We start from the raw sequence: 576,716 nt of genomic DNA on the forward strand, positions 1-576,716 counted from the left end.
GTATATGGAGATGTAGTGTAGTGTTGTACAGTAGGTCAGCTCATAGGGGGGATGTAGTGTAGTGATACAGTGCAGCGTAAAGGTAATGTACTGTAGCACATTGGGGAATGTATTGTTATTATGTAATACAGCAATGTAATGCAGTGATGTAGTGCAGCATATGAGGGCACACTGGGGCATGCGACTGAGATGCTTAGGGTATTTGGGGAACACAATGTGGACTGTGTGGTAAAATGCTGCAGTGGAGGGGCAGAGGCGCTTATTGCCTCATTGTTTTTAAGTGTGGTGGGAACTAAAATCATATTTTTGTACCTGGTCACACCTCTCACTAGTTCCACCACTGGTCTAATGCATCTTCTCCTGCTCAATAATCCACCATAATTGTGCATATAATGCCATATACAGTTTTATGCTGTATTTAGTTAATCATAAAATTAAGTGCTGGTCCACCTTCTGGCAACAATATGGTACCATGTATATGTAACACAATTGCAGAACATATAGTTTGATATAAAGAGGGGTTATAACTTATAACGAATCTTAAACCTAATCTTATAATTAGAGATGAGCGGGTCTGGTTCTCCGAGAACCGAACCCACCTGAACTTCCCAATCCGAGTCCAGCTTGGGACTTCCCACCTTACTTGGATCCCAAATTGTCAGATTCTCACAGGTTTTGGATTCTATAAAGGTCCCTGTGATTGGCGCCATCTTCACTCTGTGGAGAGTGAACTGGATGGACATGTCCGTCTCAGTACTGTGTTGTCTGGTGTGGGGTGGGTGCTACGTCTGCTGTATCAGTCCAGGCGTGCTCTGTCTCCTGTATCAGTCAAAAGGGTGCTCTGTCTGCTGTATCAGTCCAGTGGTGCTCTGTCTGCTGTATCTGAAAGGGGTGGTCTGTCTCAGTGTAAAATCAAAATAATAAAAGCTAAAAACAAAAAGCCTAAAAATATAATTATAAAAAAATATATATATTTTTTGTTTGTGCTGTATCCCAGTGTACTATACAATTTGTATTTTATTTTCATTAGTACTGGGACACTGCCGGTCAAACCGCAGTATATTATTATTTCATACTAATACATGTTTTGTGCGACACTGTTGGTGAAGGTCAATCGCAGTGTTCGAATACTATTTCTTACTCATACACGTATTGTGTTACGCTGTGGGTGAAGGTGGTACCAAAGTAATATATTTTATTTCTTATTTATACATGTATTGTGTGACACTGTTGGTGAAGGTCAACCGCAGTGTAGTATATTTTATTTTGTTCTCATACACATATTATGTAACACTGTTGGTGAATTTAAACTGCAGTGTTTAATGACTATCTCTGACTCATACACACATTGTGCCACACCGAAGGTATTACATTTTTTTGTACAAATTGTGTGTGCTGTACCCCACTTCATTTGTGTTTGTGGATAGATATGGAGGACGAACAATTGAGAGAAGAGCAGGAAGCACATACCAGTGGTACAGGTGCTGCCAGCAGTCATGATGATACAAATCTGTCAACGTCATCTACTAAGTCCGATGCTTAGGGGCATAGAGCGCTTAAGTTAGGGCATGTAAAATCATTTAATTCTAGAGTGGTAAAGAAAAAAAAATCAAAAAGAAAGTTATCTGCAGAGGCAGTAAGACAAACTGTACATTCAAAATCAGAACCATCAGACATTCTTGAGGAACGTTTAGGGGTGTCCATGTCAGCTATGGGTGAATCTGACATTTCTCACACTGTCCTCATAGAATAGCCTCTTTCACCTCCTTCCACCATTTCTGCACCATCAGCACATGTGGGGAGCAGTACAAGTAAAGATGGTGATGATGAGGAGGACATAATAGAAATTGAGGATTTGTGTAAAGTGGAACAGGATAAGGGGGATGTGTGTGTACTACTACTATCTGACACTGAGGATACTGATGATGTTGTTTGTATATGTCAGCCACCAGTGGCTGCAGTTGTTGATCGTGATAAAAAGAAAGCCATTGCGATGCCTGTGCAGAAGACCAAAATTGCAACCTCTTGGGTGTGGCAATATTTTAACCCCAATCCTGACAATATATGTGAAAGCATCTGCCCTATTTGTGTGGCAAAAGTTAGCAGGGGTAGGAACGTTAGCCATCTAGGCACCTCCTCCATGTTAAATCATTTGCGGCGCAGACATAAAATTTATTTTACAAGATTATAATGTAATTAACACCCTCATCATCAACATCCTCACTACTGATCAGTAGTGATGAGCGGGTTCGGATCCTCGGGATCCGAACCCGCCCGAACTTCACCTTTTTTTTTGCACTGGTCCGAGCAACTCGGATCCTCCTGCCTTGCTCGGTTAACCCGAGCACGCCCGAACGTCATCATCCCGCGGTCGTATTCTATATAAGGAGCCGCGCGTCGCCGCCATTTTTCACTCGTGCATTGGAGATGATCGTGAGAGGAACGTGGCTGGCGTCCTCTCAGTTTCTATGTTCAGTGAGCTGCAAATATCTGTGCTCAGTGTGCTGCAAATATCTGTGCTCAGTGTGCTGCAAATATCTGTGCTCAGTGTGCTGCAAGTGCAAATATCTACGTTCTCTGCCTGAAAAACGCTCCATATCTGTGCTCAGTGTGCTGCAAATATCTGTGCTCAGTGTACTAATTGCTTTATTGTGGGGACTGGGGACCAGCAGTATTATATAGTAGGAGGACAGTGCAGAGTTTTGCTGACCAGTGACCACCAGTATTATACGTTCTCTGCCTGAAAAACGCTCCATATCTGTGCTCAGTGTGCTGCAAATATCTGTGCTCAGTGTGCTAATTACTTTATTGGGGACTGGGGACCAGCAGTATTATATAGTAGGAGGACAGTGCAGAGTTTTGCTGACCAGTGACCACCAGTATTATACGTTCTCTGCCTGAAAAACGCTCCATATCTGTGCTGCATTGTAGTATATAGTAGGAGGACAGTGCAGAATTTTGCTGACCACCAGTATAACTATATATATAGCAGTACGGTACAGTAGTCCACTGCTCTACCTCTGTGTGGTCAAGTATACTATCCATCCATACCTGTGGTGCATTTCAGTTTTGCACACTTTGCTGACCACCAGTATATAATATATAGCAGTACGGTACAGAAGGCCACTGCTCTACCTACCTCTATGTCGTCAAGTATACTATCCATCCATACCTGTGGTGCATTTCAGTTTTGCACAGTTTGCTGACCACCAGTATATAATATATAGCAGTACGGTACAGTAGGCCACTGCTCTACCTACCTTTGTGTCGTCAAGTATACTATCCATCCATACCTGTGGTGCATTTCAGTTTTGCACACTTTGCTGACCACCAGTATATAATATATAGCAGTACGGTACAGAAGGCCACTGCTCTACCTACTTCTGTGTCGTCAAGTATACTATCCATCCATACCTGTGGTGCATTTCAGTTTTGCACACTTTGCTGACCACCAGTATATAATATATAGCAGTACGGTACAGTAGGCCACTGCTCTACCTACCTCTGTGTCGTCAAGTATACTATCCATACATACCTGTGGTGCATTTCAGTTTTGCACAGTTTGCTGACCACCAGTATATATAATATATAGCAGTATGTTACAGTAGGCCACTGCTCTATCTACCTCTGTGTCGTCAAGTAAACTATCCATACATACCTGTGGTGCATTTCAGTTTTGCACAGTTTGCTGACCACCAGTATATAATATATAGCAGTACAGTACAGAAGGCCACTGCTCTACCTACCTCTGTGTCGTCAAGTATACTATCCATCCATACCTGTGGTGCATTTCAGTTTTGCACAGTTTGCTGACCACCAGTATATAATATATAGCAGTACGGTACAGTAGGCTTCTGCTCTACCTACCTCTGTGTCGTCAAGTATACTATCCATCCATACCTGTGGTGCATTTCAGTTTTTGTGCGCAGTATATATAGTAGTAGGCCATTGCTATTGATAAATATATTACTGGCATATAATTCCACACATTAAAAAATGGAGAACAAAAATGTGGAGGGTAAAATAGGGAAATATCAAGATCCACTTCCACCTCATGCTGAAGCTGCTGCCACTAGTCATGGCCGAGATGATGAAATGCCATCAACGTCGTCTGCCAAGGCCGATGCCCAATGTCATAGTAGAGAGCATGTAAAATCCAAAAAACAATAGTTCAGTAAAATGACCCAAAAATCAAAATTAAAATCGTCTGAGGAGAAGCGTAAACTTGCCAATATGCCATTTACGACACAGAGTTTCAAGGAACGGCTGAGGCCCTCTCCTATGTTCCTCATGACTAGTGGGTCAGCTTCACATGAGGATGGAAGCACTCAGGGCCGGTGCTAGGGTGTTTGGCGCCTCCCTGCAAACTATAAATTTGCGCCCTCTCTCCAATACTTAATAATGGGACACGCAAGAATTGAAGGCACGTGCTCCAAAAAGGGGTGTGGTCTCACAAGGAAGGGGTGTGCCCAATTTTACCCCCAATTTATATTACTCCACACAGTAGCACAATCTTATTCACATTACACCGCACGCAGTACTCCTGATTGATATTATACCACATAGCAGTGTCACTTAGTCACTTTACGTCATACAGTAGTGCCCCTTATTCAGGGCTTAAAGTGGACCTGGAGAGTTGGTGGAACTACATATTTGTGCCCTAACCCCCATATCATCTAAAGGAACAGTGTGCGCCGAATGCCGCTTATACACACAATAATGCCCAAGTATCAGTGCCGCCTATACACCTAATAATGTCGACGGTAGCAATGCCGCTTATGCACATGCCCGCCGTACCTGTGCTGCTTATACATATAATAAATGTCCCCCCCGTGTGTATATGTATCACACACATACATATATACATAGTCATACACACACATGCAATATATAGCTCTCGTAAACAATACAACTTGGAAGCATACACTTGCAGCAGGAGAATCCATCACAGTAGAAAAGTTTTCAAAGAGTTAAACTCACTTGGCAGAGTCAGGCTGCCCTGAACACAATTCAAGCTCCTGCATCAGCATCTAGAGGCCAGGGGGAGGGCTCAGAAACCGGAGTGCAGGAACGGAGAAGGCTTCAGTCATAAATCATTTCCCAGCAGGAATAGAAAGTGAAAGTGCCGTGGCCAGCCTGTGCGGACGCAGTGAAACCGTTACTGTGTTCTCTGCTACTACTAGGAGGGAGAGGGGGAGGGAGGAGAGATCAGCGCCACGGGTGGACTGGACTGTGGAGCCTCATGCTGCCGGCACCACTGCCTGTAGTCTGATAGACGCTGTGGCAGATGGCAGCAGCAGAAGCACACAGCAGCAGAGTCTCAGTGCAGGGAGAGCGCCTCTCTGAAGCCGGCGCCTCCCTGCTTTGCAGGCTCTGCTGAGTGGGTTGCGCCGGCTCTGGAAGCACTCATCCTCCTGCTAGAAAATTTAAAAGACTTTAGATGGCAAAAGCACAGCAAAGAACTGTGCGTTCTTCTAAATCACAAATCCCCAAGGAGAGTCCCATTGTGTCGGTTGCGATGCCTGACCTTCCCAATACTGGACAGGAAGAGGTGGCACCTTCCACCATTTGCACGCCCCCTGCATGTGCTGGAAGGAGCACCCGCAGTCCAGTTCCTGATAGTCAAATTGAAGATGTCACTGTTGAAGTACACCAGGATGAGGATATGGGTGTTGCTGGCGCTGAGGAGGAAATTGACAAGGAGGATTCTGATGGTGAGGTGGTTTGTTTAAGTAAGGCACCCGGGGAGACACCTGTTGTCCGTGGGACGAATATGGCCATTGACATGCCTGGTCAAAATACAAAAAAAAATCACCTCTTCGGTGTGGAATTATTTCAACAGAAATGCGGACAACTGGTGTCAAGCCGTGTGTTGCCTTTGTCAAGCTGTAATAAGTAGGGGTAAGGACGTTAACCACCTAGGAACATCCTCCCTTATACGTCACCTGGAGCGCATTCATCAGAAGTCATTGACAAGTTCAAAAACTTTGGGTGACAGCGGAAGCAGTCCACTGCCAACTAAATCCCTTCCTCTTGTAACCAAGCTCCTGCAAACCACACAACCAACTCCCTCAGTGTCAATTTCCTCCTTAGAGAGGAAAGCCAATAGTCCTGCAGGCCATGTCACTGGCAAGTCTGACGAGTCCTCTCCTGCCTGGGATTCCTCTGATGCATCCTTGAGTGTAACACCTACTACTGCTGGCGCTGCTGTTGTTGCTGCTGGGAGTCGATCGTCATCCCAAAGGGGATGTCGGAAGACCACTTGTACTACTTCCAGTAAGCAATTGACTGTCCAACAGTCCTTTGCGAGGAAGATGAAATTTCACAGCAGTCATCCTGCTGCAAAGCGGATAACTCAGGCCTTGGCAGCCTGGGTGGTGAGAAACGTGTTTCCGGTATCCACCGTTAATTCACAGGGAACTAGAGAATTGATTGAGGCACTGTGTCCCCGGTACCAAATACCATCTAGGTTCCATTTCTCTAGGCAGGCGATACCGAAAATGTACACAGACGTCAGAAAAAGAGTCACCAGTGTCCTAAAAAATGCAGTTGTACCCAATGTCCACTTAACCACGGAAATGTGGACAAGTGGAGCAGGGCAGACTCAGGACTATATGACTGTGACAGCCCACTGGGTAGATGTATTGCCTCCCGCAGCAAGAACAGCAGCGGCGGCACCAGTAGCAGCATCTCGCAAATGCCAACTCGTTCCTAGGCAGGCTACGCTTTGTATCACCGCTTTCCATAAGAGGCACACAGCTGACAACCTCTTACGGAAACTGAGGAACATCATCGCAGAATGGCTTACCCCAATTGGACTCTCCTGGGGATAGGACAACGCCACCAATATTGTGCGTGCATTACATGTGGGCAAATTCCAGCACGTCCCATGTTTTGCACATACATTGAATTTGGTGGTGCAGAATTATTTAAAAAACGACAGGGGCGTGCAAGAGATGCTGTCGGTGGCCTGAAGAATTGCGGGCCACTGTTGGCATTCAGCCACCGCGTGCCGAAGACTGGAGCACCAGCAAACACTCCTGAACCTGCCCTGCCATCATCTGAAGCAAGAGGTGGTAATGAGGTGGAATTCAACCCTCTATATGCTTCAGAGGATGGAGGAGCAGGAAAAGGCCATTCAAGCCTATACAGCTACCTATGATATAGGCAAAGGATGGGGAATTCACCTGACTCAAGCGCAGTGGAAAATGATTTCAACGTTGTGCAAGGTTCTGCAATCCTTTGAACTTGCCACACGTGAAGTCAGTTCAGACACTGCCAGCCTGAGTCAGGTCATTCCCCTCATCAGGCTTTTGCAGAAGAAGCTGGAGAGATTGAAGGAGGAGCTAAAACAGAGTGATTCCGTTAGGCATGTGGGACTTGTGGATGGAGCCCTTAATTCGCTTAACCAGGATTCACGGGTGGTCAATCTGTTGAAATCAGAGCACTACATTTTGGCCACCGTGCTCGATCCTAGATTTAAAACCTACGTTGTATCTCTCTTTCCGGCAGACACAAGTCTGCAGAGGTTCAAAGACCTGCTGGTGAGAAAATTGTCAAGTCCAGCGGAACGTAACCCGTCAACAGCTCCTCCTTCACATTCTCCCGCAACTGGGGCTGCGAGGAAAAGGCTAAGAATTCCGAGCCCACCCGCTGGCGGTGATGCAGGGCAGTCTGGAGTGAGTGCTGACATCTGGTCCGGACTGAAGGACCTGCCAACGATTACTGACATGTCGTCTACTGTCACTGCATATGATTCTGTCACCATTGAAAGAATGGTGGAGGATTATATGAGTGACCGCATCCAAGTAGGCACGTCAGACAGTCCGTACGTATACTTGCAGGAAAAAGAGGCAATTTGGAGGCCCTTGCACAAACTGGCTTTATTTTACCTAAGTTGCCCCCCCTCCAGTGTGTACTCCGAAAGAGTGTTTAGTGCAGCCGCTCACCTTGTCAGCAATCGGCGTACGAGGTTACTGTTATGATTCTAATACTCAGGTCTGGGGTGATCTTATTTGAAAGGACCTGAATACCAGAACGTAATGCTGGGAAAGGGGAAAGGAATGGGAATAGCCCCTGGCGCCCTATCTCCGTTGTCTCGCCCGTGCTGTCAGTACACTCTTGCGAGACTATGGTTGCTTGGGCCCATGGCAGCCGCGTTTGAAGGGCGGATTACATCTGCCCAACTCCGATGCCCCCTCAGGTCTTAATGAGAGACAAAGAGTGTACCGAGACAGGGTGATAACAAGGGGCCCTCTAACTAAACAACAAGGCCAGGGGCTACTAACAAACCTAAAACTAAAGTATGCGCGGATTACCGCCAGGGAAAAGAACAACCAAAATACTCCACTTGTCCACTCTCCTACACGGCACCGCCGAGTTCCGAAGAGGACTGTGGAAGCGGATACCTCCGCAAATGCTCCAAAACCAGAACACAATATAAAGCGGCCTAGGCCGCAGCACGCGGCAGAGCCGCCACTCACGAAACCAAACGAGATCCTCTAAAGACTGTCACAGGAAAATGAGGACCAGGAGAACTCCTTGGGATGAGATGACAAACACCAAGACTCAGGAACTCAGAGGACTGGAATGACCGGGCACAGCAGACCAGGAACAGACGTTCACCAACATGAGCAGCATGCAGGAAACTATCACCGGCGTCTGTGTGAGGCACTGAGAAGGTATTTAGCAGGGAATCCTCCAATCAGAGTCCAGAGCCTGATTACAATGATTGTCGTGCAGCTGCCCTGCTGCACGACCAGAAAACATGTGTGCACAGTTAACTAATCAACCCTGCAACGGGGAATGCGGTCCGTCCGTGGCGTCCCCGTTGCTAGGGTCCCGGCGGCTCGGCGCGCCTGGCGTCCTAGCGTTGCTAGGGAGCCGGCGGCTCAGCGCGCTCGGCGTCCCTAGTTGGTTGGCGCCGGGCAGGGAGGAAGTCCCGGACCGCGGCGCCTAACAGTACCCCCACCCCTTGAGGAGGGGTCAACGAACCCCTAAAGCCAGGTTTCTGAGGAAATTCCTGAAAGAATAATCTCTTGAGTTTAGGGGCATGTAGATCCTTATCCAGGACCCAATACCTTTCCTCCGGACCATAGCCTTTCCAGTGAACCAAAAAATAAAGCCGGCCCCGGGAAACTTTTGAATCTAACACCTTCTCTACCAAGAACTCCTGTTGTCCCTGCACATCCACTGGAGATCTACCCTGGGAGGTCCTCCGAGGAAATCTGCTGGAAGAAACATATTGTTTCAACAGGGAACAATGGAAAGTATTCCCAATTCTGAGAGATCTTGGCAAGCGTAGCCTAAAAGCAACTGGGTTGACCTTCTTAATGATAAGAAACGGTCCAATAAATTTGGGTCCCAGTCTAGCCGAGGGTTGTCGAAGCTTGATGTTGCGAGTTGACAACCATACCTTATCTCCCACCTTAAAAGTGCAAGGACGTCTGAGCCTATCAGAAAATTTATTTTCTCGGAAGGCCGCTTTTCTGAGGGTAAGGTGCACTTTTCCCCAAATTGCTCTGAGATGGGAGGTTAAGGTCAACGAGGAAACTGGAGAATTATGGAAAAAAGAGTTGGCTCTAGGATGAAAACCAAAGACTGAAAAGAATGGGGACTCCTTGGTGGAGGAATGACAAGAGTTATTATAAGCAAATTCGGCCAAAGGAAGAAACTCGGACCAATCATTCTGGAGTTTGGCCGAATACAAGCGTAAGTACTGTTTTAATGACTGGTTGACTCATTCGGTTTGCCCGTTAGACTGTGGATGGTAACCCGATGTTAAAGACAGTTTCATCTTCAATGAGGCACAAAAACGTTTCCAGAATCGTGCGATGAATTGTGGACCCCGATCAGAGACAACATCAGTGGGCAAACCATGGAGCCTGAACACATGGCGGAGGAACAAAACTGCCAACCCTTGAGCAGAGGGTAATCGGGGAAGAGCAATGAAATGAGCCATTTTACTAAAACGGTCCACTACCACCCAAATGACTCGCAATCCGGCTGAAAGGGGAAGGTCCACCACGAAATCCATGGAAATATGAGACCATGGCCTGAGAGGAACGGCTAAAGGCATAAGTTGCCCGATAGGCAACGAACGAGGAACCTTATGCTGTGCACAAACCTGACAGGAATAGACGAATTCCTTAACGTCTTTAGAAAGACTAGGCCACCACACTGAGCGAGAGACTAACTCCAAGGTCTTAGTGATACCCGGATGCCCCGAGACTTTGTTGTCATGAAACTCAGTTAAAACAGTGCCTCTCAAAAATTCAGGGACAAAAAGACGACCAGCAGGAGTAAGTCTAGGAGCTTGGTGTTGAAGCTGGTTTAACTGAGTAAATAAATCCTGTGTGAGGCCTGCCCGGATGACTGAAGATGGAACTATGGAGGTAGTAACAGGATTGCTATTGTGAACCGGAAGAAAGCAACGTGACAGGGCATCAGCTTTCGTATTCTTGGAACCAGGCCTGAAGGTGATTATAAACCTGAAACGAGTAAAAAACAATGCCCAACGTGCCTGCCGAGCATTAAGCCATTTAGCTGATTCAATATATTGCAGGTTCTTATGGTCAGTAAAAACAGTAATAGTATGTCTAGCTCCCTCCAGCCAATGCCTCCATTCCTCGAAAGCCCATTTTACTGCCAGTAATTCCCGATTACCAACGTCATAGTTGGATTCAGCGGAGGAGAATTTCCTGGACATGAAGGCACAAGGATGTAACTCCTGAGACTCCGGATCTTCCTGAGAAAGGATAGCCCCCACTCCAACCTCTGAGGCATCAACCTCCACAATAAAGGGAAGCTCCGGATTAGGATGTCTGAGGACAGGAGCTGAGACAAAGGCCTGCTTCAAGGCCCGGAAGGCTAACTCAGCTTCAAGCGACCAATTGGAGGGATCTGCTCCTTTTTTAGTCAAAGCTACTATGGGAGCGACCAGGTCAGAAAAAGTATGAATGAACCGCCTATAATAATTAGCAAACCCTAAAAAGCGCTGAATTGCTTTTAAATTAGTGGGTTGCGCCCAATTAAGGATGGCCTGGAGTTTTTTCGGCTCCATGAAAAAACCCTGGGGAGAAATAATGTACCCCAAGAAAGATACCTCTGTGATGTGAAAATCACACTTCTCAAGCTTGGCATATAAATGATTCTCTCGTAATTTTTGAAGAACCAGACGCACCTGGGAAACATGTTGTTCCATAGACTCCGAGTATATCAAAATGTCGTCAAGATAAACGACCACGAACTTCCCAAGGAAGTCACGGAGAACATCGTTAATGAGGTCTTGAAAAACCGCCGGAGCATTTGACAGGCCGAACGGCATCACCAGGTATTCATAGTGACCCGACTGAGTGCTGAAAGCCGTCTTCCACTCATCCCCAGATTTTATTCGGATGAGGTTGTAAGCTCCCCTAAGATCAATTTTCGAAAAGATCACGGCGGAGCGTAACTGATCAAAAAGCACTGAAATTAATGGCAAAGGATAGGTGTTTTTCAGAGATCTTATTCAGAGCCCTAAAATCAATACATGGTCTAAGTGACCTATCTTTTTTCTCAACAAAGAAAAATCCTGCACTCAACGGAGATTTTGAAGGCCTAATAAAACCTTTTTTAAGGCTTTCCTGAATGTAATTATTCATGGCCGTGGTTTCTGGCCCGGACAGGGCATATAATCTCCCCTTAGGCAAAGTGGCACCTGGTACTAACTCAATTGCACAATCGTAGGACCGATGGGGAGGCAGAATGTCCGCATTGCCTTTGGAGAACACATCGGCAAAATCCTGATATTATCCACAGGAATAAGCTCTGGGACGATTGCTGCAACCCGGACTGGATAAGAAATACATTCCTTAACACAAAAAGGACCCCATTGGGAAATCTCCCCGGACCGCCAATCAATGGTGGGATTATGAAAGGCAAGCCAAGGGTGACCCAAAACTACAGGAACTGTCGGACAATGTGTAAGGTAGAATTCTATATCTTCAGAATGTAAGGCTCCTACTGTAAGTAATACTGGAGGTGTGCGGTGGGTAATTATCCCATTGGAAAGCGGACCCCCATCTAACTCGTGCATGGTGATACGTTTATCCAACGGTATCTGTGGAATGCCTAAGGCCTTAGCCCAAGTTAAATCCATAAAATTTCCTGCAGCTCCACTGTCGACAAAGGCCGACACCAAAGAACTGAGACTGCCAAAGGAAATCTTAACAGGGACTAAGAGAGAGTCATTTGAGGAGATAAGCTGCAGACCTAAGTGAACCCCCTCACAATTCACTTGGTCAGAGCGTTTCCCTCGGGCAATTGTGAGCAATATGTCCCTTACCACCACAGTACAAACAAAGACCAGAACTTAATCTTCTGGTTCTTTCCTCTGGGGACAGCCGGGAGAGACCCATCTGCATGGGCTCCTCGACGTCCTCTGGAAAGGTATAAACACAAGGACTAGGCCTAACAGTTGTTCCTCTTTCAGCCCTCCGCTCTCGGAGACGACGATCTATTTTTATAGCAAGCTCCATGAGTTTATCGAGAGTCTCAGGAGCGGGGTCCTGGAGGAGACTGTCTTTAATAAGTTCAGATAAACCAAGGCGAAACTGACTGCGCAGGGCCGGGTCATTCCAGCTACAGCCACAGTCGTTCGACCAGCGGCGAAATTCGGTACAATACACCTCTGCTGGATTTTTACCTTGTTTGAGAGCACGCAGGTGACTCTCAGCTGACGCCTCTCTATCTGGGTCATCATACAACAGACCTAATGATTTAAAAAAGGCGTCTACAGATAACAAAGCAGAATCTTCAGCTTTTAACCCAAACGCCCAGGTCTGTGGATCCCCCTGGAGTAACGACATAATAATCCCAACCCGCTGAGATTCAGTACCAGAGGAACTAGGCCTTAAACGAAATATAGCTTACAAGCTTCTTTAAAATTAAAAAAATCTTTTCGGTTACTGGGCCGGTGATAATGTTATGATTCTAATACTCAGGTCTGGGGTGATCTTATTTGAAAGGACCTGAATACCAGAACGTAATGCTGGGAAAGGGGAAAGGAATGGAAATAGCCCCTGGCGCGCTATCTCCGTTGTCTCGCCCGTGCTGTCAGTACACTCTTGCGAGACTATGGTTGCTTGGGCCCATGGCAGCCGCGTTTGAAGGGCGGATTACGTCTGCCCAACTCCGATGCCCCCTCAGGTCTTAATGAGAGACAAAGAGTGTACCGAGACAGGGTGATAACAAGGGGCCCTCTAACTAAACAACAAGGCCAGGGGCTACTAACAAACCTAAAACTAAAGTATGCGCGGATTACCGCCAGGGAAAAGAACAACCAAAATACTCCACTGGTCCACTCTCCTACACGGCACCGCCGAGTTCCGAAGAGGACTGTGGAAGCGGATACCTCCGCAAATGCTCCAAAACCAGAACACAATATAAAGCGGCCTAGGCCGCAGCACGCGGCAGAGCCGCCACTCACGAAACCAAACGAGATCCTCTAAAGACTGTCACAGGAAAATGAGGACCAGGAGAACTCCTTGGGATGAGATGACAAACACCAAGACTCAGGAACTCAGAGGACTGGAATGACTGGGCACAGCAGACCAGGAACAGACGTTCACCAACATGAGCAGCATGCAGGAAACTATCACCGGCGTCTGTGTGAGGCACTGAGAAGGTATTTAGCAGGGAATCCTCCAACAGAGTCCAGAGCCTGATTACAATGAACGTCGTGCAGCTGCCCTGCTGCACGACCAGAAAACATGTGTGCACAGTTAACTAATCAACCCTGCAACGGGGAACGCGGTCCGTCCGTGGCGTCCCCATTGCTAGGGTCCCTGCGGCTCGGCACACCCGGCGTCCTAGCGTTGCTAGGGAGCCGGCGGCTCAGCGCGCTTGGCGTCCCTAGTTGCTAGGCGCCGGGCCGGGAGGAAGTCCCGGACCGCGGCGCCTAACAGTTACTTCCAGAAAATGTGGAGAAGATGATGTTCATCAAAATGAATTATAATTAATTCCTCCATGGAGACATTCACCAGCAATTGCCTCCAGAAAGTACACAGGGACATGAGATGGTGGATTCCAGTGGGGACGAATTAATAATCTGTGAGGAGGGGGATGTACACAATGAAAGGGGTGAGGAATCGGACGATGAGGAGGAGGTGGACATCTTGCCTCTGTAGAGCCAATTTGTGCAGGGAGAGATTGATTGCTTCTTTTTTGGTGGGGTCCCAAACCAACCAGTCATTTCAGTCACAGTTGTGTGGCAGACCCTGTCGCTGAAATGATGGGTTTGTTAAAGTGTGCATGTCCTGTTTATACAACATAAGGGTGGGTGGGAGGGCCCAAGGACAATTCCATCTTGCACCTCTTTTTGCTTTCATTTTTCTTTGCATCATGTGCTGTTTGGGGACTATTTTTTTGAAGTGCCATCCTGTCTGACACTGCAGTGCCACTCCTAGATGGGCCAGGTGTTTGTGTCGGCCACTTGGGTCGCTTAGCTTAGTCACACAGCTACCTCATTGCGCCTCTTTTTTTCTTTGCATCATGTGCTGTTTGGGGACTATTTTTTTAATCTGCCATCCTGTCTGACACTGCAGTGCCACTCCTAGATGGGCCAGGTGTTTGTGTCGGCCACTTGGGTCGCTTAGCTTAGTCACACAGCTACCTCATTGCGCCTCTTTTTTTCTTTGCATCATGTGCTGTTTGGGGACTATTTTTTTGAAGTGCCATCCTGTCTGACACTGCAGTGCCACTCCTAGATGGGCCAGGTGTTTGTGTCGGCCACTTGGGTCGCTTAGCTTAGTCACACAGCTACCTCATTGCGCCTCTTTTTTTCTTTGCATCATGTGCTGTTTGGGGACTATTTTTTTAATCTGCCATCCTGTCTGACACTGCAGTGCCACTCCTAGATGGGCCAGGTGTTTGTGTCGGCCACTTGGGTCGCTTAGCTTAGTCACGCAGCTACCTCATTGCGCCTCTTTTTTTCTTTGCATTATGTGCTGTTTGGGGACTATTTTTTTGAAGTGCCATCCTGTCTGACACTGCAGTGCCACTCCTAGATGGGCCAGGTGTTTGTGTTGGCCACTTGGGTCGCTTAGCTTAGTCACACAGCTACCTCATTGCGCCTCTTTTTTTCTTTGCATCATGTGCTGTTTGGGGACTATTTTTTTGAAGTGCCATCCTGTCTGACCCTGCAGTGCCACTCCTAGATGGGCCAGGTGTTTGTGTCGGCCACTTGGGTCGCTTAGCTTAGTCACACAGCTACCTCATTGCGCCTCTTTTTTTCTTTGCATCATGTGCTGTTTGGGGACTATTTTTTTAATCTGCCATCCTGTCTGGCACTGCAGTGCCACTCCTAGATGGGCCAGGTGTTTGTGTCGGCCACTTGGGTCGCTTAGCTTAGTCGCACAGCTACCTCATTGCGCCTCTTTTTTTCTTTGCATCATGTGCTGTTTGGGGACTAATTTTGTGAAGTGCCATCCTGTCTGACACTGCAGTGCCACTCCTAGATGGGCCAGGTGTTTGTGTCGGCCACTTGGGTCGCTTAGCTTAGTCATCCAGCGACCTCGGTGCAAATTTTAGGACTAAAAATAATATTGTGAGGCGTGAGGTGTTCAGAATAGATTGGAAATGAGTGTAAATTATGGTTATTGAGGTTAATAATACTATGGGATCAAAATGACCCCCAAATTCTATGATTTAAGCTGTTTTTGAGGTTTTTTTGTAAAAAAAACACCCGAATCCAAAACACACCCGAATCCGACAAAAAATTTTCAGGGAGGTTTTACCAAAATGCGTCCGAATCCAAAACACGGCTGCGGAACAGAATCCAAAACCAAAACACAAAACCCGAAAAATGTCCGGTGCACATCACTACTGATCATAGGTAGTCTGTATAAAAATGTTTTGTAGGGGCCCAAACAAACTAATCAATTCAGTCACAAGTGACAGTCCCTGTCGCTGAAATGATTGGTTTGTTAAACTGTGCATGTTCCGTGTAATATATACAGCATAAGGGAGGGTGGGAGGGCCCAAAGACAGTTCCATCTTGCACCGTATTTCTTTGCATTATCTGCTGTTTGCAGTATTGTTGACTGTGACGACAAACATCTGTATCATTTATTAAATTGCCACCCTGTCTGTCACTGCAGTGCCACTCTGTTTTCAAGATGTGCCATGTTGGAAGTTTAAGTGCCACCCACTGCTCTCGCTTACGGGCCCTCATTCTGAGTTGTTCGCTCGCTAGCTGCTTTTAGCAGCATTGCACACGCTAAGCCGCCGCCCTCTGGGAGTGTATCTTAGCTTAGCAGAATTGCGAACGAAAGATTGGCAGAATTGCGAATAGAAATTTCTTAGCAGTTTCTGAGTTGCTCCAGACTTACTCAGCCATTGCGATCAGTTCAGTCAGTTTCGTTCCTGGTTTGACGTCACAAACACACCCAGCGTTTGCCCAGACACTCCCCCGTTTCTTCAGACACTCCCACGTTTTTCCCAGAAACGCCAGCGTTTTTTCGCACACGCCCAGAAAACGGCCAGTTTCCGCCCAGAAACACCCTTTTCTTGTCAATCACACTCCGATCACCAGAACGATGAAAAATCCTTGTAATGCCGTGAGTAAAATACCTTACTTTTGTGTAAAATAACTAAGTGCATGCGCTCTGCGAACCTTGTGCATGCGCAGTAAGCGACTAATCGCAATATAGCGAAAATCGGCAACGAGCGAACAACTCGAAATGACCACCACTGTAGCTTAATCAACCAGCTACCTCCGTACAACCTTTAGGCCTAAACTGGATGAAAATAATATTGTGAGCTGTGATGTAGTCAAAATTGACTGGAAATTAGTGGAAATTAATGTTATTGAGGTTAATAATGCTGTAGGAACAAAAAACGTCCCAAATTCTGTTATTTTAGCTGTTTTTATGATTTAAAAAAAAAAAAAATACAGATACAAAACAAAAATAGATCCAAAACTCGCAAGGGAGTTAGAGGCAAAACAAATACAGATCCAAAATACAAGGAGATACGGGGCCTTATTCAGAACTGATCGCTGCTGCAAATTTGTTAGCAGTTGGGCCTAATTCAGACCTGATTGCTAGCAGGCGATTTTTGCACTGCTGCGATCAGATAGTCGCCGCCTACAGTGGGAGTGTATTTTAGCTGTGCAAGTATGCGAACGCATGTGTAGCAGAGCTGTACAAACAGATATTGTGCAGTGTCTGAGTAGCCCAGGACTTACTCAGCTGCTGCGATCACTTCAGCCTGTTCAGGACCGGGATTGACGTCAGACACCCGCCCTGCAAACGCTTCAACACTCCTGCGTTTTTCCAAACCCTCCCAGAAAACGGTCAGTTGACACCCACAAACTCCTTCTTCTTGTCAATCTCCTCGCGAATGCCCGTGCGAATGGATCCTTCGTACAAACCCATCGCTGAGCGACGATTCACTTTGTACCCATGTGATGCGCCTGCGCATTCCGGTGCATACTCATGCGCAGTTTAGACCTGATCGCCCGCTGTACGAAAACGCAGCCTAACGATCAGGTCTGAATTAGGCCCATGGTTTTGCCTGCTGTGATCGACTCTGAATTACCCCCACAGATTCAAAATAGTGGCCTAATTTAGGTTGGATCGCAGTGTGCGATCCAACTGGAATTATTGAGAAAAAGATGCGCCGCATGCTGGTGCTGCCATATTCGTGCCTGGAGCCAGCCTGCAGTGTCCCGGGCTCTTGTGTGCGTGCTATGCGGCGCCAACGTCTGACGTCAGACGCCGGCGCCGTGCAGCGCGCATAGCGCGCACACAAGTCTTTTAAACAGTCCTCCCGCGCCCTCAGCAGGACTACCCCTCCCGGCTCCCAGCACCGCTGCGCAGGTATTGTGACCTGTGAGGGCATTGAGGATCGGGCACTGTGGGTCATATCTGCACTGTGGGGGCACTTATGTATCTGGCACTGTGGCGGCATATCTGCACTGTGGGGGCATTTATGTATCTGGCACTGTGGGGGCATTTATGTATCTGGCACTGGGGACATTTATGTATCTGGCACTGGGGGCATTTATGTATCTGGCACTGTGGGGACATTTATGTATCTGGCACTGTGGGGGCATTTATGTATCTGGCACTGTGGGGGCATTTATGTATCTGGCACTGTAGGGGCATTTATGTATCTGGCACTGGGGGCATTTATGTATCTGGCACTGTGGGGGCATATTTGCACTGTGGGGGTATTTATGTATCTGGCACTGTGGGGACATATCTGCACTGTGTGTCCATTTATATATCTGGCACTGCTGGGGGGCATGTCATGTGTAGCTGGCACTGCTGGGGGGCATGTTACGTGTATCTGGCACTGCTGGGGGGCATGTCACGTGTAGCTGGCACTGCTGGGGGGCATGTCACGTGTAGCTGGCACTGCTGGGGGGCATGTCACGTGTAGCTGGCACTGGTGGAGGGCATGTCACGTGTAGCTGGCACTGGTGGGGGGCATGTCACGTGTAGCTGGCACTGGTGGGGAGCATATCATGTAGTGTTCCCGCTAGGCGTCTGTGGCTAGGCAATGCGTCTAACGTGCTGTGCCTGGCGCAAAGTGTCTAACGTGCTCTGCCTGGCGCAATGTGTCTAGGAGGTTCTACCTGGTGCAATGTCTATTAGCTGCACTACTGTGTGGTGTAATGCGAATTGCCACTATTATGTGGCCACGCACCTTCCCCACGAAGCAACGCCCCTAAATTTTTGCTGCGCACCTTAGGCGTGCACTGTCCATGCTTCGGCGTGTAGGTAGGGGAGCACCAAGCATTACAGTATGTACATCATTTTGCCCTCCTAACTTAAAAATGTGTCCTCCCTGTGAACAGCAACCTGCCCTAAAAAGTGAACACTATCATGTGTAGCTGGCACTGCTGGGTGCATATTGTGTGTAGCTGGCACTGGTGCGGGGCATGTCGTGTAGCTGGCACTGCTGCGGGGCATGTCATGTAGCTGGCACTGCTGCGGGGCATGTCGTGTAGCTGGCACTGCTGCGGGGCATGTCATGTGTAGCTGGCACTGCTGTGGGGCATGTAATGTGTAGCTGGCACTGCTGCGGGGCATGTCATGTCTATCTGGCACTGCACATTATGTGTATCTGGCACTATACTGGAGATATGTGTAAGGAACACTACTGTGGCTGTTATGTGTAAGGCTGCTAATTGTGTGCGTAGAGGGGGTGTGAAAATATATTTATTTATGGTTTGATGATATGAAGTTAAGAGGCCGCGCACACTTTTCCAGGAGGCCACGGCCACTTTTCCAGGAGCGCATAGCGCGCGGGGGGGGTGCTTTTGAAATTTCTTGCTCAGGGTGCTAGTAGGCCTGGAGCCGGTCCTGTATATCAGTGCAGTTCACCTAACGTATTCTTGAAATGCAGACCACAGGGGGTTATACAGGTTTAATAGCAAACCAACAAAGTACACTAATGGGCAAATCCATGTTGCATCACAGTGTGGGGCAGATGTAACATGTGAGAGATTTCGATATTGGCCCCCACAGCTACCGAAATCTTTTCACTGCAGTAGCACATTGTAGCCTATTTGGGGTATGTAGTACCGGCAGGATACCCCCAAAACCCCCCGCCAAAAATGGCCATTGTGTATGGCAGTCACACTGACTGCGCATGTGCAGCGGCCCTGGCACCACACTTGGCACATCTCAGGGATAGGCTCCTTTCCTGATACATACACCTGATATGATCACATTCTCCAATGCGATCCTTGGCATTAATATCATGCCCAGGTTGCATTGCAAATCTTTTAAAGTCAAAATGGAAGTACAGATAATGGGTTCTGAGGATGTTTCCACTCTTGAGAGAGGACAATCATGTGAGTCTGCAGATCAATGACTTTTAAAATGTCAAATGGCTGATCTGGTCATTTTCATTAGGTCAGAAGCTTTATGGACACTTCTGACACAGATGTTGTAAATTCTCTGTAGGCCCTGCTTGTTGAACAAAGAAACCCTGTAAAGGAGCCCTTTTCACATATTCAGGCCACAATCAATCAATTACTTTTGCTTTCTAAAAGCGTTAAACTTCACAATTGTGGTGTCAAGAAGCAGGACTAGAGGGATAAATATGTCTGTTTAGTTGAATCCAGTATGCATTTTTTAAGGGACAGCTATGAGCTGAAAACACCACATGCCTATCGCCTTTGCTAAACCATCTGCAACAGAAACCTAAGGCCTTTGTAGTAAATTCTGAATTTTCAGATTAAATCCACCTTTAATCTAATATATTCTGTGGGGTCTCACTGAACTTGTATGCCTGTGTGGCTCATGTTGCCTGTTGAAATATGAAATATTAATAACTGTATGTATGTAGAAGCTTGGAGCTACCTAGTGTCATATAACTGAGTCTTTCTCTTTGCTGATGGCAGTAACGTGTCTGATTAACTGCACATGTATAAGTAACCATAAATCACAGGGGACAATTTTCAGATTGATGTATGTCATTGAATCGACTGACCAGTCATGACAGTTACATTGTTTTGATCAATAATCTAGAATGCTATGGATGGTAATGTTGCTGATGCTACTGATGAAGAAGCTCTGTTGTTGATAACCAATTTATAGTAAGTGAATGATTTCCTATAGTAATAGTCACAACTGTCCTGAGACTATAGGATTTTTTATGTTGTGTTATTCTCTATACAACTCGTCATTTTTCGCTCTATTTCCATTCTCATACTCTCATATTAAATGTATTTGTATTGAATTTATGTTTTGGTATAGAAATGTAATAGGGTACAAGTTTATTAGGTGCAAATTTGTCTCACAACTCGGCAAATGTAAAGACCTGCAAATTTGGGAGTTTAAGGCTATTACATTATGTGAGTCCATGAGAGGACTCTCGTGGGTCCCGGTCATTCACATAGAGGAAGTGTATATGTTAACACATACACTTCCTTATGTCCGTCTTGGTTCGAGTCTTTCATTTGTTATTTTTTTAAACCCGGGTTACCTACTTGGAATGAAGAGTACATGATCTACACTAGGAATAGGTGAATATGGATATTTTTTTCAGGTTCTGGGCAAGAGGACAGAATTGCTACAGGGAGTGTAGGTAAGTACATTATGTGTGTAAGGGTATTTATTAAAGTTGTAATATCACGGTGTGCTTGTCTTGTGTTTTTATAAATATTTATTCTACAGGGTACAAGTGGGCCCTTAATGACATGCTAGTACTTGTGGATGCAGGGGAAGCTAGCTAGGACCTGTATTCCCTCCTGTAATAGACAATATTTTTTACAAACTCAAACTAACTGAATGGACTCAGCACCCACAGACCGGGGGTGCCGGGGATAGCCCCAGGCTTCAGCCCTGGATTTTGGTGCCCTGGAGTGGGGGACCCTTTTATTGGAGAGGGTGCTAACTCCCCCAGGAAACCCTGATCAGGACTGACTAGTTAGGGAGTTTTATGCTGCGGGCACTAGGCTGCGGGCACTGGGACCAATATGTGTGTCCCCTGGCTATGGCATTACCTCCCAGTCCTCTGTTTAAAAATATGGGGTACCCTATGACTTTTTTCCCTATATTTTTATAACCAGTACTGGTCCAAGAGCCCATTGCTGGTTCTTTAAATGCTGGGGAACCCTGCACAATATTCCCCCTGTTTTTTTTCAATCTGGACCCCACATTATTTTTTGTTTTATTTTTAACTATTTCTTAACTTTTACAGCCAGAAGCATGCATGGATCTCACTAATCTGTGCATGGTTCTGTGAAAATTACCTATAAAAAGCTGGTCTAATTATAGGTGAGTTTTTGGTAAAAGTTTTGGGCGCGAGTTTAAAACCCGCACCGTATTACATTGGCAAGTTTCTATGTTTTCCAAAGGAAAACAATTTGATGCGAGTTTGGCCATTGCAAATTGCGGAATTGCGGGAATCATGCGAGTTTGCCTGTTTCCGCATCCTATTACAGTGTTCGAGTTCTAAGAATGTGCGAGCTTAGCGATAACCTCACACATTTTACAAACTTGAACCCTATCATATCTTGCCTAAAACGCTATTGGTTATGCATATAAAATTATGTTAAAGCTTCACTATCCATTTTATCAGGAGGTTATGAAATGTGCCTGGGGATTAATAATTGCAACTAATATGCATAAGCCTTTATTCACACATTTTAACTAGAGATGTGCGGCGGACACTTTTTGTGTTTTGTGTTTTGGTTCTGGTTCCATGCTCGTGTTTTGGATCTGGATTGGTTTTGCCAAAACCACCCTTTCAGGTTTTGGTTTTGGTTTTGGATCAGGATGATTTTTGAAAAAACACACAAAAACAGCTAAAATCACAGAATTTTGGGGTAATTTTGATCCTACGGTATTATTAACCTCAATAACATTCATTTCCACTAATTTCCAGTCTATTCTGAATACCTCACACCTCACAATATTGTTTTTAGGCCAAAAGGTTGCACCGAGGTAGCTGGAAAACTAAGCTAAGCAACACATGTGTGCGGCACAAACATCTGGCCCATCTAGGAGTGGCACTGTAGTGGCAGACAGGATGGCACTTTTAAAAACTAGGCCCCAAACAGCACATGATGCAAAGAAAAAAAGAGGTGCACCGAGGTTGCTGGATGACTAAGCTAAGCAACACAAGTGTGCAGAACAAACACCTGGCCCATCTAGGAGTGGCACGCAGTGTCTGAATGTCGAAAGTGGCCCGCAATTTTTTGGGCCACCGACTGCATCTCCTGCATGCCCCTGTCATTTTTCAAAAAATTCTGCACCACCCAATTAATTGTATGTGCAAAACATGGGAAGTGCTGGAATTTGCCCAGATGTAATGCACGCACAATATTGATGGCATTGTCCAATATCACAAATCCCCAGAAGAGTCTAAGCGGGGTAAACCATTGTGCGATGATGTCCCTCAGTTTCCGTAAGAGATTGTCAGCGGTGTGCCTCTTACGGAAACCGGTGATACACAGCGTAGCCTGCCTAGGAACGAGCTGGCGTTTGTGAGATGCTTCTACTGGTGCCGCTGCTGCTGTTGTAGTCCTTCTCAAGGAACTGAACTCGCTCATCTCTAATTTTAACTGACACATATCTGAATACAACAAAAACAATGTACAGTATAGCAATGGGAAAGGAGAAAACAGGGCTTTCCACTATATTTACAATTTCAGTGCTGTTTTGCTGCCAGTGAGGAAATGAGAGAGAAGCTGAATTTATTTCTGGACTCCACAACCGCTGGTGTGCTCAGTGAATGGCTCTGCTGCTCATGCACTCAAACAAATTGCTTTTCCCAGCATCCATAAGTAGAAGTATTGAAAAGGAAACATATAGGTGAAGTAGTCACTGATTCCGTCGATCCCTTTCTTTGATTGCCCAATTATAAACAATCAATTACAGATCAATATGATTAAAGTTAAATGATGATCAACATTGATAGTAGAACTTAATAGTTTCACTACTTAGGGAGAACGGCACTTTGTCATCCAGGTACATTATATCTTTAAGAATAAGCCCATTTCTTCACTTATACTGTTTGCAGTATATCTACTGTTCAACTCTTTTAAAGGATTCCATTAAATAGGTAATATAATTTATACTGCAGAAAAACAGTATTATCATAGCATTATGAAGCATAAACAAGTTCCTTCATCTTAACCTGAAGATGTGCCAAATACCACCCTTAAAACTTTGAGCCAATTATACTAATTTAGTTATTTGTAGATAAAGGGGGAGATGTATCAAATTTTGGAGAGAGATGAATTGGAGAGCGATAAAGAGCGGGATGTACTAAATGGAAAATGCGGTAACCCCCCCGTTTTACATGCGCAGAATGACACAGATGGACGAAACCTGGAGGTCAAGGACACGCCGGGTGATCGCGGAGGACAGCTCTTATCGGAAAAGCTGTCCTCCGCAATGCTAAGCTCATATGTAAGTACATATGCGCTTAGCATCGTGACGATGGGCGGCGATGTCATTTAGTACATCCCGCCCAAAGTACCAACCAAATTTGTTTCTGTAATTTTTCAAGCACAATTTGCAAATGACAGACACATTCATCCCTGAAACTGAAGCACCTGAGCTTATTCAATGTGGTTACTGACCAAGTGCCTAGTCTGTCCATACCTGTGGTAGCCATAATTGTACAGACCCTGACTTTGACTAGGTCACAGGAGGCCCCATGACATGCACAGTAGCTCTGCCTTGTTAGAACCTGAAAGTAAACTGATTGCATATCCCTACATGAAAAGCATGATACATACACTCAATAAATCATTTCCTTTTGCCATGATATACTTATCAGTTGCTTAATAAATATGCACCTGCAGAGGTTACACACAATTCACCATGTTCTTTTTACATTTCATCCCTTTCTCCATTAGAAAAACATATCCAGTTCAGTGAGTCCTAATAGGTCTGAATATGAAAAGTGACAAAGTCCTAAACTGAGTTGTTTATGCAAAGAATGAGTCAATAACTAGACTATTATGACCAGCCTCATTGTGTAGGGTTTAATTTGTTTTTCACTGTTGCTTCTTCCATTGCCTATTCCTGCTAAATGCAAAAACTAAATGTGCCATATGGATTTTCTCCTTTTCCCTGATATGTGTCTGTGTGTGACTAATCAATAGTCATTACTGTGAGCAAGCTGGGATTTCCTGAGTGATCCTCTAGTACAGTGGTTCTCAAACTCGGTCCTCAGGACCCCACACAGTGCATGTTTGCAGGTCTCCTCACAGAATCGCAAGTGAAATTATTAGCTCCACCTGTTGACCTTTTAAAATGTGTCAGTGAGTAATTAATACACCTGTGCACTTGCTGGGTTACCTGCAAAACATGCACTGTGTGGGGTTCTGAGGACCGAGTTTGAGAACCACTGCTCTAGTAGACCTTGCCAAGAACTGCAACTCCAAAGGCAAAACACACCTTATGTGAGCACATTCTATTTGAGAAGAGCTGAGAAATTGACCACCACTTTCTCCTACAGCTACTCAGAATAATACAGCAGTGCAGAGGCTACATTGTATATACAGTCATTTATTTGTGAAAGTTAGTTTGTCCTTTTCAAACTCTAGCAAAACCCTAAAAAACATGGTAATATGGATTGCAGTTGGGGAAGGCCAAATAAGCAAAACTAGTGCTTCACCACAGAATAGGCAAGCATGCAGGTATTCACTGATGAAACAAAATGAAACACTTTGGCACTTGCTTATGTCCATCATAAATGGCACCCATTCACCTAGTCATTGTTCCCTCTAAAGTGGGCTTTCTGGAAACAGGGCCGGATCCAGAAAAAGTGAAAAGAGGAGCTCCGAAAAAGGGCATGACGTATGCTTGGATGATAGCCAAGAATCTGGCACAGTGCCTGTAGAATAAACCATTACGGACGAGAAGGTGGGTCAGGAATTTAATAAGTGTGCCTAAAGGGGTGATTTTATGGAACTGTTGTAAGTTTGGAAGGTAGGGGAAACTCTTGTTGTATTTGGAAAAGTCCTGTAAATTGAAATATGAGCAAGTAATGAGTGTGAATAAGATGTGCAGATTTTGCCAAAGCAAAGGAGTTAAGAAGGGAGTAGAGTAGCAGTAGAAAAATGCAGTGGTGCAAGCTGGGGGATTCATCCATACCTTGTTCTCCCCCCCCCCCCCCCCCATGGCCCCCAGGTGCTTTGCGACTGCATTTGACCAATGTATGACAATCTGCTTACATGCCAGGGCTGTACTTGGTAAGTATATGTTGAGAGCGCTACCTACTGCAAATAACTTTGCTTTGGCTGAATATATGTTTTGACTAGTGTCACCTCAGCAGATCCCCCCAAAACATGATGATAGCTATCAGCAGGACTGTTTAATATTTCTTATTTTACTACATTGTTAGGTTATGTACAAATAGCATAATACCACTTCTGCATTAATTATTAACACATACACCCATGGCCATCTTAACGTATAGGCACACTGGGCAGCTGCCCATGGCACCACAGTTGTTGGCAGCAGTAATGCTGGGGCATTACTACTGGGGGCATTACTACTGGGGGCATAACTACAGGGCTAAATTACTGGGGGCATTACTACTTGGGAGCATTACTACTTGGGGCAAACTACTGGGGGGCAAACTACATGGGGCTAAACTACTGGGGGGCTAAACTACTGGGGGCATAACTGCAGGGGATAAACTACAGGGGGCATTACCACTGGGGGCTAAACTACATGGGGCAAACTACATGAGGACTAAACTACAGGGGCTAAACTACTGGAAGCATTACCACTGGGAGGCTAAACCAAAGTGGGATTAAACTACTGGGGTCATAACTGCAGGGGCAATACCACTGGGTGCTAAACTACTGTGGGCATAACTACTGGGGCTAAACTACAGGGGACTAAATGACTGGGGGCATTACTACAGGCGACATTACTACTGGGTGCAAAACGACACAGGGGCATTACCAGTAAGGGCATTACTAATGGGGGCACTACTAATGAGGGCATTGTAATTGGGGCACTTCATAAGAGGCATCATTCCTGGGGACATAAGGGGCTCTACTACTGGAGACATTGCATAAGGGGCACCGCTACTATGGGCTCTATATAAGGGGCACTACCACTGTAGGCACTACCAGTACAGTGGACATTGCATAAGAAGCACTACTACTGTGGGTATTGTAAAAGGGGCGCTACTGCTGTGAGCATTGTGTATTTACGGGGAGGCTACTACTTTGGGCATTATGTGTATTAGGGGTGCTACTACTGTGGGCATTATTACTATTGTGTGACCATGCCCCTTTATTTTTGAGACCATGTCCTATTTGGGCGCCGGGAGGGAGGGGGCAAAGAGAGACATTTCAACCACTGCATGTAGAGTGACATGATCCAAAGTGGATACACTAACTTTGCATGAATCAATGTTTGTATTGTATTTTTAAATCACCTGTCCTGCAGTGAATTCAAATGTCGTAGTTCACTCTCTGACAGAGCTTGTTAAGATAGTCATAGAGCTTATAGGCATAGAAGATCACGGCTCTCCAGTGGCCTCTGTTGAGCTCCATAATGAGTTTATGAAGGAAGTAGACATGCTGACTTCTTCCATGTGCAGTGCTACTTATATACGCTTCTGGGCCTTTTCATTTCACAAGAACTTTACTCAGAGATTACAGTTCACAGCCAGTCAGTCCGATTGTATCTACTCTACCTATGCACTGCACATCTGGAAACTTATTGCACACCCATCGTATAGTATAACTGCTTTGACAGTGATCTAGTAGCAGATGACATTCTACTGAACACTCATTTGAAAAAAATAAATTTGGTTTCCTACTCAGGGGCAGATGTATTAAGCCTGGAGAAGTGATAAAGCAGTGATAATGCACCAGTCAATCAGCTCTTAACTGTCATTTTTCAAACAGTAATGATTGGCTGATGCATTATCACCTTGCACTTATCACTGCTTTATCACTTCTCTAGGCTTAATACATCTGTCCCAGAGAATTTGGTAAGGAGAAGGCTGCTGATATGTTTATTAGTGTAGATTTTTTTTCTTTCATAAATGTTGTTTTTGCATCCTGTTTGATTTACTTTAACAGACTCCATGTGACTTGGATACTAATTATCTACACTTTCTTCCCATTTACTGTAATTTGTATGACTTGTGTACTGTGTTTTTGACAATCTTTTATATTCAAAGTGAAGCCACATGGTTCCTGTTGAATACCTGCCACAATTGCTCCTATTATTTACAGCCGGAGGGAGGCACATTTGCTACCTACTGTATGCATTGCACATTTGTGGCCAAGTCTTCATAGGTAGCAAATGCAATTTCTTTTCCCCAGGTACATTTTATATTAGTGCTTAATGCTTAGACTCAAATTGCATTCAAAACTGAACTAGGGCTTATGTGTTTGCCTTTGTTCATTATGTCCCTGGAAAGTTTTCCAAATCTAGTCGTAAGTTCTTGATTGTTCTGCGCTGACAGAGGTTAAAAGGGTATTTTATCAGGTAAACAACTCAAGATGTATCATGTGCTATCTTGTTTTTTATGTTTTGAGAGATATGTTTAGTATTGGAGTTGATTTCAGTGATTGTTTTGGTGCTTTTGTTATTATTGTATGCATTTGTTGCAGCAGTAAAATTCATTGCTGATTTCTCCTAGACATGAGTTCACAGTTTTTGCTTCAATGTGCATGCCGCTGGATGTAATAGGTCGAGATGAGCAGTTTGGATTCCTTGGAATCTGAACCACTGCGAGCTTATGGAATCTACCAGGACCATGGCTCAGATGTTCCTGCCAGACATGGATTCCAGATCGAGGCAGAAACGTCATCCTCCCGGTGTCAGATTTTAGATTCCATATAAGGAGCCACGTCCGGGACTCAACGTCATATCACACCAGTCATGCTGCTATGTGCTGTGCTCTGCTCTGCGATGTCCATCCAAGTGGCTGTGCAGAATACAAGTGCTGTCACTCTGTCCAGAAGGGGCTCTGCTGCTGTCACTGCGTCCATTTAATGGGCTGTGCTGGTGTCACTGTTTCCATTTAAGAGGCTGTGCAGCTGTCACTATGTCCATCTAAGTGGCTGCACTGTGCACTGTGTTTGTACTGTGCATTGCACCCCATTACGCTGTTGTACCCTGGTTGTACCCTGGTGCATGCAGAAAAGCAGTCTGACTACAAAGTGTTAGCTGAGCTGTTATATATATATATATATATTTCTCATACGTCCTAGATGATGCTGGGGTCCACGTCAGTACCATGGGGTATAGGTATAGACGGTTCTGCAGGAGCTATGGGCACTTTAAGACTTTTCTAGAGTGTGAACTGGCTCCTCCCTCTATGCCCTTCCTCCAGACCTCAGTTTAGAAAATGTGCCCAGGCAGACTGGTCGCACTCCAGTGGAGCTCTACTGAGTTTCACTGAAAGACTTTATGTTAGGTTTTTTATTTTCAGGCAGACTGCTGGCAACAGTCTCCCTGCTTCGTGGGACTTAGGGGGAAGAAGTAGGAACCAACTTCCTAAAGAGTTTCATGGCTCTGCTTCTTCCTGACAGGACACCATTAGCTCCTGAAGGGAAATGAACACTAGCTGCGGCTACGCGTTCACTCCCACAGCACGCCGTCACCCCCCTAACAGAGTATTATTACCGGAGATCTGCAGAGAGGGATCTCCGGTCATCGTGACGGCTCAAGGTACCACACAGCGAGCGGGAACGCTGCACGAACATGCTATCCATAACACAGTGCACAGCAGGGTGCAGGGCATGGGGGGGGGGGTGCCCTGGGCAGCATGAAACCTACTCTCATTGGCAAAAGGTAGCATACTTTGTATTTACACTGTCCTACACCCCCGTCAGTATAAATATCTATTCTAAAGCTGAGGAAAAATGCGCCATTACAGGGGGCGGGGATTCTTCCTCATGTAGCACACTGCCCAGCGCCATTTTCTCCCAGCAACTGCAGGTCAAGAAACGCTAATCCTCCTCTCCACTTCTGAATCAAGTATCAGGGTGTAAAAAAGGGGGGGGGGAAGTGTATATCCGGTGCTAAAACCTATTATTTGTAATAGAAAGCGCTTGAAAATCTCTGTGTAGAAAGCACGTGACACAAGGATTTTGTCTCTGTGTACAATGTACATGTCTCAGGGATTTTTTCTTTTGGCGCTGAGTTGTGAACTGGCAATTCCTTTCTGTCCCCATTAAGCCCCGGAGTGTCTGTGGTGTGATTGTGCACGTGTGTGACATGTCTGAGGCAGGGAGCTCTTCCCCTGAGGGAGCCATTTTAGGGACACAGAGTTGTAATGTGGTGGCGCTGCCAGCTCACCACGAGCCTGAATGGGTAAAAGAATTACATGATAGTGTGAATCATATGAGTAAGAGATTGGATAAGTCTGAGTCTCATGCAGAAACCTGGAGAAAATCTGTCGAAGATGTGATTTTTAATAGTTCTGTTTTTTCATCCACAGGGGACCCCTCTGGGTCACATAAAAGGTCATTTACACAGGTTGTACAGACTGATACCGACACGGACTCTGATTCCTGTGTCGACACTAGTGATTCCAGGGGAATAGATCCAAAATTAGCGAAAAACATTCAGTAAAAATGATTGTTGCTTTAAAGGAGGTCTTAGAAGTTACGGAGCCCCCTCCTTTACCTCAGAAGAAGGCTTATTTTTATAAAGGAGAAGGCTTATTTTTATAAAGAAAATAAAATAAATGTAGCTTTTCCTCCATCTCATGACCTGAACACTCCCTTTGAGGGAGTCTGGGTAAACCCTGAAAAGAAATTTCAGATTCCCAAAAGAATTCAGGTAGCTTACCCTTTCCCTGCAGAGGACAGGAAAAGGTGGGAGTCACCCCCCGTTTTAGACAGTGCCCTATCACGATTAACAAAAAAGGTGATTCTCCCTGCGCCTGGGACGGCTTCCCTAAAGGAGCCGGCAGACCGCAAGTTAGAGACTACGTTAAAATCTATTTATGTGGCCAATGGGACACTACTCAGGCCTACTATTGCCTGTGCGTGGGTGAGTAGTGCTATTGAAAAGTGGTCAGAAAACTTGTCATCCGACATTGACACAATAGATAGAGACGAGATACTCCTAACCTTAGGTCATATCAAAGACGCTGCTGCATACATGCTAGAAGCCATGAAAGATATTGGTCTCTTGGGATAAGAGCCGCTACAATGGCAATCTCAGCACGGAGGGCTTTGTGGATTCGCCAATGGAATGCTGATGCAGATTCCAAAAGGAATATGGAGGCTCTCCCGTATAAAGGTGAGGCTTTGTTTGGAGATGGGCTGGATGCTTTAGTTTCTGCGGCTACCGCAGGTAAGTCGACATTCTTGCCTAATGCTCCTGCGCCGACGAAAAAGACACATCACTCTCAGATGCAGTCCTTTCGGCCCAATAAATACAAAAAGGCTAAAGGTTCCCCTTTCTTTGCGGGTAAAGGAAGGGGAAAAGGAAAAAAGTCCACAGCGTCTACAGGATCACAGGAGCAGAAATCAACTTCTGCTTCTGCCAAATCTTCAGCATGACGCTGGGGCTCCCTTGCGGGAGTCCGCTCAGGTGGGGGCACGTCTGAAACTCTTCAGTTAATTCTGGGTTCAATCTGGCCTGGACCCGTGGGTCTTACAAATAGTGTCCCACGGGTACAAACTGGAGTTTCAAGACATGCCCCCATGCCGATTTTTTAAATCGGCCTTACCAGCTTCTATCCCAGAAAGGGATAGAGGCAGCAATACAAAAATTGTGTCAGGATCAAGTAATTATCCTGGTTCCCTTGTCGCAACAAGGAGAAGGGTTTTATTCAAGCCTATTCGTAGTTCCGAAGCCGGACGGCTCGGTCAGACCGATTCTAAATCTGAAAACTCTGAATCTCTACCTGCAAAGGTTCAAGTTCAAGATGGAATCTCTGAGGGCAGTGATTTCCAGTCTGGAGGAAAGGGACTTCATGGTGTCAGTGGACATAAAAGATGCATACTTACATGTTCCCATTTATCCTCAACATCAAGCTTATCTGAGATTCGCGATACAGGATTGTCATTACCAATTTCAGACATTGCTGTTTGGACTCTCCACGGCACCAAGGGTGTTCACCAAGGTGATGGCGGAGATGATGGTCCTCCTTCGACAGAAAGGAGTCAATATAGTTCCTTACCTGGACGATATCCTGATAAAAGCGAGGTCCAGGGAAAGGTTGGTGCAGAACATTGCACTCTCCCTGATAGTACTTCAACAACACGGTTGGATCATACATTTTCCAAAATCACAGTTGGAACCAACGACAAGATTGTCTTTTCTGGGGATGATACTGGACACAGAAGTACAGAGGGTATTTCTTCCAGTAGAAAAGGCTCTGAAAATCCAGAGAATGGTCAAACAAATTCTGAAACCAACAATAGTGTCGATTCATCAATGCATTCGGTTGTTTGGAAAGATGGTAGCGGCCTACGAGGCCATACAGTTTGGCCGATTCCATGCCAGAGTATTCCAGTGGGACCTGTTGGACAAGTGGTCCGGATCCCACCTACACATGCACCAGAGGATAATCCTGTCATCCAAAGCCAGAATTTCACTCCTGTGGTGGCTACACAGTTCTCACCTACTAGAGGGACGCAGGTTCGGGATTCAGGACTGGGTCCTAGTAACCACGGATGCAAGTCTCCGAGGCTGGGGAGCAGTCACACAGGGGGAAAGATTCCAAGGAAGATGGTCAAGTCAAGAAACTTGTCTTCACATAAACGTTCTGGAGTTGAGAGCCATTTACAATGGCCTTCTACAAGCGGTGCATCTTCTTCAAGATCAACCCGTACAGATCCAGTCGGACAATGTAACAGCAGTTGTGTACATAAACCGTCAGGGCGGAACGAAAAGCAGAGCGGCGATGGCAGAGGTGACAAAGATCCTCCTCTGGGCATAAAGACATGCAAGAGCTCTGTCTGCAATTTTCATTCCAGGAGTGGACAACTGGGAAGCAGACTTCCTCAGCAGACACGATCTCCATCCAGGAGAATGGGGCCTCCACCAAGAAGTTTTCGCAGAGGTGACAGGTCTTTGGGGAGTTCCTCAAGTAGACATGATGGCATCTCGTCTCAACAAGAAGCTTCAGAGATATTGTTCCAGGTCGAGAGACCCTCAAGCAATAGCAGTGGATGCACTAGTGTCCCAGTGAGTGTTTCGGTCGGTGTATGTCTTCCCTCCACTTCCACTAATACCAAAAGTTCTCAAGATCATAAGAAAAACAAGGGTTCGAGCGATCCTCGTTGTCCCGTACTGGCCAAGGAGGTCTTGGCATCCAGATCTACAGGAGTTACTCAGAGAAGATCCTCGGCCTCTTCCTCTTCGCGAGGACCTGCTGCAGCAGGGGCCGTGCGTGTATCAAGACTTACCGTGGCTGCGTTTGATGGCATGGCTGTTGAGCTCCGGATCCTAGCCCAGAAGGGTATTCCCAAAGAAGTCATTCCCACTCTGATTCAGGCCAGGAAAGGGGTAGCGTCTAAACATTACCACCGTATTTGGAGAAAATATGTGTCTTGGTGTGAATCCAAGAAGGCTCCAACGGAAGAGTTTCAGTTAGGACGTTTTCTCCATTTTCTTCAGGCGGGTGTGGATGCGGGCCTATGATTGGGTTCAATCAAGGTCCAGATTTCAGCCTTGTCCATTTTCTTTCAAAAACAATTGGCCTCCCTTCCAGAAGTTCAGACATTCGTGAAAGGGGTTCTGCACATCCAACCTCCATTTGTGCCTCCTGTGGCACCACGGGATCTTAACGTGGTTTTGCAGTTCCTTCAATCAGATTGGTTTGAACCTCTCCAGGAGATAGAATTGAAGTTTATCACTTGGAAAGTGATCATGCTGTTAGCCTTGGCATCCGCAAGAAGGGTGTCTGAGTTAGGGGCCTTGTCTCACAAGAGCCCGTACTTGATTTTCCATGAAGATAGGGCTGAGTTAAAAACTCGTCAGCAATTTCTTCCTAAGGTGGTTTCTTCTTTCCATATAAACCAACCTATTGTGGTGCCAGTGGCTACTGACACCTTAGCTGGTTCAAAGTTTCTGGATGTGGTCAGAGCTTTGAAAATTTATGTTGCAAGAACAGCAAGAATAAGGAAAACAGAGGCTCTGCTTGTCCTGTATGCTCCCAACAAGATTGGGTGTCCTGCTTCTAAGCAGACTATTGCACGCTGGATCAGAAGTACGATTCAGCACGCTCATTCTACAGCAGGATTGCTTGTACCAAATTTGGTGACTGCCCATTCTACTAGGAAGGTGGGCTCATCCTGGGCGGCTGCCCGGGGAGTCTCGGCGTTACAGCTTTGCCGAGCAGCAGGGGCAAACCCGTTTGCTAAGTTGTATAAGTTTGACACCTTGGCCGATGAGGACCTACAGTTTGGTCAATCGGTGCTGCAGGGTCATCCGCACTCTCCCGCCCATACTGGAGCTTTGGTATAACCCCATGGTACTGAAGTGGACCCCAGCATCCTCTAGGATGTATGAGAAACAGGATTTTAATACCTACCGGTAAATCCTTTTCTCCTAGTCCGTAGACGATGCTAGGCACCCAGCCCAGTGCGTACTTTACCTGAAGTTTGTTATTTTGTTAAAAATGTTTTTAGCACAGTTGCTGAAAGGTTCATGCCCGTTGGCATGTGTTTTGTTGAATGCTGTGTGTGCGGCATGGTTGAAGTGTGAGCTGGTATGAATCTCACTGTTAAATTAAAAGTAAATCCTTTCCTCGAAATGTCCATCTCCCTGGGCACAGTTCCTATACCGAGGTCTGGAGGAGGAGCATAGAGGGAGGAGCCAGTTCACACTCTAGAAAAGTCTTAAAGTGCCCATGGCTCCTGCCGAACCGTCTATACCCCATGGTACTGAAGTGGACCCCAGCATCCTCTACGGACTAGGAGAAAAGGATTTACCTGTAGGTATTAAAATCCTGATATATATATATATATATATATATATATTTTGCAGTGAGGTACACTGTGTTCCACAGGGAATACATCAGGGTGTAGAGATGGATCTAGATCCAGAGGCACCAACAGTTTAAAATTGTAACCCGAAGGCAAATATACCACCGCATCTTCCGACCGGGATTGTTACCAATGTCAAGCCACGCCTCTACGCGTTTCATCACTTGGACTTTGTCAAAGGACCTACCTTGACACTACCAGATAGAGTCTTATATACATAACCGCAAGTTTATTATCCAATAAGAAAAACACAGCACACCATTGTACATAGAATAACACTTATACACATATACTGTAGTACAAAAACTATAACAAACATATATATCCCATAACAAGATATAATCCCTTCTTATAAAAGTACATATATGTACAAAAAAATATAATATTATTTTACGTCACAACTGATACCAATCTCATTCAAAAATATTATTGCTAAATTTATAGTGGCAGACAAACAATTGGAATTGTAAAGAAAAAATAAATAAATTAAGAAATCAAGACAAGAAGGGAGTGAGTTCAAATCCTTCATTTAACCCTTTTTGATACATTGTATTTAAATTTACAATCCAAAATGTTTCTCTTCTACTGAGATTATTGAGCCCATCTCTTCCCCGTTTATCTATAAGTATATGTTCAAGCCTTATGAATTTTAAAGATGTAGGACCACATGAGTGGCATTGTTTAAAATGCTGGAGGACACTATGATTTTCAACATAATTTTTTATATTTCTGATATTTTCTAAGATTCGCAGCTTAAGTACCCTTTTGGCTTTACATACATATCTTTTGCCACACCCACATTCTAATAGATACTGTAAATTACATGTGTAGTGTTGCAATGAATAAGCCCATTTATTTTATATTCTTTAGAATTTTTATAACCCACTGTGTAGCCATAACATACAAGTACTGTGGCCGTACCCCACTGTGAATCCCTAACATACAAGTACTGTGACTCCATAGCTACACCCCACTGTGTATTCATAACATACAAGTACTGTGACAGCACAGGCTGTACCCCACTTTGTATCCATAACAAACAAGTACTGTGAAAAAGCAGGCAGTACTCTACTGCATTCACAATAGCTGTGTGACTCTGCAGTGTCATTTGCTGGTTGGCAATGTTTAATAGATGTGCTATAAACTGATGTGATGTGACTTCGTAGTGTCTTTTGTGAGCAAAGTTTAAAGAAAAGTAAAAAAATAAATACAGGGTTTTTTTGTGCTGTACCCCACTGTGTATCCATAACATACAAGTACTGTGACTCTGCAGGCTGTACCCCACTGTGTATCCACAATGTACAAGTACTGTGACAAGGCAGGTCATACCCAACTACATTCACAAAAGCTGTGTGACTCCGCAGTGTCATTTGCTGGGTGGCAATGTTTAATAGATGTGCTATAAACTGGTGTGTGTTTGTGTTGCTGCTTTGTTGCTTAGTAACCAGCCAGCTCAGTGTAGCCTTTGGCCTAAAGTGGATGAAAACAATATTGTGAGCTGCGAGGTGGTCAAAATTGACTGGAAATGAGTGGAAATTAATGTTATTGAGGTTAATAGTACTCTAGGAACAAAAAATGCCCAAATTATGTGATTTTAGCTTCTTTTTAAGATTTGGAAAAAATACAAAACCAAGACCAAAACCAGTCACAGGTGAAATCCGAAACTGTTTCCAAAATTAAAACCGGATAACGAATAAAATTGGTCTTGCATACATCTCTACTTTGAACAAAAAATGAACAAAAAATAATTGCAACATAACTCCCACAACATTACATATTGGGCCCTGAGCTTTACACCAAGTGTGCGCAGGCTGTGCTGGGGTGGAGTGGTAGGTGATGCATTTTGGGATATTGTGGCTGCACTAACAGCGGGGATTGACGGAGCCTCCAATGTGGCTTGTACCCCTAATAACTCTCTTGGTAGGGAAAGAAGTGCCTCGGTTTGGGCTCTAATTGCCTGAGTGAGCTCACACGGGCGTACATCGATATTGTTGGCCATTCTAATTCTAGTGCCATCGGCCACTGTTAGCAATTTTCCTGAGCTGATGGGTCATGTTATTCATTTGCTCTGTTTCAGTTTGCATAAATAACACCTGCTTCTCTCTAAAGCTATCAAGGGAGAGAGCCAGCTCCTTAATAGAAGGGACACATTGAGATCTGAGTGTATTCTGTGGTGTTGTCTGGTGCTGTGTATCCAGAGTTACCACTGGTGTATTTTCTTCTGTAGGCTGTACTCGACAGGTATGAGAATAATCTCCTGCTGATTTGGATTTCCTGATGTTCAACTGGTCTTGGTGGCAGTGGACATGATGGACCTGCAATATATATAAAAAATATTTTGTCATCCTCACAATGCCTGTGTTATTCATAACCATGCTTGTGCATAGCTGGTTTCAGTAGGCGGGGAGTGTATTTTAGCTTAGCAGAAGTGCGAACACTTGTGCAGCCGAGCTCTGCAAAAACAGTTTGTGCAGTTTCAGAGTAGCTCTGAACCTACTCAGCGCTTGCGATCACTTCAGCCTATTCGTGCCGGATTTGACGTCATACACCCGCCCAGCGAACGTCCAGTCACGCCTGCGTTTTTTCAGACACGCCTGCATTTTTACAAACACTCCCTGAAAACGGTCAGTTGACACCCAGAAATGCCCACTTCCTATCAATCTTCTTGCGGCCGTCAGTGCGAAGAAAAACTTCGCTAGAACCTGTGCACAAACACAATGGGCTTTGTACCTGTATGACGCGCGTGCGCATTTCGGCCCATACGCATGTGCATAAATGCCGCTTTTTCACCTGAACGCTGCGCTGCGAAAATCGTCAGCGAGCGATAACTCGGAATGACCCCCTATATCTGGCTTAGTACTGTAAATAGACTCCTCTGTCTCTGCTGATAACTGTCCACTGCTTCCAAAACCTCCTCACTACCTACAGTATCAAAGGACAAAATGGAATAGCAATTAATACAGGGTGTATGATGCATAATTCTGGGGACTATGGGGTGCAAATGGGTGACTTTCTTTCAAACTGTGAAGCTCATAGAATGAAACTCACATTCCAGTTGGTCAATAAAACCGCTTCCAAGTGTGTATTCTTGCGAGTAATTGCATGCAAATTTTGTTTGTGACTGTAAACTTGCACCTTCCAAATGTGTGAGAAGTGTGAGTTTGAACTAGCACAGAAACTCACACTCTGTTACATTTGGCCCAAATCAAGTAAGTGGCCACTCACATGGGAGGGTGAGGGGGTCCATTGGGAGAGACCAAAACAATGATGTGAGGGTAAGGAGTTTTGAGGCAGAGGATTCTGTAGGTATATTGGGGGTCATTCCGAATTGATTGCTCGCTGCCGTTTTTCGCAGCATAGCAATCAGGTTAAAAATCGGCTATTCTGCGCAGGCGTATGGGCCACAGGGCGCATGCGCCAAGTAATTTCACACAAAACTAAGCAATTTTACACAGGGGCGAGCGACCTTTTCAGTCGCTCTGCTGATTGGTGTGTGATTGACAGGAAGTGGGTGTTTCTGGGCGAAAACTGACCGTTTTCCGGGAGTGTGCTAAAAAACGCAGGCGTGTTAGGCTAAAACGCAGGAGTGGCTGGGGAAACGGGGGAGTGGCTGGGCGAACGCAGGGCGTGTTTGTGACGTCAAAGCAGGAACTAAACGAACTGAGGTGATCGCAATCTAGGAGTAGGTCTGGAGCTACTCAGAAACTGCAGGAAAAGATTTTCGAGCAGTTCTGCTAATCTTTCGTTCGCTATTCTGCTAAGCTAAGATACACTACCAGAGGGCGGCGGCTTAGCGTTTGCAATGCTGCTAAAAGCAGCTATCGAGCGATCAACTCGGAATGAGGGCCCTTGATTGGATTGTTGAAGTCACTTAAGATACGAGGTGTGGCTATTAAAAAAAGAGACTGATGCTATAAATTATCTTTAATTATATTAGGTACATTTTAACTCCATTCCCCTTCTATTTACTCCCCTGCTGCATCCACACACTGCTGAATGCTTATTTTCCATAGGTAATAGCTGTGCTGTAGCTCATTACAGTGCATCCGGAAAGTGTTCACAGCGCTTCACTTTTTCCACATTTTGTTATGTTACAGCCTTATTCCAAACTGGAATAAATTCATTTTCACCCCCCTTAAAATTCTGACAATGTGAAAAAAGTGTTTTTGAGATTTTTGCTAATTTATTAAAAATAAAAAACAAATCACATGTACATAAATATTCACAGCCTTTGATCAATACTTTGTTGATGCACCTTTGGCAGCAATTACAGCCTCAAGTCTTTTTGAATATGATGCCACAAGCTTGGCACACCTATCTTTGGGTAGTTTTGCCCATTCCTCTTTGCAGCACTTTTCAAGCTCCATCAGGTTGGATGGGAAGCGTTGGTGCACAGTCATTTTCAGATCTCCCCAGAGATGTTCAATCGGATTCAAGTCTGGGCTCTGCCTGGGCCACTCAAGGACATTCACAGAGCTGTGCTGAAGCCACTCTTTTGATATCTTGGCTGTGTGCTTAGGGTCGTTGTCCTGCTGAAAGATGAACCGTCGCCCCAGTCTGAGGTCAAGAGCACTCTGGAGCAGGTTTTCATCCAGGATGTCTCTGTACATTGCTGCATTCATCTTTCCTTCTATCCTGACTAGTCTCCCAGTTCCTGCTGCTGAAAAACATTCCCACAGCATGATGTTGCCACCACCATGCTTCACTGTAGGGATGGTATTAGCCTGGTGATGAGCAGTGCCTGGTTTCCTCCAAACATGACGCCTGGCATTCACGCCAAAGAGTTCAATATTTGTCTCAACAGACCAGAAAATTTTGTTTCTCATGGTCTGAGAGTCCTTCAGGTGCATTTTGACAAACTCCAGGTGGGCTGCCATATGCTTTTTACTAAGAAGTGGCTTTTGTCTGGCCACTCTACCATACAGGCCTGATTAGTGGATTGCTGCAGAGATGGCTCTCCTTCTGGAAGGTTCTCCCCTCTCCACAGAGAAATGCTGTAGCTCTGAAAGAGTGACCATAGGGGTTCTCGGTCATTCCTTGACTAGGGCCCTTCTCCCCTGATCGCTCAGTTTAGACGGCCGGCCAGCTCTAAGAAGAGTCCTGGTGGTTCTGAACTTCTTCCATTTATGGATGATGGAGGCCACTGTGCTTATTGGGACCTTCAAAGCAACAGATATTTTTCTGTACCCTTCCCCAGATTTGTGCTTTGAGACAATCCTGTCTCGGAGGTCTACAGACACGTCCTTTGAGTTCATGCTTGGTTTGTGTTCAGACATGCCCTGTCAAGTGTGGGACCCTATATATACAGATGTGTGCCTTTCCAAATAATGTCCAATCAACTGAATTTGCCACAGGTGGACTCCAATTAAGCTGTAGGAACATCTCAAGGATGATCAGTGGAAACAGGATGCACCTGTGCTCAATTTTGAGCTTCATGGCAAAGGCTGTGTATACTTATGTAAATGTGATTTCTTAGTTTTTTTAAAAAATGTGAAAAAATCTCCCAAAAACTTTTTTCATGTTTTCATTATGGGGTATTGGGGGTCATTCCGAGTTGATCGCTAGCTGTCGTTGTTCGCTGCGTAGCGATCATTGAAAAAAGCAGCTAATCTGCGCATGCGTATGCACTGCAATGCGCACGCTTGTCGTCCGGGTACAAAGTCCTTTGTGGTTTTGCACAGGTTCTAGCGACGATTCCAATCGCACAGCCGAACGCAAGGAGATTGACAGGAAGAGGGCATTTATGGGTGTCAACTGACCGTTTTCTGGGAGTGGTTGGAAAAACGCAGGCGTGGCCGGGCATTTGCTGGGTGGGTATCTGACATCATTATCGTGTCACTTGTCGCAGCAATCATCGCACAGGATAAGTAACTACAGGGCTGGTCTTGTTTTGCACAAAATGTGTTTGCAGGCGCTCTGCTGCACAGGCGTTCGCACTCCTGCAAAGCGAAAATACATTCCCCCGTGGGCGGTGACTATGCGTTTGCACGGCTGCTAAAAACTGCTAGCGAGCGATCAACTCGGAATGACCCCCATTGTGTGTGGAATTTTAAAGAAAAAAAATAATTTATTCCATTATGGAATAAGGCTGTAACATAACAAAATGTGGAAAAAGTGAAGGGCTGTAAACACTTTTTGGATGCACTGCATCTATTAGCTGTCTAAACAGCTCTGTCGTTTTCTTTTTTTTACCTCAGTAACTGATGTAAAACGTGTACCCCTGGAGTACAGATTTGACTTTAAGAAAGAGAAATAAGTCACATGGTGCTCGGTCTGTCAAGTATGGAGGGTGTTCTAGTACTGCAATCTGTGTCTTGACCAAAACCTGCTTCACAGGGAGAACTGAGTGGGCTGGTGTTGTATTCTGTTGGAGGATGAAACCATTTTTTCCACATCTCTGGCCTCTTTCTTCTAAGTATTTCCAGCAAAGTTTCTAGAACATTTTTATAGTAATGTGTATTCACGGTTGCGCCTTCTGGTACCCAGGGCCAAATGTAATAGAGTGAGAGTTTCAGAAAGTGAGAGATTTGGTAAAGTTTTTCAGTTTTTTTAAAAGTGGCAATCGTCTACACTGCAAAACCAGGTTTATCTTGCTGTGTAAATGATTGCCACTTTAAAGAAAAATGGAAAACCTTACCAAATCTCTCACTTTTTGAAACTCTCACTCTATTACATTTGGCCCCCATTCTGCAAAAATAACACCCTTGATATCAAAGAAAACAATAGACATGGCTTTGAATTTGACGTGCTTTCTTCATTCTCGGTGATGAAGGTGTTCACAGTGCATGGACTGGCGTTTTTTCACAGGATTGTATTGGAAGAGCCATGTTTCATCACAGGTAATAACTTTTTCTAAAAAATGTGAAACCTCTTGAATTTGTTCTGCACAAATTCACTTTTGATTTTCTATAGCGTGACAGTGAGAAGCCTTGGAACCATCTTAGCACAAACTTTTGTCATGTTACGATGTTAATGCAAAATACATGGCCTAGTGGTTTCTTTGTCGATGTTGACTATTTCTGCTATCATTCGGATGCTGAGTCGATAGTCGATTTGAACAATTTTCTTAATTTTTTCCACATTTTACTTTGTTTTTAATGTCCAAGGCCTTCTGGAACGTTCACCATATTCTATATCCTTACGACCGTCACTAAATATTTTGTGCCATGCACACCTATGTGCATGTGACATACAATCTGCCCCGTAAGCCTATGTTAGCATTTGGAAACATTTGGTGGGTGCTTTGTTCAATTGATGTAATATTTTTAGTTAACATGTTGCTCTATTTTTGAACTAAGCATTTTTACGATGCACAGGAAAAACCCAACTTATTTGAATGCTGTGTAACAGCAAACTATCTGTGCGAAAGCAATGAAATTTGCAAAACTGTTTTGGGACAGTCCAAGATCAATATTCCCCCACTCCCTTTTATCTCACTCAGTCTGGTTTATCTTTTTACAAGTGAAGTATTGTTATTTAGTGAGTGTGCCCCCCACATTCTCAAACCCACCCAAACTATGATCTTATAAAAATAATTTTATCCCAATTTTCCTTCTGCCACTGGTTACCTGCTATTGTTTATCCCCCCCCCCACCTGTTAGTTGTTTGTTTGTTTTCTTCTCTTCCACCCTACTATGTGCTTTTCCTTTAATGTTTATCTCTACTGATTGCACACCCTGCCATTGCGCCCTACATACAGAGTACATCATACTACTACATAAGTGTCAGTTTTCGCATATATGTACTGGGCCCTTGTATGGCTCGCCTCCCACAGTGTAACCTTCAAAGTGTGCCCAACATGGCTGCCTCATCTGGTACACTTGTGGATGGGATGAAAAATATATGGACCTGGTGGTTTTGTTGGAACCCTACTCTGAACTGTAGGACTCTGAAATCACCCCCATTTTGTGTCATCTCTTCTAAGGGTAGACTATTCCACCTTGGGTAATCCTACGCTGTGCGCCTAAGATGGCTGCTGCATCTGGTACCTTGTGAGGGTGGAATACACAACCCTTGGAAGTTATTACCCAAAATGCCTACACCAATCCTGCATTATGCTTTCTGTGTACTTAAGGTTTTCTTTTATGTCTGTGTGGCTGATCTATTGCTGTATTACTCAAATCCTCTGTATCATGTGCATTGTTTTTGGTATCTGTAAAGCGCCTTGAGTCCTGTTGGAGAAAGAGCGCTATATAAATAAAATTATTATTGTTATTATTATTATTTAATAGCCACACCTCATAATGGGGAGAAGATCTGAGGAGAGGATGTGAGGCAGCCAGTAGGCAAATTTGGCTAGGCATTCGGAATTAGGACCAGGGAGATGGTAAATGTCATGGGCAAGTTCTTCACTGGTTCACTTCTCCACTCTCTTCACTGCTTGATACATGAACCCCTTAAGAATTAATAAAGACTCTTAAAAAAAAAAGACTATCTGGAAATATTATCTATCTATAAGGGATAGGTGTCTTTTTACTAAAAAACTGTTACAGTCATAAAAATATGTATTGTATCTTCCTTTATGAAATATATTTAGGGGTATATATACTTAAGCGTGGGTTTGCAAAAGTGAAGGTGTTGTCATAGAAACATAGAAACATAGAATTTGACGGCAGATAAGAACCACTTGGCCCATCTAGTCTGCCCCTTTTTTTTAATCCTTTAGGTAATCTCAACCCTTTTTGAACCTTAATTCTTTGTAAGGATATTCATATGCCTATCCCAAGCATGTTTAAATTGCTCTACAGTCTTAGCCTCTACCACCTCTGATGGGAGACTATTCCACTTATCCACTACCCTTTCTGTGAAGTAATTTTTCCTTAAATTTCCCCTGAACCTCCCCCCCTCCAGTTTCAGTGTATGTCCTTGAGTTCTAATATTTCTCTTCCTTTGAAGAATGTTTCCCTCCTGAACTTTGTTAAGACCCTTGATATATTTGAAAGTTTCTATCATGTCCCCCCTTTTCCTTCTCTCCTCCAAACTATACATGTTAAGATCTTTTAGCCTTTCCGGGTACATTTTGTGATGTAGGCCATGCACCATTTTAGTTGCCCTTCTTTGTACACTCTCTAATGTATTTATATCCTTCTGGAGATATGGTCTCCAGAACTGGACACAGTATTCCAGATGGGGCTGCACCAATGACCTATACAGTGGCATTATCACTTCTTTTTTCCTACTACTGATTCCTCTCCCTATGCAACCAAGCATCTGACTTGCCTTTCTCATTGCTTTGTTGCATTGCTTTCCTGCCTTCAAGACACTTGAAATAGTGACTCCTAAATCCCTTTCCTCCTCAGTAGTTTCCATTATAGTACCCTTGATACTATATTTAGCCTTTGGGTTTTTGAGACCCAAGTGCATGATTTTGCATTTTTTAGCATTAAACTGTAGTTGCCACGTTCTTGACCATTTCTCAAGCCTACCTAGGTCATCAATCCTTTGTTTTACCCCTCCCGGTGTGTCTACCCTGTTGCATATCTTTGTATCATCTGCAAAAAGGCATACCTTCCCTTCAATACCATCTGCAATGTCACCAACAAAGATATTAAAGAGAACTGGACCAAGTACAGATCCCTGGGGTACTCCACTGGTAACATTTCCCTCCATAGATTGCACTCCATTAACTACAACTGTCTGTTTCCTATCCTGCAACCAGGTTCTTATCCATTTAACTGTTTTATAATCCACCCCCACGCTTTCAAGTTTATTTAGCAGTCTGCGATCTTGGACAGTGTCAAATGCCTTACTAAAGTCTAGATATGCTACATCTACAGCTCCCCCTTGATCTATTATTTTTGTCACAGAGTCAAAAAAGTCAATAAGATTTGTTTGGCATGATCTACCACCAGTAAATCCATGCTGTTTAGGATCCTGTAAGTGGTTTGATTTAAGATATTCCACAACTCTTTCATTTAATAGTTTTTCCATTACTTTCCCCACTACTGATGTAAGGCTTACTGGTCTGTAGTTACTTGCTTCTTCCTTGCTTCCACTTTTGTGCAGTGGATCTACATTTGCTCTTTTCCAGTCCTCTGGAATAGCACCTGTATTTAGTGACTGGTTAAATAATTCTGTTAACGGTGTAACCAGCACATCTTTTAGCTCTTTGAGTATCCTTGGGTGTATCCCATCTGGTCCCATTCATTTATCCACTTTTAGTTGTGAAAGTTCTGTTAGGACCTTCTCCTCTGTAAATGTACTTTCAACTACCTTATTTTTATGAATGTCCTTGCAACTTAACTGTGGCCCCATCCCTTCTTCTGTAGTAATAAATACTGAGTAAAAATAATTATTTAGGTGATCTGCTATTGCCTTGTCACCCTCCACCAAATGCTCACTCTCTGTCTTAAGTCTTATTATTCCTCCATTTGATTTTCTCATTTCACTTATATACTTAAAAAAAGTTTTTCCCCCTTTATCTACTGACTGGGACATTTTTTCCTCAGCTTCTGCCTTTGCACGTCTGATCACTTTCTTAGCATCCTTCCGTCTATCTAGATACACCTCTTTGTCATTATTATTTTGAGTCTGTTTGTATTTCCTAAAAGCCATCTTTTTTGCTTTCACACTAGTCCATAGCAGCCAATCATATTCTATCTATTGTCTCCTAGAAGGTGCTAATTAAATGATAAATAGAATGTGAATGGTTGCTATGGACAACAGTTCTACATTTGAAAGTTCACACATTAGTAAATATACCCCTAAGAGAAAGCAGCAAAATTTAGGTCACTAATGGAGTATGGTAAACACATACAGTATATAATCTGGATTCTTATTAACGATGTAAAGCAACTCAAAGGCAGTGACTGTTCCATGAAGCAGTTTTTTTACTAAATGGATTTAAGAATCTATTTCCTAGTTCTAAAAACAGACATGTTTTGTACTTAAAATATATAATTATAATGATCAATTATCAAATATGAGCTGACTTGCCATGATTCGGTTTAAATATTGGTAGCACTGAAATGGCCCAAATCTCTGAATAATGTAATATTGTGTCAGTAATCTCATCATGGCCCTGTTTTTTTTTTTGTTTTTTTTTTTACCACTGTGTCACTTTTGGGTATCAGGTTACCACACACCTGAATAAGAATGAAACACAGCATAATGTAGCATTTCCTGCAACAAGGCTGCTTAAATTCTGCCCTCAAATCTATTCCACTTTATCTTCCTCTGTTTGGAGGCGATTATATATTTTTGTTATATGGCTTCTCTGTCATTCTTTTTATTATTATTTTGTTATGAATCATTGAAAAGTCATTTAATATGTACAACCTAAGACTTAATTTTACGTTCTGTAGGTGTATATGATTGATATTATAGTCATATGTATTCCTTCTTCTATATTTCTTGAATGTTCATTTCTGTGGTGTACAGTATACTGTGTCTGTTTTACAAAATAAATTATTCATCTTTCCACTATCTAAAATGGCCATATTCAAAAATACCTACAGAGCATAGTAATATATAAGATACCGTGTGCAGGAGCAATGTCATAATCTGTACAAGATTGGAAAATGTCACTTTCATATATGTTGGATGATAGTGGTTCTTTTAACATGCCTTTTGGTTGTACAGTTTTTAAAATGAAAATGTATGTTACAGGATGCAATTTTTCCTTTAATGTAGGGAGGAAAATCATTTGTCTTTAAAAGGGATTAACCACCAATTTCAGACCTCCAGAGTGTAGAAGAAGGGAAATCTGAGGGGTTTAATAATAGTATTTGGGAGCAATGTTTCTGATCATGATGGTATCATAAGATGAGGTCATTTATGGCAGGAGCCTTATGTAATCCACAATAGAGCTTAAAGACTAAGGAAAAAAAGATTTGCAATAAATGGTTTTAGGTCACCCGTACAGGTTTGCCCTGCAGAAAGCTCCAGTGGTAAAATGCTCACAGAATATGTGTTATTGTTATGTAACAACAATGGTGGTCATTCCGAGTTGTTCGCTCGCTAGCTGCTTTTAGCAGCGTTGCAAATGCTAGGCCGCCGCCCTCTGGGAGTGTATCTTATCTTAGCAGAATAGCGAACGAAAGATTAGCAGAATTGCTACTAAATAATTTGTGCAGTTTCTGAGTAGCTCTAGACCTACTCCTAGATTGCGATCATCTCGGTCTGTTTAGTTCCTGGTTTGACGTCACAAACACGCCCTGCGTTCGGCCAGCCACTCCCCCGTTTCCCCAGCCACTCCTGCGTTTTTTCCTGGCACGCCTGCGTTTTTTTAGCACACTCCCTGAAAACGCCAAGTTTCCGCCCAGAAACACCCACTTCCTGTCAATCACACTACGATCACTCGAGCGTTGAAAAAATGTCGCTCGAGCTTGTGCAAATCTCCAAAGTTTTGTGTTAAATTACTAAGCGCATGCACGCTGCGTACCATGCGCATGCGCATTTTCCACCTAATCGCTGCGTTGCGAAAAACGGCAATGAGCGAACAACTCGGAATGACCACCATTGCTATTTGTCTGGTGTTTGGGAGTCATCGTATATTTCCAGTAAGCAGTGGCATAGCAACAACTTTGTGGGGCCCCATAGCAACATAGTAAAGGGGCCCTCACCTCAGTGTTTCTAGGGAGATACCTATGTAGCGGTTGTTAATTTTATGCCCCATAGTAGTGCCCTGGTTAATTGCATGCACAATAGTAGTGCTTCAGTTCATATTATGCCTCATACTAAGGCCCAAGTTCATTTTAAGCCCGATTAAAATGTGCTAGATAATTTTATGCCTCATAGTAGCGCCCTAGTGCACATTGTGCCACAATACATATTATGCCATGTTGTAGTGCCCACAGTTCATATTATGCCACACTGTAGTGCTCTTCATACTGTGCACTTTACAGTGCCCTAGTTCAAATTATGTATTCAAATTACATATTATTTATTCAAATTACATATTCCCTTGTTCACATATGTTATCAGCTGTGGCGCGGCTTGTGGAGGAGGCAGGTCTCGGCTGTTGCCTAGTGACCGGGACGCTGCACTTCCTCCGTCAGCCGGCGCTTCCGGGTCCTGCCCTGTGCCTAGCAATGCTACCGCAGGGTGGAATGGGAGCCACCGAGCGCCTAGCAACCAGAACGCTAGACACAGCAGCGTTCCCGGTTGCTGGGCAACTAGTCTAGTTGTGTCTTGTGGACCTGCAGCAGCACAGCTGCACGTCCTTTCATTTATCTCTGATTACTGGATTCTGGTTGGTGCAGCACCATTTTTATTCCCTTCCTGGCCTCTCCCAAATCGCTGGTGATAGTTCCTGCTTCAGTGTGAACCTGTCAGCTCATATGAGATCCTGTCTGCTTGTGTTATACCCGTGACTCAGAGACCTTGCCAGACTGATTGCCTGATCAGATCCAGCTAGCCTTGTATTCAGGTTTTTTTGGAGTCTCCACAAAGACATTTCTTTGCCTGCATTTCTTTATTGTATACACCCTGTGCATTGTTGCATGTAATTCCAGTCTAATTGCTTCTAACATCTTTGGGCATTGTTGCTTTCATATTTATTAAGTTGCTTATTACATCTTATGCATTGTTGCACCCACAATCATTTGTATATTCAGTGTCATATCTTTCAACACCCTGAGCATTGTTATACATACATCTTGTTTGTGTTAAGAACACACTCCTCAGTCTGTGCCTTAGCATAGTAGTAAGGTTGTGTCAGGTGAACGTCTCACCGTACTGCATTTATCCCTGCCCAGCCTCTGATAGTTGCCTTGTATATACAGAAAACCTGGGGGCATCTGAGTACGGGAAAGACCTAATTCACCCTGGAAAGGCAGCTGCTATAGGTGAAGTCTTTGGCTGCAGGAGACTAAAAGATTGCTGGGCAGTGGGTAATTGCATGAGCGTCACAAGGCACCACCTATAACCCTACGGAACTGAGTGTAATCATAACAATATAATGCTGCAATATAGTGCACAGAGTTCATATTGTGCCTCATTATAGTGACCCAGGTCATATTTTGCCACACTACATTTATTCTTGTTCAGATTTTGCGACATTACAGTATCCAAGTTCATATTATGTAATGTTCCAGTGTTCCAGTTCATGTTATGTAACATTACAGTGTCCTCCAGTTTATATTATGCCACATTATACTGTCCTTAGTTCAGATTATTCTACAATACAGTGCCCGTAGCACATTATAACATCCACATCCCACCCTTACCAGTATAATATCCACTACATGCACCCTTACCATTATAACATCCACTAAAACACTGCTCATTGAAAATGCAATATATTCCAATTAGGCAGCCTAATCCTACATAGAAGTCTGAAAAAGTTTTATTCCATTGACCTCTTACTTGCTGATAGCGAGGCTTCAAGTGCTTCTTTGCACATCTGAATCTTAATGGTACAGTTATCCAACTACAAGGGGATAACTGATTGGCAGGGACAGGGCCGAAACTAGGATTCGTATCATCCGGGGCAAGGCAGTATTTTACCCCCCCCCCCCCCCCCAAACCCAAAGACCCCTCCCAAAGAAATAAAAATAATAAAAAAATAAAATAAACAATTAGGTTGGACGCAAATACAAGATCTACAAGTTAGTTTGAGTACTGTTCTAATATACAGTGTGCGTGCGTGTGTGTGTGTGTAGATAGAAATATAGGTATGCACACGGTTCTAAAATATATACTGCCCCCTCGACCCCAAATAGTCTCCAGGAAAACAAGAAACTTGAAAGAGATCCTTGCACCAAGCCTACTTAAACCTGCCATAACACACCAGACAAAAAAATGTCAGGGCTGCTACAAATGTGGAAGCTGCAATGTATGTTAACTGGTCCATCGGGACCGGAAAAAGTTCTCAAATAGTAAAAATTCTCGGGAGTATGCAATCAAGCATTTCATAAACTGTAATTCCACAATGGTCATCTATCTCCTGGAATGCCCATGTGGCCTAAAGTACATTGGGAAAACCAAAAGGGTACTTAAACTGCGTATCCAGGAGCATGCAAGAAACATTAAAAACAAGATAACCACACATGCAATTTACAGGCATTTCCATGAAGTACATAGGTCAAATCCTGAGGAAATGTCTTTTAAAGGTATTGAAATTGTTGAACTGGGAGAAAGAGGCAGTGATATCCTGAACAAGTTATCCAAGAGAGAAATGTTTTGGATATTTGAACTACAGACACTTGCACCTTCAGGCTTTAATGAAGGGTTTGAAATTGCCCCTTTTTTATGAACACCTTCTGGTACCACTAGGTATTATTTTGCCTCTTATACACTTAATCTTTTATTTATTATATTTTATATATTTTCACTTGCTATTGTTATTCATGCTTCTACTTTTATCTTGTTTCTGTACAAATCACCACTACACTATGCGATTCACACTACTACAAATATGAATATCTTACATATGTTTTAATAATATATTTCTGATGATCTCACTTCTCTTTATCAAAATGGCTGTGCGTTCCAGTGCATTTAAAAGTAATATATGGCCTGAGGAAAACCGTAGAACAATGGCCGTGCGTTTCACAGTATACAGAAAATGACTCTAACACTGTCCAAGCGTCTACATTAAAGCCGGACCGGAAGTGACGTTCCGTCACCGCAGGCTACAGCGGAAGTGATGTAATGCGGCTAACAGTGCGTTCCAGCACTGTTTTCCCGCGAGGACCGGCCCTGCTCCTGACATCAACATCCGGCGGAAGTGACGTGGCGCAACTCACGATGCGCCTCAAAGCCAGGAGAGAGGACTCCCGGCTTGCTGGTTCCCGCGGAAATGACGTTATCGCGGCTCAATACCGCATTTTTAAGACAAATTTAAAACTCGTTTCCACACCACGCTATCCCTATTAGACTACTGGGCTATATACCTTCTGGACTTTTATTTTAGATCATCCCTATTGGTCTCCTTTATCCCCATACTAATTTAGTTCTCAGTCACCTGACAGGAAGTGATGTCACACTTCCTGTCCCATGTGATTAATGTATGTTTGCTATTTAAACTCCTGCTTTGCTCTCAGTCTGCATCCCCTTGATGAAGTCCTTTACCATAGGACGAAACGCGTTGGGATTGGGACTTGCTGCTTAACCCTGAACTTCCCAGAGTGGACAGATAAGCTGTTTTTATTCTATTATCCTGTACGTTTGTTACCTGCATTTGCGTCAGGAATTTTTACTTATTCGCCATAATGTTATGAAACTGGGATTTACTGCTTAACCATGAATGGTCCCAGAGTGGACTGATAAGCTGATTTTATCCATTTATCCTGTACGTTTGTTACCTGCATTTGCTTCAGGACTGTATATTAAATCTATATATTTTTTTATGTTACCATACTCTTATTCGGTTATTGGGACCAGCTAGGTTCCTAATTAAGAGTTACTGGTTTTATACAGTACACACTATGTTTCTCTTTCTGTTTTTACATGCACCAAAGTGTCATCAGAACTGAAGACGTATAAAGAGATAAGTTATACTTTGTAATTCTACACTTTCTCACGTTCCACAGGGTGATTTATCACCTTTCGCTCTAAACACCATTAGGCGCTCCTTTGCACTTCATTTTTGTTTATCTTCAACCCACCTCTGGGCAGAAGCTGCCACCCACTAAGAGTTGGGGGTTGTTTTAATATTATTAGAGCCACATATTCACTATACACCGTTGTTTATATTAGGATCGTCCTAGGCGCTATTCTCTATTTTTTTTCCACATTTACGTAACCGCTGTATAGCTGCCGGCCTTCCTATAAACACATATAATGTTCAGACATAGAGGTCTGGACAAAAGGAATGACCTTTGTCAAAGGGTCTTTAATGAGGACACCCCATCCACATCACAGACCACTCCACAGACGGGTTCACTACGGGTGGCCGGCGGTCGGGCTCCCGGCGACCAGCATCCCGGCGCCGGGAGCCCGACCGCCGGCTTACCGACAGCTTGGCGAGCGCAAATGAGCCCCTTGCGGGCTCGCTGCGCTCGCCATGCTACGGGCACGGTGGCGCGCTACGCGCGCCACACTATTTTATTCTCCCTCTATGGGGGTCGTGGACCCCCACGAGGGAAAATAAGTGTCGGTAAGCCGGCGGTCGGGCTCCCGGCGCCGGTATACTGAGCGCCGGGAGCCCGACCGCCGGCAAACAGAAGACCACCCCCACAGACTGATGACCTAGATACACTTTTTTGGGAAACGGAAAGACTTTTCACAAAAGAGATAAAAGCCTGGTGGGAAATCAAAGGATTGGAACACTATCTGACTGCCAACAGAATTCCAAGAGGACTGCGCATCCTAAAAAACCCCACGTTTGGGATAGATGACCAGGAATTCATTGCTAGCTGGGATAAGATCTTACATGAATGTTCAGTAAATTTAATGAAACTGATAATTACAGAGAAAGCCAAAACGCTCCGGAAATTAGAAGAAGATCTCAAAACCAAGGAAACTTTACTGTTACCCCACCAGGACAAAGAGGCTTTTAAAGCAAATGATTTAACACTTACCAGGAAGATTGAACGGATCGAAGAGGAAGTTATCAGAGGGAAAGAAAAGAAGTTCCAAAGAGACAAGCAGGACTACCTCACCAATAAAATTAAAAACTGGAGTAGATTCCAAATATGCCAAACTACCAAACTACCTGGGATCAAAGCATGCAAAAAATTCCTGGACAAAGATATGGAACTGACGCCGACCCATAGAGAAGCCATCTGTGACTTCGGCCCTCATTCCGAGTTGATCGGTCGCAAGGCGAATTTAGCAGAGTTACACACGCTAAGCCGCCGCCTACTGGGAGTGAATCTTAGCTTCTTAAAATTGCGACCGATGTATTCGCAATATTGCGATTGCTAACTACTTAGCAGTTTCAGAGTAGCTCCAGACTTACTCTGCCTGTGCGATCAGTTCAGTGCTTGTCGTTCCTGGTTGACGTCACAAACACACCCAGCGTTCGCCCAGGCACTCCCACCGTTTCTCCGGCCACTCCTGCGTTTTTTCCGGAAACGGTAGCGTTTTCAGCCACACGCCCCTGAAACGCCGTGTTTCCGCCCAGTAACACCCATTTCCTGTCAATCACATTACGATCGCCGGAGCGAAGAAAAAGCCGTGAGTAAAAATACTATCTTCATAGTAAATTTACTTGGCGCAGTCGCAGTGCGAACATTGCGCATGCGTACTAAGCGGATTTTCACTGCGATGCGATGAAAAAGAACGAGCGAACAACTCGGAATGAGGGCCTTCATTCGGTTCATCTTAAGTCACAATTATTTTTATATTCTTTAGAATTTTTATAACCCACTGTGTAGCCATAACATACAAGTACTGTGGCCGTACCCCACTGTGAATCCCTAACATACAAGTACTGTGACTCCATAGCTACACCCAACTGTGTATTCATAACATACAAGTACTGTGACAGCACAGGCTGTACCCCACTTTGTATCCATAACAAACAAGTACTGTGAAAAAGCAGGCAGTACTCTACTGCATTCACAATAGCTGTGTGACTCTGCAGTGTCATTTGCTGGTTGGCAATGTTTAATAGATGTGCTATAAACTGATGTGATGTGACTCCGTAGTGTCTTTTGTGAGCAAAGTTTAAAGAAAAGTAAAAAAATAAATACAGGGGTTTTTTGTGCTGTACCCCACTGTGTATCCATAACATACAAGTACTGTGACTCTGCAGGCTGTACCCCACTGTGTATCCACAATGTACAAGTACTGTGACAAGGCAGGTCATACCCAACTACATTCACAAAAGCTGTGTGACTCCGCAGTGTCATTTGCTGGGTGGCAATGTTTAATAGATGTGCTATAAACTGGTGTGTGTTTGTGTTGCTGCTTTGTTGCTTAGTAACCAGCCAGCTCAGTGTAGCCTTTGGCCTAAAGTGGATGAAAACAATATTGTGAGCTGCGAGGTGGTCAAAATTGACTGGAAATGAGTGGAAATTAATGTTATTGAGGTTAATAGTACTCTAGGAACAAAAAATGCCCAAATTATGTGATTTTAGCTTCTTTTTAAGATTTGGAAAAAATACAAAACCAAGACCAAAACCAGTCACAGGTGAAATCCGAAACTGTTTCCAAAATTAAAACCGGATAACGAATAAAATTGGTCTTGCATACATCTCTACTTTGAACAAAAAATGAACAAAAAATAATTGCAACATAACTCCCACAACATTACATATTGGGCCCTGAGCTTTACACCAAGTGTGCGCAGGCTGTGCTGGGGTGGAGTGGTAGGTGATGCATTTTGGGATATTGTGGCTGCACTAACAGCGGGGATTGACGGAGCCTCCAATGTGGCTTGTACCCCTAATAACTCTCTTGGTAGGGAAAGAAGTGCCTCGGTTTGGGCTCTAATTGCCTGAGTGAGCTCACACGGGCGTACATCGATATTGTTGGCCATTCTAATTCTAGTGCCATCGGCCACTGTTAGCAATTTTCCTGAGCTGATGGGTCATGTTATTCATTTGCTCTGTTTCAGTTTGCATAAATAACACCTGCTTCTCTCTAAAGCTATCAAGGGAGAGAGCCAGCTCCTTAATAGAAGGGACACGTTGAGATCTGAGTGTATTCTGTGGTGTTGTCTGGTGCTGTGTATCCAGAGTTACCACTGGTGTATTTTCTTCTGTAGGCTGTACTCGACCGGTATGAGAATAATCTCCTGCTGATCTGGATTTCCTGATGTTCAACTGGTCTTGGTGGCAGTGGACATGATGGACCTGCAATATATATAAAAAAGATTTTGTCATCCTCACAATGCCTGTGTTATTCATAACCATGCTTGTGCATAGCTGGTTTCAGTAGGCGGGGAGTGTATTTTAGCTTAGCAGAAGTGCGAACACTTGTGCAGCCGAGCTCTGCAAAAACAGTTTGTGCAGTTTCAGAGTAGCTCTGAACCTACTCAGCGCTTGCGATCACTTCAGCCTATTCGTGCCGGATTTGACGTCATACACCCGCCCAGCGAACGTCCAGTCACGCCTGCGTTTTTTCAGACACGCCTGCATTTTTACAAACACTCCCTGAAAACGGTCAGTTGACACCCAGAAATGCCCACTTCCTATCAATCTTCTTGCGGCCGTCAGTGCGAAGAAAAACTTTGCTAGAACCTGTGCACGAACACAATGGGCTTTGTACCTGTATGACGCGCGTGCGCATTTTGGCCCATACGCATGTGCATAAATGCCGCTTTTTCACCTGAACGCTGCGCTGCAAAAATCGTCAGCGAGCGATAACTCGGAATGACCCCCTATATCTGGCTTAGTACTGTAAATAGACTCCTCTGTCTCTGCTGATAACTGTCCACTGCTTCCAAAACCTCCTCACTACCTACAGTATCAAAGGACAAAATGGAATAGCAATTAATACAGGGTGTATGATGCATAATTCTGGGGACTATGGGGTGCAAATGGGTGACTTTCTTTCAAACTGTGAAGCTCATAGAATGAAACTCACATTCCAGTTGGTCAATAAAACCGCTTCCAAGTGTGTATTCTCGCGAATAATTGCATGCAAATTTTGTTTGTGACTGTAAACTTGCACCTTCCAAATGTGTGAAAAGTGTGAGTTTGAACTAGCACAGAAACTCACACTCTGTTACATTTGGCCCAAATCAAGTAAGTGGCCACTCACATGGGAGGGTGAGGGGGTCCATTGGGAGAGACCAAAACAATGATGTGAGGGTAAGGAGTTTTGAGGCAGAGGATTCTGTAGGTATATTGGGGGTCATTCCGAATTGATTGCTCGCTGCCGTTTTTCGCAGCATAGCAATCAGGTTAAAAATCGGCTATTCTGCGCAGGCGTATGGGCCACAGGGCGCATGCGCCAAGTCATTTCACACAAAACTAAGCAATTTTACACAGGGGCGAGCGACCTTTTCAGTCGCTCTGCTGATTGGTGTGTGATTGACAGGAAGTGGGTGTTTCTGGACGAAAACTGACCATTTTCCGGGAGTGTGCTAAAAAACGCAGGCGTGTTAGGCTAAAACGCAGGAGTGGCTGGGGAAACGGGGGAGTGGCTGGGCGAACGCAGGGCGTGTTTGTGACGTCAAAGCAGGAACTAAACGAACTGAGGTGATCGCAATCTAGGAGTAGGTCTGGAGCTACTCAGAAACTGCAGGAAAAGATTTTCGAGCAGTTCTGCTAATCTTTCGTTCACTATTCTGCTAAGCTAAGATACACTACCAGAGGGCGGCGGCTTAGCGTTTGCAATGCTGCAAAAAGCAGCTATCGAGCGATCAAATCGGAATGAGGGCCCTTGATTGGATTGTTGAAGTCACTTAAGATACGAGGTGTGGCTATTAAAAAAAGAGACTGATGCTATAAATTATCTTTAATTATATTAGGTACATTTTAACTCCATTCCCCTTCTATTTACTCCCCTGCTGCATCCACACACTGCTGAATGCTTATTTTCCATAGGTAATAGCTGTGCTGTAGCTCATTACAGTGCATCCGGAAAGTGTTCACAGCGCTTCACTTTTTCCACATTTTGTTATGTTACAGCCTTATTCCAAACTGGAATAAATTCATTTTCACCCCCCTTAAAATTCTGACAATGTGAAAAAAGTGTTTTTGAGATTTTTGCTAATTTATTAAAAATAAAAAACAAATCACATGTACATAAATATTCACAGCCTTTGATCAATACTTTGTTGATGCACCTTTGGCAGCAATTACAGCCTCAAGTCTTTTTGAATATGATGCCACAAGCTTGGCATACCTATCTTTGGGCAATTTTGCCCATTCCTCTTTGCAGCACTTTTCAAGCTCCATCAGGTTGGATGGGAAGCGTTGGTGCACAGTCATTTTCAGATCTCCCCAGAGATGTTCAATCGGATTCAAGTCTGGGCTCTGCCTGGACCACTCAAGGACATTCACAGGGCTGTGCTGAAGCCACTCTTTTGATATCTTGGCTGTGTGCTTAGGGTCGTTGTCCTGCTGAAAGATGAACCGTCGCCCCAGTCTGAGGTCAAGAGCACTCTGGAGCAGGTTTTCATCCAGGATGTCTCTGTACATTGCTGCATTCATCTTTCCTTCTATCCTGACTAGTCTCCCAGTTCCTGCTGCTGAAAAACATTCCCACAGCATGATGTTGCCACCACCATGCTTCACTGTAGGGATGGTATTAGCCTGGTGATGAGCAGTGCCTGGTTTCCTCCAAACATGACGCCTGGCATTCACGCCAAAGAGTTCAATATTTGTCTCAACAGACCAGAAAATTTTGTTTCTCATGGTCTGAGAGTCCTTCAGGTGCATTTTGACAAACTCCAGGTGGGCTGCCATATGCTTTTTACTAAGAAGTGGCTTTTGTCTGGCCACTCTACCATACAGGCCTGATTAGTGGATTGCTGCAGAGATGGCTCTCCTTCTGGAAGGTTCTCCCCTCTCCACAGAGAAATGCTGTAGCTCTGAAAGAGTGACCATAGGGGTTCTCGGTCATTCCTTGACTAGGGCCCTTCTCCCCTGATCACTCAGTTTAGACGGCCGGCCAGCTCTAAGAAGAGTCCTGGTGGTTCTGAACTTCTTCCATTTATGGATGATGGAGGCCACTGTGCTTATTGGGACCTTCAAAGCAACAGATATTTTTCTGTACCCTTCCCCAGATTTGTGCTTTGAGACAATCCTGTCTCGGAGGTCTACAGACACGTCCTTTGAGTTCATGCTTGGTTTGTGTTCAGACATGCCCTGTCAAGTGTGGGACCCTATATATACAGATGTGTGCCTTTCCAAATAATGTCCATTCAACTGAATTTGCCACAGGTGGACTCCAATTAAGCTGTAGGAACATCTCAAGGATGATCAGTGGAAACAGGATGCACCTGAGCTCAATTTTGAGCTTCATGGCAAAGGCTGTGTATACTTATGTAAATGTGATTTCTTAGTTTTTTTAAAAAATGTGAAAAAATCTCCCAAAAACTTTTTTCATGTTTTCATTATGGGGTATTGGGGGTCATTCCGAGTTGATCGCTAGCTGTCGTTGTTCGCTGCGTAGCGATCATTGAAAAAAGCAGCTAATCTGCGCTTGCGTATGCACTGCAATGCGCACGCTTGTCGTCCGGGTACAAAGTCCTTTGTGGTTTTGCACAGGTTCTAGCGACGATTCCAATCACACAGCCGAACGCAAGGAGATTGACAGGAAGAGGGCATTTATGGGTGTCAACTGACCATTTTCTGGGAGTGGTTGGAAAAACGCAGGCGTGGCCGGGCATTTGCTGGGTGGGTATCTGACATCATTATCGTGTCACTTGTCACAGCAATCATTGCACAGGATAAGTAACTACAGGGCTGGTCTTGTTTTGCACAAAATGTGTTTGCAGGCGTTCTGCTGCACAGGCGTTCGCACTCCTGCAAAGCGAAAATACATTCCCCCGTGGGCGGTGACTATGCGTTTGCACGGCTGCTAAAAACTGCTAGCGAGCGATCAACTCGGAATGACCCCCATTGTGTGTGGAATTTTAAAGAAAAAAAATAATTTATTCCATTTTGGAATAAGGCTGTAACATAACAAAATGTGGAAAAAGTGAAGGGCTGTAAACACTTTTTGGATGCACTGCATCTATTAGCTGTCTAAACAGCTCTGTCGTTTTCTTTTTTTTACCTCAGTAACTGATGTAAAACGTGTACCCCTGGAGTACAGATTTGACTTTAAGAAAGAGAAATAAGTCACATGGTGCTCGGTCTGTCAAGTATGGAGGGTGTTCTAGTACTGCAATCTGTGTCTTGACCAAAACCTGCTTCACAGGGAGAACTGAGTGGGCTGGTGTTGTATTCTGTTGGAGGATGAAACCATTTTTTCCACATCTCTGGCCTCTTTCTTCTAAGTATTTCCAGCAAAGTTTCTAGAACATTTTTATAGTAATGTGTATTCACGGTTGCGCCTTCTGGTACCCAGGGCCAAATGTAATAGAGTGAGAGTTTCAGAAAGTGAGAGATTTGGTAAAGTTTTTCAGTTTTTTTTAAAGTGGCAATCGTCTACACTGCAAAACCAGGTTTATCTTGCTGTGTAAATGATTGCCACTTTAAAGAAAAATGGAAAACCTTACCAAATCTCTCACTTTTTGAAACTCTCACTCTATTACATTTGGCCCCCATTCTGCAAAAATAACACCCTTGATATCAAAGAAAACAATAGACATGGCTTTGAATTTGACATGCTTTCTTCATTCTTGGTGATGAAGGTGTTCACAGTGCATGGACTGGCGTTTTTTCACAGGATTGTATTGGAAGAGCCATGTTTCATCACAGGTAATAACTTTTTCTAAAAAATGTGAAACCTCTTGAATTTGTTCTGCACAAATTCACTTTTGATTTTCTATAGCGTGACAGTGAGAAGCCTTGGAACCATCTTAGCACAAACTTTTGTCATGTTACGATGTTAATGCAAAATACATGGCCTAGTGGTTTCTTTGTCGATGTTGACTATTTCTGCTATCATTCGGATGCTGAGTCGATAGTCGATTTGAACAATTTTCTTAATTTTTTCCACATTTTACTTTGTTTTTAATGTCCAAGGCCTTCTGGAACGTTCACCATATTCTATATCCTTACGACCGTCACTAAATATTTTGTGCCATGCACACCTATGTGCATGTGACATACAATCTGCCCCGTAAGCCTATGTTAGCATTTGGAAACATTTGGTGGTTGCTTTGTTCAATTGATGTAATATTTTTAGTTAACACGTTGCTCTATTTTTGAACTAAGCATTTTTACGATGCACAGGAAAAACACAACTTATTTGAATGCTGTGTAACAGCAAACTATCTGTGCGAAAGCAATTAAATTTGCAAAACTGTTTTGGGACAGTCCAAGATCAATATTCCCCCACTCCCTTTTATCTCACTCAGTCTGGTTTATCTTTTTACAAGTGAAGTATTGTTATTTAGTGAGTGTGCCCCCCACATTCTCAAACCCACCCAAACTATGATCTTATAAAAATAATTTTATCCCAATTTTCCTTCTGCCACTGGTTACCTGCTATTGTTTATCCCCCCCCCCCAACCTGTTGGTTGTTTGTTTGTTTTCTTCTCTTCCACCCCACTATGTGCTTTTCCTTTAATGTTTATCTCTACTGATTGCACACCCTGCCATTGCGCCCTACATACAGAGTACATCATACTACTACATAAGTGTCAGTTTTCGCATATATGTACTGGGCCCTTGTATGGCTCGCCTCCCACAGTGTAACCTTCAAAGTGTGCCCAACATGGCTGCCTCATCTGGTACACTTGTGGATGGGATGAAAAATATATGGACCTGGTGGTTTTGTTGGAACCCTACTCTGAACTGTAGGACTCTGAAATCACCCCCATTTTGTGTCATCTCTTCTAAGGGTAGACTATTCCACCTTGGGTAATCCTACGCTGTGCGCCTAAGATGGCTGCTGCATCTGGTACCTTGTGAGGGTGGAATACACAACCCTTGGAAGTTATTACCCAAAATGCCTACACCAATCCTGCATTATGCTTTCTGTGTACTTAAGGTTTTCTTTTATGTCTGTGTGGCTGATCTATTGCTGTATTACTCAAATCCTCTGTATCATGTGCATTGTTTTTGGTATCTGTAAAGCGCCTTGAGTCCTGTTGGAGAAAGAGCGCTATATAAATAAAATTATTATTGTTATTATTATTATTTAATAGCCACACCTCATAATGGGGAGAAGATCTGAGGAGAGGATGTGAGGCAGCCAGTAGGCAAATTTGGCTAGGCATTCGGAATTAGGACCAGGGAGATGGTAAATGTCATGGGCAAGTTCTTCACTGGTTCACTTCTCCACTCTCTTCACTGCTTGATACATGAACCCCTTAAGAATTAATAAAGACTCTTAAAAAAAAAAGACTATCTGGAAATATTATCTATCTATAAGGGATAGGTGTCTTTTTACTAAAAAACTGTTACAGTCATAAAAATATGTATTGTATCTTCCTTTCTGATATATATTTAGGGGTATATTTACTTAAGCGTGGGTTTGCAAAAGTGAAGGTGTTGTCATAGAAACATAGAAACATAGAATTTGACGGCAGATAAGAACCACTTGGCCCATCTAGTCTGCCCCTTTTTTTAAATCCTTTAGGTAATCTCAACCCTTTTTGAACCTTAATTCTTTGTAAGGATATTCATATGCCTATCCCAAGCATGTTTAAATTGCTCTACAGTCTTAGCCTCTACCACCTCTGATGGGAGACTATTCCACTTATCCACTACCCTTTCTGTGAAGTAATTTTTCCTTAAATTTCCCCTGAACCTCCCCCCCTCCAGTTTCAGTGTATGTCCTTGAGTTCTAATATTTCTCTTCCTTTGAAGAATGTTTCCCTCCTGAACTTTGTTAAGACCCTTGATATATTTGAAAGTTTCTATCATGTCCCCCCTTTCCCTTCTCTCCTCCAAACTATACATGTTAAGATCTTTTAGCCTTTCCGGGTACATTTTGTGATGTAGGCCATGCACCATTTTAGTTGCCCTTCTTTGTACACTCTCTAATGTATTTATATCCTTCTGGAGATATGGTCTCCAGAACTGGACACAGTATTCCAGATGGGGCCGCACCAATGACCTATACAGTGGCATTATCACTTCTTTTTTCCTACTACTGATTCCTCTCCCTATGCAACCAAGCATCTGACTTGCCTTTCTCATTGCTTTGTTGCATTGCTTTCCTGCCTTCAAGTCACTTGAAATAGTGACTCCTAAATCCCTTTCCTCCTCAGTAGTTTCCATTATAGTACCCTTGATACTATATTTAGCCTTTGGGTTTTTGAGACCCAAGTGCATGATTTTGCATTTTTTAGCATTAAACTGTAGTTGCCACGTTCTTGACCATTTCTCAAGCCTACCTAGGTCATCAATCCTTTGTTTTACCCCTCCCGGTGTGTCTAGCCTGTTGCATATCTTTGTATCATCTGCAAAAAGGCATACATTCCCTTCAATACCATCTGCAATGTCACCAACAAAGATATTAAAGAGAACTGGACCAAGTACAGATCCCTGGGGTACTCCACTGGTAACATTTCCCTCCATAGATTGCACTCCATTAACTACAACTGTCTGTTTCCTATCCTGCAACCAGGTTCTTATCCATTTAACTGTTTTATAATCCACCCCCACGCTTTCAAGTTTATTTAGCAGTCTGCGATCTTGGACAGTGTCAAATGCCTTACTAAAGTCTAGATATGCTACATCTACAGCTCCCCCTTGATCTATTATTTTTGTCACAGAGTCAAAAAAGTCAATACGATTTGTTTGGCATGATCTACCACCAGTAAATCCATGCTGTTTAGGATCCTGTAAGTGGTTTGATTTAAGATATTCCACAACTCTTTCATTTAATAGTTTTTCCATTACTTTCCCCACTACTGATGTAAGGCTTACTGGTCTGTAGTTACTTGCTTCTTCCTTGCTTCCACTTTTGTGCAGTGGATCTACATTTGCTCTTTTCCAGTCCTCTGGAATAGCACCTGTATTTAGTGACTGGTTAAATAATTCTGTTAACGGTGTAACCAGCACATCTTTTAGCTCTTTGAGTATCCTTGGGTGTATCCCATCTGGTCCCATTCATTTATCCACTTTTAGTTGTGAAAGTTCTGTTAGGACCTTCTCCTCTGTAAATGTACTTTCAACTACCTTATTTTTTTTTTTTTTAAATTGTTTATTTTAATTTTTAGGTTATGCGTATCACCACAGCTCCCCACCACACGTGGGGTGAGCTGTTGTCATGTAACAAATACAACCAAAAACAGAGATATAACCTTAGAACATAGATCATACGGTTCCCAGCTTGCGACAGGAAAGAAAGGAGGGAAATAAGAGGAATAGGATAACATATGAGTCCTTAATCATACATTTGTTAAAATGAGAAACAGTTATGGGTTATACCTCTGGGTGAGAATAAAGAGAAGACCATACTGTCGGATGGGGACCGGAGATTACGCACTTAGCTATGGCATTAGAAGGATGAAGACTAAGGAAGGAAAGAGAGAGCAAGAAGAGAGAGAAGAGGGAGCGGGACAAGACGGGATGGAAGTAGGATAGGGGGGGGGGAAGACCCAGGTTTGGGGGCGCCGCTAGTGCGCCTCCACTATCCGCTGATCACGTGTAGGGCGTTAGTATATAACGGGAAAATGCTGCCTGAGGGACACGAAGGGGTCACATTTGGGGGGCAAGCTTGTAACCACTTGTCAGGATAGGTGAACACCGTACTCAGAGCAGTAGAGCCATCGAGCTCCCGGGGGATCGTAATCCACTTGCGGGAGCCTGTGAATCGAACCATAGTTCCCAGCTCAGAAGAAACTGGAAAGATCTATTATGGAGATATGCAGTGATTTTTTCCATGCTTGCGAGATACCATACTTTGTTGATGACCTGCCTAATAGGGGGGGGCTCCCTCTGTTTCCATTGAAGGGCAATTGAGCATCTAGCTGCGTTTAGGATCTGTGTCAGCAGTTTACCGGAGTTTGGGGGTGCGTTAGTAATGGGGAGGCCTAGTAGGAAGGACCAAGGGGCTTTTTGTACTTGGGTCTGGAGTACTGCACTCAACAGACGTGCGACTGCATCCCAGAATATTGTGATTTTAGGGCACGTCCACCAAATATGGAGGAAAGAGCCATGTTCCCCGCATTCTCGCCAGCACATGGGTGATGAGGATGGAAACATTTTGTGGAGTCTTGAGGGGACAAGATACCACCTGTATAGGATTTTATATGCGTTTTCCTTTACCAGGGTTGAGATAGAGGACTTCGCGACCGCAGCGAAGATGTCCGACCAATCATAGTCCTCAGGTACCGGCCCTAGATCCCGTTCCCACTGGAGCACGAAGGCCGGGGTCGTCTTCTGATCCCGATTCTGGAGAAGGGAATACAGCAGAGAGATGATTCCTCGCTCGAGTGGTTTGTGGTAACAGTAGGACTCCATCGTGGTGAGAGGTTGGAACGGGGACGAGTTTGATAAAGAAGTGATAAAATGTCTCAGCTGGAAATAGGTGAAAGGGTTTGCCTCCGGGAAGTCAAATTTCGTCATGATGTCCGATAGAGGAGCGCAAGTTCCATCGGAGAGCATGTCCTGAGCAAAGCGAATGTTCCGTTCCACCCATGGACCCGAGCGGGACAATGACTGACCCGGTGCAAATGAAGGGTTGTCCCATAAGGGGGTAAGCGCCGAGGGAGATGACAGTAAGTGAAAGCGACGCGTGCAATAGTCCCAGATCTGACAGGTGAAATCTAGTACCGGGTGCAATTGTAGATGGGGAGATCTGGATCTAGGGGGGGATAGGAGTAGGGATGACAAAGATGGGGTGTGGCTAAGTGCCGACTCCAGCTGAAGCCAACGTAAAGTCTGTGTAGGGGCGAACCAGGTTACCGCCTGGCTAAGGTGGGAGACCAAATAATATAGGCGGATGTCTGGGAAACCTCTACCTCCTTCCTGCACTGGTTTGCGCAGGGTTGAGAAGCCTATTCTAGGCACCTTGTTTCTCCACACAAATCGGAGCAGCCATGAGTGGACTTGTGCTAAAACAGATTCCGGAACCTTCACTGGTAGTGTCTGAAACAAATAAAGTAGGCGGGGGACAATGTTCATTTTCAGAGCTACAATGCGCCCCAACCAGGAGATAATTAGTGATTGCCATTTATGGAGGTCGGCTTTAAGGTTTTTGAACAGTGGCGAAAAGTTTTCCTTATATAAATCTCCATAGCAGCGTGTAATAAAGATCCCCAGGTAACGGATTTTAGAGGCGCACCAGGTGAATTTAAAGTTGCTTTGCATGTGGGATAATCGGGGAGGGGGGATGTGGAAGGGGAGAGCCTCCGTTTTGGACCAGTTAACTTTGTACCCCGAAACTTGGCCATATTCAAGGAGGAGGTCAAGAAGGTTCGGCAAAGAAGTGTGTGGTGAGGAAAGCGATAGGAGGACATCGTCTGCAAATAGAGAGATTTTATAAGTAGAACCCCCCACCTTCAATCCCCCGATGTCGGGCGAGGCTCGGATGCGGGCTGCTAGAGGCTCTATAACTAAGGCAAAGATCAGAGGCGAGAGTGGGCAGCCCTGTCTGGTGCCGTTGGAGATAACTAGAGGGTCCGACTGCACTCCATTCACGGATACTCTGGCGGAGGGGCTCGAGTACAAGGCCTGGATTCCTGTGAGAAATTCCCCATGAAAGCCGAAATGGGCAAGTGTTTCGAATAGAAAGGGCCAACCTATCCTGTCAAACGCCTTCTCTGCGTCCAGAGAAAGCAAAAGGGCAGGAGTGTGCGTAAGGTTAATGTAGTGAGCAAGGCTAACAATACGTCTTGTGTTGTCACGGGCTTGGCGGCCGGGGATAAATCCCACCTGATCATTATGGACAAGGTGTGGTAATACACTATTCAATCGTAGGGCTAAAATTTTTGCGTAAATCTTGATATCCGAGTTAAGTAGCGAAATAGGTCTATAGTTAGCGCAATTAGAAGCGTCTTTGCCGTCCTTGTGGATAACTATAATTTTAGCCTCCAGAGCTGATTTGGAGAAAGAAGCTCCCTGTAAAACAGCGTTGAAGAGGGATGAAAGGTGGGGTGCAAGTTGGGGAAGAAAGGTCTTGTAATAGGCGGCCGTAAAGCCGTCTGGGCCCGGCGCCTTGGTAAGTTTTAGGGCTTTAACCACGGTGGCGATTTCTTCGTCGGAGATCTTTGAGTTTAATCCTGCGGCGTCCAGTGGGCTCAGACAAGGCAGCCGGCATTGGGACAGGAAGGCACGGATGGCCTCGTGTAAGTCCGGTTTCGATTGAGTGGGCCCATGGGCATTGTATAGCTTTTCGTAGAAGCGAGAGAAAGCTTCTGTAATACATTTAGGGTCAACTGTTTTCTTGCCTGAGGAGGACTGGATAGATAGGACATTGTTCCTAGCAAGTTTAGCCCGCAGTCTAGAAGCTAGTAGTCGGTCAGCCTTATCCCCTTTTTCGTAAAAGGACTGATTAAGCCATTTCAGGCTAGTCTCTGCCTTCGCCGTCAGGAGCATATTTAGTTCTCCCCTGGCCGCGGACAAGGACGAAAGATCTGCTTTGGAACCAGTTTTTTTGTGTTTTTGGGAGAGGGACAACACTAAGTCCGAGAGCTCCCGGATGCGTTTGGATCTGGTCCTCTTATTATAAGATGAGGCACTAATCAGGCTTCCACGTATTACTGCTTTGTGGGCGTCCCATAATAATATAGGGGAAATAGATGGGGATGTATTTGTTTCAAAGTAGTGAGAAATTTCGGCAGCTATGTGAGCTTTTGTTTGAGGGTTCAGGAGGAGTCTGTCATTCAGCCTCCAAACAGGGTGCCGAGCGGGGGGGTGCGGGCCAGGGACGTCTACAGAAACCGGGCCGTGGTCTGACCACGTGCTCGGGTGGATGGAGGCATCAAGAATGCATTGGGCTGGTTCCGCACTTAGAAATATCATGTCCAATCTTGTGTAGACATCGAAAATGGGGGAATAATATGTGTAGTCCCTAGCATTTGACTCCTTCACTCTCCAGGTGTCGAAGAGGAGGTGCTGTGACAGCAGGTGGTTTAGAGCGGCTGCGTTACGCGAGTGTAAGGAGCGCATGGATCTGGGCAAAGGTTTTGATCTGTCCAGGTCGCTATCCAGAGTTATATTAAAGTCTCCCCCCAACACCACGCTGCCGTTTCTGTGCAAGGCTAAGAGGCTATTTAGGGAGCGGAAGAAAGGGGCCTGAAGCTGGTTTGGAGCATATACGTTCAAGAACGTATAGGGGGAACCATTTAGCAACCCTACTAATAGCAAGTATCTGCCTTCTGGGTCTCTCAGTATTTCAGAGGGGGTAAAATCTAGGTGGCTGGCAAAGAGTATAGAGACCCCCTTTTTCTTGTGCATGGGGTCGCAAGCATGGAAAGATTGTGGGAAAGATTTTGATCTGAGTTCAGGGTGCGACTTACCCGAGAAGTGGGTCTCCTGTAGGAATACGATGTCACCACTGAGTTGTTTAAGGGACTGGAACAAAAAAGAGCGTTTACGTGGGCTGTTTAATCCCTTCGTGTTCAGGGTAATTATTCTAAGAACCATGATGTTGAGGTGGAGCACAATTTCTGCGGGAGCGCATCAGCGGGACCCCTGGGAAGAGAGGGGAAAGGAAAGGGGAGGAAATCGGAGAGAGAGGGGGAGAAAGAGTAAGAGAACAGAAAGAGCATAGGCAAAGATTAGTACCAGTAACTTGATGATAGAGAAATTCCATTCTCACTAGTCGGACCCAAGGAAGAAGGAGACCCGCAGGTCCAGTTCGTCCGACGTCGACCTCGGAGGTCGAGTGGGGGGGTGGATGAACCCGGCCGGTCAAAGAGGAGACCGGGTCCCGTGTGTGTAGAAACTCAATTTAAATGTATGTATTGCGGCTTATAAGCCAAAGGAGCTAACTGGGAGGGGAGGGGAGTGGGGAGAGGAAGGGGGTGAGCCGCATATTGCGGTTGGTAGGCAGAAGAAACCAACAGGGGGGGGGGAGAAAAGCAGGTTCAAGGGAACTAAAGGTACATATGATATGTCTATTGCGAAGCAGCAGTAGTAGCATTGGGATCAGTTTGGATTAAGAAGAGAAGGTTCGGCCCAGTCGGGCCGCCCGCGACAGGAGCCCGCGCGGCCAGGCGCGCGGGACCCTGTCCCAAGGGCCCGGGAAGGCCCACCCAAAACATATTCGCCAAGGCAACAAGCGGACAGCAGCAGTTATCTAGCGGGCTTCGCGCCATCGAATGGGGGGTGAGTGGAGGCGAGGGGGGGGGGAGGGAGGAAAGGGAGCATAAAGGAACCAGGGGTAAACACGGCATGGCATTCACAGAGCGGTAAAAGCAACACTTAGAGTAGTATAAGGTAATAAGAGAGAGGCGGCGGCCCAGTCGGGCCACCGGGGACAGTAGCCCCCGCGGCCAGCCGCGGGGAGCCCCTGCCCCAGGGGCCCGAGAAGGCCCGCCCACCAGACATGCAGCAGGGTAATAAACAGTAAATAATTGTTATATAGAGGGCCTTGCACTCCACACGAGCCTCAGCGAAGCACACCGGGATCCTCCGTGGTACGCTGAGAGCCCGTTCGGGCATCACGGCCCTGTAAGGCCCCTAACATATAGCGGCTCATGCATCCAAGGAGGTACGTGTTGTCGGTCCAACTGTGTTCCATTCTGGGGATGGGGCCGTGAGGGGAGGGGAGGTGTTGACTGGTAGAGGTCGTTGAGAGGCGGCCGGGGGGGCGGAAATGTTCAGTTGACGGAGCAGTTGTAGGGCTTCGTCCGGAGATCTGGCAGAGAGGAATTTACCATCCGCCTTGACCTGGAGGGCAAAGGGGAAGCCCCATCTATATCTGATGTTGCTGTCTCTCAGGGCTTTGGTTATGTCCTTTAATTCCCGCCTCCTATTCAGCGTAACCGGTGACAAGTCCTGGAAGATTGAAAGATCTGAACCTTCGAAAGAGGTAACCGGAGTCCTCCGGGCTTTGGCGAAGACTTGGTCTTTGACCGCAAAGTAGTGAAACCGTAGGATCACATCTCTCGGTGTTGTAGCATCCTGGGATCTAGGACGCAGGGCTCTGTGAGCTCTATCTAGGAGTAACATGTCGTCTGGAACGGAGGGGGCGAGAGTGCGGAAGAGGCGGAACAGGTAATCCATGAGGTGGGATTGCTCCACCGTTTCGGGAACGTTACGGATTCGAAGATTGTTCCGACGGCCTCTGTTGTCTAAATCTTTCAACTACCTTATTTTTATGAATGTCCTTGCAACTTAACTGTGGCCCCATCCCTTCTTCTGTAGTAATAAATACTGAGTAAAAATAATTATTTAGGTGATCTGCTATTGCCTTGTCACCCTCCACCAAATGCTCACTCTCTGTCTTAAGTCTTATTATTCCTCCATTTGATTTTCTCCTTTCACTTATATACCTAAAAAAAGTTTTGCCCCCTTTATCTACTGACTGGGCCATTTTTTCCTCAGCTTCTGCCTTTGCACGTCTGATCACTTTCTTAGCATCCTTCCGTCTGTCTAGATACACCTCTTTGTCATTATTATTTTGAGTCTGTTTGTATTTCCTAAAAGCCATCTTTTTTGCTTTCACACTAGTCCATAGCAGCCAATCATATTCTATCTATTGTCTCCTAGAAGGTGCTAATTAAATGATAAATAGAATGTGAATGGTTGCTATGGACAACAGTTCTACATTTGAAAGTTCACACATTAGTAAATATACCCCTAAGAGAATGCAGCAAAATTTAGGTCACTAATGGAGTATGGTAAACACATACAGTATATAATCTGGATTCTTATTAACGATGTAAAGCAACTCAAAGGCAGTGACTGTTCCATGAAGCAGTTTTTTTACTAAATGGATTTAAGAATCTATTTCCTAGTTCTAAAAACAGACATGTTTTGTACTTAAAATATATAATTATAATGATCAATTATCAAATATGAGCTGACTTGCCATGATTCGGTTTAAATATTGGTAGCACTGAAATGGCCCAAATCTCTGAATAATGTAATATTGTGTCAGTAATCTCATCATGGCCCTGTTTTTTTTTTTTTTTTTTTGTTTTTACCACTGTGTCACTTTTGGGTATCAGGTTACCACACACCTGAATAAGAATGAAACACAGCATAATGTAGCATTTCCTGCAACAAGGCTGCTTAAATTCTGCCCTCAAATCTATTCCACTTTATCTTCCTCTGTTTGGAGGCGATTATATATTTTTGTTATATGGCTTCTCTGTCATTCTTTTTATTATTATTTTGTTATGAATCATTGAAAAGTCATTTAATATGTACAACCTAAGACTTAATTTTACGTTCTGTAGGTGTATATGATTGATATTATAGTCATATGTATTCCTTCTTCTATATTTCTTGAATGTTCATTTCTGTGGTGTACAGTATACTGTGTCTGTTTTACAAAATAAATTATTCATCTTTCCACTATCTAAAATGGCCATATTCAAAAATACCTACAGAGCATAGTAATATATAAGATACCGTGTGCAGGAGCAATGTCATAATCTGTACAAGATTGGAAAATGTCACTTTCATATATGTTGGATGATAGTGGTTCTTTTAACATGCCTTTTGGTTGTACAGTTTTTAAAATGAAAATGTATGTTACAGGATGCAATTTTTCCTTTAATGTAGGGAGGAAAATCATTTGTCTTTAAAAGGGATTAACCACCAATTTCAGACCTCCAGAGTGTAGAAGAAGGGAAATCTGAGGGGTTTAATAATAGTATTTGGGAGCAATGTTTCTGATCATGATGGTATCATAAGATGAGGTCATTTATGGCAGGAGCCTTATGTAATCCACAATAGAGCTTAAAGACTAAAGAAAAAAAGATTTGCAATAAATGGTTTTAGGTCACCCGTACAGGTTTGCCCTGCAGAAAGCTCCAGTGGTAAAATGCTCACAGAATATGTGTTATTGTTATGTAACAACAATGGTGGTCATTCCGAGTTGTTCGCTCGCTAGCTGCTTTTAGCAGCATTGCAAATGCTAGGCCGCCGCCCTCTGGGAGTGTATCTTATCTTAGCAGAATAGCGAACGAAAGATTAGCAGAATTGCTACTAAATAATTTGTGCAGTTTCTGAGTAGCTCTAGACCTACTCCTAGATTGCGATCATCTCGGTCTGTTTAGTTCCTGGTTTGACGTCACAAACACGCCCTGCGTTCGGCCAGCCACTCCCCCGTTTCCCCAGCCACTCCTGCGTTTTTTCCTGGCACGCCTGCGTTTTTTTAGCACACTCCCTGAAAACGCCAAGTTTCCGCCCAGAAACACCCACTTCCTGTCAATCACACTACGATCACTCGAGCGTTGAAAAAACGTCGCTCGAGCTTGTGCAAATCTCCAAAGTTTTGTGTTAAATTACTAAGCGCATGCACGCTGCGTACCATGCGCATGCGCATTTTCCACCTAATCGCTGCGTTGCGAAAAACGGCAATGAGCGAACAACTCGGAATGACCACCATTGCTATTTGTCTGGTGTTTGGGAGTCATCGTATATTTCCAGTAAGCAGTGGCATAGCAACAACTTTGTGGGGCCCCATAGCAACATAGTAAAGGGGCCCTCACCTCAGTGTTTCTAGGGAGATACCTATGTAGCGGTTGGTAATTTTATGCCCCATAGTAGTGCCCTGGTTAATTGCATGCACAATAGTAGTGCTTCAGTTCATACTATGCCTCATACTAAGGCCCAAGTTCATTTTAAGCCCGATTAAAATGTGCTAGATAATTTTATGCCTCATAGTAGCGCCCTAGTGCACATTGTGCCACAATACATATTATGCCATGTTGTAGTGCCCACAGTTCATATTATGCCACACTGTAGTGCTCTTCATACTGTGCACTTTACAGTGCCCTAGTTCAAATTATGTATTCAAATTACATATTATGTATTCAAATTACATATTCCCTTGTTCATATATGTTATCAGCTGTGGCGCGGCTTGTGGAGGAGGCAGGTCTCGGCTGTTGCCTAGTGACCGGGACGCTGCACTTCCTCCGTCAGCTGGCGCTTCCGGGTCCTGCCCTGTGCCTAGCAATGCTACCACAGGGTGGAATGGGAGCCACCGAGCGCCTAGCAACCAGAACGCTGGACACAGCAGCGTTCCCGGTTGCTGGGCAACTAGTCTAGTTGTGTCTTGTGGACCTGCAGCAGCACAGCTGCACGTCCTTTCATTTATCTCTGATTACTGGATTCTGGTTGGTGCAGCACCATTTTTATTCCCTTCCTGGCCTCTCCCAAATCGCTGGTGATAGTTCCTGCTTCAGTGTGAACCTGTCAGCTCATATGAGATCCTGTCTGCTTGTGTTATACCCGTGACTCAGAGACCTTGCCAGACTGATTGCCTGATCAGATCCAGCTAGCCTTGTATTCAGGTTTTTTTGGAGTCTCCACAAAGACACTTCTTTGCCTGCATTTCTTTATTGTATACACCCTATGCATTGTTGCATGTAATTCCAGTCTAATTGCTTATAACATCTTTGGGCATTGTTGCTTTCATATTTATTAAGTTGCTTATTACTTCTTATGCATTGTTGCATCCACAATCATTCGTATATTCAGTGTCATATCTTTCAACACCCTGTGCATTGTTATACATACATCTTGTTTGTGTTAAGAACACACTCCTCAGTCTGTGCCTTAGCATAGTAGTAAGGTTGTGTCAAGTGAACGTCTCACCGTACTGCATTTATCCCTGCCCAGCCTCTGACAGTTGCCTTGTATATACAGAAAACCTGGGGGCATCTGAGTACGGGAAAGACCTGATTCACCCTGGAAAGGCAGCTGCTATAGGTGAAGTCTTTGGCTGCAGAAGACTAAAAGATTGCTGGGCAGTGGGTAATTGCATGAGCGTCACAAGGCACCACCTATAAACCTACGGAACTGAGTGTAATCATAACAATATAATGCTGCAATATAGTGCACAGAGTTCATATTGTGCCTCATTATAGTGCATCATTATAGTGACCCAGGTCATATTTTGCCACACTACATTTATTCTTGTTCAGATTTTGCGACATTACAGTATCCAAGTTCATATTATGTAATGTTACAGTGTTCCAGTTCATGTTATGTAACATTACAGTGTCCTCCAGTTTATATTATGCCACATTATACTGTCCTTAGTTCAGATTATTCTACAATACAGTGCCCGTAGCACATTATAACATCCACATCCCACCCTTACCAGTATAATATCCACAACATGCACCCTTACCATTATAACATCCACTAAAACACTGCTCATTGATAATGCAATATATTCCAATTAGGCAGCCTAATCCTACATAGAAGTCTGAAAAAGTTTTATTCCATTGACCTCTTACTTGCTGATAGCGAGGCTTCAAGTGCTTCTTTGCACATCTGAATCTTAATGGTACAGTTATCCAACTACAAGGGGATAACTGATTGGCAGGGACAGGGCCGAAACTAGGATTCGTATCACCCGGGGCAAGGCAGTATTTTAGCGCGACCCCCCCCAAACCCAAAGACCCCTCCCAAAGAAATAAAAATAATAAATAAATAAAATAAACAATTAGGTTGGACGCAAATACAAGATCTACAAGTTAGTTTGAGTACTGTTCTAATATACAGTGTGGGCGTGTGTGTGCGTGTGTGTGTAGATAGAAATATAGGTATGCATACAAATATATATATATATTCAAATGCAAAAAGCACAACAATATATTTAGTGGGAAAGTGGAATTATTAATTACCCTGCATCTGGCATTAATGTGCACACAATACAGTAGAGCAGTGGTTCTCAAACTCGGTCCTCAGGACCCCACACAGTGCATGTTTTGCAGGTAACCCAGCAAGTGCACAGGTGTATTAATTACTCACTGACACATTTTAAAAGGTCCACAGGTGGAGCTAATTATTTCACTTGCAATTCTGTGAGGAGACCTGCAAAACATGCACTGTGTGGGGTCCTAAGGACCGAGTTTGAGAACCTGTGCAGTAGAGGATCACATGTGTGGATAATATTCAAGGAAATATATATATATATATATGTATATATCTATATCTCTTTTTATATATATATATATATATATATATATATATATACTGTATATACACACATATATACATAAAGCACACTGACGCCAGATGCCGGGTAATTAATAATTTCACCTTCCCACCAGATACATGCCTGCATTTGGATTGTGAGTACGCAGTCTAATTTAACTTGTACCTGGATGGAGCATCTTTGGAGGCCAATGCTAAACAACTGTGCTGCTGGCTGGGACATGATGGGCACACCAGTGCCTCCACTCAAGCCTTCAGGAAAGTCCCAGGGGAAGCTCCTGATTGTGCTCAGACAGCGATGACCACTGGCTGTGCTCCCTGGTGACCTGAAGCAGCTCATCTGTTATGTGAGGGCTGCCTCCTGCCTCAGTGTTGCTGCCTTGTTGTTGTGTGCCTGTGGCCAGGGACTGGCGGAAGCTGACTGGCGGCCGCGGCCTGGCGGAAGCTGACTGGCGGCCGGGGACTGGCGGAAGCTGACTGGCGGCCGGGGACTGGCGGAAGATGACTGGTGGCTTGGGACTGGCGGAAGTTGACTGGCGGCCGGGACTGGTGCAAAATTAGGTCGGCGGCAGGTGACTGACTGCCGTGGACTGACTGAGATGGCAGCGGCTGCAGCAGCGCAGTCACACATACCAAGCGCAATGGTCAGGCTATCCCTGCTCTCTAGCGCCCCCCTCATTCCGGCGCCCAGGGCGCATGCCCCCTTAGCCCCCCCCCTAGTTACGGCCATGGGCAGGGATAAAGTGGACTTTACTATATTAAGTATTTGCAGGATTTCTATGAGTTCTATGTTAATAAACAGGTGGACACACTTTTTACTTTTGTTATTTTCAGAAATATATATAAAATATAATGCTGCACAAATATGTGATGTTTCTTCACAGGTTTTAAAAAGAGCTACTACAAGTCCATAGAGTGTATTCTGTATGAAAATCATGCATTCTGTTTTTACAGGGACGCAGGGTCAGATTGACCCACAGGGGTACAGGGGAAACTTCCACTAGGCCCCACTACCTGAGGGCCCACCTCCTTCTCTAGGGATCAGATTTCAGTCTGTGCACTTGAATTACACATTATACATATGTTATATTATACTGCAGTGCACAGGACTATACATTTTCTACAGTACATTAATATGTAAAATTATCATGCATGGATGGACTATATATATAAAGGGGCCCAGACCATACATTCTCTAATGGTTAGCCAAGCCTCTGTGTTGGCTTGCCACACCCCCTCTGGAGACTGGCCAGAGCCCTAAACATGGGCCCCTACCACTGCATTCCCCGGGTGGGCCCTTCATGCCCCAGTCCAACATTACAGGGATATAGCAGAGAATATAGGTTACAGGTCCACTAAAGGAAGGCTCCATGAGCCCCAAGGCATATAAGCACCCAGTTTGTGGGCGAGATACAGCAATAAATGGGGTATTTATGGGATTGATAAAGGAGTACCAGTTTTAGCTTAGTAGGAGTTATGGGGTGGGTTTTCTGTTTAAATTGAAATAGTCTAGCTGTGGAAAACTCTTACTCTTCACATTTTGATCTTCTTATCCTCCCTGTCCTATTTCATTATCTCCCGGGTCACGTCTGTCCTTTCTTTACATTTTACTCATCCCACTTTATTACGTTGGAAGTTTGTGTTATAAATTTCAATTCTCTTGTATAGGAAGTGCAGCTTTTGTGGGAAAAAAAATTCCTCTAAAGGGGCTACAGGTGGCGCATGAGGTGTCACTGCTCATGAGGGGAGGTCTGCTCACCTTCCTTGAGGTAGAGCCCATTAGTAGCACCATGTCCATTATAGGAGAGATGGGGCAAATGGAAAAGGAACTGTTGCCCTTATCAGCAAATCAGATCTTGGTTTTCATTCGATAAACTGCTCTACAAGCTTATATATTTCTAGGGGCAGTATTGCCTTTTAGTAATAGTTTCATATAATGTTTGCAATTGCTTTTTCCCACTTCAACCACTTTATTAAGGCTCACATAGGAAGACACAACTACTAAGAGAACATGCATTCATTTTCTGTAAAGGGATCTATTGCTGCTATGGAACTTTATTGCACATTTAGGGCTAAATGTGATCGCCTGCGAGAAGCAGGACGTGCAGGATTTTGTGAGAATCTGGCCAGATTTTTAAAGTGGCAATCATTTACATGACATAACTAGGTTAGTTTTGCCGTGTAAATGATTGCCAATATAAAAATCAGTCCAGACTAGCACGAAATCCCGAACTTCCTGCTTCTCGCATTTAGGCCCTCATTCCGAGTTGTTCGCTCGCTAGCTGCTTTTAGCAGCATTGCACACGCTAAGCCGCCGCCTACTGGGAGTAAATCTTAGCTTTGCAGAATTGCGAACGAAAGATTCGCATGATTGCGAATAGAAATTTCTTTGCAGTTTCTGAGTAGCTCAGGACTTACTCTGCCACTGCGATCAGTTCAGTCAGTTTCGTTCCTGGTTTGACGTCACAAACACACCCAGCGTTCGCCCAGACACTCCCCCGTTTCTCCAGCCACTCCCGCATTTTTCCCAGAAACGGCAGCGTTTTTCCGCACACACCCATAAAACGGCCAGTTTCCGCCCAGAAACACCCACTTCCTGTCAATCACACTCCGATCACCAGAACGATGAAAAATCCTCGTTATGCCGTGAGTAAAATACCTAACTTTTATGTAAAATAAATAAGCGCATGCGCTCTGCAAACCTTGCGCATGCGCAGTAAGCGACTAATCGCAATATAGCGAAACTCGGCAACGAGCGAACAACTCGGAATGCGGGCCTTGCCCTTTGTTTGGCAGTATAAGGGTTTTTAATTATCTATTTTGCATGTTTATTCATTTAATAACATGAACTAAATTTTACGCCTGTGAGTTTTATGAACCTTTTTTTTATACTCTGCTGTTATAGTATTAGGTTATAGCTTTCTTTTCACATAGAAGATCCTAAAATGAAAACATAAACATATTGTGACTTGCATTATTTGAAATATGGAATTCTGAATCTAACTGCTTTATTGCAGTGCCATTGTGCATTGAAAAGATACAGAGGCCAATTGTGTCTGCTATTACCTTTTACTAAGAGGCAGAGTCCAAATGTCAGTGAGACTGTACACTGTGAATATACTCGATAACAGAATCCTGTGGCGTAAACAATCGATTACATAGCTCTGGTGCTCATCTGAAACAACTATAACAAAAAAAAGTTCTTATTTAAAATTTTCAACCAGAGGATTGCTCTGTGTACAATGCGGGTCATTCCGACCCATTCGCACGCAGCTGCACTGCATGACGGCCGTTGCCAGGTAGCGGCCAGAACAAAGAAGAAAGTGATTGCTAGCGCGATCACAAGAAGATTGACAGGGAGGAGGCGTTCAGCGGCGTCTACTCACCGTTTTCCTGGCGTGGAGATCCGAAACACAGGCGTTTCCAGGCGTTTGGAAGGCGGATGTCTGACGTCAATCCCGGGACCTTTGTCGCTGGATCTGTCGCACAGGTTAAGTAGGTCTGACCCTGGTCTTGTTTTGCAGGAAACTTTTTTTAGCATAGTAGGGCTGCACAAGTGATCGCATCCCTGCTATGCTAAAATACACTCCCCCATAGGCGGCATCTAATTGATCGCACGAGCAGCAAAAAGTTGCTACGTGCGATCAACTGGGAATGACCACCAATATGTAATTACACATTACAATATCCACTGGTGTACAAGATGACTGGAGAATTTGCATTATTTAACAATGATAAACTTAGTAAGAATCAATTCTCATCGTAGACTTGCCATGGTAAACTGGCAGAATATATATGGCAGTGCAACAATCATATGTATGAGCCACGTTGCAGGACCAGTACACCACCAATCTTAAAATGATAATTAAAGCATTTTAACGATTGTTGCTAACATAATGTTAAACATGCTGTAAAAGCTATCTGGTCGAATGGTCAACAGTATCTAAATCAATGTGTTCATAATGTCTACATCACAATGCTGACATCCAGGGGCGGATTGGGAACAAAAAGCGGCCCTGGAAACTTTGTACTAGTGGCCCCACATGGGCAGCACTAGAGGTGTAAGGTCTAGCCATGGGCCATGGCAGCAGCACCCTCCCACCCAAGACTTTCCAGATAGTGGGCATGTCCAGCATCAAGGGGGAAGTTAAAAAGAAATAACATTACATATTATGAGCACATTATACGATGCACCTTCAGAATTTAGGAAACTATATCATTCTTTAGAAAGATATATTTTCTTGCTTATTACACCAACTGTATCCCAATCACTATTCACTCAATCTTATATGTCAGCCAAGCAGGCAGACAGAGCATACACTAGATCATCTGCAATCACAGGCTAAGTGGCAAAGTCATTTTCATATATGCAAATTATTTTGCATCTTATCCATTATGTCTATAAAAAGGGCCACATGTCCTCAAACAAAACAGGCCCCACGGGTGCGTCGGCCCACCGGGGATCTTCCCTGTGAGCCCTATGGCCAATCCGCCTCTGCTGACATCAGACCGGCGCATGGTTCAAACAATTGACAGGCACCAAGTCAACATCCTCAAACTGTTGACAGCGCCACAATGTTGATATCTGAAATGTTGCAATGTGAAATGTTGACTGTTTGAGGATACCGGCGGTTAGAGTTAGGGGCCATTGAGGCAGATGTATTAAACCTGCAGAAGGGATAAAGAAGTGATAAAACAGTGATAAGCGCAAGGTCATAACGCCCCAGCCAGTCAGCTCCTAACTGTCATTTTTCAAATCTCTAATGATTGGCTGGCGCGTTATCACTGTGCGCTTATCACTGCTTCATCTCTTCTCCAGGATAACACATCTGCCCCATTGGGAGGGTTAGGGTTAGGCTGCTGGGTGGGGGTAGGAAGTTAGGGGCAGACACTAGGGGAGGGTTAGCGACATGGGGAGAAATATTCCCCACAAGAGCATCACCGTCGGGACCCAGAAGAAGACGCTGGAGCTACTGCTGACACCTGGAGAAGATAAGAAACCACTAGATCATTGGGGACAGTTCATCATGTCAACATATCATTTGGGTAGCCATGATAAAAGTCAACATGGTCACTGTCAACATTCTGAACATACCGACATTCTGTATGTTGACATTTTAATGCTGTCAACATTCTTATGTTGACTTCATGTCTATCGACATGATTTCTGTTGACAAGTTATACCACACCCGTTTAAAGTTATGCTAGCAACACCATTAAAATAGATTCACTAGTATTTGAACATTGTCGTGGCTCTGTAGTATCGACATAATGGTTGTTAATATGACAACTGTATACCAGACGGGCAACCTTTGGCTTCCTTAATTGGCTGTGTTGATATTAGTAGGCTGGAAGATGCCAGCACTCCAGTGTTGATTTAGATTATACTTTTTTAAAGGGTTTCTTTATGTCCTTAAGTATAGTATCTGTGTTCATAATTCAGTTATTTCACATTTTTGGCGTAGTAACACGTAGACTTTGAAGCAAAATATTACTTTAATAAAAATCAAACATACGCTGTGGAGGTTTTTCCCCTTATGAAAATAATGGAAACAGTAGACAATTTCAGGTATCACAATTGCTTTTAGGCATCACTGTCTCCTTATTATAAACAATTTTAACATCAATTATAGTGAAGAGGTGAAATGCCAGAACAAGAACACATTTCTAATTATATTAAATTTTCTAGTTGTCATTTTTTAATAACTTCTGTAACTCCCCTACAGTTAATTTAAATATTTTCAACATGGAATAAATGTAGCTTAAATAGCAAACTGATTGAAAATAACACATTTCTATTATAGTAATATATACCTAGTCACCACTTAGATAGGTACACTGCTGGTTTATGCAAATATATGGTCAGTCAATCATGTAGCAGCAACTGAATGCATAAAATGATGCAGACTTGGGGGATTATTCAGCTTCAGTAGCGGTTTTGCTAAAAACGCAAAACTGCTACTGATAAAAAATTGCATGCTTGGAGCCTCCCAGCACAGGGCAAGGCCGCTCAGCATGTGTAGCGCCGCCCTGCGATGTGATCACAATATCAAATGCGATCGCATAACAGAATCCGGAAGTACAAGTAGCACCATGTTTCCCGACACAGGAATCACAGCTAACTTCATTCAGATGCCTTGAATACAGCCATGACACACCTGCATTTCCCACACCACTCCCCACCAATGCAATTTCGCCACCCCTAAACCCCTGTTGACTATCAATCACTATGCAATTGCATCCTGCCGGGATGTGATCACATTGTGATATGTCACGCATGTGCTATGCGATTGCAGTGCATGTAAAGTCAGACAATAATCAGCCAGTCTGCAAATGCTCAATTTTGCGATCCATGCTGAATAATCGCCATGGTCAAGAGGTTCAGCTGTTGTTCAAACACCAGAATGTAAAATAAATGTGAAAATAGTGGCTTATTGATTGATGTCAAAATATTATGAAAATTTAAATGAACAGATATCGTACTTGTTAATAACGCTATTGTAGAATAAAGAATTGTCGATAAAAGGAATTGTAATGATAAATTATTGCCATTTATCATGCTAAAAAAAGGCGATTATTTTTGAAGATCCTTTGCACTTGCTAATGCCATCTATTGCTTGCATTATCAGCTTGTTTTAATTGTCTTGTATGGAGGGGGATTTAGTTGGAACCCCGGCGGTCGGAATTCTGATGGTCAAAATACCGACACTGGAATCCCGACCACCAGTATGCCGGCAGCGCTGCCACAGTTATTCCCACTCCTGGGTGTCCATGACACCCATGGAGTGGGAATAGAACCTGTGGTGAGCGAAGCGAGCCACCGAGCCTGCAGCGTGGTGAGCGTAACAAGCCAGAAAGGGGCTTCATTCCACTCGCCTCTTTGCCAGCATTCTGACGGTCGGGATTCAGTACTTTGACCGTACCCAATCCTAATGAGGAGTAGGGGAATATGTCCATATCTCCCCATCCACAGTAGTTGTTGCTCATCATTGTGTGTGTGTGTGTGTGTGTGTGTGCGTGTGTGTGTGTGTGTGTGTGTGTGTGTGTGAAGGATAGAGACTTGCGGCAATGTAGAGCATTTTAAATTGTACCCTAATAAAATGTGAAAATCCTAAATTGCAAATACGTATATAAAAAAACGTGTTTATTAATATGTTAGAAATATGATTGTGTATATATGTGTACATACATATTATATTACATATATAATTAATTTGGTGCGCTTGCAATGTCCCAACTGCACCATTCCTTGCAGAATGATGACGTCACAGGGAAATTCTGCAAGGGATCAGAAAAACAGGAAAAAAACCTCTTTGTGGAGGCACTCTTTATTATTATTATCCTTTATTTATATGGCGCCACAAGGGTTCCGCAGTGCCCAGTTACAGAGTACATAAACAAATAATCAAACAGGAAAACAGCAACTTACAGTTGATGACAATATAGGACAAGTACAGGGTAAATAAACATAGCTACATCAGCAGATGACACTGGAATAAGTATCAGGTGGCAGAAGACTGATGGATTTGGTGCAGTTGAAGATTATTAAAGTAAGAAAGGATAAGCACATGAGGGAAGAGGGCCCTGCTCGTGAGAGCTTACATTCTATAGGGGAGGGGTAGACAGACAGGGGTGACACAGATGGGGTACATAGAGAGGGTAGAACAGAGGGTTAGGATGAGATTTGGCTGGGTTTGGTGAAGAAGTGGGTCTTGAGAGCCCGTTTGAAGTTTTGTAGAGAGTGGAGAGTTTGAGGGGGAGAGGTAGGGATTTCAAGAGAAGTGGTGCAGCACGTGAAAAATCTTGGAGGTAGGAGTGGGAGGAAGTAATCCGTAGGCAGGAGAGTCGGCGTGCATTAGCAGAGCGAAGAGGACGGGTGGGAGTGTAAAGAGAGATAAGGTCAGAGATGTAGATGGGAGAGGAGTGGGTGAGGGCTTTGCAAGCTAGTGTGAGAAGCTTGAAATGGATTCTGAAAGGGAAGGGGAGCCAGTGAAGGTCTAGTAAGAGAGGAGAGGTGGACGTAGTGCGTTTGGTGAGGAAGATGAGCCGCGCAGCAGCATTGAGGATAGATTGGAGTGGACAGAGGTACAGTATTTGTCAGGAATGTCAGTCAGGAGGAGATTGCAGTAGTCCAGTCTGGAGATGACCAGTGAGTGGATAAGAGTCTTAGTAGCATCCTGGGTGAGAAAGGGTCTGATCCTGGAAATATTTTTTAGATGAAAACAGCAGGTTTGTGAGAGGTGCTGAATGTGTGGTTTGAAGGAGAGGGAGGAGTCAAGGATTACTCCAAAACAGCGCACTTGGTGGCTAGAGGAGATAGTAGTGCCATCAATAGATAAAGAGATTGTAGGACAGCCGCATGCGGCTCTTTCGTCCTCCGCATGCGGCTCGATCCGCTCCCGGCCACCGCTGCCTGACACACAGCAACCTCTAAGGCTTAGAAGTTGCTGTGTGTTAATCTACACGGCGTGTGAGGAGAGGGCAGGAGAGCGCAGCGCGCGCCTCTCCTGTTCCTCTGACTCCTGCGGCGGATTCAATTCAGTGCTGGCCCATGAGCCAATCAGAGCTTGCGGTCCGGCAGCTAAGCTCCTGACTGGCTGCCGGACAGCGAGCTCTGATTGGCTCACATGCCGGCGCTGAATTTAAGATAGCCGCTACCGCCGGAGTCAGAGGAACAGGAGAGGCGCGCGCTGCGTTCTCCTCCCCTTCCCTCACAGCAGCAGCACGGTGGGTGAGCAGCACTTGGGGGGGGGGAGAGAGAGAGCCACTGTGGGGACATGTGGATCTGCACTGGGGGCATAGCTGGCACTGTGGGAGCATGTGGACCTGCACTGGGGGCATAGCTAGCACTGTGGGGGCATGTGGATCTGCACTGGGGGCATAGCTGGCACTGTGGGGGCATGTGGATCTGCACTGGGGGCATAGCTGTAACTGTGGGGGCATGTGGATCTGCATTGGGGGCATAGGGGGCACTGTGGGGGCATGTGGATCTGCACTGGGGGCATAGCTGGCACTGTGGGGGCATGTGAATCTGCACTGGGGGCATAGCTGGCACGGTGGGGGCATGTGTATCTGCACTGGGGGCATAGTTGGCACTGTGGGGGCATGTGTATCTGGTACTGGGGGCATAGCTGGCACAGGGGGCATGTGTATCTGCACTGGGGGCATAGCTGGCACTGTGAGGGCATGTGTACCTGCACTGGGGGCATGGCTGGCACTGGGGGGACCCCAGTGCAGATACACATGCCCCCACAGTGCCAGCTATGTCCCCACTGCAGTGCCACTCCTAGATGGGCCAGGTGTTTGTGTCGGCCACTTGGGTCGCTTAGCTTAGTCACACAGCTACCTCATTGCGCCTCTTTTTTTCTTTGCATCATGTGCTGTTTGGGGACAATTTTTTTGAAGGGCCATCCTTTCTGACACTGCAGTGCCACTCCTAGATGGGCCAGGTGTTTGTGTCGGCCACTTGGGTCGCTTAGCTTAGCCATCCAGCGACCTCGGTGCAAATTTTAGGACTAAAAATAATATTATGAGATGTGAGGTGTTCAGAATAGACTGAAAATGAGTGGAAATTATGGTTATTGAGGTTAATAATACTATGGGATCAAAATGACCCCCAAATTCTATGATTTAAGCTGTTTTTTAGGGTTTTTTGAAAAAAACACCCGAATCCAAAACACACCCGAATCCGACAAAAAAATTTCGGTGAGGTTTTGCCAAAACGCGTCCGAATCCAAAACACGGCCGCGGAACCGAACCCAAAACCAAAACACAAAACCCGAAAAATTTCCGGTGCACATCACTACTACACACATATATTTTCTATGTGCAAAAATATATATTAGCTCAATGGGTGTGGCATGAGTTGCCGGCACTTGGGATCCCGGCGCCCAGCATACCGGCGCCGGGATCCTGAACGCCGGAATGCCGGCAGTGGGGCGAGCGCAAAAGAGCACCGGGATCCCGATAGCCGGTATAAGAAGTGCCACCCAACTTAATGGCTGTTGAGGATGCAGGCACATAATAATTGCTAATTACCATTAGTATTTCTGTGATATGCTTAAGATATGTGATACATTACACAATGTAAAATTTAACTTGGGCTGCAGAATTTCGCATATGCTAATTTTCATAAGGACCAATGATAAATTCACATGATAATGGTAATTAATTACATGTGTTAACATATGTGAATTATTACAAATCTTATCACATCTTATATAAATAGGACCCTAAGTGTTATAAATAACAGCAGTGCACATGATAAATCTCTAGAACCCAGCTCTTCACATATGATAGAATAGCTGCCTTTTCCACTTACGGTTTTGTTAGAGAAAATAAACACTTACTGGGTCTATTTACACTATAGTCTTAAAAGGCAGTAAGCACCTAATGCAGGGATTTCCCAACCAGGGTCCGCAAGGCACACTAACAGATCATGTTTTAAGGCTATCCATACTTGAGTACGGGTTACTTAATTAGTACCACAGTTATTTTGATTTGACCATAAAAGCATGGATACTACTAAAACCCAGACTATCAGTATGCCTTGAGTACTGAGGTCGGGAAACACTGCCCTAAAGTATAAAAAGTATACAGAGCAATGTGACAATATATCTATGCATATATATATATATATATATATATATATATATGAGTGTGTATATATATATATATATATATATACAGTCCAGTTATCCGGCACTCCCTTGGTTAATAATTCTTTACTTGCTGCGGTGCCCTCTTAAGCCAGTTCGGCTATTTGTAGTTGCAAAGAGTAAGCGGCACTTACCAGGCTTGCAGGAATAAATGTAAAATGTCCTTTATTGGATTCCTACGTTTCGGGGACAATCCCCCGTCATCAGGGACAGCTTGAATAACAACAGTTCACAAGTGTACACATATAAATACCCGTACCAATTAACAATTTGTGACTGCAGGAGTACTCACCCAGCCGGCGCCATCCACACGATCCACGGAGCCCGCGTCTGAGTGTCGCGGAATCCGTGACGTCAGTGTGCCGCGTCCGCCGGGTGAGCGGCACACTGCAAGCCTGGTGAGTGCCGCTTACTCTTTGCAACTATATATATATATATATATATATATATACATACATGTGTGTGTGTGTGTGTATATATATATATATATATATATATATTGAATCCGTAAGGCAGCACTCCACACTATCAGGTATAATTTCTCCGGTGCCCTCCGTAGGTGCTCCCCAGCCAGGAGCCCAGATGTAGAACAGCAAGTCGGTGCACTTAGAATAATACAGGGTGAAACTTTCAGTTTGTCATCCACGTTTTGAAGGCGTTATTCCCTCGTCATCAGGATGCACACACTGTACAAAACACATCTATTTATACCCACCCCCATACCAAGTGAAACGGGCGGATTCCAAAACCAGAACCAGACACCAACAACTGGTGTCAGGTTCCCCCGTTTGGCTTGCAAAACCCAAATAAAAACAACACAGAGATGTTAAAAAAAGAAGTCATGATGAACAAACATAAAACTATCCATGCAATGATTGCCAATACAACATCACATTATAAGTTTGCATTATTCTCATATAATCACATCACATCAAAAGAAGCAGTGTAAGCCTAAGCTGTCATTTAACCCTCTCGGAGTAAGAGTCCCCAGCCTAAAAATCCAACATGATTCACATCTTAATAACTGTAAAGACCTATCACCTCCTCTAATATTAGAAGGAATGTAGTCTATAATACGATATCTGAGTGACGCTAAATTGTGACCAGCTTCCTAAAAGTCACGCTACCGGTTGATCACTTACTCCGGTTTCGAATGCAGCTCGAATTGACGACCGATGCCCGGCCATTCGCTCTCTGAAAGTACTCTCTGTCTTCCCTACATATCTTAGGGGGTCATTCCGAGTTGATCGCTCACTAGCAGTTTTTAGCAGCCGTGCAAACGCATAGTCGTCACCCACGGGGGAGTATATTTTTGCTTTGCAGGAGTGCGATGCGCCTGCAAAAGCATTTTGTGCAAAACAAGGCCAGTCCTGTAGTTACTTATCCTGTGCGATGAGTGACACGGTAATGACGTCAGATACCCGCCCAGCAAACACCCAGCCACGCCTGCGTTTTTCCAAACACTCACAGAAAATGGTCAGTTGACACCCAGAAACGCCCTTTTCCCGTCAATCTCCTTGCGATCGGCTGTGCGACTAAAAGCGTCACTAGAAACTGTGCAAAACCATGATGCTCTTTGTTCCTGTACGTCGTGCGTGCGCATTGCGGTGCATACGAGTGCGCAGATTAGCTGTTTTTTCCACTGATCGCTACACAGCGAACAACGGCAGCTAGCGATCAACTCGGAATGACCCCCTTAATCCGCAGGGATAAGTCAGCAGGTAGACAATGAACTTGGTTGTACACGTCACCCACTTAAGAGATAAAAAAAACTATCTTCAGCAATTAAAGACCGACAAGTGGTGCAGCCTAGACATTTGAAACACACTTTTCTTGCTGATAAAAAATGAGTTGTTATACCAGATTTCATCTCTGTCCCGTCTGTTTTTACCAACCAATCACGTATATTCCAACCTTGGGTGTAGCACGGCATGATGTCAGTGTCTACCAAATTTAAATCACCATCAGTCCGCACAATTGGCCACAGTTTTTTTTAGCAATTTGTCTAATACCTCCACTGGCATCATTAAAGTGATTCACCCAAGGTAGTTTTCTTCTGTTATTTTGGTTATCTTTAGTCTGCAGCAATTGCTTCCTAGACATAGACATAGCTTTTTTCTTAGTTTCCAACAGAAGATCTAAACAATATCCCCTACTGATGAAGTTTTTAATCATCTTGTCAATGTTCTCACTCGCCATACTCTCATCGCTACAAATTCGTCTCGCTCTCAAAAATTGAGAATATGGGAGCCTGAATTTCAGCAGTTTAGGATGAAAACTCCTTGCATGTAGCAGGGTATTGCGGTCTGTGGTTTTTTAAATAAATTAGTTTTAATAATACCATCTGATACAGTTAGTTGAACATCCAAAAAGTTCACCATAGAGGTATCAACCGTATATATGGGAACTTGATGGGACTTCCAGACCTATTGTGTACATCCATAAAGGATGCAAAGTGCACCTCACTCCCTGTCCAAATCACAAATAAATCATCTATGTATCTGGCATAAAACAAAATCATCATTCCAGATACATAGTGATCCTGAAAAAAGATGTCAGCAAAGATAAAGGAATTTGCGTACGATGGGGCCACACAGGACCCCATCGCACACCTGCACACCTGGAGATAAAAACCTCCATCATAGAAAAAATAATTACTGCACAGCAACATCTCTAAAAGCTCAATCACCAGATCTACAGATGGCCCAGAGTACAACGGATTATCCGTAATGAGTCTCCGTACTGCCAACAATCCTTCATCATTAGGGATAACCGTGTATAAATTGGAAACATCTAGGCTGCATAACAGACTATTAGTAGGGATCACACCCACCTTGTCGAGTTTATTTAAAAAAGTAGTGGTATCTAGAAGACAATACTGATGCCTCTTAATGCACGGCTGTAGAATCGTGTCTAAAAATACAGCAAACTGTTGAAAAAGAGATCCCCGGGCTGAGATAATTGGACTGCCCGGGGGTCTTACCGAATTCTTATGAATTTTAGGAAGTGTGTACAGCAGTGGAGTAATAGGACTCTTAGGGATAAGTGCCTCTCCTAATTCCACAGTAATTAATCCATTCTCCACTGCTTTACCCACACTCCTGGACAATTTACTAAGAAACATGTTCGTCGGATCACTGGGAAGTTTCTTATACACATTATCATCTGATAACTGCCTGGTAATCTCATCTTTGTAATCACTAAAATTCTGTATCACTATTGCCCCGCCTTTATCAGAGGGCGAATAATGATATCAGAACGAGCTGCAAGATTTTAAGAGCATTAAATTCACTCTCAGATAAATTATTATGCAAATCACATTTGCTCAAAGGAACAACATATTGATTCATGTCATGAGTAAGCATTCTAGAAAACGTTTTAATTGAAACATTATTAGATACAGGCTCAAATACTTTTTTCTTCTGCAATCTACATAACAACTGGAATCTCTGCTTGCATACTAGATTCATTAGTCACAGGTTTTTTATCCTTAAACAATTCCTGTATCTTCAGTTGTCTATTAAGTTTATATTTCTCCACTTCACATTTAAACACATCAAAACGGCATGTAGGCACAAAAGACAACCCATAATTAAGAACCTTAACTTCAACATCAGTTAACAAGTAAGAAGACGATAATAGATGATGGATTCCAGAGCAAACAGACGTGTAGGATTGCTGCTGGAAAAGACTAAAAAAAAAGACTAAAAAATCTGACAACAGCTAGAAGTTATTTGATTCTAATCTGAGCCTTTAGAGTCTCACAAATAGGGAATCCAGCAAAAACTGTCATTAGGCTGTGGAATCCAGCAAAAACTGTCATTAGGCTGTGGAATCCAGCAAAAACTGTCATTAGGCTGTGGAATCCAGCAAAAATTGTCATTAGGCTGTGGAAACTAATTGAGACTACACTAAATATGTTTCCAGTAAAACAATTTGCCTATACATAAGGTTTCATCTACTAAATCACCATTTGAGAAGTAAAATAATTCCAAACAGTTCTGGCATCATAACAAGATAACTATTTTTGCCTAAGAATTAAACACCCCTGAAGAAGTCGCCATAGATGAAATGCGTTGGGCAAAACAAAAATGTTTTATTGATATTTTTACTGTATGAACAAAAACTGTATAAACAAACATATGGTTTCCTAGTTATCAACACTTTTGTGTAAAAAAAAACGATTACAGAAACGTATTTTTGAATATGTAATTTATATTTTAATAAAAATATGTGTTTTTAACATTTTGGGTGTATAGGTATATAAGGTACTGATAAGGTCATTCTCGGTTCATATCCCCCCCAAAATATTGGATTCATCCATCAAATAAGAGCGCTCCACAAAGATACCTCTTTTGTATTTACCTCTACAGACCCATGGGAGGGTCATTTTCCGAGTTGATCGCAGCACAGCGATCAGGTGAAAAAATGGCATTTCTGCGTATGCGTATGCCCTGCAATGTGCACGCATGACATACGGGTACAAAGCTCTTTGTGGTTGTGCTCAGGTTCTAGCGAAGTTTTCCTTCGCACTGGAGGCCGCAAGAAGATTCACAGGAAGTGGGCGTTACTGGGTGTCGACTGACCATTTTCAGGGAGTGTTTATAAAAATGCAGGCATGGCTGGGCGTTTGCTGGGCGGGTGTATGATGTCAAATCTGGACACGAATAGGCTGAAGTGATCGCAAGTGCTAAGTAGGTTCAGAGCTACTCTGAAACTGCACAAACTGTTTTTGTAGAGCTCGGCTGCACATCCGTTTGCAATTCTGCTAAGCTAAAATACACTCCCCAGTGGGCGGCGGCATAGCGTTTGCACGGCTGCTAAAAGTAGCTAGCGATCGATCAACTCGGAATGATCCCCAATATCGGCAAAGGGTCCTTTCTTTTGTGGAAGCTGCCCAAAGAGAGCTGCATTTAACAAAAAAAAAACTATAAGTGTTGTGTCTGTACATAGCAATTGTTTTTGAGAAATATATATAAAAAATCTACTGGATGAATTTGCATTGCGTTTTCACTAAGAAAGAAACAGAGGTATGTATGATCTCAATGTGACATAAAGGAGAGGAGCAATAAAGGAAAAACCAGACCGTTGACACTCTACGCACTGAAAGCTGGAGTTCCGATCATGCTTCTGCCGATCTTGACTAAGCCCAAGATATGCAATGGAATCTGACTTAAAGTGACTGCTCTGCTGAGGAACCTAATTGAGGCAGGGATTATAATTGGAGGTGGGGCAGGTGAGACTGTGTTTATACCACGTATACCCCTTATCCACAACAATTTTCCTTTTCAATTCCAGCGGCTGCAGTTTTCATTAAGTGTCTACTTCACTACGATGATCGCAGTCGCATATGCTAATGGTTTCAAGCCTAGATGTCAGAACCATCTGCTTCTCCCATGGGCAAGTTTATGTGGCTTACACATGAGATAGCTCATGGCACAAAGATGTAGTGAGGATGTCTAAGATGATGAACATCCCGAATGGCCTTGCACATAAAAAAAACACGAAACTGTGGTAACAAATTAGAAAATTGTTCGAATTGACCATTGACTCAGAATCCAAATGATAGCATAAATGGTAAACATAGACAAAGAAACTGTTAAGCAAGTTTTGTACCAATATTTTAACATGACAACAGTTGGTTCCAAGGCAGAGCATAAAGAAAATCAAAATCAATTTTGTACAGACACTTTGGAACAAATTCAAGCGGATTCGCATTTTTTAGATATAGTTATTACCTGTGATGAAACATGGATCTTCCAGTACGATCCTGAGACAAAATGCCAGTCTATGCACTGGAAAACATCATCATCACCAGGAATGAAGAAAGCTTGTCAAGGCAAGTCCAATTGCAAAGCCATGTTAATTGTTTTCTTTGATATCAAGAGTGTTATTTTGGCGGACTGGGTACCAGAAGCTGCAACAGTGAATCAAGAATGTTCTAGAAACTTTGCTGGAAAGAATCAGAAGAAAGAGGCCTGAGTTGTCTTAAAATGGTTTCATCCTCCATCAGGACAATGCTCCAGCCCACACAGCTCTCTCTGTGGAGCAGTTTTTGGCTGAGAAATAGATTGCAGTGCTAGAACACCTTCCATACTCACCAGACCTTGTGGCTTATTTATTTTACTTAAAGTCAAAACTGTATTCAAGGAAACCCATTTTGCATCCTTTACCACGGTAAAGAAAAAACGACTGAGCTGTTGAGACATCTGACAGATAATGAGCTACAGAACAGCTTTGGCCAATGGAAAATAAGAATGCAGAGGTGTGTATATACAGAAGGGAAGTACATAGAAGGGGTATGAAGTTAAAATGTACTTAATATAATTAAAAGTAAATTATAGCATCAGTCTCTTTAGTTAATTGCCACACCTCTTATACTCTGGATATTCCTGAATAAAGCCTCCTGAAGCTTCTAAAATGTTAAAATGTGAATGCTTGCTCTATATTTTATCTGTCTGTGGTGAAGTGAGTGAACAATTTATTTTGGATCCTGCACTGCACTGCTGATTATGATTGAGTGCTGCATCATACCCCGCAAACACACACACACACACACACACACACACACACACACACACACACACACACACATATCCAAAAATAAGGGTTCAAGCGACCAATGGTGTCTATACTAAAACCAGTGTGTAGTATAAAAATTATACTTATAATCAGGGGTAAAAATTAACAATGAGGTTTATTTAAACAATATATATAAAAACAATGACAATATAAATACCCGTACTAAAATAACTTAAATTGTAAATGAATAAATAATCCTAAAAGTGAGATAAGCTAAGGAAAATCTTAACTCAGTATTCAGGAGGTCACAGAGGGAGAGCCCAACGCGTTTCATCTTTAGACGAAGAAGTCTAAAGATGAAACGCGTTGGGTTCTCCCTCTGTGGCCTCCTGAATACTGAAGATTTTCTTAGGTTATCTCACTTTTAGGATTATTTATTCATTTACAATTCTAAAAGTACATGTCCCTGATCTAAGTTATTTTAGAACGGCTATTTATATTGTCATTGTTTTTATATATATTATTTAAATAAGCCTCATTGTTAATTTTTACCGCTGTTTATAAGTATTTCTTAATAATTTTGATACTACACACTGGTTTTAGTATTGTAAGAGTCAGATTTATTTCTAATAAATATTTAAAATGCCAGTGCTAATATATATTGCCGATGCAAGGAGCATCTTATTACCATATACAATAAAAGTGCGCCATATGTCGCAAACACTACATCCCTTAAGAGAAAACAAGCACTCGCACACATTGTATGAGTTCTAAGGCTCAGTGATATATATATTTGATATTAAAAGGGTATGCATACAATATAACACATGTACAGTATATATATATATATATATATATATATGGTTACAGAGTACAATTACATAAAAAGCAAGAATCCATACAATTACGGACAGCATACTATTACCATCTCCCTCAATGCACTCTACGCTTTATCTCTGGATCAGCCTCAACAGCAGCTACACAGAACAGCAAAAACAGCATCTTGATCAGCACCCAGCAAAACAACAGGAAACCTTGTGTCTGGGATCAGCTATACACTGTGTATGTTGGGGGATAACATGTCTTCCGCTATTGGTCCAGGGGAGGGAACTTTCTCATTCATAATGAGTCATTGGTCAGTTCATATGCAAGCCTTGAAGATGACATCAAAGGGGATGGCCTCTGGTTTCCTGGCCACACTTGCTGTCTTTTGGAATGTTCTTTTGTTCACTAGAATTGTGGCTTTATATTTCTACATTTGATCATAACTACTCATTGCAATGTGCTACAATCTAAGCACCGGTATCAAATCAATCCACTCATTAATCTGATTACTTTGACACCAAGCATGACATGTCCATCTTGCTCCGCTCCAACAATACACATACATGACATTATACTCGATTATATGATTTAAAACCTTATAATGTCCAGTGCTTGACATGTTTAATTTATGTGTGGTATGAAATATGTGTTAAATATATCTTTGTGGCGTCTCTGTGTGAGTGCATATGTTACCATATATCGCTGTGTACACTGCGTATAGTCACACGCACAGCGACTCATCAGTGTGGAGTTTACATGTGCTGTGTATGTAATATTTTTGATTTCGACAGTATAGACACCATTGGTCGCTTGAACCCTTATTTTTGGATTTACATATTGTTTTCTGCAGTAACTTACCATTATTGCTTATTTAATGGACAGCTGACGCCCACGAAGATTGGCAGTGTCTTAGTAAATTGAGTCTGGAGTAACAATCTTCACAAGTGGTGCTGCACTTTCTTTTTGATATATATACAGATGGGTCCACTGTTATCTTGACTAGTTTTCTGTGCCTAGGCACAACATGATTTATTAGCATAAACCCTTCTTCTATTGTTCTCAACTGCAATACAATACAGAGAACAATACATCAGGGGATTAAGTCATTACAGCGGGGGTTTAAGTCCGATTGGCCAGTCTCAGTTAATCCTATTAAAGGTCAAGATAAATGTGGACCCATCTGTATATATATATATATATATATATATATATATACACTGCTCAAAAAAATAAAGGGAACACTTAAACAACACAATGTAACTCCAAGTCATTCACACTTCTGTGAAATCAAACTGTCCACTTAGGAAGCCACACTGATTGACAATCAATTTCACTTGCTGTTGTGCGAATGGAATAGACAACAGGTGGAAATTATAGGCAATTAGCAAGACACCCCCAATAAAGGAGTTGTTTTGCAGGTGGTGACCACAGACCACTTCTCAGCTCCTATGCTTTCTGGCTGATGTTTTGGTCACTTTTGAAAGCTGGCAATGCTTTCACTCTAGTGGTAGCATGAGACGGAGTCTACAACCCACACAAGTGGCTCAGGTAGTGCAGCTCATCCAGGATGGCACATCAATGCGAGCTGTGGCAAGAAGGTTTGCTGTGTCTGTCAGCGTAGTGTCCAGAGCATGGAGGCGCTACCAGGAGACAGGCCAGTACATAAGGAGATGTGGAGGAGGCCGTAGGTGGGCAACAACCCAGCAGCAGGACCGCTACCTCTGCCTTTGTGCAAGGAGGAACAGGAGGAGCACTGTCAGAGCCCTGCAAAATGACCTCCAGCAAGCCACAAATGTGCATGTGTCTACTCAAATGATCAGAAACAGACTCCATGAGGGTGGTATGAGGGCCCGACGTCCACAGGTGGGGGTTGTGCTTACAGCCCAACACCGTGCAGGATATTTGGCATTTGCCAGAGAACACCAAGATTGGCAAATTCGCCACTGGCGCCCTGTGCTCTTCACAGATGAAAGCAGGTTCTCACTGAGCACATGTGACAGACGTGACAGAGTCTGGAGATGCCAAGTAGAACGTTCTGCTGCCTGCACCATCCTCCAGCATGACCGGTTTAGCAGTGGGTCAGTAATGGTGTGGGGTAGCATTTCTTTGAGGGGCCGCACAGCCCTCCATGTGCTCGCCAGAGGTAGCCTGACTGCCATTAGGTACCAAGATGTGATCCTCAGACCCCTTGTGAGACCATATGCTGGTGCGGTTGGCCCTGGGTTCCTCCTAATGCAAGACAATGCTAGACCTCATGTGGCTGGGGTGTGTCAGCAGTTCCTGCAAGACGAAGGCATTGATGCTATGGACTGGCCCACCCATTCCCCAGACCTGAATCCAATTGAGCACATCTGGGACATCATGTCTCGCTCCATCCACCAACGCCACGTTGCACCACAGACTGTCCAGGAGTTGGCGGAGGAGATCCCTGTTGTTGTTGTCAGCACATTCAACTATGTAAAGAACAAAGTATTTAATAAGAATATTTCATTCATTCAGATCTAGGATGTGTTATTTTAGTGTTCCCTTTATTTTTTTGAGCAGTGCATATATACAGTATTTGATATATAGTGATTCAAAAGTCGCAGTGCACCCTTTTGTTTCAAAAACCGTGCAGGAAATGGGAAAACAGAATACTCCACTAAGGTATGTGTGAGGTGGGCTATCTTTTAGGGTATGTACCGAACATGGGTGCCATCTTGAAATCAGCCATCTTGAATCTAAGTCAGTTTTTTCAAATGGAAAGGGGGCCATGTAACATGTCAAACAAGATCAGAATTTGCTGAAAAGTTTATTGCTGCAAACTGATTTAAAATAGCAGTTATGGTTCAAAAGTTACAACAGTTTTTATTGTTGAAATTACAGGCTGAACTGTTCTCCATAGAGGACAGTCATTTAAACATAGAAACATAGAATTTGACAGCAGATAAGAACCACTTGGCCCATCTAGTCTGACCCTTTTATTTATCCTTTAGGTAATCTCAACCCTTTTTGAACCTTAATTCTTTGTAAGGATATTCATATGCCTATCCCATGCATGTTTAAATTGCTCTACAGTCTTAGTATCTACCATCTCTGATGGGAGGCTATTCCATTTATCCACTACCCTTTCTGTGAAGTCATTTTTCCTTAAATTTCCCCTGAACCTGCCTCCCTCCAGTCTCAGTGTATGTGTTTGTGTTCTAATACTTCTCTTCCTTTGAAGAATGTTTCCCTCCTGAACTTTGTTAAAACCCTTGGTATATTTGAAAGTTTCATGTGTGGGCGTTGTGCTGCGTTGTGGGCTCTTCACAAAGGATGCCAAAACCGTTGTTGAGGTTGTCTCGTTAGTAGTACTTTTTGGAAGACCACTCCGTGACTTGTCAGCCAGAGTCCCAGTTTCTCGGAATTTGGAAATTAGGCACCTGACAGTGTATTGTAAAATTGGAGGTCTTTCTGGGTGATGGTTGTAAAAATCTGCAGCTTTGACACAGAAACTTCATTCTCCAGACATCAAAATGACCTCAATTCTCTCCTCTTTTGTCAAAGATATCTTCAGTTACCTGCAACAAAAAAAGTGTAACTTTTGAAGTCTCCAGCACACTAAGGGCCCTTACAATACATATATATATATATATATATATATATATATGTTTCATAACATTAGTTATCGTGTCTTAAGTGAATTATATAGTTTTGCATTGGTTATTTGTATGCTTTGTATCACTCTCAATTACTGATGGCTGTGACATTACAGACCTTGGGTGTATGAACGTTTCGTGATTATTTAAATGAAATCATTCCCAAATACCCTGAAATAGATTCTCGGACCTTATCATGAGTGCTGGCTTAATAAGAAATGAAAGGGGTTTAAACTAAATCCTTATTGGAAATGGATATAAATGGAAGGAATAGATGGCTCACTCAATTTTTTACAAGTTTTGTTGCCTAAAGCTCTATGTAAATACAATCCTCAAGTAGTCTCAAGGTAAGTGAGACTGTCCATACTTTTGTACCCTGAAAAAGGTGTAGGCTCTCAAGGTGTGGTATGGTTTGGGCAGTTCAGGGGTGTATTCTGATTTTGGTTCTGAAAATAAACTTATGAAGGTAAAAGCAATCCTGGGGTTCAAAAGTATATTAAGAGAGGAGGGGTAGTTGTGCAGTCTTTGTCTTGGCCCCCTCCTCTCTAGCCATAGTGCATTAGTGATTAGACTCTGGGGCTGTGCCACAGTCTATTGCATATGTGGAGGTCTCCAGGGAAATGACGCAGTGGCCATTTTCCCAGCAACTTTTCTACTGTGCATGCTGGGGTTGTCCCGCCTTACTGTATATGTCTAGTTATATACAGTTGAGCAGCCATATATGTCTAGTCATATACAGTTGAGTAGCCATATATGTCTAGTCATATACAGTTGAGCAGCCATCTATGTCTAGTCATATACAGTTGAGTAGCCATATATGTCTAATCATATACAGTTGAGCAGCCATATATGTCTAGTCATATACAGTTGAGCCACGTTAATTGTGGCTTAGCAGCGGCAATAGGTGCACACTGGGTGCACCTTGTCGCACACAGCCCGACCGCGCCGAGATTTGGCAATTGCTGCTCAATATAGTCTTAATGGGCACACATGTATGCTGGTTGTGCATGCAGTTGTGGCAAACGAGGTGCATTCACACCTAGATGTAGCCATGATGAGTGTGGCTATATCTGTATTTATTTTACACGCTGCACAACTGCAGTGGAATTAGATCATAGGGATGGATGTATATAAACTAAATACATGTTATTCATAAAGTCATGATTTATAAAGCTGATCAGGTAACTTTAACAATTACCAACTTTACTTCTAGCAGGTTACTCACATACAATATTTTTAGAGGGTGTGGAATTTGTTTTACATTTATATTGTTGACATGAGAATCTTGCCATGCTTACAATGTCAACATTGACCAGGCTGATTTTCATAATGTCAACTTTGATGAAATGTCAACATGATTAAAATGTTGACAAAACATCTGTGGTTGTCTAGCGGTGCCTTATCTGGAATGGTGGCTCCAGCGATGTCTTCTGGGTCAAGCAGTCAGCTGATGATGACTTCCAGAGGATCCATTAGCACTTTGGATGGTTAGTATGCCTACACTTAACCCTTCCCCCAAGTGACTAAAACTAACCTCCCCTCCCGTAGCTCAACAATAACCCTCTGCGGCCAGTCCATGCAGAATGTTGGTATTTCACATGTCGACATTGTGAACATGTCAACATTCTGTAGATGTTGACATGGTCCATATTGAGATTTTAACAATGTCAGCATCATAACTGTTGACATTATGATGAACGTCGATGTTTTGTCCACATCCCCTTTTGGACTAAAATGTACTTACATAAGGTATTAAAATGATCCACATAATTATCTAAAGTGCTTGTCTCCTCGTTATGATCAATCTCTCTCTGCACTGTGAATAGATGCTGTGTTGTGCAGAGCAGTGGTGATAGTGCCCCCCCATCCTCAACGGGACACTACAAACTTACGCATTTTAGTTGGTTTTGCTCCTACTGTATATCTAAATGTGGCCCATAGTGAGAAATTACTTCTATTTATAGAATATTTCTTAATTAATCAGGTGGAAAAAAAATGACTTGTCCAAAACAAAGAATTCCCAAGTGGAAGTCACAGACACAATCAGACATGAATACATTCCATTGGGATGTGGTCAAGATGGTGGTTGTTGGGTTTTTGCCAGTCGAAAAACCGAAATCAGAGTGCCGACACTGGAATCCTGGCATCCGGCATCATGACTGTAAGTATAGTGGGGATGTGTGTGTGTGTGTTTTAAGGTTTAGGTGCTGCCCGGGGGTTAGGGTTAGGCAGCAGGCCAGGGGGCTAGGTTCAGGCACCGCCAGGGGTAAATTATACCTCTATAAGTTATATAAGAGTTCTGAGTGCATCTCTTAGGAAATAGTCTATTTCCTAAGAGATGGTGTGAATTCTGAACTGAACAACGTTAATGAGAGCTTAAAAAATATTGAATACCACAGACTGTCTATCCTGGCTGTTTTCTGATTTTCCTTTCTGTAGACATTAAATTTACATTGTAACAATCCTCACTCAGTTGTGTAGCAACCATTACCTTTGGTGAATTTAATGTCTTGCTGACTGGTTTCTGGAGAGACTCAAGCTTTGTACTTTATATCTACAGGCAATAGCCCGTTAACAGGTTTACTGGATGGTTTAAAACTCTGTTCCTTTACATAACACGGTCACTGACAACCATTTGCTTTTCTAGGTATAGCCTTTTATAATGGACCTTGTTAATCCAGTTGTGCATTTTTCACTAGTCCATGAGCTGCAGCTGTCAGTCAATAGTAATGAGCTGTTTTTCTGTGCACCAACTATTTATCTTGGGCAACAATCGGCTAATTCACACTGTAATTAACTATTACTCAAGTAGATCAGTATCTAGGCTGCTTCTGTCTTCAGCATTCAATCTGTTTTATGCTATGTCAAAACCAAACAGATTCCTTGATGGGTGGTGCTTCCTTAATGTTCCTTGAGAGAAGCAGAAATGTGTAGGATATTAAGTGGGACAACACTAGGCAAAGGGTGTAGTTTCACAGCCCAACGCCTTATATTAATTAGAGGTTATGAGGTTTGGTAATGAGTTTACCTTTTAAATATCCTCAGCAAGGAGGATAATATCGCTTATTCTAAATAGACTCTTAGAACAAGACACCACTGGAATCAATGCATTGATAGAAGGGGTTCACTATGGTATGCCGGCGGTCGGGCTCCCGGCGACCAGCATACCGGCGCCGGGAGCCCGACCACCGGCTTACCGACAGTGTGGCGAGCGCAAATGAGCCCCTTGCGGGCTCGCTGCGCTCGCCACGCTACGGGCACGGTGCACGCTACGCGCACCATGCTATTTTATTATCCCTCCAGGGGCGTCGAGGACCCCCATGAGGGAGAATAAGTGTTGTATGCCGGCTGTCGGGATCCCAGCACCGGTATACTGTGCGCCGGGATCCCGTCAGTCGGCATACTGAAGACCACCCGATAGAAGAGCCCAACCGGAATAAAATGACACACCTCTAAAAAAAACCCTTCTGGTATCAATACAGAAAGTTTTTTTTTAGACATGTGTCATTGCTGAGTATATTTGAGAGGTAACCTAATCACCAAAGTGGCATTAAAGGTGCTCTAATTAACATCAGGCTTTGGGCTGTGAAACTACACCCTTTTCCTAATATGGGGGGTAATTCCAAGTTGATCGCAGCAGGACATTTTTTAGCAGTTGGGCAAAACCATGTGCACTTCAGGTGTGGCAGATATAACATTTGCAGAGAGAGTTAGATTTGGGTGGGTTATTTTATTTCTGTGCAGGGTAAATACTGGCTGCTTTATTTTTACACTGCAAATTAGATTGCAGATTGAACACACCACACCCAAATCTAACTCTCTCTGCACATGTTATATCTGCCTCCCCTGCAGTGCACATGGTTTTGCCCAATTGCTAACAGAATTCCTGCTGCGATCAACTTGGAATTACCCCCCTGGTCTGTTCTCACTTATTCATGAAGCAGTGAAAAGTGTGGAGAAGTGAGCCAGTGGAAAAGTTGCCCATGGCAACTAATCAGCATTGAAGTAACGTTTATAATTTGCATACTATACAATTGTACGAAGCAGCTGATTGGTTGCCATGGGCTACTTCTCCACAGGCTCACTTCTCCACTCTTTTCACTGCATCATGATTAGACCCCTAAACGTAGTTACTGAAACTTAAAATTATCATCCTATGATATTTCAAACTTTCTGCTTCTCTTGCAGAACAAATGAACATTAAGGAAGCACTACCCAGAATTGCATAGAAGACAGTGATTCTCTCTTTTCCTTGAAGGCTGAAATATTTTTTATTTTAGGAGCGCTGTAAAATCAACTATTGTGTTATGCTATGTACAGTAGAAGTCTCTCTTTGTGTACATGTCAGCCAGTATCTATTTATTAACTACATGGCTTGCTGCCCCCTAGTGTACAGGGTTATTTATTGCGACATCTGGAGAGGATAACTAAAATGCAGGGGCTGTGCAGGGTGATTTTCAAATTTCAACAAACCTCTCCAGTGTTACCCATGCTGGTTTCTCTACTCCAACTGTTGCTGCGGCTATCTCTGGTCACTGAGATCGGCCATTCTCTACGATGAAAGCCCTGCTCCTGCTCACAGCCACCTTCTCTCCTCTAAGATGGCTGATCAGTGGCCAACAACTATCACAGTAGCCAGCATGAGCCGGCAGCCTCTCTCTGGAGCCAAATGTGACTTTCAATTGTCACCAATGATGATCTAGATCCACTAAATGTACATAGGCAGTATTTACAAATAAACAATAAATGCTCTCACTAGGGGGTCTATTCATGCAGCAGAGAAAAGCCCTGTTTTGCGGTAAACAGGGCTTTTCTCTGCTTACCGCAATTCACAGAGCGGGTTACCGTGGAGAAGTCCCTGACTTCCCCAGCGGCACCCCCGCTCTGTGGCTGAATCGCATCACCATACGTTTGTATGGTGACTGCAATTCATGTAGGAACGGAAAGCCCAGCTTTCCGTTACCCTTCGCAAAACCTCATCGCCATCTCAGACAGGCGATGGGGAGGCTTGTACAGGAGAAGAGCAGTGAAGACGTCCATCTCCTGCCTTCTCCCCGCTCCCTTTCGTGACAAGAGCCAATCAGAGGAGCCCAGGGCATATGCATTTGCATATGCCGGGTCACCTCCTCCTTGCTGCCCTTGCCCGCCGCTGGAGGTCTCGTTTCCCCGGCGCATGCGCAGATGACACCTGGAGGCAGGGGGGGACACTGCGCATGTGCAGAAGATCCCAGCCGCGGTATGAAGAGAGAAGACTGGGGAAGCCGGGATCGCGGAACAGCCGGATACCGCATCGCATCAGGGAACAGGTAAGTATTAATGAATTGCGTTAAACATCTGAAAAACCCCCTGAAATAAGAATGCGATGTTTAGTGATAAGTTAAACATAAACATCGCATTCTTACATGAATAGACCCCTAGGAGTGAGGCATCACACAGTGATACTAGCTGCAAACTGCCTCTAACTCACGGAGAGATCCATTCTTAAAATCTAAGCAATCTGACTAGATTGCTTAGATTTTAAGAACAGATCACTCGTGTGTAGCCCTCTCAGCGATAGCGATGCGCGGCCCCGCACATCGCTATCGCCGCTGCTAGATTGAGCCTGCATGCAGGCCAATCTAGCACATCGCTCATTTCACCCACTGGGTGAAATGAGCGCCCCCCCCCCCCCCCCGTCTCCCCCCGCACGCTCAGCACACATCACGCTGTGCTGAGCGGCGGGAGAGATGTGTGCTGAGCGGTTCGCTCAACACACATCTCTCCCGTGTATAGGGCCCTTTATTCAAAGCTGTCTCCGAGATGAGTCCCTGAGGGCAGCTTTGATTGTGTTGGGCAGCAGTGGAAATCCATTAAAAGCTAGGGTGAGGTGTGGGGGTGTTACAGGGGCCACAGCTGTGCCGGCTAGTTCGCAAAGCCCCATGGAAAATTGTGGAGGTGAGTGAGGAGGCTGTGTCTGTAGCTAGGTGTTGATGGAGGGGTGGCAGTGGCTTGGGTGTTACTGCCCATGGCTGCAAGCTATGGTCGGGCCTGGTATCAGTGCCTTCAGCTGCAAGCTAAGGGAGGTGGGGGGAAGGGTCGGGTGTCACCATCCGTGGCTGCAAGCTAGGGAGAGGTTACCAGAGGAAAAGACCTGGGCCCCTAGGGGCCCTTGGACAAATGCCAATTAAGCCCATACAAAGAGACGGTCCTGGCTGGGGGGTCAATAGGGGCTTGAGACTGGAAAGACACAGGTGGTGGGGAGGGGCTTTAGGCTGTAGAGAACATTAGAACATTGAGGGATGTGCTGGAGAGACACAGGAGGCGATGCTATATGGCAGCCACACTAGCTAGCAACCTGGTGAATAATGGGTCAAAAGTACCAGTAATTACATAAGGAATTACTTTTTAACAGCATTTAGCAAGATATTTTAGCTATAAACTTAGCACAGTACATCTCTATATCAAATAAGCACTAGTAATAATGTGAAATCACATACAAAATGACTCTCAATACCCTAATGACATTACTTCATACACATCTAATAGTTATGTTTGAAAAATGAACAGAAAAATAGAGTAGTAAGCCTGATTCAATTGTTAACTTTTTTTCTGACTGAGGATTGATAGAACATAGTAATGATGTGGATGACATTTACAGGCAGCATCCACTTTGGTTCCTAGCAGGAATAACAAAGGCAGAATCGTCATCAATGTGGAAAGTGAATAGAACATCTGCAGTATACTGGAGACTACCCTGCTATGCTTAGGCCAGCTGACATTTCATTCATCCCAATATCTGCCACTAGCTGCTATGAGCAGAATTTATTGCCAGAGCTATTAGTTCCTGTGCAAATCTTTTGTTTTTTTCCAAAGTGTTCTTTTAAGGTCACTTCAATAGAATTAACAGATGTAATTTGTCCTTTGCAGTTAGTGAATGTATTACATATAAGTATTTGCACATTTTATTAGCTAGACTTTCCAGTGCTGGAATGGGATATCAGTATCCGGTGCCTGATTCAGTTCCCAGCGGTTTTGTACTTTGCACATGCACAGGACCAGTACTGTACACAATCATGCAGTGCAGGTCTGCAACGGCGGATGCAGTAGGGACATCAGACTGTCGGTGATTGACAGCCTGCTACCGTTTGGGAGCAGAGAGAGGGCGACCTCGATTTCCCCCATTGCTGGGGAGGGACGGGGCCAGAATCTCCTGCTGCATTAACGGGGCCAGGGGCCTCCTGCTGCATTAACATTTAAGTGCTATCCCTACTGCTTCCATGTAAGCAGCCGTGATAGCATCTCCATCCATATCTGGATCAGACCCAAGGTCAGAGCTGTTACTAATGCTGGGTACACACTGGCCGATATATCGGCCGTTCTGTTGAACAACCGATAAATAGCTGGTCCGTCGGCCAGTGTGTACCAGTGATGTCTGTGAACACTGTCGTTCACAGACATATCGTGTCGACCCTGCAGCACACAAGGTGACCAATATATCTACAAATACATTGTTGTATGTGTACTGGTGGTCAGCCGACTGCCCGTATGCATGCTACAGCAGCCGGCGGTGATTGACCGCATGCGCACGTAAATCAGTCACAACGGATCTGGTAGTGTGAATGCACAGCACACTGCCCGATCCAGCTATAGATATATCTGCAGATCCATTGATCTGCAGATATATCTAAAAGTGTGTACCCAGCTTAAGGCATTCAGATGTGGACAGATCTGCTGATAGCACTGTATATAAATGCAGCAGGATGCAGCATTGGATCACTGCGACACCATCAGGCAGCTTACGCCACCCAAGGGGTCACGCAAGCCCCTCGTTGCAGGTCCTTGTTAGAGGTTAGGAAATCTCCATCCAACAATGAAAATCCTGGCCTCTTCCCTCCTATTAAATTGCAGCAACATGCCTCACAAATGGAGCAAAGCAAAAACACAGCTTTATTCCGAGACAACCAATTAGGATGATCAGGTATATAAAGCAATCTAAATACAAAGCATATTACTCTTTGAGGAAGCTTCCAGGTGCGAAACTAGTTAGAGGGAGAATTTGCTGATCATTCTACAAATTCCTACAACTGATGGTGATCTGGTTCATAAGCTGGGAACCAAGGACGGCCAAACGTGACTCCTTAAATCAGAAACCGCCGGCTGGGTCTTCTGCAACGAGGACGCGGCCAACCAGCTGATGGGGAGAGTCAGATCTGCATAGCCGTCCATAAACAAGCGGCTCCAACTTCCCGTGCTCTGTTGAGCGGATGTAGACGGGTGAGAGACAGCACCACACACCACTGAGGGCAGCGCAAGATCCCACAAAACAGCCAGTTGGGCTGCAGTGGTAAGCTGCCATGCACGGCACATAAGCAGCAATCACATTACGGGACAAGTGCTCTCTGGATCATTTGCACATAACGTGGGACACCATACTTAGTGCCACTGCTTGTATATACAAGAGACTGCACCTTAAAACTGAAAAGCATACGAGTGTGCAAAAGTTTTCATACCATTTTAAGAGACATATATATCATGGAACAATAAGCTGTGTGCATACAGCATATGAGTGGTAACCACAATTTGGGACAGCATCTTTAAACACTGTTGTTTCTACAATATCTATATGGATAACATTTTAAAGTTAAATTGCACTTTTTAATGAAAGATGTATACTTAAGATTGGATACTATCTAGAGGTGTGCATAAGTATTCATACTACATGTGGTAATATATATCAGGTGTTTTCCATTGTTATAGCAATTAGGAAAAGTATTTGATGACTTGTACACGTGAATTCTATATAGTAAAAGCAGAACGTTACCCAATCTTTTTATATATATTTTTTTTATTGAATAAATGAATCAGATGGTTATATATTATACAGGAGTTTTCATTCATATATGCACCATTTAGTATTTTAGCGCAAAACAGTAATTTTTTTGGTTCTTATTCCGAGACAAGCCATGTTACAACACAAGGGGTGCAGACTTATATATATAAACAATACTGGCTGCTTTTCATGTACCTGACAAATACTGGGCAGCACTGTTTTTACACTGAAAATTAGGATTTACCATTTAAAACTTTCCAACTCTATATCTGTCCGCTCATTTTTATCTTTTCTTTATATAATGTTTCCATCCCAGTAGTTTCTTCTACTGTATTAACAGCAAGAAGTTGATACATTTTTGTTTCTAGGCATAATGATATTGGGCCACCTCAGGTAGGCTATTTATGGCTTTCTCCTACAATTTACATGTGTGCAGTTTGTTGCTATATAGTGGCTTCCACACATGATACAGAGACGGACACAAGCATGACCATGTCTGCGTCTATTGGTGGTTGCATGTCTGTGACTTTATGCAAAGTCCTTCCCTGGTGTACATCCATGCTTATGAATGCACAAGGACTGAGACACTGTGTTACCATATATTGTGTCTTAAGATGCCCCCATTAGTCACTCCAAAGAAACTTGCACTAGCCCTATGGCAGGTACATATTTACTGTCTGCATACAGACATCACTGTGCATCTGTTTAGCCACCTCCCAATCATGATCCAGGAACGTCCAGCACTTTTCTGAGTCATCACTGTTACTGTACGTCTCAATTTCAACATTGCCTTTGTGTGTGCCCTCTGTGGAGCACATGCACTGTAGGAGTGTTTAGGGATTTTCGTGCATGCACAGTAGAAAACATAATAATTGAACTCAATCAACTTTGACATTGTGTACGAGTTGGAAAAAAATCCCATATTGCTTTAAAATATATAATGTGTACTACAATTTTACTTTAAATGTAAAATATTATAACATACTGAATATAACATTAATGGGATTTTGCACACTCCTTATACAGGTAGCTTTAATGTGTTAATTAAAATGTGACATCCTGTAATATTGTCTGCAACATAACCTTCTGTTTTGTTTTTTACTGATGTCTATATATCATTTAGATACTACAGAAGACCTTGAACCAGAGGCTTCACCCGGTGAGCACTCTGCATTATTCCCGATAAGTCGATAAGGGGTGTGACGTAATAAAAAGAGGAGTGGCCTCTGGGATCTCTGTTCTGTCACTCTGGGGATGTGTCAAGGCTGGGCTGTGTATAGTGCCGGCTCTTTATCTGTGGCAGGAGCCGGATGCTGCAGCACCCAACTCCTGACACTTCAGAAGAGCCGGAACTTTGGTGTCACCACTTCCAAGAGTAACACCTGGGTGTGGGCCGCACTCCCTGCACCCGGCTTGTGACACCACTGCATTGGACAACACAAAAGACAAAGCAACTGCACTATGTGTACAGGTATTTAAAAATGCAAAGCTGATCTGTGTCATATTCATAGACATTGCAAATAAGCCTCTGCAGTGATATGATATGTAAAGACTTTGGTGAAAATCAAAGAAGGTAGCCATAAGGTTGTAAATGCTGAAGGTGGGCATGTACAAAGCGATTATTTAGTAGAGATGTGTGCGGACCCCCGTATTTTGTTTTTGCTAAATCTGCCCTCTGTGTTTTATTTTTGTTTTCTGGTGTTGGCAAAATCAACCTCATGTTTTTGGATCTGGATTTTTTTTATTTACTAAAAATCACGTATTTTTAGTTTGTTTTTGTTCCTACAGTCTTATTAACCTCAATAACATAACTTTCCAGTCAATTTTGACCACCTCAGAGCTCACGATATTGGGGGTAATTCAGACTTGACCGCTAGGGTGCATTTTTTGGGGAGGAGGGTATGGTGTACATGCAGGTGTGCATTCGCTTTTGCTACAGAGCTGCACAAACATAAGTTTCTGCAGTCTCTGCACTGCTCAGGACTTACTCAGCCGCTGCGATGATCGGGGCCGTAGCTGACGTCAGAAACACTCCCTCCAAACGCTGGGTCCCTCCTTCATTTTCCAGGACAAGCCTTGAAAACGATCAGTTGCCACCCACAAACGGCCTCTTCCTGTCAATATCCTTGCGATCGCCGGAGCGTTCGGAATTTTCGTACCATCCCATCGCTGACCGGCGAACCCTATTGCTGCGGTCCATCACGCCTGTGTATTGCGGTGCATACGCATGTGGAGTACAGACTTGATCGCAGGCTGTGAGAAAACACAGCCTATCGATCAGGTCTGCATTACCCCTATTGTTCACCAATATTGGCCAAAGGAAAACTGACACATGAAGCGACAGAGCAGTGCCATAAACACACAGCAGTTATTTGTGCTTAAAAATGTGTTGAAAATAGTAATGTATTAGAGCAATAACCAATAAATATGCAGTCTATGGAAAAAAAGACTGCCACCAATGCCCCCCTAAAATACAGCCTTAAATGAAAAGTGTGCAAGATGGACTTTATGCTTTGGTCCTCTCACCCACCCTTATGTTGTACAGTTTATTAAAAATGACATATACAGTTTACCCACCAGTACAGCACCACATTAAGAGCCCAGCTGCCTGAAACATGTCGGTGGCACTTTGAAGTGGAAGCTGTTATTCTCTGATAAGATGGTCCTTGCCTGGTCCTATGCTTTGAAGTCCAACAAAGAGTTATATCTGGAGAACACTCTGTGTTTAAAATCAGTATCTCCCAAATCATTCAGTGGGTAGGACTTTGTATTCTGAACTAAAGTGAGTATCCCTTATCCAAAATGCTTGGGACCAGAGGTATTTTGGATATCGGATTTTTCTGTATTTTGGAATAATTGCATACCATAATGAGATATCATGGTGATGGGACCTAAATCTAAGCACAGAATACATTTATGTTTTATATACACCTTATACACACAGCCTGAAGATAATTTTAGCCAATATTTTTTATAACTTTGTACATTAAACAAAGTGTGTCTACATTCACACAATTCATGTATGTTTCATATACACCTTATACACACAGCCTGAAGGTCATTTAATACAATATTTTTAATAACTTTGTGTATTAAACATAGTTTGTGTACATTGAGTCATCAAAAAACAAAAGTTTCACTACCTCAGTCTCACTCAAAAAAGTCTGTATTTCGGAATATTCCGTATTTCGGAATATTTGGATATGGGATACTCAACCTGTATTCATGTTTAACATTGCTGTTCTATTGCTTAGTGCATTATTTGTGTGATTTTACAATCAATTACCTTTCATATGCATCTATTTTCATTCTATGTAATATGTGTTTGTTTTATATATATATATATATATATATATATATATAGGTCGACAATGTCTAGGTCGACCACTATTGGTCGACAGGGTTTCTAGGTTGACAGGGACCCTAGGTGGACATGTTCTAGGTCGACAGGTCAAAAGGTTGACATGAGTTTCACAATTGTTTTCTTTTTTTTTACTTTTTCTTACTTAATGATCCACGTGGACTATGATTGGGAATAGTAACCTGAAGCATGGTGAGCAAAGCGAGCCATGCGAGAGGACACAGTGCACTAATTGGGGTCAACCAAGAACATGTCGACCTAGAAACCCTGTCAACCTAGAATCCCTGCCAACTTAGTTACTGTCGACAAATAGTTGTCGACCTAGACACTGTCGACCTAACTGTGGTCGACCTTCCATGCCACACCCAGGTAGAGCTGGCCATGAATGTACCCTGTGAGTCACTGTATTACTGAATCTGAACCATAGCCATCTAAGCGGTCTATTTACTAAGCCTTGGATGTAGATAAAGCGCATGGAGATAAAGTACCAGCCAATCACCTCCTAACTTGCATGTCACAGACTGTGTTTGAAAAATGACAGTTAGGAGGTCTGCCTATCACAAAATTAAGGATGTCTCTGAAAGAAACATCCTTGTTGTACTTAATGCAAGTAGTGGCTGTGGAACTTATAAGTCACACTGGGAAGTGGGTACTGGTGGTGGTTGGGGGCAGTAGGCTGAAGTTTTGCCTAGTGTGCCAAGAAACCTTGCACCGACCTTGGGTACATTGAAGGGGGTGTAGTATGGTATGCCGGCGGTCGGGCTCCCGGTGGCCAGCATACCGGCTCCGGAATCCCGACTGCCGGCATACCGACAGGTGGGCGAGTGCAAATGAGCCCCTTGTGGGCTTGGTGCGCTCACCATGCTGTGGGCACGGTGGCGCGCGTATGGGTTGTGGACCCCCAAGAAGGAGAAAAGCTGTCGGTATGCCAGCGGTCGGGATTCAGCACCGGTATGCTGGTCGTCGGGAGCCCGGCCGCCGGCAAACTGAAGACCACCCCATTGGAGATTGCTTGTAATCATTGCATTCACATTTGGGGGGTAAATCAGACCGGATTGTAGCAGCAAATTTGTTAGCAGTTGAGCAAAACCATGTGCACTGCAGGTGGGGCAGATATAACATGTGCAGAGAGAGTTAGATTTGGGTGGGTTATTTTGTTTCTGTGCAGGGTAAATACTGGCTGCTTTATTTTTACACTGCAATTTCAGTTTGAACACACCACACCCAAATCTACTCTCTCTGCACATGTTATATCTGCTACGATCAGGTCTGAAGGAAAACAATCTACCCAGGGCCAGTGCAAGGTTTCTTGAAACCCTAGGCAAAACTTCTGCCTACTGCCCCTACCCGCCCTTCAGGCGAAAGGCATGATGCTGCTCTCCCCTACCCCCAGTCTGTTGCATAGCTGCTCTCTTCTACCCATGTTACCAGTCTCTGTGGGTGCCTGCTGCTCTCACCCCCCCACTCTGTTAAATGTCTGCTGTTCTATGCCCCCACCATCTGTGTGCATGCTGCTGCTCATCTCTCTCCCCCCCCCCCTCCCACAGACTGCTGTTCTTGCCCTCCTTCCTTTCAAATGCAGAGAGTGCCACCTTACCAGCAGGCGGTGTTGCAGAGTTGGGACTGAGTAGTCTATGAAAGAGCCTGGAATGAAGAGCAGCACCGCATGTCAACCCTGGCCAAGACTCCAGGAACTGTCAAAGTTACTGTCTGTGCGATTGGAGGCGGAGCTGGAGGCTGCAATACGGGAGCTTGGCAGTCGCTGATACTGTAAGATAAGAGTGCTGGGGGATTGCGGCGGCTGTGAGAGGTAGGACCGCACTAATTTTTTTCAGTTAGCTATAGCAGGCCGCCCCCTCAGATCCCCGCGCCCCTAGGCAGCTGCCTAAAGCTGCCTAGTGGAAGTTCCGGCCCTGAATCTACCCAAAATCTGGAACAATGAAGGACTGCTTTCAAACAACAAATGTGAGTTCACTTACCCTTCACAACAAACAACTCATCACTTGTATCTGTGTTTGGAATGCTGCATGACCTTCCACTTTGCAACTACTTATATTCATGCTTTCAGTTTACCATAAACATCTGAATTTACAGCTCTACCAATTGTAATTTTGCCTTTACTGTATATGTTTGAAAATCACGTTTGAATTACCATTGCTATTCTCACAATGGGGTATATTTACTAAGGTCCCGATTTTGACCGAGATGCCGTTTTTTCTTCAAAGTGTCATTTCGGTAATTTACTAAGCAATAATCTCGGCAGTGATGAGGGCATTCGTAATATTTTGGAAGTCCTAGGAAAAAATCACGAATCAATACACCATCGGTCAAATACGCCTGCAATTTGGTAGAAATCGGGAATTTACTAAAAAGTGCAAATCACAAACACTGCCGACAATAGCCAAACACTGTCGTGCAGAAATACAATTCGTGAAAAAGTGCTAAAAAAACCAGACCTGCTTTTTTCCCCCGTGTTTGGATAGGCATGCACGGATCCATGAGATCCGTGCATGTTTATCAGTGGAAAGGGGATGGGAAAGTGTTATTTTCTTTAAAAAAAAATGCGTGGGGTCCCCCCTCCTAAGCAAAACCAGCCTCGGGCTCTTTGAGCCGGCCCTGGTTGCAAAAATATGGGGTAAAAAATGATAGGGGTTCCCACATATTTAAACAACCAGCACCGGGCTCTGCGCCTGGTCCTGGTTCCAAAAATACGGGGGACAAAAAGCGTAGGGATCCCCCATATTTCTGAAACCAGCACCGGGCTCCACTAGCCAGATACATAATGCCACAGCTGGGGGACACTTTTATATAGGTCCCGGCGGCCCTGGCATTACATAACCAACTAGTCACCCCTGGCCGGGGTACCCTGGTGGAGTGGGGACCCCTTCAATCAAGGGCCCCCCCCCCTCTAGCCACCCAAGGACCAGGGGTGAAGCCCGAGGCTGTCCCCCCCATCCAAGGGCTGCGGATGGGAGGCTGAAAGCCGTTTTGTAAAAAAATGAATATTGTTTTTAGTAGCAGTACTACAAGTCCCAGCAAGCCTCCCCCGCAAGCTGGTACTTGGAGAACCACAAGTACCAGCATGCGGAGGAAAACCGGGCCCGCTGGTACCTGTAGTACTACTAAAAAAAAAATACCCCAATAAAAACATAAGACACACACCTTGAAAGTATAACTTTAATGCATACATCCACACTTCCATATACACATACTTACCTATGTTCACACGAGCGTTGGTCCTCTTCTCCATGTAGAATCCATGGTGTACCTGTGGAAAAAATTATACTCACAAAATCCAGTGTAGAAGGCTCTTCTTCTTGTAATCCATTTGTAATCCAGGTACTTGTCAAAATAAAAAAAACGGACACCCGACCTCGCACTGAAAGGGGCCCCATGTTTTCACATGGGACCCCTTTCCCCGAATGCCAGAAACCCCCTCTGACTTAAGTCTAAGAGGGTTCCATCAGCCAATCAGGGAGCGCCACATTGTGGCACCCTCCTGATTGGCTGTGTGCTCCTGTACTGTATGAAAGGCGGCACACGGCAGTGTTACAATGTAGCGCCTATGCGCTCCATTATAACCAATGGTGGGAACTTTGTGGTCAGCGGTGAGGTTACTTTCGGTCAACCGCTGACCACAAAGTTCCCACCATTGGTTACAATGGAGCGCATAGGCGCTACATTGATACACTGCCGTGTGCTGCCTGTCATACAGTACAGGAGCACACAGCCAATCAGGAGGGTGCCACAATGTGGCGCTCCCTGATTGGCTGATGGAACATGGAACCCTCTTAGACATAAGTCAGAGGGGGTTTCTGGCATTCGGGGAAAGGGGTCCCATGTGAAAACATGGGGCCCCTTTCAGTGCGAGGTCAGGTGTCCGTTTTTTTATTTTGACAAGTACCTGGATTACAAATGGATTACAAGAAGAAGAGCCTTCTATACTGGATTTTGTGAGTATAATTTTTTCCACAGGTACCCCATGGATTCTACATGGAGAAGAGGACCGACCCTCGTGTGAACATAAGGTAAGTATGTGTATATGGAGGTGTGGATGTATGCATTAAAGTTATACTTTCAAGGTGTGTGTCTTATGTTTTTATTGGGGTATTTTTTTTGTAGTAGTACTACAGGTACCAGCGGGCCCGGTTTTCCTCCGCATGCTAGTACTTGTGGTTCTCCAAGTACCAGCTTGCGGGGGAGGCTTGCTGGGACTTGTAGTACTGCTACTAAAAACAATATTAATTTTTTTACAAAACGGCTATCAGCCTCCCATCCGCAGCCCTTGGATGGGGGGGGACAGCCTCGGGCTTCACCCCTGGTCCTTGGGTGGCTAGAGGGGGGGACCCCTTGATTGAAGGGGTCCCCACTCCTCCAGGGTACCCCGGCCAGGGGTGACTAGTTGGTTATGTAATGCCAGGGCCACCGGGACCTATATAAAAGTGTCCCCCGGCTGTGGCATTATGTATCTGGCTAGTGGAGCCCGGTGCTGGTTTCAGAAATACGGGGGACCCCTACGCTTTTTGTCCCCCGTATTTTTGGAACCAGGACCAGGCGCAGAGCCCGGTGCTGGTTGTTTAAATATGGGGGAACCTCTATCATTTTTTCCCCATATTTTTGCAACCAGGACCGGCTCAAAGAGCCCGAGGCTGGTTTTGCTTAGGAGGGGGGACCCCACGCAAATTTTTTTTTTATTTTAACACTGATTTTCTTTTTTTACAAGGTGCACAATGAAGCCCAGCACGGATCTCTCAGATCCGGCCGAGATTCATTGTATTAAAGTCGGCAGTGTTTTACAAGTCACTCACGTAAAACACTGCCTAAAAAAACGAATGACATCGACATCGGTAAAACCGAAAATGCAGAATACGGCAGCTTAGTAAATTAGTCGTACTAAATTCAAAAAGTTGCAAATTTACACTTTCGATGTCATTCGTGATTGAACTTTGACCTCAAATGGGAAAATACGAATTTTAGTAAATATACCCCAATGTCTCAGTTCTAACAGGCTATTTTAAAATTCAATGTATGCAACCTTATAATCTTCAATCTTTTATTTTGCTTGAAACTATATTATTGCCGTTGAACATACACATTTACTGTTCCAACACTGTACTTTCACCTGCACTCCTGCAATTCTACTGTTTCTATCATACAGTTTCTACTCCTATTTCCAATTTTTATCACTCATTTACATCATCCATACTATGTCCAATTTTTCATCAACTCCCTCATAACTCTTCATCTACCTAATCCTTTATTTTGCACGTGCACAGACTACCAATAATCACTCAGTTGCATGAACATCAGAATTGTGTACAAGTCAGAATCAGGACCTAGAGCCTGTGTCACATTTAAAGTAAACCAACCACCCACATATAGCGGATGAAGACATTTTGTGTCTCCAAACATTTCTCCTCTTATCAAAAAACATCACTAAACTAAATTGTCACTAGCTGTTATAAATCTAAAAGCTGAATTCTCAGGATTATTGTTTCAGGACCTTGTATTTCTTGGACTGGACAGGATCTAGGTGTAAGATGAGTGTGTAAATGAGACTGCAATTCCACCTTACGCAGTATTTAAAAACTGTATACTCTGGGCCTGGACCTGAATCTACACAAAGATATTAGATCTGTAAATCCAGGATGCATATCATCCCTAACCAAATCCTGACCCCAACTCATCCCTAACCCCAAACCTCTCCCCAACCATAACCTCAATAGCCTAACCCAGTGTTCCCAAACCTTTTTGAGTTACGGAACCCTAGAGTGTCAGAATGTTTTTCATAGCAACCCTATGCCAAAAGATTCCTATTGGAAAATGTTTAAAAAATATTACATTATGTAAATTGTGTTTATACTGTATGCCATTCGTAGGTTCAGCTGTGTGGTGAGACAATATTTGCTTATGTTTGTACACATATTTTATCCAAGGCACTCCAGGATGCCACGTCACACAGTTTGAAAACCACTGCCCTAACCCCAAACTCAGTCCATTAAACCCTACACAACCCTAATACCTTGTCCCTTAGCCCTAAACTAACTCTAATACTTTAACCCAAACAGCTGCACCAACCCTAATACTATATATCTAACCCAAACCCCTAAACTAACTCTAATACCCTAACCCAAAATGCTACGCCAACCATAATAGCCTATCCCTAATAACCTAACCCAAACCTCTAAATTAACCCTAATACCCTAACCCTAAGATTTTTCCTCTCAGTACTATATAGGTGGGTGTCCCTCTCCCCGTTGCTACTTACATACAACAGACAATTCTGATTGGAAGGAGTGCTAGGGATTAGAAGGTCACTGCGAGGTGGCATCTGTAGTGGGGGCTGTGTTGTGGGCACAAAGAGCTAGTGGTGTGGTAGGTTAGGGTACATGCACAGCAGTGGCGTAAGTTCGTCACAGTTGCCCGGAGGCAAGATAAATATTGGTGCCCCCCTATTTCCTATATTAACATAAATATATGTATGTATGTGTGCGTGTATATGTGTGTGTGTGTGTGTGTGTGTGTATGGAGTGTTCTGAAAAAAAATTATATACTATATTTATATTTTAAATCACACATTTCTTAGCAGTCATACCAAGGATTAGAACCCATGACATGTTACACTAACAGCAGACACTTTACTGATGGAGTTATTTGCTCCTGTAGAGGAAGCATGAGAATTCTAATTATATGAAGTTACGTGTAATTGTCAGAGAAGTATCTTCATATAGTTAATGTCACGATCCGGATAATAAGACACCATTTCCCTTCTGTATGTATGTCCTCCATGGGCCTCTGCTGCCACTCCTGTCTCGCTGACCGCCGCGCGCCGCTGGGCGCATGTTATTCTGCTACTGCAGCCTACATCGCCAGTGTTACACCTTTCCTATAGTACTTAATTCCCCTTCTTTGTTTGTTCATGGGCGCAGCCATGTTGGATCCAATCACATGTCTCAGTTCCACCAATCCACTGCCTCTGGAAATCTGCATAATTGCCCAGCCAATGCCTGCATTGCTGCAGGTATAAGTATCCTGTGCCTGGGCCAGGAAATCGTCAGTGCTTTCATTGTCAACAGTGTTTCCAGCCTACAAGCTTCACTACAGACTTTCTCCTGCAATTCCATTCTGCAGATCAGCCTGACTTCCCTGGTGATTACACTCTGCTGTGTAACCCGACTCTCCAGTGTTAACCCCTTACAGCCTACTTTGGATTCCTGTGTTTGAACTTTTGCTTTGCAGTAATCATCCTTCATTCTTCAGTTCCTGCGCACTCCAGCTTCATTCCTCATCTTCCAGCGAACCCCAGCTTCATTCCTCATCTTCCAGCGAACCCCAGCCTCATTTATTGTTTACAGGACTTTCTTCCATATTCCAGGTTACTGGCCTTTACCAATTGTGAACCTAATTATCACGTGTGACTTTCTATTATTCTTTTGCACGTTATTTGACTTTTTATTTAATAAAAGCACTTAAGGAATTCCCAGTTGTCGTGGTCACGCCCTCGGGCATTCTTTGCTGCTGTCAATACGCATGTCCAGGAGTCACATAGCTCCTCCTAAATTTAAGTACCCGTCAGCCCCTACAACTGAGGCTCCCAGTCACGGTCTCCAGCCCTCAGCTGTGACAGTAAGCACTGACCAGATGGATCCAGCCGGAGACCAGGCCCAAGCACTTAGGCTGATTCAAGAATTGGCAACCCGCCTTGAACGTCAGGAGGCTGCTCAAGGCCATGTTGTTCGCTGTCTCCAGGACCTCTCCTCCCGGCTGGATGAAATTCAAGCGGCCCTCCGTGGATCAGGGGCGTCCAGTGTGCCGACTCCAGCGCCTCCGGTGGTGTCCCCACCCACTATACCTGTTCCTGCTCCCTTTCTTCACTTGCCGACTCCTGCTAAATATGATGGATCCCCTAAAGCCTGCAGGGGTTTCCTAAACCAGTGCGAGATCCAATTTGAATTGCAACCCTGCAGTTTCCCTACTGACCGCATTAAGGTGGCATACCTTATTTCTCTACTCACTGGTGCCGCTCTAGACTGGGCCTCACCTATGTGGGAAAGGTCTGATGCTCTGTTGTCATCCTATGCTAACTTCGTGGCAACGTTCAGACGAATTTTCGATGAGCCAGGTCGAGTGACATCAGCTTCTTCTGAGATCCTTCGACTGCGTCAGGGGATGCGAACTGTCGGTCAGTATTTGGTGCAATTCCAGACCTTGGCATCTGAAGTCTCCTGGAATGATGACGCTCTTTATGCAGCCTTCTGGGGAGGGCTATCCGAGCATATCAAAGATGAGCTCGCTGCTAGAGACTTACCTTTAACGTTAAACGAGCTCATTTCCCTCTGCACTAAGGTCGATTTACGGTTCCGTGAAAGGGCTGTTGAACGAGGAAGATCCACATTTCCCAAGATTCCTACTGTTTCCATTCCTCGTCAGCCATCTCCGTCTAGGGAGGAACCTATGCAGATAGGTCGCTCTCATTTATCTCAGGCAGAGCGTAGTAGACGTCTTGCTGAGCGTCTCTGTTTGTATTGTGCCGAATCTTCTCACGTTATCAAGTCCTGTCCCAAGCGTCCGGGACAACCTCAAGTCCTAGCCCACCAAGGAGAAGACCAGCTAGGAGTGACGAATTTCTCTCCATTTCCAAGCAACTGCAATCTCTCCGTTTCTCTGCAGGTGGCTCAGCGTACTAAGAATCTCACTGCCTTATTGGATTCTGGAGCAGCCGGAAACTTTATTACAGAGAGGTTCGTTAAGCAGTGGTCTCTACCCACTGAGAGACTGTCATCACCGATATCTCTAACTGCCGTGGACGGCAGTAGGATTCCTGATGCGGTGATTACCTCCAAGACCCTACCTATCCGTCTGAAGGTAGGGGATCAGCATACAGAGTTGATTTCTTTCCAGGTTATCCCTAGGGCCACCCATCCTGTGGTCCTAGGCCTTCCATGGCTACGTCTGCATAATCCTCAAGTTGATTGGAAGTCGACCCGTATCCTGGCATGGGGTCCTTCCTGCTCTGAGATCTGTCTGCAAAAAAAGCTTCCATTTCGCATATCCTCCTACAAGTCTTCTGATGTCCCGTCTCCTCCGTGCCAAGACTCCAAGCTACAGTTTTGTCCAGGGTCACCGAATCACAAGGCTGATGCCCTTTCCCGCTCCCGGGAGCAAGAAAATGAGTCTGAGTCTACTGACAAGCATTGTATTGTTGATCCAGTGGCGTTCTCCGCAGTGAGGATGGACTCTATGCCCCCGCCAGGGAAAGATTTCGTGAAGCCGGCTTTCAGGAGGAAGCTCTTGCATCGGGCACATTCCTCACGCTTTGCCGGACACACGGGCATACGCAAGACCTTAAAAGTCATTTCCAGGTCAAATTGGTGGCCGACCCTAAAAAAGGACTTTGCTGAATTTGTGGCCTCCTGCCCAAAATGTGCCCAGCACAAAGTATCCCGCCAGTCACCCACTAGGCAACTGGTTTCCTTGTCTATTCCTCATCATCCGTGGGCTCATCCCTCAATGGATTCTGTCATGGATTCCCCACTTCCAAGTTGGCACAAGTCTTCATCCAGAAGCTCCATTCCAGATGGCCAGGTAAATTTAAGAAGTGTCCTGGGGCCACTCCTAAAAGGGGGGGTACTGTCAAGATCCGGATAATAAGACACCATTTCCCTTCTGTATGTATGTCCTCCATGGGCCTCTGCTGCCACTCCTGTCTCGCTGACCGCCGCGCGCCGCTGGGCGCATGTTATTCTGCTACTGCGGCCTACATCGCCAGTGTTACACCTTTCCTATAGTACTTAATTCCCCTTCTTTGTTTGTTCATGGGCGCAGCCATGTTGGATCCAATCACATGTCTCAGTTCCACCAATCCACTGCCTCTGGAAATCTGCATAATTGCCCAGCCAATGCCTGCATTGCTGCAGGTATAAGTATCCTGTGCCTGGGCCAGGAAATCGTCAGTGCTTTCATTGTCAACAGTGTTTCCAGCCTACAAGCTTCACTACAGACTTTCTCCTGCAATTCCATTCTGCAGATCAGCCTGACTTCCCTGGTGATTACACTCTGCTGTGTAACCCGACTCTCCAGTGTTAACCCCTTACAGCCTACTTTGGATTCCTGTGTTTGAACTTTTGCTTTGCAGTAATCATCCTTCATTCTTCAGTTCCTGCGCACTCCAGCTTCATTCCTCATCTTCCAGCGAACGCCAGCTTCATTCCTCATCTTCCAGCGAACCCCAGCCTCATTTATTGTTTACAGGACTTTCTTCCATATTCCAGGTTACTGGCCTTTACCGATTGTGAACCTAATTATCACGTGTGACTTTCTATTATTGTTTTGCATGTTATTTGACTTTTTATTTAATAAAAGCACTTAAGGAATTCCCAGTTGTCGTGGTCACGCCCTTGGACATTCTTTGCTGCTGTCAATACGTATGTCCAGGAGTCCCATAGCTCCTCCTAAATTTAAGTACCCGTCAGCCCCTACAACTGAGGCTCCCAGTCACGGTCTCCAGCCCTCAGTTGTGACAGTTAAAATTCTCATATTGCCTATACAGGAGCAAATAGCTTCATCAGTAAGGTGTCTGTTTCCAGTGTAATAGGTTGTGGTTTCTAATCCTGGGTGTGATACTTGTAAAATGTGTATATTCAGTATAATAAAGAGGATGTGATTTGTAAGGTGCAGGGACCAGTGAAGAAGTTGGCCACTGAAAAGACAGCGACGGCTATCAATTAACTTAATTCAATGGTGTCACAAAATGGGAGAATAGGTGCCCCCCTTCAGAGCAGGAGCCCAGCGGCAGATGACTCCGTTGCCTCCCAGAGTTCTGTCTCTGATGCACCGTAATATGTGTGTCTGTGCCCTACTTAATGCCCATGACATGTAACGGTAGTGATGAGTTATCACCAGAAAATGGTGGCTTATCTCTCCCGGGCTGCGTGGCACAGGGCTTTCATTTGCATTTTCCTACTTCAAGCACTGGTTGCCTGCTTAATATAACAGTGACATTACTGGGGTGTCAAGGTAATTACACAAGCTAGACACTGACTACCCAACAATCCTGCAATTGACAGGTGTCAGTATAAGCATACAGGGAGACAAGTACACTATAGGATTTATTTTTTATGGTATGTGAGAAGTGGACAGGTCTGCATTACATTACACATATATTACAAGTAATTAACATGCACAGTGCAGACAACAGGACTCTGAGACTCTGGGGTTATGGGCGAGTCAGCGTGATGTCATTATGTCATGCAGAAGTTGTGCAGTGCTTCTCTGAATGTTTTGGACAGGCCAGATTTCATGGGGCCTGTCCAATGGCCCCTTATGGGAAATCCAGGCCTGAGAGGGACCCCAGCAGCGACAGAGATGGAAGTCATCAGTAAAAGCAGAGATGTGGCTAAGCACCCTCCAGGAACCTGGAGCCAAGGTGGTGGAGCCAAGTCCTCCACCACAGCCGCACAGGCAAGTAACAGGGTCTGCCTCTGAGGTCTCTAATTTGGGCTGTGACAGCAATGACTGCTTATTTTCCTTGATCTATCTGCTGCTTATGACACTAAAAACCACCTCTCCTCCTACAAATCCCTCACTTTCTTGGTCTGCGTGATAATTGCCCTCTTCTCGCTGTTCTCCTACCTCTCTGACTATATCTTCATTGTCTCCTTTCATGACTCCACTTCCACTGACAGTAGGCATTCCCCAAGGCTCTGTTTAAGTGAGCTCATTAGCTCTTTTGACCCCCAATATTATTTCTATGCTGATGATTCTCAGATCTACCTTTATTCCCCTGACCTCTCCCACTAACAGTCTAAGGCAGGGATGGGAACCTTTGTCCCTCCAGCTGTTACTGAACTACATATCCCAGCATGCCCTGCAATAGTTTTAGCATGGCAAAATAGCAAAAAAGTAGCAAGGCATGCTGGTATGTGTAGTTCAACAACAGCTGGAGGGCCAAAGGTTCCCCATCCCTGGTCTAAGGGTGTCTATTTACTAAGCCTTGGATAGAGATAAAGTGGACTGAGATAAAGTACCAGCCAATCAGCTCCTAACTGCCATCTCACAGGATGCATTTGAAAAATGACAGGAGATGATTGGATGGTACTTTATCTCTGTTGACTTTACCTCCAACCACGGCTTAGTAAATATACCCCTAAGACGGAGCCGCTCATCTTCTCAGCTTTCTGCATAACCCCACTTCCCACAATTTAATTATCTATTGATGGCACAACTATCTCCTCTAGCCACAAGTTCTCTGCTCAGAGTTATCCTTGACTCCTCCCTCTCCTTTAAACACATTTAGTACATTTACCAGTCCAGCTGTTTTCATCTCCAAAATATTTTCAGGATCAGACCCCATGGATGCTACTAATACCCTCATACACTCACTGGTCATCTCTATATTGGAATCTCCTCCTATCTGGCCTCCCTGGCTGCCTTTATAAACTCTAATCTATCCTCAATGGTGCTGCCCGGCTCATCTTCCTCTCCAAACATACTACTTCCACCTCACTACTCTTACAAGCCCTACATTGGCTTCCCTTCCCCTTCATAATCCCATTCCAGTTTTTCACACTTACTTATAAGGCCATCACCCATTCTCCTCCATTTATTGTCTGACCTTATCACCCTTTACATTCCCACCTATCATCTTCGTTCCACAAATGCATGCCGCCTCTCCTGCCTACTGATTACTTTCTCCCATTCCTGCCTCCCAAGATTTTGCATGTACTGCTCCCTACAGTAAAGATGTATACATGCAGTGTGATGTATTATTGCGATTTTGACTATATAGTCAAAATTGCAAGAAAAGTTAGCACATATCGCACCATGGGGGTCATTCCCACCCGTTTGCATGCAGCGTTTCTTCGCTGCTGTGCGAACGGGTGCGGAATGTGCATGCACGGCGGCCGCTGTGTGCGTGCATGATGTTGCCCGGTGACAGAGGTCGCCGGGTTACGTCGAAGCTACCGACTGAAGCGGTTGCAGAGGCGACCGCTAAGAAGATTGACAGGAAGGAGGCGTGGCAGGGTGGATCTGGACCATTGGAGACCGTTTTCGGGAAGTGGGAAGTAAAGTGCAGGCGGGTCCAGGACAATGGAGGGCGGAGGTGTGACGTCAAAGCCAGGCCCATCATCGCTGGATCCATCGCACAGGGTAAGTATGTCCAGCCCTAGTCTACTTCTGCTTGAATTTTTTTTTGCTTAGCAGGGCTGCACAAGCGATCGCAGCCCTGCTAAGCTAAAATACACTCCCCCATAGGCGTGGACTATTGATCGCAGCAGCAGCTAAAAGTTGCTGGCTGCGATCAACTCGGAATGATTACCCATGTGTACACAGCTTGCGATACCAATGCGCAGTCCTGCAGGAAACAATAAACTGTAGAAAAAATTATCACAAGAAAAAATAGACTGTAGAGGCAAACTAATTTTGACTGTATTGTGTACAATCTAGTACAGAGTATAGTTAAAAACAGCCATAGTCAAAATTGCACATAGCTAAAATCACACCATGGGGTATATTTACAAAGATTCGTGTTTTTGCCGTTTTGAAGGGTGTTTGAACTCGAATGGTATCGGGTGCATTTTACTGCAACTTTTTGAATCCTGATACGATCATTCACTAAGCTGCCGAGTTTTGCACAATCGTTTTTTCCGATGTCGATGTGAGTCGTAATATCAGGCAGTGTTTTACGGGAGTGATGAGTAAAACATTGCCTGACAAAACACAAGGAATCCCGGCCGGATCTGTGAGATCCGTGCAGGGCTTCATTGTGTACCTTAAAAAGGTTTTTAAAGTGTTTAAGAATCTGGAAAAAATTGCGTGGGGTCCCCCCTCCTAAGCATAACCAGCCTCGATCTCTTTGAGCCGGTCCTGGTTGAAAAAATATGGGGAAATAAATTGACAGGGGTTCCCCCATATTTGATCAACCAGCACCGGGCTCTGCGCCTGGTCCTGGTGCAAAAAATACGGGGGACAAAAAGCGTAGGGGTCCCCCGTATTTTTTGTACCAGCACCGGGCTCCACTAGCTGGACAGATAATGCCACAGCCGGGGGTCACTTTTATACAGCACCCTGCGGCCGTGGCATTAAATACCCAACTAGTCACCCCTGGCCGGGGTACCCTGGAGGAGTGGGGACCCCTTCAATCAAGGGGTCCCCCCCCCAGCCACCCAAGGGCCAGGGGTGAAGCCCGAGGCTGTCCCCCCCATCCAAGGGCTGCGGATGGGGGGCTGATAGCCTTGTAGGAAATGTAAGAATATTGTTTTTTGCACAAGAACTACAAGTCCCAGCAAGCCTCCCCCACAAGCCGGTACTTGGAGAACCAAAAGTACCAGCATGCGGGGGAAAAATGGGCCCACTGGTACCTGTAGTTCTACTGCAAAAAAAAGACCAAAATAAAAACAGGACACAGACACCGTGAAAGTACAACTTTATTACATTCATTCCGACACACACATACTTACCTATGTTGACACGCCGACTCTGGCCACGTCTTCATCTGTCGACGTCTCCAAGTCGAATCCGGGGGTACCTGAAAATAAAATTATACTCACCTAAACCCAGTGTGTCCTGTTCTTATTTTTGTAATCCACGTACTTAGCAAAAAAAAAAAAAAAAAAACGGAAACCCGACCACGCACTGAAAGGGGTCCCATGTTTACACATGGGACCCCTTTCCCCGACTGCCAGGACCCCCCCCTGACTACTGTCAAAGAGGGTCCCTTCTGTCAATCAGGGAGTGCCACGTCGTGGCACCCACCTGATTGGCTGTGTGCTCCTGTAGTGTCTGTCAGGCAGCACACGGCAGAGATACAATGTAGCGCCTATGTGCTACATTGTATCCAATGGTGGGAACTTTGCGGTCAGCGGTGAGGTTACTTTCGGTCAACCGCTGACCGCAAAGTTCCCACCATTGGATACAATGTAGCGCATAGGCGCTGCATTGTATCTCTGCCGTGTGCTGCCTGACAGACACTACAGGAGCATACAGCCAATCAGGTGGGTGTCACGACGTGGCGCTACCTGATTGGCAGAAGGGACCCTCTTTGACAGTAGTCAGGGGGGGTCCTGGCAGTTGGGGAAAGGGGTCCCATGTGTAAACATGGGACCCCTTTCAGTGCGTGGTCGGGTTTCCGTTTTTTTTTTTTTGCCAAGTACGTGGATTACAAAAATAAGAACAGGACACACTGGATTTAGGTGAGTATAATTTTATTTTCAGGTACCCTGGATTCGGCTTGGAGATGTCGACAGACGAAGAAGTGGCCAGAGTCGGCGTGTCAACATAGGTAAGTATGTGTGTGTCGGAATGAATGTAATAAAGTTGTACTTTCACGGTGTCTGTGTCCTGTTTTTATTTGGGTATTTTTTTTGCAGTAGAACTACAGGTACCAGCGGGCCCGTTTCCCCCCGCATGCTGGTACTTGTGGTTCTCCAAGTACCTGCTTGTGGGGGAGGCTTGCTGGGACTTGTAGTTCTTGTGCAAAAAACAATATTCTTACATTTTCAACAAGGCTATCAGCCCCCCATCCGCAGCCCTTGGATGGGGGGGGACAGCCTCGGGCTTCACCCCTGGCCCTTGGGTGGCTGGGGGGGACCCCTTGATTGAAGGGGTCCCCACTCCTCCAGGGTACCCCGGCCAGGGGTGACTAGTTGGGTATTTAATGCCACGGCCGCATGGCGCTGTATAAAAGTGACCCCCGGCTGTGGCATTATCTGTCCAGCTAGTGGAGCCCGGTGCTGGTACAAAAAATATGGGGGACCCCTACTCTTTTTGTCCCCCGTATTTTTTGCACCAGGACCAGGCGCAGAGCCTGGTGCTGGTTGATCAAATATGGGGGAACCCCTGTCAATTTCCCCCCCATATTTTTTCAACCAGGACCGGCTCAAAGAGCCCGAGGCTGGTTATGCTTAGGAGGGGGGACCCCACGCAATTTTTTCCCCACGTTTTTAGAGTAAACAGAACCTTTCCCATAGATAAACATGCACAGATCTCACTGATCCGTGCATGATTATCCAAACTCGCCTGAAAAAAGCAGGTCTATTTTTTTGCTGCTTTTTTTAACGAATCGCAAAAAAACAGACCCGCACTTGAGCACTCAGAGACTAACTCCCAAATACGAATGAATAGTGAATGCCCGTATTGTATGAAATAACAGCCGTGTTTGACCGATGGTCTATTCATTCGTATTTCTGAACTTTGATAATCAAACCATTACGAATAGTCCAAACACTGCCGAGATTTGTGCTTAGTGAATTCCCGGATTGGGACTTTGAAAAAAAAACCACAAATCGGACAAACTCGAATTCTTAGTAAATACTGGCCCATGTGTATAGACAATATCAGTGCTTCTGGGCTCTGGGGGAGTTCAAGGGAAATTGCATAATCAAAATCAGGCATAGTCCATATCTCTAAAACTAAAATTGTATCCTGCACCAGATTTATTAATCCGTGATATTCAATGATGTAATTTTACTAGAACCAGCTATTTTTAATCCAGTAGTAGATTCTATATATTCATTGTTATGGCTGGAGGTGCTCCTGGAATTATGAAAAATTTCACATAAACACGATTTGTAGGGACTGGCCCTGGAGAAAATTCCTTTTAGGAGCACTCTTTAGTGATATATATAATAACAGAATTTGAAGAGAAATTATGTATATTATTAAAACGTAACTTTTATTTCTTACCTATATAATATAAAAGGGGAAGAAAAAAGGACAGTAATAGAAATATATACAACAAAGCGCTGAGGCAATTGTAGCTTATATTTAGTAAATGTAACTGTCTCCCTTATATTAGTTAAAAATTAATTCTTTTTTAGACTGGAAATAATTTATTTCCTGATCCTGGTGGTGCACATTTATCGCATGCTCTCACAAATTTAAGGGCAGATAATTGGTGGCTTAATATTGCAGGATCTATAAATATTTCCTGGCAGAGCTAATCATCACATGCCCGTGTGTATGTATGTATATGCACGTATCTGTGCTCACCACATTTATAAGTATCCATATGACATATACTAAAGTTCACATGCGTAATCTATCAGATTTTTAAGTGTCAAAGCCAAGACCATGTGGATTAATTTCATCCACCAATTGTGCTAAATGGACCTGTGGTGGTGTCAAAATAAAAATGCTAGAGATTTTCCCCCCACAATTTGTTCTATAAGGAGAAACAAACTTACCCCTCTCTCATTAGTATTGATTTACAAATAGACAATGTTCTTCTATGAGTTCTGCAATGCTGCTTGGAATGTTAAGTGGCTGCTATTTGTAGCCACTGAATCACTTCTACAACACTGTTACAAGGTGGTTATATCTCTTCCTCAGCAACCTAAAGCAATGATATTCTTGAAAAAATTAATACAGACATGGTTTCACTCCATTATTGATTCCTTATATATGGGGATTACAAGCCTCAGATTTATCTTCATATGAGCTTAGCAGACATAACAATTTATGCATATCATCCACAAAATGCATTTGGTATCATTTTCACATAATTTGCATTTATTGCCTACAGAGAAACATATGCATGCACATAAAACTAGATTAGTCTTAAAGCGCTGCCATTCAGGTTGGTTTGTGAATAACCCTTATACCTCTACAGGTTCTATATTGCCACTTAGAATATTATATATTACAGGGACTTGCGGTGAGGTAAATGGCTCAGGAGACACTGGCTAGCCCCAGAGCCAGATTTACATGCAATATATGAGCCAAAGGGTACATCTGGGCATTATACACAGATTCTTTGTATTTTTCGTATACTGTATGCAATAAAAACTCTGGCACAAACGTTAGTATGACAGGAAAGGCTCTGCCTCACCTGCCTCACCCCACCGCACGTCACTGATATATTGTATGTAGTATTTGTAACCACTAAATCACATCTACAATGCTGCTGAAAAATAATACAGGCGCAATTTCTCTCCATTGTTATTTCCCTATGAATATGAGTTATACCTCAACAACCTCACAGTTTGTCCTCACAGGAGCTTAACAGACATATCTATATGTGCATACAGAAAACATTGGATATCACTTTCACATTGATTGTAATTGTTACCCACAGAGGGGCATGTTCATAAGCATAAAGATATGTTAGAACATATATATCACCAATTAATCACAGGTGTCAGTTGCATATTTGCATTCATAAAGTTAAACACATGTGAGCTTATTCGGCCCCTAAATTGTCTTCACATCTGATCTTAAAATCTATAGGTGTCATGTATCATATTTAGAGGCATTAGTTTTCTCATTTATGAATATCCATTACATGTTTCCCCATTTTCTAGTGAGGACAGTGGTACAAAGTTAGTTGCAATTATGGGTACCCATATTTAGTGAAATGATCACACGTGGTGTGCGGTGAGGGACAAATTGTCTCCTTTCTCTTCACCATCTCACCTAGTATGATCAATCTTGTTTTTGTTGACAAAGTAGAACCATAGGTGCACCTATATTAGAAGTATATACAGCTTGTTCAGTTATTATTGAGGAACATGTTAAAGCTGGTGAGAAACTGTAAAGAATAGTACAGCATAATTTGCAGTCACCCCCCATCTGCTGCCCATCCTCATCATAGGAGCGGAAGATGGGTGAGAGTGGGAGCGCTGCTATGCTGACAGAAATAAAGCCACAGTGTCCCTCCGTGTCTCCGTCTTCGGTGTTAGAGGAGCCCTGTTACCGCAGGCATTGCAGGGCTTCAATGCGCCGCGGGAACCGGGGGAACACCTGTGAAGGAAGATAGAGAGAAGAAAGTGTGTTGCCAATAATAAACTGCTATCCGTGGTTATATATACTGCCAAATATATTCAAATCTGTTGTTTGTGGCATTTCTATAACTACGGAAGAAATAAAAAAAATAAAAAATGTCAAACTGATAAAATAGAGGTGTCTGATCCAGCCGCTTTTTATGGTTGAAAGTGCTGTCAGTTATGTTTTTAAATAAAACCGATCACCGTGTATGTATTCATGGGCAGTTTATGATGAAGAGAGGGGCGGGGAAGGTTAATACCTGCTGCCTGAAGTAAGCTCTCAAACGTGGTATGTACCGCACTATGTTACCAGAAAGGAGAAAGACCTAATAAAGATCATCATGCCGGGCCAAGCCATCTATCAAGTGCTGCCGGGTATCGGTATACATCATCATAAATCACAATACCAAAATTCATAAATTAGGAAGAGAGAGAGGGGGGGGGGGGGGGGGGGGAGCGGGAAAAAGAAAAAAGGAGAGATAGTTCAAGGTCTTAATACCGGACCGCCGGCCGCGGCTAGTGCACTGCCGGGTACGTGTCCCCAAGTATATGCACAAGGAGAAAAGTATGACTCTTGTTTGGGCGCACTCTTGTTTAATTATCTAAGTGTTGGTTGATAAATGAAGTGCCTAAAGGTTAATAGTATAGTCTTTTGATTCTGCTCTCTAAAATACGTGAAAACTCAACAAGACAAATTAGACAGAAATAGCCATTGATATGCCAGATGGGAGATGTGTCTCCCCAAAAATTGTAAAATGTTCAGATCTTAATTATGCCTGGATAATTGCATATCGGAAAGTAGCTACATACTATGCTGCCTCCGTCTGCCAAAGATCTGTACAAACTGAGTTTGTATTAATGCAGCCCTAAATTGGGTTAAGTACGTGAGTGGAAGAGCCCACACACTACTAAACAATTCTATTGGTTTGCCACTGTTATGGATAGGTAAATTGTGACGAATAAGGTTCAGGAGGTAGTAGGATTAAGTATAAGTGGTGATACTGCTGTTGGTGTTGTTTCTATAGGGAAGGGAGTCTTCCTACTTCACCGGGTATTCCCTAGCAGTCACCTGTCTAGATACTGACCCAGCCCACCTCCATTTAGCTTCCAAGATCGGACGAGATTGGGCGTGAGCGTAGGGGTATGGTCGTAGAAAGAACTGACCCTATACCACCAATGAGAGTGCACCGAAACGGAGGGATTGGTTCCTCCTCAGGAAAAAGAATGCAAGGACTTCGTTGAGAAGGAGAATGACCACAGTCGGGTAAGTGTAAATCTGCTGTCCACGTTAGACTGAAGAGACGGGTCCCTTGAGGGGACACGCTCACCAGAATCGTGGATGAGAGTTCACAGAAGAAAGAAAAGCAAGAAGATATTTGAGGGTAGAGGAGATGTTGAAAGAAGCAATTGAATTAAATACAGTAGGTCCCTTTCGGTCACCTGGGTTGTTTGAATACTGATGGATCCAAGTAATTGTGACGGATAATCAAGCAGGTACCAAAATGACGAGAAAATATTTTATAATAATAACCATGAAGATAATAATAAATTCTTGTAATTGGTACCAATTCACTAAGTAGGTATGGCGTTACTTTTGCATAGCAGACCCTAGTAGTATTTTACAACCAACGAACTAGTATGATATACCACATAACCTTAGAAATCACTAGTAACAGTGGCAAAGAATTTTACCATCAACAACAATTGTTGCTTATTTGACATGAAATAATGTGTGAGACCGATGGATTGTCACCTCTGAAGTAGTGATATTTAATGCCTTACTGATGCCTGTCTGACATTTTTGAATGGGTGATATTTATTGCCTTTCTCATTAAGTATTTTTGCTTTATCTGAATACCTCTGAAACAATCTCTGTCACCTAAATTGCTGGTATTTCCAGCTGAGCTGTATTTCATATGTGTGTACTCCCTATGTGGGTACATTGTGATACAGACTTGTGATAAGGGTGGGCAATTTGTGGCCCCGCATTCTCTGCTGGCACCCCACCTGCCTACTTTCCTTGTGGGCACCTTGCCTGTCCGACATTTGAATGGATGATATTTAATGCCTTACTGATGCCTGTCTGACATTTTGAATGGGTGATATTTATTGCCTTTCTCATTAAGTATTTATGCTTTAGCTGAATATTTCTTGTGCCTCTGAAACAATCTCTGTCACCAATATTGCTGGTACCTCCAGCTGGGCTGCATTGCATATGTGTATACTCCCTATATGGGTACATTGTGATACAGATTTGTGATAAGGGCGGACAATTTGTGGCCCCGCATTCCCTACGGGCACCCCGCCTGCCCACTGGTTGAAGAGGTGACACCTGAACCTTTATCTGCTTTATTTGATTAAGCCTTTACGCTTCAGCTAAATATTGAGGCCAGACACACACTACTGAGCCTCATATTGACTTGTTTTAAGGACATTACATCAAAGTTGGATCAGCCTGTAGTGTGTTTTTCCACTTTAATTTTGAGGGTGACTCCAAATCCAGACCTCCATTGGTTAATAAATGTGATTTCCATTGATAATTTTTGTGTGATTTTGTTGTCAGCACATTCAACTATGTAAAGAACAAAGTATTTAATAACAATATTTCATTCATTCAGATCTAGGATGTGTTATTTTAGTGTTCCCTTTATTTTTTTGAGCAGTGTATATCCTTGTTCATACTGTTGTATGTTGTACTATATTTTATATATGTAAAGCTTACTAATTGTCGATATTTTTGTATTATATTCTGGTGTTAGTATCTTAATAAATGTGATATTTAGTATTACTAGATTTCTGGTTATGTATTACTTTAAATAGGTGAATGTGTCCATATTGTTATATGTTCGTGTGTGTTCCAATGTTCCATGTATGTATCAAGTGTTCCATATATGGAAAAATAGGAACTGTTATGAAGTGAGTGTAAGGTGAGTGAGATTGAAAAAATTATCAGAGGTAGAAAGATTATAAAGTGAATGGACATGTGGAAGTGACACCCGTGATCGAGAAGAAGGCAGCCAGAAATTTTTTTTTAAAATTATTATATACAGTCCAAAATGTAAAATGTGCCAGAAAAAGGAAAAATACGTGAAACTGTGAAAATAAAAAACATAACTGGTCATACCTTATCTTATAATTATAAATCAAGAGCCAAATGGTTCTGATATACTAATGATAGGTATGGATAATATGATTTAGGTCCCCTGTAATTAATAAATGGTCCTCCTGTATTCATTTTTTCAAGAATATTATTGCTTTAGGTTGCTGAGGAAGAGATATAACCACTTGTAACAGTGTTGCAGAAGTGATTCAGTGGCTACAAATAGCAGCCACTTAACATTCCAAGCAGCATTGCAGAACTCATAGAGTAACATTGTCTATTTGTAAATCAATACTAATGAGAGAGGGGTAAGTTTGTTTCTCCTTATAGAACAAACTGTGTGGAAAAAAAAAAACTCTTAGCATTTTTATTTGGACACCACCACAGGTCCATTTAGCACAATTGGTGGATGAAATTAATCCACAATGGGGGGTCATTCCGAGTTGTCCGCTCGTTGCCGATTTTCGCTATACTGCGATCAGTCGCTTACTGCGCATGCGCAAGGTTCGCAGAGCGCATGCGCTTAGTTATTTTACACAAAAGTTAGGTATTTTACTCACGGCATAACAAAGCTTTTTCATCGCTGTGCTGATCGTAGTTTGATTGACAGGAAGTGGGTGTTTCTGGGCGGAAACTGCCCTTTTTATGGGAGTGTGCGGAAAAACACAGGCGTTCGAGTTGCAAAACACAGGAGTGGCTGGAGAAACGGGGGAGTGGCTGGGCGAACGCTTGGTGTGTTTGTGACGTCAAACCAGGAACGAAAAGGACTGAGCTGGTCGCAATGGCTGAGTAAGTCTGGAGCTACTCAGAAACTGCGGGGTAATCGTTACAAGAAAATTAGCAAAGCTTTCGTTAGCAATTCTGCTATGCTAAGATACACTCCCAGTAGGCGGTGGCTTAGCGTGTGCAATGCTGCTAAAAGCAGCTAGCGAGCGAACAACTCGGAATCACCCCCATGGTCTTGGCTTTGACACTTAAAAATCTGATAGAATACGCGTGTGAACTTTAGTATATGTCATATGGATTCTTGTGGTGAGCACAGATACATGCATATACATACATACACACGGGCATGTGATGATTAGCTCTGCCAGGAAATATTTATAGATCCTGCAATATTAAGCCATCAATTATCTGCCCTTAAGGTTGTGAGAGCATGCGATAAATGTGCACCACCAGGATCAGGAAAGAAATTATTTCCACTCTAAAAAAGAATGAATTTTTAACTAATATGGTATCCGTTCACATGGTCGACCATGATATGGTTGACAGTCATTAGGTCGACCACTATTGGTCGACATTGACATGGTCGACATGGACACATGGTCGACACATGAAAATGGTCGACACATGAAATGTCGACACATGAAAAGGTCGACATGAGTTTTTTTAACTTTTTTTTCTTTTGGGGAACTTTTCCATACTTTACGATCCACATGGACTACGATTGGAACGGTAAAGTGTGCTGAGCGAAGCGGTAGCGGAGCGTAGGCACCATGCGAGGGGACGCGGCGCACTAATTGGGGTTCCCAGTCACTTTACGCAAAAAACGACACCAAAAAAAAGTAAAAAAACCTCATGTCGACATTTTCATATGTCGACCTTCTATGTGTCGACCATTTTCATGTGTCGACCATGTGTCCATGTCGACCATGTCAATGTCGACCAATAGTGGTCGACCTAATGACTGTCGACCATAACATGGTCGACCATTCATACCAGAACCAACTAATATAGGGGAGACAGTTACATTCACTGAATATAAGCTACAATTGTCTCGGCGCTTTGTTGTATAGATTTCTATTACTGTCCTTTTTTCTTCCCCTTTTATGTTATATAGGTAAGAAATAAAAGTTACGTTTTAATAATATACATAATTTTCTTCAAATTCTATTATAATATATATCACAAAAGAGTGCTCCTAAAAGGAAATTTCTCCGGAGCCAGTCCCTACAAATAGTGTTTATGTGATAGTCCATATCTCACACTGTGTATGCACTTTAAGTAAATGTTTTTCTTGTTTTGTTCATTTGTTTATGTACTTTATGTTAGGTGCTGTGGAACCCTTGTGGCTGCATATAAAGAAAGAATAATAATAATATTAATAATAATAATAATAATAATAATAATAATGACTCACTAGGCCAGCCAGCTTCCAGCAACTTCAGTCACATGTTTTGCCCAGCACATAAGTACCTAAAGCATCCTATTTAAACTAGGAACTGCTGACAGTACAACATCTCTCTCAGAGGATCAGCACCTGCTTCAGTTTAGCTCCACAGCAATCTGCATCAGTGAGCTAGGAATTCTGTTCCAGTATTTGCTTCCCAGCATTATACCGGGAGGCAGTTACTGTACGTGACCGGCGGTCAGGAGATCCTCGGTCACAATACCGATGTCAGATGGTGATCGGCAGTCTTCTGACTGTCGATCACGCATACCCAACCCATTTTACCTTAGTTTGTGCCAGCAAACCTGCTTCAGTATTTGCTTCCCAGCATTCTGCCTCAGTGTTTTCCAGCACACCTGCTTCAGTATTGCTCCATAGCATTCTGCTCAAATGTAATCCAGCAATCCTGCTCCAGTATTCCTTCACAGCACATATCACTGCACCCTTCTCCATTAGTGCTCCACCTAGTTATACTATGTTTTGATACCTGCTTCAGTTGTCCTCCAGCACTCAGTTCCAGTGCTTCCTGTAGCCTGCTTTATTTGTGCTTCTGGCACTCAGATCCAATGTATTGCAGTCTGCTCCAATGTAACCTACATACTATCCTTCACCTGTTCTCAACATCTGCCCTACCCAGTGTGCAGCAAGCATCAGTCTTCTGCTACTACTGGTGACCTGCATGAGGAATAGCAGTATTGGGCCATCTAGCTTGACTCACAATCCAGCACATACAGCTAGCCCAAGGGGCCTCAACCCCAATCAACAAACTCCTTGTGCTGTGACAAGGATATTACATTTTTTACATCCCCAAGCACTGTCATTATTAACTAAATGTTTTATTATCTTTCAGAGCTATATAATTTTAAAGCATGTGAAAATGTATTATTAACAATATGTATAGAATCTTTATTCTCAGTGGCAAATAATTGTTTATTCATGCATCATCTTATATAACAACTTTTGAATTTTAATTGCCTTTGGCATATTTTCTCTTCACTTGTATAGACACTTTCAAATTATAAGCAATGTTACTTGTAATAGTATAAAAGTATTACTTTTACTGTGTAATCATTATGTGCTGCTGTTTGCACCTACCTTTTAAATATAATAAAAATGAATAAAGCATCATTTGTAGTAAGGAGAAACTCTGTGTTTTGGTTTGTAGAAATTCACAAGATTTTGCCTCTAAATTGAATGACATTTTTAGCAAATCAGTTCACATATCTTAGTAATGTTTCAAACCGAAGTCAAACCAAACAGAGTAGTAAAATCTACAGCAGTAAGCACATAAAATAAAACATATTTTTCAGTTTTTTTAAAGTGGCAATCATTTACACTGCAAAACCAGATTGATCTTGCTGTGTAAATGATTGCCACTTTAAAAAGAAAAAACCTGCAAAATCTTACCAAATCTCTCACTTTTTGATACTCTCACTCTATTACATTTGGCCCCAGGTCATCTAATGCAGCACTCCATCACTTTCCTTCTTGGTCAAGTAGCCCTTACATAGCCTGGAGTTGTGTTTGGGGTCCCAGTAAGTGCAAACCAGATGGGATGGCATGGTGCTGCAGAATGCTGTGGTAGCCATGCTGGTTAAGTGTGCCTTGAATTTTGAATAAATTACCAACAGTGTCAGCAGCAAAGCATCCCCACACCATCACACCTCCTCTTCCATGCTTCACAGTGGGAACCACACATGCAGAAACCATCCACTCACCTTCTCTGCATCTCACAAAGACATGGCGGTTGGAACCAAAAATCTCAAATTTGGACTCAAAGTACAGATTTCCACTGGTCTAATATCCATTCTGTGTTTCTTGGCCCAAACAATTATCTTCTTGTTGTTCATTCTCAGTAATGGCTTCTTCGCAGCAATTCGACCATGAAGGCCTGATTCACCAAGTCTCCTCTGAACAATTGATGTTGAGATTTGTCTGCTACTTGAACTCTGTGAAGAATTTATGTGGGCTCTAATTTGTGGTGCTGTTAAGTAGAGGTTTCTGAGGCTGGTAACTGTAATGAACTTATCTTCTGCAGCTGAGGATACGCTCAGGGCCGTCTTAACAGCAGTGTAGGCCCCTGGGCACAGCAATTCACTGGGCCCCCTACCCACGCTCCAGCGGTAGGTGTGGGGGGTGCTATCAGCGGAATCTTTTGTCCCGCAGGCGTGTTCTATCTTCCGCTCAGCATGTAGGACCTGGAGAAGTAATTTCTACTAATTACTCCTTTACTGCACAGATGGGGCTAAACTGTAGAAGGGGGCATTGGGCTAAATGAAGAAGCCATGGTACATGACTTCCAGGGGGGTAGGGGGTGTTTAATAAGCAGGGGAGGGGTGGATAGTGGAGTGGGCTTAATATTTATAATTTTCTGGTGGGAGGGCAGATTGCTTGACTGCAGATATCTCCAGTTCCTGGAAATAGATTGCTTAGCTTTGAATGTGATAAAACACTGGAGAGTCCCACCTTTCAGGAGGTTCTGGGTACTTGGGGATCAGAGCTCAGGAGTCAGAGCAATCCACCAATGAAAATATGAAACTGCATATTAGGTGTGTGGCGCTGAAGCGGGGACCGGATGCTGGAAGGCTGATATCTCTGGTTCTGGACAAAGTAGAGACAAGTTGCCAGTGTCCCCAAAAGGAGAAAGTCCCAGCTTTTGGATTATACCCTCAGAGAAGCTGTAAATCAGACAGAACCCAAGATATCTTGCTGGGAAGAGCAATTAACAGGCTTGGATGGGGACCACTACTTTGAAGTCGGATATCTCCGGTTCCCCAGTGCCGATTTTCAAAAATCTGGTACCCCTGGAAAGAGGAGACCCTCAGCTATCAGCATTGGGCCCTTATACTCCTGGGGCCCTTGGGCAAGAGCCCATTGAGCCCATACAAAAAGACGGCCCTGGATACTCTTGGTCTTCCTTTCCTGGGGTGGTCTTCATGAGAGCCAGTTTCATAATAGCGTTTTATGGTTTTTGAGGATACATTCAAAGTTCTTGAAATTTTCCGTATCAACTGACTTTCATGTCTTAAAGTAATGATGGACTGTCATTTCTCTTTGCTGAGTTCAGTGGGTCGTGCCATAATATGGATTACAAAAGTAGTTAAATAGTAGTCCACTGTGTACTAACCCTACCTCTGCACAACACAACTGATGGTCTCAAACGCATTAATAAGGCAAGTAATTCCACAGATTGACTCTTGACAAGGCACACCTGTTAATTCAGAACCATTCCAGGACACTACCTCATGAAGCTGATTGAGAGAATGCCAAGAGTGTGCAAAGCTGTCATCAAAGCAAAAGGGGGCTACTTTGAGGAATCTAAAATATAAAACATACTTTCATTTGTTTAACACTTTTGTGTTTACAACATAATTCCATATGTGCTCTTTCATAGTTTTAATGTCTTCAGTATTAATCTACAATGTAGAAAATAATTAAAATAAATAAAACCCATTGAATGAAAAGGTGTGTCCAAACTTTTGACTGGTACTGTATATTTTTTCTCTTAAGTGGTAAAACAATATTCAAATGCATGTGACAAGATTATTTAAAAGAACTGTCATGTTGGAGACAGGAGGCATTTAGAGAAGCATTCCTCATTATATACAGTAGGTTGGAGCACAGGCTTTACTCATACAGTACTTGCCTACTTTTGAAAATGCATTTCAGGGAGATTGTGAAAGTGACGCCTATTAGGGCAGACGTGTACTGCTACATCTGAGAGGCGTGTCATAAACATGACTTACATCCAAATGTAAATGAGCCCCAAAGTTAATAAGATACGTGTTGAAGAAAGCACACTGATATTTTGCAGGATTTTCTTTTGTGTATTGTGTTTTACAAGAGTTTCCATATACTGTAAGTGGTCAGGAGAAATCTTATATAAAATACATGTAGCCATAGAAATCATGGGGGCAGATGTATTAACCTGGAGAAGGCATAAGGAAGTGATCAACCAGTGATAAGTGCAAGGTGATTAATGCACCAGCCAATCAGCTCCTAACTGTTAATTTACAAATTGGAGCTGATTGGCTTGTGCATTTACCACCTTGCATTTATCACTGGTTTATCACTTCCTTATCTCCAGGTTAATACATCTGCCCCATTGTGTCTTATAACCAATGCAGGGAAATGGCACTGATGATCCCATTTGAATGTATGTATCTCTGATCCCCCCCCCCCCCAAGAATGCAACGGCTGCATAATGGGGATAAGGTGAAATCAGGGAGATTGATAGTCCATTCAGGGAGTGAGGGAGATTGCTACTATTTCAGGGAGTCTCCTGCAGAATGAGGGAGGGTAGGCAACTATGGCTTTACTGTACCTCCCTACAAAAGGCCTTGAATTCTTCTGCTGCTGGTAAACCAACCTCATGCAACAGTATATGTTCAGTGTGACACAATTTACACCTTACAGTCACACTTTTGTGGAAAAGTGAATTTCCTGGTAGATAATTTAAAGGAAGTGATCAAACAAACTGAGCATAACACATGTAAGAAAGACAGTCTTTCAAAAGTATATCCTGCAGAAATATGGCTGAACTGAGCAGCATTTGTATAGAAAATTTAATTATTGAAAGAGATGGTTCCAAAATAACAGTAGGTTGGATGTTGATATGCCATTTTGTACTATTTATAGTAATGCTAGAAAGTTTGTAAATCCTTTAGAATTTTTGGCATTTATGCATAAATGTAATCTTAAAGGTGTTCAGATTTTTAATTAATGAAAATAAATAAAGTGAACCCAAAAATATCAAAGAACGCACAAAAGTATATAGTTTTCACTCATTTATTTATTTATTGTATAAAGTGATCTAACAGCAATGACTTCAATCAAACATTTCTTGTTATTCAGACCTGAACTGACCATTATGATGCAGTGGTGCTTTTGACAGTTTATGAATAAATTGTTGAGCTCAGGTTCAGTATAGGAGACATTTTGACAGGGCTGGATTAACGGAGGGTTGACAGTGGTGGTTGTCCAGAGGACCTGACAGTGGCGGTTGTTTGAAGACCCCCACACAGCTGTGTTCAAGCAGAATAGTAGTCCTCTGGTGGCTGAGCTGATCGGCTGCTGAGGAGGTTATCCATGTCCAGTGAGTCTTGCGGTATTCCTCGGCTGCTGCTCCGTGAGCACATGGTTTGTTTGTGTGTGTGTACACACTGCGGGGGTGCTGGGTCCAGAATTTTGTCTTTATGTTAAGGTAACAGCCTTTAGGCAAATATTGAGGCTGGGAATGGGAGGCTGACAATCAGTAAGGGGCTGATTCTGAGTCAAACGGAAATGACTGTATCAATGACTTCAAGCAGTGGACATAAGCAGCAATACTAGGAGAGTGGAAGTCTGTATCTCTCAATGCATTTCACTGCAAATTGCAGTTTTTCAGGAGGCAGAAATATGTCCATAACTACCAGAGCAGCCATAAATAGGGTACTACTAAATTATTTGCAGGTGTTTCATACCAATTATTAACTCATTGGGCCTATTAGGCTTTCTAAGTAGATTTCACAGACTTACTGTAACAGACATACTAGATACGATATAACATAATACATGTATAATAAAAAAATACAATGTTGCAGTTTAACTTCATACAGCAGGAAATTACACACTTATTTATACATGATAAATTAATGAAAATATAAAATCTTTGACATGTTATAATGAACACATGGGCCTAGAGCTCACATCACTAATTCACAGGTGAGCGCTGAACCCTAATTACAGTATACCCTGGTCTCACTAAACATAACATAGAAAAGCAAAAGTACATATAGCATAAAAAAAGGGAAAAAAAAACCCTAACATCTTAAAAAGCTAGATAATGATATAGCAGAAAGACAAACAGAAAGACTATATATATATATATATATATATATATATATATATATATATATATAATGGATGGAGACAGGCGGCACTCAAGCAGACTCAGAAGGAATGAAAAAAGCGGTCCGTTTATTGATCTGACGTGTTTCGGGGAACTCCCCGTCCTCGGGGCCTGAGGACGGGGAGTTCCCCGAAACATGTCGGATCAATAAACGGACCGCTTTTTTCATTCCTTCTGAGTCTGCTTGAGTGCCGCCTGTCTCCATCCATTATATTGAGGATCAGCATTGTTTCTCTAGGAGGGCACCGCAGCATATTACCATTTGGAGAGGGAGTGCCGGGATTACTATACTTTATATATATATATATATATATATATATATATATATATATATACATACATATATAGCTATATAAATGCATGGTCAATATTCTCATTCAGACCTTGTGGTTTAAGAGTTTGTAGTTTAAGAATCCGAGCAGCTTCTTGCCTGCACAGACTTTTAAAATGATCACCCCCTACTTAAAAGATGTATTCAATACCTATTAAACTTAAGCAATCATGGTCCCCTGCTTGGAAGTCTAAGAAATGGCGTGGAATACTGTGATTGAGGCACTTCTTCACAATGTTCCTCCTGTGTTCCAATAATCAAACTTTTAGTGGATATGTGGTGCATCCCACATAATAAAGATTACATGAACATCTTAATAGATAGACAACATATTGAGAATTTCAATTAATGAAAGATACTATAGCAAACTGCTTTTTTGATAATGAAGAGGAAACTGACTTTGCTTTATTTACTACATGAGAACATGAGACACATTTATTATTACACCAAAAAAAAACACAACCTGTGGTCCCACTAAAGTCTTTTGAATGGACCTCAAACTATTCCCAGTAGCACTGGTAAAAAAAAGCTAGTGGCCAAAATGTTTCTTAGATTGCGGGTCTTTTTAATAATAACAGATGGTTTCTTTTCCAAATAGGTACACAGGATAGGATCAGTAAATAAGAGTCTGTAGTTTTTCTTCACTTTATTAGTGATCTTGAGTGCTGCCACATTACAGGTATATCTTGATACAATGACTAAACTCGCTTCTTTCAGCAAGTGTTTCTCACACTCTTTCTTTGCTTTATACTTATTATTGCTCAACATGACCCCTCTATCTAATGATTCACCGTACTCTACAGCTTCATCCAAAAGCTTTTTTGGATAATCACATTCTTTGACAGAATCCAAGATTTCTGCTGCTTGATTTTTAAATTCAGTTTCTGATGTACAATTTATACTAATGAAGTAGAATTGCCTATTGGGCACATTGTTTTGCCATTTTCTGTGATAGTTTCTTGAGTATGGAATACAATTACAAGTATCAACAGGCTTTATGTAAGTTGAAACCGAGATGACATCCTCTACCATCTCCAAAGAAATATCTAAATAATTGATGTGACTGTTATGAAAAGTGCACGTGGAAAGGAGACCGAATGTGTTTGCATTCAAATAATCTAAGAAGTACTCAACAGAGGAGGAATCCCCAGCCCAACTTAAAAACATATATATACTGATAGAAGATGACAAGATTCGCAGCGAATGCCCTGCCCCAGATGAGCTCTTTCTCAAGGCTGCCCATATAGAAGATGCCAAGCCTCAGTGCAAATCTTGTCCCCATTGCAGTCCAGAGGACCTATAAATAGTGGGTGTGGTCAAACAGAAAATATTTTTCTTTTCTCTCTTCTTCCTTTCCACCCTATACTCTTCTGTTTTGTTTTCTTGAACTGTTTTAAAATTTGGAAATGCTTTATTGAGACAGCTAGCACCTAGAATGGCCGGAAACGACCTTGAATTTCAGTTAAGGCCCTAGCAGGGGAGTTCCCCAACAGCAGGCCATGTTAAGTTCGTAAACAGCCATTGCTTGTATCAAATGGATTTATTGCTATTCGAATTGTAAATGCTGTCTTCTATTGCTCGCTGTAATATGTTCTTACCTTTAATCAATAAACATTTATTGAAAAAAAAAAAAAAAATAGACTGAAAAAAAAAAGAAAATATTTGTGATGTAGACTACTCAATGCTAGCAGAATCTGTAGGACAAATGTGTATGTCAGCACTACACTCATGACACTCTTACAAGACAGGGCAGTTCTGTGCAATCCCATTATTGCCAACTAGTTGACACCCAGAAAGACCCAATTTCATGCAAAGACAAACCTGCCCAAATTCAGTCTGAGTAGATAAAACAGACATATGCAAAAATACTTTAGTTTGCATCTGTGACTATGTATGCAAAAATTCCCACTTTGCATCCAGGTACAGAGAAATGCACAGATGGAAGCACAAATGAAGAAGTGAGCATGTCTTTCTTACCGAGACCCCGGAAAGGGTTCTATTCTCTTTAGGTCATTTTATCTTCAGCGGGTGTTATAACTTGAAATATGCCATTAAGTCATATATTTAAACTTGTAACATCTGCATGGAGTAAATGGCATTGGAAGCCAACCATGGTAGAGAGAGGAGATACACTTTGTTGGGCGGGCTCTCAAATACTGTACTTGTTTCTAGTGACCCTATTTCCTGTGTTCCTCCCTTTACCTCCTTAAACCCTTACAATGTTTAGCACCCCTCCATGTTTGGTGCTGGATACACACAGTGCAGTGAATGGGTGGCAGACAAAGAAGGGGGTCTGTCTCCCATAGAATAAAGATTGCAGAGCACATACAAGGCTTGATATTCAGGGGTGCGAAAGAAGATTGGGAGTGGGTACAAAAGTTATCTTGGAGCTCAGGCCTGCCAGAGAGCTGTGTCCAAATTGTCATTGTCATGCCCGCTTTGGTAGGCAGCATGCAACTTTTAACAGAGAGCCACCATTTACAATGTGGCATAGCTGCGCCCCTGTACACTTGGCTATGAGCCCCTACTGCTTGCCTTGACAAGTCTGTTAATGACCCTGTTAGTGTGAGTGTGGTTGTATTACACTATGTAGCAGAGGTTGACTATAGGGCCTTATTCAACATCAGTTGCAAATGCAAATAATCGGCACACTGCGGTCACATACACAACCAAACAGAAGACAATGCGCACGTGGCAAGTCTGGATTTCGTGATCGTACCTAGGTATCTGCAAACACAGTAGCGATCACATTTAGCAATGATAAAAAGGAGTGGTGGAGATGTGTCAGTGGGATAGGTACGCAATTTCTGCAATGCGGGGCATGTAGTGGGTGTGTTGCGGGCGTTGCAATAGCAAGATATGCAAAATAGATTTCGGAAATTGCAATGCTTCAACATCACAGGCAGAGTAGCTAGAGAGCTACGCAAACTGTGGAAGTACTGATGGCAGAAATAAAAATTCAGATGGTCAAGCTAATAATTGTGAAATCACAGGCAGCTGATGGTGTTACAGTGATGCAGGGAATGCTGTTTAGTGTGCTGCATGTCTATTTAAATAAATTAGTTTTTTAAATCTACAAAATGACTTTCTTTATGTATGCAGTGTTGTCATGTATAGCATTACTATTGTAAGCAACACATGTTACTTTAACATTTCACATGTATGTATTGTGTTTACACCATGGCCCTTAAAGCCTGCCTAACATTATCATGAGAGAAAAGAACAAGAAATAAACCATCCCAGTTTTGTGCTGACATCGAAATCGAAATATAATAGCTGCGTTTATTCTCGTAATTTTTAATGAATGTACGCAATGTTGCGTTTGTAGCTATGCGTGCAATGGGAGTGGGCTGGATTTGTGATGGGTTTGTATAATCACAGATGAGATTGTGGAATCGGCTAGAGGTTTTTGCTGATTTACGATTGCGATTAGTGTTTGTTCAGTCGCAATCACAATCCATGCTGAATGAAGCCCATAATGCACTCTTGATGTTATATGGAGATGGTGAGGGTGTCTTTTGTAGTGTGGGGTTATTCATCAATCACAGTAGCTATATAATATGGGGTCACTTTGCAGTGGCTAATAATACAAGGTAGCGTCACAATATTAAATGTGGCTACTAGTTTTACTGTTAAAATGGGTTAAAGGGAAGAAAGACATTTTTGAATGTGGGAGTTAATGATTTAATGTTGGCGCTCATTGTGGGAGACCTAGGGGTATATAAGTGCGGGTTTTCAGAAGTGAAGATGTTGCCCATATCAACCAATCAGATTCTACTTATCGTTTATCTAGCACCTTCTAGAAGATATAGTCAGAGTCTGATTGGTTGATATGAGCAACATCTCCACTTCTGATATGAGCAACATCTCCACTTCTGAAAACCCACACTTTAGAAAATACACCCCTTATTCTAACTTGTTCAACTTTCTAGGGGGTAGATAGCACCTGTCCCTTTTCCAAAAATGGCCCTGACATTTAAGGAATTCACTAAGCAACAGCATACTGTACCTTAAGACACCAGCAGTAGTGGCTAGTGAAAGCTGGAAGAGACAAAGGGTGGGATGCAGCAACATTAAAAATGTGGGAAAACCTCAGAAAATACAGTTTTTGGAGGTTTGACTGCTTACCGCATATGCACCATGCTCCTGAATGTGTAACATTTCAGAGCTTGTATGCAGTGGGCAAACCCATCTGTATATGGCGTTACCCCTTAGAAGCCTATTGACATTTTTCCACCTTTCCACCTGAGAGAGATCCAATCAGATCCCTCCCAGCACTCCCCACTGTCATACCTCCCAACATTTGAAGTGGATAAAGATGAACTCCTGCGTGCACGAAGACCGCCCGAAAAGGGGGCATGGTCTATGGAAAATGGGCATGGTTTCACGGCAGTGCCACGATCGACAGCCACGCCCCCATTGTTGTCAATGAGAGGGCATGCCCAGCGCTTTGTGAGCTGCTGGCATGCCCCTAATCCCCCTGTCTCCACTGAATAGACACTGTGCGCATGTGCACAGTGTCTATTCTCCGCTGTTCTGCTAAGCAGAGCAGTAGTGACAGGAGCCTCCAAACTGCCTTACCCCCACCGCGGTACACTGCGGCCCACGGGTGGGACAGCGGGATAGTCCAAAAAAAATGGGACTTTTCCACAAAAATCGGGACAGTTGGGAGGTATGGCCACTGTGTGTGTGTCATTCTACTCATGTGCAGATGAACTCCCGGGTCCCCACACTGCAAAGAACAGCTTTCATCAGGAGAAATGTCCTTTGCTGATATCTTGCTTATGGCGTTGATAAACACAGATATGCATATGGTGGGATGCATTATGCCCACAGAGTCTAGTTATGTATGTAATGGCCCCATCAGCTTTACTGTGCATAGTGTGTTGCCACATTATACAGATAAGAGTTGCACCTAAATTTAACTTTAAATGGTAAATGAGGCCCTATATGTATAGATATACTCTGACATGCTGTATCCTTCAAATTGTTCCGTTGTATATCATCATTATGAACCTGTATAAGGGCAATATACAGTGTATTAAATATTGTTACAATAATATGTCAGTGCAAACAGCTGTCAACCAGATAATCGAGCACACACTATTAATACAGACGTCCTCCCTCTAAATTCTCAATGATATTCTGTCCAGATAAGAAGCCTGTGGACGAGATCTGTGATGCTGTGAAGAGGCTCAGGTTCAGCGAACAGATATATTAATGTAGAGAGATTAAGAGGAGGGGAAGAATTCATGCTCACAAGGAGGAGGATATATCACTACCTGTGCTTCTGGAATGCTATTAACAGCGTTCAAAAGAAGCACAAGACACAGAAAAGCTGTACTGTTTGGAGAGATAGAGACATGAGTGAAGCAAAGCAAAAGCTTGGATAAATAAAAAGACAAACTTCTCTGCATAACACTAATTAGGGTACAGGCAATTTATACTTTGACTTGACAATTGGAGCTTTGGTTGAGTGAAGTATTTTGAAGACTATACAGAAAAACAAACCTAAGACTAAAGAGTGACTGGAAATAGTCTGCAGAGGAGCTTAGTACTCAGGCATGCTTCTGCCATCAACCCCCTTAAGGAGGATTTGGGAAAATATTTTGTTGATTGTTGTATGGCTCTCCCCTGGGATGGTAAGTATGATATGTTTGCCTGTATTTATGTGGCATTGTACCATATGGGGGTGTTGTGTATCTATTTACCTGCTTTCTGCATGAAATGTACAGTATACACCAAATTTGGGGTTATATAATTCTGGTCCTTGTCTCCAATTTAAGGGTAAAATGAAGAAGTGTGTATTTTTTTATTTTTCGCTATGTGTTGTTTAGAGTAACTATCTTTTTTTTTCTAAATGCATTTCTGGGGGTAAATGTAATAGGGTCCGAGATGCTGGAGCTGCGGGACTTTGGACGAGAAAGCCCGTAGTTTTAAAGTGACAGTCATTTACAAGGCAAAACCAGGTTGGTTTTGCCTCTTAAATGATTGCCTCTTTAAAAATATGACATTAGTTTGTTTTGTTTATATATTGAGCACAATACTCTTGGGTGGTGAACCATTTATGGTCATTTATATAACATCCCATTTTTACTAATCCTGTTCATTTGTGAGTAACAAGGAACTGATAGGAGAATAACCACTTAGGTCACAGATTTCAAGGGACTCATAACAGGAACCTCCTGGGAAGCATCTGTGGTAATATTGCAGGCAGTGTGTGGGTTAACTGCTTCACTTGCCGAACAGCTATCCTGGGTTTTCTAGAAGCGTTACATGGTGAGTTTTAAATCATTTTGTCTAAGATTGCAGAATAAATTTCATGTTATGCACAGAATTGCAGTATCACTTGCTGAACTTTTATAGTAGGTTGTCATTATCAGGATGGTTAAGCAGTATGCTGTGGTACAAAATGTTACATGCTGCAGAAAAAAGTGATATACAGTATAATAATGCAACTCTTTGTAATGCAAATTTTATTAGGAGCTTCAAACATTTATGCCTCAAAAAATGGCAATTACAGAGCTGCCCCATCAAGAGCACTCCTGGTTCCTGAAAAGCATCTCCCATGAAGCATGTCACAGCACCAGTGCTGTAGCTGGGTGTTGCGGCATCATGACATCACATAACAATCACTGTAAGTAGTAAGATGGGACATCCCAAGGAGATCCCCTGCACACTTCTCAGCAGCAGGATGCTTATCCATGCAGTTTGCAAACTGGAAGAGTGTGCCATCAGGGTAGCACAAGTGCCACCCCCTCTGCAAGTGGCGTATCTACTAGGGTGGTTCAATAAGTAAGGTAACAAGACCTCTCACCTGTGTAAGGTTCTCTTTTTTATTCTAATTTCCTTCCAGGCCAGAGCAGGTAGACCACTGCTTTCCAACACGGCCATTAGACTGCGCCTCATATCAGTCATACTGCCCCAACATCAAATGTAAGATGGTGGGGCTGACAGAAGCATGGTCAAACATTGAGATGCATAGTGTGATCAGATTTGTGCTTATAAAAGGCACATCAGTAGCTGAAATTTATTGCTAACTTGCCACGGTGTACAGTAATAACATCATATCACGGAAACAGGATTCGGTTTGATGCTTGACCCTTCCCTGTACTGACAGTGAGTGTGGTACACCCATTTCACATTCTGGTATATGCGTAGCAGAGGAGAGGTGTCATATAGAATTTAAGCTCTCACGAGCTTTAGAATGTAAGCTCTCACGAGCAGGGCCCTCTTCCCTCATGTGCTTATCCTTTCTTACTTTAATAATCTTCAACTGCACCAAATCCATCAGTCTTCTGCCACCTGATACTTATTCCAGTGTCATCTGCTGATGTAACTATGTTTATTTACCCTGTACTTGTCCTATACTGTCATCAACTGTAAGTTGCTGTTTTCCTGTTTGATTATTTGTTTATGTACTCTGTAATTGGGCGCTGTGGAACCCTTGTGGCGCCATATAAATAAAGGATAATAATAATAATAATAATAATAATAATATAGGGGATGTAGTCAGATGGCCGGCTGTCAGCATACCGACGCCGGGATCCCGACCGCCAGAATGCCGGGCTATTCCCACTCTTTGGTGTCCACGACAACCATAGATTGGGAATAGAGCCTGCAAGGGGCTCCGTTGCGCTCGCCACCTGCCTGCATCCTGGCGGATGGGATCCCGCCAGTCAACCGACCCCAACCCTCATACAGTGCCTGCTGGTACTGGATCCTTAAAGAAACCTTGATAAGCTTTGTACTTCTATAGGGAATGTGAGTTGGGTACGCTGTCCTTCACCATTTCAATATCCTCACATCAATTGAGGATCTAATAGATGTGTTTTATATATATATATATATATATATATATATATATACTGTTCTACACATGTTTATCTCCCTTTTTTTGTTCTGCGTCATATTTGTTTATGAGAAAATAAAGGAAGATGCATAGGATAAAGAGGAGAGGAAACTTCTGGAGTACAGCTTTGGAGATCTGTGACTGTATTTAGTAAGAGATGGGTGATTTATTTTACTTTGTTTTAGTATTGTTGTATAGCGTCCTGGACTGTGTCCTTTCATTCTATGTTTTGAACTAATGTCTGCAATCTTAGACAGTGTGCTTTCAAATCCACAATATAATGCTTCTCTAAAACCCAGGATAGCTGTTCAGCAAGTTGAGCAATTAACCCACACATCACATTTGCTTCTCGGGAGGGTCTTGTTTGTGTCACATGAAATCTGTAACCTAAGTGGATACTCTCCTATCAGTTCCTTGTTACTCACACAGGATTAGAAAAAAATGCGATTTTATATAAATGACCATAAATACAGTAGTTCACCACCCAAGAGTATGGCTGTGAGGGGAAGCAGTGGTAAATTAGAAGAAAATAGAGAACATTACACACGTGAGAGGTCTTGTTAACTTACTCATTGAACCACCCTCGTATAATGGGCGCACGGTGTGCAATGCATATGGGCCCATTGATCTATGCATCCATGTTCTTCAATACCTACCTCTCCGGAGTCTCGTGTCAGCAGCGCTGCAAAAATCTTCGGCAAATGGTGCCACAGCTACTTGCGTTTTGTTCATGCGCAGTAGAAAAATTGGCAGGAAAGTTGCCACCATTCCATTTTCCCAGAGACCTGAACATGTGCAATAGACTCTGGAACAGAACCATAGCATATTTCATTTCGCTGCCAGCAATCAGCGAATGGGGGGGACATGGATGCAGAGTGAACATGCCCACCCCTCTCTTAAACACCCATGCCCTCTGTCTTGCAGCCTGTGAGGCGGCACTGGTCATACACCCTTTATAATAATTATGCACAGCACTCCTGAATACCCAAATACATAAGAAAAGGCATTTTGAAAAATACAGTAACTCTTTTATCACTCCATCTATGTATGCTTACTGAAATGATAAATGAAGTACAGGAGAGGAAGATTACTTCCTCTCACTTCTGGCTAATTAAATATGCTGTAAACACAGTGCCTGCAGAAGAATGCTATCTTATTGCTCTTCCTCTTACATTCAGTCATTTAGAAACATAATGAGAAATGCAGGAACCAGAGTACGAGAAGCAGGCTGGAGGGTCAAGCAGAACTTGTCCCTGCCATCCTTAGTACAGCAATACCTGAGATGATAATCTCTTCCTGGGCGGGGTGTACTAAACGGAAAATGCGGTAAACTCCCGTTTACCGCATTTTCCTAATGTACTAACCCCCGGCTGGCAGGTCAGCACAGCAGCGGGGTCCGCCAGCTTCTGCTGGCGATAACCCATAGAAGCCTATGGGTTTATCTCCGCAGTGTTGTGTGAGGGATCCGATCAGATCCCTCCCAGCATGCCTCATGCCTGCCCCATCACCCTGTGCATGCACAGACTGACTCCCGGGGCCGAATCCCGGAAGTCAGGCAGCCGATGCACATCATGGAGGACAGCTCTTATTGGAAGAGCTGTCCTCCGCAATGCTGATCGCATATGTAAGTACTAGTGATGAGCGGGTTCGGTTCCTCGGAATCCGAACCCCCCGAACTTCACCCATTTTACACGGTTCCGAGGCAGACTCGGATCCTCCCGCCTTGCTCGGTTAACCCGAGCATGCCCGAACGTCATCATCCCGCTGTCGGATTCTCGCGAGATTCGTATTCCATATAAGGAGCTGCGCGTCGCCGCCATTTTGACTCGTGCATTGGAGATGATAGGGAGAGGACGTGCAGTGTTCTCTCAGTTGTGTTCAGTGTGCTGCAAATATCTGTGCTCAGTGTGTTTGCAAATATCTGTGCTCAGTGATACCAAAGAAAACCAAGTGGCGCTTAAAAATCATGTAATAAGATACATTTAATAAAAATACAAATAAAATACAATACAACAACCTCCCGGGGGTGTGATACAATGTTAAAACATCACAATAATGTTAATAAACAATGTGATCTACCAAAACACCTGGTGTTTGATTGGAGCACTTGGAGACATATAATGAGGATTCAATTGCCAGAGCCTCAGCGATGGATGGAGAGCGGTGCTGCGGTGCGCGGGGAACCCGACTCAGCCGTCCTCACCAAGACGCTGCTGCATCCAAGAGCTCCGTATCCCCCTGCACGGAGACCGACCACCAATGGAGCCGTGCACGGGCCGCTGGTCAGTGCATCTGGCCTGACCTTTGCTACCACTCCGGCTCCATTGGTGGTCGGTCTCCGCAGCACCGCTCTCCATCCATCGCTGAGGCTCTGGTGTTTAACATCTCCCAGGCTAACGGGACAGCACCAGGGAGCAGGAATCGAAAGCTCCTGCCCAGCGACAACAGGTACTTTTATTTCTATTGATTTCAACATTTGCTCACACTGCTAACATCGGCTGAATAAACGCTTCTCAACCCGGGTCACGGGTAACTAACTACCTGTGGGCATAGAAACATAGAAACATAGAATTTGTCGGCAGATAAGAACCACTTGGCCCATCTAGTCTGCCCCCTTTTTTTTTTTTATATTATTTTTATCTCTAACCTTATTTGATCCTTATTTCTTTGTAAGGATATCCTTATGTCTATCCCATGCATGTTTAAATTGCTCTACTGTCTTAGCCTCTACCACCTCTGATGGAAGGCTATTCCACTTGTCCACTACCCTTTCTGTGAAATAATTTTTCCGCAAATTTCCCCTGAACCTCCCCCCCTCCAGTCTCAGTGCATGTCCTCGTGTCCTATTGCTTCTCTTCATTTGGAGAATGTTTCCCTCCTGGACTTTGTTAAAACCCTTGATATATTTGAAAGTTTCTATCATGTCCCCCCTTTCCCTTCTCTGCTCCAAACTATACATATTGAGATTTCTTAGTCTTTCTGGGTATGTTTTGTGATGTAGGCCGTGCACCATTTTAGTTGCCCTCCTTTGTACAGTTTCTAATGTATTAATATCCTTTTGAAGATATGGCCTCCAGAACTGAATACAGTATTCTAGATGAGGCCGTACCAATGACCTATACAGTTGCATTATTACTTTTCTTTCTGCTGCTGATTCCTCTCCCAATGCAGCCAAGCATCTGACTAGCCTTCCTCATTGCCTTGTTACATTGCTTACCTGCCTTTAAGTCATCTGAAATAGTGACTCCTAGATCCCTTTCCTCCTCAGTAGTTTCCAGTATAGTGCCATTAATACTGTATTTAGCTTTAGGATTTTTGAGACCCAAGTGCATGATTTTGCATTTTTTGGCATTAAACTGTAATTGCCAGACTCTTGACCATTCCTCTAGTCTACCTAGATCCTCAATCATTTGTTTTACCCCACCTGGTGTGTCTACCCTGTTGCATACCTTTGTGTCATCTGCAAAAAGGCATACTTTCCCTTTAATGCCATTTGCAATGTCACCAATAAAGATATTAAAAAGCACTGGTCCAAGTACAGATCCCTGGGGTACTCCACTGGTAACATTTCCCTCCTGTGAATGCACTCCATTTACCACAACTCTCTGTTTTCTATCCTTCAACCAAGATCTTATCCATTCAATAATCCTAATATCCAATCCCAAACTTTCAAGTTTATTTAGCAGTCTGCGATGTGGAACTGTGTCAAAAGCCTTACTAAAGTCTAGATAAGCTATATCCATGGCTCCACCTTTATCCATCACTTTAGTCACACAATCAAAAAAGTCAATAAGATTTGTTTGACATGATCTCCCCCCAGTGAATCCATGCTGTTTGGGATCCAGTAAATTGACGGATTTGAGATAATCTACAACTCTTTCTTTTAAGAGTGTTTCCATCAATTTCCCTACTACTGATGTAAGACTCACTGGTCTGTAGTTGTTTGCCTCTTCCTTGCTTCCACTTTTGTGCAGTGGGACTACGTTTGCTCTTTTCCAGTCCCCTGGAATTACTCCTGTAGCTAATGACTGGTTGAATAATTCTGTCAATGGTGCTACCAGCACCTCTTTAAGTTCTTTTAGTATCCTTGGATGTATCCCATCTGGCCCCATAGATTTGTCCACTTTCAGCTTTGAGAGTTCTGTTAGGACCTTCTCCTCTGTAAATGTACTTGTTTCATTTTCCTGAATATCCCTGCAACTTAACTGTGGCCCCTTCCCCTCTCTTTCAGTAGTAAATACTGAGCAAAAATAATCATTAAGATGATCTGCTATTAAATTGTCTCCTTCAACAAGTCTCCCAGTGTCCGTCTTTAGTTTTATAATTCCGCCTTTTGTTTTTCTCCTTTCGCTTATATACCTAAAAAAAGTTTTGCCTCCTTTACCCACTGACTGGGCCATTTTCTCCTCAGCTTGTGCCTTTGCACATCTGATTACCTTCTTTGTCTCCTTCTGTCTAACAAGATATATCTTTTTGTCTTCATTATTTTGTGTCTGCTTATATTTCCTAAAAGCCATCTTTTTTGCTCTCACAATATTTGCTACTTCTTTTGCAAACCACACTGGCTTCCTTTTCCTTGTGTTTTTCCTTTCAGTTTTGATACAAAGGTCTGTTGCCTTCAATATTGCACATTTTAATGTTTCCCACCTCTCCTGCACTGTTTCCAAGTTCCTCCACTCTGCCAAAGAATCGCTTACACATTTTCCCATCCCTACAAAATCAGCCTTCCTAAAATCCAACACCTTTGTTTTTGTATGGGACGAGTCAGTCTCTGTCTTAATGCTGAACCATACTGCTTGATGATCACTGGATCCCAGGTTTTCACCCACTTTTACATCCGATAATCTGTCTCCTTTTGTAAGTATTAAGTCTAATATTGCGTCTTTCCGAGTGGGCTCCCTCACCAATTGGTGGAGGGATGCTCCCTGAAGGGAATTTTAAAATGTTCCTACTTCTAGTGGAACTATCAACAGACACCTCCCAGTTTACATCAGGAAGATTAAAGTCTCCCATGATTATTACCTCTCCTTTTAATGCCATTTTAGTTATGTCCTGCAATAGGTTCTTGTCAAGTTCCTCTTCCTGACCTGGTGGCCTGTATATCACGCCAATACGAATAATCAACTTTTCCCCTGTTTCTATGATCACCCAAAGGGCCTCAGTTTTTTCTTCAATACTTTGTATTAATGTAGTATATGTGGCATTTTTTACATACATTGCTACCCCTCCTCCGATTTTTCCAATTCTGTCCTTCCTAAATAAAGTTTATCCCGGTATAGCTATGTCCCAGTCATGATTTTCATTGTACCATGACTCTGTAATTGCCACAATGTCTAGATCATCCCTTGTCATTATTGCAGTTAGTTCTGGGATTTTATTTCCTAAGCTCCTAGCATTTGCACACATAGCTTTTAGAGTTTTGTTTGTGCTTTTTCTGTTCCTAGCTATGTTCTTCTCTCTGCCTATTTTTATTTGGTTTTGATCTGAATTATCTTCTGTTGCTGTGGATATGCTTCCTATTCCCTTTGCCTGCAGAAACAATACCTCTGTGTTGGGGGAGCAGATTTCTTTATTCCTGTTTGGTTCACTGCCCCCCTTTGTTAGTTTAAATAGTTCTTGATGAAGCATCCAAACTGTTCAGTTAGTATTCTTGTTCCCCTTGAAGATGGGTGCAGACCGTCACTTTTGTATAAGCTCCTATCTTACGAGATGGTGTGACTGTGGCCTATAAATCCAAATCTCTCCTCATTGCACCATGTTCTTAGCCAAACATTTAAGTTTCTGATACAATGAGTTCTTTCTTCCCCTCTGTGTACTGGCAATACTTCTGAAAAAGATACAGTGGTTGCCACCTGCTTCAGAGCAGTCCCTAACTTCCTAAATTCATCTTTTACAGCTATGAGTTCAGCATTTGCCAGGTCATTTGTCCCTAGGTGGACAATGACATCCACCTCCCCATCTTTTCTTGCTGCCTTTACAATTCTTAGCATGCGCTCTTTATCCCTTGGAGCTTGGCTCCAGGTAAGCACCTTACTTGTTTCTCTACTTCATTTGCATTTCCCAGATGTATTCCTCTAATAATGGAATCTCCCAAGAGAAGTGCAGTCCTTTTTGGAGATGCAATTTTCCTGTTCCATTTCCTGTTCCTATAGATGGTATAAGTCCCCATATCCTCCTGTTCTGTAGTGCCTCTATTAGTTGTATCTTCCAGCCCTGCAAGATAACGCCACTGTGAGCCATTCGTTTGGTTAATACCCTGCAGTTGCACATTCCAGTGTGTATATATGGTTCTCTGCCCAAACCTGAGACCCCCCGTGATAATATTGGCAATTGAATCCTCATTATATGTCTCCAAGTGCTCCAATCAAACACCAGGTGTTTTGGTAGATCACATTGTTTATGAACATTATTGTGATGTTTTAACATTGTATCACACCCCCGGGAGGTTGTTGTATTGTATTTTATTTGTATTTTTATTAAATGTATCTTATTACATGATTGTTAAGCGCCACTTGGTTTTCTTTGGTATTTTTGTGCATTAAGGGATTGGCAATTCCCTTTCCAAGAGGCTGCTGACACTCATATTGCAGTTATACTCACCTAAGCGCTTAGTGCATTTTCTTTTTTATCTGTGCTCAGTGTGCTGAAAATATCTACGTTGTCTGCCTGAAAAATGCTCCATATCTGTGCTCAGTGTGCTGCAAATATCTGTGCTCAGTGTGCTTTATTGTGGGGACTGGGGACCACCAGTATTATATAGTAGGAGGACAGTGCAGAGTTTTGCTGACCAGTGACCACCAGTATTATACGTTCTCTGCCTTAAAAATGCTTCATATCTGTACTGCATTGTAGTATATAGTAGGAGGACAGTGCAGAATTTTGCTGTGACCACCAGTATATATATATATAGCAGTATGGTACAGTAGTCCACTGCTCTACCTCTGTGTCGTCAAGTATACTATGCATCCATACCTGTGGTGCATTTTAGTTGTGCGCAGTATACATAGTAGGAGGACAGTGCATAATTTTGCTGACCACTAGTATATAATATATAGCAGTACGGTACAGTAGTCCACTGCTCTACCTAACTCTGTGTCGTCAAGTATACTATCCATCCATACCTGTGGTGCATTTAAGTTGTGCGCAGTATATATAGTAGGAGGACAGTGCATAATTTTGCTGACCACCAGTATATAATATATAGCAGTACGGTACAGTAGTCCACTGCTCTACCTACCTCTGTATCATCAAGTATACTATCCATCCATACCTGTGGTGCATTTAAGTTGTGCACAGTATATATAGTAGGAGGACAGTGCATAATTGTGCTGACCACCAGTATATAATATATAGCAGTACGGTACAGTAGTCCACTGCTCTACCTACCTCTGTGTCGTCAAGTATACTATCCATCCATACCTGTGGTGCATTTAAGTTGTGCACAGTATATATAGTAGGAGGACAGTGCATAATTTTGCTGACCACCAGTATATAATATATAGCAGTACAGTACAGTAGTCCACTGCTCTACCTACCTCTGTGTCGTCAAGTATACTATCCATCCATACCTGTGGTGCATTTAAGTTGTGCGCAGTATATATAGTAGGACAGTGCATAATTTTGCTGACCACCAGTATATAATATATAGCAGTACGGTACAGTAGTCTACTGCTCTACCTACCTCTGTGTCATCAAGTATACTATCCATCCATACCTGTGGTGCATTTAAGTTGTGCGCAATATATATAGTAGGAGGACAGTGCATAATTTTGCTGACCACCAGTATATAATATATAGCAGTACGGTACAGTAGTCCACTGCTCTACCTACCTCTGTGTCGTCAAGTATACTATCCATCCATACCTGTGGTGCATTTAAGTTGTGCACAGTATATATAGTAGGAGGACAGTGCATAATTGTGCTGACCACCAGTATATAATATATAGCAGTATGGTACAGTAGTCCACTGCTCTACCTACCTCTGTGTCGTCAAGTATACTATCCATCCATACCTGTGGTGCATTTAAGTTGTGCGCAGTAAATATAGTAGGAGGACAGTGCATAATTGTGCTGACCACTAGTATATAATATATAGCAGTATGGTACAGTAGTCCACTGCTCTACCCACCTCTATGTTGTCAAGTATACTATCCATCCATATCTGTGGTGCATTTTAGTTGTGCACAGTATATATAGTAGGAGGACAGTGCATAATTTTGCTGACCACCAGTATATAATATATAGCAGTACGGTACAGTAGTCCACTTCTCTACCTACCTCTGTGTCGTCAAGTATACTATCCATCCATACCTGTGGTGCATTTAAGTTGTGTGCAGTATATATAGTAGGAGGACAGTGCATAATTTTGCCGATCACCAGTATATAATATATAGCAGTACGGTACAGTAGGCCACTGCTCTACCTACCTCTGTGTCGTCAAGTATACTATCCATCCATACCCGTGGTGCATTTAAGTTGTGCACAGTATATATAGTAGGAGGACAGTGCATAATTGTGCTGACCACCAGTATATAATATATAGCAGTATGGTACAGTAGTCCACTGCTCTACCTACCTCTGTGTCGTCAAGTATACTATCTATCCATACCTGTGGTGTATTTAAGTTGTGTGCAGTAAATATAGTAGGAGGACAGTGCATAATTGTGCTGACCACCAGTATATAATATATAGCAGTACGGTACAGTAGTCCACTGCTCTACCTACCTCTATGTTGTCAAGTATACTATCCATCCATATCTGTGGGGCATTTAAGTTGTGCGCAGTATATATAGTAGGAGGACAGTGCATAATTTTGCTGACCACCAGTATATAATATATAGCAGTACGGTACAGTAGTCCACTTCTCTACCTACCTCTGTGTCGTCAAGTATACTATCCATCCATACCTGTTGTGCATTTAAGTTGTGCGCAGTATATATAGTAGGAGGACAGTGCATAATTTTGCCGATCACCGGTATATAATATATAGCAGTACGGTACAGTAGGACACTGCTCTACCTACCTCTGTGTCGTCAAGTATACTATCCATCCATACCTGTGGTGCATTTAAGTTGTGCGCAGTATATATAGTAGGAGGACAGTGCATCATTTTGCTGACCACCAGTATATAATATATAGCAGTACGGTACAGTAGTCCACTGCTCTACCTACCTCTGTATCGTCAAGTATACTATCCATCCATACCTGTGGTGCATTTTAGTTGTGTGCAGTATATATAGTAGGAGGACAGTGCATAATTTTGCTGACCACCGGTATATAATATATAGCAGTACGGTACAGTAGTCCACTGCTCTACCTACCTCTGTGTCATCAAGTATACTATCCATCCATACCTGTGGTGCATTTTAGTTGTGCGCAGTATATATAGTAGGAGGACAGTGCATAATTTTGCTGACCACCAGTATATAATATATAGCAGTATGGTCCAGTAGGCCATTGCTATTGATATATTACTGGCATGTAATTCCACACATTAAAAAATGGAGAACAAAAATGTGGAGGGTAAAATAGGGAAAGATCAAGATCCACTTCCACCTCATGCTGAAACTGCTGCCAATAGTCATGGCCGAGACGATGAAATGCCATCAACGTCATCTGCCAAGTCCGATGCCCAATGTCATAGTAGAGAGCATGTAAAATCCAAAAAACAAAAGTTCAGTAAAATGACCCAAAAATTTAAATTAAAAGCGTCTGATGAGAAGCATAAACTTGCCAATATGCCATTTACGACACGGAGTGGCAAGGAACGGCTGAGGCCCTGGCCTATGTTCATGGCTAGTGGTTCAGATTCACATGAGGATGGAAGCACTCATCCTCTCGCTAGAAAAATTAAAAGACTTAAGCTGGCAAAAGCACAGCAAACTGTGCGTTCTTCTAAATCACAAATCCCCAAGGAGAGTACAATTGTGTCGGTTGCGATGCCTGACCTTCCCAACACTGGACGGGAAGAGGTGGCGCCTTCCACCATTTGCACGCCCCCTGCAAGTGCTGGAAGGAGCACCCACAGTCCAGTTCCTGATAGTCAAATTGAAGATGTCACTGTTGAAGTACACCAGGATGAGGATGTTGGTGTTGCTGGCGCTGAGGAGCAAATTGACAAGGAGGATTCTGATGGTGAGGTGGTTTGTTTAAGTCAGGCACCCGGGGAGACACCTGTTGTCCGTGGGACGAATATGGCCATTAACATGCCTGGTCAAATTACAAAAAAAATCACCTCTTCGGTGTGGAATTATTTTAACAAAAATGCGGACAACAGGTGTCAAGCCATGTGTTGCCTTTGTCAAGCTGTAATAAGTAGGGGTAAGGACGTTAACCACCTAGGAACATCCTCCCTTATACGTCACCTGGAGCGCATTCATCAGAAGTCATTGACAAGTTCAAAAACTTTGGGTGACAGCGGAAGCAGTCCACTGACAACTAAATCTTTTCATCTTGTAACCAAGCTCCTGCAAACCACACCACCAACTCCCTCAGTGTCAATTTCCTCCTTAGACAGGAAAGTCAATAGTCCTGCAGGCCATGTCACTGGCAAGTCTGACGAGTCCTCTCCTGCCTGGGATTCCTCTGATGCATCCTTGAGTGTAACGCCTACTGCTGCTGGCGCTGCTGTTGTTGCAGCTGGGAGTCGATCGTCATCCCAGAGGGGAAGTAGGAAGACCACTTGTACTACTTCCAGTAAGCAATTGACTGTCCAACAGTCCTTTGCGAGGAAGATTAAATATCACAGCAGTCAACCTGCTGCAAAGCGGATAACTCAGGCCTTGGCAGCCTGGGCGGTGTTAAACGTGTTTCCGGTATCCACCATTAATTCACAGGGAACTAGAGTATTGCTTGAGGTACTGTGTCCCCGGTACCAAATACCATCTAGGTTCCACTTCTCTAGGCAAGCAATACCGAGATGTACACAGACGTCAGGAAAAGAGTCACCAGTGTCCTAAAAAATGCAGTTGTACCCAATGTCCACTTAACCACGGACATGTGGACAAGTGGACCAGGGCAGACTCAGGACTATATGACTGTGATAGCCCACTGGGTAGATGTATTGCCTCCCGCAGCAAGAACAGCAGCGGCGGCACCAGTAGCAGCATCTCGCAAACGCCAACTCGTTCCTAGGCAGGCTACGCTTTGTATCACCGCTTTTCAGAAGAGGCACACAGCTGATAACCTCTTACGGAAACTGAGGAACATCATCACAGAATGGCTTACCCCAATTGGACTCTTCTGGGGATTTGTGACATCGGACAACGCCACCAATATTGTGCGTGCATTACAATGTGGGCAAATTCCAGCACGTCCCATGTTTTGCACATACATTGAATTTGGTGGTGTAGAATTATTTAAAAAACGACAGGGGCGTGCAAGAAATACTGTCGGTGGCCCGAAGTATTGCGGGCCACTTTCGGCATTCAGCCACCGCGTGCCGAAGACTGGAGCACCAGCAAACACTCCTGAACCTGCCCCGCCATCATCTGAAGCAAGAGGTGGTAACGAGGTGGAATTCAACCCTCTATATGCTTCAGAGGATGGAGGAGCAGTAAAAGGCCATTCAAGCCTATACAGCTACCTACGATATAGGCAAAGGAGGGGGAATGCACCTGACTCAAGCGCAGTGGAGAATGATTTCAACGTTGTGCAAGGTTCAGCAACCCTTTGAACTTGCCACACGTGAAGTCAGTTCAGACACTGCCAGCCTGAGTCAGGTCATTCCCCTCATCAGGCTTTTGCAGAAGAAGCTGGAGGGATTGAAGGAGGAGCTAACACGGAGCGATTCCGCTAGGCGTGTGGGACTTGTGGATGGAGCCCTTAATTCGCTTAACCAGGATTCACGGGTGGTCAATCTATTGAAATCAGAGCACTACATTTTGGCCACCGTGCTCGATCCTAGGTTTAAAACCTACATTGGATCTCTCTTTCCAGCAGACACAAGTCTGCAGAGGTTCAAAGACCTGCTGGTGAGACAATTGTCAAGTCAAGCGGAACGTGACCCGTCAACAGCTCCTCCTTCACACTCTCCCGCAACTGGGGCTGCGAGGAAAAGGCTAAGAATTCCGAGCCCATCCGCTGGCGGTGATGCAGGGCAGTCTGGAACGAGTGCTGACATCTGGTCCGGACTGAAGGACCTGCCAACAATTACTGACATGTCATCTACTGTCACTGCATATGATTCTGTCACCATTGAAAGAATGGTGGAGGATTATATGAGTGACCGCATCCAAGTAGGCACGTCAGACAGTCCGTACGTATACTGACAGGAAAAAGAGGCAATTTGGAGGCCCTTGCAGAAACTGACTTTATTCTACCTAAGTTACCCCCCCCCCCTCCAATGTGTACTCCGAAAGAGTATTTAGTGCAGCCGCTCACCTTGTCAGCAATCGGCATACGAGGTTACTTCCAGAAAATGTGGAGAAGATGATGTTCATCATTATGAATTATAATCAATTCCTCCGTGAAGACATTCACCAGCAATTGCCTCCAGAAAGTACACAGGGACCTGAGATGTTGGATTCCAGTGGGGACGAATTAATAATCTGTGAGGAGGGGGATGTACACAGTGAAAGGGGTGAGGAATCGGACGATGAGGAGAAGGTGGACATCTTGCAACTGTAGAGCCAGTTTGTGCAAGGAGAGATTGATTGCTTCTTTTTTGGAGGGGGCCCAAACCAACCAGTCATTTCAACCACAGTCGTGTGGCAGACCCTGTCGCTGAAATGATGGGTTTGTTAAAGTGTGCATGTCCTGTTTATACAACATAAGGGTGGGTGGGAGGGCCCAAGGACAATTCCATCTTGCACCTCTTTTTTCTTTCATTTTTCTTTGCATCATGTGCTGTTTGGGGACTATTTTTTAAATCTGCCATCCTGTCTGACACTGCAGTGCCACTCCTAGATGGGCCAGGTGTTTGTGTCGGCCACTTTGGTCGCTTAGCTTAGCCATCCAGCGACCTTGGTGCACCTCTTTTTTTCTTTGCATCATGTGCTATTTGGAGACTATTTTTTGAAGTGCCATCCTGTCTGACATTGCAGTGCCACTCCTAGATGGGCCAGGTGTTTGTGTCGGTCACTTGTGTCGCTTAGCTTAGTCACACAGCGACCTTGGTGTGCCTCTTTTTTTCTTTGCATCATGTGCTGTTTGGGGACTATTTTTTTGAAGTGCCATCAGAGACGTTTGGTGTAGAGCCGATTACCAGGTATTAAGAGCGCAGGAATCCCAAATGGAGAATTGCTTAAACGCGTTTTCGGTCCTAAGACCTTCCTCAGAAGCATGAGGAAGGTCTTAGGACCGAAAACGCGTTTAAGCAATTCTCCATTTGGGATTCCTGCGCTCTTAATACCTGGTAATCGGCTCTACACCAAACGTCTCTGACAGTTGGGATTTCCTTTTGGATGCAGAGGGATTTCGGGTCGATGCAGCAGCGGAAAACCATTTGACACACCACTTGTTTGGTGATATATGCCCTTTATGTTTTTTAAATTGTGAGTGTATTTTTTATTAAATTTTGTTCCTTTTAAGGCTGTATTGCACTATATTGGTCTTTTTAAGTCTTCAGTATCTCGCTGGTGATTTCTGGATATTCCTCTCATGAGGATGATGTGCACAGATTAATTTCAACTACTACCCTGCTGATGATGTCTGGATATACCTCTTATGAGGATGATATGCACAGAATAAACCTCATCTATGTGAGTGGAACCAATAAAAGCACGCTTTGGATTTTTATCATTTCATATTACACTATTGTGTTTATTTCTTTTATTGTTCTAGAATCCAGTTTTATCTGTGTAAGTGGATTTTATCTTGGTCTCTGTGAATAATAGACCACTCTTTTCTGAATGTGTTTGTGGTTACGGTAGCGCCACGAGTTCTCACTTTGGTAGTCCCTGAGGGAAGCCCAGCATCTCCAGGACCTCTGGAGTGAAGAGGACAGGGGATGGCCCACGAGGCCTTGCCCCTTCCCACAATACCACGACCCTTCACAAAAGGCCATACTCCTTACCACGAGGTGTCACAAAGCATGTTGATGCCTCTGACTTTACTCATGGCTACAAGGAACAAAAATATGGGGGTAAATGTAATAGAGTACGAGAAGCCTGAGGTGCGAGAAAATCCCACACCTCCAGCTTCTCACACCCTATTACATTTACCCCATAGTATTTTTTCAGTGTTTGGTTGGAGGCAGCCTGTATTATTTTATTGGACAACATGCATGTGGTATGGATTTGTGCAGTGATGATTGAAATTAAATAGAAAAGGAGTATTTATTGTGATGCTAAAATTGTGGTTAATGATGCAAAAATAACTGTTTAATGCATATTGCCACAATTTAGAGTAGTTGTGTTAAGACAGAGATACCGCAACAGATATTTGATATATCTGCCGTGGTTCCTCTCTTTAAAAATGCCCATAAAGAAAGCTCTAAAAAGCTTAAATTTTGGAGATTGGAGCCGTTAGGTAATGCCATGGTTACTAATTGCAGACTACATTAGTGCATTTTAATTGAGAAGGATCAAAATAACACATTGCATAACACTTTAACTTTACAGTTTGAGTGTACATTCTAAATTATGTACCAAACAAACCCAAACATAACAGGATTAATTTAGCTGTACACTGATCAACCCCCCAGTGCACCTGGAGGATACTTGGTTGGATTAGACATATACACTCAGTGGCCACTTAATTAGTTACACCTGCAGACCAATTTGATAATGCAAATATCTAATTAGCCAGTCAAATGGCGGCAACTCAATACATTCATACCTCCCAACATGACCCTCTCCAGGAGGGACAGAATGCTCTGCTTTTGGACTTTTCTCTTAATTTATGATTGCCATCACCTGTGCTAAAACACATTTCTTATCCATTAACCTGTTCACCACAGGTGCTGACAATCATAAATTAAGAGAAAAGGCCAGAAGCAGAGCATTGTGTCCCTCCCGGAGAGGGTCATGTTGGGAGGTATCATACATACTGTAAAAGCATGCAGACATGGTGAAGAGGATCAGTTGTCATTCAAATCAAACACCTGAAGCACTATGGGGGAGATATATCAAATCCTGGAGAGTAATAAAGTGAAGAGAGATAAAGACGCAGCATGGGATCTTAGGTCGCAGCATCAGATCCCCTGTGACACCATTGGCCTCTGCTTGACCAATGAGGACGTGCATGCCAGCTGCCACAAATCCAACAAAAAAGTCAGGTAGATTTCCGTTTTCTGAGGAGATCCTGGCCTCGTCACTACCCCACAACAGCGGTAACATGACTCCGCTTTTTTGTAACAGAGGCCGTTGCTGCACTCTCCCTGCCTCCAAATCAATCACTGACAGTCTGCTGCCAATCTGCTTCCAACATCGCAGACCAGTATTACACATGCGCAGTATGTGTCCAGCGCAAAGTTTACAGTGGGGTTTGAAAGTTTGGGCACCCCAGGCAAAAAATAATTTTAATGTGCAAAAAGAAGCCAAGGAAAGATGGAAAAATCTCCAAAAGGCATCAAATTACAGATTAGACATTCTTATAACATGTCAAAAAAAGTTTGATTTTATTTCTATCATGTACACTTTCAAAAGAACAGAAAACAAAAAATGGCGTCTGCAAAAGTTTGGGCACCCTGCAGAGTTAATACCTTGTACTGCCCCCTTTGGACAGCTGAGACCTGGCAGTGTCATGGATTGTTCTCAATCATCATCTGGAAAGACCAGGTGATGTCAATCTCAAAGGTTTTAAAAGCCCAGACTCATCTGACCTTGCTCCAACTATCAGCACCATGGGTACCTCTAAGCAGTTGTGTAGAACACTGAAACTGAGAATAGTTGACGCTCACAAAGCAGGAGAAGGCTATAAGAAAATAGCAAAGCGTTATCAGATGCCCATATCCTTTGTTCGGAAAGTAATTAAGAAATGGCAGTCATCAGGAACAGTGGAAGTTAAAGCAAGATCTGGAAGACCAAGAAAAATATCCGACAGAACAGCTCGCAGGATTGTGAGAAAAGCAAGTCAAAATCCACGTTTGACTGCACGATCCCTCCAGGAAGATCTGGCAGACACTGGAGTTGTGGCACACTATTCCACTATAAAGAGATACTTGTACAAATATGATCTTCATGGAAGAGTCATCAGAAGAAAACCTCTTCTACGTCCTCACCACAAAAATCAGCGTTTGAAGTTTGCAAATGAACATATAGACAAGCCTGATGCATTTTGGAATAAAGTTCTGTGGACCGATGAGGTTAAAATAGAACTTTTTGGCCGGAATGAGCAAAGGTACGTTTGGAGAAGGAAGGGCACAGAATTTAATGAAAAGAACCTCTGTCCAACTGTTAAGCATGGGGGTGAATCAATCATGCTTTGGGGTTGTATTGCAGCCAGTGGCACAGGGAACATTTCACGAGTAGAAGGAAAAATGGATTCAATAAGATTCCAGCAAATTTTGGACGCTAACTTGATGCCATCTGTGAAAAAGCTGAAGTCAAAGAGAGGCTGGCTTCTACAAATAGATAATGATCCTAAACACACCTCAAAATCCACGGTGGATTACATCAAGAGGCGTAAACTGAAGGTTTTGCCATGGCCTTCACAATCTCCTGACCTCAACATAATTGAAAATCTATGGATAGACCTTAAAAGAGCAGTGCGTCACAGACAGCCCAGGAATCTCAAAGAACTGGAAGACTTTTGTAAGGAAGAATGTGCGAAGATACCTCAAATAAGAAATGAAAGACTCTTGGCTTGCTACAAAAAGCATTTACAAGCTGTGATACTTGCCAAAAGTTTATACAAGGTATTAACTCTGCAGGGTGCCCAAACTTTTGCAGACACTATTTTTTGTTTTCTGTTCTTTTGAAAGTGTAAATGATGGAAATAAAATCAAACTTTTTTTGACATGTTATAGGAATGTCTAATCTGTAATTTGATGCCTTTTGGAGATTTTTCCATCTTTCCTTGGCTTCTTTTTGCACATTAAAAAGAATTTTTGCCTGGGGTACCCAAACTTTCAATCCCCACTGTATATGTACTTTGCACCTCCAACTACATCTAAATTAGGCCCTTTGCTTGGCCGGCATACTAAGATTTGTCTTAATTCATAAGACACCGCCATGTCCCACAATGCATGGACACACCCTTTTCCCCAGTGCGCATGGGGACTAATTCTTGCCTCCTGTCCATCTCTGTGTGCATCCCTCTATAGCAGTGGAACTTCAATTCTCAAGTTTCCCTCAACAGACCATGTTTTTTGGATTTCTTTATCACACACAGGTGGGTTAATCTATTTTGCTGAATCACTAATTAACTCCTCCTGTTTCCAAAGACAGAAATCCTGAAAAAAATAGCTGTTGGGGTCTCTTGAGGACTGGATTGTAGAGCAACTAGTCTATGCCCACAATATACTGTAATAGTTCAATCTAGCAATATAACATGCCATGAAACAAAGAACATGTCATCTCAAGCTAGTTCCATAAACGACTACTCCAATTACCTACACACAGTGCCAGATCAATGTCCACATGGGCCTAGAGCTGAAATTTTTGAAGGTCCTATTGTGTGCCACTGCAAGGGGTGTGACAAGCTCCACAGCAGTGTGACTAGTGATGTGGGAGCATGTGTGGTCTACACATAATGGGCCTAATTCAAGGTTAAATGCAAATGTATTATCAAAAGCAAATTTGCAAACATTTGCACATGGGGGGTAATTCCAAGTTGATCGCAGCAGGAATTTTTTTTAGCAGTTGGGCAAAACCATGTGCATTGCAGGGTAGGCAGATATAACATGTGCAGAAAGAGTTAGATTTGGGTGGGTTATTTTGTTTCTGTGCAGGGTAAATACTGGCTGCTTTAATTTTACACTGCAATTTAGATTGCAGATTGAACACACCACACCCAAATCTAACTCTCTCTGCACATGTTATATCTGCCTCCCCTGCAGTGCACATGGTTTTGCCCAACTGCTAAAAAATTTCCTGCTGCGATCAACTTGGAATTACCCCCATTAAATGCAAATTAGAGATGAGCGCCTGAAATTTTTCGGGTTTTGTGTTTTGGTTTTGGGTTCGGTTCCGCGGCCGTGTTTTGGGTTCGAACGCGTTTTGGCAAAACCTCACCGAATTTTTTTTGTCGGATTCGGGTGTGTTTTGGATTCGGGTGTTTTTTTCAAAAAACACTAAAAAACAGCTTAAATCATAGAATTTGGGGGTCATTTTGATCCCAAAGTATTATTAACCTCAAAAACCATAATTTACACTCATTTTCAGTCTATTCTGAATACCTCACACCTCACAATATTATTTTTAGTCCTAAAATTTGCACCGAGGTCGCTGTGTGAGTAAGATAAGCGACCCTAGTGGCCGACACAAACACCGGGCCCATCTAGGAGTGGCACTGCAGTGTCACGCAGGATGTCCCTTCCAAAAAACCCTCCCCAAACAGCACATGACGCAAAGAAAAAAAGAGGCGCAATGAGGTAGCTGTGTGAGTAAGATTAGCGACCCTAGTGGCCGACACAAACACCGGGCCCATCTAGGAGTGGCACTGCAGTGTCACGCAGGATGGCCCTTCCAAAAAACCCTCCCCAAACAGCACATGACGCAAAGAAAAAAAGAGGCGCAATGAGGTAGCTGTGTGAGTAAGATTAGCGACCCTAGTGGCCGACACAAACACCGGGCCCATCTAGGAGTGGCACTGCAGTGTCACGCAGGATGGCCCTTCCAAAAAACCCTCCCCAAACAGCACATGACGCAAAGAAAAAAAGAGGCGCAATGAGGTAGCTGTGTGATTAAGATTAGCGACCCTAGTGGCCGACACAAACACCGGGCCCATCTAGGAGTGGCACTGCAGTGTCACGCAGGATGGCCCTTCCAAAAAACCCTCCCCAAACAGCACATGACGCAAAGAAAAAAAGAGGCGCAATGAGGTAGCTGACTGTGTGAGTAAGATTAGCGACCCTAGTGGCCGACACAAACACCGGGCCCATTTAGGAGTGGCACTGCAGTGTCACGCAGGATGTCCCTTCCAAAAAACCCTCCCCAATCAGCACATGATGCAAAGAAAAAGAAAAGAAAAAAGAGGTGCAAGATGGAATTGTCCTTGGGCCCTCCCACCCACCCTTATGTTGTATAAACAAAACAGGACATGCACACTTTAACCAACCCATCATTTCAGTGACAGGGTCTGCCACACGACTGTGACTGATATGACGGGTTGGTTTGGACCCCCCCCAAAAAAGAAGCAATTAATCTCTCCTTGCACAAACTGGCTCTACAGAGGCAAGATGTCCACCTCATCATCACCCTCCGATATATCACCGTGTACATCCCCCTCCTCACAGATTATCAATTCGTCCCCACTGGAATCCACCATCTCAGCTCCCTGTGTACTTTGTGGAGGCAATTGCTGCTGGTCAATGTCTCCGCGGAGGAATTGATTATAATTCATTTTAATGAACATCATCTTCTCCACATTTTCTGGATGTAACCTCGTACGCCGATTGCTGACAAGGTGAGCGGCGGCACTAAACACTCTTTCGGAGTACACACTTGTGGGAGGGCAACTTAGGTAGAATAAAGCCAGTTTGTGCAAGGGCCTCCAAATTGCCTCTTTTTCCTGCCAGTATAAGTACGGACTGTGTGACGTGCCTACTTGGATGCGGTCACTCATATAATCCTCCACCATTCTATCAATGTTGAGAGAATCATATGCAGTGACAGTAGACGACATGTCCGTAATCGTTGTCAGGTCCTTCAGTCCGGACCAGATGTCAGCATCAGCAGTCGCTCCAGACTGCCCTGCATCACCGCCAGCGGGTGGGCTCGGAATTCTGAGCCTTTTCCTCGCACCCCCAGTTGCGGGAGAATGTGAAGGAGGAGATGTTGACAGGTCGCGTTCCGCTTGACTTGACAATTTTGTCACCAGCAGGTCTTTCAACCCCAGCAGACTTGTGTCTGCCGGAAAGAGAGATCCAAGGTAGGCTTTAAATCTAGGATCGAGCACGGTGGCCAAAATGTAGTGCTCTGATTTCAACAGATTGACCACCCGTGAATCCTTGTTAAGCGAATTAAGGGCTCCATCCACAAGTCCCACATGCCTAGCGGAATCGCTCCGTGTTAGCTCCTCCTTCAATGTCTCCAGCTTCTTCTGCAAAAGCCTGATGAGGGGAATGACCTGACTCAGGCTGGCAGTGTCTGAACTGACTTCACGTGTGGCAAGTTCAAAGGGCATCAGAACCTTGCACAACGTTGAAATCATTCTCCACTGCGCTTGAGACAGGTGCATTCCACCTACTATATCGTGCTCAATTGTATAGGCTTGAATGGCCTTTTGCTGCTCCTCCAACCTCTGAAGCATATAGAGGGTTGAATTCCACCTCGTTACCACTTCTTGCTTCAGATGATGGCAGGGCAGGTTCAGTAGTTTTTGGTGGTGCTCCAGTCTTCTGTACGTGGTGCCTGTACGCCGAAAGTGTCCCGCAATTCTTCTGGCCACCGACAGCATCTCTTGCACGCCCCTGTCGTTTTTTTAAAAATTCTGCACCACCAAATTCAAGGTATGTGCAAAACATGGGACGTGCTGGAATTTGCCCATATTTAATGCACACACAATATTGCTGGCGTTGTCCGATGCCACAAATCCACAGGAGAGTCCAATTGGGGTAAGCCATTCCGCGATGATCTTCCTCAGTTGCCGTAAGAGGTTTTCAGCTGTGTGCGTATTCTGGAAAGCGGTGATACAAAGCCTAGGAAAGAGTTGGCGTTTGCGAGATGCTGCTACTGGTGCCGCCGCTGCTGTTCTTGCGGCGGGAGTCCATACATCTACCCAGTGGGCTGTCACAGTCATATAGTCCAGACCCTGCCCTGCTCCACTTGTCCACATGTCCGTGGTTAAGTGGACATTGGGTACAACTGCATTTTTTAGGACACTGGTGAGTCTTTTTCTGACGTACGTGTACATTCTCGGTATCGCCTGCCTAGAGAAGTGGAACCTAGATGGTATTTGGTAACGGGGGCACACTGCCTCAATAAATTGTCTAGTTCCCTGTGAACTAACGGCGGATACCGGACGCACGTCTAACACCAACATAGTTGTCAAGGCCTCAGTTATCCGCTTTGCAGCAGGATGACTGCTGTGATATTTCATCTTCCTCGCAAAGGACTGTTGAACAGTCAATTGCTTACTGGAAGTAGTACAAGTGGGCTTACGACTTCCCCTCTGGGATGACCATCGACTCCCAGCAGCAACAACAGCAGCGCCAGCAGCAGTAGGCGTTACACGCAAGGATGCATCGGAGGAATCCCAGGCAGGAGAGGAATCGTCAGAATTGCCAGTGACATGGCCTGCAGGACTATTGGCATTCCTGGGGAAGGAGGAAATTGACACTGAGGGAGTTGGTGGGGTGGTTTGCGTGAGCTTGGTTACAAGAGGAAGGGATTTACTGGTCAGTGGACTGCTTCCGCTGTCACCCAAAGTTTTTGAACTTGTCACTGACTTATTATGAATGCGCTGCAGGTGACGTATAAGGGAGGATGTTCCGAGGTGGTTAACGTCCTTACCCCTACTTATTACAGCTTGACAAAGGGAACACACGGCTTGACACCTGTTGTCCGCATTTCTGGTGAAATACCTCCACACCGAAGAGCTGATTTTTTTGGTATTTTCACCTGGCATGTCAACGGCCATATTCCTCCCACGGACAACAGGTGTCTCCCCGGGTGCCTGACTTAAACAAACCACCTCACCATCAGAATCCTCCTGGTCAATTTCCTCCCCAGCGCCAGCAACACCCATATCCTCCTCATCCTGGTGTACTTCAACACTGACATCTTCAATCTGACTATCAGGAACTGGACTGCGGGTGCTCCTTCCAGCACTTGCAGGGGGCGTGCAAATGGTGGAAGGCGCATGCTCTTCACGTCCAGTGTTGGGAAGGTCAGGCATCGCAACCGACACAATTGGACTCTCCTTGTGGATTTGGGATTTCGAAGAATGCACAGTTCTTTGCTGTGCTGCTTTTGCCAGCTTGAGTCTTTTCATTTTTCTAGCGAGAGGCTGAGTGCTTCCATCCTCATGTGAAGCTGAACCACTAGCCATGAACATAGGCCAGGGCCTCAGCCGTTCCTTGCCACTCCGTGTCGTAAATGGCATATTGGCAAGTTTACGCTTCTCCTCCGACAATTTTATTTTAGGTTTTGGAGTCCTTTTTTTTCTGATATTTGGTGTTTTGGATTTGACATGCTCTGTACTATGACATTGGGCATCGGCCTTGGCAGACGACGTTGCTGGCATTTCATCGTCTCGGCCATGACTAGTGGCAGCAGCTTCAGCACGAGGTGGAAGTGGATCTTGATCTTTCCCTAATTTTGGAACCTCAACATTTTTGTTCTCCATATTTTAATAGGCACAACTAAAAGGCACCTCAGGTAAACAATGGAGATGGATACTAGTATACAATTATGGACTGCCTGCCGAGTGCAGACACAGAGGTAGCCACAGCCGTGAACTACCGTACTGTACTGTGTCTGCTGCTAATATAGACTGGTTGATAAAGAGATGTCTATGTAACTATGTATGTATAAAGAAGAAAGAAAAAAAAACCACGGTTAGGTGGTATACAATTATGGACGGACTGCCTGCCGAGTGCAGACACAGAGGTAGCCACAGCCGTGAACTACCGTACTGTACTGTGTCTGCTGCTAATAATATAGACTGGTTGATAAAGAGATGTCGTAGTAGTATGTATGTATAAAGAAGAAAGAAAAAAAAACCACGGTTAGGTGGTATACAATTATGGATGGACTGCCTGCCGAGTGCAGACACAGAGGTAGCCACAGCCGTGAACTACCGTACTGTACTGTGTCTGCTGCTAATATAGACTGGTTGATAAAGAGATGTCTATGTAACTATGTATGTATAAAGAAGAAAGAAAAAAAAACCACGGTTAGGTGGTATACAATTATGGACGGACTGCCTGCCGAGTGCAGACACAGAGGTAGCCACAGCCGTGAACTACCGTACTGTACTGTGTCTACTGCTAATATAGACTGGTTGATAAAGAGATGTCTATGTAACTATGTATGTATAAAGAAGAAAGAAAAAAAAACCACGGTTAGGTGGTATACAATTATGGACGGACTGCCTGCCGAGTGCAGACACAGAGGTAGCCACAGCCGTGAACTACCGTACTGTACTGTGTCTGCTGCTAATATAGACTGGTTGATAAAGAGATGTCTATGTAACTATGTATGTATAAAGAAGAAAGAAAAAAAAACACGGTTAGGTGGTATACAATTATGGACGGACTGCCTGCCGAGTGCAGACACAGAGGTAGCCACAGCCGTGAACTACCGTACTGTACTGTGTCTGCTGCTAATATAGACTGGTTGATAAAGAGATGTCTATGTAACTATGTATGTATAAAGAAGAAAGAAAAAAAAACCACGGTTAGGTGGTATACAATTATGGACGGACTGCCTGCCGAGTGCAGACACAGAGGTAGCCACAGCCGTGAACTACCGTACTGTACTGTGTCTGCTGCTAATATAGACTGGTTGATAAAGAGATGTCTATGTAACTATGTATGTATAAAGAAGAAAGAAAAAAATACCACGGTTAGGTGGTATACAATTATGGACGGACTGCCTGCCGAGTGCAGACACAGAGGTAGCCACAGCCGTGAACTACCGTACTGTACTGTGTCTGCTGCTAATATAGACTGGTTGATAAAGAGATGTCGTAGTAGTATGTATGTATAAAGAAGAAAAAAAAACCACGGTTAGGTGGTATACAATTATGGACGGACTGCCTGCCGAGTGCAGACACAGAGGTAGCCACAGCCGTGAACTACCGTACTGTGTCTGCTGCGACTGGATGATAAATGATATAAAAAATATATATATATCACTACTGCAGCCGGACAGGTATATATTATATATTATATAATGACGGACCTGCTGGACACTGTCAGCAGAATGAGTTTTATTTTTATAGAATAAAAAAAAAAACAACACACAAGTGAAGTCACACGACGAGTGTTTAACTTTTTCAGGCAATCACAATATAAGTATACTACTAACTATACTGGTGGTCAGTGTGGTCAGGTCACTGGTCAGTCACACTGGCAGTGGCACTCCTGCAGCAAAAGTGTGCACTGGTTAATTTTAATATAATATTATGTACTCCTGGCTCCTGCTATAACCTATAACTGGCACTGCAGTGCTCCCCAGTCTCCCCCACAATTATAAGCTGTGTGAGCTGAGCAGTCAGACAGATATATAATATATATAGATGATGCAGCACACTGGGCTGAGCCTGAGCAGTGCACACAGATATGGTATGTGACTGAGTCACTGTGTGTATCGCTTTTTTCAGACAGAGAATGGATATATTAAATAAACTGCACTGTCTGGTGGTCACTCACTATATAATATTATGTACTCCTGGCTCCTGCTATAACCTATAACTGGCACTGCAGTGCTCCCCAGTCTCCCCCACAATTATAAGCTGTGTGAGCTGAGCAGTCAGACAGATATATAATATATATAGATGATGCAGCACACTGGGCTGAGCCTGAGCAGTGCACACAGATATGGTATGTGACTGAGTCACTGTGTGTATCGCTTTTTTCAGGCAGAGAACGGATATATTAAATAAACTGCACTGTCTGGTGGTCACTCACTAGTAAACTCTCTGCACTCTCTACACTTCTACAGTACTCCTCCTAGTCCTAAACTCCAGTAAATCTCTCTCTCTTATAATCTAAATGGAGAGGACGCCAGCCACGTCCTCTCACTATCAATCTCAATGCACGTGTGAAAATGGCGGCGACGCGCGGCTCCTTATATAGAATCCGAGTCTCGCGAGAATCCGACAGCGTCATGATGACGTTCGGGCGCGCTCGGGTTAACCGAGCAAGGCGGGAGGATCCGAGTCTGCTCGGACCCGTGAAAAAAACCATGAAGTTCGGGCGGGTTCGGATTCAGAGAAACCGAACCCGCTCATCTCTAATGCAAATCTGTACAAAAAAAAACCCGCCCACAGTGCAAACTAACAAACCTCACCCCCCTTCCCAAATACACAAAAGAGGAGTCACCATGAATGGTGCACTTACCGACATAAGCTAAACAAAGGAATAAACTAGAGATGAGCGGTTTCGGTTCTCAGAGAATCGAACTGTACCGAACTTCATGCTCTGAACCCGGTTCCGAGCCCGGCTCGGGTTTTCCCGCCTGACTCGGAAACCAGAACGAGGCAAAACATCATCATCCCGCTGTCGGATTCTCCCGGTGTTTGGATTCCATATAAGGAGCCGCGCGTCACGGCCCTTTTCACTCCAGTCTCGGAGAGTGTATTGAGAGGACGTGTCCTCAGTGTCTGTGTGGGCGGGAAAGTGGGGTGGCGAGTCTCGTGCTGTGTTGTGCTACTCAGTCTAGTCCAGTCCAGTGTATTGTGCTGCATCAGTCCAGCCAGTCACAGTGTTGGTGTCCTCTGCTGCTATATGTCCCCAGTGCTGCTGGCTGCTGTATAAGTCCCTTGCATTTTTGCTGTGTTGTCTTGCATCAGACCAGGGGTAGTGTCTCTCTTGTGCAGCATCAGTCCAGTGATCAGTCACAGTGGTGGTGTCCTCTGCTGCCATATTTTCAGTGTAGCTGTATAAGTCCCTTTCACTGGTGCTGTGTTGTCCTGCATTAGACCAGGGGAAGTCTCTTGTGCATCAGTCCAGTGACCAGTCACAGTGGTGGTTTTCTCTGCTGCCATATATCCTGTGTAGCTGTATAAGTCCCTCACAGTGTTGTTGTGTTGTGCTGCATCAGACCAGTGGTAGTGTCCTGGCCATCAGTCATTCCAGTGACGAGGCAGTCACAGTGGTATACGCTGCTGCTATATGTCCACTGCTGACGTATTATAATAATAAATAATAACAACAACAAGTCCCTCACAGTGTTGCTGTGTTGTGCTGCATCAGACCAGTGGTAGTGTCCTGGCCATCAGTCATTCCAGTGACCAGGCAGTCACAGTGGTATACGCTGCTGCTATATGTCCACTGCTGACGTATTATAATAATAAATAATAACAACAACAAGTCCCTCACAGTGTTGCTGTGTTGTGCTGCATCAGACCAGTGGTAGTGTCCTGGCCATCAGTCATTCCAGTGACCAGGCAGTCACAGTGGTATACGCTGCTGCTATATGTCCACTGCTGACGTATTATAATAATAAATAATAACAACAACAACAAGTCCCTCACAGTGTTGCTGTGTTGTGCTGCATCAGACCAGTGGTAGTGTCCTGGCCATCAGTCATTCCAGTGACCAGGCAGTCACAGTGGTATACGCTGCTGCTATATGTCCACTGCTGACAAATAATAACAACAACAACAAGTCCCTCACAGTGTTGCTGTGTTGTGCTGCATCAGACCAGTGGTAGTGTCCTGGCCATCAGCCATCAGTCATTCCTGTGCCGCATATTGTATTATATAACTCCAGAGAAATAATGGAGAACAAACATTTGGAGGATAAAATAGGGAAAGATCAAGAACCACTTCCTCCTAGTGCTGAAGCTGCTGCCACTACCCATGATATAGACTAGGGGTGGGCAACATGCGGCCCGCGGGCCGGATGCGGCCCGCGAACCGATTCTGCCTGGCCCGCTGTCCCATACCACTGTGCAATGACAAGCGGCCCGGCTGAGCCGCTTGTCATTGCGCTACGAAGCTCCGAGATGCGGCGCCGCTGAGGAAATACCCGGTCTGCTGACCGGGATTTCCTCTGTGACATCAGGCGCTGGGCGGCATAGGGGGCGGAGCCACGGCAAGAGAGTGCAGAGGGCAGCGGGTAGCAGCAGCGGCTCTGCGCAGCGCAGCGGGCAGCGGATCTGGCAGAGAAGGCGGTGGATAATCTGGGCAGCAGATCTTCCACAGTGAAATAAAAACATCAAAGGTAAAGCTGCTATATGAGTGGGGGGGGGGGGGGGTGTTCAGGGAAAGGGGGGTAGAGACTGCTGTACAGGTTCAGGGGAGGGGGTGAAGGGGGGTAGTGACTGCTATATGGGTTCAGGGGTGGGGGAAGGGGGGTAGAGACTACTATATGGGTTTAAGGGAGAGGGGAGGTTTGAGACTGCTATGTGGGTTCAGGGAAGCGGGTGGGGGGAGCTAGTAACCAGCTGTGAATACGATTGATAACAGCATTACACAGGATGCTGTTTGTTTGTTTGTTTTCAGCAGTTTTTTATTTTTATTTTTTTATTACTGGATGTGTTTTTTAAGCCCAGTACCCACGGGCCGATTTGGGAGAGATGTGTGCTGAGCGAACCGCTCAGCACACATCTCTCCTGCCGCTCAGCACAGCGCGATCTGTGCTGAGCGTGCGGGGGGAGACGGGGGGGGCGCTCACTTCACCCAGCGGGTGAAGTGAGCGACCCGCTAGATTGGCCTGCATGCAGGCCAATCTAGCAGCAGCGATAGCGATGTGCGGGGCCGCGCATCGCTATCGCTGAGGGGGCTACACACAGAGCGATCATGCCGATATTCTAAGCAATCTAGTCAGATTACTTAGAATATCGCTCCGTGAGTGCCCCCCTTTAGACATTTGTATTTTGCCTGTAAAAAACTACGTATGCGGTGTAATGTATATTGTGGTGTGTGTGTTTTTATTTATATATATATATAATACTATGTTTTTATGGTTATAGTTATATATATATATATATATATATATATATAAAACTATGGGCCTAATTCAGACCTGATCGCTAGGGTGTGATTTTTGCACTGCTACGATCAGGTAGTCGCCGCCTACAGGGGGAGGGGGTAATCGCTGTGCAGGGGAGCGATCGCATGTGCAGGAGAGCTGCAGAAACAGAAGTTTGTGCAGTCTCTGCACAGCCCAGGACTTACTCTTCCAGTGCGATGATCGGGGCCGGAGCTGACGTCAGAAACCCTCCCTCCAAACGCCTGGTCCCTCCTGCATTTTTCCGTGCACTCCTCTAAACCGGTCAGTTGCCACCCACAAACGGCCTCTTCCTGTCAATCACCTTGCGATCACCTGTGCGATCGCTTTGTTCGCACCATCCCATCACTGCCTGACGCTCCCCAGCGCGGCGGACCGATGTGCCTGCGCACTGCAATGCATGCGCAGTTCAGACCCGATCACCCGCTGTGCGAAAATACACAGCAGCGACCGGGTCTGAATTGGGCCCTATAACGGGTCTTATTTTGCAGCAACTGCTGACTAAGGGGCTGATTCAGACCTGATCACTGTGCTGCAAATTTTGCTGTCCTGCGTTCGGGTAGTCGCCGCCCCCAGGAGGAGTGTAAATTCACCCGTGCAAGTGTACGATCGTATGTGTACGCAGAGCTGCAAAAATCTACTTTGTGCAGTCTCTGCGCAGCCCTGGACTTACTCCTACAAATATTTGTTATTCATATTAGTCCCCACCCTTGTGTGTGGCCCTCGAACATTCACTGGAAGTGTTAAGCGGCCCTCCAGCTGAAATAATTGCCCACCCCTGATATAGACAATGAAAAGCCATCAATGTCGTCTGCCAAGGCCGATGCCTATTGTGATAGTAGAGGGCATGTAAAATCCAAAAAGCCAAAGTTCAGTAAAAAGACCCAAAAAAATAAATTTAAATGGTCTGAGGAGAAACGTAAACTTGCCAATATGCCATTTACGACACGGAGTGGCAAGGAACGGCTGAGGCCCTGGCCTATGTTCATGACTAGTGGTTCAGCTTCACATGATGATGGAAGCCCTCATAACTGAGGCCTTGACACTTATGTTGGTGTTAGACATGCATCCGGTATCCGCCATTAGTGCAGTGGGATTTAGACAATTGATGGAGGTATTGTGTCCCCGGTACCAAATACAATCTAGATTCCACTTCACTAGGCAGGCGATAGTGAGATTTTGCCATTTAATTCCTTTGTTTAGCTTATGTTGGTAAGTGCACCATTCATGGTGACTCCTCTTTTGTGTATTTGGGGGGGTGGGGGGTGGGAGGTTTGTTAGTTTACACTGTGGGCGGGGTTTTTTTTGTACAGATTTGCATTTAATGTGCAAATGTTTGCAAATTTGCCAATTCTTTTTCTTCTTTGCATGATGTGCTGTTTGGGGCCTATTTTTTATATCTGCCCTCCTGTCTGCCACTGCAGTGCTACTCCTAGATGGGCCTGTTGTTTGTGTCGCTTGGCTTAGTCATACAACTACCTCATTGCAATTCTTTTTCTTCTTTGCATGATGTGCTATTTGGGGCCTTTTTTTTTATATCTGCCCTCCTGTCTGACACTGCAGTGCCACTCCTAGATGGGCCAGGTGTTTGTGTTGTTAGGTGTGAGGTGTTCAGAATAGACTGGAAATGAATGCTATTGAGGTTAATAATACTGTAGGACAGTGTTTTCCAAACTTTTTTGAATCACGGCGCCCTAGAATATCAGAATTTTTTTTCACGGCACCCCTAGGCCAAAAATTTCTTATTGAGAAATTTAGAAAGAAATATTACAGGGTGGTTTTGGCAAGACCAAGCCAAAACCAAAATACAAAAGTGGAATTAGAACCACAACCAAAACACAAAACATGAAAAATGCCAGCCACACATCTCTAGACTAAACCTAAAATGAATGTCACTGGGTCCATGGCGGTGCATACGCATATCTGCAGATAGCCAAGCAAAAAGTACCAAAAAAAGTAATTGCAGATTCTGGGCAGGTATTGAGCCATGCAGAATCGGCAATGACTTTTTCTGTACTTTTTGCTTGGCTATCTGCAGATATGTGTATGCGCCGCCCAGGACTCAGGTACATTAATTCTGAATTTTAGGTTTATTCCCTTTGCTAATACATTTGCGTTCAACCTTGAATCAGACCCAATGTTTGTTCTGTGCCGTGAGTGTGTCATGATCCTGACTGTATTTATCATATTTGGTGACTTACCTCTGCCATCTGACCTGGATTCTGTGTCTTTTCTGCTCACTGGGATAAACAACTTGCCAGTACCATGAGTTTCCTGAGTGCTGAGAGGTAACGAGTTCCACCAGTGTTGATTAACCTTCCGTATGAACATTAAATTCAGCAAGTCTCTCTATCCTGTTCCTACACAGCATTCATTGTCATTATACTATATGCCTCTCTGACTCCAGTGGCCACCAGATACATTCTCCACTGTGGTCAGCTCTCTGGTGTTTGGGCCTAAAAGCCAGCATCTTCTGTTTATTTTAAGAGTTTAGGCTTCAGTGTTTTCCCGGCCTGCTAGGCCCTATGCCACATCAGAGCCTAACCTGGAGTACTGACATGACAGGGTCTGATCACCTGACCTGGAGCTATCAAATCCTGTGCCAGCCTGAGACTCTCTGAATCACCTGACTTTGTTCACCAATCACCAAAGACCAGGAAGTATAAGTAAAGAGACTTGTGTTACAGAGGGCGCCAGTTCCTTGCGTCACACAGCTCAGTGTGAGCTTAGTAGCTGAGATCCCTAAGAGGTAACACTATTACCTTAGTTCCTTTAAAACTCTGCTCTTTTGCTACCCAGTCTGGATTACAGTTGTGTTACCAGTTATATCTAGTATCAATCTCATCTTAAAGACACAGCTGCAGTATTCTTCAGCCTTGTCTTAAAGACACAGCCGCAGTATTTTTTAGCCTCGTCTTAAAGACACAACCACAGTATTCTTCAGCCTCGTCTTAAAGACACAGCCGATGTATTTTTCAGCCTCGTCTTAAAGACACAACCACAGTATTCTTCAGCCTCGTCTTAAAGACACAGCCGCAGTATTCTTCAATCTCATCTTAAAGACACAGGCACAGTCTTCAGTTATCTTCAGCCTTGTCTTAAAGTCACAGCCACAGTCATTGTTCTACATACAGTTCCGTTTCCAGTTATATCCGGTACCAGCCCGGATTGCAGTTGCGTTCCAGTTATACCGGTACCCAGCCTGGTTCAGAGTGCAGTTCTCAGTCTCACCGGTAACCAGCCCAGTTCCCAGTTTCACCGGTAACCAGTCTGGTTCAATGTCTTCAGCTCTCCTCCCAGTTCTGCACAACTCCAGAGAACTTATTTCATAGTAACCTTGAGTACACAAACACCTACTCCTGTGACAGTATATCTAGTTCGTTCTCACCAATACATTTACCATCTTGCTATCAACACCAAGTCCCTGGTGATCCAGTGGTCAGGATACGGCTCCCTCTGCCGAGGCACGGGTTTGACCCCTAGTCAGATATTACTCCTTACTACTTCATCTCACTGATTCCCACAGACCAGCCAAATATACACATAGTCCTCCAGTTACCCGCACGGACTTCACATATGCGCCGGGTTCACAAAAACCACAGTCATGACAGAGTGTGGCTATGTCCATGGATTGTAGAGCTGTAGTCTATCTTAAACTACTTTCTAGTGGAGCATTAACAAGATTTTTTTAATCTTTTTTTTTTTAAATAACTGCAATCGCAATACTGGGCAAGGGTATTAATGCTAACTTATACCCCTTTCAGACCGCCACCTATGAAGATGGGATATCGGCACATGAGCGTGCATAACCCACATTCAGGTGCAGTCTGAAATGTGCAAGGGTTGAAATACCGGGTCGAGCGACCTGGTATTTCAACCCTGGTCACGAGCAGAGTTGAATTCGTGTTCAACCCGGCTCGCTGTGTGGTGTGAATGGGAGCCGGGTCATTGCGACCAGTTTCCCGTTCACTGTGTGTGTACGGGCTTCGCTTGGAGATCATGTGATTACCAAGCGCTGCCTGCGCACTGTCACCGCTGACGTCACCAACCTGGCAATATGCCGGGTTGCAGACAGTGGCAGCATGGTGCCTGAGGTGGGTCACACGCTGGGAGCTCCCGTGTCAGGTTCCTGTGTGCGACCCACCTCAGGCAGTCTGAAAGGGGTATAACTGCTTTACAGATGTGCATGCATGAGCTGGTTTGGGCTCTCTTTTCTACTTTAAATTAAAAAAATACAAATAAAGATTAAAATAAAACAATATTTATATGCTTAAAAAAATCTTAAAGTCTTTACATATAAAAATACATGATTATACAAGATAGCGCTAACAGAATAGGTAATATGGCATTACACAGAGTTGCCATCAATAATTGTGGGGCCTGGGACTAACAAAGTAGGCAGACCCCCCCCCAACAAAATAGGCAGACCCACTTACAGAATATAAGCAAACAGGGGAGTGGAGGGATAGGAGGAAATGAGAGAGAGAGAGAGAGAGAGAGAGAGAGAGAGAGAGAGAGAGAGAGAGAGAGGAGTAATAGAGGGAGAGGAGAGAGAGAAGGAATAAAGGCAGATGGGAGATATAGAGGAGGAATAAGGGGGGGAGAGAGAGAGAGAGAGAGAGAGAGAGAAAGAGAGAAGGAATAGCCATAGAAGGTGAGATTCCTGTACTGCTGTACTTACGTGCTATGCTGGGTATGCAGCGTTATTCCTGCGCTGTGTGTGTCTGACCTCCATGCCCCGGCGTCGATCACAGCAGGTCTGCAGGGAATTCAACATCTCACAGTGCTCTGTGTGCTGGCTGGACAGTAACAGTAATTAATGAATGACTCATCACACACCGATTTGGGGCTGCCTCCATCAAACAATCCATAGCACTATATTTTCATTCCTGATTTATGTCCCTTACATTATTTGTTGGTTTTCCTCCTTATGTTATATAACATTATATTACTTTCCCCCTTCACTGATTGAACCATGATTTCCGTTATTATACCACTCAGTTACTGCATTTTAGATCACTGAATGTTGCAGGTCTCCGTACCCTATTATTACACCCTGACTCACTGACTCCATTGTATATGAGTGCGCCAGGCTTACTGATTGTTGCAAACCCCATCAACTAACATACTCATTATTATTCCCCCTCACTCACTGACCACATTTTATAACAGAATTTTATAACAGCATTTTATAATACACATTATTACACCTCTCAGTCAGTGACTATATGATTATATATCAGCATACATCCCAACTTTTCATGGGGATATGATAAATTGCGGGATATGATAAATTGGCCTCTTAGTGACAATAGTTAATGGTATTTCACTGAAATTACAAATACACTGCTATTACAGCTTACTCTGTGCCCAGATCTCCAACATCCTGGCATATATATATTTTCACAAGTAGGCATACATATGTTATTTTTGTCACCCGGGCTGGTTCCGGAGTATAGATTGACAGTCAATACAGATGTAACCAGGTATATCATTGCCACGATGCGTGTGCATGGGCATAGACATCACGGCATGCTGCATGGCACTCCTGACTACTTACAGCTAGCGATCACATCATTATAGTCTATGGTGTGTGCATGTGTATACATGTGCGCATCATAGTTGCTGGAACACTAGTCGCCACAATGTGTACACATTGCTGGATGAGCTTCAACTGTAGGTTTACAGTCAATAGGTTGACACCATATGGTTGATAGGTACAAAGGGTGACAGATGAAAGGTTGACAGTGCTAAAGGTCAACAGGTTCAAAAGGTTAACATAACAATGGTCGACAAAAATGTTTTTCTTCAACTTCTTCATCACTTACCACAGAGGTAGCAGAGCAAAGCACCTTGTCCAAAGCATGGCGAACAAAGTGAGTCCGCAAGGGTACACGTTTCCACTAATTTGGCTTACATATGGTTAAATATACAAAATGACACCAAACCCCCCCCCCCAAAAAAAAAAAAACTGTGTATTTTTCATGTCAACCTTTTCACCCTGTCAACCTAATGCATGTCGACTATGGTGTTGACCAACTGGCTTTAGACCTGTTCAATGATGATCTTTTGATCCACACCCACCCAGTCAAAAGAATTGGCTGATGACAACCATTTCATTGCCAATGAGATCCTACTTAAATTAGGCCATTTTGGAAAAGGGCATAGAGGCCAGAGCTATTTTAAACAAAGTTGATTTAATGCGTCCATAAGCATCCATTGTTGTAGAACAGAAATAGGCCCAAATGTATTAAGCCTTAAAAAGTGATACAGTGGAGACAGATAAAGAGTGATAAATGAGCAGCCAATCAGCTCTTACTTGTAATTTTTCAAACAAAAGTCTGTTACATGGCAGTTAGGAAGCTGATTGGCTGGTCATTAATCACCCTTTATCCATCTCCACTCTATCACTTTTTAAGGCTTAATACATTTGGGCCATACTGTAGAGTGTGATACCTTTATATATTCTGTATATATCTGAATCCTAGTTGTGTTTAGACTTTGAGTGAGTAATTTAATTCTTTTACTCACTGGCAGTCACTACATGGCACCCGATGGGGCAATTCAATAGGTGCGCCTGTAAGCTGGCTCTTCAGCTCGCACCCCGCTGGGGGTGGTGAGCTAAATTGTGTGGAAATTGGCCTGTTTGGGTGGCCAAACGGCACTTTTCATGATCACGCCCATAAGTTTAGTTGGGTTAGCTGCTTTATGTGGCTAAACCCGGCACTGATGGGTACAATCTGTGCGATATTGGTGTGGACATCAATTAAATATCGCCCTGGGATCTTCCGTTACTTTAGATGGGAGATTGAGCGTCAATATCTATGAAATTCTTCCCTAAAGCCTCATGTGCACACAAAGGCTCAGATGTGACCTTGATTACCAGCACTTATGTCATTTAGAGAGTCCTCTCTTGTGACAGCTCCTGGCAACTTGCGCCCGCAGCACTGCTGCAGAGGAATTTCTCTGTTGCCTTGGAGATAAAATGTGTTGTTGCCATCATACACATCATGTGTGTAGGCTCCTTCACTGCTATACCGCTGTGACTCCAGTCTCCTCGGAAAAGCACTGAGAACCCGCGTGCTGCAGCTGCACTGCCGGATCACCTCTCTCCCACGTGCAGAGCAGCTGTACCTCTGCAATCTTCTGCAGTTATGGTGTAGGCACAAATTGGCCACAGCTATAACAAGAGTGAATGACTCTTTACTATACCAGCATAGAGTTCTTACCACTCCTGTGTCATAATGGCCCCTCACCATTGAGTCCATTGCTACTTTCATTTACTTGTGACACTTACTCGCCACAGAACCATCTTTGCTGGGATGCAGCACTGATTACTACAGTAGAATACAGGTAAATAACTGTGTCACACACACTACCCTCTTGTAGTTTGAATACTAATGTTGTCACCATCTACAGTTGACATTTATTTCACTGACTTTCTTTTCACTAAGCCTTGGATGGAGATAAAGTGGACAGAGATAAAGTACCAGCCAATCAGCTTCTGTCACTTTTCAAACCTAGCATGTAACATGACAGTTAGGAGCTGGTTGCTGGTACTTTATCTCCGTCCAAGGCTTAGTAAATAGACCCAAGGACCCTATTCAACTTCAGTTGCCACTGGCTAGAATCGTATGCTGGGGGCCACCCAGCACAGGGTGAGGCCGCCCAGCATGCTACTGGCCACCAGTGATGCGTTTGCAATTCAATTGTGATCGCATTGCTGACCCAGCAAAACAAGGGTAGCTCCCTGGCTGTGCACTTTGGCTGTGAAGACAGGTGCACCGCCTTGTTTTGATTCACAGCGGCTGCGCGTGACATCATGTGGCCACCCCAAAAATGTCCTGGACCAGCCCCTATTTTTGCCAAAACACTCCCGCAATTCCGTGTCGCTGTCCCCGACCACCCCGCTAATGCCTGTTAATCAAGCAGAGGCGTTCACATTACTGAGATTGATTGCATCTCCCTGTCCAGGCACGCGCAGTGCTGGTGATGTGTGTGTGCACTGGGACATTATTTGGAAGTATGCGATTGCATCTCAGATGAGAGTCATACTGAATAAGGTCCCATACCTCCCAACTGTCCCGATTTTCGCGGGACAGTCACGGTTTTTGGGACTGTCCCGCTGTCCCACCCGCGGGCAACAGTGTCCCGTGGTGGGGTGGTGGGTAGTTGGAAGGTTCCTGCACTCGCTGGCCTGCTTAGCAGAGCAGCGGTGAATAGGTGATCCCGGCATTATCTGAATCCACGCCCCTTTCTTTGAAGCCATGCCCCCTTTTCTAAAGCCAAACCCCTTTTTCCAGCAGTCGCTGGAGTCCCTCTTACTAATACAGTAAAGTTGGGAGGTATGAGGCCCTAAATCCAGACTGCACCAGTTAAAGTTACAAATTGAATAAGAACTTGTTTATGCCATCACTGTTGATGTGTTACACAGCATGTGTGATTAGGACATGAAACATTAGGGGTCATTCAGATGGTGTTGGAGTTGCTTACTTGGAAGCATCAGTGATAGCGCTGTACGGTAATGCAGCAGGAGGCGTCTATTACATTACAAGCAGACGCCTCCTGCTGCAGTAGTGATCCAATCTCCATCCTTGGACACAACATGGGATCACTAAGAGACCATTGGGTGGCTTGTGGCACCCATGGTGCTGTGCAAGCCTCCCGTCGCAGAGGTTAAGAAATCTCTGTTCTACTATCGAGATCCCTGACCTTTTCCCACCCCCTAAACAGTGACAACACGCCTCCATTTTTACAAACAGAGGCAGTCGCTGCCCCTTCCCCACCCTACAGATGGAAGCTGACTGTGAATCACTGACAATCTGCTGCCACTTTGCGTCCTATGTCGCAGGACCCATTCACACATGCGCCAAATGGGTCCTGCGCATGTGCAAAGTACCAAAAATTGGTACTTTGCAATGATGGGTGCAGGTCCGACCTGAATCATGTCCACTGGGGGTCATTCAGGTGTGGACGCAAAGCGGTGGTTGCATGCAGATCAAAAGCACGCGTGTCATAGCCATTCGGACGGCACTTTCTGGGCGTGCATATATACTTGCTGCTTGAGAGGCCTGTGCATCCCGGAAGAGCAGCTCAGCCTGTGCGTATACAAAGGCACTTAGGCTCTGTGTGGAGACCCGATGTGTGGCAATGTCACGGATGTTTCTGCAATCATGCGGCACCATATGCAAATGATGCAATAGCAGTGGGCGTCCTTTTGCACGGGTTAGATTCTGCCTATATTAGCATATAATCATTGCAACAGAAGTAGAAAGAACAACTGTACCTGAATGTCTCCCAATTTGTCTTATTGCTGCTAATTTAATAACAGAATTTTCAAGAGCAAGATACTATTGCATCTATTTTAATGTTGCAACATTGTCTGTGACTAATTATTACTTTTTAATGGTAAAAACTTAATTATATTATTTTGACCCTATTTGTTTATTTCATTTTAACATTGTTGCCTCAGGGCCTAATTCAGCATGGATCGCTATTCAGAGAATTTGCAAATTGAGCGAATATCGAATGATAGTGCATGCGTAGCTAGTGTATTGCGCACGCGCAATGGGTAATAGCGACAGAAATTGCATACAGAATGTAATCGCAATGTAGCCACTGTTTGACTGACAGGAAGTGGACATTTCTGTGTGGGAATCTGATGTTTTCTGAGTGTGTTAGAATAAAAGCAGGTGTGCCCAGGCGGTTTTTGTGATGGTCTTTGACGTCAGTGCAGACCACTTCCATGCCGTCTCAGTCACAGAGAACCGAGATCTCTGAATTCTAAGATATTGTATGGGATTTAAATCTGGTTACTGTTATCATTCAGGGTGCTGGGGGAAACAAAATGTGTTTTTTTTCTTGCTTAGAAATACCCCTCCCTTTCGAGCACCTGAATGATATCACTAAGCCAATTGAGCATCCACCACTATATTTGCTTGTTGTGAGAGGCAGAAAGGTTCCTGCATTAGGAGGAGGTGCAGGCCCTGACATGCCACATGGAGCATTATGGGGTTGCTCCAAGGTAGGTAGCTCTAAGCTTAGATATATTGTAGCAGGAAGCCATTATCATGTGGCTCCTTGCTGGTTAAACCTAGACCCAGATTGGGGTTGTGGAGGTGCGGGATGTAGTGCCCCTGAATTGGCGGAGCTGGATGGCTTTAGTGTGGCATACCCTTACATTAACACTTGTCACATACTAATTTCTTCAACACTATTTCTTATTTTAATTACATCTGATTTTTGTATCGCTTTCTCCATAGCTTCAGCTTCTTAAACACTAATCTATTAATATTATAGTTTTTTCACTGGTATGCTGCCCTGGACTGTCTGGCTTATGCTGATTTTTTTGGGGTGCTACGCCCTGCACCTAGATATAGCACTAGGGACCCCCAATATATATACAGAGAGACCTTGACGTGGCTTGGTTGCTTACACATACATTTGCGCAGATATATGTAACTGAGATCTCTGAATTTTAACATATTGTATGGGATTTAAATCTGGTTACTGTTATCATTCAGGGTGCTCGGGGAAACAAAATGTGTTTTTTTTTTCTTGCTTAGAAATACCCCTTACTTGCATTTGCTCAGATGGCAAAAAATCTTTGATGTTCCGGAAATTGCATATGCATCTGCAAATGGATAGTGATCTGCAATGCATTCGTAAACTTGCATGGGTGATTTTTTCTTCCTGTCGGGGCAGCACCTTTCTACTTGCAGACAACTGCAATTTCTCAGAATAACGATCCATGCTGAATTAGTCCCTCAGTTTTTAATCCAGTGCAGTGCATACCCCTTTCTTCCTGATTTTGCAGAGTTTTATACTCAACATTTGAAGTTTTGCCAACTTCCTACACTTCCTCCAGGTTTATATACTCTCTGTGATTATATATTTCATTAATAGTTATTACATTTTACTTTATTCACAATACTGTAGATAATATATACTTTGATTATTTAGTGCCAGGAGTCTGGTAATGGTTTCATTACTTATTGGGGTAAATGTAATAGGGTTTGAGTTGCTGTAGGGACTTTGGGCGAGAATGTCCGTATTTTTAAAGCTGCAATCATTTACAAGACAAACCCAGAAATGAATAGAACCAGCTCTGTGCCCATGGCAGCGATAAGGAAGGGACTGTGGGGACTAGTGTCCTGGGCGCTTACAGAGAGGAGGCCCACCCCCAGTGGCATCACAAGGTGGGTGCGGCCCGCACCCGGGTGTGACACCAAAAAGGTCGGCTCCTTATCAGTGACAGGAGCCAGGTGCTGCAGTGTAAAAGTCTCCTACAGCACCCGGCTCCTGTCATAGAAGAGGAGCCGACAGCGCAAGGAGACACTCTCCGTGGGCAGTCCAGCATCTTGGAGTGACGATTTTCCAGATCCCTGTTAGGCCAGTCCCTGTATATATAAGGCGAAGCCCCATTTTTTGCCGCCACCGCACTGGGAGATCAGGGGTGCGCACCGGGTGTCACCACACCCAGTGACGCTGCACCAGGCTATAAAACAACAGTGGGCTGATATACAGGGAGGACTTCTTAAAACAATCTTTCCCTGTGCATCAGCTCTCTGTGAACCGTTCCTGTAGGTCCGCAATGCTAAACCTATATGTACTGTAGCATCACAATGTATCACATCACAGCTGTGGAACGGTGTGTGTGTGTGTGTGTGTGTGTGTGTGGGGGGGGGGGGGGTGGAGGGGCCCTGTCTATATTGTCAATCCTGGGCCCCACAATATCTGATGGCAGCCTGTCTATGCCTCTTTGGTCTGCACACATTCAGAATCACATTTGGACAGTTCATACCAACCATGGGTATACTGCACCGTACTAATGCATCCCTCACAGCCTTCCATGGCCCCTTTTCGGGACACTCGTGCACTGAAGGCACAAAAAGAGGGATGGACTCTGTGGAATGGGAGCATGGCCTTAAATAGGTGGGTACGGCATCTATTCAGAGACCACCTGCTGCTTTGCAGTACAGAGCAGCGGTGAACAAAGGATTTCCCAACCTCCCCTCCCACCCATGGGACACTGCGACCTGTGGGTGGGACTGCCATTGTCAGTGTCCAATGTTCTGCTGCTGTGTTGGAGGTAGGGCTTGCAGGCAGGAAGGCTACTGTAAGTACAGGAACATATAGTATGTGCACCAAACACACATTTCTCCATACAGGTTGAGTATATCATATCAAAAATTCAGAAATATTGAATATTATGAAATACAGAGAATCAAAAATAGATACAAGTTTTTTTGAGCATGACTGAGCTAGTACAACCGTTGAATTCTGGTGGCTCAATAAACACACATTTTGTTTAATACACATAATTATTAGGAATTTTGAGTAAAATTACCTTCAGGCTGTGTGAATCTGAATTATGAATATGTACACTAACTTTGTTTCATGCCCAAAATTATAACAAATATTGTATAAAATTATATTCAGGCTATGTGTATATGAAACATAGATCTATTCTCTGTTTAGACTTGGGTCTCATCCCCATGATATCTAGTTATAGTATTATAAATATTCCAAAATATGGAAAAAATACAAAATATATCCAATATCCAAATTACAGCATTTCTGGTACCATGCATCTTGGATATGGGAGACTCTGGGGTAAATTTACTAAGAATCGTGTTTCATCCATGTTTTCTTAACTAAAACATGGGAGTTTACTATGTTCCCGTGTTTTAATTAATCATGTTTTCCGTTGGTGTATGTGTTTGTATTTGGCTGTTGTGTTTGCTGGAAGCCAAACACTCCATTACATGAAGCCTGCACAGATCAGTAAGATCTTAAGTTCCTGCTGCATTTTAAGAAACAGCACTCAGCTCTTTGACCGGACCTGATTCCAAAAATATGGGTGAAAAAAGTCATACAGTAGAGATCTTTGTATTTTTGAAACCAGCACTGGGCTCCATTAGCCAGGGAGATAATTCCACAGCCAGGTGACACCGTCCCCTGGCTGTAACATTAAGCCCCCCAACTAGTAAGTCCTGGCTGGGGTTCCCTGGGGGAGTAGGGATCCCTCAATAAATAGGTTACGCCCTCCAGGCACCCAAGGCCAGGGATAAAGCATGGGGCTATCTTTGGTACCCCTGGGTGGTGGGTGCTGAATTGAAAGTCTGTAATTTAGTTTTGGTATTGCAAAAAAAAAAAAATATATTGTATTTTACAGGACTGTGCAAGTGTCCCCCACATGCTGGTATTGGGAGAACCACAAATACCAGCAGGGAATTAAGGTCACGCTGGTATCTATAGTCCCCCTGAAAATAAATATATTAAAAAAACAGAATATGTACACCTTGAAAGTATAACTTTAATAAGCATTCTTGCAAACTCACATATTTGCCTACAATCCCTGTAGCCATTCTAGTCCTCTTGTCCATGTAGGCATTCACGTAACCTGTAATAAAAAAGCCATACTCATCTATTCCTAGCCTAAATCAGGTCTTCTTCAGTCCAAAGGGTTAAAAAATGGCAAACCAGAACCAACGGACATGTGGATGTCTATGTGTTTACCTATACACTCCCACTACACGACTGAGACCCGCCAGCCAAACAGAGGCTTCCACTGTAAAAGTTGCCCTGTAATTGGCTGTGAGCGGCTGAGCTGTCAGTCAAACCCATCCCCATAGATTTCAATGGTGGGAAATTGCCATTGTAACCTATTTTGAGAACCACTTCATTGAATCCTGTGTAAACCACAGAGGTCAAACTTGTGGTTTACAAACAGTAGGATACAATGTTGCAGTTCTCACTATAGGTAACATTGGAGGTTTCCCACCATTGAAATCAATGTGGAGGGGTTTGAATAACAGCTCAGCTGCTCACAGCCAATCCCGGAGCAGCATTTACTACCCAGAAATAATTTATACTTTGGCATTAATTACAACCAAGACACTTTGCATAATTAGCATGTATTACCTTTGATGTTAAATGGCTTTCAAATGAAAGTAAATCTCTGCTTTTATGCCTTTCAACTAAGATAATCTTTTCATGTAGTATCCATATTCTAGTACATTCAGTCACAGCATTATCAGGCTGCTAATTATTATGCTAATACAGATGTAGCCACCTTTATCTTGAGTGGCCGCGGCGGTTGTCCCGTTCGACCATACGCAGCGTACTGTGGCGTAGCGAGGCGCGCCTAGCCACAGAGAGGCTATCTAATCGCACGGAGACAGACATTTGACGTTTGGCGTTACCTTTACGTGTAATACCTGCGATCAGCCACCAGATGTCGCTTTTTACAATCACCACTGCGCATGCGTGTGGTCTCCCGTAAAATACAATACTGACATACATAATAAGGACTACTTTACTAAGGCGTCTCATTACGCTGCATACAGCAAATACTGTACTCATTACGCTGCATTATTTAATACAGTACTGTACAGTATATACAGTACGACACCGACGCAAATACAGTAGTACAGCATACAGTATATGATCCATCTACAATACTTTATGAATACTGTATGTGAGCGTCCAAGTCCCGCAGACAAAACACAGTACTGTAAAACCAGTAGTGTACACTGTCGCAAATGGATGTGTGTTACAAGTTCACTATTGCCTCTCAAGATTAGGAATTTTCTACAGTGTTATCGTCCTAATCCCGTAGCCATTACAGCATAATCAAAACCAACGGATTTATACATTTGTCTGCGGCGAAGTGGTGAAGTGTTTCGCTTCCTATACTCAGAGTCCAGGGTTCGATTCCTTAAGTACGAATGCATGTTACTGTAGTTTTTTTCAGACACTTTATTATTTTTTTTATTCACATACTGTAAACCAGGGCATACAGTAGCTGCATGAGCGGTTCTATGCGATCGAGTCCGGTGTACCATAATGTGCAGGTTCTATGCAGGTTAAGGTACTATGCTCCGTACACAGTACACATACAATTCTGTAGCTGGGCAGACTGAATAGAAATGGCTACCACCTATGACTCCTTGCCCCACAGAGGCCCTAGGCTACGGAGCAAGTAATAGTCCAGATTGTACAGACTATGGGGCAATGCTGAAGGAGCGTCACAATCCCCTAGCTAAAATACACAGTATGCATATTATGGTACACCGGACTCGATGACATACTGTAGCACACTGGCAAAATGGCCGCCGCCCCTGAACCCTTGTGCAGGTTATGGGGCAATGCTGAAGGAGCGTCACAATCCCCTAGCCAAAATACACAGGGGAGGGATAAGCTACTGTAGGATTGCATACAGTATTACGGTACACCGGACTCAATCGCATAGCACACTGTCAAAACGACCACTACCCATGAACCCCCACCTCCTGAACCCCCACCTCGTGGCAGGCAGCAGTTGGGTATGGAATGAGAAATGGCATAAGCTGTGCAGGCTACGGGGCGATGCTGAAGGAGCGTCACAATCCCCTAGCCAAAATACACAGAGATACTGTAAGCGAGGTCTATGCACATTACAGTACTGTACGTTACACCGGGCTCGGTCGCATAGCAAACTGACAAAACACAAGTTTTACAGTACATACAGTAAAGCAGGCCAAAGCTGCAGGAGAGTTTCTACTGTAAAGGTTCTATGCACCGTACGGTAATGTACACATACCTGTACAATTCTATAGCAGGGCAGACTCAATTGAAATGGCTACCGCCTGTGACTCCTACAGTAGCTCCTAGGAGGCACTCAGCTATGGAGCAAATAACAGCACAGATTTTGCAGGCTACGGGGCAATGCTGAAGGAGCGTCACAATCCCCTAGCTACAATACACAGGGGTGATAGAGATAATCGAGTGGCTGGAGGGGGGTCCCCTTGATTTAAGGGGCCCCCACTCCTCCAGGGTACTCCGGCCAGGTGTGACTAGTTGGGTATTTAATTCCATGGCCGCAGGGACCTGTATAAAAGTCTCCCCCGGCTGTGCATTATCTGTCCAGCTAGTGGAGCCCAGTGCTGATTCAAAAAATATGGGGAACCCCTACGCTTTTTTTGTCCCCCTTATTTTTTGCACCAGGACCAGGCGCAGAGCCCGGTGCTGGTTCTAAAAAGATGGGGGATCCCGTGTCCATTTTTTCCGTATTCCTTCCGGAATTCGACTGCAATTGCATATACAGTACTGTACCCCTTAATGTCACTGCTTACAGTATACAGTATTTAGACATGAGCTTGTGTACAGTATCTGTCATGAGGTGCTTTTTTCACTGACACTATAACTTTTTTCTATTGTGATATACTGTACAGAGGCGGCAAACTAGCCAAACGGGAATAATCAGCTTCTGCAGAATAAAATGAGATGCTACAGTACATGCCTATATTCTGTGAGTGACTGCGGCTCTATGAAATTAAATCAGAAAATTGAAATATGAAATGCATTACTAATGTGTGGCATTACTGTACTGTATGTGTATAAGGTGTACTACAATATTTTCTGGTGTAACATAAGGAAAGGGCACTACTGCATGGTCTAATGCAGTGGTTCTCAAACTTGGTCCTCAGGACCCCACACAGTGCATGTTTTGCAGGTAAACCAGCAAGTGCACAGATGTATTCATTACTAACTGACACATTTTAGAAGGTCCATACAGTAGGTGGAGCTAATTTTTTCACTTGTGATTCTGTGAGACCTGCAAAACCTGCACTGTGTGGGGTCCTGAGGACTGAGTTTGAGAACCTGTGGTCTAATGTAAATAAAGATGAATGTGGTGGGGTGTAATGTGAATAAGGGGCATTACTGTTAGGAGTAATGTGGTACTATGATATGATGTCATGAGAATAAGAGACACCACTGCATGATATAATGTGAATAAAGTTGCAGTACTGTGTTGTGTCATTTCATCTTCGGGTATTATTGTGTTACCATGCCCCTTCCCAGCAAGAACATACTGTACACTGTTTTGGGCTGGCACTAAATGTGCACATTGTTCTTATTTAGATTATAGGGGGTAGGAGCGCCAAAATGGGTGATGGTGCTGGGAAAGGGGTGCAGGGTTAGAGGCGGAACTACGTAGCATCTGTGCAAGAGGGCATCAGCCAAAATCTAGCCTAGGGCATCATGTTGGTCAGGTTTGGCTCTGATAATACTGTATACTGTACTCTTACTGTACTTTGCATTCAATACAGATACTGTTTGCACACAGGTTTTACATGAATCATTGGCAATGCTGCAGGAGTGTCTCATTAGGCAATCTAAAATATACCACGACTATGGGTGGGGATACAGTAGGGAAGTTCTGTCACCATAAGCTGTCTGCTGTGTATAGCATATTTCCATCTGAGATGCATTTGTGTGTTTGTAATAAGAAAAAAACATTTTACTGTACATTTAGTGGATACAGTATTTCTCCCCCATAATGACGTATCATACTGTACAGGTACCCTCATGTACTGTACCGTACCATACTGTAAAATTGAATATTTATTGGAAAAACATCAATATTAATGTAAAAATAAAGTATTACAACATCCGATTCCATGTACTGCACTGATCAAAATGTACAGTACTCTTATTCAGGACTTATAAAACTGAAAATAACTGTTCATACAGTACACATCAATAACATTACTACTGTATAATATTCTACATTAGTTTATGCAATAATCAGACAAAGGCAATTTTATCATTTTTTTTAATAATGCACCAATTTAAAATTTTAAACAGAAAATACAGAACTACATATTTGTGGCTTGACCATTTCTTTCAACTACAACAGGTAATACTTTATACAGGTGATTTATATAATTATTACAATGTTCAGGTGTGAGTACTTCTAGCCAAAATTTCTTTATCCCATCCACCAGTTGCTGTTTTGTTGTTGGCTTTGCAACACTCCTAACGTACCTCTTCAATTGAGCCCACACTAATTCGATTGGGTTCATGTCTGGTGATCTAATTAAAAAAAAAAAAAAAGCGTATAGAAAAAATTAATTACAGTACATTACAGTAAATAGAGAAAATTAAACATACAATATTGTACTGTTTATTAAACAAAATTTTTTTTTACAGTACTAGAGTGCTATCCAAAATTTTACTTGTACACTGTTGAAAGAATACTCACTCTGGTGGTGTGCGTTCCCAATTCATACCTTTCTCTTCCATAAATTTGGCTGAGGCGGAGTGTTTAGGATCATTGTCTTGGAATATCCTATGGTGAGTTGGGTAATATTTATTCACAAATGGCACCATACATTTCTCTACTATTGTTTCTTGGAAATATTTCTTATCCATGATTCCTACAGAAATCAAAAAATGTTGTTCATTAATAAGCAACTCCTTTTATTGTGCAGTTACACGTACTCTACAGTACAACATGTATTTTTACAGAACACAGGCACAGAATAAAGTATAGTACTGTACTGTACCTTCGAAAAATAATAGGGGACCAGCTCCTAATCGTGATATGCCTCCCCATACATGGATTTTCAATGGATGCTTTGGGCGTGGTTTTAAAGAGATATGGTTACGTTTCCTGAATGACATTCTGGAGAACCGCTCAAGGGCAACAGACGATTCATCTGTGAAAATGACATCATCAAATGTTTCACCACTCTCAATCCATCGCCGTGCCTGTTCCACTCTCTTTTCTTTATTCACATCTCTTATCATTGGAGATATCCTGTGAAGAGCCAAAAATAATGAAATCAGATACAGTTATGAAATTACAGATTTACAGATTACTGTATATACAGTAGACTGTATGTGCAGTATACTGTATTATATACCTACTGTATACATTAAACTGTACATACAGTACATTAAGTTACATACAGAGTAATATATATATACATACTGTACATACACACAAACACACACACACAGTATACAGTATGTAATCATCACAATAAGCCGGCAATGCTTCATTGCTGTCTCTGAGTGCCTATACAGTAGGTATCTCTTTTGGGATAGAATACTGTATATACAGTACAGTATATACACACACACATACTGTATATAGTATAAAGTACACACTCTGTATAATGATTTATGGCATTATTATATCACGTATCAAGGGATTATTAACAGTGCATTTACTGTATGGTTTATACTGCTTTCAGTATTTTACCTTGTTGCGCCAAAGGTCCATCCCATTTTCCGTCGCATCCTTCTGATGCTGGTGGCCGATATGTCCAGGTCATACTTGGAATGGAGAATTCGTTTTATTTGCAGAGCAGTACGCTCATCATCCTCACGAGTTAGTTCCTCCACAATTTGTTGCACTCTCCTACAGTACAATACAGTATGAAAAATATGAATTCATGAACAGCACAATCACAGTTACAATTGATGAAGTTTTTATTTTATTTCAAAAAAATTGTTTATGGTATAAAGCAAGTCATTTAAACATTACAGTAGTGTACAGTACGTACCATGTGCATTTTGTAGGAAATACAAATCTGGGCGTTGTTCTCTCGAATGCATGATAGCGCACCGTTTCTAAAGTGACTATAATGCCACTTTCCTTGAGCCATGCATGGATCTCTTTGATGGTTTTATTTTCTTTTTTCATGTTGGCGATTATCTTGCTCATCGTTTTGTTGATAGTTACTGGCATGTTGTCCAACTATAATTCCTGTATGGAGAGAAAACATTTGTGAATACTGTAGTCTAAAATTTACACATCTGAAAATGCATAAGAGTTTTATGATAGAAGTTAATACTGTACATGTTTACTATCCAGTACCTGATGTTCAAATTTAAGTATTGTATACTGTACAGTACTGAAAATACAACTTCAGTGTTATGGACTGCAATTAGTTTCCTGTATGAAACAGATACAGTACAGTAAATAACCCTCCTTGGAAGTGCATGGGCCCTGTGAGACTTACAGTAGTGTACAGCATAAGGGTCGACTGACATGATGTACAAGCATTACATACAGTACATGTCAGTACTGTATGTAAATTCTTCAATTATTGCCTAACAACAATGCTGCTTACTGTATATTAAATACTGTAGGCCTAGAAATGTGCATCTCAATATAGTAGTTAAAAACACAGGGGCCTACAGTATGTGGATAAGCGAGTTCTATGCACACTAAAAATGGCCACCGACCGTGAACCCCCAGCACGTGGCAGCGCTCGGATATGTAGTGAGATACAATATGGCATACATTTCACAGTTCAGGGGGCAATGCTGAAGGAGCGTCACAATCCCCTAGCTCAATTACATTGGGATAAGCGAGGTCTATGCACATTACGGTATACCGAGCTGGATCGCTTAGCAACCTGACAACATGGCCGCCGACCGTGAACTCCCAGCACGTGGCAGCGCTCGGATATGTAGTGAGATACAATATGGCATACATTTCACAGTTCAGGGGGCAATGCTGAAGGAGCGTCACAATCCCCTAGCTCAATTACATTGGGATAAGCGAGGTCTATGCACATTACGGTATACCGAGCTGGATCGCTTAGCAACCTGACAACATGGCCGCCGACCGTGAACTCCCAGCACGTGGCAGCGCTCGGATATGTAGTGAGAGATGGTATACATTTTAAAATACAGTACACCGGGATAAGTTGTACAGGCCATGGAGCAATGCACAGGGACATTCATCATTTACGTACAGTATATAAATAATTGTAAACCGTAAATGAAAGAATTACCGGTCAAATACTGTATGACGAAACTGTGTCAATGAGCTGGAACAGTATGGCATGTGAAGAAGTTTTCGAAGGCAGAAACGGAGAGCAAATTATCAGGAGATTGCTTAGTTGGTAGCGCCAGAATACACTCATTTCATTCACGCTGTTTGGGTGCATTTAGCGTAAAGAATCGCTCCTGCAGATGTACTTTGATTTATGTGAAACCTGTGTGCATCCTTCCATTGACTGTCTTACAATGTAAATAAAATAATACAGTGCATTATTACAGAAAAAAAAAAAAAAAAAAAGAAAGAAAGCACATCATGTCTCGAACCCTGGACCCCCAGTGAGGGAGGTGGGAGCCTTCACCCCTAGCCCACGACGCCTCATGAGAGATTTCTAATTTCATGTGTGAAAGTACTGCAAACAGCGCCCGGCCCTCGCCCCATTGCTGTTGGTTTATGCCTTAGAGGACTCGGACGCTCGCATTTGTAAAGCACGGTGTTTTCCTCCGCCTCCTGCTAGCCTGTTGCCCTTCCCCCATGGGAGCCTGCACAGATCATGCAGTAGACAGGGAGGGAATGCAGGTCATGTGCAATACACAAACGCCCACTGTAGTACTATTTTGCTCACTTACAGTACCGTACTGTAGGTTGCATTTAGCGTAAAGAATCGCTCCTGCAGATGTACTTTGATTTATGTGAAACCTGTGTGCATCCTTCCATTGGATGTACTGTATTGGAGAGAAAAAAAAAATGTTAAAGTGAATGTCACGGGAACACATTAAAAATAAGGTTGGCACTTCCTTCCCATTGGTGTTGGTTTACAGTATGCCGTAGTGTACTCGGACGCTCATGTAATTGCATTTCAAAGGCACAGTATTTTCCATCGTCTCCCCCCTACCCCCATCGCCCTTCCCCCCTGGGGGCCTGCACAGGGAGGAAATTCAGGTCCTGTGCAATGCACAAACGCTGAAGATCTACAGTACTGTTTTGCTTAGTTGGTAGCGCCAGAATACACTCATTTCATTCACGCTGTTTGGGTGCATTTAGCGTAAAGAATCGCTCCTGCAGATGTACTTTGATTTATGTGAAACCTGTGTGCATCCTTCCATTGACTGTCTTACAATGTAAATAAAATAATACAGTGCATTATTACAGAAAAAAAAAAAAAAAAGAAAAGAAAGAAAGCACATCATGTCTCGAACCCTGGACCCCCAGTGAGGGAGGTGGGAGCCTTCACCCCTAGCCCACGACGCCTCATGAGAGATTTCTAATTTCATGTGTGAAAGTACTGCAAACAGCGCCCGGCCCTCGCCCCATTGCTGTTGGTTTATGCCTTAGAGGACTCGGACGCTCGCATTTGTAAAGCACGGTGTTTTCCTCCGCCTCCTGCTAGCCTGTTGCCCTTCCCCCATGGGAGCCTGCACAGATCATGCAGTAGACAGGGAGGGAATGCAGGTCATGTGCAATACACAAACGCCCACTGTAGTACTATTTTGCTCACTTACAGTACCGTACTGTAGGTTGCATTTAGCGTAAAGAATCGCTCCTGCAGATGTACTTTGATTTATGTGAAACCTGTGTGCATCCTTCCATTGGATGTACTGTATTGGAGAGAAAAAAAAAAATGTTAAAGTGAATGTCACGGGAACACATTAAAAATAAGGTTGGCACTTCCTTCCCATTGGTGTTGGTTTACAGTATGCCGTAGTGTACTCGGACGCTCATGTAATTGCATTTCAAAGGCACAGTATTTTCCATCGTCTCCCCCCTACCCCCATCGCCCTTCCCCCCTGGGGGCCTGCACAGGGAGGAAATTCAGGTCCTGTGCAATGCACAAACGCTGAAGATCTACAGTACTGTTTTGCTTAGTTGGTAGCGCCAGAATACACTCATTTCATTCACGCTGTTTGGGTGCATTTAGCGTAAAGAATCGCTCCTGCAGATGTACTTTGATTTATGTGAAACCTGTGTGCATCCTTCCATTGACTGTCTTACAATGTAAATAAAATAATACAGTGCATTATTACAGAAAAAAAAAAAAAAAAAGAAAGAAAGAAAGCACATCATGTCTCGAACCCTGGACCCCCAGTGAGGGAGGTGGGAGCCTTCACCCCTAGCCCACGACGCCTCATGAGAGATTTCTAATTTCATGTGTGAAAGTACTGCAAACAGCGCCCGGCCCTCGCCCCATTGCTGTTGGTTTATGCCTTAGAGGACTCGGACGCTCGCATTTGTAAAGCACAGTGTTTTCCTCCGCCTCCTGCTAGCCTGTTGCCCTTCCCCCATGGGAGCCTGCACAGATCATGCAGTAGACAGGGAGGGAATGCAGGTCATGTGCAATACACAAACGCCCACTGTAGTACTATTTTGCTCACTTACAGTACCGTACTGTAGGTTGCATTTAGCGTAAAGAATCGCTCCTGCAGATGTACTTTGATTTATGTGAAACCTGTGTGCATCCTTCCATTGGATGTACTGTATTGGAGAGAAAAAAAAAAATGTTAAAGTGAATGTCACGGGAACACATTAAAAATAAGGTTGGCACTTCCTTCCCATTGGTGTTGGTTTACAGTATGCCGTAGTGTACTCGGACGCTCATGTAATTGCATTTCAAAGGCACAGTATTTTCCATCGTCTCCCCCCTACCCCCATCGCCCTTCCCCCCTGGGGGCCTGCACAGGGAGGAAATTCAGGTCCTGTGCAATGCACAAACGCTGAAGATCTACAGTACTGTTTTGCTTAGTTGGTAGCGCCAGAATACACTCATTTCATTCACGCTGTTTGGGTGCATTTAGCGTAAAGAATCGCTCCTGCAGATGTACTTTGATTTATGTGAAACCTGTGTGCATCCTTCCATTGACTGTCTTACAATGTAAATAAAATAATACAGTGCATTATTACAGAAAAAAAAAAAAAAAAAAAGAAAGAAAGCACATCATGTCTCGAACCCTGGACCCCCAGTGAGGGAGGTGGGAGCCTTCACCCCTAGCCCACGACGCCTCATGAGAGATTTCTAATTTCATGTGTGAAAGTACTGCAAACAGCGCCCGGCCCTCGCCCCATTGCTGTTGGTTTATGCCTTAGAGGACTCGGACGCTCGCATTTGTAAAGCACGGTGTTTTCCTCCGCCTCCTGCTAGTCCTCCATTCCCATTATGCATTAGCGAACTCAGACGCTCATATATTTTAAAAGCACGGTGTTTATACATTGTACTGTACATTCTTCCTTTTACACAATTACTGTAGTTGCGTCTCCATACACATACAGTACTGTACTCCATACTTTTTCCACCGCTTCCCGTTACGCCTACAGTATTGCCAGAGCTGTAGATCAATCCGCCGCTATACTGTACGATCGAAAGTACTGGATTAGTGGAGCATTAGCCACACAGTGGTGGAGATGTGTAATGCATGATGAGTATCTAGATCGTCTCAACGCGCCTGCCTGTGATTAAACTCAGCTATCGCCTTAGCGTGGCTAAACGCCCGTCTCGGCGGAGAAACAGTCAAGATAAAGTTGGCTACATCTGTACATAAATATTTCCAATGTCTCACACCTCTAGAGGTCTTCCTCAACTCTACTTACCCTACATAGTAGAGTAACTGCTGCAAATTTGCACGTTAGGTAGGCAATTAATTTTGTCTTTCATTAGGAAATCTATTTTTGTTAATAGAAATAAAAAATGAGCACAAATAAAGTCACTCATTTATATAGTTCTATGACACCATTTCGTCATTTCTGGAGAGAGAGGCACTGATATTACTATGGCAATTATTTCAAAAACAATATATAGAATAAAAAATATAATATCCGAGAAATATATTTAGCATAGTACTGTAGTTCCACAAACATAGCGTGTTGTTCACAGAATTATTAGCTTCAGTAGACCTGTGGTGAGAGGTGGCGGAGGCTGTGGGAAAGTTCTCTACATAGTGCGTATTTCAAATGTTTTTTTTCCTTTTTATCATCAAAGAAAAACATACTGAGATGCATGAGAAATAACACCTGATGGGAGAGTGGTGATTTGTGGATAGTGGGGTTGAAGCAGAGTCTGAAATAAATTACGTATTTGATGCTCAAAATATGTTTGCATTAAATAAATGCATATGGGGTTTTTCAGGTTTGTTAGCAAACCAAAAATGTAGCAACTGGGCAAAACCATGTTGCACTGCAGGTGGGGCAGATATAACATGTGCAGGAGATTTAGATTTGTGTGAGTTATATTGTGTCTGACCATGGTAAATACTGGCTGCTTAATTTTTACACTGCAATTTAGATTTCAGTTTGAACACACCCCACCCAAATCTAATCTCTCTGCACATGTTACATCTGCCCCACCTGCAGTGCAACATGGTTTTGCCTAGTTGCTTGCTTTTTTGGTTTGCTTACAAACCTTAATAAAGCCCTACATTAGCAAGTATGAATTATTACATTGTTTGCATAGTTGTATGAATTTTGTGTTGCAAATACCTTTACATGTGTGCTATATTTGTTACCAGTCACCATCAGTGCACACTTGCACCACAGCATCTACCCTATACTAGGTGCAAAAGACATGCCTCCAAATCAGGGGCATGCAGTGAGTTAAAAGGGCCAGGAGGCACAGGCTAGCACCAGAGCCAGATTTGCACACAATATATGAGCCGAAGGGTTCATGTAGGTATAATACACAGTAATGTGTAAAGACCCTTAAAGGGGTAATTAAATTAAATTACTTACTGTTCATTCTGTATAAGTGTTGTTAGTGTATTGTGATTTATACACTGTCTAGTATAGGAATAGGCAGGTGTAAACTGAATCCTTTAGAGAGGAGTTTGTTTTTAGGACTCTACCAAAAGAACATAAACTCCAGAGTTTCAGTAAAAAAAAATATTATTTATTTTGTGAGTGTGAAATTGAATTATATGTACTGTAAATGTTTATGGCTTGATTTAAGTATTGTGGTGAAGCTGTTATTGTGACAGAACGAGTACAATACAACATACCCTTAAACCACCTTATGGGGTACCACACATAAGACCCAACAAATGCCTTGTTATTGAGTGTACTCATCTGTGACAATTATAGTGGGTTAGTGGCATAATAGATTGCTGTTTCAGGAGTGAAAAATCTATAGCATGTTCTGTGCAAATCGTATGTCTAGCAGGTAGAGTGGAACTTGAAGCATCAATCCAGACATTACATGCTTTTTGTACTATGATAGGTATTGACAATCTCTCACTGCTGCAACTTTAACATCCAGACATTACATGCTTTTTGTACTATGGCCCTCATTCCGAGTTGATCGGTCGGTATTTTTCATCGCATCGCAATGAAAATCCGCTTAGTACGCATGCGCAATATTCGCACTGCGACTGCGCCAAGTAATTTAACAATGAAGATAGTATTTTTACTCACGGCTTTTTCATCGCTCCGGCGATCGTAATGTGATTGACAGGAAATGGGTGTTACTGGGCGGAAACACAGCGTTTTATGGGCGTGTGGATGAAAACGCTACCGTTTCCGGAAAAAACGCAGGAGTGGCTGGAGAAACGGGGGAGTGTCTGAGCGAACGCTGGGTGTGTTTGTGACGTCAAACCAGGAACGACAAGCACTGAACTGATCGCACAGGCAGAGTAAGGTTGATGTTACTCAGAAACTGCTAAGTAGTTTGTAATCGCAATATTGCGAATACATCGGTCGCAATTTTAAGAAGCTAAGATACACTCCCAGTAGGCGTAGGCTTAGCATGTGTAACTCTGCTAAATTCGCCTTGCGACCGATCAACTCGGAGTGAGGGCCAATGATAGGTATTGACAATTTTGTATTTTGCTAGTTGTTTCTGGGCCAGACTATAGTCTATTCTCACTGTGTATTAGTGGGGGTATAGTGATTTGTTCACACCTTGATACAACCTTTTGCTGTGGGTGGAGTTTTCAGAGGGTGGGTGCTGCTATCAATTAACCCTGCATCCATGTCTGCATGGTTATTTAACTAGTATTGACCAAGGATGCAAGCACTTTAGGCTGCTAGCATTTCAGTTGCTAAGTATGTTAGTACAAAGTATGATGATATAATCTATGGAGATATACGGAGATAAACAGAGGGACAGCAGAATATCTCCCCCATCTCCACAAAAGAACTACAAACAACAGACTACAGTGAGTTACCCATACCACCACCAGCAACGACTGCAGCCTGCACAGCCTGGACACTGAACAACCTGTCTCATTAAGTAACAGCCCTACTGCTTTCACACATTGCTCACACTCTCATAAACACAATCTACAACCACTGTGTATCCATCTCAGCCTTTCCGTTTCTAACATTATTTCAAAAAATACTGTTTGCACTGTCTTTTGCTTACATTACACCCCGCATTCTCCTTGTTCATTCTATATTACACCTACACCATTCTATTCCCCTTAACACTACTGTACCAAATTATGGCTCCTTGATCCTGTCACATACCAATCCTGACTGCCAGGTCTCAACCCCCAAATTCAAAATCACCCACAAACACTCTGAACCCAGCCAACCTTATCCCTATCTCCCCTGTCCCCTCCCTTCCTTTCTCCTGTGCACTCTGGAATGCTAGATCAATCTGCAACAAGCTGCCAACTATCCATGACCTCTTCATCTCCCACTCTTTTCACCTTCTCGCCATCACTGAAACCTGGCTCTCCTCCTCTAACACCACCTCCCCTGCTGCCCTCTCCTACGGAGGCCTCTCTTTCACCCACACAGTCAGACCTGATGGTCGCCAGGGTGGAGGCGTGGGCGTCCTTCTCTCCCCTAACTGCACCTTCCGTGTCATCCCACCTAAGCCCTCTCTCACCTTCTCCACCTTTGAGGTCCACACTATCCGCCTCTTCTACCCCATTCACCTCCTTGTGGCAGTGATCTACCGCCCCCCTGGCCACTGCTCACCTTTCCTTGACAACTTTGCTGCCTGGCTTCCCCACTTTCTCTCCTCTGACCTCCCCTCTGTCATCCTCGGAGACTTTAACATCCCTATTGACATCACTAATGCCGCTTCCACTAATCTCCTCACCCTTTCCACCTCCTTTGGACTTTCTCAATGGACCTCCACCGCTACTCACAATCTCGGCCACTCCCTCGACCTTGTCTTCACCCACCGATGTGATCTCTCTGATTTCTCACACTCTCCCTTCCCTCTCTCTGACCACCATCTGCTTTCTTTCACCCTCTCATCCTCCCTCCTCCTCTCCACGCCCAGACCCACAACCACCAGACGCAATCTTGGGTCTCTCAACCCCACTTTCATGTCCTCCCTCGAGACTTTCCTCTCTCCTCTTTCCACTATGACTTGTCCCAACCAGGCAGCCACCTTCTATAACTCTTCCCTAACCACTGCTCTCGACTCTGTGGCCCCCCTCTCCTCTGTCCCCCTCCGCCGCTCCAAACCCCAGCCCTGGCACACCAAACTAACACGCTTCTTACAAAAATGCTCACGCTCCGCTGAGCGCTCCTGGAGGAAATCTCACTCTCTGCCGGACTTCCTCCATTTCAAGTTTATTCTCTCCTCCTACAGCTCTGCTCTTTCCCTCGCCAAACAATCCTTTTTCCAAGCACTCATCTCTTCTCAGTCCTCCTGTCCACGCCGTCTCTTTGAAACTTTCAACACTCTCCTTCGCCCCCCTCCTCCTCCCATCCCATCATCCCTCACTGCCACTGACTTTGCCTCCTTCTTCATCTCCAAAATTGAGGATATCCGACATGACATCTCCCGCCGTCACCCCTCTGCTACCCCCCTGCCCCCTCTATCCCTCCCCTCCATCTATCCCACCCTGTCCTCCTTCCATCCGACTTCAGAAAAGGAAGTCCACTCCCTCATCTTATCCTCCCCCCCCCCACCACCTGCCCCCCCTCCCCTCCCGTCTTCTCCGCTCCCTCTCCCCCACTGCCTGCTCCCACCTTTCTCACCTCTTTAACCTGTCCCTCTCCACCGGCATCTTCCCCTCACCATTCAAACATGCTCTGGTCTCACCTATTCTCAAAAAACCCAACCTCGACCCTTCATCACCCACTAACTACCGCCCCATCTCTCTTCTCCCTTTCACCTCCAAATTACTTGAACGACTAGTTTACAGCCGTCTCACAAGCTACCTCTCTGACAACTCCATCCTCGATCCACTATAATCTGGCTTTCGCCCACTCCACTCAACTGAGACTGCCCTGGTAAAAGTCACCAATGACCTGCTTTTGGCCAAATCCAGGGGCCACTTCTCTCTGCTCATCCTTCTGGACCTCTCTGCTGCCTTTGATACCGTAGATCATCCTCTCCTCCTCGGCACACTCCAAAACGCTGGCCTCTCTAGCACTGTCCTTGACTGGTTTTCTTCTTACCTCACTAACCGCTCCTTCTCTGTGTCTGCCTCAAGCACCACCTCACACCCCTCCATCCTTCCTGTTGGTGTCCCTCAGGGTTCTGTCCTTGGACCCCTTCTGTTCTCCCTGTATACCTCTTCCCTGGGTGCGCTCATTAACTCATTTGGCCTTCAATACCACCTCTATGCTGATGACACACAACTCTACCTCTCATCTCCTGATCTGTCCCCCTCTGTCCTCTCTCAGGTTTCGAGCTGCCTCTCTGCAATCTCCTCCTGGATGTCTGAACGCTCTCTAAAGCTCAACATGGACAAAACGGAACTCATCATCTTCCCCCCATCCAGAGCAACACCCCTGACCAATATCTCCATCATTGTTGACAACACCACCATCTCCCCCGTTCCCCAACTCCGCTGCCTGGGCGTCACTCTTGACTACTCCCTCTCCTTTGCACCCCACATCCAAGCTCTGGCACAATCCTGTCGTTTCCAGCTACGCAACATTGCTCGTATCAGGCCATATCTCTCCCAGAGTGCAACTAAACTCATCATCCACTCACTGGTCATCTCACGACTTGACTACTGCAATGTCCTCCTCACTGGCCTCGCTTGCTCCCATCTTGCTCCCCTCCAATCTGTCCTGAACTCCGCAGCTAGGCTCATCTTTCTCTCACGCCGCACCACATCTGCCACTCCCCTTCAACAAAATCTACACTGGCTCCCATTCCCCTACAGAATCCTCTTCAAACTCCTCACCCTCACATACAAGGCCATCTCTAATGCCACTGCTCCCTACATCTCCAACCTCCTTTCCCTTCATACTCCCTCCCGCCCCCTACGGTCGACTAATGACCGTCGCCTCTCCACCGCCCTGGTTACTGCTTCCCATGCATGAGTTCAGGATTTTGCCCGTGCTGCACCCCTTCAGTGGAACGCACTCCCCCGCTCCATTAGACTCTCCCCAACCTTGCAAAGCTTCAAACGGGCACTAAAAACCCACCTATTCATCAAAGCGTACCCTTCTGATGCATAACCCAGAGCTGAAGCCGCGCCTCCACCCCCCCTGCCTCATGCCGTGAACATCTCAGCTTTGCTTGCATACTGCCATCAGGCTACCTCCCACTTGCCTGCACATCTTGTCATCTGTCTGTCGCCCCTCCCCAATAGATTGTTAGCTCTTCAGAGCAGGGCCCTCTTTCCTCTTGTTATCTAAGCCCTCGTCTCAACACATTTCACTCACAGCTCTCCCCTACTCAACGACCATCTTTATCCTGCTAGTAAAGGCTCAACTCCATCTATGACCACCAGCCTCTAGTAGTACGATGATCACTCCCTCAATACTTACATCTTAGCTGTACTATGTCTTGAGAATGTGTGGTGCTCTGTTACCTCTACTCTATTTCTGTTATTTATTTACTGTAATGCAATGTTTTGTCCCCTGTACTGTCCTTTGTACGGCGCTGCGAAACACATGTGGCGTCTTATAAATAAAATGTAATAATAATAATCAATGGCTGTATGCTAATAGGCTCCTATGATGTAAGTCTGTCTGTGCTTCTTTAGACCGTATAATTGTTGCTCAAACTTCAAAGGAGAATGCCAGAAAACTTCAGTCACCAAAATGATTTAATTTGTTTCAATGTCATTTAAATGTCATAAAAGAAAAGGTTGCGAGTTCTGTAACATATGCTGAAGGTTTCTTCTTTTGCAGTTCATTACATATTTCTATTGCACCTTTCTTCTTTTTCATCAGGTCCGCTCCACACACCCAGAATGTGCTGTTGTTCTTCAGGTTCTAGAGCAGGAGGCTGAATGTTACAAGAAAATGAGATCAGATAATGAGTCAATACTCAGCTCTTCCAGTGGAGGTAAGGGTCGTGGGCTGTGTATGACAAAAAATTACAAAAAGTACAAAGTTATTTGCAGAATAACCAGTATTATTATTTTTTTATACTATCATGCGCTGCAGTCACCTTCAGTGGGCAAATCATCAATTTGAAAGGCTTTTACATTGTTTTCCCATAAAGGTGTCTTCTTAATAATCTGCGATACAGCAGATTGTGACTGTATTACGAGGAACTCTGTTAGCCCTCTTACTACAAGGCAGGTGTGGAATTGAAGATCTACAATGTCTAAATAGACATTCATTAGGTCGACCCCATACGATCAACATGTATTAGGTCAACAGAGTCAAAAGTTTTACGGGTAAAAGGTAGGCAGTGGGTAAGGTCCACTGATACAAAAGGTGTATAAAGGTCGACACGGCAGTTTTTGTAGGTTTTGGGTGTCATTTTATATGTTGCATCATATGTGACACAATCAGTGAAAATGTGTGCCCTCGTAGACTCATGGTGCTCACCACGCTTTGGGGAAGTTGACTTGCTACACTACTGCTGAACTCGCCACAGGTTACTATTCCCAATTATAATCCAATTGGAGAGTAAATCAAGAAAAAGTTGTGAAAACACGTAAACCCCCCCAAAAAACTTGTGTCGACTATTTGTTTCAGCAACCCCACCTTTACTCTGTCATTGTGTATGTATGCAGTGGCAAATGCAGGATTTGTAGTTGGGGGTTGCCAACTGCTTGTTTTTGGAGTGCATGTGGTTAGTCCATGAAGAGGGTATCATTAGCACTGAAGCAGTTATAACATGCATCATACAAAGTGCAATTTTTCTTGACCCTGTAGTCTACCTATTCTATGTCAACCTTTTGACCTTGTCGATCTCCTGACCCTGTTGATCTAATACATGTCTACCATTAGTGGTAGACATATGGACTGTAGACCTTTTTAGTGCAGATCTAATAGTGTGTATGTATATATATATATATATATATATATTTTTTTTTTTTTTTTTAAATATATACAAACAAACAAACAAACAGAAAACCCAGCACTCCCCAAAGTAAGCTCACTTATCCTCAACACTTCAATAATTAAATGATGGGGGTTTAGTTAGTGGATTGGCCAATGCACAGAAGCCTGCAAACCGATCGCCAAGGTACCCCACCTTCATGCAGGTCCTACACTATTCACAGTCTTAAAACCTGACTACTTAAATACTGTTTGACACATCATCTACCTGCTAGATTTAATGTGCACCTGCCACACACTTAATGGCTTTTAAAGGTACACTAGTCACCTTACATTGGTTAGATAGATTGCTAAGGAACAGCTGAGACAGGTTCAGGATAATAGAGTCCAGACAGGGGTGCATGAGAAAGCTAGTGGCCACGGTTAATAAGAGTTAACCATAGATTAACCCTGTCATATACACAAATAGAAAACCACAGCACTCACCACCCCAGAAGCGGGGTACAGCAATGCACTTACCACTCATAGGGTGGGGTACACGTAACACAGCACTCGCCACCCCAGAAGCGGGGTACACAACTGCACTTACCACTCATGGGGTGGGGTGCATGTAGCCTATGACCACATCACTCTAATACATACAAACAGAAAACTCAGCACTCACCAAAGTAAGCTCACTTATCCTCAACACTTCAATACATAAATGATGGGGGTTTAGTTAGTGGATTAGCCATTGCACAGAAGCCTGCAAACCGATCGCCAAGGTACCCCACCTTCATGCAGGTCCTGCATTATTCACAGAGTCTTAAAACCTGACTACTTAAATAGTGTTTGACACATCATATGCCTGTTATATTTAACGTGTACCTGCCACGCACTTTATGACTTTTAAAGGTACACTAGTCACCTTACATTGGCTAGATAGATTGCTAAGGAACATTATATATATATATATATATATATATATATATATATATATATATACACCCAGTACTGTGCAGAAATTTTTGGCAGGTGTTGAAAAAATACTGCACAGTGAAAATGTTTTCAAAACTATGGAAAAATTCCAATATCCAAAATACTTTTGGTCCCAAGCATTTTTGATATGGGATACTCAACCTGTATAATATATATATATATATATATATAACACACGGAGGGGGGGGGATATAGCGACCAATGGTGTCTTAAAATAATTCAATAAAAGTGGATCTAGAAGATATATAAAAATATATGTAATATATCTATAAAATAATGAATAACCAGATCGAGTGGATCTATAAAAAGTTAATTTATTAATACATTAAAACAGACAATGATTAAACAGCTAGACTAAAATTTGAGCAGCAAAACTCCTTAAAAAATGGGATAAAAACAATAGACACAATGCAATATAATACCAGTTAAAATGTATGTTAAAATATGTAAAACAATTTTAACTTAACTTGGTATGAGGTCACTGCCAGGTAGCCCAACGCGTTTCATCATTCAGACTTCATCAAGGGGTAAAGGTAGAGTGGGACCAGACTTCTATTTATACCAGTAATACTCTCATAGTAATTGTGACATCACTTCCTGTTAATTAGGCATGATATTGTAAAATGGACTGGGAAGTGGGAACTTCTATTTATATTTGTCCAGTAGCCTCATTTAGTAGTATATGTGTACATAATATTGTATTAGTGTTTAAAAAACAGGTTTGGTGCTGGAGAGCTTTAAAAAACTCCCATATAGATGCGCCGGTGGATCTTTTCCGCCCCACTTCCGGTTTAGGGCCGTCGCGTCACTTCCGCACCACTTCCGGTACGCAAATGCGCGTGCGCCCGCGGCTGCAGAAGTGGGGCGGAAAAGATCCGCCGGCGCATCTATATGGGAGTTTTTTAAAGCTCTCCAGCACCAAACCTGTTTTTTAAACACGGATACAATATTATGTACACATATACTACTAAATGAGGCTACTGGACAAATATAAATAGAAGTTCCCAGTCCATTTTACAATATCATGCCTAATTAACAGGAAGTGATGTCACAATTACTATGAGAGTATTACTGGTATAAATAGAAGTCTGGTCCCACTCTACCTTTACCCCTTGATGAAGTCTGAATGACGAAACGCGTTGGGCTACCTGGCAGTGACCTCATACCAAGTTAAGTTAAAATTGTTTTACATATTTTAGCATACATTTTAACTGGTATTATATTGCATTGTGTCTATTGTTTTTATCCCATTTTTTAAGGAGTTTTGCTGCTCAAATTTTAGTCTAGCTGTTTAATCATTGTCTGTATTAATGTATTAATAAATTAACTTTTTATAGATCCACTCGATCTGGTTATTCATTATTTTATAGATATATTACATATATTTTTATATATCTTCTAGATCCACTTTTATTGAATTATTTTAAGACACCATTGGTCGCTATATCCCCCACCCCCTCGTGTGTTATTAATCCGTTGCTACAGGGAACCACCATCCCTGTGTTTTGGGGGACAGCTGACGCCCTGTATTAACCCATAGGGAGTGTTATTTATTTCGACTACACATGGCTAGTAGATTACTGGGGTTGTACACAAGTGGCGCAATAATCTCCCATATATATATATATATATATATATATATATATATATATACACAACGGAAGGAGGCAGCACTCCGAGACTTTCAAATATCAAACGTGAAGCAGTTTTAATGACACATCTACGTTTCGGAGCCGTAGCCCTGTCGTCAGGATACATTTACAAACACACAAACAGTTTAAATACCTTAACCGCATGAAGGTCTCCCGCCGCCGCCGTACACGCTGTCCGGCATCCGGATACATCCCATCCCTTCAACCCGGAAGTGACTCCCTCACGGTCCATCCAGCGAGCGTGCAGGGGCTAAACTAAGTAGCCATGGTAACGTCAATAAACAACTGTGCAGTGAACGTCATTATATACATAAGTCTCCAAAATGACAAAAGCGTTACCAATCATGATATGATGCTCTAGATCACAGGTTCTCAAACTCGGTCCTCAGGACCCCACACGGTTCATGTTTTGCAGGTCACCTGTAGATTTTTCAAATGTGACAGTTGGTGATACACAGTGCAGCTGCTGGGTGACATGGAAAACGTGACCTGTGTGGGGTCCTGAGGACCGAGTTTGAGAACCACTGCTCTAGATAAACATACAAAGAAAAATACATGAAAGAATATATACATAAAAATCAGGTGCACTTATAAAATAAGATAAGACATGCCACATACTATAGGGATGCGGTCAAGATGCCGCCGGCCGGAATCCCGGTGGTCGAAATACCGACGCCGGAATCCCAACCGAACAAGCCCGACCGCCACAAGCCCGACATATTCTCCCTCCGTGGGTGTCCACGACACCCATAGAGGGAGTATATAATAGCGTGCAGAGCGTGGCGAGCGAAGCGAGCCCGCAAGGGGCTGCGTTCCGCTCGCCACCCCTGTCGGGATTGTGTGGTCGGGATTCCGGCGTCGGTATTTCGACCGCCGGGATTCCGGCCGGCGGCATTTAGTACTGATCCCATACTATACAGTAAGTCAACGTGCAAAGACTACAACTATCATAAAAATTTATAGAACAATACTACTGCCATATCGTATGAAACCATTAAATCATGGACACTCTAAATGCAAGCTATAGAAAACATCTAAGATTCAGAGATTCATTTAACCCCCTAGGATATATTGTATCTAATAGATGAATCCACTTGTATTCCAGCTGCAGTAGTTTCTTGGATCTGTCAGCCCCACGTAAAGAGGGTGGCACATGATCTATGATACGATATCTAAGGGTTGCCATATTATGCTTAGCCTGCATAAAGTGCCTGGCTACTGGCTGGTCGCTGGTTCCTGACTTGATGGCTTCCCTGATAGCGTATCTATGCTAGAGATGAGCGCCTGAAATTTTTCGGGTTTTGTGTTTTGGTTTTGGGTTCGGTTCCGCGGCCGTGTTTTGGGTTCGAACGCGTTTTGGCAAAACCTCACCGAATTTTTTTTGTCGGATTCGGGTGTGTTTTGGATTCGGGTGTTTTTTTCAAAAAACACTAAAAAACAGCTTAAATCATAGAATTTGGGGGTCATTTTGATCCCAAAGTATTATTAACCTCAAAAACCATAATTTACACTCATTTTCAGTCTATTCTGAATACCTCACACCTCACAATATTATTTTTAGTCCTAAAATTTGCACCGAGGTCGCTGTGTGAGTAAGATAAGCGACCCTAGTGGCCGACACAAACACCGGGCCCATCTAGGAGTGGCACTGCAGTGTCACGCAGGATGTCCCTTCCAAAAAACCCTCCCCAAACAGCACATGACGCAAAGAAAAAAAGAGGCGCAATGAGGTAGCTGTGTGAGTAAGATTAGCGACCCTAGTGGCCGACACAAACACCGGGCCCATCTAGGAGTGGCACTGCAGTGTCACGCAGGATGGCCCTTCCAAAAAACCCTCCCCAAACAGCACATGACGCAAAGAAAAAAAGAGGCGCAATGAGGTAGCTGTGTGAGTAAGATTAGCGACCCTAGTGGCCGACACAAACACCGGGCCCATCTAGGAGTGGCACTGCAGTGTCACGCAGGATGTCCCTTCCAAAAAACCCTCCCCAAACAGCACATGACGCAAAGAAAAAAAGAGGCGCAATGAGGTAGCTGACTGTGTGAGTAAGATTAGCGACCCTAGTGGCCGACACAAACACCGGGCCCATCTAGGAGTGGCACTGCAGTGTCACGCAGGATGTCCCTTCCAAAAAACCCTCCCCAATCAGCACATGATGCAAAGAAAAAGAAAAGAAAAAAGAGGTGCAAGATGGAATTGTCCTTGGGCCCTCCCACCCACCCTTATGTTGTATAAACAAAACAGGACATGCACACTTTAACCAACCCATCATTTCAGTGACAGGGTCTGCCACACGACTGTGACTGATATGACGGGTTGGTTTGGACCCCCCCCAAAAAAGAAGCAATTAATCTCTCCTTGCACAAACTGGCTCTACAGAGGCAAGATGTCCACCTCATCTTCACCCTCCGATATATCACCGTGTACATCCCCCTCCTCACAGATTATCAATTCGTCCCCACTGGAATCCACCATCTCAGCTCCCTGTGTACTTTGTGGAGGCAATTGCTGCTGGTCAATGTCTCCGCGGAGGAATTGATTATAATTCATTTTAATGAACATCATCTTCTCCACATTTTCTGGATGTAACCTCGTACGCCGATTGCTGACAAGGTGAGCGGCGGCACTAAACACTCTTTCGGAGTACACACTTGTGGGAGGGCAACTTAGGTAGAATAAAGCCAGTTTGTGCAAGGGCCTCCAAATTGCCTCTTTTTCCTGCCAGTATAAGTACGGACTGTGTGACGTGCCTACTTGGATGCGGTCACTCATATAATCCTCCACCATTCTATCAATGTTGAGAGAATCATATGCAGTGACAGTAGACGACATGTCCGTAATCGTTGTCAGGTCCTTCAGTCCGGACCAGATGTCAGCATCAGCAGTCGCTCCAGACTGCCCTGCATCACCGCCAGCGGGTGGGCTCGGAATTCTGAGCCTTTTCCTCGCACCCCCAGTTGCGGGAGAATGTGAAGGAGGAGATGTTGACAGGTCGCGTTCCGCTTGACTTGACAATTTTGTCACCAGCAGGTCTTTGCACCCCAGCAGACTTGTGTCTGCCGGAAAGAGAGATCCAAGGTAGGCTTTAAATCTAGGATCGAGCACGGTGGCCAAAATGTAGTGCTCTGATTTCAACAGATTGACCACCCGTGAATCCTTGTTAAGCGAATTAAGGGCTGCATCCACAAGTCCCACATGCCTAGCGGAATCGCTCCCTTTTAGCTCCTTCTTCAATGCCTCCAGCTTCTTCTGCAAAAGCCTGATGAGGGGAATGACCTGACTCAGGCTGGCAGTGTCTGAACTGACTTCACGTGTGGCAAGTTCAAAGGGCATCAGAACCTTGCACAACGTTGAAATCATTCTCCACTGCACTTGAGACAGGTGCATTCCACCTCCTATATCGTGCTCAATTGTATAGGCTTGAATGGCCTTTTGCTGCTCCTCCAACCTCTGAAGCATATAGAGGGTTGAATTCCACCTCGTTACCACTTCTTGCTTCAGATGATGGCAGGGCAGGTTCAGTAGTTTTTGGTGGTGCTCCAGTCTTCTGTACGTGGTGCCTGTACGCCGAAAGTGTCCCGCAATTTTTCTGGCCACCGACAGCATCTCTTGCACGCCCCTGTCGTTTTTTAAAAAATTCTGCACCACCAAATTCAAGGTATGTGCAAAACATGGGACGTGCTGGAATTTGCCCATATTTAATGCACACACAATATTGCTGGCGTTGTCCGATGCCACAAATCCACAGGAGAGTCCAATTGGGGTAAGCCATTCCGCGATGATCTTCCTCAGTTGCCGTAAGAGGTTTTCAGCTGTGTGCGTATTCTGGAAAGCGGTGATACAAAGCGTAGCCTGCCTAGGAAAGAGTTGGCGTTTGCGAGATGCTGCTACTGGTGCCGCCGCTGCTGTTCTTGCGGCGGGAGTCCATACATCTACCCAGTGGGCTGTCACAGTCATATAGTCCTGACCCTGCCCTGCTCCACTTGTCCACATGTCCGTGGTTAAGTGGACATTGGGTACAACTGCATTTTTTAGGACACTGGTGAGTCTTTTTCTGACGTCCGTGTACATTCTCGGTATCGCCTGCCTAGAGAAGTGGAACCTAGATGGTATTTGGTAACGGGGGCACACTGCCTCAATAAATTGTCTAGTTCCCTGTGAACTAACGGCGGATACCGGACGCACGTCTAACACCAACATAGTTGTCAAGGCCTCAGTTATCCGCTTTGCAGTAGGATGACTGCTGTGATATTTCATCTTCCTCGCAAAGGACTGTTGAACAGTCAATTGCTTACTGGAAGTAGTACAAGTGGGCTTACGACTTCCCCTCTGGGATGACCATCGACTCCCAGCGGCAACAACAGCAGCGCCAGCAGCAGTAGGCGTTACACGCAAGGATGCATCGGAGGAATCCCAGGCAGGAGAGGACTCGTCAGAATTGCCAGTGACATGGCCTGCAGGACTATTGGCATTCCTGGGGAAGGAGGAAATTGACACTGAGGGAGTTGGTGGGGTGGTTTGCGTGAGCTTGGTTACAAGAGGAAGGGATTTACTGGTCAGTGGACTGCTTCCGCTGTCACCCAAAGTTTTTGAACTTGTCACTGACTTATTATGAATGCGCTGCAGGTGACGTATAAGGGAGGATGTTCCGAGGTGGTTAACGTCCTTACCCCTACTTATTACAGCTTGACAAAGGGAACACACGGCTTGACACCTGTTGTCCGCATTTCTGGTGAAATACCTCCACACCGAAGAGCTGATTTTTTTGGTATTTTCACCTGGCATGTCAACGGCCATATTCCTCCCACGGACAACAGGTGTCTCCCCGGGTGCCTGACTTAAACAAACCACCTCACCATCAGAATCCTCCTGGTCAATTTCCTCCCCAGCGCCAGCAACACCCATATCCTCCTCATCCTGGTGTACTTCAACACTGACATCTTCAATCTGACTATCAGGAACTGGACTGCGGGTGCTCCTTCCAGCACTTGCAGGGGGCGTGCAAATGGTGGAAGGCGCATGCTCTTCACGTCCAGTGTTGGGAAGGTCAGGCATCGCAACCGACACAATTGGACTCTCCTTGTGGATTTGGGATTTCGAAGAATGCACAGTTCTTTGCTGTGCTGCTTTTGCCAGCTTGAGTCTTTTCATTTTTCTAGCGAGAGGCTGAGTGCTTCCATCCTCATGTGAAGCTGAACCACTAGCCATGAACATAGGCCAGGGCCTCAGCCGTTCCTTGCCACTCCGTGTGGTAAATGGCATATTGGCAAGTTTACGCTTCTCCTCCGACAATTTTATTTTAGGTTTTGGAGTCCTTTTTTTTCTGATATTTGGTGTTTTGGATTTGACATGCTCTGTACTATGACATTGGGCATCGGCCTTGGCAGACGACGTTGCTGGCATTTCATCGTCTCGGCCATGACTAGTGGCAGCAGCTTCAGCACGAGGTGGAAGTGGATCTTGATCTTTCCCTAATTTTGGAACCTCAACATTTTTGTTCTCCATATTTTAATAGGCACAACTAAAAGGCACCTCAGGTAAACAATGGAGATGGATACTAGTATACAATTATGGACTGCCTGCCGACTGCAGACACAGAGGTAGCCACAGCCGTGAACTACCGTACTGTACTGTGTCTGCAGCTAATATAGACTGGTTGATAAAGAGAAGATGTCTATGTAACTATGTATGTATAAAGAAGACTGAAAAAAATCCACGGTTAGGTGGTATACAATTATGGACGGACTGCCTGCCGAGTGCAGACACAGAGGTAGCCACAGCCGTGAACTACCGTACTGTACTGTGTCTGCAGCTAATATAGACTGGTTGATAAAGAGAAGATGTCTATGTAACTATGTATGTATAAAGAAGACTGAAAAAAATCCACGGTTAGGTGGTATACAATTATGGACGGACTGCCTGCCGAGTGCAGACACAGAGGTAGCCACAGCCGTGAACTACCGTACTGTGTCTGCTGCGACTGGATGATAAATGATATAAAAAATATATATATATCACTACTGCAGCCGGACAGGTATATATTATATATTATATAATGACGGACCTGCAGGACACTGTCTGTCAGCAGAATGAGTTTTATTTTTATAGAATAAAAAAAAAAAAAACACACAAGTGAAGTCACACGACGAGTGTTTAACTTTTTCAGGCAATCACAATATAAGTATACTACTAACTATACTGGTGGTCAGTGTGGTCAGGTCACTGGTCAGTCACACTGGCAGTGGCACTCCTGCAGCAAAAGTGTGCACTGTTTAATTTTAATATAATATGTACTCCTGGCTCCTGCTATAACCTATAACTGGCACTGCAGTAGTGCTCCCCAGTCTCCCCCACAATTATAAGCTGTGTGAGCTGAGCAGTCAGACAGATATATATAATATTATATATAGATAATAGATGATGCAGCACACTGGCCTGAGCCTGAGCAGTGCACACAGATATGGTATGTGACTGACTGAGTCACTGTGTGTATCGCTTTTTTCAGGCAGAGAACGGATATATTAAATAAACTGCACTGTGTGTCTGGTGGTCACTCACTATATAATATATTATGTACTCCTGGCTCCTGCTATAACCTATAACTGGCACTGCAGTAGTGCTCCCCAGTCTCCCCCACAATTATAAGCTGTGTGAGCTGAGCAGTCAGACAGATATATATAATATTATATATAGATAATAGATGATGCAGCACACTGGCCTGAGCCTGAGCAGTGCACACAGATATGGTATGTGACTGACTGAGTCACTGTGTGTATCGCTTTTTTCAGGCAGAGAACGGATATATTAAATAAACTGCACTGTGTGTCTGGTGGTCACTCACTATATAATATATTATGTACTCCTGCTCCTGCTATAACCTATAACTGGCACTGCAGTAGTGCTCCCCAGTCTCCCCCACAATTATAAGCTGTGTGAGCTGAGCAGTCAGACAGATATATATAATATTATATATAGATAATAGATGATGCAGCACACTGGCCTGAGCCTGAGCAGTGCACACAGATATGGTATGTGACTGACTGAGTCACTGTGTGTATCGCTTTTTTCAGGCAGAGAACGGATATATTAAATAAACTGCACTGTGTGTCTGGTGGTCACTCACTATATAATATATTATGTACTCCTGGCTCCTGCTATAACCTATAACTGGCACTGCAGTAGTGCTCCCCAGTCTCCCCCACAATTATAAGCTGTGTGAGCTGAGCAGTCAGACAGATATATATAATATTATATATAGATAATAGATGATGCAGCATACTGGCCTGAGCCTGAGCAGTGCACACAGATATGGTATGTGACTGAGTCACTGTGTGCTGTGTATCGCTTTTTTCAGGCAGAGAACGGATTATAAAGTAAACTGCACTGTCCTCACTAGTAAACTCTCTCCACTCAGTCTCTACACTTCTACAGTAACAGTACTCCTCCTAGTCAGCTCCAGTAAATCTCTCTCAGTCTCTTATAATCTAAATGGAGAGGACGCCAGCCACGTCCTCTCCCTATCAATCTCAATGCACGTGTGAAAATGGCGGCGACGCGCGGCTCCTTATATAGAATCCGAGTCTCGCGATAGAATCCGAGCCTCGCGAGAATCCGACAGCGTCATGATGACGTTCGGGCACGCTCGGGTTAACCGAGCAAGGCGGGAAGATCCGAGTCGCTCGGACCCGTGAAAAAAAACATGAAGTTCTGGCGGGTTCGGATTCAGAGAAACCGAACCCGCTCATCTCTAATCTATGCTGGGCCATTCTAGTTTTGAAATGACAATCTGTCTTGCCAATGTAGGCAAGAACACATGGGCAATTCAGCAAGTAAATGATGAAGCGTGATTCACATGACAGCGGGTATCAAATGCTATATTTTCTGCCCGTATAGGGGTGAAAAAACTTATCACCCGGCACCATGTAACTACAGGTTACACACCCGCTACATTTATAACACCCATTTTTTTGTTGTAAGAAATGTGGTATAGGGGTATTAAATCCTGAGATATCAGTCTTCACGACGATGTCACGAATGCTTCTATTTCTTGTGAAGCTGGGCATAACCCTGCTCTGAAATGTCTCACCCAAATTTTTGTCCGTGGCCACAATGTTTAACCCTCTTCGTAAGTTAATTACTGCTGGAATTTAATTGGGTAACTCAGGGAAATTTACCTACAAGGGTTTTCTTTGGCTTCTGTTTCAACAACTCCCCCCGTGGGCATCCAATGGCTTTAAGTCTAGAGGCCCTCAATATGTCTTCTGTATAGCCCTGTTGTAAATTTTTTTTGTCATAAGCTCTAATTGGGCATCCCTCTCAATAACATTAGAGGTAATCCTGCACACACGGAGAAATTGTGAATAAGGAAGACTCGGCATGGTTTCTCTAGGATGGGCACTGTCGAATTTGAGTATGTTATTCCGATCAGTGGGTTTAGTATATAGCTTCGTAGAGATATAATTATCATCTAGACAAATGCAAATGTCCAGAAAATGAATCTGTTGGCGTTCTGTTGTCATTGTAAACTTAATCGGGCTATCACTATTATTGTGCGTATCAATAATAGATGTTAGATGATTTACATGACCCTTCCAAAACAGTAATACATCATCTATATACCTCTGGTACAGGCAAAGTTGTTGACTAACACCAATATCCTGAAAAAACAACTCCCGTTCCACCTCCCACATAAAGGTATTTGCAAAGGAAGGTGCGACCGCAGACCCCATTGCGCACCCAGTGCGCTGAATGTAAAACCGTTTGTCAAATAAAAAATAATTATGTGAGAGGGTAAATGCAATCAACTCAAGAAAGAAATTAATATCAGGTCCCATATATAGATGATTGTTAGTAACAAGCCGTCTGACGGCCTCAACACCTGCTCCATGCGGGATACAGGTGTAGAGGCTCGTCACATCTATAGAGGCTAGAACAATGTCATCTTGCAATCTCCCTAGAGAGTGCAAAATTCTGAGTAATGCTGCAGAGTCCTTGAGATGCGTAAACATGTTTTGGATACACGGTTGTAGAAACGCATCGCAATAGACAGCTAAGGGTTCACATAAAGAACCCCTTGCAGATATAATAGGTCTGCCAGGGGGATTAAGGGGATCCTCATGCAGCTTTGGGATTGCATAACATACAGGAACCACAGGGTGATTCCTAGACAGCATCTTAGCTACGATATCAGTAATGATATTATTCTCAACAGCACGCCTCAACAACAAATCTAGTTCAGCTTTGAATTGTACAGTAGGGTCAACCTGTAACCGGCCATAGGTCTGTTGGTCACCAAGCAACCGCTCGCATTCTTGCTGATATTTACACGTGTCCAACACAACAATAGCTCCACCCTTATCGGCATTACGTATTATAATGTCCTCACGTTTACCTAAATCTTTTAATGCCTGAAATTCTTTTTTTTACTGAGATTAGGGTAAGATTTAACACATTTATCCTCTCCTGCCGAGTCCAACAATCTATGAAAGGCTTTAATGGAGTTATTATACGTGTTGGGTTCAAAAGAAGAGGGATTTAATTTTCTAACCTGTGCAGGTACGCTTGATGTTTCAGCATAGTTCTGTTCTTTGAAATGTTCCTTTAATTTGATTGATCTGACCAGTTTATGAGAGTCAATCTTCCATTGAAGTGAATTGAGCGAGCTTGTTGGAATAATTGTTAAACCTTTGCTCAATACTCGATCCTCCATCACGGTAAGTGGTTTGGCAAACAAATTAAATATTAATGGCGGCTCCCCCTCAGTGGTTTGTAGTTTGCTCTTGCTCCTTTCCTGCCTCCTCGTTTGCCTGCCTCGTCTCATCGGGGTACTTCTCGGCCGGCGATGATGGCTCTGGTGCATACCCCTAAAGGGATGTCCCGTGGATGACGTTCAGGCTGCGTGGAGGTCTCCTCAGGTTCGCTTGCCGAGGTACTGGAATGATGGAAACGTACCATACCTCGTCTATTAGATGATAAATACGGGTTCCTGCGTTTCTCAGATTTATTGCCCAACCATGCATAGACCCTATGCTGTTCATAGTCCTGCTGCACCCGGAATAATTTCTACTTTTTGAATGTAATCAGGTTGTTCTTATATAGCTCAATCTCAGTGGATAGTTGATCCAACCATTCTGGAGGGGATTCTTTATTGAACTCATGCTCTAATTCAAAACTGGCAATTTGCTCCTTGGTTAATTTTAGCTCCCGTGTCGACTCTTCTATGACAAGGAGCATTAAATCCATTGAGCATTTATTTAAAACTGATACCCATTTTTTACAAAAAGCAATGTTGTAGCGGCCAATTGTGGGCATATTATGCACCCGGAAGCCACGGGGTATTTGCTTAGCCCGATAATAATCTGACAAAGTCATGCCGTGATAGAGATAATCAATCTCTCTCTTGTGCAACTTCAGCAAATGTCTGAATAAATCATCATGCATTTTACCCGTGTCAGAATCAAGAAATGACTGTTTGTATAATATGCTCTCTGCTTCAGCTTCAGAGAAGCTAAATGTGTCATAGTTATCACACTGTAAAAATTGTATCTCATGGTCAGTCACATCCTCACTGTTAGTAGACATGATGGCATGAAAAAAGTGCAACAGTGCTAAAGTGCAATACGTGAAAAAAAGTGCACCAAATGCAATGAATCAAACCACAAAATGTTGTGGAAGAGAGTCCTTCAGTGCAAAACGGGCTGAATGACAGTGCCTTGATCCAAGTACAGCTCTCCACAAAGGATCCAGTACTCACATGTACACACAGAAAGATCCGGCACTCCAGCAGGCCCTCGGCTGCAATGATAATGTGCTCACGGTGCCTTCCTCATGGACAGAGCAGCCCCCAATCTAAACAACGGAAGGAGGCGGCACGCAGAGACTTTCAAATATCAAACGTGAAGCAGTTTTAATGACACATCTACGTTTCAGAGCCGTAGCCCCGTCGTTAGGATACATTTACAAACACACAAACAGTTTAAATACCTTAACCACATGAAGGTCTCCCGCCACCGCCGTACACGCTGCCCGGAATCCGGATACGTCACATCCCTTCAACCCGGAAGTGACTCCCTCACGGTCCGTCCACCGAGCGTGCAGGGGCTAAACAAAGTAACCATGGTAACGTCAATAAACAACTGTGCAGTGAACGTCATTATATACATAAGTCTCCAAAATGACAAAAGCGTTACCAATCATGATATGATGCTCTAGATAAACATACAAAGAAAAATACATGAAAGAATATATACATAAAAATGAGGTGCGCTAATAATATAAGATAAGACATGCCACATACTATACAGTAAGTCAACGTGCAAAGACAACAACTATCATAAAAATTTATAGAACAATACTACTGCCATATCGTATGAAACCATTAAATCATGGACACGCTAAATGCAAGCTATAGAAAACATCTAAGATTCAGAGATTCATTTAACCCCCTAGGATATATTGTATCTAATAGATGAATCCACTTGGATTCCAGCTGCAGTAGTTTCTTGGATCTTTCACCCCCACGTAAAGAGGGTGGCACATGATCTATGATACGATATCTAAGGGTTGCCATATTATGCTTAGCCTGCATAAAGTGCCTGGCTACTGGCTGGTCGCTGGTTCCTGACTTGATGGCTTCCCTGATAGCGTATCTATGCTGGGCCATTCTAGTTTTGAAATGACAATCTGTCTTGCCAATGTAGGCAAGACCACATGGGCAATTCAGCAAGTAAATGACGAAGCGTGATTCACATGACAGCGGGTATAGAATGCTATATTTTCTGCCCGTATGGGGGTGAAAAAACATATCACCCGGCACCATGTAACTACAGGTTACACACCCACTACATTTATAACACCCATTTTTTCGTTGTAAGAAATGTGGTATAGGGGTATTAAATCCTGAGATATCAGTCTTCACGGCGATGTCACGAATGCTTCTATTTCTTGTGAAGCTGAAATTTTCTTGTGAAGCTGGGCATAACCCTGCTCTGAAATGTCTCACCCAAATCTTTGTCCGTGGCCACAATGGGCCATAATTGTGTATATATATATATATATATATTTATATAATATACACACACACACACACACACACGCACGCACGCACACACACACACACACACACACACACACACACACACACACACAGTACTGTGCAGAAGTTTTAGGCAGGTGTTGAAAAAATACTGAACTGTAAAGTGTTAGTTTATTTTTGTCAATTAACAAAATACACAGTGAATGAATATGTGACAAATCCAAATCAAATAAATATTTGGTGTGACCACCCTTTGCCTTCAAAATACCATCAATTCTTCTAGGTACACTTGCACACAGTTTTTGAAGATACTTCTCTGGATGTAGGCTTGCTCAAATCCTTCTGTCTCTTCATGTAATCCCAGACAGACTTGATGATGTTTAGATCATGGCTCTGTGGGCACCTTATCATTACTTCCAGGACTTCTTGTTCTTCTTTAAACTGAAGACAGTTCTTAATGACATTGGCTATATGCTTGGGGTTATTGTCTTGCTGCATAATACATTTAGAGCCAATTGGCAAGGTTCAGTATGTTGATGGTCACAATACTGATGCTTGCATCCCAATGTTTGAAAATCCATCAGGGGTGAGGTAAGTATGTTACCCCCTTTCCCCACCCCCTAAACCTAACCCTGTCTTCCCACAGCCTGACCCTAACCTCCCCCTTAGTGTCTAACCCTATCCTCCACCCCTGTGATGCCTAACCTTTTCCCTCCCTTCCTGCAGTCTAAGCCTAACCCTCCCCCCTTAGTGCCTAAACCTAACCTCACCCCAGTGGAGCCTAACCCTAATTTCCTCCAGGTGGCACCAAAACCGAACCACCCACCACGGCTCTAACCTGCTCGCTATACTTACAGTCGGGATTCCGGTTGTCAGGATTTCAGTGTTGGTCTCCTGATCATGCAAAGATTTTGGCAAAGAAATTCTGATGGATGTAGGGATTCCAGCATCAATATTCTGACAGCTGGGATCCCGACAGCCGGCATCTTAACAACATCCCAATTGGATGACTCCCTGATGTATTGCTGGATGGATAAGTGCCTTTTTGGGGAATATCCTGCAAGTATTCTTTGATAAATAGGCCTCTATGTTGTGTGGAGGTGCAGCGAGTGCTGTAATTGTGTTTCCAATACTCACACAACAGGACTTGTGTGAGAGTATTGTTCTGTGTGAGCAACATAAAAAAACTCCTTCACTTAAACTTCCATTCCCCTCTTGCTTGTCCCAAGACGGTAGACAATTAATGGTAACACGACATTATTGTTATGTGTTAACACTCACTACCTATTGCAACTTAATCCCATACTTGGCCCTGGCCACTGATTAACGGAGGGGAACAGAATTATAACCCGCAAACATTAAACAAAGTGTTTTTTTTTGTAATTGTTTAAACTTTTTTTGTTTTTTTTATTTAAATAGCGATCCCCTGCTTTACCTATAATTGTCCAGCATTATCATATGGGTAGTGGCAACATTGCAGATTAACAAGAGATTCAGCTTTGTGAGTGTTACAAACCAATTTTCCTTCCTGCTTACCACTGAAATAATGAATTTAGCACTTATCTCTACTATTCACTACCTTGTATAGCATGGAAATTCCTTTTCTTGTAAATTATCCCTGCTTTATGTGTCAAAGATCATTGCTGAGCTGCAGAACACCATAGCCATTCAGCAAACCCACAATTTAGTAAGATAATACCTAAAACAGTTGGATTTTAAGCTCAATGTATAAGTAACTTACAAACTCACTGCAACATGAACATTTTTTTTCTTTGTTAATATATGGGAGTTTATATACTAACCTTTTGATTTTAGCAGACTGCAAAATGGTATTCCATTTTGAGAATTATTATAAATGTATGAATAACATTGTTTCCTTTATTTATTAATTGCTCATTTAACTTCTTCTCTTTCATATCACAGGATGTGTGACTGATTGGGATGGTGTTAATTGTTGGTTGGCAGCACCTTTAGGACAGATAGTGACTGTTTACTGTCCAGAAAGCCTTCAGATGTATCTGCATACAAAAGGTAGGCCAATCACACCTCCATTATGCCCTCCACTTGCTTTCAGTAGTGTCTTGCTTTCTAAATTTAGAATATTTTCAACCATGTATGTTGTAGAGATGAGCGCCTGAAATTTTTCGGGTTTTGTGTTTTGGTTTTGGGTTCGGTTCCGCGGCCGTGTTTTGGGTTCGAACGCGTTTTGGCAAAACCTCACCGAATTTTTTTTGTCGGATTCGGGTGTGTTTTGGATTCGGGTGTTTTTTTCCAAAAACACTAAAAAACAGCTTAAATCATAGAATTTGGGGGTCATTTTGATCCCAAAGTATTATTAACCTCAAAAACCATAATTTACACTCATTTTCAGTCTATTCTGAATACCTCACACCTCACAATATTATTTTTAGTCCTAAAATTTGCACCGAGGTCGCTGTGTGAGTAAGATAAGCGACCCTAGTGGCCGACACAAACACCGGGCCCATCTAGGAGTGGCACTGCAGTGTCACGCAGGATGTCCCTTCCAAAAAACCCTCCCCAAACAGCACATGACGCAAAGAAAAAAAGAGGCGCAATGGGGTAGCTGTGTGAGTAAGATTAGCGACCCTAGTGGCCGACACAAACACCGGGCCCATCTAGGAGTGGCACTGCAGTGTCACGCAGGATGGCCCTTCCAAAAAACCCTCCCCAAACAGCACATGACGCAAAGAAAAAAAGAGGCGCAATGAGGTAGCTGTGTGAGTAAGATTAGCGACCCTAGTGGCCGACACAAACACCGGGCCCATCTAGGAGTGGCACTGCAGTGTCACGCAGGATGGCCCTTCCAAAAAACCCTCCCCAAACAGCACATGACGCAAAGAAAAAAAGAGGCGCAATGAGGTAGCTGACTGTGTGAGTAAGATTAGCGACCCTAGTGGCCGACACAAACACCGGGCCCATCTAGGAGTGGCACTGCAGTGTCACGCAGGATGTCCCTTCCAAAAAACCCTCCCCAAACAGCACATGACGCAAAGAAAAAAAGAGGCGCAATGAGGTAGCTGTGTGAGTAAGATTAGCGACCCTAGTGGCCAACACAAACACCGGGCCCATCTAGGAGTGGCACTGCAGTGTCACGCAGGATGGCCCTTCCAAAAAACCCTCCCCAAACAGCACATGACGCAAAGAAAAAAAGAGGCGCAATGAGGTAGCTGTGTGAGTAAGATTAGCGACCCTAGTGGCCGACACAAACACCGGGCCCATCTAGGAGTGGCACTGCAGTGTCACGCAGGATGTCCCTTCCAAAAAACCCTCCCCAAACAGCACATGACGCAAAGAAAAAAAGAGGCGCAATGAGGTAGCTGACTGTGTGAGTAAGATTAGCGACCCTAGTGGCCGACACAAACACCGGGCCCATCTAGGAGTGGCACTGCAGTGTCACGCAGGATGTCCCTTCCAAAAAACCCTCCCCAAACAGCACATGACGCAAAGAAAAAAAGAGGCGCAATGAGGTAGCTGACTGTGTGAGTAAGATTAGCGACCCTAGTGGCCGACACAAACACCGGGCCCATCTAGGAGTGGCACTGCAGTGTCACGCAGGATGTCCCTTCCAAAAAACCCTCCCCAAACAGCACATGACGCAAAGAAAAAAAGAGGCGCAATGAGGTAGCTGACTGTGTGAGTAAGATTAGCGACCCTAGTGGCCGACACAAACACCGGGCCCATCTAGGAGTGGCACTGCAGTGTCACGCAGGATGTCCCTTCCAAAAAACCCTCCCCAATCAGCACATGATGCAAAGAAAAAGAAAAGAAAAAAGAGGTGCAAGATGGAATTGTCCTTGGGCCCTCCCACCCACCCTTATGTTGTATAAACAAAACAGGACATGCACACTTTAACCAACCCATCATTTCAGTGACAGGGTCTGCCACACGACTGTGACTGATATGACGGGTTGGTTTGGACCCCCCCCAAAAAAGAAGCAATTAATCTCTCCTTGCACAAACTGGCTCTACAGAGGCAAGATGTCCACCTCATCTTCACCCTCCGATATATCACCGTGTACATCCCCCTCCTCACAGATTATCAATTCGTCCCCACTGGAATCCACCATCTCAGCTCCCTGTGTACTTTGTGGAGGCAATTGCTGCTGGTCAATGTCTCCGCGGAGGAATTGATTATAATTCATTTTAATGAACATCATCTTCTCCACATTTTCTGGATGTAACCTCGTACGCCGATTGCTGACAAGGTGAGCGGCGGCACTAAACACTCTTTCGGAGTACACACTTGTGGGAGGGCAACTTAGGTAGAATAAAGCCAGTTTGTGCAAGGGCCTCCAAATTGCCTCTTTTTCCTGCCAGTATAAGTACGGACTGTGTGACGTGCCTACTTGGATGCGGTCACTCATATAATCCTCCACCATTCTATCAATGTTGAGAGAATCATATGCAGTGACAGTAGACGACATGTCCGTAATCGTTGTCAGGTCCTTCAGTCCGGACCAGATGTCAGCATCAGCAGTCGCTCCAGACTGCCCTGCATCACCGCCAGCGGGTGGGCTCGGAATTCTGAGCCTTTTCCTCGCACCCCCAGTTGCGGGAGAATGTGAAGGAGGAGATGTTGACAGGTCGCGTTCCGCTTGACTTGACAATTTTGTCACCAGCAGGTCTTTCAACCCCAGCAGACCTGTGTCTGCCGGAAAGAGAGATCCAAGGTAGGCTTTAAATCTAGGATCGAGCACGGTGGCCAAAATGTAGTGCTCTGATTTCAACAGATTGACCACCCGTGAATCCTTGTTAAGCGAATTAAGGGCTGCATCCACAAGTCCCACATGCCTAGCGGAATCGCTCCCTTTTAGCTCCTTCTTCAATGCCTCCAGCTTCTTCTGCAAAAGCCTGATGAGGGGAATGACCTGACTCAGGCTGGCAGTGTCTGAACTGACTTCACGTGTGGCAAGTTCAAAGGGCATCAGAACCTTGCACAACGTTGAAATCATTCTCCACTGCACTTGAGACAGGTGCATTCCACCTCCTATATCGTGCTCAATTGTATAGGCTTGAATGGCCTTTTGCTGCTCCTCCAACCTCTGAAGCATATAGAGGGTTGAATTCCACCTCGTTACCACTTCTTGCTTCAGATGATGGCAGGGCAGGTTCAGTAGTTTTTGGTGGTGCTCCAGTCTTCTGTACGTGGTGCCTGTACGCCGAAAGTGTCCCGCAATTTTTCTGGCCACCGACAGCATCTCTTGCACGCCCCTGTCGTTTTTTAAAAAATTCTGCACCACCAAATTCAAGGTATGTGCAAAACATGGGACGTGCTGGAATTTGCCCATATTTAATGCACACACAATATTGCTGGCGTTGTCCGATGCCACAAATCCACAGGAGAGTCCAATTGGGGTAAGCCATTCCGCGATGATCTTCCTCAGTTGCCGTAAGAGGTTTTCAGCTGTGTGCGTATTCTGGAAAGCGGTGATACAAAGCGTAGCCTGCCTAGGAAAGAGTTGGCGTTTGCGAGATGCTGCTACTGGTGCCGCTGCTGCTGTTCTTGCGGCGGGAGTCCATACATCTACCCAGTGGGCTGTCACAGTCATATAGTCCTGACCCTGCCCTGCTCCACTTGTCCACATGTCCGTGGTTAAGTGGACATTGGGTACAACTGCATTTTTTAGGACACTGGTGAGTCTTTTTCTGACGTCCGTGTACATTCTCGGTATCGCCTGCCTAGAGAAGTGGAACCTAGATGGTATTTGGTAACGGGGGCACACTGCCTCAATAAATTGTCTAGTTCCCTGTGAACTAACGGCGGATACCGGACGCACGTCTAACACCAACATAGTTGTCAAGGACTCAGTAATCCGCTTTGCAGTAGGATGACTGCTGTGATATTTCATCTTCCTCGCAAAGGACTGTTGAACAGTCAATTGCTTACTGGAAGTAGTACAAGTGGGCTTACGACTTCCCCTCTGGGATGACCATCGACTCCCAGCGGCAACAACAGCAGCGCCAGCAGCAGTAGGCGTTACACGCAAGGATGCATCGGAGGAATCCCAGGCAGGAGAGGACTCGTCAGAATTGCCAGTGACATGGCCTGCAGGACTATTGGCATTCCTGGGGAAGGAGGAAATTGACACTGAGGGAGTTGGTGGGGTGGTTTGCGTGAGCTTGGTTACAAGAGGAAGGGATTTACTGGTCAGTGGACTGCTTCCGCTGTCACCCAAAGTTTTTGAACTTGTCACTGACTTATTATGAATGCGCTGCAGGTGACGTATAAGGGAGGATGTTCCGAGGTGGTTAACGTCCTTACCCCTACTTATTACAGCTTGACAAAGGGAACACACGGCTTGACACCTGTTGTCCGCATTTCTGGTGAAATACCTCCACACCGAAGAGCTGATTTTTTTGGTATTTTCACCTGGCATGTCAACGGCCATATTCCTCCCACGGACAACAGGTGTCTCCCCGGGTGCCTGACTTAAACAAACCACCTCACCATCAGAATCCTCCTGGTCAATTTCCTCCCCAGCGCCAGCAACACCCATATCCTCCTCATCCTGGTGTACTTCAACACTGACATCTTCAATCTGACTATCAGGAACTGGACTGCGGGTGCTCCTTCCAGCACTTGCAGGGGGCGTGCAAATGGTGGAAGGCGCATGCTCTTCACGTCCAGTGTTGGGAAGGTCAGGCATCGCAACCGACACAATTGGACTCTCCTTGTGGATTTGGGATTTCAAAGAACGCACAGTTCTTTGCGGTGCTTTTGCCAGCTTGAGTCTTTTCAGTTTTCTAGCGAGAGGCTGAGTGCTTCCATCCTCATGTGAAGCTGAACCACTAGCCATGAACATAGGCCAGGGCCTCAGCCGTTCCTTGCCACTCCGTGTGGTAAATGGCATATTGGCAAGTTTACGCTTCTCCTCCGACAATTTTATTTTAGGTTTTGGAGTCCTTTTTTTACTGATATTTGGTGTTTTGGTTTTGACATGCTCTGTACTATGCCATTGGGCATCGGCCTTGGCAGACGACGTTGCTGGCATTTCATCGTCTCGGCCATGACTAGTGGCAGCAGCTTCAGCACGAGGTGGAAGTGGATCTTGATCTTTCCCTAATTTTGGAACCTCAACATTTTTGTTCTCAATATTTTAATAGGCACAACTAAAAGGCACCTCAGGTAAACAATGGAGATGGATGGATTGGATACTAGTATACAATTATGGACGGGCTGCCGAGTGCCGACACAGAGGTAGCCACAGCCGTGAACTACCGCACTGTACTGTGTCTGCTGCTAATATATAGACTGGTTGATAAAGAGATAGTATACTCGTAACTAGTATGTATGTATAAAGAAAGAAAAAAAAACCACAGTTAGGTGGTATATACAATTATGGACGGGCTGCCGAGTGCCGACACAGAGGTAGCCACAGCCGTGAACTACCGCACTGTACTGTGTCTGCTGCTAATATATAGACTGGTTGATAAAGAGATAGTATACTCGTAACTAGTATGTATGTATAAAGAAAGAAAAAAAAACCACGGTTAGGTGGTATATACAATTATGGACGGGCTGCCGAGTGCCGACACAGAGGTAGCCACAGCCGTGAACTACCGCACTGTACTGTGTCTGCTGCTAATATATAGACTGGTTGATAAAGAGATAGTATACTCGTAACTAGTATGTATGTATAAAGAAAGAAAAAAAAACCACGGTTAGGTGGTATATACAATTATGGACGGGCTGCCGAGTGCCGACACAGAGGTAGCCACAGCCGTGAACTACCGCACTGTACTGTGTCTGCTGCTAATATATAGACTGGTTGATAAAGAGATAGTATACTCGTAACTAGTATGTATGTATAAAGAAAGAAAAAAAAACCACGGTTAGGTGGTATATACAATTATGGACGGGCTGCCGAGTGCCGACACAGAGGTAGCCACAGCCGTGAACTACCGCACTGTACTGTGTCTGCTGCTAATATATAGACTGGTTGATAAAGAGATAGTATACTCGTAACTAGTATGTATGTATAAAGAAAGAAAAAAAAACCACGGTTAGGTGGTATATACAATTATGGACGGGCTGCCGAGTGCCGACACAGAGGTAGCCACAGCCGTGAACTACCGCACTGTACTGTGTCTGCTGCTAATATATAGACTGGTTGATAAAGAGATAGTATACTCGTAACTAGTATGTATGTATAAAGAAAGAAAAAAAAACCACGGTTAGGTGGTATATACAATTATGGACGGGCTGCCGAGTGCCGACACAGAGGTAGCCACAGCCGTGAACTACCGCACTGTACTGTGTCTGCTGCTAATATATAGACTGGTTGATAAAGAGATAGTATACTCGTAACTAGTATGTATGTATAAAGAAAGAAAAAAAAACCACGGTTAGGTGGTATATACAATTATGGACGGGCTGCCGAGTGCCGACACAGAGGTAGCCACAGCCGTGAACTACCGCACTGTACTGTGTCTGCTGCTAATATATAGACTGGTTGATAAAGAGATAGTATACTCGTAACTAGTATGTATGTATAAAGAAAGAAAAAAAAACCACGGTTAGGTGGTATATACAATTATGGACGGGCTGCCGAGTGCCGACACAGAGGTAGCCACAGCCGTGAACTACCGCACTGTACTGTGTCTGCTGCTAATATATAGACTGGTTGATAAAGAGATAGTATACTCGTAACTAGTATGTATGTATAAAGAAAGAAAAAAAAACCACGGTTAGGTCACTGGTATATACAATTATGGACGGGCTGCCGAGTGCCGACACAGAGGTAGCCACAGCCGTGAACTACCGCACTGTACTGTGTCTGCTGCTAATATAGACTGGTTGATAAAGAGATAGTATACTACTAATATTATATACTGGTGGTCAGGTCACTGGTCACTAGTCACACTGGCAGTGGCACTCCTGCAGCAAAAGTGTGCACTGTTTAATTTTAATATAATATTATGTACTCCTGGCTCCTGCTATAACCTATAACTGGCACTGCAGTAGTGCTCCCCAGTCTCCCCCACAATTATAAGCTGTGTGAGCTGAGCAGTCAGACAGATATATAATATATATATATATAGATGATGCAGCACACTGGCCTGAGCCTGAGCAGTGCACACAGATATGGTATGTGACTGAGTCACTGTGTGCTGTGTATCGCTTTTTTCAGGCAGAGAACGGATTATAAATAAAAGTGGTGGTCACTGGTCACTATCAGCAAAACTCTGCACTGTACACTACTGAGTACTCCTAATGCTCCCCAAAATTAGTAAATCAAGTGTCTCTCTAATCTATTCTAATTCTAAACGGAGAGGACGCCAGCCACGTCCTCTCCCTATCAATCTCAATGCACGTGTGAAAATGGCGGCGACGCGCGGCTCCTTATATAGAATCCGAGTCTCGCGATAGAATCCGAGCCTCGCGAGAATCCGACAGCGTCATGATGACGTTCGGGCGCGCTCGGGTTAACCGAGCAAGGCGGGAAGATCCGAGTCGCTCGGACCCGTGAAAAAAAACATGAAGTTCTGGCGGGTTCGGATTCAGAGAAACCGAACCCGCTCATCTCTAGTATGTTGTAGACCTTTGCAGGGAAAATGTCTGAGAAGGTTCTGCTTATTACAAACCAGTGGCGGATTTTACCTATAGTATGTGCTGCAGAACTACAGCCCCCCCCCCCCCCCCCCCCCCCCCTCGCTCCCCCAGTCAAAATCCGCCACACAGCTCAGGATCAGTGAAACCAGATACAGTCCTTGACTGCACTGACTTCACTGTGACTGGCATTGACTTCCCATTGAAAGACCTCCCTGTCAGTCACAGAAACCTCCATTGGGAGGTGTTTCCTCCCTCTGGGACTGCCAGACCAGGCTGCGATAAGCAGAGAGCTGGCTTCCTGTAGGAAGCCACTTTCTGCCTTTCACGCATCCCAATCCAGCTTCTATGGGCTGCAGTTGGTGCAGTCCATAGAAGCCAGGGGTTTGTGCATGTATAGTTGCACACGGCTTCTGTGAATGTGCTGGTTCTGGCACCTGCTGGATGCGCAGGTGCCGGGACCTGGGAACTGGCTGTGTTCTCTCCTCTCCTCAAACGTAAGTAGGAGCCCTCATTGTTAACAACTGAGAAAAACATTTATTTTTGCATCAATCTTTTATGACCAGCCTATACATACGGATGTGCATTCCTAGTGGAGCTACACTTTTGCCTTTCACCTAAACACTTCAGTTGTATTATAAAGTCTTGTATATGAAAAATACACATTGCACATACATGCAGATAACTGACAAATGTAAATATTAAACTTTAAAAATAAAAATAATTTTTAAGAAATGTAAAGTATATAGCTCTTGAAAAGACGGGTCAGTGTAACACTGCAGCTGTACAAATTTCAGTCCAACAGATATTTTTTTTTACTTTAGTTTTGAATAAGCCTTGCAGGAGCCTTATGATCTCTTGTATGGCTGGCTAAGTACCGCTGGGTCTTAGGGTGCCACCCAACACTGACTATTTAACTTATTTTTTACGTTTTACTTTTGAACAATGTCTCTATTACATGACCATCATGTGTGTAAAGAGCTTGTGACTTGTGATTATTTACTGCTGAATACTACAGTAGGTATCCAATATGGCTGCTGTAAGTCTATTGAGAATGCTAGTTTCATTTTGCGCATGCTCTCAAATATGATTACAGATTTTTTTTTATTAATCTCTAAAATGATCTCTATGCTTGGTCTCCAATATTGGTGTCACTACTGAGTATTTCCAAGTTCACCTTGAGCTTGGTCTTCAACATGTCTGCCACTACAATAATTGGTGTCCAGTGAGTATGATTGTTGTTATAATGTTAAGTCTTCTAAAGTTCATTTCAAACTATATCCCCTCAGAGAAAAGGGAAAAGTGAGTTCCTAATCAACCTTGATTTAAATAATTGAAAGTTTCTTTAGGGAAATGATTGTACAAAAATTTTCTAAATGCTGACAGCAGGTCATCTTTGTGTTACAGTTTGCTACCTTATGAACATATATATTTTTTTAATTACTGCACAGATTACTGTAGTTTAGCTTAATATCTGAAACCACAGAGGCATTCCCAACCACGGTCCTCAAGGCACACTAAGGGGCCCTACACACTCGGCGATGTGCCGCCGAGGTGCCCGACGGCCGATACGGCCGACGAGCAACCCGGCGGCGGGGGGGCAGTGACGGGGGGAGTGAAGTTTCTTCACTCCCCCCGTCACCCGGCTGCATTGAAGTGCAGGCAAATATGGACGAGATCGTCCATATTGGCCTGCATGCACAGCCGACGGGAGATCAGCGATGAACGAGCGCTGGGCCGCGCATCGTTCATCTCTGGAGTCTCCACACTGAAAGATATGAACGAGTTCTCGTTCATTTATGAACGAGATCGTTCATATCTTTCAGAATATCGGCATGTGTGTAGGGCCTATAACAGTGCAGATTTTAGTGATATCCAGGCTTCAGCACAGGTGATTTAATTAGTAGCTCAGTTATTTTGATTTAACCATCTGTGCTGCAGCCTGGATATCACTAAAACCTGCACTGTTGGTGTGCCTTGAGGACAGTAGTTGGGAATGCCTGCCATAGAGTATAGAGTGTCTTCAAAGATTAGTAATGAGTTTTAGGGGATGACTGGTGTTGTTTTTTTTTTTAACATTTCTTTATTGAGTCATCATGAGTAAACATGTATTTACACAGTAACAATAATTACCATTTGTGTTGAATAAATTTGATGTCATACAGCATAACATATATTGACATAAATAAAGCATTAACAATGTTTGATTGTGTTGTGTTAATTATGTCTATTCGTCTCATCAAAATCTACATCAGATCAACAATAGTGATAAATTAGCCTCGAGGGGAGCCGGCAACAAACCTCCAGCTTCAGTACAGAGAAACAGGTGGATCCTGTGCTGCCAATCTTGTTAAATACCATGTAACTGGTGGTTTTTATTCCTAATTATTATCCATTAAAATATGATTATATGATTGACACTATTTAGAACAGTATTATACTACTTTATGTTCTACCAGAGTGGTCAACAATCTAACTGAGTTGATATTTCCTTCTCTGTATGCTGCTTTTGGAACTTTCTATGCCATATAGACCTTGAAACATCTGTCACATACAGTACCAGTCTACAGTGTCAGTATGGCAATTGCACACTCCCCTCACAGCTGTCACTGGTGCTAGGACAAAACCTGTCTCTTTCTCTAGAAAACCTCTCATCATAGGAAAATATACTATAAACAAGCTTATAAGGTGGTTTATACATGTCTGTTAATCAGCGAAAAAGGGAACTATGTAGTGTATAAATAAGTTTACCATACTATCTGTGGCTGGCTGACTTCAAGCCTGCGATTCATCTGGTATTAATCAGCAAAAGAAACTGTGTAATCTAAGAGCATCTCGGTTTAAAGGTTTAGGGGTCTATTTACTAAGCCTTAGATGGAGATAAATCCTACGTAGATAAAGTCCCAGCCAATCGGCACCTAACTGTCATTTTTCAAACTAAACCTGTGACATGGAATTTAGGAGCCGATCGGCTGGCACTTTATCTCCGGCGGATTTATCTCCATCCAAGGCTTAGTAAATAGACCCCTTTGTATGGTATGTCTATGTATAAGCCATGAAACTGGGGCCATCCTCATTACTCACCCTATTGCCATCCTGTAACCTCCTGACCACCCCATCAGCTACGCGCACTCCAATGGACATCAAGCCCAGAGGCATGTAAATCCTTATCACACCCAGCTCTATCTTCCCTATCCCTTGCAGCTACAGTGTGGCTGTCCAGTGCCAAGCATGAACGCCAGCTGGCATTATAAAAAGTAGTGACAGTGACGAATAGAATCCCCCTCTCAACCCAGTTATTTTTCTTATTTTATATCCATTGTTATATTTACCAGATGTTGCTGGTCAACACATTCTGATTTCAAAAATACAGAAGCAAGTCCTTTGTTATCTTTCTTTTTGTACTGCATATTAAAATTTCAGAGTCTCTTCGGAACTACACCACACACACCATAGTTTTATTGTTACATGTATTATGTACTTTTCCTTTATGTGGCTGTACTTTTTGATGTCATGACATCCTCTTTGCTGTATGTATATTTTATTTTCCTGTCATCTACCTTTATAAATAAAGAGATTTAAAAAAGAAAGACATGAAAGAGGAGACAAAGATATCACCTGCCACGGAAATCAATAACTGCCATTGAACCCACTTTTCTGTGAGCTCCAGCGCAATGGAGAGTCAGAAGAAGTCAGGGCTCACCCATTGTGTGCGCTCTTTTTGTCTCCAGAAGTTTATTGATAATGTCACTTATCTATTGGTTAATGTGACACCTTTATAACCAAGTCATGATTTCATGATTTCATTGCCTCTGGAGGTAAGTGGAATGTAATGCAAAAGCAGCCATCTTGGGTGAGGAATTTTTATGTTGAAATAAAGACACCATAAAATATTTATGTAACAATTTGGGGGGAATACTATTGAGAGAGAGCTTTAGCGTATATGCCTTATATGTCCATTGATCCAGCCGTATATGTCCAGCGGTACTGCCGTATAAATCCAGTGATGCTGCCATATAATTCCACTGATCCTGCCGTATAATTACAGTGATCCTGCCGTATAAATCCATTGATCCTTCCGTATAATTACAGTGGTACTGGCATATAACTCCAGTCCAGTGACACTGCCGTATATGTCCAGTGATACTGCCGTATATGTCCATTGATATTGCCATAAATGTCCAGCGGTACTGCCGTATAAATCCAGTGATCCTGCCGTATAAATCCAGTGATCCTGCCGTATAATTCCAGTGATCCTGCCGTATAATTCCAGTGATCCTGCCGTATAATTCCAGTGATCCTGCCGTATAATTCCAGTGATCCTGCCGTATAATTCCAGTGGTACTGGTGTATAAATCCAGTGATCCTGCCATATAATTACAGTGGAACTGGCGTATAAGTACAGTCCAGTGATACTGCCATATATGTCCAGTGATACTGCCGCATATGTCCATTGATACTGCCGTATACGTCTAGCAGTACTGCCGCATATGTCCAGCGGTACTGCGTAATAAATCCAGTGATCCTGCTGTATATTTCCTGTATCCTGTCGTATATTTCCAGTGATCATGCCGTATAATTCCAGTGATCCTGCCGTATAATTCCAGTGGTACTGGTGTATAAATCCAGTGATCCTGCCATATAATTACAGTGGAACTGGCGTATAAGTACAGTCCAGTGATACTGCCATATATGTCCAGTGATACTGCTGCATATGTCCAGTGATACTGCTGCATATGTCCATTGATACTGCCGTATACGTCTAGCAGTACTGCCGCATATGTCCAGCGGTACTGCGTAATAAATCCAGTGATCCTGCTGTATAAGTCCAGTGATCCTGCTGTATATTTCCTGTATCCTGTCGTATAATTCCAGTGATCATGCCGTATAATTCCGTATAACTCCATATAATTCCGTAAAAATCCAGTCCAGTGGTGCTGCCATATAAGTTCAGTGCAGTGGCGCACCCAGGGGGGGGTTTCCGAGCACCCAGAAACCCCCCTCCACTGAAATTTTTTTTTTTTTTTTTTTTTTTTTAGCTGCATGAGTATTATTAATGGCTGTCTAGCGTCTTCTGCAGCCTGCTATCTTCCTAGTGGCACTTGTAAGTGCAATAAAAGTTTACTTTATTTTAATTATAGTACATATATATATCCATGTGCATACATATATACACATGTATATACATACATATAAACACACACACACACACACACACACACTTGATATATATACATGTGTATATATATATATGTACTGTGTGTGTATACACACATATATATATATATATATATATATATATATATATACATGTTTAATATGATGTGTGTGTGTGTATATATATGTGTGTGTGTAGATATATATATACACACAGACACACTAGTTTTACGGACCCAGCATATTCTGGGTCACCTCAGTCCCCACCCCCGTGATTGGCTCCGCCCAGTTCTGGAAACCCCCCCATGCAAATCCTGCGCTTGCCACTGCAGTGGTGCTGTCCTGTGCTGTATATTATTTACTCCAAAAAAAGGGGTTATTAATATTTAATACAAATAATTTTCACAGTGTTTGCCCTGTGTGGTGTAGATTTACGCTCTCCTGTACTGCATATTGGTGGTCATTCCGAGTTGTTCGCTAGCTGTTTTCGGTCACAGCGCAGCGATCAGGCAAAAAATCGGCAATTCTGCGCATGCATATGCGGTGCAATGCACACGCCCGACGTACTTTCACAACGGCCGTTGAAGTTTCACACAAGGTCTAGCGATGCTTTTCAGTTGCACTGCTGGCCGCAGAGTGATTGACAGGAAGTGTGTGTTTCTGGGAAGTAACTGACCATTTTCAGGGAGTGTGTGAAAATACGCTGGCGTGTCACATACAAATGCAGGTGTGCCTGGGGAAATGCAGGCGTGGCTGGCCGAACGCAGGATGTGTTCATGACATCAAAACAGGAACTAAATAGTCTATAGTCATTGCAAGCTAGGAGTAGCTCTGGAGCTACTCTGAAGCTGCACAAAAATATTTTGTAGCCGCTGTGCGATCCTTTCGTTCGCACTTCTGCTAAGCTAAGATACACTCCCAGAGGGCGGCGGCTTAGCGTTTGCACGGATGCTAAAATCAGCTAGCGAGCGAACAACTCGGAATGAGGGCCATTGCTATATAACTCCAGAAAAATAATGGAGAACAAAAATTTGGAGGATAAAATAGGGAAAGATCAAGAACCACTTCCTCCTAGTGCTGAAGCTGCTGCCACTAGTCATAACATAGACAATGAAATGCCATCAACGTTGTCTGCCAAGGCTGATGCCCATTGTGTTAGTAGAGGGCATGTAAAATGCAAAAAGCCAAAGTTCAGTAAAAAGAATAAATTTAAATGGTCTGAGGAGAAACGTAAACTTGCCAATATGCCATTTACGACATGGAGTGGCAAGGAACGGCTAAGGCCCTGGCTTATGTTCATGACTAGTGGTTCAGCTTCACATGACGATGGAAGCCCTCATCCTCCCGCTAGAAAAATTATAAGAGTTAAGCTGGAAAAAGCACAGCAAAGAACTGTGTGTTATAAGATGATATCACAAATCCCCAAGGAGAGTCCATGGGGTAAATTTACTAAGGTGGGAGATTTTTAGAACAGGTGATGTTGCCCATAGCAACCAATTAGATTATATCTATTATCTGCTAGAAGCAGCTAGATAAATGGTAAGTAGAATCTGATTGGTTGCCATAGGCAACATCACCAGTTCTAAAAATCTACCACCTTAGTAAATTTACTCCCAAGTGTGTCGGCGGTTGCGATGCCTGACCTTCCCAACACTGGACGAGAAGAGGTGGCTCCTTCCACCATTTGCACGCCCCCTGCAAGTGCTGGAAGGAGCACCCACAGTCCGGTTTCTGATATTCAAATTGAAGAACACCAGGATGAGGATATGGATATGGGTGTTGCTGGCGCTGAGGAGGAAGTTGACGATGAGGATTCTGATGGTGATGTGGTTTGTTTAAATGAGGCACCGGGGGAGACACCTGTTGTCCATGGGATGAAGAAGCCCATTGTGATGCCTCTTCGGTGTGGAATTATTTCTCCACAAATCCAGATAACAGGTGTTTTGCCTCTGTCAATCTGTAATAATTAGGGGTAAGGTTGTTAACCACCTAGAAACATCCTCCCTTATACGTCACCTGCAGTGCATTCATCAGACGTCAGTGTCAAGCTGTGAAACTTTGGGTAAGAGCGTAAGTAGACGACTGACACCTAAATCGCTTCTTCTTCTTGTACCCAAGCTCCTGCAAGCCACACAACCAACTCCCTCATCGTCAACTTACTCCTCAGTTAGGAATGTCAATAGTCCTGTAGGCCCTGTCACTGGCAAGACTGAGAAGTACCCTCCTAACCGGGATTCCTCCAGTGGATCCTTGATTTGTATGCCTGCTGTTGCTGCCACTGCTGTTGTTGCTGCTGGGAGTCGATTGACATCCCAGAGGGGAAGTTGAAAGACCACTTGTACTACTTCAACTAAGCAATTGACTGTCCAACAGTCCTTTGTGAGGAAGATGAAATATGACAGCAATCATCCTTTTGCAAATGGATAACTGAGGCCTTGACACTTATGTTGGTGTTGGATGTGCATCCAGTATCTGCCATTAGTTCAGTGAGACCTAGAGAATTGTTTGAGGTACTGTGTCCCCGGTATCAAATCCCATCTAGGTTCCACTTCACGTCAGAAAGTGTCCTCAGTGTCCTACAAAATGCAGTTGTACCCACTTCCACTTAACAATGGACATGTGGACAATTGGACCAGGGCAGACTAAGGACTATATGACTGTGACAGCCCACTCAGTAGATGTATTGCCTCCCGCAGCAACAACAGCGGCGGCACCAGTAGCAGCATCTTGCAAACGCCAACTTGTTCCTAGGCAGGCTACGCTATGTATCACCGCTTTCCGTAAGAGGCACACCACTGACAACCTCTTATGGAAACTGAGGAACATCACTGCACAATGGCTTACCCTAATTAGACTCTCCTGGGGATTTGTGATATCGGACAATGCCACCAATATTGTGCATGCATTACATCTGGGCAAATTCCAGCATGTCCCATGTTTTGCACATACAATTAAGTTGGAGGTGCAGAATTTTTTGAAAAATGACAGGGGCATGCAGGAGATGCTGTCGGTGGCCCGAAAAATTGCGGGCCACTTTCGGCTTTCAGCCACCACGTGCTGAAGACTGGAGCGCCATCAAACACACCAGAATCTGCCCTGCCATCACCTGAAGCAAGAGGTGGTAACATGGTGGAATTCAACACTCTATATGCTTCAGAGGATGGAGGAGCAGCAAAAGGCCATTCAAGCCTATACATCAACTTACAATATAGGCAAAGGAAGGGGAATGCACCTAACTCAAGCACAGTGGAGATTGATTTCCGTCTTGTGCAAGGTTCTCCAACCCTTCGAACTTGCCACACGTGAAGTCAGTTCAGACACTGCCAGCTTGAGTCAGGTCATTCCCCTTATCAGGCTTTTGCAGAAGCAGCTGGAGAAATTGAAGGAGGAGCTAAGACGGAGCGATTCCGCAAAGTATGTGGGACTTGTGGATGGAGCCCTTCATTCACTTTGCCAGGATTCAAGGGTGCTCAATCTGTTGAAATCAGAGCACTACATTTTGGCCACCGTGCTCGATCCTAGGTTTAAAGCCTACGTTGTATCTCTCTTTACGGCAGACACAAGTCTGCAGAGTTTCAAAGACCTGCTGGTGGAAAATTGTCAACTCAAGCAGAACGTGACCCATCAACAGCTCCTCCTCCAATTTCTCTCGCAACTGGGGCTGCGAGGAAAAAGATAAGATTTCCTAGCCCACCCACTCGCGGTGATACAGCGCAGTCAGGAGTGAGTGCTGACATCTGGTCCGGACTGAAGGACCTGCCAATGATTATTGACATATCTAATAAAGTACACAGGGACCTGTGATGGTTGATTCCAGTGGGGACGAATGAATACTCTGTGAGAAGGAGGATGTACACAGTGAAAGGGGTGAGGAATCGGAGGATGAGGTCGACATCTTGCTCCTATAGAGCCAGTTTGCGCAAGGAGAGATTGATTGCTTCTTTTTTGGTGGGGGCCCAAACAAACCAATCATTTCAGCCACAGTCGTGTGGCAGACCCTGTCGCTGAAATGATTGGTTTGTTAAAGTGTGCATGTCCTGTTTATACAACATAAGGGTGGGTGTGAGGGCCCAAGGACAATTCCATCTTGCACCTCTTTTTTTCTTTGTATCATGTGCTGTTTGGGGACTAGTTTTTTAAAGTGCCATCCTGTCTGCCACTGCAGTGCCACTCCTAGATGAGCCAGGTGTTTGTGCCGCACACTTGTGTTGCTTAGCTTAGTCATACAGCTACCTCATTGCATCTATTTTACTACTTTGCATGATGTGCTGTTTGGGGCCTAGTTTTTTTAAGTGCCATCCTTTCTGCAACTGCAGTGCCACTCCTAGATGGGCCAGATGTTTGTGCTGCACACTTGTGTCGCTTAGCTTAGTCATCCAGCTACCTCATTGCACCTCTTTTTCTTCTTTGCATGATGTGCTGTTTGGGGCCTAGTTTTTAAAAGTGCCATCCTGTCTGACACTGCAGTGCCACTCCTAGATGGGCCAAGTGTTTGTGCCACACACTTGTGTCGCTTAGCTTAGTCATACAGCCACCTCCTTGCAACCTTTTGGCATAAAACTATATTGTGAGGTGTGAGGTGTTCATAATAGACTGGAAAAGAGTGGAAATGAATGTGTTTGAGGTTAATAATACCGTAGGATCAAAATTACCCCCAAATTCTGTGATTTTAGCTGTTTTTATGTTTTTTTAAAAATCATCCAGATCCAAACCAAAACTAAAACCAAAACATGAAAGGGTGGTTTTTGCAAAACCAACCCAAAACCAAAACATGAGCAGGGAATTAGAACCAAAACACAAAACACGGAAAGTGCCAGCCGCACAGCTCTAATACTCACAGACACTCCACACACCTCACATATTCACCCTGCTGTAGAAGACACTGCTTCTAATGTTGGATGCAGAAGACCTTGCTAAATTAGTCCTCAGGTGGCGCCGGGGTCCCAGAGCATGTCCTGGTGATTTTTCCTAAAATTAAAGACTTTAGCAAAAATCAGACTCGCTCTGGAGGTGCTTGAAATCTGTTTTATGTTATTTTATTAAACAACAAAATCTTCTTTCTGGACAAAGTAATTTGGCAGTGTTTTTTCAAGAAATAAAGGAGGTTTACTAAAAGGTGCAGTTTCAACTTTCATCAGAGATGAGTGGTTTGGATTACCTGGAATCCGAGAACCCCCCACCTTCTGGTTTCCAAGTCAATCTGAACCCTGTCTCTGGTTTTCCTGCGAGGCTTGGATTCCAAATCGAGGCAAAACATCATCCTGGCATTGAATTCTCGCTGGTTTTGGATTCTATATAAGAATCTGGTGCCATTTTACTCCTGCCGCATTGCTGTGAGCTGTGTTGTACTGCTGTGTCCATTTATAAGTGGTTGTGCTGTGTCCATCCACAAGATGTGCCCAGTCCCCTTAGTCTTATTCTGTCACACAGTGGTGCTGCACTGACACCGCAGGCCATACTCCACCCACTGCATTCATATATACAGGGGCGGATCCAGAAAAAAATTACAGGGGGGGGGGGGGCACCATAAGGGGCGTGGCTTCATTGGAATGGGCGTGGCTTCGTTGGAATGGGCGTGGTATTGCAGGAAAAGACTACCTTATACCCCAGTTTTGCAACCTGCACGCCCAGACGTTGGCCACCACAGGAAAGAAAAATAAGACTGTTTCATGCCCCTTACATTATTTGTCATTTTTCCTCCTTATAGTAATGCCCAGTATACATTATGCCACATACTGCAATGGCCCTTAGACATTATGCCACACACACAATAATGCACATGACACATTATGCCACACACCGTAATGCCCCCGACACATTATGCCACACACTATAATGCCTGTGACACATTATGACAGGAATTGCAATGCCCGTTATACATTATGCTACACACTGCACTGCCCCTGATACATTATAGCACATACAATGTCTGTGACACATTATGACACACACTGCAATGTCCGTGATACATTATACCACACACTGCAATGCCCGATACATTATAGCACATACAATGCCTGTGACACATTATGCCACACACTGCAATGACCTTGAGACATTATACCACAATGCCCGTGATATAGTATACCATACACCGTAATGCCTGTGACACATACCGCAATGCCCGTTATACCCTATGCCACACACCGCAATGCCCGTTATATATCATGCCACACACTGCACTGCCCCTGATACATTATAGCACATACAATGTCTGTGACACATTATGACACACACTGCAATGTCCGTGATACATTATACCACACACTGCAATGCCCGATACATTATAGCACATACAATGCCTGTGACACATTATGCCACACACTGCAATGACCTTGAGACATTATACCACAATGCCCGTGATATAGTATACCATACACCGTAATGCCTGTGACACATACCGCAATGCCCGTTATACCCTATGCCACACACCGCAATGCCCGTTATATATTATGCCACACTGCAATGATCCTGAGACATTATACCACATACCACAATGCCCGTGATATAGTATACCACACACCGTAATGCCTGACACATTATGACACACACCGCAATGTCCGTGATACATTATGCCACACACTGCAATGACCCTGAGACATTATACCACATATCACAATCCCAGCGATATAGTATACCATACACCGTAATGCCTGTGACACATTATGACACACACCGCAATGTCCGTGATACATTATGCCACACACCGTAATGCCCATTACACATTAAGTCCTACAGTAAGGCTTCTAATTACTTTTCAAATACCTGCTCGTTGTCAGGGGTTTCATGCACTGGGTGCCATGCTCGTTGCCAGGGGTTTCATGCTCTTGGTTCCATGCACGGTGCCAGGGGTTTTCATGCTCAGGGTGTCATGCTCGTTGCCAGGGGTTTCATGCACTGGGTGTTATGCTCGTTGCCAGGGGTTTCATGCACTGGGTGTCATGCTCGTTGCCAGGGGTTTCATGCACTGGGTGTCATGCTCGTTGCTAGGAGGTAGTCCTTGTTGCTAGGGCTGTGCTCCCAGTGCCACATATGTCCCCAGTGCCAGATATTCCCCCACGGTGCCAGGTACTCACATGCCCCCAGTGCCAAATATAGCCCCCCCCCATGTGCCAGGTACACATATACCCCCCCAGTGCCACATATGCCCCCAGTGCCAGATATTCCCCGACAGTGCCACATATGCCCCCAGTGCCAGATATCCCCCCCCAGTGCTATATATGCCCCCAGTGCCACATATGCCCCAGTGCCAGATATTCCCCCCCAGTGCCACATATGCCTCCAGTGCCAGATATCCCCCCCCCGTGCCACATATGCCCCCAGTGCCAGATATCCCCCCCCAGTGCCATATATGCCCCCAGTGCCAGATATTCCCCCCAGTGCCATATATGTCCCCAGTGCCAGATATTCTCCCCCCACCCCTCCCTGCCAAATATGCCCCCAGTGCCAGATATTCCCCCCCAGTGCCAGATATTCCCCCCCAGTGCGTCCCCCCCCGCTTCCTCCGCCGACGCCGCTCCCCCCGCTCCCCTGCTGTTAGGAGGGACACGGAGGGCACAGTGCACGCCTCCCTGTGTCCCTCCTGTGTCTCCGGCGGCCGCGGGTCACTCTAATAAAGGAAGTGCTCACGAACGGCACTTCCTTTATGAGACCCGCGGCTGCCGGAGACCCAGGAGGGACACAGGGAGGTGTGTAATGTGCCCTCCGTGTCCCTCCTAACAGCAGGGGAGGAAACGAAACCGCAGACTGACATGCGGACGCTCATCCGCATGTCAGTCTGCACTAAATCAGTGGCGCCCCCGCAGCCCCTCGCCCCCAAGCCACCGCGAGGGCTGCGGCGTGCGCACAAAATAAAATAAAAATAAAAATACAAAAATCAACTAAAAATGACAGGGGGGGCACGTGCCTTGGTGCCCCCCCCCTAAATCCGCCACTGCATATATAAGCAGTGCGACTCCTTATTGTCCGTTACAAAAAAAAGTTTAAAAAAAAGTTTTTGTTTTTTTTACATTTGACTCCATGCAGTTTGGGCCGACAGTTAAAAAAATAAAAATAATAAAAAAAATATTGTGATATTATTTGTTCGTACTGTTCTGCGCACTCTACCCAGTACACTCTGTACACCAGTGTGCTTTATTCACTTCATGTACATATAAAAGCGGTCTGACTCCACACAGTGTGAGCTGAGCTGCCAGTTAAAAAAAGAATTTATAAATATATTAGACAATAGAAAAACAGATTAGACTACTACAATGCCCTCTACCTTGGTCTCCCAGCAAAAGAATTGCACCGCTTATAACTGTTACAAAACGCAGCTGCCAGGTTGTTAATCAACCAGCACTTTTCCAGCCATCTAACACCCATTCTGCAGTCCCTCCACTGGCTGCCTGTAAGATGACGAATTATATTCAAAATTGGCTTACTGACTTTAAAAGTACTACATGACCAGAGCCCAAGGTACCTGAAGCAACTTCTGATTCCTTTCTGCTCTGCTCGATCATTATGATCTGTAGATGAAGAACTTTTAGCAGTACCTAGAATCTCCCATAATTCATCTGGGGTTTGAGCTTTTAGCCATGATTCTATGACTCTATTGAACTCGCTTCACCGTACAGTTCGAGAGGCACCCAATCCTTCAAAACAGACTCAAGACTTTCATGTTTACTCAAGTATTTCCATGATTGTCCCTTTAATATCTCCTTGCTCTCTGTATTTTATGGATAGCGTTTCTGTACTTGATTGTTTCTGAACTGTATTATGCTAATTCTATTAAGTGTCTTGAGTCCTATTGGAATAAAAGCACTATATAAATAAAATGTATTATTATTATTATTATTATTACTATTATTATTATTATTATTATTATTATGATGATTATTATTATTGTATAATTGTTTGTACTGTTCTGTGTACTCTACCTAAGTATGCTCTGTACCCCAGTGTGTTTTGTTCACTTCACATACATATAAAAGTAGTCTGACTCCATGAAGTGTGAGCTGAGTTGTGAGTTACAAAATGGATAACCATCAGTTTAGAGAAAAGCAGGAGCAGTAGCCCAATACTATTGATGCAGCTGCTGCCAGCAGTCTTGAAGATGCTAGTCATTCAAAGTCATCTACGAAAGCCAATGCCTAAGGGTTTAAGTCAGGGCATCTGAAATAAAAAAAATCCAATATTTTACAGTGGTAATTAAAAAATAATAATACTATAATTGGGAAAGTTTAGTGCAGAAAAATGTAAAATTGGCAACATGCCATTCACCACATGCTGTGGCAAGAAAAAGCTCAGTACTTAACCTTTATTTATGATTGGTGGTTCAGAAACTGTTAGTTAAGCATCTTCTATCTCTCCTGATGATACAAGCCCTTTCACTCTGAGTCTAGAAGAGGTGTCAAAAAATGAAACCCACTAAAGCAGTAGAACAAACTGTATTCAGAACCATCAGACATCCCTAAAGAGAGTCTAGGGGTGTCCACATTAGCTGAGTCTGACATTTCTCACACTGTCCTCATAGATAAGTTTTGCATCCTTCCACCATTTCTGCACCATCTGCACATGTGGGGAGCAATACAAGTAAAGATTGTAATGAGGACATAATAGAGGAACAAGATGAGGGGGATATGTGTGTACTACAACTATCTGACACTGAAGATATTGATGATGTTGTTTATGTAAGTCAGCCATCAGTGGCAGCAGTTCTTATCATAAGACCACAAAAGGTACCTCTTGGGTGTGGGATTCTTTTTACCCAAATCCTGGCATGGGTGATGGCAAAAGTTAGTAAAGGTAGGGACATTAGGCATGTAGGCACCTCCTCTGTATTATGTAATTTGCGGCAAGTTCATAAAATTTATTTTACAAAATGATAATAATTTGTTGTAATTAACACTCTCACCATCAACCTCCTCATTAATGATCAGAGGTAGTCTTTCTAAAAAATTGTTTGTTGGACAAACAAAGCAAGCTCTTCAGCCACAAAAGTGGCACTCCCTATCACTGGAGTGCTTAGTTTGTTAAACTGTGCATATACTTTTTAATATCCAACATAAGGGTTTACAGGAGATCCCAATGATAATTTCTTCTTGCACCACTTTTCTTTTCTGTCACTGCAGTGTAGCAAGGTTTCATAGGTGTGCTACAAACTTCTGTGTGTTTGTGCTGCTGCTCTGTCACTTAGTAACCAGCCAGCTTGCTTCAGCCTTTGGGTTAAAGTAGATGAAAACAATATTGTACGGTAGCCAAAATTTACTGTCAATGATTGGACTTTTTAAATCCAATAATTAAACCAAATCATTAATTTACTAACATTCGATTTTTCAAAATCGATATTAAAACAATGTGTGTCAATGTGTAGATTTTGACTAGAGGTTTATTGTTTGGTTTTGGATGTCCATTTCAAAATCGAACATGAAATCACTGAAAAAATGGAATAAACATCGAGAAACACTTCCTAATGTATTCCTACTGGACAGAAGAGATCACAAGCACGAAGCTGCTGTGGTTCCTCTAATTCTGATTTGCGTACTGTATATCTCCAGTTCTGGGACACCTACGTATGCACAGGACCTGTTCTGTTCATGTGCAGGATGGGTCCTGCATTGTCACACACAGTGCCACATAAGCTGCAGCCTGCCACCGTTTGGGGTGGGGAATCCAAAGACACAGAAGCGATGTGCACTGTGTCCATTTCGAAATGAGGCCCATACGGTATTTCCTACAGCCACAGTGAAATACATGTTTCTCTTACGTCCTAGAGGATGCTGGGGACTCCGTAAGGACCATGGGGATAGATGGGCTCCGCAGGAGACATGGGCATTAAGAAAGAACTTTAGGTATGGGTGTGCACTGGCTCCTCCCTCTATGCCCCTCCTCCAGACCTCAGTTTTATTACTGTGCCCAGAGAAGACTGGGTGCATTACAGGGAGCTCTCCTGAGTTTTCCTGAAAAGAAAGTATTTGTTAGGTTTTTTTATTTTCAGGGAGCCTGCTGGCAAACAGACTCCCTGCAGCGAGGGACTGAGGGGAGAGAAACAGACCTACTTTAATGTTAGGCTCTGTTTCTTAGGCTACTGGACACCATTAGCTCCAGAGGGAACGGAACGCAGGTCTCACCCCGCTGGTCGTCCCAGAGCCGTGCCGCCGTCCTCCTTGCAGAGCCGGAAGACAGAAGCCGGGTAAGTATGTGAAGAAAGAAGACTTCAAAGGCGGCAGAAGACTTCAGATTTTCACTGAGGTAACGCACAGCGGTAGTGCTGTGCGCCATTGCTCCCACAGAGCACACACAAACGGCAGTCACTGTAAGGGTGCAGGGCGCAGGGTGGGTGCCCTGGGCAGCAACATGGACCTCCAAAGGTGGCAATAAACTTATATACAGGCTGGCCACTGTATATAAGAGAGATCCCCCGCCATATTTTGAATTTTTAAGCGGGACCGAAGCCCGCCGCTGAGGGGGCTGAGCTTGTTCTTCAGCACTCACCAGCGCCATTTTCTCCACAGCACACCGCTGAGAGGAAGCTCCCCGGACTCTCCCCTGCTTACACGGTGAAAGAGGGTTTTAAAGAAGGGGGGGGGCACATAATTTGGCGCAAATAGATAATTACAGCGCTACCTGGGTAAACATATAGTGTGTTTTTTCCTGGGTCATTAGCGCTGGGTGTGTGCTGGCATACTCTCTCTCTGTCTCTCCAAAGGGCCTTTGTGGGGGAACTATCTTCAGATAAGAGGTTTCCCTGAGTGTGTGGTGTGTCGGTACGTGTGTGTCGGCATGTCTGAGGTAGAAGACTTTCCTAGTGAGGAGGTGGAGCAAATGAATGTGGTGTCTCCGTCGGCAACACCGACACCTGACTGGGTGGATATGTGGAATGTTTTAAGTGCTAATGTAAATTTATTGCATAAAAGGTTGGACAAAGCTTAGTCCAGGAATTATGCAGAGAGTCAGGCCCTGCCTGCCCCTATGTCGCAGGGACCCTCGGGGTCTCAAAAGCGCCCACTGTCCCAAATAGTAGACACTAATACCGACACGGATTCTGACTCCAGTGTTGACTACGATGATGCAAAGTTACAGCCAAAATTGGCTAAAAGTATTCAGTATATGATTATTGCAATAAAGGATGTTTTGAATATCACAGAGGAACCCCCTGTCCCTGACACGAGGGTACACATGTATAGGGAAAAGTAACCTGAGGTAACCTTTACCCCTTCTCATGAGCTGAACGAGTTATTTGAAAAGGCTTGGGAATCTCCAGACAAGAAACTGCAGATTCCCAAAAGGATTCTTATGGCGTATCCTTTCCTGACTAAGGACAGGACACGGTGGGAATCCTCCCCAAGGGTAGACAAAGCATTGACACGCTTATCCAAAAAGGTAGCACTGCCATCCCAAGATACGGCTACCCTCAGGGATACTGCTGATCGCAAGCAGGAGGCTACATTAAAGTCCATTTACACACACTCTGGTACCTTACTCAGACCGGCGATAGCGTCGGCTTGGGTTTGTAGCGCTGTAGCAGCGTGGACAGATACCTTATCTGCGGAATTGGATACCCTGGATAAGGATACCATTTTATTAACCCTGGGTCATATTAAAGATGCTGCCTTATATATGAGGGATGCTCAAAGAGACATTGGCCTACTGGGTTCTAGAGTCAACGCTATGTCGATTTCTGCTAGACGAGTCCTATGGACCCGGCAATGGACAGGTGATGCCGACTCAAAGAGGCATATGGAGGTTTTACCTTACAGGGGTGAGGAATTGTTTGGGGAAGGTCTCTCGGACCTGGTTTCCACTGCTACGGCAGGTAAATCAAATTTTTTGCCTTATAATCCCTCACAGCCTAAGAAAGCGCCACATTATCAAATGCAGTCCTTTCGGTCAAATAAAAACAAGAGAGCACGAGGATCGTCCTTTCCTGCCAGAGTTAAGGGCAGAGGGAAAAAGCTGCCATCCACAGCTAGTTCCCCCGGCCTCTACAAAATCTACCGCATGACGCTGGGTCTCTTCTGACGCTGGGTCTTCGACTTTTCAGCCACATCTGGGTTCACTCACAGGTGGATCCCTGGGCAATATAGATTGTTTCCCAGGGTTACAGAACAACATAGGACAGAAAAAGATTGTCTCTTTTGTTGGCGCACTTAGAGAAGAAGAAAAGATTTTTATTCTTGTTATAAACATATCATATTAAAATCTAACTTTTATTAGTACTGACTTAAAAATTATTTGCAATTGAGAAACATAATGAGAAAAAATTGTGTTGTATATTCGTGTAAATTTTGTGAATAAATTCAATAGTGTAAACAAAATAAAATAAAAACTGATTCACTGTGCCTGAATTTTCTGCTTCATTTATTATATCATAAGTTTTCAATTAGAGAGTAATGGATGTAGCGCAATAACTGTATGTAGGGTTGGGTAGCATGGGCTTCTCACATGGGTGGCAAGAAAAGGTATCTAGGGTCCCAAAATAATGAATGATGTAAAGATAAATTGATAAATATTTTAAAGGACACACTGGGAGAATCCTGCATCCATCTTTAGTTCCCTTATTTATTGCAATTATTGCCACTGGTATTGTGGATAACTGGACCAGTTGCTGTTAACTACTACAAACGGCTACTGGTATTCCACCGTGTTCAGATTCCCCGTAAGTACTATAATAGCTATTATATCTGGAATACGGTCAACCGGCCATTGTATGTATAGACTATACTTAATAATTACCACTGTGTTTATAACAGTCCATTAATGGGACCCCGATATGTAGGTTCAAAAATACAAGCTCCGTGTCCAATACCCCCTAATGTGATCGCAATTCAATATATTCAAAGGTTAACGGGATATGCCCCCCTTGCAGTCCATTTAGGTATCAGTAGAGGTTATAAACAGTTCCCTGTCCCCTGAATATACTTTGTTTGTTAAATACCACTGCACTTATGTTTATTAGCTATCAGCTAGTGATATTGTGGTTATCTGGACCAGTTGCTGTTAACTACTACAAACAGCTACTGGTATTCCCCGTATCCAGATTCCCCGTGAATACTACAATAACTATTATATCTGGAATGCGGTCTGGGCACGTAATGGCTATATTGCCTGTCCCCTAATGTGGTTAGCAGCTAAATCCCAGGAATTGTTAGTAATCGGGGTTAAAAAAGGTTTACCCCCATTGCAGTCCTTAATAGATTCATTATCAATCATACGAATTTGTATGAAAAGTTACAAACAGTTCTCTATCTTTAACCAGCCCTTGTATGTATAGACTGTGCTTGATAATTACCACTGTGCTTATAACAGTCCATTAATGAGCCCCAGATGTGTAGGTTCAAAAATACGAACCTCGTATCTAATACCCCCTAATGTGATCGCAATTGAATATATTCAAAGGATTAACGGGATATACCCCCCTTGCAGTCCATTTAGGTATAATTAGAAGTTATAAACAGTTCCCTGTCTCACCATGCAATGTGAATATAATTTTGTTTATTAATTGCCACTGCACTCATGTCCGTTAGCTAGTGGAACCTAAATGTATAGCTTCCAAAATTGCGAGCTCCGTATCTATTGGAAGCAGCAGTGGTAATGGATTTGCAATATAGACCTATTAGTTTTTTGCTAAAGAGGCACCCCGGATTATTATGTTAGTCTGATAAGTGTGACTATGTTATAGCAATTTACACAGCCCTGACCAATAGATATAATTATGCTGCAGGTCTATGTATGCCGTTAATTAAGAACCGGCGCATAACGTGCCCCGTGTGTACAGCAGATATTTAGATTAAATCATATCCATATCCATATAATACCGTGCCCTAATGATGTTAATAGGTAAGGGTTATATTGAATTCATCTTGCACATGTCTCAATCTTAATAAATAATTACTAATTGCTATTGGCAGGTAGAATATGCTACTTCATTAATATTTGATGAACATAAAAGAAATGATTCGTGTCACACAGATGTACCTAGATACAAGTCCTAAGGGTTGCCTGTGGTCCGTTACCACTTGTTCACATTTGGTATCTGAGAGTAATTAGTCCTAATCTCTGGCTATATATCCTGTCTATATAATGGCTGCACTGCTCTGTATAGTGGCTGCACTGTAGCTGCATTTATATGCTCCCTACATAACATTAAATCCTGCTATTCTCATCCATCTCTAATCACTCATCTATCCTTTTTCTATTCATTCGAGCATTTTTTCACTGCACTGTGATCAGTACGAGCGGGCTTGTCAGCACCACTCTGAGACGTGCACGTTTCGCAATTGCTTTAACCAGGCAAACCCGATTGCCCATTCCAGAATGCTTTTAACAGAACGTCCCACCAATCCCTGATCTTAATCCCCACCACATGGTTAACTGACCGTCTTAGATTACAATGGACCACATTCCTCGTTTGATTACAGTCCTGGTGGAACGCATAATTACTTGTCCCGAGTCACGTGATAGGTCTAAGCCAATCACGGACCCGTATTGACGTGATTCTTGCAAACCCGTGTGAGTACATTGGAGCCTCATAGAAGCTGAATTATTACATTTTAATGTAGCTTCTCCTCACTCATGTGTAGCTTCTAATGTTGTTGTTATAGAAGGTAATTACAATGGCAATGAAAAGAAAGGAAAGATTGAGAGGAGACCCCTTCAGCCGTTCCCACTAACACACTATACGTATTTAAATAAAATAGAGCATATACAATATTAATAGAGCGAAGATATACTGAATCTTAATACCTGTGTTGTACCAGATTGAATGTTGAGTTTATATAGTTTTTAAATATTATACTTATGTATGGCAAAATTATGTGGTAAAATTAGAGAAAAAGTTATTATGTGTAATAGTGTGATGAGGAAAAGTGAGTTTACTGTGAGATGAAAAATATTAATAATAAAAGTGAGTAATAAGTTTTTAGAAAGTGAAGCTGAAGTATATATAGTGAGTGATCCTTAAAAAAGGAAAAAGGAAAAGGGGGAAATTTGTACATTGAAATAAAATAAAATAAAAACACATTATATGTGATAAACTAAGATGCTCAAAAACAAAGAAAAAATGTGAAAAACATCATTAGTGTCAAATGTGAAAAAATAATAATACTAAAAAACGTGTAGTCTTGGTCAAACTTATATGAGCATGCTGTAGCCAGTCTTTATCACTAAAAATCTGTGTAATATAATATTGGTGCTCTCCTCAAATTCTATATATATTATATAGGGGGATGTTTCCTCCTTTAATCATACATCTATATTGTTGGTATCCATTAAAAATTAGAGGAAATTGCCTATGGGAAACCTCTCCATCCCATTATCACTATAAATTAATTCGCTTATTAAAATAACTATTTTTAATTTTATTGTCAATTTTGTTACAGATGATGAAGATTATCCACTCTAAGTAAGGTTGGTCCTAAATTTGAAACAAATTCAGGGAAAAGGGTGGGGAAAAAACAAATCCTTCTAGATGGTGAGCATGGTGATATCAATTAAGGCTAGATCCAAAGAGGATTGGGAAAATAGACAGTCCAAGCATCCATCTGAAAACACACACAGGTATAGCTTGATAGTTTGATGAATGAATCATCCATCAAAACACCAATATAGAATTAAATAAATAAATTAATAAATAAGTAGGTTTATGGATCATTGAGGAAACCTTTGTAAAGAACAGAAAATAACTGCACTGGAACAAAGGGGATGATAGGTTCGTCAAAATTCAAGAAAAAATCCAAGAAAAAATCCAAGAAAAAATCCAAGAAGAAATCCTTTAAACACAACTGGCAATCATTTTACTGATTACACTTTTGATAAATTGATCATTGGACATGGTAGGTATCAGTGTTTGGGCCTTTTATATATATTAATTTTAGATCAGATAGAAGATGTCTACATATTAGCATATATACAAATTATAGGACATATTGATTGGAATAGAATATATCTAGTAGGGAAAATATATCAAGTAGAGAAAACCTAAACCACTTAATGTTTATGTAGATTTTAATGCCCCTCTCAAAAAGAAGGAATGAATATCCCTTATATGGGCATACACACCCAAAGTCAGAAAAGAGAGAGAAGAGGGGCTCTACATACAGAAAAAAAAGGGGGGGGGGGGGTTTGGAGTTGGTTAGGGTGGGGTGGGAATTTATTTGTCCCATATGATTTTTGCTGAACAGATTGCAGCCACGGTCAGATCACAAAAATGGCAAATAGCTATTGCCTTCATTTAGACCATTTGGGTGCAAACTGTCCATCAGGAATATCATTTTACACTCAAATCTGAGCAGTTCTCCATCAATATCACCACCACGAATTCCTGTTTCAAAATGCTTCATGCCAAATGCTTGCAGACCTTTTGCGAGACCATCATGATACTTTAGAAAGTGACTCGCAATTGGGGTAAGAGATTTAAATTTAGCTTTATCCTGCCTTGCGTTTCTTATGGTACCCACATGCTCAAGCAATCTCACCTTGAGTTGTCTGATAGTTTTGCCTATGTATACCTTATTGCAGGGGCATACTATTTGGTAAACTACCCCTGATGTGGTGCAGTCGATATAGCTCTCTATATCCCATTTTCTGCCATAAGCATCATTGTAGTTCGTTCTGGCCGTCATAAATTGACATGCCTTGTATTGTCTGCAGCAAAAAGAGCCCTTTTTGTGATGTAGTGGTTTTTTCTGAGACGATAAGTGACTCCTCACTAGAATGTCCTTTAAGTTACGAGTCCTTCTCCAACTGCTCTGGACTTTTGATGGTAATACCTCTTTAAGGTCCTTGTCAACTGTCAGTACTGACCAGTGTCTCTGTAAGATACAGTTGATTTCCCTCCACTTGTTATTAAAGGTACTTATAAATCTTACTGGTTCCTCTTTAGGAGTTCTGGTTTTTGGTACCAACAGGGAATCTCTGGTGTATGATTTCACTTCTCGTTTGGCAGATTTTATTAGCCGATTGCTATAACCCCTTTGCTTTAATCTTTCAGCCAATTGATGTTCTCTCATGGAGTATCTAGTTACATCAGAACAGTTTCGCTTGGTTCGAAGGAAGGAGCTCACCTTTCGGAATGCCCCGGATGGTAGCTGGCAAATGTGAGCTGCTGGAGTGTAGGATACTGTTTGTTGCTGTTTTCTTTCGATAAATATCTGTTGAGATTGAGCCGTCTTCTTCGATGTTAATTGTGAGATCCAGGAAATTGATTGTTTTCTGACTGATTTCTCCTGTAAGTCTCAAATTGAGGTCATTCTGATTGAGAATATCAATGAATTCCTTCAAAAGTCCTTGGTCTCCATCCCATAGGATGAGAATGTCATCTATATACCTTAAGTACAGTATAATGTGATTGGTATACTTCTCATGATTGTCCTGAAAGACCAGCTCACGACGATGCTCTAATATAGAGTGAAATGCGCATAGGGAGATAGCCGTGTGCCACAAACACTATTGAAAATGTCATGATTAGTGTATTTGAAATTACTAGTCCACTACTATACCTGTTAACCGAACTGCCTATAAAGATTAATCATATGTATATTGAGGTCTCAGCCACGGGCAGTGCAGTGCTGTAGAACCTAAGCAGCACGCACTGTAGAGAACACTTGCTGCTCTGTCAGATGTTCATGGCATCGTGCCGTAAAATACCATTGAAAGTGCTGTTATAAATGTACTGTTAATCTAACTGTCTGTAAAGATAAATTGTATGCACAGTTAGGTATCAACCACGGACAGTGCGGTGGTACAAAATCTCAGCAGCACGCACTACAGAGAACACTTACTGTCTACTGCTTGTCCGTGACACGTAGCAGCATAGACCAGGACTGTATATACGTTGTGTGAAGCTATAGCACAACATACACTAACACTGTTAACATGCTATTCCTATAGGATGCAGTCATATCACTGGATTAATGCATTTGAAATTACTAGTCCACTATTATACCTGTTAACCGAACTGCCTATAAAGATTAATCACATGTATATTGAGGTCTCAGCCACGGGCAGTGCAGTGCTGTAGAACCCAAGCAGCACGCACTGTAGAGAACACTTGCTGCTCTGTCAGATGTTCATGGCATCGTGCCGTAAAATATCAATGAAAGTGTTGTTATAAATGTACTGTTAATCTAACTGTCTGTAAAGATAAATTGTATGCACAGTGAGGTATCAACCACGGACAGTGCGGTGGTACAAAATCTCAGCAGCACGCACTACAGAGAATACTTACTGTCTACTGTTTGTCCGTGACACGTAGCAGCATAGACCAGGACTGTATATACGTTGTTTGAAGCTATAGCACAACATACACTAACACTGTTAACATGCTATTCCTATAGGATGCAGTCATATCACTAGTGCATTAGAAATTCATAGAGGAATATATATCTGTCCTATAATATTATTATACAGACACAACAACTGTCAGACGGTCTCACAATCTGTATAGGGTGAGCGGTATTGAGTACAATACTAGTAGAGATATAATTGAAAAATACACCAGCTGGGCATACATATACTATCTTACTAATGGACAAAATATACAATAGATTATTTAAGGGGATGTGATCTGACCCTTTCTGAATGACCTATATATGATTAACGTGCAGTATTATCATTAGCCAAGGGACATTCATTGCAATTGAGAAACGCTACATACAATTGCATATATATGAAGTACGATACATAGGAGAGATCACCATTGTATCTTCTGTATATGATAAGAAGTCATTATGACTCTATCATAACTGGGAATGGTACTCCCTTTATATGTACTGAATTTGATACACGGTCGAACTGGTATTTTTGCAGGGATTAAACGTTGGGGAGACTGCAGTCCTCCAATGATATGATGATACAGTTACAATATAATAAGACACTTTGTCGAGAAAACTAATCATTGTATCTACTATAACTTTTGGTAGATATTATATGTATCATTTAGGAACAACTATAACATTTGACAGAATAGAAGCACAGTGGCAAAATAAAGATTGAAAAAGAAAAATAATACAATGTTTCAATCTATTTAGAAGAATACTCTTCAGTACCAACGAAGCAAGGTTACAGGTCTAATTAATAATATCAACAAGGGATTGCTATAATTATCATAGAGAATTGATGTATACATCCCGATGATAATATATATTTTCTGAACCACACATGAGTGGAACATAATTCATACACAAGACATATTGAATTAAGAAAGAATAGGCGGCACACGGTTTTGTTTTTAATGCTTTCTTTATTATTTGGCACTGGGACAAAAAACCTTCTTTCTTTTTTTGTCATTTTTCTGATTCACGTCTAACTATCTTTTATTGTTTTTATATTTCACTGTCTACGGCCCGAATAAAGGGTCATAATACTTCATATGGGATACTAATAAAGTTGATATGTCCCATATGGGTATTGGTGTATACTAATAATCGTGTGTTAACCGATAAATATAAAAGAAGGTTAAATACACGGATGTAATACCAACAAAATAATTTTCTTGGGGAATGAGTGCACCTGAAGAAACTGATCCCTTTTCTTCATTTTCTTTTCGATATAATAAATGAAGCAGAAAATTCAGGCACAGTGAATCAGTTTTTATTTTATTTTGTTTACACTATTGAATTTATTCACAAAATTTACACGAATATACAACACAATTTTTTCTCATTATGTTTCTAAATTGCAAATAATTTTTAAGTCAGTACTAATAAAAGTTAGATTTTAATATGATATGTTTATAACAAGAATAAAAATCTTTTCTTCTTCTCTAAGTGCGCCAACAAAAGAGACGATCTTTTTCTGTCCTATGTTGTTCTGTAACTTATTGTCTAAGGCAGCACCCCCTATGATGAATGATAATAAAACTTCTTGAAATCATAAAATTTGGGGAATTTTTCAAAATTAAAAATTTTAGTATCTCTCTAGTGCAGAGGACATCCCTACCCCCCATTTTCCCTATATGTTCCCAGGGTTACAAGCTGGAATTCGAAGAGGTGCCTCCTCGCCGGTTTTTCAAATCGGCCTTACCAGCTTCTCCCCCAGAAAGGGAGATAGTCTTAAATGCAATTCAAAAATTGTGTCTTCAACAGGTGGTGATCAAAGTTCCCCTGCTTCAACAAGGGAGGGGGTATTACTCAACCCTATTTGTAGTCCCGAAACCGGACGGTTCGGTCAGACCCATTTTAAATTTAAAATCCTTGAACCTATACTTGAAAAGGTTCAAGTTCAAGATGGAATCGCTCAGAGCGGTCATCGCCAGCCTAGAAGGGGGGGATTTTATGGTGTCCCTGGACATAAAGGATGCATACCTTCATGTTCCCATATATCCACCTCATCAGGCGTACCTAAGATTTGCAGTACAGGATTGTCATTACCAATTTCAGACGTTGCCACTTGGGCTTTCCACGGCCCCGAGGATTTTCACCAAGGTAATGGCGGAAATGATGGTGCTCCTGCGCAAGCAGGGGGTCACAATTATCCCATACTTGGACGATCTCCTAATAAAAGCGAGATCACGAGAGCAGTTGTTGAACAGCGTGTAACTTTCACTGGAGGTGTTACAGCAACACGGCTGGATTCTCAATATCCTGAAGTCACAATTAGTTCCTACGACCCATTTGACCTTCTTAGGCATGATTCTGGATACGGACCAGAAAAGGGTTTATCTTCCGATAGAAAAGGCCCAGGAACTCATGACTGTGGTCAGGGACCTATTGAAGCCAAAACAGGTGTCGGTGCATCACTGCACTCGAGTCCTGGGAAAGATGGTGGCATCTTACGAGGCCATTCCTTTCGGCAGGTTCCATGCGAGGACCTTCCAATGGGACCTACTGGACAAGTGGTCCAGGTCACATCTACAGATTCATCAGTTGATCACCCTGTCCCCCAGGGCCAGGGTATCTCTTCTGTGGTGGCTGCAGAGTGCTCACCTTCTGGAGGGTCGCAGATTCGGCATTCAGGACTGGGTTCTGGTGACCACGGACGCGAGCCTCCGAGGTTGGGGAGCAGTCACACAGGGAAGAAGCTTCCAAGGTCTTTGGTCAAGTCAAAAGACTTGTCTCCACATCAACGTCCTGGAACTAAGGGCCATATACAACGCCCTTCGTCAAGCGGAGACTTTGCTTCGCAACCTACCGGTTCTGATCCAGTCAGACAACATCACCGCAGTAGCTCATGTAAACCGCCAAGGCGGCACAAGGAGCAGAGTGGCTATGGCGGAAGCCACCAGGATTCTTCGCTAAGCGGAAAATCATGTAGGCGCACTGTCAGCAGTGTTCATTCCGGGAGTGGACAACTGGGAAGCAGACTTCCTCAGGAGACACGATCTACATCCAGGAGAGTGGGGACTTCATCAGGAAGTCTTCGCACAGATTGCTAGTCAGTGGGGCCTGCCCCAGATAGACATGATGACGTCCCGCCTAAACAAAAAACTACAGAAGTATAGCGCCAGGTCAAGAGACCCTCAGGCGGTGGCAGTGGATGCCCTAGTGACACCTTGGGTGTTCCAGTCGGTCTATGTGTTTCCTCCTCTTCCTCTCATCCCCAAGGTGTTGAGAATAATAAGAAAAAGAGTAGTACAGACAATTCTCATTGTTCCAGATTGGCCACGAAGGGCCTGGTATTCGGATCTGCAGGAAATGCTCACGGAAGATCCGTGGCCTCTTCCTCTAAGACAGGACCTGCTACAACAGGGGCCCTGTCTGTTCCAAGACTTACCGCGGCTGCGTTTGACGGAATGGCGGTTGAACACCGGATCCTAGCGGAAAAAGGCATTCCGGATGAGGTCATTCCTACTCTGATAAAGGCTAGGAAGGACGTGACAGCAAAACATTATCACCGTATATGGCGAAAGTATGTTTCATGGTGTGAGGCCAGGAATGCTCCTACGGAGGAATTCCATCTGGGCCGTTTTCTTCACTACCTACAAACTGGAGTGAATTTGGGCCTAAAATTAGGCTCCATTAAGGTTCAGATTTCGGCCGTATCCATTTTCTTTCAGAAAGAATTAGCTTCTCTCCCAGAAGTACAGACTTTTGTGAAGGGAGTGCTGCATATTCAGCCTCCTTTTGTACCTACGGTGGCGCCTTGGCACCTTAACATGGTGTTGAGTTTCCTTAAGTCGCACTGGTTTGAACCACTTCAAACAGTGGAATTAAAATATCTCACTTGGAAAGTGGTCATGTTGTTAGCCTTGGCTTCGGCTAGGCGAGTGTCGGAATTGGCGGCTTTGTCTCATCAAAGCCCCTATCTGGTTTTCCATATGGATAGAGCGGAATTGCGGACCCATCCTCAATTCTTGCCTAAGGTGGCTTCCTCTGTTCATATGAACCAACCTATTGTGGTGCCTGTGGCTACGCGAGACTTGGAGGATTCCGAGTCCCTTGATGTGGTCAGGGCTTTGAAAATTTACGTAGCCAGAACGGCTAGGGTCAGGAAAACAGAGGCGCTGTTTGTCCTGTAGGCTGCCAACAAGGTTGGCGCTCCTGCTTCAAAGCAGACTATTGCTTGCTGGATCTGTAACACGATTAAGCAGGCTCATTCAACTGCTGGATTGCCGTTACCAAGATCGATTAAGGCCCATTCCACTAGGAAGGTGGGCTCTTCTTGGGCGGCTGCCCGGGAGGTCTTGGCGTTGCAATTGTGCCGAGCTGCTACTTGGTCGGGTTCAAACACCTTTGCAAAGTTCTACAAGTTTGATACCCTGGCTGAGGAGGATCTCCTGTTTGCTCAGTCGGTGCTGCAGAGTCATCCACACTCTCCCGCCCGTTTGGGAGCTTTGGTATAATCCCCATGGTCCTTACGGAGTCCCCAGCATCCTCTAGGACGTAAGAGAAAATAAGATTTTAAACCTACCGGTAAATCTTTTTCTCCTAGTCCGTAGAGGATGCTGGGCGCCCGTCCCAAGTGCGGACTACTTCTGCAAGACTTGTATATAGTTTTTGCTTACATAAGGGTTATGTTACAGTTTTCATCAGTCTCGGTCTGATGCTGTGTTGTTTTCATACTGTTAACTGGTTCGTATATACCCTAGTTATACGGTGTGAATGGTGTGGGCTGGTATGAATCTTGCCCTTGGATTAACAAAATCCTTTCCTCGTACTGTCCGTCTCCTCTGGGCACAGTTTCTCTAACTGAGGTCTGGAGGAGGGGCATAGAGGGAGGAGCCAGTGCACACCCATACCTAAAGTTCTTTCTTAGTGCCCATGTCTCCTGCGAAGCCCATCTATCCCCATGGTCCTTACGGAGTCCCCAGCATCCTCTACGGACTAGGAGAAAAATATTTACCGGTAGGTTTAAAATCTTATTTTGTGTCCCTTTTTATTAGAGATGTGGGCAAATCCTCAAGTGTTTCTTGATTTCTTTTAAAATTACTAAAAACATTTATATTCACATAATTTGGACCTGCCACATAAAGCCTTTATAATATTATTAATATCTGGCTTGATTGATTGATGAATGCTATGGCGATTGCAGCTGTAATTGCGCATGTTGAGGATGTCTGAAATGATAAAAAAAAATCCAGCAGCCATAAAAATATAGAGACAATATGCTGACAGAGACCCCTTTTTACACTTTAGGCTGGCAGAGACCCCTTTTACACTTTATGTTGACAAAGACCCCTTTTTACACTTTATTCTGACAGAGACCCCTTTTTACACATTAGGCTGACAGAGACCCCTTTTTACACATTATGTTGGCAGAGACCCCTTTTTACACATTAGGCTGGCAGAGACCCCCTTTTTACACTTTATGCTGGCAGAGACCCTCTTTTTACACTTTAGGCTGACAGAGACCCCTTTTTACACATTAGGCTGACAGAGACCTCTTTTTACATATTATGCTGGCAGAGAACTCTTTTTACATATTATGCTGGCAGAGGCCTCTTTATACACTTTATGCTTGCAGACAACCCTTTTTACACTTTATGCTGGCAGAAACCCCCTTTTTACACTTTATGCTGGCAGAGACCCCTTTTTACACTTTATGCTGGCAGAGACCCCCTTTTTACACTTTAGGCTGACAGAGACCTTTTTTTACACATTAGGCTGACAGAGACCTCTTTTTACATATTATGCTGGCAGAGAACTCTTTTTACATATTATGCTGGCAGAGGCCTCTTTATACACTTTATGCTTGCAGACAACCCTTTTTACACTTTATGCTGGCAGAAACCCCCTTTTTACACTTTATGCTGGCAGAGACCCCTTTTTACACTTTATGCTGGCAGAGACCCCCTTTTTACACTTTAGGCTGACAGAGACCCCTTTTTACACATTAGGCTGACAGAGACCTCTTTTTACATATTATGCTGGCAGAGAACTCTTTTTACATATTATGCTGGCAGAGGCCTCTTTTTACACTTTATGCTTGCAGAGAACCCTTTTTATACTTTATGCTGGCAGAAACCCCATTTTTACACTTTATGCTGGCAGAGACCCCTTTTTACACTTTATGCTGGCAGAGACCCCCTTTTTACACTTTATGCTGGCAGAGACCCCTTTTTACACTTTATGCTGGCAGAGACAATTTTGAAGGGAAGGGAAGAATTGGACTAAGGGTGGCGCACTAGAGCTAAATAATTACACAATTAAAATGTAACTTTTATTACCATAAAGTTAAAAAAGCCAGTAACTGTGAAATATTAAAATCAAAACATACAAGTGCAAGACATAGTGCAACATATATTTAAAAAGACACACTCCTTTAATCCAATGTGTTGTGCAATGTCATATATAATTTATATAGTTATCTGAGGTTCTATGACCTTGTACATAAATTGAGTTGGTGTTGTCAGAAATAAATCCTAATAATCCTGGGTATATAAAGTGCGAACCTCAGGTAAGTATCCTATAAATGGTGAAAAATTCCAAATAATGAAGTGGATTGAGGATTTACATAAATCACAAAAATTAGTTAATATGTTGTAACATATCTCACTATACCTAATGGAATAGCGTTTCCAATCTCTGTGGTCAATGCCACTATGTTAATAATTATATCTGACAGATTGTTCCGGAGGTAAGCCTATTATAGCCAGTATTCAGAACATCTTATTTGTTGGAACATAAATATATTATTATATATATAATGACAATTAGCGTTCTCAGTCTATGCTGTCAACGCCTGAAATTTTGTCCCTTTGGCTGCCAGCCTCATATGTGTATAGTAGCACTTAGCGTTCTCAGTCTATGCTGTCAACGCCTGAAATTTTGACCTTTGGCTGCCAGCCTCATATATGCTGAACCTGTCTTCCTGACGTTCTCAGTCTCCTGCTGTCAACGTCTGTATAAGTTGATTTTCACATGACATATATACATGCGATGAGATAAGCTAGTTTCTTAAATGATATTGGTCAACGCTCTCAGTCCTGCTGTCAGCGCTACACAGTCATACCTATGATATTAGTGTGTCATACAGTTTAGTGGCACACTCAAAATCATGTTCCACTTCATAAATGTGGAATTATACCTTTCCACCACAGTTATAGTTAGTATAATTCTAGGAAATAATGCTATACCTTAAGTATAGCTGGTCTCATCACAAGGGAACAAATTAAATTGCTGTAAATAAGGGAACTCTCTTATAAAGATCGCAGATGTGTGTAGATATTGTAATGGACTTATATCAATCATAAACTGATCTCTGCTGTGTATCATTCACCATTGTACAGCCTCTATGTCATTTGTAAAAATATATGCTCGATAATTTGTTAGTATTTTACACTTTATAAACCGTATCAAGCTTAAATTCCTGTATATGGTGTACAGATAGGTGCACCCTTCAAATACTAGGCTGCATGCAGAAATCTCATAAAATTCTATATTATTTGGAATCAGCTAATCACCCAATATCAGTAAATATGATATATCATAAGTATTCCTTTTATTCCAGTTGCGCTATAATAATTTGTATCTATATTTGAACAGCAGCTGCATTCGCATGACACATAGCCAGTAGAGAGGTTTCCTGTGTTTTAAATCTACAGAACCGTTACTCACTTACTACTGGGCCAAGCCTTACTTAATATAGAGTGCTGACGAAACCAACTGTGAAACACGGGTTGGCGTTCTCACACTCCATTCCATGTGTTAAACTTAAATGTGCATGTCAAATTTGTGGTGTTAGTCAGTAATTAAGGGGGGAAAAGTGCGGACCATAATTTACAAGGGACACTATTTGAACTCACCCATGCTAAGCAGGCTATTGTGTTAACTGTAGTAAGGCAGTCTATTGCATAAGAGTTTATTTAGTACAACACAGAGCATTTGTTATTCCTCTTAAGAGACACTGAGGAATCGTACCAGCCGCTCATATGTAATGAAAGCTCAGCTGCGGCCAGACTACAGAGATAGAAAAAGGCAGTGCAGTCTGAGAGAAAGCAACATTGTAACAGCAGTCTATTGGTCAGTGTATGTATTAATTTACAGGCCACACACAGGATATCTATGCTTAACCAAGCTTATGAAAGTGAGGAGACATTAGTTGTTATTACAACTCAATCACTCATATAAATTACTGTTTTTCATTACATGAGAGCTACTCTTTGAAATCAGTAATGCATACCCTCCAACATGACCCGCCCCACTAGGTACAAAATGCTCTGTTTCTGGACTTCCCTCTTAATTTATTATTGCCATCACCTGTGAAGAAACAGCTTTCTTATCATTTAACTAGTTCAACACAGGTGATGGAAATCATAAATTAAGAGGGAAGTCCAGAAACAGAGTATTTTGTACCTAGTGGGGCGGGTCATGTTGGAGGGTCTGGTAATGCCATGAAGGCCACTTAAATAAGGTGCAAGTGTTCAGCACTCTATATTAAGTAAGGCTTGGCCCAGTAGTAAGTGAGTAACGGTTCTGTAGATTTAAAACACAGGAAACCTCTCTACTGGCTATGTGTCATGCGAATGTAGCTGCTGTTCAAATATAGATACAAATTATTATAGCGCAACTGAAATAAAAGGAATACTTATGATATATAATATTTACTGATATTGGGTGATTAGCTGATTCCAAATAATATAGAATTTTATGAGATTTCTGCATGCAGCCTAGTATTTGAAGGGTGCACCTATCTGTACACCATATACAGGAATTTAAGCTTGATACGGTTTATAAGGTGTAAAATACTAACAAATTATCGAGCATATATTTTTACAAATGACATAGAGGCTGTACAATGGTGAATGATACACAGCAGAGATCAGTTTATGATTGATATAAGTCCATTACAATATCTACACACATCTGCGATCTTTATAAGAGAGTTCCCTTATTTACAGCAATTTAATTTGTTCCCTTGTGATGAGACCAGCTATACTTAAGGTATAGCATTTCCTAGAATTATACTAACTATGACTGTGGTGGAAAGGTATAATTCCACATTTATGAAGTGGAACATGATTTTGAGTGTGCCACTAAACTGTATGACACACTAATATCATAGGTATGACTGTGTAGCGCTGACAGCAGGACTGAGAGCGTTGACCAATATCATTTAAGAAACTAGCTTATCTCATCGCATGTATATATGTCATGTGAAGATCAACTTATACAGACGTTGACAGCAGGAGACTGAGAACGTCAGGTAGACAGGTTCAGCATATATGAGGCTGGCAGCCAAAGGTCAAAATTTCAGGTGTTGACAGCATAGACTGAGAACGCTTATTGCCATTTTATACATACGAGGTTGGCAGCCAAAGGTTAAAATTTCAGGCGTTGACAGCATAGACTGAGAACGCTAAGTGCTACTATACACATATGAGGCTGGCAGCCAAAGGGACAAAATTTCAGGCGTTGACAGCATAGACTGAGAACGCTAATTGTCATTATATATATAATAATACATTTATGTTCCAACAAATAAGATGTTCTGAATACTGGCTATAATAGGCTTACCTCCGGAACAATCTGTCAGATATAATTATTAACATAGTGGCATTGACCACAGAGATTGGAAACGCTATTCCATTAGGTATAGTGAGATATGTTACAACATACTGTATTAACTAATTTTTGTGATTTATGTAAATCCTCAATCCACTTCATTATTTGGAATTTTTCACCATTTATAGGATACTTACCTGAGGTTCTGTTATGCACACCAGTGCCTGCAGGAATGTACTGGTGTCTGAACTGTTATGCACACCAGTGCCTGCAGGAATGTACTGGTGTCTGAACGGATAGGGATGCAAAACAAATGAACTCACAGACAGACTGGGGAATATGACATTACGTACACAGAAGGTGATAGGGTAACAAAATAAACACAAAGTGAACAGATAAGCCCAGAGGCTAAGAAACTGGGTGTCTCCCTAGTATTAGGAATGCTCAGATGGAAAAAGCAAGATGTTGTGTTTTAATACGTAGAGAACCCTGAAATGCTGTTGCTAAGGGCAACAGCAAAACCCTAAAGGGTTACCAACGGGTGTGGCAGTAAACTCCTTGGTCAGAGATGGAATGATAGACACAAGGAGAGTCTCCACAATCCTAATCCTCACTTGCAGTGCACAGGTTCAGCTTACTGCCACTAAACTGACACCTGAACACCTTTGCACAGTGAGAAAGGATTTAGGCAGGCAAGTCTGAGAATACAGCCGCAAACTTGCTAAGTTCACAGAGTAGCAAAAGAACCCCAGTAAGTTAAACGACTAACTCCAGTTTTACTTCCAGGTCTGGATTGGCAGAGTGTAGTACCAAACCCCAAGGCCTATTTGCAGTAAGCAACAACAAATACAAAGCTACACAGTACTGGCTAACTTTTAGGAACTGACTAACCAACAAAGATTCAGCAGCATCTGCTTAACCTGAGAAGAGGCCTTATATAGCAGGTGCTGTCCATGCCCCACTCAGACCTCACAGACTGTGAGCACAAAAACCAGCACCGGATCCCCTGCTGTGCACAAAGCCTGTAACCACTGCACAGCAAAAGACCCGAACCGGAGTATCAGCTGCGCTCAGGCCACTCCGCTAGCACTTGTCTCCCGGTTGCCATGACGACGTGGCAGCACAGGGCAGGAGACCTTAACAGTACCCCCCCTCTGACGAGGGGTCAAAGAACCCCTACCACCGGGTTTATCGGGGAACTGCGAGAAGAAAGAGCGTATCAGTCTGGGGGCATGAAGATCACAACTGCGCACCCACGACCGCTCCTCCGGGCCATACCCCTTCCGGTGCACCAAAAATGACAGCCGACCCTGAACCATCTTGGAGTCAAGAATCCTTTCAACAACAAACTCCCTCTGGCCACGTATCAGAAGAGGAGAAGGTCTTCCACTGGAAGAAGGATTACTAATCGCCCGTTTTAAAAGGGAACAATTAAATGTTTTATTGATACCCAAAGAACGGGGCAGATCTAACTGAAATGCCACCGGATTGATAAACCTGGTGATCTTATAAGGGCCGATGAACCGGGGGCCTAACTTATGAGATGGCTGTCTCAACTTCAAATTCTTGGTAGACAACCAGACGAAGTCTCCTAATTTGAAGCTGCAGGGTCTTTTCCGCTTATCAAAAACCCTTTTGGTCACTAATGACACAGACACAAGGGCTTTCTTCACTTTCCTCCAAATACCTCTAAGGACCGAAACCACAGAGGAACCACCAGGCGTGGAGTCCAGGGGGTCAAAAGAATTGGCCTTAGGATGATGCCCATACACACAAAGGAAGGGAGAGATCCCTGTAACAGAGTGAGCCGCGTTGTTATAGGCAAACTCCGCCATGGACAGATGAGCAACCCAGTCAGTCTGACACTTGGAGACATAACACCTGAGGAACTGCTCCAAGGACTGGTTCACCCTTTCAGTCTGCCCATTAGACTGCGGATGGTAGCCTGACGACAAGCTGACAGAAATCTGGAGATCGGAACAAAATGCCCTCCAGAATTTGGCCACAAACTGGGATCCGCGGTCAGAGACCACATCAAGTGGCAACCCGTGGAGACGCACAACATGCAGCATAAATAATTCAGAGAGGCGTCTGGCCGATGGCAGCCCAACCAGTGGAACGAAGTGCGCCATCTTCGAAAACCTGTCAACGACAACCCAGATGGCTGTCATCCCCAAGGATTTGGGCAAGTCCACCACAAAATCCATTGAAATGTGGGTCCATGGCTTAGATGGAATAGAGAGTGGATGTAATGGGCCAACAGGAACCCCTCTAGGAGTCTTATTTCGGGCACAGATGTCACATGCCCGAACCCACTGATCCACATCCTTAGCCACGAGTGCCACCACACCGCCCTAGATAGCAACTCCCGAGTTCTGGCAATACCCGGGTGACCTGCCGATTTCTTGGCATGGAATTCCAGGAACACTCGCTGTCTTAACCTAGGAGGCACAAACAAAAGACCTACCGGAAGGTCTGGAGGAGCCTGCTCCTGTGCTCTAAGGACTAATGACAAGAGGTCCTGGGTAATGCCCACTTTAATACATGATGGGGACACAATGGGCAACGGCTCCTCGGTGGTCTCCTGGATTGGAGCAAAACTCCGCGAGAGCGCATCAGCCTTGATGTTTTTTGACCCAGGGCGATATGTTATCAAAAAATTAAAGCGAGCAAAAAACAAAGCCCATCGTGCCTGCCTGGCATTGAGACGCTTCGCTGACTCTAAATATGCCAGATTCTTATGGTCGGTGAGAATTGAGACCACAAACTTAGCCCCCTCAAGCCAGTGTGTCTCCACTCCTCGAGTGCATCCTTAATAGCCAACAATTCCCGGTTACCCACGTCATAATTCATCTCGGCAGGCGAAAATTTACGGGAAAAGTAAGCACAAGGATGAAGGCGATTATCAGACACTCCCATCTGAGAGAGCACTGCCCCAATACCCATCTCAGAGGCATCCACCTCCACCCCAAAAGGACGCTCTGGATCTGGGTGTCGCAGCACCTTGGCCGAGACAAATGCCCTTTTGAGACGGGCAAAAGCCGCTTTAGCCTCACAAGACCAGTGAGCAACATCCGCCCCTTTCTTAGTGAGTGCCACCAAGGGCGCCACTATAGAAGAAAATCCAGCGATAAATCGTCTATAAAAATTCACAAAGCCCAGGAAACGCTGAAGCGCCTTCAAACTAGTAGGCTGCACCCAATCCAGGACTGCCTGTACCTTGGAACCCTCCATTTGGAAACCTTCTGGGGAGATAATATATCCTAGAAATGCGATTTGCTGAACTTCAAATTCGCACTTCTCCAGCTTCGCCCCAAGCCGGTGGTCTCTGAGTTTCTGGAGGACTAAGCGTACATGCTTCCGATGTTCCTCCAGGGAATGGGAGAAGATTAGGATGTCATCTAAGTAAACAACTAAGAATCTATCCAAATATTCCCTGAGTACATCGTTCATGAAATCCTGGAAGACTGCCGGGGCATTACAGAGCCCAAAAGGCATCACCAAATATTCATAATGCCCTGAGTGGGTATTAAAGGCAGTCTTCCATTCATCCCCCTCTCTTATTCGGATTAGATTGTACGCCCCGCGTAGGTCAATCTTAGAAAAAATGGTGGCAGTACGAAGCTGGTCAAACAAGACCGAAATGAGAGGCAGTGGGTATGAGTTTTTAATCGTGATACGGTTCAATTCCCTGAAGTCGATGCAGGGTCGCAACGAACCGTCCTTTTTACCCACGAAGAAGAACCCCGACTCAACTGGAGACTGTGAAGGTCTGATAAATCCCTTAGCCAAGTTCTCCTGAATGTACTCTGCCATAGCCTGAGTCTCAGGACGTGACAGGGAGTACAACCTGCTCTTGGGAAGCTTAGCATTCGGCAACAAATCAATGGCACAGTCATAGGGGCGATGGGGAGGTAGTACCTCTGCAACTTTTTTGGAGAACACGTCCGCAAAATCTGCATAACACCCTGGCAATCCTGGCAAACTTAGCTGCGAGAGCCTGACTGGAAGGCTCAAGCAACTCCTGAAACAATCAGTACCCCAACTAAGAATCTCCCCAGAGACCCAGTCAAATTGAGGATTTTGGGCCCTTAACCAGGGTAACCCCAACACCAATGGGGCAAAAGTACAGACAGTCACATAAAAGGATAATTTTTCAGAGTGTGTGGCTCCAATAAACAAAGAAATCTGGCTAGTGCAAGAGGTAATTTTACCTTGGGATAATGGTTCCCCGTTTAACCCACAAATCTCAATTTCCAATGCCAAGGGTACTAAGGGAACAGAGTGTTTCAGGGCAAATTGGCAGTCCATAAAAACCCCGTCGGCCCCACTGTCCACAAAGGCCTCAGTCTTGACAGTTTGACCGAGGATCTTCAAGGTCACCGGAATGATAAAAGTCTTCTTGGGAAATTCTGACTTCTGGCCTGACAGGATATTTCCCATCACCCTCAGGCCCTGAAGTTTTCCGGCTTTTCTGGGCATGATACTACCACATGACCTTTATTCCCACAGTACAAACACAAACCCTGCTGTCTCCTCCGCGTCTTCTCACGCGAGGAGAGGCGGGTAGCCCCAATCTGCATAGGCTCCTCGGAAAATTCCTCAGAGTCTGAGGTTCCCTTGGGAAAGAAGGAAACCTCGGTCTCCCTTTCAAGCCTACGCTCTCTCAGCCGTCTATCCACCCGGATGGATAACTGCATGAGCTGATCCAAGCTATCAGGCAAGGGATATTGTACCAGTTGGTCTTTTATCTGGTCAGGGCCGGTGCAAGGATTCTAGGCGCCCTAGGCAAAGCTATACAATACTGCCCCTGCCTCACCCGATACCCTCCCCCCAGCTGATACAGATGGAGCCATGCTCTTCTATGCCGTAATGCATACGCACGTGCGCACGCATCGCGGCATAATGTGAAGATGCTGCACTGCGACTGGCCACAGCGGGCATTCACTCCATAGGCTTTTATGGTGTGCACAGCAATGATGAGCGTGGCTACATCTGTACGAGGTATATCAGGACACCTCTGTATGCGGGATGCGGTCAAGATGCCGCCGGACGGAATCGCGGCGGTCGAAATACCGACGCCGGAATCCCGACCGCCACAATCCCGACCGCCACAATCCCGACATATTCTCCCTCCGTGGGTGTCCACGACACCCATAGAGGGAGAATATAATAGTGTGCCGAGCGTAGCGAGGCACCGTGCCCGCAGCGTGGCGAGCGAAGCGAGCCCGCAAGGGGCTGCGTTCCGCTCACCACCCCTGTCGAGATTGTGTGGTCGGGATTCCGGCGTCGGCATTTCGACCGCCGGGATTCCGACCGGCGGCATTTAGTACTGATCCCCTGTATGCAGGCTGCAGTTGTACTCACTGATTTGAAGAGGGTCTCCCATTGGCCGTGATGTATTAACATTCTCCGTCGCGCTAATCCCCCTGTTGCCGCTGTGGAGGTGTTTCCGGCAATGTGCCAATAAAGCTATCATGAAAAATACTTCGCTCGGCGGCGTCAAGAAATACCACAATATCCCCTTGACTGTATTTCTTCTCATAGACGGCTGAGGGGATAGGTGACCGCTGTAATGTACTAACAGCTGTCACAAATTCTTACGGCTATCATTTGATGTACTGTATTTTTTTAACACGATATTTAGCAGGCAGTAGTGTTCTTTTACATGCCTAATTTTTAACTTTTTTCTATAAAGCCCAAGGTGATTGCTGATGTTTGTATAAAAAAAATTATGTTTTTTTTTTTAACTATTAATATTTTTATCTGTCTCAATTTGTTCCTTTTTTTAAGTCCATCTGTAAGTGAACAATATTCTATCACCAAAGAAGATTCTGCTAATAATTATATATATATATATATATATATATATATATATATATATATATATAGTTATCATGCAAATATTATTGTTATACATATAAGTATGTGTGTATATATATATATATATATATATATATATATATATATAATGCACACACACACATATACACACACATACACAGTATCTATGAATAGCTATATTTGCACTCAATTTAGAAACTGTTACATGCATCAAAAGAACATGCATGTATCATTGTAGTGGCACTTGAGTTATAGGAAAGTAACAAACCTTTAATTGATTTTAACCACACAGTACCGGCAGCATGCTAGCAACATCTGTCTAATATGCGGGATGATCAGGCTATGGGGAGAAGGGGGGTAGGGGTGTGTGTTAAATGTGGGATGAATTGGTGGGGGGTGTAATATGAGGGAGCATGCGGGAGGCACTCGCGGAGTGTGGGGGGAATATGCAGCAGTAAATCACAGGGGGGGGGGGTAACATGCTGAAGGCAATCGCAGGTCACACTGAGTTTTGTATGTGTGTAATATGCGGGAGGCAATTGCAGGAGGGGGGCGGGTAGCATGTGGCAGCCAATCGCAGGAGGGTAATATACTGGATGCAATCGCGGGAGGTGGGGATGGTAAAAAGCGGGATGCAATCGCGGGAGTGGGGCAGGTAACGTGGAAGACAGTCACGGGTGGGTAATATGCGGGATGCAATCACGAGATGTAATTGCGGGAGGCGGGGGCGGGTAAAAAACAGGGTGTAATTGCACGAGGCGGGTAACATGCGAAAGACAATAGCGGGAGGCGGGGGCAGGTAAAAAGCGGAATGTAATTGCGGTAGGGGTGGCGCCAGGTAACATAGGTTACACGACACTGACTCTGACTCACCCATGCCACACAGACATCAGTTAAGCGGCTGCTGCATCCCTGAGGAGCTGAGAGAATGAACAATAAAGGAAACAATCTTTTCTCTGCAGCGTGCGGTGCCGCCCCCCAGTGGCCGGCGCCCATAGGCAGCTGCCTAAAGCTGCCTAATGGTGGCGCCGGCCCTGTATCTGGTTAGAAAGACCTCTTCGGTACTGGTGTCTCAGGGCTGGGTCATTCCACTGGGTATCATGGTCCAACCTCCGAAACTCCGTACAGTAAACCTCAACTGGCCTTCGCCCTTGCTTAAGGATCGAAATCTGAGCCTCGGCTGAGGCCGTCTTGTCAGGGTCATCATACAACATGCCCAGTGCCGTAAAAAAAGCATCAACACTTTTAAGCGACGGACAGTCAGGCTGCAACCCATATGCCCAGACCTGTGGGTCTCCTTGTAGCAAGGAAATCACTATGCCCACCAGCTGAATCTCCGACCCAGAAGACTGAGGCCTAAGCCGGAAGTATAGCTTGCAGCTCTCCTTGAAACAAAAGAACTGCGAGCGATCTCCAGAAAAACGATCCGGGAGATTTACTTTCGGCTACTTAACCCCTGAAGGTGCTGCTCCGCCAGCGGCCTGGGAGGTGTGCATTTTAATGGATAAATCATTAAATTGTTGAGTCAGGACCTGCACCTGATCGACCACCTGTTGCAACGTATTTTGAGGGGTATGCTCCATATTCCCACAAAATTTCAACAGGAGTATTGGGCTGCTGAATATGTTATGCACACCAGTGCCTGCAGGAATGTACTGGTGTCTGAACTGTTATGCACACCAGTGCCTGCAGGAATGTACTGGTGTCTGAACTGTTATGCACACCAGTGCCTGCAGGAATGTACTGGTGTCTGAATGGATATGGATGCAAAACAAATGAACTCACAGACAGACTGGGGAATATGACATTACGTACACAGAAGGTGATAGGGTAACAAAATAAACACAAAGTGAACAGATAAGCCCAGAGGCTAAGAAACTGGGTGTCTCCCTAGTATTAGGAATGCTCAGATGGAAAAAGCAAGATGTTGTGTTTTAATACGTAGAGAACCCGAAATGCTGTTGCTAAGGGCAACAGCAAAACCCTAAAGGGTTACCAACGGGTGTGGCAGTAAACTCCTTGGTCAGAGATGGAATGATAGACACAAGGAGAGTCTCCACAATCCTAATCCTCACTTGCAGTGCACAGGTTCAGCTTACTGCCACTAAACTGACACCTGAACACCTTTGCACAGTGAGAAAGGATTTAGGCAGGCAAGTTTGAGAATACAGCCGCAAACTTGCTAAGTTCACAGAGTAGCAAAAGAACCCCAGCAAGTTAAACGACTAACTCCAGTTTTACTTCTAGGTCTGGATTGGCAGAGTGTAGTACCAAACCCCAAGGCCTATTTGCAGTAAGCAACAACAAATACAAAGCTACACAGTACTGGCTAACTTTTAGGAACTGACTAACCAACAAAGATTCAGCAGCATCTGCTTAACCTGAGAAGAGGCCTTATATAGCAGGTGCTGTCCACGCCCCACTCAGACCTCACAGACTGTGAGCACAAAAACCAGCACCGGATCCCCTGCCGTGCACAAAGCCTGTAACCACTGCACAGCAAAAGACCCGAACCGGAGTATCAGCTGCGCTCAGGCCACTCCGCTAGCACTTGTCTCCCGGTTGCCATGACGACGTGGCAGCACAGGGCAGTAGACCCTAACAGGTTCGCACTTTATATACCCAGGATTATTAGGATTTATTTCTGACAACACCAACTCAATTTATGTACAAGGTCATAGAACCTAAGATAACTATATAAATTATATATGACATTGCACAACACATTGGATTAAAGGAGTGTGTCTTTTTAAATATATGTTGTACTATGTCTTGCACTTGTATGTTTTGATTTTAATATTTCACAGTTACTGGCTTTTTTAACTTTATGGTAATAAAAGTTACATTTGAATTGTGTAATTATTTAGCTCTAGTGCGCCACCCTTAGTCCAATTCTTTCTCTTCCCTTCAAAATTATCTCATATGTTGGCAACAATATATGGTGTGGCAGCACCCCCACAATTGGTGACCAGATACATGGTGGCACAATATCAAATGGGGTATCTCTCTTATAATTGATTCATTATTTAGCTCTAGTGCAGTAGTTTTTCTCTCTTTCCCCTTCCCTCAAATTCATGCTGGCAGAGACCCCTTTTTACAGAGAGAGAGAGAGAGAGAGAGAGAGAGAGAGAGAGCGCGACGGAGAGAGAAAGAGAGAGAAGAATGAGAAGAGAGAAGACAGATACATCCGCACTCACTGGTAATTGGGAAAGGGGGTCAGCACTCTCCCTCCAGCGCTGAGACTGGCCGAGTGCTGTGCTGCTGCCGGGATCACGGACTGAGCGGGCGGCAGGTGGCAGGACTGCTCAGTGGCAGTGGGGGCTCAGGCAGGCTGCAGACGGGGCCCTGGCTGGTGAATGTAGGCGGGTACACCACACACCGTAGCTCCCACCACTGCGTCCGCTCCTAGAACGCTGTGCGCGAAGACCTTGCGCAGGCACCGGCATTCTGGGAAGGTGGGACATTCTGGAGAGGGGTAACTATACGTAACAGGGTGCATTGGGACTGGGCGCGTCAAGTAGGAGGCGGGGCATCTCGGGCATGCAAGGCTTGCTTATTCCTCCATTCAGTGTAGTGGCTCCCAGCTGACCCCACAGCAGAGGCGTAACTAGGGGTTTTGGAGCCCAGGGCAAGATAAAAAATGGTGCCCCCCCAAAATAAATAAATAAATAATAATAAATAAAATACAAAAGGAAAGTATGTGCGCACGCTAATGGCGATGTGCCAACATGACACGCCAGCTGTTTCAGGTCATACTGGGAACATTCTTTTCAATTCCACATGCACCTTACATCATCATCTCCTACACAAATAGGTGTCACTTTGTATAAAGATGTTAGGGTGTGTATGTATAGATGTAGGTGCAGTGGTCGAAGTTTAATTTTTGAAGGGGGGTATGAAAAAGCGGAGGTTTGCATTATGCGCGCGCCCTGGAAAAGGGGGCGTGGCCACTCAGAAGGGGGCGTGGCCTTCAGTGTAGTAGGACCCATTATACTATCTAGTACTGGTACCCCTTTCATATTATAACACACGGTAGGAGCCGAAATTCACATTATAGAGTGAGGGGATTCAACCCCCTTAATTAACAAGGCCTGTGGGGCACTGTGGTGAGGGGAGCCTACCGCCTTAATCGACTAATTGCAGAGTTTAGCAGTGGAAGGGTTGCAGCGGTTTCTCACCCCAAGCTGCGGCGCTTCTGCCACCTCCGACACTCCACATCTTCGGCGCCACCCGGGATGCAGAGCACCGCACCGGGGATGCACCCTTTTCAGTGTGGTCTGCTGCGCTCCGAAGGGGAATCTTCTCTCCTGCTGCAGGATCCCAATCTGCGCCATCCTCCCCGCTGTTCCGTGCCGTCTTCTTTAAGCCAGCCAGGGTCTTCTGCCGGTGCTCCCATTGCTGGTCAGTCTCCTCCCTTGCTGCAGTGTCCCGGTCCACCGAAGGTTGGATGTCCTTCCCCGGTCCTGCGTCTGGCTAGACTTCTCTTCTGCGGCATCTTCTCCACTCAGCGCGGACGGCTCTGGTCGCTCCGGTGACAGGTGCAGGCGTGAATCCTCCAGGGCCTCCTTCCTACGTGCTGCTGCTGTCTGCTAATTAAAAAATAAGTAAGTTACGCCTCTGGTCGTCTCTCACTCAGCACACCATCACCTCCCCCTGCGTCGTCACTCAGCACACCATCACCCCCCCCCTGCGTCGTCACTCAGCACACCATCACCTCCCCTGCGTTGTTACTCAGCACACCATCACCTTTCCTGCGTCGTCACTCACTCAGCACACCATCACCTCCACCTGCGTCGTCACTCAGCAAACCATCAGTTGGGAAATCCTAGGGTTAGTAACTGACTTTTGGAAATTCTTGTTATAGTTCGAAGACCGGCTACGACAAAATGGATGATACTTCTCAGGTCGGTCTCATCCACTGTCAGTCTTCCATTAACTCTAAATAACTAACTTCCCGTGTGTGTGTGTGTGTGTGTGTGTGTGTGTGTGTGTGTGGGACAGTGTGAGTGTGTGTCAGTTTTTGCAGTTCAGTGTGTGTGGGGGAGGGAAAGTATGAGAATGTGTGTGTAGTCTGAGTGGGTGTGTGTGGAGATTGGGGGTGGCCAGACTGTGTGTGTGTGTGATCTACAGATTACACGCACACAAACTGGCCACCCCCCCAATCCCCACACACACCCACTCAGACTACACACACATTCTCATACTTTCCCCTCCCCCCCACACACAGGACTACAAATATTCACTTACACTCACACTGTCCCACACACACACACTTAACCCACACACACACACTGTACCGCTCCCCCCCCCTCCCGACAATAAACAACTGCTGCTGCCGCCGCCTGCCTGCTCATCTGCCGCCTCCGAAGCCCCGCGCGCGCACCTACCAAGTAGCACACGCGCGTACGCGCGCACCTCCGAGGTCGCACACGCGCGTACGCGCGCCTCCACAATTAGACACTGCTTGGGGGGGGGAGTAGGGGGAGGCTCCGTCCTAGCTGCTGCTGCCTGTACAGTGTGACAGGCACAGCAGCCGGGGCTGGGGAGCCAGGGAGAGCCTGCCGGTGGAAACCATGTCGCATGGGGCGAGCGGGCCGTGCAGGTGGCGGTGGCGCCCCCCTCTGCTGGGGCTGCCACGGCGCCCAGGGCATGTGCCCTGCTCGCCCCATGCTAGTTACGCCTCTGGTTCACAGCACAGCGATGCGCTCCCTCCACAAGTGCGCTGTGTGCAAGGCACACTTCGCAGACACTTAGTTACAGCTCTGCATCAGCATATTGTCCATCATCTCTTCGTTTATGTTTATCATAATAAAGGTTAGGGCAGTGCCGTAACTAGACATTTTAGCGCTGTGTGCAAGAAACAGCATCGGCGCCCCCCCCCCATATATACAAATAAGGGCCAGTACGCGCAAAAATCTAGGGGCGTGGCTACATGGGGAAGAGGCGTGGCTACAGAGCTCCCTCTTACAGATTGCGGCAGGCAGAGCTCACTTTTATACATTACAACAGGTAGAGTCCCCCCCCCCCCCTTTTTTTTTTGCAGAGCCCCCTTTTTACACATTAAGAAGGCAGGGTCACCCTTTTTTTTTTTTTTTTTTTTACACATTATGGCAGGCAGATTCCTCCTTTTTGACACATTATGGCAGGCAGATTCCCCCTTTTTGATACATTATGGCAGGCAGATTCTCCCTTTTTTTTTTTTACACATTATGGCAGGCATTCCCCCTTTTTTTACACATTATGGCAAGCAGTCCCCCTTTTTTACACATTATGGCAAGCAGTCCCCCCTTTTTTACACATTATGGCGGGCAGTCCCACCTTTTTTATACATTATGGCGGGCAGTCCCCCCTTTTTTACACATTATGACAAGCAGTCCCCCTTTTTTACACATTATGGCAGGCAGTCCCCCTTTTTTACACATTATGGCAGGCTGTCCCCCTTTTTTTTACACAATAGGCAGGCTGTCCTTTTATGGTAGGGAGGGGGGGAGAGAGAGAGAGAGAGAGAGTGTGAAAGTGTGTTATACTCACCCTCGTCTGTGACCTAGCATCCACAGTACACTGCCAATGGCAGAGGAGGCATTGACCTGGGAGCTGGCAGTTATGGCAGCACTTCTGAGTCCCCTGCAGAGACGACAGTGGCGGGATGCAGGTGCCGGCGGGACTCAGAGACCTAAGATCGCGGCTCCAATGGCCAGCAGGAGAGAGGCGTCTGCACAGGACAGGGTTGCTACATTTCCCCCAATGTATCCTGCTCCTGCCCCCTCATCACCCCTTCACCTGTCCTGACACGGTAACAGAGTCCTCTATCCTGCGTGAGGGCAATCAGGTGACCAAACTCCTTTCATCCCTGCCTGACATATGCTACCGTACGTGCCGCTGTCCTGCTCACCTCAGCCGGGGGTCCCCTGGCCTCAGCCTGTCCTCCGGGTGCCGCTCTCAGGTGGCCGGTGATCAGGTAGTCAGCAGTCTGGCTCGGTGTGACGGGCGGAGGTTGTGAGTCCGCCTCTGGATGGGTGAAATGCTGTCGGCGGCAATTGGAAGAGGAGACGCTGGAATGGAACCGTATTGGCTGAGACGCACAGGGTGGTGAGAGACAGCGCATCCTGTGGGACCCGCTCATTTTCACTGCCAGTAGCACCACGCGGAAAAATGCTCTATAGCGCTGATATTGCTGACAGTGGCTGCGGCTATGTGCGGGGTGGGGGTGCTGCCGATGGTGCGCCTTCAGTGCATGTGCGCTGTGGGCAAGGCACCATCGGCACACACCTAGTTACGGCCCTGGGTTAGGGAACAGAATGTTGTCTAGAAGTTTAAATTGCCTGTCTGCTACTAGTTTATTATTTTGGCGATTTGTAGTATGATTTTGTGTTGATTTGTATTTGATTTTCAAATCTAATGTTAGTAAATCAGGGGATCCTATATTTGTCTAGGTAAAAGTACCAGTGTTTTGCCAATATTCAATTTTGAACAGGTTTTGGTTTTATATTTGATTTTGGCTTAAGTAAATCTCCAGATTGCGAAATCAAATAAAAATCGAATACAAATACACCCAAAAAACAAAACTGAACATTAGTAAATGTAACCCATATTGTTTATACACAAAGTGTCCTCACTTGTCTACTTGGTGGCAACTTACATGAACACAATACTGTATATATCAATATAAAGCAGCAATATAATTGGTTATCTTGTTTTCATTCTAGTTATGGCATAAAGTGATTTAGATTTTTAAGTCAAAAAGAGGAATTCAAGGAATCATAAACAGAACCAGCTGGTCACTATCACTATCCTATATAATAAAAGGCTAATGCTACCCCTCACCCCTATTGGGGAATTAGATGGTGGAGGTCTCTTGCAAGTTTGGGGCTGCATTTCAGAAAATGGAGCTGGGGATTTGGGGGGGTTATTCAGATTTGTTAGCAAACCAAAACAGTAAGCAATTGGGCAAAACCATGTTGCACTGCAGGTGAGGCAGATGTAACATGTGCAGAGAGATATAGATTTGGGTGGGTTATATTGTTTCTGTGCAGGGTAAATACTGGCTGCTTAATTTCTACACTGCAATTTAGATATTAGTTTGAACACATCCCACCCAAATATAACTCTCTCTGCACATGTTACATCTGCCCCACCTGCAGTGCAACATGGTTTTGCCCATTAATGTTCGTTTTTGGTTTGCTAACAAACCTGAATAAGGCCTAGAGTAAAATACAGGGACCCCTGCCCGGAAAGAGAGAAAGTGGCCATTTCTTCCCAGGATTATCTCTTCCCAGGTATAAACAAACAACATAAAAATATACAGTTTTATAGCACATTCCTGTCTTCCCTTGTCACTCATTCCCAGCAGCAGGACATACAGCTGTTTGCTGTGTAATTTACAGGATACAGCTTCAAGCATCCAAGTGGTTAAATACTACAAATCAGACAGCATGGAGACAGCCTACATGGGATCCATCCTATTAAATGACTGAATGGAACCATATATTGCTGGTAGGCTCTGAAGTATTGACTGTATATGTTGAAGACGTGCAGTGAGGTAAATGGCACAGGAAGCACTGGCTAGCACCAGAGCCAGATTTACACACAAAATAGGAGCCAAAGGGTGCATGTGGGCATTACACACAGGTGTAGCAGTATAACCTCCTTTTGACCAGTGATGTGTGGAAAAGGTAGGCTGGGGAGGCACTGCCTCTCCTGCCATATACTTTTTACTCCAGAGTTTTGACTATGAAAATAATAATAATAATAATAATAATAATAATAATAATAATAATAATATATTTGTAACATATTCTTTGTATTTTTCATATACTCTATACAGTCAAAACTCTGGCTCAAACTTTAGTATGACAGCAAAGGCTCTGCCTCACCTCACTACACGTCACTGGTTGAAGCCAGGAGGGCTCTACTGTGCAGTTTCCATGTTGGTTGCTTTAGGGAGGCTTATTCCCCAACCAAAATGGCTTGTGTCTGTACTTCTTAGCATGTCTGCTGCCATCTTGTCACTGAGTTAAAGCACCACAGTGCAACATGGTTTTGCCCAATTGCTTACTTTTTTGGTTTGCTAGCAAACCTGAATAAGGCCATTGGTCAGGATTAATGGTGTAATCAATTCTGAGAAATACAGGCAGGTACTTATCCATCATGCAGTACCATAAGGGAGGCATCTGATTGGCTCTAAATGTATTCTGCAGAAGGACAATAGCCCCAAACATGCAGCCAATGTCATTAAGAACTATCTTCAGCATAAAGAAGAACAAGGAGTCCTGGAAGTGATCATATGGCACCCACAGGGCCCTGATCTCAACATCATCAAGTCTGTTTTTTGTTTACAACCCAGTTTTGCACCCTGTACCCACAGACATTCGCCACCACAAGGAGAAAAAAACCTGATACATGCCCCTTACATTATTTATCAATTTTACTCCTTATAGTAATGCCCCTTACACATTATGCACCACATCGTAATGCCCTTAACACAATATCCCACACCGTAATGCCCCTTACACATTATGCACCACACCACAATGTCCCTTACACAATAATGCTTCTGGCATAGCTCATAGCACCCAGTGTGGTTGTACCCTTCATGGGATAGCTCAAAGCACACTTGCAGCTTTCTCTCTTCACAACAGGGAATGGGTCTATAATTATCTCCTGCAATATCCTGACCATTTTGTCCAAGTAGGGCCCCAGCATCTTGCCTCATACACACCTCTATGACGAGGCTTATGATCTCAGTTAAAGCCAGCTGAAGCTATTTGGAGGGCTCCATGACCTCAGGGTTACCCAGGAGCTGTGTGACCACTAGCACCAAGTATGACAGTGACTCCTCAGACCTTGGCCCGTTGATCACACAGTAGCTGAGGATTTGGAAAGCCAGCTCCCTGCACCTCTCCATGGAGTCTTGCAGGCACCGCAGCAGCAGTTTCAGCAGCTCTCTAAACACCTCCTGAAAGACTTTGCTGGGGAGCCTCTTACCCTTGGCTTCCTGCTTCCCTATAAACAGCCTGCGTCTCTTCTTTAGTAAAATAGTAAGATGAATATTTAGTAAGATTAAAATAAGAAACCTTTTGATTATTAATAAAGGTAAGCGTATCACGCATAACCAAATGAATGAAAGTCTCAATAGACACATTATTACTAGGTGGTTGAAATGCACTTTTTGGTTCAAAAACTTTAATTAAAGGTGGTGCCTGTATTTGTTTTGCCAAGAAATCTATGAGTTTGAGTGAACACTGGAACTGTACAGTTCCACCTCAAAGTCAAAGGCACTTTGCTTAAAGGTTTTAACAAAGGATAAACCCAGAGATAGAACCATTATTTCAGATATAGAAGGCTGATAACAAGAAAGATGAAAGACCACTATTTCTTTTTGTATCTCAGTCCTCTCTATGGGTTTGTTGGACCTTCTTCTGCCACCCGTCCTACAGCCACCTTTCCTTGATGGTCTTTTAATTTGCTTCTGGTGACTGATCACCCCCAGAAAAGAAATAGAGGCTTGAGGGTATGAATGGTCAGAGTCGCTAGCTGATGTATGTGTATCAATTTCTGAAATTACGTTTTCAGCATGAATATGTTGCGACCTATTACCTCACCAACCTGATCTAGTATTGCCTCACTGCAACCAGTTGTACACATGTAATGTCTTATTACCCTCCTTCTCCTTTTTATATTTAGTCTTTTTAAATGCAAGCAAGCAAATCAGTATAGAAAAAGTTCACAGAACTCTCAATCCTGGACATCCAATCTACTGATTTATCATATCTTAAAATGTCAGTGCCGGTATTCTCACAATCAATAATCTCATTATCCAAGGACTCCAAGTAGGTCATTCCGAGTTGATCGCTCGCTAGCAGTTTTTAGCAGCCGTGCAAAAGCTATGCCGCTGCCCACTGGGAGTGTATTTTAGCTTAGCAGAAGTGCGAATGAAAGGATCGCAGAGTGGCTACAATTTTTTTTGTGCAGTTTCTGAGTAGCTCAAAACCTACTCAGCACTTGCGATCACTTCAGACTATTCAGTTCCTGTTTTGACGTCACAAACACGCCCTGCGTTCGCCCAGCCATGCCTGCATTTTTCCTGGCGTGCCTGCGTATTTCCTGTCACGCCTGTGTTTTTCAGAACACTCTTTGAAAACGGTCAGTTGCCACCCAGAAATGCCCACTTCATGTCAATCACTCTGCGGTCAGCAGTGCGACTGAAAAGCTTCGCTAGACCCTGTGTGAAACTACATAGTTCATTGTAATAGTATGTCGCGCGTGCGCATTGCGCTGCATACGCATGCGCAGAAGTGTCATTTTTTTGCCTCATAGCTGCACAGCAAACAAATGCAGCTAGCGATCAACTCAGAATGACCCCCCCCAAATCAAAGTTGTACTGCTTGATGACCAAAATCATAATCTGGAGTGAACAGTCATTCAATATCTGACACCACATTTTACAGAACCCCATGGCATAATTTTCTCTTTAAAATATTGCATTAAAGTCACATCATGGAGGTTTAATTCAACTTTCCATATTTTTAATTTAAGAAAATCAGCAAAAACTTCAGATGGGCTGTCGACATTAAAGTATTTATTATTGGGGTTGGGTGATCGGCTGTCGGGATCCCGGTGGTCAGCATACAGACGGCAAGATCCCATTCGCCAGGATGCTGACAGGGGGGCGAATGCAACGAAGCCCCTTGTGGGCTCGCTGCACTCACCACGCTGTGGGCTCGGTGGCTCGCTGTGCTTGCCACAGGTTTTGTTCCCACTCTATGGTTGTCGTGGACACCCACGAATGGGAATAGCCCTGGGCCTCCTGCTGGCATCTTGGTGACTGGGATTCCAGCGTAGGAATGCTAATCGCTGAGATAATGACCACCAGTCATCTGACTACATCCCGATATATATATATATACAGAGAGAGAAAGGGTGTATGACCTACGCTATTCCCAAATGTCCATGTGTAATATTGTATTTCAGTGTTCACTCTTCGAATATACTACCTTTATTTCTGGTGGCTTCTGTATATTCTCCTAGGAGACCATTCTAAACACATTCTAGTGTAGTCATTTATGCACTTGACAATCACTTGAAGAAAGAATAGTAATTGTTCATACCAGAGCTAATTAGTAAAGTGGCATATTAGACTACAGTAGAACCATATGGAATCAGGACACCCTCTGGAAATATTGTCCCTTTTCCTTTATGGTTCCCACCAACAGCCAACAAGGGAACTTGTTTCCAAACATTTTCTTTCACAGCTTTCTTGTGTTTATTAGAATGTGGTTCCTGTATAGAAACAAAAGAGAATGGCTCCCATAGTGTAGTAATTTGTCAAAAATATTTATGGCTCCCATAGTGTAGTAAATTGTCAAAAAATATTTACTCAACAGACCACACATAAAACAGTATAAAAAGTGCTTGTGCATAAAAAGCAATGCTAGCTTCTCTTAAAGTTCCATAGCATATCAGATAACCTCAATAGCAGAAAGAGTACACATCATTACAGTCCTTCAAGATGTTTGTTAATTTTATTTTTATTTATTTATTATCAGTTTCTTAAATAGCGCAGCATATTCCGTTGCACTTTACAATTAGAACAACAGTTATAGAACAAAACTGAGCAAAGACAGACAGACATAGAGGTAGGTACTGTAGGCCCTGCTCACAAGCTTACAATCTATAGGGAAATAGGCATTGATACAGAAGGATAGATGCTACTTGTTGCATAATGGTGAACCAGATTGCTAGGTTCTTAATGGGTTGTATGATATGATCACCCAGCAATGTTGGAAGACAAAATATGTGAGGTTATGTGGACTGTACAGAAAAGGATGTAATTGGATAGGGAAGCATTGAAGGTTATGTCATTGGGTCTGTGTTTAGGTAGGCTTGTCTGAAGAGATGGCAACAGACAAATTTCTAGCGCTATATGGTCATAGATGAGATGAGCAAATCAATACACAAACATATTTAATTCATATTAAAATTCACTAAAACATCCATGGAATTTAAACAAATAAAGAAATAAATAAAACCCTAGAAAAGGTTGTACGGCATAACTCCCAGACACATTTAGCTGGAAAAATGGAGGAGGTGATAGGACCTGTTCCTATATAGAAAGTCCCCTTCTGTATCCAAATGTACCAATAGAATAGTCTTTTGTTAGCAATAGTTACCACAGATCAAGGATTATTAAGCGGCTCTGCATTCCGCAGTATTGCAGTTCCTTGGTGTAGTGGTGAAAGTAAATTCCTCAGTTCAGATGGTTTACCTCCAGCAAAGGTCCATGAGGTTCAGTATGGGGGCTTGGTTCAGGTCCTCTGTCTCCAAATGTTTGTAGGTCCAGGGAGTGATGCAGGTGAGCAGCTCACACCAACGCGTTTCGTTGTGTTCACACAACTTTTTCAAGGTGCTAACTGGGCTGTAAATAAGGGTTTATATACCCAACCAATATGGCTGCTCATTTGCAGAAATGATTGAGATTAACCAGCTCATCTCATAATATGACCAATTCACGACAGACATATATCTAAAATAAACCACATACTAGTGCATATTAAAAAATACTTAAACTAGTCTAATAATATGTTTATTCACATATCTAATAGTCACATGACCACTTAGAGATGCCTCACTTTAAGTGTTATATCTAAAACAGGGAATAATGGTGGTCATTCCGAGTTGTTCGCTCGGTAATTTTCTTTGCATCGCAGCGATTTTCCGCTAATTGCGCATGCGCAATGTTCGCACTGCGACTGCGCCAAGTAAATTTGCTATGCAGTTAGGAATTTTACTCACCGCATTACGAGGTTTTTTCTTCGTTCTGGTGATCGTAATGTGATTGACAGGAAGTGGGTGTTTCTGGGCGGAAAACTGGCCGTTTTATGGGTGTGTGTCAAAAAACGCTGCCGTTTCTGGGAAAAACGCGGGAGTGTCTGAAGAAACGGGGGAGTGTCTGGGCGAACGCTGGGAGTGTTTGTGACGTCAAACCAGGAACGAAACTGACTGAACTGATCGCAGTTGCCGAGTAAGTGTGGAGCTACTCAGAAACTGCTAAGAAGTGTCTATTCGCAATTCTGCTAATCTTCCGTTCGCAATTTTACTATGCTAAGATTCACTCCCAGTAGGCGGCGGCTTAGCGTGTGCAATGCTGCTAAAAGCAGCTTGCGAGCGAACAACTCGGAATGAGGGCCTTGTGCAGAGCGGAGAGGTCTGGTAGGGAGATATTTTGAGATGAGTGAGGAGATGTATGATGGTGCAGTTTGGTTAATAGACTTGTATGTAAGTGAAAGTATTTTATATTTAACATGGTAGAATACTGGTAACCAATGGAGGGACTGACAGAGCGTATCAGCAGACGAAGAACGTCTAGCAAGGAAGATTAGCCTCGCAGCTGCATTTAAAATGGATTGTAGTGGTGAGAGCCTCTGTTTGGGAAGACCAGTAAGGAGACTATTACAATAATCAATGCGGGAGATGATGAGTGCATGGATTAGAGTTTTTGCAGTGTCTTGTGTAAGATAAGGGTGTATTTTGAAATGATTTTTAGGTGCATCTAACATGATTTAGAGACAGATTGAATGTGTGGATCAAAGGACAGTTCAGAGTCAAGGGTGACACCTCGGCAGAGAGCTTGTGGGGTAGGGTGGATAGTCACATTGTTAATGGCTAGACTTCATCAGGAGAATAACAGGGATACCAATGTCTCCTATAGCATTTCCATCAGTTAATAGGCGCCACGTGTGCAAGAGTGCTAAATCCCATGATGTTGTCAAGTACTGTGGCAAATGAGTAATAATTAAATTTTACTGTGCATATGCAGGAACATTAAATTAGAGATGAGCGGGTTCGGTTTCTTTGAATCCGAACCCGCACGAACTTCACTTTTTTTTCCACGGGTCCGAGCGACTCGGATCTTCCCGCCTTGCTCGGTTAACCCGAGCGCGCCCGAACGTCATCATGACGCTGTCGGATTCTCGCGAGGCTCGGATTCTATCGCGAGACTCGGATTCTATATAAGGAGCCGCGCGTCGCCGCCATTTTCACTCGTGCATTGAGATTGATAGGGAGAGGACGTGTCTGGCGTCCTCTCCATTAGAATAGAGATAGATAGATTAGATAGAGAGAGATTGTGCAGAGTCGCAGACAGAGTTAGTTTACCACAGTCAGTGACCAGTGCAGTTGCTAGTTAACTTTTATTTAATATAATATATCCGTTCACTTCTCTCTGCTATATCCGTTCTCTGCCTGAAAAAAAAAACGATACACAGCACAGTCAGTCACACAGTGTGACTCAGTCTGTGTGCACTCAGCTCAGCCCAGTGTGCTGCACAGTCATCAATGTATAAATTAAAAGCTTATAATTAATTGTGGGGGAGACTGGGGAGCACTGCAGGTTGTTAGCAGGAGCCAGGAGTACAATTATATTAATTAACAGTGCACACTTTTGCTGCAGGAGTGGTGACCAGTGCCTGACCACCAGTATAGAATTGTTGTATACTACTAATATCTCTTTAAATATCAACCAGTCTATATTAGCAGCAGACACAGTACAGTGCGGTAGTTCACGGCTGTGGCTACCTCTGTGTCGGCACACGGCAGGCAGTCCGTCCGACCAGAATTGTATTATTTATTATTATATACCTACCACCTAACCGTGGTTTTTTTTTCATTCTTTATACCGTCATAGTGTCATCCTAATTGTTACGAGTATACTACTATCTCTTTATCAACCAGTGTACAGTGCGGTAGTTCACGGCTGTGGCTACCTCTGTGTCGGCACACGGCAGGCAGTCCGTCCGACCAGAATTGTATTATTTATTATTATATACCTACCACCTAACCGTGGTTTTTTTTTCATTCTTTATACCGTCATAGTGTCATCCTAATTGTTACGAGTATACTACTATCTCTTTATCAACCAGTGTACAGTGCGGTAGTTCACGGCTGTGGCTACCTCTGTGTCGGCACACGGCAGGCAGTCCGTCCGACCAGAATTGTATTATTTATTATTATATACCTACCACCTAACCGTGGTTTTTTTTTCATTCTTTATACCGTCATAGTGTCATCCTAATTGTTACGAGTATACTACTATCTCTTTATCAACCAGTGTACAGTGCGGTAGTTCACGGCTGTGGCTACCTCTGTGTCGGCACACGGCAGGCAGTCCGTCCGACCAGAATTGTATTATTTATTATTATATACCTACCACCTAACCGTGGTTTTTTTTTCATTCTTTATACCGTCATAGTGTCATCCTAATTGTTACGAGTATACTACTATCTCTTTATCAACCAGTGTACAGTGCGGTAGTTCACGGCTGTGGCTACCTCTGTGTCGGCACACGGCAGGCAGTCCGTCCGACCAGAATTGTATTATTTATTATTATATACCTACCACCTAACCGTGGTTTTTTTTTCATTCTTTATACCGTCATAGTGTCATCCTAATTGTTACGAGTATACTACTATCTCTTTATCAACCAGTGTACAGTGCGGTAGTTCACGGCTGTGGCTACCTCTGTGTCGGCACACGGCAGGCAGTCCGTCCGACCAGAATTGTATTATTTATTATTATATACCTACCACCTAACCGTGGTTTTTTTTTCATTCTTTATACCGTCATAGTGTCATCCTAATTGTTACGAGTATACTACTATCTCTTTATCAACCAGTGTACAGTGCGGTAGTTCACGGCTGTGGCTACCTCTGTGTCGGCACACGGCAGGCAGTCCGTCCGACCAGAATTGTATTATTTATTATTATATACCTACCACCTAACCGTGGTTTTTTTTTCATTCTTTATACCGTCATAGTGTCATCCTAATTGTTACGAGTATACTACTATCTCTTTATCAACCAGTGTACAGTGCGGTAGTTCACGGCTGTGGCTACCTCTGTGTCGGCAGTCGGCAGGCAGTCCGTCCATCCATAATTGTATTATTATTATAATATATACCACCTAACCGTGGTTTTTTTTTCATTCTTTATACCGTCATAGTGTCATACTAGTTGTTACGAGTATACTACTATCTCTTTATCAACCAGTGTACAGTGCGGTAGTTCACGGCTGTGGCTACCTCTGTGTCGGCAGTCGGCAGGCAGTCCGTCCATCCATAATTGTATTATTATTATAATATATACCACCTAACCGTGGTTTTTTTATACCACCTAACCGTGGCAGTCCGTCCATAATTGTATACTAGTATCCAATCCATCCATCTCCATTGTTTACCTGAGGTGCCTTTTAGTTCTGCCTATAAAATATGGAGAACAAAAAAGTTGAGGTTCCAAAATTAGGGAAAGATCAAGATCCACTTCCACCTCGTGCTGAAGCTGCTGCCACTAGTCATGGCCGAGACGATGAAATGCCAGCAACGTCGTCTGCCAAGGCCGATGCCCAATGTCATAGTACAGAGCATGTCAAATCCAAAACACCAAATATCAGAAAAAAAAGGACTCCAAAACCTAAAATAAAATTGTCGGAGGAGAAGCGTAAACTTGCCAATATGCCATTTACCACACGGAGTGGCAAGGAACGGCTGAGGCCCTGGCCTATGTTCATGGCTAGTGGTTCAGCTTCACATGAGGATGGAAGCACTCAGCCTCTCGCTAGAAAACTGAAAAGACTCAAGCTGGCAAAAGCACCGCAAAGAACTGTGCGTTCTTTGAAATCCCAAATCCACAAGGAGAGTCCAATTGTGTCGTTTGCGATGCCTGACCTTCCCAACACTGGACGTGAAGAGCATGCGCCTTCCACTATTTGCATGCCCCCTGCAAGTGCTGGAAGGAGCACCCGCAGTCCAGTTCCTGATAGTCAGATTGAAGATGTCAGTGTTGAAGTACACCAGGATGAGGAGGATATGGGTGTTGCTGGCGCTGGGGAGGAAATTGACCAGGAGGATTCTGATGGTGAGGTGGTTTGTTTAAGTCAGGCACCCGGGGAGACACCTGTTGTCCGTGGGAGGAATATGGCCGTTGACATGCCAGGTGAAAATACCAAAAAAATCAGCTCTTCGGTGTGGAGGTATTTCACCAGAAATGCGGACAACAGGTGTCAAGCCGTGTGTTCCCTTTGTCAAGCTGTAATAAGTAGGGGTAAGGACGTTAACCACCTCGGAACATCCTCCCTTATACGTCACCTGCAGCGCATTCATAATAAGTCAGTGACAAGTTCAAAAACTTTGGGTGACAGCGGAAGCAGTCCACTGACCAGTAAATCCCTTCCTCTTGTAACCAAGCTCACGCAAACCACCCCACCAACTCCCTCAGTGTCAATTTCCTCCTTCCCCAGGAATGCCAATAGTCCTGCAGGCCATGTCACTGGCAAGTCTGACGAGTCCTCTCCTGCCTGGGATTCCTCCGATGCATCCTTGCGTGTAACGCCTACTGCTGCTGGCGCTGCTGTTGTTGCCGCTGGGAGTCGATGGTCATCCCAGAGGGGAAGTCGTAAGCCCACTTGTACTACTTCCAGTAAGCAATTGACTGTTCAACAGTCCTTTGCGAGGAAGATGAAATATCACAGCAGTCATCCTACTGCAAAGCGGATAACTGAGGCCTTGGCATCCTGGGTGGTGAGAAACGTGGTTCCGGTATCCATCATTACTGCAGAGCCAACTAGAGACTTGTTGGAGGTACTGTGTCCCCGGTACCAAATACCATCTAGGTTCCATTTCTCTAGGCAGGCGATACCGAAAATGTACACAGACCTCAGAAAAAGAGTCACCAGTGTCCTAAAAAATGCAGCTGTACCCAATGTCCACTTAACCACGGACATGTGGACAAGTGGAGCAGGGCAGGGTCAGGACTATATGACTGTGACAGCCCACTGGGTAGATGTATGGACTCCCGCCGCAAGAACAGCAGCGGCGGCACCAGTAGCAGCATCTCGCAAACGCCAACTCTTTCCTAGGCAGGCTACGCTTTGTATCACCGCTTTCCAGAATACGCACACAGCTGAAAACCTCTTACGGCAACTGAGGAAGATCATCGCGGAATGGCTTACCCCAATTGGACTCTCCTGTGGATTTGTGGCATCGGACAACGCCAGCAATATTGTGTGTGCATTAAATCTGGGCCAATTCCAGCACGTCCCATGTTTTGCACATACCTTGAATTTGGTGGTGCAGAATTTTTTAAAAAACGACAGGGGCGTGCAAGAGATGCTGTCGGTGGCCAGAAGAATTGCGGGACACTTTCGGCGTACAGGCACCACGTACAGAAAACTGGAGCACCACCAAAAACTACTGAACCTGCCCTGCCATCATCTGAAGCAAGAAGTGGTAACGAGGTGGAATTCAACCCTCTATATGCTTCAGAGGTTGGAGGAGCAGCAAAAGGCCATTCAAGCCTATACAATTGAGCACGATATAGTAGGTGGAATGCACCTGTCTCAAGTGCAGTGGAGAATGATTTCAACGTTGTGCAAGGTTCTGATGCCCTTTGAACTTGCCACACGTGAAGTCAGTTCAGACACTGCCAGCCTGAGTCAGGTCATTCCCCTCATCAGGCTTTTGCAGAAGAAGCTGGAGGCATTGAAGGAGGAGCTAACACGGAGCGATTCCGCTAGGCATGTGGGACTTGTGGATGCAGCCCTTAATTCGCTTAACAAGGATTCACGGGTGGTCAATCTGTTGAAATCAGAGCACTACATTTTGGCCACCGTGCTCGATCCTAGATTTAAAGCCTACCTTGGATCTCTCTTTCCGGCAGACACAGGTCTGCTGGGGTTGAAAGACCTGCTGGTGACAAAATTGTCAAGTCAAGCGGAACGCGACCTGTCAACATCTCCTCCTTCACATTCTCCCGCAACTGGGGGTGCGAGGAAAAGGCTCAGAATTCCGAGCCCACCCGCTGGCGGTGATGCAGGGCAGTCTGGAGCGACTGCTGATGCTGACATCTGGTCCGGACTGAAGGACCTGACAACGATTACGGACATGTCGTCTACTGTCACTGCATATGATTCTCTCAACATTGATAGAATGGTGGAGGATTATATGAGTGACCGCATCCAAGTAGGCACGTCACACAGTCCGTACTTATACTGGCAGGAAAAAGAGGCAATTTGGAGGCCCTTGCACAAACTGGCTTTATTCTACCTAAGTTGCCCTCCCACAAGTGTGTACTCCGAAAGAGTGTTTAGTGCCGCCGCTCACCTTGTCAGCAATCGGCGTACGAGGTTACATCCAGAAAATGTGGAGAAGATGATGTTCATTAAAATGAATTATAATCAATTCCTCCGCGGAGACATTGACCAGCAGCAATTGCCTCCACAAAGTACACAGGGAGCTGAGATGGTGGATTCCAGTGGGGACGAATTGATAATCTGTGAGGAGGGGGATGTACACGGTGATATATCGGAGGGTGAAGATGAGGTGGACATCTTGCCTCTGTAGAGCCAGTTTGTGCAAGGAGAGATTAATTGCTTCTTTTTTGGGGGGGGTCCAAACCAACCCGTCATATCAGTCACAGTCGTGTGGCAGACCCTGTCACTGAAATGATGGGTTGGTTAAAGTGTGCATGTCCTGTTTTGTTTATACAACATAAGGGTGGGTGGGAGGGCCCAAGGATAATTCCATCTTGCACCTCTTTTTTCTTTTCTTTTTCTTTGCATCATGTGCTGATTGGGGAGGGTTTTTTGGAAGGGACATCCTGCGTGACACTGCAGTGCCACTCCTAGATGGGCCCGGTGTTTGTGTCGGCCACTAGGGTCGCTAATCTTACTCACACAGCTACCTCATTGCGCCTCTTTTTTTCTTTGCGTCATGTGCTGTTTGGGGAGGGTTTTTTGGAAGGGACATCCTGCGTGACACTGCAGTGCCACTCCTAGATGTGCCCGGTGTTTGTGTCGGCCACTAGGGTCGCTAATCTTACTCACACAGTCAGCTACCTCATTGCGCCTCTTTTTTTCTTTGCGTCATGTGCTGTTTGGGGAGGGTTTTTTGGAAGGGCCATCCTGCGTGACACTGCAGTGCCACTCCTAGATGGGCCCGGTGTTTGTGTCGGCCACTAGGGTCGCTTATCTTACTCACACAGCGACCTCGGTGCAAATTTTAGGACTAAAAATAATATTGTGAGGTGTGATGTGTTCAGAATAGGCTGAAAATGAGTGTAAATTATGTTTTTTGAGGTTAATAATACTTTGGGATCAAAATTACCCCCAAATTCTATGATTTAAGCTGTTTTTTAGGGTTTTTTTAAAAAAACACCCGAATCCAAAACACACCCGAATCCGACAAAAAAAATTCGGTGAGGTTTTGCCAAAACGCGGTCGAACCCAAAACACGGCCGCGGAACCGAACCCAAAACCAAAACACAAAACCCGAAAAATTTCCGGCGCTCATCTCTACATTAAATCCCACCATATTCACAAAATCTATCTAGTAGTGCAGCAGGGCCCCTCCATCAGGCATGGGCCTGGGTAAATAGTTCTTCGCCCCCCCCCCCCCCCCTTCTTCACTGATTGATTAATAGTGCAGAAGTTTACAGCCAAACTAACCCCTTCAGACTTTAATGGTGGGAAAGTAACATTGAGGTCTATGGTGGTAACTGCTACCTTGTATCCTATGATGTTAACCACAATGATCACCTCTTCTAGCCTTGTGGTTAGTGAAGGATTCACCCCTTCCCCCCTCCCGTATTTTTGAAACCAGGACTGGTCCAAGAGCCTGTGTAAAATACAGGAGTACCTCATGCATTTCCCCCCTGTATTTTTTGAACCAGGTCCAGCTAGTTATGCTTGTGGGGTGGGGTGTGGTGGGGGGACAATGTTTTTTTATTTCTATTCGTTGATACTTTACAGACATTTAAACAGAGAAGCCTGCACGAATCTCACTGATCTGTGCATGCTTCTCTGAACACACTGCTGAGGGGGATGTCTATTTGAAAAATGCATTTTGATCCAAGTTTGAACAATTTATGGTTGTGAAATGATTCCAAGTAAACGCCCATGCTTCAGTATTGTCAATGGAAATTACATCTGAGTTTGGCCAATGGTGTATTTGATCATATGTCCATGTCCAACTGTGTTTTGTACTTCTATTTGAACAAACAGTCCCGTGTTTGATCTTTAGTAAATCTCCGTGATTGAAAAAATTCCATGGCCGGGAAACACGAAGCTTTGTAAATTTACCCCTAAATGTTTTTTGTTCTTTTTAAACAACGAAAATGGTGACATATCATAAAAAAACACCAAAATACCTGATAAAAAAAGGAGCTATTTCATTAGATTTAAGCCATATAGAGACTTTGGAGTAGATGTATGAAAGGTTGATATGGGGGAAAGAGGTATCAGCACACGCCATGTGCGCTGATGCCGCTTCCCCCCCATGTATGATTGTGGTGGTGTGTGCTGAATGACAAAAGATAGCAGGCCGATATGCAGGGCAATGTATGAATGGTAAGTTGCACTGACCATTCCGACACCTACAGCCAGGGGCAGATTGGGACGCCGGGACCCAGGATCAGATTCCGGGCCAGCCAGGTCCCCTTCTCCCCTCTATGGCCATTATCCCCGTATTATGTCCTGTATGCGCGCTCATTGCATTCCTCTTAGCTCCACCTCACCTAGCTCTCGCGCTGTCCTTCTCCTCACCTTGTCTGTGCTGCTTTTGAGTGCCAGACATTGAGTAAAGAGCCTGGCTGGTGAGTTTACTGTTCATGGGGGGGAAGCTTCTGGGTGAGCACTTGGGATATGGGACAGTGGCCATGTGAGTGTGTATGGGGTGGGTGGGTGGTAAGAGATAGCGGCTGAGTGAGTGTGTAGGAGGTGGGTGGTAAGAAACTGCTGGGTGAGTGCTTGGGGGGGGGGGGCATTATAAAAGTTAAATTATCCTTATAATACCAAGGTGTACTATTATTGTAGCAGGAGGTGACTAATAAACAATGTATTTTTGTTTACCATCATCTTATTTAAATGAAGACACAGGATGAATAAATTATTGTAATATATTGTGTTAATATATTACAATAAATTATTTATCCTGTGTCTTCCTTAAGTAAGATGATGGTAAACAAGAAGTCATTACTGTTTATTGGTCACCTCCTGCTACATTAATAGTACCTTGTTCTTAGAACAGTGAGAACAGGGACACAGATACTGGTATATAAAGTTATATGTACAGTGGCTACTATTGTGCGGACATAAGGTGTAAGGGGTACTACTACTGTGTAAGCATAATGTGTAAAGGGAACTACTACAGTGTGGGCATAATGTGTAAGGGGCATTACTACTGTGTGGCCAAAATTTGTAAGGAGTATTATTGTGTGTCACAATGTGTGTAAGTAGTACTACTGTGTAGCACAATGTGAATAAGGGGCTCTTGTGTGTGGTGTTACGAGTGTAAGGGGGCATTACTACTGTGTGGTATAATGTGCACGGAGCTGTACTGTTTGACTAAACATAATTAAGGGACACTACTGTACAGCTTAATGTTAAAAAAGGGCACTAATGTGTGGAGTATAGTGTATAAGGGGGAATTCTGTGTGAATAAGAGACACTACTGTACATTGAAATATGAATAAGGGGCACTACTGTGTAGTGTCATTTGATTTGAGGGTACTATTGCATGGCCACGCCCTTTCCCCAAGAGACCATGCCCCTCTTCAGTGCGTGCCTCCACGACATATTATCAGAAACTTGCTTTTGTGTGTGTACGTGTTCATGGTCAGGGGCAGTGCGGATGGTGTAATGGTTAGCATTTCTGCTTCACAGCACTGAGGTCATGGATTCCATTCCCACCATGGCCCAAACTGTGCAGAGTTTGTATATTCTCCCCGTATTTGCGTGGGTTTCCTCCGGGTACTCTGGTTTCCTCCCACATTCCAAAAATATACTGATAGGTTAATTGGCTCCTAACAAAATTAACCCTAGTGTGATTGTGTATGTGTGTACATTTGGTAGGGAATATAGATTGTAAGCTCCAATGGGGCAGGGACTGATGTGAATGGTCAAATACTCTCTGTAAAGTGCTGCGAAATATATATAAATATATATATATATTAACACTTTTTTGTTATTGGTAAAGTTGAAACTGTGTCAACTTTTGCATTGCATTTAGCGGGGTCACATCCGAGACTTATGCATGGGTCCTTCCCGGCTGCAACCTGTGTGAGACCCCTTTCAGACTTGCAGCTCCCTCGCGGCATATTGCCGTGTAGATGATGTCACTGCGTCATGTACGGAAGTGGTGCTTGAAGATCAGATCATCTCCAAGCACCACCTGCTCCCATACAGTGAATAGGTAGTGGGTCGCATCGACCCGGCAACCCGTTCACACTGCCCTTAAACCCGGGTCGTGTAAAACCCTGTTTTGATAGTGGGTTAAAATACCGGGTTGCTCGACCTGGGTTATCTCCTCTGGCCCCTTTCACACTGCACAAAAATCCTGGTTGTTGCATGTTCACGTGCAATAACCCGGGTTATTTTTGGCAGTGGGAAAGGGGCATTAGTGAAAGAATAGTAAGTGAGAGTGCATGTTGCTATATTTACTGAACTTGGGTCACATGTCTTTTTAATTCAATGCAATCAATATGTGAATAAAATTAATATTTATTATTTTACACCATTTTTGAATGGCTTTTCCTGTGTGACATCTGAGCATGCCTGTAGTGTAGTCCTGTAGGTCTATCAGTTATTACATTTGTAGCCTTTCTGATATCAAAATCTTCATCTCTAATTGGAAGTTTGATTTATCTCCGTCTCAGTAGCGGATCTTGCTACGGGCAAGCAGGATTTTTGCCCGGGGTGCCGCCTTCCGGAGTGTGCCGCTGCTGTGTCAAGATATGCTACTGGTGCCACCCAGTGCTGTTTAGATGCCTGGTGCTGTGTGGTGCGCAATGAAGTAATTGCGCACCGCACTGCATTGTGGGAGAGGCACATAGACACTAGAGGTCATAACTGACCTCTAGTGTCTATGCGGTGCTATGGGAGAGACGTCATGACATCTCTCCCATAGATCCGAGGAGCGGCGCCGGAGGCCAGAGACGGAGGGCAGCAGCGGTTGGGAAACAGGAGTGGGGATTGTAAGTATTCATTTATTTTAATTATTTTTTTTATTTTATACTCTACAGGGGTCACAGTACTTGGGGCAATACTATTGGGTGCACAGTACTGGGGGCAATACTACTGTGGGCACAGCTACAGGGGGCATAACTGACCACGCCCCTTCTCCATGAAGCCATGCACCTATGTTTTCGCCCGGGCCGCCGCAAGGTCTAGATCCGGCCCTGTACCTGACCATCAAATTGAATCCACTAAATGTATGCCGGTACTTCACCAGACACCACCCCCTCTACAGACACCACCCCCATTAGGGCTGCTTCTAGAAATTTCCCAGACTAGTTTTCCAACTCAATCTACCCCTGCCTACAGCTATCGATTTGGACAGCTGCAAGTCTGGTTGCCCTATCTCCACAGAAGGGATGGCATTGTCCCTAGCTGTGGCAGTTGCCGGACTCTGGGCTGCATAGGAGATCTCACTTGAGTAGCGAGATCTCACACATGCCCAGAGGAGCCAGCCAGGGAGAGAAACAGTGCATCAGTGCTAAGCTGATGTGATGTGTGCTCTGGCAGGGACAACCGAAGGGGGGAGTTTTCAATCCCCCACTTTAGCAAAGAAGAGGTTAATACATATTGGGCAGTACGGATGGTGTAATGGTTAGCATTACTGCCTCACAGCACTGAGGTCATGGGTTTGATTCCCACCATGGCCCTAACTGTGTGGAGTTTGTATGTTCTCCCCAGACTTGCGTGGGTTTCCTCTGGGTACTCCGGTTTCCTCCCACACTCCAAAAATATAGTGGTAGGTCAATTGGATCCCAACAAAAAAATTAACCCTAGTATGAATGTGTGCGCGTGTACATGTGGTGGGGAATATAGATTGTAAGCTCCACTGGGGCAGGGGCCGATGTGAATGGCCAAATATTCTCTGTAAAGTGCTGCGGAATATGTGTGTGCTATATAAATAACTGGTAATAAATAAATAATAAAAATATTGTTGGTATATCTTCCTGCTTGCCTCGGTAATAAAGTGAAGCAGGAAGTGCTATAACGACACCACCCCCATAGTAAAGTATAATTCCAAAACATTTCCCTTTGGGACATTTTTTTGTCCAGCTCTCCACCTCTTTCTCCCAGTTCTACATGTTCAATTACTTTATAAGACAAAAATTTGGGGTCTGTACCATAAAAGTTTGAAAAATATTTTGACACTGAGTGATTTTCCTGTTTGTCTTTTATGCCTCTAAGATGTTCTTGAATTATTAGTTTAACATTTCTTTTTGTTTTACCAATATATTTGAATTTACACACTAATTGATAAATTATACAGTTTATCAGATCTTTCATTTTAAATGAAGTAGTTTTATTGTAATTCCAGAACAGCCTTGATGTCGGGCTTACATGTTTACATATATGAAATAAGGAGAGGGGGAAAGTCCCTTTGCACTAGATAAGTTTATAGATTTGAACCAGAATCACTCTAAAATTCTGGAAAGGTTACATATAAGGGTACAAGTTCTGGTGGTGCACCCATAGAGTTTAAATCGGAAAATGCACAGATGATGAAAAATACATTCTCTTTATGGGACATTCTTAAAGAAAATACAATTATTAAAACAAATGACATTTATTGATATGCATTAAAAGCTACACACAACATAACAATAACTCTTTAAGGCGTAAACACACATATAAATAAAGTGAAATGAAACATAATGAGGTCAAAAAATACCTCCATTAAGATGGTTTTTTTACAGTCACTCGAGGTAAAGGGGATATGTAGTATCATTAGGGTTGCCACCTCATCCCTTAAATTCTGGACACATATTAATTACACAGTTTCTGTGGCTAATTAAAACCAGGTGAAATGGAGTCTTGAAGTCAGCCAGCCACAGAACTTGTGTAATTAATATGTGTCCAGAATTAAAGGGACGAGGTGGCAACCCTAAGTATCATGCATAATAATGCGGTTATATACCCAGCAATGTGTGGGAGTAAGAGTAAAGGATAACTTCCTAAATTATATCAGACTGTCCTCCAACTGATGGAAAATACCAAGAACGGTGCTCGGGCGCAATATGGGCTGTTGTTCTAATGCTGCTGCTATATAACAGGATTAGTCAATCCTGATACCTAAGCATTCACAAAAAGAAAACCAATAATAGCAGCGCTGAATTCAATTAATACTAAAAATTAAAAATGAGATGGATTGAATGAAAACAGATTAAAAAATGTATTAATAACTCTGATTAATAACCAATTAAAAGTCAATGTGACCACCGGCAGAATAAGTGAACCAGAAATGTCCGTTCCTTTTAAATAACTGGACACCAGTTTAGGCAGAATATACAGGCTTAGGAGCTTATTGCACAGTCCCGAAAAGGGTTATTACCGCTTCTTAGGCCGCTGGAGGGAGAAATATCCCATAGATGATCCTTCAATTGGGAGTTGGTAGCATATTCTCAATCCTCACCAGTATGCGGAGCTTGACTTGCGGGATGGTCCTAAGTACGCCTGTTAAAATCCACCAAACAGCAAACTCTGGGCATCCAGTATGGTCCGGGCACTGGTTCAGCAACAAAGCAACGGTGAGCAGGGTGGCACCTGACGCGTTTCGCTGCAGGTCCTGCAGCTTTTTCAAAGATGATCTATCTTGTGTGGAGGCAGAGTATTTATACCTGTGGTGATCATTGATCAATCCACACCTGTTCTCACAATCCATCTCAATTAACCATAATTTTCATAAAAACACTTCGTTATTCATATATTTATTATCTCAATTTCATAAATATTAGACTCAGCAGGGCAAAAAAACTTTTTACTTGTTCCTAATTCAAATAAAAACAATTTACAATATTATTCCTCATATTTTACTTCCGGGTAAATGACCATGTGACCATGATATGTATGCAGTTGCTAGGCAACTGCATAATAACTTCCGGGTTATGTGGACACTATTTCCTGTTTCATACTTTACTTCCGGGTAAATGACCATGTGACCATGATATGTATGTAGTTGCTAAGCAACTGCATAATAACTTCCGGGTTATGTGGACACTATTTCCTGTTTCATATACATATCATGGTCACATGGTCATTTACCCGGAAGTAAAATACGAAACAGGAATAGTGTCCACATAACCCGGAAGTTATTATGCAGTTGCCTAGCAACTACATACATATCATGGTCACATGGTCATTTACCCGGAAGTAAAGTATGAAACAGGAAATAGTGTCCACATAACCCGGAAGATATTATGCAGTTGCCTAGCAACTGCATACATATCATGGTCACATGGTCATTTACCCGGAAGTAAAATATGAGGAATAATATTGTAAATTGTTTTTATTTGAATTAGGAACAAGTAAAAAGGTTTTTTGCCCTGCTGAGTCTAATATTTATGAAATTGAGATAATAAATATATGAATAACGAAGTGTTTTTATGAAAATTATGGTTAATTGAGATGGATTGTGAGAACAGGTGTGGATTGATCAATGATCACCACAGGTATAAATACTCTGCCTCCACACAAGATAGATCACCTTTGAAAAAGCTGCAGGACCTGCAGCGAAACGCGTCAGGTGCCACCCTGATCACCGTTGCTTTGTTGCTGAACCAGTGCCCGGACCATACTGGATGCCCACAGTTTGCTATTTGGTGGATTTTAACAGGCGTACTTAGGACCACCCCGCAAGTCAAGCTCCGCATACTGGTGAGGATTGAGAATATGCTACCAACTCCCAATTGAAGGATCATCTATGGGATATTTCTCCTTCCAGCGGCCTAAGAAGCGGTAATAACCCTTTTCGGGACTGTGCAATCAGCTCCTAAGCCTGTATATTCTGCCTAAACTGGTGTCCAGTTATTTAAAAGGAACGGACATTTCTGGTTCACTTATTCTGCCGGTGGTCACATTGACTTTTAATTGGTTATTAATCAGAGTTATTAATAAATTTTTTAATCTGTTTTCATTCAATCCATCTCATTTTTAATTTTTAGTATTAATTGAATTCAGCGCTGCTATTATTGGTTTTCTTTTTGTGTCCTCCAACTGATATAAGAGAAATAAATGTTCAATTGATTTGTTATTATTCATTTGTCACACAAAAAATAAAGAAACGCATTGCTATGCATTGTTTTCTAACTACTGTACAAGCAGTGTACAAATATTCTCTTAAGCATGAATCAGGCTAAAAAGGATCTACCTGTGTTATACATAACAATCCTCTGTAGCAAATGGCTTGTGGTAAGTATGAATTAGCCTCCTATATTTGGGCTTGTGATAATTTTAAAATTACACCTTACCCACCATCATATGTGTATCTGTAGCAATAGTGAAACTATGACTGAACATATAAAGCATTTCATAATCTGCCAAATAGCATCATTTCGTAGTGTACTCAGACTACAGAGATAATTGCTATATTCCAATATACAATAACAGCATATGCGCAATCTCAATTGATTCAGCTCTCTCACTATGAAAATGTCACAATTTAGCACCTGTCAGCATTCAACATGACAGGTATCCTATGACTTCCCTATCTGTCAGAGACATAGACTAGGGAATGAGTGCACCTGACCCTTGTACCCATAGGCGTGCGCAGCACATTTTATTAGGGGGTGCACCGTCGGAGGGGTGTGTCTAGCACCAGCTTTTGGGCGTGTTAGCACCATATATTGACGTCAACGCAATATAAAATATCCACCCTTGTACCGATCCTAATAAAGCAGCTACATTGTCAGATGTTGTGGTGTGCACCACACAAACACCCCTGATGGCACTCACTGCAATTACACTGCTCCTCCTCAGCCTGGTCTGGCTCCCCCTCTCTTTCCCCTGCAAGCTGCAGCAGCTTACTTACAAGTCAGTCACTCACTGACACTGACAGACGCAGACTAGTACTACTGCTGCTGCTGGAAAAACGAGTGACATATCAATGCTGCTGCTGCCGACCGCCTGCCAGTTTTGAATTTGTCTTCCTAAGAGGAATTTTGGCTGCATGTTGATCCTCATCAGTGTCTGGCGTTGGCATAGCATAGAAGGAGAGAGGTGGGCATGTGGCGGGTGGGCGGTGGCATCCTTGATTAACCTAGGCGTCCGGTCAGTAATGCAGTCCTGACAGGGTAGACAGAGGGGACAGTAATCAGCCTGCTCGGCGATCGCTGCATCAGGCATGTGAGATCGGTGTGCCAGACATTAGGGGGTGCCTGTGCGCACCAGGCACCCCCCCTGCGCACACCTATGCTTGTACCACAGGTACAGATGTGTCCACATAAACCTTTTCTATTTTGCTCAATTTTGCACACCATGCATAGCATGATTAAGCTTTTTTCTACGAATAGTGAGTGAATGAATTGTACAATTTTTGTTTGCCATAATAGAAAATGTATAAAGTAGCATATTAAAGAAGCAAATCAATAAAAATCACAAAGCATAGCTAAATTTCATTATTTTCAAATTTTTATAGTCAATGGCATACATGGCAGTATAAAGGAAAGGTCAGAGCCAGCCCTACCCAATATGATGCCCTAGGCAAGATTTTAGCTAGTGCCCTCTAGCACTACCGTTAGTTCCTCTGACCCCGCACCCCTTTCCCAGCACCATCAACCCCCACCCATAGCAGTCCTCTTTTTTGTTTTCCTACCCCCTGTAATTTAAATAAGAACAGAGTGCACATTCGGCGCACAGCCCAAAAAGGGGTGTGTTTTTCTGGCAAGGGGCATGGACACACAATAGTACCCCCAATTCAAATTATGCCACACAGTAGTGCAACTTTATTCCCATTTTATCATGCGATTGTCCCCTTATTCACGTTGCATCACACAGTAGTACCACTTTACCTTATATACATTACTCCTCACACTAGTGCCCCTTATTCACATAACATCATACTGAATTGCGCCTTATTCACATTACACCCCACCATATTGCTCTTTATTCACATTACACCACACAGTAGTGCCCTTTCTACACATAATGCCACACATTGGTAATGCATTTATACACATAATACCACACAGTTATGCCCCTTACACATATGACATTATATATTAATAATGTCCTTATAAACATAATGCGCCTTACACATTATGCCAACCCTTATTAATGCCCTTATACACATAATTTCCCTTACACATATGCTGCACATTGTTAATGCCCATATACACATAATGATACACATAATGTCCCTTACACATATGCCGCACATTATTAGTGCCCTTATACACATAATGACACACATAGTGCCCCTTACTCATATGTTACACATTATTAATGCCCTTATACACATAATGACATATATAGTTCCTGGCGTGAGTCAACTGGCAGCTCTGCTAACGTTGGGTGCCTATTTTTTATGAAAATGCATCTTATTTGAATTGCTATGTGGCTAGGATGCACAAGCAGCTTCTGCTGGTTAAAATGATATGCGGCATGCTTATATACTGTGTGCGACTATGGCTGTATCTGCATACAAAATGCTACACACAGAATATAGGCATGCCACCTATCATTTCTGTTTGGGCGTTATCATTCACGCAACACAAGCCATGCATCGTTTATGACGACATTATGTCAACCCCCTTTTCAGCCCCTTAGGGGAGGTTTATCAATATTCTCTCTCTGGCACAGGGCACCAAAAAGTCTAGTTATGGCTCTGAAAGAGAGACAGCTGCTCTCTCCCTATGTGACGTGCGGGAGAGGAGTGAGCAATTCCCCACACCGCCCCCTGCTGCTCCCCCGGCACCCCTCCATCCAGCCACTGTGCGGACACAGAGACACCTTTTAACAAAAATATTTCTATAGGAGAGGGGATGGCCACACCTCCTTACATTGGCCATGCCCTCCTCCAATTACCTAGAACCGGAACAGATGTAGGCGCCCCTGCACATTACTGGGTATATATATATATATATATATATATATATATATATATATATTTATATATATATATATATATATATATATAGTATATTTAGCCAGAATATCATGCATGATACTCCATATCCCCTTTACCTTGAGTGGCTGTAGAAAACATCTTTATTTATATGTATGTGTGTTACTCCTTAAAGAGTTATTGTTATGCTGAGTATGTCTTTAAACGCATATAAATAATTTCATTCATTTTAATAACTGTATATTCTTTAAGTGTGGCCACACAAAGAGAGTTTCTTTTTCTGCTTCTGTGCATGTTTACACATATTGCAGCTATTTCACTTGAAAAAACTTTTTGATCCCATTAATCCACATATTATTTTATTTCGTAAGTTGTCTTGATAAATTTGGTGCCAGATGAACCTTTTAATTTCTAGCCTTTCTAAATGCTATTCTTTTTTTGTTCCCCAAAAGGGATTTTCAATCTATATTCTTAGCTCTTTCTTCTAACTGTTTAATGAGAACATCAAGATACTTTCTCTAAACCTATCGGCATATACTGTACACCTAATTGCTTATTAAATGTTGTGTCTGAGCTGCAATTTCTATGGATCCTACAGAATTGTTAAACAGCAATATTAGTCTTGGCTGCATTTGGCTTGCATTTTAGCCGAACCGATGAACTTTGTCTACCGCACTGCGTGAGGAGCTCACCATTCAAAATCTTGGAGCATCATACCCTCTAGCAGTAAAGTTTCAACATTGGACAATTGCATACCTCCTATATATCAGCCTATGCTGGACTTTTAATCATTGGGGAAAAATTTTGGAACGGACTTCCTATATTGAAAGATTCCTCTATACTCCTGGCGGTTTGGGTAACCCTTGTTTCATTTATTGTACTGCTTGTACTTTTTAACATTTTAATATTGGTTCATGCATTTTAGGGTGTATTTACCCTTCTATCTTAGTGTAATAACTCATATTATTAAATTTTGAAATACGAGATACATCATTACTGTTGTCCTATGCAATAATTATAGTGCAGCCTCTATTCCGTTTTTTGTTTGTTTATCTCTGTGGGAGTGACTTCCTGTATACACTTGAGGCTGCTGCTTGACATAGCATCTCATACCCTAGCGCCTGAGTACCCTTGGGCAACCATTCTTCCTGCTTTATTTTTACACTGCAATTTAGATTTCAGTTTAAACACAACCCACCAAAATCTAACTCTATCTGCACATGTTATATTTGCCCCACATGGTGCACATGGTTTTGACCATTAGAGAACACATTTTCTGCTGTGATCAGGTCTGAATTAGGCCCTAAAAATGTATTGGGATTGTTAAATGAGGTTGTCCAACATGTTGGATTTCACAGATCAATTTTGAGTTGTAGATTGCTAGTGTATGGTAACAATCAGCAGATTTGCAGACCATTGCTAGTAAACTGATGAGCCTTTCAAGATTGTCAGATTTGCATTTGCGCAAAATGATCAGCAAATTATTGAAAAATATCTGTAATGTATGGGTGCTGGTTAGTGGATTTGGGAATCTTTAAATCTGGGAAAAACATCTCAGAATCTGCAGATTTTTTTTATATTGCTGATGCCTTTAGATGTGTTTACTGTTACAAGCATGGGTCCCATAAATATATTTACGCTACAAGCTTCCAATATGGATATTGGTAAAACTGTGGAGCAAAAACAGTACTCATCACTGTACTCTGTACCTGAATATAGAATGTATCCAAAAATTTTAAATAATTGTGGCTGGAAATAAATATCATGAGAGCAAATAAATTATATATGTAAATCACTAAGGCTAGCATACTCATCCATAAATACTTTACATAAGGTATTGGTGGCACCCATAAATATCCTTCTCTCCATTAAACATTATTCATAATTTGAAAAATTGCTGTAGAATCTTTTACATATAAAGTAAAACCTCCACTCAAGTAAACCTGCACATATTCAGAGCAACCAGCTGTCAGTAAATGAAAGCCAGCCACAATTGGCCTCTCATGTGGATTATATAACTGTTTATTAATATTTGAGATTAAGAAAAAAGTGGGAATGGTAGGATTATTTTGAATCAAAAATTAATATTCATCTTTTGTGATGATTTCTTTATGTAAACCCTTTATAAAGTGCTTGTTTCCCTAAAAAGTTGTAATGCCTCTATCTCATAGTCACACCGGTTCATTACTACTAGAGACCATTCTTTGTCAGCTTGTTTGAATACAAGTGATCCATACTTTAAATAAAAAAATGTTTTCAAGGAATTACCCTCAAAGTTAGTAAGGCATCCCTGGGTAAGGCAAGCCAGCACAAATATTACAACTGTATATATCTGATATATCTGTATGGAACAGTAGTCTCCGGCAATGGTTGCAAGTGAGGAGAATACCTGTGAGGCATATTTACTAAAGGTCGATTTGGTTTGATTGAAATTTATTTCAAAGTGATTAAAATTGATTTTAATCAATGGTGGGCTAGCAGGGCTAAAATAAACATTTGCTAAAATTTAAAAATTAAATTAAAAAATAATCTGTTAGCAAGTGTGTTTTAGCCCTGGAAGCTCAATATCTATTAAGATCGTTTTTTTAAATCTGAAATTCGATTGAAAGCAATCAAAATCGGCCATTAGTAAAGATACCACTTATCCTTTTTTACCACTGAAATTTAGTGTGTAAAAAATGTATTGTTATTATTATTATTATTATTATTATTATTATTATTATTATTATTATTATTGTGTAACCAAAGACAGATTTGAGCAAGGAGGTTGTTAGGAAGAGAGAGTGCTCTGCGTTGTTTCCCATTTCTCTTATCAGTAATAGTCACACTCCCCTCATCAGAGTGACACCTGGAACCCGTGTGCTACTCTACATGCTTGGCTTCTCCACAGTGAGAAGAGTGTGTGTGAGATGCTGCAGCTATATACATACAGTATATTGCCCCTCTACCATGAACTGCATTAATGCTGCATGTACCTTACATACATTTAGCATACTATCTATGTGCATTCCCTACTGTATTTTACTCCTACGTGTTCCTGTTGGTTAATAAACCATGGTTCTGGATAAGACATCTAGTGGACTGACATCGATTGCACATCCTCTGCGCTTTCCAAAACCAATACTACCTGTAATGGTTAGCATTACTGCCTAATAGCGAAACACAGTTTATTTCCCGAAATACCAATGCCAAAATCCAGACTCCAGTTGAAATACCGGTGGTGAGAATCCTGACCGCCGCCTGGAATCCCCACTTGGGTAGTGGTTCACGCCACCACCCGAAGGGAAATAGATTAGTGTGGCAACAAAAGGTCGCCACCGGGCCCAAAGCATGGCGAGCGCAGCTAGCCCACAAGGGGACATGCTGTGCTCGAGGACGGAATCCTGACAGTCGGGATTTCATACTAAATCCCTCACAGCACTGAGTCATGGCTTCAATTCCCACTATGGCCCTAACTGTGTGGTGTTTGCAGGGCCGGCACCAGGCCTACTAGCACCCTGAGCGAGAAAATGTAAAAGCGCCCCCCCCCCCCCATGCTCCTGGAAAAGTGGGCGTGGCCTCCTGGAAAAGTGGGCATGGCCTCGTAACTTCATATCATCAAACTATAAATAAATATATTTTCACACCCCCTCTACGCACACAATTAGCAGCCTTACACATAACAGCCACAGTAGTGTTCCTTACACACAATGTCTCCAGTATAGTGCCAGATACACATAATGTGCAGTGCCAGATAGACATGATATGCCCCCAGCAATGCCAGCTACACATGACAGACCCCGTAGCAGTGCCAGCTACACATGACATGCCCCGCAGCAGTGCGAGCTACACAAGACATGCCACGCAGCAGTGCCAGCTACACATGACATGCCCCCCAGCAGTGCCAGCTACATGTGACATGCCCCAGCAGTGCCAGCTACACGTGACATGCCCCCCAGCAGTGCCAGCTACACGTGACATGCCCCCCAGCATGCCCCCCACGAGAAGCAGTGAAAAAAGTATAAAGAAACCTTTTGATGTACATCCCGCACTGAACGGAGGTCAGTCCAAAGGTGCGGACCTAGATGTGGAAGGAAAAGAACTTTCCAGCACTGAGAGAAAAAGAATCCTATATCTAGATAGAGAAAACAGTTGGGCAGTATTTATAGACTTCCCCAATTTTAGTAGCGCTTGTGGACTACTCTATTCTTTTTTGTATACCCAAAAATATACTGATAGGTTTGATGCTCCAAAACAAAAAATTAACCCTAGTGTGAATGTGTGTGCTTGTTCATGTGGTAGGGAATATAGGCTGTAAGTGCAATTGAGGCAGGGACTGATGTGAATGGCCAAATATTCTTTGAAAAACGCTGCAAAATATGTGTGTTCTATATAAATAACTGAAATAATAATAAAATATGTTTTAATAATAAATACACAGCAGCGCTACCCCCTCCGCTTCCCCCAGGCCTGATGTCCCTACCTCCCGTTGCCCTTACAGAAGATCCCACAGAGGTGCACTCCGCAGCTGCACAGACAGAGGCGACATTCGGGACAGTAGAAGAGGGCCCAAATGCTGCTGCAAAACCCTGGCCCCCTGGTGCAGCGACCACAGCCCCCAAGGATACAATCTCTGCATGAACATCTTGGCGAGTGCCCCCATGGCACATGATGGTGACCCCCTGACAAGCGGCTCTGACACAGCCCGTACATGCGGCAGTGCTGTGGCCAGCTTGATGAAGGGAGTGATGTCAGGTTGAAGTCCCAACGTCAGCCCTTGCAGGAGACCATGGGCTATAATGAGAGTCCGTCACGTGGGCACCCTTGTGAAGTGGCGGCAGAAGTGGCACCAGTCAGTACTCCTCGCGATCTTGCTCTCAAATGTGCGCTCACTAGCGAACAAGCCCGACGAACTGTCCCTCCTCCTGGGCAGTGTGAGGTCAGGCATTCCCGGGTCATCGGTCCTTTGCTTCACAGAGATGTGGCTGGATGACCTCATTGCCGATCCCCTGGTGTTCCTGCCCAGGTTTGGTCTCTACAGAGCTGACCACTCCAAGGAACTCTCGGGGAACTCGAAGGGTGGCAGCTTCTGTTTCTACATCAATGAAAAGGTGGTGCACCAATATCACAATCCTAGGCAAATCATGCAGCCCCCACCTGGAGACGCTATGCATCAACTGCAACCCCTTCTACTCACCAGGGGAATTTGCCTCAATTGTCCTTGTGGGAGTGTACATCCCCCCCGCAAGCCTGTGCAAATGAAGCACTGCATCACCTGGCCGCCTGCATATCAGACATAGAGCAAAATCACCTGGACTCTCTGCTTCTTGTGCTGGGTGACTTCAACAGGACCAACCTAAGTCAGGAACTACCAAAGTTCAAACAACAAGTGACATGCCCCACCAGGGAAGGGTGCATCCTGGACCACTGCTATACCAACCTCAAGTCTGCCTTCCGGTCAATTCCTTATGCTGCTCTTGGCCTATCTGACCACTGCCTCATCCACCTTCTCCCCACATATACACAAAGCTGAAAGCGGCTAAGCCTGTTGTCAAAACGGTTAAGAAATGGACCTACGAGGCTAAGCTGAAACTCCAGGCCTGCTTCGACTGCACAGACTGGGGTGTCTTCAAAGCCTTAGCAACTGATGACCTGACAGACACCACAACATCCTACATCAGATTCTGCGAGGACACGTGTGTACCTACCAAGACCTATTGCATCTACAACAACAAGCCATGGTTCAGGCAACTTCATTGGGCCAAAGAGAAGGCATACAGCAGCAGCGACAGAGCACTATTCAACCAAACTAGGAACTCTCTAACGAAAGGAATCAGGCTGGCTAAAAAGCAGTTCTCGGACAAGCTGGCAATCAGTCTCTCAACCAATGACCCCGTATCCATATGGAAAGGAATGCAGGCCATCACCAACTACAAGAAACCCCAAAGCACTCCTTCATGTTCCAGAAGCTAACAGATGAGCTGAACCTCTTCTATTGCAGCTCGATAAAGATGCCCCCCCGCTAACCAAACCACCACCTCCACACTGACCTCGCCTCCGGTTGCCAACCCCAGGTATTGCAGATTGCCCATGAGGAAGTGGAGTAGATGTTCAAGAGTGTCAATCCCAGGAAGGCACCGGGTCCTGACAGGGGGGTCACTATCCGCCCTGAGAACATGAGCTTGTCAACTTGCCCCAATTTTCTACAGGATATTCAACAAAGCAAGAGCTGCCCAAAGTTCCATCCTGCCTCAAAAGCTCCACAGTTGTGCCGGTCCCAAAAAAACCTACCATCACAAGTCTAAATGACTACAGACCGATAGCACTGACGTCTGAGGTCATGAAAGTGTTTGAGCGCCTATTACAGAACTACCTTAAAGCTATGACTGGCCCCCAACTTGACCCCCTTCAGTTTGCCTATCGAGTGAATCGGTGCGTTGAGGATGCCGTCAACCTGGGCCTACACCACATTCTGCAGCATCTGGACATGCCCGGTACCTATACAATGGTCCTGTTTGTCGACTTCAGCTCAGCCTTAAATACAATCTCCCATCGCATCCTCTACCCCAAACTTCTCCGCCAAGGGGTCCCGGAAGCTACCTGTTCCTGGACTGTAGACTTCCTGACAGAAAGAAAACAGGTGGCCAAAGCGGGAGAATTCTCCTCCCAAGCATGGTCCATCAGTACTGGGGCCCCTCAGGGCTGTGTCCTCTCACTCCTGCTCTTCTGTCTGTATACCACCGACTTCTCCTCTGAGTCTCAGTCAGTTGAGATCATAACATTTGCCAACAACACCACTGTCATCGGCCTCATAAAGGATGGGGACAATTCGGCGTACAGACTGGAAGTGGACCGGTTGGCCTGGTGGTGTAGCTGCAACAACCTCTAGCTCAACCCACTTAAAACTGTTGAGATAGTAGTGGACTTTAGGAAAAAGCCAGTTGGAGCACCCCCACTAATTATAGCCGACAGCGTGGTGTCGCTAGTGGACTCCTTCAAGTTCCTGGGGACCACAACCTCCTGAGACCTCAAATGGGGGCTCCAGGCTGAGGCCATCATTGGAAAGGCTCCTCTTCTACTCCGCAATTGTAGAATCTGTACTGTGCTCCTCGATAATCGTCTAGTATAGTTCCACTAGCGAGAGAGATAAACACAGGCTCCAAAAAGTGGTCAGGTCTGCAGAGAAGATCATCGGAGTGGACCATCCCCCTGTCCATGATCTGTATCTGTCTAGAGCCAAAAAATTGGTGACTAGGATAGTTAAGGACCTGCTTCTCCCTTGCATTGGCACGCTCAACCTGCTGCCATCTGTCAGATGATACAGGGCCATTCCCACCAGATCCAATAGAGGCCTCAAGAAGTCCACCTGCTGAACTCCTGATGAACCGACCCCCTGGTAGACCGTCCAGTCACTCTATTCTATTCTTCTGCATGTAATGAACACTGTGTCCCTTATGGTTCTTTTATCTGAAGACTGCACATGCCCCCTCCCCCCCTCCTTGTTTACTTGTTCCCTCCATGGCTGCTGCACTGTAAACCGAAAACAAATTCCTAGTTGACGCAAGTACACCTGGCCAATAAAGCTGATTCTGATTCTAATCTATCATGTATTTTGGAGGTGTGGATTATTACATATACACTAAAAATGTCTGCAGTCTAATGGTCGACATGCATTAGGTCAACAGGATCAAAAGGTCAACATGGAATAGGTAGACAGCAGAAAAGGTTGACAGGGTCAAAAGGTCGACATGGAAATAGTCAACACAAAAAAGGTGGACACAATTTTTTTTTTATTGTTTTGTCACTTTTCTGCCACAAACAAGCCTCATTAGTATACCACATCCCCTTGCATGGCTCGCTTTGCTTGCCTTGCTTTGGACTTCAAGTTACTATTCCCAATCCACGTGAATGGTAAAGTATGAAAAAGTTAAAAAAACAAACTTGGGTTAGCCATATGTGTGTTGACCACTGTCATGTCAACCTTTTGACCTTGTTGACCTTTTGAACTGTCAACCTTTTACATGTCAACCTTTTGACCCTGTCGACCTTTTGACCCTAATGACATTTTGACCCTGTTGACCTAATGAATGTCGACCATTAGTGGTCGACCTTTTGACTGTAGACCTTTTCAGTGTAGTTCTATAGACCAGATACAGTATTTTGGCCTGAACCACATTTGCTTAGGCATACATCCCAACTGTCCTAATTCACTGGATCAGTCACTTTTTTTGGACTGTCCCACTGTCCCATCCATGAGCCACAGTGTCCCACAGGTGGGCGGAGGTTGGGGGACATTCTTTCCCCATTGCTTTGCATAGCAGTGACAAAGTGGATGACACGTGCAAGCATCATCCACGCTGTGCCGGGTAAGGCTGGGGTCTGCCCAGTATCTTTTGGAGCGCAGGGCAAACCCCAAGCATGATGTGACATGAAGGCATAACATACCTCCAACATGTCATACAGCAGGGTGCATTTACAAGGCCACACCTTTCACACTCGGGGATGCACAAAGATTCATCTCCTAAAAGTTATAACTTAAATATACATGTAAGCTAAAATACACATCTGTAAGAAATGGTTGACTTGCATCTCCATGCATACACTGTACTTATATAGGACTTAGGAGAAGATTCTTTTATTTTTAGACTAGGCATAGCATACAGTTAGGGATTGGTTTAACTTTATGTCTTTTGTTAGATTTTGAGGTCATTCAGATTTAGGCATCTAGGTTATGACAGGGTTATATAGGGGTGAGGATTTAGATCAGGATAAGTTTAATTTAATATTTATTTTTTAATGTTTTTTTGACAGCATCTTGATAAAGTACTTCTCTTAAAGAAGCGAATCCACTCTTTGGGGCAGATGTACGATCCTTTGCTTTGTACTTTCTGCACATAGTGCACACTAACAGCAGCAGTGACCACATCCTCGAAATGTAAGAAGTGGCTCACATCGAGGTTTTAGCAAATGCACACAGCGCATACAGCAATATCATCTGCCGCGCTATGATTTCTCTTTGCGTTGCAATAAAGTTCATTTTTTCAAAGTGATCTTGACAACAACGAGGTGAGACCTCTTGTCCCTGCCTCCTCAGCAGCCACAGCATCCTTCAACATCAAGTGCGCATACGCAGGGTGACATGCGCGAGGGCTGCTGGGTAGGAGGATTGCAGCACATGCGCAGGGCAACAACTAACGACAAAGAGAATTAAATTCCTACATCACCTCACCAGTGACATACAGTACCGCATCTCTATAATGGCAGGCCGGGGGTAGGTACATGCTGGTGATGTGTTTCAGCATATCACCACTATAATGCGGTGAAATGCCAAAACACAAATAAGAATCGATAGGCGCAGATTAATACATCTACCCCATTGTAACAAAGGTGTTGATAAAGAAACACATTTTCCCGTTAGTAGATATTGCTCTGTGTTCTGTTCTGCTGGTTCCAGGATGAATGCCCCCTTTTTTCTTCTTTGTTAACCTGATTCTCATGAACAATTACGTGTAATTCTCAATATATTAATATAGAATTTTGAGCTGAATTTATTTCTGTATGTACTGTTAATACTTACCCTCAAAATAACCTGAACCATTTCTTTTCACAGTTGCCATCAGCAGGAATTGCACGGAAAATGGATGGAGCTCTCACTCCCCCCCATATCTGAAGGCCTGCTTCTTAAACAATAGCAGTGAGATGGAAAACAAGGCAAGTGATGAGGTTAATGATTGCCTTTCATACAATTTATACTTCTGTGCAGGACTCTAGTTAATTATTTAAAGGGGTCCTACAAGCAACAAATGAAACACAAAAAATATGACCGATATCCCTGGGAAAGGGGCAGGTTCTGTTGCCCAGAACTCCCTTAACCCTAGGGCAGAGGTTCCCAAACTCGGTCCTCAAGGCACCCCAACGGTCCTGGTTTTAAATGTATCCATGCCTGGCCACAGGTGACTTAATTAGCATCCTAGTCAATTTGATTTAACCATCTGTGCTGAGCCATGGATATAGCTAAAACCTGGACTGTTGTGGTGCCTTGAGGACCGCATTTGGGAACCTCTGCCCTAGGGTGTTGACAACAGTTGTATATTGTCTGTATCATGCAGGAGCTTTGGGCATTGCAGGAGGCTGACCCCACAGTTGATGGCAGGGGAGGATTGGAAAAGCTGTGTACAGCAGGGCACATCAAGTGTCCCTCCAGGACATTTCCCAGTGTATTGCATCAAGGGACTGAGCCATTGATATGTTGCTTAGACAAAGTTAAATATTGATATTTAAGATTTCAAGAAATGAAATGTACATTATGGTCGGCTTATGGTTGAGTGGTGCTCATCCTCCACATGTAAACTAAAAATGGGTAGGACACATCACACTTGTCATCCACAGCAAAGTGTCCCATAAAAATAAAATTCCTACCTTCTCACATGCTGTCAAGATGGGGGGGATAGGGGCCCCTCTTTCAAATTAGATGCCACAGAAGAAGATACTGTAATGTCTGATTATCAGTGATTAACCCACTACTCTTTATAAACTTATGGAGTCCAGGGATTGGGAAGGATATCCCTCAACCTTGCTTCCAAAAATTAAGGGCACCCATATTAGAAAGAGGGTTTTCTCCTCTTTGAAATTATGGAGCCCCTTAGCACTTGTGATCCTCTATTCTATAGATGGAGCATATTTGGTACCTTAACCTATCTCCATCACATGGCAAAACATCTATGGGCATTACATCATTTAATAGAGAGGAGTCCCCTCTTTTAAACAATATGCCAATTTTACTGGTGTTATTTGGTGACCAATTGTGATTCACACTTCATTGCCTGAGGAAACGCCAGGCAGCAGGAAACTCATAGCAGTTTTGTTATATCTTTCGGGCATAATTATCACTATTATTTTTACTAAAATAATGTGGAAAAGGGTGTTTTGACACCCTTTACATATTATTTTAGTGTCACCCAAATGTACTACTGGACAATTGGAGTAGAATTTGTAAAATTCTCCTCTATGTCCTTGGATTTATATTTTTTTTTTAGTAGTCGGAACACATTTCCCATACTTTGTAATAGGAAATATTATTTCCCCAAATTTACTAATTTCAAAATGTGAAAAAATACCAGAGGGAGCCCTATGATAATAACGCTATCTTCAGATATCCAGCGGTTCCTCTAATCTATCTCAGCCTTCCCTGCCTGCTGGCAGGGAAGCTCAGATCCATCCCCAGTGATCAACCATGTGTGTCTGATACACCACGGACAGATCAGAGTGTAAAAAACAAAACAAAAAAAAAACTAAAAGTAACGCCTGCATGAGAAACTGGTGATTGGTGATCTGGTGTGGGCAGCTAGTCAGATTATCGATGTGCTCCTGCTGTGGCCGCAGGTGTAGTAAAGTGAACTCAGATGCTGTGAAGCCGGTATCCCAATTTAATACACGGGGGGTCACACCAGAAGTATGTAGCTGGTAGCGCATGCACAGTCACACACTCAGGGTATTTATCATAATTAATACCCTGATACTGCGGTGAGAGAATTCACGGGGACAGAGCTTTCTTGCAAACTCTGTCCCAGCATGCAATATTTGATACATTCTTGTGATGTATTCTAATATCACAATGCAATTCGGGTGAATTTATCACATCCAATCCACATCTGAGATGTGGATTGTGATTAATACAGTATGCCCCTTTATCTTTTACATTATGCTTTGTTTTTATGTTCATAATTATTATGCCTTTATTCTAGTGATACTTTGTTTTTTTTATAGTTTTTTATTATCTAGCAATAATTGTACTAGTGAAAACATATTTATAGGTTTTTTTTTAAAACCAATTTGTCAATGACAACATTTTGATGCATTAAGATGCAATTATCATATTTAATAATATAATTTTCTTTATCATTATGTCTGTAGTCATTCCTAATTCTCTTATTGCAGCTAGAAGGTTTTTGACAAATATATTTGAGGTTGTGACACTCTTCCAAACAGTCCCACAATGCTTACGCACTGTGGCACTCCTCCATAGAGACCGGTCTTTCACAGTGGGAGTGTCATAGACAGCTTGCTGACGTCTCCAGAGATATTTTTTTTTCATTTTAGTTACATTTTTGATGAGTAACAAACCATTTTTTCCCTTTAATTAATATTCCATTTGTTTCATTATTTATTAATAGATTTAATAGTATTTTGAATTATACTATTCAGACTAAAAAGTGCCTTGCATCTGAGTTTCCCCTTGGGCAGAGTTGGCTCTAGAGATGAGTGTGTGTGTGTGTGTGTGTGTGTGTGTGTGTGTGTGTGTGTGTGTGTGTGTGTGTAATCTCCACTATGAACCCAACCTTCTTGTGCCTGCAGAGTAGACTCTGCAACTTTTCCAGAGTCTACAGCGCTAATCTCTGTGGAAAAATACTGCAGCACTGAACCATTTTACCCTTGATTTCTCTACAGCACATGCCCAGTTATCAGGAAAAATCACATTATATAGTTTAGTTTATGGGTGCAGGGTTTGCAGTGTGGGCCTTCCGGGACCCATGGGCCTGTGTGCATCACACATCCTGCACCTATTATATATACGCCCATGCTTTTGTGGAAACACATTCTATACATTGAAATCCTAGAATCAAGAAACACTATTGTTTACTAAAAAAAAGAAAGTGTAAATGTACAGTAACCCATACCATCCACTTGCATACCTCCCAACTGTCCTGATTTTGGCGGGATAGTCCCATTTTACTGGGACTGTCCCGCTGTCCCACCCGTGTGTCGTTGGGGAGAGAGGTAATTGGGAGGCAACTTGTCAGTCACTGCTAAGCTTAGCAGAGCAGCGGTGAATAGATGCTGTGTGCATGCAAACAGCATCTATTCACCTTTAGAGATGGCCTGAGGGCGTGGCTAGCAGCTCACAGCGCTGGTCAGCCCGCAAATTTGCAAAAACCCCTAACCACAAGGCCATACCCTTTAATATCAGTGGCCCGCATAAGAAGCACGTCGGTGTCCTGCCTCCCAACTTTACAAAGTTGGAAGGTATGCAATTAGTCATTACTGATTGATTAGCAAATAACTGAATAGCTGCTTTGGTCTACTGTACATGTTGCACTTTTCTGGTAAATTCCCCCCACTGTACAGGATGTCAAACAGATGGGATTATGTTTGGTAGAATATACCTCAGCTACTGGAAGCTTATTCAAATAAGCTATAAATGTGATCTGACAACTATGGAAATTGTTTAAAGGATTATGACTTTATTAACCATCTTTTCATATTTCAGAGGGGAGAGTTTAACACAGTAAAGATTTTATACACATGTGGATATGCCTCATCCTTGCTAGCTCTTGTCACAGCCATAGGCATCTTCTCTCTCTTCAGGTGAGTATAACTTACTGGACATAGACCTGATTTTTAAAAAACTGTTTTTTTCTTTTTTTTTGTTTAATCACAGGGTATTGTCAAGCTGCTATAATATAACTTATATGCTCAATGGAACTCAGTTGATTAGAACATAATTTCTCAGTGAATTATTGCTTTAAATTATCACCCCCAAAAATGATAAAAACAGAAACCCCACAGAATCTAAAACTAGGGAGTTCATTTACAAAAACAATGAGTTGTGAAACCCCGCCCTTCTGATCATGTTTATGACCGATATTCAAAAGCATTGTAAAAGCATTGCCCTTTTAAATATCGTGCATAAACGCGATCAGAGGCTTCGTAAATAAATCCCTAGAATTCCAAAGACCAGGATGGAAATGAATAAACAAATTCCAATGGAAAACATTAGATAAGTAGATGCACTCAATTAATACTGGAAGATTACACATGACACTGACAGCTGGTTGCCACAGTGCTCCAAGTTTTGTAATAGAGAAAACTATATAATAAAATAAATAATATTAAGGTATTCAGACATTACTATAATCAACTGAATTGTCTTTCATTTTTACTTTTTATATTATCTCATTTTCATTGCTCCTCAAATGTGATTGATCTTTAATATAAAATAAGGGTTATTATTGTTTGTGCTCTAAATAGTAATTTCAATTTAGCATGTGAGAGCTTTCTTGGCTGTTACCTGCACAACTGAGACACTCATTCTAAAGTATATCATGCAATATATAATGGCAAACTGCTCTAATCAAACTGGTAACACTCCTCAGGTGCTGCAGGAGGGGGTTACTTCTAGACAAGAAAAACAAAATGATTTTTCCCACGCACTCTGCGGGCTGTTAGTAACAAGAACTGTATACTATATAATAATAATAGAAAATTTAGAGCTCTTCGTTACATATATTTTGCAAAAAATAAGAATAATAATAAGAAAGAAGCAGGAGATATATGTTAGAAAGTGATACAAAAATAAGGGTATTAGTAAAATACTCAAAAGAGTAAAATTAGTGGAAAAATAAAAAAGTGTTACACAAGTGCTAAATACATATTATAGCTCCTGCTTCTTTCTTATTAACACATATTAACACTATAGTAAGTCAATGGTGTGCTGCCCTCGGGTGGTTGGGCCTGAGCTGACTTTGTGGGGTCCATGCCCTGGACTTATACTTAGTACTAGGGACCTCCAGTAATAGAGCAGCTGTGAAGTGGCCTGGAGGCTTATCATATTTTTGTAAAGTGTATCATGTGCTGGTTAAGGACTGCCCCCATGTTCACCCGTATTTACATATGCTAGCAGGGGCGGATCCAGGAAAAAATGACAGGGGGGGCACCTTGTGCATGCCGAAGGCGTGTGGTCCATGAAGGTGTGCGTGGCCTCACAACAAGGGCATGACCTAGCAACAAGGGTCATAGCCTCAAAGGGAACATCGTATTCATAAGACGGGAAGAGGGTGACACTTTGGAGAGGCAGCGGGTGACACGAGAGAGAGGGTGATGGGTTTATAGTGACGCAGGGGAGAGGCAGTGGATGAAGGAAACATAGTGGGAGACGGAGAGGCAGTGGGTGACAGAGAGAGGGTGATAGTGAGAGGCAGAGTGGGTAACACCGGGGAAAGGGTGACGAGGAAAAAGTGGGTGATGCCAGGGGGAGGTGGCAGTGGGTAACAAGGAGAGGGGTACAGGGAGAGGCAGTGGGTACCTAAGGTCTCTGTAGGAGTAAGAGGGAGTAGTGAGACATTTGTAGTGAGGTTTACAGAGGCATGAAGGGAAAGATTCACTGGGGAAACAAACATTATGTCACAACTGAGGGCTGGTGCTGACCAGGGGGAAGCCTCAGTTGTAGGGGCTGAGGTATATATGTGTACCTGGGAGGCAGTACAGGGTTCTGGGACATGCAGGGAACCTTTAGAACAAATGCCCGAAGGCGTGACCACGACAACAAGGGAAAGCTCAAAGGTTTTATTAAACACAGTTCAGAGGAATACTGATGACTTGGTACTGGTAATAGGAAACACAGTTCAGAGAAATACTTGGGATCGATGACGGAACACCGATGGTGACTTGGAATCGATGACGGAACACCGATGGTTACTTTGGGATCGCTGGTAAGCTTTGAGTGAAGCTGGGGTTCGCAGATAGAAATGCACTATTGTACTTAGAAGCACAGGTGAAGCATGAAGTGATGCTGGGGATGGCTGGAGAATGGCTGCTGGAAAGCCGGAGTTCAGACACAGGTGAATCAGGGTAGACTGTAGAGGGTTAATCACTGGAGTGTCAGGTTACACTGCAGAGTATAATCACCAGGGAGTCAGGCTGTACTGCAGAGAAAGTCCATGGGAGAACTGCACACTGGAATCACTGAAGACAATTGAAGCACTGACATCTTTCCACCCCAGGAACAGGATATTTATACCTGCTGGGAAGCAGGGATTGGCTGGCTGATTAACCAGAGACCAGAGTGCAGCTGCTGTGTAATCAGGCTGAGAGCAGAGTGCAGCTGATAGGCTGAAAGGTAACATGTGATTAGGAAAACATGGCTGCGCCCATGGTAGCTTTTGGAGGGAAAGATTGTTTGTAACTTGAATGTGAGCTTTAACCATGAAGCTGCCAGAATCACAGTAAAGAGATTTGAGACAATGAGATGCAGCGTGCTGCACACAGACAGTGCAGATGGAATCCAGGCTTGGAACACTGGGACAGTCTCAGGAGGCATTTGGAAGGTAAATACTGATAAGGAATTACCTAGATCGTGACAGCACCCCCTCCTTTAGGAGTGGCCCCAGGACACTTCTTATAAGTTCTTTACCTGAACAAATGGAAGGATCTAGATTGAATCCTGATGAACTTGAACTGGTGGGACCAGAGGAGACTGTACCGGATCTATGGACGAGACCAAATTAAGTCCAGACAACCTTGAACCGGTTGAGACCGGCGGAGACTTTAGACCGACGGATAGGATCGGATTATATCCGAAGGTATTGGAATCGGCTGGAACCGAAGGAGGCTGATCCGGACAGACGGATGGGACCGGATTGGGTCCAGAAAAGCTTGAACCGGCTGGGACCGGAGGAGTCTTCGGATTGACGGTTGAATCAGCTGGAACTGAAGGAGTCTTTGGACCTACGGATGGAACCGGATTGGGTCCAGAGATATCGGAATCGGCTGGAACCGAAGGAATCTTCAGACAGACGGATGGAACCGGATTGAGTCTAAAGACAGTTGAATCAACTGGAACTGAAGGAGTCAGAATCCGGTTAGAACGGGAATGAGTGGTATCCGAGTGTTTAGTTAGACCATCCTGGACATGGTCCATTCTGGATGCCAACAGGGTGGTGCTCTCTGAAGATGGCAAACAGGAGTTCATAACTGCATCTGTAGCACAAAAATTTCCATCTGGGAACTTGGCTCTGAATACTTCCCTTGGGACTGAAACTTTGGTGACCCCTCCTGGGGTTGATGAATCAGACACCTCTCTCAGGGTTGTTTTCTCCAGCACCCCTCATGGGGTTGACAGATCAGAAACTCCTTTTTGAGAAGACTCACATGCCCCTACTAGAGCTTGAACATTGGATACGCTTCCTAGGGCTGTAGACACAGACGCCCCTCCTTGGGCTGTAGACACAGACGCCCCTCCTTGGGCTGAGTAAAGAGCATCATCATTCCAGGAAAGTTCGGACGCTAGGATCTGGTACTGTACCAGATATTTACCGACTGTTCGTGTCCCCTGACGTAGCCGGAGGATATCAGAGGAGGCAGAGGTCACACGACCTGGTTCATCAAAGATGCGCCTGAAGGTTGCCACGAAATCTGCATATGAAGAGAGCAGGGCATCAGACTTCGCCCATAGAGGTGATACCCAATCGAGGGCGGAGCCACTGAGGAGGGAGATGATGTAAGCAACCTTGGTGCGGTCAGTTGGGAAACTGCCAGGCTGTAACTCAAAATATATCTCACACTGATTTAGGAAACCCCGACAGGCTTTTGGGGAACCATCAAACTTGGCAGGTGTCGGTAAATGGAGACAAGGAGCAGAAACGGGAATGGTGGGTGGGGATACCACCAAAGGTACTGCAGTCGGCACACTGGACGCCCCTGAACCACGGAGGGTTACTTGTATTCCATCCAGCCGAGAGGAGAGGTCCTGGAGACAGCGGATCACATGGCCCTGTGCAGTCTCCTGACGTTCAAGGCAGGCTGCAAGTTCTTGCATCGACCTGGTCGCTTGGACCTGGTCTACGGCCGGATCCATTAGGTCAGTGCTTACTGTCACAACTGAGGGCTGGTGCTGACCAGGGGGAAGCCTCAGTTGTAGGGGCTGAGGTATATATGTGTACCTGGGAGGCAGTACAGAGTTCTTGGACATGCAGGGAACCTTTAGAACAAATGCCCGAAGGCGTGACCACGACAACAAGGGAAAGTTCAAAGGTTTTATTAAACACAGTTCAGAGGAATACTGATGACTTGGTACTGGTAATAGGAAACACAGTTCAGAGAAATACTTGGGATCGATGACGGAACACCGATGGTGACTTGGAATCGATGACGGAACACCGATGGTAACTTTGGGATCGTTGGTAAGCTTTGAGTGAAGCTGGGGTTCGCAGATAGAAATGCACTATTGTACTTAGAAGCACAGGTGAAGCATGAAGTGATGCTGGGGATCGCTGGAGAATGGCTGCTGGAAAGCCGGAGTTCAGACACAGGTGAATCAGGGTAGACTGTAGAGGGTTAATCACTGGAGTGTCGGGTTACACTGCAGAGTGTAATCACCAGGGAGTCAGGCTGTACTGCAGAGAAAGTCCATGGGAGAACTGCACACTGGAATCACTGAAGACAATTGAAGCACTGACATCTTTCCACCCCAGGAACAGGATATTTATACCTGCTGGGAAGCAGGGATTGGCTGGCTGATTAACCAGAGACCAGAGTGCAGCTGCTGTGTAATCAGGCTGAGAGCAGAGTGCAGCTGATAGGCTGAAAGGTAACATGTGATTAGGAAAACATGGCTGCGCCCATGGTAGCTTTTGGAGGGAAAGATTGTTTGTAACTTGAATGTGAGCTTTAACCATGAAGCTGCCAGAATCACAGTAAAGAGATTTGAGACAATGAGATGCAGCGTGCTGCACACAGACAGTGCAGATGGAATCCAGGCTTGGAACACTGGGACAGTCTCAGGAGGCATTTGGAAGGTAAATACTGATAAGGAATTACCTAGATCGTGACAGCACCCCCTCCTTTAGGAGTGGCCCCAGGACACTTCTTATAAGTTCTTTACCTGAACAAATGGAAGGATCTAGATTGAATCCTGATGAACTTGAACTGGCTGGGACCAGAGGAGACTGTACCGGATCTATGGACGAGACCAAATTAAGTCCAGACAACCTCTGTAATAACGTGCAATGTAGCTCTTCTCTCGATTAGCCCATGCACAGTGAATATGTGAATGAAGAGAAGCTCAATAGTGTATTACCACAATAAAATTATTTTAATGCAGCAACATAAAAACTCATAGAGCAAGTGGACGCTCACCAGATCGAATGGTCTATAGATATAAGTAGACAAATGCACGTTATTGCAGATTCAACCTGGCGTCCCCAGGAGTCGTCATCAACGGCAGGAAAGTCCTTCACTTGCCCCCAGATACCTCCCATATATAGTGAATACTGACTACTTTATTGTAGACCACCACATTTGGTACGAGTCTAAATTGGAAGGCGATTTGGGATATTGTGTCAATGTTATACAGTGTTACACTATTATGTGTCTATATTGTCTTTAAGGTCACGATATCACTAGAATCTTGACGTGAGTCAGCCTTCTGACAAACTTTTGACAAGCGCCCATGAATTAATGTGGTAACCCTTTTTGACTTTGTTGTATTTAAAGTGTTGGTGACACTTTTACCACTTATACAGGCTGCCTGTCTTTGGCGCAAGTGTGTGTGATCATTCTTCACATTTCAAATTGTTTATATTCATGACTAGTGGTTCAGCTTTACATGACGATGGTAGCCCTCACCCTCCCGCTAGAAAAATTAAATTAAGCTGGTAAAAGCACATCAAAGAACTGAGCATTCTAAGATGGCATCACAAATACCCAAGAGAGTCTAAGTGTGCCAGGAAGATGTTGCTCCTTCCACCATTTGCACGCCCTCTACAAGTGCTGGAAGGAGCACCCACAGTCCAGTTTCTGATATTCATATTGAAGATGTCACTGTTGAAGTACACCAGGATGAGGATGTGGGTGTAGCTGGCGCTGCGGAGGAAGTTGAAGAGGAGGATTCTGATGGTGATGTGGTCTGTTTGAATAAGGCACCAGTGGAGACAGTTGTTAGCCCGGTGATGAAAAAGCCCATTGTCATGCCTGGACAATATACCAAAAAAGCCACCTCTTTGGTGTGGAATCATTTCTCCTCAAATCCAGGTGTCAAGCCATCTGTTTCCTTTGTCAATCCATAATAAGTACGGGTAAGGAAGTTAACCACCTTGGAACATCCTCCCTTATATGTCACCTGTAGCGCATTCATCAGAAGTCATTGTCAAGTGTCAATTAAATTAAATTAAAGAACATTGTCAAGTATGTGCTCTTTGGGACCTAGTTTTTAAAACTGACATCCTGTCTGACACTGCAGTGCCACTCCTAGATGGGCCAGGTGTTTGTGCCGCCCACTTGGGTCACTTAGCAAAGTCATCCAGCTACCTCATTGCACCTTTTTCTTCTTTGCGTTATGTGCTCTTTGGGGCCTATTTTCTAAAAGTGCTATCCTGTCTGACACTGCAATGCCACTCCTAGATGGGCCAGCTGTTTGTGCTACCCACTTGGGTTGCTTAGCTTAGACATCCAGCTACCTCATTGCACCTCTTTTTCTTCTTTGCATTATGTGCTCTTTGGGGCCTAGTTTTTAAAAGTACCATCCTGTCTGACACTGCAGTGCCACTCCTAGATAGGCCAGGTGTTTGTGCCGCCCAGTTGGGTCACTTAGCTTAGTCATCCAGCGACCTTGGTGCAACCTTTTGGCCTAAAAACAATATTGTGAGGTGTGGGGTGTTCAGAATAGATTGAAAATGAGTGGAAATGAATATTATTGAGGTTAATAATACTGTAGGACCAAAATTACCCCCAAATTATGTGATTTTAGCTGTTTTTATGTTTGTTTGTTTTTTAAATCATCCAGATCCAAAAACCAAAACCAAAACCTGTCACCCGGAGGCAAGTTGGAGTTTGGTGCCCCACCTTCAGTTTCTATATATACATAAACAAAATGCCGGCACTCATTTGCTAGAAGTTCCTTATTGCCCTGGTGCCCTCCCGGGTTGTGTTGGCCCCAAACATAGAATTGTAAAAAAGATGGCACTTACAGGTCCTCATTCAATTCAAATAAATGACTAATATGTCAGTTCTCAAATCAACATTTTGGTGTTTCCACCTTTATCAAGCAGCAGCAGCAGCGGGTGCATCACAGGGTTCCATTGGAAGTGCATCACACTTGTGCTGCTGTACATGCAGGTGCTTCTTCAGGTCTTGGAGACCAGACGTAGGCATCTCCATTGCCTCTGGGAGTTATACTCCTGCCATGCATAGAATGAATATAACCCACTCAAATCTAAATCTCTCTGCATCTGTCCCACCTGCAATGCAACATGGTTTTGCCCAGTTGCTTGCTTTTTTTCTTTACTTACAAACATGAATCAAACCCATTGTCTCTTGCTATGGCGATCCCACAATGGTGATTGAAGAAGCTACTATATGGTTGTAATTGCAATCCTTGTCAAAAATTCTTCCATGTAGATAGTCTGCACAGGCAGGGAGTGCTTGATAGATAGGGAGCTATGATTATTTTGTGGGAAAAAAAGAGTAAAATCTCTTGTTTTGATAAGATTCAACCCATTTTCTTAAAATTTCATAATCAGAATAGAAAAACAAAACCTGATAGGAAAATAAGTATTCATGGCCCTGATTTCCTACTCTCGAGAGCCATTCATTCATGAGAATATTTTTATTTTAATGTCACAGCTTCCCACAGGTATATAAAATCAGACATTTGATTGACACTCACTCATGAATTGTGTCCTTCCATTAGTTTGGTGTAATATGCGAGGAATCACAGGTGTATTATGTAATGAGTGCTGGGACAGAGCTTTATGACCCAGTCAGCTATAAGAACACAATATTCCCCCTTTTGGAAATACTTAATAAACTCTGACAGCTCTTAATATACAAATAGGAGTAGCACGAATAGAACTCCTAATTCTTTCTTGGCAGACGAATGTCTGTACAAAATGATAATAAAGTGGTTAAACCTCACTAGCGGGAACAGAAATATAGAGTCATTTGTTATTCATTAGTGAATATTCCTTCGGTGTTTAATACGTGTCTAAATGACAACTGCATATTTAGGGTAGAAAAGATGTACTGTAGTCTATAGGCATCACTAATAATAGCCTGGTATCTTGGGCTTGTGTTTAATTCTCTCTAAGGTACTACCTTTAAACTGGATTAATCTAGACATTATGTATAGACCTGCTTTACATGCAATGTTGCAGACTACCGTATATTCACAGTATTGATCCCAGGTGCCTTTACAGTTAATAGACTTTTACTGAAGGTATAAAGAGTCATTTTATAGATGATTTCCATATGTTGTCACTTAAGACAGGAAAAAAGTATCACATTATTATTGACCCTATTTCTGAAGAACTCAGAAAAAAGAAACATGGACAGGAGTCTGTACTTGCCACAAAATAGTGGTGGGTGTTAGAGTATAATATGGTGAAAGATAAAGGTAATGGATGCTGCCAGGATGCATTTTATTACTACAACAAACCCAAAACTGCTGGAAGTAGATGCAGGAGCATCCTGCATATAAATGAGAGTAAGGGAATAACAAGAGTCAGTTGGTACCTACCAACCTTTAAGTGTTATGCAATTCCTTTGTGAAAGCTATAATGGGATGACAAGTTGAAGGTGTTTATTAGTAATAAATCCCAATAGTTTAGGCAGATAAAACTAAACTGGCCTGGAGTCTGAGATGAGAGGACTTACTCCTTTTGAAACCATGTACTTGTCTCAGATGCACCTTTGGCACCACCCGTCTTCCATTTATAAATTGTGTCTTTTCAAATAGGTCAAACTTCACAAGTGAGCTTGTGAAGAAATAGTTGAAGGGATTAGTGGGTGAAGATGACTGGCCAAAAATGTTTTAATAACATGCTTAATAGCTCAGTTAATATGTTGGTGGTTGATACTCACCATAAAGTCATGTCCCTCTGGTATATATGCCCTAGTCTTTAGCAAAAATGTACCCCAGGATTCCTAACACCTGCTGATGGTGCAATAATGCCTTCGGAATACTGCTACACATATGGTGGAAATGCCCTTTCCTGCATTCATTCAGGAATATGGTGACAGTGACTGCTGGCATTATCCACCAGGAAGATCTACTCTTGACCTAGTTTTTTAATCTTTTATGTAGATCTCAGGTGCACTATAAGAAATCACTGTTGAATCATATTTTCAGAGCATATAAAGCAGTCATCCTGGACCACTGGCGATCCAAGAGAGACTCTTCTATGACTGAGTAGTGTGTGTGGCTTCCTCACTATATGTCCATGGATGACCTCATGTTGACCTTGACAAGTAAACTCCAAGATTTTACAGCAGTTTGGTCCCCATGACTCTTAGTTAAGGAGTCTGACCTTTATCAGTCATTTCACCAAAAGACGTGAAGGGATCATCCTGGCCATTTGTGTTTGCCTTTCCTGAGAACGCTGTGCCATGAAACTTAATTGAGGGTTTCTTCTTAAATCTAGACGTTAGGTATACAAACTTCAATCCCCAGCATATGGGTTTGCCTCCCACCTCCCCCTTTCCCCCCCGGCTTCCTGTCTTTCTCTCTTCATTTGTCTTTGTTTTACAGTATGTATTCTCAATTTAAAAACAATGGGGTAAATGTATTATAACGGCACATATCACGCTGCTATAACACTTCCTGCTTTGCCTCACTACTGAGGTGAAGCAGGAAGGGACATCGACAAGATGTATCAACATCTTGTCTGCCAAAGCGGAGGAGCCAAAGCTTCCCCCTCCGGCGATGTCCCCCTTAGCTGAGAGCTGATGCACTGTGTCTCCTTTCCGGCTAGCTCCTCTGCGCATGCACGGGATCTTGCTACTCATGCAAGATCCCCCGCGCTGTCAGGAGCCGGCACCCGCCACAGCTCTGTCCCTGCTGTGGTATATGGGAATTGCCACCTGCAGCTGTCGAAATTGAAAGCTGCAGGCATTGGAAAAGTCAGCGATGCTGACCGTTCATACATTGCCCGCGCATATCGGCCTGCTGTCTTATAGATAGCAACGCTGATATGGACAGAGGCACACTCCGCAGCAATTATACATGGGGGGAAGCGGTATAACACACATAACGTGCACTAATATCGCTTCTGCCCCATACTGACTGTTTATACATTTACCCAAATATGTGAAATTTAGTCACAACAACTGCCAATGCCTTCCATGTGATCTGCTGTGTTTTCTACAGTCTACAGTTTCTAAAACAGTATTGACTTGTCCATTTTTCTCCATTGTTGGTTTTCAGTAAATATAAATTGCAAATAAATAAATAACAATTATTTCAATAAATTAAAATAATAATACAATGATATACAATAGCATGGACTGGGAATATCAAATCTAAACTAAATTATAAAACCAAAGACTAAATGGACAAAAACAACAATAAAAAAACAAAAAACTGAGGAAAAACTGATACATTATTACAATAGCTCTTTTTGCAGATACGTAGATAACTTATCATCTCCATGAACACAATCAAAACATTGATCATTAGTTGTGCATCTGCAGGTCACTAGATTGCTGGTATTGCATCCGCACATCACTAGATTGCTGGTATTGCATCTGTAGATCACTAGATTGCTGGTATTGCATCTGTAGATCACTAGATTGTTGGTCTTGCATCTACAGATCACTAGATTGTTGGTCTTGCATCTACAGATCACTAGATTGCTGGTATTGCATCTGCAGATCACTAGATTGCTGGTATTGCATCTGTAGATCACTAGATTGTTGGTCTTGCATCTACAGATCACTAGATTGCTGGTATTGCATCTGTAGATCACTAGATTGTTGGTCTTGCATCTACAGATCACTAGATTGCTGGTATTGCATCTGTAGATCACTAGATTGCTGGTATTGCATCTGTAGATCACTAGATTGTTGGTCTTGCATCTACAGATCACTAGATTGCTGGTATTGCATTTGAAGATCGCTAGATGTGGTTAAGGTGTCCTGTGGGGAAGGGCGAACAAATCTTACATTTTAGTGGGTTTATAGTAAGACCCAATGATAAGATACAAGTATATTGTCAAAATAACAGAAAAGTACATGAAAGCAGTGATATGGGTACAAATGTTACTGGCTATATAATAGCCCATTCTAATATCTGCTCATTCTATATATCTGTTCATGTCTATAGCAGCAATCCTTATTCAGCTCCTGTCCAATGCTTAATGAGTCCTGCCATCTTGTGGACATGCAGTGCCATATCATCACACTTCGATTATTCATTGTAGGAATACATAAGTCCAGAATATGAATCCTTTTATTGCAATAGCGTCACAGGACTTTGGGAGTAATTCGCTAGCTGCCGTTGTTCGCAGCGCAGCAATTAGGCTAAAAATTGGCATTTCTGTGCATGCATATGCACCGCAATGCGCAGGCACGTCGTACGGGTACAATGAGCATCGTGGGTTTGCACAGGATCTAACGAAGATTCCAGTTGCACGGCCGAATGCAAGAAGATTGACATGAAGTGGGCGTTTCTGGGTGGCAACTGACCGTTTTCAGGAAATGCTTAGAAAAACGCAGGTGTGTCTGGAAAAACGCAGGCGTGGCTGGGCGAACACTGTGTGACATCAAAAGCCGTCTCTCCATCGTTAGAATCACCGCACACGAACAGTAACTAAAGGTCTGGTCTAGTTTTGCACAAAAAGATTTTGCAGGCGATCTGCTGCACAAGCGTTCGCACTTCTGCAAAGCAAAAATATACTCCCCAGTGGGCGGCGACAATGCATTTGCACGGCTGCTAAAAACTGCTAGCGAGTGATCAACTCAGAATGACCCCCTTTATGCATGGGTTTACACTATACAAATGTTTTATAGAATGCGGGGTGAACGATGTCTGGATGCATGCTAATTGAGCCTCCCACTGGATTCATTTTACAGCATTGTTCTATTCCGGAATTCTATTAAGATTAATCATCAAACAATTGTGGGACCTCACTGGATAATAATCATTACTGAGTCATTTTACAAGGTTATTGGAATCAGTATCACAAAACATCTTGAAATTTACAACCATTTTATGCCAATTAATTGAAGATATTGCTGTGCAGTCTGTTGTTTAATCAGATTCATTTATCTTGCTAACAGTTATTATGTGGTTTTATTTATATGCTGTGCGTTGTACTATTAATATCTGTGCTCCTATTGGTGGTTATTAAATGACCATTGTTTGGGTTGCATTTACTACTATAGCTATTCATGTTTTTAAATTAGGAGCTGCAATAATATGACACATCAATTTTCATTCTATTGTTTAGTTTCAGTTTCCTAGTTATCTGATTTTAGTCATTATTTAACCTCTTAATGGGCTAATATTTTTACCAAAAACCATTCAGAAACTGTAGTTTATTTATGATTAAATTAGGTTAAGAACTTCTATACAACACAGTTTTATTTTTATATATATATATATATATATATATATATATATATATATAAAAAAAATTTCAATGCATTGTGCACCTTGAAAAAAATGCCTGTGAGGCATTGAAACGTCGGAATTTTGCACTATCGTGGTCATTCCGAGTTGTTCGCTCGTTGCCGATTTTCGCTATGCTGCGATTTGTTGCTAAATGCGCATGCGCATGGTACGCAGGGCGCATGCGCATAGTTATTTAACTAAAAACTTAGCAGTTTTGCTGTTGTTCGTGTGGCGCTTTTCAGTCGCACTGCTGATCGGTCAGTGATTGACACGAAAGGGGCGTTTCTGGGTGGTAACTGAGCGTTTTCCGGGAGTGTGCTAAAAAACGCAGGCGTGTCAGGTAAAAACGCTGGAGTGTCTGGAGAAACGGGGGAGTGGCTGGCTGAACGCAGGGCGTGTTTGTAACGTCAAACCAGGAACTAAACGGACCGAGCTGATCGCAATCTAGGAGTAGGTCTGGAGCTACTCAGAAACTGCAAGAAAATATTTAGTATCAATTCTGCTACTCTTTCGTTCGCTATTCTGCTAAGCTAAGATACACTCCCAGAGCTCGGCGGCCTAGCGTTTTCAATGCTGCTAAAAGCAGCTAGCGAGCGAACAACTCGGAATGAGGGCCCATGTTTTTTTCACTTGTAATGCACTTTTTCTTCTATCGAGTTATAAAAGCTTGATTTATACTAAATCCGGGGAGTGCCGCCTGGTTCCTATCCTAGGAAATGACTTGCTGGTCTTATCCAGGGAACCACCTATTATTTGTGCATCTACTCTTATGAGGGCACCCCGGTAGTAGCTGTTCTAACAGAGAGTGCCTGCTATGCTCCCACTTCTATTTTATATGTATATATACATATATATATATATATTTATATATATATTTATATATATATATATATATATATTTATATATATATATATATCCAAGGAAGTCCTGCACTCACATCTGTGTAGGGTCAACAGTGGGGTGCACCCAGTAGAATCCACACGATTAGGGTGGGTCCACAAATTTACCCTTAGTTCCAGTTTCCTGGGGGGCACTCTCCTTCACAAATAAAGTCCAATCAGAATCTCTAAGGTCATAGTCGGCTTTATTGGGTCGACGTTTCGGCTCAACAACGAGAGCCTTTATCAAGACAAGCCATACACGTTTTCATATTTTGATAATGAGTTAAACAGTCATAACTAGAACTAAATAGTTCAACAGTGTGACACTGTAGTGGAACAGACGAGTACACCAGCACATAAGTCTTCACACATGATTTCAGGAAGAATAATCCATAAAGGAACACAACAGTCAAAAATCCCTCACTAGAGGATAGTAATGATCGTCAGTTCAGTGTGACAGTCATGTGTGATACAATTGCCAGGTTTTAATTTTTAAGACTCTGTGATAGTGTAGGACCTGCCAGAAGGTGGGGTACCTTGGTGATTGGTTTGCAGGCTTCTGTGCATTGGCCAATTCACTAACTAAACCCCCATCATTTATTTATTGATGTTGTGAGGATAAGTGAGTTTGCTATGGTGAGTGCTGAATTTTCTGTTTGTATATATTTAAGTAGGTGGCCATGGGCTACATGCACCCCATCCTATGAGTGGTGAGTGCAGACATTGCACCCCGCTTCTGGGGTGGCGAGTGCTGTGGTTTTATATTTGTTTTATATATATATATATATATATATATATATATATATATATATATAGTAAATTAAAGAAGGCTGCGGCACTCGAGGTCTTGTCAAAAAGTTAGTTATAATTGAAACATCAAAGTCAATACATCGACGTTTCGGGGATTTTAACCCCTTTTTCAAGATGTGTAGAAGCGAGTGCCGCAGCCTTCTTTAATTTACTATTGATTCCGTTACTGGAGGCACCGGGGCAGATCTTACATTACAAACAGAGTGCCGGGCTGAATTTCAACATATATATATATATATATATATATATATGGAATGCAGACACTCGGCACTTCTCACAACACAAACTGAATTCAACTTGCCTGGTGCCTTCTTAAGTATCAATGTACAATACAGATAATTTGTGGAAGTAGCACTCAATATCTTATCTTTATAATATGCAGGTCATCATCCTGTTATTAATCAACTTTTCGTTTTATTCAAACTTTCGTCAGGCATAAACGAAGGTTGGAATAAACCAAAACATTGCTTAATAACAGGATGATGACCTGCTTATTATAAAGAGAAGTAATTGAGATCATTCTGAGAGTTACAGCTGCTGCAAGATTATCTTCCAGCTGTTGCTCTCTGGGCATTTCTGACTGGTCGCATCAGATGCAACCATGGGCCTAATTCAGATCTGATCGCAGCAGCAAATTTGTTAGCAGTTGGGCAAAACCATGTGCACTGCAGGTGGGGCAGATATAACATGTGCAGAGAGAGTAATGGGCCCTGCACACTGGGCGATAATACTAAAAGATATGAATGATCTCGTACATTAATGAACGGGATACCGTTCATATCTTTCAGTGTGGAAGCACCAGTGATGAACGATGCGCGGCCCCGTGCTCATTCATCGCTGGAGCCCCGTCACTTGCGCATGCAAGCCAATATGGACGATCTCGTCCATATTTGCCTGCACTGCTATGGAACCAGGTGACCGGGGGAGTGAAGAAACTTCATTTCCCCCGTCACTGCACACCCGCCTTCGGGCAGCTCGGCGGCGGATCTGTCAGTGTGTAGGTCCCATTAGATTTGGGTGTGATGTGTTCAATCTGAAATCTAAATTGCAGTGTAAAAATAAAGCAGCCAGTATTTACCCTGCACAGAAACAAAATAACCCACCCAAATCTAACTCTCTCTGCAAATGTTATATCTGCCACAAATGCAGTGCACATGGGGCCTAATTCTGAGTTGCTCGCAGCAGCAATTTTGTTAGCAGTTGGGCAAAACCATGTGCACTGCAGGAGGGGCAGATATAACATGTGCAGAGAGAGTTAGATTTGGGTGGGGTGTATTCAAACCGAAATCTAAATTGCAATGTAAAAATAAAGCAGCCAGTATTTACCCTGCACAGAAACAAAATAACCTACCCAAATCTAACTCTCTCTGCACATGTTATATCTGACCCCCTGCAGTGTACATGGTTTTGCCCAGTTGCTAACAAACTTGCTGCTGCGATCAACTCAGAATTACCCCCATGAGTTTGCCCAACTGCTAACAAATGTGCTGCTGCAATCAGATCTGAATTACCCCCCATGTCCGGGAAAGCACAGCCTGGTGTGGTCGCATCTGATGCAACCATGCCAGGCAAGTGGTTAAATAGCCTATATAAATTAAGTTTCTATTTAAATTAATTAACATGTTAAACTGTTGTTTCAGACATCATTATTTTAACCCAAACAAGAAAACCAGTGAAGACAAAACTATACTGTGATATTTTGATGGAATTTTTTTTTTCCAGGAATCTCCACTGTGCCAGAAATTTCATACATATGAACTTATTTGTGTCTTTCATCATACGTGGTGCAGCCGTGTTCATTAAAGATGCTGTTCTGTTTGCCGATGAGGATGTTGACCATTGTACTATGTCTACGGTAAAAGGCTATAATATTTGCAAAACTTGTGACATGGCTAATCCTGTACAGAGAATACCTTGTAAAAGTGGATTGACCTACATGATTCTTCCTTTTACAGACGAGCTGTAAGGCAGCAGTGGCTTTTTTCCAATACTCTGTCCTTGCTAACTTCTCATGGCTGCTGGTGGAGGGAATGTATCTACACACACTGCTCACCCTGACATTTACCTCACAAAGAAGATATTTTTGGTGGTATATAGTCATTGGTTGGGGTAAGTGCTAACAAATATATACAATACGTTTTAAAGCTACATTAACCTTTTCCAGTACAGCTCCTGTGACATAGACTGGAGAATATTTACTAAATGTGCACTCAAATAGCTCAATTGGGGATATGTGTGTGTTTGTGTGGGGGGGGGAGGGGGGGTTCAAGGGTCAAGGGTTAGGCCAGTATCCCATTTTAGGTGTTGTTTGGTCACTATGGCTTACTCATTCCTGTAAGTAGTCAATGTAAAAGATTCAGACTATTAAATGAAAATGGTTGATAGGTTGTTATGGGTGAATGCAAGCTCGGTCCTCAAGGCACTCTAACGGTCCAGTTTTTAAGAATATCCATGGTTGAGCACAGATGATTAAATCAAATTGACTGAGGTACTAATTTTGTCACCTGTGCCCAAGCATGGTTATCCTTAAAACCCGTACTGTTAGGGTTTCTTGAGGACTGAGTTTCGGAACCTCTGGGTTTTATACACATTTTAGTAAATTATATCCACTGTTCTTGTTTACAGAAAGCTACCCAGTGGAAAGATGAATGGATGTGATCTCTTATAAATATCCCATATTATTTAGCTATTTCATCAATAGTTCAGCAATAATCTTTTTCAGTGAGCTTCCCTTTTTTATTTTCCAGATTTATTTGACATTTTTTTTAAATAAATATTCTCTTACCCTGGACTCATTGGGTGGTATTCAATTATTTTCACCCCCCTTTCACACCCATTCTGTTTCTGCTGAAGGACGTGGGATAATAATTTTAGCTTGCTACCCCTGGGGTAGCGAGGGCGCCCAACCCTTTGCCCAGCTAAACACGATAACTATGGGCGCAATATGTGTGATAACGGTGATCACTTTAGAAAGGAGATTGGGCGTGATATATCATTTGAATACCGCCCATTTGGTCAATCCAATTGGGAGCAAGTTGGGTCCTGTGAGCCATTCTACTTGCAAACTCAGACTGCAAACTTCATTTGCAATCGAATGACAAACCCACATTGCTTTTTCAGAGGAAAATCATGTTTTTCTGTACACATCACTTTGAGCATTAATAATGTCACAGCTGGTACTATGTACAATATGGGTAAAAACAAGCGTGGGCATATGTCTTTTATGTTTTGTTTCAAAATGTCTTTGTCTAGTGCTATCATGACAGTTTAAGGCTATAAATTGCCTAGCTGGATGAGGCTCACAAGCCTGCCCTATATATATGTTCCCCTCTTTATCAGTGAGTACAGTTAACTGCAATGTAATGGTGTGCTGAACATATATGCTAGTGTAGGCACTTGCAGAAAAGTTGGGTCTCATAAGCAAATGCAGGGGAGCTTTCTGGTTGCCCGGAAAACCCCCTCCTCTTGGCAAGTGGCCCAAATTATGACAACAATAGCACTGGCATATAATACTATTACCAGAGCTGCCGCCACATCATGCAGTTTAAGAGACAGAGCAGAGCTGCTGCAATTGTCCAGTGTGTGTGTGGCTCCTCAGTCAGTAGCTACCAATATAAAGAGACAGGAGCCTTACCATGAGGTGGGAGAATGTGTGCTTAGAAAATGCAGTACAGGTTCTATTTTTTTATTTTATTATTATGGTGTGTTTAACCTTTTCCTGACCACTTATTTATATTATTTAAATATGTTTGTAACAACCTATACCCTAGACCAGTGATGGGAACCTTTGGCACTCTAGCTGAACTACATATCCCAGCATGCCCTGCAACAGTTTTAGCATAGCCAAGGAGCAAAACTGTAGCAGGGCATGCTGGTATGTGTAGTTCAACAACAGATGGAGTGCCAAAGGTTCCCCATCACTGCCCTAGACAATGTGCAGTGTTTAATATTAATACGGTATTACATACAGTATCCAGTGTATAAAAAGACCAATGTTTTCATTAATGTCCAAGGTCATTACTAGGTTCTTTTACCAGTCTCCCAGACTCCTGAACTTGGTCCAACGTTACTGCAGATTGGGAGATTGTGGATTGCATTTGGAAACCTCCCTCTAGAAATCCTCTAGAAATCCTGCGTTTGCCACTGGGTCCCTTGACATGGGCTGCAAGCAGAGCCGGCCTTAGCTATAGGCAGATTAGGCATTTGCCTAGAGCATCCAAGCATGTCTAGGGGCATCCAAGTGTGTCCTTGCAGTATCTCATGCTGGGAGGGACAGTCTGCAAACTATCTTTTACTTTCTAAATGTATTCAATCAGTACTTGTATACACTGCTGTTTACATTTGTCAAATAGAATGCAGACAGTCCCTTGAACTCCCTCCGACATGCTTGAATGACCCTGACTTGTAAGATATCAGACAGCAGAAGCCCAGTAACTGCAATTCCTGGACCTGTGACATTTTCACTGACTATATAAGGTTATTACTGTATGGCTCCTTATGATACCACATGTGTATTTTGGAATACTGCTCCACATAAATCTGACATCACCTACACTGCTTGTGCATATGGGGGAGTGGGACCCTGCTATCCTGTGTCCCTGATCCCTGTGCAAACCCCAGGTGTCTGCAGGTATATAACATATAAGTTCTTCCCACACTTTATTTCTCAGTCAGTCCATGCTGTAAAATTCCCCTGCCATCCAGCACCGTAACATGGTCTGTAAGCTGCGTTGTGCTATTTCTATATGAAACATCAGTGCAGCGTGACTTTCAGATGTGTCAGACTGGATAGCAGAGCATATCGCTCCTGCAGTATAAAATAAAGGGCATGCAGTTGCCGGGAGTAACATACACCAGCAAACACACTGAACAGTAAAGAGAATGGACAGTTGCTACATGTTTGATACTGGTCATTTTGTATAACCAGCAAGTATGGCAGTATCTGGACTTTGCTGCCATCTGTGTCCAACCAACAAGCTAAAATAAAGGGTGAGGCTTGCAAAGGACAGCATACCCAGTGAGGTCACATCTCTTGAATGGGTGCCCCTTTATGGGGTGCGAGCGCAAGCACTCACCCATCCTGCCACCCCCATCTCACAAAACACAGTCATGGATCTAGTGAGCTGCATGGGCGCACACACTGACTGCAAGCACACTAGCAAGCAAAAGTAAGTTTTATAAACAAAAAAGCTACTAGCATTACTAATATGGGGCATATGTGTAAGGTGCATTATTGTGTGGAATTATGTGTATTATGGGCATTACTAATGTGGTTCATATGTGTAAGGTGCATTATTGTGTGGAATTTGATGTATTATGGGCATTACTAATATGGGGCATATGTGTAAGGTGCATTACTGTGTGGAATTATGTGTATTATGGGCATTACTGTGGGGCATTATGCAGGGATCAACTGGCCCACAGGGGCACAGGGTAACCCCCCCCCCCGGTGGGCCCCACTGCCTGAGTGTTGCTGGGTCAGATGCAGAACTAGCGGCAGTGCTAGGGGGAACCAGCTAAAATTTTGCCTAGGGCATCAAATTGGCTAGGGCCGGCTCTCGCTGCAATCATAAATGTTTTGATCAAAATATGACAAAACCCCCTCTATTTTATTTGCTACATACACAGATATGTAGTCTTATTGTTAGCACTGATAGCAAAGGTCTCTTTGTTTTGTACTGCTTACACATGGATTTTTCTCTGTACACCATCGAAAAATCCCAGCTGATTGGATTGGTCCGTCTATGGCAATTGAATATGACCGTATAAGTGTTTATTCTAACTTTTTACAAAATGGCATTGAAACACATACATTTTTCTGTACCACAAAATACTAGAAATACTTTTATGAAAAACACTTGCTGCTATCATTTTTTCCACTATTAATAACAAGTGCAAAAATCACCAATTTGACACCTTTTGAAAATCCTCCAGTACCAATTTTTTTAGGGTCCAGGGTGGTTTCCCCTCTTTTTCTTGCACTTTTCCCAGCTCCCTTTTTTGTAGAAAAGTTGCCAACCTCGCCATGGGTACTCTGAATTAGCATTTCTAATTGGATCTCGCTTATCTCAGTTTTTAAAAACTGTAATTTAAAATAGTCCAAAATAAAGAAGAATAAACAACTAATTAAACTGAAATGGGAGACAAAATGATGTTAGCAAAATCACAAAAATCTGTGCATAAACTGACAATCTTGAATGACAAAAAAATAAACATGTACATTTTAATAACAAAGTCCTGTTTTTCTGAAGCTGCCCTCAGTCATGATACCAGGTAATATAAGGGCTTTACCTAGGCTGAGCATATTTTCCCTTTTACCTGGGATGCTCATGGATTACACAGGTTCTGTGGCTGTCTGACTACAAGCCTGCATTTCAGCTGGTTTTAAGCAGCCACAGAACCTGTGTAATTCATGAGTGTCCCAGGTTAAAAGGATAATATGGTCAACCTACTTTACCTCATCTTTAAGCTTTGAGCAATCTCCACTGTGTTAAAATAGAATAGGTTAGGAGACTAATGTATTGTTAGAGCTATGGATCACAAACAGTTTAAGAAGTTCTCTTTCAGCATCTGCCTTCTCTGCTTACCAATGTGCCTGCATTTATGCAATGTATGCGTGTTTCATGAAACAAACTTACTTTGGCAAACTATAAAAGGGTTGCAAATACATCTATTTTTTTATTATTGCATGCCAGGTAAATAGTGGCTGCTTTTGTGTGTAGTCACATTTTTATTGTTACAAAGCAATTTAGATTTGAGTTTGGGCAAACTCTTATCAAATCTTAATCTCTTTGCACATTTTAAATCTGCCCTTCCTGCATTGCAACATGGACTCAAACCCATCTCCTGTGGCATTGTAGTCAGACACTCTATCCATTGAGCTATCTGCCCTTGCATAGAAAGGTAGAGAATTCTAACTATTTAAAGCTTACTTTGTGAAAAAATAATCAGCATTGCAGCTGAGCAGATCTATGTAGTGTGTGGCTACAAGGGATTGGATGTGTGGCTGCACACTACATTGATCTGCTCAATTGCAATGCTGATTTTTTTTTTTTTTTTATAAAGTACCAGTAGCTTAATACTGTTAGGAAACTCATAGCTTTTATGCAGGATCAAATAGCTCAATGAGTAGGGTGTTTGACTGGAATGGCAGTATGTTATTTAACCAAAGGTATTGTCAGGGCCAGAATAACAAAAGGGTGGATGAAGCTCCAGCTCCAGTAATCCACATAAAAATAGATCCATTATCATGACAGTATGATGATAACAAGTCGCCAAGCTGGCCACATGGTCAAACATAAATCATACGTATTAAAATTATATTTCTAGTTTTCTAACAAAATTCTGTAATTTTTTATGTATTTTGGGAGACATTGGGACTGATAGTATAGCAGTATACACACTCACAAGGTACTGACCACACCCATGCAGCACTGATCACACCCATTCAGCACTGGTCACAGCTCCTCCCCTTCTCAGTATAGGTCCGTAAAACAATTTCAGCCCCAGGCCCATGTGGCCCTTAATCTGGCCATGGGTATTATAACTGAATAACAACGAGCCCTCAAGTTAAGTGCATGAATATATATATATATATATATATATATATGCAAATGAACAAGAAGAGGCGGCACTCAGCAGGCTTATGAAAAACTTCAAAGTGATATATTCAGTGCAGTCAACGTTTCGGGGACCACCTCCCCGTCTTCTTTGGTCCTGAAGACGGGGAGGTGGTCCCCGAAACGTTGACTGCACTGAATATATCACTTTGAAGTTTTTCATAAGCCTGCTGAGTGCCGCCTCTTCTTGTTCATTTGCATGTATACTAAGGGTCTCGTCCCTGAGGAGGGCACCGGAGCAAGTTACACCCATTATTTGGGGAGGCCACGAGTGCCAGAGTACTGTTTGTTTATATATATATATATATATATATATATATATACTTATGTTATTCACATACATTTATAGAACACTACAAGAAAATTAAGGGACGGGGTGTCATAGCAAGGGCTTTCTCTGGAATCAATTTTGTAACACCCCTTCCCTACTTCCCTACGAGGGCATGAGCCTTATGTTCCTAATGGAAAAATGGGGGGGGGGGGGGGGCACCAATTTTCTTTCTGGCACAGGACACCAAAAAGTCTAATTACAGCTTTGCCTTTAATAGCTCCTACAGGTGCAACCACTACTTAGACAGTTCTCAGGCTGCAGACATCCATTTCTATGCATATTGATCAGTGCTTAACCTGAATTTTCTTCCCATTAAGTAGTATCTGAGAGTTTCTAATGCCCACTTTATTGACAATGTTTCTCTCTCAAAGAGTGGCTTAGTTTATTTCATGTACATTTAGCTTTCTGCTTAAGTAAATAAGAGGATGTTCTTCACCCTCTTTGTTCTGGGACAGGACTACACCTATCCCTACTTCCTATGCATCAGTTTCCACCACAAATTCCCTTTTAAAGTCAGGTGTCATCAAAACTGGTTGGGGACACAGTACTCCCTTCAACTCCTGAAAAGCCTTTTCTGCTTTAGGATTCCATTTAATAATAACTTTCTGTTTGCCCTTGGTAAGATCTGTCAGAGTTACAGCAGTGGTGGCAAAATTGGGTATAAACCTTCTATAATACCCCATGACTAAGTCAGTGACTATGTCATGTTTAATGACTGTTATTTTACCCGATATGTCTGAAAACAAAACTCTATTAGCCTCCTGCTGTTGAACAATTGAGAGGGTTTTAGATACTGTTAAAAGGCACTAAGTTTACTGGAAGGATGGCAGATATAGCCAATCTATTCTTCCAATGCTTAATAAGATTTACATGGTAGATCTGTTTTGGCTTTCTTTTCCTGGGCTGGTATACTGATTTCAAAGGGTCTTTGCCAGTTAGCCAAAAGTTTACTTTCTACTTTGGGAACCAAAAGAAGCACTCTGTCCCCAGGAACAAATATGTGCAACTGGGCATTGGGACTGTATACCCTCTGCTGAGCCTGTTGGGCCTTTTCCAAGTGCTCTCTCACTATAGGTACCACCGCAGCCATTCTTTCCTGCATCTGAGACAAATTCTTAATTACATTTTTATAAGGACTAGATTGCCATTCCTATCTTTCTTTTGCAATGCCCAGCAATCCCCTGAGGTGTCTCCCATACAACAAATAAAAAGATGAAAACCCCATGGAAGATTGGGTAACCTCTCTAATGGCCAGCAGAATATAACGTATTAAATATTTCCAATCTCTTCCATCTTTATCCACCACTTTCTTCAGCATGTTTTTTAAAGTTTTGTTAAGCCTCTCCACTAAACCATCAGTCTGGGGGTGATACACAGAGGTTCCGAACTGAGTAAATTTAAACAGACGGAATAATTCTTTCATGATCAGTCAGGATTTCCTTATGTATTCCTTATCTGTTATACAAAGAGGTACTCATTCTCTAGTAATGGTCTTTTTAGTATTGTGCAATGGTATCACTTCCATTTATCTGGTAGCATAATCCATTATCACCAAATATATTGATTGCCCCAGGCAGAGTTTATTAAAGGTCCAACCAAATCCATGGCTATTCTCTCAAACAGAACCTCACTAATGGGTAATGGACCTTTAAAATGTGGCCTTGGAACATGGTACTGAAATTGACAGTTGTGAGGGTATGACAACCTACTACCAGGGTCTATCGGGTTTCTGTTAATTACTTTTACATTTTCTCTACCCTTTACCAGAGTAGGGTCAATTAACTGCTCCATGTCACAACTGAGGGCTGGGGCTGATGAGAGGAAGCCTCAGTTTCAGGGGCAGGGGTGTAGTGAAACCTGGGTGGTAATATGGGACTCTTGGACAAGCAGTATCCCAGCCCGAAGGCGTGACCATGACAACAGGAGTAATGTTTAAAAAGTTTATTTAAAGCACTGTTCAGGTGGTACATCAACAGCAACAAGAGATATGGTAAAAGGATATGCAATACACAGTTCCTGTGGATACAACAGAGATGCAGATGGTACTGGGTGTGGTAATAATAGGTATTCACCTAGATAGACTTAGGAGATGGAATGTCCTTAACCTACACCCAGTTGCTGAGTGGTGCAATGATGACAGGAACTGACCAGCAGATGGTTCTCTGGAAGCTGGTTGTATTGTCGGAGACGTGGATTAGTTGCTGGGTAGGCCGGACGTAATCGGCCTGAATGATGATATGAACAGAGTGTTTGATGATCCAATAAAGCTGGAGAATAGCTGGATGCACAGGAGATGCTAGAGATCGTTGAAATAGAGAAGATGGTGACAGAGCACAGATGATGGCTGGTATTCGATGACGGAGCACCAATGATTACTGGTATTCGATGGTGGAGCACCGATGATTGCTGGTATTCGATGGCGAAGCACCGATGAGGTTTGAAGACTGAACACCGCTGGAAGCACACTGCTGGAAGCTGGTGTTTGGGCACTGCCAATTGCAGCGGACAGTGTAAGGACACTGCGGAGTCAGGCTGCACCGCTTGATGTTGAACTGGTGCGGGTCTCTAGTGGAGTTGGAAGCAGGAGCTGGAATACCGGGAATAGCAAACAACCACAAGCAAGGAGACTGGTAACACTGGGTTGACAACCAAAGCACTGACAACTGCCTGGTTCAGGAACAGGACCTTTTTACCTGCAGCAGTGCAGGGATTGGATGGTCAATCAGGCAGAGTTCAGTGGTGCTGTGGATTGGTGGAGATAGCATCATGTTACTAGAACCAACATGGCTGCGCCCATACTAGCATTTGGAGCGAAATCTAGCTTGTTGCACCATGTGAGGAATTACAGTAATGGCGGCGGCGGCCGCGGAGGACAATGGATGCCAACTTGCGCAGTTGATTCACAGAGCTGGCGGCAGAGGCTGCAGCAGGCGAGAGATGCCATGCAGACTTGTTTGCGTATTTGAATTATAAGGATGGCGGCAGAGGCCGCAGCGGACAGGAGACGCCATGCAGACCCATATGAGTACTGGAAGTGCAGCAATGACGGCGGAGGCCTAGAAACGCCATTCTATCTACATGAGTTCATTGTGACAGCATCTGCGGACTGGCAGAGAGGAGATGTGAAGTGAGGATGTCAGCAGCATGACTGAGACCCGGCCATGGCAAAGATCTCAAGATCTGACATCAAGATCAGGCAGACGATCTGATTCAACATGTTCACTTCCGCAGTAACATAATACAGAGTATTATCATGTATGCAAGTCACACCAACAGTTTTCCCCCTATGGTTGAATGGGTTCACCAATTTGGCTTTGATGACAGTAACTAGGCTTCCAGAATCTAACAGAGCATGGAACTGTTCACAGATAGGGCTGCTAAATGCTGCACCACCACTTTTAAGGCCTTGCGGTATTGGTGCGGTAGCCTGCAGAGTTCATTGAAAAGAACTTTACATAGTTATATAGTTGTTGAGGTTGAAAAAAGACAAATGTCCATCTAATTCAACCTGTATTATAACATTTTTTATAATTTAAATGTTGTATCCTATTGCTTTTGATTTTCCACAAGCTCCTATTGTTGCTACTTGCACCGAGTAGCTTTCTGCTGAGCCCTGGTGGCTTTCTGCTGAGGTAGCCTGCAGCAAGGTCTTATCAGTGTCTTCCATGTTATATTTGGGTGTAGGATTGAAGCAGAATTTGGGTTCCCTAAGCATCTGCCGATGCCATGACCATGGATTTCACAGTATATGCGTTAACAAGTTGATGTTCACAAAAACAAATTGGTGTTTGTCACTTTTAACTTTAAGCATTCTTTTCTCCTATGGCTGCAATTTCAGTGTGTTGCTTGCATTCACTACCAATTGCAAGGAGAGCACCATAGGCCTTCTCCTGTGGTAGATCTGTGGTAGATGGGCATTTTCAAACACACAGCAGTTAGGAAACAGCACACCAGTCCATGGTTTTTGTGCAACCTACCCGTAGCTAGTTTTATTGTGCAGTAACAAAAACAAAAAAACACAAAACAAAACAGAAAAATAATCCTAGCCCATTTGGGCATTTACTACAGATTACATCTCTCAGAGTGGTAGGACCTTATGTCCTTTCCACAAACATAGGCATATACAGAGTGCTCACAGTCAGTAAATCACAGTGTCTCATAACAAATCTGCTGCCTGTTTCCCCAGGTAGTGAGACACTGAGCCAAAACCCTAAGACTCTTTTATTAGTCTCTTACAGATGCAACCACTAATTAGCCTGTTCTCTGGCTGAAAAACTGTAAACCTAAAATGGGCCTAAAGAGTGGCGCCCGCCTTCTCCATCCATAACCCCAGAACCATTTAACTGTATTTTACTACAGCCCAAAATTTTACAAAGTCTGTTTTGCAGAAACTAATATTTTCCTGGGGGTTTTAATCATATATGTCAGAAACCTGGGACAAATATATCTCCTGTGTACAACCTTGCCAGTGCTTTCATCACAATACTCATTAGACTCACTGGGAAAAGAGGAGCACTTATGGTATGATCTATACCATCCTCATTTTTGTCATATGTGAATACTGGTTTAGGCATGCTAACTTTATGTGAGGATATTGTAACACTGGCTCACCATAGACTAAGGTTAGGGTTATCCAAGATGGATGTTAATCCCCTGAAGTAGACTTGGGAAAACCTCATTAGGTAAATATATTTCTTACAATACCCTTTGTTTGCATTAGACATATACAGATGTGCCCCACTACAGCCTTGCTGTTTTTAGAGCATGCTGTAGTGGGACTGCGATGTGTACACAGCGTGACATAGTGTAGCATATGCATTGTAAACATCTCCTCATTAGAATTAATGGTCTCATTCACTTCAGTGTATAGCGTAGAATATGCAAACCGCGGTCTGTGTGGTCGCAGCAACAGACTAAAAGGACCCATCTGTAATACTACTACACATTCAATACCACAGTCTGGTTGTTTCAAGATAATATTATATGTAAACTAGAATTTGGGTCCCTTAAATGTAACAATTTTATTAATATACAATAAAGAATAATTTTAGATGTAAGTCAGTGATATAAATAGTACAAGCAAAAACTTTACAGTAAACGTTAATAGACAAAAAATAGGATTTTGATAACCTACCGGTAAATCCTTTTCTCCTAGTCCGTAGAGGATGCTGGGGACGACATCAAGACCATGGGGTATAGACGGGATCCGCAGGAGACATGGGCACTCTAAAGACTTTTCATTGGGTGTGAACTGGATCCTCCCTCTATGCCCCTCCTCCAGACCTCAGTTGTAGGAACTGTGCCCAGGGAGACTGACATTTCGAGGAAAGGAATTACTTAACTAGTGGTGAGATATCTACCAACTCACACCCTCAACCATGCCGCACACATGGAATTCAACATAACACACGCCAACAGGCATGAACCAATTGCAGCAACATGCTGAAACCAAGATAACACAACTTGTGTAACTGTAATAACTAAACTGCAGGTAAAGTATGCACTGGGACGGGCGCCCAGCATCCTCTACGGACTAGGAGAAAAGGATTTACCGGTAGGTTATCAAAATCCTATTTTCTCATATGTCTAAGAGGATGCTGGGGACGACATCAAGACCATGGGGTCTATACCAAAGCTCCAGTACGGGTGGGAGAGTGCGGATGACCCTGCAGCACCGATTGACCAAACTTAAGGTCCTCATCAGCCAAGGTGTCAAACTTGTAGAACTTAGCAAATGTGTTTGACCCTGACCAAGTAGCTGCTCGGCAAAGTTGTAATGCCGAGACCCCCCGGGCAGCCGCCCATGATGAGCCCACTTTCCTAGTGGAGTGGGCCTTTACCGACATCGGTAATAGCAATCCAGCCATAGTATGAGCTTGCTGAATCGTATTTCTAATCCAACGTGCAATAGTCTGCTTGGAAGCAGAACAGCCAATCTTGTTGTGATCATACAGGACAAACAGAGCCTCTGTTTTCCGTATATGAGCCGTTCTAGCAACATAGATTTTCAAAGCTCTAACCACATCTAGAGACTTTGAATCAGTGAATGTGTCCGTTACTACTGGAACCACAATAGGTTGGTTTATGTGAAAAGCAGAAACCACCTTTGGAAGAAAATGTTGGCGAGTTCGCAACTCTGCCCTATCTTCATGGAAAATCAGGTAAGGACTCTTGAGAGACAAGGCCCCCAATTCCGACACCCGCCTTGCGGATGCGAAAGCCAAAAGCATCACCACTTTCCAAGTGAGAAACTTCAACTCTATCTTTTGTAGAGGCTCAAACCAATCCGATTGAAGGAACTGCAATACCACGTTAAGGTCCCATGGTGCCACTGGAGGCACGAATGGAGGCTGGATGTGCAGAACCCCTTTCACGAAGGTCTGAACCTCTGGAAGAGAGGCCAATTGTTTTTGGAAGAACACTGACAAGGCCGAAATCCGGACCTTGATTGATCCCAATCGTAGGTCCATCTCCACATCATCCTGCAAAAAATGGAGAAAACGTCCCAAGTGAAACTCTTCCATAGGAGCTTTCTTGGATTCACACCAAGACACATATTTTCTCCAAATACGGTGGTAATGTTTTGACGTTACTCCCTTTCTGGCCTGAATAAGGGTGGGGATGACCTCCTTAGGAATACTCTTCCTGGCAAGGATACGGCGCTCAACAGCCATGCCGTCAAACGTAGCCGCGATAAGTCTTGGTACACACACGGCCCCTGCTGCTGCAGGTCCTCCCGAGGAGGAAGAGGCCGAGAATCTCCTATGAGTAACTGCTGAAGATCTGGGTACCAAGCCCTTCTTGGCCAGTCTAGGGCAATGAAGATTGCTCGAACCCTTGTCTTTCTTATGATCCTGAGTACTTTTGGGATCAGCGGAAGTGGAGGGAAAACATACACTGACGGAAACACCCACTGAGTCACCAGTGCATCCACTGCTACTGCTTGAGGGTCTCTCGACCTGGAACAGTATCTCCGAAGCTTCTTGTTGAGACGAGACGCCATCATGTCTATTGAGGAACGCCACAAAGACTTGTCACCTCTGCGAAGACTTCTTGGTGGAGGCCCCACTCTCCTGGATGGAGATCGTGTCTGCTGAGGAAGTCTGCTTCCCAGTTGTCTACTCCCGGAATGAATATTGCCAACAGAGCTTGTAGATGTTTTTCTGCCCAGCGGAGGATTTTTGCTGTTACATTGTCCGCCTGGATCTGCACGGGACTGTCTTGAAGAAGATGTACCGCTTGTTGAAGGCCGTTGTAAATGGCTCTTAGCTCCAGAACGTTTATGTGAAGGCAGGCTTCCTGTTGTGACCAACGTCCCTGGAAGTTTTCTACCTGAGAGACTGCTCCCCAGCTTTGGAGACTTGCATCCGTGGTTACTAGGACCCAGTCCTGAATCCCGAACCTGCGTCCCTCTAGCAGGTGAGAGCTGTGCAACCACCACAGGAGCGAAATCCTGGTTTTTGACAACAGAATTATCTTTCTGTGCATGTGTAGGTGTGACCCCGACCACTTGTCCAACAGGTCCCACTGGAATACTCTGGCATGGAACCTGCCAAACTGTATGGCCTCGTAGGCCGCCACCATCTTCCCCAACAACCGAATGCACTGATGGATCGACACACTTGATGGTTTTAATATCTGTTTTACCATTTTCTGGATTTCCAGAGCCTTTTCCAGCTGAAGAAATACTCTCTGAACTTCTGTGTCCAGAATCATCCCGAGCAAAGACAACCTTGTCGTCTGTTCCAACTGTGACTTTGGGTAATTTATGATCCACCCGTGTTGTTGGAGTATTGATAGGGAGAGGGATATGTTTTGTAATAACTGCTCCCTGGAGGTCGTCAAGATAAGGGATTATATTGACTCCTTTCTGACAAAGGAGGACCATCATCTCCGCCATTACCTTGGTGAATACCCTCGGCGCCGTGGAGAGACCAAAAGGTAACATCCGGAATTGGTAATGGCAATCCTGAATTGCGAATCTCAGATAAGCCTGGTGAGGAGGATAAATGGGAACATGCAGGTAAGCATCCTTTATGTCCATTGACACTAAGTAGTTCCCCTCCTCCAGACTGGCAATCACAGCCCGAAGTGATTCCCTCTTGAACTTGAACCTTTTCAGGAAGAAATTCAGATCTTTTAGATTTAGGATCGGTCTGACCGAGCCGTCCGGCTTCGGAACAACAAAGAGGCTTGAATAAAAACCATGCCCTTGTTGTGACAACGGTACCAGGACTATAACCTGGTTTTGACATAATTTTTGGATTGCCGCTGTTACTGCTTCTCTCTCTGGTGGAGAAGCTGGCAAGGTCGATTTGAAAAATCGGCATGGGGGAACGTCTTGAAACTCTAGTTTGTATCCCTGGGATACTATTTGCAACACCCAGGGATCCAGGCCAGACAGAATCCAATCCTGGCTGAAGAGTTTGAGACGTGCCCCCACCCGAGCGGCCTCCCGCAAGGGAGTTCCAGCGTCATGCTGGGTATTTTTCAGAATTAGGGGTAGTATCTGCTCTTGGGAACCTGGAGCCGGTGTGGGATTCTTTGCCCCTTCCCCAACCTGCAAAGAAGGGGGAACCTCTCGCCTTTTTCCTATTTATTGGTCCGAAAGGACTGCATTTGCAGGTGATAGGTCTTTTTTGCCGGTGCAGGCGAAGAGGGCAAAAATGTTGACTTACCTGCGGTAGCCGCCGAGACTAACGCATCCAGGCCATCGCCAAATAAGGCCTCACCTTTATATGGGAGAGCCTCCATGTTTCTTTTGGAATCTGCATCCGCGTTTCACTGGCGAATCCATAACGCCCGCCTAGCCGATACTGCCATGGTAGCGGCTTGTGAACTCAAGAGTCCAATATCCTTCATTGCTTCCAGCATGTAGGCGGCAGCGTCCTTGATATTCCCTAACTTAAGGAGTATCTCATCTTTATCAATCGTGTCAATTTCTGATGACACGCTTTCTGACCATTTTTCAATAGCGCGACTCACCCATGCGCAGGCAATGGTGGCCCTGAGCAGTGTACCATTGGTAACATAAATGGATTTCAATGTCGTTTCCATTTTGCGATCTGCCGGCTCTTTAAGAGGAGCCATGCCAGGAGCAGGGAGAATTACCTTCTTTGTCAACCTGGAAAGTGCACTGTCTAACACAGGGGGTGACTCCCATTTTTTCCTGTCTTCAACCGGGAAAGGATAAGCTATGTGAATCCTTTTGGGAATACGATTTTTTTTATCAGGATTCACCCACATCCCTTCAAACAGAGCATTTAGTTCGTGTGAAGGAGATAACGTGACTTTGGATTTCTTAAATAAGCTTTCTCCTGAGGTACAGGAGTGCTTTCTGTAACCTTCAACACGTCCCTTATAGCCACAATCATATATTGTATACTGTTTGCCAATTTATGATCTATCTCTCTGGATTCACTATTGTCGACACAAGAATCAGAATCAGTGTCGGTATCAGTGTTTACAACATTTGGAATAACAGCATCCTGAAAAATCACATCTTCCACAGATTTTCTCCAGCATGCAGCATTATGCACCCTACACACTCGGCGATGTGCCGCCGAGCTGCCCGACCGCCGATACGGCCGACGGGCGACCCGGCGGCGGGGGGGCACTGACGGGGGGAGTGAAGTTTCTTCACCCCCCCGTCACCCGGCTCCATAGACGTGCAGGCAAATATGGACAATCTCGTCCATATTGGCCTGCATGCACAGCCGACAGGGCACCAGCGATGAACGAGCGCGGGGCCGCGCATCGTTCATCGCTGGTGCCTCCACACTGCACGATATGAATGTTATCTCGTTCATTAATGAACGAGATCGTTCATATCATGCAGTGATGTCAGCCAGTGTGTAGGGCCCATTAGATTCAGACTTATCCAATCTACGGTTAATCAGATGCATACTGTCACGTAGCTCTTTCACCCATGCAGGCTCTTGGTGTGCCGCCACCACATTACAACTCTGTGTCCCTAAAATGGCTTCCTCCGGGGAGGAACTCCCTGCCTCAGACATGCCTCACACGTGTACACCACACTCAAAGACACACTGGGACTTATTTTGGGGACAGACCCACAGTAAAATCTGTCAGAGGGACACAGGATAGGAGCAGCCAGTTCACAAAACCAGCGCCAGTATTGCCTGTGAACACAGTATGTCCACAGCCCAAAATCGCTTTTAAATAGTAATATACACTATCAAATGCACCACAATCGCTTTGTCCCCCCCCCCCCCCTTTATAGCACCCTGTACTTGTCAGAAGTGGAGGAGAGGACCAGCGTGTTCTCTGCAGCCTGAGGAGAGAGAGAAAATGGCGCTGAGTAGTGTGCTGGCTGCCTGAGGAAGAAGCTCCGCCCCCACATTGGCGCATCCTTACACTTAGTATATTGACTTATTATTTATACTGGCGGGGTAGGGTTGTGCCAGCGGCATCTTATGCCCCCTTTTAGCCAGTTTGAGGTATTTTTCTTGCTGTCCAGGGCGCCCCCCCCCCCGCGCCCTGCACCCTGCAGTGCCTGTGTATGGGGCAGCAATGGCGCGTTGCGCTCCCGCCAGCCGTGCCGCACCTCAGCCGTCACTTACTTGATTGAAGATCATTCTTCTCATACTCACCTGTCTTCTGACTTCTGGCTCTGTGAGGAGGTTGACGGCGTGCTGTGGGAGTGAGCATCTAGACACGGCTAGCATTCAGTTCCCTTTAGGAGCTAATGGTGTCCTGTCAGCCAGAAGCAGAGCCATGAAACTCTGAGGAAGTTGGTTCTGCTTCTGCCCCCTCAGTCCCACGAAGCAGGGAGTCTGATGCCAGCAGATCTCCCTGAAAATAAAAAACCTAACATAAGTCTTTTCAGAGAAACTCAGTAGAGCTCCTCAGAGTGCTTCCAGTCGACCTGGGCACATTTCTAAAACTGACGTCTGGAGGAGGGACATAGAGGGAGGAGCCAGTTCACACCCAATGAAAAGTCTTTAGAGTGCCCATGTCTCCTGCGGATCCCGTCTACACCCCATGGTCTTGATGTCGTCCCCAGCATCCTCCAGGACGTATGAGAAATTAAGGAATTTTCACAGACATCGCTAAGTGTTGAAGTTGTTACCCATTAGAGAAACTTCCTCATGATTTGTTAACCCCTCACACAACCTTTATTAATACACCAGAGACTAAACCTACAAAGCATAAAAATATTCATATTATACTTTTTGTATATTAGAGTATTCAGTCTGGGTTAGGCATGAAAACCTGGCAGATCCCGAAAGACCGACAGCACGATCACGACGGCCAGAATCCTGACACATGCCAGTAATTATTTTCACCCTACCCTTAATCCTAACCCACCGCTCCCACAGCCTAAACCTAACTGCACCCCGCAGCCTATCTTTATCCTTTCCCACAGTGTCATTCTAAGCCTCCCCTTAGTGCTTAACCCTTTCCCCAATCCCTGTACTTACCTGCGGGATCTGTTGGGATTCTGCCAGTAAGTATCTGTTTGTCTGTCTTCTCACTGTTGGGATCCTGACTCCTGGTATTTTGACCGCATCCTTTCAGTTCTTTCAGGACAGTCTTTTAGTGGTGCATATTTTCTATAAACCCAGATTTTGTTAGTTATAGTCTGAGAGATCAGTCAAATAACTTTAAAGTTCATCCTCATTGTTTCTAAGGCTATTCCTGAATTTCAACAATGTTTAATGTAAAAGCTCCTGTTAGTAAGCATGCAAACTACCAAGTAATATGAAGCATAGATGTCTCGTTGAGGTAAATTTTGTTTGATGTGGATCAGGGAGGGCAGTAATAATAAAATTCTCAGAAATATAATTTGGATATACGCTCCACTGGGCACCCTAATGGTAACACACAAAGTAATGTATTAATCAAATGTACATCCCTTGTAATATTACACAACCGAAGAGATCACACAGATAATCCTCAAGTGGATATTTCAGATTGTTATCTCCATCCTCATCCAGGTTTTCATCGATATGTCAGCATATGGAGAGAGAAAATTTGAAAAACCATATGTGTAGTAAAGTAAATGTAATACATGCAATACACATACATAAAAAGTGCACATAAAACAAATTTGTAGTACATGGGTCGGGGGTATTCTCTTATTACCTCTGTGCAGGACGCACTGTAGTCGTATTCGCTCAGGTTCTTTGTTCTCGGTGGTTAGCAGAAACCTTCTTGGCCAAGAAAACGGGCAACAATATTCAATTTTATTCTTTTGAAATAGAATGGGGTAACAGTGTAACACTTTGGTATAAATCTCAAGTCAATAATAACACTTTAGTGCAATTTACTTATTTGTTCTCTGTATTAACAATGAATCAGCAAGGTACCTCTAACGTGTGCATATCGCTAAAACTTGACAGAGCGTCAGACTATTTGTGGTACCTCTGCTCCGCCCTGGGCTCATGGTCCAAGTTGAACTACCAAGACTTTACAAAGGGAGCGTCCCAACGCTACCACTGAGTGGTCTATACGTATAATGCTCAACAACTTAAATACGGTTTGTTTTGTACTTTACATAATATCTACTCAATCCTGCACTGGTGCAATAAAGTTTACTTATACTCTTGGTTTATTGGTGTTGTCAGGCACTGGGAGGTATTAACCGTGTTTCCCAACAGAGTACAAACTATTGGGGCACCGCTACCCCAAGCAAGATGCAACAGCTCCACTGAAAATGACCTACTGCCTAGTAGAAGTCAACACAATATAAACATCACATAATATAAATATCATACCATAGAAACATCACAAAATATAAGCATCACATAACACATCAACATCAAGTAACGTGACTTTAAGGTACTCGAGTATGATTACTGTCCCACGTACATGGGTTCTGTAACCCGACCTTTGCACAGGGTTTAGGTTTGGTGACATCAGTGAGTTCTCACCCTCAGTGGTAAAGTGGCATCTCAACACGGTTATCCCCCTTTGTCTCACTGGGGAGTCTACTACTCACAAAGATGGGACTTGAAGAGGATCTGTGGCTGTGACAATTATTTAACTCAGCAGAGCAGGTGTCAGATAAGTCTCTGTTTTCTGTAGTGTGACAGAGGATGTATAGTCATTTGCACAGGCGCCCAGTGAAGTTAAGTGTGATGATAATCAGTCTTTCTGATGCTGACAGTAGGGCCCGTCTCTATCACCCTCAAGCAGTTTCTGAGCAACAGATTTGCTGCAGTGGCTAGACTCACAGTTCTTGTTGCTTGGCTGTGCTGTGGGCTACAGCGCCCCTCCCGCCGTCACACTTGTGGCGCCAGACACACGCTGCTTCTCCGGGTGCGGGTCTCCACCATCTGCTGCACTCTGCTGTCACGCACCTCCTCTCTCCTGCCGCCATAAATGGGACAGGTCACCGGTGTCGGTAGGTGCTGGGAAGCTGCTCTGAAACTTTACACACTGCCTCACTCGCGCACATGCATCATCTCTCTCCTCAGCCCGGCATCTGATCTAATTTCCTCTTCCTTCACACCACAGCCAATCAGGTCTCCCTCCTGCATGAGCTGTTCATCAACCAGCTGGGAAGGACCCGCCCCCGGTATGTCTCGTACAGGGTCTGAGGCAGGTAATTATTTCCAGGCTGTCTTTAGTAGCCCCACTACCTTGATTTGTGACACAGGCTATCACACTGTGGGCTATTACATTCACTCCTGCTATTTCATGTGCGTGTCCTCATGAATAAACAACTGTCACGATCCGGGTATCTGGACGCCATTACTTACCCTTCAGATGCCTCCTAAGGCGGGCTCAGCGTTCCAGGACCGGATTCCGCTGTTCCTGAGTTTCCACATGCAGAGTGGTCTTTTCATCAGCCGCGGCCTCCGCTGTGCCCGCGTGGTTAAATGTGCATCTATCAGCCTGGCGTCTCCTGTCTCCGGTGGCCGGCGCCGCCATTACTGTTTCCCAGACCACATGGATTACAAACCAAACTTCCCTCCAAGTGTCTGCATGGGCGCAGCCATCTTGGATTCTGTCATCTGATCATTTCCACCAATCTGCTGTCTGTGTTGTTGATTTGCATAATTGCCTAGCCAACCCCTTCCTTGCTGCAGGTATAAGTAAGCTGTACCTGAGCAAGGAAGACGTCAGTGCTTTGGTTGTCAAACCTAGTTCCTGTTTGTCTCTCTTCTATGATTGTCTTCCAGGTTCCAGCTCCTGTCTCAAGACTTCCACCATAGAGACCCGCACCAGCATTCCACCTGCGGTGTAGCCTGACTCTCCAATCCATTGTGGATTCATCTGTTTCCAGCTACAACACTACCTGCTTCCAGCCTCAGCTTCCAGCAGAGTACAGCTTCCCTTAAAGGGCCGGTGTCCTTTCTACACTTTACCACTCTCCACCGGAATTATTATTTCTCCGCTCTCAAGTTCTACATTTCAGTTCACATTTCATCGCTCCCAAAGTTCATTTATTATTTAACTGGTTCCAGCCAGTATCCACTCCGTGCTAACAACAGTCTGGTTCCAGCCAGTATCCACAGCAGCTGTTTTACCTTCAGCAACCCAGCTCTTCCTGGAACACCAGCTGGTACAATCCTGGGTTATCTCCATTGCTACAGCCGGGCCTGGTAAGGACTTTCCATCTAGAAGATCATAAGAACTATCTCACACTACCAGTGCCCTGTGGCTCCTGCCATGCTGTAGTACTCAGGAACTGTATTTATTCTTTGCTGACTTTTACGTTTTCTTTTATTGCTGCTGTGATGCGGAGTTGTCATAATAAACATCATTGACTTTTATCTAAGTTGTCGTGGTCACGCCTTCGGGCAGTTATTATTCATGTTACTTACATGTCCAGGGGTCTGATACAACCTCCCAGGTTCCGGTACATCTCAGCCCCTACAACTGAGGCTGCCTCCCGTCAGCTCAGGCCCTCAGTTGTGACAGTAAGCACTGACCTAATGAATCCAGCCGGAGACCAGGATCAAGCGGCCAGGCCGATGCAAGAACTGGCAGCCCGACTAGAACATCAGGAGGCTGCACAGGGCCACATCATCCGCTGTCTCCAGGATCTCTCTACTCGGCTGGATGGGATTCAGACAACTCTCCGTGGATCAGGCGCGTCTGGTGCGTCAACCACAGTGACTCCAGCTATAACCCCACCCACCTTACCCATTTCTGCTCCACGTCTTCATCTTCCAACGCCAGCAAAATTTGACGGATCTCCAAGATTCTGCAGGGGATTTCTCAACCAGTGTGAGATTCAGTTTGAGCTACAACCTGGCAATTTTCCCAGTGACCGTACAAAAATTGCCTACATTATTTCTCTTCTCAGTGGCTCAGCCCTTGATTGGGCATCACCGTTATGGGAGAGGTCCGACACCCTGCTATCTTCTTACACTGCATTTGTGTCAACATTCAGGCGCATCTTCGACGAGCCAGGCCGGGTAACTTCAGCTTCGTCTGAGATTCTCCGTTTACGCCAGGAATCACGTACTGTAGGACAATATCTTATACAGTTCCAGATCCTGGCATCCGAACTGGCATGGAACGACGAGGCCCTGTATGCTGCATTCTGGCATGGTTTATCCGAGCGTATTAAAGATGAGTTAGCTACCAGAGACTTACCCTCCAAGTTAGATGAGCTAATCTCACTTTGTACGAAAGTTGACTTACGTTTCAGAGAGAGAGCAACTGAGCGTGGAAGATCATCTGCTCCAAAATCTTCTACTCCTCCTCCTCGCCAACTGTCACCAACTACAGATGAACCCATGCAAATTGGCCGTTCCCGTTTAACTCCTGCTGAGCGCCGAAGACGTCTCTCCGAGTTTCTCTGTCTGTATTGTGCAGCTCCGTCTCACACCATTAATGCCTGTCCCAAACGTCCGGGAAACTCCAAATCCTAGCTCGCCAAGGAGAGGGCCGGCTAGGAGTAATGATCTCCTCTCCATCTCCTCAAGATTGTAACCTCCCAGTCTCGCTTCAAGTTGCTCAACGTTATCAGAACGTCATTGCCCTCCTGGATTCCGGAGCTGCTGGGAACTTTATTACTGAAGCCTATGTTAAACGGTGGTCCCTACCCACCGAGAGACTTCCTTCGTCCTTTTCCTTAACTGCTGTGGATGGCAGTAAAATTTTTGATACAGTTATTTCTCTAAGGACTCTACCAGTTCGTCTGAGAGTGGGAGTTCTTCATTCCGAACTTATTTCATTTTTAGTGATTCCAAGAGCCACACATCCTGTGGTCCTGGGCCTTCCATGGCTCCGTCTTCACAATCCTACAATTGATTGGACGACTACGCAAATCCTGGCATGGGGTTCCTCCTGTACTAAGACATGTTTGTTTAAAGTGTTGCCTGTCTGTTCTTCCTCCCCCAGGTCGTCTGATGTTCCACCTCCTCCATATCAAGATTTCACGGATGTGTTCAGTAAAGCTTCTGCTGATATCCTTCCTCCTCATAGAGAATGGGACTGCCCGATTGATCTCGTTCCAGGGAAGGTTCCACCTCGAGGCCGAACTTATCCGTTGTCTCTCCCCGAGACACATTCTATGGAGGAATACATTAAAGAGAACCTAGCAAAGGGGTTCATTCGACCTTCTTCTTCTCCAGCCGGCGCAGGCTTCTTTTTTGTAAAGAAGAAAGATGGTGGTCTGCGGCCGTGCATCGACTACAGAGGTTTGAACGACATTACCATCAAGAACCGCTATCCTTTACCCCTGATTACTGAGCTCTTTGACAGAGTTAGCGGAGCTACCATCTTTACAAAGCTGGACCTGAGAGGTGCATACAATCTCATCCGGATCCGTGAGGGTGACGAGTGGAAGACCGCATTTAACACCCGTGACGGACATTATGAGTACCTCGTCATGCCCTTCGGATTGAGCAATGCTCCAGCTGTCTTCCAGCATTTCGTCAATGAGATCTTCAGAGACATTCTATACCGTCATGTCGTGGTCTATCTAGATGATATCCTCATTTTTGCCAACGATTTAGAGGAACATCGTTTCTGGGTAAAGGAGGTTCTGTCCCGTCTCCGTGTCAATCATCTCTACTGCAAATTAGAGAAATGCGTCTTTGAAGTCAAGTCCATTCCATTTCTAGGGTACATTGTGTCCGGTTCCGGACTAGAGATGGATCCTGAGAAACTACAAGCAATCCAGAATTGGCCGGTGCCCTTAACCCTCAAAGGGGTCCAGAGGTTCTTAGGGTTCGCCAATTATTACCGAAAGTTTATACGAGACTTTTCCACCATTGTGGCGCCTATTACTGCTTTCACCAAGAAGGGTGCTAACCCGTCCAAGTGGTCTGAAGAAGCCATGCAAGCTTTTCATCTTTTAAAACAGAGGTTCATCTCTGCACCTGTCCTGAAACAGCCTGACATCGACTCTCCTTTCATCTTAGAGGTGGATGCCTCCTCCGTTGGAGTAGGAGCGGTGTTATCTCAGAGGGCTAAAGATGGTCATTTACATCCTTGCAGTTTCTTCTCACGGAAGTTCTCCCCAGCGGAGCGCAACTATGCCATTGGCGACCAGGAGTTGCTAGCCATCAAGCTCGCTCTAGAGGAGTGGAGATATCTGTTGGAGGGAGCTTCTCATTCAATCACCATCCTTACAGACCACAAGAACCTTCTATATCTAAAAGGCGCACAATGTCTCAACCCTCGTCAGGCCAGATGGGCACTTTTCTTTTCCAGGTTCGACTTTAAACTCCAGTTCTGTCCGGGCTCTCAGAATCGCAAGGCCGATGCCCTTTCCCGCTCATGGGAGCAAGAAAATGAGTCAGAGTCTTCAGACAAGCATCCTATTATAAATCCGTTGGCATTCTCCACGGTAGGGATGGACTCTACGCCCCCATCAGGGAAAAGTTTTGTGAAGCCGACACTAAGGAAGAAGCTCATGCATTGGGCCCATGCTTCCCGTTTTGCCGGACATACAGGTATCCAAAAAACCCTGGAGTTTATCTCTAGGTCCTATTGGTGGCCAACTCTGAAAAAGGACGTTTTGGAGTTTATTGCATCTTGCCCAAAGTGTGCTCAACATAAAGTATCCCGCCAGTCGCCTGCGGGGCAACTGGTTCCACTATCTGTTCCCCGTCGACCATGGACCCATTTGTCGATGGATTTTATTACAGATTTGCCCATGTGCAACAAGTTCAATACCATCTGGGTGGTAGTTGACCGGTTCACCAAGATGGCACACTTCATTCCTCTCACCGGTCTTCCGTCAGCTTCCAAGTTGGCTCAAGTATTCATACAAGAGATCTTCCGACTCCACGGTCTTCCAGAAGAAATTATCTCAGATCGAGGAGTTCAATTCACAGCCAAATTCTGGCGAAGTTTATGTCAAGTCCTCCAAGTCAAGTTAAAGTTTTCCACGGCTTACCATCCTCAGACCAATGGTCAAACTGAGAGGGTGAATCAGGACTTGGAGGCCTTCCTCCGCATCTATGTGTCCTCCTCTCAAGATGACTGGGTTCAATTACTTCCCTGGGCCGAGTTCTGTCATAACAACCAGTATCATTCTTCATCTTCCTCAACACCATTCTTCACCAACTTTGGATTCCACCCTAAAGTCCCTGAGTTCCAACCGCTTCCAGCAACTTCTGTTCCCGCAGTGGATATCACCTTGCATCAGTTTGCCAATATCTGGAAGAGCGTACGATCAGCTCTGCTCAAGGCATCGTTCAGGTACAAGAAGTTTGCGGATAAGAAGCGTCGAGCAGTTCCTGCTCTCAAGGTGGGTGATCGGGTATGGTTATCCACGAAGAATTTGAGGTTAAGAGTTCCCAGTATGAAGTTTGCACCTCGCTACATCGGTCCTTTTAAAATTGATCAAGTCATCAATCCTGTTGCTTACAGACTCCAGTTACCTCCCTTCTTAAAAATACCCAGGACATTCCATGTTTCCCTGTTGAAACCGCTAATCTTGAATCGGTTTCATTCCTCACTTCCACCAACTCCGAAAGTCCAAACTCAACGAGGCGTTGAGTATGAAGTGGCCAAGATCCTGGACTCACGTCACCGTTACGGTCAACTTCAGTATCTCATTGACTGGAAGGGCTATGGTCCCGAAGAACGCTCTTGGACCAATGCCTCTGACGTCCATGCTCCTGCCTTGGTCCGAAATTTCCACGCAAAGTTTCCTTTAAAGCCTAAGAAGTGTCCTGGGGCCACTCCTAAAGGGGGGGGTGCTGTCACGATCCGGGTATCTGGACGCCATTACTTACCCTTCAGATGCCTCCTAAGGCGGGCTCAGCGTTCCAGGACCGGATTCCGCTGTTCCTGAGTTTCCACATGCAGAGTGGTCTTTTCATCAGCCGCGGCCTCCGCTGTGCCCGCGTGGTTAAATGTGCATCTATCAGCCTGGCGTCTCCTGTCTCCGGTGGCCGGCGCCGCCATTACTGTTTCCCAGACCACATGGATTACAAACCAAACTTCCCTCCAAGTGTCTGCATGGGCGCAGCCATCTTGGATTCTGTCATCTGATCATTTCCACCAATCTGCTGTCTGTGTTGTTGATTTGCATAATTGCCTAGCCAACCCCTTCCTTGCTGCAGGTATAAGTAAGCTGTACCTGAGCAAGGAAGACGTCAGTGCTTTGGTTGTCAAACCTAGTTCCTGTTTGTCTCTCTTCTATGATTGTCTTCCAGGTTCCAGCTCCTGTCTCAAGACTTCCACCATAGAGACCCGCACCAGCATTCCACCTGCGGTGTAGCCTGACTCTCCAATCCATTGTGGATTCATCTGTTTCCAGCTACAACACTACCTGCTTCCAGCCTCAGCTTCCAGCAGAGTACAGCTTCCCTTAAAGGGCCGGTGTCCTTTCTACACTTTACCACTCTCCACCGGAATTATTATTTCTCCGCTCTCAAGTTCTACATTTCAGTTCACATTTCATCGCTCCCAAAGTTCATTTATTATTTAACTGGTTCCAGCCAGTATCCACTCCGTGCTAACAACAGTCTGGTTCCAGCCAGTATCCACAGCAGCTGTTTTACCTTCAGCAACCCAGCTCTTCCTGGAACACCAGCTGGTACAATCCTGGGTTATCTCCATTGCTACAGCCGGGCCTGGTAAGGACTTTCCATCTAGAAGATCATAAGAACTATCTCACACTACCAGTGCCCTGTGGCTCCTGCCATGCTGTAGTACTCAGGAACTGTATTTATTCTTTGCTGACTTTTACGTTTTCTTTTATTGCTGCTGTGATGCGGAGTTGTCATAATAAACATCATTGACTTTTATCTAAGTTGTCGTGGTCACGCCTTCGGGCAGTTATTATTCATGTTACTTACATGTCCAGGGGTCTGATACAACCTCCCAGGTTCCGGTACATCTCAGCCCCTACAACTGAGGCTGCCTCCCGTCAGCTCAGGCCCTCAGTTGTGACAACAACTAACGGCAGCTGAAACCAACTGGTTATTGGCAACATTGTAAAGTGCACCTGATCGTATCATACAGTACTCAAAAAGTCACATAAATTAGCTTAAGCACATTAACTAGTGCTTTACTGATAACAGGCTGGTAGGACGCCCTGTGTACTTCTGGTCGAGCGTCTTAACTCAGAGACCGGGGCCACATCTACCAGCACTGGCTGGTTTTGGTCAACACCTTCTGGAGTGGTATGAACTAGTTCAACTGTGGGGGCTAACATTGGCCAACTCACACTTAACAAAAGTTCTAATGGGCTTTGCGACATTAGGGTTAAAGAGTCACCAGCGACATTTCAGCTACAATCCTCTTCATCTTCCGAATTTTCAGGTGCTTGGACCTGGCTAGGATAGTTTTTAAGTTGGTTGCGGTGGACCCAATGTGATCGAGTTCCATCTGGCTCACTGATCTGGTACACGGCCACGGTGGATTCCGGCGCCTTGGTGATCACATAGTGATCATGCTCCCATTTTGGGTCAAGATTGCTTAGAGGCCTATTGTTTTTCTTTAGCACGAGGCTCCCCTCGAGTAGAGGACACGCTAAAGCATCCCGGTTGTAGTTCCTTTTCTGACGGTCTTGCATCCCTTCCATCCGTTGGTACACAATTGCACTGGTCTCCTTAAATCGGCATTGATGTTCTTGTACCCAAGTGGTCTGACTCTGCAGCTCAGTATCGGGAAGGCGAATTTGTAGGTCGGCTGGTTATTTCCCTGGTCTCCCAAGCAAGAGGTGTTATGGGGAATACCTGGTAGAAGTGTGACAGGTATTGTTATACACAAACATCAGTTCTACTAAAAGAGCGGGCCAATTGCCCCTTTTGTCCCGAGGCAAAGCTTGCAACATATTGATCAATGTTCTGTTCATGTGCTCACATAGGCCATTGCTCTGCGGGTGGTAAGGGGTCATTTGTAACTTCTTGCACCCGCAGAGGTCACACAGTTCTCTAAACAGTTGGGACTCAAATAATGGACCCTGGTCCAAGAGGAACTGGTGGGGGAATCCATATGGTTGAACAAATGCCTGCCATAAGACTTCCGCTGTGGTCTGGGCTGTCAAGTCGCGCACCGGCAAAGCTACAGCAAACTTGGTGAAATGATCTACTATTGACAGGGCGTAGGTATAACCCATTCGACTGGGTTCCATCTTGACGTGGTCGAGGGACACAAGCTCTAAGGGATACCAACTGACAATAGGGTGAAGGGGTCCTCTCTCCTCCGAGGCCGCTGCTCGCCTTGTTGTGCAATTCAGGCAAGCCTTGCACCAGTCTTCCACATCTCGTCTCAGATTGTGCCAATAGAACTGACTTCGCAGATTCGCTTCAGTTTTTTGGACCCCAAAATGGCCAGATTCATCATGGTAAGCCCATAAAATACTCTTGTTCGCAGCTCGAGGGACAACGAGTTGTTTACAAGCGTGGTGTGTTTTTGAGTCGATGTAACACTGGTAGAGCAACCCTCTTCGCAACTTTAGTAGATCCCTCTGCCTCCATAGCTGCAGGAGTTCCATCGGTGCCACTTCTCTCTCCGCTTGGGACAGCCCCAGGTGCGTCAGTAGATGCTCCCGCACTCGTTGAATGTGTGGACACGTCTGCTGCCATGGGGCGTCCCTAGTTTGTTGAACTGGTACAAGGGGCATCATCCATACTCCCTCAGAGGATCCCAGCAGTTTCTAGGTGGCCTTGGTCATTCAGTTCACCACCTGTGTTCTTCGGCACCAAGTGTCGGCTATTTGGCCATATGCTGCATCTCCCTCTGAATTTCCGCCATCCCAACTGCGAGTTCTTTTATCTGCTTCCTCAACGTCTGTAGTGGGTCCCCATTGGGATTTTGGGAACTTTGTATGGCTGTGGCTTTGGCTTTCGGTGTTCTTTCGGGGCTGGCGGCTGTGGCCCCCAATGCTTCTGTGGATCTCTTAAACCCCACCATTTCTGGGTATTCTTCTTCCTGGTCTGCTTGGTTGCCCACGATTGTGATTGCGGCCTCTTTGAACTCCAGGAATGTTTTACCCGGCATCTGTATTCTTAACATACGTAACTGTGTCCTCACACTCTCTTTTGAAGCTCCCTCGATGAATTGGACTGTTAGAGCTTCATCTGAGTTTCTCACCTCCTCTTTGTCTACCGCATGAATCTCTCTCAGTGATTCTTGTAGACTTGATGCGTAGTCTCTGAGGTTTTCACCTGGTCACAGTTTACGTGCATACAATTTCATCTTAAGGGTATTAGTTTCGAATGTCGTGGACAACTTCTTCAGGACCTGTTTCACATCTTTCTTGACATCTGTGGGCCAAGTGCACTTCTTGATAAAGAGGAAAGAATCCTTGAAATGCGTTGAAGTTATCCATGCTGTGACGAACATTTATCCTCCATTGGACATTTTTTGCTGCAACTTTTATGTTTGTTCCAGTGTATGAATAAAACCTGTGTATGTTTTTATGCACGGTGGTTTTGGCTGCTTCCTACCTATTATATATGGGGATCGTTTGAAAGATACCTTTCAGTGCATTCGAGACTGAAACTAAACGTAAGTGTCATTCTGTGCGACTGCTGTTTGTGATAGGATCAGTTTCATCCAAACCTGTTTAAAGATACCTTTAAAGAAACGCGAGGTTGAACTGCTATGTAAGTGTCTTTTCAACCCCACGCTAACACTTGTGCACCGATCTGGAGGAAAACGACAGAAGTTTGGAGTGGTTTTCCAGTATTTTTAAAGTTTTAATACTTTAGAGAGCGCCTGTTTTTAATCATTTTTGTATTTGCTGTATGTGTGTGGGGATTTTGGAGGGTGAATCCCATCGATTTTAAACGGCAGCATTAAACTGTAGCGCAGGATTACAGACGTATATAACTTTTGTGCAGCTGCCTGATAAGTCTCTGTTTTCTGTAGTGTGACAGAGGATGTATATTCCTTTGCACAGGCACCCAGTGAAGTTAAGTGTGATGATACTCAGTCTCTCTGATGCTGCCAGTGGGGCCTGTCTCTATCACCCTCAAGCAGTTTCTGAGCAACAGATTTGCTGCAGTGGCTAGACTCGCGGTTCTTGTTTCTTGGCTGTGCTGTGGGCTACCACACCCCCCGCAGTCATACTCGTGGCGCCAGACACACGCTGTTTCTCCGGGTGCGGGTCTCCACCATCTGCCGCACTCTGCTGTCACGCACCTCCTCTCTCCTGCCGACATACACGGGACAGGTCACCGGTGTCGGTTGGTGCTCAGAAGCTGCTCTGAAACTTTACACACTGCCTCACTCTCCCACATGCATCATCTCTCTCCTCAGCCCGGCATCTGATCTCATTTCCTCTTTCTTCACATCAGAGCCAATCAGGTCTCCCTCCTGCATGAGCTGTCCATCAACCAGCCGGGTAGGTTCCATCCCTAGTATGTCTCTTAAAGGGTCTGAGGCAGGTAATTAATTCCAGGCTGTCTTTAGTAGTCCCACTGCCTTAATTTGTGAAACAGGCTATCACACTGTGGGGTATTACAAATTCATTAGAGAGGAATCCCCCTGTCCATGTGAAATGGATGTACTGAACAATTAACAGAAAAATAGAGAACTGGTGGTAGTCAGTTCTCCAAACAAGCTCTAATGTTCATAGTCACCAGGTCTCCCAGGCAGACACACTGGGATCAATTCCTGGCAGTCACTGGGTAATCCAAAACACCTCATCGGGATCATGGTCTGGGGTTCCCTCTCTCACATCCAACGCATTTCAACCCAGATTCTGCCTTGAAAAGTTCTACAGATAAAGTGACTGCCTCTCTCCTCTCACTCTCAGCAGTGTCTGACTGTAGTCCCACAAATAGCTTTTATCAATGTCTCTCTCCCCCTATCACAGCACAGAGGATGATTCTTCTCTGGCATGCTGTCTGTGATGGCTCAATGGTGGGAGCTGCGCAGACTCTCCTCCACTCAGGAGCACACCAAACTCCTCTTTACTTCTTTCTCTCAAAATACACAACAGTGGCCTATTCCAATAGTCCCTTTTAATTTTTTTAAGCATTCCAGCCCCCTATGCTCCTGGTTAAGGAGACATGTATCACCAGGTCAGCCATCTTTGTGTTGGCTGCTATAGGGACAGCTATAGATAGGTCTGGGGACACTGGCATAGGGATGGACATAAAAAACTCAGCATTGAATGGTTGCTGGGCTTCCAACATCAATTCCACCTAGCAGCCATCGCTTTGCTACCATGTTTTACAGTGCACATGTGCAGTGCTTTGTGCATGCTTATATAGCTGAGCTGCAGGCACAACTTCTGTTGTGTCTGCAGCTGCATAGAAGCTGTCAGGACATCGGATGGGCATCAGAAACATACATCTGGTGGCTGCAAACTATTGAATACTGGTGATGTGCACCGGAAATTTTTCGGGTTTTGTGTTTTGGTTTTGGATTCGGTTCCGCGGCCGTGTTTTGGATTTGGACGCGTTTTGCCAAAACCTCCATTAATTTTTTTTGTCGGATTCGGGTGTGTTTTGGATTTGGGTGTTTTTTTACAAAAAACCTCAAAAACAACTTAAATCATAGAATTTGGGGGTCATTTTGATCCCATAGTATTATTAACCTCAATAACCATAAATTCCACTCATTTTCAGTCTATTCTGAAAACCTCACAATATTATTATTAGTCCTAAAATTTGCACCGAGGTCGCTGGATGACTAAGCTAAGTGACCCAAGTGGCCGACACAAACACCTGGCCCATCTAGGAGTGGCACTGCAGTGTCAGACAGGATGGCAGATTTAAAAAATAGTCCCCAAACAGCACATGATGCAAAGAAAAAAAGAGGTGCACCAAGGTCGCTGGATGGCTAAGCTAAGCGACACAAGTGGCCGACACAAACACCTGGCCCATCTAGGAGTGGCACTGCAGTGTCAGACAGGATGGCACTTCAAAAAAATAGTCCCCAAACAGCACATGATGCAAAGAAAAAAAGAGGCGCAATGAGGTAGCTGTGTGACTAAGCTAAGCGACCCAAGTGGCTGACGCAAACACCTGGCCCATCTAGGAGTGGCACTGCAGTGTCAGACAGGAGGGCAGATTTAAAAAATAGTACCCAAACAGCACATGATGCAAAGAAAAAAAGAGGTGCACCAAGGTCGCTGGATGGCTAAGCTAAGTGACACAAGTGGCCGACACAAACACCTGGCCCATCTAGGAGTGGCACTGCAGTGTCAGACAGGATGGCAGATTTAAAAAATAGTCCCCAAACAGCACATGATGAAAAGAAAAAAAGAGGTGCACCAAGGTCGCTGGATGGCAAAGCTAAGCTACACAAGTGGCCGACACAAACACTTGGCCCATCTAGTAGTGGCACTGCAGTGTCAGGCAGGATGGCACTTCAAAAAAATGGTCCCCAAACAGCATATGATGCAAAGAAAAATGAAAGAAAAAAGAGGTCCAAGATGGAATTGTCCTTGGGCCCTCCCACCCACCCTTATGTTGTATAAACAGGACATGCACACTTTAACAAACCCATCATTTCAGCGACAGGGTCTGCCACATGACTGTGCCTGAAATGACTGGTTGGTTTGGGCCCCCACCAAAAAAGAAGCAATCAATCTCTCCTTGCACAAACTGGCTCTACAGAGGCAAGATGTCCACCTCCTCCTCATCGTCCGATTCCTCACCCCTTTCACTGTGTACATCCCCCTCCTGACAGATTATTAATTCCTCCCCACTGGAATCCACCATCTCAGGTCCCTGTGTACTTTCTGGAGGCAATTGCTGGTGAATGTCTCCATGGAGGAATTGATTATAATTCATTTTGATGAACATCATCTTCTCCACATTTTCTGGAAGTAACCTCGTACGCCCATTGCTGACAAGGTGAGCGGCTGCACTAAACACTCTTTCGGAGTACACACTGGAGGGGGGGCAACTTAGGTAAAATAAAGCCAGTTTGTGCAAGGGCCTCCAAATTGCCTCTTTTTCCTGCCAGTATACGTACGGACTGTCTGACGTGCCTACTTGGATGCTGTCACTCATATAATCCTCCACCATTCTTTCAATGGTGACAAAATCATATGCAGTGACAGTAGACGACATGTCAGTAATCGTTGGCAGGTCCTTCAGTCCGGACCAGATGTCAGCACTCGCTCCAGACTGCCCTGCATCACCGCCAGCGGGTGGGCTCGGAATTCTTAGCCTTTTCCTCGCAGCCCCAGTTGTGGGAAAATGTGAAGGAGGAGCTGTTGACGGGTCACGTTCCGCTTGACTTGACAATTTTCTCACCAGCAGGTCTTTGAACCTCTGCAGACTTGTGTCTGCTGGAAAGAGAGATACAACGTAGGTTTTAAATCTAGGATTGAGCACGGTGGCCAAAATGTAGTGCTCTGATTTCAACAGATTGACCACCCGTGAATCCTGGGTAAGCGAATTAAAGGCTCCATCCACAAGTCCCACATGCCTAGCGGAATCGCTCTGTTTTAGCTCCTCCTTCAATGTCTCCAGCTTCTTCTGCAAAAGCCTGATGAGGGGAATGACCTGACTCAGGCTGGCAGTGTCTGAACTGACTTCACGTGTGGCAAGTTCAAAGGGTTGCAGAACCTTGCACAACGTTGAAATCATTCACCACTGCGCTTGAGTCAGGTGCATTCCCCCTCCTTTGCCTATATCGTAGGCAGATGTATAGGCTTGAATGGCATTTTGCTGCTCCTCCATCCTCTGAAGCATATAGAGGGTTGAATTCCACCTCGTTACCACATCTTCCTTAAGATGATGGCAGGGCAGGTTCAGGACTGTTTGCTGGTGCTCCAGTCTTCGGCACGCGGTGGCTGAATGCCGAAAGTGGCCCGCAATTCTTCGGGCCACCGACAGCATCTCTTGCACGCCCCTGTCGGTTTTTAAATAATTCTGCACCACCAAATTCAATGTATGTGCAAAACATGGGACGTGCTGGAATTTGCCCAGATGTAATGCACGCACAATATTGGTGGCGTTGTCCGATGTCACAAATCCCCAGGAGAGTCCAATTGGGATAAGCCATTCTGCGATGATGTTCCTCAGTTTCCGTAAGAGGTTGTCAGCTGTGCGCCTCTTATGGAAAGCGGTGATACAAAGAGTAGCCTGCCTAGGAACGAGTTGGCGTTTGTGAGATGCTGTTACTGGTGCCGCCGCTGCTGTTCTTGCTTCGGGAGGCAATACATCTACCCAGTGGGCTGTCACAGTCATATAGTCCTGAGTCTGCCCTGGTCCACTTGTCCGTGGTTAAGTGGACATTGGGTACAACTGCATTTTTTAGGACACTGGTGACTCTTTTTCTGACATCTGTGTACATTTTCGATATCGACATATAGATTGGTAAATGCTCAATTAGCTTAGTGATATCATTCAGGTGCTCGAAAGGAAGGGGTATTTCTGAGCAAGAAAAAAAGCAATTGTTTCCCCAGCACACTGAATGGATAACAGTAACCAGATATAAATCCCACATGATAATAGAATTCAGAGATCTTCGTTACACATATTTGCGCAAATGTGTGGTTAAGCCCCAAAGCCGCATCAAGGCCTCTCTGTATATTTGGGGTCCCTAGCGCTATATCTAGGTCCAGGGTGTGGCACCCCAAAACACCAGAATGAGCCAGAAAGCACAGCGTGACATACCAGTGTAAAAAACTATAGTGTTAATAAATTAGTATTTAGGAAGCCGAAGCTATAGAGGGGGTGATACAAACATGAAATGTAATTAAAATAGAGAAATAGTGTTAGAAAATTAATAAGTGAAAAGTGTTAATAGAATGTAAAGGTATGCCACACTAAAGCCATCCAGCTCAGCCAGTCCAGAGGCACCACACCTCACACCTCCATTACCCCAATCTGGGTCTAATATTAACCAGCAAGGAGTCACATGATAATGGCTCCTTACTAAAATATGTCTAAGCTAAGAGCTACTTACCTTGGAGCAACCCCATAATGCTCCATGTGGCATGTCAGGGCCTGCACCTCCTCCTAATGCAGAAACCTCTCTGCCTCTCACAACAGACATATAGATTGGTAAATGCTCAATTAGCTTAGTGATATCATTCAGGTGCTCGAAAGGAAGGGGTATTTCTGAGCAAGAAAAAAAGCAATTGTTTCCCCAGCACACTGAATGGATAACAGTAACCAGATATAAATCCCACATGATAATAGAATTCAGAGATCTTCGTTACACATATTTGCGCAAATGTGTGGTTAAGCCCCAAAGCCGCATCAAGGCCTCTCTGTATATTTGGGGTCCCTAGCGCTATATCTAGGTGCAGGGTGTGGCACCCCAAAACACCAGAATGAGCCAGAAAGCACAGCGTGACATACCAGTGTAAAAAACTATAGTGTTAATAAATTAGTATTTAGGAAGCCGAAGCTATAGAGGGGGTGATACAAACATGAAATGTAATTAAAATAGAGAAATAGTGTTAGAAAATTAATAAGTGAAAAGTGTTAATAGAATGTAAAGGTATGCCACACTAAAGCCATCCAGCTCAGCCAGTCCAGAGGCACCACACCTCACACCTCCATTACCCCAATCTGGGTCTAATATTAACCAGCAAGGAGTCACATGATAATGGCTCCTTACTAAAATATGTCTAAGCTAAGAGCTACTTACCTTGGAGCAACCCCATAATGCTCCATGTGGCATGTCAGGGCCTGCACCTCCTCCTAATGCAGAAACCTCTCTGCCTCTCACAACAGACATATAGATTGGTAAATGCTCAATTAGCTTAGTGATATCATTCAGGTGCTCGAAAGGAAGGGGTATTTCTGAGCAAGAAAAAAAGCAATTGTTTCCCCAGCACACTGAATGGATAACAGTAACCAGATATAAATCCCACATGATAATCGATATCGCCTGCCTAGAGAATTGGAACCTACATGGTATTTGGTACCGGGGACACAGTACCTCAATCAAGTCTCTAGTTCCCTGTGAATTAAAGGTGGATACCGGAAACACGTTTCTCACCATCCAGGCTTTGCAGCAGGATGACTGCTGTGATATTTCATCTTCCTCGCAAAGGACTGTTGGACAGTCAATTGCTTACTGGAAGTAGTACAAGTGGTCTTCCGACTTCCCCTCTGGGATGACGATCGACTCCCAGCAGCAACAACAGCAGCGCCAGCAGCAGTAGGCATTACACTCAAGGATGCATCGGAGGAATCCCAGTCAGGAGAGTACTCGTCAGACTTGCCAGTGACATGGCCTGCAGGAATATTGGCTTTCCTGTGTAAGGTGGAAATTGACACTGAGGGAGTTGGTGGTGTGGTTTGCAGGAGCTTGGTTACAAGACGAAGGGATTTAGTGGTAAGTGGACTGCTTCCGCTGTCATCCAAAGTTTATGAACTTGTCACTGACTACTGATGAATGCGGTCCAGGTGACGTATAAGGGAGGATGTTCCTAGGTGGTGAACGTCCTTACCCCTACTTATTACAGCTTGACAAAGGCAACACACGGCTTGACACCAGTTGTCCGCATTTCTGTTGAAATAATTCCACACCGAAGAGGTGATTTTTTTTTGTATTTTGACCAGGCATGTCAATGGCCATATTCGTCCCACGGACAACAGGTGTCTCCCCAGGTGCCTGACTTAAACAAACCACCTCACCATCAGAATCCTCCTTGTCAATTTCCTCCCCAGCGCCAGCAACACCCATATCCTCATCCTGGTGTACTTCAACAGTGACATCTTCAATTTGACTATCGAGAACTTGACTGCGGGTGCTCCTTCCAGCACTTGCAGGGGGCGTGCTAATGGTGGAAGGCGCAAGCTCTTCCCGTCCAGTGTTGGGAAACTCAGGCATCGCAACCGACACAATTGGACTCTCCTTGGGGATTTGTGATTTAGAAGAACGCACAGTTCTTTGCTGTGCTTTTGCCATCTTAACTCTTTTAAGTTTTCTAGAAGGAGGATGAGTGCTTCCATCTTCAGGTCAAGCTGAACCACTAGCCTTGAACATAGGCCAGGGCCTCAGCCGTTCCTTGCCACTCCGTGTCGTAAATGGCACATTGGCAAGTTTACGCTTCTCCTCAGACGATTTTGATTTAGATTTTTGGGTCATTTTACTGAGCTTTATTTTTTTGGATTTTACATGCTCTCTACTATGACATTGGGCATCGGCCTTGGCAGACAACGTTGATGGCATTTCATCATCTCGGCCATGACTAGTGGCAGCAGCTTCAGGACGAGGTGGAAGTGGATCTTGATATTTCCCTATTTTACCCTCCACATTTTTGTTCTCCATTTTTTAATGTGTGGAATTATATGGCAGTAATATATCAATAGCAATGGCCTACTACTATATATACTGCTCACAACTGAAATGCACCACAGGTATGGATGGATAGTATACTTGACGACACAGAGGTAGGTAGAGCAGTGGCCTACTGTACCGTACTTCTATATATTATGTACTGGTGGACAGCAAACTGTGCAAAACTGAAATGCACCACAGGTATGGATGGATAGTATACTTGACGATACAGAGGTAGGTAGAGCAGTGGCCTACTGTACCGTACTGCTATATAGTATATACTGGTGGTCAGCAAACTGTGCAAAACTGAAATGCACCACAGGTATTGATGGATAGTATACTTGACGACACAGAGGTAGGTAGAGCAGTGGACTGTTGTACCGTACTGCTATAGATTATATACTGGTGGTCAGCAAAATTCTGCACTGTCCTCCTACTATATACTACAATGCAGCACAGATATGGAGCGTTTTTCAGGCAGAGAACGTATAATACTGGTGGTCACTGGTCACTGGTCAGCAAAACTCTGCACTGTCCTCCTACTATATAATACTGCTAGTCCCCAGTCCCCACAATAAAGCAATTAGCACACTGAGCACAGATATTTGCAGCACAGTGAGCACAGTCAGATATGGAGCGTTTTTCAGGCAGAGAACGTAGATATTTGCACTTGCAGCACACTGAGCACAGATATTTGCAGCACACTGAGCACAGATATTTGCAGCACAATTTGCAGCCCACTGAACATAGAAACTGAGAGGACGCCAGCCACGTCCTCTCACGATCATCTCCAATGCACGAGTGAAAAATGGCGGCGACGCGCGGCTCTTTATATAGAATACGAATCTCGCGAGAATCCGACTGCGGGATGATGACGTTCGGGCGCGCTCGGGCTAACCGAGCAAGGCGGGAGGATCCGAATCTGCCTCGGACCCGTGTAAATGGGTGAAGTTCACGGGGGGGGGGGTTCAGATCCCGAGGATCCGAACCCGCTCATCACTATAGAATACCTGCAATTATTATTATAGAGTCAGTTGCATTGATAATGTAGTTGCTAACCATCAGCTTCCTGTGTCTATCCATATACTGCAAGGAATTTGCATGTGCTTCATCAGTCCATGGCAAAATTAAAGGTAGATTCTTTTCTCTTTTTAAACCTGAACTTTTGGTTAGTACCAGCATGGTCACATTTGAGCTAAGGTTCCTTTGCTATTTGGTTAAAATAATCATTGTCTTTGTCATAGTTACCTACCCTCCTGCATACCTCCCAACATGACCCTCTCCAGGAGGGACAAAATGCTCTGCTCCTGGACTTTTCTCTTATTTTATGATTGCTGGCACCTGTTTTGAAAAGGTTAATGGACAAGAAAGGTGTTTCAGCACAGGTGATGGCAATCATAAATTAAGAGGGAAGTCCAGGAGCAGAGCATTCTGTCCCTCCTGGAGAGGGCAGTGGCGCACCTTTTTTTTTAAAGCTGCATGAGTATTATTAATGACTGTCTAGCATCCTCTGCAGCCTGCTGTCTTCCTGGTGGCACTTGTAAGTACAATAAAAGTTTACTTTATTTTAATTATAGTACATATATATCCATGTGTATACATATATACATACATACATACATACATACAAACATACATATTAACACACACACACACACACACACACACACACACACACACATATGATACATTTACATGTGTATATATACGTGTACTGTATGTACTGTATGTATATATATATATGTATATATTAGTGATGAGCGGGTTCAGTTTCTCGGAAACCGAACCCCACCGAACTTCACCTTGTTTACACGGGTCCGAGGCAGGTTCGAACCTTCCCGCCTTGCTCGGCTAACCCGAGCGCGCCCGAACGTCATCATCCCGCTGTCGGATTCTGATTCTATATAAGCAGCCGCGCGTCGCCGCCATTTTCACTCGTGCATTGGAGATGATAGGGAGAGGACATGGCTGGCGTCCTCTCCGCTTATTGTAGAAGACAGTTGATTGGTTGTTTATTGCTTAATTGTGGGGAGGATTGGGGAGCAGCTGTTAGGAGTACAGTGCAGAGTTTTGCTGATAAGTGACCACCAGTTTTTATCCGTTCTCTGCCTGAAAAAAACGCTCCATACCATATCTGTGCTCAGTGTGCTGCATAATATATCTATGCTGAGTGCTCACACTGCTTAATTGTGGGGACTGGGGAGCAGCTATAGCAGGAGTACAGTGCAGAGTTTTGCTGACAGTGACCACCAGTATACGTTGTCTGCCTGAAAAACACCCCATATCTGTGCTCAGTGTGCTGCTTTATTGTGGGGACTGGGGACCACCAGTATAATTATAATATTATAGAGGAGGAGTACAGTGCAGAGTGCACTGCTGTACCTACCTCTGTGTCGTCATCCATTAAGTATACTATCCATCTACATTCTATACCTGTGGTGCATTTTAGTTTTGAAGTTTGCTGACAGTGTCCACCAGTATACTATATATAGCAGTACGGTAGGCCACTGCTGTACCTACCTCTGTGTCACCACTCGTCATCCATTAAGTATACTATCCATCTACATTCTATACCTGTGGTGCATTTTAGTTTTGCAGTTTGCTGACAGTGTCCACCAGTATACTATATATAGCAGTACGGTAGGCCACTGCTGTACCTACCTCTGTGTCGTCACTCGTCATCCATTAAGTATACTATCCATCTACATTCTATACCTGTGGTGCATTTTAGTTTTGCAGTTTGCTGACAGTGTCCACCAGTATACTATATATAGCAGTACGGTAGGCCACTGCTGTACCTACCTCTGTGTCGTCACTCGTCATCCATTAAGTATACTATCCATCTACATTCTATACCTGTGGTGCATTTTAGTTTTGCAGTTTGCTGACAGTGTCCACCAGTATACTATATATAGCAGTACGGTAGGCCACTGCTGTGTACCTACCTCTGTGTCATCACTCGTCATCCATTAAGTATACTATCCATCTACATTCTATACCTGTGGTGCATTTTAGTTTTGCAATTTGCTGACAGTGTCCACCAGTATACTATATATAGCAGTACGGTAGGCCACTGCTGTACCTACCTCTGTGTCGTCACTCGTCATCCATTAAGTATACTATCCATCTACATTCTATACCTGTGGTGCATTTTAGTTTTGCAGTTTGCTGACAGTGTCCACCAGTATACTTTATATATACTTATAGCAGTACGGTAGGCCACTGCTGTACCTACTTCTGTGTCGTCACTCGTCATCCATTAAGTATACTATCCATCTACATTCTATACCTGTGGTGCATTTTAGACAGTTTTGCAGTTTGCTGACAGTGTCCACCAGTATACTATATATATACTTATAGCAGTACGGTAGGCCACTGCTGTACCTACCTCTGTGTCATCACTCGTCATCCATTAAGTATACTATCCATCTACATTCTATACCTGTGGTGCATTTTAGTTTTGCAGTTTGCTGACAGCATCCACCAGTATACTATATATATACTTATAGCAGTACGGTAGGCCACTGCTGTACCTACCTCTGTGTCGTCACTCGTCATCCATTAAGTATACTATCCATCTACATTCTATACCTGTGGTGCATTTTAGACAGTTTTGCAGTTTGCTGACAGTGTCCACCAGTATACTATATATATATATATATATATATATATATATATATATATATACTTATAGCAGTACGGTAGGCCACTGCTGTACCTACCTCTGTGTCGTCACTCGTCATCCATTAAGTATACTATCCATCTACATTCTATACCTGTGGTGCATTTTAGACAGTTTTGCAGTTTGCTGACAGTGTCCACCAGTTTATTATATATATACTTATAGCAGTACGGTAGGCCACTGCTGTACCTACCTCTGTGTTGTCACTCGTCATCCATTAAGTATACTATCCATCTACATTCTATACCTGTGGTGCATTTTAGTTTTGCAGTTTGCTGACAGTGTCCACCAGTATACTATATATAGCAGTACGGTAGGCCACTGCTGTGTACCTACCTCTGTGTCGTCACTCGTCATCCATTAAGTATACTATCCATCTACATTCTATACCTGTGGTGCATTTTAGTTTTGCGCAATAAATATAGTAGTAGGCCATTGCCATTGATACTGGCATATAATTCCACACATTAAAAAATGGAGAACAAAAATGTGGAGGTTAAAGGGAAAGATCAAGATCCACTTCCACCTCGTACTGAAGCTGCTGCCACTAGTCATGGCCGAGACGATGAAATGCCATCAACGTCGTCTGCCAAGGCCGATGCCCAATGTCATAGTAGAGAGCATGTAAAATCCAAAACTCAAAAGTTCAGTAAAATGACCCAAAAATCAAAATTAAAAGCGTCTGAGGAGAAGCGTAAACTTGCCAATATGCCATTTACGACACGGAGTGGCAAGGAACGGCTGAGGCCCTGGCCTATGTTCATGGCTAGTGGTTCAGCTTCACATGAGGATGGAAGCACTCATCCTCTCGCTAGAAAAAAGAATAGACTTAAGCTGGCAAAAGCACAGCAAAGAACTGTGCGTTCTTCAAAATCACAAATCCCCAAGGAGAGTCCAATTGTGTCGGTTGCGATGCCTGAGCTTCCCAACACTGGATGGGAAGAGCTTGCGCCTTCCATCATTTGCACGCCCCCTGCAAGTGCTGGAAGGAGCACCCGCAGTCCAGTTCCTGATAGTCAAATTGAAGATGTCACTGTTGAAGTACACCAGGATGAGGATATGGGTGTTGCTGGCGCTGGGGAGGAAATTGACAAGGAGGATTCTGATGGTGAGGTGGTTTGTTTAAGTCAGGCACCCGGGGAGACACCTGTTGTCCGTGGGAGGAATATGGCCATTGACATGCCTGGTCAAAATACAAAAAAAATCAGCTCTTCGGTGTGGAATTATTTCAACACAACTGCAGACAACAGGTGTCAAGCCGTGTGTTGTCTTTGTCAAGCTGTAATAAGTAGGGGTAAGGACGTTAACCACCTCGGAACATCCTCCCTTATACGTCACCTGCAGCGCATACATCATAAGTCAGTGACAAGTTCAAAAACTTTGGGTGACAGCGGAAGCAGTCCACTGACCACTAAATCCCTTCCTCTTGTAACCAAGCTCCTGCAAACCACACCACCAACTCCCTCAGTGTCAATTTCCTCCTTACCCAGGAAAGCCAATAGTCCTGCAGGCCATGTCACTGTCAAGTCTGACGAGTCCTCTCCTGCCTGGGATTCATCCGATGCATCCTTGAGTGTAACGCCTACTGCTGCTGGCGCTGCTGTTGTTGCTGCTGGAAGTCGATCGTCATCCAAGAGGGGAAGTCGGAAGACCACTTGTACTACTTCCAGTAAGCAATTGACTGTCCAACAGTCCTTTGCGAGGAAGATGAAATATCACAGCAGTCATCCTGCTGCAAAGCAGATACTCAGGCCTTGCCAGCCTGGGCGGTGAGAAACGTGGTTCCGGTATCCATCGTTAATTCAGAGGCAACTATAGACTTGATTGAGGTACTGTATCCCCGGTACCAAATACCATCTAGGTCCATTTCTCTAGGCAGGCGATACCGAAAATGTACACAGACCTCAGAAAAAGACTCACCAGTGTCCTAAAAAATGCAGTTGTACCCAATGTCCACTGAACCACGGACATGTGGACAAGTGGAGCAGGGCAGACTCAGGACTATATGACTGTGACAGCCCACTGGGTAGATGTATTGCCTCCCACAGCAAGAACAGCAGCGGCGGCACCAGTAGCAGCATCTCGCAAACGCCAACTCGTTCCTAGGCAGGCTACGCTTTGTATCACCGCTTTCCAGAATAGGCACACAGCTGACAACCTCTTACGGCAACTGAGGAAGATCATCGCAGAATGGCTTACCCCAATTGGACTCTCCTGGGGATTTGTGACATCGGACAACGCCAGCAATATTGTGCGTGCATTACATCTGGGCAAATTCCAGCATGTCCCATGTTTTGCACATACATTGAATTTGGTGGTGCAGAATTATTTAAAAAATGACAGGGGCGTGCAAGAGATGCTGTCGGTGGCCCGAAGTATTGCGGGCCACTTTCGGCATTCAGGCACTGCGTACAGAAGACTGGAGCACCACCAAACATTCCTGAACCTGCCCTGCCATCATCTGAAGCAAGAGATGGTAACGAGGTGGAATTCAACCCTCTATATGCTTCAGAGGATGGAGGAGCAGCAAAATGCCATTCAAGCCTATACATCTGCCCACGATATAGGCAAAGGAGGGGGAATGCACCTGACTCAAGCGCAGTGGAGAATGATTTCAACGTTGTTCAAGGTTCTGCAACCCTTTGAAGTTGCCACACGTGAAGTCAGTTCAGACACTGCCAGCCTGAGTCAGGTCATTCCCCTCATCAGGCTTTTGCAGAAGCAGCTGGAGAAATTGAAGGAGGAGCTAAAACAGAGCAATTCCGCTAGGCATGTGGGACTTGTGGATGGAGCCCTTAATTTGCTTAACCAGGATTCACGGGTGGTCAATCTGTTGAAATCAGAGCACTACATTTTGGCCACCGTGCTCGATCCTAGATTTAAAACCTACGTTGTATCTCTCTTTCCGGCAGACACAAGTCTGCAGAGGTTCAAAGACCTGCTGGTGAGAAAATTGTCAAGTCAAGCGGAACGTGACCCGTCAACATCTCCTCCTTCACATTCTCCCGCAACTGGGGGTGTGTGGAAAAGGCTAAGAATTCCTAGCCCACCCGCTGGCGGTGATGCAGGGCAGTCTGGAGCGAGTGCTGACATCTGGTCCGGACTGAAGGACCTGCCAATGATTACTGACATGTCGTCTACTGTCACTGCATATGATTCTCTCACCATGGAAAGAATGGTGGAGGATTATACGAGTGACCGCATCCAAGTAGGCACGTCAGACAGTCCGTACGTATACTGGCAGGAAAAAGAGGCAATTTGGAGGCCCTTGCACAAACTGGCTTTATTCTACCTAAGTAGTCCTCCGAAAGAGTGTTTAGTGCAGCCGCTCACCCTGTCAGCAATCGGCGTACGAGGTTACTTCCAGAAAATGTGGAGAAGATGATGTTCATCAAAATGAATAATAATCAATTCCTCCGTGGAGACATTCACCAGCAGCAATTGCCTCCAGAAAGTACACGGGGACCTGAGATGGTGGATTCCAGTGGGGAGGAATTAATAATCTGTGAGGAGGGGGATGTACACAGTGAAAGGGGTGAGGAATCGGAGGATGATGATGAGGTGGACATCTTGCCTCTGTAGAGCCAGTTTGTGCAAGGAGAGATTGATTGCTTCTTTTTTGGTGGGGGCACAAACCAACCAGTCATTTCACTCACAGTCGTGTGGCAGACCCTGTCGCTGAAATGATGGGTTCGTTAAAGTGTGCATGTCATGTTTATACAACATAAGGGTGGGTGGGAGGGCCCAAGGACAATTCCATCTTGCACCTCTTTTTTCTTTCATTTTTCTTTGCATCATGTGCTGTTTGGGGACAATTTTTTGAAGTGCTATCCTGTCTTGATTGACACTGCAGTGCCACTCCTAGATGGGCAAGGTGTTTGTGTCGGCCACTTGTGTCGCTTAGCTTAGTCACACAGCCACCTTGGTGCGCCTCTTTTTTTCTTTGCATCATGTGCTGTTTGGGGACAATTTTTTGGAAGTGCCATCCTGTCTTGATTGACACTGCAGTGCCACTCCTAGATGGGCCAGGTGTTTGTGTCGGCCACTTGTGTCGCTTAGCTTAGTCACACAGCCACCTTGGTGCGCCTCTTTTTTTCTTTGCATCATGTGCTGTTTGGGGACAATTTTTTGGAAGTGCCATCCTGTCTTGATTGACACTGCAGTGCCACTCCTAGATGGGCCAGGTGTTTGTGTCGGCCACTTGTGTCGCTTAGCTTAGTCACACAGCCACCTTGGTGCGCCTCTTTTTTTCTTTGCATCATGTGCTGTTTGGGGACAATTTTTTGGAAGTGCCATCCTGTCTTGATTGACACTGCAGTGCCACTCCTAGATGGGCCAGGTGTTTGTGTCGGCCACTTGTGTCGCTTAGCTTAGTCAAACAGCCACCTTGGTGCGCCTCTTTTTTTCTTTGCATCATGTGCTGTTTGGGGACAATTTTTTGGAAGTGCCATCCTGTCTTGATTGACACTGCAGTGCCACTCCTAGATGGGCCAGGTGTTTGTGTCGGCCACTTGTGTCGCTTAGCTTAGTCACACAGCCACCTTTGTGCGCCTCTTTTTTTCTTTGCATCTTGTGCTGTTTGGGGACAATTTTTTTGTAAGTGCCATCCTGTCTTGATTGACAATGCAGTGCCACTCCTAGAAGGGCCAGGTGTTTGTGTCGGCTACTTGTGTCGCTTAGCTTAGTCACACAGCGACCTTGGTGCGCCTCTTTTTTTCTTTGCATCACGTGCTGTTTGGGGACAATTTTTTTGAAGGGCCATCCTGCCTGACACTGCAGTGCCACTCCTAGATGGGCCAGGTGTTTGTGTCGGCCACTTGTGTCGCTTAGCTTAGTCACACAGCGACCTTGGTGCGCCTCTTTTTTTCTTTGCATCATGTGCTGTTTGGGGACAATTTTTTTGAAGGGCCATCCTGCCTGACACTGCAGTGCCACTCCTAGATGGGCCAGGTGTTTGTGTCGCCCACTTGTGTCGCTTAGCTTAGCCATCCAGCGACCTCGGTGCAAATTTTAGGACTAAAAATAATATTGTGAGGTGTGAGGTGTTCAGAATAGACTGGAAATAAGTGGACATTATGGTTATTGAGGTTAATAATACTATGGGATCAAAATGACCCCCAAATTCTATGATTTAAGCTGATTTTAGGGTTTTTTGAAAAAAACACCCGAATCCAAAACACACCCGAATCCGACAAAAAATTTTCGGCGAGGTTTTGCCAAAACGCGTCCGAATCCAAAACACGGCCGTGGAACCGAACCCAAAACCAAAACACATACGTCACCTGCAGCGCATTCATCATAAGTCAGTGACAAGTTCAAAAACTTTGGGTGACAGCGGAAGCAGTCCACTGACCACTAAATCCCTTCCTCTTGTAACCAAGCTCCTGCAAACCACACCACCAACTCCCTCAGTGTCAATTTCCTCCTTACCCAGGAAAGCCAATAGTCCTGCAGGCCATGTCACTGTCAAGTCTGACGAGTCCTCTCCTGCCTGGGATTCATCCGATGCATCCTTGAGTGTAACGCCTACTGCTGCTGGCGCTGCTGTTGTTGCTGCTGGGAGTCGATCGTCTTTCAAGAGGGGAAGTCGGAAGACCACTTGTACTACTTCCAGTAAGCAATTGACTGTCCAACAGTCCTTTGCGAGGAAGATGAAATATCACAGCAGTCATCCTGCTGCAAAGCAGATACTCAGGCCTTGCCAGCCTGGGCGGTGAGAAACGTGGTTCCGGTATCCATCGTTAATTCAGAGGCAACTATAGACTTGATTGAGGTACTGTATCCCCGGTACCAAATACCATCTAGGTCCATTTCTCTAGGCAGGCGATACCGAAAATGTACACAGACCTCAGAAAAAGACTCACCAGTGTCCTAAAAAATGCAGTTGTACCCAATGTCCACTGAACCACGGACATGTGGACAAGTGGAGCAGGGCAGACTCAGGACTATATGACTGTGACAGCCCACTGGGTAGATGTATTGCCTCCCACAGCAAGAACAGCAGCGGCGGCACCAGTAGCAGCATCTCGCAAACGCCAACTCGTTCCTAGGCAGGCTACGCTTTGTATCACCGCTTTCCAGAATAGGCACACAGCTGACAACCTCTTACGGCAACTGAGGAAGATCATCGCAGAATGGCTTACCCCAATTGGACTCTCCTGGGGATTTGTGACATCGGACAACGCCAGCAATATTGTGCGTGCATTACATCTGGGCAAATTCCAGCATGTCCCATGTTTTGCACATACATTGAATTTGGTGGTGCAGAATTATTTAAAAAATGACAGGGGCGTGCAAGAGATGCTGTCGGTGGCCCGAAGAATTGCGGGCCACTTTCGGCATTCAGGCACTGCGTACAGAAGACTGGAGCACCACCAAACATTCCTGAACCTGCCCTGCCATCATCTGAAGCAAGAGATGGTAACGTGCCATCCTGTCTTGATTGACAATGCAGTGCCACTCCTAGAAGGGCCAGGTGTTTGTGTCGGCTACTTGTGTCGCTTAGCTTAGTCACACAGCGACCTTGGTGCGCCTCTTTTTTTCTTTGCATCACGTGCTGTTTGGGGACAATTTTTTTGAAGGGCCATCCTGCCTGACACTGCAGTGCCACTCCTAGATGGGCCAGGTGTTTGTGTCGGCCACTTGTGTCGCTTAGCTTAGTCACACAGCGACCTTGGTGCGCCTCTTTTTTTCTTTGCATCATGTGCTGTTTGGGGACTATTTTTTTGAAGGGCCATCCTGCCTGACACTGCAGTGCCACTCCTAGATGGGCCAGGTGTTTGTGTCGGCCACTTGTGTCACTTAGCTTAGTCACACAGCGACCTTGGTGCGCCTCTTTTTTTCTTTGCATCATGTGCTGTTTGGGGACAATTTTTTTGAAGGGCCATCCTGCCTGACACTGCAGTGCCACTCCTAGATGGGCCAGGTGTTTGTGTCGCCCACTTGTGTCGCTTAGCTTAGCCATCCAGCGACCTCGGTGCAAATTTTAGGACTAAAAATAATATTGTGAGGTGTGAGGTGTTCAGAATAGACTGGAAATGAGTGGAAATTATGGTTATTGAGGTTAATAATACTATGGGATCAAAATGACCCCCAAATTCTATGATTTAAGCTGATTTTAGGGTTTTTTGAAAAAAACACCCGAATCCAAAACACACCCGAATCCGACAAAAAATTTTCGGCGAGGTTTTGCCAAAACGCGTCCGAATCCAAAACACGGCCGTGGAACCGAACCCAAAACCAAAACACAAAATCCGAAAAATTTCCGGTGCACATCACTAGTATATATATATATATATATATATATATATGTATATATATATAATATATATGTATGCATGTTTAATATGCTATGTATGTATGTGTGTGTGTGTGTGTGTGTGTGTGTATATATATATATATATATATATACACACACACGGCAGTGGCGGAACTAGCGAGCGGTGGGCCCAGGTGCGACAAAATGCTTTGGGCCCCCCATCCCATCCAAGTCCAGCCCCTCACCCCTGGAGAGGATCTGGTGAGGGGGACCTGCTCAGGGCCAGAGAAATGGATACCTAGCAACAGTGCTATAAGTAGACATTTTAGCACTGTGTGCAAGAAATGGCATCGGAGCCCAACCCCTGCATGCAAAACAGGGGCAGTGCGTGCCGTAGGCGCACGCAAAAATACATAGTGGCGTGGCTTCGTGGGGAAGGGGTGTGGCCACAAAATAATACCAATTCATAAAACGGTGCACAGTAGTCTCCATTGTTCAAATTACGCCGCACAGTAGCACCACTACACCAGGTAGAGACCCTTTTACACCTTACGGCGGACAGATTCCTCTTTTTACACATTACAGCAGACAGCGTCCCCTTTTTACACATTACGGCAGACAGCGTCCCCCTTTTTACACATAACGGCAGACAGCGTGCCCTTTTTACACATAGCGACAGACAGCGTCCCCTTTTTACACATAACGGCAGACAGCGTGCCCTTGTTACACATAGCGGCAGACAGCGTACACTTTTTGCACATAACGGCAGCCAGCGTGCCCTTGTTAAACATAGCGGCAGACAGCGTGCCCTTTTTACACATTACGGCAGACAGCGTCCCCTTTTTATACATTACGGCAGACAGCGTACCCCTTTTTATACATTACGGCAGACAGCGTACCCTTATTACACATTACGGCAGACAGCATCCCCCTTTTTACACATTGCGGCAGGCAGATTCCCCCTTTTTACACATTGCGGCAAAGATTCCCCCTTTTTACACATTACGTCAAGCAGATTCCCCCTTTTTACACATTGCGTCAAGCAAATTCCCCCTTTTTACACATTGCAGCAGGCAGATTCCGCCTTTTAACACATTGCGGCAGACAGTCCCCCTTTTTGTACATGGAAAGAGAAAGAAAGAAAGAAAGAAAGAAAGAAAGAAAGAAAGAAAGAAAGAATTATACTTACCCTCTCCGTTGGCTCAGGCTCCTCGGTGCAGCTTCTGGTCACGATTCCCTGGCAGGAGAGAAGGATGAGGAGGGAGGTGGAGGAGGGAGCCGCAGCAGCGCTGTGTTATTGGTGGAGGCGCTGCTGCTGCTGCCCCTCTGCTTCACTATAGGCTGTTCTCGGAAGACAGCCTATAGTGAAGCAGAGGGCCAGCAGCAGCAGCGCCTTAACCAGTAGTAAAGCGCTGCTGCGCCTCCCTCCTCCACCTCCCTCCTCCTCCTTCTCCCCCGTACCGCTCCTCTCCTCTCTGTCCGGGCGGCTGTATGCTGCGGGCAGCGGTTGCGCGCAGCACACAGCGGCATATAATGAGTCAGTTTGACTCATTACATGCTTTGGGCCCCTGGACAGTGGCGGGCCCCAGTGCAACGCACTGGTTGCACTGGCGGTAGTTCCGCCTCTGACACACGGTATATATATGTGTAGATATGTAGATATATATATATATATATATACACACACAGACACACTAGTTTTACGGACCCAGCATATATTGGGTCACCTCAGTCCCCACCCCCGTGATTGGCTACACCCAGTTCTGGAAACCCCCCCATGCAAATCCTGCGTTTGCCACTGGAGGGTCATGTTGGGAGGTATGCTCCTGCATTCTGCAGGAGACTCCCTGAAATAGCAGCAATCTCCCTGACTCCCTGAATAGACCAGCAATCTCCCTGATTCCTCCCCATTATGCAGCTGTAAAAAAAAAGAGCTACATTCATTCAAATGGGATCATTAGTGCCATTTCCCTGTATTGGTTATAAGGCACACCTGATGCTTATGGCTACATACATTTTAAATAAGGTTTCAATCTCCCTGAAATGCTTTTTTAAAAGTAGGCATGTATGGTTTTCATTCTATAATCAAATGTACAAGTTGATAAAAGATTTCTGGTAGATTCCATTCTCTGGACAAGTCTTTTGCATTTAGTTGATATATCTGACAATTTCTTCCTGTTTCATTGACTTTTTGGAATTAAATGTATAATTTTTTTTTTTAATATATATGTTTATTGAAGGTTTTTTTGTTTTAAACATGTACATATGAATAAACGTATATAACATGGCAAAACTGTGTAATAATCATCTATACAGAGATATGCTAGTGTACAGTTTAAGAAGCCTGAATATATTGAGAAGATATCTTCCTTTCAAAGAGTATCGGGTACTCCAGCATTAATCAATATATATCTCGGGTTGCCGAAAGACGAAAAATCGCCTTCGGTTAGCACAAGTAACAGTACTGCCACATAAGGAAGTTCGTGAAAAGGCAAGGAGTCAAAATACAATAACATGAAACAAAAAATTAAAGAGATGAAAGAGGCATAGTACATGTGGGGGAGGGGGGGGGGGGGTAGAAGGGGAAGACACAAAAGGGAAGCAACAAGAAAGGTAGGGGATATATGAGAGGATAAGGGTGAGTGTTAGGGCCTGCCCATAGCACTCATTTTCACAATATACGCGCGCCAGATATAGAGGAGTAACTAAGCACTTGGTATGGTTGTGAAACCTATGTAATTACTCATTCTTTATATTCTAACAAATGATTCATAAGACAACATAGAGCAGTCCAGAGTTTTCAAAATATGATGCTTGGTATGCGTGGGCAATGTGTCGATGAATGGGCTCCATTTACGGCAAAACTTCTGCGTGCTAAAGAAGGGTGAGGTTAAAACCGTTTTCCTATCGTAGTACAATAATTGCAATAGTTTCTGCTTAACTTCCGCAAGGGAGGGAGCGGAGCGTTTCACCCAATTAATTAATATACATTTCTTCCCAAGTGTGAGAATCACGCTGAGAAGAGCAAAATTTCTCGGCGTGATCTGCCAATTTGTAAAATTTAAGATAAGGCAAGCTAATTGATCTGGTGGAACGTGTAAAGAAAATATGTTGTTGATATAGGAAAGAAGTTTACACCAAAATTTTCTAATTTTTCTGCATTCCCATACACAATGTATAAAGGATGCATTGGTCTTTCCACATTTTAGACATTCACCAGATTCAGAGGGTACCATGTGAGAACGTTGTACAGGTGAAATGTATGCTCTATGCAAAAATCTAAGGTGCACCTCTTGGAAGTAAGCTGATGACAAAAATCTCAGTGATCTTTTACAGGGTTGTATAATATCAGAAACATTGTCTAAAGCAGGGATATCATCCTTCCATTTTGATAACAAATTGTCCCATTGAACTGTGGGTAGGCAGGACAACAAAATGGAGTAAATGTATTTTACTTTAAATGGTCGCCTTTGGGAAGAGTGCAGGAGAGCATCAATATCTTGGGACGCTGGGTAGTCCTCAGGGGAACCTGACGCGTGTAACAATGCATCATAAGAGAGTACAAAGTGCCGCACCTGAAAATACATAAACATGTGGCGTGGAGACAAATCAAATTTCTGGCAAAGGTCAGCGAAGGAGTAAAGGACTCCTCCTGGATCAAATACCTTGTGAAAGGAATCGAGGCCTTTTTCCTTCCAGAGGGAGTACACGGCATTGTGCATTGAGGGTGGAAATGATGGGTTCCCCCACAGCGGAATATATTTGGAGAAATGAGGATCTCGGTGACATTGTTTATTAATAATTAACCAAGCCTGGAAGGTGTCTTTAAATAATATATGGTTCTTTAATTGGGAGGGTATCTGGGTGTGATGCAAGTGTAAAAGTGCACTAGGTGCGTATGGAGAGAATACTGCTGAGTCAAGGTCATAGTCAACATAATGGGAAGATGCATGGAGCCAGTCAATAATATAACGGAACTGAACCGCTAAGGAGTATGCCTGGATATCAGGAGCAGCAAAGCCCCCCTTTGCTTTAGGAAATTTTAGTTTCTGCCTGGCTATGCGTGGTCTTTTGCCTTGCCATAGGAATTTAGAAAAAAGTGCTTCCAGTCTAAGAATATCAGGCCGATTCAGTGAGATAGGGAGCATTTGTAGAAAGTAGAATATCTTGGGGAAAATAATACATTTAATCACCTCTAACCTCCCCAAAAGAGATAATGGTAGGTCTGTCCAAGAATCCAATTTAAGGGCCAAATTCTCTATGAGAGGAGAGTAGTTAATTTTATACAGATTGCGGAGATCCGAGCAGATATTAATACCTAAGTATTTAAAATGGGAATGGGTTATTTTAAAAGGTGGAATGTCAGGATGGGATAATAGCGAAGGCGGAAAATTGCCCAGGGGCAGAAGTTCCGACTTATTAACATTGATTCTATAACCTGTAATTTTTCCAAAGGATTGAATCATTTGCATTAAGGACGGTAATGATCTTTCTGGGTTCGTTAAAAACAAAAGTGTGTCGTCAGCAAATAATGCTATTTTCAGGACCTGCGACCCAATGGTAATACCAGTAATATGTGTTGAATTACGGACAGCTATAGCGAGAGGTTCAATTGATAGGTCAAAAAGAAGTGGAGAAAGGGGGCAGCCTTGTCTCGTCCCCCTTTGCAAATTAAAGGGAGCCGAGAGAAGACCGTTGCATGAAATGTAAGAAGAGGGTGAAGAGTATAGTGTGCGAATGATGGAAATGAAAGATTCCGGAAAGCCAAATCTATGTAGTATTTTAAAAAGATAGGGCCATAATAACAGGTCAAAGGCCTTTTCTGCGTCTATTGATAAGATAACTGCTGGGGAGGAGGTGGAAAAAGAATTGGCATGTTGGATAACCGTGAGAACCCTCCTAAGATTCACTACTGAATGTCGACCCGATATAAAACCTGTTTGGTCTTTATAGATAAGTAGCGGCAGGACTGGCTTTAGTCTCTGCGCGAGGATAGATGTAAAGATCTTAAAATCCACATTCAGTAGAGAAATAGGTCTATAAGAGCCTGGTAAGGAGAGGTCTCTACCTGGTTTGGGTAACACCTTGATCACTGCGTCTGTGAATCTATCAGGAAGAATCCCTTCAGTTAAAATTTTGTTAAAGACCACCTGTAGGGTCGGGCCAATCTTATGAGACATTAACTTATAAAATTCATTTGTGTAGCCATCTGGTCCAGGTGCTTTGCAAGGTTTAAGCCTATTTATAGTTGTCAAGATTTCAGAAAGAGTAATGGGAGAGGATAAGGAGGAAATCAGTTCAGCTGGCACTTGAGGTAAAGGAAGATTATCCCAAAAGTGGGGTGAGTATATATCCTGAGGGGTGGGGACATTTTCCGGGTCAGGAGATGCGTATAAGGACATATAGTATTCACGCAATATGGTCGCAATCTGAGCATTAGAAGAAGACCGAGAACCATCTGTATTTAATAATGGATGGACCACCATTGGTTTCCTAGATCCCTGTAATAATGAGGTAAGGAGTTTACCTGTCTTGTTACCAAAGCAATGAAACTTGTAACTGACATTAAACTGATATTTTTCCCCCGCTATGTGTAAAATATCATTAAACGTAGCTTTTGCCAAATTATAAGCTGTTCTGTTTTCCGGTGAGGGTTGCAGTTTAAAAGCCTGATAGGCCATTGATAGGATATTTTGGGTTTCCAGATACGTCTGATTAAGTGATCTCCTAAGATATAAGTTATGGGAAATCACTTCGCCTCTCAGAACTGTTTTGGCAGCTTGCCAAAAAAGGGAAGGGTTTTCCAATTCATGTACTGAATTATCCAGTCGAAAATTCTCCCAAGTATCTTCGCATTTGTTTTTAAAATTTTCAGATTTAACTAGATGCGAAGGGAATTTCCATAAGGATGGAGAGGATTTTTCCGCTGAATAAGTCATTTCAATCCAAACCATTCCATGATCTGAGATAGAAATCGGTTCAATGGTGGCCTGGCGAATATTAGGGAATAATAGGGAAGCAACTAATATGTAGTCTATACGGGACCAAGAGTTATGTACCATTGAGAGGCATGTGTACTCTTTTTCTATAGGATTTAAAGCTCGCCATGTATCTACCAAATTTAGTGACTTAGCAAGCCACGGTACACCCAATTTGGGGAGAGGTCGAGACCGACTTGTATAATGCGATTTATCTAGAAATAGGGAGGAAACTAAATTTAAATCACCACATAAAACTAAGGAGGAGGGGTCACAGGCATAAAGTTTAGTCATAAGTGAGGAAAAAATTTTTTTTTTATAAGTGTTCGGGGCATAAACGGAACATAAATGATAACAGTATGTACCTATTTTACAATGCACAATCACATATCTTCCCTCTGAATCGGCATCCACCGTCAATACTTCAATGGGGAGAGAACGTCTCGCTAGAATCACCACACCACAAGACCTTGAATTAAGCGATGCTGCACCCAGTAAGGACCAATTCAACATCTGTAGCTTTTTTGTTTCCCTGAGGACCAAGTGTGTCTCCTGTAGGCATGCAATATCAATATGGTTCTTATTCAAATAGGATAGAATCTTTCGTCTCTTAGCAGGAGTGTTTATGCCTCCTACATTAAGTGTACATAGTTTAACCGAAGCCATACCTCAAGACAGAAAAATAGCACATCTGGCAAGTGAACATCACGTCATTATATCTCAACCTTATAGCAGGTGGCAGAAAATAGAAGGGGGGGAGGGGGAACACATGAGGAAAGAAGACTCTGACAGGGGATACATACCAAAAGATTGTAAAAGAAAGAAAGTTGTACAGCGAGTACAAAAGTAATGAAATAAACATTACATAGTCATTAAGATTGTTGATAAACTGACTTCGGGTGGTACAATAACAGAATGTGATTATAACCATAAAGGAAAAATCAAAAGGGTGGCGGGGGCTTCTCCGCCACCACCAGCAACCGTAGAATATGATAACATTAATATAAGAATTCGTTAAGCTCACTTAAGAGAATACCAAAATACCTAGAATACTACAATATTGTATGCAGTGTCAAAACTTAACTTTAGCCACATAATCTGCACCGTAGGTGCTATATCTGAAACCTGAAAAGAGATATTAAGAAAAAGATCACCCTGGTGGGTCATCAGAGATATCATGCGTCTGCGAGTCAGCTTCTTCTTTAAGATAAGCTTCAGCATCACCGGGATTAGTAAAGTCAGCGAAGGTGGTTCCCTGGAAAATCCTGAGTCGAGCTGGGTATAACATAGCAAATTTTCTCTTATTCTTGACCAGGCGGGTGCAAACGGGATTGAAAGCTTTGCGTAGGCGAGAAAGTTCAGCCGAGAAATCTTGAAAAATCCTGAGAGGGGCACCCTCCCAACGGAGATCTATTTTACGAGAGGCCTTCCATATGGCATCCTTGTGAAGGAAGTTCAGGGTCTTGAAAATTACCACGCGTGGTCTGTTAGCACTTGTACGAGACTGATCTCCCATTCTGTGCACACGTTCGATCACCATGTCAGCACATTCAGCCTCAACGTTAAGCATTTTTGGTAGGGCAGATCGAACAAATTGCTCCAAACCAGGGCCTTTAAAAGATTCGGGCAGGCCGATTATACGCAAATTGCACCTACGCGTGCGGTTTTCTATATTATCCATTTTGTCAAGAAGATGTTTGTTATCCTTTTCCAAGCGCTCCACAGTGGATTTTAAGTTTGCAACCTCATCCATAGTGACCCCCAAGTTAATCTCTGTGTCAGAAACCCTGCTCGATAACTGTTGCAGTTGCAAGGTAATATCCCCAACCGCTTTCTGCAGCAGAGGTGCCATTGTATCTTGAATGGCAGCTACCATATCATTATAAGTTAAAGGAGCATTAGGTGAGGAAATCTTATCATGTACCTGTGATTGTGAAGCATCAGAGATTTCCTTGATTGCTTTCTTAGTTGCAGGCTTCATTGGACTAGAATCTGAGCTGGTTGGAGGTGTCTGGTCTGCACGTCGCTTTTCCTGCCTGGGGGGCAATGCTGGAGGTGGGATCTTGGATGCAGCTGGGGGGCTCAGGAACTTTTCCATGCTGTGCCTTAATATTATATAAACTTTAAAGTGGCTGCTGGTGTCTAGGCCTATAACTTTAAAACACTAACCAGCCCAGAAATGAGACACCGCCAAGCGTCTCCGGTGATTGTGTGCTGCGGGGGGGGAAGGGGGGGGGTGCGAAGAAGTGAGCACCGCTTCCCGCCCTGACCTTACTGTCCCCAGCCGCCGGAGCTTCAGAGCACCGCTGTCAGCCGCCGTACAGATAACCAGCCCTCCACGCGCTGCGTGATTACACACAGCGCGGCCGGGAAATGTGCTGAGAGGGGGAGAGCGGACAGCGGGAGATGTATAGTGCCGACCACCGGAGCTGGGAGTCTCTATTCTCGGGCTGTGGGTTATGGAGCTGGTAGTGGCGGAGGAGCGCACAGGAGCTGCTGCTTACTCCGCCATGCCGAAACCGGAAGTCCGCGGAATTAAATGTATAATTAATACAAAACCATACCTTTAAAACAAACTTGAACAAGTAGTCACTTTTCCGTGGATTTGGAAGTCCAGTAAATATTTTTCTTTACCTGTTATATATTTGTTTACATTACAGTGACAAAGTAACCAATATTTGAAATACAGTGTTTTCTTGTCTTGTTTAGGTGTTCCAGCAATTACAATTACAGTTTGGATTAAAACAAGAATCAGCTTTGATGATAAAGGGTAACGAATCTATTTTCCCATAATACTATTTTACAATTTAGCATGAGTGAATGAGCAAATAGGAGCGGGAGCGGGTGGGGGTGGGGTGGGGGGGGGGGGGGTCATAGGTGCAAACACATATCTAGTTAGGAGGGGCAAGCAACTTAGCTAAACTTTATATTGCAGTGTAAAAATAAAGCTACACTTTATTAATTTTTATACACAGTATACAACTGTAGTTATGAACCCTTACTATGTTATATGTTATACATAAGGAGAGGTTAATACAGTACTATTGTAGATTTGGTAATATTCCAATGTTAGGTCTGTTGTCTGAGAATGAACCAATCAAAATCAAGTGTATCATTTTTTTTTTTTTGGGGGGGGGGAGGTGACAGGCTGTGTATGTATGTGTGTGTGTGTGTGTGTGTGTGTGTGTGTGTGTGTGTGTGTGTGTGTGTGTGTGTGTGTGTAGGGGCTAGTGAGGGTAGGCTGTTTGTGTGTATAGGGACTGGGAGGAACAGGGTGTGTGTTTGTGTCTGGTGACTGGAGGGGACCGGCTGTATGTGTGTGTGCGTGTGTGTGTATAGGGACTGGAGCGGAACAGACTGTGTGTATAGGGACTGGTGGAGAACAGGCTGTGTGTGTATAGGGACTGATGGGGAACAGGCTGTATGTGTGTGGTGGAATAAAATGGATTTTAGCAGCGCTTTACTATTTGCAGAGCGTTTTAAAAAAGGTGGAGGTGTGAGATGAAAAACACATGATTTATTTTATTAAATATACAAAGACATATTATGCTTGTATATAAAATTAAAAAGATTAAATACTTTTAGCACTGTTAGAGCAGAATATTACCCGATAATGTTATACAGTTCGTAGAGCTTAAGCCTATATACTTGAGGCTGCCATATCGAAAATCCCTAAGTTTTGAATTTATGCAAATATCATCAAATGAGCATGTAGATATCCGCTCCTGCATTAGTCCATAGTCCCAAATGTAAAACCTTATGCCAGGTACCTGTTGGTGGAAGAATATGTCCTGGACAATGGGGGTCATTCTGACCTGATCGATAGCAGGCTACTTTTAGCACTGCTGCGATCAGGTAGTTGCCGCCTACAGGGGAGGGGGTTAAGGCTTTGCAGGGCTGCGATCCGCTGTGCAGAGACTGCACAAGCAATAAGTTTGTGCAGTCTTTGCACAGCTCAAGACTTACTCACATGCTGCGATTATCCTTCCTGGAGCCGATGTCAGGATCCCTCCCTGCATTCAGCCGGACACACCTGCGTTTTCTTCGGCACTCACAGGAAATGGTGAGTTGCCACCCCCGGCCGGCCTCTTCCTGTCAATCTTCTTGCGTTCGCCACTGCGAACGCTTTCTTCATTACCGCCTGCGCACATGCACAGTTCTGACCCGTTCACACGGCTGCGAAAGATTGCAGCGTGCGAACGGGTCGGAAATGACCCCCAGTGTCCACGCAATGTGTAAAAAGGGGACTTTACCTGCTGTAATGTGTAAAAAGGGGACTCTATCTGCTGTAATGTGTAAAAAGGGAACTTTACCTGCCATAATGTGTTAAAAGGGGACTCTGCCTGCCGTAATGTTTAGATAATGTGTAAAAGGGGGACTCTACCTATTATAGTGTGTAAAAGGGGCTCTTCCTGGTGTAGAGGAGCTGCTGTGCGGCCGTAATTTGAATAATGGAGACTACTGTACAGAGTAATATGAGTTGGTAATTTTTTTTGGCCACATCCCTTCACCATTAAGACACACCCCTATATTTTTGGGCGCTCCTCTGACGCGCAGTGGACCTCTTCTAAATAAGGGGGGGTGCCAATGCTGATTCTGTTTCTGTGTCTCTGAATACGGAATTTTATGCTTCAGTGGCAGCAGAAAGAGCAGCTGGCCATTAAGACCTACACATGAAGACTTGAGATATGGAGCAGGACATATTACTTTACTGAAGCACATTATAGAATCATTTTAGTTTTATGCAAAGTTCTCAAACCATTTGATTTTGTAACAAAAAAATTAAGATCACACATTGCCAGCCCTGTCATTCTCCTAATCAAATTAGAAAAGCAGCTAACTTTGCTGAAGGAGGATAACAGAAGTTGGCCTCAGAGATTAAGTTAAATTTGTTAGGACACAAGGAGTTGCTGTTTCATGGAATTAGGGCCCTCATTCAGGTTAGTACGCAAAAGTCCGAAAATCGCAAATGCGTGATTTACTGACTTTTGCTCATGTGCTGCATTCGCACAGTGCATGCGCGGCTAGCAAAGGGTGATGCAATCACACTTTGATTGGAGGCGCGCGCGGCGGGGGGGTGCTTTGGTGATGTACCATTGTGGGGCTGGACTGTTTTCAGGGCTTCTGCGTGATGTCACACACAGCCTAGGGGTGTAGCCAGAACTTTGTGGCTCCCATAGCAACATTTTGAAGGGGCCCCGGTCCCAATGATTCTACAGAGACACCTCTCCGAAGTAGTTAATTTTATGCCACATAATAGGTCCCTAGTTCATTTTTTAACCCATAGCAGGGCCTTAGTTAATGTTATGTCCCATAGTAGAGCCCTAGTTCACATTATGTCACATTGTAGGGCTGCCAGTACACATGGGGGGTAATTCCAAGTTGATCGCAGCAGGAATTTTGTTAGCAGTTGGGCAAAACCATGTGCACTGCAGGGGAGGCAGATTTAACATGTGCAGAGAGAGTAATAGGCCCTACACACTGGCCGATTTTTTGAAAGATATGAACGATCTCGTTCATAAATGAACGAGAACTCGTTCATATCTTTCAGTGTGGAGGCTCCAGCGATGAACGATGCGCGGTCCCGTGCTCGTTCATCGCTGGTCCCCCGTCGGCTGTGCATGCAGGCCAATATGGACGATCTCGTCCATATTTGCCTGCAGTTCTATGGAGCCGTGTGATGGGGGGAGTGAAGAAACTTCACTCCCCCCGTCACTGCCCCCCCGCCGCGTCGCTCGTCGGCCGTATCCGCCGTCGGGCAGCTCGGCGGCGGGTCGGCCAGTGTGTAGGGCCCCTTAGATTTGGGTGTGGTGTGTTCAATCTGCAATCTAATTTGCAGTGTAAAAATAAAGCAGCCAGTATTTACCCTGCACAGAAACAAAAAAATAACCCACCCAAATCTAACTCTTTCTGCACATGTTACATCTGCCACACCTGCAGTGTAACATGGTTTTGCCCAACTGCTAACAAAATTCCTGCTGCGATCAACTTGGAATTACCCCCATTATGTTACACATTTTCCCCAATTTAAATTATGTCATACAGTGTCTCTAGTTCGTATTATGCCACCTTACAGTGCCCCAGTTCATATAATGCCACATTATAATGTTTTCCAGCTAATTTTATAATGCATTACAATGAGCAGTCCCAGGGGCATAAGCCGATATATTGCAGGACCCAAGGTGAAAGTTTGTAAAGGCCCCTATGTACCACCCAATGGTGAAAAAAATATATAACACATGTAACTTTGACAGTGTAGGTAGGCCCCTCTCAGCTCTGGGCCCCATAGCAGCTGCAATCCCTGCACCTATGGTAGCTATGCCCTTGAAGTAGCCGCTCCAATGAAGAAAATAGCTGTGAAGGCAGGGGTCATCCACAGTTGCTGCGACCACTGAGCAGCAGGTAACATACTGGGCAGACTTGCCCCGCGCTTGACGGCCCCCAGCATGCAATAGAAATGATTGCAGATTCTGCTCTTTAGCAGAATCTGTAATCCAACCTGAATAGGGTCCTACAGTAGATCACTATATTTTAGCAACCATTTTTAATCCTAGTTTGATTTGTAACGCCTCTCTTCCAGACTGACAGATCTTATGAGATTCAAACATGTCCTTGTGGACACGTAATGACACATCCCTTGATTCAGCTACTCCTACACATGCTACTGCCAGAAATAAAATACCTTTTCTAAGAGTCATTCTGTTGATGAGTGAACATTGGGCCCCATTCATGTATGTAAGTAAAGCAAAAAACAGGTCACTTTGTGTTTGGAACAAACCATGCTGCCATGCAAGGGGAGCAAATACACTGATTTATTTACTGTGCAGGGTAACTAATGGCTGCTTTTGTATGTAGCCCACAAATGTTAGGCAGCTTTATTTTTACACAGCAACTTAGATTTCAGTTTGGACTCACCCTAACCAAATATAAATCACTCTGCACGTTACATCTGCCCCACCTACACAGTGCAACATGATTTTGCCTAGTTGCTTGCTTTTTTGCTTTACTTACAAACATAAGGCCCATAGTACACCAGTGTGAAAGGTTACAAAAACAATTGGTCAGGCTTCGAATAAATGGACACTCATATTAACACCTCTACCGTGTCAAGATTTAATACATTTTGAAATAGTTTAGTAAAATGTCAGACGTTTACTCTAATGATAATGTGCAGTTCACATTACCATCTCAGCAGTTACTTTCAATTCTGGGTGAAAAAAAAGGAATTTGTAGTCCCTTGAACAAAATACAGTAGCTATGGCAGATGATTCCCAAACATGGTCCTCAAAGCACCCTAACAGTCCAGGTATTAAATATATCCATGGGTCAGCACAGGTGGTTAAATCAAGTTGACTGAGCTATTAAGTCACATGTGGCCAAGCATGGATACACCTAAAACCTGGACCCTTAGGGTGCCTTGAGGACCACTTTTGGGACCTCTGAGCTATGGCCTACTTGGAATACCCAGCCTCCAGAATGTACTGTGAAAGAGTATTTACAACAGTAGGGAAGGTACATTGTGAGCAATCATTGTAGGAGGCAATTTCCAAATATTTTTGAAAAACTGGTGCTCATCAAAATTATTTACAAATTGTATGAGGAATATCATTGTAAAAAATGACAAACCAAATCAGAATCTCTAATGCTTGATTCCAGCAGGGATGGCCTAATATTGTGCGATGAGTTGAATTAGTGATGATGATGATGATGATGGAAGATGATGATCATTGTAAGCATAAGGGGCCCTACACACTCGGCGATGCGCCGCCGAGGTGCCCGACGGCCGATACGGCCGACGAGCAACCCGGCGGCGGGGGGGCAGTGACGGGGGGAGTGAAGTTTCTTCACTCCCCCCGTCACCCGGCTGCATTGAAGTGCAGGCAAATATGGACGAGATCGTCCATATTGGCCTGCATGCACAGCCGACGGGAGATCAGCGATGAACGAGCGCGGGGCCGCGCTTCGTTCATCGCTGGAGTCTCCACACTGAAAGATATGAATGAGTTCTCGTTCATTTATGAACGAGATCGTTCATATCTTTCAGAATATCGGCATGTGTGTAGGGCCTATAAGGCTTACTAGTTACTACAAATTGCTATTTATTCTACAGTCTGACAACAACCAAAACGTTTACTTTGTGGATGGACAAACAAATCAAGCTCTGCCACGAAAATGTAATTCCCTGTTGCTGATGGTTTACATGCAGGATTGCTGTATAGCGGTATAACCCAGTAGCGAATTTCCCATTAGGCACGTAAGGCATGTGCCTAGGGGCAGCACTTGGATGCTTGTGTTGGTACTCTTATCTTAAAAAGTACCAATAACTGCAAAATATTTCCACTGTAGTGTACCATATGCCATCTCATGAAATGAGGGCTTAAAACCAATCAATAAATATAATAAACGTAGGCAGGCAGGGGTGGCCATTACTGTTGTGTCTAGGGGTGCCTTCACCCCTAAATCTACCCCTGGTATAAACTAAAAAAAAAAAAAATCAAACTTAAATATTTCTTAAAATATTTCAAACCACTGCTAAGATTTGTCCATCTTTCTTTATCTTTTTTTTAAAAGGAGAACTCTTTTGCCAACTGCTTCTGTCAGACCATGCCACTTATAGGAAACTAGCTGTTCTACCCATTCTTCACACAGGAGTTTCTGATTTTCACGGTTGTAAATATAAATGAGTGTTAAAAATTTTATAAATCTATAGAGATGTAAATTTGAGACATCTTAATGTAAGTAAATATTTATCCATGGTTCTTGTTGTTGTTCTTGTTGTTACCTGAGGAGCACCCGTAGCAGATACGGTAAAAAGTGACAGGACCATTTTTGTAGTTTATTACATGCTACACACTGGAGGTGCAATCCAAATTTTGATCCAATTTTCCGTTTTGGCCTTATTGTTAATGCAACGCAAGCAACACATCGGTAATGACATCATTATGTCAACCCCCTTTTCATCCCCTTAGGGGAGGTTTATTAAAATTCTAATTACGTAGTTTTCCTATTTCCCACCTGAAGAATACCTATGTTACATTTCAGCTTCCTAACCTATCGGGAAGTAAGAGAATTATTGATCAGTCAGTCAGTCAGTCAGTCAGTAAATGAGTGAGTGAGGGCTTTCGCATTTATTTATTTTATATATTTAGATTCCACTTTAAATGTTCACACTGAATCTACTATTTGTAATAATATCCTATTGGTCCAGTTGGTGCTATGAAGTTGTCTACTCGATGGGCCTAATTTAGAACTGATCACTCACTAGGGTTTTTTTGCACTGCTGCGAACAGATAGTCACCGCCCATAGGGGAGTGTATTTTTGCTTTGCAAGTGTGCGAACACATGTGTAGCAGAGCTGTACGAACAGATCTTGTGCAGTCTCTGAGTAGCCCAGGACTTACTCAGCCGCTGCGAACACTTCAACCTGTCCGGGACCGGAATTGATGTCAGGAACCCTCCCTGCAAACGCTTGGACATGCCTGCGTTTTTCCAGACACTCCCTGAAAACTGTCAGTTACCACCCAAAAACGGCTTCTTCCTGTCAATCTCCTTGCGATCGCCCGTGCAAATGGATTCTTCGCACAAACCCATCGCTGAGCAGCGATCCGCTTTGTACCTGTGCGATGCACCTGCGCATTGCGGTGCATACGTATACGCAGTTCTGACCTGATTGCAGCGCTGCAAAAAATGCTAGCGAGCGATCAGGTCTGAATTACCCCCGATATGTGTAATATCATGGTTTATGTTGCTACCAGTGATCTTTTGATGTTGCAAGAACCAAGTGATTTCTGGATAAGTTAATTTATACAATTACAACATTTAACTTTTACATAACAATTTAAAAAAAACTCAGTAAGATCCCCAAAAAGCTAAATAAAAAGAAAAAAATAATGATTAAAAAAATATATACCACTGTTAATAATCATATGCATTGTGAATAGGATGCACAAGTAAACTGTGCTGATTAATTTGATATATGCAACTTGTGTATAGTGTGCGACCGAATCTGTATACGGAGCAAAACAGAACTTGTATTGGAAAAAAGCTGCGGCTGCTACATTGGGATCAGTATGAATTACCAGCGGCCGGGATGCTGGCGGTCAGTATACCAACAGCTGCATCCCATTGCCAGTATGCCGGCAGGGTGGCAAGTGCAAAGAGTCCCCTTATGGGCTTGCTGCGCTCGCCGCGCTGCAGGCTCGGTGGCTCACTGTGCTCAACACAGGTTCTCTTCACACTCTATGGGTGTCAGCGACACCCGCGAGAGGGAATAGCCCCTGTGAGCCGGGATTCCGTCTGTCGCCATTGTTGGCTGTCAGGATTTCGGCGTCGATATCCTGATCGCCGGGATCCTGACAGACGGCAAATTAACTGTACATTGTAGCATTTCGTATACAGATTCAGAGACTCTGCTGCACACAGATATACAAGTTTCATGTATCAAATTAATCAGGACAGTCTCCCCATGTGTCCTTGGCAAAAAAATAGCTAAATGTTTATAGACTTTCATAGATGCCTAATGCTAGAAGAATCTCCTGCAACCTGGCATGCCAAGAGGTGCTGTTTAGCATCACTGCAGCAAAGATGTAAAAGGCACTGGCGTATTTATAATGGGTGCACTGTGTGCGGTGCACATGGGCCCCCCGGGGATCCACACCGCACATCCTGCACCCATTAATTTAAATACTTACCCTCCGGCGTCCTGCAGTGCAGCAGCAGCGCCGCAGAAATCACTGGGAAAATGGTGCAGCGCTAGTTTCCCGGTGATTCGCTCATGCGCAGTTGGAAAATCACAGGGAAAATGGCATCCGCACCATTTTCCCAGTGATTTGCGCATACACTCTAGGTTTCCTAGTGACCCTAGTGCCCAGAGCTGAAAAGCGCTGCCGGCTAGAGAGGAGGGGGCCCAGACAGATCCTGCACACAGGCCTCCTCCTATCTAGAAACGCCCCTGGTAAGAGGACATATCTGTAGGAGATGCTTGTTATATTGCCTGTTAATAAATTGTCTAGTTTGAAGGATAATTAACATATATAGATTAAATAACAGTATTGTTAAGGAACATGAAATAACATTAATAATAGAGAACTAATAAATATTCATCAATTCGTATGACACCAAGGGGTAAACTTACTAAGATGGGAGTTCTATTTAAGATGGGATGTTGCCCATAGCAACCAATCAGATTCCAGGTATTATCTTCTAGAAGGTGCTACATAAATGAGAAGTAGAATCTGATTGGTTGCTATGGGCAACATCCCATCTTAAATAGAACTCCCATCTTAGTAAATTTACCCCCTAGTAGTATAATTAGTGTGATAATGATACTTCATATTAGTCTCTCATGTATTGTTAGGTTTATCCTAGTCAAGATTTTATCACATTGGGAAATAGCTGCAAACAGGGAGTGGCATCGGTGTCTTCTATGTTTCTACATATAATTTTGTATTGCAACACACAGAATGATAATAGATAGTGTTCAAACTGTTTCTATATACAGCTGAATATTTCTGCATTTCTCAGTAGAATGATACGTGGCTGTGCAACATTCATGGCCACCGCCCTAATATGCTGTTGTTCCTTCATGTGCTAACATAATAGCTCTGCACTACCAAGTAAATAAACTCTGCAAGATCTCTGAAGGTGCCCTTTAGTTACTGGTAACCGGACTTTACTAGCAGGTACTTTAACTTTTGTAACTTGCAGATCGGACAGATCGGACAAATACATACCAAAGATGCACAATTGGATTGAGCTCTGGTGAAGTAGTTGTCCAGGACTCTTAAACTCTTCATCATGTTCTCCAAAATATTCTCGAACAATCTGTGCTGTTTGGCAGGGTGCATAATCCTGATTAAAAAGACCGCTTCCATTGGAGAATACTGTTGCCAAGAAAGGCTGTGTACGAGTTCCATATAGTTAAGTGGTATATGTCAAATTCTGAATGAAGGTCTGGACCCAAAGTTTTGCAGCAGAACATTACCCAAAGCATCACGCACTCTTCACTGGCTTGTACTCTTCTCACAAAGCAACCTGATGACATCTCTTCCATTTGTACATTACACACTCACACATGTACCCAGTTATCCACATGACATGCAAAGGAAAATGGGATTTATTGGATCAGGTGACATTTTTCCAGTTTCATCATATGTGTGCCCATTGTAGGCACTTTCAGTGGCAGACAACGGTTAGCATGGGCCCTCTGACTGGCCTGATGCTAAGCAGCCCATGTGCACCAAGGTTTTATGATGCCCTGTGGGTTGTGACACATTACTCCTGTCACCATCATTAAAAGTTTTTGTTATTTGTGCCACAGCAGCCCTTCTGTTTGTCTATACCCGAAGAGATAGCCTTCATTGATATCTCATATCTATGAATCTTCATTGTGCAACACCCTGTTAGCAATTTGTGGTTTTCTCTATCGTCCTAGTGGATGCTGGGGTTCCTGAAAGGACCATGGGGAATAGCGGCTCCGCAGGAGACAGGGCACAAAAGTAAAGCTTTCCGATCAGGTGGTGTGCACTGGCTCCTCCCCCTATGACCCTCCTCCAAGCCAGTTAGATTTTTGTGCCCGGCCGAGAAGGGTGCAATCTAGGTGGCTCTCCTAAAGAGCTGCTTAGAAAAGTTTAGCTTAGGTTTTTTATTTTACAGTGAGTCCTGCTGGCAACAGGATCACTGCAACGAGGGACTTAGGGGAGAAGAAGTGAACTCACCTGCGTGCAGGATGGATTGGCTTCTTGGCTACTGGACATCTGCTCCAGAGGGACGATCACAGGTACAGCCTGGATGGTCACCGGAGCCTTGCCGCCGGCCCCCTTGCAGATGCTGAAGTAAGAAGAGGTCCAGAATCGGCGGCAGAAGACTCCTCAGTCTTCTAAAAGGTAGCGCACAGCACTGCAGCTGTGCGCCATTTTCCTCTCAGCACACTTCACACGGCAGTCACTGAGGGTGCAGGGCGCTGGGAGGGGGGCGCCCTGGGAGGCAAATGAATACCTATTTTGGCTAAAAATACCTCACATATAGCCTCCGGAGGCTATATGGAGATATTTAACCCCTGCCAGAATCCGTTAAGAGCGGGAGACGAGGCCGCCGAAAAAGGGGCGGGGCCTATCTCCTCAGCACACAGCGCCATTTTCCCTCACAGAAAGGCTGGAGGGAAGGCTCCCAGGCTCTCCCCTGCACTGCACTACAGAAACAGGGTTAAAACAGAGAGGGGGGGCACTAATTTGGCGATATGCTTATATATTAAGATGCTATAAGGGAAAACACTTATATAAGGTTGTCCCTATATAATTATAGCGTTTTTGGTGTGTGCTGGCAAACTCTCCCTCTGTCTCTCCAAAGGGCTAGTGGGTCCTGTCCTCTATCAGAGCATTCCCTGTGTGTGTGCTGTGTGTCGGTACGTGTGTGTCGACATGTAGGAGGACGATGTTGGTGAGGAGGCGGAGCAATTGCCTGTAATGGTGATGTCACTCTCTAGGGAGTCGACACCGGAATGGATGGCTTATTTAGGAAATTACGTGATAATGTCAACACGCTGCAAGGTCGGTTGACGACATGAGACGGCCGACAAACAATTAGTACCGGTCCAGACGTCTCAAAAACACCGTCAGGGGTTTTAAAACGCCCGTTTACTTTAGTCGGTCGACACAGACACAGACAGGGACACTGAATCCAGTGTCGACGGTGAATAAACAAACGTATTCCTTATTAGGGCCACACGTTAAAGGCAATGAAGGAGGTGTTACATATTTCTGATACTACAAGTACCACAAAAGAGGGTATTATGTGGGATGTGAAAAAACTACCATAGTTTTTCCTGAATCAGATAAATTAAATAAAGTGTGTGATGATGCGTGGGTTCCCCCCGATAGAAAATTATGGGCGGTATACCCTTTCCCGCCAGAAGTTAGGGCGCGTTGGGAAACACCCCTTAAGGTGGATAAGGCGCTCACACGCTTATCAAAACAAGTGGCGGTACCGTCTATAGATAGGGCCGTCCTCAAGGACCAGCTGACAGGAGGCTGGAAAATATCATAAACAGTATATACACACATACTGGTGTTATACTGCGACCAGCGATCGCCTCAGCCTGGATGTGCAGAGCTGGGGTGGCTTGGTCGGATTCCCTGACTAAAAATATTGATACCCTTGACAGGGACAGTATTTTATTGACTATAGAGCATTTAAAGGATGCATTTCTATATATGCGAGATGCACAGAGGGATATTTGAACTCTGGCATCATGAGTAAATGCGATGTTCATAACTGCCAGAAGATGTTATGGACACGACAGTGGTCAGGTGATGCAGATTCCAAACGGCACAAAGGTGTATTGCCGTATAAAGGAAGAGGAGTTATTTGGGGTCGGTCCATCGGACCTGGTGGCCACGGCAACTGCTGGAAAATCCACCGTTTTTTACCCTAAGTCACATCTCTGCAGAAAAAGACGCCGTCTTTTCAGCCTCGGTCCTCTTGTCCCTATAAGATAATATCTGCCCAGGGATAGAGGAAAGGGAAGAAGACTGCAGCAGGCAGCCCATTCCCAGGAACAGAAGCGTTCCACCGCTTCTGACAAGTTCTCAGCATGGCGCTGAGACCGTACAGGACCCCTGGATCCTACAAGTAGTATCCCAGGGGTACAGATTGGAATGTCGAGACGTTTCCCCTTCGCAGGCTCCTGAAGTCTGCTTTACCAAGGTCTCCCTCCGACAAGGAGGCAGTATGGGAAAAAATTCACAAGCTGTATTCCCAGCAGGTGATAATTAAATTACCCCTCCTACTACAAGAAAAGGGGTATTATTCCACACTATATTGTGGTACTGAAGCCAGAGGGCTAGGTGAGACTTATTCTAAAAAATTTTTTTTGAACACTTACAAAGGTTCAAATCAAGATGGAGTCACTCAGAACAGTGATAACGAACCAGGAAGAAGGGGACTATATAGTGTCCCGGGACATCAGGGATGCTTACCTCTATGTCCCAAATTTGCCCTTCTCACTAAGGGTACCTCAGGTTCGTGGTGCAGAACTGTCACTATCAGTTTCAGACGCTGCCGTTTGGATTGTCCACGGCACCCCGGGTCTTTACCAAGGTAATGGCCGAAATGATGATTCTTCTTCGAAGAAAAGGCGTCTTAATTATCCCTTACTTGGACGATCTCCTGATAAGGGCATAGTCCAGGGAACAGTTGGAGGTCGGAGTAGCACTATCTCGGATACTGCTACAACAGCACGGGTGGATTCTAAATATTCCAAAATCGCAGCTGATCCCGACGACACGTCTGCTGTGCCTAGGGATGATTCTGGACGCAGTCCAGAAAAAGGTGTTTCTCCCGGAAGAGAAAGCCAGGGAGTTATCCGAGCTAGTCAGGAACCTCCTAAAAACAGTGCATCATTGCACAAGGGTCCTGGTAAAAATGGTGGCTTCCTACGAAGCAATTCCATTCGGCAGATTTCACGCAAGAACTTTTCAGTGGGATCTGCTGGACAAATGGTCCGGGTCGCATCTTCAGATGCATCAGCGGATAACCCTATATCCAAGGACAAGGGTGTCTCTCCTGTGGTGGTTATAGAGTGCTCATCTTCTAGAGGGCCGCAGATTCGGCATTCAGGATTGGATGCTGGTGACCACGGAGCCCAGCCCGAGAGGCTGGGGAGCAGTCACACAAGGAAAAAATTTCCAGGGAGTGTGATCAAGTCTGGAGATTTTTCTCCACATAAATATACTGGAGCTAAGGGTAAATTTATAATGCTCTAAGCTTAGCAAGACCTCTGCTTCAAGGTCAGCCGGTATTGATCCAGTGGGAAAAACATCACGGCAGTCGCCCACGTAAACAGACAGGGCGACACAAGAAGCAGGAGGGCAATGGCAAAAACTGCAAGGACTTTTCGCTGGGCGGAAAATCATGTGATAGCACTGTCAGCAGTGTTTCATCCCGGGAATGGAAACTGGGAAGCAGACTTCCTCAGCAGGTACGACCTCCACCCGGGAGAGTGGAAACTTCATCGGGAAGTTTTTTCCACATGATTGTAAACCGTTGGGAAATACCAAAGGTGGACATGATGGCGTCCCGTCTGAACAAAAAACGGGACAGGTATTGCGCCAGGTCAAGAGACCCTCAGGCAATAGCTGTGGACGTTCTGGTAACACCGTGGGTGTACCAGTCGGTGTATGTGTTCCCTCCTCTGCTTCTCATACCTAAGGTGCTGAGAATTATAAGACGTAGAGGAGTAAGAACTATACTCATGGCTCCGGATTGGCCAAGAAGGACTTGGTACCCGGAACTTCAAGAGATGCTTACAGAGGTCTTATGGCCTCTGCCGCTAAGAAGGGACTTGCTTCAGCAAGTACCATGTCTGTTCCAAGACTTACCGCAGCTGCGTTTGTCGGCAGGGCGGTGGAAAGCCGGATCCTAAGGGAAAAAGGCATTCCGGAAGAGGTCATTCCTACCCTGGTCAAAGCCAGAAAGGAGGTGACCGCACAACATTATCACCACATGTGGCGAAAATATGTTGCGTGGTGTGAGGCCAGGAAGACCTCACAAAGAAATTTCAACTCGGTCGTTTCCTGCATTTCCTGCAAACAGGAGTGTCTATGGGCCTCAAATTGGGGTCCATTAAGGTTCAAATTTCGGCCCTGTCGATTTTCTTCCAGAAAGAATTGGCTTCAGTTCCTGAAGTCCAGAAGTTTGTCAAGGGAGTATTGCATATACAACCCCCTTTTGTGCCTCCAGTGGCACTGTGGGATCTCAACGTAGTTCTGGGATTCCTCAAATCACATTGGTTTAAAACCAGTCAAATCTGTGGATTTGAAGCATCTCACATGAAAAGTGACCATGCTCTTGGCCCTGGCTTGGACCAGGCGAGTGTCAAATTGGTGGTTTTTTCTCAAAAAAGCCCATATCTGTTTGTCCATTCGGACAGGGCAGAGCTGCGGACTCGTCCCCAGTTCTCTCCCTAAGGTGGTGTCAGTGTTTCACCTGAACCAGCTTATTGTGGTGCCTTGCACCTACTAGGGACTTGGAGAAATCCAAGTTGCTAGATGTTGTCAGGGCCCTGAAAATATGTTCCAGGACGGCTGGAGTCAGGAAAACTGACTTGCTGTTATCCTGTATGCACCCAACAAACTGGGTGCTCTTGCTTCTAAGCAGACTATTGCTAGTTGGATGTGTAATACAATTCAGCTTGCACATTCTGTGGCAGGCCTGCCACAGCCAAAATATGTAAATGCCCATTCCACAAGGAAGGTGGGTTCATCTTGGGCGGCTGCCCGAGGGGTCTCGGCTTTACAACTTTGCCGAGCAGCTACTTGGTCAGGGGCAAACACGTTTGCTAAATTCTACAAATTTGATACCCTGGCTAAGGAGGACCTGGAGTTCTCTCATTCGGTGCTGCAGAGTCATCCGCACTCTCCCGCCCGTTTGGGAGCTTTGGTATAATCCCCATGGTCCTTTCAGGAACCCCAGCATCCACTAGGACGATAGAGAAAATAAGAATTTACTTACTGATAATTCTATTTCTCGGAGTCCGTAGTGGATGCTGGGCGCCCATCCCAAGTGCGGATTATCTGCAATACTTGTACATAGTTACAAAAATCGGGTTATTATTGTTGTGAGCCATCTTTTCAGAGGCTCCGCTGTTATCATACTGTTAACTGGGTTTAGATCACAAGTTGTACGGTGTGATTGGTGTGGCTGGTATGAGTCTTACCCGGGATTCAAAATTCCTCCCTTATTGTGTACGCTCGTCCGGGCACAGTACCTAACTGGCTTGGAGGAGGGTCATAGGGGGAGGAGCCAGTGCACACCACCTGATCGGAAAGCTTTACTTTTGTGCCCTGTCTCCTGCGGAGCCGCTATTCCCCATGGTCCTTTCAGGAACCCCAGCATCCACTACGGACTCCGAGAAATAGAATTATCGGTAAGTAAATTCTTATTTTTCCTTCCATGAAATCACTGTTGATAGGTACTCACCAAGGGTGAGCTTGAGCTACTGTACCTACAAACCTTGTTATTTAAGAAACACTGTGACCCAAATGTCTAGCCATAACAATTTAGCCTTATAAAAGTCACTCAGGTCTTTACACATGCCAGTGTCTTCTGTATTCAGCACATCAGCTACAAGTACCTAATGTTAGCTTACGATTTAATAAACACCTGACACTGACAACTGCTATATCTTAATGCAACTCAGTATTACTGTGGCCTTCCACATTCAGTATTCCATGGATCTGTAAAATAAATAAATTGATATATATATATATATATATATATAGTGATTCAAAAGCCGCAGTACACCCTTTTGTTTCAAAAACTAGCGAAAATGGGAAAACTGACTTAGATTCAAGATGGTGCCCATGTTCAGTACATACCCTAAAAGATAGCCTGCCTCAACCATACCTTACCAGAGTATTCAGTTTTCCCAGCTCCTGCACAGTTTTTAAAACAAAAGGGTGTACTGCAACTTTTGATTCACCCTGTGTGTGTGTGTGTGTGTATATATATATATATATATATATATATATATATACACATATATATATATATATATATATATATATATACATACACAAAACATTCATTTGATCAGTCTTGTATTAAACATCATTAGCTTTTTGCTTGATGCTTTATTAATGTTATTCATGAAGGGCATACCATGCATTAACATTTTTGCTATTAGAATGTATTTACTTACAACTCTAATTTTGTACACAGCAGTTAAAATGTTAATATGTTGTAGTGTTATATGAGACGTTGTCATAGGGTTTAGCATAGTGTGACACAGGGCCTCATTCAGGTCACATCGCATCAACAATGCGACCACATTTCCCGGAAATTTCTGCCAGTGTGCACATGCAGGCAGTGGTGCAAGTAGAAAACATGTCTTAGTGGTACTGTGTGTGCCCAAAAAATGGGTGTGGACAAATGCCACATGGGGCGTGGCCAATGAAAGTGGGGGCGTGATACACATATGGGGGGGCAGATACACATATGACCCCAATAGTGGCAGATACACATATGCCCCCATGGTGCCAGATATGCCCCCACCATGCCAGATATGCTCCTAGAGTGCCTGATATGCCCCCAGAGGGCCAGATACACAAATGCCCCATAGTGCAAGATACACAAATGCCCCATGGTGCCAGATACACAAATTCCCAACGGTTTCAGACACACAAATGCCCCATGGTGCAAAATACACAAATGCCCCAGCAGTGTCATATATGCTCCCACAGTGCCAGATACACATTGCCCCACAGTGCCAGATATACATTGCCCCACAGCGCCCCCCCTCCCCCACTGCTCACCGCTGACTCTGTTGTTTCTACTGTGTGAGGGAGGAAAACGCAGCACCTCTCCTGCCCCTCAATGCTTGTGAAGTCCGGTCTCCGGTGGCGGGTATCTCAAATGAGGCATCTGTTCATTAGCCAATCTGAGCTTGCGGACTGGCAGCCAATCAGAAGCCGCCAGCCCCATCCTCAGACACAGCCCCATCCCCTTCCTCAGCCCACAGTCCCTTCCTCAGCCCCATCACATTCCTCACCAGTCACAGCCCCGTCAACATCTTCAGTCAAAGCCCCATCACCTTCCTCAGCCCCTTCACCTTTCTCAGACCCATCGTCTTCCTCAGCTCCCCGCCCCATAACCATCATTAGCCCCATCACCATCCTCAGCCTCAAACCCCATCACCATCCTCAGCCTCCAACCCCATCCTCAGCCCCTATAACCATCCTCAGCCACAGCCCTATCACCTTCCTCAGCATTATCACCTTCCTCAGCCCCATCACCAACAGCCCCCCGCCCCATCATTATCCTCAGCCCACATCACCATCCTCAGCCCCATCACCATCCTCAGTCCCCATCACCATCCTCAGCCCCATCACCATCCTCAGCCCCCATCACCATCCTCCGCCCCATCACCATCCTCAGCACCCAGCCCCATCACCTTCTTCAGATCCCAGACCCATCACCTTCCACTGCAGACCACAGCCTACCTCAGCACGATGTGTGCGTAATGACATTACCTATGATGTCACGCCACTGTGCCGCTGACTGTTGAGTCACGCCCAGCCTGGGCAGTGTCTGAAGATTCCAGCACTGCACGGGCTAAGCTGCAAGGTAGTTGTGCCACGGGCAAGGGTCCCGGCAGCTGCTGCACAGCACCCTGGGAGGCAATAATTGCAGGCAAGGGTGGAAGTGCAGCTGACAGAGAGAGCCCGATGGTGGTTGCGGTACCCCTGAAAGTCTTCGCCCAAGGTACAGGACCCCTAGCCCACCTAGTTGTGGCCCTGCCTTGACACAGTATATATATATTGGAGCAGATATGTTTATACCAAAAAATTACTCACATAAAATGTTATAATGTAACTTCTATTTAAATTTTAGAAAAGTTTTAAAATCAAAATGATACAAGCAGAAAAATAAAATGTAAAAAGTACATAAAAGTACACGTTTCTGTTCATTCTTAGACTATTAGGGCTTTTTGGGGGGAGGAATTCAGAAAAAAATTTATTCATTTTTTATTTTACATGTACAAAAAATGCTTTCTCTATTAATATAGTACCAAAATATAATGGTATATGTACAATTAAAAACAAAGCCAGTGCAGCATGACTCTGTGGACATGTGTCTGGTCATATTGATGTAAATCACCACAGTCTTGAAGGATTTAATATTACCAAGCCATATCTTGAGACCACAAGTGCCTATAGGAATACTCTGTAGAAACAAAATAAATTATCTTAACTTTGTCCCTTTTTCTTTCATTTTAATCTGCTCATCTTTTAGCATATTTATATAATGCTCTAGGCTTGTATGTACAGTGCACACAAAATGTATATTTTCTGTTTAACTGTGCATGTGAATAAATGTTACCAATTTATTACAAACATTTTTTTTTCAGATGCTGGGATGATTATGAAAACATTTACTGGTGGATTATCAAGACCCCAATCCTAGTCGCAATATTTGTAAGTATAATTTATATTTTAGTTTAAAGAGGGTAATTGTGAAATTCTCAGCTATATTAGTGGTATTCATAAATAAATGATATAACTAGTCTTCATTAAAACTGATGTTTGAAAGGTACAGCTTTTCTTATATATAGACAATTACTAATTCTACTCACACTCAGTACTGTATGAGTCATACTGTATCATGTGCATGTTATACAAACAGAATTACGGTGAAAGAAATTTACAGCAAACTGAGTTTGGAGAAGCAGGCCATTACTCAGTGATGCGATAGTCTGCCAATAACGAAGATCTGCTGTAAGCAATTCCATGTATTAGTAAATCTGTATTTAATACAATATTGTAAGAAGAACAATTATTTTGTAACACAGAGTAGTTATACTAATAACTACATTAGATTTCTGAAATCTGATTGGTAGTCATCAATTACCAAACATCCATTGTATTTGCATCACATTAATTGCATCACAAGAATCAGTTCAACAATATTATATAAAACCCCATCTTGTTTTTGTGCACCCAAGTTTTTTTCTCTACAAAATTGTATTTTTATTTTATTTTATTTATTGCTGCCTACTCTCCAACATTCGAAAACGCATTACGTTAATGGTTACTATGATTGATGCTTTGCATTTTTTGATGGAAGAAGATGTGTAAGTGAGAGTATTTAACGTTAGGCACAGGGCCGGTGCTAGGGTGTTCGGCGCCCCCCTGCAAACTTTAAATTTGCGCCCTCCCATATTCCTTTGGCACACCGGGAAAAGGGGTGTGGTCTCACAAGTAAGGGGCATGGCCACACAATAGTACCCCCATTTAAAATTATGCCACAATGTAGCACAATCTTATTCATCTTATACGTAATGCCCCACCCGTAGTAGTAGAGTCCTTATATGTAATGCACCCCAGTAGTAGTAGCATCCTTATACATAATGCCCCCCCAGTAGTAGTAGCATCCTTATACATAATGCCCCCCCAGTAGTAGTAGCATCATTATTATACATAATGCACCCCCAGTAGTAGTAGTGTCCTTATAAATAATGCCCCCCCAGTAGTAGTAGCAGCATCCTTATACATAATGCACCCACAGTAGTAGTAGTGTCCTTATACGTAGTGCACCCCCAGTAGTAGACACGTCCTTATACGTAATGCCCCCCCAGTAGTAGTAGCGTCCTTATACGTAGTGCACCCCCAGTAGTAGAAGCGTCCTTATACGTAATTCCCCCCTAGTAGTAGTAACGTCCTTATACGTAATGCGCCCCCAGTAGTAGTACCGTCCTTATACATAATGCCCCCCAGTAGTAGTAGCATCCTTATATGTAATGCCCCCCCCCAGTAGTAGTAGCGTCCTTACACGTGATGACCCCCACAGTAGAAGTAGCGTCCTTACACGTAATGCCCCCCCCCAGAAGTAGCGTCGTTATACGCAATGCCCCCCCAGTAGTAGTAGCATCCTTATACGTAATACTCCCCCCAGTAGTAGTAGCGTCCTTACATGTAATGCCCCCCCCAGTAGTAGCGTCGTTATACGTAACATAAAGTGCACGCGCACACACACCCACACACACACACACACACAATTCACACACATACACACCCACCATACACACACACACACATTTCTCTCTCACCCTCCACTTACCTAAGCCACTGTCTCCCTCAGTACTGGTCCATGTAGCTCCGCCCCCCTCTGTCCCATTTAGCTCTGCCCATTCCGGTCTGTGTAGCTCCACCCCCTCCTCCGGTATGTACCCAGCCGCTGTCACACAGGTGAGGGGAGGGGGCTTTTCATGCTGCCGGCGTCAGTGCCTGTCATACAGTGACAGGCACAGCAGCTGGCAGCAGCAGCAGCAGGGAAGGGATGCAGAGCAGGGACAGCGCCTCTCCATCCCAGCGCCTCCCTGCACTGCATCCCTTCGCTGAGCGGGTAGCACCGAGCCTGGTTAGGCAGTACAGATGGTGTAATGGTTAGCAATACTGCATCACTGCAATGAGGTCCTGAGTTCAACTCCCACCATGTCCCTAACTATGTGGCGTTTGTATATTCTACCTGATTTGCGTGGGTTTCCTCCGGGTACTCCGGTTTACTCTCACAATCCAAAAATATACTGGTAAATTAATTGGCTCCCAACCCAAAAAAGGGTGCAAGAGATTGAAACACTGTACTGTAGGAGGGAAGATACTGAGTTTGACAGTTAAAGGTATATGTACCAATAATTACTTTGTAGAAATTGTGTACAAAAGATGGTTAAAATAGAAAGTAACATTTTTATACTGATAACTACTGGCTTTATGTGGTGTATGCTGTTTTGTATATGAACTAATAAATACTCATCTCTTATATCATATCTCAGCTAAATTTAATCATATTTCTAAATGTGATCAGAATTCTTGTGCAGAAAATACGATGTCCCGATATCAGTAAAAACTACAAACAACAATACCTGTGAGTAATACCTATACTTTGTTTTCTTTATGGAATACATCACAGTTGTGAGGAAAAAGCACACTTCAGTTTTCATCAGCCTACATTCTCTATAAACTGGATGTTGGCCAGGAGTAAATCAGGAACATAACCTTCTTTTCATGTATTCATTAACATAGCAGGATAATTAAATGTTCAGGATGTAGCTTGCCATACCAAGTACACGGAGTACACAGGTCCATTTGTTACAACACCTTAATTTACATAGTTATGTATAGCTGAGCTTTTCTCTCTATATTTAAATAAACTGGATACACACTTGTCCAATCCTTTGGCATATCAGACTCCACATCAGTGTTTATATAATCCTACTGTAGAACTGCTCGCAGATTCTACATCCAGTACATGACTATGCACTTGTCCAATTTCTCAGCAGACCCCCAATCTGCATCTGCTGAAAAAATAAATTTGTCTGTGGGGAAAGGGGGATTTATTAATGATAATGTGGTGGGTAAAAGAGAGGAATTTTTAAAAAGCAATGTTAAAGGGGAGGTTAAGATATTTTAATACCATGGGGAATGGGGACAGGGAATTTTAATGTTTTTCTTATTATAATTTAGAAAAAAAGAAAAGAAAGTGGAGTCCCCTCAAAAATCAACTACCAGCCCTGGACCCCTGAGCCTGATTTGGTTATTGAAATTAGGTGGAAAAAAACAGCATGGGGTTCTTTCTATAGGCCAAAACCCAGCAACAGAGTGAACCAGCCAGGGGCGTACTGCTATAGCTGGGGGACACTCAGTGTAGTGTCCACCTGCTATCACATTAAACAGCCCCCAAACTGTTCAGCCCATGGCTGGAATTCCTCAGAAATTGCAAACTCCAAAAAATAAAATGGAGTCCCTCCTCCCCAAGGTAGAGGTGGGTGTGAGATTCATGGTATGTTAATATTGGGGGTCATTCCGAGTTTTTCGCTCATTGCCGATTTTCGCAACGGAGCGGTTAAGGCAAAAATGCTCATGCGCATGGTTCGCAGTGCGCATGCGGAAGAATTTTCCTCGTTGAAGTGATCGGTGTGTGATTGACAGGAAGTGGGTGTTTCTGGGCGGAAACTGGCCGTTTTCTGGGAGTGTGCGGAAAAACGCAGGCGTGTCAGGGAAAAACGCGGGAGTGTCTGGAGAAACGGGGGAGTGGCTGGGCGAGCGCTGGGCGTGTGTGTGACGTCAAACCAGGAACGAAACTGACTGAACTGATCGCTATTTGTGAGTAAGTCTCGAGCTACTCAGAAACTGCTAAGAAATTTCTATTCGCTATTCTGCTAATCTTTCGTTCGCAATTCTGCAAAGCTAAGACACACTCCCAGAGGGCGGCGGCTTAGCGTGTGCAATGCTGCAAAAAGCAGCTAGCGAGCGAACAACTCGGAATCACCCCCATTGTTCTTTACAGGCAGCCTACAGGTCCCAGCAAGCCAGTCCCAGCATACCGGCACTTGGAGAACAACAAGCGCCCGCATGTCCAGACATTAATGGCCTCCTGACTCCTTTTGTACACCTGTAAAGAAAATATGAAAATAAAAACAGGACACAGAATATTTGAATAATTTATTATACAGCACTTTCACCTGGGGAGTGGCAGCCTTTAAGCTCTTTTTAGTGGCCACTGCCTCCCCTAGGACTTGTGGCATCTTCTTCTTTGATCTTGACCTGGGAGATGGCGCCCTTGCTGTAAGCTCTTTAGTGTGGCTGATACTTATGGCGTCGTCGTCTTCTTCTATCTTCACTTAGGGGAGTAATGGCCTGTAAGTTCTTTTGCATGGCTACCATTCCCCCAGGATTTCTGGTGTCTTTACCTGGAGGACGGTGGCCTTTAAGCTATTTTGCATGGGCGAAGCCCACCGAGACTTCTTTGGCACCTTCTATTTTTGAGTGCTCTTGTCAGCAAATTCGCTGTTAGACTGACTGCCGTTGCTTTGTGCTGACTAATATTAACCATTCCAAGGGGATGGAGTGATGATACTGTGAGCCACAATTGGTTCATCACAAGCCATCTTGTTTTTTTTTTTTTTTTTTAATGGTGCCACTAGCAAGCCAATCATGGTTCACAGTGCTGTTTTTGAAAATGGAAAACACCACCATTTTGCCCGCTGAACTGTGCAGTAAAGGTGCTCCAGGCCCACCACCATGCCTTCTGTTAGATTCCACCGACATGCCCTCTGCCAGGTCCCACCACCATGTCCTCAACTGGGTTGTGCTTCTTTAGCAGACAGAGCTGGGATCCCTCTGTATCTTGCTCCACTGCCACGCTGATGATGTGCTGGACTGCCGGGACTGCAGCTCCACTTTGAGCAGCCTACACACTAAAAAATAGGTTGGCTGGTCGGTGGTCAGATCTCAAAATTTTAAAGCAAGTTTAAAAACCAGGGGAACTGACAGGCTACCAGGATCGGGTGTATGGGTTGGTTGGTGGAGGGTATACACTTGTTCAATGTAAGACAAACTGGTTGGTCAGGAGTCAGATCTCCCATATACATATTGGACAAGTGTGTTCCCAGCTTAAGTCAGAGGGTCGTCCACATAACAACGTACTCACTAGTCATTATTACTATCCTTTATTTATATGCCACCACAAGGGTACTGCACTGCCTTACATATTGGTTACTTTAGAATATCTGAGCATAATACATTTTCTGTACACCTACTACTCATATTGTATACTGTAAATAGCTTTTTTTTTATTCACAAATTCAGCAACAGGGTTGAGAATATGTCTGTAACCCTAATATGCCTGCCAATATTTTTCCATGACAGGAACACATTTTTCCTAATGCAGTAATAATATATTCAAAACTGGTTTGTGCCAGTGTTAATTTTGTTAACGAAAATTTAGACTAAAACTATTCATCGATGAAGGATTTTTCTGTTACTAAAATGTAACGATAACGAAAATAGAAATTTCTTAATAACAAAAATGTTGACTAAATATTCGTCCATGTTGTCATGACTAAAATTGACTACATGAAAATGCTGTATCATTTTCGTCGGGACACCACATTTTTCGAGTGATTGATTTTTTGAATTCTTTAATTAATAATACTGTATTTTATACAGTTTTATCCATCCTCTCTGGCCCTAGATTTACTTACTTGCACTGCGGCTGCGCAACAACTCTTTGTCATGAGAATCACGCAGTCAGTTTATGAAGCTAGCTAATTAGTTAACTTTAGCTAAATAGCTATATATTATAATATGCATCCTTACAGCTTCATTTTATTTTGCAGTAGACTAGTACTGTACTACTTACTTTTATCAGGCAGGTTGTATTTTTCTTTAATAATTTAAATAAAAATTTGTAATAAAAAAACTATTGTTTTCTTGAATTGATATTTGCAGAAAATAAATGACCTGCTGTGAAGGAAATATCATTTGTGTTGTACTTGTTTGATACCTAGATTACTAAACACATAGTGAAGGGTATACTAAGTATCCAAGGGAATGATAGAGAAATGATCTTCAGTAAAATCCATTACAGTATCATTAAAATGCAAAGCTACGACTAAATCAGTGACTAAAATTAGACGAAAATGTTCGTCAAGATCCACTGACTAAAACTTGACTAAGACGAAATTAAAAAATGTAACTTAAATGTGACATTTAAATGTAACTTAAATGTGACATTAAATGTGACATTCCAAATTTTAGGAAAGTGACTAAGACTAAATTGAAAATCCCTGACAAAATTAACATTGGTTTGTGCTTATTCTACTAGTATAATGAAAGCACAAAAGTAGGTCACCATAGTAGCTGTCAGTTACTATCCTTAATTTGAAAGTTGTGAAACCTACTGTACATAATGTAATAATAGCCTGTTTATTTTTTATGTTTTCAAATCTATTTTATTAATTTCAAATCAATTTAACAGTAATAGTATAAAATAAAATACAAGACAAGGAAGCATGCCTATCTCAGTATAACAAATAAATAATACATCTTCATGTCAGCATACAGAGAAGAAATAATAGTAATGTTTAAACATGTCCAGCAGATTACCAGTCATCAGAAATGTAAGATATAGGAGCTCATGACAAGTTATAGACATTATACAAGATAGAAAAAGAATTGACGTAATCTGATCAGCCAAAGCGGTTTTACAAATCGAAGATATACAATGTGTACCTACCGGCACTTAGGTAAGCAGTAGAGCAATAAACAACATTCGCAATAACATAGATTAAATTATAGCAGTACAAAATCATGAAAGGGGGTGGGATCGGTGGGGAAAGAAACACACAAGGAAGTGAGTAGGGAGGGAGTAAAAAGATTGATCCAACAAGTGTAAATTACATTACCTACAGTACATAAAAGATTTCTAATACTCATAAAGGCATAAGGCTCCTACCATACGGAATTGAGGTCCTGGAGTAGAGAGAATCAGATCTCCACTAGTAGTAGTTTACATAAGAACCACGCTGAAGTTTTCAGTATGTTAAAAATCTGAATGTTACGATCTAACCCCACTTTTTATGAAAACCTATGATACCTTTTTCAACATTCGGTTGAATAAATTTTCTCTCAAAGTGTAAGAGTTGGAGCATTCTCCTCTTTACCTCAGTCCACAAGGGGATAGATGTAGAAATCCAATGTAGTAATATGACTTTTTTGGAAACTGTGACCAACATGGTAAGAATAGGGATTGACATTTTTTTTTTGAGAGTCCTAAATTTCATCCAGAGAAGTTTGCATGAAAACAAGCAAAGGGATCTGGCTGTAAATGCATTTTTAGAATTTTACTGATAAAGGATATAACTTTACTCCAAAAGTGTTTTATTAAACCGCACTCCCAAATGCAATGGTAAAAGGAGGCAGAACTACAGTGGCATTTAGGACATTCCCAGCAAATTGAGCTGGGGATATAAATGCCCTTTGCAGTGTACGTAGGTGCACTTCCTGGAGATAGGCAGAACATAGTATCCTCTTTGTGAAGTCATAATGTTTATACAGTTGGGATGGATCAGACAAATATAGTAGTGATGTGCACCGGACATTTTTCGGGTTTTGTGTTTTGGTTTTGGGTTCGGTTCCGCGGCCGTGTTTTGGATTCGGACGCGTTTTGGCAAAACCTCACCGAAATTTTTTTGTCAGATTCGGGTGTGTTTTGGATTCAGGGTTTTTTTTTCAAAAAACCCTAAAAAACAGCTTAAATCATAGAATTTGGGGGTCATTTTGATCCCAAAGTATTATAAACCTCAATAACCATAATTTCCACTCATTTTCAGTCTATTCTGAACACCTCACACCTCACAATATTATTTTTAGTCCTGAAATTTGCACCGAGGTAGCTGTGTGACTAAGCTAAGCGACCCAAGTGGCCGACACAAACACCTGGCCCATCTAGGAGTGGCACTGCAGTGTCAGACTGGATGGCACTTGAAAAAAATACTCCCCAAACAGCACATAACGCAAAGAAAAAAAGAGGCGCAATGAGGTAGCTGTGTGACTAAGATAAGCGACCCAAGTGGCTGACACAAACACCTGATCCATCTAGGAGTGGAACTGCAGTGTCACGCAGGATGGCCCTTCAAAAAAATACTCCCCAAACAGCACATGACGCAAAGAAAAAAAGAGGCGCAATGAGGTAGCTGTGTGACTAAGCTAAGCGACCCAAGTGGCCGACACAAACACCTGGCCCATCTAGGAGTGGCACTGCAGTGTCAGACAGGATGGCACTTGAAAAAAATACTCCCCAAACAGCACATGACGCAAAGAAAAAAAGAGGCGCAATGAGGTAGCTGTGTGACTAAGATAAGCGACCCAAGTGGCCGACACAAACACCTGGCCCATCTAGGAGTGTCACTGCAGTGTCACGCAGGATGGCCCTTCAAAAAAATACTCCCCAAACAGCACATAACGCAAAGAAAAATGAAAGAAAAAAGAGGTGCAAGATGGAATTGTCCTTGGGCCCTCCCACCCACCCTTATGTTGTATAAACAGGACATGCACACTTTAACGAACCCATCATTTCAGCGACAGGGTCTGCCACACGACTGTGACTGAAATGACTGGTTGGTTTGGGCCCCCACCAAAAAAGAAGCAATCAATCTCTCCTTGCACAACCTGGCTCTAAAGAGGCAAGATGTCCACCTCATCATCATCGTCCGATTCATCACCCCTTTCACTGTGTACATCCCCCTCCTCACAGATTATTAATTTGTCCCCACTGGAATCCACCATCTCAGGTCCCCGTGTACTTTCTGGAGGCAATTGCTGCTGGTGAATGTCTACACGGAGGAATTGATTATAATTAATTTTAATGAACATCATCTTCTCCACATTTTCTGGAAGTAACCTCGTACGCCGATTGCTGACAAGGTGAGCGGCGGCACTAAACACTCTTTCGGAGTACACACTGGAGGGAGGGCAACTTAGGTAGAATAAAGCCAGTTTCTGCAAGGGCCTCCAAATTGCCTCTTTTTCCTGCCAGTATACGTATGGACTGTCTGACGTGCCTACTTGGATGCGGTCACTCATATAATCCTCCACCATTCTTTCAATGGTGACAGAATCATATGCAGTGACAGTAGACGACATGTCAGTAATCGTTGGCAGGTCCTTCAGTCCGGACCAGATGTCAGCACTCGCTCCAGACTGCCCTGCATCACCGCCAGCGGGTGGGCTCGGAATTCGTAGCTTTTCCTCGCACCCCCAGTTGCGGGAGAATGCGAAGGAGGAGATGTTGACGGGTCACGTTCCGCTTGACTTGACAATTTTCTCACCAGCAGGTCTTTGAACCTCTGCAGACTTGTGTCTGCCGGAAAGAGAGATACAATGTAGGTTTTAAATCTAGGATCGAGCACGGTGGCCAAAATGTAGTGCTCTGATTTAAACAGATTGACCACCCGTGAATCCTGGTTAAGCGAATGAAGGGCTCCATCCACAAGTCCCACATGCCTAGCGGAATCGCTCTGTTTTAGCTCCTCCTTCAATGTCTCTAGCTTCTTCTGCAAAAGCCTGATGAGGGGACTGACCTGACTCAGGCTGGCAGTGTCTGAACTGACTTCACGTGTGGCAAGTTCAAAAGGTTGCAGAACCTTGCACAACGTTGAAATCATTCTCCACTGTGCTTGAGTCAGGTGCATTCCACCTCCTTTGCCTATATCGTGGCCATATGTATAGGCTTGAATGGCCTTTTGCTGCTCCTCCATCCTCTGAAGCATATAGAGGGTTGAATTCCACCTCGTTACCACCTCTTGCTTCAGATGATGACAGGGCAGGTTCAGGTGTTTTTGGTGGTGCTCCAGTCTTCTGTACGCGGTGCCTGTACGCCGAAAGTGGCCCGCAATTCTTCTGGCCACCGACAGCATCTCTTGCATGCCCCTGTCATTTTTTAAATAATTCTGCACCACCAAATTCAAGGAATGTGCAAAACATGGGACGTGCTGGAATTTGCCCAGATGTAATGCACGCACAATATTGCTGGCGTTGTCCGATGCCACAAATCCCCAGGAGAGTCCAATTGGGGTAAGCCATTCTGCGATGATGTTCCTCAGTTTCCGTAAGAGGGTTTCAGCTGTGTGCGTATTCTGGAAAGCGGTGATACAAAGCGTAGCCTGCCTAGGAACGAGTTGGCGTTTGCGAGATGCTGCTACTGGTGCCGCCGCTGCTGTTCTTGCAGCGGGAGGCAATACATCTACCCAGTGGGCTGTCACAGTCATGTAGTCCTGAGTCTGCCCTGCTCCACTTGTCCACATGTCCGTGGTTAAGTGGACATTGGGTACAACTGCATTTTTTAGGACACTGGTGACTCTTTTTCTGAGGTCTGTGTACATTTTCGGTATCACCTGCCTAGAGAAATGGAACCTAGATGGTATTTGGTGCCGGGGACACAGTACCTCAATCAAGTCTCTAGTTGGCTCTGAAGTAACGATGGATACCGGAACCACGTTTCTCACCGCCCAGGCTGCCAAGGCCTCAGTTATACGCTTTGCAGCAGGATGACTGCTGTGATATTTCATCTTCCTCGCAAAGGACTGTTGGACAGTCAATTGCTTACTGGAAGTAGTACAAGTGGTCTTCCGACTTCCCCTCTGGGATGACGATCGACTCCCAGCAGCAACAACAGCAGCGCCAGCAGCAGTAGGCGTTACACTCAAGGATGCATCGGAAGAATCCCAGGCAGGAGAGGACTCGTCTGACTTGCCAGTGACATGGCCTGCAGGACTATTGGCATTCCTGGGTAAGGAGGAAATTGACACTGAGGGAGTTGGTGGTGTGGTTTGCGGGAGCTTGGTTACAAGAGGAAGGGATTTACTGGTCAGTGGACTGCTTCCGCTGTCGCCCAAAGTTTTTGAACTTGTCACTGACTTATGATGAATGCGCTGCAGGTGACATATAAGGGAGGATGTTCCGAGGTGGTTAACGTCCTTACCCCTACTTATTACAGCTTGACAAAGGCAACACACGGCTTGACACCTGTTGTCCGCATTTGTGTTGAAATAATTCCACACCGAAGAGGTGATTTTTTTTGTATTTTGACCAGGCATGTCAATGGCCATATTCCTCCCACGGACAACAGGTGTCTCCCCGGGTGCCTGACTTAAACAAACCACCTCACCATCAGAATCCTCCTTGTCAATTTCCTCCCCAGCGCCAGCAACACCCATATCCTCATCCTGGTGTACTTCAACACTGACATCTTCAATTTGACTATCAGGAACTGGACTGCGGGTGCTCCTTCCAGCACTTGCAGGGGGCGTGCAAATGGTGGAAGGCGCAAGCTCTTCCTGTCCAGTGTTGGGAAGGTCAGGCATCGCAACCGACACAATTGGACTCTCCTTGGGGATTTGTGATTTCGAAGAACGCACAGTTCTTTGCTGTGCTTTTGCCAGCTTAAGTCTTTTCTTTTTTCTAGCGAGAGGATGAGTGCTTCCATCCTCATGTGAAGCTGAACCACTAGCCATGAACATAGGCCAGGGCCTCAGCCGTTCCTTGCCACTCCGTGTCGTAAATGGCATATTGGCAAGTTTACGCTTCTCCTCGGACGCTTTTAATTTTGCTTTTTGGGTCATTTTACTGATCTTTTGTGTTTTGGATTTTACATGCTCTGTACTATGACATTGGGCATCGGCCTTGGCAGACGACGTTGATGGCATTTCATCGTCTCGGCCATGACTAGTGGCAGCAGCTTCAGCACGAGGTGGAAGTGGATCTTGATCTTTCCCTATTTTTTTAACCTCCACATTTTTGTTCTCCAGATTTTAATGCGCACAACTAAAAGGCACCACAGGTATACAATGTAGATGGATGGATACTATAGTATACTTATGGACGACGAGTGACGACACAGAGGTAGGTACAGCAGTGGCCTACCGTACTGCTATATACAGTATAATGGACCTGGTGGACACTGTCAGAAGACTGCGTTTATAGTATAAAAAAAAAGACACCACAGGTATACAATGTAGATGGATGGATACTATAGTATACTTATGGACGACGAGTGACGACACAGAGGTAGGTACAGCAGTGGCCTACCGTACTGCTATATACAGTATAATGGACCTGGTGGACACTGTCAGCAGACTGCGTTTATAGTATAAAAAAAAAGACACCACAGGTATACAATGTAGATGGATGGATACTATAGTATACTTATGGACGACGAGTGACGACACAGAGGTAGGTACAGCAGTGGCCTACCGTACTGCTATATACAGTATAATGGACCTGGTGGACACTGTCAGCAGACTGCATTTATAGTATAAAAAAAAAAGACACCTGTGTGAAAATGGCGGCGACGCGCGGCTGCTTATATAGAATCCGAATTTCGCGAGAATCCGACAGCGGGATGATGATGTTCGGGCGCGCTCGGGTTAGCCGAGCAAGGCGGGAGGATCCGAGTCTGCTCGGACCAGTGTAAAAAAATGTAAAGCTCGGGGTGGTTCGGTTTCTCGGAAACCGAACCCGCTCATCACTAAAATATAGTAGATCCTTTTGCGATTAAGAAAGCAGTTTGACCCACCTGGGGTTAGAAGAAATATTAACCAGTTCTGAATAAACAGATTTAATTTGAAACGGGGCTTGTTCACATAGTTAACACATTAACAGGGGATCAGAGACTGATGAGGAAGGTGGTACTGCTGGTAGAGCGGAAATGTAGTGTCAAATGGGTGAGTGTGGCAAATGGAATTTATTGCGGAGAACCAAACATTGTCCCCTGGATAAAAAAACTTTGTAAGTGTTAGCAGGGCCGTAACTAGGTGTAGCGGAGTGTTCCACTGCACATAGTACTACAGGATAGGGGGTGCTGTTGACAGCAATTGTCAATTAACTGTTTTAATTACTTTTATTTGTAGCTTCCCCCTTTTTTGAAGCCCAGCAACTCCTGACTGCTCCTGTCTCCTACCATCAACCCTTTCATCGCTAATACCTATACAACATTCATGAACTTAACTTGAGAGCTCTTTATTATTCAGTCTCACTGTTTCAATAATGGGTGTACACAGGCCGCTGGGTCCAGAGGGGGCCCACACTGCACCCAAAGTTTAATACTTACCTCTCCAAAGTACCGCGCCCGGTGCTGTAGCCACGGCGAAAATCACACGCAAAATGGCTGACTTGCATGCGCAGTAGTCAAATTTCTCACCAGGACATGACAGGCACCATTTTTCCGGAGACCTGCACATGTGCAGTAGACTCCTGCACAAACCCAGAGACTACTGCACCATGCAGAAGTGGGGGCCCATCCGGAGTCTGCACAAGGGCCCCCTCCTATGTTAAAATGCCCCTGCATAGAAAGCTAGAGATTTCTAAGTTAGAGAATTCTAACTATTTAAAACTTACCTTGCACTTTGTGAAAAAATGATCAGCATTGCAGCTGAGCAGATCTATATAGTGTGTGTCGGCAAGGGATTTGATGTGTGGCTACACACTACATAGATCTGCTCATTTGCAATGCTGATTATTTTTTTCCCCAAAGTACAAGTGTCTTCATATTGTTAGAAATCTCATAGTTGAGGCAGTATCAAATAGATCAACGAGTAGGTTGTTTGACTGGACTGCAACAGGTTATAGGTTTGAATCCTGCGTATGGCAGTATATTGAAATTTGTTATTTAATAAAGGGTATTTTTTGTCCAAATCCATTTTCTTGCAGTGTTCTATAAATGAGTGAGTACTATATTTAAAAAAATTCTAATAAAACAGCCCCTTCACCACAAGGCGTGCACCTTATGTCCCTATTGGAAAAATGGGGAAGGGCACCAAAAGGTCTAGTTACAGTACAGCTCTGAGTGTCAGAGAAGAGAGAGTTTTAACTGGTCGGCGGGATACGCTACAGTTTATAAAGGACCCTTATCCACCACTGAGCTACATTACTCTGTGGTTTATTATACCAGTTACAATCTGGTATCTATTACCATCTTTCTTCTCACCACCTAACTACTCCTCATCATACACTGCCTATGAGTCCGAATTAATTTATCGTTTCATCTATTAGGTGTTATGTCCACGTAAACTGGTCTAAATAAAGTGTCTTTCAAGTTCTCTTCATTTCAATCTTGAGCATTCGGTATGTATGGTCTTGATGAACCACGTGTGTTATCCTAGGGAGTGGTACTGTCCATGTATTTATTGTTTAGATTTATTGTTTAGATTGATTACCCCTGATGAAGTCCCGTTGAGGGCCGAAACACGTTGGGTTTATCTATTGTTCCGCACCATATAAAATTAATGACAAAAGAAACTGAACGTTAAAAGACATACTGTTGAAGACTGTTTCATGTGAAAACATACAAAGATTGTATGTTTTTTATTCTGTATTTTTAGGAATAATTTTTTTAATGGTTCTTATAATCATGAATTGTTTTTAATGTTAAGCAATTATCCAAACAGTACTACACTCTTAGCGCCCTCAGATGTGTTTTTTATTTGTTACGGTGTTTGAACCTGACTAACAGGAGGTTCGTCTAGAGGTGCTGCTTTTGTATATCGTAGCACTATCTATCTATCTATCTATCTATCTATCTATCTATCTATCTATCTATCTATCTATCTAGCTATCTATCTATCACCTTCACCACAAGGTGTGCACCTTATGTCCCTATTGGAATAATGGTGGGGGGGGGGGAGGAGGGGGAGGGGACACACCAATTTTCTTTCTGGCACAGGGCACCAAAAGGTCTAGTTACAGTACAGCTCTGAGTGTCAGAGAAGGGGGAATGAGTTATGTAAAATGTAATGGGAGATATCAGATGGTTTACAGTATAAGAGGGCACTTGGGGAGTACTGAGAAAACAACATTTCAACCAATTTTAAATCTATATAAACATACTTAGCCAGCAGCCAATCAACAATTTTTTTTAAAAATACAGAAAGAGAATATGAAGCATAATTAGGTACTCCTATGCCACCTAATTTTCTAGTTACCATCAATTTATCCAAGGAGATTTTAGGCTTTTTTAATTGCCATAAGAACTGTGTCATTGTTTTGTGCATAAGTAAAACATCTCGCTTGGCTAGACTGATAGGCAACATTTGGGGAAAATAAGACTTTTTAGATCCACTACAGGTCCTAGGATAGAGAGTGGAAGGAGTTAAAATCTATCCAACAAGGTAATAATTTTTGCAATAGTGGAGGTGTAGTTAGCTTTGTATAATTTAGAGAGATTGGCCATGACCTGAATTCCCAAATATGTTATCTTAGAAGGAGCAACCCTAAAAGAGAAAGAAGGAAAAACTCCTGGATAGATTGTTCGAAAGTTATGGAGAAATAGAAGTTTATACATAGCAATGTTGACAGAGTGAAGTGGCTCGAAGGGCAATCACCAAAGGTTCCAAAGCAAATGCGATCATTAGAGGTGAGAGAGGGCAACCCTGCCTTGTCCCTTTTTGTATAGTTATCGGTGAAGAAATAAGTTCATAACAGGATATCTGAGTCTGGGGGTGGGTATTTAGCAGTTTTAGAATTTTGACAAACGACTCAGGAAAACCAAAATGTAGAAGAGTCCAGAACAAATGGTCCCATTAAACTAAACTGAAGGCCTTTTTGACATCAAGGGAAAGAATCAAATTAGTCTTGGGGAGTGTAGAAGAGGAGGAGGAGTGGATAGCTGCAATGTACCATCTAATATTGACTTCTTATTGTCAACCCCAGATAAAGCCTGTCTGGTCAAGATTAATAATGTGTGGTAGTAGAGTTTTTAAATAATCGGCTAGTATTTTACTTAATAATAATAATCCAGATTCAATAAGGAAATGGGGTGATAGGATCCCGGTAGATAGAGATCTTTCCCCTGCTTAAGAAAGACTTTCAGTATGGTTGAATTAAAATCTAAAGATAAGGAGTTAGAAGAAAGTAAAGAATTAATACTATGACCAAGAAGTCACCTATTCAAGGTAAGAGGATCTTGCAGTAATCACCATTTAGACCATCCTATCCTGGGCCATTAGACACTTTGAGGTGTTGCACAGTACTTTGTAATTCCTCAAAGGAGATTGGAGCAATGAAAAACCGGATCATCTCAGTTTTGATTTTAGGACAAGGCAGGGAGTCCCAGTAATCTGGGGGAAAGGGGATATTAGAAGTCCAGAGGATAAGTGGGGGTAAGAGCCATAGTAGAGATCATAGAAGGATCGTATCACCTCAACTATTTCAGCATTTTTGGAGGTAAGGGGTCCTTGAGGTATTTTAGGTGACTCACAATAGGGGGCTGGGATCCATTCAGAAGATTTCTTAACAGATGACCAGTCTTATTCCCAAACTTATGGAACTGGTAATTAACTGAAAAAAGATAGCAATTATCCATTCTATTAAAAAAAATATTAAAGTGGGTCTTTGCGGAAAGGTACAGGTGTTTAGTATGGGGGTGGGGTGAGATTTATATTGTTGAAACTCTGCTGACAGAGATAACTGAATATACAAATGTTGAAATTAATATTTCTTATGATTAGCAGAGACAAAATATATAATAGTTCCTCTAAGGACAGATATTGCTACCATCCAAAATAAATCGCCCATGCCTTTATTGTGACACACTTAAATATATATATATATACTTAAACTAGCTCAGCACTAAGAAATAATGACACGGACACCAACTGCTAGATTTAAAAGGTCAACAGGTATTTATTGTTTGATAACCTAAGTTTAACTATGTATTGGAGGATGGCAAAGAAAAGGTGCTACCAACTCACCAGCATCAGTCAACTAGAATAATACCAAATAACCTAGGAGGGGACCTCCCACTGCCTCCTAAAGCATAACCCGCATTGTGCAGGACTCACCACCCTTTACTCTAGCAGAGCAATGGACCATAGCGCACGGGAACGTCCGTAGTCCACCTGCAGGGTGAGGACACACTCGCCGTCTTACCAAAAGGGAGTGCCGCACAATGACCACTTATGCAAGCTTTTGACCGCTGGCTGGTAGTGACTTTCCACCACAACAAGGTTTACCTAAATCGCAGTCTGCCATCCAACCCAAGAAAACCAAAAACCGTAAACTAACCACCCAAAAAGAAAAAATGCTCTCCAAAAACACACTAATGCCCACTGTGGAAAGGACGTCTACATGGCAGATAAGTGGACAGCACCCTGCCAGTGAAAACGGGGCACCAGAACTGACCATACTGCCCCCACCTGATGCCAAGAGGCTCGCAAAGCCACCAAATCCGACGGGACACAGAGGATGAGGTTGATGCCCCCAACTCGACCCACGTCAGACCCAACAAGGGGAATGACGATCCAGTCGGGCCGGCCCCACCCTCGTCCGTGATGGAAAAGAAGCCGAAGAAAACAGATAAGCCAAACAGCTCCAGGGGCCAGGCCCCTGATAGCCGCGCTGGAATACCCCAAATGCAGCCAGAGCAGCTGCCACCATCCTCAAGGAATAGGCCCCACTCCCCGTTGCACTGAAAGGAAAGAAACAGGGGAATGACGATCCAGTCGGGCCGGCCCCACCCTCGTCCGTGACGGAAAAGAAGCCGAAGCAAACCAACACACAGAAAACAGATAAGTCGAACAGTTCCAGGGGCCAGGCCCCTGGTAGCCGGCGCTGGAATACCCCAGATGCCTGCGTCGATGCCTGCACACCCACGGCCCCTGAAGCTAGGTTCGCTGGAGGCTCAAGGGAAATGACAGCAGGTGAAACATTACCCAAACCAACAATGACCCAAGGGAAGTAAGGAGGAGGATGGCAAAGATCCGCAACGGAGCAGAAGGGGGGGCCAGGAGGAAAGGGGGGGAAGAAGGGTAGATGGGGAGAAAGAACGGGAGCGCTCATGGGAGCCCGGAACCACGGTTGCAAAATCTGCTGCCGGTCATCGGGGGTTACGGGGAAAGGCTGTGCGACAGCGAGAGGCTGAGCACCAGGAAAACTGATGTTGATGACCCCCAGCACATCCACCCGGGGACAGAAACAGGAAAGGAGGGCCCGGCCATTAAAGGGAGGCAGATGGGAGGCCTGCGTGGGACCACCCGAAACATCCAGAATGCCCAGCAGGGGGCACATGAGAACAATCAATAAGGGGGTTGCAGCAGGATGCACCCACCCTAGGGGACTGGGACATACTCAATATCGCCCCCCGGTGGGTGCAGAGGCACAGGCACCCCCACTGTAGGCAGCCTGCACCACAGGGCTCCAGGAGGAACCACCGTGACCTCACCCCCAGACCCCGTAACGGCAGTACCAACAGAAACCTACCTAGCCTGTGTGCAGAGCATGGGAACCCGCGTCAGTGACACCCGGCCCCCCCAAACGGGGGGAACCGGAACCCAAACACCGCAGTAAAACCACAGTGGAGAAAAGGGACCCGCAGCAGAGAAAAGCCCAGACAGCCCCCCAGTAACGCCGCGCACCCTCCCCCGCTTGCAGCCCGTAGCCGACAGGCACGACGAGGGCACCGGGGCCGCTGACCAGAGCCATGAACGGGGAGCGGGACACCACAGGAGACGCCGTGTGGGAGGAAACCGCCGCCGGCAGTGCTATGGCTGCCGGGGCAGACACCCGACCTTGCGGCCGGGACACCACGCCCCCCACCAGACAGGAGAGATGGAAGAGGGGAGCGGACATCAGCCGAGGGCCTCCACCGCGCCCCGAGTGGACCCACCGGCTCAGCAAGGCACGGGGGGGGGGGGGAGAGCAGACTCACAGGGACGAGACATGGCTGTGAGGGAAAACAGGCAGGGCAGAAAGAAAGCAATGCAAGGGGCAGGAAAATAGGGAAACATTAACCAAGCCAAAGAAACACAATGGGAGACAATATAATGAATACAGTGTATGTGTTCTCAGCCTTCCCAATGGCAAAAAGAAAGATGGCCCCCGGCACCTGCCTATAAGTACTTATTATTATTATTATTATTATACACTCCTCCTACAATCTCCCTAATAGGCAGACAAAAGCACCTGACCCAAAATGACATCTCTAAGCTAGCACTGCCCTGTCTTTAACCCATTAGTCACAAAAAGCCAGGGCGCTTATGTGGCTTCATGCTTAATCAGCCCTCAGCATGCTTAAAATAGGGTCAGATTATAAATGGGCAAGATTATTAATTCTATACTCTTCCCATGCTGCCTCCAGTGTATTTCTAAATTTAGTTGACTGGGATAAGTGTGAGGAAAATTTCCATAATTTAGTAGTACCTCAGTCATCAAGGATATGCAGAGTAGCTGAAACTAAGGAGTGGTCAGATAAAAAAAAATATTTATATCTGTGAGTCACTGATTAATTAAATATGAAAAATTAAGATGTAATCTATCCTAGAGAGTGTATGATTGACTGAAGAGAGACATACCCTCCAACATTTTACACACAAAAATGGGTACAAATTAGAAAAATGGGCGTGGCCACGGGTAAAGGGGGCGCCCGTTTTCCTATACTTTCAATGGAAGTTTGGAGAGCCAAAAATAGGTATAGACCATAAAAAAAAGGTACTGTACCTATTAAAAAGGTACAGTTGGAAGGTATGGTATTCCATAGCAGTGGGATGTAATGCTCTACAGACATCAACAACTTGAAGTCTCTGGGCAATGAGTGGAACCCCTAGCTTGGGAAGAGGGGGCGGGGGTGAGTGGATCTTTGTGAATCTTCTAGGTATCCTGAGGACACCAGGTTAAAATATCTGCATAACATAAGGTGGACTGCAAGGGAAGAACTGAGAGTCGCTAATAGTTTTCAAAGAAAGGTTTTAGAATACACATATAGTGCATAAATATTGCAAACATGTGAGGCCACTTAAGCAAGGCAATTATATAGTGGCCATAAGGATCAGCAATAGTAGTAAAGATTTCTATAGTGATATGGCGTTTTATCAATATAACACCACGTATCTTAGAACTTGAAGGACTAGAAGCCACAATCACCCAGTTTAACATATTCAGTTTTGTAATTTCTGCTGCAGCACATTTGTGTTTCCTGTAGAAATGCTAAATCTATGTTTTATTTATTATATAAAGAAGTATTTGCCTTCTCTTTGCAGAGGAGTTGATACCTCCAGCGTACCAAGACCCTAATTTTAAATAAGGCATCATTCAGCAGAGAACATAAACAAGTATCAAGCATGTCAATGCAGTTTGACCAGATATAACATAATAAGGGAGGGGGAGACGAGAGCGGAGGGGGAGAGACAAACGGGAAGAGACAAGACAGGAGAGAGAACAATAAATCTTATCACTAAATGTAACCAGATACTTGACAACAGTAGGAAATATCATAGTGATATAGTAACTTTGAAACAACATAACAATTAGAGAAACAACAACCAGCAAATGTGAGGGGGATGAGGGCCCAGTAAATGTTATGAGATTTGCTACAGGATAATAATCCTGGATCCCCAGGAAAACTCCCCAAAACACATGCCCTAAACATAAGGCTGATGTTAAGACACTTTGAAAAAATGCAGTCTCTCAAAGAACTACTGTTCCACATCGGAATTTCAATGTTTATTGGTAGGGAGTGGGTACCTAATATCTGCAGAAGCATCTTGAGAAAACTCTTGAAGAATAGCATCAGCCACAGGTGTAAAATCCTTATGGGAGGACCCATCATAAATATGTAAATGAGCTGGATATAATAAACCAACCTTGTGGCCATCTGTAATCAATTGAGAGCATATAGGAAAAAAAGTTGTATGGGCCTTAGTCAGATCCACTGAGTAGTCTTGGAAGATAAAACGCTTATTGTCCTCCAATTCCAAATTTTTCACGCGGCATGAGGCTAAACAAAATGCTACCTTATGCAAGTTATTTAAACAATAGAGGAGAGGGACTTGGGAATTTGGTTTATTCGGGGTACGTACTGGCCCTACCCTGTGGACACTTTCGATATCTACATCTTATTAGACCTCTTTAATTCCTAATAATTCAGGACAGGTCTTGCATACAAAGTGTTCCAGAGTTGATTCCTTAACAGATTCCAGAAGAACTACCAAGCATATATTGATACTGTGTGAACTATTTTTCTCGATCATCCAGCTTGCTCCATATCTGGTAATTATCGGTAGTGAGTTCCTTATTAGATTGCTTTAAACTAGAAATGAGCGCCGAACCATTTTTCATGGTTTTGTTTCTAATTCATGAATGGGTTTTGTTTTTGGATCTCTATTATTTTAAAAAAATTTATTAAAAAAATAGCTAAAATCACAGAATATGGGCCTTGTTCTTGTCCCTACAGTATTTTAACCTCAATAACATCGATTTCTAGTAAATTCTAGTCAATTTTGACCACCTCACTGCTGACAATATTGTTTTTATCCAGCTTGGCCAAAAGCTGCAGCGAGCTGGCTGGTTGCTAAGCGACAGAGCAGCGGCACAAACACAGTGTCCTTATATAGAATCCAAAACATGCGAGAATCCGACGCTGGGAGGATGACATTTTGCTTCGATTTGGATTCTGAGCCTGGCGGGAAAAACCAAGCCAGGGCTCAGATTGACTTGGAAACCAGAAGTGGGAGGGCTTTAGATTCAAGGTAATCTAAACCGCTCATTTCTACTTAAACCATCAATATCATGTATGACAGTCCCTAATTATGGGAGCATGCCTTCCTCTCCAAACCTTCAATCAGCACTAACACTGGAAAAGTTCCCACTTTAACAGGCCTCAGGCTTCTCAACACAGGGCCTGTGTTAAGACTTATTTTGGAAGTGTTTTATTCAATTTTACTTTTAATTATACTGGGACCACTGTGTTAACAAAGTAGTCACTTTAAATGCACAGTGAGTGCAGCACACTATTTTTGTTGCTCTTCTGTAGGTGCACAGCCCAGTACTCAGGGCTGGTGCAAGGTATCTCGGCACCCTAGGCAAAACTTCATGCTAACACATCCCCCCCCCCCCCGGGGCCCCCACCCACCAAAAACATAAAAGATCCAAAAAAATTTGCTCTCCTTGGTGTCTGAATGCCTGTGTCTCTCACCGTTACTTACTCCTCGCATTTTTCCTGCTACCCATTTGGCGCCTTCTTCCCTCTCTACCCCTGCTCCCCCTCATTCCCCGCACCTCTCATTGCTTGTTTCACTCCCTGCCTGCTTCCTTTCCCCACCTGATTCCTTCTCTCATCCCCACACCTCTCACTAGCTTTCTTTTCTTTAACCCCTAGCCCCTCTCCCCAATGCGATTTCTCATCCAATGCAGCTCCTTCCCCAAGCAGGGACATAGACATCTCAAATCAGGAGTACCATGGCAGATATGGTGGCAATTTAAACTTAGCACAGTCACTCACACAGGAGTCACACACTGTTGCACACATTCACACACAGCAGTCACCCACACACAGCATTCACCCAATGTCACCCACACACTAGAGATGAGCGCCTGAAATTTTTCGGGTTTTGTGTTTTGGTTTTGGGTTCGGTTCCGCGGCCGTGTTTTGGGTTCGAACGCGTTTTGGCAAAACCTCACCGAATTTTTTTTGTCGGATTCGGGTGTGTTTTGGATTCGGGTGTTTTTTTCAAAAAACACTAAAAAACAGCTTAAATCATAGAATTTGGGGGTCATTTTGATCCCAAAGTATTATTAACCTCAAAAACCATAATTTACACTCATTTTCAGTCTATTCTGAATACCTCACACCTCACAATATTATTTTTAGTCCTAAAATTTGCACCGAGGTCGCTGTGTGAGTAAGATAAGCGACCCTAGTGGCCGACACAAACACCGGGCCCATCTAGGAGTGGCACTGCAGTGTCACGCAGGATGTCCCTTCCAAAAAACCCTCCCCAAACAGCACATGACGCAAAGAAAAAAAGAGGCGCAATGAGGTAGCTGTGTGAGTAAGATTAGCGACCCTAGTGGCCGACACAAACACCGGGCCCATCTAGGAGTGGCACTGCAGTGTCACGCAGGATGGCCCTTCCAAAAAACCCTCCCCATCAGCACATGACGCAAAGAAAAAAAGAGGCGCAATGAGGTAGCTGTGTGAGTAAGATTAGCGACCCTAGTGGCCGACACAAACACCGGGCCCATCTAGGAGTGGCACTGCAGTGTCACGCAGGATGTCCCTTCCAAAAAACCCTCCCCAAACAGCACATGACGCAAAGAAAAAAAGAGGCGCAATGAGGTAGCTGTGTGAGTAAGATTAGCGACCCTAGTGGCCGACACAAACACCGGGCCCATCTAGGAGTGGCACTGCAGTGTCACGCAGGATGTCCCTTCCAAAAAACCCTCCCCAATCAGCACATGATGCAAAGAAAAAGAAAAGAAAAAAGAGGTGCAAGATGGAATTGTCCTTGGGCCCTCCCACCCACCCTTATGTTGTATAAACAAAACAGGACATGCACACTTTAACCAACCCATCATTTCAGTGACAGGGTCTGCCACACGACTGTGACTGATATGACGGGTTGGTTTGGACCCCCCCCAAAAAAGAAGCAATTAATCTCTCCTTGCACAAACTGGCTCTACAGAGGCAAGATGTCCACCTCATCTTCACCCTCCGATATATCACCGTGTACATCCCCCTCCTCACAGATTATCAATTCGTCCCCACTGGAATCCACCATCTCAGCTCCCTGTGTACTTTGTGGAGGCAATTGCTGCTGGTCAATGTCTCCGCGGAGGAATTGATTATAATTCATTTTAATGAACATCATCTTCTCCACATTTTCTGGATGTAACCTCGTACGCCGATTGCTGACAAGGTGAGCGGCGGCACTAAACACTCTTTCGGAGTACACACTTGTGGGAGGGCAACTTAGGTAGAATAAAGCCAGTTTGTGCAAGGGCCTCCAAATTGCCTCTTTTTCCTGCCAGTATAAGTACGGACTGTGTGACGTGCCTACTTGGATGCGGTCACTCATATAATCCTCCACCATTCTATCAATGTTGAGAGAATCATATGCAGTGACAGTAGACGACATGTCCGTAATCGTTGTCAGGTCCTTCAGTCCGGACCAGATGTCAGCATCAGCAGTCGCTCCAGACTGCCCTGCATCACCGCCAGCGGGTGGGCTCGGAATTCTGAGCCTTTTCCTCGCACCACCAGTTGCGGGAGAATGTGAAGGAGGAGATGTTGACAGGTCGCGTTCCGCTTGACTTGACAATTTTGTCACCAGCAGGTCTTTCAACCCCAGCAGACCTGTGTCTGCCGGAAAGAGAGATCCAAGGTAGGCTTTAAATCTAGGATCGAGCACGGTGGCCAAAATGTAGTGCTCTGATTTCAACAGATTGACCACCCGTGAATCCTTGTTAAGCGAATTAAGGGCTGCATCCACAAGTCCCACATGCCTAGCGGAATCGCTCCCTTTTAGCTCCTTCTTCAATGCCTCCAGCTTCTTCTGCAAAAGCCTGATGAGGGGAATGACCTGACTCAGGCTGGCAGTGTCTGAACTGACTTCACGTGTGGCAAGTTCAAAGGGCATCAGAACCTTGCACAACGTTGAAATCATTCTCCACTGCACTTGAGACAGGTGCATTCCACCTCCTATATCGTGCTCAATTGTATAGGCTTGAATGGCCTTTTGCTGCTCCTCCAACCTCTGAAGCATATAGAGGGTTGAATTCCACCTCGTTACCACTTCTTGCTTCAGATGATGGCAGGGCAGGTTCAGTAGTTTTTGGTGGTGCTCCAGTCTTCTGTACGTGGTGCCTGTACGCCGAAAGTGTCCCGCAATTTTTCTGGCCACCGACAGCATCTCTTGCACGCCCCTGTCGTTTTTTAAAAAATTCTGCACCACCAAATTCAAGGTATGTGCAAAACATGGGACGTGCTGGAATTTGCCCATATTTAATGCACACACAATATTGCTGGCGTTGTCCGATGCCACAAATCCACAGGAGAGTCCAATTGGGGTAAGCCATTCCGCGATGATCTTCCTCAGTTGCCGTAAGAGGTTTTCAGCTGTGTGCGTATTCTGGAAAGCGGTGATACAAAGCGTAGCCTGCCTAGGAAAGAGTTGGCGTTTGCGAGATGCTGCTACTGGTGCCGCCGCTGCTGTTCTTGCGGCGGGAGTCCATACATCTACCCAGTGGGCTGTCACAGTCATATAGTCCTGACCCTGCCCTGCTCCACTTGTCCACATGTCCGTGGTTAAGTGGACATTGGGTACAACTGCATTTTTTAGGACACTGGTGAGTCTTTTTCTGACGTCCGTGTACATTCTCGGTATCGCCTGCCTAGAGAAGTGGAACCTAGATGGTATTTGGTAACGGGGGCACACTGCCTCAATAAATTGTCTAGTTCCCTGTGAACTAACGGCGGATACCGGACGCACGTCTAACACCAACATAGTTGTCAAGGACTCAGTTATCCGCTTTGCAGTAGGATGACTGCTGTGATATTTCATCTTCCTCGCAAAGGACTGTTGAACAGTCAATTGCTTACTGGAAGTAGTACAAGTGGGCTTACGACTTCCCCTCTGGGATGACCATCGACTCCCAGCGGCAACAACAGCAGCGCCAGCAGCAGTAGGCGTTACACGCAAGGATGCATCGGAGGAATCCCAGGCAGGAGAGGACTCGTCAGAATTGCCAGTGACATGGCCTGCAGGACTATTGGCATTCCTGGGGAAGGAGGAAATTGACACTGAGGGAGTTGGTGGGGTGGTTTGCGTGAGCTTGGTTACAAGAGGAAGGGATTTACTGGTCAGTGGACTGCTTCCGCTGTCACCCAAAGTTATTGAACTTGTCACTGACTTATTATGAATGCGCTGCAGGTGACGTATAAGGGAGGATGTTCCGAGGTGGTTAACGTCCTTACCCCTACTTATTACAGCTTGACAAAGGGAACACACGGCTTGACACCTGTTGTCCGCATTTCTGGTGAAATACCTCCACACCGAAGAGCTGATTTTTTTGGTATTTTCACCAGGCATGTCAACGGCCATATTCCTCCCACGGACAACAGGTGTCTCCCCGGGTGCCTGACTTAAACAAACCACCTCACCATCAGAATCCTCCTTGTCAATTTCCTCCCCAGCGCCAGCAACACCCATATCCTCCTCATCCTGGTGTACTTCAACACTGACATCTTCAATCTGACTATCAGGAACTGGACTGCGGGTGCTCCTTCCAGCACTTGCAGGGGGCGTGCAAATGGTGGAAGGCGCATGCTCTTCACGTCCAGTGTTGGGAAGGTCAGGCATCGCAACCGACACAATTGGACTCTCCTTGTGGATTTGGGATTTCGAAGAATGCACAGTTCTTAGCTGTGCTGCTTTTGCCAGCTTGAGTCTTTTCATTTTTCTAGCGAGAGGCTGAGTGCTTCCATCCTCATGTGAAGCTGAACCACTAGCCATGAACATAGGCCAGGGCCTCAGCCGTTCCTTGCCACTCCGTGTGGTAAATGGCATATTGGCAAGTTTACGCTTCTCCTCCGACAATTTTATTTTAGGTTTTGGAGTCCTTTTTTTACTGATATTTGGTGTTTTGGATTTGACATGCTCTGTACTATGACATTGGGCATCGGCCTTGGCAGACGACGTTGCTGGCATTTCATCGTCTCGGCCATGACTAGTGGCAGCAGCTTCAGCACGAGGTGGAAGTGGATCTTGATCTTTCCCTAATTTTGGAACCTCAACATTTTTGTTCTCCATATTTTAATAGGCACAACTAAAAGGCACCTCAGGTAAACAATGGAGATGGATGGATTGGATACTAGTATACAATTATGGACGGGCTGCCGAGTGCCGACACAGAGGTAGCCACAGCCGTGAACTACCGCACTGTACTGTGTCTGCTGCTAATATATAGACTGGTTGATAAAGAGATAGTATACTCGTAACTAGTATGTATGTATAAAGAAAGAAAAAAAAACCACGGTTAGGTGGTATATACAATTATGGACGGGCTGCCGAGTGCCGACACAGAGGTAGCCACAGCCGTGAACTACCGCACTGTACTGTGTCTGCTGCTAATATATAGACTGGTTGATAAAGAGATAGTATACTCGTAACTAGTATGTATGTATAAAGAAAGAAAAAAAAACCACGGTTAGGTGGTATATACAATTATGGACGGGCTGCCGAGTGCCGACACAGAGGTAGCCACAGCCGTGAACTACCGCACTGTACTGTGTCTGCTGCTAATATATAGACTGGTTGATAAAGAGATAGTATACTCGTAACTAGTATGTATGTATAAAGAAAGAAAAAAAAACCACGGTTAGGTGGTATATACAATTATGGACGGGCTGCCGAGTGCCGACACAGAGGTAGCCACAGCCGTGAACTACCGCACTGTACTGTGTCTGCTGCTAATATAGACTGGTTGATAAAGAGATAGTATACTCGTAACTAGTATGTATGTATAAAGAAAGAAAAAAAAAACACGGTTAGGTGGTATATACAATTATGGACGGGCTGCCGAGTGCCGACACAGAGGTAGCCACAGCCGTGAACTACCGCACTGTACTGTGTCTGCTGCTAATATAGACTGGTTGATAAAGAGATAGTATACTCGTAACTAGTATGTATGTATAAAGAAAGAAAAAAAAACCACGGTTAGGTGGTATATACAATTATGGACGGGCTGCCGAGTGCCGACACAGAGGTAGCCACAGCCGTGAACTACCGCACTGTACTGTGTCTGCTGCTAATATATAGACTGGTTGATAAAGAGATAGTATACTCGTAACTAGTATGTATGTATAAAGAAAGAAAAAAAAACCACGGTTAGGTGGTATATACAATTATGGACGGGCTGCCGAGTGCCGACACAGAGGTAGCCACAGCCGTGAACTACCGCACTGTACTGTGTCTGCTGCTAATATATAGACTGGTTGATAAAGAGATAGTATACTCGTAACTAGTATGTATGTATAAAGAAAGAAAAAAAAACCACGGTTAGGTGGTATATACAATTATGGACGGGCTGCCGAGTGCCGACACAGAGGTAGCCACAGCCGTGAACTACCGCACTGTACTGTGTCTGCTGCTAATATATAGACTGGTTGATAAAGAGATAGTATACTCGTAACTAGTATGTATGTATAAAGAAAGAAAAAAAAACCACGGTTAGGTGGTATATACAATTATGGACGGGCTGCCGAGTGCCGACACAGAGGTAGCCACAGCCGTGAACTACCGCACTGTACTGTGTCTGCTGCTAATATAGACTGGTTGATAAAGAGATAGTATACTCGTAACTAGTATGTATGTATAAAGAAAGAAAAAAAAAACCACGGTTAGGTGGTATATACAATTATGGACGGGCTGCCGAGTGCCGACACAGAGGTAGCCACAGCCGTGAACTACCGCACTGTACTGTGTCTGCTGCTAATATATAGACTGGTTGATAAAGAGATAGTATACTCGTAACTAGTATGTATGTATAAAGAAAGAAAAAAAAACCACGGTTAGGTGGTATATACAATTATGGACGGGCTGCCGAGTGCCGACACAGAGGTAGCCACAGCCGTGAACTACCGCACTGTACTGTGTCTGCTGCTAATATAGACTGGTTGATAAAGAGATAGTATACTCGTAACTAGTATGTATGTATAAAGAAAGAAAAAAAAAACACGGTTAGGTGGTATATACAATTATGGACGGGCTGCCGAGTGCCGACACAGAGGTAGCCACAGCCGTGAACTACCGCACTGTACTGTGTCTGCTGCTAATATATAGACTGGTTGATAAAGAGATAGTATACTCGTAACTAGTATGTATGTATAAAGAAAGAAAAAAAAACCACGGTTAGGTGGTATATACAATTATGGACGGGCTGCCGAGTGCCGACACAGAGGTAGCCACAGCCGTGAACTACCGCACTGTACTGTGTCTGCTGCTAATATATAGACTGGTTGATAAAGAGATAGTATACTCGTAACTAGTATGTATGTATAAAGAAAGAAAAAAAAACCACGGTTAGGTGGTATATACAATTATGGACGGGCTGCCGAGTGCCGACACAGAGGTAGCCACAGCCGTGAACTACCGCACTGTACTGTGTCTGCTGCTAATATATAGACTGGTTGATAAAGAGATAGTATACTCGTAACTAGTATGTATGTATAAAGAAAGAAAAAAAAACCACGGTTAGGTGGTATATACAATTATGGACGGGCTGCCGAGTGCCGACACAGAGGTAGCCACAGCCGTGAACTACCGCACTGTACTGTGTCTGCTGCTAATATAGACTGGTTGATAAAGAGATAGTATACTCGTAACTAGTATGTATGTATAAAGAAAGAAAAAAAAACCACGGTTAGGTGGTATATACAATTATGGACGGGCTGCCGAGTGCCGACACAGAGGTAGCCACAGCCGTGAACTACCGCACTGTACTGTGTCTGCTGCTAATATATAGACTGGTTGATAAAGAGATAGTATACTCGTAACTAGTATGTATGTATAAAGAAAGAAAAAAAAACCACGGTTAGGTGGTATATACAATTATGGACGGGCTGCCGAGTGCCGACACAGAGGTAGCCACAGCCGTGAACTACCGCACTGTACTGTGTCTGCTGCTAATATAGACTGGTTGATAAAGAGATAGCATACTCGTAACTAGTATGTATGTATAAAGAAAGAAAAAAAAAACACGGTTAGGTGGTATATACAATTATGGACGGGCTGCCGAGTGCCGACACAGAGGTAGCCACAGCCGTGAACTACCGCACTGTACTGTGTCTGCTGCTAATATAGACTGGTTGTTGATAAAGAGATAGTATACTACTAATATTATATATACTGGTGGTCAGGTCACTGGTCACTAGTCACACTGGCAGTGGCACTCCTGCAGCAAAAGTGTGCACTGTTTAATTTTAATATAATATTATGTACTCCTGGCTCCTGCTATAACCTATAACTGGCACTGCAGTAGTGCTCCCCAGTCTCCCCCACAATTATAAGCTGTGTGAGCTGAGCAGTCAGACAGATATATAATATATATAGATGATGCAGCACACTGGCCTGAGCCTGAGCAGTGCACACAGATATGGTATGTGACTGACTGAGTCACTGTGTGTATCGCTTTTTTCAGGCAGAGAACGGATATATTAAATAAACTGCACTGTGTGTCTGGTGGTCACTCACTATATAATATATTATGTACTCCTGGCTCCTGCTATAACCTATAACTGGCACTGCAGTAGTGCTCCCCAGTCTCCCCCACAATTATAAGCTGTGTGAGCTGAGCAGTCAGACAGATATATATAATATTATATATAGATAATAGATGATGCAGCACACTGGCCTGAGCCTGAGCAGTGCACACAGATATGGTATGTGACTGAGTCACTGTGTGCTGTGTATCGCTTTTTTCAGGCAGAGAACGGATTATAAAGTAAACTGCACTGTCCTCACTAGTAAACTCTCTCCACTCAGTCTCTACACTTCTACAGTAACAGTACTCCTCCTAGTCAGCTCCAGTAAATCTCTCTCAGTCTCTTATAATCTAAATGGAGAGGACGCCAGCCACGTCCTCTCCCTATCAATCTCAATGCATGTGTGAAAATGGCGGCGACGCGCGGCTCCTTATATAGAATCCGAGTCTCGCGATAGAATCCGAGCCTCGCGAGAATCCGACAGCGTCATGATGACGTTCGAGCGCGCTCGGGTTAACCGAGCAAGGCGGGAAGATCCGAGTCGCTCGGACCCGTGAAAAAAAACATGAAGTTCTGGCGGGTTCGGATTCAGAGAAACCGAACCCGCTCATCTCTACCACACACAGCAGTCATTCACTGGCACCCATGCAGAGCATTCACCCAATGTAACCCACAATGTCACCCACACACAAACTATGCACCCAGTAGTGCTCACCTAGTGCCACCTCGCACTGTGCAGCTGGCTGTGAGGACCCCGGGAGGCAGCTGTTATCCGCAGGTGCTATGTGTCCAGCCAGATAACTAGAAAAGTGTGGCACAGTAGCTGCAGCTGGTGTGACAGCTGTTCAGCGGCTCAGGGCAGCTCAGCTCCACTCGATATCAGGCTCAGCCACACAGCAGCAACAGCCGGGGGGCGGGAGGGCGAATGGTCATGGAGGATGTCCTGGGTCCTAATGCTGCCGTGTTTTGAGTGCAAAGGGGAGGTCTTGACCCTCCTCACCCTGGCCCTGGCAGCCCTGGATGGTAACAAGATGCAGGCGGTGGGGAGGCAGCGGGTAATGTTTGGGTGCACAATCACGGGAGGGGGGGTTGGTAACGATGCGGAGGGGAGCAAGTAACATTCTGGAGCATAATCATGCGGGGGGGGAGGTAACATTCGGGAGCACAATCGACGGGGGGGGGGAGGGAGGGAGAGAGGGAGGGATTCACTGACTCACTCACGAACAATTGTCAGCACCCGCACCGAGACAATTGGGTGCATACAACATCCCTGGCTGCTCCTCGTCTCTTAAAGAAGAGCAGGAGCTTGGCTGAGCTGAGGCGAGGCAGTGTAATATAGAAAGCGTTCTGTTTCATTCAGTGCCGCCCGCCAGTGGTCGCCGCTCATAGGCAGCTGCCTAAAGCTGCCTAGTGGTAGCGCCGGTCCTGCCTGTACTGACCAACTTGAGGCTAGCCTTCATTGTTAAAGCTGGACCATACACATGTGGTCTACATGTTAAAGTGGAAACCAACAAATGGGTCATCATGTTCAAAGTGGTGACTTTTGTAAGCTGCACTTCTTGGGAGGTTTGAGGTGAAAATTTCAAGTTACACTAACATTAAGTGTAAAGTCAAGCATTGTTTAAACTTATTATTAGTGCTGTTTTAAATTTGTACTTTAAATCCCCAGAGAAATGGCGACTTACAAAAGCTGCCAATTCATTAATATAGCCCATGGGGTTTAGTGTCACATTCCTGACCTATTTCATACATGTGCTAGTGTTCCTTGTGCCTTACCTCCTGTCCTGCTGTGTTTTCTGGATTTTTCTGAGTCTTGCTAAAGTTCCATGCAGACTTCAGCTTTCAAGCTACAACAAGTGTTTATATTCCAAGCTGCTGACTGATTGAGCACCCGAGGATTCTCTGACCGTGGAGTTTGCAGACTCCTGATTATTGCAGAGTGTCCTGCTGGGAGAACTAGACCTGAACTGTATAGTCTTTATGGCGGTAATGTCTCAATTCCTTTTGCAAGTTCTTAGTGGATTCCACACAAGAGTTCTCTTCAGTATTGGAGATGGATGCATCCATGACAATTCGGATCAGGTGATCGGTCAAACACCAGCCTGTGATCACATAATACTCCCGGACAATCCGCAGTCACCCAGGGGTATAAAGACCTTGCAAAAGCACTTCCTGTTGTCAGTGCTTTATTGTCATTCACAGAACTGCAGGGATTCTCTGTGTTAGCTACTGTACTTGCTTATGGATTCCTGTGCAGTGTCATTCTAGCCCACACTGACTCAGTACCGATTGCTATGGGTTATCTTCATTCATCTTCAGCATCGATTATCTCCAAGTGTTTACCACTACCTATTGCTATCGGTTATCTCCAGTGATCTCCAGCATTGATTGTCTCCAAGTGTTTACCAGTGCTGATTTCTATCGGTTATCTCCAGTGTTCTTCAGCATCGAATAACATTAATTGCCTCCAAGTGTTTACCAGTACCAATTGCTATCGGTTATCTCCAGTGATCTCCAACATCTATACAAATCAATTGTCTTTAAGTATTCTCCAGTACCAATTGGTTATCTTCAGTAATCTTCAACATTGATTGTCTTCAAGTATTCTCCAGTACCGATTGCCATTGGTTATCTTCAGTGATCTCCAACATCGGTTAACATCGATTGCCTTCAAATGTTTGACCGAAACCGACTGCCATCAGTTGTCTTCAGTAATCTACAGCATTTCTGGGTTCCTGTCCAGCCTCAGCATTCCAGTCTGGTTCCAGTCAAGTAATTTCAGTGTCATCTTTCCGGCACTAGCCTGGTCAGCACTCCATTCCAGTTTTAGTCCAGCCTCTGTGTTCTCAGTTTCCAGCGTACCAGTTTCAGTGCCTTCTGATTGCAACGTATTCTGCTCCAGTCAACTACAACATATATTGCTTCCAACCGGACCCTACTAATGTCGGTCCCAGACCTACTCAGACTGTACTACTCAGTGACCACTAATCCAGATTGCTAGTAGTGTTTATTTGACTCTAGACAAATACCCAAGTAATCCAGAGACTTAGCCACGGTTTATCAATCCATTCGTTACAAACACTACACTGTATTCAGGCTATCCACATTCCTGAGGAAGCTTAGTTCTCATAAGAAGGAACTGTATTCATCCTCCTCGCTCCCTCCCTCCTGTGGTCTCTACCTTCCCTGCTCTGGTCTACTCGTCGGATCCCTCTCCTCAGCCGGACCTGACCGTTTTGCATTGAGGCTGGTCGGTAATTTTTGAAGAGGAGTGCTACTGTAAAGTGGTCTGTGTACAACTCACCACAGAACTCTGGAGAACTGCAGAAGTGTGACTTTTCTAACTGCAAGTCATGCTGAACAATGGCTGCTGAAGTATTTCCTGTAAACAAAACACTTCCTATATAACAAACACTTCTTGTATAACAAGGCAGTGGCAATGATGCAACTTCTAATATTCACATACTGCATTCAGTACATCCACAAATACCTTTTTAATTAGTTATCTACAATGACCCAACAACCTGTTTTTTTTAAATGGGACACGGTTGCCTAATTCTCCATTTAGGGTATCTATATGGGATGCGGTTGCGTTGCCAGCGCACGGGATTGCGGCAGGCAGCATACGGATGCCCAGATACCAAACACTCACAATACCACCAGCCGGAATACTGGCTAACAGGGGCTATTCCCACTCGTAGGTGTCCACGACACCCTTAGAGTAGGAATAGAACCTGTGGTGAGTACAGCGAGCCACCAATGCCACAACAGGCTTTGTTGTGTTCCCCCCCATCGGCATTCTGCCGGCCGGGATCCTGGCATTGGTATGCTGAACACCGGCAACGTATACCCAACGCATTTATATTTATGATATTTATGGAAAATGAAAATCTCACATAAATAACCTTAAAGTAATCTATAGGTGTGCGACAGTTCTCCAAACTGGACACCTGCATATTATAACTCTAAAGTTGTAAAAACAGAAAGTAAAAAAATTAAATAGTATGCTATAATAAAATAAGGTATAGGGCCTGATTCAGAGATGGATGCTGCTGTGTCTGCTCCTGCCTCAGTTGGCAAGTTGCAGCAGCGATAATATGCCAATGCTAGTTTCAGTCTCCCCCTGTTGTACAATTGTGCACCTGAATGTACAAGAGCTGAGATGCCCACTATCAGCATCTCTGCATGCTGTTACAACGTAAGTGATTCTTTACAAGGGTGATCAGCACACCATCGACACTACTATCCGTACCATTTTTAGATCTAAACATGACTTCATGAAAGCGGCTGTACATGTGGGAATGCAGCCTTTTCCACTGACACTCCGGCAATACTCCCATAATGAGCTACAACTGTTTTGTGTTCACTTCAGGCAACCTTCCGGTCACCGCCAAAGAACACCCATCACTTTGCCGCTTGATTTCTAATACAGTCTGACCAGATCACAAACAGCTATTTTGTGAAATGTATGTTCCTTAGGGGCATTCTGATTTTTTTGTGCATACGCAGTTGTAACTATTCGCTTAATCAGGTGAACATCGGCAATACGTGTGGTTTGTGCACATCTCTGAATCAGACCCATAAAGTGCACAAAGGATGCTCAATATGGCATTATTTATTAGCTGATGCTCTATGCTTTTGTATATACAGTATATATATATATATATATATATATATATAAACAAACACGAGGAACCACTGCACTCACCATTCCCAGGGGTTGGGGTGCGGTGGGCTGTGACCACCAACCACCAAACTCAAATATACACATACAGAAAACCCTGCACTCTCCTAAGCAGCTTCATTCACCTTAATGCTTTAGTATACATCTGAATAAACAATGGGGTTTTGGTTTATGAATTGTACAATGCATGTAAGCTTGCGGCCCACTCGCCGGGCCCCCATTTCACTGCAAGTCCTACTCTATCACATAAACTTTCACATAGATTTTATAGAAACCTGGCAACTGCTGTCTCATAGGGGAAAATGCACCCCTAAGCTCATTTACCTTTAACCTGGATCAGCTGCTATTTAGGTGTGTCGGTGACTGTCTCACTTTGAAAGCCAGTAGTCTGTTGGCAGGTGAGCTTTAAACCAGGTAAGCACACTTGTGTAGTTGTGTTAGTTGTGTTGGTGACTGTCTTACCTTTTAAAAGCCATAAGTGTGGCACTGGCAGATAAGCTTTAAACCGGATAAGCACATCTTCCCCTATGAGACAGCAGTTGCCAGGTTTCCTATAAAATCTATGTGAAAGTTTATGTGATAGAGTAGGACTTGCGGTGAAATGCGGTCCGATGGAGTGGGCTGCAAGCTTACATGCATTGTACAATTCATAAACCAAAACCCCATTATTTATTCAGATGTATACTAATGCATTAAGGTGAATGAAGCTACTTAGGAGAGTGCAGGGTTTTCTGTATGTGTGTATATACATATATATATATATATATATATATATATACATACATAAAAGCAAGTGTGTGAAGTGTGCAACAGATTATCTATGAATAACAAATAGAGATTATTGATATATATCCATAGGCTTAAAAATAAAAATCTATGCAAAATAGTGATTATAGGGGTATATTCAATGTAAGTCGGATCCATTCTGACATGCATTTATCGGAATGGAACCAACAGGACCTATCGGATTTGGCCATTCCCGACAATCTCAATCCGACTTTAAAAAAAAGTTGGATTGAGGAGATGAGGGAGCTGAGAGGAGGAGACGGGAGAGAGCAGCGGGGAGACGGGGGAGAGCAGGAACCCAGCGGCTACAGCAGCGTAGCAGGAGGAAGGGTCACTGCCACCAGACCTCACGGCAGCATCCACCCGGCTCCAGCAAGCGGTGCCCCATCTACCTGCTACGCTGCTGTAGCCACTGGGTTCCTGCTCTCCCCGCTGCTCTCCGCCGTCTCCCAGCTGCACTCCCCCCGTCTCCTCCTCTCAGCTCCCACTAGCTCCCGGGCCAAACACGACAGGTTTCGCCCGTTCACGATAGTGTCAATCCGACTTTTTTAACGGGTACTATTGTGTGGCCACACCCCTTCCCCATGAGACCTCTCCATCACAGAGTTCAAGTACTCCAGGACCTCCCTCTCTCTCAGAAGGCACCCAGCACCAAATTACTGCCTTGCCCCAGGTGTCAAAATCCTATCCTGGAGAAATTGTGGAGCTCATATATAAATAAGAGAGAAAACAGCCTCCAATGGTGTAATGTACAAACATTCACAATACAAATTTTATATATATATATATATATATATATACATACAGATATACTGTATTAAAACAGGAATCCACCGCACTCACCATTCCCAGGAATGGGGTGCACACATGCACAGTTGGGGTCAGGGGCGTAGCTATCTCATTCGGGGCCTCATAGCATAATTCCATGACCGCCCGCCCGCCCCCCTATGGATTAATCAAAGATCTTCCTCCCCAACTACTTAAAGATCCCCTTCCCCAGTGGCCTATCTGCAGCACTCACCATCTGCACTGCCGCCACATCTGATCTCCTGGCCGGCCCGGCTCCTGTCTCCTCACAGACGCCCGCTCTCCCGGCCGGCCCGGCTCCGACTCTGGCTCCTGTCTCCAACTGACTTTTGTTATGTATTGAAGTTTTGCAGTGAATGAGGTTACTGAGGAGAGTGATGGGTTCTCAGTATATATATATTTCACTTCTCACTGATTTTTTGCCCCATGATATGGAACAAATTTGCACATGTGCAACTTCACAGTTTTCAAAGGATGCAGTAGGAGGGACAAAAAGTATTTAGCAGATTTACACCTGCCAGAGAGCTCTTTTGGACTGTCAGGTATACAGTGCCTCTCCTCCCCTGACACTTTCCCCTTCTCTCCTCACTCGTATCTCAAACTGTTTCTCTGCTAATTCTTTCTGGATGTCCCAGCAATTTCTTAAACTTAGCATGTCTGAAAAGACCCTCCCAAATAACCTTACCACCAACAATTTATTTGACTGCACCACCATCTCCTGTTGGAGTAATTCTTGACTCCTTCCTCTTCTTCAAACTACATGTAAGAATATTGTTTTTTTATGTTATCAGAGAAGATTCTATGGCAGATTCGGTAGAAGTACTAGTATGCAGGAAGCTCGGCAGGCATATGTAGTTCTTACCAGTGATGTGCGGTGGGGTGAGGAAGGTGAGGCAGAGCCTTTCCTGTCATACTAACGTTTGTGCCAGAAGTTTGACTGTATAAAGTATATGAATAATACAAAGAATATGTTTGAAATATCTTCTTTGCATTATTCTAATAATTTTTATAGCCAAAACTCTGGAGTAAAAAGTCTATGATCTCACCTGGCTAACTTTTCCGCACATATCTGATCAAAACTCACCAAATTTCCAGGAGTTTATACTGCTACACCTGTCTATAATGCCCAGATGTATGTTTTGGCTAATATATTGCAAGTAAATATAGCTCTGGTGCTAGCCAGTGCCTCCTGAGCTATTTAGCTCACCGCACATCCCTGGGTCTTACGCATAACATGACACAAAAACCAGCAGAGTATATACGGACTCGAATTCTGGACTGGCTTACAGGTCATGATCTAGTTTACTAAGATGCTGGACTATAAATAGCTGCATATATACAGATGCTGGACAGAACCCAGCTAGCTGGCTTAGGTACCAGACTAGGACTGACTAAATTACTGTTGCCGGGGTAGGACTGGCTAAAGGACACAGATGCCAGGCTGAGACCAGCTTAGTTATAAATGCTGGTCTGGAGCCAGCCAATGAGCACATATGCCGGGCTGGAACCAGCTAAGCTTCAGATAGGCAGGAACCAGACAGTGAAACCACACTAGATATTGCTGAGATCAGCACAGTGGCATAACTAACACCCCCGCAGCCACTGCGGATAATTTGTGGCACAGGGCTGCGGTGGCAACACCGCTGATTCAGGCAGATTGACATACGGACTAGTCATCCGCATGTCAATCTGCTAAATGTCCCTTCCAAAATGGGTTCCGCCACGGAGGAGACAGATGCTAGCATTTGACCAAGCCGGGAAATGCCCGGGTAGTGCTGGCGGCCGCGGCAGCTTTACACCCTTAGCAAGGAGCACCAGCGCATGGTACCTGGCAGCAAGCATTACCCCTTGGCACCGAGCATTACATAACCAGCGAATGAAACCCCTGGCAACAGGCGTTACCCCTTGGCAATGAGCATGAAAACCCATTGGCAATGAGAATTTCACACCTCCGTGCAGCAGACCTGCAGAAGAGGCATAATGGAACCTCCCACAGATACCTCAGCACTTGGAACCCCTGCCAGGCATAAGTAGCATATAGAGAAGATAAGTGCCTTTTGCAATCCTGACATTTTCCATCTCAAAAATATTCTGGGTTCAGACCCTCTCTCACCCTAAAGTAAAATAAGACCCTCATCCACTCTCTGGTCATCTCCAGATTGGACTACCTCCTCTTATCTGGCCTCCCTGTCTCCCAGCTCTCCACTCCTATCTGTCCTCCATGCTGCTGTCTGGCTCATCTTTCTCTCCAAATGTACTACATCTGCCTCCCCTCCTACAGGTGTTACATTGGTTCATCTTCCCCTGCAGAACCTATTCAAACTTCTCACACTCATTTACAAAGCCTTTACCCCATTCTCTCCTATTTATATCTCTGACCTCTCGCTTCACAACCCCACCCACTCACTTCACTCCACTAATGAATGCCGCCTCTCCTACCAACTAATTACTTCCTCTCACTCTCGCCTCCAAGATTTTGCCCAAGCTGCTCCCTACCTCTGGAACTCTCTCCTTATCAGACTCTCATCCTCTCTATAAAACTTCAAATATACTCTCAATTTCTTTATCAAATCCTTCCATCTCTCATTCCAGAAAAACCGAAGAGGAAGGAATGTCTCTCTTTTTTTTTTTATATATTTATTGAAACATTTTCAGTCATACATAAGTATATATGAAAAAACATACAGAAAAATAATTAAACGTTAAAGGTTGCATGGAAATACAGAACATAGTATCTATACAGAGACATCCTAGGGTAAATCCATCTAATGCGAAGACATCACAGCAAATAAAAGAAAGACTAGATATATGACCTCGCAGCAAATAAGACCGGTCGCTACCGGACTTTAACTAAATATACCCCAAGACTACTAAGGGGCGGTAGATCACATATAGCCGCATAATATGGTCAGCACTTCCACATAGCACTAGCTAATAAAGAAAAAGGTCAAAAGACAGAAAACAAAATACAATAAGACAGTATTTAAGGGGAGGGGGGGGGGGAACACATAAGGGAAGAAAAGGGGGGGGGATGACGGGATGAGGATGAGTGTTAGGGCCAGCCCATAAGACTCAATATAACCAACTAGAGTGTTAGAAAGAGAAGAATAAGCAGATACATACTTGGAAGAGAAAACGGCTAAATTATTTAACCCTTGCAAACGATTCATAGGACGACAAGGAGCAATCCAGGGTTTTCAAAATATGTTGTTTGGTGGAGGGAGGTAAAGTGTCAATGAAAGGGCTCCATTTGAGGCAAAATTTCCGTGTGCTAAAGAAGGGCGAAGTTAAAACCGTTTTTCTATCATAATACAACAATTGTAATAGTTTTTGCTGGACTTCTGCAATGGAAGGAGCAGAGCGTTTAACCCATTTAATCAGAATGCATTTTTTACCAAGCGTAAGAATTACACTGAGAAGAGAGAAACTTCTTGGAGTAATCCACCAGTTTGTAAAATTTAAAGTAAGACAAGCTAACTGATCCGGGGATACATTCATGGAGAATAGTCTATTAACATAAGCAAGAAGTTTACACCAAAAACATCTAATTTTTCTACATTCCCAAACACAATGTATAAATGTTGCTGAGGATTTCCCACATTTAAGGCAGTAACCAGATTCTGAGGGTAACATATGAGATCGTTGTGAAGCTGAAATGTATGCTCATGGTAAAAATCTCAGGTGAACTTCTTGAAAGTAAGCTGAAGATAAAAATTTCAGGGATCTTTCACAGGGTTGTGTAATATCAGTAATGCTTGCTAAAGTAGGAATATCAGCTTTCCATTTCAAAAACAAGTTATCCCATTGTACAGTAGGTAAGCAAGATAGCAAAATAGAGTATGCATATTTCACTTTATATGGACGCACCTGGGAAGCGTGCAAAAGAGTATCAATAGCTTGAGAAGCAGGGTGTACACTGTGGGGACCTCTTAATTGAGTTGTAGCACCATAAGAAAGTACAAAGTGACGCACCTGGAAGTACATATACATATGGCGTGGAGATAATTAAAATTTTTGGCAAAGATCCGAAAAGGAGTAAAGGACTCATCCAGGATCAAACACTTTGTGGAAGGAGTCGAGACCCTTCTCTTTCCAGAGGGAGTACGTGGCATTATGCAGCGAAGGAGGGAATGCTGGGTTGCCCCACAACGGGATATATTGGGAAAAATGGGGATCACGGTGGCACTGTTTATTAATAGTAAGCCAAGCGGAAAAAGTATCTTTAAATAAGATATGGTTCTTTAATTGGGGAGGTATCTGAGTTGGGTGTAAGTGTATCAATGCACTAGGAGCATATGGAGAAAATATCGCTGATTCCAAATCATGATCAACATAGTGTGACATGCAATGTAGCCAGTCTATAATATATCGAAAATGGACTGCTAGGGAATATGCCTGTATATCAGGAGCTGCAAAGCCACCCTTCACTTTAGGAGATTTTAATTTCTGCCTGGCTATGCATGGTCTTTTTCCTTGCCAGAGAAACCTAGAAAAGAGTGCCTCAAGCCTGAGAGTATCAGAACGTGTCAATTAAATAGGAAGTATTTGCATAAAATAAAATAATTTGAGGAAGATAATACACTTGATTACCTCTAGTCATCCTAAAAGAGACAAAGGTAAATCCTTCCAAGAGTCCAATTTGAGGGCTAAATTGTCTATGAGAGGGGAATAGTTAATTTTATAGAGATTAGCGAGATCGGAGCAGATATTAATACCTAAATATTTGAAATGAGAATGGGTCACTTTAAAAGAGGGAATGTCAGGATGGGAGAGTATAGAGGGTGACAAATTACCTAATAATAAAAGTTCCGACTTATTGACATTGATTCTGTAACCTGCTATTTTCCCAAAAGAATGGATCAATTGTAATAAGGATGGTAATGATTGCTCTGGATTTGATAAAAACAAAAGAGTGTCATCAGCAAACAGTGCAATTTTCAAAACCTGCGAATTAATAGTAATTCCATGAATATGAGGTGAGTTACGCACAGCTATAGCTAGGGGCTCAATCGATAGATCAAAAAGGAGCGGGGAAAGGGGACAGCCTTGTCTCGTCCCCCTTTGCAATATAAAGGTAGAAGAGAGAAGACTGTTACATGAAACAGAAGAAGAAGGAAGAGAATATAAGGTACGAATAATAGAAATAAAAGAGTCAGGAAAGCCAAATCTGTCTAGTGTTTTAGGGGTCTATGTACTAAGCTTTGGATGGAGATAAAGTGGACGGAGATAAAGTACCAGCCAATCAGCTCCTAACTGTCATTTTTCAAACCCAGCCGGTGACATGACAGTTATGAGCTGATTGGCTGGTCATATATCTCTGTCCACTTTATGTCCATCCAAAGCTTAGTAAATAGACCCCTTAAAGAGATAGAGCCATAATAAAAGGTCAAAGGCCTTTTCCACATCTATAGATAAAATGAGTACAGGTAGAGAATTAGTAGAAGAGGTCGAATTAGCATGTTGAATGACCGAGAGGACCCTTCTGAGATTTACAACCGAGTGTCGACCAGTTATGAAACCAGTCTGGTCCTTATGAATAAGTAGAGGCAGAATTGGTTTCAGTCTCTGTGCTAGGATGGAAGTAAAAATGTTAAAATCCACATTTAATAATGATATAGGCCTATAGGGGCCCGGTAAAGAAAGGTTCCTGCCTGATTTGGGTAGGACTTTGATCACTGCGTCTGTAAACCTATCTGGAAGAATCCCCTCGGTCAAAATTTTGTTAAAAACAGCCTGTAAAGTCGAACCTATCTTGGGGGACATTTGTTTATAAAATTCATTCGTATATCCGTCTGGCCCTGGGGCTTTACATGGTTTAAGTCGTTTTATAGTCTCTAGGATTTCAGTAAGGGTAATGGGAGATGTCAAAGAGGGGATCAACTCAGCAGGCACTTGAGGTAAGGGTAGATTGTCCCAGAAGTGTGTGGGGGGGTAAACATCATGAGAGGAGAGGGCGTCTCCCAGGTCAGGAGAGGAATATAAGGATACGTAATAATCACGCATAATGGCTGCAATTTGAGCATTAGAAGAGGACAGGGACCCATCTGAATTTTGTAGGGGGTGGACCACCATTGGTTTCCTAGATCCCTGTAATAATGAAGTACGAAGTTTACCCGTCTTATTCCCAAAGCGGTGAAACTTATAACTTACATTAAACTGGTATTTATCTCCTGCTAATTGCAGAAGATCATTGAAATTAGTTTTAGCTAGAATATAAGCTGTTTTGTTTTCCGTAGAGGGATGTAATTTAAAAGTCTGATAGGCTGTGGACAGAGTGTTTTGAGTTTCCAGATATGTCTGATTAAGAGATTTCCTAAGATGCGAATTATAGGAAATCACTTCACCCCTCAAAACTGTTTTAGCGGTTTGCCAAAAAAGGGAAGGATTATCCGACGCATGTACAGAGTTATCCAATCGAAAATTCTCCCAGATATCATCACATTTATGTTTAAAACTATCCGATTTTGCTAAATGTGAAGGAAATTTCCATAGAGGAGGAGAAGATTTTTCCATTGTATAAGTCAGTTCAGTCCATACCAGTCCATGATCCGAGATAGAAATCGGTTCGATGGTGGCTTGGCGAATATTAGGGAATAGTAGGGAAGCGACCAATATATAGTCTATACGAGACCAAGTATTGTGAACCATTGAAAGGCAAGTATACTCTTTTTCGATTGGGTTCAAAGCTCGCCAGGCATCTACGAGATTAAGTCTCTTGGCAAGCCAGGGAACAGCTAGTTTGGGAAGAGGTTGGGACTGACTGGTATAGTGGGATTTATCCAAATACAGAGTGGAGACTAAATTGAAGTCTCCGTAGAGAATTAAGGAAGAGAGGTCACAGGTATAAAGTTTAGCCATAAGTGAGGAAAAAAGGATTTTTTATAAGTGTTTGGGACGTAGACAGAACATATGTGATAAAGTTTACTACCCATTTTGAAATGCACAAGGACGTACCTGCCATCTGGATCAGCATCCACCGACAATACTTTAATGGGAAGAGAACGTCTCGCTAAAATTGCCACTCCGCAAGATTTTGAATTAAGAGATGCTGCACCTAATAAGGACCAATTCAACATCTGTAGCTTTTTTGTTTCCTGTAGAACCAGGTGCGTCTCTTGTAAAAATGCAATGTCAATATGGTTTTTATTCATATAAGATAATATCTTTCGCCTCTTAGCAGGTGTGTTAATACCTCCTACATTAAATGTACATATCTTAACCGTAGCCATACCACAAAAAAGAAATATACAACATCTGGCAAAGGTGAAGCACGGTATGATATCGCATCCCTATGAAAGTTAGAGGGAATCGGGGGGTGGGGGGGGGGGGTGAAGGGTAAAACATTAGGAAAGAAAACCACAACAGGGGTGACAAACAAAAAGAGATTGAGAAAGAGAAAATTAGACAGCAAAAGCAGGGGTAATGAGATAGACATTACACAAAAAATGAAAATAGTAATAAACAGACTTCGGGTGAAGCAAAAACAGTTGGTGATTGTAACCATATAGTACCAACAGAGAGGTGGGGGCTGCTCCGTTACCGCCAGCAACATTGAAATAACAAAACAAATAGTAAAACATATAGTTAAGCTCATTAAATGAACATTAAGACAAAGAAATTAGAGCAATGCGGGACGCAATGCCAAAACCCGACAGCAACAGCGTAATCAAGCCCACAAGGGGCAGGACTGGAACCTGAAAAGAAATCCGAGGAAAGAATCATCCCTCCGGGTCGTCCGAAATATCTTGAGCAAGAGAGTCAGCCTCTTCTTTAAGAGGGTTGGTAAAGTCAGTGAAGGTGTATCCCTGAAAAATCCTGAGTCGAGCTGGATACAACATAGCAAATTTCCGCTTGTTTTTAACCAGGAAGGCACAAATGGGGTTAAAGGCTTTGCGAAGGCGAGAAAGTTCTGCAGAGTAATCTTGAAAAATCCGCAGAGCGGCACCTTCCCACTGGAGATCAACTTTGCGAGAAGCCTTCCAAATAGCGGTTTTGTGAAGAAAGTTCAGGGTTTTTAAAATAACTACACGTGGCCTAGTAGAACCTGCACGTGCCTGGTCTCCCATATGTACACGTTCAATCACCATGTCAGCGCACTCAGCCTCGATGTTGAGCATTTTCGGTAAGGTATTCCGGACAAACTGTTCCAACCCAGGGCCTTTGAATGATTTGGGCAAACCTATTACGCGTAAGTTGCATCTGCGCGTGCGGTTTTCAATATTGTCCATTTTATCAAGGAGGTGTTTATTGTCCTTCTTTAAATGCCCCACAGTGGATTTCAAACTTTCGACCTCATCTATAGTGACCCCTAAACTAACCTCGGTATTGGATACCCTGCTAGAAAGTTGCTGCAGTTGCATATTGATATCTCCGACTGCTTTCTGCAGCAGGGTGGCCATAGTATCGTGAATGGCCGCTACCATATCCTTATAAGTCAGGGAGGCATTGGGGGAGTCAATATCATCATGTACCTGGAACTGTGAGACGTCAGAGACTGCCTTAACTGGTTTCTTAGCTGCTGGTTTCACCGGGCTAGAATCCGTGCTGGTTGTAGAGGACTGATCCGTGTGGCGTTTTTCCTGCCTGGGAGGCAGCGCAGGTGGCGGGATCTTGGCTATTGCCGGTGGGCCCAAAAACTTTTCCATAATGCACAAATATATATTGTAAACTGTAAACTGACCTGCACCAAAAAGGACACTGAGGCCTGGAGCAGTAATTCGGCACCGGACCCTGCAGTGGGCAGAGCAGCACCACAGGGAGTCCCAGTTGTCAGCGGCCAGGGGGGGAGTGCGCTCCGGAGGTGAGATGAAGCGAGGGTCAGCGACAGCCTTAGCCGCCGGGTTGCAGAGCACGGCCGTCCGCAGCCGTACAGGCCAGACCCGGAGCGCGCTGTGTTAGCTTGCACGACACGCGCGGCTGACGGGGTGGGAGGGAGGAGATCGGTCAGCGGGCAGTGACCCGAGCCGTGGACCGGAGCTGAGAGTCAGAGCGTCCCTTAAATGAGCAGTGAGGCTGGCAGCAACGGAGGAGCACACAGGAGCTGCTGCTTACTCCGCCATGCCGGAACTGGAAGTCCGAAGAATGTCTCTTTGTTGGCGCACAAAAGGATAATTCATTAAAATATAACTTTTATTATATCTGTAAAATTCATCTAATCACAGATTAAAGACAATACAAACATACATACATATAGTGAATAAAATATGCAGTCTAGTAATGTTAAAATCAAAGCACACTACCCATCTGCTATATCCTATTTTATGCCGTAACTGAGGATGGAGCACAGTACTACTTGAGGACTTGTGTAGGTAAGTATTACAGACATAGGGGTAAATTTACTTAGATTGGAGTTCTATTTAAGATGGGATGTTGCCCATAGCAACCAATCAGATTCTACTTCTCATTTATCTAGCACCTTCTAGAAGATAATACCTGGAATCTGATTGGTTGCTATAGGCAACATCCCATCTTAAATAGAACTCCCATCTTAGTAAATTTACCCCATAGTATCTATTCAAGGATTAATTCCAGGTAAGTATATATAGTATAAAGAATCAATTCCAGGTAAGTATTACAGATATAATATCTAAAAGTAGGAGGAAAAGAAGACTCTATTATATATATATTGACATGCTAAACAAGTGCAGCAATGTGAACAAGCCGATGGGTGAAAGGCGTTATCCACACTCAATTGTGTTCTAAGACGCGGGCACCACAGACCAGCGGTCTTCCTATGCTCCATTTTCCTTCCCCTGCCGACCTTAGAATAGGTAACATAACCTCTTTCAGACAGCTCTCATCCCGTGATTGCGGAGTGACTCCTTGCAATGTCCTTTGATAACAAGGTGTCACTACCGCTCTAACAGGAAAAGCAGTACGGCTCTCTCTCCTTTCTTCTCACCCAGCTGATCCCCGGCGTCGCGTTCTCATACACCGTCCGCTGGCCCATTATAGGTGACTGGACGTTAAGACAGTGTGACAGCAGAAGTGATGTATAACTGGATCGACGGGTATACTGTGAATACACTTTATCAAACCTCAATGTGGCTAATTGCATACCAAATTTTATTTGTCCATACGGAATTACTGTGGTAGAGGTTTTCAGCTTGGTAAGGAAGGTTATGTCACTAGTGGTGATAGAGGTCTCAGGAATCCAATATTGGAAGGCCTCATAATCAATTCCAGTATATTTTGCAACATATATACATCATGTGCTTAATAATTTGACGGTGCTTTTATTAATTAACATGTTCAATTTATGATAATGTACTGATAGCTATTATGTTTCTCAATCTATCATGTGTTTCAATTTGTTGCAAAAAGTCCACAGAGCTCTGAATAACCAGCATGTTCAACTGAGATTGAGATTCCTGTTGATGCACAAGTGACTACAATGTTTCTTTAGGAGGATACTATATCTATGTCTATAGATCACTTAATAACTGTGATTGATCTCTTTAGGTCCAACTGATTACAATTAAAAGGAAGGGTTGTGTACATCTGATTAAGGACTGATTATGGGCAAGTTTGCTCATTACTGTATAATCAGGATTTAGCACCATATGGATATGCGCTACAATGAATATATTTTCTACCTTTTGATATAATTTGAGCAAGGAGTAATACGGAAATATTCCGGATAATTTTGACTGGTTTGTGGTTTACCCTATAAGTCAATGATGATTTTAGATTTTAGTATCTTATGTAATTTTAACATCTGATACAAACTTTTGTGTTTGTATGTGATCATCATACCGGATTTACATACAGGTTTAGTGAGTTTATATATTTGTGTGTGTATGTTATGTCTGTCATAGTTAAACCCCTTATGCTAAATTTTATTTGGTATTAATAAAAGTTACATTTTAATTTTTGAGGCTGTCTGGTCCTAACTGGCTCTGGAGGAATCATATAAGAGTGCCCCCATAATAGAGTCTTCTTTTCCTCCTTCTTTTCGATTGTAATCCTCCTGACTCTGGGGAGCAACACCAACCCTCATCATTATATTTGAAAAGAGCTTTCATACAATTGTTTATTGAGGTATTTGGTCATTTATTAATCTTAACCGATTTTGATATAGTATATATTGTTTGCCCCTTTTGGTAATCTTTCTATTCAAGAAGGGGCCTAGTGCGGAACAGCTCACTATCTTTGTCTCTTGCGGTTTTTCTTGCTAGTCTGAGATATAATATCTATTAAAGGATCAATCTAGGGTAAGTATGTATAATATAATCATGGAGTGTAAGAATGAGCTTACATGTACATTCAAAGTCACCTTATTAATCTGAATTGTATCTAAATAACAGGTAAGTGATTATAAGGTATGTATGGTAAGCCTATGAATATATTCTACACACACCATTGACCTATATTATAGCACAATGTAATCTGAATTGTATCTAGATAACAGGTAAGTGATTATAAGGTACACTATGTATGGTAAACCCATGAGTATATTCTACACACACCATTAACCTACAGTATGTTATAGCACAATGTATCAACTAAAATTGTTAAGGTAAGTATTGGTTGAATGTCTACATAGCACTTTGCAATAATAAGTATAGATATAGTTGTGCACACAAATAACTTATCAGCTGTATAACAGTGGGTAATGATTCCAATTAGAATTCTCAAATGTTTTACCTCTGTATGCAATAATAGATGAATGTATATGGATTTGTTTATCACCCTAAATGGATTGTATGACACTTGGAGTCTGCACTATAATAAGTATAAGTAGGAATGCGAGAATAATTTATCCACTAAACAGCAGTAAGTATTTGTTTCTAGAAACAAATTGGAACTGCTCATATCATCCAATTAAAGACATTTATTCAGTATCACAATCCATAAAAACAATCATACAATTACCAGCCGGATTTAAATATATTACACATAAAACAATAAGTATACTAATTAGTACCCACAATACCTCCATAAAATAAACTTACCACACAGGTGTAAATTCTTTAAAATATAAAAACTTATTGCACACATAATCGTTTCACTGATTCATATAACTACTCATAGGTGACTCCTATAACCTTGCAGGCGTCCCTGCAATGTATAGCAAATAATTAGATGTCCGCAGAATGTGTTAGTATAACGGCAAAGCAATGTTAAAATTCTCTTATTATCCACCTGTATCTGTGGGGTTATACCAGATACCAGTCACTTGTAAAAAAAATGACCCATGAACAGTAGGTCAGCAAAGCGGTATTAGTGATGCGGTTATAGCAAGATTGTAAATGTCCTTCCCTTTAGCACTAGGGTATTAAATTAGAAGGCAGTCTCTGAACAATGAATGGCTGTGAGAAATACTCTGGTCTGGGAGCGCACTCCCTATTCCCCCTTAGCACTGGGGTCCGGATGTCCGGGTGCCGAGTTAGTTAGTAAGCCATCATGCAAAGTATGCCTATAGAATGTCTTCTTAATAATTTAGCCTGTCGGCTGTAAACTCACTTATCCAATCCTCCACAGGATTGAGGAGGATTGGATAAGTGAGTTTACAGCCGGCCGGCTAAATTATTAACAAGACATTCTATAGGCATACTTTGCACGATGACTTACTAACTAACTCGGCACCCGGACATCCGGACCCCAGTGCTAAGGGGGAATAGGGAGTGCGCTCCCAGACCAGAGTATTTCTCACAGCCATTCATTGTTCAGAGACTGCCTTATAATTTAATACCCTAGTGCTAAAGGGAAGGACATTTACAATCTTGCTATAACCGCATCACTAATACCGCTTTGCTGACCTACTGTTCATGGGTAATTTTTTTACAAGTGACTGGTATCTAGTACAACCCCACAGATACAGGTGGATGATAAGAGAATTTTAACATTGCTTTGCTGTTATACTAACAAATTCTGCGGACATCTAATTATTTGCTATACATTGCAGGGACGCCTGCAAGGTTATAGGAGTCACCTATGAGTAGTTATATGAATCAGTGAAACGATTATGTGTGCAATAAGTTTTTATATTGTAAAGAATTTACACCTGTGTGGTAACTTTATTTTATAGAGGTATTGAGGGTACTAATTAGTATACTTATTGTTTTATGTGTAATATATTTAAATCCGTCCGGTAATTGTATAATTGTTTTTATGGATTGTGATAGTGAATAAATGTCTTTAATTGGATGATATGCGCAGTTCCAATTTGTTTCTGTTTTTGTTCTATTAAGTGGAGGCAGAGAAACCAGGCCCCAGGAACGTGTGGCTACCATCCGATTTAAACATTAGCGCCCAATTTTTTCTTTTTTTATAAGTATTTGTTTCTGTTGGATGCTCTCATTTACTTTGTCACTGTATACGGGTGTGGATCACCAAATCGACAGTGTCTAGGTCGACAATGTTTAGGTCGACCACTATAGGTCGACAGTCACTCGGTCGACAGGGTTGGAAAGTTGACAGGGTTTCTAGGTCGACGTGTGCTATGTCAACAGGTCAAAAGGTCGACATGAGGTGTGTTTTTTTGTGTCGTTTTCTTCGTAGAGTGACTAGGAACCCCAATTAGTGCACCGCATCCCCTCGCATGGCCCGCGAGCTTTGGGCAAGGTGCCTCACTCCGCTACCGCTGCGCTCGGCACAGGTTACCGTTCCAATCGTAGTCCACGTGGATCGTTAAGTATGAAAAAGTAAAAAAAAAAGTGAAAAACTCATGTTGACCTTTTGACCTGTTGACCTAGCACATGTCGACCTAGAAACCCTGTCGACCTTCCAACCCTGTCAACCTAGTGACTGTCGACCTATAGTGGTCGACCTAAACATTGTCGACTTAGACACTGTCGATCTTCAGACCGGATCCCCTGTATACAGCCATAAAAGAGCATATAAATGTTGGTCAATTGCTTTAAATTATTTATATAAAATTTACTGTCTGTACTAAATATAAGTGTACAGACAAATAGCTTATCAGCTGTATGACAATGGGTATAATTTCAGTTAAGTGCCCTTAGATAATTTACCACTGAGTGCAACAATAAGTAAATATATATGGATTTATTAGTGACTCTAAGTGGACTGTATGACACTTAGGGGTCATTTTGAGTTGATCGCTCGCTAGCTACTTTTAGCAGCCGTGCAAACGCATAGTCGCTGCCCACGGGGGAGTATATTTTCACTTTGCAAGTGTGCAAACACGTGTGCAGCAGAGCGAGACAAAAAAGTTTTTTGCAGTATCTGAGTAGTTCTGGACTTACTCAGCCCTTGCGATCACTTCAGTCTTTTTGGTCCCGCAATTGACATCAGACACCCACCCTGCAAACGCCTGGACACGCCTGCGTTTTTCCAAACACTTCCTGAAAATGGTCAGTTGCCACCCACAAACGCCCTCTTCCTGTCAGTCTCCTTGCGTTCGGCTGTGCAAATGGATTCTTCGTTAAATCCATCTCCCAGCAACGATCCGCTTTGTACCCGTATGACGCACCTGCGCATTGCGGTGCATATGCATGCGCAGTAGTAACCTGTTCGATGCGCTGCGAAAAACGGCAGCAAGCGATCAACTTGGAATGACCCCCTTAGTGTCTGCTCTATAATAAATATAAATGCAAGTGTGGGAACAATTTATCCACTAAACAGCAGTAAGTATTTATTTCAGTTGAATGCTCTCAATTAATTTGCCACTGTGCACAGTCATAAATAAGCATATAAACGTCTGTCAGTAGCTTTAGATTATTTGTATTACATTTATTGTCCGTCTGAATGGTAACATACACTGATACAAATGAAGCAGTGCATTGATAAGTGTTGCTTTCTGTATAGCATGATCTGCACTTCGATACAATGAATCTATGCTGCTGTGGTAAGATTTAATTTACACAGAACACTGCTCAATGCTCATACAATGGTAATCAGTGCACGTGCATGAGAAACTGAGCTGTACACCTATATATATATATATATATATATATATATATATATATATATATATATATATACACATCTGCAAATAGAGGAAGAAATAGCAGAGCGCCTATAGTGTAGTATCCTTTAATACAGTTTTTGTCACACACAAGAATAATATTGCGTACCGGATTACGGCTTGACACAATGCCTGTCGATCCCCTGGTCTTTTAAGTCCAAGTCTCTGTCGGAATCAGATAAAGTAATAACTTGTGCATATCAGTATTGGTGCTTGTATCCTGGTCCTCATCAGAGGGAGGTGGTCATAGGATAGCCGTTTTCCAGGCGTTTGGAGGGTGGATGTCTGATGTCAATTCCGGCACCTTCGTCGTTGGATCCGTCGCACAGGGTAAGTAAGTCTGACCCTGGTCTTGTTTTGCAGGAAACTTTATCAACATCCACTTTATCTCTGTCCAAGGCTTAGTAAATAGACCCCTCCCAACATGCTCTGCTCCTGGACTTCCCTCTTACTGTATGATTGCCATATATATACACATATACACATATATATCATTTTGTATGTGAGATCATTATCCTTTGTGGTAAATTTAATAAACTTTATTTTACATAATACATTGCTGTTGTTGTGGTTTTATTTACACTTGCACGGTCGTATCAAATGTAAGACCTAATTTGGTCCAATATGTCAATATAGTATGTGCACCTTTGTTTCTGTGTTAGCACAAACACTAATGGCTATTAGTATGATAGATACCAAATTATTGCAGTGAATAGTCACTATGAACACTAATGTTATAAATACAAATCCAGTTTCTCAGTCACAGCGGCTGAATATGTGGATTAAATCACATGTCCTATACACCAACATTAAAGTTGACACGAATGCTATATTTTGCCTCCTGTATCACTTATTATTCAAATCTTAGTAGCTCCTATCTAGTCCCTAAATAAGCATCACTAGATGATCATACGTATTTTGCACATTCATTTATATAATTGCATTAGTAAAGGGACTGTCTCAGTAATACATTTTGCAAGTATAAATTCTATAGAGGGTAGCAGCCATAACGCCGATTGACACGTGTTTCGTGGTTAGACTTTTTCACAAGCCACTACTCCATGCTCCTTGTTCACTGTCTACTCGTCATCCCCGTCTGTCTCTCTTCTCTTTATACTGTAATGAGTTCTACACACATAGCGATTACACAGAAAGATATAAACGATCTCGTTCATTAATGAGATATTGTTCATATCTTTCAGTGTGTATGCACCAACGATGAACGATGCGCGGCGCTGCGCTCATTCATCGTTGGTGTCGAGTCATATATACATGCATGCCAATATGGACAATCTCATCCATATTGGCATGCAGGGTTATGGGCTTGGGTGACGGGGAGAGTGTAGAAACTTCACTCCCCCATCACCCCCCCTCCCCCACCCGCGTGCTGCCGGGTCATATGTCGGCCGTATCGGCCGTTAGGCACCTCAGAGGCACCTCGGCCAGTGTGTAGGGCCCTAAGCTCTTACAAGCAGGACCCTCCACCCTCATGTGCTTCTCTTTCCCTAACTTATACCATCATCTTCTCCTTCCACTCATACCTACAACGGAGCCTAACTCTTGGGTTCTGCAGCCTTGCTGCTTATTTGAGTATTATAACTGCTGATGTAGCAATGTCTATAAACCATGTCCTGCAATGTTCTGCACTGTAAGTCACTATTTTCTTGTTTTGTTTATACTATTTCTAATTATATGCTTTGTAAGGCACTGCGGACCCTTTGTGGCAATAAATAAAGGCTTGTTTATTTATTTTATTTATTAACAGTTTCTTATATGGTGCAGCAAATATCCTTTGCGCTTTACAATTGGAAATAACAATTATATAGCAAAACTGGGTAATAACAAACAGTGATAGAGGTAGGAAGGCCCTGCTCACATGCTTACAATCTATAGGGAAATAGGCATGTCTACACGAGGATAGGTGCTATCTATTGCAGAGTCGTCCACCAGATTGCAAAGGTTCTTGGTGGGCTGTATGATATGGTCATACAGCAATGATGAACCGGGGTCGAGAGGAAGGGAAAGTAAATAATGAGAAGACGTGAGGATATGTGCGGAGTGTGGACTGTGCAGAGTGAATGCAATTTGATAGGAAATTTTATGAAAGTTATGTGGGCGGTTCAGGAATTTGATACGCTTGCCTGAAGAGGTGAGTTTTCAGGGAACGATTGAAGGTTTGGAGACTAGAGGAGAGTCTTATTGTGCATGGTAGGAAATTCCACAGAGTGGGTGCAACCCGAAGAAAGTCCTGCAATCAGGAGTGGGAGCGAGTAATGAGTTGTGATGAGAGTCTCAGATCTTGTGAAGAGCAAAGAGGTGGGTTGGGAGATATTTTGAGATAAGCGAAGGGATGTACGTTGGTGTAGTTTGGTTAATGTCCTTCTGTGCCAGTAAAAGTACATTATATTGAATACGGTAGAATACAGGTAACCAATGGAGGAACTGACAGAATGGATCTGCAGACGATGAACGTCTAGAGAGGAAGATTAGCCTTGTAGCTGTATTCAGAATGGATTGTAGTGGTGAGAGTCTTGTTTTGGGAAGACCAGTTAGGAGAAAAATAGCAATTATCATTGCGGGAGATAATGGGAGCATGGATTAGAGTTTTAGCAGTGTCTTGTGTAAGGTATGGTTGGATTTTTTATATGTTTTTTAGATGCATGTTACTTGATTTTGAGACAGATTGAATGTGGGGAACAGAGGACAAATCAGAGTCAAGGATGACACCTAGGCAGCAAGCTTGTGTAGGATAAAAATAATCCTACACTTTCTTGGGTGGAAAAGATTGATTAAAATAGTTCAACCAGCAAATAATATCACTGAAGCCTGGCTGTTGACACATTTATAGCAAACAAGCTTACACATACAATTTTAAGGATTAAAAAAAAAGATAAATAAAATTAATTTCTTTTTTTAGGAGACTAGCAAAGTCCACTCTTCTCCTGATCCCTTTGTTTGGAATTCATTACGTTGTCTTTGCTTTGTTTCCTGAACATATCGGTGTCTGGGCCAGATTGTACTTTGAACTTGTTCTTGGATCAAACCAGGTAATTCCCTTACTTTCTGTTTACTCAGTAATGATATATGATCAGGTAAAAACAGCAGAATACAGTAAAGGTGGGGAAAAAATTATAAACGTGTATTTGACATGAAAACTATCAGTCACCTTAATATACTGTACTCATATTATCAGTGGAATATTGACTTTGAATTAAGTATTAAAAATATTAAGGTTTAGGATAAATAGGCGACCCAGTCCTTGGCCTCGCCACTCCTGGAAAATGGGGCGACACCTGTTGCCCCACCTCTTCCCTCTCCCCAGACGCCTCTGCCTGTCAATCAGGCCTTCCATTGGCATCACCTACTTCTTCCCACTGTCATCCATTCCCTGGCCTCGCCCACTGCCTCCCCTTGTCACCCATTCCCTGGCATCACCCACTGCTTCTCACTGTCAACCTCTATCTCTCCCTGTCACCCACTGCTTTACCCTCTTCTTCTCCCCTGCATTACTATCTCTCCATCATCCTCTCTCTTCTGTTACCCTCTGCCTCTCCATGGCATCACCCTCCCCCTATCATATGGCTATGGCATTCCCATTGAGGCCCCATCCCTTATTATGTACTTGTTGTGAGACAATCCCCAATTTTTGCAGGTGTGCGCACAAAATAAACGCCCCTCCTCTTCCCATGTCATAGTGCCCGTCTGTCATTTGATTGATAGATAGATAGATAGATAGATACTGTGAGGAGTTTAGGGCAGGGGTGCCATCTCCTGGGGTAGATGGACACCTCCAAACACACAGCAGCCAGGAAAACAGCATACCAGTCCAGGGTTTTCATGCAATTAGCCGTGGCTATTTTTTTGTGCAATACATAAAATAAATCCTAGCCTGTCTTTGCACTAACTAAACATAATAGATTGCTTCTATTAGGGTGGTGGGACCCTTTTCTCCTTCCAAATACAAAGACATCTGCACAGTACTTACAATCAGTAAATCATAATGTCTCATGACAGACCTGCTGCCTTTTTCCCTGGATAGACAGGCCCAGACACAGCTTATATCAGCATCTTACAGTTGCAAGCTGTACATTAACCATGATGTCAGGATGAAGGCCTAAAAACCCAAAATGTGGATAGAACCCTTCCTTCTCTCCCACATCCACACACACAGGACCCATTTTTGGATTTTACCGAAAGCCCAAACTGTAATCAAGTTTGTTTAGCACATACAGTAACATCATACATTGACATTCACATTCACAATACATAGCATAATACATAAAAATGTACACCAAACTCCTTTTTCCAAGTGTTCAGTGAGCAAACCGCTTGCGGAAAAAACCTATTCCAGTGTGAAGTGCTTTTTGTAGGCAGTGCTCTATAGCTCCTTCCTGACAGAAGCATTTGGAACAGGGAACATCCAGGATGCGACTGATCCCTTATAATATTAGTTGCCCGTTTCTTGACCCTAGAAAAATATAACTCCTGAACAGATGGAAGATCAGCCCCAGTAATCCTTTCTGCTGTTCTCACAACCCTTTGAAGCCTAAGCCTGTCATGTTCTGTAGCTGAACAAAACCAAACTATAACTGGTTAACACAATACAGACTCAATTATAGCAGAGTAAAAAAGACTCAGCAACTCTCAAAGGAAGATTGAACTTTTTCAGCTGATGCAAAAATTACAATCTCTGCTAAGCCTTTTTAATAATGGTGTCAATATTGGGACCCCACTTAAGATCTCATGCAATTGTGGACCCCAGCAACTTAAAAGAGTCAACCATAGACACAACATTTCCATCAATCACAAGTGGGGGAGGGAAGAAACCAAGCCCCCTTTTAAAATCCACAACCATCTCAACTGTTTTAAGAGGGTGGATTTTATCTCCAAATTGTTCCTGCAGCATTACCGGGCCAACTGGTGCACCTCTCTTCTATATGCTGACTCATCCCCGTTTTTAATTAACCAATGACAGTGGTGTCATCTGCATATTTCAAGAATTTCATGGATTGCTCACTAGCCACACAATCATTGGTATACAAAGAGAGGAGCATAGGTGAGAGGACACACCCTTTAGAGGCCCCAGTGCTGATCCTACGAACATTCGAGGTAATCTTACCTACTTTCACATATGTTTAAAATACATAGTCCAGAAACCTGAGACAAATGTCTCTTATTTATCACTTTACCAGTGCTTCTGTCACATATTCCTCACCCTTTGTTTCGACCTGTGGTGCAGAACAACTGCAGCCCCTGAACAAAACACATGAGACAAAGCATCTGCATTGGCCAGTTGGCTTTCTGGCTTGTGCTCTACTGAAGATTTAAAGTTTTGCAATACCGAGAACCACCTAATTATTCTCCCATTCTCTCGTTATTCTCAGACATCCACTAAATGCATTCATGTTATCAATCAAGTACTATATTATCATTCATGCACTATCAGTATATTTACTAATATATGTAAATAGACAGACAGACAGATACAGCAGATCAGTGATCTTCCTAGCAAGTAGTACCTGAGAGTTTCTAATGCTCACTTTATTGCCAATGCTTCTTTCTCAACAGTGGTATAGTTTCTGTCAGGTATATTTAAATTTCTGCTTAGTGAATTAAGAGGATGTTCATTACCATCTTTGGGACAGGACTGCACCAATCTCTAAATCCCATGCATCAGTTTGCACCACAAATTCCCTTTTAAAATCAGGCGTCATCAGAACCGGTTGGGTACGTATTGCTACGTTCAACTCCTGAAAAGCTTTTTCTGCTTCAGGGCTCCATTTAACCATCACTTTCTGTTTGCCCTTGGTAAGATCTGTTAGTCTTATTGCAATAGTGGAAACGTTGGGTATAAACCTTCTATAATACCCTATGGTTCTTAAGAATGCTCTCATCTGCCTCTTATTTAGGCGTCATGGACAATTTTGTATTGCCTTAATTTTATTAACTTGGAGCTTTATGATACCTCTGCCAATAATGTATCCAAGATACTTTACTTCTTCCATCCCTAGACAACATTTCTTTGTGTTGGCTGTCAATCCTGCCTTATGGGTGAAGTCAAACACTGCTTGTACTCTGGGTAAGTAAGACTTTTAATCAGGACTATAGATGATTACATCATCCAGATAAGCAGCAGCATATTGTCTATGGGGCCTTAGAAGTCTATCCATCACTCTCTGAAAGGTAGCCCGTGCCCCATGTAATCCAAATGGCAATATATTGTTTTGGAACAGTTCTTCTAGTGCAGAAAAAGCTGTCTTTTCTTTGGCATTTTTGGTTAATGGCACTAGCCAATATCTTTGGTTAAGTCTAGAGTAGTTTAGTACCTTGCTGTTCCTAACCTTTCAATAAGTTCATCCACCCAAGGCATTGGGTAGACATCGAACTTTGGCACATTATTCATCGTAAGGCAATCATTGCAGAAGTGCAAATTCCCATCTGGCATCGTAATGGGACTTGACAACTCACTATGTGAATCTTCTTCAATTACTCCCAACTCCAACATTTTTTACATTTCATTAGACACTGCTTCCCATTGGGCTTGGTCAGTGATTATGTCATGTTTAATGACTGTTGTTTTAACCAGTATGTCTGAGAAAAAAGTCTATTTCTTATAAGAAATTCTTAAGCCTCCTGCTGAGAGGGTTTTAGCTATTGTTACTTCAGGAACCAAAGATACTGGGCTCACTGGAGGGGCTGGGATGGCTGATATAGCCAATCTATCCTTCCATGGTTTTATAAGGGTTACGTGGTAAAGCTGTTCCAGCTTTCTTTTCCCAGGCTGATACACTTTATAATTAACCTCCAACACTTTTTCTAGGATTTCAAAGGGTCCTTGCCATTTAGCCAAAAATGTTCTTTCCACTGTGGGAACCAAAACAAGCACTTTTTCTTCAGGAGCAAAGACATGTAAATGGGCATTTCAATTGTACACCTGCTGCTGTGCCTGTTGAGACTGTTCCAAGTGCTCTCTCACTATTGGCACCACTGCAGCAATCCCCTCCTGCATCTGAGACACATGCTAAATAACAGTTTTATGTGAATGGGATTGCCCCTCCTATGTCTCTTTTGCAATGTCCAGTGTCTCCCAAATTAAATAGTGAAAACCCTGTGGAGGATTGGTGAACCTCACTTATGACCAGCAATAAATAAGGTAGTTAATAATCCCAGTCTCTTCCATCTTTATCCACCACTTTCTTTAACATGTGTTTTAAAGCTTTGTTAAATCTCTCCACTAAACCATCAGTCTGGGGGTGATACAAGAAGGGTCTTAACTGAAGAATTTTAAATAGGAGGCATACATTTTTCATGATTTTTTACATAAATGGTGTACCCAGATCAGTCAGGATTTCCTTAAGTATTTCCAATCTGCTAAAGACATGTCTAGTTCTCTAACAATAGTCTTTGTTGATGTATTGCGCAATGCTATTGCTTATTGCTTCTGGGTATCTGGTAGCATAATCCACTGTCACCAAACTATTTTGATGGCCTGAGGCAGGTCTTATTGGAGACCCAACAAAAAAATAGAAACTGAGACTTAACTAGCGCGTTCTTAGTTCCTGCCTATTCTTATGATTCCACAGAATTCCATTATCAAGATCGGGTACCATATGGAGAGAGAGAGTATGTATATAGTGAAGTACCGTTTTAATAGTATAACATATATCACATACAAATGAATACAGTAAAATTGATAAAATATCCAATATATTGCACAATCCCTTCAAGCATAAAATAGGAGGACGGGCTAATTACCAGATGGTTCTGAACTGTGGTTTCGACAGTTCTGAAAACGCATGAAAGATGTAATGTGGGGTTTCCGGATAATCCCACCATGCAAATCAGGTCTTGTTGAAATACTGGTCCTTACGTCCGTCCCCAGGCTTGTCAGGAAACAACCTACGCGTTTCCACCCCTAGCTTGGGTCTTTCTCAAGGTTTTACAAACTGAATCAGTTTGTAAAACCTTGAGAAAGACCCCAGCTAGGGGTGGAAACGCATAGGTTTTTTTCCTGACAAGCCTGGGGACGGACGTAAGGACCAGTATTTCAACAAGACCTGATTTGCATGGTGGGATTATCCGGAAACCCCACATTACATCTTTCATGCGTTTTCAGAACTGTCTAAACCACAGTTCAGAACCATCTGGTAATTAGCCCGTCCTCCTATTTTATGCTTGAAGGGATTGTGCAATATATTGGATATTTTATCAATTTTACTGTATTCATTTGTATGTGATATATGTTATACTATTAAAACGGTACTTCACTATATACATACTCTCTCTCTCCATATGGTACCCGATCTTGATTAATGGAATTCTGTGGAATCATAAGAATCAGCAGGAACTAAGAACGCGCTAGTTAAGTCTCAGTTTCTATTTTTTTGTTGTGCACTTTATGGGTGAGGAGTGAAGGAAAACCTCCTTAGTAGCTTTGAGACTATACCAGCTGCTACATTTGCGCACGAAGGTTTCCTATTTATTTCTGCATTGTCAGATCTTATTGGAGGCCTAATGAAATCCATAGCTATTCTTTTGGGTTGGGTTCGTGAGACCGGCGGTTTGGAGGGCGGGATGCCGGCCTGTTAGATGGCTGGCAGAAAATAAGAATTTACTTACCGATAATTCTATTTCTCGGAGTCCGTAGTGGATGCTGGGGTTCCTGAAAGGACCATGGGGAATAGCGGCTCCGCAGGAGACAGGGCACAAAAAGTAAAGCTTTAGGATCAGGTGGTGTGCACTGGCTCCTCCCCCTATGACCCTCCTCCAAGCCTCAGTTAGGTACTGTGCCCGGACGAGCGTACACAATAAGGAAGGATTTATGAATCCCGGGTAAGACTCATACCAGCCACACCAATCACACTGTACAAACTGTGATCTGAACCCAGTTAACAGTATGATAACAGCGGAGCCTCTGAAAAGATGGCTCACAACAATAACAACCCGATTTTTGTAACTATGTACAAGTAATGCAGATAATCCGCACTTGGGATGGGCGCCCAGCATCCACTACGGACTCCGAGAAATAGAATTATCGGTAAGTAAATTCTTATTTTCTCTATCGTCCTAGTGGATGCTGGGGTTCCTGAAAGGACCATGGGGATTATACCAAAGCTCCCAAACGGGCGGGAGAGTGCGGATGACTCTGCAGCACCGAATGAGAGAACTCCAGGTCCTCCTTAGCCAGGGTATCAAATTTGTAGGATTTTACAAACGTGTTTGCCCCTGACTAAATAGCCGCTCGGCAAAGTTGTAAAGCCGAGACCCCTCGGGCAGCCGCCCAAGATGAGCCCACCTTCCTTGTGGAATGGGCATTTACATATTTTGGCTGTGGCAGGCCTGCCACAGAATGTGCAAGCTGAATTGTATTACACATCCAACTAGCAAAAGTCTGCTTAAAAGCAAGAGCACCCAGTTTGTTGGGTGCATACAGGATAACAGCAAGTCAGTTTTCCTGACTCCAGCCGTCCTGGAACCTATATTTTCAGGGCCCTGACCACATCTAGCAACTTGGAGTCCTCCAAGTCCCTAGTAGGCGCAAGACACCACAATAAGCTGGTTCAGGTGAAACACTGACACCACCTTAGGGAGAGAACTGGGGACGAGTCCGCAGCTCTGCCCTGTCCGAATGGACAAACAGATATGGGCTTTTTTGAGAAAAAAACCACCAATTTGACACTCGCCTGGTCCAGGCCAGGTCCAAGAGCATGTTCACTTTTCATGTGAGATGCTTCAAATCCACAGATTTGACTGGTTTTAAACCAATGTGTTTTGAGGAATCCCAGAACTACGTTGAGATCCCACAGTGCCACTGGAGGCACAAAAGGGGGTTTTATATGCAATACTCCCTTGACAAACTTCTGGACTTCAGGAACTGAAGCCAATTCTTTCTGGAAGAAAAATCGACAGGGCCGAAATTTGAACCTTAATGGACCCCAATTTGAGGCCCATAGACACTCCTGTTTGCAAGAAATGCAGGAATCGACCGAGTTGAAATTTCTTCGTGGGGCCTTCCTGGCCTCACACCACGCAACATATTTTCGCCACATGTGGTGATAATGTTGTGCGGTCACCTCCTTTCTGGCTTTAACCAGGGTAGGAATGACCTCTTCCTGAATGCCTTTTCCCTTAGGATCCGGCGTTCCACCGCCATGCCGTCAAACGCAGCTGCGGTAAGTCTTGGAACAGACATGGTACTTGCTGAAACAAGTCCCTTCTTAGCGGCAGAGGCCATAAGTCCTCTGTGAGCATCTCTTGAAGTTCCGGGTACCAAGTCCTTCTTGGCCAATCCGGAGCCATGAGTATAGTTCTTACTCCTCTACGTCTTATAATTCTCAGTACCTTAGGTATGAACAGCAGAGGATGGAACACATACACCGACTGGTACACCCACGGTGTTACCAGAACGTCCACAGCTATTGCCTGAGGGTCTCTTAACCTGGCGCAATACCTGTCCCGTTTTTTGTTCAGACGGGACGCCATCATGTCCACCTTTGGTAATTCCCAACGGTTTACAATTATGTGGAAAACTTCCCCATGAAGTTCCCACTCTGCCGGGTGGAGGTCGTGCCTACTGAGGAAGTCTGCTTCCCAGTTTCCATTCCCGGAATGAAACACTGCTGACAGTGCTATCACATGATTTTCCGCCCAGCGAAAAGTCCTTGCAGTTTTTGCCACTGCCTTCCTGCTTCTTGTGCCGCCCTGTCTATTTACGTGGGCGACTGCCGTGATGTTTTATCCCACTGGATCAATACCGGCTGACCTTGAAGCAGAGGTCTTGCTAAGCTTAGAGCATTATAAATTTACCCTTAGCTATATTTATGTGGAGAAAAATCTCCAGACTTGATCACACTCCCTGGAAATTTTTTCCTTGTGTGACTGCTCCCCAGCCTCTCGGGCTGGCCTCCGTGGTCACCAACATCCAAAACTGAATGCCGAATCTGCTGCCCTCTAGAAGATGAGCACTCTGTAACCACCACAGGAGAGACACCCTTGTCCTTGGATATAGGGTTATCCGCTGATGCATCTGAAGATGCGATCCGGACCATTTGTCCAGCAGATCCCACTGAAAAGTTCTTGCATGAAATCTGCCGACTGGAATTGCTTCGAAGGAAGTCACCATTTTTTTACCATGGCCCTTGTGCAATGATGCACTGATTTTAGGAGGTTCCTGACTAGCTCGGATAACTCCCTGGCTTTCTCTTCCGGGAGAAACACCTTTTTCTGGACTGTGTCCAGAATCATCCCTAAGCACAGGAGACTTGTTGTCGGGATCAGCTGCGATTTTGGAATATTTAGAATCCACCCCTGCTGTTGTAACAGTATCCGAGATAGTGCTACTCCGACCTCCAACTGTTCCCTGGACTTTGCCCTTATCAGGAGATCGTCCAAGTAAGGGATAATTAAGACGCCTTTTCTTCGAAGAAGAACCATCATTTCGGCCATTACCTTGGTAAAGACCCGGGGTGCCGTAGACAATCCAAACGGCAGCGTCTGAAACTGATAGTGACAGTTCTGTACCACGAACCTGAGGTACCCTTAGTGATAAGGGCAAATTTGGGACATGGAGGTAAGCATCCCTGATGTCTCGGGACACCAGATAGTCCCCTTCTTCCCGGTTCGTTATCACTGCTCTGAGTGACTCCATCTTGATTGAACCTTTGTAAGTGTTCAAATTTTTTTAGATTTAGAATAGGTCTCACCTAGCCTTCTGGCTTCAGTACCACAATATAGTGTGGAATATTACCCCCTTTTCTTGTTGTAGGAGGGGTAATTTAATTATCACCTGCTGGGAATACAGCTCGTGAATTTTTTTTTCCATACTGCCTCCTTGTCGGAGGGAGACCTTGGTAAAGCAGACTTCAGGAGCCTGCGCAGGGGAAACGTCTCGACATTCCAAACTGTACCCCTGGGATACTACTTGTAGGATCCAGGGGTCCTGTATGGTCTCAGCGTCATGCTGAGAGCTTGTCAGAAGCGGTGGAACGCTTCTGTTCCTGGGAATGGGCTGCCTGCTGCAGTCTTCTTCCCTTTCCTCTATCCCTGGGCAGATATGACTCTTATAGGGACGAAAGGACTGAAGCTGAAAAGACGGTGTCTTTTTCTGCAGAGATGTGACTTAGGGTAAAAACGGTGGATTTTCCAGCAGTTGCCGTGGCCACCAGGTCCGATGGACCGACCCCAAATAACTCCTCTTCCTTTATACGGCAATACACCTTTGTGCCGTTTGGAATCTGCATCACCTGACCACTGTCGTGTCCATAAACATCTTCTGGCAGATATGGACATCGCACTTACTCTTGATGCCAGAGTGCAAATATCCCTCTGTGCATCTCGCATATATAGAAATACATCCTTTAAATGCTCTATAGTCAATAAAATACTGTCCCTGTCAAGGGTATCAATATTTTTAGTCAGGGAATCCGACCAAGCCACCCCAGCTCTGCACATCCAGGCTGAGGCGATCGCTGGTCGCAGTATAACACCAGTATGTGTGTATATACTTTTTATGATATTTTTCCAGCCTCCTGTCAGCTGGCTCCTTGAGGACGGCCCTATCTATAGACGGTACCGCCACTTGTTCTGATAAGCGTGTGAGCGCCTTATCCACCCTAAGGGGTGTTTCCCAACGCGCCCTAACTTCTGGCGGGAAAGGGTATACCGCCCATATTTTCTATCGGGGGGAACCCACGCATCATCACACACTTCATTTAATTTATCTGATTCAGGAAAAACTACGGTAGTTTTTTCACATCCCACATAATACCCTCTTTTGTGGTACTTGTAGTATCAGAAATATGTAACACCTCCTTCATTGCCCTTAACGTGTGGCCCTAATAAGGAATACGTTTGTTTATTCACCGTCGACACTGGATTCAGTGTCCCTGTCTGTGTCTGTGTCAACCGACTAAAGTAAACGGGCGTTTTAAAACCCCTGACGGTGTTTTTGAGACGTCTGGACCGGTACTAATTGTTTGTCGGCCGTCTCATGTCGTCAACCGACCTTGGCGCGTGTTGACATTATCACGTAATTCCCTAAATAAGCCATCCATTCCGGTGTCGACTCCCTAGAGAGTGACATCACCATTACAGGCAATTGCTCCGCCTCCTCACCAACATCGTCCTCATACATGTCGACACACACGTACCGACACACAGCACACACACAGGGAATGCTCTGATAGAGGACAGGACCCACTAGCCCTTTGGAGAGACAGAGGGAGAGTTTGCCAGCACACACCAAAAACGCTATAATTATATAGGGACAACCTTATATAAGTGTTTTCCCTTATAGCATCTTTTTTATATATTTCTAACGCCAAATTAGTGCCCCCCCTCTCTGTTTTAACCCTGTTTCTGTAGTGCAGTGCAGGGGAGAGCCTGGGAGCCTTCCCTCCAGCCTTTCTGTGAGGGAAAATGGCGCTGTGTGCTGAGGAGATAGGCCCCGCCCCTTTTTCGGCGGCCTCGTCTCCCGCTCTTAACGGATTCTGGCAGGGGTTAAATATCTCCATATAGCCCCCGGAGGCTATATGTGAGGTATTTTTAGCCAAAAAAGGTTTTCATTTGCCTCCCAGGGCGCCCCCCTCCCAGCGCCCTGCACCCTCAGTGACTGCCGTGTGAAGTGTGCTGAGAGGAAAATGGCGCACAGCTGCAGTGCTGTGCGCTACCTTAAGAAGACTGAGGAGTCTTCTGCCGCCGATTCTGGACCTCTTCTCGTTTCAGCATCTGCAAGGGGGCCGGCGGCGAGGCTCCGGTGACCATCCAGGCTGTACCTGTGATCGTCCCTCTGGAGCTAATGTCCAGTAGCCAAGAAGCCAATCCATCCTGCACGCAGGTGAGTTCACTTCTTCTCACCCTAAGTCCCTCGTTGCAGTGATCCTGTTGCCAGCAGGACTCACTGTAAAATAAAAAACCTAAGCTAAACTTTTCTAAGCAGCTCTTTAGGAGAGCCACCTAGATTGCACCCTTCTCGGCCGGGCACAAAAATCTAACTGAGGCTTGGAGGAGGGTCATAGGGGGAGGAGCCAGTGCACACCACCTGATCCTAAAGCTTTACTTTTTGTGCCCTGTCTCCTGCGGAGCCGCTATTCCCCATGGTCCTTTCAGGAACCCCAGCATCCACTAGGACGATAGAGAAAGGGGGGTGAGTGCAATGATGCCACTTGCGGGCTAGTTGCGCTCGCCATGCAGTGGACTCTGTGGCTTGATGCGCTGGCCATAGGTTTTATTTCCACTCTATGGGTGTCGTGGGAATAGTCCCTGTTGGTCTGCATGCCGACCGCCGGGCTGTTCACCGGTTGGAATCCCGGGGGTTGGTATTGTGCCCGCATCCCATTCTTTCAAACTGAGATCACACAGAGCTGACTGCGCACTAGCTGGTCCAGAATTACAGCCTTAGCCAGCAGTCAGTAATATCACTGGTCCCCTTATCTATAGGACTGTCCACGACTTTTGAATAATCAGCACAACTGTGTGATGAAACATGTATATGGGTACTACTGTGTGGCGTAATGTGAATAAGGGTCACTACTGTGTCACATAACATGTATAAGGGGCACTACTGTGTGATATAGGGGCCACTATTGTGTGACATAATATGAATAAGAGACACTAATGTGTGATGTAATATGTATAAAGGGCACTACTGTGTGACATAACATGAATAAGGGACACTACTGAGTGATGTACCATGTATATGGTTCACTACTGTGTGACATAAAGTGAACAATCAGCAAAACTGTGTGATTTAACATGCATAAAGGGCACTACTGTGTGGTATAATGTGAATAAGGGGTACTACTGTTTGACATAACATGTATAAGGGACACTACTAAGTGACGTAACATGTATAAGGGGCACTACTGTGTGACACAATGTGAATAATGGGCACTACTGTGTGATGTAACATGTATAAGGGACATTATTCTATGACATAACATGAATAAGTGGCACTACTGTGCAACGTAAAATATATAAGGGGTACTACTTTCTTGGCTCATACATATACCTACCAGTAATTGAGTGGATAGGTGGTGGTAATGGTGAATATTCTGCAGAGATGGACCTAGAAGAACCACCTTCATTGGAGGGATTTGTAAATGGACTTGATAATATGGTGACACCACTCATCATTAGAATACTGTACTAATTACCAAGGAAATGTATGCTGATTCATTTATTTGTTCTGTTATTACCAGGGGTTCATTGTGGCTTTGCTGTACTGCTTCCTCAATGGAGAGGTGAGAACTTATTTTCTCTAAAACTGCACATACAAAATTGCAAAAATGATTCTGCATTAAGAATTTAGTAATTTGGTAGCTCCAGCTTTACAACAATAAAACTTTTATAAGAGAGACCTTGCTAATTGTTTCAGCTAGAGGTCGCTTTTCCTTGCGACCACAGCTTTAGGTTTTCCCCTTGTTCTTATAAGTAATGTGTTATTATATATGGGATGTAGTCACCATCCTGGCAGTCAACATACCGACGTTGGGATCCCGGCCAACAAAATGCCAGCTAGGAGCCGAGGACTATTCCCACTTGTGGGTGTCCACGACACCCAGAGAGTGGGAGAGCCCCACTGCCAGCATTCCAGCCACTGGTCACCCATACCCAACGCTTGTATATGCCTACCTCCCAACTGTAGAGCTCTAGGTGGCGGGACAGGGTGTCTGGCTGCAGCACCTCACCCCCAAAAGCAGGATGGTTGAAAGGTATGGATGATTCCTGATGTTCCCATGCTCTTCTGATGTCCCCATCATTTTTATGTACTGAATAAAGAAGTGTTACATGCTTGATTCTATTGATGTTTATTAAACAAGTAGCACTTAAAAAGTACCTGCCCTTAGATTTTTTCTTTTATATTATCTTGTACACAAGGGCGTAGCTACCATAGGTGCAGGGAGTGCAGCTGCTATGGGGCCCAGAGCTTAGAGGGGCCCTTCCTTCCCTATCAAAGTTACATGTATTGTATACATTTTTCACCATTGGATGGTACAGTACATAGGGGCCCTTACAAACTTTTACCTTGGGGCCTACATTATATCTAGTCATGCCCCTGTTGTAATGTGACATAATATGAACTGGGGGCACCGTAATCTGTCATAATATGAACAGGGGACGTGGTATGTTCTAATGTGAACTGGGGGTGCTATGTTGCATAATGTATACAGGCAGCCTTGCAATGTGACATAATGGGGGTAATTCCAAGTTGATCGCAGCAGGATTTTTGTTAGCAGTTGGGCAAAACCATGTGCACTGCAGGGGAGGCAGATTTAACATGTGCAGAGAGAGTTAGATTTGGGCGTGGTGTTTTCAATCTGCAATCTAATTTGCAGTGTAAAAATAAAGCAGCCAGTATTAACCCTGCACAGAAATAAAATAACCCACCCAAATCTAACTCTTTCTGCACATGTTATATCTGCCCCCCCTGCAGTGCACATGGTTTTGCCTAACTGCTAAAAAAATGTCCTGCTGCGATCAACTTGGAATTACCCCCAATGTGTACTAATGTGGTTCAGTAAATGAAATAGGGCACTATTATGGGGGCATAAAATAAACAACTGCTGCAGGGAGGTGTCTCTCTAGAAGCATTAGTATAGTGGAGCCTTCAAAATGCTGCTATAGGGCCCACAAAGTTCTGGCTATGCCCATGTTTAGGGGTGTGGTTAGTCTCCAGAAGGGGTGTGGCCAGCCACCACATAGGTTACCTAACCATTAGAGAGTTGATAAATACATACAGTAAATACTGGTACTCCATGCATGATAATGTACCAGATTAAAAACAGCAATGCCCTGTAGGAAACACACCATAGTCTTGTGCAGTATAAAGTATAATTCAGGTGCACAGTCTGATCCCAATAGGAGGAGGTGGGGCTCCAGGCAGTGGGGCCCACCGGGGATTTCCCTTGTGACCCAGTCCAACCCTGTGTACTGGTATGTAACTGTTGGGCTGATGCAGAGTTGGCTGCAAAATTACTGTAATTTCTAGTAGGAAAAATGATGCAATAATAGCGTATTTCTGCACATATGCGTTCTGGTGAACAGTAGTAAATTTATATGCATCTGGTTTACAGCAGGCACACATATTTTTTACTATTAGGCATCAACTAAATTTCAAACATTGTTATTGTAGAAGAAACAACTTCCCATGTCATATATGAAAAAAAACAATAGCGCAAAACATAATCTATGCCCGAGCAATGAATAAAAAATCAATCATTGTGAACGGAGCCAATCAAAAGCATTTTGCTAGTGGCTGTAATTATCATCATTATATACTACTTTGAGCAACTGACCACTCACAAATAATATGGCTTTCCCATGAGTATTTTACCCTGTCTGCATACGTATGGAATTTAACTTGCCCTTACTGTACATCATCTACACAGTTCTTTCTATTTTGGCTCAGGCATGAGGTTATTGTCAAAACCATGGAAATCTTCATGGGAGCATGACCAGCGCAAATATGAGCTACAGTATGCTATGCCAGCTTGCATGGGACTTAACCCCATTATTTCTATTTTTTTTATTTGATTTTTGTTTATTAGCATAAAAACAATGAAATAGATTCTGAATTGGTTATTTATGCGGGACCAATATATCCATAGGCAGAGACAGCACACAGTAGGTTAGGTTAACAAACTCTTAAGGCTCATATAGACGGGCCGATGCGGGAGAGATGTGTGCTGAGCGAACCACTCAGCACACATCTCTCCCGCCGCTCAGCACAGCGCGATCTGTGCTGAGCGTGCGGGGGGACCGCTCATTTCACCCAGCGGGTGAAGTGAGCAACCCGCTAGATTGGCCTGCATGCAGGCCAATCTAGCACCAGCGATAGCGATGCGCGGGGCTGCGCATCGCTATCGCTGTAGGGGTACACACGGAGCGATAATGCTCAAATTCTAAGCAATCTAATCAGATTGCTTAGAATATCGCTCCGTGAGTATCCCCCTTTAGCTCTAGTCACAACAGTGGTAATTATTTCCCACAATGATAGGTGGAGCGACAGCAATGTGTCACAGTAGAGAGTGCTAAAACACAAGTTTGTGAGGAAAACCACTGGGTTGAGTGTAGTGACTACTATACAATAAAAAGAATATCTGAGCACTGGCGACTATAGGGGGGTATTAACTGCACCAGAATGTCACAGGGAGCCAAGTGCCTCACTGTGACATTATTGTGCAGTGCCCAGCCAATAAATGAGCATTGCAGCACGGCACTGCAGGCAAAGTTTCAGTGGGGTAGCCCAGCATCTCTTGGAATGAAAATTGGGCTGCTAGATCATGCCCCCTTAACCTCGAGGCCACACCCCTTCCCCAATGTCACCCCCCCTTTTCAAACGTGCACACCTTTTAGGAAGCATTCCAGGTGTCACCGACCCCCAGTGACGCCGCTGTATTCAAGTGAACACCACAAAAAAAAAGCATTGTAGTGACACAAATACTGTATAATACAAAGAGCATCATAGTGACTGAAATACAACATAGAAAGCATCCTAGTAATACAATAGACATAAAATATAGAGAAAAACCTAGTAATACATACACAATAATAATAATAATATATAATATATAATATATAATAATACAATATAGAGAACACACTAATGACCTCCTTACAATAAAGAAAGCATCTTTGTAACCACCATATAATAAGAGAGATCCCTTCTGATCACCATACAGTACAGTGACCGTCTTTGTGAGAGCAGAGCTTTGATGTCAGAGAGCATCATAGTACCTGCATTAAAATACAGAGAGCTTTTGGTATTTATTTTTTATACAATATAGAGAACATTCTTGGCACCTATACACAATACAGAGAGAAGCCTTTCCTAGTCAGACATTGTGAGGCCCCCAATCCCTCCCTTCATAACACAGTGTGCCATATAAAGATCCCACCACTCTCTACCATTTCATTTTTCCAGGTTGGTTCCCCTGACATAATAGTTCTCCCTGTTTTTGATGATGTTATCACGTAATATCAGGAACAGCTTTTCCATCACTTGCATGTGCAATGGGAACAGCTTTCCCATCACTTGCATGTGCAATGGGAACAAGGGCACCTCCAGCCAATGGCTCCCACTGTTGCAATGGAAATTGCGGGGCTCCTTACAAAGTTTGCAGGTGGGTGAGGGGGGATAGATAGAGAGTAGTGATCTGGTAAATAATGGGTCACAAATACTATTACATTGATGCATTGACAGTGTATCATCACCCCATCTGTAATAATGTCCCTAATACCACAGCTCCCCAGTGTTTATTCTCCCCCAAAATCATGTCACAATGCCATATTGCTTTTTCACATACTATGCAACCATGTATTGATGCATATCCTAGCCATCCCTCTATATTGAAGCTTCCCCATATCATGTGCCTCTGTATTGCTGACTGAAATCTGCCCCTTTAATTGTGATCCCAGTATCTACACTTGGGATTAATTCAGACGCATAACCTGGACTTCAGCATTTATACTTCCTGTATTGGTTATCACTCATATAATGACTGTACTGATTTATGTACATTTGAAATCATATAATTCTTCACGGTATTCCATATTATTCTTATGAGCAGCTTTGTCCCAACTGCTGCAAGCTTATTTTCTTGATTTGCCTGGAGTAGGCATATGCGCGGACCCCTGTGTTTTGGTTCTGTTTGTACTTCATCGCCATAATTTGGTTTTGGCAAAACCACCCTCAAGTGTTTTGGTTCAAATTAAATTTTTGGTTCATTTTTTGATACCTTGAAAAAAATCGATAAACATGAATTAAAGAAAAAAATATTGCTAAAAATCTATAAAACAGCTTAATCATGTAATTCGGACATGTTTACATGCAATCCAAACCTGAGTTTGCTTTTTAAATCCAAGTTCCAAATTGACAACAGACCCGAGACGAGATTCTGTTCCACTCGGAACCCCAAAATGATTCCGAACTGGGACTCTATTCAACACGGAACCTCTAGCTTCGGGTGTGTTCATATTTCAGGAAAACCAAACTGCACATCTCTAGCCTGGATGGTATGCAGCCATTGAGCTGTATTCAAATGATATATCCCACCCAATTTCCTTTCTAAAGTGATCCCCTTTATCGCGCCATCGTGCCCATAGTAATCATGTTTAGCTGCGTAAAGGTTAGGGTGCCTCGCTACCCCGGGGGTAGCAAGTTGAAATGATGATACCACACCCATCAGCAGAAACAGAACGGTGTGGAAGGGGGCCAAAATAATTTAATACCACACAATGGGGGTCATTCCGAGTTGATCGCTAGCTGCCGTTGTTCGCAGCGCAGCGATCAGGCTAAAAAGTAGCACTTCTGCGCATGCGTATGGGACGCAATGCGCACGCGCAACGTACTTCCACAAAAGCCGATGCAGTTTCACACAAGGTGTACAGTCGCACTGCTGACCGCTAAGTGATTGACAGGAATGGGGCGTTTCTGGGAGGTAACTGACCGTTTTCAGGGAGTATGCTGAAAAACACAGGCGTGTCAGATGCAAACGTTTAATGAACGTATGTTCATTAAACTTTAACTTTCACGGGTGTCTGTGTATTGTTTTTATTAAGGTATTTTTTTGTAGTAGAACTACAGGTACCAGTGGGCCCGTTTTCCCCACGCATGCTGGTACTTGTGGTTCTCCAAGTACCATCTTGCGGGGGAGGCTTGCTGGGTCTTGTAGTTCTGCTACAAAAAACAATATTATTTTTTTACACAAAAGGCTATCAGCCTCCCATCCACCGCCCAGGGATGGGGGTGACAGCCTCGGGCTTTACCCCTGGTCCTTAGGTGGCTGGGGGGACCCCTTGATTTAAGGGGTCCCCACTCCTCCAGGGTAGCCCGGCCAGGGGTGACTAGTTGGTGATTTAATGCCAGGGCCGCAGGGACCAATATAAAAGTGTCCCCGGCTGTGGCATTATCTCTCTGACTAGTGGAGCCCGGAGCTGGTGTTAAAAATACAGGGGACCCTTACGTTTTTTGTCCATCGTATTTTTTTGCACCAGGACCAGGTGCAGAGCCCAGTGCTGGTTGTTTAAATATGGGGGGACCCCAGTCAATTTTCCCCCCGTATTTTTACAACTAGGACTGGCTCAAAGAGCCCGAGGCTGGTTATGCTTAGGAGGGGAGATCCCCATGCAAAAAAAATTCCAGATTTTTAACTCTTTCACACCCCTTCCCACTGATAAACATGCACGGATCTCACTGATACGTGCATGCCTATCAGAATACGATAAAAAAAAAGCAGGTCTATTTGAAAACTGCTTTTTTTTACGATTTGTACTTTTTCACGGCAGTGATTGTGAATACGAATTTTTTGTCAATTACCGAGTTGTATAAAATAACAGGCGTGTTTGACCGATGGTGTATTTATTCATATTTTTTTTTCTTTGCCTTCAAAAAAAATACGAATGCCCTCATCACTGCCGAGATTTTAGTTTAGTAAATTCCTGAGATGACACTTTGAAGAAAAAACTCAAAATCGGTCAAAATCGGGAGCTTAGTAAATATACCCCTCGTGAGGTTTGTGGTTAGGTTTAGGAACAGGGTTAGGGTTAGGATGCATTTAGGGTTAGGACTTAAATACTGTAAAAATGCTAGGTCGTCATGCACAATATCGATATGTTGACCATGTCAGCCTTCTGGCGTCAAGTTCTGAATGCCGACGTTTTGATTGCTGACATTTTGTGTCACAACCTCATACCTCCCAACATTGGGAGGAGAGGAGGAGGGACGCTTTGGCGCGGTGTAGCTGCGCCTGCCCAAAAAGGGGGCATGACCTATAGGAAAGGGTGTGTGGCTTCACTGGAGTGCCGCGATCGCGAGCCATGCCCCCATTTTTCGTCACTATGGGGGCATGTCCAGCGCTCTATGAGCTTCTGGCATGCCCCCTCTCCCTCCGTCTCTAGTGAATAGACATGCTCACAGCGTCTATTCTCTGCTGCTCTGCTAGGCAGAATGCAGGAGCCTCCCAACTGCCCCCCACCGCGGTACACTGTGGCCCGCGGGTGGGACAGTCCTAAAAAAAGGGACTGTCCCGCGAAAATCAAGACAGTTGGGAGGTATGCAACCTCCTGGTGTAATGGGGAAGTATCTTATTGCTATAACCATCTCTGGTTGGCAAAGGACAAACAGACACAGATGAAATGCAGCAAACATTTATATGTATCAGGTTACCCTTTCCGTTCACAGCTTTTATTTGTAATGTAATACTGTAGCTGTCATTTACTTTACTATTTAAAATGAATCTGTATGTCTTCAGATGTGGTAAATGGGAGGTACAGTGACATATCTGCAAGGAAAAATAAATCATTGGTTCTTTTTAATTACTGGTAGAATTATTTTTATAATGATACAGATATGATAAGGATAAGGTTGTGGCCATGATGGTGTGTTTGGGAGGGACAAAAGTGACTTATGTGGGCAAGATAGGTTAATCTGGCTTTGTCTGCAACAAATTGTGTTGCAACACTAACACCCAGATGAGAGAATGGGGTAATTTTGTCAGGCTGAATGTATGTTGTCACTGAGGTTTCCTAGTTTTCTGTTTAAAACATTAATGTTATTTGGGACATTGATTCTAACTATATATTTCCATGTACAATAATTACAGGTACAGGCGGAGATCCAGCGGCACTGGGGCAAGTGGCAAAGGTCATTGGAGAGCAATGTCTTCAACCTGGTGACACAGGACTTCACTGCATGATTTGCTAGACACATGCAACCAAATTATTGTGGTGGCTGTAGAACATGACCATGCAAATTAAAAATGGCTGCTAATTTCAACCTGTATCTCTAACAGCCAGTCTAACAGAAAAAAATATATGAGCATTTCCTAAAGCATAATATCATAGGCACAAGCAAAGAACTACTCACCAGAGGAGGAAGGCAATGTCGCCAGATGAATCATCTTTCACCCTATTCTTGGCAGTAACATAAAGACTCTATTGTTAACTTGACATCTGTTGAGTGACTTTCTATGTCTACTTCCTGCACAATTCACTTACATTCCATCTATATAATTTATGTTATGTCAACTTATTATAAACCCCCCCCCCCAAAAAAAAAAAAAAATGCACAAAAGATACAAAACATTTGTATAAAACAATCATAACAGGGATTAATCATTAAAAGATCACTTAGAGCACCATTATGTGTGTTTCATTATATGATGATGATGATGATGATTATTATTATTATTATTATTATTATTATCATCATCATCATCATTACCATCAGGTACTTCTCAGAGTGAAAAACATATTACACATGCCATCAGTTCTGCCAACTATTGGGATTTAATTGAATAGAAGTGAATGCAGCATGGCTAGATGGAAGCAGTGCACTGGCACATTATCAGAATCACATACTGTAGATCACATCAACATGCTGACTGTTTATTGTACATGGTAATGTTAAATGAGACATACTGTAGTTATATTTTGTTTTCTTAAATGTATGTAATGCAGTTGTGAGGAACCTCCTAAGTTCTAATGTTGATAACTAGGTAGACAAGATTTGTCAGCCTATCATGAGTCAGTAAGCAATTACTAAAGAGAAACTGACATTATTTTGTGTCTGATACTGAAAGATAAACTATTTCTTTCTTTTTTTTTTTTTAAACTCATTGGTGCCCAGAGTTCCCTTATCTGGTCCGATGAATGTAGTGCTCACTGGGCCTTATTCAGCTTGGATCGCTATTGGCACAGAAATTGCAATTTTCTCAGAACTGTTTCTGCTAAAAACTCGTGAAAAAACGCCCAGAAAGGTAAAAGACACATTGCATTTACAATTTACAATTCGCATAATTGCAATGCATACACAGAACTCAAGTACCATTGACAAATCTGGTTAACCCATGCATACGCAGGATATACGAGGCTGCATTCACAGTGTTGCCATGTTTTTAATCTCAGCAATCGCAGCTAACATCAGATGCACACACCTGAAAATAGCAATGATATGCCTGCGTTTTCTCAATCACTCCCCGCAAACGCCATGTAACCTTCTACAAACTACCACTTCCTCGCATTCACTGTGCAATCACACTTTGCTGGGCTTGTGATCTCATTGCAAGTGCATTTTGGCCTTCATGAACACGTGATGTGGTCACAGCGCATGCATATTCGTCCAATAAGCGTCCAATTTGCAAATTTGCAACAGAAGCTGAATAAGGCTGATGATAATTTAATGTTGGATTTTGGTGATGACCCAATACAGTCATCTGCAAAATGGTAATTGCCCCAATTAGTTATAGATGTATGGGCCCTAATTGTGATAAAGAAGCTGTGTAGTGGAAGCACACACTGACTGTGGACTTCTTCATTACAGCTTTATTTAGTCAGGATGACCGCAGACCAGTAACCATTACACAGTAAATGTTCATGGCCCTGTCACCAACTGAGATCTACTCCCTAGTCATCAGCCAGCTTTCCTGGCATTGGTAATACAGATAAATGACCCAGACAGACTTTTTTTTATCTTAAGGTCCCCACCTCCCTCTCCCAAACTCATAGGCAAGCGACATACACACACTGCCTTCGTTATTAAGTGTCTTACAACTGTTTTGATCAGTCACATGCCTTCAGCTGTGCCAGGCTGCAGGGGAGACACAATGAAATAAATAAGTAGGTAAGACATACACTTTTATCTCCAAATGCGTGTTATTGCCAGATATCCTTTTCTACTACCATAATCAACAACCTTGGCACTGAATCCTCATCATGCCATGGTTTCAGTTAATGTACATGATACATCTGCTCTTCCTTCCTCCTCCAGGCCTGCCAGATATTATAGTTCACAGGGCTAATGGTCTCTACCACCTCATAGGGCTCATGCAAATGAGCAAAGAGCTTACTCTCTTGCGTTAGCAATAGAACCAAGGTCTTTTCCCTGGGACAGAAGGACCTGTTATTTCCATAGTATCATAATTTTTCTTCTATCAACTTTGTGCGTCTTCTAAGTATTGTTGCACCAAAGGACTTATCTTCCCCAACCTTTCTTACATTTAGAAAACAAACAGCGCCACGTTTGGTTCTCTAGGCCCCTTTTGTTCCCAGTCCTCTTTTAAAATATCCAAAATTCCCCAGGGTTTTTTCCCATACAGTAGTTCAAATAGACTAAACCCCAATGAGGCTTGGGGAACCTCTATGACAGCGAACAACAGGTAAGAAAAAGGGTGTCCCAATCCTTCCATTCCTGCACCACTGACTTTCTGATCATATGTGTCAGGGTCCGAATGAACATCTCCTCTAGTCCATCCATTTGTGGATGGTAAGAAGATGTCCAGAGGGTTTCACCTCTAGCAGCTGACACATCTCGCATTAGCCTGTACATGAATGGTGTACCCTGATCGGTAAGAATTTCTTTAGTGATTCCCAATCGGGTATACAAATTTACCAACTCCCTTGCTACTATGCTAGACTTTATATTTTATAAAGGTATTACTTCTGGATAGCATGTCTATCTAGTACCCTGAGACGACTTTTCTAGTGACCCATTCAAATCTATGGCAATCCACATAAAGTGTACCTGTATCAACAGCAGTGGAACAAGAGGTGCCCATTATGAGGGTTTAGGGCAGGTTGTCTGGCAGACAGGGTAAGCCTGCCAATTATTTTTTAGAGCCATATGCACACCTAAAATATAAACAACCCACTCCCGGGTTATGTCCTTTCCCAGGTGCCCACCCTCCAAACATGGTAATATGATGCTTTTAAAAACAAATGGAACATGTACTTGGAGCACTACTAGCTGTAGGCAATCCTTATTAATCACAAAGTAGGGCCCTCTCTCTGATGGAGGGGCTACTCGGGGCACCTTGTTTACCTTCATTACTGCCTTAAAGGCTTGTTCCAGTGTAGCATCATTAACTTGGTGCCATGCAAAGTCCTGTAATGGAAATAGTTTCAGCACCAGAGACCAGTCAGTGTCCTTATTGGATCCTGTGATGTGCTTGTCTGTGGGTTCCCCCTGGAGGACCATGAATGGTAGGCTTGTATCCTTAACCTGGTGTGATTTCTGTGTCGTCTTGCTTTCGGTCACTGGTCCAGCTTCCTGCAATGGCAACTTCACTGTCCCAGGGTATAGATTTTCTTCTCCCTTGTGCATATCCTTTAAAACTGAAGACCTGGCCAGTGAATCAGTTGCTAGTGTATCCAGTTGGACTTTCTCTAAGATCACCTCCTGGAACAACGGGAAGTCATGTCCTAAGATTAGTGTGTATGGAAACTTAGGAGCTATTGCCACTATGGTCCACACTGTCTGATCCCTGAGGTTGACTAGAAGGAGGGTCCTCACACATTCCTCAGATTTCCCATGAATACACTGGACCTTTTGGCAACCAAGGTGCTGGCTCCACTGGGATTAGTGAATCCGAAAACAAAGTAAGTTCACTACTGCTGTCCACCAAGGTCAGGACCATGTTCTGGTTAATAAGGACTGTTAACCAAAACAACCCATTTCCCTTCTTGGGCACACTTATTCTAGAGTAGCTTGAATATATTGACCCAGCTACTTGGCTAGGGAGCAGTCCATTAACTCCTGTAGTGTCAGGCACTCCATCTGGATGTGTCCAGCCTCCCCACATCCAAAACATGTTAACGTAGTCAGCCTTGGTTTCACCTCTATATCCATGGGATATTTCACTGTTGGCCCGAGGCAGTTCCCGGTTGACCCTGGATTTTGTCTTGACATAGGTTTTGTCACAAAACTAAGAGGCTTGGCCATTTACTGCAATATCCAAAATCCTTCACCAGCATAGTAAGTTCCTCGTGTGAATAGGGGGTTGGGGGTCTACCTGCATCACCCTCTTCTGCAGACCTTGGTCCAAAGTCTGGATGCAGTGGTCAATTACCAGCGATTCCGCCATCTTGTGGGGTGAGTTTTCCTCCAGCTTCAACCAAATTTTGATCAAAGTGGCTAACTGAGTTCTGACCAGAGTTCTTTGGTGAAACACCACTCATGGAAGTCTTTAAGGTCAAGTGCACTAATACCTCCTTCTTCATGAGGCCCATATAAACCTGCTGGGCCTCACCCTTCAAGTATGGTGCTAGCTTCTCCACCAAGACTTCTGGTGGTATTTTGCACTATTTGCCATTCTCTCGAAGGTGGCAACGTAGGCTTCTATGTCATCATCAGTTGACATTTTCTGAAACTTTGGCTCCTCCATAGGACCTGGCTGTTGCTGCTGACATTGTAGCAGTAACTATTTATAATGCTATTCTCACTGCTGTTGCATCTGAACCAGCTGCTGCTGCTACTGCTGCTGACTTTGCGGCTGCCAGCTCATGAGCATTTTAATTATTTCCTCCATTTTGGGAAGTGGAAACCTGTTTCCCTTAGCATCCCATGCATTGACACCACTTGAGATAAAGAAGCTGTGTAGTGAACACACACATGGACTCTGGACTTCTCCAATATGGCTTTATTTAATCAGGATGACCACAGACCAGTAACCATTAAACAATAAATGTTCATGGCCTGTCCCTAACAGAGATCTACTCTGTAATCACTGGTCAGCTTTCCTGGCATCGGTCATACAGCTTTTTTATAACATAGAGTCCTCCTTCTCCTTCCAGACTGACAAGCAAGTGACACAGCAACCTTGCCTTACTAAGGAAGTGTCTTACACCTGCTCTGTTTTGATCAGTCACATACAGTACCTTAAGCTGTGCCATGCTGCAGAGGAAATAAACTGAAATTAACAAGCAGGTAAGGCATACACTTTTTTATCCTCCAAATGTATGCAATTGTCACACAATGTAACTTTAAAAACAGATACAAAACAAAAAACAGGAAATAATGGGTATCAAGTTCCAGGGTATCCTTTCACCAGACAGACTAAACAAATAGTGCTACTGTATAAACACCTTACATCTCCCATCATAGATAAGGATTTAACATTGCAAGTTTAAAAAATATCAATGCCAATAATAATTGCAAGTCCATTATTTGTGGGGCCTTCCATATCATGTCCATATAATATTGTAGAAAACTTGATGCTTCTGGATGAGGTTTCAAGGACTCCTTGTTAGGTTCAGGACATTGAACCTCTATTGATGTTTCTACTTTGGCAGGAGAATCCACAGCTTGTTCAGGTAATGCTTTCTCAGAATATCTGGTTCATTTAGTTTAGGAGGCTTATTTAAAGAGGGCAATAATAATGTACCCTATGCTAAGAAATATAGGGGTTATGTTGCATTCAAACGATCCACTGGACTCAATGATCTGCTTGACATAACATCACCACAATTCTTCTCATACCTAAACTTTGTACATCAAGTGTTCAGTTTTTAAGATCACCTTGCTGCTTGCCGTTCATCTATTCTACAAGGCTGGATTTGGTGTCCTGACCATGAATTTTAAGTTCAAATGGCATTTATTTTTTGACACAGCATCCATTTACTCCAATGCAATACTCCCATCCATGCTCAAAACTTCCTGATTCTGTTCAGAAAAAAGTCTGGTGATTGGTCCTTAAACCACTCCTGTACTCCAGTCATGACATCATCATCAGATGAAAAACTCTTCACACAAATGTGTTCCTTGAGCTTGGAAACAGGAGAAGTCATTAGGGTCCAGGTCTGGTGAATAGGGAAGGTGGTCAACCAATTCTCAATTTTCTCCTTTTTTTGTGATAACTAGTGATAACTTTTAGTGATATTGTTGCATTTATTATTTGATATCTACAAAAATAAAAGAAGAATTTTGCTGTAATTTTCCACAGTGTACTACTAAGACTTCTAGTTAATACGATACATACAGAAAATTAACACGGGCGATATCTACTACTACTACTACTACTACTACTACTACTACTACGTCAGGACACAGACTTTTGGATCCACACTTGCATTATAACTAACAAGTGTGTCTTGGACAACAGCAAAATCTTTAGTGAAACATTAATAGATATAATGGAACTGTTTATCCTATATCTCTTTTATTGTGTTAACTGCTTTTATTGAACGAGATATGCAATACAGAAATATAAAGTCAACACATAACATCAGCAAGTCATGAGAACTTCATTAGGAAGGAAATAATGTCAAAAAAAGAAGAGATTCCCATGATTTGTACTGCAAGACCAAATTTTAAACATTGGGGTACAAATAAACCAAGCAGACAATGGACAGGGGGTAGGGGGAGGATATGGACTTGGCGATGGGATATAAGAAAGAGATCTACAGGAGTGTATAAGGACAATGACAAAGATATATATAATCAATTAGGGACCATCAGATTTTTGGGTTATGTAGAAGAGATGTTAGGAGACCAAATTCAAAGGACACCTGAGGAGAGCTTCTAAGCCTATTCCAATAGTGAAACGTAGGGGTTATAGTAGGATGAGTGAGCACGGGCAGGCGTGAATGCCAGGGAGCTAGTTTAGAGAGCATAGAAAGACTGTGCTCCTCTATAGAAGCCCACTGCTTAGAATCCTTTGCTCTGGTCTATTCTAATACCCTATTTAAAATGACAGCATGATAACTTACAATATGAGGTAACTGAACACCACCTTTCTGTTTCCGTCAATATAGAACCTCAAGTTTTAGTCAGGGTGCTCGCCTTGCTCAAATATAAATTATACCATGTCAGGGGAACACATATGGGTATCATCTGTTAAAGATACAACATTTTAGGAAAGGAATTCATCTTAATCACATTCACTCGTCCCTACCAATAAAGTCTTCTAGATTGCCAGAAAGAGTAAGCTGACCATATCTTGGCTAGAAAGGAGGAATAGTTGACCTTGAAAACATGTGATTAATCCCTGGGGGTTGTGATGGCAAGCTATTTAATGTGGGTGGGGTGCCAGGAGAATGGGAACCTCTTAGTGTTGAATGGCATAGACAGGGTTTACTTGCACTCTTGATGAGGGGGAGTTATAGAGGGTGGTAATCCTGTGAACATATAAGGAGCTTATCCCTATATGTTCAAGTACCCCTCTCATAAAGCCCCAGCTAACTCTGTGAAATGCCTTCTCAGCATGAGAAGACAGAAGCATGAAAGTGATCTTGGTAGACATGATGAATGAGGTCTATTACCTTAGTCGTGTTATTGCGGAATTCCCTCATGAGAATAAACCCCACCGGATCTCCATGAATGAGATGTGGAAAGATACGTTTTAGGTGGTTAGCTATCACCTTCGTATAGAGTTTAATATCTATATTTAGAAGGGATATCGGCATGTAACTGGGACATAGGGAGGAGTCCTTTCCCTTTTTGGGCAAAACAATTATATGGGCCTCCAGGGATTGTATTGAAAATCTTGTCTTCTCTGAGATGGCAAAAGCTTGAAGGAGGAAAGGTGCAAGTTTGACTGGAACAGCTTTGTAATAGGTGATTGCAGAACCATCAGGGCCAGGACTTTTGCCTGAGGGGGAAGATAAAATTGCCTGCTTCACCTGCTGGAGAGTAAAAGGTTGATCTAGTATGAGTCTATCCTCTTCATGGAGCTTTGGGAAGCCAACTAAAGGGGTCTCAACACCTGGGTCACCAGCCGTGTGCTGAATGTTATATAACTTGGGTAAAATGAGTTAAAAGCCTCTGATCCTATATGTCTTTCCTCACATCTGGCTTCACTAAGTCCCAATAAAACCTCAAGCTCCTCTGTAGGAACAACAAGGCAGGTACAGTAATTACCCAATAGTGTAGTAAAAGTAGTATTGGTTCTTTACGAATAGACTTGAAAACTCTCTTAAAGTTCTTCATGAATCTTTTTGCCAGACCATTGGCAGGTGGATAGCAAGGAGCGAAAGTAAAATGTTTAATACCATTTCATTGACTTGGTGGTAAGGGTGAATTTTTCTGAGTACAAGAATTGACAGAAGCTCTTGCTGCTAACACCAAACTTAGAACCTCACCTGTATATCAGGGAATAATTTTTCTCTGCAGCTTTAAAGATCACAACGTACAGTATATGCCACTGGCCTTTCAGTTCCACCTATAATCAGGGCTAGCTTGAGGATCATTTTAGAAAATGTAACAAATTGGGCAAATCCCCAAGGTGGGCACAGTGTGGCAACTGCAGCACCAGGCATCAGCAGCAAAGGCAGTGGAGTATATCATTGCAACCTTCACTCTGGGACACAGGACTGCAGTTTGTGTAGGTGTGAGCATACTACTTCTGATCCTTCATCTGCTGTTCACATTGCCTGACAGGGCTAAGCCCCTCAGATATAGATGCCATTTCATAGCAGCCGAAGAGCCTAGGGGTGTTCTCAGACTGCAGTATGCAGGGCAAGTGTGTGGTGGTCACCTGGCTGAGAAGGCAAGAAGAGGGGAAAGTTCAGACTCAGGCATCCCACTCTCTGCTGCTCTGAGAGCTGGCAAGCAGGAGAGGATCCCAGCCCTGGTGGGGGGAAGGGAGGGAGGTCATGTATGTCTGGGCCAGTGTTTTACTTTCAGGTTTTTTCCCCATTTAGCAGCAAATCTGAACATTTTAAGAGGATACACTGCTCTGGGCTGTGGTTATTATGACTGGCTGGTGTCACTGTGTGCAGTTCATGTTGAGTGACCCTGTTCACCTGGCTGCTCTCAGGATGGATTCACCCATACATATTGGATATGTAGAGTACCTGTTACCCTATCGGTTGCACCAAGCACTTGGCTGCTCATTTACATAACAGTGCAGTAGCTGAGAGCAAGAGAGTGACTAGGAGCTCCTCTCCCTCTGCTCAGTCTGCTCAGTCTACTGTGTGGTGTTGGAGCAATTCAAGTGTGTTTGATGTTTTTCTGTGAGGGCCATGTGTTATTTTCTTTTTTGTAGAGGCCAATGTATTTTATTTTTTCTTGTGGGGGATAATGTGCTTTATTTTATCTTGGGTGGAGGGGACTATGTTTTTTTCCTATTGCTGCCAATGGGTTTGCTTTTCTCCTGTGGTGGCTAATGTGTGTGTTTTTTAGCCGGTGGGGCCAATGTTTGCTGTCTTATTTTTCCTGTATGTGGGGGGGGGGGGGGGATTGAGTTTTTTGTCTTTCCTGTGGGGGCCAATGTGTGTGGATAATAATAAGAATAATAAAAATGTATTAACTATGGATATAGTAATATAGTATATAGTTAAATATACTGTTAATTTAATGGGCATCTGAGAGTCAAACTCCGTGAAGAGGTTATCAGATGTAATTTCTTGGTTTCCAAGAATGCTTGATGACAATATTTTTACCATTTCCAGTGTGTATTCTTTTGTAGGAATACATTCAGAGGTGCAATAATGTGGAGAAGTTTGGCAAGAACTTATGGTAGTTATTAATTAATGAATTAAGCCTACAGTAAGTATGATATAAACTGTGTTACTAACTTTGGGTGAAGTGCTTGTAACATATCCCTCCTTGTCAACCACAAGTCCATAGCACAATATTTAATCTTTGACAAATTAACATTTAAGTTTGTATTCTTGTAGTCTCTGAAGAACCTTTGTTAAACTGTCTAGGTCATCAGTATAATTTCTGCCAGTAACAATAATTCCATCCGGACAACACTGTGTACTTTGTATTCCTTGTATTATGTGGTTCAATACTCCTTAACAATGCATTGTGAAGCTATGCCAAAATACAGTCCTATTATACTGCAACAGTTATTTATTTGTATTTATAATGAGGTATTTCTTTAAAGCTTCCTCCACCTTGATCTGCAGACACACTTGTGCCACGTCTGTTTTTGTGAAATAACCTCCCCCAATAATGATATCCTCGACTTTTGGCAAGGGATATTGCACTGTGTGCAGATCTGAATTTATCTGTCTTGAAATCTCCAAATTTGGATGCTTTCTGATTTTACCTTTTTCTTAGACGTGTCCCACTCATTCCATTCTACCAAAGAGAGCACTCCATAGTATACTAACATACCTAATTCTACCACCACCACCACTGTATCAATGGCATACAGAACAAAGCATGCCTTTAAGAATTTTGGTGTGGCGTTAGGTTTCAATTCAATGTAGGCTTTGATGTCCTTTAGAGTACCTACTGTTAGATGTTATCAAAGACAGTGTGAATGCTCTATAACAACTGTTTCTTGTAAATAAAAATGTAACAGTGCCATGTGTGGCTGGGAAGACTGTATCTTATTGATGTATTTAAAATTTAATTTGATTTTCCTAAGACACTGCCAACACAATAAAGCCAGAACCCAAAAAAAGCCTGTGAAGTTGGTTTGTGCATTTGTCGTTCACTTTTACTCTATCTTCACCACGGGCAGAACAACCTCACCTGTATATTTACAGACAGGGCAGCCATCAGGGGGGACTGTGGGGGCTGGTGTCCTGGGCCCTTACAGAGACAGGGGCCCACCCCTGACTCCTACCGCCAATACCTGGAGAGCTGCACCAGGCTGTAAAACAACAGTGGGCTAATGCACAGGGTCGACTTCTTAAAACAAGCCTTCCCTGTACATCAGCTCTCTGTGAACCATTCCTGTAGGTCCGCAAAGCTCAACCAATGTGTAACATCACAATCTGTGACATCACATAGGAGTGGAGCGGTGCAGCAAAAATCTTTTTTTTTTTTCTGGTGAAGGGGCCCTGTCTATTTTTGACAGTCCCGGCCCCATCATTTCTGATGGCATCCCTGTTTACAGAGCTCACTGATGTTTTCCTTCAGACAATATGCAAGAATAGTCTGTGATAATCAGTTTTAGTAATCCTGGACAATGCTGCACCAGAGTCGAACTCTAGTTTTACTTTTATTACCTCTGTATTAAAAACAAACTCACATCTACTGTCACAACTCACAGTTTTCACCATGGACCACCGCAAGGTTGTTTGGAACCAGGAATCATGAAATGTAATCTGCTGGAGAAACGCATTAGGAAACACATTGGAGAATGGTATGGGAGCTTATACTCTGCACGTCAGTTAGGGCCATGGTGGGAATCGAACCCATGACCTCAGTGCTGTAGTAATGGTAATGCCAACCATTACACTGTCTGTGCTGCCCAAATTATATCTTATTTTCAGAATGTACAGTATGACATGATATTTGTTAGAATATTAACAAGATTGTACATATGTGTTTTAAGGAATCAAGGCGTGTATTCATAGAGATATCTCCTTTTCTTATTCATAGTTTAGTGATATTGTACATACTGTATTTATAGTAGAGATGAGCGGGTTCGGTTCGTTGAGATCCGAACCACCCCGAACTTCACCTATTTTACACGGGTCCGAGGCAGCCTCGGGTCTTCCCGCCTTACTCAGTTAACCCGAACGCGCCCGAACGTCATTTTCCCGCTGTCGGATTCTCGCGAGATTTGCATTCTATATAAAGAGCCGCGCATCACCGCCATTTTCACTCGTGCATTGGAGATTGAATGGAGAGGACGTGGCTGCGTTCTCTCCCTGAAAAGCTCCGTATCTGTGCTCAGTGTGCTGCAAATATCTGTTCTCAGTGTGCTGCAAATATCTGTGCTCAGTGTGCTGCAAATATCTATGTTCTATGCCTGAAAACGCTCCATATCTGTGCTCAGTGTGCTGCAAATATCTGTGCTCAGTGTGCTGCATTGTGGGGACCACCAGTATATAATTATAGTAGTACAGTACAGTAGGTCATTGCTGTATCTTGCAGCTCTGTGTCAAGTATACTATCCATATCTGTGCTGCATTATTGTGAGCAGTATATAGTAGGACAGTGCAGCATTTTGGTGACCAGCAGTATACATATAGTACAGTACAGTAGGCCATTGCTGTATCTTGCAGCTCTGTGTCACTTCTAGTATCCTGATCAGTGCTCAATATCTGCTGCATTGTTGTGACCAGTATGTATACTGTAGTGTGCGACGTGTGTTATACACCTGGTGATTTTATACATCCTGTAATCTGTACTGAGCGATGTGTGAGATACACCTGGGGATTATACACCCTGTATACTGTACTGTGCAATGTTTGTGATACACCTGGTGATTATACACCCTGTAAACTGTACTGAGCGATGTGTGAGATACACTTTGGGATTATACACCCTATATGCTGTACTGTGTGATGTGTGAGATACACCTTGGGATTATACACCCTATATACTGTACTGTGCGATGTGTGTGATACACCTGGTAATTAATTATACACCCTGTATACTGTACTGTGCGACGTGTGTTATACACCTGGTGATTATACATCCTGTAATCTGTACTGAGCGATGTGTGAGATACACCTGGGGATTATACACCCTATATACTGTACTGAGTGATGTGTGAGGTACACCTGGGGATTATATACCCTGTATACTGTACTGTGCAACGTGTGTTATACACCTGGTGATTATACATCCTGTAATCTGTACTGAGCGATGTGTGAGGTACACCTGGGGATTATACACCCTATATACTATACTGTCTGATGTGTGAGATACACCTGGGGATTATACACCCTATATACTGTACTGAGCGATGTGTGAGATACACCTGGGGATTATACACCCTATATTATTATTATTATCCTTTATTTATATGGCGCCACAAGGGTTCCGCGGTGCCCAATTACAGAGTACATAAATAATCAAACAGGAAAACAGCAATTTACAGTTGATGACAGTATAGGACAAGTACAGGGTAAATACACATAGTTACATCAGCAGATGACACTGGAATAAGTATCAGGTGCAGAAGACTGCTGGATGTGGTACAGTTGAAGATTATTAAAGTAAGATAAAGGATAAGCACATGAGGGAAGAGGGCCCTGCTCGTGAGAGCTTACAATCTAAAGGGGAGGGGTAGACAGACAGGGGTGACACAGATGGGGTACATAGAGAACGTGGAACAGAGGGTTAGGATGAGATTTGGCTGGGTTTGGTGAAGAAGTGGACCCCCAGAAGGCACAAGTCAATACTTAACATTGCAACATTTTACTGGGCTATGCAGGAGAAAATTAAAAATAGGGGAAAAAAAAAAAAGATAACTTCTACCACTTTCAAAAAGGTCAATGGAAGCTGAAATAATGGACAACTACCTCATGGACGCCAGATACAGTATGCCAAACAGTACTTAGCAGAGTTAGGAATGAGTGCTTATGAAATACAGTAACATTTTGTCATAATATTTCAGAAACTGCATGGCTGGTCTCTTGCACTCTTTTGCTCTAATACACCACCTGCTTTAGGATTTATATTCAAAAACATTATGTCGCCATAATCCCAAAAAGTCAGTCTTCTTGGAAAGTGGTTTGTTCCTTTGTAAGGGAAAGAGAACAAACATTCTCAAACAACGGTTTCTCAATTTCTTTTTCCTCTGGGAAGGGATTGTGGATTCGCAGGAATATCTGAGCATTTCTGTAATCAGAAAGCAGTGACTTTCTACAAATGTTTACATTAGATTACGTTTGGCAAAAAAAAAAAAAGTACAGAATCCCATTTAGGATGTCTCCACCAAATCGTAGACATAAATATGGAAATTGTCATGAAACTTAATGAAGTACACAGATGGTTTAGCTTCAACTTGATGAATAACCATGCCAGTCCTTTTTGAGCCATCTTCTTTGGCATATTCCACTTGCTTGCCCCCCAGGCTGTCCACAACCTCCCCTGGTTCTCTTTCAGCTGGAGGGGAATCATTTGAGTCTGGCATGATCCAAAGATCTCCTTCTTTATAGTTATCTAAAAGTTGATACATATATAAGACTGGGTCCTTTTCATAGGTTATATAATAATAAAACCATGGGTTCATAATAGGTGCTCGTGCTAATTCCATCCCTCGCCACTCATCCTTGGAACCATCCTCTGTTTCAAACATATGCTCCACTGCTTTACCAATCATTGTGTCAGCCAAATGGGCATCGCTGATTCGGGATGAGGCAACTCTGTCTGTTAGAACTTGAAGAGCAGACACCCTTTCATCCTTCTGAAGCTCAAGTCCATAGACACAATCAAATCCATCATACTTTATAAGATAGAGGGAGGGATTAACTGGTACTTGATCCAGAACTGTTCCTTTCCACTGGGTTATTGGCCCACTGCCCTCTTTCCACCCATGCTGTATTCTACAGCCTACAATATTTCGCCTTGGCTGGGAGATTGGTTTACTTGGTCCCATATTGTTTCGATGTTTCTTATGAGATGTTCTTTTCTTCATCATATTTGCAGAAACACCTGCATGTGCTGCATCAGCTCTTGATCGCTGAGCGGCCGCCTTTCTAAATGGAGTCTTTATTCATCTTTTTATTACAGGGCAGCAGGGCTGCCAAACTCGGGTGAAAAGTGTAGTCACTCCAAGTTTGTTGTAGTCCTTCCAGTCTACATGATAAAGAACCCCTTCCTTTCCACCTTTCAGAAAAACTCTGACCCTCAATTGCTCTGATCAGAAGTCACTTATCTGGGGCAGATAGGATGTGTTTCCCTCCACTCCCCCTGCAGGTGATGGCTGCGGCACAGTGCTCCCCTGCGGCCAGTTGCCCCAATCCTCCTCCTCTCTCCTTTGTCAGACTCCATCACCACCACTGTGCGCTGCTATGGAAGAGCAGCTCCCGCCTCACTCCCCCTGAACTTCCAAGCCCTCCACTCAGACACTCCAGCGCTCATTCCCTTCCCTCACCCCCTCCCTCTCCACACACTGCCAGATTTGGAGCTGGCTGCTACTATACGGCCGCCTGTCACTCTGCTGCCAGGACCAGGCCTCAACTTCCTGCCAAATACTGATCCCTCCAGAGCTGCATACTGTATACTGTACTGTGCGACGTGTGTTATACACCTGGTGATTATACATCCTGTAATCTGTACTGAGCGATGTGTGAGATACACCTGGTAATATCGGTGCTCAGTGTGCTGCATTGTGGGGACCACCAGTATATAATTATAGTAGTACAGTACAGTAGGCCATTGCTGCATCTTGCAGCTCTGTGTCACTGCAAGTATCCATTCTATATCTGTGCTGCATTGTTGTGAGCACTATATAGTAGGACAGTGCAGCATTTTGTGTAGTCTCCTACACCTCCTCCTCTCTCCCCTCCTCTGTCTCCCCTCCATCCCTCTGTTTCCTACCCCCACCTTTCCTGTTACCCCACTTTCATTCACCTCTGCCCCATGGTCCTGCTACCCCACAACTCAGCCCTGCTCCCTCTCTCCCTTCCCTGTCACCTGCCCACACCCCCATCCACATCAAGGAAGAGGCAAACAACTACAGACCAGTGAGTCTTACATCAGTAATAGGGAAATTGATGGAAACACTCTTAAAAGAAAGAGTTGTAGATTATCTCAAATCCGGCAATTTACTGGATCCCAAACAGCATGGATTCACTGGGGGGAGATCATGTCAAACAAATCTTATTGACTTTTTTGATTGTGTGACTAAAGTGATGGATAAAGGTGGAGCCATGGATATAGCTTATCTAAACTTTAGTAAGGCTTTTGACACAGTTCCACATCGCAGATTGCTAAATAAACTTGAAAGTTTGGGATTGGATATTAGGATTATTGAATGGATAAGATCTTGGTTGAAGGATAGAAAACAGAGAGTTGTGGTAAATGGAGTGCATTCACAGGAGGGAAATGTTACCAGTGGAGTACCCCAGGGATCTGTACTTGGACCAGTGCTTTTTAATATCTTTATTGGTGACATTGCAAATGGCATTAAAGGGAAAGTATGCCTTTTTGCAGATGACACAAAGGTATGCAACAGGGTAGACACACCAGGTGGGGTAAAACAAATGATTGAAGATCTAGGTAGACTAGAGGAATGGTCAAGAGTCTGGCAATTACAGTTTAATGCCAAAAAATGCAAAATCATGCACTTGGGTCTCAAAAATCCTAAAGCTAAATACAGTATTAATGGCACTATATTGGAAACTACTGAGGAGGAAAGGGATCTAGGAGTCACTATTTCAGATGACTTAAAAGCAGGTAAGCAATGTAACAAGGCAATGAGGAAGGCTAGTCAGATGCTTGGCTGCATTGGGAGAGGAATCAGCAGCAGAAAGAAAGAAGTAATAATGCCGCTGTATAGGTCATTGGTACGGCCTCATCTAGAATACTGTATTCAGTTCTGGAGGCCATATCTTCAAAAGGATATTAATACATTAGAAACTGTACAAAGGAGGGCAACTAAAATGGTGCATGGCCTACATCACAAAACATACCCAGAAAGACTAAGAAATCTCAATATGTATAGTTTGGAGCAGAGAAGGGAAAGGGGGGACATGATAGAAACTTTCAAATATATGAAGGGTTTTAACAAAGTCCAGGAGGGAAACATTCTCCAAATGAAGAGAAGCAATAGGACACGAGGACATGCACTGAGACTGGAGGGGGGGAGGTTCAGGGGAAATTTGCGGAAAAATTATTTCACAGAAAGGGTAGTGGACAAGTGGAATAGCCTCCCATCAGAGGTGGTAGAGGCTAAGACAGTAGAGCAATTTAAACATGCATGGGATAGACATAAGGATATCCTTACAAAGAAATAAGGATCAAATAAGGTTAGTGTTAAAAAATAATATAAAATAAATAAATAAGGGGCAGACTAGATGGGCCAAGTGGTTCTTATCTGCCGACAAATTCTATGTTTCTATGTTTCTATCACACTGACCTCCCTCCCTGCCCACCTCCTGCAGTTTCCCCTCCTAGCTCAGGCACCCGTACCATCACTACTCTCTCATCAACCCTGCCCTCAAAGTTAATCCCACCTCATCGCTACAGCAACCCTGAAAATCTCATTCACATCTCTCCCACAAACTCATACCCCCTATCCAGTGCACTCTGGAATGCCAGATCTGTTTGCAACAAACTGGTCCCCACTCATGACCTTTTCATTTCCAACTCCCTACACCTACTAGCCATTACTGAAACTTGGATTACACCCTCTGACACTACTTCTGCTGCTGCTCTCTCTGCTGGGGGCCTCACATTCACACACACACCCCGACCTGGGGGTCGCCATGGGGGTGGTGTTGGGGTCCTTTTACCTTCTAGTTACTCCTACCAACTCATACCACCAGAACCATCCCTTATATTCTCTACATTTGAGGTCCACACCATACGCCTCTTCCAACCAGTCCATCTTAGAGTAGCTGTCATTTACCGCCCCCCTGACACTGCTTCCAAATTCATCGACAACTTTGCTTCCTGGCTTCCTCACTTCCTCTCTTCTGACATTCCCACCATTATTCTAGGCGATTTCAACATCCCTATTGACATCCCCACACAATCCCCTGCCTCTAAACTCCTTAACCTCACCTCTTCACTTGGTCTCTCCCAGTGGACCTCCTCACCCTCCCATGTGAATGGGAGCTCACTGGATCTGGTCTTCACTCACCGCTGTGATATTTCTGATTTTTCCAACTCCCCATTTCCCCTCTCTGACCACCACCTGCTCTCCTTTAACCTATCTCTCTCGACTTCCCCATCTCTACCTCCTAAGGCTACCATCACTAAGCGTAACATTGAAGCTATTGACACCACATTCCTTTCCTCCCTGTTTGACTCACTTCTCTCTCCTATTCTCTCTCTCTCATGCCCTGAACAAGCCACTTCCACATACAATGCTTCCCTTACTTCTGCTCTTGACTCTGTTGCTCCACCAACCACTATTCACCCTCGCAAATTAACACCTCAACCCTGGCACACCAAATGCACCAGATATCTGCAAAAATGCTCACGTACTGCTGAGCGACACTGGAGGAAATCACGCTCTAAGGCAGACTTCCTCCATTTCAAACTTATGCTTTCATCCTTCAGTGCTGCCCTTTCTCTTGCTAAACAGTCATACTTCAAGAACCTCATCTCCTCCCAGTCTTCCAACCCCTGGCGCCTCTTTGCCACTCTCAACTCACTCCTCTGCCCACCTCCACCTCGTCTCCCTTCCTCACTCTCTGCTCTTGACTTTGCCACTTACTTCACATCCAAAATTAACTCCATACGTCAGGACATCACATCACACCAGACCATCAGTAACCAGCCTTCTCCCATCCTTTACCAACCCTCCCCATCCCTCACACCAACTCTGTCATCTTTCTCCCATGCATCTGGAGTGGAAGTCATTGCCCTCATTCGTTCCTGTCCCCTCACCACCTCCAAACTTGACCCTATCCCCTCCCGCCTCCTCCGCTACCTCTCTTCTTCTGCTTGTTCCCATCTTTCCCACCTTCTCAATCTCTCCCTATCATCAGGCACTGTCCCCTCTGCCTTCAAGCATGCACTCATCTCTCCTATTCTTAAAAAACCTACCCTTGATCCAAACACTCTCTCCAACTACCGACCCATCTCTCTCCTCCCTTTTGCCTCCAAACTCCTTGAGTGTATTGTCTACAACCGCCTTACTTCCTTTCTTTCCTCACACTCACTGCTTGACCCATTCCAATCTGGCTTCCGTCCTCTCCACTCCACTGAAACTGCCCTTACAAAAGTATGCAATGACCTCCATGCTGCTAAATCTAAGGGACACTACTCTCTACTTATTCTACTTGATCTCTCTGCTGCTTTTGACACTGTGGACCATCCTCTCCTACTGCAAATCCTTCACTCCATTGGTCTGCGTGACACTGCCCTCTCTTGGTTGTCGTCCTACCTTTCTAACCGTTCATTCTCTGTCTCCTCTCATGACTCCACCTCCCCCTCACTTCCACTAACTGTAGGGGTACCCCAAGGTTCTGTCCTTGGTCCTCTTCTCTTCTCTCTCTATACGTCCTCACTAGGTAAGCTCATTAGTTCTTTTGGTTTCCAATATCATCTTTATGCTGATGACACTCAAATCTATCTTTCCTCTCCAGACCTCTCCCCTACTCTCCTCACTCGTATCTCCAACTGTCTCTCTGCTATCTCTTCCTGGATGTCCCAGCGCTTTCTTAAACTTAACATGTCTAAGACCGAGCTGATCATCTTCCCTCCATCCCGCATAACCTCACCTCCTACAATCTCATTATCTATTGATGGCACTACTATCTCCTCTACCCCCCAAGTGCGCTGTCTTGGAGTAATCCTTGACTTCTCCCTCTCCTTCAAACCTCACATTCAGCACCTCTCACAAACCTGCCGTTTTCATCTAAAAAATATTTCCAGGATCAGACCCTTTCTGACCCAGGATGCTACTAAGACTCTTATCCACTCACTGGTCATCTCCAGACTGGACTACTGTAATCTCCTCCTGACTGGCATTCCTGACAAATACCTCTCTCCACTCCAATCTATCCTCAATGCTGCTGCCCGGCTCATTTTCCTCACCAAACGCACTACGTCCACCTCTCCTCTCTTACTAGACCTTCACTGGCTCCCCTTCCCTTTCAGAATCCATTTCAAGCTTCTCACACTTGCTTACAAAGCCCTCACCCACTCCTCTCCCATCTACATCTCTGATCTTATCTCGCTTTACACTCCCACCCGTCCTCTTCACTCTGCTAATGCTCGCCGACTCTCCTGCCTACGGATTACTTCCTCCCACTCCTACCTCCAAGATTTTTCACGCGCTGCACCACTTCTCTGGAATTCCCTACCTCTCCCCCTCAGACTCTCCACCTCTCTACAAAACTTAAAACGGGCTCTCAAGACCCACTTCTACACCAAACCCAGCCAAATCTCATCCTAAACCTCTGTTCCACGCTCTCTATGTACCCCATCTGTCTCACCCCTGTCTGTCTACCCCTCCCCGTTAGAATGTAAGCTCTCACGAGCAGGGCCCTCTTCCCTCATGTGCTTACCCTTTTCTTACTTTAATAATCTTCAACTGCACCAAATCAAGCAGTCTTCTGCCACCTGATACTTATTCCAGTGTCATCTGCTGATGTAGCTATGTTTATTTACCCTGTACTTGTCCTATATTGTCGTCAACTGTAAGTTGCTGTTTTCTTGTTTGATTATTTGTTTATGTACTCTGTAATTGGGCGCTGCGGAACCCTTGTGGCGCCATATAAATAAAGGATAATAATAATAATAAATTTTGGTGACCAGCAGTATACATATAGTACAGTACAGTAGGCCATTGCTGTATCTTGCAGCTACTTGTCAGACTCAGTTCTAGTATCCTGATCAGTGCTTAATATCTGCTGCATTGTTGTGACCAGTATATAGTAGTACAGTGCAGCATTGTGGTGACCACCAGTATATAGTAGTACAGTACAGTAGGCCATTGCTGTATCTTGCAGCTTTGTGTCACTTCTAGTATCATGATCAGTGCTTAATATCTGTGCTCAGTGTCAGTGCTGCTTTGTGGTGACCAGTATACTACAGTACAATAGTCCAGTGCTGTTCTCGCTGCTCAATGTCAGTTCTCCGTAATATCATCAGTGATCAGTATAATCAGTTCTCAATATAATCAGTGTGCTGTTAGACGTGTGCCCGTTTTCCGCCATTAGTGCAGTGGGATTTAGACAATTGATGAAGTTATTGTGTACCCGGTACAAAATCCCATCTAGATTCCACTTCACTAGGCAGGCGATACCGAGATTTTACCAATTAATATCAGTGATTTATAATTATTAATTACAGTGATCTTGCCAAATAATTCCAGTGATTTTGTCATTTTCTTTCAGTGATTTGGACCAATAATACCATTGATTAGAATGAATAATTCCAGTGATTTTGTCATTTTCTTCCAGTGATTTGGACCAATAATACCATTGATTAGAACGAATAATTCCAGTGATTTTGTCATTTTCTTCCAGTGATTTGGACCAATAATACCATTGATTAGAACGAATAATTCCAGTGATTTTGTCATTTTCTTCCAGTGATTTGGACCAATAATACCATTGATTAGAACGAATAATTCCTGTGATATTGAGGTGTTTGTGTCGCTTAGCTTAGCCGTCCAGCGACCACAGTGCTCCTCTTTTTCTCTTTTCTTTGCATCATGTGCTATTTGGGGCCAATTTTGTTAAGTGCCATCCTGTCTGCCACTGCAGTGCCACTCCTAGATGGTCCAGGTGTTTGTGCCGCCCTCTTGGGTCGCTAAGCTTAGTCATCCAGCGACCTTGGTGCAAATTTTAGGACTAAAAATAGTATTGTGAGGTGTAAGGTGTTCAGAATAGACTGGAAATTAGTGGAAATTGTGGTTATTGACGTTAATAATAGTATAGGATCAAAATTACCCCCAAATTCTATGATTTAAGCTGTTTTTGAGGGGTTTCTGAAAAAAAAAAAACACCCGAATCCAAAACACACCCGGATCCGACAAAAAAATTTCAGGGAGGTTTTGCCAAAATGCGTCCGAATCCAAAACACGGCCGTGAAACTGAATCCAAAACCAAAACACAAAACCCGAAAAATCTCTAATTTATAGCTGTATTAGAGTTATATTTATAATGCAATTTCTAGAGTTTACTATTTGTAATGTATGGTTCTCAGTTTTTCCATACGACAAATAGTATAAGATACTACTGAATATTAGTTAAGTACATTATGTAGGTCATGGTAAAGAAATGTAATTATAATAATTACATTTTTAAACTACTGTAGCATTAAAATGTTAGTCATCCAGAATACGAAGAATCATTACCTAAGCAAAAACTTGTCAATCGATCAAAATATTTGACTTTGATATAATCTATATGTTTCCAAACAGTCAAGATTTTAAGAATATCCAGACTTGTGCACAGATGGTAAAACTGATTGAGGTGCTAATTAAATAACTTGTTCTTAAGCATGGATAACCTTAAAACCAGTACTAAATTGAGGACCTAGGGGGTGATTCAGACCTGATCACTGCTGTGTGTTTTCGCACAGCAGGCGATCAGGTAAAAAATGTGCATGCGTATGCACCGCAATGCGCACATGTGTCGGCCATCAACAATGGGCATCGTTGGTCAGCGACAGGATGGTGCGAATATTTAATTTGCACGGGCATTAGCAAGGTGATTGACAGGAAGAGGCCATTTGTGGGTGGTAACTGACCGTTTACTGGGAGTGTCTGGAAAAATGCAGGCGTTCCCAAGCGTTTTCAGGGAGGGTGTCTGACGTGAGCTCCGTCCCGGATCAGCCTGTTCTCATCGCACAGTAGGAGTAAGTACTGGGCTGCGCACAGACTGCACACACTAGATTTTTGCAGCTCGGCGTACACATGCAATCGCACACTTGCACGGCGAATATAGACTCCCCCTTGGGCGGCGACTGTCTGAACGCAGGGCAGCAAAGTTAGTAGCCCAGCGATCAGGTCTGAATCACCCCCCTCTTGTTTGGGAACAACTGTGTTAATGTGTTTCCTTCAGCTTACATTGTGCAAAAATGGTGGTGTGCGATAGCTGAAGCAGCATAATAAGATTAAGAAGATTGATGATCAGACATCAGCTTTCAGTATGCTTATAAAATTGTGATGAATTATTCCTGAAAAATTGGTACTGTTAGAAAATTAATTCAATGCATAAAATAAAGTTATACGGGATCGGTATGTGATCCTGCGGACGGGTTGCCTGCTGTCACAATTAGAGATGAGCGGGTTCGGTTTCTCTGAATCCGAACCCGCCAGAACTTCATGTTTTTTTTCACGGGTCCGAGCGACTCGGATCTTCCCGCCTTGCTCGGTTAACCCGAGCGCGCCCGAACGTCATCATGACGCTGTCGGATTCTCGCGAGGCTCGGATTCTATCGCGAGACTCGGATTCTATATAAGGAGCCGCGCGTCGCCGCCATTTTCACACGGGCATTGAGATTGATAGGGAGAGGACGTGGCTGGCGTCCTCTCCGTTTAGAATAGATTAGAGAGACACTTGATTTACTAATTTTGGGGAGCATTAGGAGTACTCAGTACAGTGCAGAGTTTTGCTGATAGTGACCAGTGACCACCAGTTTTATTTATAATCCGTTCTCTGCCTGAAAAAAGCGATACACAGCACACAGTGACTCAGTCACATACCATATCTGTGTGCACTGCTCAGGCTCAGGCCAGTGTGCCGCATCATCTATTATCTATATATAATATTATATATATCTGTCTGACTGCTCAGCTCACACAGCTTATAATTGTGGGGGAGACTGGGGAGCACTACTGCAGTGCCAGTTATAGGTTATAGCAGGAGCCAGGAGTACATAATATATTATATAGTGAGTGACCACCAGACACACAGTGCAGTTTATTTAATATATCCGTTCTCTGCCTGAAAAAAGCGATACACACAGTGACTCAGTCAGTCACATACCATATCTGTGTGCACTGCTCAGGCTCAGGCCAGTGTGCTGCATCATCTATATATTATATATCTGTCTGACTGCTCAGCTCACACAGCTTATAATTGTGGGGGAGACTGGGGAGCACTACTGCAGTGCCAGTTATAGGTTATAGCAGGAGCCAGGAGTACATAATATTATATTAAAATTAAACAGTGCACACTTTTGCTGCAGGAGTGCCACTGCCAGTGTGACTAGTGACCAGTGACCTGACCACCAGTATATATAATATTAGTAGTATACTATCTCTTTATCAACCAGTCTATATATTAGCAGCAGACACAGTACAGTGCGGTAGTTCACGGCTGTGGCTACCTCTGTGTCGGCACTCGGCAGCCCGTCCATAATTGTATATACCACCTAACCGTGGTTTTTTTTTCTTTCTTTATACATACATACTAGTTACGAGTATACTATCTCTTTATCAACCAGTCTATATTAGCAGCAGACACAGTACAGTGCGGTAGTTCACGGCTGTGGCTACCTCTGTGTCGGCACTCGGCAGCCCGTCCATAATTGTATATACCACCTAACCGTGTTTTTTTTTTCTTTCTTTATACATACATACTAGTTACGAGTATACTATCTCTTTATCAACCAGTCTATATTAGCAGCAGACACAGTACAGTGCGGTAGTTCACGGCTGTGGCTACCTCTGTGTCGGCACTCGGCAGCCCGTCCATAATTGTATATACCACCTAACCGTGGTTTTTTTTTCTTTCTTTATACATACATACTAGTTACGAGTATACTATCTCTTTATCAACCAGTCTATATATTAGCAGCAGACACAGTACAGTGCGGTAGTTCACGGCTGTGGCTACCTCTGTGTCGGCACTCGGCAGCCCGTCCATAATTGTATATACCACCTAACCGTGGTTTTTTTTTCTTTCTTTATACATACATACTAGTTACGAGTATACTATCTCTTTATCAACCAGTCTATATTAGCAGCAGACACAGTACAGTGCGGTAGTTCACGGCTGTGGCTACCTCTGTGTCGGCACTCGGCAGCCCGTCCATAATTGTATATACCACCTAACCGTGCTTTTTTTTTCTTTCTTTATACATACATACTAGTTACGAGTATACTATCTCTTTATCAACCAGTCTATATATTAGCAGCAGACACAGTACAGTGCGGTAGTTCACGGCTGTGGCTACCTCTGTGTCGGCACTCGGCAGCCCGTCCATAATTGTATATACCACCTAACCGTGGTTTTTTTTTCTTTCTTTATACATACATACTAGTTACGAGTATACTATCTCTTTATCAACCAGTCTATATATTAGCAGCAGACACAGTACAGTGCGGTAGTTCACGGCTGTGGCTACCTCTGTGTCGGCACTCGGCAGCCCGTCCATAATTGTATATACCACCTAACCGTGGGTTTTTTTTCTTTCTTTATACATACATACTAGTTACGAGTATACTATCTCTTTATCAACCAGTCTATATATTAGCAGCAGACACAGTACAGTGCGGTAGTTCACGGCTGTGGCTACCTCTGTGTCGGCACTCGGCAGCCCGTCCATAATTGTATATACCACCTAACCGTGGTTTTTTTTTCTTTCTTTATACATACATACTAGTTACGAGTATACTATCTCTTTATCAACCAGTCTATATATTAGCAGCAGACACAGTACAGTGCGGTAGTTCACGGCTGTGGCTACCTCTGTGTCGGCACTCGGCAGCCCGTCCATAATTGTATACTAGTATCCAATCCATCCATCTCCATTGTTTACCTGAGGTGCCTTTTAGTTGTGCCTATTAAAATATGGAGAACAAAAATGTTGAGGTTCCAAAATTAGGGAAAGATCAAGATCCACTTCCACCTCGTGCTGAAGCTGCTGCCACTAGTCATGGCCGAGACGATGAAATGCCAGCAACGTCGTCTGCCAAGGCCGATGCCCAATGTCATAGTACAGAGCATGTCAAATCCAAAACACCAAATATCAGTAAAAAGCCTCTTTTTTTCTTTGCGTCATGTGCTGTTTGGGGAGGGTTTTTTGGAAGGGACATCCTGCGTGACACTGCAGTGCCACTCCTAGATGGGCCCGGTGTTTGTGTCGGCCACTAGGGTCGCTAATCTTACTCACACAGCTACCTCATTGCGCCTCTTTTTTTCTTTGCGTCATGTGCTGTTTGGGGAGGGTTTTTTGGAAGGGCCATCCTGCGTGACACTGCAGTGCCACTCCTAGATGGGCCCGGTGTTTGTGTCGGCCACTAGGGTCGCTAATCTTACTCACACAGCTACCTCATTGCGCCTCTTTTTTTCTTTGCGTCATGTGCTGTTTGGGGAGGGTTTTTTGGAAGGGACATCCTGCGTGACACTGCAGTGCCACTCCTAGATGGGCCCGGTGTTTGTGTCGGCCACTAGGGTCGCTTATCTTACTCACACAGCGACCTCGGTGCAAATTTTAGGACTAAAAATAATATTGTGAGGTGTGAGGTATTCAGAATAGACTGAAAATGAGTGTAAATTATGGTTTTTGAGGTTAATAATACTTTGGGATCAAAATGACCCCCAAATTCTATGATTTAAGCTGTTTTTTAGTGTTTTTTGAAAAAAACACCCGAATCCAAAACACACCCGAATCCGACAAAAAAAATTCGGTGAGGTTTTGCCAAAACGCGTTCGAACCCAAAACACGGCCGCGGAACCGAACCCAAAACCAAAACACAAAACCCGAAAAATTTCAGGCGCTCATCTCTAGTCACAATACCAATGCCGGCATCACGATGCTCAAGATCCCGGCAGGGGTGAGGTAAGCATTCAACACCCCCATCCCCCTATCCTATCCTCCCTTATCATAGCTTAATCCTAACCTAATCCCTTAGTGCTTAAGCCTAACCTCCTCCCTTTGGGGTCAATTCATGAAGCAGTGAAAAAAGTGGAGAAGTAAGACTGTGGAGATTTTGCCCATGGCAACCAATCAGCTGCTCCGTACAATTGTATAGTATGCAAATTAAAAATGTTACTTCAATAGCTCACTTTTTCACCATTTTCACTGCTTCATGAAGACCCCTTTGTGCCTAAACCTAACCCCCCGTTCCCACAGCCTAACCCTCCCCATTAGTGCCTAAACCTAATCCCCTCCCTGCAGCCTAACCATAACCTCCCCACCACGCAGTCTAGCCCTAACCCCCCATCCCTCGGTGGCGCCTGAACCTAACCCTTCCATTCCCATAGCCAAATCCTAACCCGGATATACTTACCTTCGGGATCCTGGCTGTCTGTATTCTGGCATCAGGATGCTAACCTGGTCGGAATTCCGGTGTTGGTGTTCTGACGGATGTGGGAATTCCAGCATCGGGATTTCGATTGCCAGGATCCCGACAGACAGGATTTTGAATGTACAGTATACCAGTTATATATTGATAGAAATGACTGCGCACTGAGATGGAGTAAGCTAATAATATTTATGGGCAGGCTTTTCTCTCTGATGGGGTTTACCATACCAGTCTGCCACTTTTCATCCTAGTAAATTGCTTATTGTCCATCTATACCTAAGATATTGACAGTGACAAGAACAGATAACCTACAATTATTCCTACAGGTGTGTAAAGACCCCTACAGTATATTCTGTTATCCACTCAGTGGACAACAGTATATTAAAGCACTATCTCTTTTCTAACTTCCATAAGTGATACCATTTAAACGTAATGATTTACTGTCCAAAAAAAGTCTCTTAGGATTTTTTCTAGAAATTTTCACATAAAAAGAAAATAATAAAAAAAAGTTACTTTTCACATATAAAAGTCTTGACATGCATGCAGGGGCGTAATTATACTTTGTGGGCCCCATATCAAAATCTTGAAAGGGCCCCCCACCCTCACCCATTGGCGCTTAGAGGTAAAAAAATAGGCCTCGCTATGTATATGAATAGCAATTCCAAGAAAATATAGTTTAGGGGAGATATTAGAGCACTTTAATGTATGTCTTAATGTGTGCACAATTAATAACATTTATACTGTAGCTCCTTCTAACCAGGGCCGGTGCTAAGGTGTTCAGCCCCCCCCCCCCCCTGCAAATTATACATTTGCGCCCTCCCTTACATATGTAATAAAGGGACAGCGCGTGTCCGCAAAAGAAGGGGTGTGGTCTCACAAGGAGGGGTGTGGCACTATTTGAATTAGGGATACTATTGTGTGGCATAGCCACACAGCAGCACCCCCAATTCAAATTACACCACACAGTAGCACAATCTTATTCACATTACACCGTATGTAGTGCACCTGATTCATATTATACCACATAGTAGTGCCCCATAGTCATGTTATGCTGCACAGTAGCATCCATTGTGCACATTGTGCAACACAATAGTAGTTCCCCTTATACACAACGCCCACAGTAGTGTCCCTTACTACACATAACATCCACAGTAGTAGTGCACCTTCCACATGATGCCCACAGTAGTACTATCACAAAACGGAGGTTATCTGTGATCTCTAGCCGCGCTTTAGCTCTCCTCTGCCTCAAGCCTGGGCTCGATCCTTCATTTGGGTGCTCCCCTGGTGTGTCCCGCCGCTCGCCGCGGCACCTGTGACTGTGTACCAGCGTCTCCCTGTCTGGTGGCCATAGCGGCTGGCTCTGGTCATAGCACACAGAAGTTTCCGCCGCTCTCCAACATGGACAGCGCTGTGACAGTCTCCAGTCAGCTGATCTCCCAGGACTCAGGAGCCAATCCGGATTCACTTCCGCATCATGTGAGTCACTCATCAACTCAACTATAAGCACTGGGTATAAGTTCCAGGTTTCAGCACTAGCAAGTGGTCAGTGCTTTGCTGTTTCTCAGCCTGGAGTGAGCTCCAGAATTTACTGCTGGTAATAGACTCTGCAGTTACCATATACCGCACTCCCTGACTCCCTGGATGATTTAAAGGGCCATCGCTGCCACTACATCCTGGCATCTCCAGATTCACTGGAAGTCCTCCAGTGATCCAGAGGGACTGTCCTATATCCCTACAGGCATTAGAGACTCTGCTGGTTCCTACCAGCTTCCAGTTAAACTACTGCGCAAGGAAGCACATCTCATTATCTGGAAAACCTGCTACTGCTGTCTACCACCTTGCAGCAATAACTCATACATTGTGCAGAATCACTACATCACAGCACCTGGGAAACCAGCAGTGCTGACACTGCATTACACTTCACTTGGAATCCCCACTGTGCTGCCTTAGTTGCCAAGCATCTGGAAATCCAGACGGCTGATGCTCTCAACTTCATCTACAAGTATTGTTGATGTCCTTAATTTCGTCTACAAGTATTGCTGATGTCCTCAGCTTCGTCTACAGTCATTGCTGATACTCTCAGCTTCATCTACAAGTATTGCTGATGTCCTCAGCTTTGTCTACAGTTACTGCTGATGTCCTCAGCTTCATCTACAGTTATTGCTGGTTCTCTCAGCTTCTTCTACAGTCACTGCTGATGTCCTGAGCTTCCTCTACAATTATTGCTGATGTCCTCCGCTTCCTCTACAGTCATTGTTGATGCCCTCAGCTTCTTCTACAGTCACAGCTGTTGTCCTCAGTCTCTTCAACAGCTATTACACTGGTTCCAACCAGTGATCCAAGAATCTTCTGCATTACCAGTCCTCCCAGCATTCCGTCATCTCACCAGTCCTCACGTGACTCTTCATTAGGTGACAACCAACCCAACTCATTGCACTGGTGGCTCCCACCACCAATGTTCCAGTACACATAGAGTATACTGCCTGACTGCCACGTCTGAATGAGCAGATCATTCATCAAGCCAGCCCAATTCTGTGCAAAGTGCTCAAGACCAAACCCAGTGACCAGTACTAGTCCGGGTTCACAAACAAACTCAGCTGTGACAAGTAGCGCCCATGGGTGTAGAGAGCTGTGGCGAACCCAGGTACTTTTTTGAGGGTGTGGCACAATTGTGGGAGGTGTCGCCATGCATCCTTCTAATAATTAATAGTAAAAAAGTATTTTCAGCGCCAGGCAATCTGGGGGGTGGGGGGGGAGGCATGATCAGTGTGATCACTCCCCTGCTAAGAGACTGCTGCTGCTAAGCCTAGCAGCATTTACTGGCGGGAGAATAAAGCTGCTGTTGCTGACAGGTAAGGGTGGGCAGTGGGACGACCGAGGACCCAGGCTCCTCCATCATGCCTGGGCAATTAGTACCTGCCCGCTCTCTCTGTAACAGTGGTAGTGCCCCTTTCATATAACACCCTCAGTAGACGTACCCCTTACACACAGACCACAGCAGTAGTGCCACACGCAGTGCCGTAACTAGGCATTTTAGCGCTGTGTGCAAGAAACAACATTGGCACCCCCCCCCATGTAAGATAGGGGCAGTGCGCGCCGTAGGCACGCGAAAAATATATAGGGGCATAGCTTTATGGGGAAGGGGCGTGACCACAAAATAATAGCAATTCATACTACGGTGCACAGTAGTCTCCATTATTCAAATTACGCTGCACAGTAGCGCCACTACACCAGGTAGAGACCCTTTTATACATTACAGCAGACAGCGTCCCCCTTTTTACACATTACAGCAGACAGCGTCCCCCTTTTTACACATTACAGCAAAGAGCGTCCCCCTTTTTAAACATTACAGCAGACAGTCCCCCTTTTTACACATTACGGCAGACAGCGTCCCCCTTTTTACACATTACGGCAGATGGTGTCCCCCTTTATACACATTGCAGCAGCCAGCATCCCCCTTTTTACACATTGCAGCAGCCAGCATCCCCCTTTTTACACATTGCGGCAGCCAGGCCCCCTTTTTACACATTGCGGCAGCCAGGCCCCCTTTTTACACATTGCGGCAGCCAGTCCCCATTTTTACACATTGCGGCAGCCAGGCCCCCTTTTTACACATTGCGGCAGCCATGCCCCCTTTTTACACATTGCGGCAGCCAGTCCCCATTTTTACACATTGCGGCAGCCAGTCCCCCTTTCTACACATTGCGGCAGCCAGTCCCCCTTTTTACACATTGCGGCAGCCAGGCCCCCTTTTTACACATTGCGGCAGCCAGGCCCCCTTTTTACACATTATGGCATATGGTGTCCGAGAGAGAGAGAGAGAGAGAGAGAGAGAGAGAGAGATACTTACCATCTCCCCGCTGACAGGCTCCTCGTGCAGCTTCCTCGGTGCAGGCAGGTGAGAAGGAGGAGGAGGGAGGGGGACTGGAGCAGCAGCAGCGCTATTTCATTGGTAGTAAGCGCCGCTGCAGCAGTCCCCTCTTCTTCCGTATTGGCTGCATGGCGCTGCTGTGGATGCTGGGATGGAGGAACCACATCCTAGCATCCACAACAGCGCCAGGCAGCCAATGCGGAAGGAGAGGGGGCTGCTGCAGCGGCGCTTACTACCAATGAAATAGCGCTGCTGCGGCAACAGTCCCCCTCCCTCCTCCTCACCTGCCCGGTGCTGCTCTCTTCTCCTGCCACAGCGCGGCTGCGCACAGCACAGAACAGGCGGCATGTAATGAGTCAATTTGACTCATTACATGCCGCTGGCCGTGCGCCCTCAGGGCAACTGCGCTGTGTGCCAAGCCCACTTGGCACACACGTAGTTACGGCCCTGGCCACACGTAATGCCCACAGTAGTAGTGCCCCTTACCCATAATACCCAAAGTATTAATGCCACACGTAATGCCCAAAGAAATAGTGCCCCTTACACATAGACCACAGCAGACCACAGTGGCACACATAATGCCCACAGTAGCAGTTTACTGCACTTATAGTCACAGTACTGCACTTATCTAAAGCCCCGTTCCTGCCGCAACCGCCGTCTGACAGCTCCTTCTGCTCGGCACCACACACAGCAACAGCAGCCCAGCACATAGAAGACTTTCCCCACAGCAGCCTCTCTCTCCACTGCTCCTCCCCCATCAAAGCTGTGGCTATCTCTCCCCCCTCCCCAATCACAGCTGTGGCTATTTCTCTACTCTATCCCCCCCATCACAGCCACGGATACCTCTCCTCCCTACCCGATCATAGCTGTGGCTATGTCTCCCCAGTCCCTCCCCAATCACAGCTGCAGCTAGTCTACCCCCCTCCCCAATCACAGCTGTGGCTATTCTACCCCCTACCCAATCACAGCTGTGGCTATTCTACCTCTTCCCCCTTGCCCAGTCACAGCTGTGGCATTTTCTTTCCTCCACCCGCCCACCCCCCTTGCTCCCATCACAGCTGTGGCTATGTCTCCCCATCCCACCACAATCACAGCTGCAGCTTTTTCTCCTCCATGGCCCCCCATTACAGCCATGGCTATTCCTCTCTCTCTACCCCCTCCCTAATCACAGCCGTGGCTATGTCTCCCCTCCAATCACAGCCGCGGCTATGTCTCCCCTCCAATCACAGCCATGGCTATGTTTCCCCTCCAAATACAACCGTGGTTATGTCTACCCTCTTTCATCACAACTGTGTCTCTCTCTTCCTCCCCCTCCTGCCTATGGAGCGAATAGGCTGCACTGCAAAAGTGGACTAACTGCTCACTGTTCGGGGGGGGGGGGGGGGGGAGAGGCCCTGCCTGTGCCACTGCCTGTGCCGCTGCCTGTTACAAAGTGTGACAGGCACAGCAGTGTCTGGCAGCAACAGACAGCTGCAAGCTTTGGAGAGTGGGAGAGCACCTCTTATGCCTGGCGCCTCCCTGCGTTGCATCGCCTCGCTGAGCGGGTTGCGCCAGGTCTGTGGATTCGGGTGTTTTTTTTCAAAAACAGCTTAAATCATAGAATTTGGGGGTAATTTTGATCCCATAGTATTATTAACCTCAATAACCATAATTTCCACTCATTTACAGTCTATTCTGAACACCTCACAATATTATTTTTAGTCCTAAAATTTGCACCGAGGTCACTGGATGACTAAGGTAAGCGACCCAAGTGGCCGGAACAAACACCTGGCCCATCTAGGAGTGGCACTGCAGTGTCAGACAGGATGGCACTACAAAAAATTTGCCCCAAACATCACATGATGCAAAGATAAATTAAAGAAAAAAGAGGTGCAAGATGGAATTGTCCTTGGACCCTTCCACCCACCCTTATGTTGTATAAACAGGACATGCACACTTTAACAAACCCATCATTTCAGCGACAGGGTCTGCCACACGACTGTGGCTGAAATGACTGGTTGGTTTGGGCCCCCACCAAAAAAGAAGCAATCAATCTCTCCTTGCACAAACTGGCTCTACAGAGGCAAGATGTCCACCTCCTCCTCATCGTCCGATTCCTCACCCCTTTCACTGTGTACATCCCCCTCCTCACAGATTATTAATTCGTCCCCACTGGAATCTACCATCTCAGGTCCCTGTGTACTTTCTGGAGGCAATTGCTGGTGAATGTCTCCACGGAGGAATAGATTATAATTCATTTTGATGAACATCATCTTCTCCACATTTTCTGGAAGTAACCTCGTACGCCCATTGCTGACAAGGTGAGCGGCTGCACTAAACACTCTTTCGGAGTACACACTGGAGGGGGGGCAACTTAGGTAAAATAAAGCCAGTTTGTGCAAGGGCCTCCAAATTGCCTCTTTTTCCTGCCAGTATACGTACGGACTGTCTGACATGCCTACTTGGATGCGGTCACTCATATAATCCTCCACCATTCTTTCAATGGTGACAGAATCATATGCAGTGACAGTAGACGACATGTCAGTAATCGTGGCAGGTCCTTCAGTCCGGACCAGAAGTCAGCACTCGCTCCAGACTGCCCTGCATCACCGCCAGCGGGTAGGCTCGGAATCCTTAGCCTTTTCCTCGCAGCCCCAGTTGCGGGAGAATGAGAAGGAGGAGCTGTTGACGGGTCACATTCCGCTTGACTTGACAATTTTCTCACCAGCAGGTCTTTGAACCTCTGCAGACTTGTGTCTGCCAGAAAGAGAGATACAACGTAAGTTTTAAATCTAGGATCGAGCACGGTGGCCAAAATGTAGTGCTCTGATTTCAACAGATTGATGTCAGGCTGTCAGGATTCTGATTTAGTCTGTTCCTGGAGGGGGCACTAGTGGGTCAGTGTTGGAATGACGTATGAAACGTGGAGACTGAATAAAGTCCTGCGCATATGCGCTGATGTTTAATAAACACAAAAGTTACAGAACAATAATATAATAAAAGATGGTACGTAGCATTGGTAGTAGCAGAAATGAAATGATAAATGGTAACTGAATCCAAGGTACTGACAAAAGTCTTTGGCAACACAGATATATCTTGGTGATAAGTTGATGGCTGAATGCAGAAGGTTTAAAGCAAATAAAGTCTCTGACAACAAAAACGTAAAAATAACTTGATAACTGGATGCAAATGGTTTTAAGCAAAATAAAGTCACTGGTAACACAAATGAGAAATAACCTGGTAGCTGGATGTAAACGGATTAGTAAATAATAATTGAAACAAAGCAAAACTCCGGTAACGTGGAATAACTTGATAAATGCAAATGGTTTAGAAAACAGAACTCCGGTAATACTTGCAAAAGCACACAGTCTCTGTAACATAAAAGTTTTTTAGCCAAGCAAGGCCCAGGCAGGAGACAGTCCTAACTCAGCATGCTTTTTAAGTGCTGGATGCAATGCACAGAATGGAATGCTGGTAATAAGGTAAACAAGTTAGGCAATGAATAACACCTGAGGAGAGTCTCTTACTGCTGATGAACTGTGGTAGGCTGTGGCTGGAGTCTGGAACAAGCAGGAGAAATGCAGAATGATGAGTAGAATGAAATGATGAGAGAAACCACTGGAGACTGGCACACGGGGAACCACTGGAGACTGGAACACAGGGAACCACTGGAGACTGGAACACAGGGAACCACTGGAGACTGGAACACAGGGAACCACTGGAGACTGGAACACAGGGAACCACTGGAGACTGGAACACAGGGAACCACTGGAGACTGGAACACGGGGAACCACTGGAGACTGGAACACCAAATGTGACTCGTTGTCCAAGGCGATGAGAATGAGTAAGGAACTGGAGTTTATACCCCTTGCTCTGTGATGATTGGATGAATCTCTGTGAGAACACACCCTCCAGGATTGGGTGCCCAGATCAGCTGAGAATTAACTGGAGCTGGTGATTAACCGGGAGAATAATTCTGTAGACAGTTAATGCAATGCACTGCTGGTTGCTGGCTGGGATCAGTAGTGCACCGGGAGTTAATGCTGTTTAACTAGAAGCACTGTGTACTCCAGGCTGCTGGCTGTAACCAGTGGTTACCAAAAGATAGAACTGGTTAGGTGGAGCACAGTGAGCTGTGGGCTGCAGGAGACTGAAGACTGAAACTGCTGGGACCTGTAGTTCCACAGGTCCAATTCACAGGGTATACTCTAAAAACAGAGGACTGAAGCCAGGAGACGCCTGTTCACTGGAAGTGATGCAATGGAGAATGCGGATTCCTGACAATTGACCACCCGTGAATCCTGGTTAAGCGAATTAAGGGCTCCATCCACAAGTCCCACATGCCTAGCGGAATCGCTCCGTTTTAGCTCCTCCTTCAATCTCTTTAGCTTCTTCTGCAAAAGCCTGATGAGGGGAATGACCTGACTCAGGCTGGCAGTGTCTGAACTGACTTCACGTGTGGCAAGTTCAAAGGGTTGGAGAACCTTGCACAACGTTGAAATCATTCTCCACTGCGCTTGAGTCAGGTGCATTCCACCTCCTTTGCCTAAATCGTAGGTAGCTGTATAGTATTGAATGTCCTTTTGCGGCGCCTCCATCCTCTGAAGCACCTCGTTACCACCTCTTGCTTCAGCTGATGGCGGGGTAGGTTCAGGAGTGTTTGCTGATGCTCCAGTCTTTGGCACGCGGTGGCTGAATGCTGAAAGTGGCCCGCAATTCTTCGGGCCACCGACAGCATCTCTTGCACACCCCTATCATTAAAAAAAAAAAATTCTGCACCACCAAATTAATTGTATGTGCAAAACATGGCACGTGCTGGAATTTGCCCACATGTAATGCACGCACAATATTGCATTTTTTAGAACGCTGGTGACTCTTTTCTGACGTCTGTGTACATTCTCGGTATCGCCTGCCTAGAGAAATGGTACCTAGATGGTATTTGGTACCGGGGACACAGTACCTCAAGCAATTCTCTAATTCCCTGTGAATTAACGGTGGATACCGGACACGTTTAACACCACCGCAGCTTCCAAGTCCTGAGTAATCCGCTTTGCAGCAGGATGACTGCTGTGATATTTCATCTTCCTCGCAAAGGACTGTTGGACAGTCAATTGCTTACTGGAAGAAGTACAAGAGGTCTTCCGACTTCCCCTCTGGGATGACGATCGACTCCCAGCAGCAATAACAGCAGCTCCAGCAGCAGTAGGCGTTACACTCAAGGATGCATCGGAGGAATCCCAGGCAGGAGAGGACTCGTCAGACTTGCCAGTGACATGGCCTGCAGGACTATTGGCTTTCCTGTCTAAGGAGGAAATTGACACTGAGGGAGTTGGTGGTGTGGTTTGCAGGAGCTTGGTTACAAGAGGAAGGGATTTAGTTGTCAGTGGACTGCTTCCGCTGTCACCTAAAGTTTTTGAACTTGTCAATGACTTCTGATGAATGCGCTCCAGGTGACATTTAAGGGAGGATGTTCCAAAATGGTTAATGTCCTTACCCCTACTTATTACAGCTTGACAAAGGCAACACACGGCTTGACACCTGTTGTCCGCATTTCTGTTAAAATAATTCCACACCGAAGAGCTGATTTTTTTTGTAATTTGACCAGGCATTTCAATGGCCATATTCGTCCCACGGACAACACGTGTCTCCCCGGGTGCCTGACTTAAACAAACCACCTCACCATCAGAATCCTCCTTGTCAATTTCCTCCTCAGTGCCAGCAACACCCATATCCTCATCCTGGTGTACTTCAACAGTGACATCTTCAACTTGACTATCAGGAACTAGACTGCGGGTGCTCCTTCCAGCACTTGCATGGGGCGTGCAAATGGTGGAATGCGCCACCTCTTCCCGTCCAGTGTTGGAAAGGTCAGGCATCGCAACCAACACAATTGGACTCTCCTTGGGGATTTGTGATTTAGAAGAATGCACAGTTCTTTGATGTGCTTTTGCCAGCTTAAGTCTTTTCATTTTTCTAGCGGGAGGATGAGTGCTTCCATCCTCATGTGAAGCTGACCCACTAGTCATGGGGAACATAGGAGAGGGCCTCAGCTGTTCCTTGCCACTCCGTGTCGTAAATGGCATATTGGCAAGTTTACGCTTCCCCTCAAATGCTTTTAATTTTGATTTTTGGGTAATTTTACTGAACTTTTGTTTTTTGGATTTTACATGCTCTCTACTATGCCATTGGGCATCGGCCTTGGCAGACGATGTTGATGGCATTTCATCGTCTCGGCCATGACTAGTGGCAGCAGCTTCAGCACGAGGTGGAAGTGGATCTTGATCTTTCCCTATTTTACCCTCCACATTTTTGTTCTTCATTTTTTAATGTGTGGAATTATATGGCAGTAATATATCAACAGCAATGGCCTACTGTACACAAATATATACTGTTGGGTCACCAAAATGCTGAACTGTTATACTATATTTACTGCTCACAAAAATGCCGCACAGATATGGAATGGATACGTGCACTCAGTGACACAGAGCTGCAAGATACAGCAATGGCCTACTGTACTGTACTACTATTATACTGGTGGTCCCCAGTCCCCACAATAAAGCACACTGAGCACAGATATTTGCAGCACACTGAGCACAGATATGGAGCGTTTTCAGGCAGAGAACGTAAATATTTTCAGCACACTGAGCTAGTGATGAGCACCGGAAATTTTTCGGGTTTTGTGTTTTGGTTTTGGGTTCGGTTCCGCGGCCGTGTTTTGGGTTCGAACGCGTTTTGGCAAAACCTCACCGAATTTTTTTGGTCGGATTCGGGTGTGTTTTGGATTCGGGTGTTTTTTTCAAAAAACCCTAAAAAACAGCTTAAATCATAGAATTTGGGGGTCACTTTGATCCCAAAGTATTATTAACCTCAATAACCATAATTTCCACTCATTTTCAGTCTATTCAGAACACCTCACACCTCACAATATTATTTTTAGTCCTAAAATTTGCACCGAGGTCGCTGGATGGCTAAGCTAAGCGACCCAAGTGGCCGACACAAACACCTGGCCCATCTAGGAGTGGCACTGCAGTGTCACGCAGGATGGCCCTTCCAAAAAACACTCCCCAAACAGCACATGACGCAAAGAAAAAAAGAGGCGCAATGAGGTAGCTGTGTGAGTAAGCTAAGCGACCCTAGTGGCCGACACAAACACCTGGCCCATCTAGGAGTGGCACTGCAGTGTCACGCAGGATGGCCCTTCCAAAAAACACCCCCCAAACAGCACATGACGCAAAGAAAAATGAAAGAAAAAAGAGGTGCAAGATGGAATTGTCCTTGGGCCCTCCCACCCACCCTTATGTTGTATAAACAGGACATGCACACTTTAACCAACCCATCATTTCAGTGACAGGGTCTGCCACACGACTGTGACTGAAATGACGGGTTGGTTTGGACCCCCACCAAAAAAGAAGCAATTAATCTCTCCTTGCACAAACTGCCTCTACAGAGGCAAGATGTCCACCTCATCATCATCCTCCGATATATCACCGTGTACATCCCCCTCCTCACAGATTATCAATTCGTCCCCACTGGAATCCACCATCTCAGCTCCCTGTGTACTTTGTGGAGGCAATTGCTGCTGGTGAATGTCTCCACGGAGGAATTGATTATAATTCATTTTAATGAACATCATCTTCTCCACATTTTCTGGATGTAACCTCGTACGCCGATTGCTGACAAGGTGAGCGGCGGCACTAAACACTCTTTCGGAGTACACACTTGTGGGAGGGCAACTTAGGTAGAATAAAGCCAGTTTGTGCAAGGGCCTCCAAATTGCCTCTTTTTCCTGCCAGTATAAGTACGGACTGTCTGACGTGCCTACTTGGATGCGGTCACTCATATAATCCTCCACCATTCTTTCAATGGGGAGAGAATCATATGCAGTGACAGTAGACGACATGTCCGTAATCGTTGTCAGGTCCTTCAGTCCGGACCAGATGTCAGCATCAGCAGTCGCTCCAGACTGCCCTGCATCACCGCCAGCGGGTGGGCTCGGAATTCTGAGCCTTTTCCTCGCACCCCCAGTTGCGGGAGAATGTGAAGGAGGAGATGTTGACAGGTGCGTTCCGCTTGACTTGACAATTTTGTCACCAGCAGTTCTTTGAACCCCAGCAGACTTGTGTCTGCCGGAAAGAGAGATCCAAGGTAGGTTTTAAATCTAGGATCGAGCATGGTGGCCAAAATGTAGTGCTCTGATTTCAACAGATTGACCACCCGTGAATCCTTGTTAAGCGAATTAAGGGCTCCATCCACAAGTCCCACATGCCTAGCGGAATCGCTCTGTGTTAGCTCCTCCTTCAATGTCTCCAGCTTCTTCTGCAAAAGCCTGATGAGGGGAATGACCTGACTCAGGCTGGCAGTGTCTGAACTGACTTCACGTGTGGCAAGTTCAAAGGGTTGGAGAACCTTGCACAACGTTGAAATCATTCTCCACTGCGCTTGAGTCAGGTGCATTCCACCTCCTTTGCCTAAATCGTAGGTAGCTGTATAGTATTGAATGTCCTTTTGCGGCACCTCCATCCTCTGAAGCACCTCGTTACCACCTCTTGCTTCAGCTGATGGCGGGGTAGGTTCAGGAGTGTTTGCTGATGCTCCAGTCTTTGGCACGCGGTGGCTGAATGCTGAAAGTGGCCCGCAATTCTTCGGGCCACCGACAGCATCTCTTGCACACCCCTATCATTAAAAAAAAAAATTTCTGCACCACCAAATTAATTGTATGTGCAAAACATGGCACGTGCTGGAATTTGCCCACATGTAATGCACGCACAATATTGCATTTTTTAGAACGCTGGTGACTCTTTTCTGACGTCTGTGTACATTCTCGGTATCGCCTGCCTAGAGAAATGGTACCTAGATGGTATTTGGTACCGGGGACACAGTACCTCAAGCAATTCTCTAATTCCCTGTGAATTAACGGTGGATACCGGACACGTTTAACACCACCGCAGATTCCAAGTCAGGAGTAATCCGCTTTGCAGCAGGATGACTGCTGTGATATTTCATCTTCCTCGCAAAGGACTGTTGGACAGTCAATTGCTTACTGGAAGAAGTACAAGTGGTCTTCCGACTTCCCCTCTGGGATGACGATCGACTCCCAGCAGCAATAACAGCAGCTCCAGCAGCAGTAGGCGTGTGGCAAGTTCAAAAGGTTGCAGAACCTTGCACAACGTTGAAATCATTCTCCACTGTGCTTGAGACAGGTGCATTCCACCTCCTATATCGTGCTCAGTTGTATAGGCTTGAATGGCCTTTTGCTGCTCCTCCAACCTCTGAAGCATATAGAGGGTTGAATTCCACCTCGTTACCACTTCTTGCTTCAGATGATGGCAGGGCAGGTTCAGGCGTTTTTGGTGGTGCTCCAGTCTTCTGTACGTGGTGCCTGTACGCCGAAAGTGTCCCGCAATTCTTCTGGCCACCGACAGCATCTCTTGCACGCCCCTCTCGTTTTTTAAATAATTCTGCACCACCAAATTCAAGGTATGTGCAAAACATGGGACGTGCTGGAATTTGCCCAGATTTAATGCACACACAATATTGCTGGCGTTGTCCGATGCCACAAATCCACAGGAGAGTCCAATTGGGGTAAGCCATTCTGCGATGATCTTCCTCAGTTGCCGTAAGAGGTTTTTAGCTGTGTGCGTATTCTGGAAAGCGGTGATACAAAGCGTAGCCTGCCTAGGAAAGAGTTGGCGTTTGCGAGATGCTGCTACTGGTGCCGCCGCTGCTGTTCTTGCGGCGGGAGTCCATACATCTACCCAGTGGGCTGTCACAGTCATATAGTCCTGAGTCTGCCCTGCTCCACTTGTCCACATGTCCGTGGTTAAGTGGACATTGGGTACAACTGCATTTTTTATGACACTGGTAAGTCTTTTTCTGAGGTCTGTGTACATTTTCGGTATCGCCTGCCTAGAGAAATGGAACCTAGATGGTATTTGGTACCGGGGACACAGTACCTCCAACAAGTCTCTAGTTGCCTCTGCAGTAATGATGGATACCGGAACCACGTTTCTCACCGCCCAGTATGCCAAGGCCTCAGTTATCCGCTTTGCAGCAGGATGACTGCTGTGATATTTCATCTTCCTCGCAAAGGACTGTTGGACAGTCAATTGCTTGGTGGAAGTAGTAAAAGTGGTCTTACGAGTACGACTTCCCCTCTGGGATGACCATCGACTCCCAGCAGCAACAACAGCAGCGCCAGCAGCAGTAGGCGTTACACGCAAGGATGCATCGGAGGAATCCCAGGCAGTAGAGGACTCGTCAGAATTGCCAGTGACATGGCCTGCAGGACTATTGGCATTCCTGGGGAAGGAGGAAATTGACACTGAGGGAGTTGGTGGGGTGGTTTGCGTGAGCTTGGTTACAAGAGGAAGGGATTTACTGGTCAGTGGACTGCTTCCGCTGTCGCCCAAAGTTTTTGAACTTGTCACTGACTTATGATGAATGCGCTGCAGGTGACGTATAAGGGAGGATGTTCCGAGGTGGTTAACGTCCTTACCCCTACTTATTGCAGCTTGACAAAGGCAACACACGGCTTGACAAATGTTGTCCGCATTTCTGTTGAAATACTTCCACAGAGCTGATTTTTTTGGTATTTTCACCAGGCATGTCAATGGCCCTATTCCTCCCACGGACAACAGGTGTCTCCCCGGGTGCCTGACTTAAACAAACCACCTCACCATCAGAATCCTCCTGGTCAATTTCCTCCCCAGCGCCAGCAACACCCACATCCTCCTCATCCTGGTGTACTTCAACACTGACATCTTCAATCTGACTATCAGGAACTGGACTGCGGGTGCTCCTTCCAGCACTTGCAGGGGGCGTGCAAATGGTGGAAGGCGCATGCTCTTCACGTCCAGTGTTGGGAAGGTCAGGCATTGCAAACGACACAATTGGACTCTCCTTGTGGATTTGTGATTTCGAAGAACGCACAGTTCTTTGCTGTGCTTTTGCCAGCTTGAGTCTTTTCATTTTTCTAGCGAGAGGCTGAGTGCTTCCATCCTCATGTGAAGCTGAACCACTAGCCATGAACATAGGCCAGGGCCTCAGCCGTTCCTTGCCACTCCGTGTGGTAAATGGCATATTGGCAAGTTTACGCTTCTCCTCCGACAATTTTATTTTAGATTTTTGAGTCCTTTTTTTACTGATATTTGGTGTTTTGGATTTTACATGCTCTGTACTATGACATTGGGCATCGGCCTTGGCAGACGACGTTGCTGGCATTTCATCGTCTCGGCCATGACTAGTGGCAGCAGCTACAGCATGAGGTGGAAGTCGATCTTGATCTTTCCCTATTTTTGGAACCTCAACATTTTTGTTCTCCATATTTTAATAGGCACAACTAAAAGGCACCTCAGGTAAACAATGGAGATGGATGGATACTAGTATACTTATGGATTGACGAGCGACTGCCGACACAGAGGTAGCTACAGCCGCGGACTACCGTACTGCGTCTGCTGCTAATATAGACTGGATGATAATGAGATATAAAATATATATATATCACTACTGCAGCCGGACAGGTATATATTATATAATGACGGACCTGCTGGACACTGCCAGCACTGCAGACTCCTAAAGTAAGCTACTAGTATCAAGAAGATAGAAAGAAAAAAAACACCACAGGTAGGTGGTATACAATTATGGATGGACGAGCGACTGCCGACACAGAGGTAGCTACAGCCGTGGACTACCGTACTGCGTCTGCTGCTAATATAGACTGGATGATAATGAGATATAAAATATATATATATATCACTACTGCAGCCGGACAGGTATATATTATATAATGACGGACCTGCTGGACACTGTCAGCTCAGCACTGCAGACTCCTAAAGTAAGCTACTAGTAGTATCAAGAAGATAGAAAAAAAAAAACCACAGGTAGGTGGTATACAATTATGGATGGACGAGCGACTGCCGACACAGAGGTAGCTACAGCCGTGGACTACCGTACTGCGTCTGCTGCTAATATAGACTGGATGATAATGAGATATAAAATATATATATATCACTACTGCAGCCGGACAGGTATATATTATATAATGACGGACCTGCTGGACACTGTCAGCTCAGCACTGCATACTCCTAAAGTAAGCTACTAGTATCAAGAAGATAGAAAAAAAAAAAAAACACCACGGGTAGGTGGTATACAATTATGGATGGACGAGCGACTGCCGACACAGAGGTAGCTACAGCCGTGGACTACCGTACTGCGTCTGCTGCTAATATAGACTGGATGATAATGAGATATAAAATATATATATATCACTACTGCAGCCGGACAGGTATATATTATATAATGACGGACCTGCTGGACACTGTCAGCACTGCAGACTCCTAAAGTAAGCTACTAGTATCAAGAAGATAGAAAAAAAAAACACCACAGGTAGGTGGTATACAATTATGGATGGACGAGCGACTGCCGACACAGAGGTAGCTACAGCCGTGGACTACCGTACTGCGTCTGCTGCTAATATAGACTGGATGATAATGATATAAAAAATATATATATATATCACTACTGCAGCCGGACAGGTATATATTATATAATGACGGACCTGCTGGACACTGTCAGCTCAGCACTGCAGACTCCTAAAGTAAGCTACTAGTAGTATCAAGAAGATAGAAAAAAAAAAAAAACACAGGTAGGTGGTATACAATTATGGATGGACGAGCGACTGCCGACACAGAGGTAGCTACAGCCGTGGACTACCGTACTGCGTCTGCTGCTAATATAGACTGGATGATAATGAGATATAAAATATATATATATCACTACTGCAGCCGGACAGGTATATATTATATAATGACGGACCTGCTGGACACTGTCAGCTCAGCACTGCAGACTCCTAAAGTAAGCTACTAGTATCAAGAAGATAGAAAAAAAAAAAAACACCACGGGTAGGTGGTATACAATTATGGATGGACGAGCGACTGCCGACACAGAGGTAGCTACAGCCGTGGACTACCGTACTTCGTCTGCTGCTAATATAGACTGGATGATAATGAGATATAAAATATATATATATCACTACTGCAGCCGGACAGGTATATATTATATAATGACGGACCTGCTGGACACTGTCAGCTCAGCACTACAGACTCCTAAAGTAAGCTACTAGTATCAAGAAGATAGAAAAAAAAAACACCACGGGTAGGTGGTATACAATTATGGATGGACGAGCGACTGCCGACACAGAGGTAGCTACAGCCGTGGACTACCGTACTGCGTCTGCTGCTAATATAGACTGGATGATAATGATAAAAAAAATATATATATATATCACTACTGCAGCCGGACAGGTATATATTATATAATGACGGACCTGCTGGACACTGTCAGCTCAGCACTGCAGACTCCTTAAGTAAGCTACTAGTAGTATCAAGAAGATAGAAAAAAAAAAACCACCACAGGTAGGTGGTATACAATTATGGATGGACGAGCGACTGCCGACACAGAGGTAGCTACAGCCGTGGACTACCGTACTGCGTCTGCTACTAATATAGACTGGATGATAATGAGATATAAAATATATATATCACTACTGCAGCCGGACAGGTATATATTATATAATGACGGACCTGCTGGACACTGTCAGCTCAGCACTGCAGACTCCTAAAGTAAGCTACTAGTATCAAGAAGATAGAAAGAAAAAAAAACACCACGGGTAGGTGGTATACAATTATGGATGGACAAGCGACTGCCGACACAGAGGTAGCTACAGCCGTGGACTACCGTACTGCGTCTGCTGCTAATATAGACTGGATGATAATGAGATATAATATATATATATATATCACTACTGCAGCCGGACAGGTATATATTATATAATGACGGACCTGCTGGACACTGTCAGCTCAGCACTGCAGACTCCTAAAGTAAGCTACTAGTATCAAGAAGATAGAAAAAAAAAAAAACACCACGGGTAGGTGGTATACAATTATGGATGGACGAGCGACTGCCGACACAGAGGTAGCTACAGCCGTGGACTACCGTACTGCGTCTGCTGCTAATATAGACTGGATGATAATGATATTAAAAATATATATATATATCATTACTGCTGCCGGACAGGTATATATTATATAATGACGGACCTGCTGGACACTGTCAGCTCAGCACTGCAGACTCCTAAAGTTAGCTACTAGTAGTATCAAGAAGATAGAAAAAAAAAAAACACCACAGGTAGGTGGTATACAATTATGGATGGACGAGCGACTGCCGACACAGAGGTAGCTACAGCCGTGGACTACCGTACTGCGTCTGCTGCTAATATAGACTGGATGCTAATGAGATATAATATATATATATATATATATATATCACTACTGCAGCCGGACAGGTATATATTATATAATGACGGACCTGCTGGACACTGTCAGCTCAGCACTGCAGACTCCTAAAGTAAGCTACTAGTATCAAGAAGATAGAAAAAAAAAAACCACCACGGGTAGGTGGTATACAATTATGGATGGACGAGCGACTGCCGACACAGAGGTAGCTACAGCCGTGGACTACCGTACTGCGTCTGCTGCTAATATAGACTGGATGATAATGATATAAAAAAAATATATATATATATATCACTACTGCAGCCGGACAGGTATATATTATATAATGACGGACCTGCTGGACACTGTCAGCTCAGCACTGCAGACTCCTAAAGTAAGCTACTAGTATCAAGAAGATAGAAAGAAAAAAACAAAACACCAGGGTAGGTGGTATACAATTATGGATGGACGAGCGACTGCCGACACAGAGGTAGCTACAGCCGTGGACTACCGTACTGCGTCTGCTGCAGTGCTAATATAGACTGGATGATAATGATATAAAAAATATATATATATCACTACTGCAGCCGGACAGGTATATATTATATAATGACGGACCTGCTGGACATTGTCAGCAGAATGCGTTTATAGAATAAAAACACCACACGACGAGTGTTTAACTTTTTCAGGCAGACAATCACAATATACTGGTGGTCAGTGGTCACTGGTCAGTCACACTGGCACTGGCAGTGGCACTCTGGCAGCAAAAGTGTGCACTGTTAAAATATGTACTCCTGCTATAACTGCTCCCCAGTCTCCCCCACAATTAAGCTGTGTGAGCAGTGAGCACTCAGCACAGTCAGATATACAGTATTACATAGATGATGCAGCACACTGAGGGCACACTGAGGCTGAGCACAGATATGGTATGTGACTGTGTCACACTGTGTATCGTTTTTTTTCAGGCAGAGAACGGATTAATTAAACTGGTGGTCACTGGTCACACTATCAGCAAGTAGTACTCCTAATATGCTCCCCAAAATTAGTAAATCAAGTGTCTCTACTCTCTACTACTCTCTAGTCTACTCTAAACGGAGAGGACGCCAGCCACATCCTCTCCCTATCAATCTCAATGCACGTGTGAAAATGGCGGCGACGCGCGGCTCCTTATATAGAATCCGAGTCTCGCGATAGAATACGAGCCTCGCGAGAATCCGACAGCGGGATGATGACGTTCGGGCATGCTCGGGTTAACCGAGCAAGGCGGGAAGATCCGAGTCTGCCTCGGACCCGTGTAAAAAGCGTGAAGTTCGGGGGGGTTCGGTTTCCGAGAAACCGAACCCGCTCATCACTACACTGAGCACAGATTATTTGCAGCACACTGAGCACAGATATTTGCAGCACACTGAGCACAGATTACGGAGCTTTCAGGGAGAAAACGCTGCCACGTCCTCTCCGTTCAATCTCCAATGCACGAGTGAAAATGGCGGCGACGAGTGGCTCCTTATATAGAATACAAATCTCGCGAGAATCTGACAGCGGGATGATAACGTTCGGGTGCGTTCTGGTTAACCGAGCAAGGCGGGAGGATCCGAGGCTGCCTCGGACCCATGTAAAATAGGTGAAGTTCGGGGGGGTTCGGATCCCGAGGAACCGAACCCGCTCATCTCTAGTTAGTACAGGGAACTGCCTCCTCAAACATTGAGTAACTCATCTCACAACACATAATAGCAGCGGACCCCCAACAGGCACCACCCAGTTACCTAATAAACATCTCAAAAGCTATAAATGTTGTTTATTTTGTACTACATTGCACACACTGTACTGACAGACACATAAAGGCCATGTAATATCCCCTCTAAAGTATGCTCCACTGTGCCTGCAAGCAGGGGTGTATCTAGAGGTCTGAGAGCCCCTGGCAACGTAAGTGTATCCTCTAGTACATATACAGTATGTACTGCATAATATAAAGTACTGTTATTATTAAAAGATGTATATTAAAAATATTATGGTGCGAATATACATAGGAAATGTACACAAGCAAAGAAAGTGCCTGAGAATTTTCTAGAAACCCCCTGTCCAGTTAGAAATAACTGCCATGAGCAGGGGGGAGGAGCCTGCAACAGGCAGCTGTTGAGGTTATTGTAGAGGTACCTGAGAACGGGACCTCAGGACCTAAGAAGAGGATTTTATCTCATGCGAGAGACAGAGCTCGTGCTCTCAGAAGAGGAGACAGGTCCTATATGTAAAGAGACAGGATCCTTGCAGATTGAGGCAGCAGTATGAGGAGCAGCAAAATAGGTGGCAGCACTGACAGGGATGAGAAACAGTGGGAGCAGTTCTCACAGGACAAGGGTGTGGAGAGGCATCAGCGTCAGTCAGCATTCAAGTGCCGCCATTTCTCTTCTAGAGGAGGCTGTACAGTAAGTTGTGGGAGCAGCCACAGCAGCTTCATGGAGACGAGCAGCACTGCATAAAGGAGAGGTCTCTACAAACTCACTGCACCTCTCACACATCAGGGGCCAGATAGTAACTGGGTTTTTACCAGCAGTAGACAGTAGGCTAATAACTTTTGACTGGACCAGCACATTGTGACAGCTTTATACACTACTCTGCTGCAAAACCTGTATGAAATATAGCCCTCCACTGACTGACTAAAAAGGGCTTATAGACACCAGTGACATGCGGTGAGGTTATAGGCTGGGGAGGCACTGCATATATATATATATATATATAAAATCAGTGCAAAACCCAGCCAAGCTGCCCCTGTCTCACCTGCTGGGTGTCTGGGCCGCTGCTGCTGCCTGGGAGGGAGAGGGGAGTGCGCTGTCCTCCGCGCCACTGCACGCACATCACTGCCGTCAGGACCAGTCACCGCTGGGTTCTGCTACTTCCGCCCGCCAGCCACCGCCGGGTCCCGCCACTTCCGCCCTCCAGTCACCGCCGGGTCCCGCCACTTCCGCCCGCCGCATATAGGGGTGATTGGACAGCCGATCCAGCACTGGATCCGCTGTCCAATCACAGCTGCCTCGTTGACATGGGCTTGATGTCCCTGTCAACGAGGCACTTATAGAAGTGCCGCTTACTCCACAGTTTTTGGCCCCGCCCCCCACTTAATCCCGTTCAAATTGGCAATGGGAGGCACTGCTATTGGTGCCTCCCAAACCAATTTAGAGTACTAAAATTATTAATATAATATAAAGATGATACTTATAACACAAAATATGTGTCATAAGTATCTTCTTTCTATTATGTTAATCATTGACAGGGGAGGCACTGCCTCCCCTGCCTCCCCTGACTGCACGTCCCTGATAGACACCTGTCCCACTGGACAGAAGGCTCAGCAAACAGGCATAGACACAGCTGCACCTTACATTAAGATGATAAAGATCAGGAAACAGCTGATCTAGTTATCAACTGAAGTGAAGCAAAGAACCTACAGTATATATAGCTCAATTACAGTACTTTCTCTAATATAACAGCACAGCAACTTCATTAGATACATCTTACCAAACCCTTGGGAATACAATAAGCCATACGACTACAATCCATATAACGCGGAACCTACTTCAGTCAGGAAAATGAGTGGAGTGCTCATTAAATATACAAATAATATTTCTCATACGTCCTAGAGGATGCTGGGGTCCATTTCATGACCATGGGGTATAGACGGTTCCGCAGGAGCCATGGGCACTTTAAGACTTTTCAAGGGTGTGAACTGGCTCCTCCCTCTATGCCCCTCCTCCAGACCTCAGTTTGAGAAATGTGCCCAGGCAGACTGGATGCACCCCAGAGGAGCTCTACTGAGTTTCTCTGAAAAGACTTATGTTAGGTTTTTTATTTTAAGGGAGACTGCTGGCAACAGTCTCCCTGCTTCGTGGGACTGAGGGGGCAGAAGTAGGAACCAACTTCCTAAGAGTTTCATGGCTCTGCATCTGGCTGACAGGACACCATTAGCTCCTGAAGGGAACCGAATGCTAGCCGTGCCTAGATGCTCACTCCCACAGCACGCCATCACCCCCTCACAGAGCCAGAAGTCAGAAGACAGGTGAGTGTTAGAAGACAGATCTTCAATCAAGAGAGTGACGGCTAAAGGTACCGCGTGGCTGGCGGGAGTGCAGCGCGCCATGTTGCCCACACATACACAGGCACTGCAGGGTGCAGGGTGCAGCGGGGGGGCGCCCTGGGTAGCATGAAACCTATGGAGACTTGCATAAATAAGGGGCATAAGTTGCTGAGGCACAGTCCTACCCCCGCCAGTATAAAAAATTACCTCATAAAAGCTGAGGAGAAACACGCCATTGAAGAGTGGAGCTTCCTCCTCAGTCAGCCAGCACACTGCTCAGTGCCATTTTCTCTCTCTCCTCAGGCTGCAGAGACAACGCTGGTCCTCCTCCACTACTGAACAAGTATCAGGGTGCAAAACAGGGCGGGCCACAGTGAATTTGGTGCTATATAATTGTGTGATTAGCATTATAAAAGCGCTGCATGTCAGTGGGCATTTTGTGTTCACAGACATTGTGTTACTGGCGCTTGGTTGTGAACTGGCAAATCCTATCTGTGTCCCTCTGACAGATTTTACTGTGGGTCTGTCCCCTATAAGTCCCAGAGTGTCTGTGGTGTGGTTGTGCATGTGACATGTCTGAGGCAGTGAACTCTTCCTCTGTGGGAGACATGTTAGAGACACAGAGGTGTAATATGACACCAAGAGCCTGACTGGGTGAAAAGTTACATGATAGTGTGAATCACTACTGAATCTCATACAGAAAAATAAATATAATCTGTTGAAGATGTGATTTTTAATAGTTCTGCCTTTCATCCACAGGGACCCCTGTAGAGTATATAGAGTATTACAGTGCAGCATTTTGGTGACCAACAGTATATAGTTGTACAGTACAGTAGGCCATTGCTGTATCTTGCAGCTCTGTGTCACTTCAAGTATCCATTCCATATCTGTGTTGCATTGTTGTGAGCAGTATATATAGTAGTACAGTGCAGCATTTTGGTGACCAACAGTATATAGTTGTACAGTACAGTAGGCCATTGCTGTATCTTGCAGCTCCGTGTCACTGCAAGTATCCATATCTGTGCTGCATTGTTGTGAGCAGTATATATAGTAGTACAGTGCAGCATTTCGGTGACCAACAGTATATAGTTGTACAGTACAGTAGGCCATTGCTGTATCTTGCAGCTCTGTGTCACGTCAAGTATCCAGATCTGTGCTGCATTGTTGTGAGCAGTATATATAGTAGTACAGAGCAGCATTTTGGTGACGAACAGTATATAGTTGTACAGTACAGTAAGCCATTGCTGTATCTTGCAGCTCTGTGTCACTTCAAGTATCCATTCCATATCTGTGCTGCATTGTTGTGAGCAGTATATATAGTAGTACAGTGCAGCATTTTGGTGACCAACAGTATATAGTTGTACAGTACAGTAGGCCATTGCTGTATCTTGCAGCTCGTGTAACGTCAAGTATCCATATCTGTGCTGCATTGTTGTGAGCAGTATATATAGTAGTACAGATCAGCATTTTGGTGACCAACAGTACATAGTTGTACAGTACAGTAAGCCATTGCTGTATCTTGCAGCTCCGTGTCACTGCAAGTATCCATATCTGTGCAGCATTTTTGTGAGCAGTATATATAGTAGTACAGTGCAGCATTTTAGTGACCAACAGTATATAGTTGTACAGTACAGTAGGCAATTGCTGTATCTTGCAGCACTGTGTCACTTCAAGTATCCATATATGTGCTGCATTGTTGTAAACAGTATATATAGTAGTACAGTGCAGCATTTTGGTGACCAACAGTATGTAGTTGTACAGTACAGTAGGCCATTGCAGTATCTTGCAGCTCCGTGTCACTTCAAGTATCCATATCTGTGCTGCATTGTTGTGAGCAGTATATATAGTAGTACAGTACAGTAGGCCATTGCTATTGATATAATAATATTACTGGCATATAATTCCACACATTAAAAAATGGAGAACAAAAATGTGGAGGGTAAAATAGGGAAAGGTCAAGATCCACTTCCACCTCGTGCTGAAGCTGCTGCCACTAGTCATGGCAGAGATGATGAAATGCCATCAACGTCGTCTGCCAAGGCCGATGCCCAATGTCATAGTAGAGAGCATGTAAAATCCAAAAAACAAAAGTTCAGTAAAATGACCCAAAAATCTAAATTAAAAGCATCTGAGGAGAAGCCTAAACTTGCCAATATGCCATTTACGACACGGAGTGGCAAGGAACGGCTGAGGCCCTGGCCTATGTTCATGGCCAGTGGTTCAGCTTCACATGACAATGGAAGCCCTCATCCTCCCGCTAGAAAAAGGAAAAGAGTTAAGCTGGCAAAAGCACAGCAAGAACTGTGCTTTCTTCTAAATCACAAATCCCCAATGAGAGTCCAATTGTGTCGATTGCGATGCCTGATCTTAACAACACTGGACGGGAAGAGGTGGCTCCTTCGACCATTTGCACGCCCCCTGCAAGTGCTGGAAGGAGCACCCGCAGTCCAGTTCCTGATAGTCAAATTGAAGTATGGGTGTTGTTGGCGCTGAGGAGGAAATTGACAAGGAGGATTCTGATGGTGAGGTGGTTTGTTTAAGTCAGGCACCCGGGGAGACACCTGTTGTCCATGGGACGAGTATGGCCATTGACATGCCTGGTCAAATTACAAAAAAAATCAGCTCTTCGTGTGGAATTATATTAACAGAAATGCGGACAACAGGTGTCAAGCCGTGTGTTGCCTTTGACAAGCTGTAATAAGTAGGGGTAAGGACGTTAACCACCTAGGAACATCCTCCCTTATATGTCCCTTGGAGCGCATTCATCGGAAGTCATTGACAAGTTCAAAAACTTTGGGTGACAGCGGAAGCAGTCCACTGACAACTAAATCCCTTCTTCCTCTTGTATCCAAGCTCCTGCAAACCACACCACCAACTCCCTCAGTGTAAATTTCCTCCTTAGACAGGAACACTAATAGTCCTGCAGGCCATGTCACTGGCAAGTCTGACGAGTCCTCTCCTAACTGGGATTCCTCCGATGGATCCTTGAGTGTAACACCTACTGCTGCTGGTGCTGCTGTTGTTGCTGCTGGGAGTCGATCGTCATCCCAGAGGGGAAGTCGGAAGACCACTTGTACTACTTCCAGTAAACAATTGACTGTCCAACAGTCCTTCACGAGGAAGATGAAATATCACAGCAGTCATCCTGTTGCAAAGCAGATAAATCAGGCCTTGGCAGCTGTGTTGGTGTTAGACGTGTGTCCGGTATCCACTGTTAATTCAGAGGGACTTAGAGAATTTATTGAGGTAGTGTGTCCCCGATACCAAATCCCATCTAGGTTCCACTTCTCTAGGCAGGCAATACCGAGAATGTACACAGACGTCAGAAAGAGTCACCAATGTCCTAAAAAATGCATTTGTACTCAATGTCCACTTAACCACGGACATGTGGACAAGTGGAGCAGGGCAGACTCAGGACTATATGACTGTGACAGCCCACTGGGTAGATGTATTGCCTCCCGCAGCAACAACAGCAGCGGCAGCACCAGTAGCAGCATCTCGCAAACGCCAACTCGTTCCTAGGCAGGCTACGCTTTGTATCACCGCTTTCCATAAGAGTCACACAGCTGACAACCTCTTACGGAAACTGAGGAACATCATCGCAGATTGGCTTACCCCAATTGGACTCTCCTGGGGATTTGTGACATCGGACAACGCCACCAATATTGTGCGTGCATTACATGTGGGCAAATTCCAGCACGTGCCATGTTTTGCACATACAATTAATTTGGTGGTGCAGAATTTAAAAAAAAAATGACAGGGGTGTGCAAGAGATGCTGTCGGTGGCCCGAAGAATTGCGGGCCAATTTCGGCATTCAGCCACCGCGTGCTGAAGACTGGAGCACCAGCAAACACTCCTGAACCTGCCTCTCCATCAGCTGAAGCAAGGTGGTAACGAGGTGGAATTCAAACCTCTATATGCTTCAGAGGATGGAGGAGCAGCAGAAGGCCATTCAAGCCTATACATCTGCCTACAATATAGGCAAAGGAGGGGGAATGCACCTGACTCAAGCACTGTTGAGAATGATTGATTTCAACATTGTGCAAGGTTCTGCATCCCTTTGAACTTTTCACACGTGAAGTCAGTTCAGACACTGCCAGCCTGAGTCAGGTCATTCCCCTCATCAGGCTTTTGCGGAAGCAGCTGGAGAGATCAAAGGAGGAGCTAAAACAGAGCGATTCCGCTAGGCATGTGGGACTTGTGGATGGAGCCCTTAATTCGCTTAACCAGGATACACGGGTGGTCAATCTGTTGAAATCAGAGCACTACAATTTGGCCACCGTGCTCGATCCTAGGTTTAAAGCCTACGTTGTATCTCTCTTTCCGGCAGACACAAGTCTGCAGAGGTTAAAAGACCTGCTGGTGAGATAATTGTCAACTCAAGCGGAACGTGACCCGTCAACAGCTCCTCCTTCACATTCTCCCGCAACTGGGGCTGCGAGGAAAAGGATAAGAATTCCGAGTCCACCCGCTGGCAGTGATGCAGGGCAGTCAGGAGCGAGTGCTGACATCTGGTCCGGCCTGAAGGACCTGCCAATGATTACTGACATGTCGTCTACTGTCACTGCATATGATTCTGTCACCATTGAAAGAATGGTGGAGGATTATATGAGTGACCGTATCCAAGTAGGCATGTCAGACAGCCCGTACGTATACTGGCAGGAAAAAGAGGCAATTTGGAGGCCCTTGCACAAACTGGCTTTATTTTACCTAAGTTGCCCCCCCCCCCCTCCAGTGTGTACACCGAAAGAGTGTTTAGTGCAGCCGGTCACCTTGTCAGCGATCGGCGTACGAGGTTACTTCCAGAAAATGTGGAGAAGATGATGTTCATCAAAATTAATTATAATCAATTCCTCCGTGGAGACATTTACCAGCAATTGCCTCCAGAAAGTACACAGGGACCTGTGATGGTGGATTCCAGTGGGGACGAATTAATACTCTGTGAGGAGGGGGATGTACACAGTGAAAGGGGTGAGGAATCGGACGATGATGATGAGGTCGACATCTTACCTCTGTAGAGCCAGTTTGAGCAAGGAGAGATTGATTGCTTCTTTTTTTGGTGGAGGCCAAAACCAACCAGTCATTTCAGCCACAGTCGTGTGGCAGACCTTGTGGCTGAAATGATGGGTTTGTTAAAGTGTGCATGTCCTGTTTATACAACATGGACAATTCCATCTTGCACCTCTTTTTTTTTAATTTATCTTTGCATCATGTGCTGTTTGGGGCCAATTTTTTGAAGTGCCATCCTGTCTGACACTGCAGTGCCACTCCTAGATGTGCCAGGTGTTTGTGCTGCCCACTTGGGTCATTTAGCTTAGTCATCCAGTGACCTCGGTGCAAATTTTAGGACTAAAAATAATATTGTGAGGTGTGAGATGTTCAGTATAGACTGGAAATTATGGTTATTGAGGTTAATAATACTATAGGATCAAAATTACCCCCAAATTCAATGATTTAAGCTGTTTTTGAGGGGTTTTTGAAAAAAAAAAAAACTGAATCCAACAATTTTTTTTAAGGGAGGTCTTTGCCAAAACGCGTCCGAATCCAAAACACGGCCGCAGAACCGAATCCAAAACCAAAACACAAAACCCGAAAAATTTCCGGTGCACATCTCTAGTATTATTCTAATCATTTTTATAGTCAAAACTCTGGAGTAAAAAGTCTATGACAGGATAGGCAGTGCCTCCCCTGCCTACCTTATCCGCACATCTATGATCAAAACTCACCAAATTAACAGCAGTATATACTGCAGCATCTATTTATAATGCCCACATGTACCCTTGGGCTCATATATTGCATGTAAATCTAGCACTGGTACTAGACAGTGCCTTCTGAGCCATTTACCTCACCACACGTCCCTGCTGTTCTCACTGACTGCTTACACCTAATGCTGATGCTGACACAGGTTCATAATTCGTTACATAAGAGTCCGACAAAGCCCATTCACTTTCAGCAACAGTGTAACAGTCTAGAGTTAGGGTTACAAAAAAACAAGAAGGAATCCAACAATCAAAGAGGAAATACTCATGTGCACCAAATGCTCATGTGCACCAAGCTATTGCTCAGACACCAAACAATAGACTGAGTTTAAATAGAGATGTAGATAACCTCATGGGAATAAGCCAACTCGTGTGCCACATGTCAAAGGTGCTTGAATTAGTCTATATAATAAGTACCCATAAAGAAGAATGTAGATCATGGGCAGAGTTACTGAGGCTATGGGAAGGGGTAGTGATTAAAATACTGCCAGTTGTGATCCCAGCGGTAACAATACTGATGCCAGAATCCCGACAGGGGGTGAAAAGGTGCCACCGGAATACCGGTGACACAGGCTATTCTCTCTCTGTGGTTGTCCATTACAACCAAAGAAGGAGAATAAAACCTATGGCGAGCACACAATGTGTTGAGTGCAGCGAGCCTGCTAGGGGCTTTCTAGGGGATGTAGTCAATATCCCAGCGGTTGGGATCCCGGAGTTCAGGATACCGATGCCGGGATTCCTAACGCAGAGAATGCCGGCAGCGGCAACAGGGCTATTCCCACTCGTATGTGTCCACGACACCCATTGGGGCAGATGTATTAACCTGGAGAAGGCATAAGGAAGTGATAAACCAGTGATATGTGCAAGGTGATAAAGCCACCAGCCAATCAGCTCCAATATGTAAATTAATAGTTAGGATCTGATTGGCTGGTACCTTTAACACATTGCACATATCACTGGTTTATCACTTCCTTATGCCTTCTACAGGTTAATACTAGTGATGTGCACCGGAAATTTTTCGGGTTTTGGTTTTGGATCCGGTTCCGCGGCCGTGTTTTGGATTCGGACGTGTTTTGGCAAAACCTCCCTGAAATTTTTTTGTCTGATTCGGGTGTGTTTTGGATTCGGGTGTTTTTTTACAAAAACCCTCAAAAACAGCTTAAATCATTGAATTTTGGGGTCATTTTGATCCCATAGTATTATAAACTCAATAACCATAATTTCCACTCATTTCCAGTCTATTCTGAACACCTCACACCTCACAATATTATTTTTAGTCCTAAAATTTGCACCGAGGTCGCTGGATGACTAAGCTAAGCGACCCAAGTGGCCGACACAAACACCTGGCCCATCTAGGAGTGGCACTGCAGTGTCAGACAGGATGGCAGATTTAAAAAATAGTCCCCAAACAGCACATGATGCAAAGAAAAAAAGAGGTGCACTAAGGTCGCTGGATGACTAAGCTAAGTGACCCAAGTGGCCGACACAAACACCTGGCCCATCTAGGAGTGGCAGTGCAGTGTCAGACAGGATGGCAGATTTAAAAAATAGTCCCCAAACAGCACATGATGCAAAGAAAAAAAGAGGTGCAATGAGATAGCTGTGTGACTAAGCTAAGTGACCCAAGTGGCCGACACAAACACCTGGCCCATCTAGGAGTGGCACTGCAGTGTCAGACAGGATGGCACTTAAAAAAATAGTCCCCAAACAGCACATGATGCCAAGAAAAAAAGAGGTGCAATAAGGTAGCTGTGTGACTAAGCTAAGCGACACAAGTGGCCGACACAAACACCTGGCCCATCTATGAGTGGCACTGCAGTGTCAGACAGGATGGCAGATTTAAAAAATAGTCCCCAAACAGCACATGATACAAAGAAAAAAAGAGGAGCAATGAGGTAGCTGTGTGACTAAGCTAAGCGACACAAGTGGCCGACACAAACACCTGGCCCATCTAGGAGTGGCACTGCAGTGTCAGACAGGATGGCAGATTTAAAAAATAGTCCCCAAACAGCACATGATGCAAAGAAAAAAAGAGGTGCAATGAGGTAGCTGTGTGACTAAGCTAAGCGACACAAGTGGCCGACACAAACACCTGGCCCATCTAGGAGTGGCACTGCAGTTTTCTAGCGAGAGGATGAGTGCTTCCATTCTCATGTGAATCTGAACCACTAGCCATCAACATAGGCCAGGGCCTCAGCCGTTCCTTGCCACTCCGAGTCGTAAATGGCATATTGTCAAGTTTACGCTTCTCATCAGACGCTTTTAATTTTGATTTTACTGAACTTTTGTAGTATACTTGATGACACAGAGGTAGAGCAGTGGACTACTGTACCGTACTGCTATATGTTATATACTGGTGGTCAGCAAAATTCTGCACTGTCCTCCTACTGTATATACTGCGCACAACTAAAATGCACCACAGGTATGGATGGATAGTATACTTGACGACACAGAGGTAGGTAGAGCACTGGACTACTGTACCGTACTGCTATAGATTATATACTGGTGGTCAGCAAAATTCTGCACTGTCCTCCTACTATATATACTGCGCACAACTAAAATGCACCACAGGTATGGATGGATAGTATACTTGACAACACAGAGGTAGGTAGAGCAGTGGACTACTGTACCGTACTGCTATATATTATATATACTGGTGGTCAGCAAAATTCTGCACTGTCCTCTTACTATATATACTGCGCACAACTAAAATGGACCACAGGTATGGATGGATAGTATTCTTGACGACACAGAGGTAGGAAGAGCAGTGGACTACTGTACCGTACTGATATAATACTGGTGGTCACTGGTCAGCAAAATTCTGCACTGTCCTCCTACTATATACTACAATGCAGCACAGATATGGAGCGTTTTTCAGGCAGAGAACGTAGATATTTTCAGCACACTGAGCACAGATATTTGCAAGCACACTGATCACAGATATTTGCCGCACACTGAGCACAGATATTTGCAGCACACTGAACACAACTGAGAGAACGCTGCACGTCCTCTGCCTATCATCTCCAATGCACAAGTAAAAATGGCGGCGACGCGCATCTCCTCATATAGAATACGAATCTCGCGAGAATCCGACAGCGGGATGATGACGTTCGGGCATGCTTGGGTTAACTGAGCAAGGCGGGAGGATCCGAGTCTGCCTTGGAACCGTGTAAAATGGGTGAAGTTCGGGGGGGTTCGTATTCCAAGGAACCGAACCCACTCATCTCTAGTTAATACATCTGCCCCATAGAGTGAAAATAGAACCTAATAAAGTACCAGCCAACCAGCTCCTAACTGCCATGTCACAGGCTGAGTTTGAAAAATGACAGGAGCTGGTTGGTTGGTACTTTATCACCGTACAATTTATCACTTTTCAAGGCTTAGTACATCTGGTCTTGAAAAAGGATGTGCCTCCTCCTTCAGTGAGTATTTGAAGTTTAAAGATTGGTGTGAGAATTGTAATTGCCTTCCCTACAACTTTGCCTCCTTTGAGAACTGAGACATGAGACCACCTTCCCAGAGGATAGAAATTACTCTGTCCTTTATTGCTTATTCTGCATATAGTAGTAAAATTAGCAGCATTTTCCTGTTTGGTTCAGAGGCACCATCATCATTACAGCATTAAGCTGTAAGACTCTCTAGACAACATATTTTCTTATTTTATACATATATTCTGACAACACACAGCATGTTGAACACTAAGGAAGAAAGAAAACTCGTTATGTATATCTACTATTAGTTTTGCTTGCGATAAGTTTGCTACTATTACCTCTGTATACATATTTATAAACAAGAACAGCACAAACCAGTTTTTAAATGCTTTGTTTATTATATAGTTCTTCTTTAATAGTTATAAATGAATTGTACACAGTTCAAACTAATCAGTCTTAATTAAACCTTGATGGTAGTGTTGGTCATCTAGTAATACAGGAAGAGGAGCTACACATATGAGGTTTACAGGCATTTTGGAGGTAAGTGGCAATAATATTTTTTACAATATTAAATAATTGGTATTAGCAATGTAAAATGAATAATGATGTTATAAGTTGCTGCTAATGTGTTTTATTATAGCTACAGTATAACTTCTTTGACAATAAAAAACCCTTATACTGTTGTGAGTTTAGTGTAAAAGTAATTGCAAACTTTTAGCTTTTGATATCCTTATGTAAATATATATAGTAGCTCACAGAAGTGTATTTTTCATTACAAAGGTAGAATTTAGAATACACATTTTTCTTCAAACAATGAAAATAATAAAAAAAACAAACAAACAGTATACAGAAAATAAGCCTTGTTTATACTCCAGTACAAGTATTTACATTTTTTTTTAAGAACTTATACAGGTTGAGTATCCCATATCCAAATATTCCGAAATACGGAATATTCCGAAATACAGAATTTTTTTAATGAGAGAGAAATAGTGAAACCCTTGTTTTCCGATGGCTCAATGTATAAAAACTTTGTTTAATACACAAAATTATTAAAAATATTGTATTAAATGACCTTCAGGCTGTGTGTATAAGGTGTAACATAAATAAATTGTGTGAATGTACACACACTTTGTTCAATGCACAAAGTTATTAAAAATATTGGCTAAAATGACCTTCAGGCTGTGTGTATATGAAACATAAATGCATTCTGTGCTTAGACTTAGGTCCCATCGCCATGATATCTCATTATGGTATGCAATTATTCCAAAATATGGAATAATCCGATATCCAAAATACTCCTGGTCCCAAGCATTTTGGATAAGGGATACTCAACCTGTACTTTATTTTCCCTTACGTCCAAGAGGATGCTGGGGACTCCGTAAGGACCATGGGGTTTAGACGGGCTCTGCAGGAGACATGGGCACTATAAAGAACTTTAGATGGGTGTGCAATGGCTCCTCCCTCTCTGCCCCTCCTCCAGACCTCAGTTAGATCCTGTGCCCAGAGGAGACTGGGTGCATTACAGGGGAGCTCTCATGAGTTTCTCTGAAAAAGAATTTTGTTAGGTTTTTTATTTTCAGGGAGCACTGCTGGCAACAGGCTCCCTGCATCGTGGGACTGAGGGGAGAGAAGCAGACCTACTTAAGTGATGGGCTCTGCTTCTTAGGCTACTGGACACCATTAGCTCCAGAGGGTCAGAACGCAGGTCTCACCCTCGCCGTTCGTCCCGGAGCCACGCCGCTGTCCTCCTCACAGAGCCGGAAAATAGAAGCCGGGTGAGTATAAGAAGAAAGAAGACTTCAAAGGCGGCAGAAGACTTCAGATCTTCTCTGAGGTAACGCGCAGCGGTAACGCTGCGTGCCATTGCTCCCACACACAACACACACAGCGGGCACTGAAGGGTGCAGGGCGCAGGGGGGGCTCCCTGGGCAGCAATAATACACCTCTAGGGACTGGCTAACATATATATAGGCTGCGGAGGCAGTATATTGAATAATCCCCCGCCAGTATTGGAAATTTGAGCGGGACCGAAGCCCGCCGCTGAGGGGGCGGAGCTTGATCCTCCAGCACTAACCAGCGCCATTTTCTCCACAGCACACTGCAGAGAAGCTGGCTCCCCGGACTCTCCCCTGCTGAATGACAGAGGGCAAAAAAGAGGGGGGGGGGCACTTTTAATTGGCGCAGTGAGTGTATATATATATATATATATATATTTATATAAAAGCGCTGTTTATCTGGGAATTCTGTTTCCAGTGTCAGTTGGCGCTGGGTGTGTGCTGGCATACTCTCTCTCTGTCTCTCCAAAGGGCCTTATTGGGGAACTGTCTCCATATAGATATATCCCTGAGTGTGTGGGGGTGTCGGTACGCGTGTGTCGGCATGTCTGAAGCAGAAGGCTCATCTAAGAAGGAGGTGGAGCAGATGATTGTGGTGTCTCCGTCGGCAATGCCGACACCTGATTGGTTGGATATGTTGAACGTTTTAAATGCAAATGTGTCTTTATTACATCAGGGAATGGACAAAGCAAAGTCCAGGGATAGAACAGGGAGTCAATCCATGGCTTTGACTGTGTCACAGGGCCCTTTAGGGTCTCAGAAACGTCCCCTGTCCCAAGTAGCAGACACTGATACAGACACGGATTCTGACTCCAGTGTCGACTACGATGATGCGAGGTTACACCCAAGGGTGGCCAAAAGTATTCATTATATGATTATTGCAATAAAGGATGTTTTACATATCACAGATGACCACTCTGTCCCTGACAAGAGGGTACACATGTTTAAGGAAAAGAAACCTGAGGTAACCTTTCCCGCATCTCATGAGCTGAGCGCATTATTTGAAAAGGCTTGGGAAACTCCAGACAAGAAACTGCAGATTCCCAAAAGAATTCTTATGGCGTATCCTTTCCCTGCGCAGGACAGGTTATGGTGGGAATCCTCACCCAGGGTAGACAAGGCGTTAACGCGCTTATCCAAAAAGGTGGCGCTACCGTCTCCAGACACGGCAGCCCTCAAGGATCCTGCTGATCGCAGACAGGAAACTACCTTAAAATCAATTTATACACATACGGGGGCCTTGCTCAGACCAGCAATAGCGTCAGCTTGGGTTTGTAGCGCTGTTGCGGCTTGGACGGATACTTTGTCAGCTGACATTGATACCCTGGATAGGGATACCATTTTATTGACCTTAGGTCACATTAAAGACGCAGTCTTATATATGAGAGACGCTCAGAGAGACGTTGGGCTGCTAGGTTCGAGAGCCAACGCCATGGCGATTTCTGCTAGGCGAGCCCTGTGGACCCGCCAATGGACGGGTGATGCCGACTTAAAGCAGCATATGGAAGTTTTACCTTACAAAGGTGAGGATTTATTTGGTGAAGGTCTCGCGGACCTGGTTTCAACAGCTACCGCGGGTAAATCTACTTTTTTACCTTATGTTTCCTTACAGCAAAAGAAAACGCCGCAATATCAGATGCAGTCCTTTCGGTCGCATAAGTCCAGAAGAGGTCGGGGCTCTTCCTTCCTCGCCAGAGGTAAGGGTAGAGGGAAAAGACTGCCTGCTACAGCTAGTTCCCAGGAGCAGAAGTCCTCCCCGGCTTCTACTAAATCCACCGCATGACGCTGGGGCTCCACTGAGGGAGTCTGCGCCGGTGGGGGTACGTCTGCGACTCTTCACCCACATCTGGTTTCAGTCAGACTTGGATCCTTGGGCAATGGTAATTGTATCCCAGGGTTACAAGCTGGAATTCGAAGACGTGCCTCCTCGCCGGTTTTTCAAATCGGCTTTACCAGCTTCTTCCCCAGAAAGGGAGATAGTTTTAGCTGCAATTCAAAAACTGTGTCAACAACAAGTGGTTGTCGAGGTTCCCCTAGTTCAACAGGGGAAGGGGTACTTTTCAACCCTATTTGTGGTCCCGAAACCGGATGGCTCGGTCAGATCCATTCTAAATTTAAAATCCCTAACCTGTACTTGAAAAAGTTCAAATTCAAGATGGAATCGCTCCGGGCAGTTATCTCCAGCCTGGAAAGGGGGGGATTTTATGGTGTCACTGGACATAAAGGACGCATACCTTCATGTTCCCATATATCCCCCTCATCAGGCGTACCTGAGATTCGCTGTACAGGACTTTCATTACCAGTTTCAGACGTTGCCGTTTGGGCTTTCCACGGCCCCGAGGATTTTCACCAAGGTAATGGCGGAAATGATGGTGCTCCTGCACCGGCAGGGAGTTACAATTATCCGGTACATGGACGATCTCCTGATAAAAGCGAGATCGAGAGATCAGTTGCTGAAAAACGTGTCGCTTTCCCTGAGAGTGCTGCAGCAACATGGCTGGATTCTGAATCTACCACAGTTGGTTCCAACAACTCGGCTATCTTTCTTAGGCATGATTCTGGACACGGAACAAAAGAGGGTTTTTCTCCCAATTGAAAAAGCCCAGGAACTCCAGAACATGGTCAGAGACCTGTTAAAACCGAAAAGAGTGTCAGTCCATCAATGCACTCGAGTACTGGGGAAAATGGTGGCGACCTACGAGGCCATCCCCTTCGGCAGGTTTCATGCGAGGACGTTTCAGTGGGACCTTCTGGACAAGTGGTCCGGGTCCTATCTTCAAATTCATCAGAAAATAAGCCTGTCCCCCAGGGCCAGGGTGTCTTTCCTGTGGTGGCTACGGAGTGCTCACCTACTAGAGGGTCGCAGGTTCGGCATTCAGGACTGGGTTCTGGTGACCACGGATGCGAGCCTCCGAGGATGGGGAGCAGTCACACACGGAAAAAACTTTCAGGGACTATGGTCAAGCCAGGAGGCTTGTCTACACATCAACGTACTGGAATTTAGGGCCATATACAACGGCCTACGACAAGCGGAGAATCTTCTTCGCGACCTACCGGTTCTGATTTAATCAGACAACGTCATAGCCGTGGCTCATGTAAACCGCCAAGGCGGGACAAGGAGCAGAGCGGCAATGGCGGAAGCCACCAGGATTCTTTGCTGGGCGGAAAATCACGTAAGCGCGTTGGCAGCGGTCTTCATTCCGGGAGTGGACAACTGGGAAGCAGACTTCCTCAGCAGACACGATCTCCATCCAGGAGAGTGGGGACTTCATCAAGAAGTTTTTGCAGAGATAACAAGTCATTGGGGACTTCCTCAAAAAGACATGATGGCGTCACGCCTCAACAAGAAGCTTTGGAGGTATTGTGCCAGGTCAAGGGACCTTCAGGCAGTAGCAGTAGACGCCCTGGTGACACCGTGGGTGTTTCAGTCGGTCTATGTGTTCCCTCCTCTTCCACTCATCTCAAAGATATTGAGAATCATAAGACGAAAAAGCGTGTGGACAATACTCATTGTTCCAGATTGGCCTCGAAGGGCCTGGTATTCAGATCTTCAGGAAATGCTCACAGAAGATCCGTGGCCTCTTCCTCTCAGAGAGGACCTGTTGCAACAGGGGCCCTGCGTGTTCCAAGACTTACCGCGGTTACGTTTGACGGCATGGCGGTTGGACACCGAATCCTAGCCGGGAAAAGCATTCCGGAAGAAGTCATCCCTACTCTGATAAAGGCTAGGAAGGAGGTGACGGCGAAACATTATCACCGTATCTGGAGAAAGTATGTATCTTGGTGTGAAGCCAAGAATGCTCCTACTGAGGAATTCCATCTGGGCCGTTTTCTCCACTTTCTACAGACAGGAGTGGATATGGGCCTAAAATTAGGCTCCATTAAGGTACAGATTTTGGCCCTATCAATTTTCTTTCAGAAGGAATTGACTTCTCTCCCAGAAGTCCAGACTTTTGTAAAGGGAGTGCTGCACATCCAGCCTCCTTTTGTGCCTCCAGTGGCACCATGGGACCTTAACGTGGTGTTACAGTTCCTAAAATATCACTAGTTTGAACCTCTTCAAACGGTTGAATTAAAATTTCTCACTTGGAAGGTGGTCATGTTGTTGGCCTTGGCATCTGCACGGCGGGTGTCCGAGTTGGCGGCTTTGTCTCACAAAAGCCCCTATCTAATTTTCCATGTGGATAGAGCAGAGTTGAGGACTCGTCCTCAATTTTTGCCTAAGGTGGTTTCATATGAACCAACCTATTGTGGTGCCTGTGGCTATGGGAGACTTGGAGGATTCCAAGTCCCTGGATGTAGTCAGGGCCTTAAAAATTTATGTAGCCAGGACGTTAGAGTTAGGAAAACAGAGGCTCTGTTTGTCCTGTATGCGGCCAACAAGGTTGGCGCTCCTGCTTCTAAGCAGACTATTGCTCGCTGGATCTGTAACACGATTCAGCAGGCGCATTCTACGGCTGGTTTGCCGTTACCAAATTCGGTAAAGGCCCATTCCACTAGGAAGGTGGGCTCTTTTTGGGCGGCTGCTTGAGGCGTCTCGGCATTACAGCTTTGCCGAGCGGCGACTTGGTCGGGTTCAAACACTTTTGCAAAATTCTACAAGTTTGACACCCTGGCTGATGAGGAACTCATGTTTGCTCAATCGGTGCTGCAGAGTCTTCCGCGCTCTCCTGCCTGGTCTGGAGCTTTGTTATAATCCCCATGGTCCTTACGGAGTCCCCAGCATCCTCTAGGATGTAAGAGAAAATAAGATTTTAAACCTACCGGTAAATCTTTTTCTCCTAGTCCATAGAGGATGCTGGGCGCCCGTCCCAGTGCGGACGTATTTCTGCAAGGCTTGTATATAGTTATTGCTTACATAAGGGTTATGTTACAGTTGAGATCAGTCTTTGGCTGATGCTGTTTTTGTTCATACTGTTGACTGGTTGCGTATATTCCAGGTTATACGGTGTGGATGGTGTGGGCTGGTATGAATCTTGCCCTTAGAGTAACAAAAATCCTTTCCTCGTACTGTCCGTCTCCTCTGGGCACAGTTCTCTAACTTATACCCCATGGTCCTTACGGAGTTCCCAGCATCCTCTACGGACTAGGAGAAAAAGATTTACTGGTAGGTTTAAAATCTTATTTTTTAAATGTGAATATTAGGAATATTAATGTAACTGTGTATTGTAAAACTATGACTACTTTGGCATCACAGCAGTAAAATGGAAGAAGTGGTGCTGATTAGATAAAGTTGTGTCCTTATAAATTAGCGAATATCAAAGAAAAAGTGCTTGCTAAATTAAAAAAAAAAACATTTTGATTACAACAAATCAAATGTATTTTAAACTGCAACTTTCTTCTTTATAGATCAATGAAAATATTGTTAACACTACCACATTACAAAATAATAAAATAAAGCAACTTTTTTCAAATGATTGTGTTCTTGTAACAATATATGGCATTAACAGAAAAAGGAGTCCCAGCTCGAAGCTTGATAATAGGCTGCCCCAACAGGAGTTAATGCAAGTGGTAACCTTATTAATATATAGGGTGAAGCAAAAACAAGCTCTTTCAGTGGTGAAACACTAATTGTCTCCAGTAAAATAGCTTTTCCTCCTTTCATAAATCAGTTTATATTAGAGATGATTGGTTTGGTTATGATGAAAACCAACCACACCTGAACTTTAGGGCTCCAAGTTGAAACAAGTCCTGGCTTGGGTCACTTTCACGTTGAACCGAGTCCCAGCTTGGGTCATCTCACCAAGTTTGAATCTTGGATCTAAAAACTAAATCTTGCATGTTTTGGATTGCATGTAAGTCCCGTCCTCGTGATTCAGGTGCCACACTGGAAATTACTAAAAAGAAATGTTAATACCATAGAAAGTTAGAAACACATTTTTAAGAAATCCAGTTTCAGATCTAAGACCAAAAATCAAAACACTTGAGGGTGGTTTTCCCAAAACCAAAGCACGATAATGATTTAGAACCAAAACCAAAACATGCAGTCTGCTTACATCTCTAGTTTATGTTTTATATATCTTTTCTGCATGGGCCATTGCTTATGGGCTAAATGTGCCAACTAGCTCCTGAGATGTAGAGCTAGAATATCCAGTTTTAAGTATAAAAAATGCTGGGATAGTTGGGAGATATATAAATGGAGCCCAGATAAAAAGTGCCCTCCCCTTCAGCCAAAAATGAAATTGACATCTCTCCGATCGTGCTTTAAATTTTTGTGTACTACTGTGCAGTTGTGGAGCCAAAAGAAAATGCCAGATGGAACACCATTATCAGGGATGATGGGGAGGGGGGCATGGCCAAATGTGCAAGGGTTTGCTTGTGGTTACAGTCAGTGGGTACGGATCCTTTGCATTCCATCACAGTTCTGGCTGAAAGTTGTGATGATCCGATACAAAATACCTGACAACGCTGTTCTGGTTCATATACTGTACCTATTGCTGCCTTCTTTACACAGGGAGAAATTTACTCCAATTGATACATATTCTAAGCTCTGGGTTTTCCAGCAGTATTGCATCCTGCAGATTTGCTAAGTCCAAACCAGCCAAGGGAACACACTTTAGAATACAAATAACACTAAATATGTTCTGCACCAACAATATGAAGCCTTCTTGTATAAACAACACAGCAGCCACAAAAGGAAAAAGCTTGCTTCTTAAAAGAACAGACAATGAAAATGCCCTAGAGTATCAGAATTTTTTCATGGAACCCCTAGACCAAAAGTTTCCTATTGATAAATTTAGAAATAAATATTAAATTAAGTCAGTTGTGTTCATATGTCATCCTTAGGGTCAGTTGTGTGGTGAGGGACAATATTTGTTTCTGTTTGTCCACATATTTTGTGACCAACAGCCACCAGCACTGGTTTTGCCTATTACATTGACCATAAATAATTTTAATTGGTCCTGGACAACAAATGCAAGGAACCCCTGCAAGTGTCCCGAGACACACAGTTTGAGAACCATTGGGCTAAGCTGTTTATCCGTACCGAAAATTCAAACTAAGTGCCTTTTATAGTAATAGTTTTCTGTTAAATGTAATATTTTGAATATGTTGTTTTAATAAGCCACCTTGCGTATTTGTATTTAAATTGAATGTATTAAAAATGTGCTGCATTAAATAACCTTTTCCAAAGTGCTGTTGGATATTTTTCTTGTTGCTTCCTAAAAGCTGTTTGGTTCCTATGGGCATCTTCTCAACTTCTTCACTCTTTTCACTGCTTGTACATTAACCTCACAACCTGTAAAATGTCAGTTTAAAGCTGATTGGTTGGTACCAGTAGTGGTTGCTCTCTGAGGCTGCAGCATGTTGTGAATGATATGTGTAGGCAGGGATATAGGGGTGAGGGCGCAGTAACACAGTAACGGCTTAACCCTGCCTGCCTAATTTTATTCTTTTTATTCATTGGTAATACGTCCTTATTTGATGATAGCCAATTTAATAGAATACTAAAAAGCCACATAACTATGACATTTTAATTATGTATATATATTTACTAATTAGGACAGCTTACAGGGGCTGTATGTGCATGTCCTACCCATATACTCTCCACTCAAGATGGCATATGGTACAGTGCAGTGGAAATATTTTGCAATTACTGGCACTTTTTGGCTGACAGTACCAACACAAGAATCCAAGTGCTGTCCCCAGGCACGTGCCTCACATGCCTAATTGAAAATTCACTACTTTGTGCAGGTACTGTTGTTTGCAGAGTTATTTCAGCATACACCAGTGGGTGACTCAAGCTATGAACAGTTCATTTACTTAACCAAGTGGTTTTTTTTTTTTTAGTAAAAGAAGTACTGTACAGCCATACTCACTGTTGTAAGTACACTGGTTGTTATGGATCAAAATGGGGTTCTATACAGCTCACCAGCTGGTGACTGTATCTTGCATAGGGTTAGCACTGCAGGGTTGCCGGAACTACTTTATATTGCAGGTCTCTCTGCATCTAAGTGAGAGATTTGATGTCCATCACAGGGCTGCCATCAGAAATTGTGGGGTCTGGACTGACAAAATAGGCAGGGTCCCTGGCGGTGGAGCTGTGGATAATGTGGGTGGAGCTCCAGTGGAGGTGGGGGCATTCATTGGTGCACAAACCATTTTTTTTGTTTTAAATGTCAGAGTTTGGGTTGTGGGGGTGGGTTTTTATTATGTTACTCTTCCATATAAATTACATGATACCCTAGATCTGCCTCAGCCACCTCAGTATGATACATAAATAACCTCATGGCAGCTCCACTTCACTCACATTCACACATATACCCCACCCACCTCCCCATCACACACATATACCCTAGCCACCTACTTGTTGCACATTTAAACCCAGGCACAGCAACCTCTCTCTCTCTCACACATATACATCATCAACCTCTAACACATATAGATACCGTAGCCATACCACTCGCCCATTTGTCGGAGTTTCCCAGTATGCTACATGGTCTACCTTCACCTGCAGACATAATGTTGCCTCTCTAACTTATGTTAAACGTGATGCTTCCTTGTGTTCCTATGTATTTGTTTGTCAATAGTATTGTTTTCTATTCCGTCCTAGAGGATGCTGGGGTCCATTTTAGTACCATGGGGTATAGACGGTTCCTCAGGAGCCTTCAGCACTTTAAGACTTTTTAACAGTGTGAACTGGCTCCTCCCTCTATGCCCCTCCGCCAGACCTCAGTTTAGAAAATGTGCCCGGGAGACTGGATGCACACTAGTGGAGCTCTACAGAGCTCTGCTAGAAAGATACTTTGTTAGATTTTTTATATTACAGGGAAGCTGCTGGCAACAGCTTCCCTGCTTCGTGGGACTTAGGGGGGGGGGGAGTAGAAACCAACTTCTTAATTAGTTCAATGGTTTTGCTTCCTCTGACAGGACACCATTAGTTCCTGAAGGGTACTGAACACAGCCCAAGCCTGGCCAGCGTTCACTCCCACAGCACTGCCGCCACCCCCTAACAGAGCCAGAAGTCAGAAGGCTGGTGAGCATATACCGGAGTCCTGCAGAGAGGGATCCTCCGGTTATTGTTGGTGGCATACAGGTACCAGTGCAGCGGCTGGACGCTGCGCACCATGTCTCTCAGCACACGGGTGCAGAGCGCGCGGGGGGGGGGGGCACCCTCTGAGGGCATGTTTTAAATACCTTACTCTCAGTGGCAAAATGGGTACATACATGTACAGCCGCTGATGTGCCATCCCCAGCCAGTATAAATATTATTATTGTTTCATGAGGCTGAACTGCTCCATTAACAAGGGGGGGGAGCTTCTCCTCAGATGTACTAGTTCACTCACTGGGCGCCATTTTCTCCTGCAGAACGCCACTGTGAGGATCCAGAGCGCTGATTTCTCCTCAAGACACGGCTGATACAAGTACCAGGGTGTAATAGAGGGGGAAGGGAGTGTTCCATGTATTTTGGTCTGTGGACCTAATATTTGATATATGCACTGTAATTGTGTAAATATTGCACTTTTCATATAGGGCGCAGTGTGTGGACTGGAAAATCCTTCTTTGTTTCTTTGACTGACTTTACTGTAGGTCTGTCCCCGATAGCGCCCCTGTGTGATAGGGTGTGTGTGTGTGTGTGTGTGTGTGTGTGTGTGTGTGTGTGTGTGTGTGAAAGGGTGTACAATTGTGTAACATGTCAGACATCGGGGAGGTTTCTTCTCCGGAGGAACCCATTTTAGATGCACAAGAGGGTAAGATGGTGGCCCTTCCCTCACAGAAGGAGCCGGAGTGGGTGAGAATGTTGCAGAAAAAGATGTCATCGCTTGCAAAGAAATTCTCTGAGTCTGAACAGAAGACTAAATATTGGAGGCAGTCTGTGGAGGATGCAGTGTTTACTGACCCCTCCATATCATATACTCGGGTCCCATCCAGTTCCCAGAAAAGGTCTCTGGCCCAAATAATGCAAGGGGACACAGACACAGATTCCGACACTGACGTCGACACTGGGGATTTGAGAGGGGTAGACCCCAAATTAGCCAAAAGCATACAATGTATGATAGTCGCTATAAAGGAGGTGTTGGAGTTTCCTGAAACAACACTTGTCCCAGCGGAAAAGGATTATTTTAAATTAAATAAAAAACAAGTTGTGACTTTTCCTCCTTCAAAGGATCTGAATAAGTTCTTTGAAGAATCCTGGTCTAACCCAGAGAAAAAAATTACTATTCCAAGAAGGATACGTGTAGCGTACCCCTTCCCTGAGGAAGACAGGCACAAATGGGAGACACCCCCAATGATAGACAACTCAGTTTCTCGGCTGTCTAAGAAAATTGTTTTGCCTGCCCCAGGATCAGCCTCTTTAAAAGATCCGGCTGACCGTAAATTAGAGACAACCCTAAAATCCATATGTACTGCTAATGGAACATTGCTCAGACCCACCATTGCTTGTGCGTGGGTGGGTAACACTGTGGAGAAATGGTCAGACAACTTGCTTATTAACATAGACACAGTTGACAGGGATGAAATAGTCCTAACTCTCGGCCATGTCAAAGATGCAGCAGGTTACTTAGTCGAAACTATGAAGGATTTTGGGTTGTTGAGTTCAAGATCCTCCGCTATGGTGATTTCAGCCCGAAAGGCGCTATGGATCTGCCAATGGAATGCTGATGCGAAATCTAAAAAGAATATTGAGGCACTCCCTTACAATGGAGAGGCCCTCTTTGGAGACAAGCTGGATGCCATGATTTCAACAACTACATCAGGCAAGTCAGCATTTCTGCCTTCCGCAGCTGCTCCACCTAGGAAAGAATATCATTCTCATACGATGCAGTCCTTTCGGCCCAACAAGTCCAAAAAGGCAAAAGGTACCCCCTTCTTCGCAGAAAGAGGGCGTGGAAGAGGTAGAAAACCTACAACACCATCAGGCTCGCAAGAGCAGAAGTCAACAGCTACTTCTGCTAAAACCACAGCATGACGCTGGGGCTCCCCTGCGGGAGTACGATCGGGTTGGGGCACGTCTAATGTCTTTCAGCCAGGTCTGGGTTCACTCAGATCTGGATCCTTGGGTATTACAGATAGTTTCCCAAGGTTACAAGTTGGAATTTCAAGACCTTCCCCCATGCCGATTTTTCAAATCAGCCTTACCAGTTTCTGTTCAGGACAGAACAAAAGTGCTGAACGCAAGTCAAGACAGAGTAATTTCCTTGGTTCCTGCCGTACAACAAGAACAAGGATTTTATTCAAGCCTGTTTGTAGTGCCGAAGCCGGATGGCTCGGTCAGACTGATTTTAAAACTAAAAAGTCTGAATCTTTATTTGAAAAGGTTCAAATTCAAGATGGAATCCTTGAGAGCGGTGATCTCCAGCTTGGAGGAAAAGAAATTTCTGGTGTCGGGGGACATCAAGGATGCTTACTTGCATGTTCCCATTTACCCTCCACATCAAGCATACCTCAGGTTTGTGGTTCAGGACGGTCACTACCAGTTCCAGACATTGTCATTCGGGCTCTCCACGGCTCCGAGAATTTTCACCAAGGTGATGGCGGAGATGATGGTTCTCCTTCGCAAGAAAGGAGTCAACATAATTCCTTACCTGGATGATCTCCTGATAAAAGCGAGATCCAGGGAGAAGTTGGCGCAGCACATTGCACTATCCCTGATGGTGCTTCAACAGCACGGTTGGATCATAAATCTTCCAAAATCACAATTGGAACCAAGAATGAGGTTATCTTTTCTGGGAATGATATTGGACACCGAAGTACAGAAAGTATTTCTACCAGTGGAAAAGGCTCTAGAAATCCAGAGGATGGTCAAACAAATTTTGAAACCAGCACGAGTATCGATTCATCAGTGCATACGCCTGCTGGGGAAGATGGTAGCGGCCTACGAGGCTATACAATATGGCCGATTCCACGCCAGGGTGTTCCAGTGGGACCTACTGGACAAGTGGTCAGGATCGCATCTACACATGCATCAGAGGATAATCCTGTCGACAAAAGCCAGAATTTCACTCCTGTGGTTGCTACAAAGTTCTCACCCCCTGGTGACCATAGATGCAAGCCTCCGAGGTTGGGGAGCAGTCACTCAAGGGGACAGCTTCCAAGGAAGATGGTCATGTCAAGAAGTACTCCTTCACATAAACATTCTGGATTTGAGAGCTGTGTACAACAGCCTTCATCAAGCGGCACATCTTCTTCAAGATGGTCCCATACAGATCCAGTCAGACAATGTAACGGCAGTAGCATACATAAACTGTCAGGGAGGAACGAAAAGCAGAGTGGCAATGGCAGAGGTGACAAGAATACTCCTCTGGGCAGAAAGACATGCAAGAGCTCTGTCAGCAATTTTTATTCTGGGAGTGGACAACTGGGAAGCGGACATCCTCAGCAGACACGATCTCCATCCAGGAGAATGGTGCCTCCACCCAGAAGTCTTTGCAGAGGTAACAAGTCGTAGGGACGTTCCTCAAGTAGACATGATGGCATCTCGTCTCAACAAGAAGCTTCAGAAATATTGTTCCAGGTTGAGAGACCCACAAGCAGTAGCAGTGGATGCACTGGTGACCCAGTGGGTGTTCCGGTCAGTGTATCTGTTCCCTCCACTTCCACTAATACCAAAAATTCTCAAGATTGTCAGAAGAACAAGGGTTAGGGCAATTCTCATTGCCCCAGACTGGCCAAGGCGGGCTTGGTATCCAGATCTTCAATAGTTATTGATAGAAGATCCTCGGCCTCTTCCTCTTCGCGAGGATCTGCTTCAGCAGGGGCCGTTAGTTTATCAAGACTTACCGCAGCTGCATTTGACAGCATGGCTGTTGAGCGCCAGATCCTAGCCCGTTAGGGTATTCCCAATGAAGTCATTCCCACATTTATTCTGGCCAGGAAAGGAGTAACGTCCAAGCATTACCATCATATTTGGAGGAAATATGTATCTTGGTGTGAATCCAAAAAGTCTCCTGCGGTGGAGTTTCAATTAGGACGTCTTCTCCTATTTCTACAGGCAGGTGTGGATGCTGGCTTGAGATTAGGATCTATCAAGGTCCAGATTTCTGCATTGTCCATTTTCTCTCAGAAGCAGTTGGCTTCCCTTCCTGAGGTTCAGACATTCGTGAAGGGAGTTCTGCGCATCCAACCTCTTTTTGTGCCTCCTGCGGCACCATGGGATCTTAATGTGGTGTTGCAGTTCCTTAAGTCGGACTGGTTTGAACCTCTGCAAGAGGTGGAGTTGAAGTTTCTCACTAGGAAAGTGATCATGCTGTTGGCCTTGGCTTCAGGCAGACGAGTGTCTGAATTAGGAGCTCTGTCACACAAGAGTCCCTATTTGATTTTTCATGAAGATAGGGCTGAACTGAGAACACGTCAGCACTTTCTTCCGAAGGTTGTGTCTTTCCATATCAACCAACCTGTGGTGGTGCCAGTGGCTTCTGACACCACAGCCGTTTCAAAGTCCTTGGATGTCGTGAGAGCGTTGAGGACTTATGTTGAAAGAACGGCACGGATAAGGAAAACAGAATCTTTGTTTGTCCTCTATGACCCCAACAAGATTGGGTGTCCTGCTTCTAAGCAGACTATTGTGCGCTGGATCAGAGGTACCATTCAGCACGCTCATTCCATGGCAGGATTGACGTTACCGAGTTCGGTAAAAGCCCACTCTACCAGGAGAGTGGGTTCATCCTGGGCAGCTGCCCGGGGTGTCTCGGCATTACAAATCTGACGAGCTGCTACTTGGTCAGGTGCAAACATGTTTGCTAAGTTTTACAAGTTTGACACCTTGGCTGCTGACAACCTTAAATGGTCAGTCAGTTCTGCAGGAACATTAGCACTTTCCCGCCCTTACTGGGAGCTTTGGTACATCCCCATGGTACTAAAATGGACCCCAGCATCCTCTAGGATGTAAGAGAATATAGGATTTTAATTACCTACCGGTAAATCCTTTTCTCGTAGTCCGTAGAGGATGCTGGGCACCCGCCCAGTGATCATTTTTCCTGCAAATTACGTTTTGTCTTTTTAAACAAATTCTCATGTGTTTGGATGTTTTTACAGCAGCTGCTGCTAAGTTATGCATGTTATGCATGCACGTAAGCATGGGTTATGTTAAAGGCCATGTTAGGCCGCATGTTTTTTGTATGGTGTGTGCTGGTTTGAATCTCGCCACTAGTTTAATGTAAATTCTTCTCTCAAAGTTGTTTGTCTCCTCGGGCACAGTTCCTATACTGAGGTCTGGAGGAGGGGCATAGAGGGAGGAGCCAGTTCACACTGCTAAAAAGTCTTAACCGTCTATACCCCATGGTACTAAAATGGGCCCCAGCATCCTCTACGGACTACGAGAAAAGGATTTACCGCTAGGTAATTAAAATCCTATTTTCTATGTCTCCTCCATGGCGGTGGACATTTTGTTGAGGACATGTCTATAATAATATCCTAGTTCACAGCTGCAGAGATAGGCCCACTCTCTGTCCAGGCTTGGTACTGCAGTCTCGGAAGTGGTCATTCCATATTCTTGGTCACTACTGATGACAGTTATATATTTAAAGTGTAAGATAGCATAATGCCTTTATGATAAATTAGAAATACTTCCAGTACTACATAATAATAATAATAATAATAATAATAATAATAATAATAATACTTATTATACTTATTATTATTATTATTATTATTATTATTATTTTTATTTTTTATTTATTTATTTATGTGGCAGCACTGGAGCTATATCTCATCTATCATAAAGACTTAGGAATGTATTCCCTTGGCAGTGGAATGTGTCAGATATAAATCTGTCTATTTTGCATTTTTCATCTTTGCATTAACACTGCAATTATTTAGAATACATCCCATGAGCAAACACACATATTATTAACTCATTAATTTTCATACTGCTAGTGCTATAACATGTATTTTCATTATCTGGATCCAATTATTTGTTGAAGCCTGGAGATCACTACTCTCCATATTTGCTTGTGCTATGTCTTTGACGCTAACATCCCTCGATTTTTCTGGTATTCATTTCCATAATCTGTCATCTTTTATTTCATGGCAATAGTCAAGCATGATGCACTTCACTAATTTTGGCCCTCATTCCGAGTTGTTCGCTCGCAAGCTGCTTTTAGCAGCATTGCACACGCTAAGCCGCCGCCTACTGGGAGTGAATCTTAGCTTATCAAAATTGCGAACGAAAGATTCGCAATATTTCGAAAAGACTTCTCTGTGCAGTTTCTGAGTAGCTCGAGACTTACTCTTCCAGTGCAATCAGTTCAGTGCTTGTCGTTCCTGGTTTGACGTCACAAACACACCCAGCGTTTGCCCAGACACTCCTCCGTTTCTCCAGCCACTCCCGCGTTTTTCCCAGAAACGGTAGCGTTTTTTCAAACACTCCCATAAAACGGCCTGTTTCCGCCCAGAAACACCCACTTCCTGTCAATCACATTACGAACACCAGAACAAAGAAAAAACCTCGTAATGCCGTGAGTAAAATACCTAACTGCATAGCAAATTTACTTGGCGCAGTCGCAGTGCAAACATTGCGCATGCGCAGTTAGCGGAAAATCGCTGCGATGCGAAGAAAATTACCGAGCGAACAACTCGGAATGACCACCCTTAATCCTGCTTTTGTCTGTTCTCTTTTGGTGTAAGTACATAGGCAGTACTTCTGAGATGTCTTACACTTGATTTTTTTTTTTTTTACTACGATTCAATAGGCATTATGTCTTTTAGGGCAACTGTAAGAGAAGGGTTCTTGAGATTATATACTGTGGACATGGCTTCCACCTAAAACTGCTTGTCTAGAGCTGCATCCTTTAGCATACATTTTGCTCTCTCTACTAGTGTGCGGTTTGCTCGTTCACTGAAATTGTTTTGCTCGGGAGCATAGGCAATGGTCAATTGATGCTATCTCCCATATTTTCTTAAGAATTATTCCACCTCTCTTTTGAGGTATTCTGCACCCTTATCAGATATCAGAGTTTTCAGTCTGGAACCTGTCTGATTTTCTACAAATTTCTTAAATTCTGCAGTCTTTTTCACCACTTCAGATTTCTCTCTGATGAAGTTAACGCATGTCATTTTTGTAAAGTCAACTGTAAAAGCCACAATGTATCTTTATCCACTCACTGAGCTTACTTCCATTGGACTACACATATTTTTTTGTAATATCTTAAGTGGTGCTGCAGCTCTGCTTGGGTAATGGCTAAACTTCCAGCTCTATAGCTTCTGAACACTGTCATATCCAAGGTGACCAAAACTTTTATGCCAATGTTCCAGTGACTGTGACTCACTTGTCATAATCTCTAACTGTACTGTGTATCAAGAACATACAATTGCTGACATATTGTAGCTTTGACAGTTCTTCTGTTTTGCATAATGCACTTTCCTTTACTGAAGTGAACTCTGTGACCTCTCTGTTCTAGGACACTGATGGTGATACTATTTGATCCCACTTCTGTTACATAAAGCACATATTAGATCTATGTGGCTTTTGTTCTTTACAATTTTAAAGCAGACTTTAAATTTAGTAGTTGTAAGGACATGAATGCCAACCCATATGATGACGATAGAGTCACCTTTGGTTAACGTGGTGAACCATTCGTTAATACCACTGAAATGCCTTGTTGCACCTGAATCAATGTACCATGAATCTTTTCTGTTGACCTTTTGAACCGGTCCACCTTTTGCAACTGTCAACTTTTTGACCTTTAAACCTTTGGACCCTATTGACCATAAGGTGTCAACCAATTAACTGTCTGTATAGACAGTGTCAATCCATAGTCCAGAACCTGGTTATCTTTGCTGTGTTTGCTTCCAACGTCACCAGGAAGTCAAACTCAAGCATCAAGTTCTGTAACATTGCTGTAGAAATCTCTTTTTCTGGTATTCCACAGGGAATAACATCGGGGTGTAGAGTAGGATCTTGATCTGAGGTACCAACAGGCTAAAAGCTTTGACTGTTCCCAAGATGCTCAGCGCCGCCTCCTCTATAACCCCGCCTCTGTGCACAGGAGCTCAGTTTGTAAGTTTGTGCCTGCAGTGCAGGCAGCTAACAGGCAGGGCTGCTCCAGCAGCCCTAAGAAGAGCTATTTTAAAGAAGATAGAAGACTTCAAGGGCTGCAGCAGAGGCATTCTACTGCTAGATATCATTCTGATATCTCCTGCTGCAGCTCCATCACCTCCCCCAGCGGCGCTGTATACTCCTGCATCCCTGGTTGCCGGGTACTTACAGCGGAGGCTCCGGTTCTTCACTCAGGGCACACACACTAACCGAAGTTCTCCGGGATTGTGTGGCCGCACTCAGGGAGGAGGTAAGAGGGTCCCCCAGGCGGGACCCGCTGGAAATTGCATCCGCCGCGGCCATTAGGAGGTGGGTGGCGCACGCTGGCTTGGACACTGTGGCAGTACAGAGACCCCACTAGACCACCAGGGCAAGGGCACAGGTCGGATTAGGCTATAATCCATTTTATCGGGGCCTGCAGCACCCGGTGGTGAAGTCCAGCAAGGGGATAAGGTTCTGGCCTGTATACCTTCCCCCAGCCCCTGGGCACCATTTAGAGTAAATGTTCCCGCCCTGGAGCTGCATCTCTCTGTCTCCCTCACTCACTGTCAGCGTTTGGGCACCATTACACACAGCTGCTCTGATTCTGGGACTGCTGGGTGATGCCTCCTCTGTAAAACCGCCTGCATCATCAGCGCTGTGCATTTACAGGACACTTAAGTATTCTACATGTTGTTTAGACAGTGTTAGTTAAGAACAAGTGCATACTTTAGGGTTATTTAGTACAAGTACTCTGAAATATTCATCCAGTTTTTACTGTGCATTGATATATCTGTTTATAAACTTTATATACATAGCTCTACTCAGTAATAGTATTGGTAGTCCAGTGCAGTTTTATTGTTTCCCAAACTTATCTAGGAGCTAGTGAATAATAATTGAATTGTAATAGTCTAATCAATTGGAAAATATATATACAAAGCAGCAACTCAGTCTAGCTGTGTCTGTGTTCACACAGCTCAATTAGTAGCAGCTGACTTCAGCTGCCCCAAAAAACAATGATTTACTAGTGACTTTGGGGGTCAGTCCGACCCGTTCGCTCGCTGCAGCGATTGGGTCGGATCTGCGCATGCGTCGGCACCACAGTGTACCAGCGCATGCTGGGCGGTCGAAGGCCGTCGTGTTGCAGTGATCGCCTCTGGCTGATTGACAGGCAGAGGCGGTCACTGGGTGGGAGGGGGCTGGATGGCGGCGTTAAGCCGCCATTTAGGGGGCGCGGTACGGCCAACACAGGCAAGGCCGGCCCATTGGGGGGGGGCTGGCTGCAGCAGCTGTGTGATGTCACACGCAGCCGCTGAAACCTGGGCAGGGAGGAGGTTCTACCGGCCAGCCACAGGAGCTGCGCTGGCCGGGAGTTACTCCTGAAATGCAAAAGCATTGTGCTGTGCGATGCTTTTGCATTTCTGCTGTGGGTGGGGAGGGGGGGAGGGGCGGCACTGACATGCGGAGCGGACTAGCCCTGTGCTGGGCGTCCCCCCGCATGTCTGAGTACCTAATCGCAGCTGTACTAAATTTAGCACAGCTACGATCAACTCGGAATGACCCACCTTAGGCGCTATTAATACAGGTGCATGAAATGACTAGAGACCACATCAATGTAATAGAAATGTGTATATAAAAAAATTCTATATGTAAGCATTAAAAAGCATTAAAAAACTTATATATAAACAAACCTTTAATATCACTTAAAACCTTGGAGCTACAATTCATTGAATGAGGACATACTTATACATTGGCCAATATTTACTAAAAATCCGAGTTTGTCCGTTTTGTGTTTTTTTTTCTAAGTCCCAACACGGGAATTCACTAAGCACCAATCTCGGCAGTGTTTGGACTATTCGTAATGGTTTGATTTGCAAAGTTCAGAAATACGAATGAATAGACCATCGGTCAAACGCGACTGTTATTTCATACAACACGGGTATTTACTATTCATTCGTATTTGGGTGTTAGTCTCTGAGTGCTCAAGTGCGGGTGTATTTTTTTGCGAATCGTTAAAAAAAGCAGCAAAAAAATAGACCTGCTTTTTCCAGTCGAGTTTGGATAACCATGCACGGATCAGTGAGATCTGTGCATGGTTATCTATGGGAAAGGGTCTGTTTACTGTAAAAACTGGGGGAAAAATTTGCGTGGGGTCCCCCCTCCTAAGCATAACCAGCCTCGGGCTTTTTGAGCCGGTCCTGGTTGAAAAAATATGGGGGGAAAAATGACAGGGGTTCCCCCATATTTGATCAACCAGCACCGGGCTCTGCACCTGGTACTGGTGCCAAAAATGCGGGGGACAAAAAGCGTAGGGGTCCCCCGTATTTTTGGAACCAGCACCGGGCTCCACTAGTCAGAGAGATAATGCCACAGCCAGGGGACACTTTTATTGTGGTCCTGGCGGCCCTGGCATTACATCCCCAACTAGTCACCCCTGGCCCGGGTACCCTGGAGGAGTGGGAACCCCTTAAATCAAGGGGTCCCCCCCTCCAGCCACCCAAGGGCCAGGGGTCAAGCCCGAGGCTGTCCCCCCCATCCAAGGGCGGCGGATGGGGGGCTGATAGCCAAGTGTAAAAAAATCAGAATATTGTTTTTAGTAGCAGTACTACAAGTCCCAGCAAGCCTCCCCTGCAAGCTGGTACTTGGAGAACCACAAGTACCAGCATGCAGTGGAAAACCGGGCCCGCTGGTACCTGTAGTACTACTACTAAAAAAATACCCAACAAAATACAGGACACACACACCGTGACAGTAAAAGTTTATTACATACATGCACACCTCCATACATACATACTTACCTATGTTCACACGAGGCTCGGTCCTCTTCTCCATGTAGAATCCTCGGGGTACCTGTGGAAAAATTATACTCACATAATCCAGTGTATCTTCTGTTCTTTGTCTAATCCACGTACTTGGCAAAAAAACAAACCGGAAACCCGACCACGAACTGAAAGGGGACCCATGTTTACACATGGGACCCCTTTCCCCGACTGCCAGGACCCCCCCTGACTCCTGTCAAAGAGGGTCCCTTCAGCCAATCAGGGAGCGCCACGGCGTGGCACTCTCCTGATTGGCTATGCGCTCCTGTAGTGTCAGTGAGGCTGCACACGGCAGAGATACAATGTTGCGCCTATGCGCTCCATTGTATCCAATGGTGGGAACTTTGCGGTCAGCGGTGAGGTTGTTTTTTGTCAACCGCTGACCGCAAAGTTCCCACCATTGGATACAATGGAGCGCATAGGTGCTACATTGTATCTCTGCCGTGTGCAGCCTCACTGACACTACAGGAGCGCACAGCCAATCAGGAGAGTGCCACGACGTGGCGCTCCTTGATTGGCTGAAGGGACCCTCTTTGACAGGAGTCAGGGGGGGTCCTGGCAGTCGGGGAAAGGGGTCCCATGTGTAAACATGGGTCCCCTTTCAGTGCGTGGTCGGGTTTCCGGTTTGTTTTTTTGCCAAGTATGTGGATTTGACAAAGAACAGAAGATACACTGGATTATGTGAGTATAACTTTTTCCACAGGAACCCCGAGGATTCTACATGGAGAAGAGGACCGAGCGTCGTGTGAACATAGGTAAGTATGTATGTATGGAGATGTGCATGTATGTAATAAACTTTTACTGTCACGGTGTGTGTGTCCTGTTTTTTGTTGGGTATTTTTTTAGTAGTAGTACTACAGGTACCAGCAGTCCCGGTTTTCCACTGCATGCTGGTACTTGTGGTTCTCCAAGTACCAGCTTGCGGGGGAGGCTTGCTGGGACTTGTAGTACTGCTACTAAAAACAATATTCTGATTTTTTTACACTTGGCTATCAGCCCCCCATCCGCCGCCCTTGGATGGGGGGACAGCCTCGGGCTTGACCCCTGGCCCTTGGGTGGCTGGAGGGGGGGACCCCTTGATTTAAGGGGTTCCCACTCCTCCAGGGTACCCCGGCCAGGGGTGACTAGTTGGGGATGTAATGCCAGGGCCGCCAGGACCACAATAAAAGTGTCCCCCGGCTGTGGCATTATCTCTATGACTAGTGGAGCCCGGTGCTGGTTCCAAAAATACGGGGGACCCCTACGCTTTTTGTCCTCCATATTTTTGGCACCAGGACCAGGCGCAGAGCCCGGTGCTGGTTGATCAAATATGGGGGAACCCCTGTCATTTTCCCCCCCATATTTTTTCAACCAGGACCGGCTCAAAGAGCCCGAGGCTGGTTATGCTTAGAAGGGGGGACCCCACGCAATTTTTTTCAGATTTAAAAACAATTAAAACACCTTTTTAAGGTACACAATGTAGCCCTGCACGGATCTCACAGATCCGGCCGGGATTCCTTGTGTTTTGTCAGGCAGTGTTTTACTCATCACTCCCGTAAAACACTGCCTGACATTACGAATCACATCGACATCGGAAAATACGATTTTGGAAAAGTCGGCAGCTTAGTGAATGACCGTATCAGGATTCAAAAAGTTGCAGTAAAATGCACTCGATACCATTCGAGATCAAACACCCTTAAAAACGTCAAAAACACAAATCTTTGTAAATATACCCCATTGTGTCTGGATTGCATACATAAATAATTTTTTTAAATACACATTTCTATTACATTGATGTGGTCTCTAGTCATTTCATGCACCTGTATTAATAGTAGTGATGAGCGGGTTCGGTTCCTCGGAATCCGAACCCCCCCCCCCCGAACTTCACCCATTTTACACGGTTCCGAGGCAGACTCGGATCCTCCCGCCTTGCTCGGTTAACCCGAGCACGCCCGAACGTCATCATCGCGCTGTCGGATTCTCGCGAGATTCGTATTCTATATAAGGAGCCGCGCGTCGCCGCCATTTTCACTCGTGCTTTGGTGATGATAACGAGAGGACGTGTCAGCGTCCTCTCAGTTCTTTCTTTGTACAGTGTGCTGCAAATATCTGTGCTCTGTGTTCTGCAAATATCTGTGCTCAGTGTGCTGCAAATATATGTGCTCAGTGTGCTGCAAATATCTACGTTCTCTGCTTGGAATACGCTCCATATCTGTGCTGCATTGTAGGAGGACAGTGCAGAATTTTGCTGACCACCAGTTTATATAGCAGTGCGGTACAGTAGTCCACTGCTCTACCTACCTCTGTGTCGTCAAGTATACTATCCATCCATACCTGTGGATTTTAGTTGTGTGTAGTACACATAGTAGGAGGACAGTGCAGAATTTTGCTGACCACCAGTATATAATCTATAGCAGTACGGTACAGTAGTCCACTGCACTACCTACCTCTGTGTCGTCAAGCATACTATCCATCCATACCTGTGGTGCATTTTAGTTGTGTGCAGAATATATAGTAGGAGGACAGTGCAGAATTTTGCTGACCACCAGTTTATATAGCAGTGCGGTACAGTAGTCCACTGCTCTACCTACCTCTGTGTCGTCAAGTATACTATCCATCCATACCTGTGGTGCATTTTAGTTGTGTGCAGTATATATAGTAGGAGGACAGTGCAGAATTTTGCTGACCACCAGTATATAATCTATAGCAGTACGGTACAGTAGTCCACTGCTCTACCTACCTCTGTGTCGTCAAGTATACTATCCATCCATACCTGTGGTGCATTTTAGTTTTGTGCAGTATATATAGTAGGAGGACAGTGCAGAATTTTGCTGACCACCAGTATATAATCTATAGCAGTACGGTACAGTAGTCCACTTCTCTACCTACCTCTGTGTCATCAAGTATACTATCCATCCATACCTGTGGTGCATTTTAGTTGTGTGCAGTATATATAGTAGGAGGACAGTGCAGAATTTTGCTGACTACCAGTATATAATCTATAGCAGTACGGTACAGTAGTCCACTGCTCTACCTACCTCTGTGTCGTCAAGTATACTATCCATCCATACCTGTGGTGCATTTTAGTTGTGTGCAGTATATATAGTAGAAGGACAGTGCAGAATTTTGCTGACCACCAGTTTATAATCTATAGCAGTACGGTACAGTACTCTACTGCTCTACCTACCTCTGTGTCGTCAAGCATACTATCCATCCATACCTGTGGTGCATTTTAGTTGTGTGCAGTATATATAGTAGGAGGACAGTGCAGAATTTTGCTGACCACCAGTTTATAATCTATAGCAGTACGGTACAGAAGTCCACTGCTCTACCTACCTCTGTGTCGTCAAGTATACTATCCATCCATACCTGTGGTGCATTTTAGTTGTGTGCAGTATATAAAGTAGGAGGACAGTGCAGAATTTTGCTGACCACCAGTTTATAATCTATAGCAGTACGGTACAGTAGTCCACTGCTCTACCTACCTCTGTGTCATCAAGTATACTATCCATCCGTACCTGTGGTGCATTTAAGTTGTGTGCAGTATATAAAGTAGGAGGACAGTGCAGAATTTTGCTGACCACCAGTTAATATAGCAGTGCGGTACAGTAGTCCACTGCTCTACCTACCTCTGTGTTGTCAAGTATACTATCCATCCATACCTGTGGTGCATTTTAGTTGAGTGCAGTATATATAGTAGGAGGACAGTGCAGAATTTTGCTGACTACCAGTATATAATCTATAGCAGTACGGTGCAGTAGTCCACTGCTCTACCTACCTCTGTGTCGTCAAGTATACTATCCATCCTTACCTGTGGTGCATTTTAGTTGTATGCAGTATATATAGTAGGAGGACAGTGCAGAATTTTGCTGACCACCAGTATATAATCTATAGCAGTACGGTACAGTAGTCCACTGCTCTACCTACCTCTGTGTCGTCAAGTATACTATCCATCCATACCTGTGGTGCATTTTAGTTGTGTGCAGTATATATAGTAGGAGGACAGTGTAGAATTTTGCTGACCACCAGTATATAATCTATAGCAGTACGGTACAGTAGTCCACTGCTCTACCTACCTCTGTGTCGTCAAGCATACTATGCATCCATACCTGTGGTGCATTTTAGTTGTGTGCAGTATATATAGTAGGAGGACAGTGCAGAATTTTGCTGACCACCAGTATATAATCTATAGCAGTACGGTGCAGTAGTCCACTGCTCTACCTACCTCTGTGTCGTCAAGTATACTATCCATCCATACCTATGGTGCATTTTAGTTGTGTGCAGTATATATAGTAGGAAGACAGTGTAGAATTTTGCTGACCACCAGTATATAATATAAAGCAGTACTGTGCAGTAGTCCACTGCTCTACCTACCTGTGTCGTCAAGTATACTATCCATACATACCTATGGTGCATTTTAGTTGTGTGCAGTATATATAGTAGGAGGACAGTGCAGAATTTTGCTGACCACCAGTATATAATATATAGCAGTACGGTGCAGTAGTCCACTGCTCTACCTACCTCTGTGTCGTCAACTATACTATCCATCCATACCTGTGGTGCATTATAGTTGTGTGCAGTATATATAGTAGGAGTACAGTGCAGAATTTTGCTGACCACCAGTATATAATCTATAGCAGTACAGTGCAGTAGTCCACTGCTCTACCTACCTCTGTGTCGTCAAGTATACTATCCATCCATACCTGTGGTGCATTTTAGTTGTGTACATTATATATAGTAGGAGGACAGTGCAGAATTTTACTGACCACCAGTATATAATCTATAGCAGTACGGTGCAGTTGTCCACTGCTCTACCTACCTCTGTGTCGTCAAGTATACTATCCATCCATACCTGTGGTGCATTTTAGTTGTGTGCAGTATATATAGTAGGAGGACAGTGCAGGATTTTGCTGACCACCAGTATATAATCTATAGCAGTACGGTACAGTAGTCCACTGCTCTACCTACCTCTGTGTCGTCAAGTATACTATCCATACATACCTATGGTGCATTTTAGTTGTGTGCAGTATATATAGTAGGAGGACAGTGCAGAATTTTGCTGACCACCAGTATATAATCTATAGCAGTACGGTACAGTAGTCCACTGCTCTACCTACCTCTGTGTCGTCAAGTATACTATCCATCCATACCTGTGGTGCATTTTAGTTGAGTGCAGTATATATAGTAGGACAGTGCAGAATTTTGCTGACCACCAGTAAATAATCTATAGCAGTACGGTACAGTAGTCCACTGCTCTACCTCCCTCTGTGTCGTCAAGTATACTATCCATCCATACCTATGGTGCATATTATTTGTGTGCAGTATATATATTAGGAAAACAGTGCAGAATTTTGCTGACCACCAGTATATAATATATAGCAGTACTGTGCAGTAGATGTGTGCAGTATATATAGTAGGAGGACAGTGCAGGATTTTGCTGACCACCAGTATATAATCTAGAGCAGTACGGTACAGTAGTCCACTGCTCTACCTACCCCTGTGTCGTCAAGTATACTATCCATACATACCTGTGGTGCATTTTAGTTGTGTGCAGTATATATAGTAGGACAGTGCAGAATTTTGCTGACCACCAGTAAATAATCTATAGCAGTACGGTACAGTCGTCCACTGCTCTACCTCCCTCTGTGTCGTCAAGTATACTATCCATCCATACCTGTGGTGCATTTTAGTTGAGTGCAGTAACTATATATAGTAGGAGGACAGTGCAGAATTTTGCTGACAACCAGTATATAATCTATAGCAGTACGGTACAGTAGTCCACTGCTCTACCTACCTCTGTGTCATCAAGTATACTATCCATCCGTACCTGTGGTGCATTTAAGTTGTGTGCAATATATATAGTAGGAGGACAGTGCAGAATTTTGCTGACCACCAGTTAATATAGCAGTGCGGTACAGTAGTCCACTTCTCTACCTACCTCTGTGTTGTCAAGTATATTATCCATCCATACCTGTGGTGCATTTTAGTTGAGTGCAGTATATATAGTAGGAGGACAGTGCAGAATTTTGCTGACTACCAGTATATAATCTATAGCAGTACGGTGCAGTAGTCCACTGCTCTACCTACCTCTGTGTCGTCAAGTATACTATCCATCCTTACCTGTGGTGCATTTTAGTTGTGTGCAGTATATATAGTAGGAGGACAGTGCAGAATTTTGCTGACCACCAGTATATAATCTATAGCAGTACGGTACAGTAGTCCACTGCTCTACCTACCTCTGTGTCGTCAAGTATACTATCCATCCATACCTGTGGTGCATTTTAGTTGTGTGCAGTATATATAGTAGGACAGTGCAGAATTTTGCTGACCACCAGTATATAATCTATAGCAGTACGGTACAGTAGTCCACTGCTCTACCTACCTCTGTGTCGTCAAGTATACTATCCATCCATACCTGTGGTGCATTTTAGTTGTGTGCAGTATATATAGTAGGAGGACAGTGTAGAATTTTGCTGACCACCAGTATATAATCTATAGCAGTACGGTACAGTAGTCCACTGCTCTACCTACCTCTGTGTCGTCAAGCATACTATGCATCCATACCTGTGGTGCATTTTAGTTGTGTGCAGTATATATAGTAGGAGGACAGTGCAGAATTTTGCTGACCACCAGTATATAATATATAGCAGTACGGTGCAGTAGTCCACTGCTCTACCTACCTCTGTGTCGTCAACTATAATATCCATCCATACCTGTGGTGCATTATAGTTGTGTGCAGTATATATAGTAGGAGGACAGTGCAGAATTTTGCTGACCACCAGTATATAATCTATAGCAGTACGGTACAGTAGTCCACTGCTCTACCTACCTCTGTGTCGTCAACTATACTATCCATCCATACCTATGGTGCATTTTAGTTGTGTGCAGTATATATAGTAGGAGGACAGTGCAGAATTTTGCTGACCACCAGTATATAATATATAGCAGTACGGTGCAGTAGTCCACTGCTCTACCTACCTCTGTGTCGTCAACTATACTATCCATCCATACCTGTGGTGCATTATAGTTGTGTGCAGTATATATAGTAGGAGTACAGTGCAGAATTTTGCTGACCACCAGTATATAATATATAGCAGTACGGTGCAGTAGTCCACTGCTCTACCTACCTCTGTGTCGTCAACTATACTATCCATCCATACCTGTGGTGCATTTTAGTTGTGTGCAGTATATATAGTAGGAGGAAAGTGCAGAATTTTGCTGACCACCAGTATATAATCTATAGCAGTACGGTACAGTAGTCCACTGCTCTACCTACCTGTGTCGTCAAGTATACTATCCATACATACCTATGGTGCATTTTAGTTGTGTGCAGTATATATAGTAGGAGGACAGTGCAGAATTTTGCTGACCACCAGTATATAATATATAGCAGTACGGTGCAGTAGTCCACTGCTCTACCTACCTCTGTGTTGTCAACTATACTATCCATCCATACCTGTGGTGCATTATAGTTGTGTGCAGTATATATAGTAGGAGTACAGTGCAGAATTTTGCTAACCACCAGTATATAATCTATAGCAGTACAGTGCAGTTGTCCACTGCTCTACCTACCTCTGTGTCGTCAAGTATACTATCCATCCATACCTGTGGTGCATTTTAGTTGTGTGCAGTATATATAGTAGGAGGACAGTGCAGGATTTTGCTGACCACCAGTATATAATCTATAGCAGTACGGTACAGTAGTCCACTGCTCTACCTACCTCTGTGTCGTCAAGTATACTATCCATACATACCTATGGTGCATTTTAGTTGTGTGCAGTATATATAGTAGGAGGACAGTGCAGAATTTTGCTGACCACCAGTATATAATCTATAGCAGTACGGTACAGTAGTCCACTGCTCTACCTACCTCTGTGTCGTCAAGTATACTATCCATCCATACCTGTGGTGCATTTTAGTTAAGTGCAGTATATATAGTAGGACAGTGCAGAATTTTGCTGACCACCAGTAAATAATCTATAGCAGTACGGTACAGTAGTCCACTGCTCTACCTCCCTCTGTGTCGTCAAGTATACTATCCATCCATACCTATGGTGCATATTAGTTGTGTGCAGTATATATATTAGGAAGACAGTGCAGAATTTTGCTGACCACCAGTATATAATATATAGCAGTACTGTGCAGTAGATGTGTGCAGTATATATAGTAGGAGGACAGTGCAGGATTTTGCTGACTACCAGTATATAATCTATAGCAGTACGGTACAGTAGTCCACTGCTCTACCTACCCCTGTGTCGTCAAGTATACTATCCATACATACCTGTGGTGCATTTTAGTTGTGTGCAGTATATATAGTAGGACAGTGCAGAATTTTGCTGACCACCAGTAAATAATCTATAGCAGTACGGTACAGTCGTCCACTGCTCTACCTCCCTCTGTGTCGTCAAGTATACTATCCATCCATACCTGTGGTGCATTTTAGTTGAGTGCAGTATATATAGTAGGAGGACAGTGCAGAATTTTGCTGACCACCAGTATATAATCTATAGCAGTACGGTGCAGTTGTCCACTGCTCTACCTACCTCTGTGTCGTCAAGTATACTATCCATACATACCTGTGGTGCATTTTAGTTGTGTGCAGTATATATAGTAGGAGGACAGTGCAGAATTTTGCTGACTACCAGTATATAATCTATAGCAGTACGGTACAGTAGTCCACTGCTCTACCTACCTCTGTGTCGTCAAGTATACTATCCATCCATACCTGTGGTGCATTTTAGTTGTGTGCAGTATATATAGTAGAAGGACAGTGCAGAATTTTGCTGACCACCAGTATATAATCTATAGCAGTACGGTACAGTAGTCCACTGCTCTACCTACCTCTGTGTCGTCAAGTATACTATCCATACATACCTGTGGTGCATTTTAGTTGTGTGCAGTATATAAAGTAGGAGGACAGTGCAGAATTTTACTGACCACCAGTTTATAATCTATAGCAGTACGGTACAGTAGTCCACTGCTCTACCTACCTCTGTGTCATCAAGTATACTATCCATCCGTACCTGTGGTGCATTTAAGTTGTGTGCAGTATATAAAGTAGGAGGACAGTGCAGAATTTTGCTGACCACCAGTTAATATAGCAGTGCGGTACAGTAGTCCACTGCTCTACCTACCTCTGTGTTGTCAAGTATACTATCCATCCATACCTGTGGTGCATTTTAGTTGAGTGCAGTATATATAGTAGGAGGACAGTGCAGAATTTTGCTGACTACCAGTATATAATCTATAGCAGTACGGTGCAGTAGTCCACTGCTCTACCTACCTCTGTGTCGTCAAGTATACTATCCATCCTTACCTGTGGTGCATTTTAGTTGTATGCAGTATATATAGTAGGAGGACAGTGCAGAATTTTGCTGACCACCAGTATATAATCTATAGCAGTACGGTACAGTAGTCCACTGCTCTACCTACCTCTGTGTCGTCAAGTATACTATCCATCCATACCTGTGGTGCATTTTAGTTGTGTGCAGTATATATAGTAGGAGGACAGTGTAGAATTTTGCTGACCACCAGTATATAATCTATAGCAGTACGGTACAGTAGTCCACTGCTCTACCTACCTCTGTGTCGTCAAGCATACTATGCATCCATACCTGTGGTGCATTTTAGTTGTGTGCAGTATATATAGTAGGAGGACAGTGCAGAATTTTGCTGACCACCAGTATATAATCTATAGCAGTACGGTGCAGTAGTCCACTGCTCTACCTACCTCTGTGTCGTCAAGTATACTATCCATCCATACCTATGGTGCATTTTAGTTGTGTGCAGTATATATAGTAGGAAGACAGTGTAGAATTTTGCTGACCACCAGTATATAATATAAAGCAGTACTGTGCAGTAGTCCACTGCTCTACCTACCTGTGTCGTCAAGTATACTATCCATACATACCTATGGTGCATTTTAGTTGTGTGCAGTATATATAGTAGGAGGACAGTGCAGAATTTTGCTGACCACCAGTATATAATATATAGCAGTACGGTGCAGTAGTCCACTGCTCTACCTACCTCTGTGTCGTCAAGTATACTATCCATCCATACCTATGGTGCATTTTAGTTGTGTGCAGTATATATAGTAGGAAGACAGTGTAGAATTTTGCTGACCACCAGTATATAATATAAAGCAGTACTGTGCAGTAGTCCACTGCTCTACCTACCTGTGTCGTCAAGTATACTATCCATACATACCTATGGTGCATTTTAGTTGTGTGCAGTATATATAGTAGGAGTACAGTGCAGAATTTTGCTGACCACCAGTATATAATCTATAGCAGTACAGTGCAGTAGTCCACTGCTCTACCTACCTCTGTGTCGTCAAGTATACTATCCATCCATACCTGTGGTGCATTTTAGTTGTGTACAGTATATATAGTATGAGGACAGTGCAGAATTTTGCTGACCACCAGTATATAATCTATAGCAGTACGGTGCAGTTGTCCACTGCTCTACCTACCTCTGTGTCGTCAAGTATACTATCCATCCATACCTGTGGTGCATTTTAGTTGTGTGCAGTATATATAGTAGGAGGACAGTGCAGGATTTTGCTGACCACCAGTATATAATCTATAGCAGTACGGTACAGTAGTCCACTGCTCTACCTACCTCTGTGTCGTCAAGTATACTATCCATCCATACCTGTGGTGCATTTTAGTTGTGTACAGTATATATAGTAGGAGGACAGTGCAGAATTTTGCTGACCACCAGTATATAATCTATAGCAGTACGGTGCAGTTGTCCACTGCTCTACCTACCTCTGTGTCGTCAAGTATACTATCCATCCATACCTGTGGTGCATTTTAGTTGTGTGCAGTATATATAGTAGGAGGACAGTGCAGGATTTTGCTGACCACCAGTATATAATATATAGCAGTACGGTACAGTAGTCCACTGCTCTACCTACCTCTGTGTCGTCAAGTATACTATCCATACATACCTATGGTGCATTTTAGTTGTGTGCAGTATATATAGTAGGAGGACAGTGCAGAATTTTGCTGACCACCAGTATATAATCTATAGCAGTACGGTACAGTAGTCCACTGCTCTACCTACCTCTGTGTCGTCAAGTATACTATCCATCCATACCTGTGGTGCATTTTAGTTGAGTGCAGTATATATAGTAGGACAGTGCAGAATTTTGCTGACCACCAGTAAATAATCTATAGCAGTACGGTACAGTAGTCCACTGCTCTACCTCCCTCTGTGTCGTCAAGTATACTATCCATCCATACCTATGGTGCATATTAGTTGTGTGCAGTATATATATTAGGAAAACAGTGCAGAATTTTGCTGACCACCAGTATATAATATATAGCAGTACTGTGCAGTAGATGTGTGCAGTATATATAGTAGGAGGACAGTGCAGGATTTTGCTGACCACCAGTATATAATCTATAGCAGTACGGTACAGTAGTCCACTGCTCTACCTACCCCTGTGTCGTCAAGTATACTATCCATACATACCTGTGGTGCATTTTAGTTGTGTGCAGTATATATAGTAGGACAGTGCAGAATTTTGCTGACCACCAGTAAATAATCTATAGCAGTACGGTACAGTCGTCCACTGCTCTACCTCCCTCTGTGTCGTCAAGTATACTATCCATCCATACCTGTGGTGCATTTTAGTTGAGTGCAGTATATATAGTAGGAGGACAGTGCAGAATTTTGCTGACAACCAGTATATAATCTATAGCAGTACGGTACAGTAGTCCACTGCTCTACCTACCTCTGTGTCATCAAGTATACTATCCATCCGTACCTGTGGTGCATTTAAGTTGTGTGCAATATATATAGTAGGAGGACAGTGCAGAATTTTGCTGACCACCAGTTAATATAGCAGTGCGGTACAGTAGTCCACTGCTCTACCTACCTCTGTGTTGTCAAGTATATTATCCATCCATACCTGTGGTGCATTTTAGTTGAGTGCAGTATATATAGTAGGAGGACAGTGCAGAATTTTGCTGACTACCAGTATATAATCTATAGCAGTACGGTGCAGTAGTCCACTGCTCTACCTACCTCTGTGTCGTCAAGTATACTATCCATCCTTACCTGTGGTGCATTTTAGTTGTGTGCAGTATATATAGTAGGAGGACAGTGCAGAATTTTGCTGACCACCAGTATATAATCTATAGCAGTACGGTACAGTAGTCCACTGCTCTACCTACCTCTGTGTCGTCAAGTATACTATCCATCCATACCTGTGGTGCATTTTAGTTGTGTGCAGTATATATAGTAGGACAGTGCAGAATTTTGCTGACCACCAGTATATAATCTATAGCAGTACGGTACAGTAGTCCACTGCTCTACCTACCTCTGTGTCGTCAAGTATACTATCCATCCATACCTGTGGTGCATTTTAGTTGTGTGCAGTATATATAGTAGGAGGACAGTGTAGAATTTTGCTGACCACCAGTATATAATCTATAGCAGTACGGTACAGTAGTCCACTGCTCTACCTACCTCTGTGTCGTCAAGCATACTATGCATCCATACCTGTGGTGCATTTTAGTTGTGTGCAGTATATATAGTAGGAGGACAGTGCAGAATTTTGCTGACCACCAGTATATAATCTATAGCAGTACGGTACAGTAGTCCACTGCTCTACCTACCTCTGTGTCGTCAAGTATACTATCCATCCATACCTATGGTGCATTTTAGTTGTGTGCAGTATATATAGTAGGAAGACAGTGCAGAATTTTGCTGACCACCAGTATATAATATATAGCAGTACGGTGCAGTAGTCCACTGCTCTACCTACCTCTGTGTCGTCAACTATACTATCCATCCATACCTGTGGTGCATTATAGTTGTGTGCAGTATATATAGTAGGAGGACAGTGCAGAATTTTGCTGACCACCAGTATATAATCTATAGCAGTACGGTACAGTAGTCCACTGCTCTACCTACCTCTGTGTCGTCAAGTATACTATCCATCCATACCTATGGTGCATTTTAGTTGTGTGCAGTATATATAGTAGGAAGACAGTGCAGAATTTTGCTGACCACCAGTATATAATATATAGCAGTACGGTGCAGTAGTCCACTGCTCTACCTACCTCTGTGTCGTCAACTATACTATCCATCCATACCTGTGGTGCATTATAGTTGTGTGCAGTATATATAGTAGGAGTACAGTGCAGAATTTTGCTGACCACCAGTATATAATATATAGCAGTACGGTGCAGTAGTCCACTGCTCTACCTACCTCTGTGTCGTCAACTATACTATCCATCCATACCTGTGGTGCATTTTAGTTGTGTGCAGTATATATAGTAGGAGGAAAGTGCAGAATTTTGCTGACCACCAGTATATAATCTATAGCAGTACGGTACAGTAGTCCACTGCTCTACCTACCTGTGTCGTCAAGTATACTATCCATACATTCCTATGGTGCATTTTAGTTGTGTGCAGTATATATAGTAGGAGGACAGTGCAGAATTTTGCTGACCACCAGTATATAATATATAGCAGTACGGTGCAGTAGTCCACTGCTCTACCTACCTCTGTGTTGTCAACTATACTATCCATCCATACCTGTGGTGCATTATAGTTGTGTGCAGTATATATAGTAGGAGTACAGTGCAGAATTTTGCTGACCACCAGTATATAATCTATAGCAGTACAGTGCAGTAGTCCACTGCTCTACCTACCTCTGTGTCGTCAAGTATACTATCCATCCATACCTGTGGTGCATTTTAGTTGTGTACAGTATATATAGTAGGAGGACAGTGCAGAATTTTGCTGACCACCAGTATATAATCTATAGCAGTACGGTGCAGTTGTCCACTGCTCTACCTACCTCTGTGTCGTCAAGTATACTATCCATCCATACCTGTGGTGCATTTTAGTTGTGTGCAGTATATATAGTAGGAGGACAGTGCAGGATTTTGCTGACCACCAGTATATAATCTATAGCAGTACGGTACAGTAGTCCACTGCTCTACCTACCTCTGTGTCGTCAAGTATACTATCCATACATACCTATGGTGCATTTTAGTTGTGTGCAGTATATATAGTAGGAGGACAGTGCAGAATTTTGCTGACCACCAGTATATAATCTATAGCAGTACGGTACAGTAGTCCACTGCTCTACCTACCTCTGTGTCGTCAAGTATACTATCCATCCATACCTGTGGTGCATTTTAGTTGAGTGCAGTATATATAGTAGGACAGTGCAGAATTTTGCTGACCACCAGTAAATAATCTATAGCAGTACGGTACAGTAGTCCACTGCTCTACCTCCCTCTGTGTCGTCAAGTATACTATCCATCCATGCCTATGGTGCATATTAGTTGTGTGCAGTATATATATTAGGAAGACAGTGCAGAATTTTGCTGACCACCAGTATATAATATATAGCAGTACTGTGCAGTAGATGTGTGCAGTATATATTGTAGGAGGACAGTGCAGGATTTTGCTGACTACCAGTATATAATCTATAGCAGTACGGTACAGTAGTCCACTGCTCTACCTACCCCTGTGTCGTCAAGTATACTATCCATACATACCTGTGGTGCATTTTAGTTGTGTGCAGTATATATAGTAGGACAGTGCAGAATTTTGCTGACCACCAGTAAATAATCTATAGCAGTACGGTACAGTCGTCCACTGCTCTACCTCCCTCTGTGTCGTCAAGTATACTATCCATCCATACCTGTGGTGCATTTTAGTTGAGTGCAGTATATATAGTAGGAGGACAGTGCAGAATTTTGCTGACCACCAGTATATAATCTATAGCAGTACGGTGCAGTTGTCCACTGCTCTACCTACCTCTGTGTCGTCAAGTATACTATCCATACATACCTGTGGTGCATTTTAGTTGTGTGCAGTATATATAGTAGGAGGACAGTGCAGAATTTTGCTGACCACCAGTATATAATCTATAGCAGTACGGTGCAGTTGTCCACTGCTCTACCTACCTCTGTGTCGTCAAGTATACTATCCATACATACCAGTGGTGCATTTTAGTTGTGTGCAGTATATATAGTAGGACAGTGCAGAATTTTGCTGACCACCAGTAAATAATCTATAGCAGTACGGTACAGTCGACCACTGCTCTACCTCCCTCTGTGTCGTCAAGTATACTATCCATCCATATCCTGTGGTGCATTTTAGTTGAGTGCAGTATATATAGTAGGAGGACAGTGCAGAATTTTGCTGACCACCAGTATATAATCTATAGCAGTACGGTACAGTAGTCCACTGCTCTACCTACCTCTGTGTCGTCAAGTATACTATCCATACATACCTGTGGTGCATTTTAGTTGTGTGCAGTATATATAGTAGGAGGACAGTGCAGAATTTTGCTGACCACAAGTATATAATCTATAGCAGTACGGTACAGTAGTCCACTGCTCTACCTACCTCTGTGTCGTCAAGTATACTATCCATCCATACCTGTGGTGCATTTTAGTTGTGTGCAGTATATATAGTAGGAAAGTGCAGAATTTTGCTGACCACCAGTAAATAATCTATAGCAGTACGGTACAGTCGTCCACTGCTCTACCTCCCTCTGTGTCCTCAAGTATACTATCCATCCATACCTGTGGTGCATTTTAGTTGAGTGCAGTATATATAGTAGGAGGACAGTGCAGAATTTTGCTGACCACCAGTATATAATCTAATGCAGTACGGTACAGTAGTCCACTGCTCTACCTACCTCTGTGTCGTCAAGTATACTATCCATCCATACCTATGGTGCATTTTAGTTGTGTGCAGTATATACAGTAGGAGGACAATGCAGAATTTTTCTGACCACCAGTATATAATATATAGCAGTACTGTGCAGTAGTCCACTGCTCTACCTACCTCTGTGTCATCAAGTATACTATCCATACATACCTGTGGTGCATTTTAGTTGTGTGCAGTATATATAGTAGGAGGACAGTGCAGAATTTTGCTGACCACCAGTACATAATATATAGCAGTACGGTGCAGTAGTCCACTGCTCTACCTCCCTCTGTGTCGTCAAGTATACTATCCATCCATACTTGTGGTGCATTTTAGTTGTGTGCAGTATATATAGTAGGAGGACAGTGCAGAATTTTGCTGACCGCCAGTTTATAATCTATAGCAGTACGGTACAGTAGTCCACTGCTCTACCTACCTCTGTGTCGTCAAGTATACTATCCATCCATACCTGTGGTGCATTTTAGTTGAGTGCAGTATATATAGTAGGACAGTGCAGAATTTTGCTGACCACCAGTAAATAATCTATAGCAGTACGGTACAGTAGTCCACTGCTCTACCTCCCTCTGTGTCGTCAAGTATACTATCCATCCATACCTATGGTGCATATTAGTTGTGTGCAGTATATATATTAGGAAGACAGTGCAGAATTTTGCTGACCACCAGTATATAATATATAGCAGTACTGTGCAGTAGATGTGTGCAGTATATATAGTAGGAGGACAGTGCAGGATTTTGCTGACTACCAGTATATAATCTATAGCAGTACGGTACAGTAGTCCACTGCTCTACCTACCCCTGTGTCGTCAAGTATACTATCCATACATACCTGTGGTGCATTTTAGTTGTGTGCAGTATATATAGTAGGACAGTGCAGAATTTTGCTGACCACCAGTAAATAATCTATAGCAGTACGGTACAGTCGTCCACTGCTCTACCTCCCTCTGTGTCGTCAAGTATACTATCCATCCATACCTGTGGTGCATTTTAGTTGAGTGCAGTATATATAGTAGGAGGACAGTGCAGAATTTTGCTGACCACCAGTATATAATCTATAGCAGTACGGTACAGTAGTCCACTGCTCTACCTACCTCTGTGTCGTCAAGTATACTATCCATCCATACTTGTGGTGCATTTTAGTTGTGTGCAGTATATATAGTAGGAGGACAGTGCAGGATTTTGCTGACCACCAGTATATAATCTATAGCAGTACGGTACAATAGTCCACTGCTCTACCTACCTCTGTGTCGTCAAGTATACTATCCATCCATACCTGTGGTGCATTTTAGTTGTGTGCAGTATATATAGTAGGAGGACAGTGCAGGATTTTGCTGACCACCAGTATATAATCTATAGCAGTACGGTACAGTAGTCCACTGCTCTACCTACCTCTGTGTCGTCAAGTATACTATCCATACATACCTATGGTGCATTTTAGTTGTGTGCAGTATATATAGTAGGAGGACAGTGCAGAATTTTGCTGACCACCAGTATATAATCTATAGCAGTACGGTACAGTAGTCCACTGCTCTACCTACCTCTGTGTCGTCAAGTATACTATCCATCCATACCTGTGGTGCATTTTAGTTGAGTGCAGTATATATAGTAGGACAGTGCAGAATTTTGCTGACCACCAGTAAATAATCTATAGCAGTACGGTACAGTAGTCCACTGCTCTACCTCCCTCTGTGTCGTCAAGTATACTATCCATCCATAACTATGGTGCATATTAGTTGTGTGCAGTATATATATTAGGAAGACAGTGCAGAATTTTGCTGACCACCAGTATATAATATATAGCAGTACTGTGCAGTAGATGTGTGCAGTATATATAGTAGGAGGACAGTGCAGGATTTTGCTGACTACCAGTATATAATCTATAGCAGTACGGTACAGTAGTCCACTGCTCTACCTACCCCTGTGTCGTCAAGTATACTATCCATACATACCTGTGGTGCATTTTAGTTGTGTGCAGTATATATAGTAGGACAGTGCAGAATTTTGCTGACCACCAGTAAATAATCTATAGCAGTACGGTACAGTCGTCCACTGCTCTACCTCCCTCTGTGTCGTCAAGTATACTATCCATCCATACTTGTGGTGCATTTTAGTTGTGTGCAGTATATATAGTAGGAGGACAGTGCAGGATTTTGCTGACCGCCAGTTTATAATCTATAGCAGTACGGTACAGTAGTCCACTGCTCTACCTACCTCTGTGTCGTCAAGTATACTATCCATCCATACCTGTGGTGCATTTTAGTTGAGTGCAGTATATATAGTAGGACAGTGCAGAATTTTGCTGACCACCAGTAAATAATCTATAGCAGTACGGTACAGTAGTCCACTGCTCTACCTCCCTCTGTGTCGTCAAGTATACTATCCATCCATACCTATGGTGCATATTAGTTGTGTGCAGTATATATATTAGGAAGACAGTGCAGAATTTTGCTGACCACCAGTATATAATATATAGCAGTACTGTGCAGTAGATGTGTGCAGTATATATAGTAGGAGGACAGTGCAGGATTTTGCTGACTACCAGTATATAATCTATAGCAGTACGGTACAGTAGTCCACTGCTCTACCTACCCCTGTGTCGTCAAGTATACTATCCATACATACCTGTGGTGCATTTTAGTTGTGTGCAGTATATATAGTAGGACAGTGCAGAATTTTGCTGACCACCAGTAAATAATCTATAGCAGTACGGTACAGTCGTCCACTGCTCTACCTCCCTCTGTGTCGTCAAGTATACTATCCATCCATACCTGTGGTGCATTTTAGTTGAGTGCAGTATATATAGTAGGAGGACAGTGCAGAATTTTGCTGACCACCAGTATATAATCTATAGCAGTACGGTACAGTAGTCCACTGCTCTACCTACCTCTGTGTCGTCAAGTATACTATCCATCCATACTTGTGGTGCATTTTAGTTGTGTGCAGTATATATAGTAGGAGGACAGTGCAGGATTTTGCTGACCACCAGTATAAAATCTATAGCAGTACGGTACAATAGTCCACTGCTCTACCTACCTCTGCGTCGTCAAGTATACTATCCATCCATACCTGTGGTGCATTTTAGTTGTGTGCAGTATATATAGTAGGAGGACAGTGCAGGATTTTGCTGACCACCAGTATAT

The 576,716-nt window shown here is 44.1% G+C and overlaps 2 protein-coding genes across 2 annotated transcripts in view; both read left to right on the forward strand.

Moving 5' to 3' along the window:
* Nucleotides 1-143,477: 143,477 nt before the first annotated feature.
* LOC135057277 (vasoactive intestinal polypeptide receptor 1-like) lies at nucleotides 143,478-478,569 on the forward strand. Its single transcript, XM_063963168.1, has 16 exons — nucleotides 143,478-143,604; nucleotides 158,380-158,519; nucleotides 158,602-158,618; nucleotides 160,534-160,726; nucleotides 203,193-203,307; nucleotides 220,843-220,950; nucleotides 309,837-309,937; nucleotides 313,494-313,591; nucleotides 329,802-329,934; nucleotides 330,035-330,188; nucleotides 386,254-386,314; nucleotides 404,450-404,516; nucleotides 406,871-406,962; nucleotides 458,533-458,662; nucleotides 470,813-470,854; nucleotides 478,217-478,569. The coding sequence occupies exons 1-16, from the start codon at nucleotides 143,478-143,480 to the stop codon at nucleotides 478,307-478,309; spliced, it is 1,671 nt and encodes a 556-aa protein (XP_063819238.1). The 3' UTR covers nucleotides 478,310-478,569.
* Nucleotides 478,570-548,632: 70,063 nt separating this feature from the next.
* Nucleotides 548,633-576,716, forward strand: part of LOC135057278 (NXPE family member 1-like) — a 283,743-nt gene continuing 255,659 nt past the window's right edge. Inside the window, exons 1-2 of the mRNA XM_063963169.1 lie at nucleotides 548,633-548,820; nucleotides 549,377-549,508. Of these exons, the coding sequence (XP_063819239.1) occupies nucleotides 548,633-548,820; nucleotides 549,377-549,508 (320 nt within the window). The remainder of the gene's footprint in view (nucleotides 548,821-549,376; nucleotides 549,509-576,716) is intronic.

This window comes from Pseudophryne corroboree, chromosome 3 (genome assembly GCF_028390025.1).
Source record: "Pseudophryne corroboree isolate aPseCor3 chromosome 3, aPseCor3.hap2, whole genome shotgun sequence".
Taxonomy (NCBI): domain Eukaryota; kingdom Metazoa; phylum Chordata; class Amphibia; order Anura; family Myobatrachidae; genus Pseudophryne; species Pseudophryne corroboree.

What these genes read in the sequence shown, in the direction of transcription:
- LOC135057277 (XM_063963168.1), top strand. Translation starts at nt 143,478, where the DNA reads ATGGCAATTACAGAGCTGCCCCATCAAGAGCACTCCTGGTTCCTGAAA. An exon ending in GCAGTGAGATGGAAAACAAG is followed by an intron (nt 309,938 to 313,493) that starts GCAAGTGATGAG and finishes TTCATATTTCAG; the next exon opens with AGGGGAGAGTTTAACACAGT. An exon ending in ACTGCTTCCTCAATGGAGAG is followed by an intron (nt 470,855 to 478,216) that starts GTGAGAACTTAT and finishes CAATAATTACAG; the next exon opens with GTACAGGCGGAGATCCAGCG.